This window comes from Eptesicus fuscus, chromosome 22 (genome assembly GCF_027574615.1).
Source record: "Eptesicus fuscus isolate TK198812 chromosome 22, DD_ASM_mEF_20220401, whole genome shotgun sequence".
In the NCBI taxonomy this organism is placed as follows: Eukaryota; Metazoa; Chordata; class Mammalia; order Chiroptera; family Vespertilionidae; genus Eptesicus; species Eptesicus fuscus.
The window spans coordinates 19520695-20041930 of record NC_072494.1 but is presented as its reverse complement, the minus strand read 5'-3'; the positions used below and the strand labels follow the sequence as shown (position 1 = coordinate 20041930).

The following is a 521236-nucleotide window of genomic DNA, read 5'->3' as shown; positions in this document are numbered from 1 at the left end:
ACAGTGAGTATGTGAACCTGAATGTACAGGGAGGCACCTTGGTGATGCCTTGGTGGGTGGCGTGTACTGGGGAGTGTGCGTGTCATAGCAGGAGGTGTCTGTCTGTGGGGCTGGAAAGATAACTGACAATTCGGACTGATGGAAAGCATTCCAAAGGTGGCCGGTAACTGGCGGTGTGTTTACGAGGGTCTGCCTGAGACTGCGCTCGGCATAAACACTTTGCAGGCACACACTGTGTGGTTGCTTTCAGAAAGCCCTAAGGGTCCAGCCACCGACAGAAGCAAGAAGCTGCGGAGGCTCAGCTGGGAGATGAGCTGGACAGGTCTGCTGCCCTTGGGGGATGGGCTGGCCCTGATGTATTCACCAAATAATATCAGCGACAAAGATGAGTTGGTGCCCACCCTCTCCAATTCTTCCCTCGTGTTGAAATCAACATGAGTCAAACCCAACCCCTCACTGCAGAGTGGTGGAGCATTACTAAATGAAGCAAAAGGGAGACAGAGAATCCCTTAAAGGCCTCAGTGGAGGCTGTGGACACCCCATGCAGTCCAATGTCTTCTGTAATAAAGCACCCACATGTGTGGGCCTGTTCTCGTCTCCATTGCATCTGCAATCCTTCCCTTCATTACTGCACCATCCCTCCTCTTCCAGAGGCAGACCCTGTGGTTGCTAAAGGCATGAGGCTGAGGTTTCTGGAATACCAGACCAAATCAGAGTGGGAGACACGGCCTGACATCACACCTCAAGGACAGACTTCCCATGTACGAGAGGACACTCTAATCTCCACTTTGCCGATGAGCATCATCTGTCAGGTATCTCCCAACATAACTGAACTCCATTCACTCAAGTGTTCACTGAAATGCATATTATGTGCTAGGGACTGTTCCATGAGATGAGGGTGTAGACTTGAACAAAATAGGCTATCACTGCCATCCTCATCGTCATCGCTGCCCTCGCAGGGTTTACATTCCTAGAGATAAAGACAGACCAGCATTCCCTGCAGTAGAAGGGAATCACTACTAACAAGGCACGGCCCTGTTCACTCACTAGGAAAGAAGTGAGTGAACAGTTTACATTCCTCATGTATCTTTTAGGGAATAGACATTAAAGTCCTCAGCTGTACAAGATACTAATGACCCTACAGCTTATATCCTATGGACATGAAGCGACTAAATAGTTACCGTTGTCCTTTTTCCTCTCTTCTCTTCCCTGAGAGAGAAGGTGAGGGTTCTTGTTCATTATGAATTACATCCTAGGAAGAAAAAACACCCACACGGAACCCTGAAAGCAGATGTCCAGCAAGTCTAACTCAATCCAGCAACTTACTAGTAATTACTTGATGAGAGGGTGTTTCCTGAGAACTGAATGTCTGCTATGAGCTGTGCATTTGAGAAATCCAAGAAACGGTTGTGACATGAATCCTACCCTCAGAAAGACAAGACAGGAAACAATTAGTGAATAACAGAGAGGAGAACATTCGCTATTTATGCAGCAAAGAGCAGAGGATGAAAAAAAACTCAGAAACACAATTTTAACTTTCTTTTCTAAAATTAATCAGGAAAAAAATCCAAGTCCACCTGGTTTGATGGACAACTGATAAGTTCAGCAGGAGAGGAGGTGTATCCAAGAACATTTTTCTTGTTCTAACGTAAGTTAGCACAGAGGTAGGAAAGGGGATAGAACTTCCGGGTCTTTGGGTTTCTGGGAGAAAGCCCTGGAGACGGGTTTTGGAGAGACATGGAATAGAAAGTGAGTGTGGCTTCCTTTTGCGCTTTCCCAGGACCAGACCTAAGGTCACCCACTGTACACACTCTGTTGCCCTGGGGCTGCTGGGCGACCTGGAGGGTCACCTGATCATGCAGCGCCTCTGGCCTGTGTTGGCATCCACAGGACTCACCCTGTGGCTCTGCAGAGGTTTTGTACCCTTGACTCCCACTAACTCACGGGGCTGGTATTTCTGTCCCCACAGCTACCAAAAGCAATGCACTTCAGCTAAGTTGCTAACATTTTGCCTTTTCATCAGAGTTCAGAATTTAGAAAAACTAGGAAGTGGATAAAGAAAGAAAAAGGAGGAAATGGTGTGAAAGAAAGAAGCTGCTTTCCTATCAACTCTTTATTCCCTCAAATGAAAATCCATTGAGGCCCCTGTAAAAGAAAATGGGTGAGCTCATCCCTGGAACCACACGAACACTGTGTTTCAGGCAGGGCCCAGCAGCTGGCGGAGAGTGCCCTGGGGGGCACTGAGTCATCCAACCTCAGAGTAAGTACAGGCTTCCCTCTGGTTAGAGGAGAGAAAGGCACCCACACAGCCGCAGAGGCGGAGAGAACTGAACCAACTTGACAATCAGGAGGGCCTGGCCTTGGGCACGGAGGCCGCTGGGAAGGAGAAACTCTGCTGAGGCAGGACGTCTGGAATCCAGGAAGCCCAGGTAGCCCTGGGCCCCCAGTCTCTCCAGGGAGCTGGCCACTCTCTCTTGGGCATTCAGGGGCCAACAGTGTGACCACATGCGCTTGAGTTTCAGCCAGATACACCAGCATTGTCATCATCGCCTAGGACTTGTTGGTCTGACTCCATTCATGCAGGGCAGCAGGCTTGATCCTAAAAGTACAGAGGCCAAGCCTCCTCTCTGTCCTCATGGGCATCACTTTCTTACCAAGGAGACAAGACACATACCTATGACTGGGCTTTAGAGAGGCCCAGGAAAGTCCCTCACTCCCCCATCATCTTCTTGAGGCAACTCAGGTACCTCGCCTTGGGAAGGGACAAAACCTTTAGTTACCCCGTCAGCAAGAGCATGGTCTTGGCCACGCCTGGGGGCAGACAGAAAGGCACTTTTTTATAAAATGCTAAGCCAGCAGGTTGTGCCAACAGAGGCTGGGCTTGAAGGAACAGTGCATGAGCAATGGAGAGAGATTCCATGCCAGGCCAGTTCTTTCCCATTCAGATTCATAGTGTCCAGTAAAGACACGGTCAAAGTTGAGAGTGTGAACCATTTCAACCCGATAAATATTTACGAACACCTACTAGATACCAGACACTCTGCTAGGAACATGGGTAGTAAGTTGAAAACAACACTTTGCCTTAGAAACTTCAAATAAGTTGGGGAAATCAATATAAGTAATATATATATATACTAGAGGCCCAGGGCATGAAAATTCGTGCACTCAGGGGGCGGGGGGGGGGGGGGGGGGAGAAGGGGGTGATTCCTCAGCCCGGCCTGCGCCCTCTCACAGTCAGCCTAAGCCAGCAGGCGGACATCTCCCAAGGGGTCCTTAGCGCTGCTGCAGAGGCGGGAGAGGCTCCCACCACCGCCACTGAGCCTGCTTGACAAGCCTGGCTTCTGGCTGAGCGGCGCTCCCCCTGTGGGAGCGCACTGACCACTAGGGGGCAGCTCTTGCATTGAGCATCTGCTCACTGATGGTCAGTGCACATCATAGTGACTGGTCGTTCCGCCATTCAATCGATTTGCATATTAACCTTTTATTATATAGGACTAGAGGCCCGATGCATGAAATTCATGCAAGAGTAGGCCTTCGCAGCCCCGGCTGCCTCAGCCCTTGCAGCCCCAGCTTCGTCTGGAAGGTTGTCCAGACAGTCGTTCCACTGTTCAGCCGTTTGGTCGATTTGCATATTATGCTTTTATTATTATAGAAATGTATGTATGTGTGTGTGTGTGTGTGTGTGTGTGTGTGTGTGTGTGTATGATGGCTTAGGGCAGTGGTCAGCAAACTCATTAGTTAATAGAGCCAAATATCAACAGTACAACGATTGAAATTTCTTTTGAGAGCCAAATTTTTTAAACTTAAACTTCTTCTAACGCCACTTCTTCAAAATAGACTCGCCCAGGCCGTGGTATTTTGTGGAAGAGCCACACTCAAGGGGCCAAAGAGCCGCATGTGGCTCGTGAGCCGCAGTTTGCCGACCACAGGCTTAGAGAACATGTCAACCAAGGACAATATTAAAAGAGTTGTATTTGGACACATTAGTCTGATCCTTCCTGACTTTGACTTCCTTCTATGAGAAATTCTAATAAATATGTGCTTACCTTTGTATATTTCTTTAGAAAGTCAGGAGGGCGGAGCCCTGAGCACATACACTGAGTCACTCCTACTAGAGTCAGAGAAGAAAACAGGAGCTGGAGGTGAGAATAGGAAAGGAGGCGGAGCAGACGGCTGAAGAGCAGAGGGGCTGGCATTGCAGTCTTGATAAAGTTCAAGTAGATGAGTAGTGCATTACTAGTAGATAAGTGTCCCCCCAAAATTCACAATCACCCACAACCTCAGAACATGACTTTATTTGAAAATAGGGTCTTAGCAGAGGTAATTAATGTAAGGGTTGAGATGAGATCATACTGGATTCGAATGGCCTAAATGCAAAGAGAGGGTTATTATAAGAGGCAGAAAAGAACATGAAGATACACACAGGGCAGAAGGCCAGTGAAGACGGGAGCAGAGATTAGACTGATGATGCCACAAGCCAAGGAATGCCAGGAGCCACCACTAGCTGGGATGGGCAAGGAAGAGCCTCCCCTAGAAACTCTGGAGGGAGTGTGGCCCTGCAGACACCTTGATTTTGGACTTCTGGCTTCCAGAGCTGTGGGAAAATACATTCCTGTGTTTTAAGTCACCCAGTTTGTGGCAATTTGTTATGGCAGCCACAGGAAATGAATACAATGAGGAAAAGTACAAAGTAAATCAGGTCCTTAGAAGTGGGAATGAGCCTGAGAGGAAGGCGGGTACTAAGCCTGAAAGAATAGTTGATAGCAAGTGCTTCGGCACACAGATACCAAGGCCAGGACTGAGACCTCAGCCCTGGGAGCTGGAGGAGGGTTGAGAATTACCTGCTGAGCTGTGCCTGACTGGTTAAATAACATCATTCTAAACCTTTCTATCTTAAGCACCCACTTATGTGACACCTCTCAGTCACAGCAGAAAGAAAGAAGGGCAATGCAGCTGTGAGCCCAGGAGCCAGGCCTGGCTGAACATCAGGCCCATCGCCCCCTTGGCTGGTGCCAACTTGCACACCGTCTCCAGGGCCCCGCAGGCAGAACGAGGGAGGTGGAAATCAGCCTTTCCAAGTCCCCGGGGCAGGAAGAGACTGAATATGTGGATGGAAAATGAGGCTCAGAAAAGAAAAACCTCTTTGCGTGCATATTATCTGCAACAAAGCAAAACAAATATGCAAGCATCTCCCTGAAACTACTGGGAAGAAAAGGGAACAATTTATTTTTTTATTTTTTTTTTGTAAGTAACATACCCGCTACTACTAATTTAAAATGTGCAAAATGCCAATTGTGTTGCCTTTTTATAGACATCAGTTTTAGGATTAATGTAATAATAAAAAGGCTTTTCATATATTTTCCCCACTCAGAATCTTATTATTCCACAAGATCTCACACTCTGCAAAAGCAATTTTCCTGTATCCCCACAAAAACCTCGTCATGGTTCGGCCTGGTGAAAAGCATTTCCAGGCCCCTCAACTGGGGTGGATGAGCTAAAAAGCCTTGATTTATATGGGATTCTGCTGACATGCGACATTTTCTGCACCACTAGCCCCCGTCATGTAGTATTCCCCACCCACCCTTCTGCTCCTCAGCCCTTGGATGGCAGAAACTGCTATGTTCCTGGTGTTCAGCTATGCATTTGATGAACCAAACCAAACTGAACGGGAAGGTTGCCTGAAATAAAGGCTTCACGAGGCAGGAGGCCCGAGGGGAACCTTGGAGGATGGGCAATCCAATAGGGCTGGAGAGTTCGGGGATGGGCAATGGTCCTGCAGAGGTCTCTATGTTGCAGGCAGTGGGGAGCTACCCCAAGTGAGTAGTTGTCGTGGCTTGGAAGGTTCACTCTGGAAGCAGAAAAAGGTGGGCGTGTTTGGGGGGAAGGTGAAGAGTTAAGTTAAAAAAAAAAAAAAAAAAGGAGGCCAGCAAAGCAATAAGGAATCCAGTTAGCACTAATTCAGGCCAGAGATGAAGCGGGTCTGAGCAAGAGGAGCAGAGTAGGATGGAGAAAGTGAAAGGGACAATCAGAAGCAGAGGCAGAACCGTTTGGATGATGTTGGATGGGGTGTGTTTGTCTGAGCCTGAGTGCCTCCACAACCGCCCCACCACCTGCAAAGGCAGATTCCAAGACAGAAGTTTGTGTGTGAGTAGGAGATTTGGGCAAGGGCCCCGGGGAGTGGGGGAGAGGAGTCAGAGCAGTGGAGCAAGAAAGAACAAAGCAATAGCAGGATGAGGAACTTGATTAGTGACTCCATATCGCTAAGACCTGAGCAGCCATTCCATCCCACACTGGCTCGGGGTGTTCCCATGGGTGTCCACTGCCCAGCTGACCCTGGTTCCTCAGGTGTCCCATGTCACCTCAGAGAAATGAGAGGTGCTGAGCTCAGCTCTGTCTTACTCTTTTTAACAGCAACTTTCTCCTGATTTTTTAATAAGGGGCCCTTCATTTTCATTTTGCACAAATTGTGTAGTCTGTCCTGACTCCTACAAGGGAGGCAAACTCAAACACAGGTTCTACCTGATGATAGTCAAAGTGTCAACGTGTCATGATCTTATTTGGAGTACGGGTAGTGTGTGTGTGTGTGTGTGTGTGTGTGTGTGTGTGTGTCCAGTTTGCATTAGACCCTGTTTGTGGGAACAGGCCAAGAAGGGCCCAGGGTTTGGAGCTCAGGTGTGCTATTACTGCCATCTTGTGTTCAACTCGTGCACAGCACAGAGCTCCCGGAGGAGACTCCCAGGCAGGAGCACTGGGGCTGCTAACAGAAGTAGGTGCAAAGACCACCCACACTCCATGGCCAATACATCAAGAATGTTTCTATTCAGCTGGTGGTGTTCCATGAAGACAGACTATCCATACACACCATTTCAGAGTTGTGTGTGTGAGTATGTGTGTATATCTGTGCCTTTCTACCAACATGTTCCTCCCCTTCACCCTCACCCTTCACACTCACCTTCCTCTTGTTTGTAGTTCCTCTCATAGCTGACCCACACACAGACCACGGAGAGCCCCTCAAGTCTGTTTCTTTTGTTATTTCTCTAGCTCTCGCTATGTGGGGGTCTGGCCCTGAAGGCCCCTCCGGGACAGCTGTATTGGGAAGGAGGGGCCTAGCCAGGAGGGAAGTCAGGTCCCGAGTCAGCCTGGGCAGGACAAGGACTCTAAGGACAGGCACACACCAAGTAAGTATTTTACTGTGTGACTCTGAAATTTAAAAACATATTCATCTATATTTTCCTCTTTGTCAGGTTTTGTTAGCATGTAACTCTTTTATCTATCTAAAATACTAGTATATTTTGATAAATGGTAAGAGATAAAAATATAATTGAAACATTTTCCCCCAAAATCTTTAAATTCTTGTTCCAGTACCACTTGTTGAATGATTTTTATGCTTCCTTTAATATATAACCAAAGGTTTTTTCTGGCCTATCTATTCTAGTTAATTTATCTGTCTGTGGATTTTGGCACCAGTACCAAAGTAGTGCGGTCATGCTTTATAACATATGGCTTTTTAATATCTGGCAGGGCAAAACTATTAAGTTATTTTTCTTTTTAAAAAATCTCATAACTTTCTACCTCCCTCCCATGCCATATATATATATATGGCATGGGAGGGAGGTATGAAATATATATATTTCAAAATTATTTTGTTAAGAAAAATTTCATTGGAGTAGTGATTGAATTGGCACACAATCTATACACTAACCGATACATTTTATAAGGAAGGATTCCATGACAGTTGGGCCTGTGTCCCTGAGGTGCCATTTCTCCAGAGGACAGTGTGGAGTAGGGATTAACAGTGTGGGCTGTGGCCTAGGCCTAACTCTGTGAACTTGGCAAGTCTAATCTCACTTTCACAATCTATACGATTGTTTTTATCATCGTATTAGGCCTAGAATCAACATGGTGACTAGGAACAATCCCTCACAATCAAATCTCTAACATTTAACTCATAAATTTTACTCTGTTCACCCCAAAACTAACTTTTAAGCCTCCAAAGAAAAGACAATATGGAAACAGCAAAGGCACTATAACTGGCAGTGGTGGATATCTCTACCCACATCTAAGCCTATAATCTCAAATTGACTCCCATTGAATATAAGCATCAGAAGGGCAGGAATTTTTTTCTGTCACCCCACTTCACACACAGTGGTATATAATAGGCACTTAAAATGAATTTGTTGATTGAATAAATGAATGAATGATGGTGGTTCTCCTGATCGTAGAATTCCAGGACAGTAAGCCCAACAGCCTTACCCACATTCTGTCAAATAGCCAGGGAGACTTTTAGACTCCTTGGGAGAACTCAAGATAAAGTGAACCTTCCTTTGGCCTTGCCCAAATTCCCACACATTAATGGAGGAAGGTGCATTGGGGGAAAAAAATCTTAGGCTGTTTTACAAAACCAACACAATTAACTAAAGAAGACCCTGGAGCCTGGCCAGAGTGGCTCAGTTGATTGTCCTCCCCTCCCTTCCCCTCCCCTCCTCCTCCCTCCCCTCCCTTCCCCTCCTCCACCTTCTCCTCCTCCTCCTCTTCCTTCCTCTCTCTCTCTCTCTCTCTCTCTCTCTCTCTCTCTCTCTCTCTCTCTCTCTCTCTCTCCTCTCCCCCCTCTCTCTCCCATCCCCTCTCCCTCTCCCTCTCCAGGTCCTCTGGTGAGGATTATAAAGAAAAGAGACCCCAGAGTCTTATGTCTTATCTCACTATCTCTGAGCTTCCTATCTTACCAGCCATTAGATTGTTTTAACCTCTTCTCTTACAATGAAAAACAGTTTAATAAGATAATAATACTGTTTAAGCCTAAACTGGTTTGGCTCAGTGGATAGAGCGTCGGCCTGCGGACTCAAGGGTCCCAGGTTCGATTCCGGTCAAGGGCATGTACCTTGGTTGCGGGCACATCCCCAGAGGGGGGTGTGCAAGAGGCAGCTGATCGATGTTTCTCTCTCATCGATGTTTCTAACTCTCTATCCCTCTCTCTTCCTCTCTGTAAAAAAATCAATAAAATATATATTTTTTAAAAAGATAATACCGTTTAAGATATTGTGCACATGTTCATAGTAGCATTATTCACAATAGCCAAAAGGAAGAAGCAAAGCAAGTGTCCATCTACAGATGAATGGATAAACAAAATGTGGTATATCCATACAATGGAGTATTTATTATTCAATCATAAGAAAGAGTGAAGTATTAACACATGCTATAACATGAATGAATCTCAAAGACATGTTAAGTGAAAGAAGCCAGTTACCAAAGGACAAGTGTATGATTCCACTTCTTTAAGCTACATAGAGGAGTCCAATTCATAGAGACAGAAAGCAGAATGATGGTAGCCCGAGGTTAGTAGTGCAGGGGAATGGGAAGATACTGTTTAATGGGTACATAGCTTTGCAATATAAAAAGTTGGGGAGATAGATGGTGGTTATGATTGCACAACCATGTGAATGTACTTAATGCCACTGAATTGTACACTTAAAAATGAATGGGATGACCAGAAAGTTCCCTGTACTACAGACTGAAATCAGCAGTTTTTAAATGGCAAAGTTCCCCTTCCAATACAGAATATGTATGTGTGTATATATATAGACATAAATGGGAACTATATCATCGCTATCATCATGATATAGCATGATCATGATCACCATTATAATGGAAAGAGATTTACTACATCTACAGGAGGGATGAAAGAGGAGTTGACAATAATTGTAGGTTTCTGGCGAGTAGGCCCCTAAACTGAATGGAGGATATAAGAGCAGGAGCAGGTGAGACGGAGGACTTATGGGAAGAGACTTTGGTGATAATGAATGGTAGGTGGGGGGCAGGGACTGAAGGAAAGGACTTGGGTAGGAACGAAGGCAGCTTAAAAGAATAGGTAAAGCAGGAGGAAAGGGAGCATCAGACTGCCCAATCGATATCAAAGCTGCGTTCTCGGGTTTGCAATTTGCCCAAGTACCGTTCATTACCACGGGAACGCACATTCAGTAACTAACCCCTCCATCCCATAGGGCGCAGACCCGCCCGCCGCCACGCCACACGCCCTGCGGCCCAGGCCACGCCCCCTACGGCCCAGGCCCCACCCTGCGGGTGTCAATAAAGTTGCAGTGGTTTGACTTTGCAGCGAACAACATGGCGACCTCCATGCTGGGCTCACTGCTGCGGACCGTCCGGCAGGTTAGGCCCGGCCTAATCCCCACCCTTCCCCCTTCCTCCGGAACCCCCAAAGCCGCGGGCACCCCACTACTCTGCCCCCTGTAGAGCTCGGCGCGGACCCGTCCCAGGGGTTCCCCTCCTCCGGCTTGATTCAGAGGAGGCCCGAGCTGCCGATGTAAATTCGGTATCCGTCGCCGGGAAACTGACTAGCATTAAAGCTGCAGTTGTCTGGACTTATAAGTGAGTGCAGGTGGACCAGAGCAGGGGTCCGAGGGGTGAGGCCCCAGGGACCCCGTGGTTAAGAGATGAGAGCCGAGCAAAGGAGACTTGAAAGGAGCTCAGCGAGGAAGGGAGAGCCGGGAGTGGGTGACCTGGAAGCGGGAGGTGACCATTTCAAGGAGCCGGGAGTAGTCTACTCTGCTCAAAGCTGACAGGCCAATTAAAGGAAGGGCTGAGATCCGGCCGGCGTCGCTCAGTGGCTGAGCGTCGACCTATGAACCCGGAGGTCACGGTTCAGTTCCCGGTCTGGGCGGGTCACGGCACACGCCCGGGTTGCGTGTTTGGTCCCCAGTGTGGTGTGTGCAGGGTCAATGATTCTTTCTCATCATTAATGTTTCTCTCTCTCTCCCTTCCTTTCTGAAATCAAAAATACATTTAAAATTACGAAGAAGGGCTGAGAACTGGCTACCGGGGTTAGCATGGTGGAGGTTATTGGGGGGAAGCCTTCAAGGGAGAATGGGGAAGAAAGCGGACACGAAGTAGAGACAAGTCTCTGAAGACGTTTTACTGCAAAGTGGGGCAGAAAAATGGGTCAGGAGCTAGAGTGATGAGTTAAGAGTGGGTGTTTTGTGTGTGAGTGTTTTTAACATGACAGAAGTAAAAGTATTTTTGTGGTAAAGGAAGAAATCCTGTAGAGTGAGGAAAAAAAGATGGAGAGGGGGAAATTGCTGGAGCTGTATGTACCCTTATGTAGGCAAGAGATGATGGGTCTCATGAGGTACCATTGGTCTTAGGAACATGGACAGTTCATCCTTAGTATCTTTGCTTAATAGAAATATAATGCCAACCACATACGTAATTTAAAATTTTCTAGTAGCACATTAAAAGACTTTTTAAAAGATTAAGTTAATTTTTCTCCCCCAGTCGTGGGGGGGAAAAGAGCTACAGGGGAAGCTATCAGAAGGAGTCAAGCTTCAGCTAGAGCAAAAATCTGAAGGGGTTGTTAAGAGAAGAAACTGAGGAGTTAGATTTTGATGGCTGTAAGTGGAAGAGGGCCCAGTGGAAGAGTTTTAGGAGATGAAGAGGAATTTTAGGAGGTGAAGAGACAGAGGAGCAGGGTAGGATGTGTACAAAACAGAAAGAAGGCCATCTTAATATATAAAGCACTGGTATAAAATAAGAAAGAACAATATAATAGAAATATGGGCAAAGAACATAAAACATTCACAGAAGAAATAGTATAGACCAATACATTTTTAAAGTGTATCGTTTTAAAAGTGTGTTACTTTTGTAATCAGAAAAAAAGTTATATAAAGAATGAAAGTTTTTAAAAAAATAGAGGGTGTCCCAAAAAAATATATACACACTTTGAATAATTACAAAGGCAGTGTTTATTAAAATACATTTCAATCAAAATTGAGCTGTTAAAGTGTGTTTTTTGTGACACCCTGTAGAAACCTGTTAGGAAATGGTAGAAAGTTGATTGTAAAGAATTTAAGGGGAAAATGTTTTACCTTCCAACACACATTTTTGGCATTGTATTAATTGCCACCATTTTGGTTTAATGTACATCCATAAAAGGTATTTATTCTGAATTAAGAAGTCTATTTAAAATTACTAAAAATAGTTGATCATAAGTAGTGACTAAAAGACTGCAGGATGGGGACAAGGCAGAGCCTGGGTCTGACTATCCCTCACTTATTCTTTATCTTTTTTAGATGGTTCCTTCATCAGCTTCAGGCCAAGTTCGAGGCTACTACGTAGACTGGAGAATGTTGCGTGATGTGAAGAGAAGGAAAATGGCCTATGAATATGCAGATGAGAGACTACGGATTAATTCGATTAGGAAGAATACTATTTTGCCAAAATACCTTCAGGTTAGCTAATTAAAATGAGTCCCTGACCACCCAAGATCATTAACTCAAATCAGACCACTTTTGATACTGTTTGTTGTGACTCACTGTCAAAATAATTTCTGGAGAATATGATCAAATGTTCTCAGTCAATACAAATGAATACCCTCGAAACTGATTTTGGTGAGTTTCAGATTAAAGAGAATTATTCATTCCAAGCCTTTAACCATTTCATTAGGTGATGCTTAGAAAGTACTAGGGCATGCTAACCACACCAGAAATTGGGCAGTTATTTGACCTCGGGACTCCCCCTCCCCTGCCCCCGCCTCATTCCAGTGTCCTGAGCTTTGCTGATGCATGGGGCTGTGTTCTTCACCCAGGGCCATGCCTAGCCTACCTGTCTGAACTCCTTTACCCACCTCTGTGTGCCAAGGTGGCCTTCCACTTAGGTTTACTTTCTTATCAGACTCCTTAACTTGAATAAGAGGATGACAACCCTGTTTGGCATCCTGAAGCAGAAGGTCCTGCACCTACCTGGTGACAGATAGAATACCTGCATTCAAGAGTAGCATCCGGGGGTATAACTCAAACACAAGGTCACTCAACTTATCAAAAGCTCAGAGTAAAAATAAAATACATTTGTAGAAGTTGGCAGAATATATAGGCCATTAATTACTACGGATTCTTTTAAATCTTGTCTAGATTAAGCCAGATGAACAGAAAACTGAGTGTGCAGGTCCACTCATTACGGCTTTTACTGTAATGGCATTTAGGTACTTGCCTATATTTAGGGAGTAACAAGAAGTGGCCCTCTCAGCTCAGGATGTTGTGGAGGGCATTATTAATGAAGACTCCCTGGAGAAATGTGTCTGGTATAAGCAGCAATAATAGTTGTGCCGAGATTCTCTGAATTATGAGACCTGATCGTGGCCCTGTGCCTAGTAGCTTCCAAGTCAGTATTTACGTCCCAGTTCTAACCAAATTACAGGCTTTCAGAGCACATAGCTTTGTCTCATTTTCCCTTTGCCCAATTTCCTCATTGTAAACTGCCTTAAATGTGTTTGGGAACAAGGAGAGGTAGGGGAGCGTGTGTGTGTGTGTGTGTGTGTGTGTGTACATATTATGTACATACGTAAATAAATAATTTGCAGCTGTTCTTCAATTTCTGCCCTGTGAAACTTCATTCTTCCAATCTGGTCATTTCTCTCTTCTCCAGTTCTTCCTATAGCACTTACTGTCTGTCATTTATTGACCTAATTGTGTTGTTTTATATAATTCTAGCAACATATGTATATGCTTTTGGAGATCAGGAACTATTAATGCTTAATAATTTAATTTAGTGGCTTTCATGTGCATTTTCTCATTTATGTTCTTTTAATACATTGGAATAATTATTTTGCTTCCACCACAGTCTAGCACAGGTTCAGTCATACTTGCTACTGTAGTAATCTCTGTTTTCTCCTCTCAACCACTTTTGCCCTAACCAGACTCACTCTCTTGCCTTGCAAATGATCTTTTAAATATGTAAATCTCATCTGATCACTCACATTTGCTTTTCGATCAGTCAGAATCTTTATCACAGATGTCAAGGCTCTGTGGGATCCTACCCTTACTCCCTTTCCAGCCTCATCTCAACCACATTTGTTCCTATTTCAACTTTAGTCCAGAAGTTTCATACTTTCATGACTCAAAAATCGGGAAATAACCTAACTTTATACCCCAAGGAACTAGAAAAAGAAGAGCAAATTAAGCCCAAAATTAGCAGAAGAAAGAAAATAACAATGTTAAAGCAGAAATAATGAAATGAAGACCAAACACTAAAGATCAGAGCAACTACGAGCTGGTGATTTTTCTGGTCTGTTTCTACTTTGAGGTTAAGGCTCCCTACTATGTTCAGGGTTCTTTGGCCAAACTCTGGCCACATTAGTGAATCTAGCCTATTGTTTTCTTCCTCTAAGCATTGACTTCAACATGTCTTTGTAACAACATTGTGACTTCCCTTAGGAAGTGGCTGATGAAGAAATTGCTGCCCTTCCCCGGGATAGCTGTCCTGTTAGAATCAGAAATCGGTGTGTTATGACGTCCCGTCCACGTGGTGTGAAGCGGCGTTGGAGGCTTAGTCGGATCGTCTTCCGTCACTTAGCTGACCATGGGCAGATGTCTGGGGTCCAGCGAGCAATGTGGTAAACTGCCTTAGCTCCAGAACCTACTGAGCTTGCAGGGAACCAGTTCTGACAAGACAACACTCTTCTAACAGACAAAAACCTAGTTTTAATAGGCGTCCAGTATAGGAGTCTAGTCTACCTAATGTCTATTTAAATTACTTTTAAATTTTCAGTGAAGAAACCTAGATGTTTCATTTTGTCAGTGAATTATCTTTCCTGTTGGACTAAATGAAACATAAGTGTTCCCAAGATGATGCAGAGTAATAAAAGTATTTTCTGTGAAAATATGCTCTGTATGCTTGCCTTTTCCTTCAAATTTAATCTTCTAGCAACAACCACAAAAAAGGGTTCTTGTATTTAAGGGCATTATCTCAGAAAGCAGGATTTATCTTCTAGTTCATCCAAATCATTGACATGGAGCTAGCTCACCTATGGCAGGTGATCTGTAATGCTGGTCTGGCTTCCCTAAACTGCACAATTCACTGTTCTGTTAGTTCATTGTTAGAAAAACAGTATGTGGGAAGGTAGAGCTGATGTCTGGATTAGCTAATGCTCAATTTTTGTATGATGGCTGAATGAACAGCAGAACCACCAAGTGTTTTCTTGTTCCATCTTCAAGGGCCCTTAGAACAAAGCCCCTGAAAATCTATGCAAAGAGGAAAAGTTTTGTTGAAAGTATATAGTCTCTCTATTCATGTTTATTTCACCTGTAGCAAAAATGAGTAGAAGTAGCAGTAACAGTGTGATCAGTCCAGTGATTACAACGTGCAGAGCAGTACGGCAGCACCGACTTAATGTCGGGACAGTATTCCTGGAGCCGACACCTGCACTTACATCAGGAGGCCAGGGATGCGATTCTTTGCAGAAAGAACAGTGGAAGCAAAGGCAGAAAGACATCAAACAGTGAAACTAGTCACTTCAGTGTATCAAACATGTAGTGCAAAACAAGGGCCATACCACGGAAAATGTAATACATGGCAAAGAGTTAAGACTGAATTTAAATACCAGTTATTCGAGTTTTAAGCAAAGGAATGACATCATCAGCTTGCTCTACTGCTGTGTGGTAGAGATAGCCATGAGAGGAAAAGGGTCCATACAAGATAACGGGTCAGGACAATGTCTTAATTGTTCAGGTAGACAAGTGCCTGAACTGAAGTAGTGATATTAACAAAGGAGATGATAGGACAGATCTAAGTATTATTTAGGAAAGAAAATTGGGCAAGACTTAAGAGACTGCTTATAATTAAGAAGTAAAAGGGCTCTCTGGGTTCCTGGTAAGGGTGACTAGATGGTAGAAGGCAACTCCCAGATAGAAGATCTGGGGGGAAAGAATGGGTTTAGGGGAAATAGATCTCTAAGTTCAGCCATGCACTGTTTGAGAGGCCTGTATCATCCTGAAGAAGTCTACTGTGCAGGTGGATAGCAGAGTCAGGAACTTGGTGGAGATGGAGTTATGAGAGGGAATTATCAGTATACCTTGGATTCATATACTTACAGTTTACAAACTGGAATGCTCTAGCAAATTCCAACTAGAAACTAGTGTTAATCAAATTCTAACTAGAACATCACATTTGCTGATCTGTCATTTACTGGTAAGACATGCCCCGACTTTTTTTGTTTGGCTCAGGATCCAAGTGCAATCCACATTTGGTTGCTTTGTCTCCTTTTTCTCCATGTCTTTCATTTGTTGGAGGAGCCAGGTTATTTGTACTGTATGTAGAGTGTCTAACATTGGGCTGTTTGCTTCTTCATGTGTCCTTCACTAAGGATGGCAATTGTGATATTTTAAATGCCATCCTTTTTTCTGCATTAGCTGCAATTTGTAGGAACTTTCCCTTATCAACAGTTTATTATTCTAAAATACTTTTCTTACACTAAAGACCAGATAAATGCATGATTTTCTATCAATTTTCAGAGCAAATGAATTGATGCTCTAGCAACTGCCAAAGGTAACAAATAATCTTTCACTATCCCAAACTTATAGATTTTGTTTCAATCCACTCCTGACATTATTTTGAGACTCAAGTTAATCCTTCCACGGCCCCTTATACTCCGATTGGGTCCTTTATCCTGTTGACTTGATACAGGATAGATGATCTTCCCTCACTTTCTAGCATAAGATAACCCAGGCTTACCTTTATATTTCCTGCCTCAGACATTTAAAAAAAAAATGTTATTAATCTCAGAGAGAGGAAGGTAGAAGGGGAGATAGAAACATCAATGTGGGAGAATAAGCACGCCCCACACTGGGGATCGAGCCCACAACACAGGCATATGCCCTGACCGGGAATCAAACCATGACCTCTTGGTTCATGGGTTGAAGCTCAATCACTGAGCAACACCAGCCAGGCACAGTTTTTTTGCGTCCTGGGTCCTGTTAGTAGGAAATGGTGTGTAGAGACCACATCTGAGTACTTGGGGTGCTGCTCATTACCACTGAATTCTGAATTGTCATTGCTGTAAGCTTTTAAGCTCTTTTGGTGGGACTTGCAAAGAAATGGATTTTTCAAGATAAAAATAGTTTTTATTGATTTAATACTTAATAAAAATCTTAGCTCCTCATGGTATCAGTCTAGTTTCACTATCTCACTAGTGATGGACAGTCAAAATACCATGTTCTAAAGTCATTTGAAAGTAACATGCATTTATAACTTGACATGCATTAGGTGTTTTTTCCTAAATTTTAGGGTTATTTTTTATGTAGCTTTTAAATTCAATTTAGATGGTTCTAAAGCCAAAACTAAAGAAAATGGTACAGTCACAGAAATACTGCTCCCATCTTGTCTCTCCTTTCTCATTGCTTACTGTTTTTATTACTTTGGGCTTACTCTCCCGTTTCTTTTTGAAATGCAAGCAAATACATGTATGTGTGTGCATTCACATTTCCACCCATTTGAACACCAAGGCAGGTAAGTACTAGTACACCACAAATGGCATTCTGCACTTTGCCTTTCCATTTACTGTATTATTCAATACACCAGTGTACAGAAATAATCATTTCTTTTTGTGACTCTAAGTACTCCCCGTGTGAATGTACCATTGTTTATTCAGCTAGACATCTATTAGTTGACATATGGGTGTTTCCAATCTTTTGCACATTATCATTCCAAATTCTGGCCAGTTGCCTTGGGGAAAGAGCCTAGAATTCTGAGCCAGGTGATAAATGCACTGTCCTTCTACATGTTTTAACCTTCTCATCGTTTTCATTCCATTCCCACATATGAATTTCCCCATACCCTCAACAATCAGTAGGCTCAACTTTGGGTTTTCCCAATAAAAGGTAAAAAAGTATTTTTAAATTTCTCTTCTGCACAAGGTGGGCATCTTTTTATGTTAAAGTTCACTTACATTTCTTTTTTTGTGAACAATTTCTTAATTTTGGAATCTTCTTGACACATCATGTATTTTTTATTGTGTGATTTTTTTTGGCTATGTAAACATTTATTATGTAGTTAAAATTAACCAATATTTAGCCTTATTACTTCTAGATTTTAAGTCACATAGTGTAGGTTTCCCTCACTCTTGGGTAATAATGGAGTTCTATCCACGTCCTCTAGTGCTCACATGGCTTCACATATATATTACTTTCATCTGTTTGTAATGTATACATATCGTTATTTTTGGTTATCTCAATAAAAACCCATCTCTGCCCCTTGCTGAAATGCTACTAGAGGCATACCTTAGAGATATTGCAGGTGCAGTTCCAGACCACTGAAATAAATTGAGTATCGCAATAAAGCGAGTTGTAATCTTTTTGCTGGTGGAGGGTCTTGCCTTCAATTTGTAAATAATGCAACACCTGTGAAGTGCAATAAAGTGAAGCTCAATACAACTTCTGCCTTGGGTCTTTTTCTATTCTGTTCCATTGGTCTGTTTATTCATGTGTCAACATCACAGCTTTAATTATAGTTTTACTAATATGTTAAGTAGTAGTAACTAGCCTATATATAGGCTGTTTATTAATTTTAAATGCTACCTAACAAACTTTATTCTACCACTGGTACCAAATTTTCTCATAGCAGTCTTGGCTAATCTCCTCTTGGATTTCTCCTCTGTGTGTTTGTTTTCTCTTATTCCTCAGTTGCATTGGGAAATACCTCCAATATAACATAGTTATGGAGATCATAGGCTTTTTGCTCTTCCTCTTGTTTTTAGGAGCAGCAATTCCCTCTAAAATAAACAATTTCTCCCCCAAAGCCCAACTTTTCCTGGAAAAACAGGTATTAAAGATATTCCACTGAATAAAAAAACCTAACTTCACTGAAAATAGAAGAGGGATTTTTACATCTGTTTTTAGCTTATGGTTATTGTTTTTTGTAAGCTATCTGATCAGTGGCAAAACTTACTAATTGGTACTATACAAAGATATTTATCCTTGTCAAAATCAGATTTAGTTTCAATCCTACCTAATAATAGACAAATATGCAAATTGACTGTACCTTCGCTATGCCCATGATTGGCCAGGAGGCGCGGGGGGGCGGGACTCGGGGTGGCTGGGGTAGCTGATTGGGCGGGCGGGATGCTGAGCTGTGTCGCCAGCAGTGGCACGAGCTCAGCGTCTGTGCCATGGCTGTGCTGCGGCACAGAAGGGGCCTCTGGGGCAGCGAGCTGACGTCCCGCCGCGCGGACCATCAAAAGCGGGGGAGCTGGGTGCCTGTCCGCTCAGGCAGCAGGCCTTTCAGAAGCCTCCGCCATGCCGGAGGCTTCTGAACAGCCTGGTGCACCAGCGATCGAAAGGGAAAGCGTGGGAGCTGGATGCCTTTCCACTCAGGCACCAGGCCTTTCAGAAGCCTCCGGCGCCTGGTGCACCAGCGGACAGGCACCCAACTCCCCATGATCGAAAGCGAAAGCGTGTAGGGGACCCTATACGTGCATGATTCAATCATGCACTGGGCCTCTAGTTTATTCATAAACTGTATCTAAACCTAGAGAAGAACATTTGTGTTTGGATCATTAGGACATTGTAATGCATGGTATATGTATTAAGCTGCTAACAGAAAAGAAATGTCCCTATAGCAACCTTGAAGCATGGATACGAATTTGCATTTTCTGAAAAAATTCAAGTTTTATTTATGTATTCTTACATTGGTGAGAACTGATGTCAAGAACTTAACAAGCAGTAACATTTTTTTCCCTACCTCTTAGCTGAACAAAAATACACACAATATGGCATTTTCATTAGGCAAGACTTGCAAATATTAAAATGCAAATATTAAAATGACCAGTTTACTAAGGAAACCATCTTTAGAGGAACTGTTTAATAAGCATATTTTATTTAAATAAATCCTCCAGTAGGAGAATTCATTGCCTTTACTTAGAAGAAGGCTTTGTAAAATTATCTGTTAAATGTATCTGCAGCTCACCAATATGTCCTTATTGGAAACATCACTTTCCACATCACAATTCCCGAAAGAACTTTAAAGTCTCAAAATTCTGTCTCTCCTTTGGCTTGCTTCTCTCTTGATTGTACCCAGGCTTTATTAATGGTTCGCTTCATATCATCATCTCCATCTTCATAAATTTTCTTTAGAACATTCATCAGTCCCTCACTAGGATCTGTTTCAGTGTCATAGGAGGGCTTTCTGTTAAAAAGAAAACGTAATAATTAAGAAATATGTATATATACATCTAAAAATTATGTGTGTGTATACACAAATGATCCCATTTACTGACAAATTTTATATGCATGATTGATTACTAAGTATGGGAAGATACAAATCAGGTTAACATTTATAGCAAGTGGAGGAGTGGAGGTAAGGAGAAGATATTGAGTATCTAAAGATATTCACAATTAATACAGCATATAACAAATTCATCTTAATTAAAACAATATACACCCATACATTATGTTTCTGGTTGTAGCAAAGAGGGGTCATCAAAATGGCTAGGGGTTTTCTTGGGACAGTGGGATTTTAGTTAATTTTTCGCAGAAGAAGTACGTAAATAAGCATTTACTTTTCTGAACTGTTAATTTTTTTTTAAAGCATGTTTCCTCATATTATTTGAAAAAATATTTCGAGAGAAAAACACAAACATACATTACATATGGACAGACACTGAATTTCATATTTTTTAATTAGAAAAGCCCTCCTCTAAAACCTGAGATATATGGGTATGGGCCTGTGCCTGGCAGTAAAAACAACAGTTCTTAATGTAGGCAATATCCTTCGTGCAATCAATGTTCGACCTAGGCCAATTAACTTCATATTTAATTCTTTACTCACAGCATTTATTAAGTGCCAGGCTATATACTGGACACTGGAGGTAAACAGTAAGACAGGGTTCTGTATTCAGGTAATTCACTCTAGATTTAAAAATCAGTTCCATAGAGTGTGCCCAACTCTAGTCAACCATATACCAAATGCATGCTGACTATCAGAGTGAGACAAAGGTAGAAGGCTAACTGACTCCATGTAGTACATTACCAATACAGAGGAATGTGTGACCTAAAATGGAAGTGTCCTTGAATAAATATTTTTTAGAATAGCATTAAAGTGGGATAAAAATATTCTATCTTTTCCACCCTACATCAGTGACAATAAAACTCCATAACTACATTACCAGAAACTTCTATGGAACTCAAAAACCACAGGCTGTCTGGGTCTCTCTGGAACTACTAAAATGAAATCTCTGGGAATGGGCACCATATCTAGAGAAGCACTATTGGTCCAGGGTTAAGAACCAGCACAAAAGAGCCAACCAAATGCAACATGCTGGACACTTCCAGTAGGTTCTGATAGTTGGAGCATATGTTAAGATAATTGGGTTAGTTAGTAGACACTGAGAAGTAAGTGGTCAAATCACAGACTATACAACTCTATTATCTATAAAGGCAAACTATTAAAAATCTATAATCCCAGCAAAGAATACATTAAAATTCTTAAGAAAATGAAAATGAACTCACTCTTTCTCTTTGCACTCTTTTTCAACCTGAGTCAGGTAGTCCCACCGTGTGTTTTCCGCTTTCTTTCTACATAAGACTATAACTGTATCTGTCTTGACCTAGAATACACGGAGATACGCATGAATGTTTAGAAGACAATTATTTATTCACCAATCATTACTTTAATGTGTAGGACCTGTTTTAGGAACTAGTACTACCTTTATGAATAGAGGTCAGAGTCTGAACAATCATGGAAGAGAAAGACCACAACAGGGAAAATTAGAGTACTGTCAAATACTAAGTGCTCTCAAGACAAAGAGGGTGTTAATGGGAGCTGGGGAAGGACCTTCATCAGGAAGCGCTCTCCAAGATCCAGGAGAAAGAGTCTTCGAGGCAATTGGCACAGCAAGGATAAGGGCTCCAAGATGGGATGATTTTGGTGTGTTTGAATAAAAAGAAAAAAGGAGTGGCTGGATTTTGGTGAAGCGTGGAGTAACATAGTAAGAGGGGTCAGAGACAGGCAGAAAATCCAATCATATAAGGCAGTATCACTGAGTCTGGAAGGTAATAAAAAAACAGGACGAGTTAGAGTATACAACTCTTTCAACAATGATCCATGTAACTCCTAGGACAGGAGTCCTTTGAGTATCCTTCAACTATGGAATTAGCTGATGAAAAGTGAACAGTGAGACACAAGCTAATCAATAAATTATATTCCAGTATTACCTTTAAGCTGCTACATAATTCTATGTATATATGGCAGAATGACACATCTATATACCAGATGCATTAAACCTCATTTATTTAAATCAGGTAGAAAGGAGGGATTATCTGAATTAGTGAATAACAGGTTTTGAAAAGATAGTTTATTTTTTAAAATACATATTTAGTTGAGAGGAAGGGAGAGGGAGAGAGAGATGGAAACATCAACGATAAGAAAGGAATCATTGATCAACTGCCTCCTGCATGCCCCACATTGGGGATCAAGCCCACAACCACGGCATGTGCCCTGACCAGGAATCGAACCGTGATCTCCTGGTACATATGTTGACGCTCAACCACTGAGTAAGACTGGCTAGACAAGACAGTTTATTTTTATAGCTTCTAACTCCAACTAGGCTAAGTATTTAAGTCCTTTTATGTATCAAAACCCATAAAGCTTCTAATAATAGCTACTATTAATTTAAACACTTTATATATATTTCATTTCATATATAATTTCAGCTTTGTGAGATAAATTATTCCTATAGTACAATTGCGGAAACTGAGACAGGAAGTTATTAAATGACCTGCCACAAAAGGTCACAACCAATAAGTGGCAAGACTGGCATTAAAACTCAAGTCCCACTGTTAACCATTTTAAAAGCATAGTCCTCTCCAGAATTTAATGCAACATTCCTATAATAATCTTTTTTTTTTTTTTTTTTTTTTTTTTTCTGGAGCAGGGCTTGGCAAACTTTTTCTGTAAAGGGCCAGAGAGTAAATGTTTTAGGCTTTGTGGGCCACATGATCTGCTGTAGCTACTTAATTCTGCCGTCATAACATAAAAGCAGTCACACATACAATACACAAACAAGTGTGGCTGCGTTCAAACAAAACTGTACTTACAAAATAAGCAACATGCTGTAGTTTGCTGACTTCTGTTATACAGGATTAATTAATTCTACTTCATCTCAATTCTAAATTGGCCAAGTACAATTTAATGAGATTTCACAATATGACAAAAAAAGCAGACTTACTTTTTTTGAACTACCTTCCACAGAGATGGGTTTCAAAAGATTGTTCACAATCATGGAGTAATTCTTCCCATTTAGATTCTTTACCAAAAGATCAAATGACCTACAACATAATAACAAACACATTATCTTTCTGGTTCTATGAAAGGTGCTGTCTAGTTCCTGTGGAAATAAGCCACAGTTGAGCATCTGGCCATCCCAGAGAAGATTCACCCCTTCAAACAGGTGTGTAGGACAATTAATTCTAAATTTAAGCAGAATTTTAGATACTGTAAAAGAAAAAGAAAAAAAAAAAGAGGCCATAACTAAGTAATCGCTGACTTACAGCTCACTCACTGTCTTCCCCATAATGGGAACTCACCTCTCTGTGAAGTGCACCTGCACATTCTCCATGGGGACTTGCTGGACTCCAGTTAAGGTAATATATATTTTCACAAACTTATCTGACTGATCCCATCCTAGAAACAAAAATAACAAAAAAAGACATGAGTGAAGTCTGACACTATCTTTAAAACAGTAAGTGCATATGGCTTATAATAAAATGAAGTAAAATGGAAATCTAGTAATAGAAACATGAAAAAATTGAAATATAAATATTTTTCTAGATGGAGAAGAGCTTCAAAGCAGTTAAATAATCTACCCAAAATTAGGCATTTAGCCAGTGGTAGAACTTGGATTCAAATCCATGTTTACTGAACACAAAGCCCATGTTCTTTCTATTCCTCAAAATAAAGTATCCTCACCAGAGGATACTTTTCCATTGATTTTTAGAGAGTGGAAGAGAGAGGGAAATACAGAAAGAAATATTGATGTGAGAGAAACACATCGATTGGCTGCCTCTTGCACGAGCCCTGACCAGGGCCAGGCTAGGGAGGAGCTTGCAACCAAGGTACATGCCCTTGACCAGAATTGAACCTGGGACCTTTCAGTCCGAAGGCGGACAGCTCTATCCACTGAGCCAAACAGGCTAGGGACTTAAGTATATTATTTAATAGTAGTTCATTTCCCCTATTTATGGAAATAATTTTGTCCTATCCCTAAATATTAGTATTCTCCACTAAGCTGGATTACTAAACATCAGTATTAATTCCATAATCATTTCTACTTATCTAAGCAGTTCAACAAATACAACCAATCATAGCTTCCTCAATTCCTTTCTCTGACAAAGTAGAGTCTGATTCACCCAAATCTGCTAATTTGACTAACCTAACATTTACTAAATGCCATTTCAGTATACACTGTCAAACTACTGGCATTATAATCTAGATGATTTGTCAACACAAAAAATATACAAACATCACATAAAAGCCTATTAAGTATTTTTATTGTATATAATATATATATCCCTCACACTTCCTCAGTTTGTCCTATAGAATGAAATATAGTGTCAATTTTTTAAAAAGTCCTACAGAGTCCTATAGAACTTCACATATCATTATAGATATATATAGAACTTCTCTTATCATTCATTTAATCCATCCTTCACATTAAGTTTCTCCCTAAACACAAATGTAGGTTCTTCCTTAATGTGCCATAATCCTACCACCTTCAGACCATTTTCCTGTATGAATCAACTAAATACATAGCATAACTCCTATAGTACATCTCTTAAGCACGACACACATTGCTTAAGCACGACACACATTGCTTTTCAATACTCAAAATACATGGTTTGAGCCCGGCCAATGTGGTTCAGTGGTTGTCGGCCTATGAACCAGGAAGTCATGGTTTGATTCTTGGTCAGGGCACATGCCAGTGTGGGGCATGCAGAAGGAACCTGATCAATGATTCTCTCATCGATATTTCTATCTCCCCACCCGCTTCCTCTCCGAAATCAATAAAAAATATATCTTAAAAAAAATACATGATCTGATGCCTTTAATGTTTCTATCCATGTCATTTGTTCATGAAATTCCCTTTCTTTTTTTCACACTTGCTGAATGCACCCTTCAAACTCAAATGTCTCTTCTACAAGTAGAATCATTTCATTAGCTGCATTCCCATAATTTATAAATTTATTAAGTACTTACTATGTGCTTATCTTATGAGCAAAAAGAAATATAAGGCTGTCCCTGCCTTCATAATAATTAATCACTCAGATTTAAGTTGTACTGCTTACAAAACAAAAAAAGTTACGATCTACTGAGGACAAATGGTATTGTTAGATTTTTGTGGTATTCGTTTTATCTATGTCCCAAGCACCATAAGCAGGGTCTAGGTCTTTGTCATTGTTATCCGTCTGATACCACTGTAATTAGCTAGTTATTAATAACTAGTAGCCCGGCCTGCACCCTCTCCAATCTGGGACCCCTTGGGGGATGTCTGACTGCCGGTTTAGGCCCGATCCCTGTGGGATCAGTAGGGATCGGGCCTAAACCGGCACTCGGACATCCCTCTCGCAATCTGGGACTACTGGCTCCTAATCGCTCACCTGCCTGCCTGATTGTCCCTAACCACTCTGCCTGCCGGCCTGCTTGCCCCCAACTGCCTCCCCCTTGCTGGCCTGATCACCCCCAACTTCCCCCCTCCCCTGCTGGCCTGATTGCCCCAACTGCCCCCCACTGCCAGCCTGCTCACCCTCAACTGTTCCCCCTGACGGCCTGCTCACCCCCAAATGCCCCCCATGCTGGCATGCTCACCCCCAACTGTCCTCCCCCTCCACTGACCTGATCACCCCCAACTGCCCTCCCCTCCTGGCCTGATTGCCTCTAACTGCCTCGGCCTCAGCCCCGCCACCATGGCTTTGTCCAGAAGGACATCCAGAAGGTCTCCCGGTCTAGTTAGCATATTACCCTTTTATTAGTATAGATAAGAAAGGAATAAAGTGAAGGCCAGACATTATTAGCATGGTCATTTGGGGGCAGCTTCACCAGGAAGCTGCACTTTCACATTCCCCAGCGAACTACTGGCCCATTCCCTGCAAAACACTGGAGAAAGGGGTCTAACAAAGGGAAGAGGTACAGAAAAGTTGGGGGTGAATTTGGGAAGGTACCTGCCTACTGATCTAACCTGGGGAACCGTGGATTGGCTAGAGGGGGCAGGGCCTATGCAAGCTCATGAAAATTTGGGAATACATAATCCCCCAAAGGAGCTTGCCCCCCAAACAAAGGAGCTTGCTCTCTTGGTGCTCTTGGCTCATTGGGCTCTCTTGCATTCGCCCATGTTCCCTCCATAGCCACATGGCCCTGCAGACCCCACACACAATAGACTGATGGACTGCAACTGGAAACACAAGCCAACCTAGCTCAATGCTGGACTGGACACTGCTCCAACATGAAACGAAAACTCTAGGCAACAGCTTTGATCCAAGCTCTGCTGAAGCCATAGCTACACTGCTATGGCAGGACAAAGAGAAATGGGACCTGGAAACTCAGGGGTATATAATTCCACAGAAATAAAGCTTTCTACAGTCTCTTACCCTCCAGTGCGAGTATCAGAAAATTCTTTTTCTCAGGACATCACAAGCCTACTCCCACCAACAACCAGTAGGGACAAGGAGTGCTCCCACCAATAACATGTCCACAAGTCCAAGCACAACAGTGGCACATAGGTGCTCAAAAATGTTTCTTGAATTTAACTAGATTTCTTTCCTCAATTAATATTGGTGGCTGTCAAAATGAAATGCAAAACAGGATGAAAATCAAAATAAAAAGCTTTGTTCCATATATACCGAGTAGGTTCTTTCTTGTTGCTATTCATCATTGTACTAAATCAGCTTGCTCTAGTAATAGCTTCTAGAATGTATCCTTATCCTATCCTTTTTCATCTCTTAAAAAGCATCTTATTAAATAAGTGATGTATTCAAACCACCAAAACAAACACTCAAAACTATTTTTAAAATTAAGTTTGTTATGTTAGTGGGTCACTACTGAGGATCAGTTGCTCACAGGCAAAAAGAGCTGGATGTAGGGGAGCGCGTCATACCATAATTGCTGATTTTCACTGTATATCCCGTTGTAATGGGAGCAACCACTGCAGCTGGTTTTTCATTGTCAAGAAGTTCTGCTTTCCTTGGTGACTTCTGCTGCGTCTTGTTCTTGACTTCGGTCTCAATCTTGGATTTTTCAGCTATAAGAGCATCACGTACTCTCTTTCTAGTGGCCTTTTCTAGCAGCACCTTCACCTCTTCAAGATCTTTCTGTAGCTGTGTTAAAGTAAAAGATAAGTTAGCTATGATAAGATAAAAGCTTGATATTATGCCTATTGGTCATTTCAGTTTACTGAAATAAGAACTAAGAATTAAGGAGGTTCATTTAAATTTTCTCAGGTTGGGTAGTAACTTGAATTCTTTCCTCCAGCCTATTTTAAATAAAAAATGAAAACTTAACAATCTTGTAATAACAATAGGTAATCAAGCCTAAATTTTCCAGTGTGGTAGACTGTTATCTGCCTTTGTTGAACATTTTCTTAAAATATATTTTTATTGATTTCAGAGAGGAAGAGAGAGACAGAAACATCAATGATGAGAAAGATTCATTAATCGGCTGCCTCCTGCACACCCCCCACTGGAGATCGAGCCCACAACCCAGGCATGTGCCCTTGACCGAAACCGAACCAGGACCCTTCAGTCCGCAGGCCTATGCTCCATTCCCTGACCAAACAGGCTAGGGCTGTTGTAGAACATTATATTTACAAGATCCTTCTGTGATTTAAATTGAGATGAAGAAATCTTTTTTTTTTTTTTAAGAAAAGGAGTTCATAGATTCCCTTATAACATGCAGTTCTAGTCATCAGGAATTTAAAAATTTGGAATTTTAAAAATATTAAAGTAAAAGGATGACGGAATACATGATGAGTGGTGAAATGCTCCAGTAACTTCACTGAGGTCATCTAACTCTATCAGGGATTGTTCTTCACTGATATTCCTTCACCAAATACCTAAATATTACACATTAAAAAGTTTGAATTTTTAAGACAAAAGATAAAGAAAATGTATCTCTGCTTTTAAGAAAAAGTCTTGTTCTGAAGCTCCAGGCTTATACTTATGATTGAAAGTCTGGGACTTGGCTGCACAATAGAGAGAAAAAGCCTGAGCAAACAACCCAACATACTCCTGATCATTATAAAAGCCACCTGCTGTTCTTTCCTCATGCCAGTACCTCGCCTACTGAAGTCTACTTTCTAGAGGTAGAGCCAACAGTTTTTTAAGTTTGAGAGTTAAGACACTGTTAATTGACACTGTTAAGAAAATTAATGGGCTTAAAAAATATTTTCCCAGCCGAAACCGGTTTGGCTCAGTGGATAGAGCGTCGGTCTGCGGACTGAAAGGTCCCAGGTTCGATTCCGGTCAAGGGCATGTACATTGGTTGCAGGCACATCCCCGGTAGGGGGTGTGCAGGAGGCAGCTGGTCGATGTTTCTCTCTCATCAATGTTTCTAGCTCTCTACCCCTCTCCCTTCCTCTCTGTAAAAAATCAATAAAATATATTTAAAAAAATATATATATATTTTCCCAGTTATCCTCTGACACATTACAAATAAGGAATTTGTTTTTCTTAAAATAATTTTACATTCTGGCTGATACTAGCAATTTGATAGGAGGATACTTACATTATATCCTGAACACATATAAAGAGCTCAATATAAACATCTTTAAATAACTCAGTATAATATCTGAAGTAGAGTTTAGGAGTCCTAATGTTTCTCAAGTCTTATAAAAATGCAGTGACAGAAAAATGAATGCTTTCTTTTATCCAACTCTTTTATTATCTCATTTAACTCAGATGCCCTTGCTTCACCATCTATAACTGATAATGGTATAAAAAGTCCAACTGTGCCGTCTCCTGTCCATGCTCACGACCCCAAAATTCATATTACTAAGACAAAAAAATTGCAAGCTCATCTTGGGAGCATAACACCAAGATGTTTTAGTTCAAAGCAAAGCAATCTTTTTTTATTATTATTATAATGGCTTAAATTTTTCATATGATTCTAATACCAATATGATAAAAATGTTGAAATAAAAATTAGTTTATGTCCCTAGAGTAAGAACTTAGTTTAAAAAATGTATCAAACACGGGGTTTTACTTCTTGATTAGAATAGGAATCCTTTTTTGAGCAGACACTGAAAAGAACTCTGAGAATTAACGGATTCCCAGGCCCTTTATAGCCAGTTTTGGCTCTCAAGTGCTACAAACTACAAACATGAGGTATATCCACTGTAAGTCTGAAACAACTTCAAGCAGGCCTTTATGGTATTCCTCAATTGTTCTGTTCCCTGCAGTCCTGAAACCAGTAAAAGCCTTTCCTGCACACATACTTTAAGGTGCCTTAGATGGAGCAGCTTCTCATCTAATTTACCTTGGCATTCACTTGCTTTTCTTATGCAAAAATCACATATCCCTTTTATACCCACCCATAAACACATTCAAATTTACCTTCTAATCTAGTTCCAAATTCTACACTATAAGGCATTAAAATCAAAGTGCCTCCAAATGGGGAAAGGAATGAAAAGACATTTCTCAAAAAATATACAAATGGCATAACCACTAAGCACATGAGAAGATGCTCAGCTTCATTCATTAGTCATTAAGGAAATGCACATCAGAACCACAATGAAATACCACTTCATACCCACCAAGATGGCTAATGTCAACAACAAAAACGACCCAGGAAATAACAAGGGAATCTTCAGACATTGCTTGTGGGAATGTAAAATGGTACAGCCACTTTGGGAAGGAGTTTGGCAATTTCTCAGTTACCGGTAGTTACCATATGATGCTGCAATTCCATTCTTAGGTATACACTTAAGAAAACTGAAAACCTATGTCCGCATAAAAAGTAGTTCACACGTATTCATAGCAGCGTTGTTCCTAACAATCAAAAAGTAGGAATAATTCAGATGTCCATCAATTGACTAACTGATAAACAAAATGTGGTGTATCCATATAATAGACTATTATTAAGTCATAAAAAGGAATACAAGCTCCACCATGGATGAACTTGCAAACATTATGCTAAGTGAAAAGGAACCAAAAGGCAAAAGGCCACATACTGTAAGCTTCTATTTATATGCAATGCCCAGAACAGGCAAATCCATAAAGACAGAACTGGATTGGTGGTTGCTGGCGGAGGAAGAATGGGGAGTGACTTTTTAATGGACCCCTACTAGGTTTCTTTTGGGGTGTGATGAAAATGTTCTGGAATTGGCAGTGATGGTTTCACAACACTGTGAATATACTAAAATGAACTGATTTGTATGCTTTAAATTGGTTAAAAACAGTGCATTTTATCTCAGACAAAACACCCTCCCCCAAACATTCCTGAATGTTTAAGTACCTCAACTGAGAAAGCCCTTTGGTCCTGGCAGGGTAGCTCAGTTGGTTAGAGCATCAGGCAGATGTGCCAAGGTTTCAAGTTCCATCCGGGGTCAGGGCACACGCAAGAATCAACCAATGAATGCATAAATAAGTGGAACAACAAATTGATGTTTCTCTCTCCCTCCCTAAAAATCAATTATTTATTTATTTATTTATTTATTTATTTATTTATTTAGCCCTGGCCAGGCAGCTCAGTTGTTTAGAGAGCATCATCCTGATAGCCAAGGTTTCCATTTAGATCCCAGGGCAGGGCACATACAGGTATCAACCAATGAATGCGTAAGTCAGTGGAACAACAAATTGCTATTTCTCTCCCTCTCTCCCTGTCTCTCCCTTTTTCACCCCCCTCCCCAAACAAACAAACAAACAAAAAAAGCAAGTCCCTTACTTCGAAGAGGATGAATGCTGAGCTATCCTTATGTTATGACGGCAAAGTCACTTCAGAGATTATTTCCTCAGTGCACACAGTACCCCAAGGCCTATCTTTTACCCATAACGTAAATTTGTGGCAAGTTATCCAGAATAATACTTAAATACTTAAAACTTTTTCTTTATTTAAACCAGAGTATGAGACTTAAAAAGTCAAATCTGAGATTCCCCAGACCTGTTCCTATTGAGGAAAAGATTTCCAGGAAACAAATCTAGACACCCAACACTTCACTGTGATACTGACATTCTAATTAGACCAGGAAAAGAGCAACCCAAATATTATCGGTCCCAGTTGGCAATTGCCAAACTAAGTCTCCAAAAGAGGCCGCTTCGGTGCAGAGTTTACAGAACGGAGGAGAGAACAGGGCTGGCTATTCCCCGCTAGTGGTGACAACTACCTTCCCAAACAGCAGACGGCTAGCCGCCCAGCACCGTTTAAACAGAACTATTCCTTGGTCTCCATAACCCCCTGACAGGAGAACTAACTGCTACGGCTCAAGAGCAGCACAACCGTGCCGCCAAAACGGGGCTACTCGCGCGTGCGGAGAAAACAGGGCTGAGAATTCGAGGGCTGGGACCAAAGACTTCTCACCTGCCCACCACCTTCCACGCTGGAGGGACACTCGGTGTTCGCGACCGGCCCTCATTTAAGGAAGCGTCACGTCCCCGGGCTACAATAACGGGCGCCGAAAGGGCCTGGGGCAAACAGGAAGGTGACCAGCCTCCCGTTCCACCACCCGCACTACCTGAGGCCGAGAAGCCCGACACACCCCGCTCACCCGCACCGCGCGCGGGAGAGAGCCGGCCCGGCCGTCGGCAACTTTCCCGCAGGGGCAGCTCGGCACCAGGGGCCGCTGCAGGGATGAGGCCGGGGAAGCGCGGGGACCCGACGGCGCAGGAAGCTGCCAGGGAGGGGGGGGCGGCCGCAGGGCAGTCAGCACGGGAAACAGGGTGGTGGGGGGCCAGCGACCGCGACCGGGCGACTGAGGAAGATGAGGCGGGACCCTTACCTCCTCCACAGCTGAAGCCATGGTCGGGCTGGGTAGGCAAGGCACTAGCTGCAGCCCCGCGGGGGAAAGAACAGGAAACGCCGCACCCACGCGACTCGCAGCGCCCGCAGCCCTGCGACGACCCTGACTGACCCTGCACCACACCGCGGACCGCCTACCGCACGCGGCGCCTCTGGAACCTTCGCGAGTCCGGCGTCACAGCCCCCAGCACCGCCCTCCTCTCTCAGCCCCGCCCCGCCGGACCTGGCTCCGCCCCTCCTGCCCGCCGAGCCTCCTAGCGACGCTGAACTCTCGCGAGAAGTGTAACGCCACTTCCTCTCCGCCAGGACGACTCTACGTTAGTACGTAAGCCTTGTTTGCCCCGGCTGCGCAGTCGCAACTCGGAACCTTACCCCAACCCGGAAGGAACGTATCGGTCTTCGAGATCCAAGTCGAAAGTTGACTAGAGAGGCGGCTGCTTCCGTCTCTTCTAGGACAGCGGAGCAACTAGGCAGCCATCTTGTCTGAGGCTAACCTGTGAGCCTCTGCGAGAAGTGGACACAAAAGGGAAAAGGGGCAGCCTATTTATGTTGTTAAAACGGGTGAGAACGAGGGGTTAACTATGGAGAACCCTGAAGAGAACAGTTACTTTCAGTGGGTTATGGCATCAGCGACATGGTTGCGTCATCAGGGACCAAGTGGGGTTGTGTTGGGCACGTGACGGCGCCGCCAGGGTTAAGGCTACTAATACAAGGCGCCACACTCTATGACCTTAAATACGCTCTCTACTTTCCCTGTGGTTTGTGGAAGCACTTCCAGGGTGCCCGCGCCCCCTCGACCCCGCCACTGACCATTCTGCCAGTCGCCAGTTCTCACCCGGGTGTGGATTCTGGGACTGTATTCCGCTCTGCTGGCTCCAGCCTCTCAGTAAAAGCCCTTAAGAAACCAACCCACTTGTCAGGTGTTTCAGCCTCTGACAGCCTCAAAACATCTGCAGCACGTTTGAGAGCGTAACCACTAGCCACTGAGAAGTCCGATAGACCGCAGTCACTCAGCTTTACGTGTCGCCCAAGGTAGTGATTAGAATCAGCAAGTCAGAGAAGAAAAAAGCTTTTAGTAAGATGCAGGTTGATCCTTATCCTAGCAAACAAACGGGAGTACAATTCAAAAGCAAATGCATGAATTTCACAAACGTGAAATGAAGTCTAAAAACAATAAAACTAGCCTAAGGTGTTATAAAAATCAGGATAGTCTTACATGCATAGCCCATGGGCACGGACAATAAATAGTGTGGTGAAGGGTTGGGGTGGGGCAGGGGCAGGGTGGAGGGGGGCAAAGGGAGGGGGCTGAGGAACATCTGTAATACTGTCAACAATAAGTCTCTTGTCCCAATGCCTCTTCAGGCCCCGTTTGGCCTTTGGTATCTATAATACAATAAAATAAGTCCCTATTTCCTTTTGTCTTATTGTTAAGCTAGCTTGAGAGTTTCTGTTACTTGCAACCAAGGAATCTCTAGAGAGAGGAAAATAGGGCCCTTGGCAGTTCTGCTGTACAGGACATCCTGCAGGTAGAGCCTGGAACAAGTTCCTGTGTACTTTTTCTTTCTAAGCTGACTGGAGTCCATTTTCTAATAAGAAGTGCTACATAAACACTGGGTTCCGATGATTCAGAATAAAATCAACTAGAAGAAAACAGAAAAGACAGATATGGACTCGGGAACAAATGTTTATTACTGCTTAATGGGGCCAAAGGGGCAACACAAAGCATTGAAAACATCACTGGCTCACAAAAACAGTCACCTGTGTTACCTTCTGGGTTGCATTTGTTTATTTCACAAGGCTCCATTCACACATGGAAACAAGCTACTAATCCAATTCAAGTTCATAACGATTATAAAAGTAAACATTTTGGGGACAATGTACAATAAATTGCACTTTTCTTAACAAGCATTACATTTACATTTATGGAGTGTACTATGCATAATACATGGAATTATGGAAACATCTAATTGGTCAGTGTTTATAGAGGAGAGAGGCTGCTCACTATTATTTCTTTTGTAGTCAATTAGCACTGTCGGGGCCAATCGACTCCTTTATCCCAGAACCCGTTTTCATTAGAGAAACCACAGACAAAAATCATACTATTCCTGAAAATAGATGTTACATAATTTCTACTACCTCCTCAGCAAGGGAAAAGTAGGAGTTGAAAGAAAGGAAGTGGGGCTGACTGAGAAACTCTTTTCTTTCATTTGAATTAAGGATCCATATATTATGCAAAATACCAAAAATAGAGAAACTGATGTAAAAGGCTATTGAGACATCTTGGATTCTGGGACCATCTCCAGCTTTATTCTTGTGCTTTCATGACACCAGAGTCTTGATGCATTTATAGTCTTATAATTCAGTTTCCTATATTTTATTCCATATATAATATATACTTATGTTACAATGGAAAAGATTTTACATGTTAACTTACTGCCAATGAAAACAAAAGGAACTTAAAATGTTCATTTTCTACTCAGTGATTCTTTTTTCTTAAGTTTTTCAGAATACAACTGATGGTAAACCTGGGATGGAGGTGGGGAAAATGGGACATGTTGATGAAGATGTTTGTACAGCAGGTAACAAATTCATTTGGAGATAAGCTGGACATGTAGTCTTTTAGATGGAAATTGAGAAGGGGACTCCTGACCACTGACTGGAGTCACTCCATACTTGTAAACATCCACTTTCTCATTACAACTCAAGATCATCTCCTATTGAGGTGCAGCCCCCAATGAAGTATTCATTTTGGTAGCTTTTGAAAGACAAGGAATTCCTAAGGTAAAGGGCTTTGCCTTTATTGTACAGAAGCCACTATGAGAGAGGAAGGATGTTTTGGAGCAGTTCTAGTTCAGTGTGACCATGAGCCTGGCAACTCCAACTCGAGGGCAAGAGCTTTATACCCGGTAGTTAACAGGCCATTGAGCCGTTACCAGCCAGCCCTTCTGTATTCAATTGCCATGTATGTATGCAGGTGCATGGTACCTGGGTATACAAGAGTCAGAAACACTCTATAAAATTTTACACACACAAGTCTAACTGTTCAAATCAAACAATAGTTTGTCCATTCTCTCATTTATTTATAACGGAAGCAAGAGAATCAGAGCTTTTGTAAGTATTGTTTTTAAAAGTTATACTACAGAATCATCTTATTAAGTGTTCTTTTCAAGAGAGATAAAACAAACAAGGTATTTAATTTTTTAAAAGCTCCTTTGTCCCTTCAAGGGGTCCTGAAATCAGACACCCACCTTAGCAGAATAGTTAGTAGAGTGATTTCAGCTAAAAAAAAAAGAAAACAGCCCCTTACCTCAGTTACATGTGATTCTCATCTGCAGTACCTAATCAACCCTTTTAAGGATTCCTCACCTCTTGTGTATTCTCTTGTTTTACTCACTTTGGCTGGGAAATGAAGCCACTAGTTATTAACTGGAAAGTAGTTTAAGAAAATAGAGTAGGTGATTGAGAAAAATAAATAATATATAGTATGAAAGAATGAAAACGTTGAATAAATGAACCAAGACAAATACGATTAAATATCCCGACATTAGTACAAAGACTGCTTTTCTATTTTACTATGGAAGTTTAAGAAAGTCAATGTAGAAGAAACTGCCAACTTAATAGCCAGGAGAGGGGAATACAGATATTGGCTGTATGTTAATATAGACCATAGGCCTGTATGGTATTCCTATCAGTGTTTCTGAAAGGCTCTCATATACAGAACATTAGGTAACAGAGTTTGTTTGTTTTTGTGGGTTTTTTTGCATTTAATTATATGTAACTAAATATAACCAAATTGTGCCATGGCTCAGAATGTGGGTAGTTAGCAAATTATGCACTGCAAAATTCAGCTTGGTTTCTTTCAGCTTTAAAATACATGTTAAATAAGATTTTCAAGATATAAAAGCTACTGAATTAAATAATCAAGTTGAAGTTCATTCCCTTCATTTATTTTGCAGAATTTAATGAAAAGAGAAGTAATCACTTTTCAGAATGTTGCATATGTTAGATTCTGGAGGAATGTTTTAGATAATGTGTTCTAGGAAAAGATGAAGAACACACTATAATATCTGAAAATTTTTTTGATATTTGGGCTAGTTAATCTCTTTCTAAAGGAATCAAGAGAAGAGTAGCAATTCTCAAATATACTTCAAAATAAGTGAAATTAAAACTAGCAGTTAATCCTAGGATGCATGAGTTTTAAACAACAGACGGTGAAGGACATGTGGTTTGGGATAATGCTGTTATAACATTGTTTGAATAATCATATCATATGCCATATTTTGAATTTTCTTTCTTTCTATCTTTACTATTGCTACTGACCCAAAGGCATTGCAGTGAAAAGGTTTAAACTTATGGTACCAAAACATACTCAAATATGATATGGAACTGGAAAAGAAAAAAAATCTGTAGATTACCATTATAATCTTTAAAAAGAAAATGCAAAAGATTGATTTATTAAACATTTGGAATGTATATACCTGGTGATTTTGTTTAAAGAAAAAAATGAAATTTGACCAAGTTTACAGATAAAGACTGGACCTAGAACCATTCTATTTCTCCCTCAACTACTATTTAAGGAAAATTATGCAATTTAGTCATTCTGTGGAATGTGCCAATTTTTGGAAGTTAAAAAAGCTCTGTATAGTAGATCCACAAGATTCACAAAACAGAAAAGAACATCTTTAATTTAGCTGGCCATTTGATAAGGCAACTTGTACAAGGCTTCTTGGTATCAAAGCATAAAGTATCAATAAAGCTAACAAATTATACTAAATGATTTACAGAAACAAGTACCAATATGCAATTCTCTAGCCATTATATTTTACAAAAATAAAAAATAAAAATATTAAGTTTTCTAAACCACTATGTAGGGAATGTTAAAGTCAACATAGACACTGGAATGCTGGCTTATTTTCATTTTTGGTAAAAGGAAATGAATATAATGATGAAAGATGTCAGGACCAAAACAAGAAATGCTGTAAGAAAGTATTATTTCATGAATGTAACAAGCCTATAAACACTGAGGAAGGGACTTCACTTTTTAGAGTTTAATGACCATTTTAGAGGGAAGCAAATTGTAGTGTGTGCTCCTGGTCAAGATGACTGTTACTTGATCTTTATCTCCAGGAGTGTGTTAATTTTAATTGCACCATATGGCACAGATGAGAATCACTCTGGCAATATAGAGGTTAAGATCATTTGCAAAGAATATGTTCAACGAGGAAGCCAAGGATGAGTGTCAGTAAATGTTACTGACAGTAGTTGGGTTGGTGGAAAAGACCAAAAGCTGCCAAAAAAGCTTAGGAAATGGTAAAATTTGTTTTGCCCTTACCAAAGGATTTCCTGTGAGGACTATTGATATATACATGTTAAATATAATAGAAAAAATATTTCCATCAACTTTTAAACAATAGTTTTCTTTACCTTTCCATGAGATAAGTATTTCTATAAAGGTTTCATATTCAATCAAAAATGTTACAAATGCATTTGCAGCCTCATCTAGGAGTACCAAGGGCACATTTTTGGGGAGCTATAGAAATAAAAACTGCCTAAGATTAAACTAAGATGATGTGAAGCTGACCTCCATTTCCCCATTTCATAACTTTGACAAAGTTACAGTATGTTAGTGTTTCCTTAGCAAGCATATGTCAACATTAAATGACATTCTCTGTCCCTGTTTCAGAACACAGTGGCTAAACCTAGATCTTTCTAGGCTTCTCTGGTGAAGGTTTCCTAAGGCTACAACTCGCAATGTCCACTTCGACTTGACGTTTGCCAGCACGCACAACTGTGTTCATATTTAGGACCTTGCAATTCCTGTGGGGAGTTCTTAAAAGGATCTGTTAGAACACCAGGGTCAAAGTTATTTATTTCTTCCTGTGTTTATCGAAATCTCAGTTCCTTTTCTCTAGTGTGACTTCTCAACGGCCTAACTTATCCTATGGTTCTTGGCACTTCCTTTCCAGATGCACCCAACATAAAATGAAATAAAACTAACTTGCTTTAGGGACTGTTCAATCCCAGGTCTGTCCTTCCCTCCGACAGGGCACTGCTCTCCAGGACATCACTTTCAGGAGGAAGCCTGACAGTGGTCCTGACTAGCCCCACAGTGTGCTTTACCTGAATAAATCCTGAAAAGCTAAGAGTTTTAGATTTCAATTTCTTTTTGTGTGGCAAATATCGTCTTATCACTTCAACCTTGGAATAAAAGACATCTCCATTTTTATGTAAGATAAACAATATGAACAGTTAGTTCTCAATAAAAAAAGCATGTAGTTCTGAATTACTGATTTCCAACTAAATAGCAGGCATGTAAAGTAATGGGTAATACTAGGATGGATCTGAACATGGCCTTCCAAGAAGCTCGAAAACAGGTATTCAACATAAAGCAGGTCAGTTTCAATAATATCCCTTTGAAAGTGGCAAACAAGGAAGAGTGAGAGCCACTGAAAGAGCGGGCTTGCTTCCTGGCCTCCTTTACTTTCTTTCTTCAAAGGGGCACCTGGGAGAGTCCTCGGGGTCTCCATCGCTTTGATCGTTGTGCTCTTGTGCTGGGCTGAGGCAGGAACTATGTGCTCTCTTTGGGTGGCTGGGTGCCCTGTGGCGGCTGCAGCGGCTGGGTGCCCGTGGCTGTTTTGATAGAGTTCAGGGTTTTGCTAAACCAAGAGTTTTTCGCAGCTTGGATTTCATTCATGAGGGCCCCTCTCTGATGTTCAAGTTCCTAATTAAAATAGAAACAAAATAATCTGAGTTTTATAAATGTTTTCTCTCTGCCTAAAAATCCAGTAGAGCTTCTTGGCATCCCCAGGACTACAGAGTCATAGTTTTTCTCCCAGAAAACCCAGGAGAAATTTAACTGGCTTCTTGATGCAATAAATAAATAAATAAATAAATAAATAAATAAATAAAAGTTTACAGCTAGAAGAGGTACCACTAAAAACCAGAATCTGTGCCTTCTCTGAACAGTTAAATGAAACCTCATGTTATCTTTTTATTCACCCTGCAATTTAGGTTACAACCTGATATAACCTGTTTTAAACCACAAATAAACATAAACATATGGATGGGTTGAATTTTTACTGATAGAGTACAGCATGAATGAGTTCTAGTTCCAAACACATGGCCTTTGCCCTGAGAACATTCAAGGTCAGGCAGAGACAGCTAAGCACACCTGTGTGTGTGGGTTGGAGCGACGTCAGGACATGGTGGGTACGATTCACTGTTAAAGAGGAAATGGGGAATGGGGGACAGTTCATGAGAAGCCAGGACTACTTTCTAATTATGTTAGCCTTCGATATGGAAAGAGATTATGGAGAAAGGAATTTGGCCAAATCAGGTAAAGATGAAAAGAAGCTTTAAAAAAAAAGGGGGGGGGGTGTCAAAAAATGTTCAACCATCAGAGGAGGTTTGGCCTTTCATTTTCCAAAGTGACCAAGTTCAATGAGAAAGGACCTTGGCAAAAAAATTGCAGGGGAAACTAAAAAAGTGTATGCTTAAGTTCTCACAAGATATAATTTTAATTATTAATATTCATTTAAATCTGTGTGTTTAAAAATAATGACAAACACCTGACTATGCAGGACACATTCTTGGGCAGAAAAAATGTATTTATCATAACCTCTATGATTCTGAGCTAAATATGTATATTCTAAAGTCCTAAAATATCCCAAACCTTTTATCGAGTCACCAACCTGAATTTTACACTTGGCCTCCACCAGCTGCAGTTTGGTTTGTGCCAATTCCAGCTCCATCTCCCTCAGCTGCTTCTTAAGTGAGTCCTTCTCATCATCTGATTCAATCCCCTGGTCCTCTCTGCTTATGGCTGCTGGCTTCAAAGCGCCCTCCTTGCTGAAAATGTCACTGCAGTGCTTACAGGCCATCATTTTACCCTGAAATATACAAAGGAGATAACCAACGTTAAGCTGTATTCCATAGCATAAATTGCTTCCTGAAACAATATGCGGCTTAATTTTTATTTAGATGCTATTTGTTGCCATCAAATGCAGGCCTATTTCTGAAGGTCATTATTTCCCTTATGCTACAACCAACAAGGTTACAGTCAGCACAAAACCCAACTATCCAAGACAGATGCCCCTTTTCCTCAAAGTATCTCTAGAGCAGGCGTCCTCAAACTACGGCCCGCGGGCCACATGCAGGTGTTTTTGCTGTTTTGTTTTTTTACTTCAAAATAAGATATGTGCAGTGTGCATAGGAATTTGTTCATAGTTTTTTTTTTTAAACTATAGTCCGGCCTTCCAACGGTCTGAGGGACAGTGAACTGGCCCCCTGTTTAAAAAGTTTGAGGACCCCTGCTCTAGAGAGACTGGGACTAGACAGTATTACAGCCCCTCTTTGACATCTGTTGTAGAAATGTTGTACTACCATTACTCTTACTAGATGCCAAGCCCCATCCATCATGCTCTGCATGCAGTATCTCATTTAATCCTAGGGCTACTGTGTGATTAGGTACCATTTTCACCCCCTTTTTATAAATGAAGAAACTCAGCATGTAAGTAACTTGCTTAGAGTAGACTGAAGTCATTATGACTAACCTGAATCTATCCTTGCAACAAATAAAGTGTAAGTTCTTTTGTTCAGCATTAAGCAAAGATGATCACTACTGTTCAAGGTAATAAAAGTAACTCAGACCTGGACTGCCAATGACAGCATAACCACCACCAGACAACAGCAACTCTCTTTGAGAAAAGAGTGCTGCTATTTGCTTAAAATATCTCCAAAAATAGTTCAGAGAGAAAAGATATCACATAATCTTTCTATTTCAACGTCCTACTGTTACAGCAAGCTCAATATCCATAACCCTAACTACCCTCTCTTCACACACACGCAGCAGCCCTCCCACTTTGTGTCATTGTGCGCATTGCCACCATTGAGGCCTGAAGACTTGGGTGTCTTTTCATTAGCTTCTCCTTCATTCCATTTCCAGCTGCTCATTAAATTCTTCCTCTGACATGACCAAGCTCTCCCTATCCCAGGCCTGAATCCCTAAAATCACCTTCTCGGCCTCACTGGTTTCTTTCTTAGCCCATCCATACTGTGCTCTTCCGATTCCTGCCTGATTCATGTTCACTGGAGACTTAAAAGATGTCTGATAGCTCTCCTAAGAACCCTGTGCTGACTCAGACAGGCACACAGCAAGTGTTTGGTATATGTTTATTGTTGACTAAATATTTGTTGATTAAATAAAATGTTAAAGTGGTGGCTTTGATCTGGGTTTTAAGTGATTAAAAGTTTACCAAGCTGGGTAAGCAGTGTCATTAGGCTGAACCTTATAAAGGAAGCAATTAATCTCACAAGAGGGAGGAGGACATTTCAGCAGAGACGAGACTGTGTGCAGCCTCAGAGAACTCCAGGGAGCGAGACGTTCAAGCAGAGGGGAAGTGATGTGCTAGTAAGAGGTACTCAGTGAGACGAGTTCTCCACAGCCACGTTGTAAAAGTCCTGAAACAGAATGCTCATGAATCCTGATTTTATCATGAAGAAAATTCATTCATTCACTTCACCAAAGCCTGTGCTCCATGTTGGAGTAGAGCAATTAGCCTCATGGAGCAGACATGCTGATGTGTGGGAGAGACCACAGATTCCCACCTCCTCCCTTAGTAACAGAAATCTCATGTTATTTGGGCTGGAAAAATGCCCAGATAAAAGGTGCCATTTTCTAGACTCCCTTGAAATTAGGTGTAGTCATAAGATTAAGTTCTGATATGTATGGCTACTTAGAGAAACTCACCCAACTGGAGGTAGGCCCTTGTATCCTTGCATCTTCTTTGGCCTAAAATTCCACCATAGAATGTGGGTGTGATGGTGGAAACTCCAGTTGACAGATTTGACTTTTAGGTGACCTTTGAGAATGGAAGCCCATGCTGAGGATATGGGTCACTAAAGTTTGGACACTGGTGAAACCAAGGATCTTTTTAGTCCTAGACTTCTTTTTTTTTTAAATTTCTTTATTGATTAAGGTGTCACATATTTGTCCTCATCCCCCCATTTCCATCCCACACCCCTCCCCACAGATGCCCCCACCCCCCTGTTGTCCTTAACCATTGGTTAGGCTCATATGCATGCACACAAGTCCTTTGGTTGATCTCTCCCCCCTAGACTTCTTTTACATGAGATAATCAGCATCTTTTGTGTTTAAATCAATGTTATGTTGGGTTTTTTATGTGTGGCCTACCTAATTCTAAATGAATACATAGGGTGATATAGTCAAGTTTATATTTGGGAATGATCACTCTGATTACAGTGTAGAGAATTAACTGGAAACAGGATGGTGATAGAGGAATGGTGTTAGGGATGGTGTTACAGGAGGATGAAAAAATCAGAAGCTATCATCACATCATGCTAAATAAGAGCTGAAGAAGTAGGACTGGAGAAAGAGGAGATAGTGTGGTGTAATGGCTAAGTGTATGGATTGTAGAGTCTGACTCCCTGAGTTCAAATCCTGGCACAACCGCTTATCAGCTTTGTGACCTTGAGGAAATGATTTACCTGTTTTAGAAACCATCATCAATAAAAAAAGATAATAAATTGGTAAGAAGATTATAGTGTATATCTTCTAAGGTAGTTAGGAGGGTTATATGGGATAATACATATGCAGCTTCATAAGTGTTGGTTGTTATTCTTGATTCTAGCTAAAACAAGTTCAAATGCCTCTTTCTGAATGTCATGGCCTTCCATTAGGTAACACCACCTGTTAGCCAATAATCTCCTCTATTCTTAATGCATACTCTAATCACATCAGTTTCCTTAATGAAATACTGAAATGCTCATTCCTATTTCTGGGTCTTCAACTCACACTGTTTCTTTCAGATGTCCTGTTTTAAATCTTTCTAACTGAATTCTACTCACCCTGCTTTAGTCCAACCAGACCTGAAGTCACCTTTGGTCTACAGTTCTTATGACTTTGCTTTTTCTATAACTGATTGTCAGTGTTATCTAACTCAGCACCTACTTACTAGTATATGCTTTTGAATTATTTCCTCAATGTTTCACATACATCTGTATAATTTGTTCCTTTAGGAAAATTCTGAGCCCTTTGTCACATAAAATTTATGTTAAAAAAATCTATTAGCTGTGCACATAGAAGATGCTCAATAAAACCTTTATGGAGTGATTAATATAAATCCTTGTTTATTTTTATTTCCACAAAGATTTTTAGTTCAGGATAGTTAATCCTTTTAGGCCAAGAACTTTGTCAACTGAGTCTTGGTCATTGTTTCTACAAGGTACAAAGAGTGATAAAAGTTAAGTGGGGGGTGGGGGTGGGGTAAAGGAAGAGCAGAAAGGGAAGATTATGAACCCCAAATTTAGCAGGTTTGGGGAGGGAGACCACTAACTCTATGTTCACTAATATTCTCAGACTGGTGTTTCATAACATGAAATAAGAAAAATGCACTTTTAGAATACAAACTCAGAATAAAGTTCATATTTTCATTTCTCATGTCTCAGATTTTTAGGTTATAACTTACTAAAATGTGCATTTATTGTGTGCCAAGTACTAAGCTAAGCACTTTATATACATTATCTTATTTAATCTTCAAAATGACCTTATGAGGCAGGTACTGTTCTCTCTTTTACAAAATAATAAAGTTTAGAGAGGTTAAATAACTTGCCCAAGTTGTTAAACTATATGCTGAAGTCCATAGAATGCATAGAAATTACTAGTAGTAAACCTGAATATATTCAAATAGAATTACATCAGGTTTCTAGAGCACTGGTCCCAACATTACTTCTTAAGAATACCAATCCATTTGTTTGGTTTACTGTTGTTTCTACAGAATAAGCAACTCCTTTTTTCAAATAATCAATACCACTAGGGGGCAGCATATAAATAAATGCTACAAGTTTTCTTTAAAAACAAACCTCTAAAAAATTGGTGTTTGAACCCAACATGTGTTTTCCAGTCAAGTTCTAGATTAACCATGCTGTTTACTGTCTAAGAGAGTGATGGGATGAAACTGGGGTCATACACTGAAGCACTGCATCAGTTCAGGCACAGCTGGGATGCAGCTGCTGAGGGTTCCCAGGTTTCCACCATCCGAGAAAGCTCGGGGCCTCCTGTCACGATGCTGACACCCACTACCTGCCTCTGACAGCCCATAAGACTTATGGGGACATAACTCTCAGCTGCAGGGAAGAGAGATACTATTCTCCATGATTCCTAAGTCCTCTACAACAAGGGGCAGCGGAGTGGGGCGGGGGGCGGGGGTTGGGGGGTGATGTGCAGAAGCCATCCTGCCTGTGGGGCAGCATCACATACTGGGATGGATCCTCTACCAGGCACTCCCTTAGGACTGTGAATGTGGAAGAAATTCTATCACTGAACTACTCCACTCTCCTCACCTTTACCACCTCCAGCTCCTCCTTGCTGGCTGCTTGCTGCTTCTCCAGTCTGGTGCTCAACTGGGAACAGATCTAAAGAAAAGGAAAAAAGAGTCTCCATACTGGACAATAGAATAATTCTTACAGAGCGTGCACATAACTTTACCAACTCCTGTGTTATCGCATCTCTGCTGCTGGAAGACATTGTGCAGATGTGGTCATTTCTGCAGTGAGCAGCCGAAGGCCTGGGAGTGTCCCTGTGTGGAGCACTATCTTAATTAGTAGAAGGAAACACATGGGGAAGATGTGAGTTCTTTCCGTCTCTAGCCTCATGACTGTTGCAGTGAATTCCTGTCCTGCTTCTGGAATCACTCTATAGAAACTTTGCTGAGCATCTACTTTGTGCAAGATACTATTTATGCTGGGAATTGGATGAAAAACAGTTTGAACCAGAAATGTCTCCTATCTACAGCCATGAAAAGAGTCTCTGTTTTCAATGACAAAAATTTCCTTAAGAAGTGGCAGAGTGAATAAAATTTTTTAAAAAGGTTAAATGACCAGAAAATAATAAAGACTAAAACTCTCATCAAGTAGTTTGGCAACACAGCATAAAACGTAAAGCCTGGGCGTCCAGTTCTACTACCTTCTAGTATTATGTCCTTGGGAAATTCATAAGCTCTCAAAGCTTCAGTTTCCTCCTGGCCAGAAAGTGTTGTGTTGTAAAAATCAGCGGAAAATATGTACTCAAAGAGTTTAGTATAGCACCTGGCTGATAAGTGCTCATTAAATAAAATCTCATTATTATTGATGCTGAAATAAGGTACTAACAAGTACTACAACAGGTAGAAATAAGTGCTTTAAAGCCAAAAGGAAAAATTGCTTTAAAAAATACTGAAAGTTCAACTCTTATTGAACTTGAGTGAAATTTGAATTTTTAATTTTTTGAGTAATGAAATAAAAAGAGTTAGGGGATGTCAAATTTTCAAGTGCAATTTGGACTGGCAACATAAAAGGTCTACCTTTATTATCAAAATAGGCACTAAAAAGAAACCCCATTTTACTCAACAACAGTCCTAGAGGCCAGGGCCTGCTTGTGAAGTTCAGTCTTGAATTCTCCAGGTCCACGCCTGGAGATAACAACATTAAAGAGAAACGATCACCCTAGTAATTTTAAGCCACATACCCTTTTAAATAAACCAAAACATTCTGAAATATAGCCAATGATAACCAATTCCAACTATAGAATGCATTTGATCATGTTTTATGTCCTAATTATCTTCAAACAGATGGGCCTGTTGCCTTTAACATGACTTGAAGTGCTTGCCAAATAATATTCAAGAACAGTCCCAAGGACTGCTATTTGCAGAGTGCGGCATATGGCCTAACGTGGTGACAAAAACTGCCTCTGCAGCGATGGCGGGTTCCACAGCACATGCCTGTAATGTTCCTTGTACTGGTTAATGTCTAACCATGCCCTCTCCCACTTACCCAAATGCAAAATCTTATGATCACTTTCAATGTTTTCCCTCGTTCTAGCAAAACATGGCTATCTTTTTGTGGCTCCCTCTCCTCCACTATCGTCACTACTGATTTTAGTCAGGGTCCCATTTTTTCTCACCTGGACTCCATGCTTTGCCTCTTACTGGTCTGTGTCTCTCCTGTGGATCCCCTCTTGGTTCCACATTTCTCACTGGGACACAGTTGTGCCAAGAATAAGTCCCGGATCATGCCACTTTCCTGCTTAGGTGTTCCTACTACAAACAATTAAGTCCAAACACCTCAGCTATCCCTGAAGATCTTCCTTAAACTGGGCCCCCACTCACCTATGCTTTCCTTCTGTATTTGATACTCTTGCCAAACTAAACTATTTCTGTCCACTAATCTACTTCCGTGCCTTTGCACATGCAGTTTCCCCATGGCCATCCTCTCCTCTCCCTCTCCACACACCCACATCTCACCTGGCTGCTGAAGCACAGCTCACATCAGCCTTTCTCCAGGGAGTGTCCCCACTTCCCATATGCAATAAATTCCCCTTCCTCTTATTTATACACAGATATTGTCTCCCTTTACAAGGCCACATAGCCAAGTGGGAAAATGAGTTCCCACATTCTATACTGTGACAGCAAAGGACACACTGATCCCCTAGCTACTGCCATTTGATACAATCACTAAACTTTAGTCCTTGGCAAAGAGGCAAATGTCACTAGTGTGTTCTATAGGAAATTAGCTTCTGAGTAGGGCAGAGACAGGATGCCCGTGGTAATAATAAGGTTTCTTGTTCCTCTAAATCTATCAAATATTGTGAACAAACAACAGATTGTTTTGCTCAAATAAACCTCCATGTTATCAGCAAGCGTGTCCAACCACTGCCAGTTTCAGAGGAGAAAATAAGCCAACAAATTTAATGAATGCAGTGCAGTCATTGTTCTGGAAACTCTGAAAACAAAATATATTTCCCTGAAGAACAACAACAATTACTTTCATAGCGACAAAAACCACAGCGGTACATTACCTGTTTGTACTCGGCAATGATAGCTGTAGTCTTCTTTATTTCATATTCTGCCTTCTCTAGCTGTTTCCTGAAGACTTCTTTTAGCTAGAAAGAGTGAGAATAAAAAACATCAAGACTCAGTCACAATCTTTAAATAATTCCCACAAACATCTAGATTCAGGTCTGCCTGAATCAGAGCCAATGGCAAGATAAACACTATAACTATATAAATTTTCCTCGTTGAAGCTGTATCTTGATCATTTGAAAATCCTCATCATCTCATGAGATACAGAAATCTTACTTTCTTTCCTGTAATATATAAGACACAGGAGCAACCCGATTATAAAACTGCTTATGCTTACTACTTACTTTATAAATCTATCGTTAATTGTCGATTCAGAAGCTACATTTATCCTTATGAGAGTCTAAAACAAAACCTCAAGGCCACATTGCCTGGACCCTGGATGCTATATGATCAATTACTAAAGAAAACATTTTAAGCCTTCCTCTTCATATCCCCAACCGTCACTGCTGTCAGCTCCCTGAAGGCACGAACAAGGGGCTCTGGGAGTAGAATCAGAAAAAGATGGAGAAAGATGAGAGCCCCAGAGGCCAGGAGATTCAGGGACTAAAGAAACAGTGACTTCAGAAGGAGCTAAGGTGATGCATAAAGGAGGTGCTTGTTACTGTCAAAGAAATACTGAATTATGAATGCTAAACTTAAAACCAGCTATTTTTGTAATCCGGCAGCTCTAGAATTCTAGGTATAGGGGAAGTTGAAGATGATGAAAAGGCTCATGTGCCACCAGATAGAGGGGGAAGAAATCAGGACTTCCAAGTTGTTGACCAAACAAGCAAACAAAAGCTTGGAGATGCTGTGATGCAGAATTCATCTGTTTATTCTGATCATGTATTTAATGATAAATCTGTATGTGAAATTTATTAGTGCAATTTATAATTGGGCTCATATCTTTAGGAGATTTCTGAATTTCTTCATATTTGCTACATTGTAAAATTCTAAAAGCAGTTTGTAGGTTATTCTGATTCAAAGTTGATTATTAAATTAGTTTCTATTCTCTATCTTACATAAGGTAAGGACATATGCCATTGCCTTTCCCCCTCCTATCACAGGGCCCATGGACCTCAGGACAGACTTAGATGGCTGTGAGGTTTTGACACTTAATTCTCTGAGCCATAGTTTCCACTAACAAATTTCATGAGGGTACTATAACGATTAAAACAGGGAAGAAGCATGGATTAAGGTCACTTGCCAATAGCTTCACCTTTACCTGAGGTACTAAAGTGAGCCCCCAAAAGGTAGAAAGTAAAAGAGAAAAACAAAACTCATCAAAAGGCCTACATCAAACTGGGTAATCAGGCCCTGAAAATTTTCAAGTACATTAAATAAAAAAAAAAAAAAAAATGTTGGTTCAAAATAGGCCAATTGAAATAATAATAAATAATTGCAATAAAAATCATAGAACACTTTTTATAAACCCTAAAAGGTGCTAAATGATACAATCCTTCATTAGTAACTTCACTGGAACTTCCTCTGCTTGGACGTAGGTATTTGAAAGGCTTTGTGTCCTACTTGATAGTTAGTATTTTTGGTGTCTCAGAAGAAAGATTAGAATGAATGAGTTAATCAGCCTGGCTGGACGGAGAGAGGGAAACAGCCTGCTCTTCCAGGGAAGCTGCAAGTGTCCACTCCTGGGGCGGAGAGGCCCTGCCTGCCCCCAATCCAGGACCTTTCAATGGAGGCGTCTTCCAGCTGAACAGCTTCCTAACTCACGGAGACTGTCAGGTGCTAACTTCACGGCTGGTTCCCCACGGGTTTCTTTTATTCCCTGGGAGTAAGGTTTGAGAGCTCTGCCAGGAACACTGTTACATCTCCTTCCAAGCCAGGAATCAGGAAAATGAAGTGTGACCAATGGAGACAACTCCCAGCAGAGATTCTGTGGGCTTTGAGCTTCACAATCCACATAAATTACTCCAGAGAAGTCAATTACCTTGAGATCCCACACGAAATTTGCAGATTTGTCAAAGTTCTTGGATCATAATCCCAAGTTACTAAACTCAGAGAAAAGTGAACACGCTGGCTAGACAGCTCAGTAAAGGCAAATTCCTAAAGGTTGCTCGAGGGGAGAAACGCTGCCTCCTCTTCTAACACCTGCAAAGGGAATGTGGAGGCTCGATGCCACTCACATGGACTGCTTCGACGTCACCATTGATTTAGAATAAGATGATTTCTTGTCTAAAGTATGAGTCAGCTCCACATACCTGGGTAACATACCTGTGTAAAGGAAAGCCCGCCTGCGCCTGTTACCTGAGCAGTCTCTTCCTCCTGCTTCCTCTTCTCTTCCTCCGTCTCCACTAGCCTCTGTTTGGTCAACAGGAGCTCCTTATTCAACACGTCTGCCTTGTCTTCGGCCTGCAAATCAGAGCGTGTCACAGTCATAAAGACAAAGATGGTGAAGGGAGTGTATTTACTTCTCCAACTCTAGCACTTCCTGTTCCAACATCACCACAAGCCATTCTTTTTGTTCCTCGGTAACCCTGGGATGGCTGCTTTCACTGAATGCCAATGACATACCAGGCCCTTGGCACGCATTATCTCTAACCCTCACAACAATGATTATTTTACAGGTAATGGCAGTGAGGTTTGCAGAGATCAAATAACCCGACTGGGGCACACATCTGCGATCAGAGCCATGATCCGAATTCAGACTGAACTGGCATCAGAGCCCATGCGCTTTCTAAATGCTCCTTACACATTTCAGATGGCACAACAGCACTCACTCTGACCCTGTGGAAATGGTTGGATGAAGTGGGTGGAGCCTTTAGGGAGGCTTCTAACCAGTAGATTCTGTGGGTGGGTTCAGAGAGGGTGAGCAAGAGAGGGGCTGATCCATGGACCAAAGATAGGTGAGAAAATTCAAAGATTGGCTGAGCCCCACCAGAGTATTCACATAGGACAGAGAGTATAGCAGGGAGAAATTAAGACCTAAAACCTATGATAGAACACTGACCGGGTATCTCAGTTAGTTAGAGCATCATCCTGATATGCCAAGGTTGCAAGTTTGATCTCCAGTCAGAGTACATACAAGAATCAACCAGTGAATACATAAATAAGTGGAACAACAAACCTCTCTCTCAAAATAAAGTCAACTAATCAATAAATAATAGAGAGATCCATGAGGAAAAGTGAAGTAATCTAAACAGAAAAGACCATATTTCTAGAATGGCCAAGAAAAGCTCAGAAAAATACTCTGGTCTTAACTCAGAGACAGAGCCCAAATTAACCAAGAAAGCACTGTGTGTTAGTTTCACTCAGTTAAAAATGTGCCTATTTTACACTCTAAGGCTCTTACCCCTTAGATCTCAGCTTCAAGTTCACATGTGCAGGGAAGCATGGCTGAGCCCTGCCCCACGACCCCCATCTAAATTAGCTCCTGTTTATTTAACTCTGTCATACTTCCTTTGACAGCACTTAGCACCGTCTGTAATGATAATTCCATGTGTCATTTACTTGTCTGGCCCACTGGACGTTAGGCTGTGGGCGGCAGGAACCACATCTCTCTGTGCCTCACTACAGCCCGGAAGCAGCCCAGCACAGGGAGAGCAGGTACTCCGTAAGTACTTGGCGAATAAGCGGATGGGGCTCTGAACGTCACTACAGAAGCAGACTGTGTGGAGTGGAGGTGGCAGAGAGCCACAGGACACGTTCGGCAGAGAAAACCACTGACGCAGAGGATGGAAGCTATTTGAAAAAGCTGTCCCTGGCTGACAGCAGCAAAATGATATCCAAGTATCTGTGAACACTGGCCAGGTGGCCTCCTGTCTGTTTCGCCGTATCTGCCGCATGTCCAGATGGCCAGGCCAGCACAGTCTGCTGGGTGCTGGCAGGGAAACCACATCCAGCTTCTCTGTTCTCACTGTCTGATGTTCGTCATGACCTGTACCTCAGAGGTTATAGCTCTGTTTTCAGATAACTTGAAAGTGTCAGGTACTTAAGGTGAAAAAGTCCCTTTTAAGGACACTCATACATTAGATTTTAGGGGGGAAATCTACACAGCAAGAGCATCTTAAAATTAGAGGTAGACCTCAAAAATGCAGTTTTGGAAATGTCTAAAATAAAAGAAAAAGAAAGCCACTTTCCAGAGGCAATTTTTAATAAACAACTAAATATTTATGATGAGAGGACCTACTATTTTTATTTCACATTTTCTGCTGCACATTCTTCACTAGGCCAAGGTAAAGCAAGCTCACTGGATTTCTACTGCTTTCAGATCTGACATCTGCAGAAATTTCTGTGGGCCCCATGTGGGAGGAGCCAGAGTTTCCCAGGAGGCTTCATCTGAAGTTTCTCCTCTATGTTAGGCTTCTGTGACTTGAATGTGAGAGAAACACTGCAATTTGTGATTTAATCACAAATCCTCCCATCACCTGATCAAAAGGCTCTACCATCGGGATGAGGAGCTTTCAGAGATGGTTTCTCAAAGAACTAGCCAGTTGTTTCAAATAAAACAAAAGACTCTGCCACTTAGTACGTGTTTCTGGTCTAACAGGAAACATGATGTGGTTAGGAGGGACCTAGGCACTTTCGTGGGAAAGTCCTGGCTGTCAGTGTCCTGTGTTCCTTGGGACCAGGAAAGGACAGGGAGGGCCTGAGAGCCGGGGGCAGCAGAAACAGAACCGGAGATGTATCTGTTCACGTTGCCAATCTTTCTAATCGCGGAGAAGCCCTTACTGAAGGAGCTGAGGGAGGGTGAGTTCTCAAAAGAGAAGCTGTGTCAGAGAGAAACACTGAGAACCTTCGTACCCAAGAAGCCTGAATGAAGCCCACGTGAACATGACAAGGGTAAGGAGTAATTTATTTTTTTAAAGTTCCTAATTACATAACTAGTGCTTGTTTGCTTTACGTATTATTTCTACCACAATCTTCTTTCATGTTTGTTTAATGTTTTGCTGTTTTAATGAAGAGATCTGATCCTGACCCACTGGGAATGGAAAAGTACTAGGCCAGCTGGGGGAGGCAGACTCACAGCTGAGGGCCCTTCCTTGAAGCTGCCAGGCGGGTCACCTATCCTGTGGGGACAGCTTTTTGGTAGGTGAATAAGCCCTGCTCGGCAGAAACTGCAACATCAGGAGGAGATATCCATGAAATAGCAAATTTTATTCTTTCATCCAGATAGCAAGCTTCAAAAGGCAGGGGCCAGGTCTTATTCTTTTAAAAGAAAGAGAAACAGAGGTATGAAGGGAAGAAATAGGAGTGAGAAGGAATAGATGAAGGAGTGAACTTTCTTCAGGGGCTGCTTCAGTATTTACATGAGCTCCTAGGTGCTCAGCACTCAATTATTTCTGGAGTACCCATGGAGCATCCTTCCAGACTGATCCTCAAAATGGATTTTCTTGAAAAAACTTTTACATAATTAATTTTATGATGATTTTTACTTGTAGATAATATATTTTTCTTTAAACAATATATTTTAAAATAATATATTTTTGTATTTAAAACATTTTAAAGTAAAATTTTAAATATCTTTTTTCTGATTATTAAAAAGTTATAATGTATATTGTTATCTAACCAAGGGTGGTTAAATAATTTAAGGTCTTCTTATAAAAGATTAGTAATTAAAAAATAAAGGTATAAAGAAGAGTATAAAAATTAGATTCACTCTTATCACCCAGAGATACCTAGTAGTAACATTTTAATGCATTTTATTGTCGGCCTTTTTCCTGTCCAGGTATATTCTAGCCTCTCCTTAAGGATGGCCCTATGCCAGCCTTATCCTTACAATTTAGATAGATACAAACATTATACAGAAATTAATTTACTGCCCTAGCCGGTTTGGTTCAGTGGATAGAGCCTCAGCCTGTGGACTGAAGGGTCCCAGGCTCGATTCCGGTCAAGGGCACATGCCTGGGTTGCGGAGTCGATCCCCAGTGGGGGGCGTGCAGGAGGCAGCTGATCAATGATTCTCTCTCATCATTGATGTTTCTCTCTGTCTCCCTTTCCCTTCCTCTCTGAAATCAATAATATATATATATTTTAAAAGATTATCCTTAAAAAAAAGAAATTAATTTACTTTAAAAATACATATATTATATCATTATCTTCCCATTGTTTTAAAAATCTATTTCAAAAAGACATTTGACAAATAAACTTCTGTTCTCCCCTTCTATTGGACATATACATTACTTCTATGTTTTATTCTTATAAGTAACACTGCAGTAAATAACCTTGTATGTATATTTTTGACCAAATCTCTGATACGTATATAGGGTGTCCCCCCAAAATGTGTACACATACTTTAAATAATTATAAAGGCAGTGTTTATTAAAATACATCTCATTTTCGAAATTGAGCTATCAGCTGTTAAAAATGTGTATATATTTTTGGGAGACACCTGTATATATGCCAGTTTCTTCATTTATAAAATGGAAGATTAAAATAATAAAGTCTTTAGAAAAATTAAATGAGATAATGCTTAGAAATCACTAATATAGTGTTTGGTACATAGTAGGTAGTCAGTAGGTATTTAATTTCATTATTTTTTAAAACTTCTAAAGGCTTACCAAATATACTACCCACACAACTTTCAATTTACAGCTCTAGCTTATTTCACGGAACGCCCACTGAGGCCAACTGCTTAAAACATTTTTCATTTAGCTCGCCATCTCAAGAAAACTATTAATGGATAAAAGATTCACAATGACAGAATGAGTTATGAGTTAGGGCCATTTGGAAAGCTAACAGGGAACCAAGAATTTCATTACAGTACTAACTCACCACTCTAGTCTTAATACAAAACTGTAACCACTGCGGTCCGGTGGGGTGTGGCCCTCATCCACTGGAGACGCCTCTTCCTTCTTTGGTTCTGGCTCTCTTAGTCACATACTTTTCATACCGACACCTTACAAACAGGCTAGCTGCATGAGGTTTGCGGTTAAAAGGGCCATCTCTCTCCCACCCCGACTGGGCTGCTTTTTCTACCTTCCGTATCCAGCGTTCTGAGCAGCACAGTCTTTGTTTTATTTCCTAACTCTGTTTGGTGCTGACTCCTTCAGCTTCCACCTCTCCCCGTTAGCACTGTTGCCTTCCCAGTGGTCTTTTCTCCCACCTTATTGTGGTTAAAACTTGTGAGCTGCAAAATCAACTGTGTACATGGGAAAAAGAAGTTGTGGCAGGGACCATTTTTTAAACATTGTTATAATTCCTTCAATCTTAATTCCATCAGATTTATATTATTCATGGATTTGTATTTTAAACAATGCCAATGCATAGTTAGAGCACAATAATGCCTCTTCTAAGTCTCAGTTTTTCTGATCGCACACTATTTGTTGGGATTGTTCACTTAAAAAATTTTTTTAATTGATTTGAGAGAGAGAAAGGAGGGAAGGAGGTAGGGAGGGAGGAAAAGAAAGGGAGAGAAACATCGATTTGTTGTTCCACTTATTTATGCCTGCATTGGTTGCTTCTTGTATGTGCCCTGACTGGGGATCGAACCCACAATCTTGGCGTATTGGAACCACACTCTAACCAATTGAGCTACCTGGCCAGGGCTGGGAATGTTCACTTTTTTAAAGTCAGAAAATAGAGTGATAACTTTAAATCTACACAAGACTCCTTCCACGTTGCCAACTGTTTCTGAAAACTCCAGCAATAGAAAACAGAAGTCCTAAAGCTGTCAGTACTGTTGGAAAGAACAAAGGAAGTTAAACAATTTAATGTCTTCCTAGCAATATCTAAAGTTTATTCAACACATACTACTAAACTGCTTTCCCTTGTTTTATTCTCACATCATCCCATGAGGCAGCCTTTTTTGTACCTATACATAGGGTAAGAACTGCCTGGGTCACGTGGTTAGGAAATGGTAATGCTAGGATTCACACCCAGGCAGTGTGGGCGCTTAGCCACTAAGATGCTTGTTGACCTGACAATATGTGTATCTTAATGTGCATACGTCACATAAATCCTTTCCATTTACGGTAGATGAGCATTCCCGGTGGCGGAGGCTCTCAGGTGACTATGCTGGCAGGCCTTGCCTTAGGAAATTACAGGTGCAGAGAAGAGACACAGGAGTGCCGAGGTATAAAAAAGTAGGTCACACATGCTGCTTAGAAGTGACCCAAACCCTTCTCCAAGGCTGGCGTTTCCCACCTGCTCCAAACAGCACAAGCAGTCCCCTCCCACCTACACCCACCCACGCATCCATCAAGCAGCTGACTCCCGGTCAAGTACAGAGGGAGCCCCGGCGGGACTGTGGTGAGAGCAACTGGGTCCTTGCCCTTGAGGAGGTAGTCACAGTCTTATTTCTTCCTAGTGAATGATGGGTGTACCTGATCCAAGTCATTCCGCAGAGCAATCTTGCTGGTTACAAGTTCATGGGCGAGGTCATCATTCTCTTGTTCCAACCTCATGCTGGCCTCCTGTAATCTCCGGTTCTCCCTCTGCAGAAAAAGAGCAACAACCAGAGGTGGGTGTTAGTGCCTGAGGTACTAGCAGCAACAGATGGGTGGTGAGGAAAAACAAGCAGCAACGACTAGTGAACTTGAAGGTGTAGAGGAGAAGGCGCAGCGGCACAGGAGGGCAGGACAGCTGTCTGGGAAACAACGGTGAGTTAAGCGAGCGGTGCAGAGGCGGCACTCTACCCCGTGAACTTACCCCGGCCCCTAACCCCCCAGGCAGGACTTCATTATAAAAAAGGTGCCACAAAAAAAACAAGAATTTCCACACGTACCCCCAATCCGTGAGGTTTCCACAGACCTAGAATGCAGACACAGGCAGTTCTTTGTTGGAAACATGCATAATAACCCCACCCCGGCCTCAGGGGAAACCACAAGACACAGTAGGGCTGGAATAGAGGGAAACCACTAGAAAGGGCCTCAAGTTGTTTTTCCAATATCAGGGGGCAGGATGCTTGGGTTCGTGACTTTGCTATATGACATTTTCATTCTTTGGGTAAAAATATGTTTACTTTTCTGAACACCAATTTTTGTGTTATAAGAACAACTGTCCTTACGTTTGCTTTGTTGTTGTTTTTTAAATTTCAGATTAAAAGATGCTGGGTAAAATACATTACTGAGCTATTTTTCCCCCTTGAACTCCCAGGAAAAAAAAAATCTGAAACAAAGTTAAATGATGAGAGAACCAAGTTACATTGTTAGGAAGCGAGGTCTCCCCTAAACTAGCCATTATGAATTGTGTACATTCCCATCAGAATAGCAATGTAGTGTTTTCCATTCCAAAGTATCAAAAGTGCTTTTTTTTCTGCTATTGTTAGCAATTACAGGAGACTCCAGAGAGCTGACAGGAAAGACTTCAATGTGATGACACCTTCCTGTTTTCCACATTTACACTCCTAGCCGTGCCTTCTGCAAGGGTGGCAAAAACTCAGACCTTAAAGCAGTGTTGCACAACCAGGAGACAAATCTATGTCCTGAACGAGATTTCGTCATGGCATACTCTATGTATGTGTGAGTTTGTGTTTGTGGTGAATTTTGTCTTCTATAGGGTTTGTTATATGGAAAGAAGAAAACATAATTTCTTTTTTCTTGTTGTTTTTCAAAGAAGGGCTAAGAAACATGGTACAGGCAATGCCTGCGGCTGTCGTGGGGGCAGTGGATTCAGAAACAGGCCGGCAGAGAAGCTCAAGACCAAACCAGTACTTGACTCTAACCAGCCAACAGGGTTCCTCCCTGTCTTCTCTTCTGGGGAAGGTAGACTGGGGTAATCGGGGAATGTTAAACCACTTTTTAAAAAGACACCTACTGGAAAAGATTTTAAAATCCCAAATCACTTAGCTATTTCTAAATAATTTCATGAATTCCATGCAGTATTAAAATAGAAATGAAAAATATCTAATAACAGAAGAAATGCTTATGCTTCCTTGAAGAAAAAGAGCTAAGTAAATGGAAAAATCCCATTTTTACAACAGCATAAAAGATATCAACTGTGGATAGTGGATTATTTTTATTGTTGTCTTTGTGATATTTAAAGGTTTCTAAGTTTTCCACAATGGATATATAATACATGTATTTTAAAAGTTTAAAAAGTTGTTTTAAAAAATAAAAAGCAATTTAGAATTTCAATTCACTGGAAATGATAAAAATGTCAAAAGAAGAACTTTTTTTTTTTTTTTTTAAAGTCCACTCTTGCTAGATACTCATATTCTGCATGAAACCACACTGGATCTTCCTTTGTGACTGAAATACAATGGAACCCTCAAAAGTGCTGCCTGGCCAGAAGCCCTTTGCCAAGGTGTTTATTCCTGAAGAGACAGCGTGCATAGGTATAGGGGCAAGTTGTCCTCATCCAAGTCCATCTGTCCCCTCCATCCATCCCCAGACGCTCTGCCCTCGCACAGAAGCATAATTTCATGGAGACTGAAATCATGGAAAAGCCAGGGCCTGTGCAGCTGCATCTTTCAGTCTTCGGGGAAACGATCCAAATTCCAGCAGGGCCTGGAGAGTGCATCTTTCCTTCCAATATATCTAACTATTGCCCTATTTGTGGAAACAACTCACATGCTTGTCAAAAACTCAGATTTAAAAAGAGATTCAGAAACTTCCCTCATAAATGCCCTCTTTGCCAGAAACAGGCTAGCAAACACCAGCACAGTTTCCTCAACATATTTCACAATGCAGAAGGCGTTTTTCTCATTTCTTGATAAATCCCTTCCAAAGGGACCCTCGTTAAGACTATTACACTATCTATTCCTGAGTTAAAGTCCTATTTCTACTGAAATTGTACTTGCAGGACTCCGAGGTACAAAAATCTCCCCTAATGGTTTACATCACACTCATCTGGCTTAAGAGAAAATGTTGCAGCTACCAGTTTTTCAGGTTACATTACATGCTTAGAATCGAGTTAAAATAATCTCCAGGTAAAGTCACATGGTGTGAGTGGAAAAGGACTTTGTTCAAAATATTTAAGAAGCACAGGTCGCTACTCTCCCTATGGATCAGAGCTGTGTCTGATGGCTATATTATATGCGAAAGGAGTATGAGCTCAGCTGAAATTCTGACTGGTTAAGTTCCCATTCCAAGACCGATGTAACTCGAACCCTTCTTCACAATCACACATCTGAGGGGTGGGGGACTATCGGGGAGAAATTATGTGTCTGAGGGTCCCTAAAAAGCACAACAGCCTAGAGCACACCTGGCGTTTGCTTTAGCAGGAAGCTCAGTCCAGTGTCTGCGAAGCAAGCAGCAGAGTGGGGAGTGTGCACTCCGGCTCTGCACTCACAGACGTGGGGAAAGCAAGCCAGAGGGAAAATGCAGTATCCTCCTCCGCAGCATGACCCTCCTGGCCACTGAGATGGACATTTCCCATGAAGAGGCGCTTGCCCGCACTCACCAAGGGTTAAAGAGGTTGCATCACTTAGCTGTCTTTTCCAACCTTTCCCGAGGAGCCAAACTCGCTTTGGAACTGACTGATTCAAGACAGAATTCACCTTCACACCAGAACGGAGAAGAAAAGTTTCCTTTCAATGGGCTTGGGAAAGGTAGCAATCTTGCTTGGCTCATTTGGAAACATTAGCAAGGGCTGCCCACCTGAGAGAGAGCTGAACTCAGCCCCATGCACCTCAGTCAGTCCGGAGACAGTCACGTGTCATACGTTTGCACAAGCAGATGTGCCAAATTCTCAGAGCCTGCAGACAACACAGGCACATCGCTTCCCTGGCCTCACAGCACAGACTCCAGGAGACACTGCCTCCATAACCCCTCAATCGCTCATCACGCTGTCTGGAACATGCCCCACCTCGTACAACTGGAAAACAAGCAGACGATAGCTTTCCCATTCGTCCCCTCCCCTCCTACACAGGGACGCACAGCTGGGAGAGTGCGGTAAGTAACTTTTGGGAGGAGGATACTGCATTTTTCAGAGAGACAGACGCAGCTATTACAGACATACATAAATTTTAAAAACTTACCTCCTCAAAAGCCATAGACCAACTACCGTTTTCAATCATAGGTACAAAGACAATTGAAAAAAAAAAAAAAGAAGATCCAATGAAATTGCACACCTACTAATACATTTAGGGAATGGCAGTAACAGGAACAGACACTTGTCAATGCTATTTGGCTTAGATGTGCTGTTTTTCCTTAAGAGTGTCATATACTCTAAGTTCTCTCTGGGACTGCGAGCATTTAATGGAAGAAAGTGCACTTGAGGCAGCCAGAGGGCAAGTCTCAACTCAGGAAGACCAAGACTGAGTCACAAAACTCCTCCCTCTCCAGGAACTATTTGCAGTCTGCATGACTGATGAAAATACTGTGTGTAACTATTACCAACTACGGTGTGAGTTGTTTATGCTGTGTTATCAGAGCCGGGTGGAGGGAACTTCCTTAGGCGACGAGGTTGGAAATCTTGCAAAATACTTCATCTTCAGGCAATAAATAGAATGACATTGCTGGGCAGGGAAATGCAAAAGAACACTGGGTTCCAGCCCTCCTCCGAGTCTGAGGACTGAAGTTTGGGTGGAATAGTACAAGGGATGGTGAACATCATTTTTTCCAAGATGAAGAAACAGAAAAATGTGAGCTGGCAATCAAAAGAAAATAAACTGAGCCTTAAAGGAAAAAATGATGGGGAAGGAGGCAGCTTCATAAACTCCAGCTGTGTTTTGGGTGTGTTGTCCGCTGCTGTAATGAATTCTTGGCATGTTTTTGAAGACATTTAAGGGCCGGGAGAAAATGTTTTCCTAAAAGATCTAGTGCAATTTTATGAGCAATGGCACGCTCAGCTCTCACTTATTTTGTTATGGATACCTCTATCAAAAGAGGTGATAATCATCACATTCAAATTTTGTAGGTTTTTTGACATTCAAAGACAAATGCTTACACAGAAAATGCTAAAATGTCTACATTGTCTGTAAATGAAGATTTTAGAAAGAAAACTTTGATATTTAGGATTGTTTTAGGATCTTCCTTCACCCAGCATATCCAATTTTATCTGGCTGGTAGAAATTTAAAAATTTTAAACGTCAAACTGAAAACAAGATTTGTCAGCAATAAGTAATGGCAGTTGGCAAACCAAACTGCATTTCTTTTGGCATTAAAAATAAAATCTTAAAAATATAAATTAGATTATAGCATAGGGGATAGCAAACTTAATGTAAATGACCAGATAGTAAATACTTTCGGCTTTGCAGGCCATATGGTCTTTGACACTACTCAACTCTGTCATTACATGCAAAAGAAACAATAACTAAACAAATGGATGTGGCTGTGTTCCAATAAAACTTTATTTACAAACACAGGCAGTGGGCCATATCTGGCCCACAGGCCATGGTTTGCAAATCCCTGCTCTACTCTAGCTTACAAATCAAATTTTAAAAAAGCAAACGGTCCCAGCCACCTTGATTCAGTGGTTGAGCAATGACCTATTAACCAGATCAGGGTTCAATTCCCAGTCGGGGCACATGCCCGGGTTGCAGCTCAATCCTCAGTGGGGGGCATGCAGGAGGCAGCCGATCAATGATTCTCTCTTATAATTGATGTTTCTATCGCTCTCTCCCCCTCTCCCTTCCTCTCTGAAATCAATAAAAAAATACATATTTTAAAAAAACAAAACAAAGCAAATGAGTTGCAAAAGATGTAGAAATACATGAGTATGATACATAACTTTCTCAGTAATACCACTTCAACAGAAAATAGAACTTACTGAAAACTGAAGAAAGTTTTGGAGAATTCATTCTGAAGATCATCAATAAACATACTTAGGAATTCTTAATATGCACACTGTATACCTCCCCCAATGTTAACTATAACCAATCAGCAAACGGCATCATCAGGAGCCACCTGCTCTTTCTTAGCTAACCTGCTCAGGAAGCCTCAGGTGCCAAGGGCTTGCCTTCTCCACCATCCTACAATGGCAAGTTTTCCAAGCTCAGAAAGACTGAGCGGCAGTCTTCTGAAGTTTATCATTAAGTTTCATAGTTATCATAAAAACCACCCTCTTGACTATAACTATTCATGAAAAGCACATTATTTCATGACATAAATATTTCCAAAAGCCAACCACAGTCTCTGTGGTATGGAAAAATAAAATGTAACTTTCTTTCCATTTGTAGAAAAACACTTTTCAAACATGAATTCACTTATCTTGACTTCTCTGAATGAGGGGTCCCAACACAGTAAGAAGAGGGGAACCTTTTTAATTTTTTGTGAGGTAAGGAGTTTAGCATAATTTAAATTCTTCATTAGTCAAGTTAAAAACAAAATGTGATATAGCCCTGACCGGTTTGGCTCAGTGGATAGAGCGTCAGCCTGCAGACTGAGGGGTCCCGGGTTCGATTCCAATCGGGGGCATGTACCTTGGTTGCAGGCACATCCCCAGTGGGGGGTATGCAGGAGGGAGCTGATCGATGTTTCTCTCTCATTGATGTTTCTAACTCTCTATCCCTCTCCCTTCCTCTCTGTAAAAAATCAATAAAATATATTTTTAAAAAAAATTTTAAAGTTAAAAATGTGATATTATATGAGGATGGCAAATAATACAAATACAGTTAAGCTTTAATTCAAATGTTTTGTTTGCATTGTTTTTATCAGGTACAATTAAATAGCTTAATTTAAAATTATATGCAGAGCAATTGTTCTCTAAACATTAGTATGTGCAAGAAAACTTTGTAAATTTAGAGGAGTTATTTTCTTTCTATTTGAATTACATTTTGATTTTAAAATTACTATGTTTAACCTCAAGAAACAAAGTTAAACATTTGAAATTCACTTATAATGAGCATGGGTAAGCTACTTCAATTAGAAATTATGCATTTATAAGACTATCTGTGTCCCAAACACAAGAGAATATAAGCATCCCTGGTTCTTTCTAGGATATGCCCATCTAAAATAGGTAATACACAATCTTTCTCGTGCTGTGGGAGACTCACTGAATTTAATTAATTAGCTATGCTTTTTACGGCTTAGCCCACATTTGTGCAAGTAGTTCTTCAATTAAACAAGAAAAGCATAGCATCTTCTGGAGGCAGGTGAAGGCTGCAATTCTCTAAAAAGTGCTGTTGACTGATTACATTATTAAAAAAACTAACTTTCCCTAGATGGGAACAATTTATCTCATTAAAAGAGAAAATATTTTATTTTCTGAAATTGGTAACTGTTACTAGTGGCCTGGCAACTAATTTTTAAAATGTACTAAAACAGCTACACATATCCACAAATGTTTGTTTTCTGGGGACTTGTATAAATATGAAAATATACATGATGTACTTCTACGGACAAACCTCCCTCCTGCACGTCACTTCATCTGAAATCAATAAATATCAGAGTAGATAAAAGCTGCTACACACATTTGGCCAAGCCAAACTTAAGAAGGACAATAAGAGACTTAGAATGCATATCCTATATTCTTCCAATAAAATTTCCTTTTCTGTCTTGAAATCTAGTCATAAAGATAAACAGAAAAAGTACACCAAAGGCTATAAGCAATCAGTATAGAGCTCACGGAGTTTCAAATACAAATTGATGCCAAGACCAGGTAGCACAGGCAGTGTGTACACGGTTATTACCTATTTATGTATGTTTATGTGTGTGTATATATATCTCTCCATACATTTTCATTTATATGTGTGTGTGTACACACACACACACACACACACACACACACACACACACATACACACGCATGCCACCCACTTATGTTGTCCTTTCTCCCATAAATACGGTACACAGAGTCTATAGTCATTAATTACCTCCATTTTAACGTCTCCCCTCCCACAGCATGGCTTCTACACAGGTACCTCTGTGTGACTCAGGGTTTATGAAAGGAAGATGGTAGGCCAGGTACCCATCCTCCTGGAACACTTGAATTTTCTTGATATATAATTCACATAAAATTCATAAAAATTATATAATTCACTTTTTAAAATACACTCTTCAGTGGTTTCAGTTATTCACAAAGTCGTGCCACCATCACCACTAATTCCAAACCATTTTCATTGTGCGTAGGGTTCTACAATTCAAATTTATACCAACACCATTTTGCCCCTTTCATTGTGGTTGAGATTTCAGTGTTAGATATTAGATACCAGTGAGTATAGTGACATAACCTGAGAGTGCAGATATTTGCGTATAAAAATAACCCCCAACAGCCCAGCCGGCATGGCTCAGTGGTTGAGTGTTGACCTATAAACCAGGAGGTCACACTTGGATTCCCGGTCAGGGCACATGCTGGGGTAGTGAGCTTGATCCCCAGTAGGGGGCGTGCAGGAGGCAGCCAATCAGTATTCTCTCTCATCCTTGATGTTTCTATCTCTTTCCTTTCCTCTCTGAAATCAATTAAAAATATATTAAAAATAATTAAAAAATAAACCCAAACACACATTTAGACTGATAGAGCAAGAATGGGACTGCTGAGAGCTATGTCTGTTTTGTTGAGTCTCTAATCCCACCTCCGACTTATTGCAGTAGTTCTTCTGTCTACCACCATGCTCAAGAGAAATAGCTTCAAACTGAAACATCTCTTAGAATATCTTCATGACATTTCTGAGTCTTTTTTTTTTTAATTGACACAACCGTCCTAACTCTCTTGCCATGTGGCAAACTAGAGGTAAATACAGCATTGTACGCAGTATGGATCCTAATGGTGGAGAAGGGGTTGTTAGTTCACTGGTATAAGTTTTGACTCGAAGCCTCAAAGATCTTCCCAAGTTATTCTTAAGAATTTACATAACTAGGTTCCCAGTTCAAGATCTATGACTTATGAAGTTTCCAGGACCTAGATATTATTCTTGATAGGATTAAATTTAGAAGATGCTAAAAGGTATTTTCTAAGACTATCCTAGTATAATTAAATAATTATAATTAGATTCTTAAACTAGAAATTGAATACGTGAGAGAAATCTGTTGATTGAAAACTATGTTGTCAATTGTCACCTCAAAAATATAATGTAATTTGAGGACTATCATTTTACCAAGTATATCTATTGCCAATACAAAGGTCTAGACTATTAAAGGGTTGAGCTATTTGTTAGGTGATGTATTGACCAGCTATTCCAATGATACAAAACAAACAGTTCTAAAAGGGGCCTGATATGCACACAGGAGGCCACAATACTCAAACTAAAGAATAATATCTGTTTTCAAAACAAAAACAAAAGGTTTAATTCTATTTTGATCCCACAATAAAAAGTATACACATTGATAGTGCTGTGTGGTAAGCATTTTTTAAAAATAATATTATGCATTGTACTATTTATTTGTATGTATCTGCTTGGACACAAAAAGACTTTAAAAATAATAACAACGTCAGTCCCAGGCAGATTTTAAATATACAATTTTAGTCTTCCATTTCCCTATCTTCTATTTTAAAGCACTCTTCCCAGATTTTATTTATAACGATGGCAGCAATAAGAAAACTAGATTGACGCAAGCAGTAGGAGGGTTTCAGGTTGGATCCTCAGAAATGTTTCCTAATTACTACTTGAAGCCTTTCTAAAGCAGTGTGCTACATGAGCTAATTACTGAGGGCTGGTGGCTAGCTTCGCACCTCACTCCAGGAGCACCGTGTGTGTTGCAGTTCTCTACCAGAGCAGTATGTGGGACTCCACTATCAGTTCTGCAGCCAGTTCTATGAACAAGAGGGAAAACACGCTGATATTAGATTATTGGCTAGCAATGCCTGGAAGAAATATGAGGAAGATCTGCAAGAGACTGATGCATACAAGGTGGTGCTACTCTAGTAATACTTGGGTAAGTGGAAGCAGTAGGCCTACTAAGGGTAACACGACCATTTATTGCACACCAACCATGTGCTGGGTGCTTAAAATACGCCATCCCCCATCTTCTCAACAGTCCTTCCAGGCAATGTGTACACTACATGTTTTGCAGAGAGGAAGAGGCTCAATAGTTAGTCCAACACAATGAACAATGGCATAGGGATTAAAAACTCCCAATTTGCATTCCGCATCCTGGCCCTTTGATTTTGGAAAGCTGGGATTCAAACTCACGTATGACTACAAAATCTATATACTCCTTCTACTGTGGCCCTTCCCGGAACCCCGCATGCTATTCAATTTAGCAACAGAGACAAGATGTACCGTGTGACTGTAGCTGCCCGTGCCCAGCTCTCTGACCACATAAAGGCAACCTTAGTTCCAAAAGTGGAAGCCATGCCACCCTGGGTGATTTAATTCATAATGCCACCCAGTGCTTTTTTTTTGCAGGATATTGTAACATTGCTCACTGTACAAATATAATATTCTCTTACCCTGATGTACTGATGTGGAGAGAAAGGGAACAACGCATCTGTTATATTATTTCAGTTGGAAAAAATAAGTTCGAAATCAGTCATTGCATCATGGGAACAGTGTTGCTAATTACCAATGAAGAAATCTATCTTTGTGAATAGCCTGATTTACAAAACATACTATCACTTATTTAACTAAGATATTCAGATGAAATAATTTTGATTCTGAAACTGAATACTGTAGTGAAATGTCACTGTGACTCATAAATTTATTTGTGGAAATAAACGTTGCAACAAACACCATGATTGTGCTCAATACAACCTTTGTGGTTTTTATTTGTCCTTCCAAATGAGCTTGTATTTTTCACATTTGCTACAGACACAGGTGAGTCTGAAACATTTTCGTGCCAGTCTTGGAACAGATCACCTTCTAAAAGTCTTTGTGGATGTGACCGTGTACAGCTAAAACAGTACTTTGCCATTTTCCTTTTTCTCTCATTTTTGAAAGTAGTCGAGAGCCACTTTCTTTCCTTTTCCCTCTCTTTCTCTCAGCTTCTTAGGCAGATTCCCAGTATAAATGCAACAGATGGCGTTACCTATAAATATACAAACTGAAAGAAAAGAAATATTACGGTGGGCTACTCAGGAAGTGTGCTGAAATGAAAACAGCCCTGGACATTTAACATGGCCAGAGTGTCTAAATCAAGCAGGAAGGAACAGAGGGACTTGAACTTGCCACAATTGCTGCTAAGGGTCATGAGGGCCCTGCTCTGGCAGGTGCTGCGTCTCCCATACCTTGTATCTGTCCATGGGGTCCTCCTGCTGCAGCTGACTCTCGCGCATTGTCTGATATTCCTTCTCATATTTCTTCAGCTTCTTGGTCGGTACCTGCGGGGGAAGGGGGAGTCAGAGGAACAGCATGTGAGACGAGGAGATGATTTAGGTAAACATTCTCTGAGGTGTTCCAATCAAGTCTCTGGCATTCTAATGGCACTCGTCCAACTCAAAGTTAGAGGGAAGCAATCTAGATTTGCACTCTCTCTCTCTCTGAAAGTCCATATGGTGGATATTATAGGCTTTGTGGGTCCTGCGGTCTAAGTCACACCTACTCCACTCTGCTGTTACCGCACAAAAGCTGCCATAGGTGATGCATAAACAAATGAGTTTGGCCCTGTTTTAATGAACTTTTTTTTTTTTTTTTTTTACAAAACAGGCTGTAGTTTGTCCATCTCTGTTCTACAATATTGCTGATACGCCATACCGTTTTCTTGTTAATGTATTTAACAGTGTTATTAATTCTAACTACTTTCATTTAAGTAAAATTCACTCATGGCTTCTATCATGTTGAAAATGATTTATAACAACAACAACAACAAAAAACAAACCATTTTTGAAATGGGAGTTAATTTACCAGACAGAAAGAAGACTGTAAAGCTCATCACTGAAAGCACAAAGGAATATGGAATCACTGTGCTGAATGAGATAATAGAAAATCATCTAAACAGCTCATCTATTTCTTGCTAGAATTATGTGATCTTTAAAAGACATAAAGTAGTCTAATCTTTTCTGGGAAAAGACTAAAATCTCACAGAACCTTAGAATTTTAAAAATAAATAAGTAAGCATTTGGCACTGGACAGACCAGGGTCTGAATGCCTACTATACTTTTCTTAAACCCTTGGCAAACAGGTATTTAACCTCTCTTAGCTTGACTTTCTTCATCTGTAAAATGACAGGCAAAAACATTTCTAGTTCACAATGGTTATCAGGAGAATTAAGTGATATAGGTAAATTATCTAAAGTAATGCCTGGTTCATGGAAATTTTTTAAATTGTTTTTTAATGTATCCCCTCAAAATTAATGCAATCTCTTTTGCTCCATAGAACAGAGACAATCTACTTTTAGGCTTTCCTTGGACAATCAAAATGATATAATCTCTTTAGAAATAAAAATCTTAATGTTTAGGTCCTAAAGGAAGTGACTTAAAATGAAGAGAAACAGTTTAATTTTTTAAAAGATTACAAATGTGTTATTTTGCTAAATTATTGGTAATGTGGTAAAGGCGCGGGTGATGCATTTATGCCTCTCAGTATCCATCAGGATGGTCTACCAAAGTGACCCCCGGGAGGCTCTCAACAGATTGTTTCTTGTCGAGTTCAAAACTTGGTATTTAGAACACATGTGTATGTATGTGTGAGAGAGAGCAAGAGAGAATGGACAGCACCCAGACTGGATATAGAATTATGTAGCTTTCTGGGATGAAGATGATTTAATTCTCTGGAATCTGGCCAGAGAGTTTTTTTTAAAAAAAGCAAAGACACCCATCTTATTGTAATTGCTTTGTTCTTTCTACCCAGGAACACGCTGAAGTGTGGAATGATCTGCTTCTCACCATAATTGGGAAGTTTCCCAAACTCAAACCAAACCTGGCAGACAGTGCAAGTCATTGAACAACAACATGATGACAATCTTCATCAAACAAGAAGTCAGACATGCCCCAGAGTGTAACTGATTTACAAAATCTCTGTTGAAGATTGTCATGAGAAATGCTAATCCTTATTACACCATCTCCAGGCACCTCCAACCAGTCACTGAGACTGACTAGAGTGCAATAGAATGGAAAGCACCGCCAGGCAACCGTGCGGCCTCAAGATCATCAGATGAACAAGGAGAATCTACATGATCATGTGATGAAACATTATTTTTCTTGATCTTGATAAGGGCCTCAATTTCTTCTTGTTTTCTTTTCTCTGTATGTATTAATCATACACTTAGAAAACCAAGTAAAAAAAGACTCTCCAGATGAAGTGGCAATCACTAGCACTGAAGGAAAAGAGGGTTTTAAGCAGTGACAGGTGTTTCATGTGTATCCCCAGGGGCAGGGGCAAGGAGAGAAGTGAATGGTACTATGAGGAGGGCACCTACCCCAGCAGCCATTCACCCACAGATCAGAAGTATTTCAATACTTTTTGCAACTGAATATCATATCAGTACCAGGGGTTCCAGGCTACACTTCAGGCCTGAGCGGAAGTATTTTCTATACAGTTCTGAAATGGATCCATTTACCGATGATGCAAGTACATGTGGCAAGCTTGCTCCTAGAGAATTTCTCTTAAAACTACTTATTTTTATATTCAAACTATTACTGAGATTATCTTTATATGTAAAGGAGTGTCCTTTTAAAAATCAACCTTGATACTTATGTTAAGAGGTTCATTTCAAAGTGAAATTTTTTTTAAAAAATGCATTAAACACCCTCAATAAGCTAATCCTTTCCCATCTGGCTGAGATTCCAGCATGTTTGGCTTCAGCTTGCTCAGGGAAACAGAACAAGTTCCCAGAACAATATGTTGCTAGGAAACTGTCCAAGCTTATTTATCTTGTGCTGTGGGGTGATATTGAGCATCCACCTGTGATTGGCACAAAGTGAAAGTGGCGAAAGGGCAGAGGAGGAAGAGACAGAAGAGCTGATAGAAAACTCCTGTTACTTATGACACAAAGAAAATGGACAGTTACAGTTTCTAAAATTATATTCCAGGATAAAATTAATTTTATTTTAGTGACTGTCATACTGAGTTTGAAAATTTTCTCATTAGAGAAAGAAATTTTAAAAATGCCTTTAGTATGTAGGCGTAATTGAAGGAACACAAAGTCATCAAGAATTATTACAATGGAAACAACCTATTACCCCAAGAGCAGTGTAGGTATCTTTCTCCTTAAGTTAAATAAATTTAATGCAAGTGTGCACTTGAGGAGTATGTTGAGTAAGAAACACCAATTCTTTTAGATGCCTACCTAATTTGGGGTTCTGTTCCACCAACTACCCATGCTCTGCCTGTCCAATAACTCTAATTCGGCTAAATTCAGAAAATGTCCTTAAAGAATATCCACAATTGTTTGTAAGTGCAACTGACAATGAGAACTTACAACTTCAAAATGGTTATATGTAGGGCTTGCATTGGAAACCGTGCTCTGTCAAATACTAGCTATGTAATTTTATAAGCAAATCATTTAAACCTCCTACTGGAAGCTTCAATTCCTTTTTTAAAAATGGAGGTAACACAAATGACCTACTATGACCATCTCTTTTTATTGAGCACATAATGCACCACAGCACTGAAATAAGCACTTAATCCATTTTATGTTGCCTTTGCCTCACAAAGTTGAGCTGGGTTTACCATACCCATTCCATAACATGAGCACTTTGAGAAAGGCGAAGTAACATGCACAGGGACCACAGTCATGACTAGCCCAACAGGCCTTTCTGACACCAAAGGTAAAGCCTTAACTGCAATGCTCCCTGCCTGTCACCTCCACTGCCGGTCACCCAGCCAGCACACAGATTCAACCCGGGGACCCTTGCTAAGCCTCATCAGTAGCTGACTGCAACCAATGAACTAATCAACAACAAGATGATGGAGATGTTATTTTAACACCTGACTGGGAGATAATGCACCTAAGATATGTCATATTACCCAGCATAAAGTAGAAGTTCAGAAAAATATAAACACCCTCCCCCTGAACTTTCTGGGCAAGCTAGAAAAAGGAGAAGGTCACACAGACCGTGGGGTGGCTGCACCGGGAATTTAACCCTGGGAGAAGCCTGCTTAAAATTCCATACAGTATTAAGAGGGGGAAGATTGAAATGATATATTTTCCTCCTCTTCCAGCCTTGTGAAAACAAGTATTGAAGCCTAAAGCACCCAGGAGATTTACAGCCTAAAGCAAATCACCTTACGTTATGGACTCAGTCCTGCTTAGAAGGAACAGTTTTTGAGGCCAATGACTTCATTGAGAATGCCCTTTCTTCTCTATGGTATTGTTTCTTATGCTTCTTTAGGATTTCTCTCTGTCCCCACTGCTTCATGTTCTGTGTGTACAGATAATCTGGGTTCTCTCTTCCCCCACATGCAACAGTTGCAGCTGGATCACAAGCATTCCTCCTATTGGTTTTCAAATCTGTTTTTCTCAGATTCTTTGCACAAGACAGAGAAAGAGTCTTTGGTTAGAAATGTACCACTTACAATTTTTATTACAGTGTTTAAAAAGTAGAATGACTATTAAGTACTAAAAATTAAGATTGTAAGATAGTAAATAATACACTAAATCTGGTTACATGTTGAATTGCATTGGTCTGATTCCAGGGAGTAGATTAACCAGATGTAGTCCCAAAACTGGGCCACAGAAAGCTGATACAGCTATGCATTCAGAGCGAGCTAATCAAGCTTATTTAAAACTAGACAATGAGACAGGACAGAAAGAGGACGGGGAGCCAAGTAGGACTCTGTTCTTTATCACCATCAAGTGCTCCGTTCATTATAGTGGTGCTGGCCTTTCCACCAGGGATGCTAAGAAACCTGAAGTAATACTTTATCCTAGTTGCCGCTGGCAATTAGATAAAAAGTAAATACATATCTCATGCTCACGGTAGGCAGAAGGCTACAGACATTTATGCAATAGGAAATTTCATTCAAGACTAATATGCCGAGCAATAGCTGTATAAAACAATCTGAGTCCTTAGAGAGATTCAACTTTACTACTACAGAAATCTGAGAAGGATAAATGGTAGGAAAGAAATAGGAGGGGGGTCCTTTACTGTGCTCTGTTCATCTACCTACCTTTAAAGGCTGTAGTGAAACTGGTTAGAAGAAGTCAGCAGCAGCATTAGCCCGCATCGTGACTGCACTCCACTTTTATACACCAACTTTTTTAACATGGGAAGAGAAATATCCCTATTTGGCATTTTAAAAATCAAAACGCCCATGAAACAAATATGTTTTTATCATCTTCCATGTAGCAGGCATGGCCATCCAGGAACAAATGCAGTCTGTCCCCTCAAGGAGCTTACAGTCCAGTGGGGAGAAAGAGATTATCACACAATTTAAATAAAGACTCATTTACGGAGAAACCAAGATGACAGCATAAGTAAATACCTGAACTGCTGCCTCGCACAACAACTTCAAAACTACAACTAAAAGACAAAACGGACATCATCCAGAACCACAGGAAGGCTGGCTGAGTGGAAATTCTACAACTAGAAGGAAAGAGAAAAGCACATTGAGACTCAGAGGAGCTGCGGAAGTAAAGGCAGATGTACGGAGGTGTGCGCGGAGAGGGCTGGCAACTGAGTATGCGGCTGTCTTTCTCAATCCGCAGGGAGACACAAGCTCCCGACTGCTCTGAACTCCAGTTCCAGGCGAGACTCTGGGGACCCAGACTCATACGAGGAGAAACTGGACTGTCTGGCAGCTGGCGGAACTCAAGGGCAGCTTTCTCTCAGAGGTGCTTGCAGCGATTACCAAGGGACAATGAGACCCGGGGCCTCTTAGGGCAGGGCTGATGGGAAGCCATTGCTGTTTGCTCTGCCCTGAGACTCCGCCCCATCCAAGCTGTTCGCAGAGGCTTTTGCATATAAATGGCCTGGTCCTTTGAAATCTAAACTTACCTAACAAGCTGCAGCTGAGTCAGTGAGACCCAGAACATCCAAAACAGGCCCAAGGCCCCCCAGCAGCTTGCATTGCTTCACAGCTGGGCCTCATCTGGGCACCTCCAAAACCCAAACAAAGAAGAGGGATCTGCAGATTTCTCCATTGCTCCTGCTGGGTGGCCTCAGGCAGAGGCTAAATTAGCACCTCCTTGGAGATCCAAGAGCCAGTGTACCCAGGGGTCAGAGTGGGACCATCAAGATTACAACTCCTCAGATCCATAAGGGACACACTCAGGGGGCAGACTCAGTGAGCACCAAAGCCCCACTGAAGCAAGTCTTGCCTCATAAGGGTGTCTCCAGCACAGAAGTTCTCCCAGCGTAGACACAGCTGATCCTCACAGCCAATTGGCCTGGAGGTCAATTCCTCCCAGTGATACCAACAACAATCAAGGCTTAACTACAACAAGACTGTGCACACAGCCCACAAAGGGGTGCACCAAGAGTGTCCACCTCAGGTAACTGGGGAGGCTGAGCCACTGGGCCCTATAGGACACCTAGCACACAAAGCCACTCTATCAACTCAGGGAAGCAGCCAAAATGTGGAGACAAAGCAACAGGTCACAAATGAAAGAAATGGAGGAAAGCAAACGAGTGGATATAGAGTTCAAAACCACGGTTATAAGGTTTTTCAAGAATTTTCTAGAAACCGCCAATAAATTTAGTGACACCCTCGAGGATATGAAAAAGGACCAACTAGAAATTAAGCATATACTGACTGAAATAAAAAATAATATACAGAGATCCAACAGTAGACTAGAGGATTGCAAGAATCAAGTCAAAGATTTGAAATACAAAGAAGCAAAAAACACCCAACTGGAAAAGCAAAAAGAAAAAGAATCCAAAAATATTAAGATAGTGTAAGGAGCCTCTGGGACAACTTCAAGCGTACCAACATCAGAATTATGGGGGTGGCAGAAGTAGAGAGAGAGCAAGATACTGAAAACCTATTTGAAGAAATAATGACAGAAAACTTCCCCCACCTGCTGAAAGAAATAAGACTTACAAGTCCAGGAAGCGCACAGAACCCCAAACAAAAGGAATCCAAAGAGGACCACACCAAGACACAACATAATTAAAATGCCAAGAGCAAAAGACAAAGAGAGAGAATCTTAAAAGCAGCAAGAGAAAAACAGTTAGTTACCTACAAGGGAGCACCCATACAATTGTCAGCTGATTTCTCAACAGAAACTATGCAGGCCAGACGGGAATGGCAAGAAATATTCAAAGTGATAAATAGCAAGAACCTACAACCAAGATTACTCTACCCAGCAAAACTATCATTCAGAACTGAAGGTCAAATAAAGAGCTTCATAGATAAGAAAAAGCTAAAGGAGTTCATCACCACCAAACCAGTATTATATGAAATGCTGAAAGGTATTCTTTAAGAAGAGGAAGAAGAAGAAAAAGGTAAAGATAAAAATTATGAACAACAAATACATATTTATCAACAAGTGAATCTAAAAATCAAGTGAATAAAAAATCTGATGAACAGAATAAACTGGTGAATGTAATAGAATCCGGGGCATAGAAAGAGAGTGGACTGACAATTCTTGGGGGGAAGGGGTGCGGGAAGAGACTGGACAAAAATCATACACCTATGGATGAGGACAGTGTGTGTGTGTGGGGGGGGTAAGGGCAGAGGGTGGGGTGGGAACCAGGTGGAGGGGAGCTATGGGGTGGAAAAAGAGGAACAACTGTAATAATCTGAACAATAAAGATTTATTTTTTTAAAAAAGACTCATTTACAAAGTAAGGTGAGCCTCTGAGGGAGAAGTAAAGGTGGAGGGAGGGAAAATTATACCTAGGCTCTAATTTCAATTGCTTTTCTAAGGAATGACACTCAAGCTGAGACCTGAAGAATAAGTCAGCCAGGGACAAGTAGGGAGTGTCCACAGAAGAGGAGCAATGGCAGGTGATGGGGAAGAGCAAGGCAGGCTACATGATTTGCCAGGACCAGTACAAAAACGTCAAGGCCCCTGGTTCCAAGTGATGATTTCAGATGGTGCTAGAGCATTAAACTAAGTGTGGGGACCTGTGTGACTGCATAGGTCCCATGCCCAGGAAGCAGGCTCTGGAAGGGGGGATGCAGTGGAGCTCAAAGCCAACTGGAGCACAGTGAGGCGAGAAGTGACTGCGGAGGCTGCAGAGGTCTGAGAGTTATTGTGGAAATGGCAAACACATCAGCACCTCCTGTGTGCCAGGCATGGAGTGCTATGTACTCTACACACATTAATGTACATTAGCCTCACATCGAGAAGGTAGGGCTATTATCTTCCTCACTTTACAGAGGAGGAAACAGACCCCTTAGGTTAAGTTGTCCACAGTCACACAGCTAGCAAATTCCATCTACGAGACAAGGTCTAAAGTCCTTGCTCCGAACTACTATACAACACTACCATTTACTAACATTGTTTTATTTTGCTTTGTTTTTAAAAATATGTGCTATACTTATGCCTTTTTTATTTTTTCTTCCTGGCCTTGTGTTGTCATTTTAACCTTCTTTATCTACTCACCAAGCTATATATACTGCCTCGATTTGGCTGAGATATATACAAGAAAAATAATTTTCCCTAAAGATTTTTCTGTCTTTATCATTAAGAGCCAAAGCTGGCACAAACAGCAATGAGAAATACACTTAGGTATGAATTTCTAAAATGGGATGGCATACATAATGCTACTTTCCTCTGGTATTGACAGCAGCACCAATGCAGCTTTGTACCGATGGCCAACTAGAGCCGATGTAGTTATGGGCGATTACTACTGACTCCCTAAGAGTGTGAACACTGAACCAATGGAATTCTGGGAACCCACACATGGCTTCCAGTGTCCCCATGACCCAATGCAGGGTCTGTTCCTTACAGGATTGGGAAGCACATATAAGTGCTCATTATTTCAACAAATATCAACAGTGTGCAAGGCACAGTGCCAGATGCTATGCTGGACAGACACCTATGACACAATCCTTTCATCAATAAACTTACAAAAAGAATAAAATTTGATTAATGCCTTTACAGACATATAAGCCTCATGCTATCATTGGTTGAGAGAAAATGTTTTCACAAATCCACCAGGAAATTTAGGACAGACTTTAAGGAGGAGCTTGCACATAAGCATTGTCTTGTCCTAGAGGGAGCTTTTGCTATTGACCATTCACAAGTGTCAGGATTTTTTTAAGTAGATATCAGTAGCCTCCAAGGACTGCAGGCAGGCGAGGCCTTAGTTTTCTTCCCACCACCTTTCTAGGAGGTGGGGAGCTTCACTTGGCCCAGGTGCTCTCAGGGGCCATTCTGCAGTTGTCAAACTGCCTGGCTTGTCAGAATCTTACTTGCAATCTATGCAAGGCTAAAGGGGCCTGGTAGTATTTCTAGCCAATCCAATTTAAAATTACAATATCCTTTATGCTAATTGGAAAACCCTCTGGTATAGACTTAAATATAAGTAGGTTAAGTTTAAAGTAGTTATCTCCTGATTAGGATCTTTCCAATGGCAACCAACTACCCCTAGACTGTATTTCCATATCAGGGTACTGCAAATATTAATCAAGTCCAAGGTGTAGATTAAAACAAACACACGTTATATCACACTGTGTACGTTGGACTATCTTAATGTAAATTACGGAGAGTATAACAGTAGGGTAGGCCTGTAAAAGGTACAGAGAGGGCAAGATATGGAGGAACAGCTCATTATTGCTCACTTCTTTTCTTATTCCATAAAGGAAGCAGACGAAACTGCTGTGAGCAAAGGCATGAAGCTAAAAATCATGGGCCTCCCAACTATCTAAGCAGCTATATTTGTCTGGATGAGGAGATGGGTGCACTGGTGTGAGGCACCTGCAGAGCAGGCTGGGAAGAATATACTGGAGTCAGATGGTGGAAGATCTAGATCTCCGCCAATTGAAAGTGTGAAGCTATTTTGGTAGTTGCTAGTTCATTGACCATATTTTCTGAAACTACAATCAGGCACATGGTCTTAACAGATGTTTGCACCCATTCTGGATATGAGAAGCAATGTGGAATAGAAAAGAACCTAAAACTCTTAAAAAATCTTTACTGTTTCAATAGCTTATAGGTCTTATAAGGCAGAATATTTGACATGAGAATTATTTTTTTAAAGGTCTTATCCCAGTATTGATAAGAAGTCACTGACGTTCTAAAATCGGGCAAAAGAAAGATCAAAAGTGTGCTGGTAAGAATGTTCATTTGACCTGGTGGATGTGGCTCAGTGGTTGAGTATTGACTTATGAACCAGGAGGTCAAAATTCTATTCCCTCAGGCTCAATCCCAGTAGGGGGCATGCAGGGGGCAGCTGATCAATGATTCTCTCTCATCATTGATGTTTCTATCTCTCCCTTCCTCTCTGAAATCAATGAAAATATACTTAAGGGGAAAAAATGTTCCTCTGGAAATGATGTATATGTTAAACTAAATGGGAGGACAAAGAAAAGGAAAAAGGTGGCAAATGAAACTATTTAGGAAGTTATGAAAATAGTTCAGGAAAAAAAGCCTTTGTGAAGAAGATAACAATAGAAATGGAAAGAAAGAACCATTAAAACCAATAAAAGAGATATTGTTAAAGCAAGTCTTTCCTGGTGACTTAGGTCAAGTGATCCCTCCCCTCCTTAAACTTCTTGAGAATTAGTTATACAGCATTTAATAATCATATATGGCTGTTAAAAGCTTTGCCTGGGGTGTGAATTTTCCTAACCTAAATAAGATGCCTTAAAGCAAACAAAACTAAACTTGGTATCTCCAGCTTTGTCCTAAAACAAAGCTGAATACTTCATAGATGCCTAAAGCAGGTTGGTTCAGTTAGGTATATTCTTAATATCTCAGGATTTAAGTGGATTTTGTTAATTAGTTAAAATACTGAAATTTTTTAAAAAGGCAGACAAGGGCCTTGCACATATATTTTCCTTGAGTATGGGTATTAAACGAGATATGTGATGACATAGAGCTGAAAAGTGGAAAGACACCAAAATCCACTTAGCATAGGGTATTTTTGTTACCTGAATGAGAAGATTGTGATCACCAATTAAAAATGGTAGTTTTCCTTGACATGTTTGACAGAGCCAATAATTACCTCTGCTCTGTGGGGCAATTTCTAAAACAGTGCAGAAGAAAGAGACGATTTGAGAAGATTCTTTATGCTATGCAGTTGATGCTGCTCCCTAAATTGAAATTCAGTTCTTTAATCTTGGTGGGGGGAAACATAAGAGGAAAAGTGAAAACATTCAGCATACTAAATGCTTAACACACGAAGAATACACACACACACACACACACACACACACACACACTGTGTGTGTGTGTGTGTGTGTGTATATATATATATATATATATATATATATATATATATATATATATCTGACAATCAATAAGAATAAGTCGAAGAGAATTCTCATTTTGGAAAACTAAAGTAATATCAAACTTGCTTTCTAAAATTGACTGAATCACTTTTATATGTAGAGCAGATCAAAGGAGAGTGTATTTCATATTAGGGTTGGCCACACAGGTAAAGGAAAGGCCAGAAGATGAACTTTCTCTGTGCCCAGTTAAGTCCGTTTACCTTTGCTTACACGTAAAGGATTGCTCCCCAAAGCTTGGTGTGGAGTGGCATTTATGTTCCCATTCCCACAGAAACTGTGAGAAGGCAAGAAAAAGAAGGTTGTGAGATGTATATTTCAACCCTCACTTCTACCCACCGGGCCCTCTCATTTCCATGGGAACAGGCACTGAAAGACTTCCAGCAGCTGAAAGAGAAACTCACTCAGATTGCAGCTGTGCCAATGTCAGCTGAGAGGTGCAAGTGATGGTTTATAGCAACCATTAACATTTTTAAATGATGTTTTCCCTAATAAAGTCACCTCAGTAATACATTACAAGCAAAAAACTGACTATATAACTAGTATGAGGAAGAATACACAAAGGGGTCTTTGGAGGATTAGTCTGTTGTCTTTCATAATTCCAATGATCATGTATCATTTTAAAACAAATGACTGTGACAGGAAATGCAGTGAAGTGAAGAGGGTGCTCACCAAATCACTCTGATGTACAGACTTCCTCCAAATGGCAGATGTGGAAAAGGAATAGAGGAACTAATTAAATGGGGTGGAGGGGGGGAACAGGGATCTAATATAAAAACTAATTATATTTTTTTACAAGAAACGATGTAAAGATTGTCAGCTACACCTAGATTTGGAACACCGAGCCGAATGATCTTGTTGAGGGATCTAGACTTAAGCATTTGTATAGAATTCTATAAACCTCTATAAACCTACAGAATGGCTATCCAAACCTCCTTGCTTCCCAAGTTCAAATAGAGAGCTTATACCTGTACTTCTCTAGCAAAACATAACTAAAAAAGGACAGGCCAGAACTTGCTAACGACTACCCATTTCCCCTCTACATCCAAGGGCTTTAGAATACATATGTAAAATAATTTATACATGGAAAATGTGTGATATAAGCTTTTAGCTCAAGGGGAAATAGCCTCACCAATAACTTGAAATGAATTACATCTTTTTAAAACATGTAAAAGTTGAAAAGGGGGAAAATAATTATTTTTGTTTTACATGTCCATCACTCAGTTTTCTCTGAGGTTCTTTTTCACTCTTTTTGGGGAGGTCATCATTCCAAATTGTTCACTATAACTGGGCTTCTGTTCACACATGCCTCAGGCAAATACAAAACCTGAACATTATCGAAGACAACTCAACAGAATGATGTCAAGAGCACTAGCCAGTAAGACAAGGAGGAATATTAGAACAGACCTTTGCTGCTTCTTATTGTTAACACCATCTCCAAGGTGATATTTCCAAGACAAGAATATGAGAATAAACTACAGAGGATACTCGGTTTTCCCTGTTGACTCAAGTCTAATTCTGTTCATGTTTCTGTGTCAGGACATATTGAGCACCTTCTTATCGCTTAGCACCAGATACTGGTAATACCAACATGGATGAGTAAGACAGAGTTCCTAACTGTCAGATACCTATTTTTTTAATGAAGTATTGCTATTTTTAAATAATTCTTATATAAAAAATACAGGGTAGCTCTCCTATCCCATCCTTCACTACTATAGACCTTGCTATACATGAGCACTGTACTGAGATTTTATAAATATCACTTGTGATGTAACATAGAATTTAAGCTATAAAATGCAGATTATAGTTGAAAAAATGGGAGTGACTTCTTAGGACCCAGTGTACATCTATAAATATGAGACCAAAGTAATTGAAAAATTCTGGCACTTTCTAATTCTACGCAAATTCTTTCCTTTCTTTGTTCATAAACAAATTTTTACTGGCTAACAATTTCCTGAGATACATTTTCATTTTCAAGAGATTATTTATAAATGCAGATTATTTATATGTGGGGACCAGACAAAAGTAAGCAAAAGTCCCTATTAAGTTATTTACTTCATCTCCTAGGATTTGAGTGGGTACATATTTATGTACTTATTGCTTCTAGTCCAGAAAAAGTCAAAGTTATTACTCCTAAATACTCTCAAAACTATTATTTATATGAACTCAGAACAAAGGCATATACAAGAATTTTGTGGAAAACAATAATAAAGGCCTTCTTTGAAAACAAAAAAAAAGAAAGAAAAAGAACACAGAATCCATCTTGAAGAAATTACCAATAGCAAAAAGGGAATAGTTTGAGTATTAAAATAAATATTTGAACAAAACTGAAGATCCTCAGTCTAGATATATACTAGTGTATATATATATATATATATATATATATATATATATATATATATATATGAAATGAGTTTAACGTCTGATTCTGAATGGGATATTTACAGAATTTCAAAGCACCTCACCACAAAGTTCTCATTAGTTAAGAAGGGGAATAAAACAATTTATATGGAGAACCTGGCAGAAACCACCCTTAGTCAAATGATCAAAGTGAGTGTCTCCAGTGATGGGGACAATTCGAAATCCGGCTCCATCTGACAGGAGGGACGCAGTGAGAAACACACAGCATCATCTCTATGATGTCTGGTCAAAGTGTCCACCCTAAACCACCCTAAATTATGAGGAACCATGGACAAGTTCAAATTGAGAGACATTCTAATGAATAAATAGCTTGTAATCTTCAAATGTATCAAGGTTATGAAGCTCAAAGAAAGACTGATAGATGTTTCAAACCCAAGTACCTGTCTTAGAAGCTTAGAAGTGGTCTCAATTTTTTTTTATTTTTTTTCACTTTAATTTCTTTATTGATTGAGGTATTATATATTTGTCTTCATCCCCCTCATTACCTTCCCAACCCCCCCGACACACACACACATGCCCTCACCCCCCTGTTGTCTGTGATTTTTTCTTTTAAATAAATGAATAAATACTCCTCTGAAATGTTAAAGAAAAGGACTGACTTTCTGGAGTGGTTTTGATATGGTCCTGCACAGAGAAAGGAGAAATAGCAGATGACTTCTCTGGGTCCTTTCTAATGTACCGATTCCACCCTATTTACCACAGGCCTGCTTATCTATCACTCAGAGTGCAATGAACAGCAGTTTGAACACGTAGAGCTCAGGACCTCACTGGACAGGCAAATAAACAACCACATACCAAAGAAAAAAGCATGATCAGTCTAAGGAATGCTGTTTTATGACTTAATTCTTATTGTAATAGTAAGACAGCAAGTCTCAAAAATCTACACCTGGACTCAACGTGGGAGGCAGACCATATATCTTCAACAAGAGGCCAGCATGTGCAGTCCTTCCAGTGGCATACCTGCCCCTTGATTGTAGGCTCAACCAGGAAGTAATAGAAACAATACAATGTTTGTTTTTAAGTTAAATATTAATGAAGCCTTCTGGCATAAAATAGGATTCACCTTTTTGCTTCCTACAGCACCTAGGAGACTAATGGCAAGTAGTAAATGTACCTCCATAGCACGGTCAGTTTATTTCATAACCACTTCAGATGGCTACAGTTTATCAATTAACCAGTTTTTCACACCTTTATGCAAAGAACAGAACAGAGCAATATATGTTATATAAATACAAAAACTCCCTGTCTTCCTCTGCCTGTCATAAATTCACCAGTTGGCTGAGACAACTGGTTCTGGTTCAGTATAACTGAGCAAAGCACACAACAATAGCTGTCTTCCCTAATCTCTTTTTTTAAAACATGTAAGTCTTGCCAGGGCTGAAGCAAGCTCTGATTTGGCTCAGAGAACCAGCTTCTATTAAGTTTGAAAAGCCTCACAGAGAAAATTCCTGAAAGAGGATCACAGAAAAAACATTCTGTTAGAAGCCCTGAGAAATGACTTCCCTTGTTCAAATAATTCAAAGTGAGACTTAGAACTAGGGTATTAGAATACCAATCTCACCGTTAGCACTAAGGAGTCTGAATTTTATTCTTGAAATATAATGCAAAAGACATCCCATCAGCTTTCTCTTTAAAAAAAAAAAGGGGAAATTTCACTACATAAGAAAATACTGAGTTTCACTGCACACATATTCATTCCCACCCCCAGAGCCTGGAGGAGGTAGAAGTATATTGTGAGCACCTAAGAATAATCAAAACTATGCATTAAGAGCATCATACTGCTTACTTGTCACTCTATCTTAAAAGAGGGGACAATGACGGGATGATCTTTAAATGTTTCTGGTTAAAATTAAGAAAAACAAACAAACAAAAAACCCACACCCATTAAACTTGAGGGTTAAAAAATTCCAAACTCTTCCCCACTTGGCGAGTTGGAACCTGATAAATTCCTTTACTTGGACTTTCATATTCATTTGAATTTAAAAACTGCACCCATTATAAGATTATTAGTGGCCCAGTGCATGAAATTCGCGCACATTAAAAGGGAGACCCAGAGTCAAGTCCCCGCCTACCCACATGCACCTCAAAATTGCGTGAGACCCAGACCCGGACACCCCTCCTCCCCCCGCCCCCCCCTCCCCCCGGCATTGGGCTAGATCCAGACCCGGCCAGTCACACCCTTGTCAAGCCCTGCTGGGCAGGGGGCTAACCTCAAGTCCCCTGGCCCGGCGCCAGGATGGGGGGCGTGGCCTGAGAACCCCCAGATGGGGCAGGGAGCGTGCCTTGAGGTCCCCCATCAAGCCCCACCAGGTGGGGGACATGGCCTGAGAGCCCCAGTCAAGCCCCGCTGGGTGGGGGGCATGGCCTGAGGTCCCCCATCAAGCCCCAGGGGGGCGCAGCCTCAGGTCCCCCAGCCCTACACCAGGAGGGGGTGCACAGCCTCAGGTCCCCCGTCAAGCCTCACTGGCAGGGGGCGCAGCCTCAGGTCCCCCATCAAGCCCCGCTGGGCGAGGGACACAGCCTGAGTTCCCCCAACCCAGCACTGGGGGTGCACCTTGAGGACCCCGTCAAGCCCCGCTGGGTGGGGAGCACGGCCTGAGGTCCCCTGTCAAGCCCTGCCAGGCAGGGGGGCACAGCCTCAGGTCCCCTGGCCTGGTGCTGGGGTGGGGGGCATGGCCTGAGGTCTCCCGGCCTGGTGCTGAGGCGGGGGGCGCAGCCTGAGGTCCCCTAGCCCAGCACCAGGTCAGGAAGCACACCTTGAGGTCCCCTGTCAAGCCCTGCCGGGTGGGGGGCATGGCCTCAGGTCCCCTGGCCTGGTGCTGGGGCAGGGGTCACGATCTGAGGTCCCCCAGCCTGGTGGTGGGGCAGGGGAGAGGCCTGAGGTCCCCTGTCAAGCCCCATGGGGGGGGGGGCGTAGCCTCAGGTCCCTGCTGATTACTCGTTAAGGCTCCTTAAGGGAACTTGGCCTCAGCTGTGGGTGCAGCCAACTTTGTGATGGAGTGATGGTCAATTAGCATATTCCCTCTTTATTAGATAGGATTGTTAATTTTAGTAGGTAGGATATCAATATTAGGGATATAATTTTAAATCCTTATCTGGTAAGATATACAGTATACTTAAACATTTATGAGTGAAGTGATATATGTGAAATTTTTATTTAATATTTCATCAAAGAACAAATTTGGAGAATGAAACAAGAAAAACAGGAAACTGGTGGTCATTGAAGCTGGGTGATAGGTACATGGTTATTCAAGGTACTCTTCTCTCTGCTTTTGTGTGTGTTTGATAATTTCTAGTATAAAGGGATTGTTAATGCAACCATACCTTGAGGGTATTATGCTAAGTGAAATAAGTCAGATGGGACCCTGGCCGGGTAGGTCAGTTGGTTAGAGCATCATCCCGATATACAAAGGTTTTGGGTTTGAACTCCGGTCAGGGCACATACAATTAATGCATAAATAAGTGGAACAACAAATTAATCTCTCTGCCTCTCTGTCTCTCTGTCTCTCTGTCTCTCTCTAAATCAATTTTTACAAATGTCAGTTGGAAAAGGGGAAAAAAATATAACTTCACTCATATGTGGAATATGAAAAAATGAACAAACAAAAAAGAAACAAACCCAAAGATACAGGTAATAGATTGGTTACCTGTAGCAGAGGGGAAGAGAAGAGGGGGAGGGAAAAATGGATAAAGGGGGTCAAATGTATGGAAACTAGACCTTTGGTGGTGAGTACACTATAGTGTATAGTGTATACAGATATCAAGTTATAATGGTGTACACCTGAATATTACATAATGATATTAACCAATGTTACCTCAAGGAAAAAAAAGAACCTTGTCTCCAAATACAGCCACATCCTATGTTATGGGGTGTGTGTGTATAGAACTTCAACATGTGAATTGAGGCATGGGGGGGCGGTGACAGTGACACATACAAATTGGCCCATAATGATGGTTAAACCACAAACTTGGGAGTTAGATGTGTTTTGAGCCAGAGTTCAGCATATGACCTGGACATGTTGCTTTATCTCTCTAAGCCTTGACTTTTGTATATGATTGTTGTGATGCATAAAAGAGATAATCTGCAAAAGGGCTTATGGAACAATGCCTAGTTCATAGTATGCACTCAAATGACAGTTGTAGTGTTCTGGTAAGCCTCAACAAACTTTTATAACTTGACTTAGTTGATGCTTAATAACTTTTCATGTGTTTGGTTTTAAAAATAATTCTTACAATTTTATTCCAGTAATATTTTTCAATCATCTCATAAGATAAAACCTTTCTCTTGGAAAATATTCGCTCCTGAAGCCATGGGCTGCCATGTAAGACAGTCACCATGCTATGAGGAAGCCCCCATCATACGGAGAAGCCAAAAAAGGTGTTTCATTCAGCAGGCCTGGCTGAGCACTATCCTTGAGTTGTCCCATTCGGCACCTGACACAAGAGTGAGGCACCTCCAGATGATTCTGGCCTCTAGTCTTCAAGTCACTTCCGTTTGTTCGAGTCTCTCCATAAAGGCCCCAGATGTTCTGGAGCAGAGAGAAAGCCACACCCATTATGCCCTGTCTGAATGCCTGACACACTGAACCTGTGAGCACAATGGTCCTTGTTTTAAGATACTGTTTCAGTTGTGGGGTGATTTGCAATAGATATACTAGAACTATAGACTATAGATAATCAGGACTATTGAATCATAGAGACATGCAGACTACAGATAATATATGTGACAATATAGTACATATATAATATACAGTATAGATATTAAGAGCTATAGAAACAAAGGGGATCATAGAAAGTATATAATCAACCCCCTCATTTTAAGGATGAAAGAAACTGAGGTCAGTCCACAGCTGCCTGATGAGTGACAGACCCAGGACATGCACTTAAATCTCTTTACTTCTAGTACTAGGTTCTTTCAAAAACACAATTATCTCACAATACAGTTCTATGTCATAAAAGCCTCTTACTATCTCTATTATTCAAACAGCAACATTCAGGATATTCTACAAGCTCTCTGTCCAAGGCCAAACATAATTATATTTCTGGATGCAGACAATTTACTGCCTACTATCCCTGGCACATGACAGGCCTCAATAAATGTATTTTAAAGTGAAGGATTACTAAAATAGGGCAGCTAAAAAAATCTGTAAATGGTGCAACATGGATCTTCAATGCTTGTATTTAAAAAACAGAGCAGCATTTTTAGGTTTGAAATAAATGTTTAAGTCATAAAACTATGATTGCCCTTCCCCACCAATTATTAAATTCTGGAAATCGCACTGAAGGTAGTCTCAAATGTAACTGCTCAATGACTCCTGATGTATAGATAAATATAACTATGTTTATAAATACAACTATACATAATATAAAATTGGAGGTTTCACTGCTAATTGCCTCTAAGCATGCGCTCTCCCTTTGTTTTTTAGTAATATATTTTCAGCTGGGCACATGGCCTTCTGCTAAAGATTGTGCTTCCAAGCCTTCTTTGCACCCAGGTATGGTGGGTTACAAGTTCTGGCCAATGAAATGAGTAGAACTGTTACATGAAAACTTTCTCCCAAGGCAGAGGCGTGCTCTCCCTTTCCCATGACCACCCCTCCCCCCTTCTCCTCCAACTGGACTGCGGACACAGGAAATGTGCTGGTGAGTTATCTGACCATGAAGATGAGGGAAACATCCCTGACGGTGGCACACCAATGAGATAGCCAACACGGGTTACGGGTGACTGAGTCTGCGGGTGGGATGGGGACCAAATGGAAACAAGGACGAGGGAACTTTTGTGTGACATAAATGTTCGAAAACTGGATGACTAGTGGTGATGGACACAGAACTCTATAATTATTGTTCCTGAATTTCAACTGGGCTCATGGGTACCCATCTAAAAATTATCTTTCCCAGCCTTCCCTATAGCTTGATGAGGCCATATGATTAAGCAAAGGTAATGTATACCATTTTGTACTAGTGCTCTTAAAAGAGTGGGTTTTGTCCCCCCTTCCTTTCTCCTACTGGCAGTGATTTGGCAAGAGCCCTACCAACTCCTCGGACCCATACATCAAAGCCGCTGTGAGGATAGCAGAGCTGTCCCACTAGCCTTGCACTCTTAACTCCAAACTCTGTGTGAGAAAACCACTGAATTTTAAGATAATGCAATTACATTACAGAAAATGAAGACTCGAGTTCACCACTCAACATTTGTCAACTGTAAAGTATCTCAGGCAGCAGCTATCTTTATGAACTGTTTGCAGACCAGCAAGAAGAATGTTCTTATATAATTACAGAAAAATTTATGCAACAACTTCTGTTAGTTTTCAATATTTAAGTTCTGTTGTAGATAAATATACTGGGGAAATCTATCGTGGACATTGAAGTGTATGTATTGAAAATTTGTTCAAGGAATATTATTGGAGCCTTGTAACTTTTAGGTATCAAGATTTATTTTCTGAAACAATGAATTGGCAGGCTTCTTTGTCATTTTATACAACTACTGATATTAAAATAGTTCTAAGTTTAAAATCTGTCCTTTTCTTATATCACTCCAATTAAAGTTTAAGATAGGTAAATTATGCAAAAACTTTTTGTGGACAGTTCATTCATATAAAGAAGCTAGGTATTTACTTACCTGTCACCTGACTTAAAATAGAACTGTGGCAGATAATCAACCAGGAGAGAGCTGAAAGTCAGAAGGTGGGGCACTTTTCTCCACATTGAAGTTACAGGGTTAAGCCTTATAAAATTTCCACAAAGAGTTTGGTAAACATATCTCTTATCAGGAAGATTTTATCTCAAAAAGAAGGTATGCTGTTCTTCAGGAAAGACAAGAGAAACTGCCTGTCCTAAATGTCAGTCCACAGGGCTGACCTTTCTATCTCTAGAAACACAAGGTTTAGGGCTGCTACCTACCATGGTAACGGTGAGTGCACAAGTCAAATCTTCTGGGGGAACTATCAAAACCCTTATAGTTACATGTTTTTATCACATGGCTTTTGCAAATCAGCATGTACAGAGTGGACTCAGAATGATACAATCTGTGTCACAGATGAGAGACATACACTTTCACACAGTGCCAGGAATAATTAAACTCTGAATAACTGAGCTGCTTGATGGGTATACCAGATGACAATGGAAATGATAGCATTTAAACTGATACCATTAAAATGGCATGCATGTGAATTATTTTTACTATTTTCTAGTTAAAACCTACAGGTTATAAACATCTGGAATAAATTTTTTAACCAAAATACCAGCTTTATAGTCAGTGAAGCTGAAACAAGAGCAAGTCTGACTTGTTCTCCAATAGGTAGAATAAATTTTATTGTTAAATGAATCCTTTTCTAAAAAACTAGAAGAGACCAGAATTCACAGCTCATTTCAACTTGTTTCATCTCATCTCTTGGATCAATATACATTTTCCACATGAAATAAACTTATCTGATTAGACACAGCTGGCACTATGCCAAACAGATTCAGTCTGTGCCCTATTCAAGGGCGCTTGTTTATACCTTATTTTTAAGTCATGAGACGTTTCTAGATGTGGGTGTGTTCTTTTCTGAGAATAACAAAACTTATTGAGATCAAAGAGCACGTATTTGGCTTTTTAAAATGTCTCTTGTAATAAGGCATAGTACACCTTTGCCACTTAATAAATGCACAGTCCCAGCTTACGCAAGGATGAAACAAATATGCAATCCTTTGGACATATGTCTGCTTTAGTTACTTTTCCAGAACAATGGATGCAAGCTGCTCCGTCCATATTCTCTTGCCTGAGAGATCCCTTTTGTGAGAGAAGTTTAAGAGGCTATTAGTAGTAAAACCTACAGAACAGACCACAGTCATCTGTCTCATGTAGATGTGGAGCACAGGGCTAGTATCTTATTAACACCCATCAGCCGTGGACAACGCTATTGACCCATCTTGCATGTTTCTTATATAAACAATGACTTCACAAAAGCATAAATGATTTCCCAACTCAATTTATACTTTAAGTTTTCAAAGGCAAAAAGCACATCTTATCTGTTTACTCATTTGACCTATAAAGCAAAAGCAGGGTGCCAAGGGTAGGAGCTACTGGAATAGCAACATCAGAAACACATCAAAAAGAGGAAGTTCATTAACAGAGCAGGGCTTTTGGTACTACTCTGAGATAGTCCACACATCACAGAAGCTCCAGGGAGAAAACAGATATCTAAAATAAAACAAGTCCTAGTTGTAGGAGTAGTTTAAAAATCACTGTCTCCAGAGTCATCTACAGCTCTATCCTATACCATCAAGGCAAGCACAGCCTGGAAGCTGTAAGGATCTTTCACTGCTCAGCCATGTGTGGCTATGTTCAGCAGCTTAGGAGAATCCTACCAGTAGCAAGGGAGCTTTGATTTTATAACAATAAATGATGATTCAATTACATAATAGAAGTATTTGAATAGGCTAATTTCAACATCTTGAAATCTACACAATGTAATTACCAAGCAAATAGTACACTCACAAAATTTACTGCCAGTCTTATAAGCACATTCTCAGGTTCTATCAGCATTAGCTAAAAATCTCAAAATATCCTTTCTATGGACCCTTTTACATAGAAACATAGAGCTTAACAAAAGCAACATAACTACTCAAATCACGCAAATTTGCACTCAACTCAGCTATTATATTATTCTGCTTGTATCCAACTGAACAGTTTGTACTCATTAAATAACAAAAAAGTTTGCTCTCTTAGATATTTTATGAATATTATGGTGTTTTATGTCAAGTAAAAATATCTTTGACTCAGCAACAAAATGGGACTTCATCAAAATTAAAAACTATTTTTCTTCATTATCAAGAAAGTCAAGAGACAATCTACAGAATGGGAGAAAATATTTGTAAATCATATATCTGATAAGGGTTTGAAATTCAGAAAATATAAAGAACTCTTACAACTCAAGAACAAGACAAATAACCCAATTTAAAAAATGGGAAGAGGACTTGAATTGACATTTCTCCAATGAGGATATATAAATGGTTAATAAGTACACAAGAAGATGCTCAACATCTTTAGGCATTAAGGGAATGCAAATCAAAAACACAATGAGATACCACTTCACACCCACTAGGATGGCTAGAATTTAAAAAATAAGCAACATCATTCAACAATGGGGTAAAATATACATTAATGTCTCTTAATTTGATATGGCCCTTGAAATCCAAATTTTTCCCCAATTCAAGTAAATCTTCAGTCAACATCACAGTTCGTTGACACTTCACTTCCTGCCATATCCTATCATAGAGCTCTCGAATAAGTATGCCATATACTTGACCCAAACTGCTTAGATTTTTACCATCACAAATCTTTTATGATGACAAACTTTAAATTACTCCTTATCAGCAACACTGGTTTCACAATTGCTTCCAAAGCTGACTCTATGATAACTCTCCCAGAAATGACAGTTATATCCAGATACCACCATTCTCAAGACTGCAAACACTTCTCTCAACATCATTTTGGAAATCATTCCAGTGCAAAGGTCTCCTTGTGGAAATATTTCTATCCATTTCTTTTCCAACTACACCCAATACTACATGGCTTTGTATGCTGATGTTTCCAATTCATTTGCTCAGAGTTCCCTCCCCTTGCCCTACATGAACATCTTCATCTCCCATCTGCACTGTCATACATCTCCAAATCTGTCTCTGAATACTCAGAAATGAAGAACTTGTGGAAGCCCTGTGCTCACAGAAAAATGCATATTTGATAATAAAATGAGTTTCTCAATATATACCCAGATTCTATTCACAATCTTAGTGTAAAGGCTCCTGCATTTCACTAGATGCACATTTCACAAATCCAGAGTTGTAGAGGGACAACCCCAACTACAGAACAATGTGTAATTCTGCATCCCTGGGTCCTGAACATCAAGTACAGGCTAATAAATTAATACTAATCCTGATCATTCATGTGTGTACGTGTGTCTGGGAATTCTGGGAAGAGTTCTCTATACTCTCCGTGAGGAAAGAATTGCCCTATGGACTCAAACGGAGAATTTAATTTAGAGAATGCATACAAGGGGGGGGGGGGGGGAGGTGATAAAAAGCTGCTGGAGTCAGAGGCTGGAACTTGGAATTTAAGTTCCAGCTTTGTCACTAACCTCTGAAGTCTTAGTTCCCTAACTTCTCAGACCCTTAGTTCCTCATGTGCTAGATAGCCATGAACCTTCTGCCTTAGGGATATTGAAAACTAAACAGGCAATATTAGTCTATCACTTTGGGACAAAGTAGGTGCTAATTACGTAAATAAATGTTAATTCCCTCTTCCCACTGTATTATGTGAGTTGCTTCCACCTCCCTTTCTCCCTACATTGGAGGCAGGTTTGGGTCTTATTGCATTTTCTAGCCTTAGCACCTAGCACAGCACCTGACATAAGCTAGATGCTCGATATTTGTAAAATGGAATGGAAGTTAAGTTGAATATATATTTTATGTTTTACAAAAGTTTTGTTTACCACAGGGCTTTACTCCTTGTTTCATGGTCCTAAAATTTCTTTTATTAACTCCACTGGCACATATGATAGAATCCAGTGACCATTCACCTAGTTCTTACACACATACTCTATATTCTATAGTTTGTCCATCTTATAAAGTTTTGTATCCTCACTAATATCTGATCATTTTGCTTGGTGGAAGCAGATCAATACTTTTAAACATTCCAACTACTCTTTCTTTTGGTCCATTCATCAAATTATCTCCCCCACCCCCACCCCCAGCTCTTTCTGTCCTGCTCTATTTGTAATACAGTAGACTTTAATCAATGCATTATTTTGGTAAAGATTGCCTCAGTAATATCCCTAAGTGCTTACACACTGCTTAAACATATGGAGGAATTTACTGGAGCATCTACAGGTGTTCAAAGGAATTCACTAACTTTCTGGTGAGTAATTTTAATTGTTAGCTTCTTTCCCTGGACCCTGAGTTTAAATCTGTATCTTTAGCAGCCTCTACTCATTAACCATGGGTCTGCCTTCTAGTCCAACTTCCACACAATCGTCCTTAGGAATCTGAAGACTATTACTAACCCTCATGTTCCTCTCCTAGCAAGCACTAGTTCCCTTGAGACAGGGTTTCAAGTCAGTTTTACCAGCTAAATTCCAAGTGTTTTATTTCATGGTTCCCAGGATTATGACTTCTTCTCATTCACTCTGACATTTAAAAACCTGTCCATAATACATCTATATTTCCTTAAGGATGACAAAGTAACTTAAAGGAACATTGCATCATAAGTCTTTCAAGTACTTTCTCTAAAATACTAATACTATGCTTCATGATAAAATCTGTATTCCAATCTGAAAGGAAAAAGAAAACAGAAGAGAATCAGAGCAAAACAGATGAAAAATGCTGTTATTTCTTTCTAGAATGCAGGTTTCAGGATTCTTCATCCCATTAGAGATCTTTAATCTGAAAGGGCTATAACCCACGTCTCCCTCGGAAAATGAGAAAATTTAGAACTAGAAAGGTCAAATGAATTGACAACTTTAAATCACTAGCCTAATGTTTTGACAGCTCCATAAAATTAATGTCTCCTCTGCTTAAAACCTTTGAAACAGCTTTCCATCACCCTTTGCATAAAGTCCAATTTTCTCAGTCTGACTATGAAGTCTCTTCAGGACCTGGCTCCTGCCATCTTCTGCAGCCTAATTTCAAGCCCTTCCCTGCTCCTGCACCCTGCACTCCATTTATTTCATCTTTTTAAGTTCTTCCTTTGCTTACCTCTGAGACTTAACGTATACTTACTCCTCTTCCCTTTGCCCTCACTCTCTTCACCTGACTAAATCCTACCCAGCTTTCAGGTCTTCCCTGATCCCTAACTTAGAGCATTCCGCTCTATATGTTCCCATTAACCCAGGAGCCCTAATCTAGACATTTGGTCTCCCCATATATTTCTAAGGACCCAGGACTCCCTCTTTTCACAAAATCCATACCACTTTTCTGATGATTATTTGTTTAATATCGACAATGCCTGCTAGATTGTATACTCTCTGAAAGTAGGGACCATATTCACCCTTCTCTTTTCGGTGGTCTTATTGAGAACACATTACTGGGCACAAAGTGCATGCTTAATAAATAATGAATTTCACGAAGGCTTAAATGAGCTAATAATTGCTAAAATATCTACTAAAAGGCTGTTATCATGCTATACCACACCAAATCCTTTGAATTTGAGCCTCATATATTACCTTGAGCCCTGTTATGTTTCATGAACAAACTGTTCCAACCAGATCTTTCTGGACCCTAATTCTGTCAACCAAAATGCGAGGTCCTCTATAAATATGATGAGCATGCTACAAAAAATACTGCCTTTCCATCACTTAAGTGTCTTTCCTTTAAGGAGCTATCCAAGGATAACTTCTAACATAAGCCACGTCTGTATCTGTGTCTGATCTTCTAAACTGCCACTTTCTGGACTATTAAGATTTTTCTCCATTACACCAATAAGTACTCTTAGCTTTTCTCACAGACGTACTTGAATAAATGAGTTGAAAAACGAGATTCCAATCAGATGGTGGCAGACCTACGTTCAAACAGTAATGCTCTCGTTGACCTTCTCCACAATGGGAGAAATTCAAAGTAGACAGAACTGTTTGTTTACCTGGTCACTGTAAGTATGCTTGCCACAGAACAGGCTCCCTGTCCATGTATAGGGCACAAAGGCAAATCTGGAACTTTGGGAATTTAGAGGAGCATGTATACCTCAATACCCAAATAACTGAAACAAAGTGAGTAAGAATCTGACAACAACAGTGTCAATCATCGTTAGAACAATCGCTCTCCTTCAAGACCCAAGCTTCAAAAATTAAGGAAATCCTAATTATAGACTTAATGTGTAACTGATCACCTTCCTCAGAAACTGCCAAAGTGTAAAAAAAGTTCAGGATTCTGATAATCAAAGAGATATATAATCAAAGGAATCCTGGCTTCAGTAACTAATGAGTAAGTACAAAGCACAAACCTATGCATTTGAAAAACGGTGAAGAGCACTGCTCTAGAGTCAGGGACCTGTGTTCAAATTCTGAGTCTATTACTTTCCAGTAGTGTGACCTTGAACTAGTTACTTAATCCATGCTTCAACCTGACCATCTGTAAAATAAGCCTAAACATATGCATCTACCTCACAGAGTTGTGGTTAAATGAGTTTAAAAAAGAATAATGTGTTAAATAAATTGAATTTTTAAAATAATGTATTCTTTTTAATCTGTATCTATTTTAATACTATTAAGATGAAACCCAGGTTATACCTTTGTAGGATTTGTGGACCTTGCTCTTTATGTTCCTTACTAGAGGCCCGGTGCATGATATTCATGCACTGTGTGTGTGGGTGTGTGGGGGGGTGTCCCTCAGCCTGGCCTACGCCCTCTCACAGTTCAGGACCCCTCGGGGGATGTCCGCCTAAGCCAGCAGTCAGACATCCCTCTTGCAGTCTGGGGCTTTTGCAGTCCGGGACCCTTTGCTCCTTACCGCCCACCTGCAGCGGAGGCAGGAGAGGCTCCCGCCACTGCTGCTGCGCTCACCAGCCATGAGCCTGGCTTCTGGCTGAGTGGCACTCCTCCTGTAGGAGCGCACTGACCACCAGGGGCAGCTCCTGCATTGAGCGTCTTTCCCCTGGTGGTCAGTGTGCATCATAGCAACCGGTCATTCTGGCTTTTATTACATAGGATTATGTCACTTCTCTTTCATCTCAATTTGTGATTAATTTCATTTCCTATTCTTGCTCCAAATCTAATATGAAGTCAGTGCTGAATCAAAAAAGGAAATTAGCCCAGCTGGCATAGCTCAGTGGTTGAGCATCAACCTATGAACCAGGAGGTCACGGTGAGGGCACATGCCCCAGTTTCAGGCTTGATCCCCAGTAGGGAGCATGCAGGAGGTAAGGTGATCAATGATTCTCTCTCATCCTTGATGTTTCTATCTCTCTTTCCCTCTCCCTTCCTCTCCGAAATAAATAAAAATAATTTTTTTAAAAAGGAAATTAAATCTTTCCCTTTGTAGGATACCAAACACACCAAAGCAAGTACATTTTGCTGTTATATGGGAAAGTTCTAAAAGCTGAAGAAGATTGATAATCTGCACAAGGAGATGGGCCATAGGGACACCTGGCCCAGGGTGGCTCAGGACTATGCCAGCAAGCTGTCATCACAGTCGTTATCCTGCCACAGCTGGGCCCAGGCTCCTGAGGCCAGAAGCAGGCTGAGTCCTACAGGGTTGGTCTAAATAGGTCACAGGAGAGTGAAATTTTTCAGCATGAATTCATAATCATTTTATATAATGTTCAAATATGTTCAACATACAAAAAGCAACTACATACTTAAAAACTGAGTAGGCTGAATGCTTTCATTTCACCCTGGAATTAGCACTTTTATTTTACACTAGAGGTCCTGTGCACGGATTTGTGCAGCAGTGGGGTCCCTCTGCCTGGCCTGTGGGGATCAGTGGACCTCCATGCTGTCGCAGCCTAGTCTTACCCGCCAGCTCGTGGGGCTCCAGGTGGCTGTCTGCATCAATCCCCCACAGCACGAAGTAGTGTGTGAAGTGGCAGGGAGCCAGGGAGGAGCCCAAGCACGGGCTGGGCACGGCACCGCTCCCACTCATCCTGGCTGCTGCGCCTACCACCACCGCCTAGCTCAGGCGCACAGGGGGAGTGTCTGCAGGAGAGGCTGTGTGCCGGGCGCCTGGTGCCTGTCAGCTGAGCGACACTCCCGCTATGGGAGCGCACTGACCACCAGGGAGCAGCTCCTGCGTTGAGCATCTGTCCCCTGGTGGTCAGTGCACATCATAGCTACTGTCTGGTTGGTTGCTCAGGCTTTTATATATATAGACTAGGGGCCTGGTGCACAAAATTCGTGCACTGGGGGTGGGGGGGTTCCTCAGCCCAACCTGCCCCCTCTCACATACTGGGTGCCCTCAGGGGATGTCCTACTGATGGCTCACGCCCACTCCCTGTGGGGAGCGGGCCTAAGCCGCAGTCTGGCCTCCCTTTGTGGGAGGCAACCAGGCTGATCAGGGGAAGGCACCAGCCCCATCACCCTGCTGCTGCAGCCATCGCCAGTCACCACAGCCACTGCCAGTCACCACAGCCACCAAGGTGTTTTCATCAACACGGACTCCAATCCCTTCACCAAGAAAAAATGACAACTTTCTTAAGGCATTTTCAAGATGTGTCTTTCATAGAACATGCATTTCTTTTTTTTTTTTGTTTTTTTGTTTTTTTTTGTTGTTTTTTTTTTCATATTTACATTTTATTTATTATTATTTTTTTTTAATTTCTTTATTGATTAAGGTGTCACATATTTGTCCTCATCCCCCCATTCCCATCCCACCCCTCTCCCCACGCATGCCCCAATCCCCTGTTGAACTTAACCGTTGGATAGGCTTATATGTATGCATACAGGTCCTTTGGTTGAACTCTCCCCCTCCCCCCACCCTCCCCCTACCCTCCCCTATCCTCCCTCTGAGGCCCGATAGTCCGATCGATGCCTCCTTGATTCTGGTTCTGTTCTTGTTCCTCAGTCTATGTTGTTCATCATTTCCTCTAGATGAATGAGATCAAATGTCACTAGATATATACTAATAAGAACTGAATGTGAGACGAGCAATAATATTTATGCTGACAGGCAAATGAATCAATCTGTAGCGAGCTTCCCCCTGGACCAACAGTTCTTTTGAGACCCAATTTCGATGTCCAGTAGTTCCTTATGTGTACATGTCAGCACTGACCCCTCAGCTCTGGATGGTGGACAAATGGTGGTAATGGAGGTCCGACTCCCTCTGGTTTGGTCTCGGCCGAACCCAGGGGCACGGCGTCACCTGGACTAAGGGGCACGTGGCCTCACCCATACCCAAGGGGCGCGTGGTCTCACCCGGGCCTGGGACCCAGCCTCACCCGGATGGATCCAGGGGCGCACGGCCTCACTCGGACCCAGGATCTGGCTTCACCCGTACCCAGGGACGCTTGGCCTCTCCCAGACCCAGGGGCACGTGGCCTCACCCGGGCTTAGTTGCACAAGGCCTCACCTGGATCCAGGGACACATGGTCTCACCCAGACCCAGGAACGTTTGGCCACTCCCAGACCCAGGGCCACTTGGGCTCACCCGGGCCTAGGTGCACGAGGCCTCATCCGGATCCAGGGACGCATGGTCTCACCCGGACCCAGGGACGCTTGGCCTCTCCCAGACCCAGGGCCACTTGGGCTCACCCGGGCCTAGGTGCACGAGGCCTCACCCGGATCCTGGGACACATGGTCTCACCCGGACCCAGGGATGCTTGGCCTCTCCCAGACCCAGGGCCACTTGGGCTCACCCGGGCCTAGGTGCACGAGGCCTCACCCGGATCCAGGGACACATGGTCTCACCCGGACCCAGGGACGCTTGGCCTCACCCAGACCCAGGGCCACTTGGGCTCACCCGGGCCTAGGTGCACGAGGCCTCACCCGGATCCAGGGACACATGGTCTCACCCGGACCCAGGGACGCTTGGCCTCTCCCCGACCCAGGGCCACTTGGGCTCACCCGGGCCTAGGTGCACGAGGCCTCACCCGGATCCAGGGACACATGGTCTCACCCGGCCCCAGGGATGCTTGGCCTCTCCCAGACCCAGGGCCACTTGGGCTCACCCGGGCCTAGGTGCACGAGGCCTCACCCGGATCCAGGGACACATGGTCTCACCCGGACCCAGGGACGCTTGGCCTCTCCCCGACCCAGGGCCACTTGGGCTCACCCGGGCCTAGGTGCACGAGGCTTCACCCAGATCCTGGGACACATGGTCTCACCCGGACCCAGGGACGCTTGGCCTCTCCCAGACCCAGGGCCACTTGGGCTCACCCGGGCCTAGGTGCACGAGGCCTCATCCAGATCCAGGGACACATGGTATCACCCGGACCCAGGGACGCTTGGCCTCTCCCAGACCCAGGGCCACTTGGGCTCACCCGGGCCTAGGTGCACGAGGCCTCATCCGGATCCAGGGATGCATGGTCTCACCCGGACCCAGGGACGCTTGGCCTCTCCCAGACCCAGGGCCACTTGGGCTCACCCGGGCCTAGGTGCACGAGGCCTCACCTGGATCCTGGGACACATGGTCTCACCCGGACCCAGGGATGCTTGGCCTCTCCCAGACCCAGGGCCACTTGGGCTCACCCGGGCCTAGGTGCACGAGGCCTCACCCGGATCCAGGGACACATGGTCTCACCCGGACCCAGGGACTCTTGGCCTCTCCCAGACCCAGGGCCACTTGGGCTCACCCGGGCCTGGGTGCACGAGGCCTCACCCGGATCCAGGGACACATGGTCTCACCCGGACCCAGGGACGCTTGGCCTCTCCCAGACCCAGGGCCACTTGGGCTCACCCGGGCCTGGGTGCACGAGGCCTCACCCGGATCCAGGGACACATGGTCTCACCCGGACCCAGGGACGCTTGGCCTCTCCCCGAACCAGGGCCACTTGGGCTCACCCGGGCCTAGGTGCACGAGGCCTCACCCGGATCCAGGGACACATGGTCTCACCCTGACCCAGGGATGCTTGGCCTCTCCCAGACCCAGGGCCACTTGGGCTCACCCGGGCCTAGGTGCACGAGGCCTCACCCGGATCCTGGGACACATGGTCTCACCCGGACCCAGGGATGCTTGGCCTCTCCCAGACCCAGGGCCACTTGGGCTCACCCGGGCCTAGGTGCACGAGGCCTCACCCGGATCCAGGGACACATGGTCTCACCCGGACCCAGGGACGCTTGGCCTCTCCCAGACCCAGGGCCACTTGGGCTCACCCGGGCCTAGGTGCACGAGGCCTCACCCATATCCTGGGACACATGGTCTCACCCGGACCCAGGGACACTTGGCCTCTCCCAGACCCCGGGCCACTTGGGCTCACCCGGACCTAGATGCACGAGGCCTCATCCGGATCCAGGGACACATGGTATCACCCGGACCCAGGGACGCTTGGCCTCTCCCAGACCCAGGGCCACTTGGGCTCACCCGGGCCTAGGTGCACAAGGCCTCACCCGGATCCAGGGACACATGGTCTCACCCGGACCCAGGGACACTTGGCCTCTCCCAGACCCAGGGCCACTTGGGCTCACCCGGGCCTAGGTGCACGAGGCCTCATCCGGATTCAGGGACGCATGGTCTCGCCCGGACCCAGGGACGCTTGGCCTCTCCCAGACCCAGGGGCACGTGGCCTCACCCGGGCCTAGGTGCCCGAGGCCTCACCCGGATCCAGGGACACATGGTCTCACCCGGACCCAGGGACGCTTGGCCTCTCCCAGACCCAGGGCCACTTGGGCTCACCCGGGCCTAGGTGCACGCGGCCTCACCCGGATCCAGGGACACATGGTCTCGCCTGGACCCAGGGGTGTGTGGGCTCTCCCAGACCCAGGGGCGCTTGGCCTCGCCCGGGCACGGGATCCAGCGTCATCCGGGTCCAGGGGCACTTGGCCTCACCCGGACCCGGAGTCCGGCCTCACCTGGACCCAGGGACATGTGGCCTCACCTAGACCCAGGGACGTGAGGCCTCACTTATACCCAGAGGCGTGTGACCACACCCGAGCCCAGAGGCGCGCAACCCCGCCCGCACCCGGGTCTCAGCGGGGCCCCGTCTTCCCGATCCCAATTCCTGCCGGTCAATTCCCCCTCAGCCATTCCCCTGGCCATCCTTCCGGAGCTCCAGTATGGCTGCTGCAGAACTCGTCGGGCGGCGGCTCGGCGAAGCTCCGGTGCACCTGGTGCATGGTGGTGGGCCAGTCTGGCGTCGCTGTGTCGTCCCTTGGGTCTGCATCGGTGGCCGGTCGCCGAGCATGCGCACCTGGCCGCTTCCGGGGCGTTGAGATTCTTGACGGACTCAGAGGTCAGCAAGCGTGGAGTCTCCCACCCCATGTCTCATAGGGGCTCGTCTGTCCGTGCTTGGCTGCCAGTGGAGCCGTCCCCTCAGCCGGAGACCGCCGGGGGAACTGCGCCGAGCACGTTCCAGGCCGCTGTTGTATCGCCTGAGCCATAGTTCTTTTGTGTCGCCTGAGCTGTAGTTCTTAAAGTGTGGTCTTTGGGTCACCGGCATCAGCATCATCCCACATCCCCCTCTTTTATTCTAGTTGTAGAGCATCTACTCAGCCAGCCCTATGGTGGTCTTGGATGGTGTCTGCTCTGCTCTCTTGTCGTAGTCTCAAAGTTGTTGTGGTAGGCAACAATCAGGCTTCCGCCCTATGCCTCCATCTTGGTCCTCCTTTGTATAGTTAAGTCTTGATTGTTGTTGGTGTCACTGGGGGGGCTCTCTTTGTCTATAAAGGAAGAGTTGCTGTGCAGGAGACACGTTTATGGGCCGGGTCTTGGTGCAGCAAAGCTTTGGCGCTCACTGAATATTCCCGTTGAATGTGTCCCTTATGCACGTGGTTGAAATCTGGTGTCATCTCCCACAGACCACTAGATGCCCTCGTTTCTGGGTCTCCAATGGGGTGTAGATCAGCTACTGCCTTAGGCACTCAGCAAGGATTACAGCAAAAACTGTAGTTTCTTCCTCCTGTCTGAGTGGCCCTGGAGCAGTCCGACTAGAACAGCAGATCATCTGGTCCGCTGCCAGAGGGCAGTCCACCCACATGCATAAGCCGTTGCTTGGGGCGCAGGTGTGCCTGCAAGACTTGCGGGGCAGGTCTTCAAGACGTGCGGGGCGGGTCCCAGGGCGGGGCGGGGTCTCAGAGCGCCAACAGGCCATGGTGCGGCGAGCCTCGATGGCTGTGAGTCTGGTCCTTCTGCCTTCCATGTATCTAAGTCCCCTCGTTCCGCACTCCAGCGCAGCAAACACTGATTGCTGGGCGCACCTCTGCAAGAGTCCCGCCTCTCCCCGCAGGCATCTGGGTCTCCCGGGGTTCGCCAGAAGATGGGTTTCAGGGTGATGGAGAGCTAATCTCCCTTAGGTTTGGAACAAAAGCCCCTTTCCCCCGCCACCAGCCAGACCCACGCACCTCCACACCTCATCCCCTCCGATTTCGCTGGGTGCGAGGCAACAGAACAGCCTTTAACCTCCGCCGCCATCTTTTTCAAACTTCTCAATTTGTACTTCTTAATCCTTTCATTTCAGTCAACTTTACTGAAGTCTAGCGCCGCTGGGAGGTGCACGGAAAGGGCGCCCGGGCCTCCGTCCGGTGCGCGGTGCGCGCGTCCCGCGAAACCAGGCGCGCGAGGGCCGCGCGGATGGGATGGGCGCTGGGCGGCCGCCGAGCTCCAGGCACCGCCATCGCCGTGTTCCGGACGTCGCCGCCGCGGCGTCCCCCCAATTTCTACTTCTTAATCCCTTGAATTCAGTCAACTCTACTGAAGTCTAGCGCCGCCGGGAGGTGCACGGAGAGGGCGCCCGGGCCTCCGTCCGGTGTGCGGGGCGCGCAGCCCGCGGCACCAGGCGCGCGGGGGCTGCGCGGCGGGGACGGGTGCTGGGAGGCCGCCGGGCTCCGGGCGCCGCCGCTGCGGCGGCGTCCCCAGCGTCCCGGGCAGGGCAGCCTGCGGGGGCGGCGGAGTTGCGAAAGTGAGTGAGTTTCCCAGGGTTTCGCCCGGAATGGGGTTCAGTGCAATCGGAGCCGAAGCTCAGCGCACTCCGGAGCCTTTATCTCCTTCCTGCCAGTGAACTCCAGCCAGGTCATCAGCCGCCCCCTCCTTTCCGGTTCCATCCTCCCCGCAGGCGCGTGTGCTCGTGTCTCCGCCCGTTTCTCCATACCTCAGGCTTTTACGGCTTCCCCGACTGTCCCCGTGGCCTTCTCCTTCCCCCCAGCTGTGGGCATTTCAGTCCGCCAGCTCTCCTGTGGTTCTGGACGATGTCCGTTCTGACCTCTAGTTGTATTTTTGAAATTGTTGTGCCCGGCTGCAGGTTAGGTGTTTAACCTATGCCGCCATCTTGGTTTCTCCCATATTTACATTTTTCAGGTGAGGATTTTTAAAAAAATTTTTTTAGAGATTATTAGTTAGCTGGATTTTCCTTAGTTATCACTTGCAATGGGGAAAAGAAACACATAAAGCATTATCTATAGGTCTGCTTTTGAAGCTTCTGAAATTCAAAAGGATGGAAATACTTTCTGTAATTCTTGTGATTTCACTGCCTGCAGCCTCCCAGCGGTTCTGTCGGGAAAGACACAGTGCTGTGGTTGCTGGAGTCAGAGCTGTCCCTCTGCATACTTTCTCTGGTGTTGGGATTGCTTACAGAAGCTGAGACTCTTTTCAAGATCTGAAAATGCAACTGGAAACCAAGAAGAAATTATAACTCATTGAAGATGTGAAGTTCACCACTCAGATGCCTCTATTTAAATCTGACTGAGGTCCTCCCTTGTTGTATCGCTAATTATCCAGCTCTTGCTTATCAATGTCCATGCCTCTGTGTGACAGATGTTCATGCAGCAGTTCTTTGGAGGCTCCTGAAGACCCCCTTCTGCTTCCCCTGTTTTTCTCTTTTTTTTTTTAATCCTCACTTGAGGATATGTTCCCATTGATTTTTAGAGTGTGGAAGAGAGAGACAGAAACATCAATGTGAGAGAGACACTTTGATTGGTTGCCTCCTACATGAGCCTCCTACATTGGGCGCCAGGCTGGGGGGCATGCAGGGACCCCTGGGCCGCATGCAGCGGTGGCTGCCGGGGTCTCCACACACCCCAGAGGCCAGCAGCCAGCCCCCCATCGTGGGCGCTGGGCTGGGGGCGTGGACCTAAACTGCCTCTTGGTGCTGGAGCATTCCCAAGCAGCCGGGGGCACTATGGTGACACGGGATGTTCCCGCCCCGCCCCCAGCCCCTTGGCGCCTGCACCTATAGGCTCGAAGTGGCCAGGGAGCGTTCTGGGACCCCTGCCTCTCAGGACCTAAGCGTGGGCCTACAGGCTTGGAGCGGCCTGGGTCCGGAGGATGTTTACGGGATCCAGGCCATGTTCTGGGGCCCCTGCCACTCATGACCTAAGCGCGGGCCTACAGGCTCTGAGCAGCTTGGGTCCGAAGGATGTTTCCGGGACCCAGACCGCTGCAAGTGGCTGGGGGCGGGGCGGGAACATCCCCGCGTTGCTATGGCGACGCGGGCATGTTCCCACCGCGCCAAGGCTCGGAGTGGCCCAGGGGCATTCTGGGACCCCTGCTGCTCAGGACCTAAGCGCGGGCCTACAGGCTCAGACTGGCCTGGGTCCTGAGGATGTTTGCGGGACCCAGGCCATGTTCTGGGGCCCCTGCCCCTCAGGACCTAAGCGCAGGCCTACAAGGCTCTGAGCGGCTTGGGTCCGGAGGATGTTTCCGGGACCCAGACCGCTGTAAGTGGCTGGGGGCGGGCGGGAACATCCCCGGGTCGCTATGGCGACATGGGAATGTTCCCACCACGCCAAGGCTCGGAGTGGACAGGGGGTATTCTGGGACCCCTGCTGTTCAGGACCTAATCGCAGGCCTACAGGCTCTGAGCAGCTTGGGTCCTGAGGATGTTTCCGGGACCCAGGCCGCTGCAAGCCCCCTCCCCCGCCTCCCACGCCAAGGCTCAGAGTGGCCAGGGGGCGTTCTGGGACCCCTGCCGCTCAGGGTCTAAGTGCGGGCCTACAGTCTTGGAGTGGCCTGGGTCCAGAGGATGTTTACAGGACCCAGGCTGCTCAGTGCCCGCATATGCAAATTAACCGCCATCTTGTTCGCTCTGATTGGCTGCGGGCGTAGCGAAGGTGCGGTCAATTTGCAAGTTTCTTTTTTATTAGTGTAGATTGTCTTTACTTCTTTTTCCCCTTGAAGATTAAGGGAGGTGAAATGTGTTTTATTGTGGGATACCAGTATCAATTCAAATTTGTTTAGCCATTAAAATATTTTCAATATTTTACTCTCAGGTCTGCAGAGAATACATAGAACAGTTTCTATTATTCCCAATTAACAGAAATTAATAATTTTCATTCAGTTATTCCATTTACTTATCTGACCACTTTCGGTAGAATAGCTATCATGTTTTGACCTGATGAGAAAATCCTTGTCTCTGGCAAGTATGTAACAAATGCCCTCTTCTCTCCCCTGGGCCAGTCTCAACAACCTCTTGCACCAAACACAGTGTGCTAAACTCACTTCCATCAAGGATTATAAAGAGTGCTCACTTCTGACGTAATAAAGTCCTTCTTAGGAGAAAAATGAACTTGTGAGGCCAGCCAGCTCAATCATGCCATTCTTACTTAGAAAAAATATATTCAAATCCATTCCAGCCTCTCTTATCCTCAGTGAGAAGGCTGGTGACCGAAGAACTTTAATGTGTAACAGTCTTGAGTGCTAAGTGACACCTTGTTTTTTTAAATCTTTGAAGAGTTTAAGTCAATGACAAATTATACTACACATTTACAGATGACATTAATACTTTAAATGGAAGATATTATTCCTGTCTCTTTAATAAGAATGAAGCTGTTAGGCATCCAAATTGGAAAAGAAGAAGTAAAACTGTCCTTATTTGCAGATGACATGATATTGTACATAGAAAACCCTAAAGACTCCATCAAAAAATTATTAGACTTAATAAATAAATTTGGCAATGTAGCAGGATACAAAATTAATGCCAAGAAATCTATGGCATTTCTTTACACCAATAGTAAACTTATAGAAAGAGAGACTAAAAAAGCAATCCCATTTACCATCGCACCAAAAAAATTAAGATACCTAGGAATAAACTTAACTAAGGAGGTAAAAGACCTATATGCGAAAAACTACAGGACACTGAAAAGAGAGATAGAGGAAGCCATAAACAGATGGAAGAACATACCGTGTTCATGGATTGGTAGAATCAACATCATCAAAATGTCCATACTACCCAAAGCAATCTACAGATTCAATGCAATCCCCATTAAAATACCAATGGCATATTTCACAGACCTAGAAAGAACTTTCCAAAAATTCATCTGGAATAAAAAAAGACCCCGAATAGCTGCAGCAATCCTGAGAAAGAAGAACAAAGTAGGTGGGATCTCAATACCAGATTTCAAGCTGTATTACAAAGCCACTGTTCTCAAAACAGCCTGGTACTGGCACAAGAACAGACATGTAGGTCAATGGAACAGAATAGAGAACCCAGAAATCGACCCAAACCACTATGCCCAATTAATATTTGACAAAGGAGGCATGAACATAAAATGGAGTCAAGATAGTCTCTTCAACAAATGGTATTGGGAAAATTGGACAGATACATGCAAAAAAATGAAACTAGACCACCAACTTACACCATACACAAAAATAAACTCAAAATGGATAAAGGATTTAAACATAAGACGGGAAACCATAAAAATACTAGAGGAATCCACAGGCAGCAAAATCTCAGACATATGCTGAAGCAATTTCTTCACAGATACCGCTCCTAGGGCAATGGAAACTAAAGAGAAAATAAACAAATGGGACTACATCAAAATAAAAAGGTTTTTTACAGCAAAAGAAACCATCAACAAAACAACAAGAAAGCCCACTACATGGGAGAACATATTTGCCAATGACATCACTGATAAGGGTTTAATCTCCAACATTTACAGGGAACTCATACAACTTAACAAAAGGAAGATAAACAATCCAATCAAGAAATGGGCAACAGACCTAAATAGACACTTTTCGAAGGAGGACAGAAGGAAGGCTAAGAGACATATGAAAACATGCTCAAAGTCACTAATTATCCGAGAAATGCAAATCAAAACAACAATGCGGTATCATCTCACACCCGTGAGAATGGCTATCATCAACAAATCAACAAAAGACAAATGTTGGTGAGGATGCGGAGAAAAAGGAACTCTTTTGCACTGCTGTTGGGAATGCAGACTAGTGCAGCCACTGTGGAGAACAGTATGGAGTTCCCTCAAAAAACTAAAAATGGAACTCCCATTTGACCCAGTGATCCCACTTCTAGGAATATATCCCAAGAAACTAGAAACACGAATCAGAAAGGATATATGCACCCCTGTGTTCATAGCAGCACAATTCATCATAACTAAGATTTGGAAACAGCATAAGTGCCCATCAGCAGATGAGTGGATTAACCTTTTGCACTCGGATGTCGAGTGTGACTCGACACGGTTAGCATTAGAATAAAGGAATCGAGAAAAAAGCAAGCAAGTGCAAAGGGTTAAAAAACTGTGGTACACCTACACAATGGAATACTACGCTGCAGTAAAAAAGGAGTTCTTATTATTTGCAACAGCATGGATGGAACTGGAGAGCATTATGCTAAGTGAAATAAGCCAGTCAGAGAAAGACAAATACCACATGATCTCACTCATTTGTGGAATATAATGAACAACATAAACTGACGAACAGGGACAGATCCAAAGACAGAGAAGCATCGATCAGACTGCCAGATCTCAGAGGGAAGCTAGGGGAGGGTGGGCGAAAGGAGATCAACCAAAGGACTTGTATTCATGAATATAAACCTAACCAATGGACATGAACACCAGGGGGGTGAGGACATGAGTGTGTGTGTGAGGGGTTGGGTTGGGGGGTTAATGGACACATATGTAATACCTTAATCAATAAAGAAATTAAAAAAAAAAAGAATGAAGCTGTTCGACCAACACCTAAGAGAGAAAGTAATTTGCACCTCTCAGGCAGGAGCAATAAAAATGATTGTTTTACATGAAAGAATGAAATTAACTTAAGTGAGACTGTTAGGTTGGAGGGCACTGCAGAGCTTTTGGCCTTCTAACCAAAGGTCATATTTTAATTATTAAGAGAAATTTTGCTGATTCCAGTATTTATCACAGGCATGGTTTAGCACCACCTCGGATATGCTGAATCCTAAATCATCGTAATGACTGTCACGATCTATCCACCTGCAGTATTTTAATAGACGGCTCAGTAAATGCACTTGGGACCTTCCTCTCCTCCCACTTATAATTCTTGGGATGTAATTAAGGAGGGAAAATTATTGTAAGGTATCTTTAATGCACTTGTGAGATGGTAGGATACATGCATTCAAACGGGGCATTAGTGATTTGGAGATATTTTTCAAATCCTATACCCAAAGAAAAGCCTGCAAAGGATCTGCCACAAACTGTTAAAAAAAACACACACACATATAAATGAGTTGGCTATTCATAACATGAGGATTGTTCCCAGTAGGACTTCTGAGTAGGAACAGTGGAGTCCAGCTCTCTGAAACTTAGCATTCTTACGACATTTGTATGGCTGCTAGTGTTGAGATACTGACTAGAGGCACGCCTGGCAGTGAAATATCACACAGGGCATCTGAAAAATTTGTAATAAAGCCTTTAATGAAAATAAAAAATGAAATGATTCTTTATGTCTTGAGACACCCATATGTTCAAGAAAAGGCCTTCACTGTTTATCCCTACATGAACAATTATGCTGTATGCTGTGACTGATGCAGGAATATGTACTAGTTTCTCTTTTCTTTGTTCCTGGATGAAGTCATAAGAATCACTTAACAAGGAGTTTATTCCATCTTTGGAAGCCACTTCTTATTACCTAAACTAATAATTATTATTTATTGTTTTAAGGACAACAGGAGTTATTTAGATAGAATCTGAGTGGTAAAATTATGAGAATTTCTGTGTTTTAGTTTTTATTTACATGTTTTTTCCATCATCATTATTTGTCATTAATGAGAAAAACACCCTTTAAGTTACAAGATCTTTAGGAAATACACCCATTTGGCATATTTCACTTTAAGTAAATAGATACACACAGCTATTTTTTTTTCTGTAATATGTATTCATCAACTTTATTACATCAATTCCCTACTCAAACCTTCATCTGTAGAATTAAAAGCATCAGTTCCTTAGCATTGCATACCAAACCTTCCATGACCCAACCTCTCTTCTCACCAGCTGCTGGTATGTTTCCTCTCACATTCTTGCCAGGCAGACCTGCTACCTCTCTCACCCCTGTGTCCCTGAAAGTGCTAATCTTTTGCTCTAGAACTTTCCCTCCATCTGACCACCTGAAAATTCCCCTTCTTTTCTTCTTTTCTCCATGAGAATTCTACTCAAATCTTCCAGCTTTGAATGGGCACAGACATACACTGCTGGTGGGTAAAATAATGCATCCTTTAAGTTGGCCCTACCTATCAAAATCACACATGCACATCCCCTTCAAACCAGCAATTCCACTCTGAGGAATTTAACCTACAGGTACACTCACACACATTTCTGAAATGATGAAGTGCACAAGATTTGCAGCAGCAAAATATTGGGAAGAACCCTACATACCCATATATTGGGAGTTAGCTAAACATATTATAGAAATCCATAGTGAAATACTACACAGCTGTCAAATGAATAAGGACGCTTTGATGCACTGACACAGAAAATCTCCAACACATATTGTCAAGTGAGAAAAGCAAAGAGCAGAACATGAACGGAACACCATTTTTGAGGGGATACCATTTTATATTTGCTGAAACTTTGAAACCCTGTGAATGTACTACTTACTCAAAAGGTAAAACTGTAAAAGTTTAAAAATCAAAATGCTAAAACAAAGTGTACACATCTTTATGAAAACATCTTCATTTCCCACACTCTCTTCTTTCATTCCTTTATTCGTTCATTAGAATGAATGGTAAAAATGGGTAAAGGGGGTCAACAGGTACAAATTTGCAGTTATAAATAAGTCCTGGGGATGAAATGTACAGCACGGTGACTAGAGTTAATACTCTTTATAAGTTTATTAATTTATTGCCCCTCTTAAGGTAGCTGAACTTGGAAAGCATTATGTATGTCAGAATTCCTAATTAAAAAAAAGAGCATTAGGAGCCCTATAACAAAGTTGATAATAAATATGTACTTACGTTTTAAATTAAAATAAGTGTTTAAGTTAGTTAGCATGTAGTATGTAGTATTTTTATGCTTCATGTCCTGAACCAGCAGAGACATTAAAACGATCAGAGCTATTGTTATTTTTGTTGTGAATCCTGTTTATAAGCCATTTGTAGTCCTAGTATTGAGTCTGAATGCTACAATTTAATTTCATATTGAGCTTGAGCACTGTGGTGAGTTTTTAATGTACTACTACTGCCTTCTTTGGAAACCTAATCATTTGAAATTTCTGTTAACCAAGCCTAAAATCTGATTCATTAGATTTTTAAAATACAAGAACATCATCTAAGGCAGTGGTCAGCAAACTCATTAGTCAACAGAGCCAAATATCAACAGTACAACGATTGAAATTTCTTTTGAGAGCCAATTTTTTTTAAACTTAAACTTCTTCTAACGCCACTTCAAAATAGACTCGCCCAGGCCGTGGTATTTTGTGGAAGAGCCACACTCAAGGGGCCAAAGAGCTGTATGTGGCTCCCGAGCCGCGGTTTGCCGACCACGGATCTAAGGAATAAAACCTAAATGCCTTCTGCTGACTTACAGAGCCCTCCATCACAGTCAGCTGCTAACTTCTCCAGCTTCATTTCTTACAATTGTCGGCACCTGACTCCTGGTGTTCCAACCACACTGCTCTGTTAACATCTCAAGCTCGGTTGGGGCCTTTCTCTCAGGTTTCCTCTGCCTGAGCTATTCTTTTTCCTGATTTTCTCTTGGATATCATTCAGATCTTTTGATTGATTATTAAATTGAATACAAACATGGGCATCAAACAAAAACTAGAATAAGATTTTTTTCAACCATGGCACACAAGCTATGATTTTATAAAACAGAAAAATAAAAATTAATGTATTATATGTTTCATGTAACTGTTCCTATAAAATTTTTCATGAAATAGATATTATGAATTAACTTACAAATCAACCTCACCCCAGAATCAAGCACAGAAAGATTATTTTTCAATATCTGAAACAGGATTAAATGTAAAAAAGTTCTAATTATTGTCATAGAAGCTGGTTTAATAATTTCATATTTATTAGCAAAACAACCTACATAATTTCTGAATAGTGAATTACTTATAAAGTCTTACTCAAAGTTAATCTTTTATTTTAAGATTTTGTAAAGGAAGAATCAGTGTGGAAAAATATCAACAAATATACATATGCCTCTTACTATGTGCTAGGTATTCTTAAGTGCTTTATATGTATTAATGATTAAGTCTCACAATCCTATGAGGTGCATCTATCTAATTTAATTCCAATTTTACAGACAAGAGAAATGAAGCTCAGAAAGTGAGCTAGAGCTATAGGATGGCAAGGTGGGATTTGACCCAGTCTGGCTTCAGAAATCTGTGCTCATCATTGCTCCACTCAACACCATGTCTCCTCACCTAACATGCACAGTCAGACTCTCTCCAAGGAATCTGAGTTGTGATTCAGAGGCAGCAAACTACCGCTCTGCAGAGGACAGAGCTGAAACTCTGAATGCTGTACGTCATTCATATTCTGCCCTGGGAATGAAGAAGCAGCAAACTCAGGGAATGGAAGATAAATTAGACATGCAAAGAGAGATGTTAATTAGATGGCAAGAGACCTGTTGGATGTTGGCCAGTAACAGCCAGCTCTGCTGCCTAGCTGAACTCCGGCCCTTGCATTTAAAGGGACACACCTTCGTGTACATATCATAAACTGCCTTTCTAGTTTAAGATAGCTCAAGATTTTAGTACTTAAACCATAAGAACCTTAACTCATATCAGAACTGATAACCCAATTGAGGGGAGAGTTGGATCCTTGTACTGAACTGAAATTGATTAAATACTGCCAAATATGCACATGCTAAATAACAATGAGAATAAAATTGTTCAGATAACATTTTTTAAAATATGAATGAATAGTAATTGATTTTATAATGTTTTCTTCTAATCAATATTTGAAATGTATACACAGTGAAGAAGTAACCGTATTGATTTCATTGTTCTCATCTCTGGCACATGGAATTGCTCTGGATTTATTTTTTAATTTGACATGCTAGGTGAAATCCCTGTACCAACCCAATAAGGAGGAAGAAATTTCACAATGCTCAACCCTCGTCTCCCATTTATAGAATGGAGAAACAGTAGCTCCCTTCCTCTGCTGGCACAGTGCTGCTATTTTGGTATCTGTCAGTTACCAATGCTGTCTAGATATGTTAGTCTGGGGAAACAGCTTTTGTTAAGGGACAGTGTTCTAACCACTGAACACCAAGTGTCTTACAGGGACACCGAGGAAACATTTCTAGATGTGGAACATGGTAAAGCCAGAATGGGCCATCTTTTCTTGATTCCATTCTTGATATCCAACTTTCCAGTTCAAGTTGGCACAACAACAATCTTTCCAATTTTATAGGGTGGGAAGCTTACAGTAAGTTTAAACATCTCTCCATCATTTTCTTTTCTCATGTAGATCAGCGGTTGCTTATTCCTAAGTAATACTATTGTATGTATCCACCAACAGAACCAGCATGTGTGGACTAATTTCTTAACTCACACTGTCACTGCCTACGTCTACATACTTGTCAACTCTTTTCTCCTCTATTGTGGTAATGCCCTTTAAATTTTTTTCCATGGGCAATGTGGCCGCTGTCTGTCCATCACTGCCAGATTATCGCTGCAGTAATGGATACATCTACTCAGCTGATAGTTTGGCCCATATAAATCCCTCCTACTGATTTACATTGCCTTCCCACCACCCTGAGGCTCAACCTAAGACCCATTGTACCATCTTCAGGGCAGAAGACTTCCAGTTTCCTGTAGGACTGTTATCCCGATAGTGATTGCCTAATTAAAGTAATATGCCAGGGTAACCCAGCTAGTCCGTGTTCTCCTTTTGTCCACCCCCCTCCTCTTCCATCCATACGGTGCCTAATCTTCTCAGCCCACTCCTTCCTTTAGGCCTTGCCCAAACAGTTTGAACAGCCCTTCCCTTGTCAGAAGGGGAGACAATTAGTAAACTCTTTCTCTGTGCTGTTTACTGGTATATGTGACTCACTGAATCCTTACAGTAACCCAGCAAGGGTCCCTCACTTTACAGATGAGGAAAGTGAACCTTAGAGGAATTAAGTTAATTTACCAGGAAGTCACAGATGTAAAATGTGAGCTGAGGACTGTGTAATGTTAAAACCCCCCAAATAGTAACCTCTCAGCCTTTGCACAAGCTGTTCCCCTGCTCAGAAATACCTACTCCCTTCTACGGGCGTCAAGCACCTGCCAGCCTTCAAAGCCTCACTTACATGCTAAGGTTCCGGTGCAGGTGCAATAAAAAGGGTCCTTGGACTTTCTGTCTGTCTGACTGTAGCAGCCAAGACTCAGTGGGGGAATATAGTGAAAACAAAACAAAAAAAGAAGCAAAACCTCACTTACATGCTTCCAACACCACCTTTTGAAGACTTCTTCCAGTATTCAATCAGCAATAATTACTCTCCACTTCATTCTATCTTATGATAGCAAACATCACTCCCATAAATATTTATTTTGCTTCTCTCTCTTACTTGACAGCACATTGTAATAACCCCAAAGTGTTTGTAATATTACATACTGGCCTCTCCTAATATACATGAGAAAGCAAATTCCCTTCCTAACCACCTTAGTGATGAAAAAGTTAATTCAGAATATAAAGTACAGTAACATTTAATCTGAAATATTAGAGACTGACCAAGTATGCATTGGTTATTAGGCTTGTTCACTGTTCAAACATTAAATGATACATTTTGAATTTAAATACATATTCAAAGTTTCCTTTGGAATGTATAATAACTATCTTCTTCCTTTATTTATACTGGTCAGGTATGAAAATAAGAAAGGATCTTCTTCCTTTATTTATACTGGTCAGGTATGAAAATAACTGGAAATGGTGGAGGTGATAGAGAAGAATGCTGGCCATTCCACACAGAGACAGTCAGAAGGAAAACTTCAGGGACTCTCTCCTTCAGCTGCTATTACTCCCGTGTGAGAGGCTCTGGCTGCATTTAAAGGTCCTTGTGGGTGCAGGGAGGATGGGGGGTGGAGGAGGTGAGAATGGGGGGGAAAGAGCGACGAATAGGGGGGGAGGGGGGAAGGATGGAGGGAGGAGGCCACAATTTTTTCTCAAAATACAAGCCAGATAATTTCAGCTAGCGAACAACCAAAGAAAAGCAATCTGTTGGATTTAAGGGGAGGCAGGAATACTATCCAATGAGGCACCTTTCTACATGTCCCCGGAGTCATTCTGACTATACTGGATTTTCCTCTTACATACCAACTTATTTGTGCTGGAATTTCTAAAGCTCTTAAATTCTGCTAGTGGTGAGTCTAGTTTAGTTTATCTTAGTAAATACAATACTGGTCTGGGCAATTTCTCATGTTGTGTGAGTGTGCATGATCTGGAAGACGAGATAAGTTCTGCTTGGCTTCCTTATCCTTTTTCTTATCTGTGACTTGTCTACAGGGACCTGCATAAAGGGAACTGTGAATTTCTTGCACTGTCATTCATTTTTAAAGAATCAATAGGATATAGCCACATTTTTTTAAAAGTGTGGATCAAGATATTTCTCAAATCAATTTAGTGGCTCATAACTAGCCTTTAAACAATTAAATACAACAGAAAGAACCTGAATACATCACATGCAGCAACAGAAAGTATTGTCAAATTTTCTTTCAGTCTTGTGTGTATAATGACTTGAAATGTGCTTTTTACTATGAGTCAACATCAAAAATGTCAGAAAGCCACAGGGCTATTTAAGAACAAGAAAAGATTCAGCCCTAACCGGTTTGGCTCAGTGGATAGAGCATCGGCCTGTGGACTCAAGGGTCCCAGGTTCGATTCCGGTCAAGGGCATGTACCTTGGTAGCGGGCACATCCCCAGTAAGTGGTGTGCAGGAGGCAACTCATTGATGTTTCTCTCTCATCAATGTTTCTAACTCTCTCTCCCTCTCCCTTCCTCTCTGTAAAAAATCAATAAAATATATTAAAAAAAAAAAAAAGATTCAGTTTCCCCACCGAAACCACTACACTTAATGGGATTTTTACCATTTAAGGAATCAAGATACCTCACATTACGAAATAAAGTGCAAATACAGAAAGATATTTAATTAATCCTGTACTAAATAAACTTCTAAATAGCTCTAAAACTTCTTTGTGATAGGCAACATAAACCCAGAGGATTGAATGTTAGCAAGAATGTCATTTGCTTCACAATGCAGTAAAAGGTCAGAAAGAGAAGCACTTTATACTCTAGAAAATTTGAATATTTATCTTTTTCATACAATTTAAAGAGTTCATCTCAGACAAAGCAAAAAAAAAAAATCAACATGAAATCAAAGGCAAATCTTAGCATAATTTTAGTAATATCTTTCCAGATGAACCTAAACCGAGTATCACCTCCAAAGGCTGTACTCATCAACTCTTTAAAATTTCAAATCTGGTTAAAAAAATTAACTGTCTCCAGAAAGTTGTGTAATTACATTCAACATCCCAACATCTAGATTATTTAAAGTGTTGGTATATAGGGTAATATTTTATATGTGTAACATGCCTCTGAGGCATTCCATATTAGTGGCCGAATTTCATATCAAATAAGCTCCAGGTTTAGGAGTAGGAGTAGGAGTCCCCTTTGGGACATAAAATAGAATTCAGAATTCTCTGGATAAGTATTAATGGTGGAATATTGTGAAATCAATGGACAAAATGAAGTTTTAAAAATTATCCACAACCATGGACTCCCCTATCCTGAATTGGTATTTCTGTTGTGGTTGCTGGTAACCATCTTCACATATTGCATCCTATCTAATAAAGAGGGAATATGCTAATTGACCCTCATGCCATCGCAAAGATGGCGGTGCCCACGCCTGCCTCCAGAGTCCCCCAGTCCCCTCAGCCCCCAGCTGCGGCGCAGGCAAACCTTGGATGGTGGCTGCCCAGCCAACACCCGAGGTGCAGGGAAGCCTCAGATGTCGGCTGCCCAGCCGCTCAGGGCCGGCCCAAGGTGCAGGCAAGCCTCGGATGGTGGCTGCCCAGCCGCCCAGGGCCGTCTGAGGCTCAGGTAACCAGGGCCGGCCGAGGCTTGCGTTGCTGGCAGTGGCAGCAGCAGAGGTGTGATGGGGCATCGCCTTCCCCTGATCACCGGGTCGCCTCCCGCCCCTGAGGGCTCCCAGACTGTGAGAGAGGGCAGGCCGGGCTGAATTTTCATGCACCGGGCCTCTAATATAATTATAAAAATAGATTATGTATCTTAAATAGGAAAAAAATGCAAAGTGGGCTAGATGTTTCTATACAATGAACAATTTCAGAAATATATCATGGTTTTGTAGTTGTTTTGCTATTATTTTTGGCCAGCTGATTCTTTTAAACCACATCTATAAATTAGCTATGAAAGTGAAAAGTATAGAGAATCCCCATGTACTCATCTCCCAGTTTCCACAAAGTCACCTAGTTTTATCCACATTTTTAACATAATCATATAATTATTGCACCAGAAAAACACAAATGATTTTCTTAATATCACTAAATAGCTAATTAGTGGTCAAATTTTCCCCAATTACCTTATAGATGTTTATTACAGTTCAAATCAGCATCTAAACAAGGTCAGTAACTGCATAACCCGTAAGTCTTTTTTTTAAATATATAGTTCTTTATTGATTTCAGAGAGGAAGAGAGGAGAACGATAGAAACATCAATGATGAGAGAGAATTATTGATCGGCTGTCTCCTGCACAACCCAGGCATGTGCCCTTGGCCGAAATCGAACCTAGGACCCTTCGTCTGCAGGCTGACGCTCTATCCACTGAGCCAAGCCAGCTAGGGCCCTTAAGTCTTTTAAAACCAACCTATGAGTGTCCCCTTTAATTTTTCATTGCAATTTATTGTTTGAAGAAATTGCCATATTATATGTTTAATGCTCATATGCCTTAAAATAGAAAGTCAGGATTTCAAATTAGTAAGATAACTGTTATGATATACTATACTCTTTCATTCTGTTGCTTGTGAAGAGTACTATTAAAATATGAATAAGAAGTTATGACAACAATAGTAAGGAAAGCTTGTTTAAAAGGTATGGATCACTGATATCTTAAACTCAGTAGCCATTATAAGAATGATATCTCCAGAGAAGAAACAACAAACATTTATTTGCAAGAACTTCATTTTTCTATTCTGCTGGGACAGGTGCACTAATAAGACCCTTGGACAGTAAAAACAACAACAAAATATTAAGTTCAATCTAAGGTTATACTAGATGTCATTTTCATAATAGTTCTTAGTAATACTATAAAGATTCTAAAAGTTATTTGATTTTTAAATACTAGTTCAATTTTCAGTGTCAATGCTATGGCTCATTGTAAAAATGTTCTACTTCAAAAAGACTGAATTAGCCGAAACCGGTTTGGCTCAGTGGATAGAGCGTCGGCCTGCGGACTGAAAGGTCCCAGGTTTGAATCCGGTCAAGGGCATGTACCTTGGTTTCGGGCACATCCTCAGTAGGTGGTGTGCAAGAGGCAGCTGATCGATGTCTCTCTCTCATTGATGTTTCTAACTCTCTCTCCCTCTCCCTTCCTCTCTGTAAAAAATCAATAAAATATATTTTAAAAAAAATTTTTTTTTTAAAGACTGAATTATTTGTGTGCAAATGAAGTTAGCTCTAATAATCGTATGCATTCATAGAAGGCAAATACTGTATATGTGGGGCAAAGTGATGGCATCAACCTCACCTAATATAAAAGCATTAACCTAAGTTTTACTCCTCAGACACTTGAAATGTACTGCTAAGGTATAACAGTGCTTAGTTATGTAAATAAATCTTTGAAAACCTGTAGCCTTTGCTGTGGCCTGTAACACAAAGCCAAGAGCAATGCTTTAATTTTAATCCCCAGGAAGCTATGCCCCAATTGCTGTAGGAGTATAACTATCATATCAGAAAAGAAAAAGCCAGCCCCAGAGCCGTGTGCGAGGCACCACCTACCATAGACCGGGGCTTGCTGATGGCCACCAGACTAGTGAGGAAGTCTTCATCGTGCAGCTGGCTGAAAACGTGGGCGTCATAGGCTACCATAATGGAGATTTCTTCCATCATCTTGCCCGCTGACCTTTCCACGGCAGCAGCTGCTGCTCAACTCCAAACCGCGCTGTCCAAGGAAAAATCCTACGGCAGCTCAGTGCCAGTGCACACACCCACCTGAGTTGCAGGGGGTGGTGTCGAAAGCCCAGAAGGAATAAAAGGGGGAAAAACAGCAGCTGTTCTCACAGGCTTGTCTAGCAATTCACCCCCAGCAGAAAACCAAGGGAGGTCTCTTATCTACGGAGGAAGTAGACTCGGTCAACACCTTCTGCATTCATAACGCAGACGCAGAAAAATCCACTTTTCGGAAATCTTCTTTAAACTTCAAAAAAAGAGAAATTAAGGTGTTTCCTAACTGAAAATATCCTAAAGGGAAAAAAATTTTTAATGGATTTATATTATGTTCTTGGTAATTAGAACTTTTAAAAAGTTTATCTTCTTCAGTGTTATTTATGTCAAGATTCTTCTTCTTGGAGGAGAAGTGGATTTTCTTCCTGCTTATTTCTTCACACTTATAGGAAATAAATAGATGGTGACCTTTAGTGTTTCAGAATGTCTAGCATTCTTGGTGTAGTTAATTATCTTCCTAAGTATGAAAAAAAAAAAAAAAAAGAGATCCTTTTCCCCTCTGAGTATTGTTAAAAAAAAAAAAAAAAAGTACCAAAACATAAAAATGAAACAGGGAATGCAATAGCAATTAATAATCATATTCCCTTCTACCATAATAACAACACAAACATTTTAAACAGAATTCTTGATTTGGAGAACTCAGTTTTCTGTTGTTATTCAGAAAGCAGCACAAGGATCTTATTTCTACACTGACTGCTTTCCTCCCACAAGAAAAAGTTCTCTCCATCTTTTATGTTTAAACTCAGAGCTTTCTCTTAATTATCCAAATCAGCAGATAGCCAGAACTGTTGGTGCCTTCGCCACCTGAAGTGTTTTTTTAAGTACAGCTGGCAACTGTAAATGAACCTCAATGTGCCCAGAAGAAAATCCGAAAGCTGCCTGTGACTATCATTACAAGGCTGCCTAAATTACCAGGAAGTAAAGTGTATGCTAATTTCATGGAAAAAGCATTAAGTAAATAATGGGGGAGGACAAAGCTCCTTCAAATTTTTCCAATGTTTATAATTAAGCTATTATCATCCCTGCTGTTTATAGATTATGTCACTGCAATGCAACGAGAGACATTATTTGCTAGATTTAGAAATCAATTTGGCAATGCTTGTCTACAACCAAATACAAACACTGGTTGCAATTTTTTGTCCTAATTACTGATAGCAGTGTTATGTTGTGTAAGTTTATTTGCTTTTCAGAAAACAAAACTTAGAATGAAATTTATAGTATCTATTTTTTCCGGTTTTCCCGAAGTATCTTCACCTAGATTAGCATGATTACTTCAATAGTACCATGTTCCATTTAAATACGATTAGGAGAGTTTTGCAACTGCTATAGTATTCGAGATTAAATACACACCAATGAAAGGGGCGGGGGGATCAACTTATTGCTAGGAAACAGAAGCAAGTCTAATAGGCTTATTTAAACAGAAAATGCAATACTTTACATAAATCCTCAAGATTAAAACAACTTCCAACTGCGTTTGACGCTAGTTGGAACCGGTAAAGCATTTTTACTTCCTATTTTTTCCCTACAATGCAGCTTTGTCTTTTAAGCATTATTTTTGTTAAAAATCTTTCCAGCACATTTATCTTAACGCTGACTAACCAGGTAAAAATTAAATGATAGTCAGGAGACAAGGTGTTCTAAGGCATCCCGGCAGCTCATACCTTTCAAATTCCTTTTTATCTTTTCAGAAGCACGTTAAAATATTCTGCAAATCTCTTCGTGCATCAGAAGATTTCCCAATATCTTGCAGACCATTTTCCAGATGGGAAAGCAATCAATCCCTCTTGCTCTCCTACTTTTCTTTGCTACAGTGACTCAGTGCTTCCACACTGGTCTCAGTGCTTCCACACTGGTATCTGAATAAGGTGCACTGACAAAGACACCTGTTGTCGAAGGTAAAGAAACTACTTCCCACAATGCCCTACTCCCTGCTGGCAACCGCCCAGGGGCAAACAAGAATTATAACCTCACCTAAGCAGTTGTCAATGTGCCCTGGAGAGCGCATTAGTGTAACAGTAGGTGATCCTGCTTAAGAAGAGCACTCATAATCCAAGAAGAAAAAAAAAAAAGGGCCAGGAAAACAATATCAAATAGTCTAGGTATGGTGTATTAAGCGTACAACATTGAGGGAATCAGGGCTATAAGAGTGCAAAATATTTTTAAAAACATAATCTAAGGTTGTAAAGATAGTTTTTAAATTACATAAACAGAAACTAACAACTACAAATAATTCAGTCCTTTTAGAATTCCACAAGGTTTTTAGGTAAATAATTAGGCATTTTTCAAAAGGAGAAAGATTTTTTTAATTATCCACAGGACTAGATTAAGAGCATTTCATTCCTAAATCCCAGAGGTCCTCCATCACAGCCACAGTGCACATATTTTCTAGAGCAAGGACTCCTTAAGATTGATTTGCATCCTTTATTGTTCCACCATACTTCACTTTCAGAATATGCAAAGGAAATTCAAATGCTTCCTTTCTTATGCAATGAAATGTATATTGTGGTCCCCACAAAAAGCATTCCTTCTGAAAACTGATTATCTATTTTAAAAACTGTCTTTGTACAGCCTGTTTTCCTTTCCTAAAAACATTTCTGCAGTCTCAGAAATACCAGCTACAATCCCCTCCCAAACTTCAGTGGTCTTCATATAGTCATGTTTACACACAGTCCCGAGCTCCCTGGCAAGACACTTTTGTTACTCTTTTGCCTTTCCCGGGAGAATTTTGGCCCACTGATCTCCCCTGTTGTTTCTGTAGTCATCTACTTCACACCAAGTGACTTCACTAAAACGGGCTGGGCGGGGGGGGGGGGGGGGGGGGGGGGGGGGGGGGGAGAATGGGGGGGGGGGCACGGGTAGTAGTTATCTGAGATCCAGGGTGCAGTGCCCACAACACCATTTGCTGCTAAAATTTACCTGGAGAGGATTGTGTATCAAAGGGGCAGCAGACAAACACTGGCATCAGTGCTAACCAATATATGGTCCCCAGTTCAAGCAAGAGCTAGGCTCGCTGTCCGTCCCAGGGCAAGTCATTTAACCTCCCTAGGTTTCAGTTTCCCCGTGGTCATGCAAATGAGAGGGATCGAAGAGATCAGAGGTTTTCACCCTGCTCAGAAAGAGTCAAGAGCAATGTGCCCAATTTCTCTCCACTAAATAGGCTTCTTAGGCAATTTGAAGGTGGAAATACCTTTTCAGTCTCTTATCAGAATAAAATCAAAGGGTAACATTAATCCAAGATGTTAAAAGAGACTCCCCAGAGATGCTATAATATGTCTCAACAAATGCAATCTTCTGATAATACTCTTTTCCCTATAAAAGAGGACTCAATTGCAGTTGTTACACCTTTTATTAGTTAATCTTTACAGTCTTTCTATTCAGAGGCCAAACCAGCTATAAAATAATTCTCAAAAGCCTCTAGATCTCATTAAGTTAAAATTTTAACGAAGGAAATCTCTAGTGATTTTTAAGTGCTGTTTTAAGATTTTCACATGGAAAGAGTTTACTCAGGTAGCTGATTTTGTTTCAACCATCATTTTTCTAGGATTATTTTAAACAGAACCATACCTGGGTCATACTGGATGAGTATGAGTCTGATAAACCACCTCTGGCCTTCAGAGAAAACCTATTTATCTTCAAGTGTCAGATTTGGAAAAAACCAAAACAAGAAAGACCTGAATAAGATGCGCATATTTTTCTATATTTGGTCTCCCCAAATGCAGCAAAGCAAAGCCGTTTCAAAGTAGTATTTTGTTATCCACCAGTCAAAGCAGCAAATACATTAAAAAACAACAAAAATGCAAATTAAAAAATTATCTCACCTCGCAAGAGTGGCTGTAAAGGACCTTTTCCCATTCCTCCGGTTCTATTTGTTGAACATTCAGATCAAAACAATCATAAAATCAGGATGAGAAGGAAAAGAAGACAAAGCTGCCACGACAGAAATATAGTCTAGAAGGCAGAAAAGTCTTCTGAGTCCCCCACAGGGACAGGGGGAGCCCTGTAGAGACTGCTCATTCTTCCCGAGTGGCCCTTGTCTAATTGAGGCAGGACAGTAAGAAGCCAGGAAAATTCCTTGGCAAGTGGAATGGGGAAACTGAGACAGATGGCTGATTCAAACTGGCCTCATCCAGCACCCTGACTCACCTGCCTCCTTTTCTCTTACACTACCATTCCCTTAAGCATTAAGCCTCAGGACAATGAAGTTGTGATCAGCATCAAGTAACATTAGTGGTCTGTTAACCACAGAGACAGAGGTTTGGTCAACTAGAGATAACATTTATGCCTCAGTTTTGTTTCAGCTCAGGCCCAGAAAAGCAGCAAAACCAGATGAAGCTATGCCATGTCTGGCTTCAGGACCAGATGCAATGACCAATGACTCCCTACCCTAGCACCAATTAATCCTGACCTCATATGCTCATTTTGATGAATCGGCAAATTAAAGGGCACACCTGGAAACCAGATGAACACTCCATTGAGATCCTCCCCTGAGACAGCCCCTAAAATTCCTGCCTTTAGAAAACAGATTAAAAACCCTCTCTAGAACAGTGGTTGCCAACCTTTCGAACCTCTGGGACCACCAGTGGTCTGTGGACCACCGGTTGGTGACCACTGCTCTGGAGCACACCCCAACGCCCCACTCTTCTTTCTTTAGGTGTGTCTTTGCTTTCTTTCTCCTACGCTCTAAAGGAATACAAGAAACTGACAACCAGGGGAGCAATGGGCAGCAGCTACACATCCTGGGCTACCCCCTGAACCTGCTGGCCATGGCCCTTCTTTGCCTCCCTAGATTGTTCCCTGAGTCAACACAGCCCAACTGGCTCACTCCTTCTGCCTCCGTGACTTCCTTTCTAAAAGGCCAAGCCACTCTCTGAGCAGCCCACTTGAATCCTTTCTTTGAGTATACTTTTGTTTCGCATACTAAATAATCTTCTTGTGCTAGAGTTCTTGGCTCTGAATTCTTTTCTTTGCTGAACTCAAGAACCGAGAGCCAACATCATCACGCATTACCATCTTTACACATCTTCCTAACTATTTCAATATAAACATTCATGAAGTATAAATGACTCAGTATTAAGGGATCATGGACAAAATGTTCATGGTATCAACAGAGATAAAGAACAATAAGAAAAACAAAACTCTACAAGTACCTTGTTAATCACAGAAAACCAATTATTTCAAGTAGGTTTCTATTTACACTTACAAGTGCACATTATAAAACCCAAAGATAAAATAAAATGAGAATAAGAAACCATAGAAGTAAGTATCAATAGAAGAAAGCTTTTCAGAATATTTTGAATTTCAGAATAGTCCAGTAACACACACTGAGTTTGTACAAAGGGGAAAAAAAGGCAACAGTAAAAGATAAGTGAAATCTTAGTTCTCTTTAAAATCATGCAAAGGTAAGTAAAGAAAACCATTATTCTGATGTCAAATTCCAGCCATTCAGCTCATTATCTTTTCTATCTTTCCTAGCAATTGCTAGGCAAATTCAAAACCTCAGAAAAAAACAAATTCTTAAAAAAAAAATTCCCTGAGGTTAAACTAAGAAAAACCATTGGAACATAAATACTTAACAGTTATACTAGGTATCTTACTTCCTCATTTGCATGTCACTACAAAGAATGAGGGTGAGGTAGATTCCAGACCCTGAAAGAGTAACTGCAACTCTTTCACAGTTCAACTTTTCCCTCATTTGTAACTCTAAATCCATAGTCAACTGTTAAAAACAAGACAATTGGGCCCAAAATGGAGGCACTTATACTAAGCCCCACCCCCATGTCACCAAACAGAGACTTCATTCAAGTTTCATCCCTCCCAGAAATGGAAATTAAACTAGTCAATCAGGAATCACCTGATCAGCACTAGTTAGGTCATCTGCCTAACAGACCTCTAAGGAAAGTGACTTTGGCAATAGCCAATCTGCTTTTTTGCCTAGTATATCCTCCTTGTCCTGCTCCCTTTTATCTGCCAGGTTGGATGCTGTCCGATTCATGAATCCTTCAATAAAGCCAATAAGATCTTTAAAATTCACTCAGTTGAATTTTTTTTTAAACACAACACATCTGCTTAAACTTTACCTAATTAAACATAAGAGTTTCAAGGGCTGCTACATACTCACTGATATTTGCTATCACACAAAATGAGAATGGTTTTCAACACATCTAAAAATACAAGTAATGTCTCATTGTGAACACAATACACAGCTGAATTGTAATTACAAATAACTTTACCTAATTTCTAAAGCATTCAATCATTAAAAAAAAAGTTTTAGTAACAACCAAATCAAACCACATGGATGATATTTTAGAATCATTTTTTTCACAAGATCAGAAGGCAGGTTTAGGGAACAGCAAAAAAATGTGAACTAGTTTTCATTCAAGCGTTCATTCATCTCAAGTTCTCTCTGCAGGGCTGGTGAGCCCAGCTGGAACACTTCCCTTTGCAGTGGGCCCTCAGGTCCCTGCTGCAGGTCATAAATGGCAGCTTGCAGTGGTGGACTCAGAGAAAATCCTGCAGTTAAAACTTGATGAGTTTCATGGTATGTGAATTATATCTCAATGAAAAAAAACCAATAGCATTTACTATGAATGCCTTTTATGTACATAAGGGGTACCTTTGTAATATTTGTAATATAGTAACATAATGACTAATATATACTAAAAATTCTTTTATAATGACAATAATCTTTAGTAAGCATTCACTGTCCTAGACATAGAATCTCATTTAATCATCACAAATCAATGAGCTAGGTACTATAATTTTCCATTTTATGCACGTGGTAACTAAAGTGTGGAGGAGCTTAGTGATTTGATTCAATTCTTACAGCTAGAAATGGAGCTGATAGAATTAAAAAACAGGTATGTCTGGCCCCAAAGCACATACCCCCCATCACTGATGGATGAGAAAGGAAGTAAGCAAACATATACTGAGAATCAGCACATGCCAGACACCACAGCTTCTGAAATACTGGTTTCTCCTCCACATACACACAGCTCACACAATACAATACACCAGGTCTGCCAAGGAATGCAATAAGCAGTGATCGGGGGACTGTAACAGAATGAAGACTCTGCAAACAGATGGAAAAGATGGATTGGGTTTAAACCGGCAAAGTGAAGTAAATTTTTTTTTTAAATCATCAGTTTTTGCAGATGACATGATTCTTTAAAAAAATATATACTTTTATTGATTTCAGAAAGGAAGGGAGAGGGAGAGAGAGATAAAAATATCAATGATGAGAGAGAATCATTGATCAGCTGCCTCTTGCACACCTCCCTCCCAGGGATCAAGCCCGCAACCTGGGCATGTGCCCTTGACCAGAATTGAACCTGGGACCCTTCAGTCCACAGGCTGGCGCTCTATCCACTGAGCCAAACCAGCTAGGGCTGAAATAATTTTTTATAGGGAAAACTAACTTAGTCTGGATAAAATTATGAACTGACGTTGGGACCTTTAATAAGGAAATAAGGTTTCAAAGGAAGATTTGAATCAACCTGTGGTAGGTTTCAAATATCAGGTCAGCAAATTTGGAATATCCTGTCTGTAGGCCAAGGGCAGTCATTAAAGTCTACAAGGTCTCTACCTTTCTAGCCACCATCTATGTCATTAGAGGAAGGACACATGGTATAACCGTCAACACAGGGGCTCCAGGGTTCAGAATAACCTGGTTGGATACCTGACTCTGCCACATACCAGCTGTGTGACATGAGCAAATTATTTAAGCTGTCTCACCCTTGGTTTTCTCATCCATAAAATGAGGAAATAAAAGCGTTTTTGATATTACGAGGAATAGTAAGATAATACATATAAAAGCCCTCAGTAAGCTGCCTGGTTCTAGAAAGTGTTTGATTAATGTCAGCTGCTGTTATTATCAATATTAATGAAAATGATGTCTGGAGGGGCAGGATCATCTGCCAAAAACGGAAGGGAAGATGGAACGGCTGCCTTTAGAAATGAGACGGGGTGTTCTCGGTGTGCAAGAACACAGCCAAGGCCTCCACTCCCTACTGCCTGGTTCGGTTCATACATCCAGGAGGTGGACTAAAATGTATCACAACTCCAAACCTCTGCCAGCGTTCTCTGAGCGATGGAATCTTTCTAGGTCTGCTTTCATTTGGGAGCAATTTGGTAATTTGCATGAGGCCTTCTGTCAAAAATAATTGAGACAGGTTAGAGGAGGTGAAGGGTGGCAGTGTGTGTGTATGGCGGGGGGGGGGGGGGGGGGGTGAGGGGGTCTCCTTTGGTTTAGCTGCCCTCTCCAGTTTCCTGACTACAATGCAAACAGTTTAATCAATAACCTCTTATTAAATTGAGCTACTGTGACAAGAACAGGGAACAAAGAGAGCATTTGTTGTATAACGATATTCATCTGTTGTAACCTGATCAACAAAACACGGTTACTCTGGGCTATCATATGAAATACATAGTCCTTCTTTATAATTGTATTATAATAAAATTTTCCACTTTTCATTTGTATCTTAGAGTCAAAAGAACTATCCCACACAATGGTTAACAGTAGCAGCTTATCTGGAAGCTTAGACCTGACCAGTAAAACTAATCTGCTACAGTTCAAAGATAGCTGAGTTTAATTAGGGGTGAAAGGGAAGGAGGACAGAAATAACACATATTTCACATCTATTGTGCTGGGTGGAGCTTTAACTACATTATATCTTTTGGTTTTGACAATACTGTGAAGCTGGTCTTATCATCCTCATTTTACAACCCAGAAAACCAATGCCCTAAGAGTTTCAGTAATTTAAGGTCAGAGCCATGATTAAAACTGAAATGTGTGATTACAGAGGTTCTGGGTTTTCCCCCACCTACAACAGGTTCATTATAAGATGAATGAAAGAGAGAAGAGAGTAAATTGAATTTGGAAATCCTGAAATAAAAGCTTTTAAATTTCTAAAGCTGAACTCTGTATTTCTCTTATTATATTACTTCAATATTATATCCTCGTATATTGAAAATATGAACTAAAAACTCATACTGCATCTAACAGTATTATTAACAAGGCATTTGCAAACATAAAGAAAAAGAAAAGAATGAAGGTGAAGTGCAATGCACATATTAACAGTCTGCTACAAGAGAAAGTATCTGTGGACTGAGGAGGCAGCATTCCTCGAATGATCTGTCAGGGTTGCTTCCATGATGTTAAAAACTGACTTTTTGTTTGCTTTAAGAGCAACAGTAAGTGCTTAATTGGCTAATAGTCAAATAATAAAAATGTTTTAATTTTTTTTAACAGTGGTCCTAGTAGCAGTGGTGGCGATGCTCAGAGCATTCTAGTTTCATTCATTTCAATGCGAGTTTATTTTTTTATGTTCAGTTTAAAATATCATCCCCCCAAAGTGGTCATTTCAGGTTTAAAAATGGTCATAAAGTCTCATCACAGAGAATAACTCTCAAATATCATGAAGATCAGAAAAATAGCTAAGATCCTTATGCTTTAATTACTCTTCAAATTAAGCATGAACTTTAAAAAAATATTTTTTTAAATATATTTTTATTGGTTTCAGAGCAGAAGGGAGAAGTAGAGAGATACAGAAACATCAATGATGAGAGAGAATCATTGATAGGCTGCCTCCTGCATGCCCCCTACTGGGGATTGAGCCCACAACCCAGGCATGTGCCCTTGACTGGAATCTAAATTGGGACTCTTCAGTCTGCAGGCCGACACTCTATCCACTGAGCCAAACCAACTAGGGCAAGCATAAACTTAAGAGATAATATTAGTGCCTAATGTGTTTAGTTTCAGTCGCAAATTCTAATATGATGGCCATCTTTAGACTTAAGGGCATACATATTCTGTAATACATTTTTTAAATTTAAAATGTCCATTTGGGATCTAAGAAAACCTTCAAATGTTTAGGTGAAAAAGGCCTGCTTACCAGTTAACCAACAATACATAAAGAATGAAAGGTAGCTCTGGCCAGTGTGGCTCAGTTGTTTGAGTGATAGCCCATGCACTGAGAGGTTGCTGGTTCTATTCCCAGTCAGGTCACATGCCTGGGTTGCAGGCTCGATCCCCAGTAAGGGGTGTGCAGGAGGCAGTAAATTGATCTCATTGATGTTTCTCTCTCTTTCTCTCTCTCTAAAAATCAATAAAAACATATATTTTTTAAAAAAGAATGAAAAGCAAAACAAGCAGCTATCTTCAATTTCTAAAATTGCTAGCTATTCATTCTTTATTGTCTTGTCTTAATGATTCTGTATTATAATGATTCTGTATTATAATCTTCAAATAGTTCTTAAATATAAATTTTAAATGTTCAAAACTGCTGTACAACTATTGTTTTACATTCAAGTTAGCATGCATTTGTGGAGAATTGTAAGCATGCAATGTAATATGAGATTATGATTTGCAAGACTAAAATGACCAACATTTACCTATTATTAAAATGGAAGTATAGGAACTTATTCTCTACACTTAGGCTGGTCTAATAATTAAATTGACATAGAACAGGTTAAAAGGAGAAAAACAAATTTAATTATGTATGTACAGGGGCCCCATAGATATGAAATTGAAGGGCAAGTTGGGCAGTTGAGGCTTATATGCCATCCTGAGTGAAGAAATGGGATAACAGACCAGGGAGAAGGGTAATTCACAGGATGGTAAGAAGAGCAGGTGGTTAGGCAATTAGATGTTTGTCCTATCATACACATAGATCTTTCAGACAAAATGTAATCTCTGGTGATAGCTGTCTTTCTGGGGCAGGCCCCTTCTCTAAATTCCTTTAGGTAGTTAAAGAAGAAATATTTCTTGAATCTGCTGCATCTTGATTGCTTTCAGCTCAAATTGTCCACATACCAAAGTAGTATATTTTGGGAAGGTTTGTTTGAAACCTTTCAGTGGTAAGACAAAAAGTTGAGAGTAGGGTAATATTTATATATATATTAGCAAATATGTATAAATAATTAGATAGTAAAACTGAATAAAGATACATATTAAATATTAATAAAAATTTGTGGATAATTTTAATATTTGTGAATAACAATTTCTTTTGCTTCTCCTAATGGCCAAGCAGTTCTTTGATACTTCACTACTTACCCCAAAATAGAAGCATATGAAGAAAATAGGTCTGAGATAGGGTAATAATGAAGCTTTGAAAGTCATAGTGGGAAGACTGAAACCTCTGACAAGTGAGCACTCCAGGACTAAGTGACAGCACATGGCAGCTGGGCAGAACCACTTCCCACCCCAAAGCCCTTAGCTCAGATACTCCTCTCATATACTTCTGGGTCAATAACCAAAAAATAAAGTCTTTATAGGTATGTATCAACCATTTCCATTTAATCTCCAACTGTTTCCCTCTCCTAAAACTTCAATCTATTTCCTGTAAAGAAAATAGTTTCGTGGCATTAAAAACACAATATTGGAGAATTCTGTATTCATGAATTAGAAAACATTTCTTTACCCAGCATATGTCATTGATAGGGTATTCTGTTGGAAACAAATAACTAAAGCAAATGATGAATACAGAGCAATGTTAGTACAAGGGTAATAGGAGAAAAGAGACATTCACATGAAATATACTGTGTTTTTTGTTTTGTTTTTGTTACAAACAACACATATATGAATATTATTAATGCAGAAATTAGAATAAATTCCAACTCCTCCCTTGTCCCCCAATCACCACACTGTTGTCCATGTCCATGAGGTCTCTTTTTTTTCTTTTAATGGTTAATAAAGAAACATATAGGGGGGGACAATGGTAAGATATGTACACATATAATACCTTAATAAAAAATTTAAATAAATAAATAAATAAATAAGAAAGAAACATATAAATTTAAAATAAGTAAGTCCTTCAAACCTTTACTGATATGGGCTTATTAGTTATTTTGGTGGTTGCTAAGCAACGTTCTCTTCTGTAGGCCTAAAGCACATAAAATTATAAGGTTTTCAGAAAAAGATAAATTGAATGTAAAATTAAGGAATGGCATTTAAAAAGCAAAAAGGGAAAAGCATTAACTTGCTAATCAGGCTGACAGAGAGATTTAGTGACTTGCAACAGTGATTAAACATTTTATTTTCCACCAGCACCAAATGGGGTGGTCCTTTCATACATTAATATTGTAATAGTGATCATTATATTCGCCTCTACACTCAACAGCCTAACTATTTTGAATATTGCAAATTAAATCAGATCAGAATACTCCAATTACTGCTACTAACAGTGATCTCTATGGATCGCTTTCTCTAATAGTTATTTTCCTCAAATCCCGAGTTTCAGGGTATGTCACAACCCTGGTTTGTATTTAATATATATATATTTTACTTAATGTAACATGAAATAAGTAAAGCCACAGCTTCATGATGCTGCTTAAACTACTACATCCCTGAAAAGTTTGTTCTCTGATACAACATTGTGGAATAATTCTTCTTACAGGCATTACTATATCAACTCATTGAGTAAAAAGGAGTGCTATTTAATCTATTAGGTATAATTATGGAAACTTTTTTAAAAAGGAAAAGGCAGGTAACTGAAAGGAAAATTACTGTAGAATTTCAACTGTTGCGGAAGAAAAGATAGAAAGTCGAATACAGTTCTATCATTTTGAGGATTCAGGGAAAATTCCCCACCCAACCCTGTATTTCTCCTCTTCCTCATTTTTAATATCATGTTGCTGGTTGTGCAAATGGTGTAGGGTTGCAAGTGCCAACCCCTTATACACACAGTCTGTTCCTCCCTGAATTTTTTTAAAGTCCACAGTGGGCAAAGCTTAATGCAGAGGCGAGTGAGGGTCAGCTTTAATAAACAGTCAATGAAAAGAACCTAGAAGTGCAAGGAATATCTTATCTTCATGAAGGAGAAGAAAAATGCATGTGTCTGGGTTGCAATTATTCCTTGTGTTGGTTCTGCAACCAAAACACTGTGAGCTTCTTATTTTATTTTAAAACAACAACACTGGACTTAATGATTGGTTCAATTTTGGCTTAGCAGTCATTGACTGCACTTTGAAGCATTATGTGAGAATTATTATCTATGAAAGAATCACTCAATCTTTAAACCTGCTCAGGTCAGATACATATCAGCTAGTAGGAACTTTGAGTGCTTCCTCTGTTTTCCCATAGTAATAACAGTGCCTCAGACCAAACTCAAGAATCCATTGTGAAAATCTAATTGTCTAAAGAGGGGCAAAACGCTAAGAACAAGCAAGGAGTTTGTAATGATTTGTGTGATTAAGATGTGAGTTTTAATGGCCTTCATTTTGTTTTCAACACCTACCAGAATTAAACATGAGTAGACACTCCGAATTTTAGAACTCTTATATTGAGTCACAAATACAAAAGTTTCTCAACTTGGCACCATAACTTTTGGGAAGAGTAATTGTATTGTTGTAGGGAGCTGTCCTATGCTCCTTAAGCTGTTTTGTACCATCACTGGCCTCTGCACACTAGATACCAGTAGTACCCATCCCCCATGGTGGTGACAACTCCAAAATTTCTAGACATTGCCAAATGTACCCTGGGGACAAAACTGCCCTGAGTTGAGAACCACAGATATATAGTATATTAAAATTATGGGGAGGTGTTTTTTTTTAATCTGAAATTGACCTGTAACCATTAGACTTTAAAACATAATTTCTAGGTTTTCAGACCCTGCTGATGTTGCCGCAGTTCCTATGAAAATTATCAATAAATGAGTCACTGATTAACATCTGTGAACTTGCCGAAACCGGTTTGGCTCAGTGGATAGAGCGTCGGCCTGCGGACTGAAGGGTCCCAGGTTTGATTCCGGTCAAGGGCATGTACCTTGGTTGCGGGCACATCCCCAGTGGGGAGTGTGCAGGAGGCGGCTGATCGATGTTTCTAACTCTCTATCCCTCTCTCTTCCTCTCTGTAAAAAATCAATAAAATATATTAAAAAAAAACAAAACATCTGTGAACTTATTTTTACTTTGATAAGATCTTTGCTTCATAGATTACAACCAGAATATTTAAATATTCTTTTCATTTTTTAGCTTTATTGATGTGTAACTGACAAAAATTGCATATATTTAAGGGCCCTAATGAAAGCAAGAGCTTTTCTAACCTTTGGCCTCTGTATAGGACACAGTCATCCCATCTTCCACAGAGCACAGGAAACTCCTAGGTCTAAGTAAGGTGGAAACAAGCTTCCTCCAGCACCTTTTAGACTGGAGAAGTTGCAGGCTTGAATGGGGCCATGGGAGTGATCGATGGTTCAGACTTGCTATAGACTCCCAAAATAGAAATGGATTGTCTCCAATACTAAAACATCTGACCTAAACTCAATGATAATTTGACAGCCCACACTTAATGAAAAATCAGGCTTTCCTCAAAATGTGATTTTAGGTAATTTATTCTCTTTATTGAGATTATCAGACTTTCAAGAGGGTTGGGATAGGAGAGAGAGAGAGAACACTGAAAAAGGCATTTTTATAAAAGCATTTACATTGAGTATTACAGTCAGAATTCTTAATAGGCAAGAAGTTTTATTTCAAATTCACTGGTGGAATCTATAAATATATCACTCATTTCCTGGTTGCTTAGGCCATTAAGGGTCTAATCTATTTCCTGAGCTGAAACTAGCTAATGGAAAAATATTTAGAATAGTAATCATCTAGAGAGATGGGCACTTGGCAGCTATTCACCCAAAACATATTCTTGGTCATAATTCCTTTCTGTAATTTACATGGTTTCTACAGGAATAATCTACTTTTTTACAATGAAAGGCCTTTGCTAATAAAACATGGTAAGGTTCCCCTTTCTCTACCCCTAATGTTTTATAAAAAACTGAATTTACTTCCTACCTTCCCTCAAGAGGAGTCATAAGGTCCAGCATGACAAATAGACTGATAAATAAATAATTAGAAAACAATGTAAGAATATGTCTAACTGGCTAATCCATTGGCCAAAGATTTAGATGGGGTTGTTCTGGTTTCAACAGGCCCTACTAGAGATGTGCACATATTCTGACATATTTCCTATCTCTCCCAAGTGTTTACCATGAGAAACCCTTTGACATCTATTTTTGGATGTGTAAAGGGAGAAAAGATATTTCTCAGTGTTGATTTGATGACTATTTTAATACACAGTGTGTAAATTTAATTATACATGATTGTTAAACTAGGCAAGGAAGGGAGAGGTGATCAAGGTCTTCATCAACTCTGCTTTGCAAGGAGGGTGCTATTAGCAGGTGAGAATAAATAGCTGCAGGAGTAAAATCTTTGAAATGAATTAGTGGGCCAAACAGAAGGAAAGGGAAAGTTATCTTACATAGAGAATAGGAAGCAATTAATCCTTCAACTCTTCTCATGCCTCAAGCATATCAAATCCCCTCACTCCCTATACAAACCTCCTTACATCCTAATCTACACAAATTGCCTAGTCACATATGACAGCAAATGTATACAGAAGAAAGATGAGAAAAGAAAGGAATAAGAATGAAATTAGGTCCTTGGTGTCATCTTGAAAGAAAATTAACATCTTTCAACATGATGCTGGCTGCTGAAATAGTAAATCGCAGAATATTGGTGATTTAAAATAACAGCTTATTTTTGTTCATGGGAAGTTCGGCTGGCAAGAAGGTGGGGTTGGGGGTTTCATTTAGAACTCTCACTGATGGGGATTCTATCATCTTCAACATGTGGTTTCCAAGTCAATTTGGATGCCAATATCCAAATGGCACAAGAGGTAGAGCACATGGAAGCAATATGGGAACTTAAAAAAAACAACACAGCCAGACTAAAGGAAGAAATGCACATCACTTTTACTCTTATTCCCCTGCCAGACTGTCATATGACTACACCTGACTGCAGAGAAGGCTGGGAAATGTAGTGTAGCTGTATTAGCAGGAAGAAAGGAAAATAGGTTTGGTGTCATTAGCCAATCTCTGCAGTGTCTTTCCCAGACTATTATACCTTATCTGCAAATACACTCAGATCTTATTTCTCAAGGATGTAAATTTAAATGGTATATTTATTCCAATAAAATTCTACTACTTAACATATTTCCCTCCCAATAAAAATTACTATAAAATGGATATAGCCTGCAAAAGATACATTTTCATTATCATTACACACTGGCTTATTCAAAGATGAGCTTAACTACATAAAAATATGTTTATATCTCTTTAATTTTATTATCTTTACTTCTGCCTTTAAAGTGGCTCTCTATTTTTACATTTTCTCAATCTATTATTTCTCATAGAAGTCAGATAATCTCTTGAAAACCCTTCAAAAGATTTGTATTGTGCTTAGGATAAAATAAAAAATCTTGAACAAGGCCTGTGAGCTTCTGCAAGAATCTGGTCTCTGGCTTCTTCTCCAAACTCATTAGCAGCACTAATTTTGCTCACTCTGTACCAGTCTATCAGTTCCCTGAAAAGATGAACGGCCTTTCTGCCTACGGGCCTTCCCACATAGCATTTCCTCGGTCCAGAAGGTTTTTATATTTTTCTTTTTACCATGGGAGAATGGAACTGATTCACCTGAGCACTGAGGCCAAGGCAAGCAAAGACCCACTTTGCAGAGGGTGGGCTTTCCCCCAGTTCACCTCGTGACAGCGAAGCCCACTGGAGGCTCTGGCTATGTCTTTGTGTCCTGCATGAGGTCTGGTAAAACTCAAGATCTAGGCCACCAGGAACTGGCAAATACTCAAATAACAAACATAGCTTTAGAATTCACTTATACTTCAAGATTCAGCTTTTCACAGGATTTGTGGCTTCTAAATTTTTTCCTTACCTTCCCACTAACTCAGCCATACATTTAAAACTATTTTAAAATTATTTTATCCAGAACTTTTAGAGGTTCTGTACCGAGGCTTTAGATTAACATCTAGTCTAGTCTTTTGCCAGAAACAAGAGATCTCCTGCAGCATAACTTACCCACCTCTTCAGCAGGCTAGCTCCTGTGAATCGTGGGCACCATCTCAAACAAGTTTTCCTCCACCCTCTTCCCCAATCTAAATGAGCTTCGTACTACTTTCTCTCTTGCAACACACTTCTCTTTTCCTTTGTAATCCTGATCAGGGGGACAGGAATCTTGTCTGTTGTGATTATTACTAAATAAAGCACCTGGCACAGTGCTAGGACACAGTAGCTATACAAGAAATCTTAACTACTCATTAAGCAAAAGAATGACTGTTGGAAATTTAATATAACCATAGGGAATCAGAGTCGTTTTAAATCATGTAAGTGACCAATTGATATTGGCAATATTAAATAACATTTAAATATTGACTGCCTTTAAAAATTATGCAGTATAGTAAAAGGTTAATACAAAAAAAAAAAATAGTGAGGGGAGGTAGTAAAATACAGACTCTGAAACTGACTGCCTGGATTCAAACTTCAGCTCCATGACTTATCAGCCAAGGGGCCTTTGGTAGAAACTTAAACATGCTGTATCTGTTTTCTGATCTGTAAAATCAGGCCACTACGAGTACTTCATGATGGTAAGGTGGCAAGTCAATGATAATCATCTAGGCATCCAAGGAAATAGGGTACCATTGTGGTTGTGGCTGTTATCTTCGCAAAGACAATGTTAACCAATGGTGCCGTCAAACAAAGATGGCAACTTGCATAGAATGAGAAGGGGAAATATGTAGGAACGGCAAGCTGTAGAAGGCGGTGTGGGTTATAGATGTGCCAGCAAGCGGCAGGAGCACACAGACACACCTCGGGGAGGCAGGGAGGAGCTGGTTCAAGGGCGTCCACGGCCCGCCTGTAGACATGGTTTGGCTCAGTGGATAGAGCGTCGGCCTGTGGACTGAAGGGTCCCAGGTTCGATTCCCGTCAAGGGCATGTACCTTGCTTGCGGGCACATCCCCAATGTGGGTGTGTGCAGGAGGCAGCTGATCGATGTTTCTCTCTCATCGATGTTTCTAACTCTTTATCCCTCTCCCTTCCTCTCTGTAAAAAAAAAAATCAATAAAATGTATTTAAAAAAAAAAAATGACAGACCTAGTGGTCAGGGGAGGAGGGGCTGCTGGAGAGAGCCTGGATGGGCCTGCCTTCTTCTTCTACAAATGCTCAGAGCATGTTGCTCACTCGATCCATCACCCACTCTCTGAGGGAAGGACATCTTTGGATCTGATTTCAGGCTCAGTTCATTGAAACCAGTCGGGAGCATCTGCCAAGCAGCATGATTAAGTTGTGTGCCTTCTGACAGCAGCAAGTTTCTCCAGTCTTTAAAGGCAGTTCGCCTAGTACAGCAGTTTTCCTGACAAATGCAGTACTCTATTCATGGACCCTATTTTTCAAAAGACAAAACACTAGATCTTTCCCATTTTCTTTGTTCCTTTTAAACAGCATTTGTCTCCAAATATTGAGAATAATATATTACACAACCTCCTCTCATGTGCTCATTCCCCACCCCCAGATCCTGGGTCCATCTACAATCAAGTCAATAGAGTTGGGATTTTGTGATACTACACTGAAGACAGGTCTGATTATTTTTATAACGAATAATGTTTTACCCTCTTTTAGAAGGTGTGAATCTAGTTATTTTTCAGTCACTCTGAGACCACATGCCCAGGGCCCTCATGAAAAATTTACATTAAGATGAGTTTAACTACATCACCTCTATTAAGATTCTAAAGTTACATCTGCAGGAGTAAAATGACTCAAGCTGAATGGCGAGATGAACTAGGTGAGGATTGGTAAGATGAGACTGCTTTGCCAGGCAGACAACTCCAGTGAAAGTGTGCGGAGGAAACTGGAGAAGATAAAAACCGAAGCCAGAGAGCCTGGTTGGTCTGAGGCGGCTTTTACAGTCCCACACAGCAATGTTAGGGGCCTGAAGCCATGACTTCTAAGGCTCTGAGAGATTCCACTTTGTCAGACAATTCTCTTGATGCTTACCCTTATAGGGGTAATGTCAGTGATTTGACTTCTTAAACAATGGCCATCCTAAAGTTTGGTGAAATATTTTAGAATAAAAGGTTTCATGTAAACAAATGAAGTCCTTATGTTCCATGTAGTATTCAAATTATGTTATTGCTTAAGATACTTTTTCTATTATCATAAAATATAGATACTCTTCTATCAATGGGCATCCTAATAAAATATAACTTATTTACTTGCACAACTCAATTCCTCTTTCAGGAAAGGAGGGGACTTAGGGAGGTCGTGGCTTATATAAAATGTGATACAATATAAAGGCAGGACTATAAAGAAGTTAATGCAATATGACCATATGAGAACAGGGTACATAAGATAAATTAGAACTTTTAATAAGCAAATATACATGCCAGAGAAAATTCCCTGCCAACCAAGCAGGCTGATGAAAGTGGAGGGCAAAGTCGTGAAGAAGAATACTATCTTTTTATATAATCTCAGAGTTTAGGAGACAATGGGAGAAATTAGGCAGGCAGACAAACACAGGACACTGTCATGTGTTAGCAGATCTTGGAGATACAGCTCTGGTTTGCCTAGTAAGATTATTTTCAGAAGAATCTGTTGACTATGAGAAAGGCATTGTCATGGGCAGAACTGTATGCCCCTCAAATTCATAATTTGTAGCCCTAATTCCAAGTTCCTCAGAATATAACTATCTGGAGACAGGGCCTTTAAAGAGATAATTAAGTTAAAATGGGGTAGGTAGAGTGGATCCTGATCCAATGTGGCCAGTGTCCCATTAGGATAGTGGCACGCAGAGGGGAGGCAGTGAGGACACAGTGAGAAGGCAGCCACCTGCGAGACAAGAAGAGAAGCCTTCAGAAGAAACCAAATCTGTAGACACTGATCTTGGTCCTTTAGTCCATAAGATTGTGAGAAAATAAATGTCTGCTGTTTAAGCCTCACAGTCTGTGGTATTTGATGAAGCCAAGCAGACTATCACAGACATGAAATTGGGGGACAGACATGAGACCCAGGAAAAAAAGTACTGTCTGTTTAGGAACCAACTTATTGAGAAGCTTCGGCATACAGTAAGAGCTAGGAGGAAGTACAGCGATGCTAAGAGTGAGAGATAACAGAGATAACAGAAAAGAAGGAAACACCGCAGAGAAAACACTGATAAATGTGTCGAATCTGTGCCAAAGTCAGGAATGCAAGCATCCCCTAGCCCCGTGGTCGGCAAACTTCGGCTCACGAGCCACATGCGGCTCTTTGGCCCCTTGAGTGTGGCTCTTCCACAAAATACCATGGCCTGGGCGAGTCTATTTTGAAGAAGTGGCATTAGAAGAAGTTTAAGTTTAAAAAATTTGGCTCTCAAAAGAAATTTCAATCATTGTACTATTTATATTTGGCTCTGTTGACTAATGAGTTTGCCGACCACTATCCTAGCCTAAACCACGTAACAAAACACTGAGTTTTACCACCTCTTCATGAGATTTGTACTTCAAGATTCCCAATAATAATAATAATAATAGTAATAATAATAGCAACTACAAGAAGTATTTGAAAGACACTATGTGAACTACATATTATAGTGTTTTGGGCAGAAAGTAGTACAGGCAGAGAAAAGGTAAAATTCTAGACATTCTAAATAAAAGAAATAGCTCTCTCTCACAGGCGGCAACAATAGAAAGCCCCCAAGCCAGATAAATCGACAGTGGGAAAAGATTGCCCATTTAATCACAACTTTCAACTACAGCAAGGAATATAATTTTCCACTCAGCAGTTTGTTTGCGTTGAGTAGAGCTTCGGAAAATGGGACAAACAGCAGTTGGAGACATGTGAATAACATTAACAAATTTTCACTATCTTTTTCAGGTTGAAATTCTCTTTTATATGTGTTTCCATCATTTCAAAAGAAAATAACTTTTCTCAGGGTGGAAGAGAGAAGAGAAAAAAGCATAATAGTAAAATAAGTAGGTTCTCCAGAGTATTAATGAGACTCAGTAGGTTGACAGCTATGTGCTAAATGGGTCCATAAGTTGGAGAAACAGGAATATGAAAAACTAAGTATAATGGAACTATACTCTACAGTGCTCCTGGAGTAGAGGGTCTATGGAAGTGTTTGGAATACTAACCCCCCAGCATCCGATGGCCCAGCCTTCTTAACCTAACCTATTCTAAACCCCGAAGACATCTACATTTATTTTTATCACTACCTAAAAAATTAAATTATTTCCATTGAGTGGAAACAAGGGCAGAGAGAAACATCTCTGTTTTCTTGTCCAAATAGAACCCCAAACACAATTTGTGAAGCATATTTTAACTCTAATCTTTAATATGAATTCAAGTAGTAAAAAAAAAAAAAAAATCGAAGAACTGTGGATTTCATAAATAGTTGAGGGAAAATACTTATTACCACTATCTCCAAACAGTGAAGATGAGTTCGAATTTTATTCTCCAACACAGATACACATGAATCATAACAACTGGATAAAAGGTAATTGGCAAAACACTGCAGAAAGGTCTATGAAATATGAACACTCCCATTTAAGAGCACAATCATTAGTCTTACTAAGACCTTAGAAAACTGCTGAGCATGAAACTGTTGCACGGGAGAGAAACTACCAGTTAGAACAACAGTTCTGAAGTGTTATTTTGCTGTTAATTCTATGTGGAAAGCTCTGACACGGTACCAAGTGTGGAATGCATATACGGGCATAACGCTTTATTACTATGGTTTATTCTTTCTTTTTCTAAAAAAAGAGACTCCCATATAAAAAATTATGTCTATTTATCTTACTTTTCTTTGGGGTAAAATAATTTAATGATTTATATGGATTAGCTCAGGAGACAATAGCCAGGGTCACCCATCATTTTAAAATGTCTACATAGCTTTCTCAATAAACCGAAAGAAAATAACATGCAGAAGTGGGTGTAATGGTAGAAAAAAAATGGCAGAAGTAAATAAAGGAGACCAATGCATTCCAGCTGACTCAGAACAGCTGGAGAGGCTGAGCTTTCTGAGTGTGGAGGGGACCTGGGCCTGGGCATCTGGCGCTCTGGCCTGTTTTCTCCACATGTTAGTAATGGTTTCAGAGCCTGTCCAGCTATAACATGTTCCCTGCTCATTCCCATAACGCATGACTTACGAGAGGCGAGATCAAACTGTATGAATGCCCGTTTGGGGGAAAAACAAAACCAGTGTCCCAAATCTGAGGCACACTGAGGATCATGAATGTTAATAAAAGTCTCCAAAGAAAAAAGAGGCAAATGTTTTGATATAGAAACTACCCCATTATCAATTTGTTTATTATCATGTTTCTGTATCCTATAACATAATAAACATTTCCCCAGCAGATTATGACACTTTAAACCAAATATTCCCAACTGTGGTTGTCAATGTAGAACCTTTACAGGAACAGAACACGATTGAAAATGACCCTCTTCATTGTGCACAGAACGGCACACATTTTAGTTGCATGGAGTCCACAAAAGCTTCTGTGTGGCCTCACTGCTTATTCTAAATAAGCCTCCATTTGAGAGATTACATTCTTGTTTACACACAGCAACAACAGCCAGAAATAAATAGAAAGCAGCATGAAGAAACTAGAGGAAAATTACTTTTAATACAAATATTCTTTATAGTGTTGCTCTAGTGTGAAAGTTACTTCAACTAGTCAAGTTCAAATCTATGGTTGCAAATATGAAGGTGTTAGAAGAAAACATAGTAATTTATAGCCCTAGCCGGTTTGGCTCAGTGGATAGAGTGTTGGCCTGTGGACTGAAAGGTCTCAGGTTCGATTCTGGTCAAGGGCATATGTCCCGGTTGCGGGCTTGATCCCCAGTAGGGGGCATGCAAGAGGCAGCCGATCAATGATTCTCTCTCATCATTGGTGTTTCTCTCTCTTTCTCCTCCCTTCCTCTCTGAAATCAATAAAAATATATTATTAAAAAAATAGTAATTTATAGGTAAACAAATTTACCATCTCACATTAAAAACATGATTTGTGAGAGGCAATATCAAATTGCATTAATCCACTGTGGGAGATGGCATTGCTGTCCACCACAGTATCTAGCTAGGAAACTGAGCTGGAAGCAGAGCTTAGAAATTTCGGAGGCAAGTAGCTACCATGGCAACATTTTGTCACTGATGGCTACCTCTCCAGCACAGGGTAGGAAGACATTTCTGGTGTGCAGAAGGAAGATGCCCGGGTAGGACTTTGTTTTAGCCACTAGGGGCCCTTCTCGTTTCCCTGGCTCTTACTAGTATTGCCTCTGCCATCTTTGGTTTTTCTGTCTCCAATTCATCTCGATGCATTAACCTCAGTTAACAACAGAAAAACTTAAGCACAGGTCAGTATTATCTTCCAGTGTCACTAAACTGTTTTTAAAATGTAAGAATTTTGGAGAAAGATGCTCTTTTTCTTAGGTAAACACCATCAGGGATCTAATGTCCTCCATCACCATTCTCCCTGTTCATGGGGTTCAACTATTCTTTGTACTTCTTCCCCACTATGAATTCATTATCTCCAACAATTCTTTTGTGTTTTCCAGTTAGTTCTTCTATTCTCTACCATGTCTATCTAAAAGCTTTTCCATGTTCTTTAAACTTTTGACTCTATATCCCTTTCATTCTAGAATCTGCTTAGTTGAACTAACAGAAACCTTCAAATAGAGTATTTTCAACTCTGTCTTTACCGAACTGCACATTCTCTTTATCCCCCTCTATTCCTTGCTCAGTCCCTCCTGCTGTAATGGAAGAAAGGCCTGTTCTTCTTCTTTTTTTTAATGTTTGTTTTTAATTTATTTCAGAGAAGGGAGAGGGAGAGAGAGAAACATCAATGATGAGAGGGAATCATTGATTGGCTGTCTCTTGCACGCCCCCTAATGGGGATCAAGCCCGCAACCCAAGCATGTGCCCTGACTGGGAATCAAACCTGGGACCCTTCAGTCCGCAGGCCGACGCTCTATCCACTGAGCTGAACCAGCTAGGGCAAGGCCCATTCTTTTGAGTCTAATCCTGTATCTCCTCAGAAGCCTGTCTCTGCTATCTTCCCCTTTCTTAATTGAATCTTCAATTTTTCTCTTTCTATGGGCCTTTCCTTCTTATTTGAAGATGGAGTGCTCTGATCCTTAGATATCAGCCCTCATCATTCTCTAAGCCAGTGATGGCGAACATATGACACGTGTGTCAGCACTGACACGCATAGCCATTTCTGATGACACGTGGCCGCTGAGGTGGCTGCATGCCGAGGATGAAACATTTGTTGCTCCTGAGGATGAAACATTTGCAAAATAATGTTTTTTCCTCAAAGTGACACACTACCCAAGTTATGCTCAGTTTTTTGGCGAACTTTGACACACCAAGCTCAAAAGGTTGCCCATCACTGCTCTAAGCTAAGGTCACATTGGCCTACTCCTAGTTTCTTAAACATCCCTCCCTCCCTCTCACCTCACAGGGTTTACATATGCTGTTCCTTCCGTCGGGGATGCTTTGTAATCTCAGTTTAGGAAAGTGTTCTCTAAGTCACTGAGTCAAAGACAGGTCCCTTTGCTCTTTGCTCTCATGTATTCTTATATCTCTTTTGAGCATTTATCTCACTTTGTAACTGTACATTTATTAAGGTGATTATCTAATTGTCATTTTCTGCACAACAGTATAAACTCCATGAGTTCAGAGAGCATATTTGCTTTTGTTCAATCTTGTATTCCCTGGGTTTAGCACAGTGCCTGGCATATATTAAGTGCTCAATGAAGAAATTGATTCATTGAGCTTTTTTAACATTTAAAGACTCATCCTTCTTATCCTCCAAAAATCCATCTCAAGCTCGTGTTTACTTATCTTGCCTCTTGTACTCTATTTTGCAGGCTGTCTCTTCCATCCCCCATGTTCTCCCCATAAGAACCTTCTTAGAAGAGTTGTTTCATTCTCCTTTTTCCATTTACTCACCCTCCACATATTGCTTGAATCACTGGCTTTTATAATTCATCATCCACTGAAATCGTTCTCAATAAGGCCATTAAGGACATCTTTATCATTAACTATTGCACAATGACCACTTTCTACACCTGGGTAGCTTATATGACCTCTAAGCACTTTTCAATATCTTCCTAAGTGAAAACAGATACAGTTCCCCTAGTGTTCACACTTCATACTCTTCTGGGTTTCCTCTGCCTTCCCACTCTTACTGGCTTCTACTTCTCAGCCCATCTTTTCTGTATTAATGCACCTACCCTCAACCCTTCTCTGGGTTCCTCTATGAGAATTCATCCATGGTTTCAATACTGATGACATATAAATGTCTACTTTTAGCTCAGATCTCACTTCAATATCCACCTGCCTACATGATATTTCTATGTACTTGGATATGAATTTGTGGATATACACTACAAACTTAACATGTCTAACACAACTCATTATCTTCCATCCTTGTAATTTGTTCTCCTTTGTTTATCCCCTTTTGCAGTGATTACTACCAAGTTGACTAAGAATCCTTAATGTCATCAGTGTCTGTTGATTCTCTCTGTGGAATACCTTTGGAATCGGTCTACATTTCTCCAGCCCATAACAAATGCTCGGGTCATTTCTCACCTGGATTACTGTAATTGCCCCTGAATTGGTCTGTCACCAATATAGAAACTTATCACTTTCAATCCATTCTCCACATAGCAGCCGGAATGTCCCTACTCAAATAAAAATCTGATTACTTCTGTCTCCTACTTAAAACCTCTCAAGGCTTCCCACTGCCCCTAGGATAAAATCCAAATTGCTTACCATGGCCTCCATGGCTCTGCCCAGCTGTCTGGTTGCTGCTTACTTCTCTAGTCTTCTATTTACTTCCCTCATTCCCTATTCTCCAGTCATGACCTCTAGCTTAGGTCTTGGACTGCTCCATCTGTTCTTACCTCTGGGCCTCTGCATATTCTTTGCAGGGAATATCCTACCCCCTGCCTCTACACACAACTTAAGTCCTGCCAATTCTTGAGGTTTCACCTTAACTCTTACTTCCTCTGAGAAGTCCCCTTCACACAACAGGCACTCAATAAATTACCTTTCTTTCCTAATTGCCATGCTTTAATTTAATGTCAGATTTTATGGTTTTGATTTTACTCAAGCTATTTTATTAATAAAACACAAACAAAATAGGCTGATTTATATTTTTAAATATTCTTTTATAAAGACCTACCAACAGAATATTTTGAGTGATGTGATGAATCTTGCTACTATAGAAGCCCATCATAAACATGGCATTTGCAAAATTATTATAATAAAAACCAACTTAAAAAAGACTTGCTTCCCAGTCCTACATGTCCATAGACCTAAGGTGTATGCAGATGTTTTATTCTTCTAATTCCCCTTTTTATTTTTATCAGAATAATGCCAGCTAAATGAATTCATTACAATTAAAAGATTCAAATTTTTAATATTTCATCATTTTCATACATAGCACCTACTTGAACCTAAGAAGGCATAAAATATTGAATTAAATTATACACAAATGTCTAATATCTGATGGTTTTTTACCAACAAGAATAATAATTTCATCAACTCAACCTAATATAATACAAATAATATTGAATAAAATATATAGAAAAAAAGCAATCAGATCAAGACTAATTATAAAGGTTATGTGTATATGCACTTGAATATATATAGGTATCCCATTTATGGACTCTTATGCTCTATAGAAATATAATTTGCTTATTAACAAATTTCAGATTGTCCTACAATAGAGACTGATTTTTTTTAGTCACTGAGTTCCCTTTAAGAATCCAATGAAAGCTATATATTGTTTCACCAGAGGAAAAATGTTCATATGCTTATATAAATAAATATAAATTTCTACTGATTCAGAGTTCATGAAGCCAAGATCCAAGTGTAAGAAGCTAAGCAACAGCAGAGGTTTTGTTTGTTTTTTGCACTTCCTCCTATTGGGAAGTTGACCAACCTCATCTATTGAACTTGTCTCTTTTCTCTCCTATCTTATGTCTTTTTGTTTTACGTTCTGGATCATTTTCTTAACTTTATTTTGCAAGCCTTCTGTTGGATTTCTTTTACAAATTTTTTGGATTATTTTGTTGTTGTTGTTAATCCTCACCCAAGGACATTTTTCCATTGATCTTTTTTAGAGAAAGTGGATGAGAGGGAAAGAAAGAGAGAAACATCAATGTGAGAGAAACACATCAATTGGTTGCCTCCTGCATACACCCCAACCAGGGCCTGGGCTGGAGAGGAGCCTGCAACCAAGGTACATGTCCTTGACTGGAATCGAACCTGGGACCCTTTGGTCTGAAGGCCGATGCTTTATCCACTGAGCCAAACAAGGTAGAGCCAGAGTTTTTAACTATAAGATAATAATTGAATGATGATATTAAACAAAAGCTGACTTCCCAGTCAAGTGCAGGATATTCATATGTTAAGTATTAAGTAACCAAAATGACTTTTTCAAAAAGGTTGACAGGTCAGCATATTTCTGATGTTAGCCTGGCTGAAACCATAGGAGCTGAGGGAGATAGAATACTTTGAAATCATGTTAGTTAAATTAGAAAAAATAAACACAAAAGATATTCCTGATATTTATCTAATCCACCATGGTTCAATAATACATCCTGTTGGTACACTCAGAAATAAGCCACATACAGAGGTAATGAGTTAATTTTTACCTGCAACTGTTACGTATATTTTAAAACCAGTCCATTCACTGAAATCACTGATCACCTAGATCCTTAAAGTTAGAGGAAGTGATTAATTTTGTTGGGAAATTTAATGAGAACACTAAGAAAATACAACTGTTTGCAAATACTAACTTTGAAAAGAATTAAAATACAGAAAAGAATTTTTATTACTTTGACAAAACATTATCTTTAATCTTAAATAGGCTGTAAATAAGAATTGTGTATTCAACATTTTTGCCTGTCCCATGCCTGCCGACACCTGTGTCTGTGAACACTTTGTCTAACACGTTTCCTAAAATTTCCAGTAGCCAGCATGCACTGCTGCAGTGAGGGCCTCGTGACCCACGTCCTTAGCACATTCCCATTTCCATTATTCAGTGTAGCACCTCATCCTCCACACACTTTCACAGGCTGCATGGGATCGGAATGGGGCAGGGGGAGGAGGTGCAAACAGTGGGATAGGCTTAGATTTTTTTCAAAACTGCAAATCATTGTGAAAATGATTTAGTAGGTTGTAACTAGCTTTTTGGTTTGGAAATTTTTCTTGGGGGAAGGGGAGAAGTATAAAATGAAGTAGAAGACAACACAGTGAAAGAGAAAACATCAGAGTGCATCATGTATTGTAAGAGTAGCCTCTCTTCAGGTATATGTGTGTGTATGTATGTAATGGGTAAGTCATGGTGACAAGTGTTAATAATACTGTATTGCATATTTGAAAGTGGCTATGATACTTTCAAGTGGATCTTGAAAGGTTTTACCACAAGAAAAAAACTGTAATTATGTAATTATGTAAATATTGAATCATTATGTTGTACACATGAAACTAATGTTTTGTCAATTATATCTTAACTAGAGGCCTGGTGCATGAAAATTCATGCACTTGGGGGGGTCCCTCAGCTCAGCCTGTGCCCTCTCGCAGTCCAGGAGCCCTCAGGAGATGTTCGACTGACTGACATCCTTAGTGCTGCCGCTCTCCCGCCACCACCGCTGCACTTGCCAGCCTTCAGCCCGGCTTGTGGCTGAGCAGTGCTCCTCCTGTGGGAGCGCATTGACCACCAGGGGGCAGCTCAGGCCCCACCCCCCATCACACCGCTGCCAGTGGCCTCCCTCTGTGGGAGGCAACCAGGGGGCTGATTGGGGGACAGCGCCAGCTGGTGAGCGGTCGGCCCCGCCCCCCATCGCCCCTCCGCTGCCCCTGGTCACTGCTGCCCCTCCCTTCGATTGCTGACCCCTCCCTCTGCCCACTGGCACCAGCCTTGGCTGGTCTGGCACTGCCCACTCGCAGGCCCTGCCCCTCGCCGACCAGTTGTTCTGCTGTTCGGTTGATTTGCATATTAGGCTTTTATTATATAGGACTAGAGGCCTGGTGCACAAATTCGTGCACGGGTGAAGGCCAATCGGGCCGGCCGGGGGGCGGGGCCATGTGTGGTTGGTTGGCTGGCCCCGCCCCCTGGTCAAACTCCCAGTCAAACCCCCTGTCGAGGGGACAATTTGCATATTAGCCTTTTATTATATAGGATTTTTTAAAAATGGTGTCCTGTGAGACTGTTTTAAATATCAAAGAAAATCACTCTCCTTAGATAATGCAAAACAAAACAAAATAACAACCCTATTATTACTTCAAAAATAGATACTTTATATCTCTCCATTCATGGGCAAATAAATCACTCTGGTTGTACCTAACCCTTTCATTCCAGGAATGGTCCAGTCAGATCATATTTTGGACTTGTTTTCTAACACTCTATTTCTGCGTCTCTCAGGTTCCATATTTCTGGCTTGACAATTGCTAGTTACCTCCATCTTCTGAGGAACTTAATAAAATACAGTGGGAAAGTCTTTCCCTGTGAGTTTCATATTTTTGGATGGTTTTTCTGGATTTTTCACTCTCAATGATTTTCCAATGCTATGAGATTTCCCTTGAAAACATTTAACTTTCCACCTTACTTGTACCTCTTAACTCTCTATTCTTTTATTCTTAGAAATGGATGTTTTATTTTAATAGATTCCTACAGCATTGCCCCAGTTTCTAATACTTTTCTCTGACAGCTCTGGAATAATCAGCTGGCTGAAGAATACACATCAAACTTACCATCCACAAAAATCAATCAAAGCCACTATGACCACTGGAATGCATTTTCAAGGGCTACAGATAAAGGTGGCTCACACTCAAGTCATTTGGCCTAGCCTGACAAAATAATCAGCCAGAGGCTTTAAAAGTTTGCATTTCATGATGAAGACTTCAAAGGTCTACCTTTCTTAGTATCTTTAGAAAATTATTTCTTTGAATATAGAGTTCATTTGAAAGACAATATATATTTTAATCAGTTATTTCCTTTCAGTATTGATTTGTACATTTTAACATTTAGAATTTACTTTAAGTTAAAATTCAGGAAAAAAGTGTTACACCAAAAAAGTGTTACGGTGAGTTTGGTGCTCAAGTGCAATCTATGTCAAAGTACATTTTAAGTAATGCGCTTAACAAGTCGATGGCAACTCTATCTTCTATTGCTCAGTCCAAAATCAGTGGAATCCTCTTGACTCCTCTCTTTCTCTGACACCCACATTTAATCACTGGTTCTCTTTAAAAAGATACCCAGGTTCCAACCACCTCCATCTCTGCCCTGTCTCCATCCCCACAGTTATCACCCTTGTTTAATCTACCATAATTTCTCTGAGTATCACGGCAAAACTCGGTCTGAGTTTCCTATTTCTATTCCTACCTTCCTACAGTCTGTTCTCAACACAGTGGACATTGTGATCCTCTGAAACCTCAGACAGAGCATACCACTCTTCCACTCAAATCTCTTCCCACTTCATTCAAAGTAAAGCCTAAATCCTCACAATGGTTGACATTTCCCGGCTCCCTTCGAGCTCTCTAACTTCCTCTCCTATCACTCTCCTTTTCATTCACTTCGCTCCAGCTACACTGGCCTTTTTGCTGTTCCTCAAACCCACCAGGCATGAGCCAACCTCAGGGCCTTTGAACTAACTGCTGGAATGGTCCTTTCCTAGACATCTCCATGACTAACCCACCTCCTTCACCTTCTCAGTGAAGTCTACTCTAACTAAAACAACAGTAACTTTCTCCTTCTTCACTGATCCCACCTTGCTTATTTTTCCCTACTTTTTATTTCTTCATAGCTATTTATCCATTTCTAACATATTAAATATATTCTTTAGTTATTATGTTGTTCACTCTCTATTTCCTTAAGCAAGAAAGTAAGGTCCATAAGACCTGGGATCCTTGCCTGTTTGTTCAGAAAGAAATGTATATTAATATCATGGTGAGGTAAGAAAATTCCCTAGTATAGTCCCAAGGTAAATTGGTGCCAAATTAAAAAAAAAATGACCTCTCACCTTGATACTAAAACTTTCTGGATAGATTTCTATTTCAAATTATTTTATATAATGTGTTTAGTTTTATCAGACATATGATAAGAAGCAATCTATCCACAGTATTTGGCAAGTGTGGGATGCGAATGGACTGATAAAGCCTCAAAGCTTTCCAAGTCCCTTAGAGAAAGGAAAGCACTGCCTAAGCAGAATTTTCTTGCTTTGTCCTAAATAATTTTAAAACAGATGGTAAAAGCTAAATACTAGGTCTTCTGCCATGGAAACCACTATCACAGCAGCCCATTCTAGAGTCTTACCTATAAAATAAATGTTTGTCTCCCTATTGTTACTATCTGAACCTGCCAATTTTCACTCTAAATCATACTAGAAGGTATGGCTACTATATACTTATCAGCCTGACAAAAAAGTCTGGGAGAGACTAGTTCACACACACATCACCTTAATCACAGTCAAAATCCAGCAACATACACCGGGACCGGGTTTACATAATTATGCATTCAAGTTCCACCTTTATGACATGTAAATTTGTGTATCTTACCTTGATATTACAAGCCTGCTCCATCAATCTTCTTGCATTTTCCTCTGCCCTGTATCTCTTTGGAAGCTGAACTCTGAAGAACTTTAAAGCCCCTTCGAAATCAGCCTGCAGAAGATCTTCCTTTGAGGTCTGCAAAATAATCACCCAGATCATCACGACATCTTAGCCTGCATTCATGACACACGTGTTGAAAAAAGAATTTCTATTTTCTGAAATGCACTTTTTACAGCTAATATCTAGGTTAGTTCTAAAACATTTTAGAAAGAGATTTCTAACCTCTTGACTCGAAGTTGAAATAAGTCACCATAAATCCTAGAAGCAATATAAGAATTAATTAACATGCTAACATATTTAATTTATATTGCCTGAAGATTTCAATGGTGAATCGTTGCAATGCTAACGAAGTTACAGCTGTGAGAGAAAAGTTAATGCCAGGGGGGAAAAATTGAAACCCTGGGACTAATCTGTGACTTTTCGGGCATTTTACAGATATTACTACAAAGCTTGCTGAAGACACAGACAATGCAATCAGAGCCCATCCGAGTTACATAATAAACACATAATTGGAGGATGGCTTTTCAGCAGCTCATGATGGAAATAAGAAATTGATCGAATACCTTAAAGAATGCTATGGTTACCAGAGGGCAGGGGGTTGGAGAGTACTAAAGTGTAAAGGGGACCAAATATATGTGGTCCCCTTTACACTTTAGTGAAAGATTACTTGACTTTGGATAGTGGGCACACAATGCAATATACAAATCATGTGCCATAGAAATGTACATTTGAAACCAGTAATAATCTCATTAACCAATATCATCCCAATACAATTTAAAAAAGAATGCTATGAAAAGTAAATGAAGTAAGCCACTTAACTACTGAACTTCTTATGAAAACTACTGTTTGCAAATTTTACTTCCTTAAGAAATAACAACCACTTAGAAATAAGTACATGTATGCACAGAAAAAAGACTAAAAGGAAATGAAATAAAATTTTTCTCTGGATAGCATCATGCTTGGGTATTTTTTTAAAACATATTTTGTTGTATTTTCTGCAGGAAAAATTTTGTAATAAGAAAGACATTAAGTATTTTAATAAATAACTATAAGTGATTTATGGAAAATACCTGATACAAATTATAGATTCAGGCAGACTCAGTAACATAGAAGTAAGCCAAAAAGAAATTAGATGTTTTAAGAGTCAGTACTTAATTATCCAAGACTTCAGTAATAAAATGAGGGGAAAAAAAAACAAAACACAGAGGCTAGGAATCATAGAACTAAGCACTAGTTCAAAATATTACTTTATTTAAATTTAGAAGTACAATTGATTAACCATTAAGACTGCACTGAAAGAGTATAAGGAAGTCAGAGAAATTCCTGCTCTGAGTTGCTGGGTCTGAGTTGCTATCATCACCTCTGTGGTCCAGGCCATTGTTATTTCTCAGGTGAGCCACCACAGTAACTTCCTAACTGGCCTCCCTGTTTCTACTCTTAGCTCCCCATGATCTACTCTCCCCATGATACCCCTTCAGGTCATGTCACGCTTCCATTTAAAGCCCTACAAGGATTCCTACTGTGCTCAGAATAAAACCCCATATTTTCAACATTTCCCACAGAACCCTTCATAATCTGCCCCCATTCCCCTCCATCTTGAACCACATCCCTCTCAGGCAACCTGGCTTTCTTTCTGGTTTCTATACATACCAGGTTCATCCATAACTGAAGACAACTGCCCTAGCTGTTCTCTCTACCCAGAACATTCTTCTCCCAGCTCTTCATAACACTCACCTTTTGCTTTCCAAATTTTCTGTCATAAAATGATTATAGGAAATGTGTTTACTAACTACATCTTCCAAGGTAACACTACTTCTTTCATTTGAATAGGTTACATAAAAAGATTACCTGGACAGTTAAAAACACTTAAACAATTCCAACTTCTATTTCCTTCCATGTAGGTAGAAAGAAACAGCCAGAGCTCAAAGGTAAATGGGATGTTAATGTATCATCCTTCCCACTCTCCTAGTAAGATGAATTAAGTAAATTGTTAGGTACATGGTAGACACCACATTCATGTATTCCATGGGTTCATAAAGGCTCCACTTTATGCCAACCCAGTATTTTTTAATCAAAATTTATACAATGCAGATTAGAAAGTGGGTTCAGGACTTATTTTGATATAAACTTATTTTTTTATTTGGGCAGCATCAGAAGTCTACACAGCAATCTCTCTATCTGGGACTCTAACTTCTTTGAAGAGTTATAATCTCTTTCCAATGAGCCATCTTTTATCCCCTGCTCTTTAATTCTCTGCTTAGAAGTAATGTTTTTTAAAATTCCACAAGTTAAAACAACAACTAGCATGTAATAGACAGCATAAGAAATTTAATCAAAATTGAACCTTGACATGGCTACTGAAGGGACTGCTAAGCATTTGCCTGTATTCATCCATCCTCCTTTGCCTGAGAATCATTTGGATTCACTGTGCACAGTTCCTGGAGTATCATATGGAAAGTACAGCTAACACTGATATTAATATATCACGATCTGACAATGACTACCCATGTCATATAAGAGCCAAAGGTGGAAACATCTAGAGGGGAAAGATTTTGAACATAAGTAGAGTAAAAGTTTTTCCTCTTTCTCCAAATTTCACGCACTTACAAGAGTGTGGACTCTGGCTATGTGCCTCAGCTGATACCATTTTGAGTGTGTTCTTCCCACTGAAAAATTCAATGCTGGAGCTTCACATTTTAAAGCGATTTTTTAAAGGAGGCAGGATGAGTGGAAAGGAAGAATTCTGATGTTTCAGTGTCATCTCTCAGTGCTTCTATCCCAAACCTCTGTTCCTGGATGGAAAAATCTTTCTTTAAGGGTCTCTGATAAGCGGCAAATTCTAGGTTAGATTATCTTAGGGCATTATTTGAAAAAATATCTAGGCATGATTATCTTTCTCACCTTTGCTGTTTTCACCACAAATTGGCTTTTTTTCCCTTTAGTTATATAGAGTGTCTAACAAGATTTCTATACAGTTGAGCAATATTTTTGGAGGTCTGAGACATTTGGAAGCACAGGCTTTAGAAGATGGAACCGTTACTTATCTGCTATCAAAGACACCTATGTCTCTTGTTTTGGTATTTTAACTTCAACAAAGAAACATTTATTTGGTGAGTCTACCTACAGAATGTACGCCTTTTGGTAATATCTATAATAATAAAAGCATAATATGCTAATTAGACCGGACGTCCTTCAGGAGGCCTTCTGGATGACCTTCCAGACGAAGCCAGGGCTGCAAGGGAAGCCCGGGTCTCGGGTGCCAGAGGGAAGCTGGTGCCGGCAGCTGGGGGAAGAAAGGACTACTCTTGCATGAATTTTATGCATCGGGCCTCTAGTTTACAATAAAGTCCGTGGCACCTGATTTGTTAAGGGTAGTTGTTCTTGACTAGGGTTACCTTTGATGTGCTTGGTGTCCCAGCAGGTTGAGGTCCCTCTGTGAACCAGGGAGCAATAACTAAGGCTCAAAGTCCAAATCTATAACACCGTCTAGGTTAATCTCCTTTTATTTGAACAACTTCAGTAAAAAGTTAAGTTGTCTTGCACACAAAAAACTACTGGGATCTTTAAAGCAAAATTAGGTATGTGAATGTTTTTAACTCACACACGTTCATGTGTAAAACATGACAAAAGACCTAAACTCCAGTGCTGGCCCTCTTGACTGGTACTAGAAAGATGGCAATATTGCATGTGGCAGGATTCCTCATAGGCCCATCCTGGGCAGATGAACCATCGATCCCATATCATTAGCCAGTCCAATTAGACAGGTCGGAACAACTGTACTTCCCCCAGTTCACGTGCTAAAATTTGAGCAGTAACTCATTGGATAGCTGATCCCATTCACAGCCATATTGCTAATGAAAGGGCATGTGATTTGCCAAGATGTAGAATATCCCATTCTACGAATAAACTTTAAGTACAACACTGTATAACAACATCAGAGATTTCCAAATGGCCTCTGGACAACTTGGCATATACTTCTCACAGGTAATGTATGTGACACTATGACCTAGACTCTGAATTTTATTTTATTTATTTTTTAAAAAAAATATTTTATTGATTTTCTACAGAGAGGAAGAGAGAGGGACAGAGAGTCAGAAACATCGATGAGAGAGAAACATCGATCAGCCGCTTCCTGCACACCCCCCACTGGGGATGTGCCCGCAACCAAGGTACATGCCCCTAACCGGAATCGAACCTGGGACCCTTGAGTCTGCAGGCTGACGCTCAATCCACTGAGCCAAACCGGTTTCGGCTAGACTCTGAATTTTAGAGCCTAAAACAACCCAAGAGATGTACTTCCTCAGATGGGCAACCAGGCTGACTGCACAGTTGCAACATACAGATATATGTGACCTTCCTAACCCCTGGAGCTTGGGAACCTAACTCCCTGTGGATTTTATCATTAATAGTGTGTTTTAAACTAGAGGCCGTTTAAATTAATCTCTAATGAAGATTTGAGTATGAGAGACATGCTTAGTTATCAGTTTGTTTTCCTTTAAAACACTGAAAATGTAAATGCCAAAAGGAGGCAGCCCCAGATTACAGAAAGTTACCAGTTCAAGCCCTGGTAACACAAAGTTGTTAAGAATATGGAAATGTATTCGGCCAAAACCAATTCCTCAGAGATGCAGAGAATTTATAGAATATATGTTTTAGCACTTCTTAGTGTCAAAGCTCCTGAAATACCACACTTTTTATTTCACTTAAAATTTTTATTTCCCTTAAAAAAACACACCTTTCTAATAGAATCATGAACCTTCAGTTTTCTCCTGTATTAAGAAAAAAATATGATTCAGGAAAACAAAATCCAAATGAGCATTGATGACCTCATCTGGGCATTAAAACACAAATATTGAGTTCTTTTTCTTTCTTTTTTAAATGTCAAAGTAATGATATTTCTCAAAAACACAGCCCTCTCCCTATAATTGTATGCTATGCTTCCCATTGCATCTATCTTAATCTTGGAATGATAAACAGACTCTCTTCAGGGTGAGAAATCCATTATGGACGTGGCTGCCTAACATGTCTGTTCTGATTATGCAGGAGATTATATTTGTATGCAAATAAGTATGTGAAGACTGAATTAATAATGGTAAAGATAAGTATAAACAAAGATGAGCTATGCTGGAGGGAAATATGTGAGAGAAAAGAGTTAAATTCAGTCGAGTCAATATTATACTTCTGAAAAGACTCAAATGTGAGAGAACCATAATGAGGGAACCAGCAGAATGGTATTAAACTCCATTATATAAAACAGACAAAGCTAAATTAGTCTTGTTCAAATACCAAATAATAGTTTAGGACTACTGCAGCCCAATTACATTAGAGAACAGATGCTAGGTGTAGTTCTCAAGCCACTAAAAAGAAACCTTGCGCCAGTGATTGTGGGTATTAATTTTAACCCTTGGTAGGAAGTGAGGAAAGGTGATTTTTCTCTTGTTCAGGAAATTAAAAAAACAAGCAAGCCAGACTTCCCAGATCCACTGCACAGACTCAACAGTTTTAAGCTCTTTCATAAATACACAGTTTGAACATTCCGGGAGAGAAATGTACAATTTCCGACCCAAAAATTTTTATGGGGTAAAATTCCCTATCCTCTCCCCCGCCCCCCAAAAAAAAAAAATCAAATTGGCAATCAAATTGGGGAGGTTAGAAAGCAAACCACACACAGTCCAGATAGGTAGCAATAATGTCTGTGATACAATTTAACCCTTTGGAGACATAGGCACAGGATGCCTACATCAAGCTCTTGAGTATTCTGCTTTACTGCTAAGCCGAGCCAGCCAGAAAACCATTTTTATTTATTTATTTATTTATTTATTTATTTTGCTGCCACAGAGATAATGCCACTACTGTGCCCTGGGCTCTGAGAAAAGAACTGTCTCCTCTAGCCAATTAAGGAGTGGACCAGGCTGGGTAGAGCCCCTGGCCACAGCTACTCAGCACTTCCTTCTCGGTTGAATGAGAAAGGAGGGGGAAAAAGACTGCAAGCTCCTCCAGGACACTAGGAATCCTCCCGGAGGGTGGCAGCTTCCCCCCAAATGAAGTTCAATGAAAAACGGTCTCACCGCCAGAAGCCGAGGCACAAACAGGCGATGCCCCATCCCCAGAAGTTCCAGCACGCGACACGCATACTCATTCACCAGCTTGGTCCTCTCGTCGTGCATGTCCTGGGACTTTTTGACAGGAGGTGTGAGCTTAGCAGCTGGGGTTGGGCAGGGCACCCCTTGTTCCATGAGTAGTAAGTAGGTATCCAGAATGAGCAAGCTGGAACTCTCATCCACAATTTTAGGAGGTGTAGTGGGAGGGGAGTCTGGCTTTGGTCTCCCCAAGAGCAAGCACAATCCAGTCCGTTCTGGGAATTGTCAGCTAACGTCTCCACAAGAAAAACATTTTGGCTAAATTAGCCACGGTGCAAGAGCCCCGAAGTAGACCAGAAAATGAAATCAAATACAGCAATGGAATGCAAGAAAATGGCCAAGAATGATGTAGGAGAGTTCAGATACATGTGTCAAAATGTACAAGCTGCTTAGAAGGGTCTAGTGTGTGTGTGTGTGTGTGTGTGTGTGTGTGTGTGTGTGTGTGTGTGTGAGAGAGAGAGAGAGAGAGAGAGAGAGAGAGAGAGAGAGAGACTGTGCCTGAGTGTTGTGTGTGTGTGTGTCTGTGTGTGAGCAGACAGCAGCAGCAGTAGCCAGGAAGCCAGGGCAGTTGTGAAGCTGCAAGGAGAAAAAGGATGAGCTCATTGCAATCCTTGATTCGTGACAAGCAGCGCTGCTGCTGCCGCTGCTGCCGCTGCTGCTGCCTCTTGCTGTGAATCAGTAATGAAGGGGTAGGCAGGCAGGGAGGGAAGAGGAGGAGGTAGGTGAATGAGCATGCAGAGCGCGTCTCCGGGGAAAATGCTGTAATAAGAAGCCAATGGCGATCGTTGGACAGATGTGCTTCCCCTCCCTGTCCACCTTCAATCAGTGTTTGTCTGACAGCTTATGCTGTTGAATCCTAAACCCACAGACAGATGAACTAGCTTCTCCTAACGTGATGGTCACAAAAAAAATCAGAGAGCCTGCCAGCTAAGATGCTGACCTTTATTTACTCTTGCTTTCTAATGACGAAAACAGGTAAAAGTCTGATTTTATACTGTGTATTCAAAGTGGGAAGCTCCAATCCTTGTTAGATTACTGAAATCTCTACTGAAGAGAGGTTTAGAGCAAAATGATAGAGTATGGACAGAAGAGCAAGGATCCAGCATCTAAGAAATGACACACCCTCCACTTGACGTGTTTGTGTAATAATAATGACTCTGCAATGCTAGGATGTGCAGTATTTCAGCATTATGGGAAGGCTAGCCACGATTAGAAGGAATTTTTTTTTACAAATACACAATGTGATAAAACATAAAAACCTACAATATAATAATAAGAGTATACATTTAAAGAACTACTGATGTTGAGATTCTCAAAGCAAAAATAACTTTCTTAAGTCATAGACCTTGACACTCAGTTAATGGTCCAAAACACTGTTTTGATAGACTGGTCAAATTAATCCTTCCCTAGTCATATTATAACTGGGAACTGCCCCTAGTTTAAAAAGTTTACAATTAAAGTGTTATATTAATTTACTTGCTAAAAATAATCAGTTGTAGCCAGATGAAGGCAAAAAGGATCATCTTAGGGACAGTTTCTTAACTTCAGCCCAACAACGAACCAATATGGATTAGAACACTGGGGCGGCAGTTCTGTAGCTGGTGTCAGGGGAGCTGCAGCATGGCACAAAGTGGCAGGGCTGAGAGCAGAGCAACTTCCTCCTGAGCCTTACTTCATACTCTAACAAATACAAGTTCCAGATCTCTGCAGGTAACAAAACAGAAACATATTTATCATTATATCTCTGTGATCTTGGTTAGAAAAGTAGATTAATTATGGAATTGGGTTAAAGGGAAATTGCCTTCTTAACAGAATATTGTTTGGTGTCCTTTTCTAAAACCTCAGAAAAACAAGTTTGTTTCATTAAACATTTAAAATATTAGTTAACAAAATATTTTAAATAAGATAGTTATATGTGGCGGTCAAACCTTTATTTCTTCCCAAAACAATTTCTTTAAAAATCATACAAAGTGAAGATTTTATTGTAAAATGATCAAAAGCAAGAGAATATTATATATACTAGACGCCCGATGCACGAAGATTCCTGCAGAATGGGCCTTCCTTACTCTGGCTGCCGGCACAGCCTTTGCTCTTGCCCAGAGCCGCCTTTCCGCCTTCCCATGCTGCCCAGAGGCCTGGAGCGGCTGGGGTGCTGCGAAACACCTGCGTTGTCGCGATGGCGACGACGCAAGTGTCCTGCCCCCGGCCGCTGGGTGCCTGTGTATGCAAATTAACCCGCCATCTTTGTTGGGTTAATTTGCATACTCACTCCTGATTGGCTGGTGGACATTGCAAAGGTACAGTCAATTTGCATCTTTCTCTTTTATTAGTGTAGATAGCTATGATAGCAGAATCCTAAGTAATGTGACATCGTTAGACCCTAGAAAACATGTTTATCCTACTGATGAGAGAAAGGACTGAGACAGCAGAAAGTGAAGTGCTCACAATCATAAAATTTGTCTGAGGCAGAGCCAGGAAGCCAAGATCCCAGAGCCCAGCTACAGAGAGAGGAACCCGGCGTCCCCTGCACTGTAACCTACTATATTTCAGTGAATGGAGCCATTTAAAAAAACCTATCTTATTAGGAAGGCTGTGCTCCATCACTTCACTCCACATGGAATTGGTCTAGAGCCTGTGCCTGCTATCTGGTAAGAAAGAATCGAAGGTTCATAGATTTGAGTTGAGAGGGGGCTCCCAAAAGCCTGCCTGAGAACAGTTCCTGCTAAACACACACTGTGTAACAGAGCACAGGTGCCTTCTCAGTGCTCAACTGAGAAGCACCTTTTCTTCAATCAAACGGCCACATCCTTGGCAGCTCAGCCAACTGTCTACAGAAGAGCAGCCTTCTCCAAGCCATGTCTGAGGTGCAGGCTGCACAATGGAATGCTCTCCCGCTTCACCCGTCCCTTTCGCTGGGCGGTGTGCACAGGGCTCCTCTGTTTCCAAGCTCACACAGAAGGCAGGCATATGTGTGAGAGCACCTGTTCTTTAATTTTCATCGATCAGGTTAAAATTACAACAGACTCTAAACTATTCCTTGATCTTCTCAAGCTAAATCAGCATTTTACTTTTTATTTTTATCTGTATTTATTGTCATTGCTGTTAAAAATAATGAGGTGCTGCGTTCATCTTGAGAAGTTGTGAATTGCCTCTAACTTTCTTTCCTCTGGTCCATCGCCAGTTCTCTGTTAAATGTGCTATCTCTGGCATCTCTGTGTCACGCGGAATGCTAGGTGCAGTTTAAAGGCTGTTTCTGTGAAAAATAATATTTTCAGTGGAGTTATATGGGTCAGCCTGTGAATTTGTTTCCACAAAATGCATATGTCAAGATGGGGGCATTGTCTTTTTGTGAACAGACAAGTCCATGTTCTGAAATAAGATGGTAAGACACTTGCCCAGCCCAAGTGGCTCAATTGTTGAGCCTCGACCTATGAGCCAGGTCACAGTTCAATTCCCAGTCAGGGCACAGGCCCGGGTTGCCGGCTCGATCCCAGTGTGGGGCATGCAGGAGGCAGCTGAGCAATGATTCTCTCTCATCATTGATGTTTCTATCTCTCTCTCCCTCTTTCTTCCTCTCTAATATCAATAAAAATATATAATTAAAAAAAAAAGATGGTAAGACACTGTACAGCCATACCATTTCCTCCTCTGCCTATCTTGGTTTCAAATGGATTCAGAAGAATTTCAGAAGTAGCAAAATAGTGAGATTTGGGGTGATTCTTCCTGTACATTCACTGCGGGGGATCAGCTACCTCTGCACCTCCCTTATGAGTTCAGCACTTATGTACCTCAGTATTGCCACGGGCTGTCCTGCAGGCTGACAGGAACACGTGCATACAGTCTTCCTGCCTGGTGGGCTCCTTTACCTAGCTCATACTCATGTTTCCCAAGCAGGGCTTAACAAAGCAACTTATACATCGCAGATTCCTGCTAAATATTTAAGTGACTAAAAGTATCCTATCTAATAATAGACAAATATGCAAATTGATCATACCTCCGACACCCACAAGCCATGCCCACAAGCCACGCCACCATCCAATCAGAGCGAGCATGCAAATTAACCCAAACCAAGGTGGCTACAGCCACAGAGAGCAAGGTTTCCTAGGTAACAGAGGAAGCCAAGCTTTCTGCCTGCCCTGGGCAGGCCTAAACCTCCACTCAAGCTACAAAGTTTCAATTATAGAAGGTAAACAAATTCAAACAAATGGCAGCAGAATGGAGCTTGAGAGAGCAGGCCAGGGTTGCCGCCGGCAAAAGGGGAAGCAAAGCTTTCTGCACACCCTGGCCGGGCCCACCCACTTAAGGCAACAAAGTTTTAATTATAACCCCAACACAAATGGCTGCCGGCTGCGGAGGGAGCCCCAGGCTTGGCTCCGCTCCAGGCTACAGTTTCAATTGTAGAAGGAAAATAAATTCCAGATACCAGGGCCTCTGCTTGGGTTGCCAGGGGGCATGGCCGGCCTGCAAACCACCACAGGCCCCTCGCTCAGGCCGCCCCACACCCCAAGGGAACCCCCACCTGATCCCAGAATGCCCTTCAGGGCAAACAAGCTGGCCCCCACCCCTGTACCAGGCCTCTATCTTATCTAATAAAAGAGTAATCTGCAGATTGATCATCACTGCAACACACAATATAGCTGCCCCCATGTGGTCAAAGATCCTGCCCCCATGTGGACACAAGATGGCCACCACAAGATGGCCAGCAGGAGAGGGCAGTTGGGAGGCACCCGGCCTGCAAGGGAGGGCAGTTGGAGGTGATCAACCCTGCAGGAGAGGGCAGTTAGGGGTGACCAGGCCGGCAGAGGAGGGAAGTTGGGGGCAAACAGGCTGGCAGCAGAGTGGTTAGGGGGTGATCAGGCTGGCAGGCAGAAGCGGTTAGGGGCAATCAGGAAGGCAGGCAGGCAAGCAGTTGGGAGCCAGCAGTCCTGGATTGTGAGAGGGATGTCCGATGGGCAGTCGGACATCCCTTGAGGGGTCCCAGATTGGAGAGGGTACAGGCTGGGCTGAGGGACAACCCCCCTGCATGCACGAATTTCGTGCACCGGGCCTCTAGTCAATAATAATAGTTATTATTTATTCAGTGTTTATAAGGCCCACGAACTATGCTAAACCCTCATGTGTTTCTTTGGTGTGTCAGACATTACGCCATCCTCTTCCATGCATGATCATATTTCATTATTATTATGTATTATAGTAAAATTATCGCCAAAATAAATGATTTGCTCATGTTTTTCAAAACCAGTTTGTACCATCTCTCCATGATCCTTGATTTCTCACTTCCCCCAGCCTTCCAAATTCAATTTATCTACACATCCTGTCAGCCCTATCTACAAAAGTATCTTGAATTTGCCTTCTTTTTCCATCTTTCCTGTCACCACATTGGTCTAAGTTACCAGCATTTCCTGCTTATCCTATTGAAATAACGTCCTGACTGGTCTCCATGCTTCTACACTCGCCTTTTTACAATCCACATTCCACATACCCAAATTCCTCAATCAGTGTCTTACAACCATAATCAGATCAAAAAGTTATACTGGCTTCCCATCATACTCAAATGCCAATGCTTTACTACTGTTTCTATATCTCTGCTGATCTGCCTACATTTCTGACCACCCCTCCTTCCTTTTCACATCTTGTTCACTATGCTCCAGTCACACTGGCCTCCTTTCTGTTTTGAATATTAAAAGCTCTTCTGCTCAGGGCCTTTGCACTTGCTGTTGCAGCTGATCTTCAGTTGGCTGGCTCCACTGTATCTCTCAATTCAAATGTTACTTTGCTCATAGAGGCTTTCTCTCACTAATTTACCTAATGAAGGGCAGTAACACATTAGTTTCCCTTGTATTATTTCTTTCATGACAATTATCACTACTTAACATTTCTACTCTTTCCTGTGTATTTATCTCTCTTTCCAATTAGAAAATACCAGGGCAAGGCTAACAGGGAGAGGAGAGAGAGATTTATTAACAAGTTATTAAAGAAAATATAAACATAAAATAGGATTCTTATCTCAGCTTCTTCCACTCATTTATTTAATTTTAATTTAAAATATTATTATTTTACAGGGCCTTTTTAATATTTCTTTTCTTTAGCAACTGGAAGTCAACTAAAGTAACCTCTTAACATTTAAAGATTTAATATTTATTCCTTCAGCTCTCCCGGAGAGATCCCACAAGATCACAACATAGCAACTTGTAGGTTTGCTGAGGAATGAATTAGTACTCACATCCATGTGGCAGATAGTGAGTAAGCTTAGCTTGTAATCTTTGTCTTCTGTTATTATATGTTCTGATGGCAAAGTGGATATCTTCTCTCAATTTTATAAATAAAATGAGTTAAAAATCATAGTGATATTAAAAATTAGGAAATTCAAGAGCATCTTGGAATATATCCTTCATGAATGTCGAGTTGTTTTCCTCCCTCTGAACCTATGTCTAGACACATTAAAGAAACAAACCACACTCCAACTAAATTGGTCTACCTGGTTACCTGCAGTAGTGCCATGACTAATACCAAATGTTATGCTTCTAAAAGGCTACAATTAATCTATGACCATTGGAACGACTGGCCACAGAAAAAATGCAGAACCCATTTTAGACATGCAAGTAGCTGTGTCATTGTGGTTTTTGCTAAAGAAGAGAGAGGCTTCTATATTTAAAAGCAAAGATATGATAATATTGGTTTTTAAAATGTCCTACAAGCTTTGGATAATATGTGCCATATAACCATCAACTACTTTAGGAAGGAAACAAAATTAACACAAAACAACCAGAAACAGCCCTCAGTCCTAGAGGGGATATGGAGGAATAAATAAACCCAGGAACAAAGAGCAAAAGAGGACATATTCGCCTCTCTATGTATACACCACAAGCCCGGAGTTGTGCTTGCTGCTGGGTGGAATACAACACTAGCATGTGATGGGATCTCTGTTCTCAAAGGTATTATGCTTTATGGAGAAACAAGATGCATGATCAGGACAATTAAGGGGCCCACATGACAGTATGTAATAATGTGCCCAGTAGGTACATTTGAGGCCAGATTATGATGAAAATGGAATGCCAGATAGGCAAATACAATGAAGATAGTTCTTTAAAAAAGATTAATCTGGCATCAGAGGAGAGGGCCAGGGAGTTTAAGAGAGGAAGAGACTGAAGGTAGACAAGCCATAAAACTCTTCAGTAAGTCAAATGTGAGAAAACCAGAGCCTGGACAATGTGGTTGCCATAGAAACAGAGCTATGCTGAACCTGAGAAGCATCATGAAGGAGAAAACAGTTCTTTGCTATCTTGGTGCAACTTTCCAAGAACCTGTGGCTTATTATGTCCTCTTTTATACAACTCATTATAACAAAACTGCCAGAGATAATATCCCTTATCATGTCAGGGAAGGGCACATCATGGAGGAAACAGAACACCCTCTATATATGAACACTCCCTATATATGAACACAGTGACTCTCTCAGAGTTGCTGACTTGAAGCACAAAGTTTGGTTATAAGATCAATTGGTTTGATTACTTTCTCAGAAAGACTATTAATAGACTTCAAACCACAATACATTAAGCTGAACCAAGCAGTAGCTGACCCAAGCAGTAGCTGATCTGGTAGCCCTACTCGATTTTCTAGGGTCACGCTGGCTTAAGAGGATGAGAAAGAGAAAGAGAAAAGTGGAGAACAGCAATAACCCTTAGTGCGCATCATCTGGTACATCTAACTTTCCCCAAGTCCCCCTGACGGCATCTGAGAAATGCTACTCAGTTGGCCCTCCCTCGCACCCCTGTTGTTGCAGCCTTGGTTAAAGAAGCCTTCATTATTTCTCCTCTGGGCTATTCTCCTAACAGTCTCCATATTCATTACCAGTCTTCACATTTCAGTCTCTCTTTCACTATCTCCAAAACTGTCTTCCTAAACACACTGGACCTGACTGTGTAACTGTTTGAAGGTACCCTCTGGCTCACAGACTCAAAGATTAGCACACAACCATAACCATAAGATACCCTTCGACAATTTAGACCTCACATACCTTTCCAACTACACTGTCACCTTGACACCTCATAGCAGCATTCTCTCGGAGTTTCCCAAACATGCTGTGTTTTGTGATGCTTCTGCTCCTCACATATGCTGTTCTCATCACCCAAAATATCATTTCTTGTCTTTTTCTTGCTAATCTTTCAAGATGCAAATGTCATTATCTCTTTCAGGCCATCCCTGCCAATATTTCCCTCCTCTGACTCTGCATCCTGTGCCTGTTCATGACCATGCAGTAATAATTGCACGGCAAATACCTGTATCCCTGTCTGTCTCCTCCATCTCTCTGTGAGCCCCTCATATGAACTACAACATACTCATCTTTGCACCTTCACTACCAACAGTTCCTAGTCACCGTGGTCACAGATCATTTAAATAAATATTGAGTAAATTAATAAATGACTGATATTCAAATGAAGAAGTGAGTTATGAGTGGAATTAAAGTATGTGCTTAATTATTATATGTTTTATTGATTTTTGAGGGAGAAGGGTAGAGAGATAGAAACATCAATGAGAGTGAAACATCCCTCCTACACACACACACACACACACACACACACACACACACACACACACACCAACTAGGGACCGAATCCACAACCCAGGCATGTGCTCTGACTGGGAATCAAACCTTGACCTCCTAGTTCATGGGTCAACTCTCAACCACTGAGTCACACCAGCCAGGCGAGGCTTAATTTTTTTAAAGCATGCATTAAAGTAGGGGATGATAAGTGTGTTTCTCTTTTATTTACCATCTAAATTAGTAAGAAAAAATGTCAAAATGAAAGCAAGTACAACATTTATGGATTTCTAAAAGAAGAGAGGAAAAATACTGACACATAATAAAACAATGTCAAAGCCAAGAGAAAATAAATGAAACTCAATGTTATTCAGCACTATGCTCAATATCAGTTGGTAGTTGCTTCAGAAATAAGTATATCTGACTTGGGGAGTACAGGCTGGTTCCCTAGTGATGGGTCAATGGACAGACCCAAGGACTTTGTACAAAGAGAAGTCCAGAGTTATTGCTTTAGTTTGAGTTTTAATGTGAAAAATATACTGGGGAGGGGAGTGCTGAATAAAACAATATTTCCTATTTTACATGGAAACAAAGTACAAGATCATGGAAATAGTAATGTGTTTGCCTATAAATAGTGAGTATTGTAAATTCAAATAATTTTAGTTCTCAAAGATTTCTAAACAATGCCAACATACACCCGAACTAGTATTAACATAAAATACACCTTTAAGAAAACATCTGATTGACAAGTTTATTTGCCCAAGAGGGCAGATGCTCAGAATCTATAATAATAAAAGCATAATATGCTAATTAGACCAGACATCCTTCCGGATGACCTTCCAGACAAAGCCGGGGCTGTGAGAACTGAGCCCTTTGCACGAATTTCATGCATCAGGCCTCTAGTTTACTATAATAGGATTAAAGTCAAACTCAAGAAAATGATATGGAAATCACTGTGGTAAGCAGAAGACACTTCCGTATGTCTCCCCTGCAAGCTATTACATTTAGAGAAGATTAAAACTACAAATAACTGGGTAAGATGTTTGAAATGGGATTAGCCAGGCTAGATAAACAAATTAACCAAAGAATTAAGTTCCAATTTCCATTTGTTTTACATTTACAGTTGACCCTCAAACAACATGAGTTTGAACTGCACATGTTCACTTACATGTGGATTTTTCAATAAATTTATAAATGTATTTTCTCTTATGATTTTCTTTTAAAAATATTTTTATTGATTTCAGAGAGGAAGGGAGAGGGAGAGATAGGAACATCAATGATGAGAGAGAATTTATTGGCTGCCTCCTGCACTGCCCCCACTGGGGATCGACCCTGCAACCCAGGCATGTGACCTGACCAGGCATCGAACCTGACCTCCTGATTCATAGGTCGATGCTCAATCACTGAGGCATGCTGGTTGGGCCCTTACGATTTTCTTAATAACATTTTATTTTCTCTAGCTTACTTTATTCTAAGAATAATGAATATAATACATATAACATACAAAGTATGTGTTAATCTACTGTTATGTTATCAGTAAGGCTTCCAGTCAACAGTAGGCTATTAGTAGTTAAGTTTTGGGGGAGTCAAAAGTTATATGCAGATTTTAAGCTGGACTTGAAAAATGTGCAGATTTTTAGAAAGGCTGAAAGACAATTCCCAGACAGAAGGCAGACAGTACAAGGCGTGTGTGCAGCAGGCACTCATTTCAGGCAGAAAGAGTCAAGAACCATCATTGAAAGGAAAACACAGGGGCTAGGAAGGCTCTGTGTAAACAGAGAAAAGGGACGTGATCTGTGATATAAAGATGCTTTCAGGACACAGTGCTAGAGTTTAGCTCAAAGACTTCTGATGAGAGAATGAAAAGATGAATAAAGTGTAATAATCAAGGACATGATGTATAGACATGCACATCACTGTCTTTGTAAATGGAACCCCCTCAAGGTGTACTGTACATAAGATGCCTTATCCACATAAAAATAACGATAACAAAAAAGAAATATCAAAGGCCTCTGAAGATTTTCCATAGGGTGGCTAAAGATACATTGGAATTTGAGCTAGGACAAAATTTAGGAATTATTTTCTTTGGAATGTGAATTTATGCAATGCAAAAATGCAGAAGGTCCACCAACCAGCGGGGCTCAGTGGTTGAGCGTTGACCTATGAACGAGGAGGTCACGGTTCAATTCCTGGTTAGGGCAAATGCCAGGGTTTCTGGCTCAATCTCCAGTAGGGGGCATGCAGGAGGCAGCTAATCAATGATTCTCTCTCATCATCGATGTTTCCTTCACTCTCTTCCTCTCTCTTTCCCTCTGAAATAAATAAAAAATCTATTTCAAAATTAAATTTTGGCCCTATTTTATATCTTACATTTTTTAACTTAACTTTTGAAAATATGGAATAAAGTTATAATTACTATATTAATGGCATTGCTAATTATGACATCTGGCCTATTTTGTTTGGTTGTTGTTTTTTTCCTCTTCACTGTGGATTAATATCTGCTTTGACCACATAAATAATGATTCTAAGACATTCTAAGCAATATTTCACAACCTTAGATGATTTTACCCACCAGGGGGCATATAGTAATGGCTGGAGACATTTTGTTTGTCTTAACTAGTGAAGTTACTGACAGCTAGCAGGCAGAAGTCAGGAATACTGCTGAACACCCTGTACTGCACAGGACAGTCACCTACAACAAAGATTTAGCTGGCCCGAAATATCAATAGCACTGAGTTAGGAAAACCCTGCTGAAGCAACTTGGGTTCCTAAAACATCTTATGGAGCTGAGCTGCATATAGGCCTAGAGCACAGACGTATCTCTACAGTCTGTCACATAAAACAAAACAAAAAGCAAAACAAAACAAAAAACCACCTTCTTTCTTATTTAAGCCACTGTCTTTTGGGTTGATGTGACAGTTTAGCCTATCCTCTAATACAGAAATTGGTACCCAGATATTGCTGCCAAAATTAAAATTTAAAATTAGTTTCTTGGCTTTGTGGTTGAGTGAAAGACAAGGTGAGAAAACAAATATTGCAGACTGGAAAATTGGTGATCCCTTTTATGCTATGTCATGATGTTGGGAAAACTGTTACCTGTGGTAACTTCAAAAGTAGACCATGTATGTGTCTGTGATACCTGTCACTCTAGAGAAAGTGGCTGGAAAGTGGTCTATAATCTAAACAGATCAGGTATAATGATTGCAGGCCTCAGGGTTGAAAAATCTAGCTTATCTCCCAAACAGAAGGATAAATAGCTTCTACATTTTTTCACAAGTTATCTCTAAAACATCTCAGCCAAAATAGAGTCAGCCAAGAGGCAAAGATCAAATTAAGAGTGTCACCTTCCCACCCAGGCTGTGGCTGGCCTCAGGATAACCACTGTTAAAAAGGGGGGATGCCCTAGATGGCTTGGCTCAGCGAATAGAGTGTCGGCCTACAGACTGAAAGGTCCCAGGTTCGATTCTGGTCATGGGCACATACCCGGGTTGTGGGCTTGATCCCCTGTGGGGGGCATGCAGGAAGCAGCCGATCAATGATTCTCTCTCATCATTGATGTTTCTATCTATCTCTCCCTCTCCTTTCCTCTCTGAAAGCAATAAAAAATATATTAAAAAATAAAATAAAAATAAAATGGGAGATGAAGGGAATGGGCCACTGAAAACAGACAAACAAATAGAACAAGAAGACTTAAAAATTATGTTTAGAAGAAATCTTTGGATTTGTTTGCTCACAATGAATTAACTAGAAGCAAAACCAAAGCCTACAAAAATATGGAGGGAAAAAAATATTAATTCCCCCCACCCCCCACCAAAATCAAAAGGCTTGCCTGAAAAAATAACATATTTAGTTTGAGCACTAAAACAACTCTCAGGCTTTCAACTCTCCACAAATAGGAAGTAGCTTTGAAAACCATACGGCTTCCAAGGAGGGTGTACACTTGAGCTCTAACTTTAGATGCCACCACGAAGGACAATGGGTAACAGTGTAGCTTCTAGAGCTTAGAACCAAATGGAAGCCAGGTGGGCTAACCAAAAAACCTTCTCTACGGCTAGAGCAGGAGTCTTGTAAATTCCCATGGACCACTGATGATGGGGTGTTTCCCATTCTTCCCTTTTCCTAATGAGGGCTTTTATTCCAATTATACATTTCCCTACCACTTCTGTACATTGGATGTGAGATGAGCAGAACCTCGTCACTGGACTCTGAGGAACCATCCCAGACCCGAGACACAGGATTGTGCATCATTCAGAGACCCTTAACTTTGAGCAGATGAGGTAATTGAATGAGGCCTTTGAACGTCTCCCTTGGGAAGGATGAAGTGTTTATGTGCCAGAATAAAGGTGATCACAGATACTGAAAGGCCAGAGGGGCCAATTATGATGACTGCTAATTGTTCTCTAAAAAATTGTCCCCTTCTTCCATAGACATATTAATTTTAACTAGTTCCCTTACAGGTTAAGTGTGGCCATGGGCAACATTTTTGTCAATAGAATGTGAAAAAAAGTAATGTATTCAACTTCCTCATTGTTTAAAAGGAAATTGCTTGCCTTCTACTTTTGCTTAAAATTTCCCTCTTCCTCTGACTTAGAACCTGATGTGGCATTGATCTAGTTTTAACCATGCACATGAGGATAACATACTAGGAAATGATGAAGCAAAAACACATGGAACCGAAGTCCCTGAGTGATATCATGGAGCTGAGCTGCCTGCCTTTTGCGGCCAGCTCTCCTTTTTGTGGACTAGTAGGTGTAAGAGAAATAAACTATCTAATTTAAACCACTTTGTTTTTATGGCTTCTCTTTCATGAGCTATTTCTCTTTTTAAATAGCAGCTTAGCCTATACCCTAATTAATCAAGGTTATAAATGTTACAAATAAAACATTTTATTCTAAATTCATTTGGCTTTGCCCAAACCAAATAGCCGTAGTCATGGGAAAGAAACAAAGGACAAAAAAAAAAAAAAAAAAAAAAAAAGAAAGAGTAAGGCTATGAGGTTTGGGGTTATTGTATTTCCAGTAAAAGGAGCATATTTCACCTTTTCTCAACCTGCATAAACCAAGTATCAAATAAATTTTAATATGCTTCAGTTGAATTTCCTCTGACTGGTTATATTATTGTGATAATATCAATCAATTTCCACAGCGAGTCATCAAACGTGTCAGCACTTTAATGAACAAAATTAGTCTACTTCATGCTGAAAAGCAATACTGGCAAGTCTTGCAGATAAAAAGGGTCATAAAAACTTACTGGGCAGTGACATCCTCTGACAAAAATCTCCTGATAACATCGCCCTATGCTCAGCTCACACACAGTGATTGGTCAGAGTGAAATAAAGTTTGAATAGGGCATTAAACAGGATTCAGGGATGACTTCATACATTTTATAGGCTGTGAAAGAAGAAATGGATAAGCAGAACTCAAGAATCAAATATTTTTCTAGTTAGACAAAAGCAAAGAATATTTACATTTCACCATCATTCTTGATTGTGAGCTTGTTTTCATTAGCCTAAATTCAATTATTTTTATATAACAATGGCTCCAGAGTTGCTCTGGCTCTGCTTCTGTTCAATTCAACCAGTGACATTTTGAAATTGCGACAACTATCTTTAAATGTGAAGTTGATGGGGTTCAGAACACACTATACCAAAACATGGTACCTGGGCATATTGAATATTTTAAGCTGAAGAAGAAAATGAGAGATGTGGGAAGGTTTCTCTGACCTTCCTCTGTCCTTCTCCCCTGAAGCAGGTCATCAGCCCTCATGTGAGAGGTGCCATCTCTATACTTGAAGGAAAGAAACATCCTTATCTCCAAGACAGGGGACTATGGAGAAGAATATAAACAAACAAGCCTTGCCAAATTTCCCCCCGTTCATTATATTTAGCTTGGATCTCCTCTGTCCTATCATATTTCTGCACAACTACCCACTTTTCATCCAACCTAACATCAAAACACTCAAGTTTAATCAGTTCTTCAGGTCTTCCTTTCCTTTTGAATGGTCCCATGTCACGTAAAATATGTTATTTAAATTTGTATGCATTTCCCTTGTTAATCTATCTTTGTCACCTGAATTGTACATCTAACCAGGAATCTTGAAAGGGTTAAAGGAAACTTTTCCTCCCCTACACAATCTGCCAAAAACTTGGATAAAAAACTTCCTTTTCATTCATAGTACCTTGGCAACATGAATTTGTGAAATTAAAGCTGATTTGACTACAATTTAAGTGTGAAAAAGAATGGGCTTTTGAGTGAGAACTACTGGAACTAAGTATCAAGTGGGAATAATTGTCTCTTCACAGGGTGACTGTAAGGTTTAAAACACACACACACACACACACACACACACACACACACACACACACCCTAGTTTAGTGGTTAAGGACATGGGTTCTAGAGTAAGACAGGCCCAGTACTGCATCTGGTGTATCACTGACACTGAATGACTGTAGCCAAGTTACTTAACTTCTAAAGCCTTAGTTTCCTCATTTGTAAAATGAGTAAACTGACTTATCCTACCTTCAAAGGATTACTGTTAAAATTCAAGGTCATACAATATGCTAAGTAAAATAAACAGTTACTGGTAGGAGCTGGAAGCAGGGAGTAATGGGGAGTAATTGCTTCATGGGCTCAGAGTTACAATTAGGGAAGATGAAAAAGTTCTAGAGAAGGATGTTAGTGATGACTGCACAACAATGTGAATGCACTTTATGTCACTGAACTATATGCTTAGAAATGGTTAAAATGGCCATCACAATAAAAGCAAAAGCAAAAAAAAAAAAAAAAAAGGAAAGGTCATGAAGATTACTTTAAAAGTGCTGAGCACAGCACCAGGCATATTTTAAGTGCTAAAAAATGGATAGTTGCACTACCATTAATTTTATTTATTAACCATTCTTGAAATGTATTTGAGAGCTCATCACAGATGGTAAATGCTACACAATTACCTAATTAGTGATTATAGCCATCAGATTTTTTTTACATGGATCCAACATATTATTTGAGCATCTGGAAACATCTAGTAAGAATAATGGTAGTACAGTGGTGTGTGCCCTCTACATACAGCCTCATACACACACACACACACACACACAAGTCACAGCAACATTTCACTAATTTAGAACAAATGGGTTGTTCACATACAAGGATGGTGCTAAAAGGCCTTTAAAATGGGATTGAGAATAATTTACTGGTATTATTTTTAACTATAATGGACTGGATATTCTTTTGCTCCCAATATTATTATGTTGCTCTGTAAACTCTTTAAGAGACAAAGATAAACTTCAGCTAAGCATTTAAATAATCAATATGCTAATTACAGGATGATTCTTATCTATCCATTAAAGGACTGAGATGGTTGTATGTAGCATATACAGTGTGTGTCTGGGTGTGTGTGTGTGTATGCATACATAACACACATCTAGCATAGATTGATTGCAAGACAAAAATTAAGAGCCTTGGAAACCATATGTTCTTGACTCCTTATTTTATAAATAAAGAAACTAGGTGTAGAAAGGTTAGGTGAATTGATTAAAATCCCACAGTAAACTGGTGGCAGATAAGTTATTAAAGCCCTCTGAACCTCGCCCAGGAATCACCCTCAAATGCACCAGAGCAAAGCATCTGCCTTGGCCACTTTTCTCGTGCCTCTTCCTCATGGTGCTCACTCTGCTCAAAAGGCCCTCCTCAAAGTTTAGTTGTCACCCTTGGAAATTCTTTCTTGGTTCTCCCAGAATAAACTTGGCACCCTGCCCTTGGGCTCCTGAGACTCCTTCTTGGAAGCCCAGGACAATCACACAGACTTGTGACTGTCCACTGGGCTGCTTCCTTCACTGGACTCAGGACAACCTGAGTCCACAGACTCCTCTCTGCATGCTCCCACTCCTGACCCAGGCCTGTCAGGCAGCATTCACTGCATGTCTGTCTGTTGGGTAAGTGAACTAACCAACCATCACAGGCTTCTCAAAGAGAGGCAGGAAAATTGGGATCAAGGATGTAAGTGGGAAATTAGGCTTGGAATGAAAGCAGACTATAGTTTCATTAAAGATAGGAGCAGAGCAGAGGAGGACCAAGATGCAGAGAGATTTTTAAGAAAAAGAGGAAGAAACACTTGAATAAGTTTGTGCTAAGTACTGTGATTTCTCATTAAAAAAGAACAATGAGGACATTGGATTTCATTGTTTTTATCTCTGTCAAGTGACCTCATATTGCTTAGGGTATATTAAGTTTAAATTAATTACTGACAACTTGAAACATGGCATGTTTAGTCAACTATCCTTCCTCCCTACCATTTTGGACTGTTTCATGAGAAACAAATAATGAGAAATCCCTTCCACAATTACAAGGTGTTCTGTAATACATTGCATGGTAGTATGAGGATATGCACTCTTTCTAGTATTGATCTTTAATCCATAAAATGCATTATTTCTGAAACTTTAAATGTCCACATTTGTGTTTGTTGGCTGTTTTAGCATTTACAAGATAGCATACTAAAACTACACCCATCATCAAACTGAAGCTACACTAGAGAAAAGTTAAAACAAACTAAACATTCAAATTATGTTGGAAGGGGAAACCAATCTAAAGGAATTCCAATGTCATAGAACCAGAAGTGCTTCTATTTTCAAAGGAGTGGTGTTTTGCTGCCACCAACAGGACAACAGGCATTCCTTCATGGAAGTTACAAAACTAACTGAATACGTAAACTCATTGCAAATTTAGAAGGCTATAAGAACCCTTAAACTCAACAATAAGAAGTACCAGATAACCCAATTAAAAATTGAACAAAATATCTGAATAGATATTTCTAAGAAAAAAAAGAAGATATACAAACAGCCAATGAGCTCATGAAAGGATGCTCAATATCATTAGCCATCAGTGAAATGCAAATTAAACCAAGAGGAGATTCTGCTTGCCGCCCACTGGAGTGGCTATAATAAAAAAGGTGATAATAAGGGTTAGCAAGGGTATAGAGAAATCAGAACCCTCATTGTTTTAATTGCCTCTTATTTATTTTGTTGGTATGGGAGGGATTCCTGCCCTAGGATTGTGGAGATAGTTGATTATTATGACTTGATTGAGAGAGTGCAGTGAGAGGGAGGAAAGGGGGAGATGAGAAGAGGGCTAAACTTGGCCAGACCATGAAAACCTTGTGGGTTCCATTATAAACTGTGATGTTTACCCAAGAGCAGTGGGAGGCCATTGAAGGGTTTTAAGTCAGGGGGTCAGTTACTTCTCTGACCTTCCTCCCATAGTCCTTCTCAGAGCACAAAGCCTCGACAGGGCTTTCCACCTACCTGGAATGCTCCTGTGCACATCAGCATCACTCTCTCCCTCACTGCCTCAAGCCTTTGCCCAAGCCCCTCCACCCCCGCCCCTTACTTGGCAGAACCAGACTCCCTATTTAATATGGTAAAACCAACCACAACGGCCCTCTACCCTGCTGAACTTTTCCTTTTTCCCACAGCACGACTGCTTCTCATATACATGATTTACATACTTGCTATGTTTCTTGGTTAACTGTGTGCTACAACACAGGCTTCATCGAGGCAAGTATTTTCTCTAATCTAGTCAAGCATATAAAATAGTGTCTGTCTCCGAGTAGGTGTTTAGTGAATATCTGCTGAATAATAAATAACAAAATTTGTTTTAAAAGGACACGAATGGTGGCCACGTGGGAATGGGCTGGACAATAGCCACAAGTATTTGGAGGAGGAGCAGCGTCCGCTTCTCTTAGCTCCTCTGCTAAAACCAAAGCCAACCCACCAACTTCTCTTACACATCGCACTCCAGACAAAGGCGTTCTTCCTTTTTTAAGCATAGAAAACCCTCTTTAAGACCTTTATACTTATTTCTTCTGCCTAGAAGGCTCATTCTCCAGATTTTGGCAGAGCTGGCTACTTCTTTTCATTCAGTGTTCAGCTCAAATATCACCCTTTAGAGCATTTTTATTGACAAGCTAATTCAAAGAAAGGGGACTCTTCCCCCTCTGCACCAACATCTCTCTCCCTGATAAACCTAAACAAACACAATGCTAAAGTCATTACATTTGTGCAATTACTATCTTTCATTCATCAGAACACAGGCTCCATGAATACGGGGTCTGTCCTCGTCAATACTTTACTGCCAATGCCTAGAAAAGTGCCTTCCACTCGGTAGGTGTCCAATATTTCTTACTGAAAGAGGTCACGGCAACAGTCCAGTTCAGAGAGTTCAGAGCCCAAACTACCCAAGTGGGAAGATTCTATACATTCTCATCTAAGTGGACCCACTTAGATGCCAGAGATTTAAAACAGAGAAGACAGAGGAGAGGGTAGCTTCCAGGTTTCTACTTTGAGCAGCTGGGCAGTGAGTGCCTTTACTGAGGGGAAGGTGACGGAGGAGGAGGAACAGGTCTGGGAGGGCATATCAGTTCGGTTTTGACTTTCGGATTTGATGTGCCTCTGGAACATCTAAGCAGACTTGTTAAATCCACTGCCAAACATTTGAGTGCAGGCTAAATATAAAGAGAAGAACGAACATCCTATCTAATAAAGAGAGAATATGCTAATTGACCATCACGTCCTCACAAAGATGGCAGCGCCCACAGCCAATAAGGAGGGAATATGCTAATTGACTGTCACACCCTCAAAGATGGCGGCACCCACAGCCACAAGATGGCGGTGCCCAGTCCCCTCAGCCCCGCCGGGGCGCCTGCCTCCGGAGTCTCCCAGCCGCCCAGGGCTGGCCTGAGGCGCAGGCAAGCCTCAGATGGTGGCTGCCCAACCGCCCAGGGCTGCCCCAGGTTCAGGTAATCAGGGCCGCCTGAGGCTCAGATAATCAGGGCCAGCCGAGGCTTGCGCTGCCGGCAATGGCAGCAGCAGAGGTGTGATGGGGGCGTCACCTTCCCCTGATCGCTGGGTCACCGCCCCTGAGGGCTCCCGGCCTGTGAGAGGGGCAGGCTGGGCTGAGGGACCCCCCTCCAAGTGCATGAATTTTCATGCGCCGGGCCTCTAGTTTATAGATAAAGCCAGGGGAATGAACACGATCAGCAAGGGAGAAGCTGTTTAAAAATACTACAAATCCAGCTTTGCCATTATTAAGCCAAAAGACTATAGGTACCCTGGGGCCTGGTCTCTCTTAGGTCTCAACTGGGGGAGAGAATTTGATGGTTTTCTCTGGACATTTATTGTGTGCTAATGAGAACCTATGCTAACACTTAGCACAGAGTAAGTTCTCAGAAACGGTACTTTTCTTTCTGATTCCCCTCATCCCAAGAAACACTTCTAATTCAGAGGAACCAGAAGCCTCTCTGCCACTGGGTTCATAAGCATAAGCACTTTGAACTATCCCTACTTTTATTTTTATATAAACAAATATACAGTCTTTTATCTGGCATATTAGCTTAGAAGCTAAAACTCACTGTCATAGGTGTTTGAAGTAGTCTTTTTCCAGATGGGGGCAATCAGCTCAGTCAAGTCTACTTCAATTCGGCCTATCTGCGCTGTCTCTATGGGGGGTCAGCTCCAGGATTCACACAAGAAAGGGATATAAATATAGGCCAGTAGCAGTGAGAAAGCTCTCCTTTTTATCTTCTCTATCTGGTCAAATTCTCCAAGGCGATAACAGATGAGTAGCCACGTATTAGTAGAGAAGGTACAAAAGCCTTTCTGCCCAGTGGCCAGAGAGTATCCTCTGCACAGGTCATGTAGAGGTTAACATGGCCCAAAATACCTGTTAATCAGAAGATAACTTACCAGATGGATACATATAGGCTGACACAGAGTACAGGTCTGATATCCAGAGGGAAAGGCCTGGGTTAGCCACAAACGACAGACTAAGCATGTGTTAAGCATACCAGTAAAGAAAGGTCACCACAAAAACGAGGAAAGGCATCATGGGAAAGAGGGGATATCTGATATTTTTAAAAACTTAGATATGATAGGAAAAATCAGAACTTTGTTAGACTTCTTACACTTATGGTTTAATATTGTTTTCAGCCTTTAGTATATAATACTGCCACTAAGGCATTCTAAAAGTCTTATTCCAGCCCTATTCAGAAAGCATCTTAAAAAGTATTGTTGTTTTTTAACGACAAGAAATATAAAGTTAGAGGTAGAGAGATCCATAATTCATTAAAAGATACATACAGCCCTAACCGGTTTGGCTCAGTGGATAGAGCGTCGGCCTGTGGACTGAAAGGTCCCAGGTTCGATTCCGGTCAAGGGCATGTACCTTGGTTGCGGGCACATCCCCAGTAGGGAGTTTGCAAGAGGCAGCTGAATCAATGTTTCTCTCTCATCGATGTTTCTAACTCTCTATCCCTCTCCTTTCCTCTCTGTAAAAAATCAATAAAATATATTTTAAAAAAAAAGATACATACAAGTATATTTGTTATATTATTGAAGGTATTGTATTTAGTTTCCTAACTTCTAAAATAACTTTGGCATAAGAATGTTCATATCTAAACTCAAAATTATTAAACAGACAATTTAAAGTTCATTTAGCAAACTTCACAAAAACAAATGAATACTAGGTGAAGAGCAGCAACCTGCATCTTGAGTTGCATAGACCCATATGATGCCACACCTTTGTTCTAGAATCTAGATCAAGGTATCCCATGGCTAAGTATGGAAGCTCTCCTAAAACATCAAGGGGCTCTCTAAAGGTATCAAGTCATGTTTTGGAAAATTTGGAAACATGATGGGGAACCTAGAAAAAGATTCTGAGTTATCTTGTGACTACAAGAGTAATCACAATAACAACAGCTAACATTTATTAGGCAATACAATTTTCTAGACACTATGTTAGAAACTTTTATGTATCATCTTATTTAATTCTTATCATAATCCCATAAATTAGCTTCTATTAGTATCTCAAAACTCAGGGTCTAAGCACTTAATTGCCCAAGGTCACTGGAGCTGAAATTAGAACCAAATCTGAGTCCAGTGGCTGCGATTTTAATAACCTTTTGCACTCGGATGTCGAGCGTGACTCGACACGGTTAGCATTAGAATAAAGGAATCGAGAAAAAAGCAAGCGAGTGCAAAGGGTTAACCACTATGCTTTACTGGGGAAAAGGTGAACCTGCATCTTTTAATAAACAAGGCAATTATCACTTTCAGTAACAGAATGTCATATTTGACTGAAGGACAAAAACCAACTGGGTTATTTTCACCAACTCTGCAGCAAATGTCTTGCTGTTACCACACTATTAAAGCAGCATTGATATGTTGATATAAAATCTAACAAGGTAATTATAACTGTATTCTACTGGTAAAGTGTCTTATAAATTTCTAGCTATCAGAGAAGGAACTGCAAATTGAAATGTAGCAGTTTCCTTTTTAGTCTGTATGTTATAGAAGCTTTCTAATAGTTCAATGACATGTTTAGTTGTCTCTAAGGATGTTATTATGGTAAGACGTATTTTAAGAAAAAAAAAACGGGCATCATTTTGACAGAAACAGGTTTTAACTTTTTCTTTTATATCATCTAACTCATATGAATGAAAACCTTTTTTTAAATTATTTGAATGAGAGCTATGACAGAAAGATTAAATAGATTATAAGAAAAATAAAGAAACAAACTCTAAATAAACAACAACAAAAGAGGATGGGAAGAGGGGACAGGATCAGATTTCCTCAATGAAATCTTTTCTGTGTGTTTAAGAATCTAGAATGAGTTAGAGATTATAAATTGATTTATGCCCAGTTCCCAGGGCAGAGAGGTCAGAGTGTTTGGTAACTTAACCTTTTGCACTCGGATGTCGAGTGTGACTCGACACGGTTAGCATCAGTAGCAGGAATCAAGAAAAAAGCAAGCGAGTGCAAAGGGTTACAAAGAAAAAACAGACTTACCTTTAGAAGAGCCAAGGCTACATGAAAGATTATATTCAAACCCTGAAATTAAAAGAAAAATATTCAAAATCAACATTGCCACATCTACCACAATTTTATTAAGTATTTTCCCAAGACTTCTACACATCATTTTCACATCCTATATAATAAAAGCCTAATATGCAAATCAACCAAACAGCAGAATGACCAGCGGAATGACCAGTGCTATGATGTACACTGACCACGAGGGGCAGATGCTCAACTCAGGAGCTGCCCCCTAGTGGTCAGTGTGCTCCCACAGGGGGAGCGCCACTCAGCCTGAAGCCAGGCTCACGCTGGCAAGCACAGTGGCAGTGGCGGAAGCCTCTCCTGCCTCCGCGGCAGTGCTAAGGAGTAGCAAGCTGAGCAGTAAGGAGCAGCGAGCAGGTGGGTGGTAACAAGCGAGAGATCCTGTACTGCAAGAAAGCGCAGGCCGGGCTGAGGGACACTCCCCCTTGAGTGCACGAATTTTGTGCACCAGGCCTCTAGTACAATAATCATTAAACAAACCATGAGATTTTTTAAAAGGTATTTTCTTTCTCTGAGAGGCTTATTGCAAACTTGAGGTGCTATTTAATGAATGTTCACATAAATCATTGTTTTTACCATAAATCATTTTCCTTCTATTTCTGGATTACGTGCATGGCCTAAGGCTTGCAAAAGTCAAGTGCCTGGGTCAAGATGTCAGTAATGCAAAAGTCTAAAATTATTAACTGAAATTCCTGGTCTGTATGTCTGGGTGATGTGGTTAAACTGTCAGTGGCAGGCAAAAACAAAACAAATAGTGTTGCTGATAACTGGGACAGATTGCATGGGGGCAGTTGTAAGTATCACACAGGATTTCCACTACTGCTTATTGTTTTGTTGTTTGTTTCAGTTCTTGCTTTCAATTAGTATTTGTACAACTAGAGATGGTAATTAGGCCTGTCTCTAGACTTGCTTTTCTTTTTTTCCTTCTCAAAACCAGAGTAGTATTTCTTTAGAAATAAATAAAATAGCTTGTTTAAGAAGCCATATTGGAGCTGAACTGTGAACTCTGAGCTCACAATTCATTCTGAAGAGATGTAAAATTCAAGAAGAGGGAATCTGAAATGCTCAAGATGACAGAATCAGAAATGAGGTTGCCACAGAATATCCTGTTTCCTTGCCATGCAAGTCATCATACATGAGAAGAAAGTCTTTCAAGTAGGAGGTGACTATGAGTTGATATCTCCCATAAGCCCAGGGTCTATCTGATGCACCCTCATCATGTTGGTCACAAATGTAACCTGTCAGCCCTTATGACATGGAACTGTATCAGATGTATTATGCAAAGAACTTCTAATAAACAATCTTTTTTTCTGTCTACAAAATCAGAAGTGAACATTAGGAGTAGGTACTTAGAGTGCATTCCTATTATAATTTGCTAATGTAATCTTTCATAGTCAGCCACCAAAAATATGATATGACTAGAGGCCCGGTGCACTAAATTCGTGCACGGAGGGGGGCGGTGTCCCTCAGCCTAGCCTGCACCCTCTCCAATCTGGGACCCCTTGAGGGATGTCCGACTGCCCGTTTAGGCTCGATCCCACCGGGATCGAGCCTAAACGGGCAGTCGGACATCCCTCTCACAATCCAGGACTGCTGGCTCCCAACTGCTTGCCTGCCTGCCTTCCTGATTGCCCCTAACCGCTTCTGCCTGACAGCCTGATCACCCCCTAACCACTCCGCTGCCAGCCTGATTGATGCCTAACTGCTCCCCTGCCAGCCTGTTTGCCCCCAACTTCCCTCCTCTGCCGGCCTGGTCACCCCTAACTGCCCTCCCTTGCAGGGTTGATTGCCTCCAACTGCCCTCCCTTGCAGGCCTGGTCCCTCCCAACTACCCTCTCCTGCTGACCATCTTGTGGTGGCCATCTTGTGTGCACATGGGGGCAGGATCTTTGACCACATGGGGGCAGCCATAATGTGTGTTGGAGTGATGGTCGATCTGCATATTACTCTTTTATTAGATAGGATAGAGGCCTGGTGCACGGGTGGGGGCCAGCTGGTTTGCTCTGAAGGGTGTCCCGGATCAGGGTGGGGGTTTCCTTGAGGTGTGGGGCAGCCTGGGTGAAGGGCCTGTGGTGGTTTGCAGGCTGGCCACGCCCCCTGGCAACCCAAGCAGAGGCCCTGGTATCTGGAATTTATTTTCCTTCTACAATTGAAACTTTATAGCCTGGAGCAGAGCCAAGCCTCCTGCTTGCTCTGTGGCCGGCAGCCATTTCTCTTGGGATTGACGTATCTTCTATAATTGAAACTTTGTAGCCTGGAGTGGAGGCCTAGGCCAGCCAGGGCTGCAGAAGCTTTGCTTCCTCCATTGGCAGGGGCAACCCTTGCCTCCTGCTCTTTCCAGCTCCATAGCTGCTGCCATTTCTGTTTGGATTTGTTTACCTTCTATAATTGAAACTTTGTAGCCTTGAGTGGAGGCTTAGGCTAGTAGGGGCAGGCGGAAAGTTTAGCTTCCTCTGTTGCTGGGGAAACCCAAACCTCCCTCCTACTCTCTGTGGCTGTAGCCATCTTGGTTGGGTTTATTTGCATATTTGCTCCTGATTGGCTTGTGGGCATGGCTTGTGGGCGTGACTTGTGGGTGTAACAGGGTTAGGATCAATTTGCATATTACTCTTTTATTAGGTAGGATGGTGGAAGGGAAAATGATAAACAGCAAAAATTTGGTTGGAGGTTTTGAGTTTATTCAGTTAATTCTTTAAGAAACTAAAAGCAGTAGAAGTAAGTATAATCAGGCCAGGAGACAAAAACCAATTTACATAGTTCATCACCACGCAAGCAATGACCATAGACTATTTACCAATTAGAAAAAGGAGAAAAGATACCGGAGATGTAAAATTTGGGTGACAATTAAGCAGATTTTGCTTTCCTAAAGTTGCATCCTCACCCACTAACTGCTGCCCACTGCAGCCAAAATTTGCAGACCAAGAGACAAAGATCTGCCACCTCACCCCACACTCCCTCCATCCCACATCACTACTGCTGGGAAGTGGTGAATTCTCACAACCTGAGTGCTGATGCACCTGCCATCAGGACCAAGTCCACCTGGCTCTGTTCTTGTTTTTCTAGTCATCGCTCAAAATGTAAGCCTGTCTTTTCTCCATTTCTCTACCCTAAGCTTTCTCCTGTCCGTCTGTCCTTCCCTATCCCTTCAGTGCACTCATTGGAAATGCCACTCCATGTTCAACTAACTCTGCTGTATTCTCCACTTCCCTCTCAGACACTCCCCTCCCCCACCCCTGCATTCACATGAATAGTGAAATCTCATTGATGCTCACAACATGTATTATAATTCATATTTTTCACAATATGAACTTGACTAGCCTAAGGGATTTAGCAGCAGGCTAGGACCAACCCTGTCCCCAAGCCTCCTAGCATCTAGTAATGGTATTTTCACCACATAGTGCTGGTGGAACACACATAGTAGGTGCTTATTTGATGACTGAATGATTGAACTATATTAGCTCTCCCAAACTTTCTGGGATTTATTCTCTTCCCTATGGACCCAGCTAAACCAATTACAGAATCATCATCAAATATATCTCTAAATAACCAAAATAGCTCTAACAGCAAGAGAAAAATTTATTCAAATTAGTTTGATGATATGATATTACAATCTATAGATATCAGAAGTTGCAAACTAAAACCAAAGTGTGAAGTACATGGGATTAGGACAGATAGCCTATAAGGTCAGCTGTCCCTAAAATATTAGATCTGATAGAAATAGAAGATAGACTTTTTTAAAAAAAACTATAAAATGTATAGCAATCTTGGTCCATCTAGTGGGTCCCATAACCAGAAAAAATATATCAATGTAAACTCTTTTAAAAAGTTCAGGACAGCCGAAACCGGTTTGGCTCAGTGGATAGAGCGTCGGCCTGCGGACTGAAAGGTCCCAAGTTCGATTCCGGTCAAGGGCATGTACCTTGGTTGCGGGCACATCCCCAGTGGGGGTTGCGCAGGAGGCAGCTGATCGATGTCTCTCTCTCATTGATGTTTCTAACTCTCTATCCCTCTCTCTTCCTCTCTGTAAAAAATCAATAAAATATATTTTAAAAAAATAAAAATAAATAAATAAAAAGTTCAGGATAGCCCTAACCGGTTTGGCTCAGTGGATAGAGCATCGGCCTGAGGACTGAAGGGTCCCAGGTTCGATTCCGGTCAAGGGCATGTACCTTGGTTGCGGGCACATCCCCAGTGGGAGGTGTGCAGGAGGCAGCTGATTGATGTTTCTCTCTCATCAATGTTTCTGACTCTCTATCCTTCTCCCTTCCTCTCTGCAAAACATCAATAAAATATATTTTTAAAAAATGTTCAGGATAGTCAGGTATTACAACCTCTGCTTACATGAAGCTCTAGACATTATCCATTAAAAAACCACCCCCACACAAAAAATGTAAAGACTTCACAGCCTTAAACTAAAGTAGAACAGTGTGGTCAGACTATGGAAACAAAGATCCTTTTAGACCTCTGAATTTTTAAAAATCAGGAAAATCTTGCTAATCTATCAGGATCTTCATTTCACTACAAAGTGTATCCTCATTTTCTAGGAGGAGAATAACAAAGGCAGCCTCAGGTTGGATATTTTTAAATATCTATTTTTTCTTTTAAATAAGACATTCTCACAGGAATATAATTAGAGGTATCATTAAATTGCAGAAACTGTCCATGGGTTAGCATTTGGTCCGTTTAAAAGCTACAAATAGGTTGGATTTACGATGTGATGAAGTCAGTGCAAGCTGTGGTCTCAGCATCCCACCCAACAATCAAATGAACAAAGTGGACCACCGTTCACTCCTCTAACACCAGGAACTGAATATGAATCCCCTACTGTCCACCTACTCCTACATGACCCAACATCTGCCTATCTGAGCTGACATTTATTTTTTGAAATATATTTTTAAAAGACAAAGATGTTATACATTTTCCAGGTGCCTCCTTTTTTCAGGAATGTGTAATCTGCTGTAATCTGTTTGCTACTGAGGGGGAAATAAGGCTTCCAAAGAGGACTCAAAGGGTAAAACATTTGGAGAGTTATTAAGAGCAAAAACAACAATTAATATGTTATTATGGTCACTTATTAATTACTAGAGGCCCGGTGCATGGATTCGTGCACCGGTGGGGTCCCTCAGCCTGACCTGCGCCCTCTTGCAATCCAGGACCCCATGGGATATGTCTGACTGCCAGCACCTGATCCCCACTGGCCAGCGGGGACTGGACCAAAACCAGCAGTCCAACACTGCCTGATGCTCCTGCTCCTGCTCCTGCCTGCGGCTCCCGCTCATCCCGGCCCTGTTGCACCTGCTGCGGGCTCACACCATCAGTCCTGATTGGGAGAGGCTTGTGCCACCACAGCAGCCCTTGCCAGCCATGAGCCCTGCATCTGATGGGTCTGCTGAGCGGTGCTCCCACTGTGGGAGCGCACTGACCAACAGGGGGCAGCTCCTGCATTGAGTGTCTGCCCCCTGATGGTCATTGCGCATCATAGTGACCAGTCCTTTGGTTGTTCGATCACTTAGGCTTTTATATATAGATAGATAGTAAAAGATCTACCTCCAAGAGCAAGAAAATAAATAAGAACCAACATCCACTGAATATTTTCTATGTGCCAAGATCTGAATTAATTACATTGAAAATGTGTCCTTATTTAATGCCATGACAACCCTAAATTCCAATTTTCACACAGGAAGTTAAGACTTAGAGAAGTTAAAGTCAAATTCTCAAGGTCACATACCTAGTAAGTAAATGTTAACCTACCTAAGTAGTGCCATTCTACATGTCACACTCTTAACCACTAAGTTAGAGATGATGGCTCAATGGTGAATGAATGAATAAATTAGTTGGGTATTATTTAATGTGTCCTCTAATTCCTAAAGGATTAAAGTGATTTATTCCATTTCAAGGGAAGTAAATTTTTCAAAAAGAAAGTGGAAAGATACCAAATAAGTGACTTCTACCAAAACCAAGTTTTATTATTTTTCCCCATATTGAAAATACAAAAGTAGTTGACCACTTACAGGATGTGAGGCAATAACCCCGCTTGTGGTGGAAAGAAAGGGTCCCCACCTTCCTCCTGTGACAACAGACTGAGATCAGATTGGGAATCTGCTGTTTCAAAATTCAGTCACAGCCTGGGAAAATGTTCACTTAAATAACACCTACACGTAATTGCCCCAAATGAAATAATTGCTCTAAAGTGCAGATCGCTGTGTTCTGGGGAGGCCAACAACTAAGCACCCATAATCCTGCACAAAGGAAGGCTTAGTGCAGAGCACCCACAGAAACAGCACACCCTGGGGTTCTGATGAGCAAGTAATCGTGGGCTCAGGGAGCTGACAGATTACATGAGATGCTGTCAAAGCTGACGTTGACAGCGCCGAGAACAAATGCTGAAAAGGTGGTGTCAAAAGTGCCAACTGTGCCTCAGCACCCGGGTCCTCAGGGATCAAAAGGGGAAATCAACAGCATGTGAACATGAAGTCCTAACAAGAAGGCCGGGAGAAATTATCAAAGCAGAAGTGGCTAAGGTAAGTGGAGCAGATGCACAGACAAATACGGCTAAAGCCAGAGAAGATGGGTGCTGCGCTTTCTGATCCATCCAACACGGGAACATCCATCCCGGGAAGGAGAATGACTAAATGAGACCGCATATAAAAAGCATATTAATGTATTGAGCACTTGCTAAGTACCCAGTGAAAGCTAGCAATTATTAAGCTCATGTATTTATTGACAACCAGATCTTATTTTTCATATATACTTTTCACTTAATTCTCTCAACAACTCTATAGCATATGTGTTACTGCTACCACTTTAGGGATGAGAAAACAAAGGCTCAAAAACATCATACTGGTAAATCCAGAATTAGAATTTATGTCTGTCAGACAAAAAGAAGAAATCCATGTTTTTCCCTTCTAATTCCACCTTTACTGCAAATTCAACATTGGTTAGATATCTGTGATGAATTAAAAAGATGGTCACAATTTTCTGACACTTCTCTTTTTCAGAATCTGGGCAGACTATGCTACCTCTTTGACCAATAGAATGTGGTGAAAGTGAAGCTATGCCAACGTTCTGGGCCCAGACCTTCATGACTGACAGCCTCCAGGCCCCATCTCTTACAGCACTGGCTCTTGGAAGCCAGTCACCACATAAGAAGTGCGATTACACCTAGACTCCCTCCTCCCCCCACCCCCACCCCCCGCCATGCTCTAAGAAATCAAACAAAGACAAAGGGCCTGCAGGATGAGATGCTGTCCATAAGAAAGAGAGGCCAAGGGTCACCCAGGTGCCAGACCTGTGAGTGAAAAGTCACCCTGAAAGGGACCCCTCCAGACCCAGATGCCCCGGCTGAAGCCACATGAATAAGAGATGAACCACACAGCTGAATCCTTTCCAAATTCCTGACTTAGGAAACTGTGAACAAAATAAATGGCTGCTTGTAATTATTAAAAGCTTTTTATTTGAAACTAGAGGCCCAGTGCATGATTGAATCATGCATGTGTAGGGTCCCCTACACACTTTCGCTTTTCGCGGTGGAGCCTGGTGCCAGAGCAGACAGGAACCCAGCTCCCACACTTTTGATGGTCCGCGGCTGCTATGGGGGGCTACCCTGCTGTTGAGAGGCGCAGGGGGCGGGACCGCCCCCTGCGCCTCTCAACAGCAGGGTAGCCCCCCTCAGTGGCAACGGATCCGCGCCTCTCAATGGCTGGATAGGCCATCCCGAGTCCCACCCCCCAGCCTCCCGCCGCCCAATCGTGGGCGTAGCGGAGTGATAGTAATTTACATGTTACTCAATTATTAGATAGGATTATTTCAGATTTAGAAAAAAATTACCAAAACAGCACCAAGAGCTTCTGCATATCCTTTGCCTGGTTTCATCAAATGTTAATGCCTTACATAACCACAGAGTAACTAACAAAACCAAGAAAGTGCCCAGCTGGTGTGGCTCAGTGGTTGAGCGTCAACCTATGAACTAGGAAATAAAGGTTCAATTTCTGGTGAGACACATGTCCAGGGTGCATGCTTGATCCCCAGTAAGGGGGCGGTGGGAGTGCAGGAGGCAGCTGATCATTGATTTCTCTCATCATTCATGTTTCTATCTCTTTCCCTCTCCCTTCCTCTCTGAAATCAATACAAATAAATGTTAGTTGTCAAATCTGTTGGGCCTTCTTTCATCTGAGACAGTTTTCAATCTTTGTCTTTCATGAACTTCATACTTTTGAAAAGAGTACTAGCCAGTTATTTTATAGAATGTCCCTCAATTTGATTTGTCTCATGTTTCCTTATGAGTAAATTTGGATGATGTGTTCTGTTTTTTGTTTTGTTAATTCTTGCCTGAGGATATTTTTTCCATTGATTTATATAGAGAGAGTAGAAGGGAGGAGGAGAAACATCAATATGAGAGAGACACATTGACCGCGGGTGCCCTGACCAGGGCTGGGGATGGAGCCTGCAACCCAGGTATGTGCCCTTGACCAGAATCGAGCCAACACTCTAACCACTGAATAAAACCGGCTAGGGCGCTAGGATGTGTTGTTGACACAAATGCCAGAGAAGCAATGCTGTGTCTGTGCATCTTATCAAGAGACAATGCAATATCAGTATGTCTCACTCCAAAACCATTGTTTCAAAGCTACTTGGGTCTGATGTAGCATGTTATCAGGCAAGCAGAACAGAATCCCTTTGTCTTCTCTTTGATAAATACCTTACTTCCATGATCTACAAAGTAATGCATTCCTCCACAGAAAAAAAAAGAAAGTAAGAGAATTATCATGCAAATATAAAGAAGTAAATACTGGTTGCATTTAAATATAGGTCCTATGGCAAGAATATCATAATATGTTAGCCAAAAAGTATTTTGCCTTAGTCTGCTCCTCATATTGTAAGTAGGCTCTTTAAAATGTTCAACTTTTTATAACAGAGTTTGATGGAGTAACCATTACTAGTAAAACGATAGGACCTTTTGGTTTTTGTTTCTGGATGACCACTAGAGGTCAGGATTGCAGCACTGAACACCAAGCAGCAGCTAAAAAAAGATTACAGGGATCTTCACAGCGGCCTCTGTACAAATTTAAGTTCTGATGTTTTAAAATCCTCATGGCTAAGTCCTCCCTTGTGCCTACTATTCATTCACTAATGGAATACAAAATATGACAAAGTCTGGATGATTCCCACTTTTCCTTTCCCCAGTTTTATTATATATTTTCCATTTTTATTATCGAGTCATTTGTTAGTTTTTTCCTAATTAGAGTGAAGAAGAGAGCTCAAGAATGGGGAGGGATGAGAACTAAATATAACATGAATGCCACTGTCTGTGGGTAATTTTTTTTACCTTTGTTTGACTTGCATTTGTTTTTATAAATAAAGTACTGAATAGACACATATCTACAAAGTCTGTGTCCTACAAAATCTGGGAAGAATTCTTAGAGGTTAGTGACATCTGGATTAAATAAACCTTTCAGAAACAAGGCAGGTAAAGTAAGAGAAATAAATCAAGTTAGAGGTTTTGACAGGTATTCTGAGGACTACTTAGTTGTCCTAACTACCAAATAATCTCCATCCTCTCCTTACAAACTCCTGCTCGTTCCCATTGACCCAATTCACCAGAAGCCAGAAGGCACAGGGGCTCTGTGATTAGGAGTGAAGCTGGAGAGGGAGGGAGGTACCCCACTACTTGCTGGCTCTCCTTGACCCTTGCAACTGCCCAGACTTTGGTCCACGTTATTATCAGTTCTAACGACAGTTGGCAACATAACTTTCATTTCGCCAAAACCGGTTTAGCTCAGTGGATAGAGCGTCAGCCTGTGGACTCAAGGGTCCCAGGTTTGATTCCGGTCAAGGGCATGTACCTTGGTTGCGGGCACATCCTCAGTGGGGGGTGTGCAGGAGGCAGCTGATTGATGATTCTCTCTCATCGATGTTTCTAACTCTCTATCCCTCTCTCTTCCTCTCTGTAAAAAATCAATAAAATATATTTTTTTTAAAAAAAGAACTTTCATTTCCCTTAATGTCTGATCTCCTTCCTACCTTTATCTCTTTTTGGAGAGTCAGTAGAGTGCAGGGGTTTATGGGATGTAAGGAGCCAGCCTTCCCAGGTCTCGATAGACCTTTCACCTGCTCCTGTCTGACTTAGAGCAGTTATGTAAACTCTCTGTCTTGATTTCCTCATAAAGAGCACCTATTTCAAAGAATGGTTGTGAGGATTAAATGAGTTACTACGTGTAAAGCACTTAGAACAGTGCCTGACACATAGTTAAGCAGTACATGCCTGAACATTATTATAGAAAAGTCCTCAAAACTGAACTTGCTAGGACTGTATAAGGAATTTCAGTTTTTTAAGATCTCAAGGAGTTTGCTACATATTCTGATAACTGGCCTATACATTTCTTATATAGTTTCTTGAAAAACATTTTCTCCTTTCTCCCAATCAAGTTGATTAGATCAAAGACTCACTCTTAAGAGGATGAGAACTGGTCACAAGGAAATGGAGACAGCTAGCAATTCAGGAGAAACAGATCAAAGGATTAAGGAGAGATGTTCATAGGTTTTGCTTCTTAGAAAATGATGGAAGCTGACTAATTACAGCTTTGGCATTTATTCCTTAATTGCCAGTTGGACTTTAAAATTTTTTATTCCAATGAAATGGAGCTTAGAGGCACTGAGAATGCAGGCAGCTTGCCCTGGGAAGGCTGCTATCGTGCCTCTAACATCACTGGTGGACAGACTTGTAAGATCTCTAAGTTGGACAGGATCTCTGGGGGCACATCCGCTTGAGCCTTGAGATGTCAAATCTCAAGCACAGGGAATCGGTGATAAGAACCGGAGAACATGGGGAGGACAACTGAAAAGCCGAGTATCGGCCTGTTCCAGTGTTCACCGGCCGTGTGGCTCTGTCTCTCATCCAACTGCTGTTCCTTTTGCTACAGTTCACATTTATTGCCTTTTGTCCTGTCTTCAAATGAAGTGGAGAATACCTGAGTGCATTTTTCCCGTGACCGAAGATGCTTTTGAAGGTACACCTTTCAAGGTTAAATATTCTCAATTCTTTTCATCTGTCCTCATCTGTACTAATTGCAAATTCTTTTGTTGTTTGCCTATGAATTATCTTTAAGTCATTCATAAATCTTCTATTAAAAAACAAAACTAGATAGTATGCTGTAGCATAAGTCCAAATAGTACAGGCTACTATTGAAGAATTACCTACTATACTCAGAGCATTAAATTTAAGCCCTACTACTAAACTATCTACTACTTTGAGCTTGAGGTCAGCTATGGGTCTTATAACCTTTTCCCGCCAGACTTACACAAGTCCTCTTCTTTTAAATAAACGCTTTGGCTTAAACTACCCATAGAGTGCTTTCCAAGTCTAACATTGGTCCATTATTCTTTATGATTTAAATATTTAGAACAGACTGAATATATTTATATAGACATGGCTGTCTTTAAGTTCTAGTTCACCAGAAGATGTACCAAGGAAGGCACCAACATTACTAGGGCAGAGTTTGGAAACCAAGACTCACTCACAGAGTATGCCTATAGAATCTAGCCGTGTTAAGACTGGAGGGATTTCCAGACACCCTGCAAAACTTCAATGGAGGCTGAGTTTATGAATAAAAGTAAAGATGGACAGCCAGGAGAGGTATGGAAAAGGAATTTCTCAAGTTGAAGATCTAGGGTATAAAGGTTTTTGTTTTGTTTTCTGGATTATCCATTGGAACATATATTTGTTCCAAAAAGCAATGTAATCTAATTTTCACAAATACTAAGAAAAGCAAGAGAATTAAAAATCCTGAAAATGTTACCAAGTAGAACGTTCCTTTTCGAGACATGCTAAACATCAGGGCAAACACTCATTTCAGACGGGTACCTAAGTGTTTGTGACAGGAGAACAGTGAATGCCGTCTCTACGATTCCCAGGGGCCCTTGTGACCTTTGTATGGCCTCATAGCTATGCTTCTGAGGGCAGTGAGCTGTCTGTAAAAGCAGGACATCCCTAGGGCTGCTTCAGGGGAGGTGGAAGGAGAGGCAATGCTGTTCTAGTTGAGATTGAATTTGGAAAAATGGTCTTGCACATTAAATTCTTCTCTAGGCCATAATTTTTACTTTTTAATCAAATTCATATGTTCCCAAGCAGAATTTCGTTTATGCCTGTTTTAATTTCCGTTAGGACCCTAAAATTGTGTGACTGTGCTGGATGGCTCCTCAGGTTTGAGCAACTCTACACCTGGGTAAAATCAAAGGCATGCCTGCCTAGAGAAGACATGGATAGACACATTACCCTGGTGACCCCACAAGGGTGCACTGGAAAGGTGATTTGTGTTCACAAACAACTAGTGGGGGGAAAAGCCAAACCTTGAGAGCATTGTATGGTCAACTCACCAAAAAGAAGTCTTAAGTCAAGTAATTACTCTAGAATTTACATTGGGTTCCTGGAACTAATTTGTTTAGCTTTTCATTTTTAATGTGGCAAAATTTTAAAGACAATATAAATGGAAATAAATGAGTAAGACATTGCAAAGTAAAATAAAAGTTGTAGTTGAATTTTGAATTGTTTCCACCAGAGTATTTGGAGATTGCAGTGTGTGGAGACTGCATTGCTTGGGCAATAAATGACGGGGTCTTGAACAGAATTTGCTACACAATGTTACTGCAGGGAGGGAATAATAGAAGTTAGTGTGTCTGCGGTGTCTTCTGGACAGAGGCTCAGGATTGCTTTTCTCTTCTACAAAGAAGTGCAGTTCTGGTGATTGGTACGTGAGGTCACCTGTGTGAGGAGGAAAACCAGAATCTTTCCGAGTTATTTTTTGTTTGCTGTTTTCTAGAGGCTTGCTCCAGAAAGTGTGCTCTGTGAAGGCAGTGTGCCAGCATTGCCTAAGAGTGAGTTCCACGAGCAGACGATCAGGTTTCATGTCCCAGAACCACCAACCCCGAATCTGAACTGCCATTTAAATAAGATTGCCAACTAATTCAAATGCATATTAAAATCTGAGATCCACTTTTTCAGACAATATATATCTATTCTGTGTAGTGATTCAAAATGTAATCTACTTCTCACAAACAGCAGATGGCTCCATGTAGCATTGAAAGAATGATAAAAGTCCTAAAGATCAAGCTGTCAAAATTGATATCTTTCCAAAAATAACTCTAATTTTCTAATTAGCTTTATAATAGTGACAGATCATTGAAAAGACTTATTTGAAAATTCACTTCAGATGAAGAAGTTTCTTTTAAGTCAGCCTTGCTGACCAGAAATTGTGTGAGGAAATAAAAGAGGAAAGAGGTATTCTAATTTATAAAAAGTCTGCTGCAAATCAATTTACAAATAGAGCCCATTAATAGAGGTATAAGTCTCTAACATAAATCTTTACATGAAAACCCCAACCCAGCAGAGATTTCTGGAAGAATAAAGAGTCAAAGGGAAAATGCTAACTGCAAATTATTAAGCAAGCAAACAAATCTAATATATAAATTTAGAACCATAAAATAATTATTATTGCTTCAAAACTGATTTCGGTCAATAGAAATAACTTGTGCTATTGTCACCTACAGCTCATGCTGAATTATATTTTTTGCCACCAAATTACGTCACATTCTTTTCTTTTACTCCAAAACTCCCAAGCCTGGTCCCAGAACACAATAAAAATCTAGAAAACATAGTTAGTCTAAACACTGTCAGAGGATAGGTGAGCCCTGATCTTCTCTGACCAGTAAGCCAAGCAATAGACATTTCCGCAGAGGCCATTTCATCTTTGGAAACGTAAAGTACCTGGACTATCTTTTTTAATAGACAGAAAAGAGATGCCATAGACACAATTTCTATACAATTATAGAAAGAAGGCGAAAGGTTAAAAGACAAAGATATAAAGTAAAGTGACACAAAAGGTTATACATTATTGATGCTTCCTATTTGTAAGTCTAAATTCTACTAACTCTCTTTTTCCAAACTGAGAACTTGGGGAGAAAACAGATCATGTTCTCAGAAGGTAAAACAAACAAACAAACCAGCAACAAATCACCATAAATGTCTTGCAGTATATTCCTCTTCCTCAACCTTTAAACTATCTATGTAGTGCTTGGGGAAAGGGTAATTATTTTCCTGTTCCGGACAGGTATTTTACCTGGGTAAGATACAGCAATAATACCTCTTAAGAGTTTAACTCACAGTTACCTTTGACCTTCAATTGCATAAGTTCAGTTTAGGACCAAACAATAAATAAAGGACAATGAATATCTGTTTAACAAAATGCTCTCGGCCACAGGTAAGCGCTCTTTTCCGATTCAATTCAATCCTACTCTGCCCGACCTCATCTTTCCTCATCAACCAGTCAGAATCCATCAAAGAGCCTGCCAATCCCTAACCATGCCTTAACAACAATCATGGCCTCTATTTCTGAAATACAAAATTCATCTACCACCCTTCATCTCCTCTGCTGACACTTTTGATGACCAACCATCATTTCTTACATGGACATAGTCCCTCACTGGTCTCCCTATCTCCTTATCTCCCTTCAATGCATTCACAACAGCCATAGTCATCTCTGAAACGTTTAAATCAGACCATGCCATTCCATGCTTAAAGATCTCCAATGGCTTCTCCCTGCACTTGGGATGGAATCCTATGTCCTCCTCAATGTGATCGATAAGCTCTGGTTCCACTGGGTCCACCTACCTCTTGACCAACTGCTCTCTGTGTTCCAGAAGTTCTGCTTTCTTTTAGTTCCTCTCCCCACCTCCCCGCTCTGAAGCCTCACATGCACTTCCCCCACTATCAGTGGGAATTCTCCTACTCATCTCTCAGATCTCAGCTTTAAATGTCACTTACTCAGAGAGACCATTCTTGAAACCCTGATCTAAAATAGGCTTATTTATTACAAAATTTGAGGCAGCTTGTACTTTCCCTTCATAGCATTTACTATAATGTATAATCATATTAATGTCTGTTAAGTCCATCTGGTCTAATGGGACATTTGAAACCACCATTTCCTTATTTCTTTCTGGATATCTGTCCATTGATGTTAGTGGGGTATTAAAGTTCCCATTATTATTGTATTGCTATCGTTTTCTCCCTTTATATCCATTAATATTTGCTTTATATATTTAGGTGATGCTGTGAAAGGTGTGTAGATTATAATCATGTATGTTTTTGTATTTATTAATTATCTGTCTTCCCATTAGCTTGTTAGATTCATGGATGCAAAGACCATGTTCCATTGACCATGGTATCTATTAGGTCTAGCACAGTGCCAGGACACTTAAGGTGCGCACTATTTATTAAATAAATGGATGATGGATGAATAAATAAGACATTCTTTTTAGTGAGTATCACTGGTCCCTGCATGTTGAATTGATGAACTATTAGTTATTAATTTTCTAGAGACAAAAGACAAAGCCTCACTTTTAAACAATTTGGAATCATATGCTGCTCCATTTTTTGCTTTCTTGGCATCCTTCTAACTGCTTTAAGTACTGAAATTAGAGTCATCCACTTTTCACACCTTTTTAATGCTTTTGAAATTACTCATGAGTCCCTTTAGACTCTCATATAAGCCTTTAATAACCCAACTATTAAAACTAGTTATACTCCTGACTTAATGCAATACACTAATGAATGTATTCTAGGAATCCCTTCTCCCCAAATATAAGAAACCACATAAAAAAAAAGGCTATAAAAAGAAATCTAATCTAAAATTTTGCTTATATTTATAATTTGTTCCTTCTCATATAATTTCACAAAAATGTAGTACTGTTAGACAATTTGGCATTATACCACATACTCTTTCATATACTTACTGCAATGGTAAAAGGCACAACTGCTAGAGGACAGACTCCTAAGAGCCACAATCCACAGTATCAGCATTCCTCTTTTTTATTTGTTTATGGTATAGTTAACATTATAGGTTTCAGATGTATCACATAATGATTCAATACTTTTATACACTGCTAAATGATCACCACAATAAGTCTAGTTACCATTCGTCACCATACATAGTTACATTTTTGTGTGTGTGATGGGAACGTCAACATTTACTCTCTTAGCAACTTTCAAATATGCTTATTAACTCTAGTCACCATGCTTTATGTCATAATTGCAGAACTTATTTATTTTATAACTAAACTAAAGGCCTGGTGCATGAAATTCATGCACGGAGGGGGAGTTGTCCCTCAGCCCAGCCTGTACCCTTTCCAATCTGGGACCCCAGTGGGATCAGGCCTAAACGGGCAGTCGGACATCCCTCTCACAATCCAGGACTGCTGGCTCCCAACTGTTCATCTGCCTGCCTTCCTGATTGCCCCTAACCGCTTCTGCCTGACAGCCTGATCACCCCCTAACCACTCCGCTGCCAGCCTGATTGATGCCTAACTGCTCCCCTGCCAGCCTGTTTGCCCCCAACTTCCCTCCTCTGCCAGCCTGGTCACCCCTAACTGCCCTCCCCTGCAGGCTTGATCGCCCCCAACTGCCCTCCCTTGCAGGCCTGGTGCCTCCCAACTGCCCTCCCCTGCTGGCCATCTTGTGTCCACATGGGGGCAGGATCTTTGACTACATGGGGGCAGCCATATTGTGTGTTGAAGTGATGGTCAATCTGCATATTACTCTTTTATTAGATAGGATAGAGGCCTGGTGCACGGGTGGGGGCCAGCTGGTTTGCCCTGAAGGGTGTCCCGGATCAGGATGGGGATTCCCTTGGGGCATGGGTAGCCTGAGCAAGGGGCCTGTGGTGGTTTGCAGGCCAGCCACGCCCCTTGGCGACCTAAGCAGAGGCCCTGGTATCTGGAATTTATTTACCTTCTACAATTGAAACTTTGTAGCCTGGAGCGGAGCCAAGCCTCCTGCTCGCTCCGTGGCCGGCAGCCATTTCTCTTGGGGTTAATTCACCTTCTATAATTGAAACTTTGTAGCCTGGAGTGGAGGCCTAGGCCAGCCAGGGCAGGTGGAAAGCTTGGCTTTCTCCGTTGCCGGGGGCAACCCTGGCCTGGTCTCTGCAGCTCCGTGGCTGCCGCCATTTCTGTTTGGATTTGTTTACCTTCTATAATTGAAACTTTGTAGCTTGAGTGGAGGCTTAGGGCTGCAAGGGCAGGTGGAAAGCTTGGCTTCCTCTGTTGCCTGGGAAACCTTGCTCTCTGTGGCTGTAGCCATCTTGGTTGGGTTTATTTGCATATCTGCTCCTGATTGGCTTGTGGGTGTAGTGTAGTTAGGGTCAATTTGCATATTACTCTTTTATTAGGTAGGAAGTTTGTACCTTTTAACTCCCATCATGCAATTCATCCACCTTCCATAGCCCCCTATTCTGGTAACCACCGATATCTTCTCTATGTAAGAAACTAGACTATTATCTTACACCAGACACACATGAATTGTAAGACCGGAAACCATAAAAATCATAGAAGAAAACATAGATGGTAAGCTCCTTGACATTGGTCTTGGCAATGATTTTTTGGATCTGACTTCAAAATCAGAGGCAATGAAAGCAAAAATAAATGGGACTACATCAGACTACAAAGTTTCTGCACAGTGAAGGAGGTCAGCATTTATTCTTAATGTTTTTGTTCCCACTAAATATATGTCAGTTGATATTACAACACAACTATTTTGGCTCCCCCAGAAATATCTTTCTAAAACATGTATGTTATCATGACATTACCCTAATATAAACTTCCAGTGGTTTTGAATTTTTATAACTGTGCTTCCCGAATCTGAGGCATAGTATGAGATTTTTTTTAAAAAAAGGGAAAATCTAGTCACATTGATGTTTCCACACCCTAACTGAACAGAGTTTTGACCTATAGCATACTTGGGCTTATAATATAACAAAATGATTATAATAAACCATTCATGTAAATGTAGAATCTTTTAAACTTGATCATGTGTTTTTACTGTCAAAGAAAAAAATAGGCTTAAAGTAAGAGTTCCTGATATCGACCATACAGACTTTATGGAATACCAAGGCACACTTCTCTATTTTTTTAAAAAAGCATTTGTGAATATGATTTTTAAAAAGCTTTGATACTTTGAGAAAAAAGTAAGTTTTAGATTTTCTAAAGAGATTTTTAAGCTTACTATATGTATGTATATATGTGTGTATATATATATAATATAAGCTTAATATATGTATATATGTATATATGTATATATGTGTATATATACAGTGTGTGTGTGTGTGTGTGTGTGTGTATGTATATATATATATTACTATTAGTGATCACATATCATCTTCTGACCTAGTGAAAGTAAAAATCTAAATAAGCTCCCCTCCTCCCCCAAATAGTCTGTACTGGAAGAATGCAAATTCATCTTCATTCCCTATCTGGCAACTACTAACCCTAAAAGGTTCTGTCTTATTCTTCACCTAAATCTCCATGAAATAAAATATCTGCCTTTTTTCATCATAATTTGTCCTGCTGTAGCACTGTTGTAAAACAAACCTGATCCAGACACTAGTGCTGAGGAAGTTGAGCTGTTAAAATACTCATCTGTTCTCTGTCAACTTGGCGTTGTTGATAAACTCATGGTAACATCTGAGCAAAACAGCTTTGCAAAAATCAGCAGACCCGGTTTTTACTCCCAGAGTCACCACTGCCAGTACAGCAACCACGGAAACATAGTTGGGTATTTCTCTTAAGTTTTGTGTTTCTCTAAATTAATTACCTTGAACTATTATTTTATTTTCTAGAATTTGTCAATATAATAAATTTTAAGAGATGAAAATGTGCACTATCTCACGCCTCTCCATCTTCCTCTTCTTAATCCTTCAGAGAAAGGTCTCTGCCTGTAGAACTCAATAAGTATGAGAGGGGCCAGAAAGTAGTTCCCCAATAACTCTTTGGTACTGCTGCTTAAAATGATCAAAAAGCATATATCCTTTAACCTAAACACATTTCTGTATCTAAGTACAAAAAAACCTATTAAATCAGCATTCCCTAAACTTGGAAAATTAAACTCGGGGACATCTGTTAAACATGCAGATTACCAGGGCCAAGAATCTTAACTCCAAGATGGACCTATAAGGTTTGTATATTTAATAAGCACTTCCCAATCACCCCCAAGTTATTTTTTAATATATTTTTATTTATTTCAGAGAGGAAGGTAGAGGGAGAGATAGAAACATCAATGATGAGAGAATCATTGCATGGCTGCTTCCTGAACACCCCATACCAGGAATCGAGCCCACAACCCGGGCATGTGACCCGACTGGGAATCAAACTGTGACCTTCTGGTTCATCGATCTATGCTCAACCACCGAGCCAAATCAGCCAGGCCAAGTTATTTTTTAAACAGAGATATAATTATAATTCAAATAGCATAAAATACACCCTTTAACAGTACACAATTCAGTGATTTTTAGTATATTTACAAGGTTATACAATCAACCCCATTATCTAATTCCAGAACATTTCATTACCCGAAAAGCAGTGAAGCCCCAAGAATAAGAACTAGATCATATTTCTAGATGGGTGAATAGGCAAAGTAATATCTGCCTACTAAAGGTGATCTGTTTTTCAGAAGCCTGAAAATTTCATATATTTCAAGGTTGACTCATGGTATTTGAATATTCACTTCAACCCACAGTCACTTATTTTAAGCTGTTTACTTTTCAAGTGGAAAGCTTATTAATTATAAGATAAAATGTGCTTTGATTCTAAAAGAGCATTTAAAGTATAGGCTATATCAGTTCTATCAGATATCTATCTTTCATCCTTCTGCAAAGGGAGGGAAAGAAAAAATTTTTCTCTGTATTAAGGAGTCATGTGGACAAAATGTATTTTTGCCTATCTGTTGGTTAGCATAAACAAGAGATCTAGTCAGAAGTAGTATATACATATTTCACCGGGATGTTGGAGAACAACTAGACCATGGCCACTAAATGCCTTAAGTAAGAAACAACCACCAGACTGTGACGCAGCCCAGAATGAAATCTAATAGGTCAATGAGGCACTGGAACACACAGGAAATTGTTCTTTTCGATGGAAAGTTTTCTGGCATTACTCGTCAGCAAAAAAGAGCAAAATGGGCTGTTTACTAGGCCATGGACAAGAATAAAAATGTCAAGTGGACTTCTAAAAACAAGATAAAACTTCTGTAAACCAAAACAATAAAACAATCCAAAAAGCAGGACCAGAAGGTCCTATTCTGCTGCTTTTTAACTAATGCAATCAGTAATTCTAGTGATGGTCACTGGACATTTATTGTACATCTAGATATAATGTAGAGGCCCTGGATAATGATGAAAAGGTCAAGCCATTGTTTGATTAAAATGCCAAACAATGGATGCTGATGGTAAAGTACCTGTAGAAGGAAGCTAGAAAAGAATACCAGAGAAAACCATTTCATAGTGAAATTCTGCTAGACCATAGAAGGAGCATCTGGAATATGAGGTCAAAAGTCTTGGACAGAGAGACCCCAACTGATGTTATGAATTGATATGACTTTGGCCTTTTAAAGACAGTAGGTAATGGGGGCTTCTTCAGAGAAGCAAAGCCCATTGGTCTATTTGCTATAGAGATGGACAAGAATAATCAGGCTATCTGCCCATGTAAATTTAAAAACAAAAACAAAAAACTATTTCTAAGTTGGCTAATTTAGAAGCTGAGAAATATGAAGGACAGCCATCTGTTTGGAGAAGGTAAGAACAAGTGAGAGAAGGTACGTAAGGCTTTTAGTACAATGTATGGCCCAGAAATACTCCCCAGAAAAGCCTTCCAGTATGCTGCCCTCAAATCTTTGAGACTTAAAAAAGGAAGCTTGAGAGTTTATCAGCAAAAAATGGGTCTCAATAAAACTAGATGGTGAGGCCAAGTAACTACCCTCCAAATCAAGTTCTCATTTTCAATTACTTCCAGCTGATACTATGTGCTAGATTCCTTCTCTATTGTGCAATCTAAATAATTTATAAATTGGGGGACCATTTTTACTAATAATTGCAGTGGAGGTCTTTAAACAAGTATTTGTTAGATGCTTTCACAATCCAATTTATAGACAATGAAAAGCATTGAAATGTTTTATATGACTTTGTGGATAATCATTATGCTGCCATAACTCAAAACCCTAACAGCAAAAACTATACCATGAAAATAATTTGGGACAGTGCTACCACTTCAACCCTGAGGGCCATAATTTTCAAGATTATACTCTATATTAAAACTATTCTGCTTGCATTCTAATTAAATAAATATTTATGGCTGGATAATATGTAGCTTGTTTTTAAGATGCATTTAAGTTTTATTTAATAAATATTTTATTTATCAACTGCCAAATTTCAAAGCAGGCAACACTAAGAATTTTAGTCTATGAGGTATATGCACACTAGAATGTTTTATTGTGCCAGATCCACCAATGACCCTTCTCAGAAAATTAACAGCTCCTGTGTAATGACTCACCCCAAGACAACCCCTTACCACAGCATATTGGACAAGAGATGGACAACTAGTCCAAGTCACAAGTAAGGTGACCCATACTTGTGACTTGGACTATCGAGGCTTATTTTAAAGTATGAGCAGCAATTAGGCAATCCTATTTGGAAAGAGTTATTGATACTAGAGTTGAATGGTCATAGTAGGTCTTTCTGAAATATTTTAGGCCCTGTGCAGAACAAAGCTACAAAGAAGTAGGTCAAGAAATAAGGGAGAACATCTAATTCATCGAGTGAGACAGAGAGCAATATAGATGAGTGCCTGGAGTCTCTTTGGCACCACATAAGTCTCCTTCCCCCCCCCCCCCATTCATAAACACATTTAAATGCAAACAATAAAAATAATTTCATCCATTAATTCTTTGTTCCTTTTTTCTTCAACAGATTATTTCTTGTGTATCTACAAGCTGAGTAGGTATATGGCAGTTCACAAAAAAGACATGGCTTCTCTTTTTGGAAATTTATAATCTAGGGGAAGAAACAGAAATTTGAAAAATAATACACAGGGTGCTATCAGAGAGAGTAAAAGGAAGGACCTATTTAGAGATGGGTGGTCAGGGAAAGCTTCTTAGAAGAAGTAACATTTAACCTTAGATTTGCAGGAGTTAGCCAGGTAAAGAGTGATGAATACACTCTAGGGAGAAGGGAAAGAATGTACAAATGGTTTCAACCTGAGCAGATCTTAAGTGTTCCACAAAGTAAAAGAGGGCCAGTGTTGAAGTACAGTGAGGAAGAGGAAGATTGACCCTAGGATACCATTGGCAGGAAGGAAGAGCAAGAATGAGACGATGTGAGGTTTATTCAGTGGGAAACCACTGAAGGGTTCTAAGCAGAGGAGAGATATCATCTGTATGCGTTTTATGAAAATCTTTCTGGATGCAGTGGAGAATAATAGAATAAAAGATACAGGGTGCCAAGTGGAAAAAACACTTGGGAGGTTACTGAATAGGATATAATACTGGCTTGGAGACAGAAAAAGATTTCAAGATCTATTTTGGAATTAAGAATAGAGTTAACATATGACCCAGCAATCCCTCTCCTGGGTATATACCCGAAAAACTCAGAAACATGTATGCACCCCTATGTTCACTGTGCATTATTCACAGTGGCCAAGACATTATTCCTCCATTCCATTCACACATGGAGGCAACCAATGTGTCCTGCAATGGAGGATTAGATAAAGATATGGCACATATACACAATGGAATACTATCCAGTCATAAGAAAAGATGAAATACTGCCATTTGTGACAATATAGATGAACTTTGAGAATATGCTAAATAAAGTAAGTCAGTCAGAAAAAGCTAAGAACCATATGATTTCACTCATATGTCAGATATAAAACTGAAACTCATGGACACAAACAGCAGTGTGGTGGTTGCCAGAGGGAAGGGAGTGGCGGGTGTTGAGGGTGAAGGGGCCTAATATATGGTGATGGATGATGATCTGACTTTGGGTAGTGGGCACACAGTGCAATATATAGATCTTGTATCATAAAAATGTACACTTGAAACCTATATGATCCTATTTACCAATGTCACCCCAATAAATTTAATTTTAAAAAAGATCTATTTTGGAAGTAGACTTGATAAACTAGTATTTCCAAATATGCTCAATTATAAAGTGCTGAGAGATACATACATATGTAGTAAAATGCATGCAAGGGAATGATAAACATTGAATTCTGTATAATGGTTCCTCTGAGGAAGGCCAAGGAGGGTATGGTCAGGAAGATGTAGTAATACACACAGCTAATATTGTTGTTACTGTTTTATTTCTTAACCAGAGAGGTAGAGAAACACACAGAAGCTCATTATATGTCTTAATGCTTCTTTTGTGTGTTTTAAATATTCAATCCTAAAAATAAAAGAATATGTTTAGTTATTTTATTCAATCCATAATACAGTTTACCTGCCATGAGTTTTTCTGCAATAAAAAATACTACAAAGTAACTTTAGTTATTCCAATTCATGATGAACTATAAGATTTTTTCCTAGGAAAAAAATCAGTCACCCTCTAACTTTAAGTCAGTGATCTTTGCGTTGATGAGGTTACTTTGTATCTGGTCTTTGTGAGTCTTCAGAGTCATGTGGGTCTGATTTTATTGTAATAAAGTACCACTCCTTTTTATAGCAGTAAACATGTACTTTTATTTTAAAGTACTAGGTTTGACATGCTTACTTCCCCATTGATTGTTTTTTTATAATTATTTCACCCTCTATATGCCTTAAATGTCCCCTAAAGGTACCAAAACCTACATCTAGAACAAATATTGCAGAGAAATGGTAATGTAAGCATTGCCTGAATAAAGCACATAACAGTAATATTCCCAGTCACTCCACAACATCTTGTCTCCAAGATGTTCCGTGAAGTGTAGAAGCTGCACAACCAGCCATACTTCCCTCTAACCACTACATTAAATGAAAACATGTGACGAATAAAACATTACCTGAGATGATTCATCAGCACTTCCTATCCAGAATTCAACCACTTCTCACCACCTCCAGTGCCAATAAAGTGGTCCAAGCAGCCCAGATTACTACAATTGCCTCCTAATGGTCTCCGACTCCTCCCACAACCGTGAGACTTGTGTGATCATATATCAGAGTATGTCACTCATACTCAAAACTCTCCAGTGGTTCCCCATCTCAGTCCAAACAACCTAAATTCTCTACAATGGTCAAAAGGCTCTATTAAAAATCTGCCACATTTCTCTTCCTTCCTTTGTTTTTCTTCATAGTATTTATCACCTTTGATCTACTACATAGTCTACTTGGTCATTTGTTTGTCATCTGTCTCTTCTACAAGGATAAAACCTTAATGAGGACAAGAGTTCTATCTGCTTTTTCTTTACTGCTGTATTGAATGGTGTCAGCATTTAATGGTGTCAGCATTTAATGTATTTTTGTTGAATGAAAGAATAAGTAAATATTCCTCTAAAAGTCACCAGAAGCACAAGCACAATGGTTCTGCCATTTTAACTATTTTAATGGTTCTGCCTCTTGTGTAATGACAAAATTAATGAAAACACAAGAAAGAGCTGTAATACAACTGATGTGAGAACCAAAAAGAGCTTGTAGGTGGGAAAGAAGTTAGGGTCCAGAAATAAGATTTTAGAGAGAGTTTTTTCTATTCCTGAAGATTTCTATTGCTAAGTGAAAATTTAAAGTAGCCTATACAGTATTTATTGGTTAGTCAAAAATCTCTTCCCTATTCTTGTGGCCAATTACTTCTTTTTTTAAATTTAATAAACCTTTATTGTTCAGATTATTACAATTGTTCCTCTTTTTTCCCCCCCATAGCTCCCCTCCACCCGGTTTCCACCCCACCCTCTGCCCTTACCTCCCCCTCACTGTCCTCATTCATAGGTGTACGATTTTTGTCCAGTCTCTTCCCGCACCCCTTTCTCCCTGAGAATTTTCAGTCCACTGCCTTTCTATGCCCCTGATTCTATTATATTTACCAGTTTATTCTGTTCATCAGATTTTTTATTCACTTGATTTTTAGATTCACTTGTTGATAGATATGTATTTGTTGTTCATAATTTTTATCTTTACCTTTTTCTTCTTCTTTCTCTTCTTAAAGAATACCTTTCAGCATTTCATATAGTACTGGTTTGGCGGTGATGAACTCCTTTAGCTTTTTCTTATCTGTGAAGCTCTTTATCTGCCCTTCAATTCTGAATGATAACTTTGCTGGGTAGAGTAATCTTGGCTGTAGGTTCTTGCTATTTATCACTTTGAATATTTCTTGCCATTCCCGTCTGGCCTGCATAGTTTCTGTTGAGAAATCAGCTGACAATCGTATGGGTGCTCCCTGTAGGTAATTAACTGTTTTTCTCTTGCTGCTTTTAATATTCTCTCCTTGTCTTTTGCTCTTGGCATTTTAATTATGATGTGTCTTGGTGTGGTCCTCTTTGGATTCCTTTTGTTTGGGGTTCTGTATGCTTCCTGGACTTGTAAGTCTATTTCTTTCACCAGGTGGGGGAAGTTTTCAGTCATTATTTCTTCAAATAAGTTTTCAGTATCTTGCTCTCTCTCTTCTGGCACCTCCATTATTCTGATATTGGTACACTTGAAGTTGTCCCAGAGGCTTCTTACACTATCTTCAAATTTTTGGATTCTTTTTTCTTTTTGCTTTTCCGGTTGAGTGTTTTTTTCTTCTCTGTATTTCAAATCTTTGACTTGATTCTTGCATTTCTCTAGTCTGCTGTTGGGTCTCTGTATAATATTTTTTATTTCAGTCAGTGTATGTTTAATTTTTAGTTGGTCCTTTTTCATATCCTCAAGGATCTCGCTAAATTTATCAGCCTTTTCTAGGAAATTTTTGAAAAATCTTATAACCGTGGTTTTGAACTCTATATCCAGTCGTGTGTTTTCCTCCATTTCTTTCGTTTGTGATCTGTTTCTTTGTCTCCGCTTTTTTGCTGCTTCCCTGAGTTGGTAGGGTAGCTTTGTGTGCTAGGTGTCCTATATGGCCCAGCAGCTCAGCCTCCCCAGTTACCTGAGTTGGACACTCTTGGTGCACCTCTTTGTGAACTGTGTGTACAGCCTTGTTGTAGTTAAGTCTTGATTGTTGTTGTCACTGGGAGGAATTGACCTCCAGGCCAATTGGTTGTGAGAATCAGCTGTGTCTACGCTGGGAGAACTTCTGTGCTGAAGACAGCCTTATGAGACAAGACTTGCAAAATTGCAAAAGCCTCTGTGCTCAGCTTGGATGGGGCAGAGTCTCAGGGCTGAGCAGACAGTCTTGGCTTCCCATCAGCTCTGCCCTATGAGGCCCCTGGGTCTCAGTGTCCCTCAGTAATCACTGCAAGCACCTCTGAGAGAAAGCCGCCCTCGAGTTTCACCCACTGCCAGACAGTCCAGTTTCTCCCCCAATGAATCTGGATTCCCAGATTCTTGCCCGAAACTGGAGTTCAGCGCAATGGGGAGCTTCTGTTTCCTTCCTGCTAGAGAAAACCAGCGGTGCACTCAGCAGTCAGTCCTCTCTTTGCGCACTCATGCACGCACCTTCAGACCTCTGACTTTCACGGCTCCCCTGAGTTTCTGCCTGACAGTCCAAATTCCCCCCATATAAGCCTGGGTCCCCAGGGTCTCGCCCGGAACTGGGGTTCAGTGCAGTCGGAACTGGGGTTCAGCGCAGTTGGGAGCTTTTGTCTCCTCCCCACTAGAGAAAGCCAGCCAGGCCCTCAGCCACCTGTGCGCATCTCTGTACCTCCGCCTTTTGCAGCTCCTGTGAGTCTCAGTGTGCTTTTCTCTTTCCTTCTAGTTGTAGAATTTCCACTCAGCCAGCTTTCCTGTGGTTCTGGATGATGTTCAGTTTGTCTTTTAGTTGTAGTTTTGAAATTGTTGTGCGAGGCAGCAGTTTAGGTGTTTACCTATGCCACCATCTTAGTTTCTCTCCAATTACTACTCTTAAAGTTTTCGAAAGTTTTATATTTATGTTAGAATTCTTAATCTTCCTTAATTCTTAATCAGCCCATTCTGATGCTTTTTATATTCAATGTATTACTTGATAAAGATGTTAATTAATGCTACTGTAGTAAGCATATTGCAATATATAACCAACATACATCAAACCAACAGATTATATGCCTCAATCTTATAAAATGTTATATTAATTATATCTCAATTTTTAAAAATTCAACATATTACTGTTTGAGGGAGGAAAATGGGGCAAAGAGTAAAATATTATATAATAAATCTACTCTTCAGATAACAGCTTCGAAAAATTGCCTTGAAAGGGGGATTATACCTGGTGGTATTTAGTAAGATATTTTAAACTTTTTTTTTCATTATCCTAAGAAGAAAGGAGAGGTAAGAAATAAACTTGAATTTGAAATATCAATGATTTCCTTTAATTTCATGAAATAGCAAGTTACTATATAAAGCTGAATATATTTGATACTCTAAAAATTGAACCATCTGGGAAGAGTCAACTTCAAACCTCAGCTGTCAGTTATCGTGTCAAGATTAAAAGAAATACTGTTTTCCTTACGTCTTTTGAAAGAAGATGGAAAAAATACTTTTGGAGGACTACTTAAATCACCAGTCAAACAAAAAAATAAAAATAGAATGGCCTACCCAGTTTGGCTCAGTGGATAGAGTGTCAGCCCTTAGACTGAAGGGTCCTGGGTTCAATTCCAGTCAAGGGCATGTACCTTGGTTGCAGGTTCCCCGGCCCTGGTCGGGGTGCATGCAGGAGGCAACCAATCGATGTGTCTCTCTCACATCAATGTTTCTCTCTGTCTCTCCCTCTTCCTTCCACTCTCTCTAAACATCAATGGGAAAATATCCTCAGGTAAGGGGAAAAAAAAAGAAAGAAAGAAATAGAATGAAACTTCCATTAAGGTCAATGGCTGAAATTTTGATTTTAGCAAAGATGCATCTCCACTGGGAGTGTGGGGACTGGGTGGACAAAGGTTGTTAGAAAGGTAATAAAGAATCAATGGCTACTTGACCCTTTCTTAAGAATCTCTGTAGTCAGCTAGTTAATTGAAGAAATTGAGAGCAACTAAAATTCTACACAGGTAGAATTGAGGATAATATTAACTGAATATTTACTGTATAACAGTCATAGTGCTAAGTACCTTATTATTCATAATTTCATATAATCATTTAAATAAACCTGGGAGATACTGTTAGCTTCATTTAACACATGAAGAAACTTAGACACATATAGGTCAAGTAATATGAACGTGATATAGGCAGGGTTAACTAAAAAGCCAAATATCTTAACTCCAATATTAAATGATCTCTATGTTGCTTCTGCTATAACTGAGTACAATGCTAGATTTTTTCCATCAGGCTGACTTCTCTCATAAAAGCACAAAAGCGATTCTGCTCTTAGATCCACTCTTAGTCCCATCCAAATACAACTTCAGAGACCAAGTAAATGACTTGTTACCAAATGAATTATATTTTGTTTCATATTCATGAACTCTAATCTGCTCCAGGATCTGCTCTCAAAAAATAAAACAAAAACCTGCCCTTGACCATAAGGAAGACTTTCAGTGAATAAAAACAACACAAACTGAAATGTACAAAATATTTTGGAAAACTGCTTGCTGGCATCTATAAACTTTATTGCATGGGTGCCCTAACCCAGCAATTCCAAAAAAGTCATATGTATGCTTACCAAAAGACTAGTCCAAGAATGTTCACAGCAACACTATTCATAATAGCCCTAATCTGGAAACGACCCAAATGCCCTTCAACAATAGCATGAAGAATGAGGAAATGGTGGTATATTCACGATGAAACCAACAAACCATGGCCACATGGATGAAACTCATAAACATAATGATAAATGAAAAAGCTAGACAAGAAAGAGTTCATATTGTGTAATTCCATTTATATACAGTTCAAAAACAATCAAAATTAATCTATGGCATTAAAAGTCAGGATAGCAATGACTCTTCAGAGGGGTAATAACTGAAGAGGCAGTAAAGGGGAGGAGGGCCTCTGAAAAGTTTTTGAAAAATTAATACTTTTCCATCTGAGAATTTCCTAGCCTTCCATTTGTAACTAAACATTAATTCATCACTATCAAGATTTAAATTATTTCCTTAACAAATAGAGAATATGACAAAAAACATAAATGGGTGACTCTACTAGTATTTAAGACTATGGTATCATAGTCTTAAATAGAATAAAATATTTAGAATATTTTATTACATGTTGAAAAAATAGCTTTAGTATAAATATTTTATTAACTACAAGAAGGAAATGGGCAAAGAGAAAACACAGACAGGCAGGAAATAAAAGTTTATCTAAAAATTTCCTTTGCAAAATAATACTGACAAAGATGAGTTGTGGAAAGAACAAATATCCTGAAGCATACTCCAATATTGTTCCCAACAAGGTTTGTTTTACAAAGCTACTTTGCTCTGTTAAGGTTTGTTATTTATTTCCCTGGTTAACATAATGTTGTGATTACAACCTACTCCATGTTTTGGAGAGCTAAGCTATGCAACTTCCTAAAACAGCTACAGAGCATCAGTTTAAGAGAAGGGAAAGTGACATCTATCTACAATGCTCTTATTAATTTTAATGAGCATTAAGATCTTTCAAACACTGTGATTATGAATCATAGTTGACAAGTGATAAGAAGCCTTATAAATTTTCTTTTCTTTGCCATCAATGTTGCTAATTTTTCCTAGCAACTGACATTGGAAATTCAAGTATTTTCAATATGAAATTTCCTGAAAAACTATATATCTGGGTTCCAGAAGACCCGTGGACAGTGCTCCAATATCGGGTAGAGATGACTTTAGACAGTCACCATTCCAGTGATCACACTGTTTGACTTTGAATAAGACTTTAGCTCCTAATTCTGCATTCTTCCTTTAGGTTAAATTTAGATAGGCATTTTAGAATCTAATTTGTAAGTAAAACAAGTAGAATTAGTGAGTTATCAACCAGGTTCTCTAGCTGCTATGCATTCAGAATTTGGGAACTTGTTCTGTGACCCTCAGCAAGACGCTTGACCCTTCTTTATCAAAATATGTTGCAAATCTTTAAAAATCTTACATGCCTACAAAATGCTCTGCACCTTCAAGCATTGTAAACCGCCAACTAGAACCTTTGAACCCAGCTATACTTACACAAAATGGTCCCTGCCGTAGTAGGCTGAGATATAACAATCATGCTTTATACAGCTGATTCATTTTATCTTTTCAATTCTTACTTTTATAATTAAATTTCTAGTTCCTAAGGTGATTAAAATAGACTTTTCTTTTAAGAAAGAGGAAACTTTATGTAAGAAAAGTAATATAGTAATACAAAACTGCCTAGATTTTAATAGGTTATTCTTTTGACTACTCCAACTTTTAAAGTTAAGACAGCTATATTTTTATACACATTTATATTCCCAATTAAAAGATTCTTCTCTCCAGCAACTTTCTATCACTGCTAAGACTCAAACATTTTGATGGTCAGTATATGAGGTATGTATATGTAATACTGCTTATTTCTTTAAGAGAACAAAGGAAATAAATGTAGTCATCTAAGAAACTAAAAGCAATAAAAGAAATAAATACTAGAGATACCTAAGAAATTATGCAAACTAATTTTTTTGAAATATTTTACTGTCTGAAAATATACCTATATGATGCAGAAACTTTGCCACTTCTTTATTATCTGGATGGAGTCTCAAACATCATATACAAAGAGATATCTTATGAATTGAGGATTTAATTATTATAAAATTTTCACTCTTGGGGTATAATTGCATTAGTACTAAAAACACCTGATTCTAAATCATTTATTTAACTTTAAAGGTCCTTTATATTAGTAGCCCATTATTATAAATATGGACTTATTATGAATTTAACTATGCAAATGTAGTTACCTCATTTTTTAAATAAATATTTTAAAAAATATATATATTTTATTGATTTTTTTACAGTGAGGATGGGAGAGAGATAGTTAGAAACATCGATGAGAGAGAAACATCAATCAGCTGCCTCCTGCACACCCCCTACTGGGGATGTGCCTGCAACCAAGGTACATGCCCTTGGCCGGAATCGAAACTGGGACCCTTCAGTCTGCAGGCCGATGCTCTATCCACTGAGCCAAACCGGTTAGGGCTAGTTACCTCATTTTACTTTGTAGAAATTATATATGCTTTAATTTTCTCATTTCTCACAAATAACAAAATTTCAATTAAAATAGTCTTTACTAAAAATTTAAATAGAACTTTTTGGTCAGTATTTATAGCTTAATGTCACAGGAAAGAAGAAAATGAAGACAAACCACTGTGAGCAGAAACAATGCTCTTTCTCTTTGGGCTTAGGTATGAGAGGGGATCACTCTACCTCACAGAGCAGTAAGTCAATGATGTGGAAGACCATGCAGAGCGGGAACTTGGCGGTGAAAAGAGTGAGAAACCACTGGGAAGCATACATATGGGCCTCCAGGTTCAGGTCACAAAAATGGCTGTGCAGGTCCGGTAGCTGCTCCTAAAAGTCAAAGGGGAAGATTTAGTGGGCGGAACGTGGAAGAAGCTTTATTTCCTGCCACAACTACCATTTATGACAAATTTCTTATGAACACGTTTCATTTTACTGAAGCAATCCATGAATTGCTTAACTACACTGAAGTGATGACAGGAGGTGAGGATTAGGGACAGACTTGTTAGGAACAAGTAACAAAGACCATCTCCTGCTCACTCAACTGGTCTTGTTGCTGGGGAAATGTTCATCTGCCTTCTGAAGAACATCGTGACTCCAGGGTCCGATTTATGTCCCCTTTACCTCTTTTACCTTCCCCACCCCCCTATCCCTCTTGTTCAACTCCTGACTAGATAGAAAAGAGATGTACTTGTTGTCAACATCATCTGGTTTTTATGCTATCACTTCAGTATATTTTTTGAAACTTAGAAAAGGCCAAAACATAACCAATATTTTAAAAAACTATCTTTGAGATCTTAAAATAATGGCAAAGTACAGAAACTGCAAGTGTATTATGTATGAAATTGAATGTCTCCTTTAAATGTCTTTATGCTAGTTTTATCTTTTTGCCCAAGCTATACCAGTAAATGCATTTCAAAAGCGTGAAAGGCCAAGTACACAGCATTAGTACAGAATTCCCATAACTGAAAGACAAAGGCAAACATAAAAGCCCACTTTCATTTTGTTTTCATAAGCAGACCACAAAAACAAAAAGCCCACTTCTTGTGCAAGATGCTCTTTGAAAAACACCCAAATGTGCCCATCTAGTACTTTAACTGGGGTGCTAAATGGTCATCCAATTAACAGACAGAAGGTGCTAACAGAAAAATGTGCTTGTGTTTCTGTTTTGTTTCTTCTTGTTAATCCTCACCCGAGGATATTTTCCATGTTTTAGAGAGAGAATGAAAGAGAGAGATAATCATAGATGTGAGAGAGACACACCAACTGGTTGTCTCTGGCACATGCCCCAACCAGGGCCAGGGATCAAACCTGCACCCCAAGTATGTCCCCTTGATCAGAAATTGAACCTGTGACCCTTCAGTGCACAGGCCGGAGCTCTAACCATTGAGGACATTGGCCTGGGTGTGCTTGGGTTTCTTCATAGTACCATGAACTTGCTATTCAATTATCAGGTACAATTATTTGACCCTCAAAGTGCTTAAGGATAGTGACCTTTAAAAAATATAAGCTTTTGTAATAAGGTGAAAAGCGAATAATCCCAAACAAAACTTTTCTTGGAAGAATTAAATCTCTAAAAAAGAGCCTACAGCCTTTAATGCTCTTAGTTACCAGATCCTCTACCTTCTTTCTTCCTCACAAGGCCCATTTGTCATTCTACTTACAGTTTATTTGACATTCTTACACCCTTTTATTTCTTCTTCACATTTGAGGTCTCCCACCCTCCTACATTCCCTTCTCCCACGAAAGCCATCCTTTATCTCACTGCAAACTCTCCATCTTCCACTCCCCTGTTCCCACAGTCTCTTATTGGCTTCACTTCCCTTTCCAAACACCTGTGGATCTCCAGACAGGTCATGCCAATTAATTCCTTCCAGGATCTTCTACTGCCACATCCCATTAACCTTCCTCCCCAACCATTTCACTTTTCCCCAATATGGAATAAATCCTTTCATGAATTTTTTTTTCCACATTTCTCTTGCGTTTTCAATACCTCATATAGAGAATACATAGATCCATTATAAAGATATGATTTCTAATCTCAGTGGAATTTCAAAGCTACTCAATTTTTTTGTCAGCACTAATCAATAATTTTGCCCTTACAACCTTTTTTATTATGTAATATTTGATATAAATATGTTCCTCATATGTTTATATTTATACATACATATTATAAAATAGTAACAACTCTAAGATCAATAAATTATGCGGGAAATTTTTAAAAATTTTTATTGAATTTATTGGGGTGACATTGGTTAAAAAAATTATATAGGTTTCAGATGTACAATTATATAATACATCATGTGTATATTGTATTGTGTATTCACTATCCAATGTCAAGCCTCCTTCTGTCACCGTTTAACTCTCTTCTACCTCTTCTACTTCCCCTACCTTCCCATTCCCTCTTATAATCATCATACTGTTGTCTGTGTCTAGGAGGTTTTTTTCCCTTAATCCCTTCACCTTATGTGGGAAGATTTTTAAAGTATGTCTCCACATTACAATATTTTAGGTGTTTTTTACTCTCCTATCATTATCTTTCTAGCTTTTCAAAGTATTCTCTATATGTAGACCTAAATATGGTATGGGTACCACTGATAATTAATACAGAGAAAACTCTTAAATATTTCAATTTTTACTCTGTAAATGTCTTTATTTCTTTACAAATAATATTCAACAATCTCTTCATTGACTTAACTCATTATATTCTCATTCAAAGTGTGTTAAAGTTGACTATTTAAAAAGGACAATAATTTTTCAAATGGTCAAATGGTTAAACAAATATTTTATAATATCAACACCAATGTAGATATTGGTCAGAAACCAAATCATTTGCATTTTCTGTAGAATTCCATTAAATTTTCATAAATCATAATTGTTCATCAATCTTATTAGACTTTTTCTGTAACACAACCAATCCCTGAGAGATAAAAGTCCCAAACTTTTATTTACCTGCATTAGTCTCTCCAACTGATAAAATTTGCAATGAAGATCTTCAAAGTTGTTTTTGTAGAGATCTCGTAAACCATAGTCATACATGATTTTCACCAAAACACAGAATGCTTGTTCTTCTGGCATCTACAGAAAAACATAAATACAGAGCAAGACTGAGTGGCATTTGGCCAGAATGTCAGAAAATGTCCTTCACACTGTTAGTCTTCTACATTAACAGCTGAAGGCCTGTAGTGAATGAAGTTCTTCAGAGCCAGCCTTCTGCATTGTTACAGGTAAAATCTGTTTTCACAGCTAGTAACTTCTTCACTTGAGATGATCTTCCGTCTTTTGTTAGTTTAATCATCCTTCATTTATTCATTCACTACATCACCTTAAAAATAGGTGATACAGTCACGTGATTCAAAAATCAAAACAGTATAAAAGTATAAAAGGCAGAAGTCTCACTTCTCTCTATGCCTAGGACACTAACCCCTGTGTCTGACCCCATCTCTTTTGCATAACTTCATAACTACTCGTAATAATGTCTCGTGTATCCTGCAAGTGTTTCTCTATGCAAGTAAAATAATTGTATTTCTTATTTTATTTTTTGCCTTTTCTACATAAAGGATAGCTGGCTTTTTTCCTCAGTAATATTCCCAAAGAGGGATTGCTGGATCAAAGGATAAACACATTTTTAGTTTGGATAAATAGTGCAATACTGTCCTCCCACAATCTTCCTGGTGTTGCTATTTTTCTTTCTATAAAAAACAATTTTCCAGGAAGAATCTTGTGTGCTTCTACCATTAAGATTCAAATGACCAATAAAATCTAATATACCCTCCCAGAAGTATTTTTTGTGAACAGAGAATAAAGTCTGAAATCAAAGAAACAATCTCTAAATTGTGGTGGGATTGAAAAGTACAGATTGGTAGTTACAAAATACGCATGGGGATGTAAAGTACAGCATAGGGAATATAGTCAATAATATTGAAATAACTATGTATGGTGCCAAGTGGTCATTGGAAATAACAGGGGGAATACTTTGTAAAGTATACAATTGTCTAACCACTATGCTAATACAGAAGAATATTTAATGTAAACTGTAATTGAAAAATATAAAAAATTTTCAATTAAATAAAAAGAAAGAAAAAGTGCAGATGCCCCATGGGGCACCTATAAGAACCTAATAGGGCTGTGACTTCCAAGTTTTAGGCTGTAGAAATGAAAAAAACTACAATGTGATTAACAAAAAGAAAAATATTTGACTACGTTCCAACTTCCCCCATTGTGTTTACCTAAGTGACTTCCTGAGAATCTTTCTTCTTGACGTTATAAGCCCACTCATGCCTCACCACTAGGGCTCCCTGTAATCTGGTCCCCAAAGAAGCACAGAGAAGCTCTCGTGCAAAAAGAGGACACGAGAAGAGATCTGCAATTTTTAGCCCTTATTTGCTTCAATTGCCTGTGGAGGAAAAGCCTGAATTTCAGTGCCTTGTTCTCAAGAACATTATAGCCTGTGAAAGACCGATGTCCCCTTGGCTGGTGTTATACAATTGCAGCACAATGAATATAGAGATTCTCATTGTCTGTTGCCCGTTTGCTGAAAAGGTTGACTAGATTTGGTAACCGAAAAACAGTGCTCTCATACAAAACACACACACACACACACACACACACACACACACGCACACAAACACACACACACAAAACAGTGTTCTCATACGAAACACACACACAAACAAAACAGTGCTCCATACAAAACACACACACACACACACAAACAGTGCTCTCTATTTCAAATTACTACTAATTTAATTAAATTAAGGCATTTTGAACAAAGGAAGAAATCTTAGTGTAGACTATTTCTAAAGAATGCAACTTCATTACTTTTAAAGAGCTTAAATCAAATTAGTGGATCTCAACGGCTTGCTTTAATGAATAGGTAATAATTTGTTAATAGCAAATTAGGTAATAAGCGTTTCTGAAACTTTTGAGATATGTGAAAATGGTCCGCACTTTAAGTAATTTTAAGTATTCTTCCCAAAATCTTGTCAATGATATTGTATCATAATGTAGAAAGCTTATCTGAGAAAAGGAAAACCAGAGCTTAGACTCTGTTTAAATACAGCATGAAAAATTCTGAATTAGGGAAGTAAAAAATAAATATTAGGTTTTTTGCCACAGTGTATAAAAATTTAAAAATAAACAAATTGAGGTCTCAATAAGCTGAAAGAATTCAGAGAGACATATATGCAATATTGTAGTCTCTGTTCTTCACTTTAACCTTTGCTTTCTCTGACTCCCAAAGCTCTTTGTGGCATGTAGTGAAGTTATTTTTATGCTCTTACTAATCCGCGAGTGTGCTTTAACTTTGCATCCCCTAAAGATCTTAGCATACAGACTTAAATAAATATCAAGTATTAAATATTTGTTTAGGATAACTTTAGCAAAACTGAATACATCTGCCTTTATCAGTGAAGGCATGTAGACAAGTAGGGCAATCTGTGACAACTGCAAAGGTAAAAGCCAGCAAAAATGTAGAGGGAAAGGACGGGTGTGAAAGAGGAAGCAAGAGGCAGCCAAAGGTAACTATATCAGTTCTTGATCTCTTTTAATATTACAAATGCTAAATATAAAAATCTTTTGTATTATCTGTAATTTGTATTGGCTATTAAGCTTGCCCCTCAATTGGCATAAAGAAAATCAATCAAGATCTGAGAATCAACACCTAGCTGTACTGTTAACCTCACCTTACAAGAGTGGGTTCCCCACTACATAGTATTGTGGCACTTGCCGACTTCTTTTTAAAGCATTAAAGTAACTATTTAATTTATGAAAACAATGTTTCATTGAATTAGACATGCCAATTTTATCATTGGTATGTAATTGGTCTGAAGTACAATAAAAATAAGTGAACAATACCTTTTTAAATTAAATATGAGATGTTATAACATGATGGGTCTCTAATACTGCATATCCTTCTTGGCTGTGTGCAGGAGCTTTGTCACAGAATCAGTGTTGTTTTATTGAGGAAAGGAGGAGATAAGCATTTAAATCTTTTAATTTAAGATAACACAATGTCATCCACGGCTCTATGAAATACAAAGTTAAATACCTGCCTCACATGTACAATATGAGAATCAAGTATGATGTAATCACTGTTTGGTAACAAATATTGACAATGATCTGCCATCTGTACTAACAAAGATAATCACCGAACGGAGACAATCTCCAAGCTTCGTTGCTTCTCTCTGCTGTGAACCACAAAACAAAGCAGCCTTACGTACTTCAAAAGTTTTAAGACTCAGCTGAAGTCACACACATCAAGACTTTTTGAAGCAAAATTATCTGTTGATAATATAAAATAATACTCTTATTTCGGATAAAACTAAATTTTCTGTTCTGCATGGTTGTTTCATACCTTTTTGCAAGCAATCTACCTTTGTCCTTGAAGGCACTGAACATTCTACCAATTTTCTGGGTTTCTTCAACAAAGGTGGATGCTAGTGACTGTTTTGAAACTCATTCGTTTTTATTTTCTGTTCTTTCATTGAACAGCAAATAGAATGAAAACTTCCAGCTGATTGTTTTCCTTTTAAAATAAATATATGTTAAAATACATGTAAATTAAATGTGTATTTATAAGCTATAAAACATACTATACAACATAGTCTATTAATGTGTGGTCAATTTAAGCTAATGGGACCAGGGTCCAAAGAAAACCGACTGGGCAAATAATGATTAATTTTAGAAAGAATAGCAGTAGCTACTGTTACTAGAGGCATTCATTCATGATCCCATTTGATCCTCACCACATTCTGTAACGTAGGCATTATTTTTACATTTTAAATACTAGATGAGTGAAGTTCAATGAAGTTAAGTGATTTGTCAATAACTGCACACCTATTAAGTAGCCTGGATTTAATCCCACAGCTGCACTCTTTTTGTGTCAGATACAAAATAGGACTCTTCATGCTCATGATATAAGGTATCCTATATTCATAAGAACACTAGAAATACAATAATATTGTTTCCATTTTATAAATGAAAAAACAACAACAACACTGAACCTCAGAGAGTTTAGGAAACTTGCCCAAGATCATATAAATTGAAAGGTATTAAACCATAGTTCAAATTTATAGTTGTGCTTTTTACTATCCTTTGAATGAGTTCAGCTTTGAAAGGGCAGAGAAACTTAAGTTATCTAAAATGGAAGGATCAGCAGAGGATTTTTTAAAAAAAAATACAACAAAAAAACATGTCCTGAATATATTTACAGGACACAGGAAGAGGATATTGAGAAATGGCCCCAAAGGCACTGATGCAAGAATGAACTTAGAACAGGAAAATCTCTTGGATTATAAGAAAGAAGTTATTTGGGAGCATAAAAGGGCTTATTAAAAATGCACTAAAACTCCTGTAGTAAGGACATCACTATAAGATGATGTGCTGTGTCTGTGTAGCATCCTATGTCCCTATCATCATGTATCAAAACCCTTTCCCCTCCACTGCTCAGGAGGAGCTGATCAGCTCACTGTCAGCAATTGAGGGAGACTCAAGGCCTGGACAGGGCTAATCAGAACATCCTACCTTCCGGGCCTTAGCAACTGATTCAGGGACAGTAGGTTCCCAAGGCCAATCAGAATCCTCCAGGAATTCTTTCCTCCCTCCTCCCTCCACCCTCCTCCCTTCCCCTCCCCCTCCCCTTCTTCTTCTTCTTAATACAGGAGCTATAGCAAAAAACTGGTCCCTTTTAAATGAAGTTATAAAACTGAAAGGATATGAGCCAGGCCAGTCTGTAGACATGTTGCACATTTGTGGCCAATTCACATCATTAAAGCAAGAAAATTTAAACAAAACAGAGATACAGAGACACAGATTCCTGATTCGGCAATTCTGGAATCCAGCCATGTCAAAATCACCCCTGCCCTGGACTTCCCAGTTAGGTGAGCCAATAAACTTCCTTCTTAAATTAAGCTGCTTTGAGCTAAGGCTATGTCAAGTAGCAGAGTCCTCAATAGCGTAAACACACAAATACTCTTACTTATAGAAGAAACACTTGGAAGCCTCTACCTTGTCACCTTAGATTCCATGGAATCTTTATTTTCAAAAAACTAAGTAGCTCTGCTTCCCATTTCTTAAACCTGTCTTTTTGAGGGGTGCATTAGGGCTTTCAATAATTTTTAAAACTTATTTTATTTTATTATTTTTTATATATTTTTTATATATTTTTTACAGAGAGGAAGAGAGAGGGATAGAGAGTTAGAAATATCGATGAGAGAGAAACATCGATCAGCTGCCTCCTGCACACCCCCCACTGGGGATGTGCCCGCAACCAAGGTACATGCCCTTGACCGGAATCGAACCTGGGACCTTTGAGTCCACAGGCCGACGCTCTATCCACTGAGCCAAACCGGTTTCGGCAAACTTATTTTATTTTTAAATAAAACACAGATATGTTAGTAAAAATATATTGGGTTAAAATTATCTAAAATATGTTATATGATTTTTAGAATTATTGAAGTATATAATAGAAAATTATCATATTTTCATTAAGCAAAGACTAACACTATAATGATCATATTGCTAATTATTATTGCATATTTATCTTCAAAGACAGGTGAACGTATAATGGTTATAAGTAATCCATGCTATAACATTCTTCTTCAACTCTAAATGATCAGTTTCCTGTAATCTCATCAATAGATATAACAGCTTCTACTGTGATAAACACTTCTTTCAGCCGAAACCGGTTTGGCTCAGTGGATAGAGCGTCGGCCTGCGGACTCAAGGGTCCCAGGTTCGATTCCGGTCAAGGGCATGTACCTTGGTTGCGGGCACATCCCCAGTAGGGGGTGTGCAGGAGGCAGCTGATCGATGTTTCTCTCTCATCGGTGTTTCTAACTCTCTATCCCTCTCTCTTCCTCTCTGTAAAAAATCAATAAAATATTTAAAAAAAAAAACACAAAAAAACACTTCTTTCATTGTTTAAACTATAACAAGTTACAAAGCCTTTGGAAATTTTCAAGCAGGAAGGTAATTATTTCCTAAAATTACTTAGAAATGGAAAAACACAAAAATTCTAAACTTTTGTTTTTGAACATACTTTCACTTTTGGTCTTTCTTTCCTCTTAGGCAGTGCATGTGAAATATAAATGACCATGGGGGAGGAAAAGACAGCATCCCCAAAGAAGCAGGTTCTGACAATGATTAATGTGGAGCTGCCAAAGAATGTCTGGCAACAAAAAGAAGCAATAGCTTATGTAACTGATAAAAAATTAGTAGGACCCTAATAACATATCTCCCTGGAACCTGAGATAGTGTATTTGATGAATTGTTTAAACTAGACTGTATTCTTCAACCTATTTAAACCATGGAGGCAAAAATGTGGAAGAAAAAAAATTAGTTAACTTTTCTTATTCAAATTGGTTAATGGGTTGGGTTGGTCAATTAATGGAATATACTGATTAACAGAAGTATTACACATATTGTTCAATTAAAAAATTACAATATATTTTTCATTACCACTGTGCTGAATATCAGTTCTTCTTTCCTCAAATATGCTGAAGGCATTTCTGTATTTCAAGTTGTTTATAAGTCATGGCAACAACTGCATAATTCTACTAAGGGACAAAGTGTAAGAGCCTGGACCGAATTTCTATCCATCTTGTGACATACTTTAAAAGCAATTTTGTTGAATAAGTTTACAATGGCTGATTGACCATATGACCCTTATAATAGGAGAGGACATAATATAGAAAAAAATTCTGGGTTTTTGAATTTTCTGACTATTTGATTCACTCTTCTCTCTCTTTTTTTTTTTCAGGGGGAAGTATTTCCAAATAAATATAAACTTAGAGGTATCTAAAACTGTTAAATCTCAGAACAGATTTCTCAGCAAGATATTCTTCGCATTGAATTTCAATCAATATATTACGATGTGTTTCACTGGGCTACAGTTAAATGCTAAAATGCTAGACTGTGATATACTCAGTGACTACTTTGGGAATACAAAGCATCACCATCCACAGCTCGAACATCAGCTTTCATCAGAGCGACTACAAAGGCTGCTTGTAGAGGAACAATGGCTCTGAGCCCTGGTAAATACATCATGTCATTGCTTACAGTCTCCAGCCTCTTGTGGTAGGGACCTGACAATTCTAGATACTAGGTGGGTTTAGTAATAGAGAATTTGTGGCCATAAAGTACTTTATTATCACAGGGAATCCCAAGCAGTTCAGCTATGGAGATATCAAAGAAAGAGGGATGATAAGGACAAGGCAAAGAAGACCAACAACTGGTGATAATGCAACAGACAAAGAAAACAAACTCAAAGTTAAAGAAGGTGAATAATCACAATAGAACCATTTATATCATTATTATCATTCAAATCAAGTTATCAAAAACTAGGACCATGCTCTACTATAATTGCTCCACATTTCCAAAATGCAAACCTACAAGGAATGTTTTTGTTTTTAACTTGCTGGACTTCTCTGCTGCATCTGACAGTATACATTGCTTCCTCTCAGTTGAAAATCCAGAAATCCTTCAAGGATTCTTCGTCCTCATCAGCCCTTTAAATATCTGGCATCTCTGAGCTCTATCCTGTTCTTCTTACTCTATTTTTCTTTGATGATGATCCACTTTCATAATCTCAGCTTTTGTTTTTTCACCAGCATCAGTCTCCAGTATCCAATTGGTTGCTGGACAGCTTCAAGCAGCTATCTCCCAAATATCCCAAACTCAAGGAATTCAAAACAAAATTCATCATCCCTCCTAACCCTTTTTATTTATTCAATCTCAATGGATGCATTTGTTTCTCAGCTCAAAATAACATAATTCACCCAGTCACCAAAGCTAGAAAACTAGACATGCTACCTTAGATCCTTCTTTGTCGATGCATCCATAAAACCTACCAATTTTGCCTCCTGCATGTTTCTTAATTCTGTTTCTCTTTCTCTGGGTCTCAACATCTCTCATTTAGATTGATATTTCCTTTTCTCTCTACTGCTGCTCATTCCCTTCAATTCTGCCCAATAAAGGGAGTCATAAAGAATGTATCTGAAATGAACATCTGACTGCCATTCCCTCACTTGACACTGATCAATGGTTTCTCCTTTGCTTTATTCTAAAGCCCACATTTGTTGACATGATTACAAAGTCTTCGTAATTTGGTGCCTGCCATATGACCATTTTTGCCTCATGCCTTTCCCTGCATACAATTCCTATAGTAACTGTAGAGGAACTGTAATTTCATATTGTTCACTTTATATGCTGTGCCCTTCTGTTTTCATACATTCGTTCATGTTGTTCCTTTTGTCTAACAATCTCTACTCCCTCCCTTTCTCGTCATGCCTCCCCCAACCTCAATTATTTATGTCTTGGCAAAGCTACTGCCTCCTCCAGAAAGTCTTTCTGAAAGTTCTGGGTTGGATAATTCTTCTATTATTCTCTGACTTCGTGTATTGCTTTCACTAAGCACACTATAAGTTCTTTAATAAACATAAGGAAAATCAGTAAAGGCATAAGAATAAAAATAAGAAGCATGTGCCTGCATTCTCTGTGCCCCACCCTGGACCATGAGGCCTTTGAGAGCACAAATCATAAATCATTCATATATGTAATCCCACCTCCTAGCCCAGGACTGACAACAGATGCTCAAGGAATATTCTGTTAAATAAAAGTGACTAAGAAGAAAGAGAGTATACAAAAATAAATCACGGAAAAGACAAAAGGCCTCCTTGTCACATTCCTTCATAATGGTCCTGAACCTGCTCATTTTTTTGGGCAGCTACATTGACTTCTTTAATTTTAGAGGGTTCTAGTTAAAAATAACTCCAAATAACCACTTATTCCCTTCTAGCCAACAAAATTAATGCTAATGAGGAACTGTCCTGTTCTTGACTTCAAAAAAAGACTTCAGATCTCTTACTTTATCACCAAAGGTATGTTTCTAAAAAGATATGCATGTGTAATCTCCATCAGGTAAATGGAAAATAAGGAGGGAGGACAAAACTAAGTAGAAAATAAACTAAACTTGGCAGCACCATACCATTTATCACATGGAAAATTACTTACATGCAGAAGCAATACAGCAGCAAGAAAAGACTGTCCTTGGCAGTACCCAATGTCCTCGTCATAGACAGAGTAGGCCTGAAGAAAAGAGAGAGAAGTCTCATAAACATTCACAGACTTTCACTGAGGGGTTAGCTCACATCAGGCTGCTGCTTGTTCTTGTCCATGCACTGTCACCACAGTTTCTCTGGTCCTTCACCTTGAATGTGTGGATCATGAGCACAGAGGCATCCCCAAAGAGGCAGCACCTTTCCTAAAGCAATTTTAGATGTCCCATTATCCCCAGGTTCGTCAGCATTCGGAATAAAGAGATGCTCAGAGCACCAGAGTGGTTTGTCATCAGGCAAATAAGATCATGGGAGGCAGGAGCTAAGGACAGGAGAAGGTGGGAAGTTCTTGAGTTGATGTGGGTTCTAGTACACTCTATGGGGAAAATCTTAATGTTGCTGAATCTGTAGTGAGGATCCTCTAATCTAATAGACAAGATAATCACCTTCTATAACCTTCTCAAACATCTTCTAAACTACTCTCCCACGTTCCAAAAGGCTAAAGGGTAAAAATGACTCCTCCCATTTGTTCCACTGGGGTAAAGCAGAAACATTTAGCTGGCCTGTTTTGCAGAATGCCTGAGAGAGTCTCACAAATGTTCTGGATTCACAATCTTTAACATCATTCTAACCAGGATGGCAGGTACAGAGCCAAAGAGGCCCATTCATAGCAAATCCAGTGCTCCTGGGGAAATAGCTGTCATACCATTTAATTCAGGGTTCATCTTTATCTTTAGAGGAAAGGAAACAAGGTTGTATGCATAATATATACCACTTAGCACTTCAAACTGCTGGAGTATAACTTTTAAAGAAGATACTCATTAGAAGTTTTTAAGAAATTGACTCAGTTACTGCAGGCATGGTGTGCTGATCAAAGAGTAAAGAAAAGGAATTAGTAAGCTTTTTCTGTAAAAGTCCAAAGAGTAAATATTTTCAGCTTTGAGGGACACATATATCTGTGGCATGTTGTGTGTTTTTAAAATATATTTTTATTGATTTCAGAGAGGAAGGGAGAGGGGGAGAGAGATAGAAACATCAATATGAGAGAGAATCATTGATTGGCTACATCCTGCATGCCCCACACTGGGGATCAAGCCCACAACCCAGGCATGTGCCCTGACTGGGAATAGAACCAGTAACCTCCTGGTTCAAAGGTTGATGCTCAACCATTGAGCCATGCTGGCTGGGCTGTTTTTGTTTTTTAAACAACCCCTTAAAATATAAAAAAACATTTGTAGCTCAAAGGAGGTACAAAAGCAAGCAGCATGGGCCACAGTTTACTGACCCATTCAGGTGCTCCCATATTTATTTCTAAAAGACGAACAGCCCAGTTATGCTGTTTGAGTCCTGGGCACGTATCCCACCCATGTGCTGGGCTTCATCTTAGTGAGAGGATTTCCATTTAATGTCCAGGGCAATGTTATCAAAGATAACCAGGAAGGGTTTCTATAGGGAGGTTAAGTGTGCTATCTCCCAAATGCCAAAGAGGTCACAAGTGCAGGGTCTACAGCTCTTTTTTTACTTAAAACGTTTTTACTGAAATATATAGCTTGTGTTCAATAAAATGCACACATTTTAATTGCACAATTCTTTGAGTTGGGTCATTTAGGTAACCCATCATAACAGAATATTTCCATCATTCCAGAATGTCCCTCAACGCCTCTTTGCAGTCAAACCCAGGCAAGTAATGATCTGATTTGATCACAATATATCAATATTATTAGGTTGGCATTTTAAAAAGAATTTCATTTAATGGAATTATATAATGTATACTCTTTTGTGCCTGGCTTCTTTTACTCAGCATAATGTTTCTGAAATTCTGTCATATTACTGCATGTATCAGTAGCCCATTTCTTTTCATTGCTGAGTAGTATTCCACTGCATGAATATACCACAATTTGTTTATCCACTCTCCCATTGATTGAACATTTGTTGTTGTTTTTCCCGTTTTTTACTAGTCTGAATAAAGTTGTAATGTATACACAAGGTTTTTTGGTGGATATATGTTTTCATTTTCACTAGGTAAATACCTAGAGTGGAGGTTCAGGGTTCAAATAATAAGTGAATGCTCAACTTGATAAGAAATGCCAAACTGTTTTTCCAAAGTAGTGGTACAATGATTATGGCAATACCAGCTAAGTATGAGTACTCAGTGCTTCACATCCTGTCCTTACTTGATATTGCCATTCTCCTTCCTTTTATTAATTCCTGTGGTTCTGACTTGCATTTTCTTGATGGTTAATGATGTGGAGCATATCAAGTGCTTTTAGGCAATTAATACATATATTGTGACTGTCTTTAATTATTGATTCCTAAGATTTCGTCCAGTTTACAAACCCATTGTTAGACTGCATTGTCAGTATTTTCTCCCAGTCTGTGCCCTGCCTTTTCCTTTTCTTAATGGCATCTTTTGAAGTACTACTGTTCTCTTTTAACCTTCTTCTGCTAATGATGATATTATCACACACTCTTCTAATGAGAGAAAAATTAGATCATGAAATCATTATCTAATGAATCTGAAAAGAGCTTTTCTTCATTATCATCAGTTGCCAGAGCTCTGCTGAATTTTAAAAATTAAAAGATAAATTAACATTCTTTTACTTTTTAAATTTTCTTTGCTTTATACAGTTATATTTCTGATTGCTTCATTTGTACTTTTACATGGGTGTGTGTGTGTGTGTGTGTGTGTGTGTGTGTGTGTGTGTGGTGTATTGGGTATGTATTAGGAGTTGGAAGAAGGACTGCAGACAGAGAGAACAGAGAAAGAGAACTGAAAGCTGAAGAAGAGGGAAAAGGTTCTAATACTATCCCTATTTGCAGCATTTCTGGTGGTGCTCTGTCACTGCCTTTTTCATGAACACAGAATCCTGGGATTTGTTGATGACAGAGCATGTTGCATGAGTGATAAACAGATATTCAATGCTTCCACTTCCCCATGAAAGATGTCTAAGTGGAGGATTCCTTAGAAGTCTGGATCTCCAAAAGTCAATCATTTTTCATCAACCCTGATGTCACTTTGACAAATGTTGGATCCATCATTACATAAATACATTTAACATTTATTGAGAAGTGTGCTATTTATATGCTTGTTTGTGTTACAAGAGAAGTTCAATAAAAAAAATCAAGGTTGCCCTGGCCAGTGTTTCACAATGGTTAGAACATAACCCCTACACTAAAGGGTTGCCGGTACAATTCCCAGTCAAGGGCACATACCTGGGTTGCAGGTTCGATCTCCAGCCCCGGTTGGGTGCATGTGGGAGGCAACCAATTGATGTGTCTCTCTCACGTTGATGTTTCTCTCTCTCTCCTCTCCCTCCCTCCCTTACACTCTATCTGAAAATCAATGTAAAAAATATTCTCGGATGAGGATTAACAAAACAATAACAAAAAGAACGAAATCAAGGTCCACCACTCATGAGAGATGGTATGAATTCAGCGAGTCCACAGACTATTTTCTCACCAGAGAGCTGAGAATAACAATGCAAATCAGTCTGTATTCATCTTACTTTCCACTTGTTTTATAGTTTTGGTTAGGTTAGTAGGAAAAATGACTTTTTCAGAGGCCACCTACTAAATTGATTTTATGATTCACAGTTTGAAACACAGTGTTCTAGCAAGTTCTTTTGCTTGGAGTTCTTTCAAGCACTGGTAGTCTAAGCTTCTCCAACTGAACTAAAGTGAATCCTTTCCCTCTACTCAAAACTTGCCTCTTTTTCCACCAAACCTCTCCCGACTCCTTACTTTACTTGTTTCTCTGACCAGACTCCTTGTTCAGTCTGACTTTTAGATGACACTTGCAGATGATAAATAAATGCTAAGTCTGATGAGAAATGGGATATTTACATAGTTACAAATGACCTTACACAAAGTACTTGTTAATTACAAAGAGAAATACGTAACTTTATAGTGCAGAAGGCTGATAAATAACATCTTAATTATGTGATCAAAGTGAGCATCAGCAATAATGGGAAAACCCCAACAGTGTGCTCCCTGCCAGGAATAGGTCATCTCTTCTGTTAGTCCTGCCAAAGATATATAATCCAAATCCAACACGACGAAACATCAGACAAACCCAAATGAAAGCCAGTCTAGAAAATGGCCTGTAGTCTTCCAAAGCACCAAGGGCAAGCAAGTGAAGGGAGGAGTGAGATGCTGTTTCAGACAGAAGGAAATCAAGGAGACAGGACAACTAAAGGAAATGTGCGATTCTGAACTAGCTCCTTTTCTGTAAAGAACATTATTTGTACAATTGGTCTAAAGCTTAGGCAGAAGCAATATATCAATGCTACGTGCATGATTTCTATGTTCTATTACAGTTATGTGGGAGAATATTCTTGCTTGTTAGAAAACACCCTAAAGTACTGAGGGCAGTGTGGCACCATAATGGCAAATCACTCTCAAATAGTGGAAAACACCAAACTCCAGTACTTAGAACTTTCCTGTAAGTTTGAGATTGTTTAAAAAATATATAGACATGGAAATATACATATGTACATAGATTTGACAGAATCATTTTGTCTGTTGATTGTAATAAAATATCGAGGCTTTAAAAATGGTTATTAAGTTTGTCTTTATGCTTATCTACATAAGCTGTAAAAATAGGTTCACTGACATGAAATAATCTAAATACTGGTAACGATAAACATAGAGGCTAGATGTACTCACTGATACTCACTCACAAAGCAATTTTCTTATCTAACATAGCTGGCAAACTTCCTAGATGTAATTTTCCTTTTATATAACACTTCAAAAAAAAAAAAAAAAAAAGGCCCTTGGCAACAATTTAAAACTGAACTGATATATTTGTGTGGTTTTATAAAAGAAGGAAATGTAAAATAAGTAGACTACCATAACCTTAAAAAAATTGCCTCTATTATAAGTAAACTACTGTGTGGTAATGGTAAATTACTCAGAGTGTTTCTTTTACATTCTTGGACTTTTGATTTAAAAAATAATATGTAAAGGCTATCCTAAACAAAGTCTCTAAAATTAAGCAACAGCTCTGATCTTAGGAAATTATCCCGAATAATCTGTGTGAATAAAATTACTTTTCAGAAGAAGAAAGTGATAGAAATAAAGAGCTCTTTTAGAGTTTCTATACATTAAATGTTATCTAAAAGATCAGTATGATGACCATGAAAATATGCCTCCCAGATCTCCACCAATGGGGATGTAATTAGCAGGCGGTCTCCACTGCTGTGCTCTGAAACCCATCCTGCATCTGCACCTGAGCCACACTTCCCATGGTTTGCTCCCAGCCTATGACTGAACGCAGCAACAACACATGGTAGGCCAGCTTCCGGCAGACGTGGGATCTCATAGGCAACTGTGGCTGAGGACTCCCCACGGGCCTTGCCAAAGTTTCCTTCGAGGGACCCTACAGTCTCAGACACTTCCATCAACTTTCCTTCCTCTCTTCTTCCCTTGGGGTCAGACTAGCACTGGAGTCCATGCTCTCCCAGCTCTCCCCCATCCCTCCCCGCCCCCCCCCCCAATTTCTTTTATAGGCATTTCCCCTGATGTATTTCTTACATCTTTAATCCTGTCTTGGTGACAAGTTTCTTAGAAAACCTAGACTAACACTGTCAGTTTCATGAGTCAAGACCTCTGAGTTAATTATATTGACACTGTGTAACTAATACTGCACTCTGTTCTCTGAGACAAAGAAAAAAGTCAGAGGTAGCCTCTTCCCTCAAAGACTGAAATGAAAATAATCAGGTGATGTTCACAACATAACCCATAATAATGGTCTAAATTTCAGAGAAAGTATTTTTAATCTGTAAATCACTGTGGGTAGAAGTGGGAAGGACAAGCTTCACAAGGGAAGTGGGCAACCAAGATCTGGACAGATGGGGAGGAGGAGGAAAGCAATTCAGATTCACACCCTTCCCAGGTCTCTAAAAGATGCAGGAAGAGGTCTGGTTAAGGAGGAGGCTTTAGAGTTATAAAGATATTGCCAACTGCATAATAATTAGTAAACAGGAAACAAGTGCCCATAATTCCATAACTAATTCACTCAGAAATAACTTCGAGTTTATTGTTTAGGATATTGAAGGCATTTAAATCTAGAATAGAAATAGATCTCTATGTTGTAAAAAACCATAAATGCAGGAGGCACCATGAGCAGCATTTTATTTGAAGGCTCCTTGTGCTATGTCTCTACGGGTTCATTTTGTTCTTCCTTTTTCTCTATTTTAAAAAGTAATCTAACTTCTTATCTTCCTCAAAGAGTAATGTTGTTTTTTCAAAAGTTGCTATAATCAAGCCCTTAGGGGAAACACCAATCCCTGTGTACTCTGATTTTTATCATCCTTAGGACCTACCACTTCCCTCCTAGATTCCAGTCATGGTGTGAGGGCTTCAATTAGCCTTTCACTTGAAAGACCACAGGCTCCACAGAAACTACAAAGCTATTTCAAGGAAAGCTTATAGGACAAAGCACACAAAGGAAATTTTAAATTCTCCTCAGACACTCTCAAAAGCATTACAGATCGGTCATTCTCTTTCCAGGACTCCAGCTTCACAAACCTGACCTTTTCACGGTTACAGTTTCAGAAGAAAAATCCATTATTTAAAATAACATCCTATCTTCTTAGTTGAGCTCTGACTCAGAAAGTCTATCCTATTAATATGTATATTAAAGAGGACCACAAAATTTAAACCCAAAGCTAATCCGTCATGAAGGACTTTAGTGATACTAACAAATATAAAATGTTTTTGAGATGCTGTAAGCAAGAGCTAAGCATGAACACACACACACACACACACACACACACACACGCCATGAAGCTTTTTTATATGTGTATGTATATATGTGTGAGTGTGCATTTGCTGTTTTGAATGGCTATAAACATTGTCCTTGGCAATGAAGCAGAAATAGACAATTCTTCTAAAATGGAAAATGTGAAATGGATGATTTAAAGGAAGGAATAGAACTAAGTAAAACTCTGACTCTGAGAGATTAAGATTTATCAGTATGCTAATCTGGTACCCCCCATTATCCCAAATGTAAACAAAAGGATCAGTTAAAATTTCCCCACTCCGCTAGAAAAATCTGAAATTATTAACCAATTACTTGTGTACCAAAATGTTTGAGGGGAACATTGTGAAAATTTGATCACTCCTATTTCTTCATGGGAGCTAAATAATGTCTCAAAGAAGTGGAAATTTTGGAAAAAGTGGCCTGCAAGAATACTGAGAATATAAATGAGCAGAGATTTCAGTATTTTCCTAATGTCAAGGACATGGCTGAAGGAGGACCCACCCAAGAAGAAGGTCTCTAGTAAATGCCTCAGGATTTTAGTTGAGATCCTGGAAAGGTCTCAACACAAAAAAAAGTCAAACCTGAATCAAAGAGTTCTGCCTCCACCCCCAAATACTCCACCTTCCTACTAGAGGAACAATGAATGTCCTCTGGAATAAACATCATCCAAAGCTTTATAATTCTTATATAATCCAGAATTCTATTAAAAACAATCAAGCATGAAGAAAACATGAGCAAGTAAGTAAAAATCAAAAGATAAGAAACAAGAATATATTCATAGAACATCAGGTACTACACTTTAAATAAAACAATAAAAATAAGAACAGCCTGACCAGCGTGGCTCAGTGCTGAGCGTTGACCTATGAATCGGGAGGTCACAGTTCGATTCCTGGTCAGGACACAGGCCTGGGTTGTGGACTCGATCCCTAGTGGAGGGCGTGCAGGAGGCAGCCGATCAGTGATTCTCTCTCATCATTGATGTTTCTATCTCTCTCCCTCTCCCTTCCTCTCTGAAATCAATGAAAGATATTTTTTTAAAAAATAAGAGCATATAGCAATGAAATAGAAAGCGAACATTTAATAAATAAAATCAACAAAGCCCAAGTTGATTCTTTGAAAAACTAATAAAATTAGCATACTGTAATATCAATTCAATGCAACACCAATCAAAATCTTCAAACGTGTTTTGTTCCCCCTCCAAAACTTCCAAGCTGATTTTAAAATATAAAACTAAAAAGGACCAGATAGCAAAAACAATTTTGAGGAAAAATAAAGTTGTAGGCCCAATAATACAAGATAATAAGACATTATAAAGCCACTATTATTATAATAGTGTGGTACTGCTGCAAAGATAGATAAATAGATCAATGGAATAGAATGGTTCAGCAAAAAAACAACAACAACAACAACAAAAACCCCAGAATTTTTAAGAGATATATACACTCCCATGTTTATTGCACTATATTATTCACAATAGCCAAGATAGAGAAACAACCTAAGTGCCCATCAATGGATGAACGAATAACAAAAATGTGGTGTATATACACAATTATTCTGCCATTTGAGACAACATGGAAGGAGCTTGAGAACATTATGTAAGTGAAATAAGTAAGACAGAGAAATGACAAATACTATATGATATCACCTAAATGTGGAATCTTAAAAAAAAAGTCAAACTTGTAGAAAACCAAGTGTGAAATGGTGTTTACCAGGGAGTGGGGGTGGGGAGATTAAGATTGATATTCATGAAGGGTACAAATTTGCAATGAATACACATTAGCCATAGAGAGCTAATGCACAATATAATGAATATAGGTAATAATATATTATTACAATCATGAAACTTGCTAATAAGGCACAAAAACTTAATTATCCCAACCACTAAAAAGATAGGATAATTATATAATGTGATAGAGATGCTAAATATTGCTACAATGGCAATCCTATTATAATACATAAATGTATCAAATTAAAACACTGTATACTTTAAATATACAGTGAGTGTAATTATGTCAAACATATTCAGTAAAAAATAAAAGAAATAACAACTCCTGCCCCCACCCCAAAAAAAGAAAGAATGGCCCAGATACAAACCCACATATACATGGATCTGACTTATAAAAAGGATGCTATGGCAATACAGTAGGGGAAAGAATGGTTTTTTAAAAGTAACAATGGATCAATTAGAGACACATATGGGGCAGGGGGTAATGAACCTTGACTTCTACCTCATCCAAAAACCAACTATAGATAGATCATAATCCCAATGTAAAAAGCAAAAGAATAAAATGTCTAGATTACATCAGAGAATATTTTCATGACTTTGGGTTAGACAAATACTTCTTAAACAGGACACCAAAACACTAACTATAAAATAAATGATTAATAAAGTGGGCCTCACTTTTTTTAATAGCTTCTATTCATCAAAAGATACCATTAATAGAGTGAAAAAAGGAAGCCATAGAGAAGAATTCTCATCAAAAGAAGTTATCTAAAAGTCAGTCACTAAATGTATTTCATTTCAGGTGTTCCTGAAACACACACCCAAACACAACAGCAGAAAGCCAGTAAATATTCAAAGTTAAATCACGCTCCCTTATAGCTTCAATAATGAGAGATAGAATATCTGACATAGGAATTCATCTGTTACATTTTAGGAAAATTTTGAAAACAACATTAAAAATCATAGCAAATTGGAAGTAGAATAATCTTATCAGACCCCATACTCTAATGAGGAGCAAATCCAAAAAGTGATTTTCCTCCAAATCTTAGATTTTCTTAGGGGAAGGATGGAGACCAGAACCAGATCTCCTGATGCTCAGTCCTTTAAACTGCACCAACCTGTCCCCCAAGAGAAAACAGATTTTACATCATATGTAAATTAGACAAGTGCTAAAGACACCTGGGACGGTATCACATTTTTCTTCCTTTGAAGGACACTATTTTAAAACATGTTATTGAAAGACAGGAAGGAGGAAGGGAGGGAGGAAGGGGAGCCCAAACCTTTACATTTTCAGAATCCTATGAGTTCTACTATTACACCTCCAGTTCAATTCCACACATAAATTTATGACAACATAAGAATCTTTGAACCATTTTGATTTCCTCCTACTGTGAAAATGATATTAAAAGGCAAAAGCTGAAATTGACAGGGCCATTAAAACATGACAGCAGGTTTTTAACTGTGTTCCCTCTAACCTGACAGTTCAGGTCATTTCTCATCTCACCAGAGCCACAGAAAACTTCAACTACAAAGTCAGACTCTTGTATCCTTGAAACCAAAGTTGGTTTCAATACTTATTGTAATTAAAATTCTCTTAATTTCTGTCTCAATTTAAGAGCAGAGCATACTGTAACTCTCATATAGGCCTTACAGGTGAGGAGTTGTCAGAAATAAATGAGGTAGTAAGTGTGAAAGCACTCTGTAAATGTGAAATTATTATAAGGCACATGGAGGCACTGTATTTTTTTTTAAAAAAAGGTCTATACTGTGTGTTGCTGATGTGAATAAGATGCACCATTCTTAGTGATAAATCATTAGATGCTGATCCTTTATAATCAGGGGTAAGACATGGATGTCTACTCTCACTGCTTCGTTTTAACACTATAATAGAGGTTCTGTCCAGTGTGTTAAGACAGAAAAAAGAATAAGAAAATAAAAGAAATTGGTAAGAAGCAAAACTGTCATTATTTACAGATTATATAACAAAATGGCTGATTTTATATCAATGTATTATGAATGTTTATTTGGTTTTGTGCAAGGTATCCAGAATGTAAACTCAAAGGTATACTGCTGAGTGTGTGAAGTATAATGTTGGATATTATTCTAGAAATTAAAATGATAGAACAGGTAGGTCACACTCTGTGGCTTTCAAGTCACACACAATAGCTTTGGGGGACATGGGGCTATCATAAAATGAAAGCCTATGGTTCAAACTGAATGCAAAAAGCAAAGGAAATAGGATGTACAAACCTGAGAATAATACTCAATCCTAAATTATTCATAAGTATGCTGTGCAATTTGTGAGTTATCACAACCACCTGAGTTTCCCTTTATGAGCACTTGACTGCTAATTCATGGTAAATCAAAAGGAGGAGGAGTTGTGTCAATGACAAACCAAGTGGTCCATATGGTAGGACTCCAGTGAATTTTGGTTTCTAAAACATTTTCTGATATGTTCATCTCTGCTCTCCTCCATTATCAAAGGCTGTTGTAAACTTAACGTTTAAGTAATTCATATTTTAGTACGATATTACAACCCTCAGCAATTTATATTTACTATATTGAATTTTAAAATGTTTTTAATATGGTTCCTTCGTTCTCTGCAATTTTCACAAAATTTAGTGCAATTTAGTCAGCAATTAAGGTATCTTAGCACTACATTTTTATAATATTCTTTACTCAAAAAAAGCTTTTAAAACTGCTATGGACAGACAATAGTGCAGTGAAGGTCTGGGGAGGGGAACGGGAAGGATTGGAAGGGGTTAATGGGGGGAAAAAAGGAATATCTGTAATAATTTCAACAATAAACATAAATTTTTAAAACTAATTATGTTTCAAAAGCTACACTGATAATCTAAAATGGCTACATGAGTAAGTTACTAATGAATATTTTTTAATGAATTCAAGATTGGATTATTAGCCTGCAATACCAAAGCAAGGGTAGCAAGAACTTAAATTTACCAACTGTTTAACTTTTATCTTTGTGTTCAGTAATTTTTCAGCTATTTCCCTCTAAATATTACATAATGAGGCAAATACTGTTTTTACTACAATAGAGCAAAACTAAGTCAGAGGCTGCAAGCACATGGAGCCATCTGTTTAGTTATGTGGAAAAAAAAATCGAGCATCAATCAGAGAAAAATTGAGGGAAAAGTCACTGATTGGTTGAAAACATACTCAATGCTAAGGGGAAAATGTTGTTCTATATCCCGTAAGCCAGGCCCTTCTAAATAAATTTAGAAACTACATACATTTTGATATCTGCCTTACACAAGCCAGAAGCTAATTAGCCTGTAGAATTTCAAAACAGGTAGAAAATATTTTTAATAATTACCTTTTCCTATTACAAGCATATAATAAATACATTATACATTTTTTGTGGTGGTGGATGGTTTTGACATTTTTAAAACTAAAAGATGTATCACTTTCTAGAAATCAGTACATTCTCAGATTTTCAGTTATTTATGCACTTAAGATCAGTGCATATATTTATAATCCTAAAAAATGAGGCCATCATGAGACAAAAAAGACAATATAAACTAAACAAGACAGGAGTGAGCAGAGGGCTAACCCACAAACATGCAAGGATGACTTTACTGAAAGCTGAGCCCTTTGCACATTTAAATATCAATCCTGCTTGGTTAGCATTTGCAGGCAAGTGTTTTTATAAGTGCCATTTAAACAAACAGTAAATATACAATGATGTCGATATGTGAGTATACTTCTGATTACCTACTGGCCCATCTCTGATGCTCAAAAGGCTAAATTTGATTATTCAGGAACTGGTTATCTAACTTACAAATTAGCCATAATGTTTGCTTTTTCTCCATATTTTTACAAGATTTTTGGATAGTTCACTGTTGGTTAATCTCTATTGCAATGGTAGATGAGAACAACGCTGAGTATACCCATGCACATCGTAGGGCAACTTAAGTGTGAGGAAGGGGCAACTTTGTTTAATGCTTTCATAATTTTGAGTCTTTGGCCTTGTTTAGCATTGACAATATGAGGAGTTAACTTCATTCTGCATTTCTGGTATGACCTAGAGAAATGAATAATATTCTCATGAGTATTCTCCACTAACAGAGACAGAATATTTTGTACCCAAGCATATTTACTGAACGCTAGGAAACAGTTTTCTTCCAAGCCGACCACCCATGAGGGAGAAGAAAGATTTCAAAATGGGACATACAAACTGCACGAAGACTAACACTGTGACAACACAGAGTATATCAGTAACAGGTGCCACAGTACTTCTTAATCCTGCTTACTGTCAAAAAATTGAGACAACTGTTACATTATCTTGTCAGAAGGTCAGAGTGATGAGGACTCCACTGAGCATTTACTGCAGTGGCCTGAAGCGGACCTTCTGTTCCCTTTTGTTCGCAGCAGAGCCAAACTGAGACTATACTGTGCCTCTTCCTCACAGTTGGCACTGAACACGCAGCCAAAAAGATACCTTCAGGACCTGGGACTGAAGTTTCCATGTAAAGCAGAGAACATGCACAGTGCACATAAGAAAGGAAGACGGAAAGAAATCTCAAACTCTTTCAGATGGGTTCCTGAAAGATAGTCTGTAAAATCAATTAGAAAACCTGAGGCCGAGGGCCCTACCTTGCAGATCTTGTAGAGCGATTCCTGGCCATCTCCTCCTGTGTCCTTAAAGTAATCATGCGCAGGGAACGTCCGATGAATGTCTCGAGTGATAACACTTTCCTGGGCGGAGTCCTTAAAGAAAAAATTGAAATTTCTTTTTAATTATGAAAGCTAATACATATACATGGTAAAAGAAAATTCAAACAGCACATAAAAAGTATGCCCTTCCCATCAATGCCTTCCACCCAAGAACAGTCTCTCTGCTCTGGAATATTCCTTGTCAGTACATGGAAATGTATTTCATTCTAAGAGCAGCTACTTAAAAAAATGAGGTACATCTGGATATGGATATATCTTTATTTATTTATTTATTTTTTTGAGAGAGAAAGGGAGTTGGAGAAAGAGAGAGAGAGAGAGAGAGACATCAATTGGTTGCCTCCCACACACACCCTAACCAGGGATCGCACCCCGACCAGGGATTGAACCGCAACCTGGACATGTGCCCTGATTGGGAATCGAACCCACAACCTTCCAATGTATGAGATGATGCTCCAACCAATTGAGCCACACCAGCTAGGGCTATCATAACTTACTTAATATTCTCCTAATAATGATTTTTTTTTGCATTTTTTTCTATTTATATTACAAATAATATCACTAGAAACATTTTTATCCATATATGTTCAAGAATAGGTTCCTAAAGGTGGAATTGCTAAGTCACGGGCATATATATTTCCTTTTTTTAAAAAAAATACATTTTATTGATTTTTTACAGAGAGGAAGAGAGAAGGATAGAGAGTTAGAAACATCGATGAGAGAGAAACATTGATCAGCTGCCTCCTGCACACCCCCCACCGGGGATGTGCCCGCAACCAAGGCACATGCCCTCGACCGGAATCGAACCCGGGACCCTTCAGTCCACAGGCCGACGCTCTATCCACCAAGCCAAACCGGTTTCGGCTATATTTCCTTTTTAAAAAAATATATCCCCATTGATTTCAGAGAGGAAGGGAGAGGGAGTGAGAGAGAGAAACATCAATGATGAGAGAGAATCATTGATCAGCTGCCTCCTGCACACACACAACTGGGGACCAAGCCCGCAACCCTAGGAATGTGCCCTTGACCAGAATCGAATCCGAGACCCTTCTGTCTGCAGGCCAATGCTCTAGCCACTAAGCCAAACCAGCTAGGACATGTATTTCCATTTTTTATAAAGTGTTTCTCCACAGCCCCCAATACCACATGGTATCTACCTTTGTAATTTTGGACAATATAATAACTGAAAACTCAAACCACATTAATTTAAAAAAGTAAAATATTATCAATCTTTCGCCCCTGCGAGGTTAATCCCCCAACTTATTCCAGAAAATAAAAAGCCCCAAAACTACTATATTAAGATGACAAATGCTTTTTAAAAGATCTATCTAGTGTTATTTTTTCCCCCTGATTTAGTATCCAAAAGCTCCAAATTGAGTAAAATTCTAAGCCTTATGAAAAAATGGTTAATGATTCGCTTGATTTTATTTCATTTCTGTAAAGATTGTTGGTTTTATCTGTTTAAATGTCAAGAAAATGTGTTGGGACAATGTCTAACAACCCTGATGATGGAAATATTTTACATAATTTAAGGATACCTTAATGAATACTACAGAAAATTAAAAATATTTGTTTAATGGCTTGCTTCCATAAAGATTTGAACAAATCCCCTTTCAGTTTAAATCCAGAGAGGAAGAGAATGTTTAATATATGAGTTACTTTAATGAATGGTATTTCCCTTTGCTCTCTAGCTGAGACATGCATAAAGGAAATAGCTGTTTGGCTCCGAGTGAAGCTAGTGCCTTGTCTTGCTGCCTTTTTCATTTCAGCTGCTCTTTCATGCTGGGTGGTAATTAGATCTTCTATCACATAGAGAAAGGACACGGACTGAAAAGTTCCACATTTGCTAGCAAACACCAATCATATTGCAAATCAGTCCAGAGAAAATTCTGATGGCTTACAGGAATGGAATGCTAGAGTTGAATAAAAATGAAACTTAAAAAAATAGCATAACTTAAGTAAAAGCACACATAGAAAGTTTGTATTTATCAAGGTAAATACAGTTTCTACTGATAAAGAATACTTTAGGGTGAGGTGGGGCATTGAACAAGGTGAATGAATATGAAAGTAATGTATAAAGAGAGTCACTATGAAATAAGTTTTACTTGGTCTGGTCTAGAGAAGAAGGAGGGAGTCTGGTACCAGGTAAAAGAACGTTTTCTGCCCAGGTGTCCTCCAAAAGAAAGGTTCTCTTTCCATACAGTAATAGTTTCCACTTACAAACTATTCGAAAAAATAACCAATGAAAATGTTATCACTACCATTGCTGGACTATTTCAAGAGCAAACATGCCGAGTGGATAACTTTTTTTTGCAGCTTTCAAGATGTTAAAGAGAGAAATCATTGAACTATATTCCCTAGTAACTGCCTACTCATTTGGCATCATTCTGTGTTTAAATGGTACCAACAGTCTGATTAAGTAAAAGGGATATTGATCAGCAATTTCAAGAAAGTAATTTTGCATAAGACTGAGTAATTTCTTTCTATGCATATGTGAATCTTCCTTGTTGTTTTTTTAAAGAGGCAAAAATCAAATGAAATTACAAATCATAAACTTTTCCTTACTTAATAAACTTTCCCTTTCTAGGGTTACCTTTAAATACTTTCTACACTTATGTGCTTCTAGAGTTTTCTTCCTACATAATGATCTCAGTTTCTAAGGGAATAATTTCTGGAATTTCACTTTATAGACTAAATGACTATTGTTACATTGTTCACTTAAAGTAAAGGTCAAGATATACAGTAGACTTTTCTAAATACACTAAAATGAATGAAATTGAGTATTAGACTAGAAAAATAATCATTTTTAAGCTAAAACTAATTACCCATATTGTTGCAAGCAGGAACAGTATGTATATTTCAGATTCATTTTTTCACTCACTCCAAATTCATTCACTCCCTCACCCATTCAACAAATATTAGAGACAGGGAGTTACCAAACCTAACTCTGTCAAAGAAGGATAAAACAACTGTTCTCTTTGATATTCATTACTTTCTTTTTAGTCTTATTCAAATTATATTTGTCATTTCTACAAAAAGTAAAATGTATAGAGAGGACAAAAAAGAGGCCAAATAATTCACCATCCTATATAATAAAAGGGTAATATGCAAATTGATCGAACAGCAGAATGACCGGTCACTATGATGTGCACTGACCACCAGGGGGCAGATGCTCAACGCAGGAGCTGCCCCTTGGTAGTCAGTGTGCTCCCACTGGGGGAGCACCGCTCAGCCAGAAGCTGGCTCATGGCTGGCAAGCGCAGTGGTGGTGGCAGGAACATCTCCCACCTCCGCAGCAGCGTTAAGGCCTGGTGCATGAAATTCGTGCACTCAGGGGGCATCTCTCAGCCCGGCCTGCACCCTCTTGCAGTCTGGGAGCCCTCGGGGGATGTCTATAAACTCCCGCCTCCACCGCTGCGCTTGCCAGCCATGAGCCCAGCTTCATGCGTTGAGCTCCTGCGTTGAGCGTCTGCCCCCTGGTGGACAGTGCATATCATAGTGACCGGTCATTCTGCTGTTTGGTTAATTTGCATATTAGCCTTTTATACCTGTGGGATCAGGCCGAAACCGGTTCTCCAACATCCCCCAAGGGGTCCCGGATGGCAAGAGGGTACAGGCCAGGCCAAGGGACCCCACCGGTGCATGATTGGGACTGGGGAGGGATGCGGGAGGTTGGCCAGGCAGGGAGGGATTACGGAAGGGCTCCAGGGCATGTCCAGCCCGTCTCACTCAGTCCCAATCTGCTGGACCCCAGCAGCAAGCTAACCTACCAGTTGGAGCGTCTGCCCCTTGGTAGTAAGTGCACATCATAGCAAGTGGTCGAGCGGCCTTAGCATATCACTAGCATATTACACTTTGATTGGTTAAATAGATGACCAGAAAACCAGACACTTAACATATTAGACTTTTATTATATAGGACTAGAGGCCCGATGCACGAAGATTCGTGCAAGAATGGGCCTTCCTTCCCCTGGCTGCTGGCACTGCCTTCGCTCTGGCCGGAGCATCCTTTCCACTCTGGCCCGGAACTGCCTTTCTGCCTTCCCACGCTGCCCAGAGGCCCAGAGTGGCTGGGGTTGTGTGGAATGCCCCCGGCCACTCAGTGCCTGCATATGCAAATCAACCCACCATCTTTGTTGGTTAATTTGCATACTCACTCCTGATTGGCTGGTGGGTGTTGTGAAGGTACAGTCAATTAGCATGTTACTCTTTTATTAGGTATATGGCTAAAAACATTGTAGACCTCAACCAAAACTGATACAGGACAAAAAAGAGGCCAAATAATTCACCATCTTCTCTAATAATGGCAAATTAACCATCACTCCGCTACATAAGCCACGCCCACCAGCCAATCAGGGCGAGTATGCAAATTAACCCAAACCAAGATGGCTACAGCCACAGAGAGCAAGGTTTCCCAGGTAACAGAGGAAGCCAAGCTTTCCATAGCCGTTGAAGGCCTAAGCCTCCACTCAAGCTACAAAGTTTCAATTATAGAAGGTAAACAAATTCAAACAAATGGCGGCAGAATGGAGCTTGAGAGAGCAGGCCAGGGTTGCCGGCGGCAACAGGGGAAGCAAAGCTTTCCGCACACCCTGTCCGGGCCCACCCGCTTAAGGCTACAATGTTTCAATTGTAGAAGGTGAATTAACTGCCACAGAAATGGCTGCCGCCCCGGAGGGAACAGCAGGCATGGCTCTGCTCCAGGCTACAAAGTTTCAATTGTAGAAGGAAAATAAATCCCAGATACCAGGGCCTCTGCTTGGGTTGTCAGGGGGCATGGTAGGCCTGCAAACCACCACAGGCCTCTCGCTCAGGCTGCCCCACGCCCCAAGGGAACCCCACCCTGATCTGGGACACCCTTCAGGGCAAACCAGCTGGCCCCCACTCCTGCACCAGGCCTCTATCCTATCTAATAAAAGAGTAATATACAGATTGATCATCACTGCAATACACAATATAGCTGCCCCCATGTGGTCAAAGATCCTGCCCCCATGTGGACACAAGATGGCCACTACAAGATGGCCTGCAAGGGAGGGCAGTTGGGAGGCAACCGGCCTGCAAGGGAGGGCAGTTGAGAGGGACCAGGCTTGCAAGGGAGGGCAGTTGGAAGTGATCAACCCTGCAGGAGAGGGCAGTTAGGGGTGACCAGGCCGGCAGAGGAGGGCAGTTGGAGGTGATCAACCCTGCAGGAGAGGGCAGTTAGGGGTGACCAGGCTGGCAGAGGAGGGAAGTTGGGGGCAAACAGGCTGGCAGGGGAGCAGTTAAGCATCAACCAGGCTGGCAGCAGAGTGGTTAGGGGGTGATCAGGCTGGCAGGCAGAAGCGGTTAGGGGCAATCAGGAAGGCAGGCAGGCAAGCAGTTGGGAGCCAGCAGTCCTGGATTGTGAGAGGGATGTCCGACTGCCCGTTTAGGCCCGATCCCATCAGGATCGGGCCTAAATGGGCAGTCAGACATCCCTCCAGGAGTCCCAGATTGGAGAGGGTACAGGCTGGGTTGAGGGACAACCCCCCGCTGTGCACAAATTTCGTGCACCGGGCTTCTAGTCCTATATAATAAAAGGGTCATTTTCTTGGAGGGTCCCCATAAGAAGAGTCTCCTTAAGTCCTGCCAACCATGTTCAGAATGAAAAGAGGGAAGTCACTCTTTTATGAGCAGCTACTTCCCCAGTATCCAGTGACTGACTACTTGACCCAGCATTTACTTTCCAGTAGATGCACCTCACATTCTGATCCTCAGGCCATGATGGTGGATTACGGGCTTTTGGAGCCAGACGAGCTCATTGGTTCTATTTCTGGCTACTCTGCTTGATAACTATAAAATCTCAGACAATTTATTTAATCTCACTTAGCATTAGTGTCCTCACCTGTAAAATGGGATAACACCAAATTCATGTCGTTTAGAATAATGTATATACAGTGCTTAGCACACTGCTTACTATAAACTGAGTTCTAGAGAAAGAAAAAAATGAAAATAATAATTATTATTCCCCTTTTCCTTAAGAATCAAATTTAACTGTTTAAATATTTTGGTGAACATACATTTTAGCATCTTTCTGTATTTGTACACACTAAATAATAAAATAAATAACTGTTTTTCTTTGGATGTCATGAACATTATGATTATGAAACCAATTTCCTTAGAATTTTGAGCATGATGATATAATGCATACATGCCCTGTTCTGAATTTCCTGTCCTGTATTTTATGTGTCCTAAATTATCCTTGTTTCTATTAATCCATGGATAAAAGCAAAAGTGAACAATTATTTGAATAAAGTGATGTTTTTATCAACTGACAGACACTCTGGCTCCAGTCTTGCATATGTTGATGCAATAAAGAAAGATGTACACAAGCTCAGAAGGAGGATGGGAAGGATAGTGTTAACTGGAAGCTAAATTTGCCAGAGCAGCTACCACTTTAGTATCATGATTTTAGAGTTTAGCTTCAGAGGATCAAGCAAAGGATAAAGTCATAGTTATGGAGAGGACAAATGCCATGGTCATGATTGCATGCTTCCCTTTTGGACTGTCACCACCAAGAATGTAATCTAGCTGATAAACAAAGTCCTTGAAATCATCCTCTATTGTGCCTAAGGAGGGGTCAGGTTAGGTCACACACAAAAGCTGACTCAGATCAGAAATTAGGAGTAGTGGAGAAAGATTTGGAAGAAAGTCTTAAAAGTTGAGTTTTACTCCCTCCACCCCCACCCCTGACACTACCACCAGATACATTTATACTTAGTATAAATATACTAAGGATTTTAGTATACTTAAAATATTTTAGTATAAATATACTAAGGATTTTAGTATATTTTAGTATATATATACTTTTAAGGATTTTCTTTAATTTCCAAACAACTAGGTCATAATACTAAAAAGCTTCAAAAAAGATGCTGATCTCCAGTGTGAAAAAAATCCATGGTCCAACAGAGGACATCATTCAGCTGGCTGAAGATCAGTCTAAAACCATCTCTAAGAGGTATGATGAGAGCAGCTCGATTAACTTTTGATCATTGTAAGTGGGTTCAATTTAAAACTGTATCAAGGGTATTACATGAGTTGTTCTTCCAATATAATATATATACCTTCACAGTCTGTGATCCTCTTAATTCCTATTCGAAGAGAATCATCACTTACATGTTTGCTGTGAGCAAGAAATGAACACAACATTCAAGTGTCATCAAGTATTAGGAAGACAAGTGTGGATGGCCATAGCCTAGTACAGTGGTCAGCAAACTCATTAGTCAACAGAGCCAAATATCAACAGTACAACGATTGAAATTCCTTTTGAGAGCCAAATTTTTTAAACTTAAACTTCTTCTAACGCCACTTCTTCAAAATAGACTCACCCAGGCCATGGTATTTTGTGGAAGAGCCACACTCAAGGGGCCAAAGAGCCGCATGATGTGGCTCGCGAGCCGCAGTTTGCCGACCACGAGCCTAGTATTTTTTTATGAAACCATTTCTGGGCTGTGAACAGCGGGAAAGGTATTTTAGTGAGGATGGCAGTTTTCCCATGTGACCTTAGTGCCAGGTGAAGTGTAGAAGTAATATCCTGATAAATGAACACCTTGACTGGACCTTGATTTGCTACATTTCTACAATGATGGCAGCATCTTTTTTTATCAATCCCTATTGTCAAATCCATAGAAGAACTGCATTTTCACTTTTCATCTACGACAAAATCATTTCAACTTTAGAAGTCCCATGACATCTTGTCAGTGTCACTAAAAATGCCAATGTAGAACGCCTCGCCACCGCCCGTCAGCAGATAAATGATTCAGAGCTTAAAACATTTGACCTTAGAACGTGCCTTCTATCTATCCTTCCTCCACAGGGATCCTCCTTTAGTTCTGTGTGGGAGCTAGATCTAGGGTAAACATCACAAACTGGTCTGCCTGCATGTCCCTGAAAGCAGATGGGTGTGCAGTGGTGGGTCTGATTGATTTGCCTTGATGTTTACCAAAAATCCAAAGAGGCAGAGATGAAAGGAGAAAATGTAAAAGTGTAACCAGTTTCAAATGTGCTACTAAAATCAGGATCTGGAAACAGGAACACAGAAAGGTTGGATCACTGCCAGTCTTCCTTCCTTGAATATGCAGTTGGGGGAGGGGGGAGTCATAGCATAAGTGGGGTAATATGGAAGCAATAAAATTAATGTCAACTATCTCATATTGTGAGCAAGCTGTTCTGAGGGTATTGCACACAGATGCTCCCAAATGTCTCGGAATCAAAGCCTGACAGGAAGGTCAAAAACACAAGCCATATTCTGGTCTCACCTTCTAGGAAATCTCTTCAGGTAGAGTAACAACAGTGAGGCCTAAGGGCAGAGAAAAGGGAGGGGAGGGAAAGAAGTGTACTTACAAGACCAGTCAATATTCATGATAGATACCTTGATCCTGAAGGAAGTGCAGGACTGGAGTGGAAAAGGTTTGAATAGAACAAAGGATTCCTTTCGGACTTGGAGATTAAGAAGCATTGAAGCCCAGTCTGAATATCACTGAGCTCCTAAGAAATCTAGGTCAGAGCTAGAGATGACTCTCTATGATGACTAACTGGGGTTACCTTTAGAGTCCAAATATACCTACCAGATGCATCTATAGCCATATTTGGACATGACCTCCTTCCCAGGGTTGCTAATCACTCATTGTTCCCAAATAAAGGTTCATTTGGGACACTTGACAGTCTTGGAAATTCCTATCAATGGACAGTGATTGATAAACCCTGCAACTCCTGTTAGAATGAGCACAATAACTGTACACTGTTACTTTCCAAAGTGAGATGCATTTATGCTTTAATTATGATTTTTGTCAAAGCAGCCCTTTAAACCCTTTTGAAATAAACATTTTAACAACTCCATATTTACTACCCATTGTGTAAAAACAAAACATTCATTTGTCCACAAAACTTTAAAAATGTCTTTGATAACCAGCATTTGAAAAACATGCCTATTTTTACCTCATTTTTACATTTTATAATTTTATTAACTTTGAGCATGTATATACCTCATTATTATTTTTACAGGTTGGATAATTTTTAATCATTTTAGAAAGCATTCTACCACTCCCATCACTTTAGATCTTTCTCTTTGAAATTCTTGGAGCTCAATTATATTTTCTTGAATTAAATAACATAAAAAATAAGCTTTCTATTTGCTGCATAGTGCAAATTCATTCATGTATTCAACCAGTACTTTTCTGAGTACCTACTAAGAATCAGGCTGTATTTTAGGTGCAGAAGATATAATTGTTAGCAAGACAATGTCCTTTCCTTATGGAGTTTATATTCTAGTAGTTGGGGAAAATATATTTAAAAAGCAAGCATGTAATACTGGTTAGTGAAAAGTCTGATGAACAAAAATCAAGGTAAAGAGATAGCAAAGAGAGGTCTGATATTTTAGGTATGGTGGTTTTGCCTCTCTTTAGGTGAGGGTTCAAATATTTAGACAAAGAGCATTACCGGCAAAGGGGAAGGCATATGTAAAAGCCCTGAGATGGGGAGTGGAATGGCAATATGTCTCTAGACTTTTGCAGCACTTTGCTGACCTTTATCTTTGCAGATGTCTCCAATGAATTACCAAATGTGATTCCAATGCTTTCCTAGATTAACATGGCTTCCTCCAAAATTTATAATTATAATTTAGATGATTAAAATTTAGATGAATTAAAAGGTGTTTTAATTCATATATTTGAATAATGGGCTCCTAGTTGAACATGTTTATATGAAAGCTTATCATTCAAAATTTAGCTAACACTTGCCATGTGCAAGACACTGTATGAGGATCTACGGGATCGAAAAAGCATAGGATATAGACAATACTGTCCCTAAATTGCAAGAGGTTATGATCTATTTTTAAAGGCAAAATATAGTTGCTAATACCAATGGAAGGAAACATGCTAACAGCCAACTAAGTAATAGAGACAATGGCAGCTATAGGAATTCAGGAGAGAAAGTGATTGCAGAGGGCTGAAGCAGTGAAAATGGCCTTCCACAGGAGCTGGGGACTGCACTGAGCACTGCAGACAGCATGGGATCAACAAAATTGAAAGATCTCAAGAGAATCCCTTGACAGCAAGTGTGCTGTGAGCAGAGGCCCCAAAGCAGAAGAGCACTTGGTGTGCCTGGGAGACAGACTCTGACCAAAGGAGGGAATTCATAATGGGATAAGTTGAGTGGGATCTAGAATGTGCAAAGGTAATTTTGAATGAAAACGTTTTAACTTAATCCTGTAGACAGGAAGGAGCTGTTTCTTTGCCATGGTCTTTCTGATCACAATTTTGGGAAAGAGTTGGTACACAGTGAGGAATTAACTTTATCCAAAAAGAGGGCTGGCCTTTGTCACTGGCCACTAGAAGGCGATCTCTAGGTCCTTGAAATTTCATGCCTGAAAGAAGGTTTGTGCATGTGGGCCTTGGCCACCCCATAATCTAATGATGTGATGGGGTTTGGGGCCATGCAGTGTTAGTCCCATCTGTGAGAAGCTAGGGTCTAAAGGTCAGGCACATGGGCAGTAATGCCAATAATGTGCATATATTTTAAAACCTACAGGACCAATAAAGTTACTCTGTACTAGAATGTGGGTTTTGAAAAAGGCAATTAATTTTTATATGAAGTCAGGTTATATAACTGCCATTTTGTTCTTTTTATAACAGTACATGTTTCAACATCAGTTTTCACTCACCTAGAAGTTGAGAATGCACTGATCACCACAACAATAAGAACAACAGAAAAATGGGAAGCGCTAAGAACAGAAGGATTTCTTCCTGAGAGACTAAATAGTTCTAGTTCTCAATTCTAAGGGTCATTTTGATAAATTGAATGCTCTAATTGCACCTAGTAAGTGTACAATAGGGCTTTATTTGTTTGTTTTACAAATCCTGGCTAATATTAGAACTTTCTTTTCTGATACTCTACTTTGTTCATTTTTCTATATGCAGGATGATTGTCCATCTGTGTTTCTCCAACAGATTTCTCTGGAAGTAGAAGGAACCTTTTGCATAGGGTACATTTGAAACGTGATTAATCCTTTTTGGAATAAAGCGAAAGCATGAGTAGAAACATAAAGATTTTTATTCTACACCTTTTTTCTCTGTTATGGATTCAGAAATGAGATTACTATTCTAAGACTTGGGAGATTTAGGTAGATATATCTTCCAGGTCCTGACACTGTATATTCCTTTTTAGTTTCTTTGCTGATTCTTTCTCTGCCTACTCCTCAGTGGATGGTGTTATATCCACAGCCTTGTTCTTTGTGCACCCTCCTTGCTGTCCCTGGGAAATCATACCTATTCCTATGACTTCAGCTACTATCTGTCTTCTCTCTCCTAATCTTTACTAATGTAGATTCTAAACCTTACTAATGATCAGAATCATCTGAGAAGCTATTGCAAATCTCATATTGCCAGCAAAAGTTGACAAATTGTTATTTGGGTACTAGTCTTAGAGAGCTATCATTCCACATCTAAACTTAACAAATCAAAAACTCAATTCAGAATTTTCCATATAATCAGGTGTCCTTTTATATTCTCACTCTCAATGGCATGAACTTCCACTCCCACCTCTGCTCTTTTAATTAAATGGTACTCATATCTGAATACCCTCACTTGATTGCCACCTCTAAATGTACCATGATCAGTATACTTATCTTTGTTTCCCTGGTGCCTGAGCCTTTACTAGGTGCTTAGTAAATGGATGCTCAATAAATCAAAATAAGAGAAGCAGGGATGGTAAGCATATACTTCCTATGATGAAGAGACTCAAAGTTTATCATTTTTTGCTTTGAGTTTTAAATGCTTTTCTGACCTCATTTAGTCAAGAACGATAGCAAAAGGAAATAATTTGCAACAAAATCTAAGATGATGACAAAGACTTCTAAATCAAAATTTCACAGTAAAATGTATACCATGATGTTATATAAGCTACAGAAAAAAAATGGAATGGGTTTTCATCTTAAAATAGAAATCAGAAATTCTACTGCTATTGGAATTGCCAAAAGTCATCATTACAGAAAGCTTGGGTTTTCTCACTGAGTTTTACTTCATTTTATATGAAAAGAAAAAAAAAAGATAAGGATATATTCAAATTCCATATTACTTTAAAATCAGTCTTTTAAAAGTGAGATAAATCAGATAATGTGTTCAAAACCCTGCTAGAAGGAGATTACTTCACAGTTTAAATGTTAACTCTTTCTCAGTGAAATAGCGTGAAGTAGTAGACTGAGGTCAAGGTTAGACAAGAATCAGAAAATTCCTTCCTCTTTATTGTACCGCTGGATTATGGCATTTAATAGGCTCAGGGTCTTTAATGTCATATTAAATCAGAGAGAGAAAACAAATCCTCCTCTTTTTTTACATTAAGACACTCTGGGAGTAATAAATTAAGAAAAAGTAACATCTTATTTTCTACTTCATAAGACTAGAAGATACTCATGAAAAAAATGATTTTTTCTATATTTTGAACAGTTAGTTATTTAGGTTCTATAACACCAGCATTAGAAAAATATAGAAATAGAAACAGTTTATGGTTGTGGTCGTTCTCACTTCTAAAATACCACCCCCAACCGTTTAATCAATATATGAATTTAAATGTTATGAGGGCCACAGATTTTTATGAAAATTTTTCCCAACATATCCCAGTTGCTAAGAGGGGATATTTAAAGTCTGAATTTCTTTTTTTTTTTTAAATTTATCTTTATTGCTGAAAGTATTACAAATGTCCTCCTTTTTTGCCCAGCTAGCATGGCTCAGTGGTTGTGCATTGACCTATGAACCAGGAGATCATGATTTGATTCCAGGTCAGGGCATATGCCTGGGTTGTGGGCTTGATCCCCGTGGGGGGTGTGCAGGAGGCAATCGATCAATGATTCCATCATCATTGATGTTTCTATCTCTCTTTCCCTTCCTCTCTGAAATCAATAAAAATATATTTAAAAAAAAAACAAACCAAATGTCTCCCTTTTTTCCCCATTGACCTCTCCACCTCGCATCCACTCCTTCCAGGCCTTCACCACACCACTGTCTGTGTCCATGGGCTATGCATATATGCACATAAGTTCCCCAATTAATTTCTGCCCAACCACTCCTAAAGTCTGAATTTCTAATAAAGGGAAAGAAAGTACTAAGAAACAGAAGTAACCCCACTTATTTCTCATGTATTAGTTGCCATCTGTGGAAGGTACTTGGACTTGATTCGGTGGCTATGGGGGCTAGAAGCAGGCTTCCTTCCAGGCATTCGTCTGGCACTGCTTGTTTCTCTAGGTCTGGTTCTGCAAATAAAAGCTCTCCCATTTCTCCAAAGCTTTGAGTGGTTGATCCCAAGTTACATATACATAATGGTTCCTATGTTGCATGGTAATTAGGTATAATGGATATGCCATTCACAATATGAAAATAACTAGTATTATTTTCACAGTTTACAATATTTTACCTACAAGAAAAAGATGGTCCCATTGTCACAACAACTCTTTGCCAGTGGTTACTTGGAGGTAACCTTGGAGCAAGTCAGCACAATTTAGTTCATAATGCTAACTTCCTGATGCACAGGAAAGAAGAACCAAAGAAGCCTTTATATGGATTTATCATAATAAACACAAAACACTTTGTAACAACCTTTGCTAAATCTACCTTCAATCCAGCAAAGGCTAAAATGCTTTATGAAGATGTGTAGTGCTGCAATTAGCAAAGTAGCCACTGTCAACAGCACTCCTCCAAGTCAGTATTTCTTGCTATGGCTGTGATATTTTGGTTAAAATCCTAATGGTAAATGTAGCAGCCCTGAAATACAACAGGGTAGCATGATCCAGAGAACCTATCTCAACTGCAGCAATTCTGAGAGCCACTGGGAGAGGAAAGAAATGTGGCTGACTTTAATTCTTGAAACAACTAAAATACAGCATTATGATCTGAGTATCAGTCAAGATACCTCTGCCTTAACCAAGAGGGGAATAGCGGCAACCTTTGAAAGTCAGGGAGAGACGGAGATGGATGGCATAAGTGAGACAAGAAGAGTGGTCTGGCTCTAACCGTGACAGCAGGTACTGTGACACCTGCGCCTGGGAGAATCAAGGAAATGCTGCAAAGTCAGAGTTGAGGGGAAAGAATGACATGGAGGGTGGAGGGCACAATAGTATTTCATGTGTAGAACCCTTGCTAGCTTTTTATTTGTATTTTACCAAAGAATTTAAGTAGGGCACTACTATAAGAATCAGTGCCCTATATTGAAAATGAATGCAATTCAACATGCTCAACTATAATGTGGGCTTTAGTTATCTACAATTTTATAATTCTACAAGGGTTAAAAGCTACTATGCTTCACCCCAGCTTTATGGTTCTCAGATAACATAAAGGATGCCCAGTTAAATGCATGGCACATACTTACATTTAAATCCACTTCCCCCTCACCCAAGGATATGCCTTTTTTAAAAAATATATATTTTATTGATTTTTTACAGAGAGGAAGAGAGAGGGATAGAGAGTTAGAAACATCAATCAGCTGCCTCTTGCACACCACCTACTGGGGCTGTGCCCGCAACCAAGGTACATGCCCTTGACCGGAATCGAACCTGGGACCCCTGAGTCCGCAGGCCAATGCTCTATCCACTGAGCCAAACCAGTTTCGGCAGGATATGCCTTTTATTAATTTGAGAAAGAGAGAGAGAGAGAGAGAGAGAGAGAGAGAGAGAGAGAGAAACATCAATGTGAGAGAGAGAAATCAATCAGTTGCCTTCTGTACATGCCCAACTAGGGATTGAACCTGAAACCCAGGTATGTGCTCTGATCAGGAATTGAACCCACCAACTTTCTGTGTATGAGATGCCACTTCAACAACTGAGCCATACTTATATTTAAAAATTAGTGTTTGTTCATATGAAATTCAAATTTAACTGTGTGTCCTATAGTTTTATTTGCTAAATCTGGAACCCTTATCCCGATTACTAATATCAGAGTATTGGGAAAATCAATTTTTGAGTACTCTTCATACGTAATTTTTTTTCAGTTGTTATTAAATACTTTTGTCTGAAAGGCACCATTTTTAATTTAAATTAGTCACATCTGACTTCTCAAGCAAGCTACGTTAAATTTACTTAATAAAAATTAGCAAATGTTAGTTAAAATCCACAGATATTGCTATGAATAGAATCAGAAAGATCTGTTCTAAACTTAAAAAAAAAAAAAACACGGAGAGAAAAATGAGGACATCTAGATAACAATGAACAGTCACATTATTAGAGAGGATACCAAGCCTGTGAGGCACAGAAAAATTGAATTGATGACCTGGAAAATAAGATCAAATTAAGATCTAGCAGACTGATCTGAGGTCCCTGAAGACCTGAAGGCAGGGAACAGAGAGATTCCTCCTAGTGAATAAAAGAGAAAGAAGCTGAGAATGTTTACTTAGTTAACACTCTCTCCTTTGTTTAAACGCCAAATAAAGAACAATCAATTAACATCTGAAAACTTCTCTGGTCACAGAGAAAGAGGCTTAAATATTAGCATAACAACATTAACTTATACCAGATATTTTAGTACTATGACATGTCTTAGGACCTAAGGCTTCAAATGACCATTTATTGCTCTGGTATTTACACTGTAAGATATGAAGAAGTATCAGGACACAATTTGAAAGAAATGGTGGGTGTGGTGACCTGGGGACAAGCAACATTTGCATATAACTGCCAATTTGGGTAAAATAAAAGTTTATGGGTTGCATATTTTAAACATATTTTTAATTAACATTTCCAAGTAAATAAATGCACCTACATTTAAGTATTCTTAGTTATTTTTATGAAGAGTTTTAAATTTTTCATTGAAACTTCATTAACTAAGTAACTAGCAGGCACAGCAGTACCTGATTATAATACAGCACTTTAGAACAAACTGTTAGTCTTTCGTTGATAGCACTGTAAATTACCAGTAATTGGAAAATATTATTTTTCTTCCCATACTGCACTCTTTTTTAAAAATATATATATTTTATTGATTTTTTACAGAGAGGAAGGGAGAGAGATAGAGTCAGAAACATCGATGAGAGAGAAACATTGATCAGCTGCCTCCTGCATGCCCCCTACAGGGGATGTGCCCGCAACCAAGGTACATGCCCTTGACCGGAATCGAACCTGGGACCCTTCAGTCCGCAGGCCGACGCTCTATCCACTGAGCCAAACCGGTTTCGGCCCATACTGCACTCTTTAAAACAGAGAATTTTCAATTGAAAACAATTTTTAAAAGATGAAGGGATTAAGAAGTACAAATTGGTAGTTACAGAATAGTCATGGGGATGTAAAGTCCAGCATAGGGGATATAGTCAATAATATTCTAACAACTATGTATGTAACTATGTATGGTGTCAGATGTGTATGAGATATATAATATTGTATGTCAATTGTAATTAAGAAATAAAAAAAGGATTTAAAAGAAAAAGAAAAGAGGATTTTCAATTGAAAACAATTTAAACAAACTTCTTTAACACACACACACACACACACACACACACACACACACACACTCGAGAGTCCCCTTCCTTTGAAACAATTCTTATTAGCTACTTTCATCTTTTTGGCAGTAACCACTAACCACAGCAGTAGCTTAGTCCCCACCGCTCAGGGATTCACAGTCTGCCATCCCACCCGTAGGCCTGGACTCACCAAGGGTTTGGTGGTCTCTGAAGATAAACCACACAGACTATAACTAGGCAAACCAGGGCACTGAAAAATAAGGAACACAATTATCTTGGGAAATTTTGATATATCAATCAAAACCAAAATCACTAAAATACTCACAATGGGAAAAATCTAAAACTTGCTTTAGGAAATATCCTCAGCAAATTCATTGCTTCTGGGCCCCACCAACCTAGTGTCCCCATTCTATCCAACAAGACCATCTGTCTCACCTCCAGTTGGGTAAACTTGCTGATTTTCTTCTATGTGCCCTACCTGTCCAGTAAAAATGGAATACTCATTTCAAGCAGGGTAGGGGAGCAGACAGGATTGGAAGAAAAGACTGGACAAATTTAGCCCTCTTAGAGGTATTAGATAATGGGCTATAATTCAAAGGTAGTCTGGGTAAGGTGGCTGTACTGTTGGTCTAGAATCAATGCTGTCCAAAAATATATATATAATGCAAGCCACAAATGCAAGCCACATTTATAATTTTAAATTTTTGTGTAGCCACATTAAAAGAGTAGGGGAAGTTAATTTTAGTAATATATTTTATTTAACCCAATAAATCTGAAATATTATCATCTCAACATGTAATCAATATTAAAAATTAACAAAATATTTTACATTCTCTTTTTCATGCTGTTTTTATATCACTTTTTATTTTTCAATTACCATTGACATACAATATTATATTAGTTTCAGGTGTACACCCCAGTGAGTAAATATTACATAACTTACTAAGTAATCATTCCAATAACATATAAAGAACTCCCCAGACAAGAATAAGCCAAAGGAGTTCACCACCAAACCAGTATTACATGAAATGTTAAAGTGTCTTCTTTAAGAAGAGGGGGAAAAAGGATTAAAAATATAAATAATAAAATAATAATAAATACATACCTATCAAGAATTGAATCTAAAAAATAACAACAAGATAAACAATCAAGCAGAACAGAAACAGACTCAAGTTTCTGAAATCTGGTATGAAATTTTTTATACTTTCCGCACATGTCAAGTGCTAATCTGCCACATTTCAAGTGCTTGACAGTACAGGTGGCTAGTGGCTACCATACTAGACAGTGCAGAAATAGATTTTAACTCCAAAGCCATACTTAAATCCCTTCATCACAAACTTTTCTCTTTTTAGGGGGTTAGAAAAAATGTCTTTTGAGTGGGAGAGTGAAAACAGGGAGGAGGTGAGAAGGCTGGAAATGAAATTCTCAAAACCAGCCTCTGACTGTGTAAGTTGAGTTAAATTCTGGCCCTAGGATCACACGTTACACAGAATGACCACTGATGCTTTTGTCTTATCCACCAGTCTTCTGAGATGCCAAGGTTTTTCACAAAGTGGCTAAACTCATTACCAAGAATAATATTTCTTAGCCATGCTTCCATATGGGATATAATTGACAAGGATTTAGCCTACTACCCTGGACTAAGAGATAAACACCAGTAAAAAGCACAAGCTGGGGCATGGTCTTCAAAGTCCTTTCTCCAGACTTTGGCTTCAAAGTGCTTCACAGAAGGTTGTGCAAATCTAAGAGATAATTTCTGCTCCTGGGACTGACAAAAATTATGGAAGCAAATCTTAATTAACCTTGTATTGAGAGAGCACTGCCTGAGTTCTCTAAGCAGTAAGAATGCTCCCAGGCTAGATTAACAAAATCCAATTTAGGGCTTTTTCCTTTTTCCAGGTCTCTCATTCTCCTTTGGGCACAATAAAGAAGGTTACACACAAAAAAATCCTTCACAGTGGTATACTCTTTTCCCATATGGTAGGGGGGGAAATGGGCTTTAAAGCTACCTACAAACTAGGTAATGGACAGGTTACTTCACATCTCTGAACTTTGATTTTGTCATTATCACTACTCTCCCACTAAAATAATGATGCTAATTCTAACTTTCAAAATTGTGTTAATATAAGGTATTATGTTACATATGCCAATTGACACACAGGAAGCATGCAATTCATGGTGGATAGTATTAAGTCTGAAGTTATTTTGCCTTTTTCTAAAGCACAAGAGCATTTGGAAGTTGGGCAATTCTTGCTGCCTCCTGATGGCACCAGGCAGCCAGATCCTACCCAGAACTTCTAACATGAAGTCATGGTGAACAGACTGGGGTAGCAAATATATGGCCATCCTTGGAGCTTCTCCGTGGGAACTTTAAATCTCTATTACTGAATGATTATGACCTAATGCTCACTGTAGTGGACCATAATCAAAATAAAAAAGAACAAAGAACTAGTAAATCCCACAGTGCACCTCACAGAATCATTTCTGAAAACATCTGCATCTGACAGACAAACATAGATGCATGTATGGGGATGGTCAAAAAGATTGAACACCACCAAGGATAGAATTTACTAGAACATACTAGACTTTCAAATAGCCCTGAAACGTCTCACTTCCTAGAATATGCAGATGAGCAGGAAAAAGAGAGCATCTGACTCCTTTGGAAAGGAATTTTTAGGGCAACCAAGACGTAGAATTGTCAAAGATGGGCTCTAAAATGCAGATACAGGATAATGACATAATGATCCAAATTCTGATCAATAGGCCTGTATTACATCTGACTACCCTCAATGACTACAGCACAAAGTGTAACTGCTGAGCTAGATGATATGAAATCTTCATAGGGTAAGATAGTCATTTTTTAAATGGCATTTCTTTTTAAAAGCACTTGGGAAATATAAGAGTTAAGGGTGTGGTAAAAGAAATTTTCTTGACTTTATAAAGAGAAGTCGATATAAATCCTTTTTTGTGTGTGCTATAGTTTGCATTGCTGTTTTGGGTTATAAAAAGAAAAACCAACCTCGATTAAAGCATTTTAAAAAATGAAGCACCATGCTTAGATTATGCTTAGGTTTAAAGAATAAAGTTTTAGTATTAAGACAGAAAAAGGATTAAAGAAAAAAGTCTGTCCATCCCATCGTTAAAGAAACCCTCCTTTAAATTCTACCTTCAGCACTCCACCGTAGCTGCTCATTAGGGTTACACTGACCTCTGAATTATCAAGTACAGGGATATTTTTCAGTGCTCATATTGTGTGAAATAGCGTCTGAGAGAGCTAACTGTACCTTCCTTTTTCTTTTCTCTTATGATGATAAAAACTTTTAAGATCTACTCTCTTAGCAACTTTCAAATATGGGCATACCTTAGAGATACTGTGGGTTCATTCCAGACCACCACAACAAAGTAAGTTGTAACCTTTTTGCTGGTGGAAGGTATTGTTTTCAATTTGTAAAAACACACAACATGAATGAAGCACAATAAAGCAAGGCAATTAAGCCAAGTATGCCAAGTAACAATACAGTATCGTTAACTATAGTCACTAAACTGTATATTACATCCCCAGGACTTAACTATTTTATAACCCACTAGAGGCCCAATGCATGAAATTCGTGCAAGGGGCTCGGCCCTCGCAGCTGCAGTGGCTTGCCTCGGCCCTCACAGCCCCAGCTTCATCTGGAAGGTTGGCCGGAAGGACGTCTGGAAGTTCATTTGGCTGCCCAGTCTAATTAGCATATTATGCTTTTATTATTACAGATTCTTTCTTTCTTGAACTTCTTCCCCCATGGGCTCCCACATACCTCTCCTCAGTCTCCCTGGCCATCTACTCTTTTTCTGTAAAATTCTTATATATTCTTGGCCCTTTCTTCTTAACTAACACTCTCCTTGTACATACAAAGCCTCAAGTCTAAGTCATTCACTAATGATTCTCAAATTATGTCTCAAGGTTCAGGGACATTTTCAACTGCCTACTGAGCATCTCTACCTGGTTGCCCCACAGGCACCTCAAACTCAATGCTAAGAAACAAACTCATCACCTTTTTCCTGAAGTCTTATTTCCCTCCCATTTCCCTCTTATTCCCCACCCCACTGTGGAAAATAAAATATATTTTTATTTATTTCAGAGAGGAAGGGAAAGGGAGAGAGAGATAGAAACATCACCACTCACTATTTAATCACCAGAGCTAGAAAGCTGGTGTCTCCACATATGCATCCTCTTATCTGGCTGCTGCTATCTAAATCAATCACAAAGCCCTATTGGCTCTCATTATTGACCTTAAATCCATCATCCTTTCTCCATCTCCCCTACCTTATTTCAGTACCTGAGCTTCTTCTTCCTAGAATATTATAAACTTTTTCTTTCTAAAGTAGATTTATTGGTATATAACTGACTTACCAAAAAAAGTCACCATTTAAAATATACAATTCAGTGGTTTTTAGCATATTCACATAGTTGTGCAATCATCATCATGGTCTAAATTTAGACATTTTTATAACATAAAACTAAGCCTCATGTCCTTTACTCTTCATACCCCAGCATCCCCATTCCTAGGCAACCTCTACTTTATGTGACTATAAACTTGATATAAACTTAATCATACAATATGTAGTCTTTTGTGACTGTTTTTTTTCACTTAAGCATCATATTTTCAAGGTTCACCCATGCTGAAGCATGTACCAGTACTTCCTTTTTATTCATTCATTTTTTTGCTGAATAATATTCCATTGTATGGATATACCACAATTTATCCATTCATCACTTTATAGACATCTGGGGTGTTTTCACTTTTAGACTATTATGAATAATGCTGCTACGAACACTGTGAACAAGTTTTTGTGTGAACGTATTTTTATTCTCTTGGGTCTATATGTTGAAGTAGAATTGCTAGGTGATATGGTAATTCTCTGTCTAATCTTCTAAGAAACTGCCAGACAGTTTTCCAAAGTAGCTGCAGCATTTACAATGGCTCTGATGCTTGCCAACACTTGGCTGGCTATAGCCATCCTAACGAGTATGAAATGATATCTCATTGTGGTTTTGATTTGCATTTCTCTGAGAGCTAATGATGCTGGGCATCTTTTCATGTGCTAGTTGGCTATTGGTATATCTTCTTTGGAAAAATATCTATTAAAATCCTTTGCTCATCTTTCAATTGGGCTATTTGTCTTTTTATGATTGAGTTGTAAGAGTTCTTTATTTTCTATTTTAAAATATATTTTTATTTATTTCAGAGAGGAAGGGAAAGGGAGAGAGAGATAGAAACATCAACGATGAGAGAGAATCATCGACCTGGGGCCTCCTGCATGTCCCACAATGGGGATCGAGCCTGCAACCTGGGCCTGGGCCCTGACTGGAAATCAAATGGTGACCTCCTGGTTCACACTCAACCATTGAGCCATGTCGGCTGCGGGGAGAGTTCTTTATATATAATATAGAACAGACTTATTGGCTATCCATGCAAAAAAAATTAACTTCCTTACACAAGTTGCCTCTATTCATGACCTCTTGTGTGGAAGAAAATAAAACGGTACTTCAAAAGTCATGTTGTAATTAATGATGATTATACAGATAAAACAGCCTATGTTTTTTGTACTTATTTCTTTTTTGTTTGTTTTTAAAGTGTATTTAATTTAAATTTTATTTTTCAATTACACTTTACATTCTATATTATTTTGTCTTACACTTATTTCTGATGTTTAGGAACAAATTTCTTTGGTTTACAGTGTAATTTTTTAAAAAGAAGTACAGTGGACAAAAGAACATATTCAAAAAGGCAAGTATGAACAATGGTTTTCTTTTATTTTCATTTTATGATTATATTTCAACATATAAAAGAATTGTATACCAATTGTTTAAGTTGTTACCAACTAGATAATGTCTTTATCAGCATTTAACCAAGTGCTGCTGAATGAAAGAAGAGAAGCACAATGTAATTGGTTAATTAAGATTTCAAAGAAGCTCCCTAGAGGGAAGGCTAATTTCTCATTTATAAGCCCATTTATAACTCCAGCTCTGAGAAATAGTCCTAATAAAATTCATAGTTAAGGAGGCCTTCAAATGCATACCAGTCATGAACATTGGGGCTGCCTGCTGCTAGCAAAATATTAATATTTGATGCTACAGCATTTTCATTTTTATCAGATTATTTAGCATAAATCTGTTTCAGGTTCTTATGAAATACTTTATTTATGCATTAAATAGATTAAATTCAGGTTGTAATGGTTAGTTTTAAAATGACTTCAAAATAGTTTATAGTCACTAGGAAGCTATATAGTTTGATTAGATTCTTGTTTGTGTGCCCTCCAATAAATGTGGGCAGATAAACTATTTTTAGAACATTACTATTTCCAAAATAAAGATTAGAACTAAAGCTTAGAAAGGTTATAACCAAAGTCACACAGTAAGTATATGGCAGAGTTCTGCTGGACTCCAAAGCTGTTCATTTAGCCACTGTGTGACACCTGTCTTCCTGTACAAACATGCCATCTGCATTCCAAGTACACACCTGAGTCACCTTGGAATCCTTTCTCTAATCACATCCTGCAGAGCTTCATTAAGGTACAGCTCATATATGATTTCTTCCATGGGCCCCTCATAACTATATGATAACAAACAGCAAATGGTATTTAAATTATACTGCAATAATACTACATGGTTCTAAGCACCATACATGCACTTACTCATTTAATCTTCACAACAAACCTGTGAATTGGACCCTAATTATCCCCATTTTATAATGAGGCAAATCTGAAGAGGCAAGCAACTTGCCTCAGTTCACAAAGATAGTAAATGTTGGAGCCAAGATTCCAACCAGCTAGTCTGGATGCAGAGTTTGTGCTTTTAACCACTAAACAATACTGCCAGTTATTCATCTTTCATAATTTACCTCCTCTGACAAAATATATTCTTCCTATATCCCTTATTTAGATAGTAAATCACATACAGCCTTTTATTATATAACCATTTAATATATTAAGGTATCAAGCATAAGATAAACAAAATTTGGTATACTCATACAATGGAATAACATTCTGCCATAAAAAAAATTTTTTTTGACATATGGTACAACATGATGAACCTTGAAAACATGATGGACCTTGAAAAATAAGCCAGTCATAGAGGCCAAATATTGTACAATTCCACTTATATGAGGTATCTAGAATAGGCAAATTCATAAAGACAGAAAGTAGAATGGACCTTACTAGAGGTTGTGGGGAGGAGGAAAAGGGGAAGTTTCACAAGTATAGAGTTTTTGTTGGGGATGATGAAGACATTTTGGTTATAGATAGTGGCGAGAGTTACACAACACTGTGAATGTATTTAATGACACTGAATTGTACACTTATGAATGGTTGAAATGATAAATATTATGTTACATTTTACCACAATAAAAAGTATCAGGGACAATATACTATAGTCACACTCCATAGACCTACTGAAGGCTGATGAAACCCTTCTGGGACCAGAAGATGCTAGGAAATGTCCTACGTGGTTGGTTTGTGCTCTTTAAAAACCTTTGGCAGACAGCAAATGAAAACTACCATTTCCATTAAACACCTAAGCAATAAATCCTTAAGCACATCTTGCTTTGCCAATATGATTTTACTACCTTCAGGAAAAGGGTTTTGTGCATGTATGCATGCAGACATATAATGCTCAACCAAATCTTGATTAAACTGAATACCCAATCTCTGCAATTGTGTCACCAGGATTCAAGGACAATTGTCTAATTTCCATTGTGTAAATGGCTAACATAGGCCCAAAGAGAAGTGATGCTGCTTGGATTACTGTGTAAAGCGGACACTGAAAGCTATAGTTCTCAGCCTAGTATTCGGTAAGTTACTGGCTCATGCAATCTTGAAAAACACCACAAAACATCAACATGATACTCCTATTACAAGAGATGAAAGCAGAGCAGGGTGAATCCTGATCACTACCCACATCCCTCCTCAAATGTTACCCCCTACAGCATTCAGTACCCTCCAAATTAAAAGGGGAGCATTTAAAGACACTAACTCAGAAGAGGTGACAAAAAAAAAGAAAAAGAAAAAAAGAGAAAGAACTCATGGACACAGACAACAGTGTGGTGACTTCCGGGGTGGAGGAGGGTGGAAAAGGGGATAGGGGGTATAAATGGTGATGTGGGGAAAAAGAAGAGGTGACCACATTATTATCCACCCGAGTGACCATGATTGAGAAATAAACAAAGGTGGCACCTGTCCTTCAATAAACGACCTAACCCCTTTTGATGAGGAGGTTCTAAAACCTTCTTTAGGTGAGACTCTGCCAGCTCACTGGCCAGATTCTTCCCCATTTGACACTTCTCATGCTCAACCCCCTCCAGTTACTGACAGGCAGCAAAATGGAATTTCTCCCCTTGCTCTCTGCTTGGCTTCTATTGGAGGCACAAATTATAAAAAACAATGGAATTACCAAAACCTCGAGTATTCAGCAACTGAATGCTTAATAACTAGAAATATCACTGAGATACCTTTGAATTTCTTGGGATAAATTCTAAAGGGACTTAAGAATCCTAATTAGGAATGAGAAGTTGTTAATATAATACTACACCATAGATCAAAACGTATCTGTCTGAATAACAACTTATGATTTTTCATTTATTAAACAATCAAAGAAAGTTACATCTTTAGATATAGAAGGAAAGGGGTCCCACTCAAGGGCACTCAAATCTTCACATTTTTCTTGAGTTGAAGGATTTGATCAGCATCTTCCCCATCATTTTATTTATTTTTTTAACTATAGCAACTTCGGGGCCTCGCTAAACATTCTGTGCCCAAGTTTCCAATATAAAGCACCTGGGACATGGGGAAATAAGGCTTAGGTGGAATTTCTTTGGTTTGTGACTGGTGCTTAAACTATCATGCAGCACAGCTTTGTCTGGTATTAGAAATTTAAATTCAGAAGTACTAAGGAAATTCCAAACTTTGTCAAGTCCAAACAACGAATACCTTATAAATGTTATGACAATCAGTTTAATATTAACATACACAAAGGAGTTCGGGGGAGAACAGAAGGAAAGTGAAAACCAAGAGAAGCTAGAGGGGAATTATAATATTGTACACCTGAAACTTATATAATGTTATAAACCAATGTTACCTCAATTATATAAATGAAAGTCTCACTACATCTTTAATTACACATTTGGGTTGAATGCCTCTAGGCTACCTTGCCAAATGTGACTCTGAACAAGTTACTTGTCTATGCTTCTCAATCCTCACCTGCAAAATGATGATAATAATGGAAGTTATCTCACAGGCTGTTGTGAGGATTATACACATCCACATTTGCACAGCACAGGGCAGAGCGGCTGACTCATCCTAAATGGTCAATAAATGCCAACTGCCACTGCAAAGAGAAAGGGGATTCCAGCAGAAAGAGGGAGATCAGGAGACAGATTTTACGTATCTGGTCATATGACCTAGAATGAATAAAGCACAACTTCTGTGAGCCTCAGTTTCCTCATCTGGAAAATGGGAATGAGGACAACCACTGCTTACCCTGGCCAACTATGAGAATCTAATAAGATTAGATATGTGAAACCACTGTAAAACTACAAATATGTGAATTTTTAAAACATGGAGCTCTGCAGTTTTAACTTTGTATAAAATCTGTCTGTCTAATGATAAGGACACAGTTCTCATCTGTGCCATCTTCACTGAGATCATGTAATGAGTAGTGCATATGTGCACATTATTTTCAGAATGAAAATTTCTTTTAAAAATAAAAATATTTGATAAATGTTCTGCATAGCAAGTTATTCAGGTAGAAAAGAAAAAGAATTATTAAAAAAATGTTTTTTTTAAAAATCTGCACGAATATGTTCTCATTTCTCCCAGTCTTTCTGTCTGTCCTTTGTATTCCCATAATCTTTGTTAAAGCAGTCACTACTGCCCTGACTGTAGTATAAAATAATTGTCTCTCTCACCATATTCTAAGTCCCAGAGGGAACATATTACCTTGTTTAGGTTTCTAATTTTTTATACAGTTCCTGAAACTTAGAAGGCTGTAATGCTGTGAAATTCAGGACAAATACACTATCATTAATTATGAACAGTTTCTTCTTGGAATATAAACTACTCATTGTCTGTACAGCTCACTTGATATTTTATTATGAAAAATCCTGTAGCATCTCTTGGAATACTTTTAGAATATTGTGTGATTTTTATATTGCTTTTTAAGCATCTATAAATGTATTATGGTCTTCGCATATAGTCAGATACCCCTTAAGAGCAAGATCCAGGCCTTATATTCCTTCCAAATTCTATATCACTTAGCATCACTCTCACATAGTTCAATAATCAGTTGCTAGTTAATCGATCATTGTATATGTGGCAGCCTAACATAACCAATAAGTCCAAGGGGAAAAAAAACACAAGGTGATAAAAATTTCATCTTGGTACTTACTGACCTTCTGTTTTTAGTTTTATATCTAGAAAATAAGGAAACTATGATTGTTAAATATTATACAAGAGGCTTAATAAAATCATCTGTAGTCATCTTTGTGGTTTGGGGCAAAATGATACTCCATAAATAGAAAATTGTATTAAAATATAGATGTCTAGGAAGCTGGGGAGCCTAGTGCCTAAACTCTGATGGATATAAGCAAAGCTTGGCATGAGTTCAAGTAAACATCCTAGGGAGGTCACTGAAAGTGATAAACACTTTAAAAAAAGCCATAATATTTTTTAGTGGTGATCTGTTTTCTATTAGTGGCAAAAACCTGGGCTGACAATATTTTTTTGAGACTTAAAACTAATCTCTGGCTGGAATTAAATAAGTTGCCTGGCTAGACACCAATTCAACAACTTTCCCCCCCATTCAAACAGTTCTACATTAGAGGAAGAAAGAAATTAAGTGAATTTATTTGCCCACATTTTACTATGAAAACAACTATTACATATTCACATCTTTAAACTGCACTGTTAAAGAATTGTAGAAGCCAAATATAAATTGAGTTGATTTCTGGAACCGTTTGGCTATCACAGTAATGAGCATGTGCTTATTAGATGCCAAACACTGGTCTATATGCTTTGCATATGTTAATTTTATTTAGTCTTCCCAGGTTTTAATATTATCCTCTTTTTATGGTGAGGAAAGCAAACACAGAGAGGTTAAGTGACTTGTTCTAGATCACAAAGGAGTAGAGCCAGGATTTGAACCAGAACAGTCTGGCTCCATAGTTTTTGCTCTTAGTTAATGTGCTATACTGTATGTCTACATAGCAGCCAGCACAGATACATGCAGTAACTTTCCAATTTAATTTTATACCAGTTTACATACTTGTACAAATTGGATATTCTTTTCACCAAAATCTTCACATGAAAACAAACAATTTTAAGTCTAAGCACTCATGGTCCAGTGCATGGGAAGGAATATTCTGCTAAAACACTCTAAAATACTCTAACATTGGGGGTGGACAAGCCTTTTTGGTCAAAGGCCAGATAGTACACATTTTAGGCTTGTGACTCAAACATCTCTGTAAGAACTACTCATGTCTGCCTTTGGAGCATAGGAGCAGCCATAGATAATGTCTAAATGATAAACTTCAAACTTCCTTGCAGAACAAGTGGCAGGCCAGGTTTGGCCTGAGGGCCTTGGTGAGCTCACCCCGCTCCACACAGAAACAATGTACACCTAGACAGAGTCTACTGTGGTGAAAGCAGGCTAGACACATAGACTAACTACATTATTACAAGTTGCTTTAAATAATTTATTTGGTTTAAGGCAGTAGTTCTCCAGCAAGGGTGATTTTGCCTCCTAGGGCAATGTCTGGAGTCATTTTGGGCTGTTATGATTAGGGGAGTATTACTGATATCTAGTAGGTAGAGGTCAGGAATGCTGCTAAACATCCCACAATGCACAGGATGGTCCCTACAACAAAGAATTATCCAGCCCAAAATGCCAATAGTGCTGAGGTTTGAAGAACCTTGATATAAGAATGACAATTTGTCATGATCTTTTCTACTTATCCCTCTTAAGAGAGCTTTCCTATTTGGTCCTGAAATAACTCTGTAAAGACCAGAAGGTGGACATATTTATCTCATTTTCTACAGAAGAAAACTAATATTCAGAGAAGTTAAATGATGTACAAGGATTCCCAAAGCCAATCATGGATTAGAGCTAAAATTAACTCAGGTCTAATGTTTTCAAACCTGTGTTCACCTCCCCCGATACACATCAGATTTTAATACATGTAATTTCTGGCAATTTCTTTTTTTTTATGAAGTAAATGTTGTCTATATTTTGTCACTATTTGGTTTTCTAAGGTCTCATTGAGGGACAATTCAAGCACAAAGGGATGATTCACATCCTGGGCTGGACAGAGCAGAGAGTGCAAGATTCGATCACACTACTCAGAACTGCATGCAACTCAAACTGATGAACTGAGTATTTCTGGAATTTTCCATTTCATATTTTTGAATCTTGGTTAATCATGGGTAAATAAAATCACAGAAAGGGAAGCTTCGGATAAGGGGGGGGGGGCGGGAGAGGGCTACTGCATAACTTGAGAGTTTATTTGGAGTCCAGCTACTTCTCCTTTTACCAATAATTGTTCCTCCTTTTCTTAGAAAGATAAGCCAAATAATCTATGGAGGTCAACAGAATGACAACTATCACAGGCAGAATCTGTTTATTTCGAAGGAAACTCTGAGCAAAGCCTTGAAAGTAAGACAAGGTTAAATGAGGTAAAGAAACAAACTTATTAAGCTATATATTTGATTCGATAGAAATTTTAACTTAGTCTGGCAGTAAAGCAGCATAAGGAGTTCCCTGAGGCTGAGATAAAACATCACAGCCTTTGCAGAAAGCATCAAGGTGGCTGGTCTGCAGCTCCAGGGGGGAGCTTTTGTTTGAAAAAGAGGTCATAACACAACACAACTGACCTGTGGGAAGATTAACAGAGAATTTTAGACATGTCAAGGCCTCAAAGAGCAGCAAGAATGAACTGTCCTTGACTTAAAAGTTTTTTTTTCCAATTTTTGGAGAAAACTTCAAGGGGAGAAGAGAATGTTCCCTTATCCCTTTCCCCTCTAGGTTATGAGAAAGAAGTGGCTGCAAATGGCTACATAATGACTCTCTGAACTGGAACAGTTAAAATGCAGAGATTAAGCAAGAGTGCTTTCTTTTTCTTCTGAAGAAGAGAGCTGCATGGTAGCATTGGGACTGCCTGTTCTGTGACCCCAAGTTCTTGGGGTCCATTTGCTTTTCATTGTCCCTCAATCAGAAAGCAGCCAGTCCTCCTGGCAGAGTAATCCTCCTTTCCAATGTGTGTCCTAAAGGACACGAGTCCCTAGCCCTTAAGAGTGGTGCCATACTTCTACAGGAATCTAGAGTCAGCTCTGCTTCTAGACTAGAGGCTTAGATTCTCAGGCAACAACCAGCTCATCCAAGGTAGGTATAAAGGCTAAAGGAACTACAGATCCTAGCTTGGGCAGGCTGTCTTCAAATTTGACCAAGGGGGCAACAAGACAATGTAATTCGGGTACAGCCTCTGACCTGATCTAAACTGTTCAGCAGGATGCTAGCGCCTAGTTTCATAGCAAGGGAAATGACAGCAAGGTCTTTTGCCATATCTACCTTATCACAAACACACTATGCAGTGTTTTAAAGTTTGAAGACTGTTACTCAAGAGTGGGTTAAGCAGGGTGGGAAAACAGTTAAATATGAATATGAAAGATAATCTGTATCTTTATAAAAGGTTCTAAATGTATATTCCACTCATTCAATGGAAATATAATTACTTTTCAATGCTTAACTATAAACAAAGAGTTGTCATTTATAGAGAAAGGATAATTGTGGAAGAACGCTGGTTATTTTCTCTATTTACTTTAACCGTGACTGAGGGAAGCCTATCAGGACATACTGCAATGCCATAAGCCAGGCACCCTCTTGCTTATTCTAACTGCTGGAAACCTAATTAAGGAGCAATAAACAACCCCCTGCGTGCTGGCCTTGGACACTCTGAGGGCAAGCAAAAACACAACATGAAAAAATGTTATGCAACTATCACCATTCATTATTAGCTCCAGAGTTATTAAGCACCAAAAAGCATTATGTTACCAACTAAATCTAAAGAGAACTATTATTTTCTTCCTTTAAAACAGATGAGATCTATGCTAAGATATGTAATGCCTCCACCATCACCCCAGTAAACATTTGATTTCAGAGGATTATCACTTTCATTGAGAAGAAAAAAGATAAATTTAAACTTCCAGGAAGGTACTTTGCTGAAAAAAACTATTTCAAACAAGTACAAGATGTCTTCTAAAGAAGGGAATTACATTGTATAAATCAAACCAAACACTTCATCCTATGATACATATTATGGCACATTTTACTTCGAAGTAAACGTACTGCTTTTTAAAAAATCTACCATCCCCAAATTCCAAGGAGCTCATTTGCAAATGCCCAGGGGATAGATTATTATAACTCTAACTAGAGGCCCGGTGCACGAAATTCGTGCACAGAGGGGGGTTGTCCCTCAGCCCAGCCTGTACCCTCTCCAATATGGGACTCTCGAGGGATGTCCGACTGCCCATTTAGGCCCGATCCCGGTGGGCAGTCGGATCCCTAAACGGGCAGTTGGACATCCCTCTCACAATCCAGGACTGCTGGCTCCCAACTGCTTGCCTGCCTGCCTTCCTGATTGCCCCTAACCGCTTCTGCCTGCCAGCCTGATCACCCCCTAACCACTCTGCTGCCAGCCTGTTTGCCCCCAACTTCCCTCCTCTGCCGGCCTGGTCACCCCTAACTGCCCTCTCCTGCAGGGTTGATCACCTCCAACTGCCCTCCCTTGCAGGCTTGGTCCCTCTCAACTGCCCTCCCTTGCAGGCTGGGTGCCTCCCAACTGCCCTCTCCTGCTGGCCATCTTGTGGTGGCCATCTTGTGTCCACATGGGGGCAGGATCTTTGACCACATGGGGGCAGCTATATTGTGTGTTACAGTGATGATCAATCTGCAGATTACTCTTGTATTAGATAGGATAGAGGCCTGATACAGGGGTAGGGGCCAGCTGGTTTGCCCTGAAGGGCGTCCCAGATCAGGTGGGGGTTCCCTTGGGGTTTGGGGTGGCCTGAGCAAGGGGCCTGTGGTGGTTTGCAGGCCGGCCACGCCCCCTGGCAACCCAAGCAGAGGCCCTGGTATCTGGAATTTATTTTCCTTCTACAATTGAAACTTTGTAGCCTGGAGTGGAGCCAAGCCTGGGGCTCCCTCTGCGGCCGGCAGCCATTTGTTTTGGAGTTATAATTGAAACTTTGTTGCCTTAAGCGGGTGGGCCCAGCCAGGGTGTGTGGAAAGCTTTGCTTCCCCTGTTGCCGGTGGCAACCGTGGCCTGCTCTCTCAAGCTCCATTCTGCCGCCATTTGTTTGAATTTGTTTACCTTCTATAATTGAAACTTTGTAGCTTGAGTGGAGGCTTAGGCCTGGCCAGGGCAGGTGGAAAGCTTGGCTTCCTCTGTTACCTAGGAAACCTTGCTCTCTGTGGCTGTAGCCATCTTGGTTTGGGTTAATTTGCATACTCGCTCTGATTGGATGGTGGGTGTGGCTTGCGGGTGCGTTGGAGGTATGGTCAATTTGCATATTTGTCTATTATTAGATAGGATTGATTTCAGTTTTACAGCCATCGGGTCAGAAAGAAAAAACTTTCACCTAATAATGAACACATTGCAAGAAACATTTTTAGATTTTTAGATATCTCCTTTAAAGGCAAGAAGAAATTCAGATTAAGCAGGTTCAGGGCTCTAAAAAAATTGAAAGTTAGATAAATGGTGCATAGACTTTTCTCAGAAGAAGCAAATGTGAGAAAGGCTCAATTTTTAAAAATAATACCAAGGATTTGGTCCAATCTGCAAAAGTAATTATACTTGAAAAACTGGTGATACAAATGAAGAGAACAAAATGAAACTATAAAAACCTGCTGAATTTGACTATAAATCAATTCATTTTTGAGGGTAGCGGGAGTAACTTAAAGCACTGAATTGAGATTTTCATTAAAGTGACAGACTTTGATTATTAATCTCTAAGAGGAGGAATACTAATTATAATTACTATGTTTTATGATTTCTACGGGAAATTTCTGCATCTACATAACAAGCTGTCTATAATTTTCTTTTTCTGCACAGTTTTTCTCTTTTCCAGTTTCTTGAGGGGGAAACTTAAGTTTCTTGAGGAAGTAAATTAGATTATTGATTAGAGACCTTTCCACATGTCTAATATAAGTATTTAATGCTACAAATTTTCCATCAGCACTGGTTTAGCTGCTTCTAACTATTTGATGTTTTGATGTTTTATTTTCATTCATTTCTATGTATTTTTTAAATTTCCTTTGAAACTTCCTCTTTTACTTACAGATCATTATTTCTCCCTGTTTATTTCTGCTATTGATTTCTATTTTAAATTCACTGTTGTCAGAGAATATTCTCTGTATAATTTCAATTCTTTTAAATTTGTTGAGTTTGTCTTATGGCTCAGGATACTGTTCTATCTTGCTGAATACCCCACCTGTATTCTGCTGCTTTGGGGTAGTATGTCTTATATACACCTATTAGATTCTATTGGTTAATTTTATTGTTTTGCTCTTTTACATCCCTGCGGATTTTCTGTGTAGTAGTGAAAAAGGGTCCATTTACATTTTGACATAATTTCTTTAGTGGCCACATCCAATTTATTTTGTTCCTTTGTCCACTTGAATATTCAGTAACGAATGTTGGGTAGGTAACTGAACATATAGCAGCAGTCACTAGCTAGCTGACTCTCAGAAACCTGGGGCTGCCATTGACTTGCTAATTAGCAGAAGTGCAGTTTCTGGAGTAAGACTTATTGACTGGCTGATCTTCAGAGGCACGTGTACTTAATGATGGTTACTTATGCATGACTTGGGAGTTTGGGCAAAGGATAGTCTTTTCCTTTCTTGAACATAAAAGTTAAGTACTTCTAATTCTCAGTTCCATTAGAATAACCTGCAGGAGAGACCATAAAGGAACATATCTATAATAATAAAAGTGTAATATGCTAATCAGATCAGATGTCCGGACGAAGCCAGGGCTGCAAGGGAAGCCCGGGTCCTAGGTGCCTGCCGGCAGTTGGGGGAAGAAAGGCCTACTCTTGCACAAATTTTGTGCATCGGGCCTCTAGTAGATCTGTATTTCTGGAGGTATGATTTTTCAGCTAATGTTGCCATTTAAATTATTTAAGTGCCAATTAAATTAGCTCTAATGGCCAGATTTTTATATGCTGTTGAAAATGTTGAATACATGTTATTTAATGCATCCCAATAAAGTCCATACACAAAAGCATACAATACATGACTACCCTAATCATGAGGGAATGTGTGTGTGTCTTGATAAAGACTGGACTTCAGATGATATGGATGGTTTTTAAATAGGAGAAAGATACAATTAATGTTTTATACAGGTGGGGGTGGAGGTGGGGGAGTGAGATTCATTTAAATAAAACCATAATCCAGGAAAAATATTAAAAATGAGATCCCTCAATTATTACAAGGGTACTTCCTTAAACTAAGGAGAGGTGAGGATAGAGGAAGGTGCTGTAAACAAAAACAGAGCATGGAGTCTGGCTAATTTTAGTCTCAAGGGTTTCAGACTGGCATAGTGCTCAATTCCTATTTAATGGCAAAGCTAACTCTCCTACACTATTTATAGGAAAAACCTAAGCTTTTGGAATTATTCTTAGTTTTAGGGATTCAGGAACAAGTTGACTTGGCTTTTTTAATAATTTTACCTCTTCAGCTTTTTCTATTGCTTGAGATCTCAAGAGCTATTACTAAAAATCGAAAGCTTTCACTTCATCTCTGCATAATTCTAAACTTTAGTCTAGAATGGTGTCCAGCTCTATACACAGTGGCTTCTCTCTTCGAGGGCATTCTAAGTTGAAATACCTATATCATTTTGCATCGCAATAGTTAGAATTAGGTCTCCTCTTTTAATGCATTCTCACTCCATCTTTCAAGTATCTAGAGGAACCACTTTCCCCATCTTCTGCAAACCAAGAAAATTTTGAGTTTTACTTTCTATAAGTTTAATTATGAAGAAAATAAAAATAGTCAAAATAATGCATCAACTGTGGAAAGAAGGCTGCCTCTTCTATCTTCTTTTGAGAATTTCTGGTCTATGAAAAAAAATTATATGTTTATGAAGAGTGAGGTGCAGGATGCCAAGAGATGGTAGCAAAAATTGCCAACAGTGTAGTCCGTGGCATCACCACCACTGTGGAGCTGGCCATGACCTAATAGATGGACTTGAGGGCAACGACCTAGGTTTCATTGCTGTTCTGAGTGGACTCAAGACAGGGATCCAGATACACTGACAAAATGACTAACACATGTTCTATAACATCTGCCTATACTATCTGAGGAATCAGTCATTGAATGTTTAAATCTTCATTGTATAAACACAATAGTAAGAAACTTTTATAGCTGTGGTATATCCTTTTTTCAATTTAGGTTAATATTATAGTTTTAAATTGTGGGGGGTTTTTTAAGCCCTTTTTGGTGCTTCTAATTAACTTGTAAAATACCAACTGGAGATTCAGGTATACTTTCAGTGTTATTTAAATACTAGAAGCCCGGTGCACGAAATTCGTGCATGAAGGAGGGTTGTCCCTCAGCCCAGCCTGTACCCTCTCCAATCTGGGATCCCTCTCACAATCCAAAATCTGTCATTATTTCTTCAAATAGGTTTTACAAATTATAAAAGCTCCCAACCGCTTGCCTGCCTGCCTTCCTGATTGCTTCTAACCGCTTCTGCCTGCCAGCCTGATCACCCCCTAACCACTCCGCTGCCCGCCTGGTTGATGCTTAACTGCTCCCCTGCCAGCCTGTTTGCCCCCAACTTCCCTCCTCTGCCGGCCTGGTCACCCCTAACTGCCCTCTCCTGCAGGGTTGATCACCTCCAACTGCCCTCCCTTGCAAGCCTGGTCCCTCTCAACTGCCCTTCCTTGCAGGCCTGGTCCCTCCCAACTGCCCTCTCCTGCTGGCCTTCTTGTTGTGGCCATCTTGTGTCCACATGGGGGCAGGATCTTTGACCACATGGGGACAGACATATTGTGTGTTGGAGTGATGGTCAATCTGCATATTACTCTTTTATTAGATAGGATAGAGGCCTGGTGCAGGAGTGGGGGCCAGCTGGTTTGCCCTGAAGGGTGTCCCAGATCAGGGTGGGGGTTCCCTTGGGGCGTGGGGCGGCCTGAGCAAGGGGCCTATGGTGGTTTGCAGGCCAGCCACGCCCCCTGGCAACCCAAGTGGAGGCCCTGGTAACTGGAATTTATTTTCCTTCTACAATTGAAACTTTGTAGCCTGGAGCAGAGCCAAGCCTGCTGCTCCCTCCCCGGCCAGCAGCCATTTCTGTGACAGTTAATTCACCTTCTATAATTGAAACTTTGTAGCCTTAAGCGGAGGCTGGGCCCAGCCAGGGTGTGCGGAAAGCTTTGCTTCCCCTGTTGCTGTCGGCAACCCTGGCTTACTCTCTCAAGCTCCGTTCTGCTGCCATTTCTGTTTGAATTTGTTTACCTTCTATAATTGAAACTTTGTAGCTTGAGTGGAGGCTTAGGCCTACAACAGCTCTCGGAAAGCTTGGCTTGCTCTGTTACCTGGGAAATCTTGCTCTCTGTGGCTGTAGCCATCTAGGTTGGGTTAATTTGCATACTCGCCCTGATTGGCTGGTAGGTGTGGCTTGTGGGTGTGTCAATGGTATGGTCAATTTGCATATTACCTTTTTATTAGGTAGGAGAGGCCACTAAAATAACAGCAAGTAGTTACTGAATGTTAACCTTAAAAATCAGAAAAGTGATAAGGGGACAGAATCTGAAGCTTTAGTAGTAAACTTTCACCAAATGAATTAATTAAGCACAATGAGGGAAATCTAGCCAAGTGCTGCAATATTGTAAGATGGGTGTCATACAGAAGCTCTCTGAAAATTTATGTGGGGATGAAAAAAGTACATCTCAGAAACAGTGCAATTAGAGGTCTTACTCTTCTGAAAAATGCAGAGTTCCATTTGTAAACTGGCATGAGAAAATCAGGTTATTATTACACTAGAGGCCCAGTGCATCGATTCATGCACCAGTGGGGTCCCTCGGCCTGGCCTGTGCCCTCTCGCAATCCAGGACCCCTCGGAGGATGTCGGACTGCCGGTTTTGGCCCAATCCCTGCAGACCAGGCCAAGGGACCCCACCGGTACACAAATCAGTGCACTGGGCCTCTAGTATGCATATAAGATCTTTGGTTAATCTCTTCCTGACCTCCATCCTCCCCTCTTCCCTCTGAGATTCATCAGTCTGTTCCATCTTTCCATGCCTGTGCGTTGAGCATCTGCCCCCTGGTGGTCATATGGTCATTGTGTGTCATAGCTACTAGTTGAACGGTTGAGCAGTCAAATGGTTGAATGGTCCCTTAGGCTTTTACACACACACACACACACATACATATATATATACACACACACATACATACACACACATATACAAATACACACATACACACACACACACACACACATATATATATATGGCATATAATATATTAATAAATAAACAAGTTCAGGGTTTCTTCATTATTTCTATTCATACTCTTAAAAATCCTGGTAGACGGGATGTTTAAAGTAAGGATTATGGAGCACATTAACAACAGAAACTATCATTTCACAAGTAGTAAATGAGAAGGCAAACAATTTAATTAACATTAAATATCAGAGTTTAGAATGCTTAGATTGTTTAGCTCCATTCGGTAGATGGTGCTTTCTGTTATTTACCTTCACCCAGAGAGTAGGAATTAAAACCTAGGTTTATCTGATGCTAAGCTCTTAACCACTAAGCTTAACCTTCAACTAAGACTGGTTTGTATGATTTTCCCATGAAAAAATAATAACAATAACTAATATGTTTAGTATGTGTTGGTTTTACCTTACTTATTCTTTCTTTTTTTTATTTTAATTTATTTCAGAGAGGAAGAGAGAGGGAGACAGAAATAGAAACATCAATGATGAGAGAGAATTATTGATCAGCTGTCTCCTGCATTCCCCCTACTGTGGATCAAGCCCGCAACTGGAATTGAATCTGGGACCCTTCAGTCCATAGGCTGATGCTCTATCCACTGAGCCAAACCAGGTAGGGCACCTTACTCATTCTTGAAAATGATACTCTAAGTTGTAGTTATTATTTTTATTTATAGATGAGGAAACCAAAGCATAAAAACGTTTAATAACTTGCCCTAGGCGGCAGAATGCATAAAAGTGATTGGAACCTAGACATTCTACCTCCAGAGCCCAGGCTCTCAACCACTACACTAAAGTAATGTGTTTTCCTGCAACAATTTCCACCTCGTAAACATTTAGCAGACAAATTCCCTGGTCTGGAATTGGCATCACATTACAAAATGAACTCATAAACATGAAAGATTTGCCGAAACCGGTTTGGCTCAGTGGATAGAGCGTCGGCCTGCGGACTCAAGGGTCCCAGGTTCGATTCCGGTCAAGGGCATGTACCTTGGTTGCGGGCACATCCCCAGTGGGGGGTGTGCAATAGGCAGCTGATCGATGTTTCTAACTCTCTATCCCTCTCTCTTCCTCTCTGTAAAAAATCAATAAAATATATTTTTAAAAAAACATGAAAGATTACACACATATACACATATATACATATGAACTATTATTGGCCCTGTATTTCTAGGTTATTTGATATTTAAACAAAATTATCTTTAAATTGTGTTCAAATGTTTCAAATTGCAGAGGCATAATCCTATTATTTTTTCCTATAAATTTGACCTTTTTCCTCCCAAAGAGTTCAAAGTAGTTCTTCAATAAATAACATAATTTTATAACAGAGTGAAATATCATTACACCCACCTTGTAGGTAAAAAATAACTAAGTCGTAAAAACATTAAATGTCAGACTGCAATTCAAAGAGTAAATGGCAGTACTGGGAATAGAATACAAAAGTCCCTATAATGGTATGTCTATAAGGATAGGCCTCAAACTTCAGTCCATTTCAGGAGACATTTATGGGGCACATACTATATCAGACACATGGCAGACAATTTGGGGTTTGGAAAAATATAAAAAAGTATCTTTCTAAAGTGGCTTATAATCTGGCAGTAAATAAGATATCCATATAAGGAATCATAAGAAAAGGAAGTATGTATTAATAAAAACTGTTAACAGATTTATAAGGAAACCAAAAGAGAAAAAAATTACACCCAGGTTGAAAATGAGAAAGCTTCAAAGGCATTTAACCTGGCTGGACCTTAGGAACAGTTAAAACATTCACACATGAAGGGAAAGAAACGTGCATTCCAGATAGAAGTATCATCAGAAGCAAAGAAATGGTTTTTCCAAAGAATAGTTCAGAGATGACTGCACCAGCGCACACATGAAAAGGGCAGTGCCACCTACGATTGGAAAGGCAGGCTCCAGACAGAGCGTGGAGGGCATTCTCAAGCAGGCTAAGGAGTTTTCTAACCAAGGAGAACAAGAAAATTACATAACAGAATGTGAGCCGCAGGGAGATTGCTCTGGCAACATTTTTAGAAGATTGACTAGAAAAGAGCATAACTAATTGGGTGCACACTTGTTGAGTAATAGTGTGCGTGGGGTAATATGAAACCACTGGATATCCATGGAAGATCTTCCTTCAAATCCAATTTTATTGGAAGATTTGTAGATTTGAAAACAATGATAACTTCTTGTGCTCCTTAAAAGGTATTTACATATGCATCAGAAAAACCACTTCCCACACTGATCACAAAAAATACAGACTAATACATAAAACTCACGCGATGGCACAGCATTGAGGCTGTGCTCTAAGGTAGCACCCCTCCTCCTCTCTACTCAGTGACTAGCTCCCTCTTCTTCGCTGGCTGTTCTAAGATGAAAATGTTTGAGAAACACTGTATAAGGCTGGGAAGGTCTAACATATGGCAATTAAATGGGAAAGGAGGTGAATGGGCTAGATGTTAGGGGTGAGGTAATTGCAATCACCCCTTCCTTATCCTTCTGCCCAGGCACGGCTAGGTGCCCATCCTACAAACTCCCACGGAACACTGCACACCATTGCTCCAGCACTTAGCAGATTATGTCAAATCACCTGTTCCCTGTCTGTGTATACCCACTTCAACTTTGACCACACCAGGGACTTTGCACAACTTCTGGCATCTAGATAGTATTCAGTAAATGTCTGTTGACTAAATAACTGAAGAAGCAATAGATGAAATGGCATCATAATTATTTATAGTTCCCTCTTCCAGAGAGGACGAACTAGTCTACCCATCTGACCTGAGGATCCTGCTCCTTTTTCAAGGCTTTAATCAGGCCAGAGTAACAATGTATTCTAGAAGACACCTCAAAACCCTCCCCCAACGCTGTCCCCACAATTTTCAGAAGAGTGCTGAGTAGTAAGTAATTGGATTGTCCTAATATGTCAGCATCTCCAGATAAGATTATAGTGTTTAATATTCCTCCCTAACGTTACAATAGTTATATAAAAGAGTTTTATTTTCAGTAAAATCTTTTTTAACAACGATAACAACAAAACAACAGAAAAATATACAGTTCAAAAATATGTCTCAAATCATCAATAAATTAACAAACAACAAGTGCTGGCAAGGATGTGGAGAAAAAGAACCCTAGTACACTGCTGATGTGAATGCAGACTGGTGCAGCCACTGTGGAGAACAGTATGAAGTTTCCTCAAAAAGTTAAAAATGGAACTCCCATTTGACCCAGTAATCCTACTTCTAGGAATATACCCCAAGAAACCAGAAACACCAATCAGAAAGGATATATGCACCCCTATGTTCATAGCAGCACAATTTACAATAGCTAAGATTTGAAAACAGCCTAAGTGCCCATCAGCAGATGAGATTAAAAAATGGTGGTACATCCACACAATAGAATACTATACTGCTATAAAAAAGAAAGAACTCTTACTATGTGCAACAGCATGGATGGACCTGGAAAGCATTATGCTAAGTGAAATAAGCCAGTCGGAAAAAGATAAATATCGCATGATCTCACTCATTTGTGGAATATAATGAACAACATAAACTGATGAACAAAAACAGATCCAGAGACATAGAAGCATCGAACAGACAAATCACAGAGGGAAGGCAGGGGAGGGTGGGAAGTAGGGTGAGAGATCAACCAAAAGACTTGTATGCATGTATATAAGCATAACCAATGGACACAGACAGTAAGGGGGTGAGGGCATGTGCTGGGGGGCAGCAGTGGGCTGGGAGAGGTCAATGGGGGGAAAGGAGACATATGTAATACTTTTAACAATTAAGAATTTTTAAAAATATGTCTCAACAATAAGGGTCATAAATATTAAAAATAGGAATGTTTAAATGGGCTTTAAATAAAATGTTAAGTAAGGTTTGAGGTTAGATGTGACTTTAAGTTAAATTTTATCATCATAGGTTTTGACAATGAGAAATAATCTTCCTTTCCCCCTCCTTCTCTAATTTCCTTCTTGAATCATAAAAAAAAAAAAAAAAGTCACTGCTGACTGTGAGGAAGAGAGCCCAGACCCTATCCTCACAGAGCTCAGAGCATCAAAAATGGTGGAATCAAACAAGAAGCTGCTCCAGGTGATAGGATTAATGCTGATGGTACAGCAAATATTCAGAGTGAAAAGTTACCTTGTAAAAGTAAATAAAGAAGACCAAGTGTCCCATTCAGTCCTACCGGCCTTACCAAGAAAGCTTAGATGTTTACTAACTGGGTTTCTTAATGTGGGCTCTTGAAACTATTTCCCTAGCATGCAGTACTTACAATGAGGGGAAAACAAAAACCAAAATATTTTCTTTGTATGTCATTGTAAAAAAGTCAGCATATAATACTCTAAAAAGTAAAATATGACTCTTTGCACTTCATGGTAGAATATTAAAAATTCTATCAGAAAATACTCAACAACAGGAAAATGGTTAAATATATACAATAAAAGCCCTACTATAAAATAATATGTAGTCATTAAGCATTATGTTATAGGGGAATATTTAGTGGCACAGGAAAGTATTCACGATGATTTGTCAAGTCTAATTTTAAAACGGGCGATAAACAGAGCAAAGCAAACACAAAATGCAAATGGTTAGTTAGATTGGGCGCCCTACTTCATTTGAAGATTCAGGAGTTTTTCCTGGAAGTCAGGAAAAATAAACAGAGATTTTCTGTTTCTGTGTGAAACTGTGGCTCTCCACTCTGGTTGTGCATATTTTCATTCTGAACAACCAATACTGTATCAGCAGAAGAATGAATTTTTTTCATTTCATCTACCCACAGCTCCTTCTAGAAATGGAAAAAGAAATTCATTACATATCTTTCCTCCAATAGCTGAATTTTTATTACCCAAATGAATTTTATTAGCCACCTTCTCATAGAAATAAGGCTGCCAGCTTTTTTCTCTTTTGTTCTTCTCTCCTATTTTTAGTTTGCCAGTGTTCTGTAAATGAAAATCTTATCTTAAAATAGAGGCCAGTTAAATTAAAATGCTGTTTGCTTTCCTGTCTAATATCTAAGCTTAATGTCCAATGGCATATTAATAATAGGATATTAAAATTTCTTGGTATGTTCCCAGGTACACTTTGCAATACTCTAAAATTCTAGTGAGAAATACAGAGTCTAGAAAATGGCAGAATCTGATTTGGAAAATTCTGTAAAGGAAAAAAATAAACCAAATATCCTTTCAGAATCAGAAAGTATAAGAATTGCTGATGGCAGGTAACTTCTATTAAGTATCTCTCTGAACACTGGCTGTGGAGGACTGGGGAAACAGCTATATAGGCATGATTGTTCCCCCCAAATCTCTTTACCCATATCCGCTAATCCCCCCCAGTCCTCTGGGGGAAAGACGGCTAATCTCTAGTCCTGATATAGCTCTTTGTTTCTCAAATCTTATTAAACTTCTTTTGCACTTGGTTCAACCTCATAATATGAACTGTCATAGCAACTCATTCAACTGCCTCCCACATGTAAGTTTATAGTCTATTTTTAATTGAAACTTCATCTAAGTCACAGAAAAACTGGCTAAATACAAAAGCTCAGCTGGAAATATATTTCTGAAATTATCTTTATGGTTTGGTGAGGAGAGAAGATAGGCAACTCACTATTTCAAAGCAATCAATAAATGTATTGTTGGCCTTTTATGTCAAAGAACCAACTTCAGAAGCACCAAGATAAAATTTCACCACCTAATTACATTCTATAACTTAAAAATCTCCTTGGTTTTTAATTTATTTCACCCTATCTTACCAAAGAAAATTGCTTTAAAGTGTAAAATAAACATACAATGTCTAAATTTGCTCTTTTCCCTAGTAAAAGAAAAAATAAGTCATGTAAAAGGTCTAGGGTAAAACCATATCAAGGCAATAATTCAGATACTCCATCTTCTGCTAAAACAAAACAAAACAAAACAAAAAAAACACCCACAATATTTCTTGCTAAATGTTAGAAAATTTCTTTAAAGTGACCAAAATATTTTTCTTTTAACATAATATACACCCTTCCCCAAAAGATAGTTTTTCCCTCTAGTCAGTGACTTAAACTATTATCTAAAAACAACTATCGATTTTATCTAAAAGTTACTATTTGTTAACCTTAATACTGCTTGTTTTGATAAAAATAATTTTTTTTAAAAAAAAGTAAAACTCTTCCCACATGAAAGGAAAATGCTTATTTTTCTTTCTACTTAATCTGTCATTTTCAGGCACCCTGAAAATGTGTCACAATTTCACATTCTTGTCCTCTTTTGTCCTCCCATCCTCCTTTCTTCTATCTCTACTTCACTCTTTACACACACACACTCACACTCACATAGTTGCAGAAAGTTAGAATTATTTTTGCTTTGGAGTTTTTCATTCTCCAATTGTACTTTAAGGACAGTAATATAAGCACTGAGAAAGAGCCATACATTAAATTTCCAGAGTGCTTTATACATGCTGAAATTATTCATTTGAATAAATTCTCCAAGTGCAGACCTCACCAATAATTAAAATACTGATGAAAGAATATTTGCAAAGAGGAAAAAAATGTTATGATAAAACCCGAGGTGAAATAAGGACAAGATTTCCTACAGAAAACACACATCCACATTATTTTAGCATTTTTTAATTCTATTAACACAAGGCTATCATATTCATTTAACAAATATTCACTGAGTGCTACTACGTGCAGACAATATTCTACAACAAAATAAAGTTAAAGAAAATAGAAATTTTTTCAAGGACAAACCTTTTTGATTCTTATAAAATTATACACATTCAATTTGCTTTTTATTATGCTCACTTTTTCTGTAAAGCTCGGGGAAAATTGACGTTTTCCAATTCAATGAAAACCTGACAAGCAATTCTGAAAGATGAAAGTCTGCTGTCAGAGCATTTTTTGTAATTACATGTATTTTTTCCCATACATTTCGCATATGTCTTTAGAGTGAATGCATTCATTTGCATTAGTTAAACGGTACTTTAAAGTTCCAAAGTTCCAATGAAGAGAAGCAAAATATTTAAGTGCCTAAAAGATCCGGTAAGACAAAGGAAAACATACGTAAAGATCTTAGTAAACTATTTGAAAGTAAGCACTTGGTAAACAGTTCCATTGGCCACCTCTCCTCTGACTCTGCTCATGTATCATTATGAGGAATTCAAATGTTAATATAACATAGGTTCATAATAAAAAGTTGAATATTGAAATTATTCAAAGAAACCTACAAACCAAGTTCTGTGGTACTCATAAGGTGAAGAAAATGATATTCAAATGAAAGAAGTGAGGCATCTGAACTGGGTCTTAAAACATAGTACCTAGTATTTTGACAGATGGAGAGAGTCAAGAGAACTTCAACACTACAGACTGGCCTAAGCAAGAGCAGTAAGGCAGAAACACAGGATTTCTGAAACTGACAAGAGTGCAATGGGCCAGAGCAGGGGTCTGGTCTTCAAGGCTTTTCTGAAATGGGCCAGATAATCAATATCTCAGTCTTTGTCAGCCATGCTGTGCCTGTTGTAACTATTTACTCTGCTCCTGTATTACAAGGCAGCCTTAAACAACAGTAAGTGAAGAGGTTGGCTGTGCCCCATTAAAATTGTATTTATGGACACTGGAATTTGGATTTCATAAAATATTACTCTTCTGACCTTTCCCCACCATTTAAAATGTAAGAAACCATTCTTAGTTCTCAGGTCACACAAAAGCAGGCAGCAGACCAGACCTGGCCTGCAGGTTTTAGGTTGTCAATCTGTTAGAAATCCCCAATTATCTGTATCTAATCATAAATGTTTCATTTTTCTCAAGTTTCTAAACTTTATTTAACAATATTCAAAGTTTTATTACTTTTTCTTTCTCTATAGCTTAATTTGTCCTATATAATAAAAGCCTAATATGCTAAGTGTCCGACAGTTCATTCGACCGCTCAACCAGTCACTATGATGCGCACTGACCCCCAGCAGGCAGACACTCCAACCGGTAGGATAGCTTGCTGCTGGGGTCTGGCCAATCGGGACTGGGGGAGACAGGCCAGACACACCCTGGAGCCCTTCTGCGATCCCTTCCTGGCCCTGATTGTGCACCAGTGGGGTCCCTTGGCTTGGCCTGCACCTTCTCGCAATCCGGGACCCCTCAGGGGATGTCAGAGAGCCAGTTTCAGCCCGATCCCTGCAGGCCAGACCAAGGGACCCCACTGGTGCACAAATCCATGCACTGGGCCTCTAGTTGTATATAAAAAACATCAGGTCAAAAGAGGAACCTCAGGATTTCAACCACTTTTTAATAACCCTTAATCTTACTTCTTATATATCAACTAGAGGCCCAGGCACAATTTAATCGTGTGCATGTAGGGTCCCCTAGGCCTAGCCTGCCCACCGCCCCCCTCCCCTGCCTTCCCAACCACCCCGGAGGCTCTCAGTCTTTTGAGCCACGTTCTGAAGCCTGAACCTTGCAACCAGGTGAAGGCAGGGAGAGCCACCTGACACTCACCAGGAAACTGAAGTCCAAGGCTGAGTGTGACCTGCCTGTGGTCTCCCAGAATAAGTTTTCCCTGAGTTCAGCCTGCACTCCATGACCCCCAAGTCTGAGAAAGGTAGGAACTCAGAAGCCTCTTTGTATTTTTTTCAGAACCCCCTTTAAAATCTGGAATCACTTGAGTCTCCCTCTCCTCGAAACCTGGAGGATGTAGCACTGGCATTTCCTTACCGATACAACCAGCTCCATTTGCAGCTCCACTCTGCATTCCCTCCCACGGAGCCTGTTCTATTCACTCCGCACCAAATGCTCAGGTCCCGCCCCTCCCTGACGTCAAGGGCCTATTCTGCCTCATCATTGGCTGCCTCCTGGTGATGGATTGTGACGGCGTGAGGGCATCATGGCGTGAGGACCACCAAGGCTTTTATTTATAGGCCAAGAGGCCCAGTGCACAAATTCATGCACAGGTGGGGTTCAGCCAGCCCGGCCCCAATCAGGGCGATCAGGGCCAGGCTGGCTAGGGGGAGGGTTTGTGGGTGGTGGGCTGGCCTGCCCCACCCCTGAATGGGGTAGGGGAGCCGATCAGGGGTCAGTGGGTGAGGGAGGGGCCATGGGAGGTTGGCCAGCCAGTCCCACCCCTAATTGGTGGGAGGGGCTTATCTAAGGTGGGGCCGGGCGGGAGGAGGGGCTGCAGGAGGTTGGCCAGCTGGTCCCGCCTCCTATTGGGATGGGGGCAATCAAGGGCAGGGCCAGCCAGGGGGAGGGGCCTCGGGAGGTTGGACAGCAGGCCCCACCCCCTGATTAGGCCAGTTTGCTGGCCACAGTGGGTGTCATAGCAACCGGTCATTCTGGTCATTATGGCATTCTGGTCACTGGCTTTTTATATATATAGATAGGCCTATATTCCCTTGGTATTAAATTTAACTCAATGTAACATATTAAATTTCTTTCTTTAATCCCTCTACTAGATTTCATCAAATATTTTATTGCTTCTTTCTGAATTTCTTTGTACAGCTTAACTAATTATGGTTATCACTACTTAGTTTTCTTCTAGCTAAATATGTTTGTATCTTGTTTTTGTCTCTTGAAGTGTTTTTTGTTTTGTTTTTCTCTCTTTACGATTTCTTGACAACAATAATTGAACTCCATTTCATTGTACCTTTCATTTTAAGATATTCCAGTAATTGCCTCCATCTTTTGGATCTGAATATTACAGAATCTTAATAAGAGTCTCAAAATATCTGTTGAAAATGTAACGCCCTTATCCTAAATTCATCTTTTTTCAGAACCCCAGATAGGTTCATCCATATGGGCTCCATAAGGATAAAGCAAAAAAACTTATCATATTTAAAAGAGAATATGCAAAGAGTTACTTAAGTAACATCAAAAAAACAAAACTTTTGTAATTAATAGAAGATAATCATATTTCTATTAAAAAGAAAAAGAAATGCACCCTTGGACACAAAACTTTTATACATGTGCCTTATAATGCAATATACCAAACTTAGAAGAAAATCATTCCAAAAATCCTGATGGATTAAGAAAAGAGAATAAAAGCAAAGATATATGCAGCCCTATGTTCACTGCAGCATTATTCATGGCGGCCAACAAATGTAGACAACCAATGTATCCTTTGATAGAAGACTGGGTAAAGAAGAGGTGACACATGTATACAATGGGATACTACTCAGCCATAAGAAAAAATGAAATTCTGCCATTTGTGACAACATGGATGGACCTTGAGAATATTAATGCTAAGCAAAATAAGTCAGTCAGAAAAAGCTAAGACCAATATAATTTCACTGATATGTGGGATACAAAACTGGAACTCATAGACACGGACATCAGTATGATGGTTACCAGAGGGAAGGGGGTGGGTAGGTAGTAAAGGGTAAAGGAGGCCAAATGTAGGGTGACAGATGATTTGACTTTGGGTGGTGGGCACACAATGCAATACACAGGTCATATATCATAGAAATGTACACTTGAAACCTGTATGATTTAATTGATCAATGTCACCCCAATAAATTTAATTTAAAAATAAAAAATAAAAGATAACATGACATAGATATCTTGAAACAAATTATAATTTAGAAACCACCACTAAACTTCAAATCTAAAAAGCTAATATTCTTATATTTTATTCTTTACCTGTAATTACAGAATCCAATTTTGAGCCCTAGTAATTAGTAATACTTCAAAAGACTAAATATTATCCACAGTTCATCTAAATATAGCTGTTTGAAAAAATAAAAACAGTAAGAAAATACCTGTTTATGGCAAATGACTCATTTTTAGTAAATAAAAACTTAATGTGACATAAAAATCCTCCCAGGGGAAAGATATGATGGTGATGGCAATGTTAAATAACAGCTATTAATACTGACTATGTGTTTACCATGAGCCTAACACTGTTCTTTATACTTTACATGTAATAATACTCACATGTAATTATCACAACAACCCTATGAGAAGGTGCCATTATAATTCCCTTTTTTTATTGTCTAAAATTTTACATATGTCTCCTTTTTTCCCCAATTAACCCCCCCCCCCCCGCCCCAGCCATTCCCACCCCAGGCAAGCCCCCACTGCCCCAGTGCCTGTGTCCATTGGTTATGCTAATATGCATGTATACAAGTCCTTTGGTTGCTCTCTAACCACCCCTCCCCTACCATTTGTCTCTGGATCTATTCTTGTTCATCTAATTATGTTGATCATTATATCCCACATATAAGTGAGATCATGTGATATTTATCTTTCTCCGACTGGCTTATTTTGCTTTAGCATAATGCTCTCCAGTTCCATCCATGCTGTTGCAAATGGTAAAAGTTCCTCCTTTTTGAAGGAATTCTTACCATTTGCAGCAGCATGGATGGAACTGGAGAGCATTATTCTAAGCGAAATAAGCCAGTCAGTGAAAGAAAAATACCACATGATCTCACCATTTATGGATAATAAAGAACAATATAACCTGATGAATAAAAAGATAGATACAGAGGCAGAGAAGCATCAAACAGACTGTCAAATTACAGTGGGAAGGCTGGGGGGATGGGGGTAAGAGATCAACTGAAGGACTTGTATGCATGCATATAAGCATAACCAATGGGCACAAGACACTGGGGGGTAAGGGTATACAGGGGAGTGGGGTGAGGGGGCAATGGGGAGATATGGACACATGTAATACCTTAATCAATAAAAAAATTTGGGAAAAAAAGTTCCTTCTTTTTTATAGTGGCAGAGTATTCCATTGTGTAGATGTACCACAGTTTTTTAATCCACTCATCTGCTGATGGGCACTTAGGCTATTTCCAAATCTTAGCTATTGTAAATTGTGATGCTATGAACATAGGAGTGCATATATTCTTTCTGATTGGTGTTTCTGGTTTCTTGGGATATAGTCCTAGAAGTGGGATTACTGGGTCAAATGCGAGTTCCATTTTTAACTTTTTGAGGAAACTGCATACTGTCTTCCACAGTGGCTGCACCAGTCTGCATTCCCACCAGCAGTATAATTTCCTTTTTATAGATGAGGAAATTAAAACACAGTGAGGTCAAATAACTTATCCAAACTCATAGATCTACAAAGAGGCAAAGCCATGCCTGAAACTTGGGAAGTCTGGCCTCAGAGCCTGAACTCTTAACCACTACACTGTAGGTTATAATACAAAAAGTCCATTTTTAATGACTTTATAAATGGAATCCAAACCACTTTAGCTTTCAACTGTGGGAGTTTACATACAATTTCAAGTACAGTTGGGTTAGCATCTAATCATACTACAAACATTTTACATTGTCACTTGGTGACAAGGCTAATATTTACTAGTCAACAGATGGTTGAAAGCTATCTTAAAATGCTGCATATTATTTTGAAAACCTGACAATTCAATGTGATGAATGCCTTAAACAGGCATGATCTGGTGAGTGACAGACAAAGAAACACTGCTATACTTTAAAATTTAGATCAGTGGTTCTCAAAGTGTGGTTCCACACCCAACAACATCAGCATTGAAGAGTCCAGTTCCTGGTTAAAAACCTATGCGCAATTTTTCAGGCCTGACCAAAGGCAATTATAAAGGCTTTAGCAGGTAAAACTCATAGGGAAAGTTGCATTCCCAACACCAGACTTGGCGCACAGCTAACGCATAATGCATTGCAGTCTCTAAAAAGAGTTGCAGTCAAAAACTCGGGCCCCCTGGACAATCCTCCTCTTCCATTCCTCCCGAGTGCCTTCATCCCTAGGTCTCTTTATCTGAGGATGGTATAGAGGTCTACTTCAGGCTTCTCTGCTATAAGTTTCATAGGGGGGGGTTAGGGGAGCCTTGACACTTTTCTCCACGACTCACTGCTTTTCCTCCTCCTACCCAGATGTCATCTAGAGCCTTTTAGTCCAGGCTCCCTCAACATTGAGACAACCCCCTTGTCTGTGCTGACCCACCTGACCCTAAACTGGCATGCCCTTCAATGGGGAAAATGGAATAGGGAGAATCAGAATTTCCTCCAGTTTTAGACTCTTGCTAACACCATAGCGGTAAGTGATTAAAGGCTTAACTCTTTCATTTTTGGCTTGTTGTTTTAATAGTTACTCTGACACTTGGAGGTTCAGGTTACTCTCTTATCAGCTCCTAGGAAGCATCACCTGAGAACTAACTAAAAAATGCAAAATATCAGGCCCTATCTCAATTGGACTGAATCAGAAACTCGGGGTGGGGGGGGGGGGGGGGGCAGCAAGCAATCTGCCCTTTAGCAAGTTCTCCAAGTGATTCTGATCAGCACCAAACTCTGAGAACACTGCTTTAGAGAAAACCTCCCCTTTCTTCCAGGTATATAAACAATTCCTAGTTATTTCTTGAGATATTTCCTAGGAGCACTTTCTGAGAAGAATGAACAATCACAGCTCAGAAATTCTGGAGCTGAAGAATGCAATGAGTGAAATGAAAAATGCAACAGAGAGCATTAAAAGCAGAATAGAACAAACAGAAGAAAGAATCTGTGAAGTAGAAGACAGGTCATGTGAAAGTATCCAGTCAGAGGAGAACCAAAAAAAAAAGAAAAAGAAAAAGACTGAACAAAGTCTACATGAACTATGGAATAGTTCAATAAGAGAATCAACCTGTGCATTGTTAGAGTTCCAAAAGAAGAAAAGACAGAGAGAGCTTATTTAAAGAAATAATGGCTAAGAACTTTCCAAATCTGGAGAGAGATGTGGACATCAAAGTTTCTGAAGCTCAGAGGTTCCCCCAACCCAACTGTAAACCACAACAATCTTCTTCAGGACAGGTTATAATAAAACTGTCTCAAATGAAAGAAAAGAGAAAAAATTTAAAGCAGCAAGAGAAAAAAATAATCCTCACATATAAGGGAATCCCTACAAGACAATGAGCAGATTTCTCAGCATAAAGTTTGCAGGCCAGGATAGACTGAGATGACATATTCAAAGTGCCCCGGGGGGGGGGGGGGGAGGAGGAATTGCCAACCAAGAATATTTTACTCAGCAAACATGTCCTTTCAGAACTAAAGGATCAATACGACTCTTCCAAATTAACAAAAGCTGAGGTAGTTCATCACCACTAGAACTGCCTTACAAGAAATGCTGAAAGTCGCCGAAACCAGTTTGGCTCAGTGGATAGAGCGTCGGCCTGCAGACTCAAGGGTCCCAGGTTCGATTCCGGTCAAGGGCATGTACCTTGGTTGCGGGCACATCCCCAGTAGGGGGTGTGCAAGAGGCAGCTGATCGATGTTTCTCTCTCATCGATGTTTCTAACTCTCTATCCCTCTCTCTTCCTCTCTGTAAAAAATCAATAAAATATATTTTAAAAAAAATCTGCAAAAGAAATGCTGAAAGTTCTTCAAGATGAAATTAAATAATATTAATTAGTAACATGAAAACATATGAAAATATAAAACATACTCATTAAGGTAAATATATAGTCATAATCAGAATACTCTAGTAATATAATATGGTGGTGTGTTAACTCTAGTATAAAGGTTAATGGACAAAATTAATAAAAATAACTATAGCTACAATAATCTGTTAATGATATACAATTTAAAAAGATGTAAATTGTGACATCAAATAAAATATGTGGTAGTTAAAGGGTAGAATATTTGTATGGGGTGAAAGTTAAGTAGTAATCAGCTTAAAGGAGACTGTTATATCTGTAAGATGTTTTATGTAAGCCTCATGATAACCACAAAGGAAAAAGCTGCAGTAGGTACAAAAAAGGTAAAGAGAAATGAATCAAAGCATTCCACTATGGAAAAACATTAATTCACAAAGGAAGACAAGAGAAGGAAAGGGGAACTACAAAACAACCAGAAAACAATAAGATGGTATTAGTAAGTCTTTAAATAGATTGTCTCCCCTTAAAAGACAAAGAGTTGCTGAAAGGTTAAAAGACTAAGATCCAACTCTATATTGCCTACAAAAGACTCATTTCAACTTTAAGGACATGTATAGGCTCAAAGTGAATAAATGGAAAAAGATATTCCATGCAAATAAAAACAAACAAAAAAAGCAGGAGTACCTACTTCTATCTATCAAAGTACAAGCCATAGAAAAGTAAAAATTTTAAATCAACTGGCTATTTCATCTAAATAAAGCCATTAAACTCACATGATATTTTACCATGATTTAAAATGGATTAGATGTTTTAGCCTAATTTAGAATATAAGTAAACAACTTGCTAAATTGCAATACATCCAATCAAAATATTTTTCTGATACACCCATGACTGAATCAAATTAATTTATTCAGACTAAAATATAAATTATTTTCTGAGTTTTATTAGTCACTATCATTGGCTCACAGCTATATTTCAGATTATCTGGGCCACCTAAATTCTTTAATCGGTATTTTTAGTTTTCAACTAATATTCTTAACAATAAAATACTTGTTAAATCAGATGCCTACAGGATAAGAAAGCCTAGGAAACTCACTGCTCTTTTTATTTATTTATTTTTTATTTATTTTTTACAGAGAGGAAGAGAGAGGGATAGAGAGTTAGAAACACCGATGAGAGAGAAACATCGATCAGCTGCCTCTTGCACACCCCCTACTGGGGATGTGCCCGCAACCAAGGTACATGCCCTTGACCGGAATCGAACCTGGGACCCTTGAGTCCGCAGGCCGACGCTCTATCCACTGAGCCAAACCAGTTTCGGCCCTCACTGCTCTTTTAATTTTGAATATAAAATATGTTTCCACATGCAACTGATTAATACAAAATTTTTCCAAGGTTTTGAACAATCAATTTAAAAAACACACAAATTAATCAAATGTGAAGTAGTTATTTTGTGTGTTTTTTCTGTGGCAGTCAAAAGATGAGTGAGGAAGTAAAAGACTACTCATAGTTTAAATATTATAGTTGATGGTATTTAATAATTAGTTCTTATCATAACCCTATTTTATTCCTAATAATTAAAATTCACTCTGCACCAGTTGCTATGGCTGCATGACTTCCCTGGACAACAAATTCCTCAAGTTCTGCCATGAAGGATGCTGCTGACCTAAAAGTCTTTGAGAATAGGGAGAAAAATATACAATTTTTTACTTCATAAATGTCTAATCAATACTTGGAATTGCTTTCCAATCTTTGGCAAGAGTTTTGCTCTCAGAGTCCTGGGGACTGAGGCTTTTGATTTGGCTTTCATTTTCTTATCCCTTTAATAAATGAAAACATTCTTGATAAAACCAGTTCAGCAGGGCTCACCTCAGGCAAATTGGCTCTAACTATAAATAGTAAAATCTGCCATCTGCCTTTCTATTCTTGTGCTGAATGCAGTGCAGGCATTGTGTTCACACTTCAGTGGTGCCAGGAGAAAATAATAGTGTAAGACAGAGATAATGAGGTGAAGAACAGAAATGGTCCTACTATAATTAACTGCTGTTTTGATATTCGCCACAATAAAGCATACACAATGGTGTTGAGAAAGCCCAAAGCCACAGTTCATCTTAGCCTCCTAAAGGGGTTTGAAATCAAACTGGTGTTAGAGTCCAGTGATTTTACATCACTGAAGATTAATTAAAACGTAAGGAACCTAAGCACAGTGAGCAATATATGTTTGTCAGGTTAGCAAAAGACTCCATAGTGGTACCGTATATTTCTTATTCTAATGGTATTTAATGAGGCATTTCTCTCTATGATCATGGCTAGTTTCCTATTCTGTTTTAAAGAGATAAGCTCTTCAATGATAAAAAGCCCTTTTGCTGTACCTGACCTTCCCCTACTCTTCAGTTCTGAAACCCCATGCAAATATTCATTTCATACACAGCTCCCATTATTTCTCTTGTGACATTTTCAATACTCAGCTACTGAAAGATACAGACTTTTTCTCAGTCTTGCCGTTACATACATCTGACCTATTTTAAATAGACAGTGACTGTCATTTGTGTGTTGGAATTGGAGAGGAATGTTTACAGGGTGACTGCCATATTGTATATTCCTCTATTAGTATCCCTGTTATTCCTATATCAGTAATTACTGAAAAGCCATTTGCTTATTCATATAACCAACAGCCAACTCCAGAAGGCACCATTTACTCCTGGAGGAAGTGCCATTCACATAGAACACCTTAGGAATGGTGTTCCCTAGAGTATTAACTCCATGTAATAAAACCCATTTTAATACACGTTAAAGTTAGATTGCATCCCCATAATATTCCCCTAATGACAATAGTGTGATGCCTTAGTGAAATATTATTCAGACCTGTATCTAAACCCTTCCCTTTAGTGAAATTGTAGGGACCTTCCAATAGGTTTCTCTTTGAAATAATTAACTCCCCATTTCAAAGGAATTGTAAGCTAGAACTTGAATTATATTTGGTAATATAAATTTTAAAGCATCTATAATTTTTTAAAAATCACTGTTCAAATAAACCCCTGAGTTCAAATCTCAGTTCTGCCAATTACTACGGCTAGTTATTTAACCATATTACCTCAGTTTCCTCATCTATAATGGCTACTTCATGGGGTTGTTCTGAGGATAAATGAGGTATGGCATATAACATTTAACACAGCATTTGACACACAGTGCACACTCCGTAAACATTATCTATCTATACTAATAAAAGGGTAATATGCTAATTAGATTGGGAGACTTCCTGGGAGACCTTCTGGACAAAGCCATGGTGGCGGGGCCGAGGCAGAGGCGGTTAAGGGTGATCAGGCCAGGAGGGGAGGGGAGTTGGGGGCGAGCAGGCCAGCAGGGGGGCCAGTTAGGGTTAAGCAGGCCGGCAGTGGGGGGCAGTTGAGGGCGATCAGGCCAGCAGGGGGGGGGGGGGCGCGGAGACAGTTGGGGGAGAGCAGGTCGGCGGCAGGGATGGGCAGTGGGGGCAATCAGGCTGGCAGGCAGAGTGGTTCGGGGCAATCAGGCAGGCAGGCAGGTGAGCAGTTAGGAGCCAGCGGTCCCGGATTGCGAGATGGATGTCTGACTGCCAGTTTAGGCCCTATCCCAGGGATCGGGCCTAAACTGGCAGTCAGACATCCCCCAAGGGGTCCCAGATTGGAGAGGGTGCAGGCTAGGCTGAGGGACACCCCCCCCCATGCACAAATTTCATGCACCGGGCCACTAGTATATATATAAAAGGCTAATATGCTAAGTGTCCAACCATCTAACTGGTCACTATGACACACACTGACCACCAGGGGGAAGACACTCAATGTAGGAGCTGCCGAGCTGCAGTGACTTGGCAGCAGCTGTTCTTGGGTGACGCACCCCAAAACCAGAGAGGAGGAAGCCCGATTCCTCGCGGGGCTGTGCGATTCTTCCTTCAACTGTGGGTTATGTTGTTACTGGGGCACTGTTGGCCCCGAATCTGGTTTACTGCACACTTGTGTTTGTGTTACAAACCCTGTACAACAGCAACTTTGCAGAGTGCCCTCTTGCACTCCAGGACCCCTTGTGGGATGTCAGAAAGCCAGTTTCAGCCTAATCCCCAAAGGCCAGGCCGAGGGACCCCACCTTCTGGAGGGACCCCACTCACTCAACAGATGCCAGGGAGGGACCTAGGAAGGTTGGCTTCAGGGCGTGTCTGGCCCATCTCATCCTGTCCCGCCCCACTGGCCACCTTCTAATTAATTTCCTTTCAATGTGCACGAATCCATGCACTGGGTCACTAGTCCATTATAATTATCTCTTAGGATTTAATCATGATAACTGATCTAAGTTTAGCCTTTACATTAAGCCACTAACCTTTGTTTTTAGGATGTTCTTTCTTATTAATATGGAAAATTTAATACTTCAATCATAGTCTCTTGACCTTCATAATTATATTGTTAGGAGCTTAATTTTTTTTTCATTTAAATATTTTAAACTGATCTTCCAGGAACCATCATTCCTATTTTTTTAAATATATTTTTATTGATTTCAGAGAGGAAGGGAGAGGAGAGAGAGATAGAAACATCAATGATGAATGTGAATCATTGATTGACTGCCTCCTCTATGCCCCCTACTGGGGCTCAAGCCCGCAACCTGAGCATGTGCCCTGACTGGGAATCAAACCATGATCTACTAGTTCATAGGTTGATGCTCAATCACTGAGCCACACTGGCCAGGCCATCACTCCTATTTTGATTAAGAAAGATTTAGCAGGTGCCCAATAAATGTCTCCAACTGATCTAACTGGCAAAAATTGTATTAGAACCCAAACTCAAGATGGAATGCTAGCTATATTTTTTAATACAGTAATTTTCAGAGTTATTCCTTTAACACTATTATGAGTAATAAGAAAGACTATCTCTATTTATAGTAAACTGTACTTGAGTATATATCAGTCAGGAGGTGGGCAAAGCAAGGAAAAATGGGGGACATCTATAATACTGTCAGCAATAAAAATAAAGTAAAAATAATAATAATAAATAAAAATGGTAACTTGTGCAAAAAAATGAAATAAATGCTCTCTATGCTCAGAGCACTTCAACACATCTAGTCATGATGGGTTACTAAAGAGCTAAAAATATCATCACTTTTTTTTCTTTTTTTAATTTAATAAATCTTTATTGTTCAGATTATTACAGTTGTTCCTCTTTTTTCCCCCATAGCTCCCCTCCACCCGGTTCCCACCCCCCCCTCTGCTCTTACCCGCCCCCTACTGTCCTCATCCATAGGTGTACAATTTTTGTCCAGTCTCTTCCTGCATCCCCCACACCCCTTTCCCCCGGAGAATTGTCAGTCCACTCCCTTTCTATGCGCCGATTCTATTATATTCACCAGTTTATTCTGTTCATCAGATTTTTTATTCACTTGATTTTTAGATTCACTTGTTGATAGATATATATTTGTTGTTCATAATTTTTATCTTTACCTTTTTCTTCTTCTTTCTCTTCTTAAAGAATACCGTTCAGCATTTCATATAATACTGGTTTGGTGGTGATGAACTCCTTTAGCTTTTTCTTATCTGTGAAGCTCTTTATCTGACCTTCAATTCTGAATGATAGCTTTGCTGGGTAGAGTAATCTTGGTTGTAGGTTCTTGCTATTCATCACTTTGAATATTTCTTGCCACTCCCATCTGGCCTGCATAGTTTCTGTTGAGAAATCAGCTGACAGTTGTATGGGTGCTCCCTTGTAGGTAACTAACTGTTTTTCTCTTGCTGCTTTTAATATTCTCTCTTTGTCTTTTGCTCTTGGCATTTTAATTATGATGTGTCTTGGTGTGGTCCTCTTTGGATTCCTTTTGTTTGGAGTTCTGTACGCTTCCTGGACTTGTAAGTCTATTTCTTTCACCAGGTGGGGAAAGTTTTCGGTCATTATTTCTTCAAATAGGTTTTCAGTATCTTGCTCGCTCTCTTCTTCTGGCACCCCCATAATTCGGATGTTGGTACACTTGAAGTTGTCCCAGAGGCTCCTTACACTATCTTCATATTTTTGCATTCTTTTTGCTTTTTGCTTTTCTGGTTGAGTGTTTTTTGCTTCTTTGTATTTCAAATCTTTGACTTGATTCTTGCGATCCTCTAGTCTGCTGTTAGATCTCTGTATAATATTTTTTTATTTCAGTCAGTGTATGCTTAATTTCTAGTTGGTCCTTTTTCATATCCTCGAGGGTCTCACTAAATTTATCAGCCTTTTCTAGAAAATTCTTGAAAAACATTATAACCGTGGTTTTGAACTCTATATCCACTCGTTTGCTTTCCTCCATTTCTTTCATTTGTGACCTGTTGCTTTGTCTCCGCATTTTGGCTGCTTCCCTGAGTTGATAGAGTGGCTTTGTGTGCTAGGTGTCCTATAGGGCCCAGTGGCTCAGCCTCCCCAGTTACCTGAGGTAGACACTCTTGGTGCACCCCTTTGTGGGCTGTGTGCACAGTCTTGTTGTAGTTAAGCCTTGATTGTTGTTGGTATCACTGGGAGGAATTGACCTCCAGGCCAATTGGCTGTGAGGATCAGCTGTGTCTACACTGAGAGAACTTCTGTGCTGGAGACACCCTTATGAGACAAGACTTGCAAAAGCCTCTGTGCTAAGCTTGGATGGGGCGGAGTCTCAGAGCGGAGCAGACAGCATTGGTTTCCCGTCAGCCCTGCCCTAATAGGCCCCTGTGTCTCAGTGTCCCATGGTAATAGCTGCAAGCACCTCTGAGAGAAAGCCGCCCTCAAGTTCCGCCTGCTGCCAGACAGTCCAGTTTCTCCCCGAATGAGTCTGGGTCCCCAGAGTCTCGCCCGGAACTGGAATTCAGTGCAGTTGGGAGCTTTTGTCTCCCTCCTGCTTGAGAAAGCCAGCCACACACTCAGTTGCCAGTCCTTTCCACGTGCGCGTCTCAGTACCTCTGCCTCCTGCAGCTCCTGTGAGTCTCAGTGTGCTTTTCTCTTTCCTTCTAGTTGCAGAATTTCCACTCAGCCAGCCCTCCAGTGGTTCTGGATAATGTCCGTTTTGTCTTTTAGTTGTAGTTTTGAAATTGTTGTGCGAGGCAGCAATTTAGGTGTTTACCTATGCCACCATCTTGGTTTCTCAACCTCATCACTTTCCTTAAGGAACTTTCAATTCAATGAAACATGTATATAAGTATGGTTTCAATAATAACAAACACATGGAAAATATCTAACAACAAGGGGAGGCATGTGTGAATGTATATACTATGTATTTCATAATATTATGTACTTCATAATAGTATACACTATGTATTTCATAAGCAAGATTACTTTATTTGAGTGGATATGAACTCAGATATAACAGGAAAAGAAGGAAGTCACCTGGATGGGGAAGAGCAGGTCACTGGGTAAAATCCTGAAGGCACGCGGTGTACCTGTAACCATACAGGTATAGGTGTAATGAGGGATCCAGATGCTTTGGGTAGAGGTGAACGAATTGCTGGGAAGGGGTGAACCAGATCTAGCTACTGGTTGTAAGTCCTCACACAACTAGTCCTTTCTATTATACTAGAAAATTTAGTAACTACAGGGCGGGGCTGATTCTCAGACAGTCAATACCTGTAACCTTATTCACTGGGGCACACATGAGCCAATCTGCAGAGTGAGAACCTCAGAATGTCAGAAGGAAGGCAGAGGCTCTCTCCAGGAAGTTCACACTGCCTGAAGAAACCCGGGATTGGTTAGTTCTACAAGTGTCTCTAACAACAAAAGCCCTTCTTGGTTAAATTCACAAAGGATCATGAGCAAAGTTTTCTCTCATTTCCCTTCTCTTTGTTATTTATATTAATCGTCCTTAACACATTGGACCAAATGCTTATCATTACCCAGGCTGACTCTACTCCTCCCTTCCTTTAGCTCCCCACAATAACTAAAATCTGGCTTTCTTTCTCAATCTCTACAATACAAATGACTTTGTGTAACACCACAACTCTTTGTTCCTTTTTGCCCATTACAAGCCACTGTTTCACCAATTTCTCAGATTTCAAGTCCTTGCCATATACTTCTACTGATCTATGTCACATATACAACTCCTAAATAAGTACATTTACAAAAATGGGAGATGTGTGCTCAAATATATTTACTGACAGGGCATGCATTCAGAAAGTCTGGAGAAGAGCATGGCTCTGAGTTGGAAGGGAGTGCCTCTCTGTCATTCAGTCCAGGGTTTAATTCCTCCAATTTCTGGGGTGGACATGGGTTTAAGAACACAGAGAGAATGAATGCTGCTTAAGTTGAACTTCCCTTTCCAAAGGGAAAAAAGAAAGGACAAGGTTGGGGAGGGGGGATCCCACAGGGGTAAAAAACTGGAAAATGTAGCCCAGTAATCAGGACTTCCAAGTCCTAGAGGACACGGTAGGCTGACACACATGCACATGCTAACTAGATGGTGGTCAAAAGAGCAAGAGACAGCATCAACACTTCATCTGTGAGGCCTCAAGACCCTTTCAGAGGGTTCTCAAGGGCAAAGCCATTTTCTTGCTAATACTACAATGTTATTTTTCTTTCCCGCTCTCTTTCTTGAGTACACAGCGTTTTCCAGAGGCCACATGACCTGACACTGCAACAAAATGAATGAAAAGCAAATCTGAGATTCCAGTTCTCTTACATTAAGCCAGATATTAAAGAAATTTTCATAAATGTAGAAAACCATCATATAATTGGTTTATTGCTATTTTAAATAAATTAATAAAACTGTTACAAAACTTCTCAGTTTTTTATTTCAAATATGGTAAATATCAATAGAAAAAAAAAAAACCACACACACAAAAAAAACTTTTGGGGGGTCCTCAGTAATTTTTAAGCATATAAAGCGATTGGTTCTGAGACTAAAAAAATTTTAGGACTGCTGTAATAGACACATAAATTAGATTCTCAGGACCTGGGTTGCAAATGTAGATCTAATCCAAAACCTGTCAGAAAAATTATGATTAAAAAGAATGGGGTGTCTTGGGAAAACAAAGATGAAAAATCACTATCTTGATCAAAAAGCCAAGATTATCTAGTCTAAAAGGACCAGGAAAAGCAAAAGATCTCTGAGGGAAAAAACTCCATACTGAACTTTGAAGCTCCTGGGTCTGTAGGTTCTGCCTTCATCTTCTTATCACAGAGGCTGGCCCCTTATCATCTATTTAAATGACAACTGGGTGTGTAATGTTTAAATAAGTGAGTGTATTTAATGCATGATAAAAGTCAGCACACCAGATGAGCTGTTACTTATAGCAAATTACCTTTGTCTAGCTCAAGGGTAATTTAACTCTTTCAAGATGAAGCTACTTCGTGGAAGGGGAGGCTATGGCTGCTGATATCTGGTTTCTACCCCAACCCAAAACTCTACGCTTTTTAAAAATATATATTTTATTGATTTTTTACAGAGAGGAAGGGAGAGGAATAGAGAGTTAGAAACATCGATCAGCTGCCTCCTGCACACCTCCCACCGGGGATGTGCCCGCAACCAAGGCACATGCCCTTGACCAGGATCGAACCTGGGACCTTTCAGTCCGCAGGCCGACGCTCCATCCACTGAGCCAAACCGGTCAGAGCAAAACTCTATGCTTTTAAGGTAGCAAATGAACCCCACCAAAGGTAATCTCCTCCCCTTTTTGGGCCTAAAATAGAGCACATGCTTCGTGGTTTAAAAAATCAAATAGCATAAAACAACCCATTATTCCTCTTTTCACACATGAGTTCTCTTCCCAGAAGCAACTTTTTTCTTATTCTAATAATAATTAGCACGTTTCCTACGTGTCCATCTGCTTATATGGCTACTTCTGATTTCTTCATTTTAGATTTTGCCTGTAGGCTTCTGCTCTCAGAACTGAACCTTCATCATTAAATGAGAAGTAGCATTCATTATTACCACCTTTTAGTTTTCAAGAGTCTCTCTTCCTTTGACTTTCATTACAGTATGTATCATTGCAAAATAAACCACAAGCTCATACAAATGTGTACAGTTAATTGTGTTTGTTTTACAATTTTTCATATGAAGAGTGCTTAAAAGATAGTCTTATTGTTACATATCTAAGTTACCTGTTATACATTCATTTTAAATAAATAATTTTATCTAAATAAAATAATTTTCAATAACTTCAGTACACCATTAGAAAAATTCCACACCAAAATAGACAGACTATGAATAAAGTTTTTAAAATGTTTTTTACATTTCATCAAAACATGATGCCAATAATATGTCTGAGCCTATAATATAATGATTTCCTAGAAAAGTGGCAACTAACAGACTGTGGGCCTGACCCTTAGCAATGGGCAGTGAGAATGAAGTGGAGGAAAGAAATGTAATCATGGCTGTTACATAAGCAGAAGGGACATGTCTTTTGTTGAATATGTAAAATTTTTTAAATTATCCAAAGTGACTGAAAGTGCCATGAACAAAAATGGTAATGTCTGTGTGTAGTGGAGGTTGGAGGGTTACAGAAAAGAGAATGATTCTTAGAAGATATTTAGTTTAAGATATTCCTACACTTCTAGTGTAGACATCCAGGCAACACTTAGAAATGCAGTTTTGTGGTCCAAGAAACCTGAAGACCAAAAATATATGTTTGGGAATTAGTGCATCCTATCTAATAAAAGAGTAATATGCAAATTGACCATCACTCCAACACACAAGATGGCTGCCCCCACGTGGTCAAAGATGGCTGCCCCCATGTGGACACAAGATGGCTGCCACAAGATGGCCAGCAGGGAGGGCAGTTGGGAGGGACCAGGCCTGCAAGGGAGGGCAGTTGTGGGCGATCAGGCCAGCAGGGAAGGGCAGTTGGGAGGGACCAGGCCTGAAAGGGAGGGCAGTTGAGGGCAATCAAGCCTGCAGGGGAGAGCAGTTAAGGGTGACCAGGCTGGCAGAGGAGGGAAGTTGGGGGCGACCGGGCCTGCAGGGAAGGGCAGTTGGGGGGACCCAGGCCTGCAGGGGAGAGCAGTTAGGGGGGACCAGGCCTGCAGGGGAGGGCAGTTAAGGGCAAACGGGCTGGCAGGGGAGCAGTTAGGCATCAATCAGGCTAGCAGGGGAGTGGTTAGGGGGTGATCAGGCTGGCAGGCAGAAGCGGTTAGGGGCAATCAGGAAGGCAGGCAGGTGAGCAGTTGGGAACCAGCAGTCCTGGATTGTGAGAGGGATGTCTGACTGCCCTCGAGGGGTCCCAGATTGGAGAGGGTGCAGGCTGGGCTGAGGGACACCCACCCCTGTGCACGAATTTTGTGCACCGGGCCTCTAGTAGAAATATAAAGAATGTCTAAGGAATGGATTAAATGGGGTAGTGGGAGAAAAGAACTGAAAACAGCTCATTGAAAAATGCCTATTATTTAAGGTTTGGAAAGGGGGTGTAATAAATTATTCCTTTGAGAATTAAGAAGAGCATAACAAATCTGACAATCTTAACTTAGGTTACCATAATGCATTCTTGTACATTACCTGAGGAAAAGGGAAAAAGGAGGAAGGGGATGTTAGAAGATTATATATATACTAGAGGCCTGGTGCATGAAATTCATGCACTGGGGGCAGGGAGGGGGAGGGGTCCCTCAGCCCGGCCTGTGCCCTCTCGCAATCCGGGATCCCTTGGGCAATGTCTGATGCAGGGAGCAGGCTAAGCCGGCAGTCGGACTTCCTTAGTGCTACCGTGGAGGCAGGAGAGGCTCCTGCCACTGTGGCTGCACTTGCCAGCCATGAGCCCAGCTCAGGGCTTCTGGCTGAGCGGTACTCCTCCTGCGGGAGCGCACTGACCACCAGAGGGCAGCTCCTGCATTGAGCATCTGCCCTCTGATGGTCAGTGTGTGTCATAGTAACCGGTCGGTCTGCAGTTTGGTCGATTTGCATATTATCCTTTTATTATGTAGGATAAATATACATAAAGTTGAAATAAGATAAAAGAGGCAAGATGAATGTTTTTAATTCATAAGCTGCTATGTTACTAAGTCACATACATTTTCCTTCTTCCTCAGGAATATAAAATAGGGTGTTACAATTTATCTCATTCAGTACAACCTATTAGGCTAGTTTTGATAACATAGAGATTTCTAGGCTAAGGTTCACTATTTCTAATGTAAGGCATTAAACCTAAAATAAAGAGTATCTGAGTAAAAGATTTTCATTGTTATTCTTCAAACCTTAATTACCTTTCTCCACCACTCTCTAAGACTAGCTAATTTTACTCAGAGATCTTCTATCCAAAAGTGCTCTAATTACCTTGTCCTGGATAGACTTGCTCATCCCTATTTATACAGTGCTCTGAACATTTAAAATGCACCAGTAGTTTTTAAACACTGGTATAATATATATCACCCCAATTTAATTAAATGCAAATGTGTTCCTTTTTGCATTCCTACAAAAATGAATACAACTGAACAGGACTTGCAGGTTATATAGAAGTAATAAAACGGGCATTGTGTGTACGTCAAAGTAACAGTTTTATCATACACTGTGTATGATATCATTATTGCCATGAGAAGAAAATTAAGTTTTCCAATAAAAACATGTGGCATTTGTTCAGAAAGGACAGTCATTTCCATGCGAAATCCTTGGTCTAGTTATATCTTAGAGACACTTTCCCATTCCTTTCTGAGGAATGATGCTGTAACAATTTCTCTAGCACTCCCAGGAGGAAACAACTCCCTCAAATAGAGATCTGGGTAGAATGCACAATTGCAAATGACATGCCAATTCATTATATGTCATCAGATCTTATCTGCTTTTCCTCTGGCCAAGATACCATTTAGCTCAAAAGCAATCAAGATTCTTCCAAAGAGAATACTGCAGAAATGATGAAAAACTACATTAAGAAGAAAATAACCCTAAGGTTCAATAGCAATGTAAATTGCATAATTGTATTGGTTCAGAGAAAGAGCAAAAAAGACCCTGGGAAACAAAAGCATATAGCAGATTTCAAAGTATGTTGAAAGCTCACTATAGAAAACTACATTAAAAGTATGTTCTTTGTCCAGCCGGTTGGCTCAATTGATTGAGTGTTGTCCTGTGCACCAAAAGGATGCTGTTCAATTCCTGGTCAAGGCACATACCTGGGTTATGGGTTTGACTCCCAGTCGGGGAACATACAGAAGGCAACTAATGAATATCTCTTTCTCTCTCTCTCTTCTCTTTTCCTCCCCTCCCCTCCCCTCTCCTCTCCTCCCCTCCCCTCTCCTCTCCTCCCCTCCCCTCCTCTTCCCTCCCCTCCCCTCCCCTCCCCTTCCCTCCCCTCCCCCCTCTCCTCTCTCTCCTCTCTCTCCCTCTCTCTCTCCATGTCCTCAGTAATGATTAAAAAAATATATATAGCCCTGGCCGATTTGGCTCAGTAGATAGAGCATCAGCCCACAGACTGAAGGGTCTCAGATTCAATTCTGGTAAAGGGCATGTGCCTCGAGTACAGGCTCAATCCTGGGCCCCGGTTGGGGCACGTGCAGGAGGCAACCAGTTGATGTGTCTCTCTCACATCAGTTTCTCTCTGTCTCTCCTCCTCTCTCTAAAAATCAATGGAAAAATATCCTCAGGTGAGGATTAACAAAAACATATACCTTCTGCCAGAGTACTGAAATTTAGAAAAAAATAGATAAGGGATCTTGGATTTTGTTTTACAGCATCATGCTACAAACTGTGTAGGGAAGATATGGACCTCTCTTGCAACAAAGTAGAAAAAGGCAAAGTCATTCTCGTTAGCACAAACCATACATATGTGAAATTAGGAAAAAGAAATGCTTTTATTTATTCAAGATGTCATAGTACTCATACAATTGTTTGTTTATGCACTTCAAATTTAAGATGCTGTTGCAACACAGCTACAACATACTATTTCCTAGGCAGTGAAAATCCATTCATGATAATGCACACCTTCATTGACATGACTATGCCGTAGAGGATGCAGAGACTGAATAAAATGTGGTTTCTACCTTTAAAAATCTTTTTAACTAAGTGAGAGAGATGGCTGTATTTGGTGAATATAAAATATAGTACATTAAAGACACTTAATAATAAATCAAAACTCAGAGACATTTTATTATTTACCATCAAGTTATATGGTTTTCTGATCTTCAGGGATACTCATCTGATTCACTTTAGCCTGTGGATTATCAGAGGCCATTGCAAGTCATTTATTTTTTCCTCCCCTAGTCTTTTTACATTATCACATCCACAAGAGTACCACAAAAATAATTCAGTTTTTTTTCTTTTTCCTCTCTCTCTCTCTCTCTCTTTTTTTTTTTTTTTTTTTTGGGGGGGGGGGGCCTTCTTGATTACAGATGTGGTAAAGGAAGCTTTGAAACTACTGATAACATTAAAGTAAGAGATGGAGGTTATCTATGAGTACCAATTACCTACTCTAGTTGTGCCCTAATAGCATATAATAAAAATTGATGGAATAGGTTGTTAGAAAGTACTCTTACTTTTTAACATCTATGTTTCCTGTGGTACCTCTGATGCCTTTTGTTTAAATATTTGCTGAATTCTGCATATATGTTCAGTGATGCAATGGAAGCACCACAATAACACAGCAACACTACTACATCAACAAGCATAATTCTGACAGCTTTTTTTTTTTACTTTTTAAAAATTTAATTTGTAAAAAGTTTTTTTATCAAAGCAATAAATGTACATGGTTTTAAAACAGTGCTATTAAGCTTCTGATTCTGATTACCCTGATGAATCACTTTTAATTTTTTAGCTATTTCTTCCTGTATTTACAGGCATACCTTTCAACAAAGCCCAAGTGTATTACAAGTACTGGCAGGGTCTGGGCACACATGTTATTTACATGGAATGGTGACCTGGCCAGTGCTTTGGGAGTCTTTTCTTTTGGAATGGTCAGTTTTCCCAGAGAGGAACCCTTCAATTTCCTGACTATATGGTGTAAGTTTGGTTGCTAACATTTTGCCTGGTGTTCTAGCTGTATTTACTAATTGAATTAACTTTGATACCTGTTGCTTACAAAAATTCTCTGTCAGGAAATTAATTTATGTATATTTTAATAATGATGAAGAGCAGCACACTGTGATGCACATTTTGATTTACTAACATAATTTTCTACTTATAATTTTTATTGTGTCTGCAAATTTTATGTCTTTACTTCAATTAATAGTTTCCAAAAATAATCAGTAGTTCCAGTAAAATAGCAGAATTTTGAAACAAAAGAAAGCCTGAATACCTTCTAGACCAGCTCCATCATTGTTCAAAATTGAAAGTTAAGAAAAAAAGTATAGATATCCTAAGAATCCCAGAATATTTTCCCTCAAAAAGAGGGCATATATACTAAGTATTTTCTAAATGGGTTTGTTTTCCCCCTCTGAAAACCTTTCTGGAAGCCAAAGCAGCCTAGTGTTTCAGAAACACATACAAAAGAAAAAGGTTATGCAGTAGGAACATTTTAAGAAAGTCTCCTAATTGTTAGTATATAGCTGCTCTCCCAAAATCATTTTTCAAAAAATAACCGACAGTAATAATGATAATTTTCAGTTGTCACTGAACAACCAAATTTTCTCATAGTGCCTCATGTACCCATCTGAGAAGCAACTAAAAAGATATTATGAAAGTATAGGCAGGAAAAACTAAGTGATAAAAGTAAATGAGGTGAGAAGATAAATTAGTTTAGAAAATGTAGAGTCTTACCCTGTCCAGTTTGGCTCACTGGTTAAAATGTTGGCCCAGAGACCAAAGGGTCCCCAATTCGATTCCCAGCCAAGGGCACATACCCCAGTTGCAGGTTCAACCCGGGCCAGGTGAGGGACGTGCCAGAGGGATGTGTCTCTCATGAAAATTCTACAGGATCATTATTGTTATGCCCAAGGAAACTGAGGCTCGGATAGTAGCCCAAAGTCACATTGGTTGGAGCTGGAACTCAATGTGTGTTTGATGCCAAAACTCACAACTAAAAATCCATATTTCAAGACATATATAAGCTTCCTAATTCTATCCTATATAATAAAAGGCTAATATGCAAATCAACCGAACTGCATAACGACCAGTCGCTATGACGCACACTGACCACCAGGGGGCAGATGCTCATGCAGAAGCTGCCCCCTGGTGGTCAGTGTGCTCCCACAGGGGGAGCGCTGCTCAGCCAGAAGCTGGGTTCACTGCTGGCGAGCGCAGCCAGCCTCTCCCACCTCCGTGGCAGCACTAAGGATGTCCAACTGCTGGCTTAGGCCCGCTCCATGGGCTGGCAGTCAGACATCCCCTGAGGGCTCCCAGACAGCGAGAGGGCTTAGACCAGGCTGAGGGATACCCCCCAAGTGCACGAATTTCATGCACCGGGCCTCTAGTATACAATAAAATAACCTCACCACTATAAAAAACCAAGTATTGACTCAAACAAATAAGAAGCAATGACCCAGTCTTTTCTATATCAAAATATACCTTTAGTATTCTGAAACATCCTGAGTCATATCAACTGTATACACAAATTTGACAACCTTTGATGATTATAATTATCCTTCTACTGTACTATAATTCTAAAAATATTAATTCACATAAAACGATCAGGTTGTTTTAAACTTGAATTTCTAAGTTCTGTAAGATTTCATCAAGAACATATGAACTATATTATAATTTAAGCCACTCCCTAGACCATAATACATTATCGGTGGTATCTGATCTTACATAAAGGAACTCATCTTTTATTTTCTTTATAGTTCTATTGTGCATGTTGCATTGTGATATTTTTGCATCTCACTGGATTAAAAAAAACTTTGGATGAATAATTACAACTTTTTAATATGAATAGAAAACCTATTCCATTTATAAGAATTCCTAATATTATGCAAAAAAAATTGGAATATAAAAAAAACTTCGTTGCAATACATTCCATAGCACATCACCAACTAATATAGACTAAGAGATTATTCCTCTGAAAAGAGAGCCTTTTGAATTGATCAAACATAGAAATAAATGGAAATTATTATACCATGGTCTTGCAGGAGATAATAGATACCAAAGAGTTAATTCTTAGCTTTTATGGGGAGAAAATAATGCTAAATAGTTTCAATTAAAATTTTGTTTCAGTTAAAATATGTTTATTCCCCATATCGAAAAGATTCAATAAATCTTACCTACTGATTAGATTTATTAGAGTCAACATGATCACTTAATGGAAAATCATTAAAAGGAAGATAATAAAATGTATTTGATTTTAGCAAGCTCTATCTTTATCAATTAACACACTTAACCAACATGTGAATATTGCATATATAATTACATATAATTAATATTTAGGAAAACATTTGCATATTTCTATAAATAGATTTACATATAAACTCATGTATAAATAATCTTCCTTAGCTAAATCATTATACTCTATTAATGTATTTCAATACTAAATAAAAATATAAATCAATTAGTTCAAAGCTCAAAAAACTGAAAAGATTAAATTACTACATCTTTTCCATGCATCATTCAGAACTTTAGAAATATGGAATAAAAACATAAAACTGTCTTTCTAAGTGCAATGAAAGTAATATCCATGAAACTAACAGGATTTTGAAATAAATCAAGCCTGTAAGATGGCGTGTTTTGAGGGATTTTATTTTCCCTTCTGGGAGACACTGCAATAATCACTGTGTAGTTAAGACCTCTGAGATAGAAATCAGTTCGCAAAATTAATGTGAAGGCAGTCATGGTCAGAGCTACTGATATTGTAACATGTAACTCCCTGACGTTAATAGAGATATTCAACCATAGGTGAAATGGCTAATCAGCTTTTCAGTCCAACAAATCAATAGCCAACCTACACAGGGCTCTCAGAATCTTTTGTTCAAATGACAAGGCTGCTGCTCTTTCTGAGCAGAGAGAGAGAGAGAGAAAATGAATCTGCAAGAAGCTGCCAATGACAAAAGGTCAAAGGGGAGGGTGTTGGGGGGGGGGTGAGGAGTGTAAAGAACAGACTCAGAGAACCAGAAATCAGGATACCAGACAGATTTCAGGTGACAAAAAGAGGAAAATAAAACTCATAAACACAGAAAGACCAGAAAACCAATGGGGCAAGGGACTATGGGAAGACAAAGATTTGACACGAAACACAGAAGCATTATGAAGTAAGAGCTAAAGCAAAAACACAAGGCAGTGGGATGCCTAGTAGCTTCCTTGTTAAGAGTATGAACTCCACAACCTCAGATTCCACATGGAAGCTCCTGAACTTCCTTGTGCCGCTTCCCTCACATAAACAAAGTGATCTTAACAGAACATTAGGTTTGGGCATCGCTCAGTAGGCAGGACTTGGCAAAGATGTATCACACATGACTCACCCAACTCTCCCCCTTGATTTGTATAAACCAACGCCCTCTCCCCTTCTCCTGGCTGTGGAAAGGGTGAGGGCCCAGGTATCTCCTGCGGCCCCTAGGTCCCAGGGTAAATGAAAGCCACAGCGAAGGCAGATTGAAAGCAAACATGCAGGAGGAGGAGGGAGCGAGGGAGGAAGTCATGTAGAGACATTCTAAAATAAAAGACCCAAGATTCTGGTTGCCAGGAATTCTTTCTACTGGCCAAATAACTAGCTTTGTTAACTCTAATTTTCCAAACTGGAGGCAAAACAATCTAGTGGTTAAGATTCTGGAACCAAATGTAAATAGGTCCAAATGTCCAGAAAATAATTTCACTTCACAGGGAAAACCATAAAACCTCTTATCAATTATAAGTGCTTGGTAGAAATGATCTCAAAGGAACTTTTTTTCCCTAATAAAACAGCAATGACAATAATTCAACTAAGGATGAGATGAACAGAGTGTCAAGGTCTACCAACCAGGCCTGCAGTGCTTTAAATAGCAGCAAAACAGAACACATTTCCTTCTCTACCATGTTCTTATCTTATAAGAAACAACATCTATTGGCCCAAGGTAAAAACAGTATATCAACACAAAAGTGGCCTGGCTGAAGGAGGTTGTGGCTTTATCCGCAGGAACCCATCAACAGACTTAAGCCCACTTAATTCTACATAAACCCTTTCAAACCTCCAACATAGCACTATTTCCAAAAGGAAAAACACAGATCAATGCCATATTTTCCCTAAAAATACTTATACACAATCAATGTTCTAAATATATTGCTCTCAAAAAATACTAGACTCCAATAAAATAAAACTATTTCTTGAAAAATAACATGTAAGTGTAAATGGGAACTTCTAAGAAGTATTTAAATTTCAAAATAAAGGTGAAACAGATTAAGTCTTGAGATGGAATGTCAAGTTGGATGTTTGAATAAACTTTAATACTTTAAAAATACATGAAGATTTTACTAGTAGAGAGTATAGTCTACCTATATAGTTATTATTATGGATAGGGTTATGAACTTCAACAGATAAGCAAATAAAGAACCTAACAACAATACTTTCAATCTACTTATGTTGAACACATTATTTTTGACAAATTTAAGACTGCTACTATATTTCATGAATGTCATTCAATAAATATTTATTAAATACAAATTATGCCTGATTCTGGAGTGCAATGGTGAAAAGAAAAAAAAAGACATAGCCCCTGACTTCATGGAGCTTAAAATCTAGTGAGAAATACAATTAAGTGAGCAATAACACTGCGGTGTGTTAAGGCTGAGACCCAAGTACAAGGTACTGTGGGAACGCAGAGCCGGCGGTGCACCTGACCAGGATGGAAGAAGGGAAAAGAAGTAGTGAATGGTGAGGGAATTTAAGAAACCCTTCATTCCCCCAAAATTTACCATTTTAACTAAGACTTTATGGATCACTAGGACTTAATGGGAAGGCAGATGAAGTCTCCCAGTAAAGGAAGCATTGTTTGTATAAGAGAAAAGGGACAAGGTAGGGTGGATAGGGAGAAGAATATAGGGCATTTGAGAAACTAAAAGTAACTCATTTCTTAGGTGAATGAATGAAAACATCTTCCCTTCACTCATCAGCTCTATTTGTTTATTCAATTAATACTTATGGAGCTCTGACAAAGTTAATTTATATATCAGGGCCCACAAAATGATGGCTGCCCCATGGCTTGGTCCACATCACAAATCTAAACCTAAGTCAACTTGCTTTTATGGGAAACACCTCACTAGCAGGTCAAGGAAACCTAACATGTACCAATCTCAGTCCTCTAACTCAGCCTTTATTGTTCAAAGTATTACATGAGTCTCTTTTTTCCCCCATTGACCTCTCCCCAGCTACCCCCACCCCCCAGCACATGCCCTCACCTCCTTACTATCTGTGTCCATTGGTTATGCTCATATGCATGCATACAAGTCCTTTAGTTGATCTCTTACCCCCTCAACACCCCCCTCCCCCGCCTTCCCTCATAGGTTGGACAGTCTGTTCCATGCGTCTATGTCTCTGGATCTATTTTTGTTCATCAGTTTATGTTGTTCATTATAGTCCACAAATGAGTGAGATCATGTGATATTTATCTTTCTTATTTAGCTTAGCAAAATGCTCTCCAGTTCCATCCATGCTGTTGCAAATGGTAAGAATTCCTTCTTTTTTACAGCAGCATAGTATTCCATTGTGTAGATGTACCACAGTTTTCTAATCCACTCATCTGCTGATCTGCTAGTCCAGTGGTCGGCAAACGCATTAGTCAACAGAGCCAAATATCAACAGTACAATGATTGAAATTTCTTTTGGGAGCCGAAAACCGACTTCTGCACATGGGCCATGACGTTTCAATCGCACTGTACGTGCGCACCTGCACGTGGTATTTTGTGGAAGAGCCACACTCAAGAGGCCAAAGAGCCGCATGTGGCTAGTGAGCCGCGGTTTGCCGACCACTGTGCTAGTCTTTTAAAGAAATCTCTGACCTCCTAGCCAATCATGTCCTGTTTCTGCATTGCCTTGTCTAACGCTCTATAAAAATAACTCTTGCACAAAACCCCTCTGAACAGTGTTCCACTGCCCCCAACCCCTCGACTGTCTTCCCTTGAGTAAAGGATATCAAGCTCATTACTAAACAGTTTTGTTATTTGACAGCTCCTACTATTTGTCACTCCTTTCAATAAGGGAGGTATCTTTATCTTTTTTTAAATTATAAAACACAAACAAAAGGAAATCAATCCATGTTGTAAAGGCTCTTTCTCATTAGGATAACTTCATTGCACAGAATTCCTTTGAAAAACAAACCAGAAAGAAAATTGATGTAAAGCTGAATGAATACCTTGTGAAGGAATTAAGTCTTAAAAATAATGGTTTATTTGTTTTCCTTCCTTTCTTATCCCATTTCCACAGAGTTTTCAGAATATGTTCACTTACAGGTCAGCGGGTCAGAAACCCAATCCGGGTCTCACTGGGCTGAAGTCCAGGTGTCTGCAGGGCTGCACTCCTTATGCAGCTCCATGAAGAGAACCTGCTCTGAGTTTTTCCAGGTTTTCAGGGCTGTGGTCCCTTCCTCCACCTTAAAGCAAGGGCTAATCGCATCACTCTGAATCTCCTTCCATTTTTAAGGACTCCTGTGATTGTACTGGGCCCACCTAGATAATCCAGGCAAATCTATCTTTTAAGGTTAACTGATTATCAACCTTAATTACATCTGCTCCCTTAATTCCCCTTGGCCATATAATTTAACATATTCAGAGGTTCTGGGGATTAGGGCATGGATATCTTTGGGCTGCTATTATTCTGTCTATCACAGTTATACACAATTTTGAGGAACCTGCAATCATCTCTCTCCTCCTGTGCTTTATATCTGCTGGGTTAGATAGAAAATGTGTACAAAATCATACTGTCAATGAAAAATGCATCAAAAGTACTTCAAGTAGGAACAAAATGACAGTAGAGATGAGAAAGAACATTTTCAGCTCAAAGGCTTATAGGGAAGACTGCACATGAAGGAAGTCTTCAAGCACAGATAGGATCTGTAACAGGCAGAGATGAGTATGGGGCATTATTTCTGGTGGGGGCCTTGTGCTAAATGGAAGAAAGGTAAAAAAGGAAAACATTTAACAAGTCCTGCTGGGGTGAAGAGCACTCAATAGCAAGCAGTGGGAACTGAGAATTTCAAGGAGAAAGTGGTAAAAAATTCGACTGTGGCAGAGATGAAGAAACACAATGACAGGAGAGGTCACTGGAGTTTTAATTCGTGGATCATGGGTGATCTTCAGACAAGCACTCACTCAGTCAAGTGCTGGCAGCAAGAGCCACACTGTGGCTCCCACAGTGGACTGGCAGCAAGTGTAAATAATTCTTTTGATAAATCTGTAGTTAAAAAAAGTAAAATATTTTTTAAAGAAGTTTGAGAAGACAGTAAGATAAAAAGGTTTGATAGAATGCTGATGGGAAGAAGTCAATGATAAAGAAAAATAAAAGTAAAAAATCAGATCAAAGACAAAGGTCAAAACTCTCAAGTCAATACCTAAGGGTAAAAACTTTATAATAAAGCTGTTGACAATATCAATTAAGAATATCTGTTCTAAAACTTCAACTTTTTAAAAGAAGAAAAAAATCCATTGACTGCTTAGATTCTTAAGATGACTTAAAGAGTCTCTCCTAAATTTATGACAACAAAAGCATATTTTGGAGAGCACTGGAACAATCTAATGATTTACAGACAAATCGTTAAATAGGAGTAACAGTCCCTTGAAGCTCATATCACCGTAACTGTCTCTCTTTGAACAGAGGCTGAAATAATATTTCTTAAGGTGCTATTCTTAAAATGTAAGTAATGGTTCTTCTATGCCCATCATTATTTCTCATGATAATGAAGTCTTTTTAATGCCTTTGTTTAAATAACCACTATGAATATCATTAAATATCTAATTATGTAGCACTGAGGAACTAAACTTGACTTAAACACAGGTCTATTGCATGTTCTAAGACCATACTACATCTCCCACAAGACATGAACTCTGGCACCAAAAAATAAAAATAATAATAATAATAATTAAAATGACAACGACAATGGTGGTCAAGTTCTGCCACACAAGAACAGGTGACCGAAAAGCAGAATGGCTGGTTTGTTGTTGTTGTTAATCCTCACCCACGGATATTTTTCCCATTGATTTTTAGTGGAAAGAAGGAAAAGAGGGATGGAGAGAGAGAGAGAGAGAGAGAGAGAGAAAGAGAGAGAGAGAGAGAGAGAGAGAGAGAGAGAGAGAGAGAGAAACACTGATGTGAGAGAGACACACATCAATTGGTTGCCTCCCACATGCTCCCTGACCCAGGGCCAGGGATCGGACCTGCAACTTAGATACATGCCCTTGACTGGGAATCAAGCCCACGACCCTTTAGTGCATAGACTGACACTCTAACCACTGAGACACACCTGTCAGGGCCAGAATGGCTCTTGAATGTGTCCTTTTCACTATGATATTTTCTTACACTCTTTTCTAAACCTCCTGAAGTTGCAGATATAACTTAAAAAGTCAATTACAGAAAACACTAGCAATAGTGAAACATAAAGAAAATAGCAAATATAAAAATTTGATTCCAACAGAAAAAATGTACAAATAATAAAAATGACAAAACTGAAAACAATAGTGGCAACTTTCATTTTCTAGTCATTTCACTTACACTTACTTTCACTTATAATACTCTAGAATTATACTATTTATTAATAAACACACACAGAATGTTATAACACATTACCAGGCCCTGAACACTTATAGAGCAAATGGTACTGCTCTTACAAAGAACATCATATCTGTGATTAATTTGCTAATTTGATTAATCTCAAAGTATTTTAATTTGGAAGGTTATATATCTGAGCAAAACTCCACACAATTGAAGCATCAACTCCAATAATAATATAGGAAACTATTGCTTAAAATAGAGAGCTCAGTACTGAGCACTAAGGACATGGAAAATATGCACAACAGAGATTATCCAACTAAATATGTGATTTCGGAATGATCTCTCTGCCTCCGTTAAATGAGGTAACGTTATTTACTCTTATTGCTCTCTTAGGTTTGAGAACATACTGCAGAAGAGTTTGATTCCAGGAAAAATTATTAATTTAAATTAATTTCTAAATATTAAACCTGATTTCTCATTGGGTCTTATGAGGAACTTGACAACAGCCAGTCCTCTTAAGAGAAAAACATTGCCACCCAACTAAAAGGTATTTCTCATCCTCGCTTATAGTTAATATTGACCATGTGAAATATAAAATATAAGTCCCAGCCAAAGAAACAGAAGTCAAAGTGCTCTGTGAAATAAAATGGAAAATCATCTTTAAAAAGAGGGAAATGTATTCCCTTTTACCCAGTTTTCTCTGACTGGAATGCAGACTTGATGGCAGGAGCTTGAACAGCCATACTGAACTGCGAGGTAGAAGCTATGTGATGGCAGGGCAGCAACAAAATAAGAATGAGTTTAGGTTTTTTATGCACTGAAGCCACCTCACTAGCCTTAAATTGTCTACCTCCAGACTATTTCCACAGAAGGAAAACAAACTTCTACTTTCTTTAAGCCATGTTATTTATAGGATTTCACTTTATGTTATTGAACCTAATCCTAACAGATACAATGTGCTTATCCTAACAATTCCACACCTGGCATATGCTCTAAAATCTAGACCAGTGCTGTCCAACAGAGTGTTCTGTGATGATGGAAATGTTCTGTATTTTTGCTGTCATCCAGTAGCTACTAGTCACATGTGAATACTGAGCACTTGAAATGCTTTTTAACACTTAAAACATTTTTAATTAGATTTAACTTCAATTAATTTAAATTTAAATAGCCACATGTGGCTAGTGGCTATTATATTGGACAGCATAGCTCTAGGCATCAGGGAGCATAAAAATTGTAACTGAGTTAATTTAGGAAGATATCAAATTCCTTCCTAATTGATATATAACAAGACAGTAAAATTCTCAACACTTTTAATTTTCATAAGCAATATGCCTATAATTAAATTTTGCTAGAGTAATTCTATTACTTTTATCTTGAGCCATACCTATAGGAATTTAGAAAACGTTAGTCACAATGATGAAGACAATGTGACAGTGAACCTGTAACACATTTTCTACTTTAGTACCAAAACCTCTCCTGAATATCTTCTTCATTAGGTAAAAATGTGACAAAATTGAAATACTTTTACATTTCTTTCCCATTCAGATGTTCTCTGAACTCAAAGCAGCTGGAATACAAAAAGGAATATCTACAAAGGTGAAATGCCTTTTCAGTTCATTAACAATTGACTTAATATTATGCTAGAGAATATCAAAGCAAAATTCTTACCTGAATTTCAATACAACTACTTCCTAACACACAATGAAAAAATGTCTGCTTTAAAAACTAGTAGACACTTTTCCTCCCAATGCTTAACCATCTTTGTGTTAAGAGGTATGGATATTATAGATTATGAAGCACGGTTCTTTGGTTATTAATAAACTAGAAAATTAATGACAGAAAGGTACTTCGAAAGGTCACTCAGTTTATGTCCTCATCCCACAGAGGATTATGTAATTGCCCCTAGACATGTTGGTCTACCTTCTCCCCTTTCCCTCAGGCAGAATTAATCTCTCTCTGTGACCATCAAATATTTTGTGTGATACATATCCTTCCCACACAGCACTTACTGTACTAGTTCATAGTGGTTTTCAAAACTGTCTGCACTAGACCTTGAAATTCTCAAGGGCAAGAGAGACCTCAGAGGGGTACGATGGCAGTGGAACAAAACCATCCAGAGGCAGCCCACAAAGGAATCTGCTCTTGAGGGCAGAGGAGCAGAAAAGGAGTAATGCAATCACTGTTTGCTAATCCCACATTTCTGTCCAAGGCTGACCTTGGTCACAATCTGCTTTAATTCAATTCACCCTGTAAATTCATTTTTGGGTAGACTTCCGTTTGCTTAAAATTTTTGAATTGCAAAATCATATGTAAATAAGTTAAAAATGAGATAATCAACTTAAGCATGTGATGGATTAATCTTAAATAAAGCTTTTAAATCACTTTGGTTAACATTAGATAGTTTGCTAAACAGAGTATATTCTACATGGAATTCACCGTGTCTGATAAAATTAACTAATAACTGCAACCTCTGTACAACCTTTTTGTTTTAAATAATTTGTAGAGAAGCAATTAGGTATTATATAAATACCACCCACATCCTTAAAACAGAAAGAGACATGAGCAGATGAAGAAACAATTTTAAAGTTATGAAAAGATGTCATTTTCTAAAATTTCACTTTAAATGACACACTTTTAGAATTTAACTGCTGTCTTAAACTAAAATGACAAACTCACAAATTATCTGAAGTCCTACTTTTTTTTTTTTTAACTTGAGAACCAACTGTGCATTTTATATGGAACAGGCTAGTCCAGTGACACCAGGTAAATAGTAGAATAGCAGGTACTATTAGAGGTGTAGGTGTATCCCAGAGAAACAGCAAATATCCTGGTCAGAATATCCAAGAGAAGAATCACCATCATTTACCAAACATACTAAACTTACTCACCTATTACCTCAACCAATGATCCAATTCAGACCCCTTCAAAGTTAATTAGGGAGTAAATGAAGCTCTGGTCTTCACCACTGATACGATAACCCTGTGCCCTCTGCTGAGGCAATGGGACAGAACAGAGAAACATATCACACTAGACCACTGGGTCCTCATTGACCAAATACTACATCCACATTCCAAATGGTCACCTTTCAGATGGGCTTTTCATTGTATCTTCGCTTTAAAAAACTGTCATTTCAGAAAGGACAATGATATTCCATAGCAATTCCAATCTTTACAGAACTATTTGATCTACCTGCACCAAAAATATCTATATATATAAAAGCCCAGTGACTGGAATGGTGGAATGACCAGAACGACCAGTGGCTATTATGCACACTGCGGCAGCCAACCAGCCCCCCCCCCCCCCCGCCGCCTGGCCTCCGATCGGCCCCCAACACCCCGATTGGGGGCAGGGACAGCTGGCCAACTGCCCTCGGCCCCTCCCCCCCCACTGGCCTGGCCCAATGGGCCCCCATTGGGGAAGGCTGGCTGGACCCCACATGTGCACGAATTTGTGCACTGGGCCTCTAATAAATAAAACTTTAAAAACAAATTTCTGAGTTTTGAAAATGCAGATTCTTAGGCTCCAAAAGACCCACAAAATGGACACTGAAGATGGGAGCTCAGGCATGTACACTTTTTTAAAAAATATTTTTATTGATTTCAGAGAGGAAGAGAGAGGGAGAGAGAAGTAGAAACATCAATGATGAGAGAGAATCACTGATCGACTTGTCTCCTGTATGACCCCAACGGGGGATTGAGCCCGCAACCCAGACATGTGCCCTTGACCAGAATCTAACCTGGGACCCTTCAGTCCACAGACTGACACTCTATCCACTGAGCCAAATCGGCTAGGGCCGGCATGTATACTTTTTAGCAAACATTCTTTCATGCGATTCTGGCGCATGTTAGGTTTCAAGAACCACTGCCCAAGAACAAGCTATTACTGTGACACTTGGTGTGTGTGTTAAGAAGTACTAGACTTACAGATAGAAACTCCACTTTGAAGGTATGGCCCTTAGGTCAGGGTCAGTGGCATCACCTAGGGCAGTGATGGGCAACCTTTTGAGCTTGGTGTGTCAAACTTCGCCAAAAAACTGAGCATAACTCGGGTTGTGTGTCACTTTGAGGAAAAAAACATTATTTCACGATATTTATAGTTTAAATAACATAAATGTATAATTGTTATATATAATTGTATTTAATAAACCAAAAACTAAATATTTAACTTACCTGCTTAGTGACTTCTTTGTTCATCCGTCAGTCGGTTTCTTTTGTTGGTCTTGATATTATTTAGCTTGTGTGGGGTGCCGTGAACTAAGATAAGTGAGGGGGAGGGGGAATTCTTTAACTAACCTGCCTATTAGTGACTTTTTTGTTGCTGAATTTCATTGGCTAAATCTTCAATTGAAGGTTGGTATTTTGTACACTTCAGGCCCAACCAAGCGCTACTAACTTCATCTGTCAAACTGTTTCTTTTGTTGGTTTTGATATTATTTAATGCTGAGAATAAGGCCTCACAAAAGTATGTAGAGGGAAAAATTGTGAGTAAAGCCATTGCTATATTTTTCAGGGTGCTAAAAGTGTCTGGTAGTCGGTTCCAGGCACTCCAAATTTCCTGTTCATAGTGGCACTCCTCTTGATTCTCCAAGCGGCACCTTTCCAGATTCTCAAGCTTTGACCTCAAGTCGACAAACACCTGAGCCCAGATACTGTCTTGAAATTCTGCAAGTTGCATCTCCAAGTCATCAATTTGCATCCATTGGAAACCATTTAATTCCAAACGACTGTAGACTACTACATCAGGATACTTAATTATTTTCATGGTCTGTTCTAGACTTCTAAATTGACTAAATATATCACTAAACTGGTCAAGTAATGAGTCTAAAACATGCTGGTACTTCATATGCAAGAGTTCCATTTCATTTTGTCCAGCTGTACTGGCCTTCTCAAAATACTTTGTTACTAGGGGAAAATAGTTATAAGTTTTAGTTTCTACATCTCACTTGAAAATTTTAACTTTACTTTCAAAAGCTTTTATGTATCCAAACATAACGTCAATACTTTTGCCAAAACCTTGTAACTTTAAGTTCAGTTCATTAATATGAACAGAGAGATCTGTAAAAAACATCAGGGTGTTGACCCACTTATCATCATTAAGCTGAGGAAAGTTTCCCAGATCCTTATCGTCAAGAAATACCTTAATTTCTTCAAAGCACTCCACAAAGTGCTCAAGAACTTTGCCTCGGCTCAGCCATCTTACATTATTGTACATCAGCAGTCCTCTGTAGGTGGAATCAACCTCCAGTAAAAGTGCCAAAAATTCTCGCTTGTGAAGGGGGCAAGCAGCTATTAAATTAACTATTTTTGTAACAACTGGCATTAAGTCGTTTAAGTCGGTGAATCCTGCCTTGGCACATAAAGCCTCCTGATGGATAATACAATGAAAAGGCACAATCGGATGTCCAATAGCTTCTGTAAACAATTTGACAAATCCGACTTTTTCCCCCCACCATATTTGGTGCCCCATCTGTCGTCACTGACACAACTTCAGAGATATCAATGCTTAGGTCACAAAATGTTTGTATAACAACCTTACATATTTCGCTTCCTAATTTACTTGTTGACACTGATACTAACTTTATCAACTCTTCTCTCATTGTGAGACCATAAGAATATCGACCAATAATGGCCAACTGAGCATGTGATGTGACATCAGTAGTTTCATCAAGAGAGATAGAAAAATATTTACACTTCCTTATGTCTCTCTTTAATTGATGCTGTACGTTTGTGTTCAGTCTCATTATTCGGTCTTTTATGATATTTCTACTGAGTGGTAACTCAGATATTCTCTTAGTAATTGCATCTTTATTCTGAATATCATGAAATAGAACTGGTGCACATCTTAGGAGAGTTTCTTTAATAAATTCTCCCTCACTGAGCGCTTTTCCATGCTGAGCTATAGAGTGAGCAATGCTCAAACTTGCAGATGTGAAATTTGTAGAGCCTTTCATAAATTTAAGGATGGAATTAGATTGGCTCTTATAAGGGTGTAGCTGCCTGGAAACGTATTCCTTTCTTTCATCCTCACTTTTTTCCAAGAGCTGGGAATGATTAGTTTCAAAATGTCTATTTATATTCCACGTTCTGCTTACTACCGTTTCAGTACATAGAACGCAAAATGATCTGCCATTTTTTTCTATAAAGCCATACGTCTCGGTCCATGTCTCTTGAAAGAGTCGGCCACTGCTACTACCACTTCCTTTACTTAACCTTAGTTTTTTATTTTTTGGGTTCTCCATCAGGGGGGCAGTGACAGAAGATAGAATTATAGATAGCTTGTTAGGCCCGCAGGCAATTAGGGGTTAACTAGCCTAACTAACCACAAAATGGTGCATATAACTGTCTTTTAGGAAAGGGCAGGGTTAATAAGCAGAAATAGGGGTTAATAAGGATGCACAACAGTAATAGTGGTGAAATGGAGTCTGCACTATGGAGCAAGATGGTGTTCCTTATGTGAATTAAAATGGCTGCCGCTATTTCTAATGGCGGGAAACGGCACCTATAGCACGCCACAAACCCTCGCCTCTCCCAGCCTCCCCCTCACTTATCTCAGTAATGATGGATTAGAAATCCATGACACCCCAGAACAGTAGATAATGGTTGCTGGGGTTAACTGTTATTTGGTTACTGGTAATGGCAGGGCCCCCAGAGATGCGTCCCCCGCTGCGTTCCGCTGCTCCCTGCTCTGCCGGCAGAAGTGAGGACAAAGATCCCGGCTTTACCGGAAGTCCCAGAACTAGACGCTCTGTGCCGGACTTCTGTTGTTTTGGCCTACAGACCTCCGGCACAGAGTGTCTAATAGGGGAGGATGAAACATTTGTGACTAGAGTCTTAGAGTTAGAGTCTTGGAGTTGGAGTTAAACTCTAACTCCAAGACTCTAGTCGTAAATGTTTCATCCTCAGGAGCAGCAAATGTTTCATCCTCGGCATGCGACCACGTGTCATCAGAAATGGCTACGCGTGTCAGTGCTGACACGTGTGTCATAGGTTCGCCATCACTGACCTAGGAGCTTGTTAGAAATGCAGAATCTTGGGCCCATCCCAGCCCTGCTGGAAAAACATCTGCATTTCAACAAGATCCCTGGGTGATTCATGTTTACATTAAAGTCTGAGCTATACTGGTCTAGAGCAGTTATTCTTGGATGTGGTGTCCTGGAGCACCTTACATTAGCAAAGTACATTAGGGATATTACGGTAAACACCAGAAATACACTTTTATATTAAAATAGCAATCACAGCCAAGGCTCTATTGAAATGCAAAGGAAAGACTCAATATGTTTTAGTGAATTTTAAAATGTTCATGATATCATTTCCATTCTACTCTACCAAGCATTGTATTAATCACAGAAGACAGAAATCATTCAAAATACAACTGAGAACAGACAAAAGCTGAAAAATAGAGGTTTCATAAGCAGCAATGATTATTGACTTAGTTTGGTCCTCAATTTAGACCCACTTAACACATAAGGAATAACCAAGACCTTATTCATTTCATTCAGCACATTCTAAAAGTTTTCCATGTATGAATGCACTGGAGGTTGGGCTATAGTTTCTTATTTAATAAAAACACTTGGTAAAAAGAATAAAAAATATAATGTTAAGAGACAGTCCTCCGTGTTTCTTTTTTTCTTTAACAAGGTGGGATACAAATCAGAGATGACTAAAGTCCAAAAAGACTCACTTAAAACTAGACAGGCGAAACTAGAGGTAATGTGCATATTCAAGATAAATATTATGCTGCCTTATAAATAGAAATGACCATGTGTTTTCTTAATCATGGAAGTATATAAATTAATTACCAATTTTATTACTAGTTAATGACACTAGTATCACTCAACTATAGGAATACTATCTATATATTCAGCTTATTTATAAAATATATTAGGCAGGGTTGATTTAAATACTTTTTTAATCTTTGGAGATCTCAAAGCACTTACTGGAAATCTTATTAATGTGAAAGTATGATAAATAAATCTTAGGTAAGTCAATAACAAAATAAATGTCAATATCCTCTTGAAAAAATATAATTTTTATTATGTCAGGATCCCTGTTGTATAATACAATAATAACTGATTATTATATCAGTTTTAAATATTATATATAACACATATATATCACAGTTTATGGTAGTATTTACAGAGAAGAAAATCTGTCCAGATGTCCAGTACCTTTCCCTTCAGTCCCTTGAAAAATGAGTCTGAAAACAATGCCATAGGAAGCAAATACCAGAAAATCATTTGAAATAGCTATCACTTATGTGTTGACTTTGAACCAACACTAAACTCAAAACTGACACTACTTCCTTTTTTACTTTCTATACTGGAAATGAAATAAAAATGCAATGTTCAAAAATACAACTGCTCAGAAGTCCTAAATGTTAGACAATGATGCTAACTCTATCACAACAATGACTATGACCAAGAAAAGAATGACTCCAAGGTGCTTAGAAGCACAGTGGACGTTACTTCCTTATGAACAGCATGATTTTAGCTTGTGATGCTGTTTGTTCATATCTTTCAGCAGACTGGCTGCCATTCAAATCTATAGATTACTGGCAGAAATTTGTGAAAGAAACCTGCCCAGTAATAACTTTTGTGTTTTATCTTGTGCCTAAAATAATACTTGAATTATAACAATCTGGCAGAGTTGATGTGCACAGCTTTGCTATCTCAGCACACCCAGCTCTGCTCCTGTGACAATGGTACTCAGCAGTATCACCCTCAGATCCAGGAAAGAAGGGACACAGACACTGTGCTTCTAAGGACCCTGGCTATCACACATACTCCAAATCAAATCTATTGAAGAACACGTGGGTGCCTTCGGCCACTCAGATGAGACCGACACAGTGTGGCCTGTGACCCAAACATCTATTGTCACAAGTAACACTCTTCAAGACCCAGGGAAGTGCTTCTCCAGGTTTCTAGAATGCCCTGAGGTCTGTGGGCTCTATTGCTGGTGAAGACAGAGATACTGCTTGTAGTTTCCAGAGGATTTGAGCAATGAAAGCTAATAAGTAATTGATCCTAGACACATATCCATGATATTTCAGTTTTACACTGCTTCTCCATCCTCTGGCTTCATGAGAAAAGAGCATTCATAACTGTTACTTGTCAATGACAGAATATTTTAAGAGGCCCTAAGAAGGGGGTAAAGCAACAGTATCATGACATTTTCTATGGGATTCTCTTTGGTTAATCAAAGTACTTCCATTATGCTGGATTTTGTGGTGATTAGTGGACACAGGTTTTTAAAAGAGTGATAATCTAGTTGAAGAAACAGAACTAGTTCACATAAGCTAGCAGACAACCATTAGAAATTAAAATGATACTTTACAACTGAATACATACATAATTTCCAAGAAAAGCATGAAATAATTTTTTTCATTTTAGCCTGGCAGGTGTGGTTCAGTGGTTGAGTGTCAACCCATGAACCAAGAGGTCATGGTTCGATTCCCGGTCAGGGCACATGCCTGGGCTGTGGGCTCGAACCCAGTAGGGGCGTGCAGGAGACAGCCAATCAATGTTTCTCTTTCAACTCATTGATGTTTCTCTCTCTCCCTTTCCCTTCCTCTCTCTGAAATCAATAGAAACATATTTTAAAAATTATTCATTTTAATGTAGCATGTATTAGCTACCTATTATACATATAAGATTACATTAGGCACTGAAGAGCTCAAATTAATTTAAAAAAATAGACTCTGAGGTATGGACTATGAGGGACGAAGCATCAATGTTTAAGTATAAAACATGGTAAGCATTACATGAGACATGTACACAAAATGCCAAAGCCAATCCCACCATGTGTCATAAAGGGGAAAACTACATTAGTCAAAGAAGTCAAGAAAAAGTTGGGGGAGGCCCTGAAAGAACAGATGGATCTGGATTAATGCCGTGGACATTCGTTTTTTCATCTGTAAGACAAGGAGTTGAGGAGATCAATAATCTTGGAGAACCTGGAACAATATATGCAAAAGCCTAGGGGAGATGACTGACTTCAGGACTCCTTGACCTGCTTCAGTAACAGCAACTCATGTACTAGTATGTGTGTATATATGTATCTAAAGGAGATTCTGTTGGCATTGAAAGAAAGCTTGAAAATTTTAACAATTCTAGCATCACGTAATTATATATGCCAAATTAACCTTACTTCAAAGCATATCTAGTCTGCCAGGAAATTATTTCTATTAACTTCTAAGAGGCCTCTGCAGTAAAAAATCATCCTAAAGTAGAAAAGGGCAGTAAATACTGCAGGAAGGGAAAACAACATTCAGGTATTTTGTCCTCTGGGTGCCCTTGAGACTACAATGTTTCTACCTCCCAATTCTAAATGGGACTTGTCCCAGAGCTCAGGACAGCAGATACTATATCAAAAATAGGAAAACAAGATATCGCTCAAAAAAACCTCTTTGAGACACTTGGAGTATAAGACAGGAAAGCTTTGGGATCCATGTAGTGCATGATAATACATGCACTTTTGGGGATGGGAAGTGCTGGATGTTTCCTAAGGTACCACTGAATGCAGCCTGCTTCTGCAGAGCTCCTTAGGAAGCCACAAACACCTGGCACATGAGGAATTCTGAATACCAGCAGGGTGCACAGAGGTCCTATCCATCAATACATGGGCTCTCAGCCCAAGCATCAAATAGCAGCAGCCTCCCAGGAGGCAGAGGTGGACATCACCAAACTGCTGTTGTTGCACGAACATGAGGACCAGGGAGGAAAACAAAACGTTAGATAGAACCAACTGGGTTCTTGAGTATACGAGCAATTATATGAAAAGATTCCATCAAGTGAAACAACATGAATGGTTCTCTCCTGACATCATGACAAAAATCAGAGACGGTGCCAAATCCTTTTTAATATGATTATTGTAATTTTTCTTTCCCCATCATAATTTCTGATTATATTTACAGCACTTTCATCATTCAGCTGAAATAGATCTTTCTTTGTTCTTATTATCATTAGTAACTAAACAGTAAGAGCTTGGGCAAACATACAATACACATTCATGTCACAGAACTCAAGAAATATCAATTTCAAATTTCAACCATATATTTTTCTGGAAATAGTCCTGGATAACACTGTTCTTGATGCTGAGTCTTGCAAAACCACCTAATGGGCTAGCTCATGGCTCATTTCATATGAATAAAGTTAAATGTCCATTTAAATGGGATGTAGATTTTCACAAACACTGAATCACTCACATGGCTTTCCAGGAAATTAAATTAACACAGCCCATTTGATTTTCCATGTTCACATTTTAGTCATGCCCACGTTTTAGCAACCAAGCAAAAACTCAATCTCTTAAAAAAAAAACACAACTCAATCTCTTGATAAATTATAGAATCCTTCTAGAGATTTAATTTTTTCTTTGAATTCTTTGGAATAATAATGTCCAATATTAGCCTAAAAAACTAACCACTATTTGAAATCCATTGTTTGATATTTATACAAAAACATCTGTCCACTCAATAATATGGAACCTGCTTAATATTACATCATCAAAATATTTGTTTAAACTTGAAGTAAATAACTCTATTATATGCTATAACACTACAAAATTATAAAACCAATGTAGAGTATAAATCTATCATTGAACAATTATTAGGATGAGTTCTTATTAAGAAATAAAATATACTTTAAACATAGACACAGAAGGTTTGGCTCAGTGTATGCAGCATCAGCCTGCAGATTGAAAGGTCCTGGGTTCGATTCTGGTCAAGGGCACATACCTCGGTTGCAGGTTCCAGGCCCTGGTCAGAGGCATGCAGGAGACAACCAATAGATGTGTTTCTCTCACATAGGTGTTTCTCTCTGTCTCTCCCACTCTCTCTAAAAAATCAATGGAGAAATTATCCTCGGGTGAGAATAAAAACAAAACAAAACATTTTTTATTTAAAAAATTAAAAAGAAATGAAGTATATTTTAAATATATACAATTTTATTTGTTAATTATAAAAAAGCTGAGGGGGAAGAGTATATAATCAGGGTATCAATAATAAGGATGATGTCTATTTGCATTTTAATATTTTAAAATAATTTTTTGTAAATAAGGCTGACAAAAATATGAAATAAACTATTATTAGAAGCTTTGATAACCCACATGAAAACATAAAAATGTCACAGAATTATTTAATACAAAGTCAGCCCACCTGTACTGATTTTTTGTGTGTAAAACTCTCTTTCAGAAGTTAGTGTAAGTCATTCTATCCTTCCATGATAAACTACAGCACCATGGTATTTCTCACATACAGAAGAATTCTTAAACTTCCATTCATTTATTCTTACATATATAAGGTTTGTGCAACCATTAAGTTACAGAAATACAAAAGAAACTTTAAAACTACAATGTATTGAGGGAGAACCTGCTATCGACAATTTTATTCTCTGTGACTAAGTGAAATACCCAGGCAATTTCCATATTAACTTTCAGCATCCCATGACCATGTCTCATTTTAGACTAGGCTCAAAGATAAACCAAAGGCCATTAAAAGATTTGGTCTTGATAAACTTTGAGAACTGGGGACCACTGGGAAGGTGATAAATGAGAAGAGAAAATTTAAGCTTTCAATTTTTAAAAAAATGAATTTCAGAGATGGTAAGTTTGATGCTTTTTCTAGACTTAAAAAACAAAAGTGTCTCACTGTGTTCATCCCTAAGGAAAAAAATGGCAAAAATCTAGCTATGTGTGTATTTGTGTATGTGAACATGCATTTAAAGGGTTTTAGATCAGGAAAACCCAAGATGGAATATACTTAATTTTTGCAGGGCTGACAATGACTACAACTGCTGTTGCTAGTATTTATTGAGCTCTCCTTTCTATATACCAGGCACTATGATAGGTGATTTATATTCATTATCTCATATATTCCATAAAGAGGAACAATTATTAGGTCAGAGAGGTTAGGTAATATGCTCAGTATTACACAAATGTCAGGAAAAAGAATAAAAAAATAAAACCCAAATCATGCATATGGGCATAACCAATGGACACATGCGGGGGAGGGGGGGCGGGGAGAGGGAATGTGCTAGGGGTTGGGGGCAGCCAGGGAGAGGTCAATGGGGGGGAAAGGAGACTTATGTAATACATTAAACAATAAAGAATTTAAATAAATAAAAAAAACACAAATTAGTTTGACTTTAGAATGCAGGCTTAACAAGTATGTCTCTCCCTCTCTAGCAAATACCTCATGAAATAATTGAAAACAAGAGGGAACATAGCAACTAGATATTAACATTACATCAAAGTATAACTTGTTATTAGGAAGAATTAGAGGTAAATATACAACCATACTCAAAATGTGATAATTATATAAAGCAAAATCCATGTAGAAGGAAACTGTTTGCTAAGTTCATTATTGCTGACTTGAAAGACAACAGAGGAGGTAAGCTTTTCAAATCTACAAGATTCAAAGGGATCACATAAAAACAAGAAGGAAGGGCTCAGAGGTGAGATTGAATTTTACGGCGAGGACTGTAAAGCCCTGCAATTAGGATCAATAAAATGATTTTCCAAGTTCAGAATAAAGAAAGAGCTGGTAAAAGACTAGTTCAAAACCAACAGACCTGAAGAAGTACACTACAAAGCTAGGTGACCCTGCTGTTGAATCCACTAAGGATATCTGGGGCTGCACTAATGGAAACACATTGTTTAGGTATGGCAACTGTTAGTCCCATTGTTTAACTTTTAATATTAAAATCTGTAGATGAGATCACACTGGGTCAGAGAACACTGCGTCCAAGTTTGACAAGGTCTAAATTTTTGTCTCTTGCTTTTTAATAGTGGCCTTGTAGATCTAGTAGTCCAAAAGCTCCATTTAACATATAATTAAGAGGTTTCTACCTTCCTATGTACATAGAGGACATTAGCAGGTCAAAGTCCATCCCACCCTTGTATGAATTTGCACGGTGCCAAAGGCCGTGAGTGTTGTTGTGTGGAGGACAACCAAGATGATGAGACATTTGGAAACCAAAGTACATGGAGAAGCAGTAGCCTCCCCTCTCTACGCCTCTCTATCCTATAGCCCTGTGTTATTTTCTTCATGGCATATATCATAATCTGAAATTATCTTCTTTTTTACTTGTCAATGTCTTAATTTGGAACACTTTTGGTTTACCTCTATTTGGAATAAACTCTATGAGAAATGAGAGCCCATCATTCTTGTTCAACACCATATTCCAAGTATTTCAAAACAGTGCCTTGCACCTAAGAGGTACTCAATAAATATTTGCTAAATGGATGAATGAGCAAAGGGTGGGAAAATAAAGATGTGTAATCTGGGAAGAGAAGGGAGCTGTAAGAGCAGTTTTCACATATCAGAAGTACTATATCAAAAAGAAGACATTTCTGTTTTTCTCCAGAAGAGATGACACAGGACCAAATGGTAGGCATTTCAAGAAAGAAAACTTTGGCTCACAACTAGGAAGCATCTTCTAAGCCACAGAGCCCCCTAACAATTAAAGTGGTCACCTTGTTAATTCTGAAAGGATTCTTATGAGTAGGAGACTGTGTCCATGGGTTACCAGTTAATCACAGTTCATATGATTCAAAGTATATAAAGAATATAATGAAACTATACATAAAGATTGAAAGTAAAGAAAGTGATCTAAGTGGTAACTCAGAGAAGGTATCTTAGAACACAGGGAAAAAAAGAAAAAATGAATACACATTGAATTCTGAATGAAATGGGGAGAGAAGAAAGTCTTGTAGTCTTTTTCCAATAGGCATGTATTAAATATACAGAGCTGTAAGCTGGAAATGGGCATTTATTACATACACAGAATTGTAAGATGTACCAAAGCAATTAATAAGAAAACAAAACCAATGAGACAGTCAGTTTAAGGAATAAGAGTTGGCAATAGTGAGTTTCCTTTGTAATTGGGTTTCAATTTTTATGAGAAATGCAGAATCTGAACACTAGATACATGTAACTAGAGAAAAGGCACAAGGCCAGATTTAGAACTTCATTTCAGAGCACCTGGCAAAGGATGGTAGTTCCATCCCTGAGAAAAGATGTGTTCTCTGTGGAAATATTCAAAGGGAACAATAAATGAGGAATGGGGAGAGCATCACAAAATTACAGCTCATGTAAGGATCATTTTTAAATGTCATCCAATCATTCATTTGTCCTTGGGCAGAACTGCAAAAAAGGTCATTATCTTTCATCTTAAAAACTCAACTAAAAGGCATTCTTAAAAATCTCCCTGAAAAATATACTCCAAATGCTAAAGATATCAGTATTAAAATATTTCTATATTTTAAATGTAGTTATGAAATACAAATGGCAAATTTTCTTATAGTAAATAGTATCAAATAATCATATATTGAATTATAGTTAAATTTGCTACATGAATAAGCAAAAGGACTTTAACACTTGTTTCTTGGCCTTTTAAAAATTTATAACTCAGTATAAAGTATAAGCTTAGAAAATAAAATATTCTCTTCTGACAAGTCCAAAATATCTATTGGTAGTACATCAAATTAAGTACTTCTCAAATGGTTAAAAAAAAATTCTGCACTTGTATAAATGCTCTACAACTCTAAAATAAATGGTACCTTTCCTGTAACAACTTAAATAAAACATAATTCATGAAATTTAAATTATGAAGATTTAGTTGGTTTGTTCCAAATTGTGGAGTTTTTGTTCTTGCTATTCTTAATTTTTCTCTCTTATACAATCATGAACAAGGTTAAAATAAAAATTAGAGAAAAACTAGGTTTTATAAAGGTAAACAATCTTTGCAATTTAGCCATGTGGAAGTCTGGAACCCACAAAATTAGTAACTATTTGGTAACTAGTAATAGGAGGAAAAATAAGAGGCAAATGTTAAATATTCTTACCAAAATTATATAACTAAAACTGTTGTTTACAAGAAACAACATTAAGTGGTAAGGTAAGGTAAGGTGCATTTCAAATAAAAGGTCTTCTGCTGTAAAAATAGCAGGTCTAGCCCGGCCAGTGTGGCTCATTGGTTGAGTGTCGACCTATGAACCAGGAGGTCACAGTTCGATTCCCAGTCAGGGCATAGGTCCAGGTTGTGGGCTTGATCCCCAGTGGGAGCATGCAGGAGTCAGCCAACCAATAATTCTCTCTCATCATTGATGTTTCTATCTCTCTCCCCTTTTCCTTCCTCAATGAAATCAATAAAAAATATATATTTTTATAAATAAATAAATAAATACATACATACATACAACAGGTCTAATCTCATCAAAAGGGCCTACATTCAAAGTTACTTCTGAGCAAATGACTACCTTGGTGTATATATGGGGAATTGTATTGCACCAATCTCAAAATACACTAGACATACTATTATAGTAAATGTCAACATAACATAATGTATAGAGAAGAGTTAATATAGCAGGCCTGGGACTGCCTATCCTTAAAACAGCCTCCTTGAAAGGTTAGCCCTTGGGTGACTTCTAAAAACTTGGCTGATAAACAGTTCCCTACAATGATATAAAACTCCTCCTAAATGATAAGGGTGGCTCACTGTGCCTGGATTGTTTATGCAAACAATATGGTTTATATTAAATATCTGCTTTCCTTCTGGGAGTCTGGGATTTTGGTAGGTGCTTGGCCAAGGATGCCTGTGTGACCAACCCCCAATAAAACCCTGGGGTGCTGAGTCTCTAATGAGCTGTATAAAACTGCACGTGCTATCACTACTCGCTGGAGGAATTAAGTGGACACTGTGTGATTCCACTGGTAGAGAACTCTTAAAAGCTCCCATCTGGGTCCCTTTGCTAATTTTGTTTAATATCCATTTGTTGCAATAATTCTTAGCCATGGGTACAGCCAATCTTATAAGTCCTTCCAACAAATCACCAAACCTGGGGGTGGTCTTAGGGATCCGTGACAAAGATAGCTTGATTTTTAAACATCAATTATCTGGCCTTATATATTAAATATGTCTATCACATTTGCAGATGGCAAATGTTTAATGAATATATTCAAAGACACAATGAAGATTCAAAAAGACTGGACTAAATGAACCAGCTCTAACATGATGAAATTTAAGTGAGAGAAAGATAAGGTTTAAAAAAAACACAAACCATTGTACATGTAAAGAAAGAACATATAATTAAGAAGGTGTGAAAAATATTTATGGGTTTATTGAAAATAAAGTAAATATGTTAAACAGTAAAGTATAACTAACTTACTTTTGTGCATAAAAATTAGCAGTATAAAATACAAAGCAAGCAAAAACGATAACCCCACTTTCCTCTGACAGTGGTCATGTCACATACAGAACATTATATTCAACTCTGAGCACCATTTAAAGAAGGATATATATTAGAGCATATTCAGAGGAAAGCTGGTGATGAGCTTCAAAACCTTATTTTACCAGAAATGCTCCAAGATGAAGAGAAGACTAGAGATAGGAACAATAGTTCTAGTAACATATGCAGAAGGTTTGGGGTAATATAGAATTTTAATTTTTTCTATATAATCATGAAGAAGTCAGAAAGACATTCATTTCAGCTGAATGCAAATAAAAATTATCCAAAATCCAAATCTTCCCAAAGTGCATTCATCCTCCTTTAAAACACATTCAAAGCCTACACTATGGGGTTTGGAAGGAAGAATTCAATTAGAGAGAATAGCTATATTAAATGATATCTATATCTAATACACTAATTTTTATGGCTTCCTCATTTAGCCTCTAATATAAAGGCAGAGGGGAAAAGGATTTTGAGGTAACCTTTAGTCCAACCACACCCTCAACTGAGTTGGGGGGGAAAGTGGGAAAAAACAAAAATACAGTTAATTTGGATAATTAAGTTCAATTGAACTCAAGAAATAAATGACTTAATATATAGAAAACACTTTATACTCAGCTCGGCAAATATTGAGTAGCCACTATATACAAAGCACTGAGGAGCCAGAGAGATCTGAGTAAAAGACACAATGAGGAGAAAAGATGCAGATGTGTGAGCATCCCCTGCTCCGTTCACATCCACACCAGGTAGGACTTCTTCAAGGTGGTAAAGCTGCTGAGGGAACTGTACCCACAGTTCTGCAGATCAGGTAAATCAAAACCAGGCCTGGGGTCCTCAGCCCTTAACAGCTGAAGTCTTGATGCCCATATACACTCCAAGGACCCAGGCCCTAAAAGTCTGCTTAGGAAAAGGTCCTCCCCTTCCTGGAGAGGCAAGTAGAGATGTTACTGCTGTAACAGGAGCAGAACACAACAGAAAACATGTTCTAAGTCTTTCTCAAACTTCAGTACACAGATGGCCCTGGGGCACACACAACACACAATGAAACAGGCAATGCTGAAGATAGCACCAATCATAGGACAAGAGCATTAACAGAATTCAGTGTTCTGAAAATAACATGGTCTTAACATGCAGCAGCAGAGTAAATGGTGAACTAATAAAGTGAGAAGACAATCTGGGCTCAAAGACCTTTGAAATAAAGAATTATTTCTTTAAATGAGGTTCAGCAGACCCATTTGAGTTACATTTGGCAGGGGGTAGTGGGGACATAGGGTATGCTAGGAAAACAAATACCAAAAAAAACCTGCATTAACAAAACAACCTCTTAAAGGAGCTGGGAGGGGATAAAGTGAAAATCAATTCCCTTAATTTACTTGTTACTGTAGACTTTCTGCTGGCAAGTTTGTGGTGAAACAACATAGCTTGATAATTATTGGTGTGAAGATAAACTGGCTCACTCCTTTTGGAAAGCAATTTGGCAATATGTATAAATAATCTTAAAATATCTCCATACATTTTAACCAAGTATTTCTTTCTTAAAAATTGTAAGAATACTAAATAGAGACAATGTTTTATTTATAAAGATGTTCATAAAGAATATACAATAACATCAAAAATGCTTATATTATAAATAACTACATTTAAAAATCCTTCTTTTTAAATTAAAAAATATAATCTTATTGATTTCAGAGAAGAAGAGAGAGGGAGAGAGAGATAGAAACATCAATGATTAAAGAGAATCATAGATTGGCTGCCTCCTGCACGCCCTCTACTGGGGATCAAGCCTGCAACTCTGCCATGTGCCCTGACTGGGAATCAAACTGTGACCTCCTGGTTCATAGGTTGATGCTCAACTACTGAGCCATGCCAGCCCGGCCAAAATATCCTTTAGTAGTACATAGAAAAAGTGTTAGTCCAGAGTGGAAAAAGAAAAGAAAAAAATTGAAGAGTTGTTATATCTAATTATATATGGGTAATGGAACAATGGGTGATTTAATTTTCTTTTTTATGCTTTTGACCCCTAAATTTGCTCATGGGGTAATACTTCTTTAAAAATTAAAAAACACACAAAATGAATCTTGATTGAGGATGAAAAGGGGGAAATTGTTATGTAAAAGGGATGGAAATCAGGAGAGGCAGAATTTGGAAATAAGTTTACAGTGATTAGCTATAATTCATTCTTTTATAGAGTTATCTGAAATAAAAAGGTGCTAATATGAAAAGGCAAGTTGGTGGATATATGAAATAGACGCAATATCAACATACAAATAATCTCTATAAGAAATCCTTGAGGTCTTCTCTTAACATCTCCAGTCTACTGAGTACCCTGAAAAGGACAGGAAGACCTAATGAGTCTCTGAGATCTTTCATCTGAAGTCAAACTAATGAAAACCTGATAACTTGCTATCTTCTTTTTTTAATCCTCACCCAAGGATATTTTTTTTATTTATTTGAGAGAGAAACATCGATCAGTTGCCTCCCGTACATGCCATGACCAGTAAAGTTTTAAGATCTTAGACACATAATAAGTTTTTTTAGTTGCCTTAGGGTAGTGGAAGTAGGATAATAAACTAATCTTTGGGATATCGAGTTTTTCCTCAAAATCTTTTGAAGAGAGCAGCAATTTGAATGTATATCTATTTGTAATTTGTAATTTTAATACAAATTCATTTTAACCTTTGGCAAGAAAAACATTTCACAAAAACCTAGATATACATTATACAGTGGTTCTTTCTTTTCAAATAAAGAACTCTGCTCTACTATGAAATTGATAACTTCAAGCATTTCTGAAAAACCAATTTTGAATCATCTTTTCCTTGTCAAAATATAAGAAAATTCCAAATATATTTTAACTTGTTAAAACATTAAAACCAGGATTTTCAGAAATTTTTTATTGGCTTCTTCACAAATTATCTTTTAATCTTCTCTACATCTAACATTTACAATATCAATTTAACATTTTTATTATAAAATCCCTGAAAAAGTAAATGAAATAACTATGAAGAGGCTATTAGCATAACATATATGATCCAATAATACCTATTTTAAACATCAAACTCTATTATGAACATAAGTGCTTTAAAATTGTATTTTACACCGAGTATATCCGTAATCAATGGTTTGTGTCAAGCATAAACTCAGACAAAATACCAGTCACCTCTTGCTACAGTCTGCATTGCATTCAAATATATATTTTGACATTTTTTTCTAAAGATATTTTATTGGTTTTTAGAGAGAGAGGAAGAGAGAAAAGCATTAACGTGAGAGAGAACCATCCATCCACTGCCTCCTGGATGTCCCCTACTGGGGACCAAACCCACAACCTGGGCATGTGCCCTGACCCTGAATCGAACCAGCAACCTTTTGGTGCATGGGACGACGCCCAAACAACTGAGCCACACTGGCCAGGTCTATATTTTGAATTTGAATGAACAGGCTATATACTTTTATACTTGATTTTGTGTTTGTGGGGGCCTCTCAACTAAAATAATGCCACAACTTTGAATTTATAAAGTTTATTTGGGCACTTTTAACTGGCATCAAATGTATTTACACTTGCTTAAGTAGAAAAAATAAAATAAAATTGGAGTCAAATTGCTAAAGTCAAAGATAAAAGTGATTTCTCTTAAAGTAGAATTTGGGAAAGTTTTAGAATTTTAGCAAATACATCCATTCAATAAATTTTACCCTTATGTGCTATGTTTCTTGATATTTATCATCTACAAATTTTAGAATCTCAAAAATTAATATGGTTCCATTTACTATGGTGAAGGTACTGATATCCTATATGTGTTTCATGTTTAATATCTATCAGACACACCAGACTCTTGCTAGATTTATTACTGTGACATTTTCACTTTCATGGGGAATCTATATATATAAATGCCTAAGTGACTTGCCAACTGGCTGACCGGCCAGTAGCTATGACGCACACTGACCACCAGGGGGCACACGCTCAATGCAGGAGTGGAAATCACAAGCATGGAAACATGGAACAGACTGATGAATCTCAGAGGAAAAGGGGGAGAGGGGAGGGTGGGAAGAAACCAAAGGTCTTATAATGCATACTAGAGGCCCAGGGCACAAATGCACCAGTGGGGTCCCAAGGCCTGGCCTGCACCCTCTCGCAATTCGGGACCCCTCGGGGGATGTCACACTGCCGGTTTCGGCCTGATCCCCACAGGCCAGGTGGAGGGGCCCCACCTGCCAGAGGGACCCCGCTCACTCCGCAGATGCCCTTCAAGCCCCGGCACCATGCCAGGTGCAGCCAGCAGTGGAAGGACCGCGGGAGGTTGACTCCAGGAAGTGTCTGGCCCGTCTCGCACAGTTCCGCCCCTCCAGCCACCTTCTAATTAATTTATTTTCAATGTGCACAAATCTGTGCACTGGGCCTCTAATCATATATAAGATAGAATAAAATTACCATTAAAAAGTTATAGATATGATCTTTTTAGATGGGGGACTGAAAATAGAATCCTGCCATCTATGAAGTGCAGTTATTGCACCAGCCAGACCCCATTTCCCTAATACAGGGCCAACCTTTTGTTAAAGATGTGGAAAAAAATGCTAGAAGGTGCCATCAGTGGTGCATAAAAAACCTCACAGTGATTGATATCCATTTCAAGTTCAGCAAATAACACTTCACACCAATTGTGTTGAAGCAAAAATAAGAACATCTAATATCATAAGTAAAAGGTCATCAAATTTCTCTGAAAAACTATCTAAAATAACAAATATTATGAAAGTCAGAAAATCATATAAACTATCATCAAAGCAAAATAGTTTTAAGACAAAACTGGGTAATGTTACTTATAGAAAGAACAAAAACTTTTTTGTGAAATGTCAAAATATTTTTTAAATAGACAGCATTATTTTTATTAAAACTATTTTCTCTTCCTGATCATTAAAAAAGTAAATGCTCATTGTAAAAATAAATTTAAACTAAAATATTAATATAGAAATACCTAATCACATCACTTAATATTTTAAAAGATGCCCTTTTTTACTATTTTTAAAAAGTTATAAATATTTTAAATTATAGAGCAAAATGAGCACTGCATAAAACTTTCATTTCCAAGAAACACTGGTCATTTTGTTTTCCCTGATATCTATATACTTGGTTGTAGAATATGCCACTTTCTACATAACCTTCTTAATCTTACAATAGTTTTGCTCAGGGAAAAGGTCAACTGTTGGAACCTAAAACATCAAAACAGAGCATCTACAGTAACATAAGCTCCCGTGCACTGCCGGTGCTTCTACCTGAACACAAGTGATGCTATGCTCAGCATGTTACATAGCTTGTTCTTCTTTACTTGTTTATCACATACTTGTTTTATATATATATATATAAAATGATTAGTTTTCAGTGTGGGGAGAGACAGAGCAAAGTCCTTTAACACAACAACTTTATTTATGTCTTCACTCATATAATAAATTATATATGCTGTCATTTATAAGCAAATTGGATAATTTCCACAGAATGCTATATAATGATGAGAATAACGGCTATGCTTCCTGTTCTTAAAATGCATTATTCTGAAAAAGACAGAGTATTTTCAAAATAAGTATTACCTTATTCTATAATTATACACATATTAAAGTATGTCAAAAGAAAGTTAAGTGGCTTACCCTAGAGTTACACAGGAAACATTACAATAAATAAGAGAATCTAAACCTAAAACTTGCCTCATACTGGCTCCCCTTTCAGGCTACAATAAAGACTTCCATTTCTACTCTTCTTCAAAAAAATTCTCTTTCAATAAGAAATTTATAGAGATTTTAAAAAGCTATTCAAGGAAAACTTAACAAAAATGAACAAAAGTAATGTCAAGGAAATGCCATGCCCTGGGGTTTCACTTTTATTATTTTAAAAAATAGTTTGATTATAGACTACAGATTATAGACTAACCTGGCAAGTTTGGGCTTATTAAGATTGCTTTTTTCATCAAAGAGATTTGTAAGATCAAGAAAAAGATATCACCAGGAAAGAAAAAGAAGTGAAGCAAGTGATTTAGGTGAGAAAAAAAAGAACTTTTGTAGTGAACAGAGGTACAAAGGTTTGAAGGCTTTTTTGGGGGTGGGGAGGGGGAGGAGGAGGCAGTATGTATAGTGGTTAAGTGTACAGGCTTTGGCTCCAGGACAACTGGGTGTTACTGAACTTCTGACACTGACTTTATTGAGTGACCTTGGATAAGTCACTTTTCTCTAGTTTCCTCATCTCTATAATGGGAATAACAGTAACTATCTCAAAGAGTCACAGTAGGATTACATGTCACAAGTAAAACTTAACACGGTATCTGGCACATAACTGTTGTTGGAATTATTACGAGGAAAAGCTAGAAGAGGAAAATGCAATAACCATGACCTCATGGTTCCTGTACAGGTCATCTACTGAGTCTTTTCTAACTATACAGTATGTACACTCCCAACTTATGGAATCAAAATGTGATTGTTCTCAAATAATACATGTTGAAGGTCCTATTTATGACCACTGAAAAGTTACAGTATCATGTTTCATTCAACTGATCTAAACTTAAAATGCGCATTTCAACTTTTCCAAGATGCCAATTGCAAACAGGGGACAAGAATTAATGTAAACAACCCAAACCACAGAAATATAAACCAGTTAAATTTTGATCCCAAATAAGTAAACTCTTGTTCCAAGTTAAGTATTTTATTAAACTGGAGCAAAGTCTGATTTTGGTATGTAGAATACTATTTTATTCTTTATTTTAAACCTTTCTTACATTTTAAAAAATATACAGAACAACCTCAATATAATGATGACATTTCCACTAAAGGGCCTATGAAGTCAAACCACCAGTGTGCAACATGGTTGGCTTCCGTAGGCACATTTCATTAATGCATTTCATAAAACAAACAAATCAAAAATGCTGAGAAGAAAAATACTCAGTAGTTTGATATAAAATTTAAAATATCTGTCAGGCAGGAAAATTATGGTAAAAAAGTAAGATTTGTATGTTTTACCACTCAGACCTGCTTCATACTAATTCCCAAATGCCATTTTGCTACATCTAAACCCCTGACAATTTATTACACAATTCCATGTAGCACACTAAAAAATAAGCTAATTTAAACTCTGAATATGAAAACAGATCATTACAAAAGAAAATACTGAAAGCTGTTACCTGTATTTCATAATTAAGTATATTATATTCTCAGCAGCACTAAGAATACAGCTTGGTCTAATATAAATATCTAAATAACAGCTACACAAAAGTATTTTTCTCTTAAAAGAAGTTTTTGTATATTTTTTCCCTATGTTGGTGACTTAAGCAACATTGATCTATATATTGTGCTAAGAAAACATTAGGCACAGATCACATACTATCATTTACATTTTCTTTGTTGTAAAAAATATACTATGTGCCAACGCATATCACAGAAATGACTGGTGGACAGAACAGTAAGTTTTGTAAACCTAACACACAAAAAGTCAGTATTTCACTCTTAAAAATAAAAAAAAAGACACACCAAGTAGCTTTAGGAGCAATGCCTCATTTCCGGGTGAGTATTCAGCATCTGCATTAGAATTATTTGTGGATTGTCTTAAAGGAAAACAAAGCTTTACTATATAGCAAAAGGGACACCATTTTGGGAATGTGAAAGAATTTAAAAGGAACCAGAAAAAATGTTTCTAAAAGCCATTAAAAAGATTTAACATAATATCTCATACAGGTTATTGATTGCTTTGTTGGAAGGAATAAATTATTTACCATTTTGATTGCTCTATATAGTAGATTCTTTCTTTAGCTAAGACACTTCTGAATTAAGGTACCAAAAGATGCAGATGAAGAGAAATACAGCAGGAATACAGGAGAGGGGAGCATCATTTTACCCTGATGAAATAAAAACACTGTTTCTTTTTGCTCGTGGCAGAAAATGTGTGCTGTGGAGATTATAAAAACACAAGCAAAAGGGTTGTGTGGCAGGTACTAACATACAATGCTTACTATACATCCACGAGAGACCACTTACGGATTTCAGATCAGTGTGTATAAAAGTACACTTTGATGCCAAAGATTATACTTTGCCACATATATAATATGTAGCAATTCTCTTTAGAGGAAAATTGATGCAAGTAATTTCCACAAACACAATGAGAGTGAAAGAGACAAGAATCAGAGACAAAGACAGAGGACAGAGTTCAATCAGAGAGAGAAAGACACCAAGGGGCTTGGCTCACATCCTGTGGAATATCTGACTTACTTTTGTCATCCTCAGGGCTTAATTTTTCCTACTACTGCACATTGATACTCACATGCTATATTTATCTCATGAGATTACTCTCTATATATCCTTTCCTTTAGTTTTTTTCCTCCATGAAAAAAGAGAAAAAAATGAAACCTTTAGTCCCTTCATCTTATATGACTATTCAAGTAAATATTTCTCTAGTGGCAAATTTCCAGAAGAATCAAGACTATGAACCAAAACCACTGTCCGTTACACTTGATTTACTGGGCAGTTCTCTTCAAATGGAGCAGGAATTGGCCCGTTTCCTGGGCTTGGGGTCTCGTGTGTCCTGCTCCTTCAGACACATACAAGATGTGCACATCGTCTCGGACAGCCTTCGGAGGCCTAGCCGGAAAACACTGTTGGAAAGGCTATATATTACACAGTTACAAAAACTATTACTTATAGCAAGCCAGGTTGTTAGGAAGGACAGTGTTGGATTGTCTAAGACCCGGGAGCTTTCCAAAAGAAAGTAAATGATATAGGGGAGCCACAGCATGTAAAATACGCTGGTTATCCGAAACAGGACCATGGCGTAGCGACGGTCGGGGCTGTGTCCAGTCTCTCCAGAGGCATCCACCTCATTGCTCGGGAACCGGGCCCTCCGGTCATGTATCTCTTTGGTGTGCTGCCGGCAAATTTTGAAAATGTGGAAGTAAGTGAAGCAGACAACAAAGGCAGCGGGAGCATAAAGTAAACAAACAATAAAGCCAGTAAAATAGGCACTGGTGAGCCAAGAGGTGGCACACCATTCAAAAATGTCACCGTGGTAACCAGGTTTCCCCCAGCCAAAGAAAGAAGGCAAGAAAATTAGGCAGGAGTAGATCCAGATTAAAATGATGCAAATTCTCAGCCGACAAGGGGTGACCAGTTGATTGTAGGAAAGAGGCTTGGTGATTGCAAGATAACGATCCACACTTATGCAAGCAAGACATGCCATAGAAACACTTTTGAGAACCGAGATAATATATCCAAAAACCTGGCAAGTCAATGACTCGTGGATACCTGTGGAGTAGTGGAGAAGTGAGAGAGTAGGAACCAAGCAGCTAACTCCAACGAAAAGATCAGCATATGCCATCGTCTGGATGAAGTAGCTGGTGGTATAATGGTGTAAGAGTGGAGCACAGTGAAAGACAAAGATGACTGTTAAATTCCCAGCAATGATCAGAAATGTCAGCAGGACAATAACAATTGTCTCAAAGACGCAGATGTCCACTGCACTGTAGTGGCCAAATCCTAGCGGGCAGGAGTGACGCTCAGACACATTCACCGGGCCACTGCTCAGGTTTAGGATCCTCCATTCAGTCCACCTGGATTCATTCATGGCTTGGAATTGAGGGAACCTGCAGCCTGGGCTACAGCAAGCCGGTGCCCTGCCAGCATCTGTTAAACTCTGCACCTGAGTGTCTGAGAATCAGCTCCGGGAGACGATGGCAGTGCTTCTGTCACAGCTGAGCATCCCAGAAAGGACTCAAGTCTCTTCATCAGCCTCAGTGCAGCAGTGACACCCCTCAGCTTTAAGGGGAGAAGGAGGAGAATAAGCTACAAAGGAGGTGGGGAAAGGTCACCCATTAGCTTCCTCTGGTGGTCTCAAACAACTTTTTGCAGACACAAGGCACTTCTAGGGAAAATGGACTTGTTACCTTGCACTATAAAAAATTAAAGCTGCAAAAAGGAAACAAGCAATTGCCAAGAGAAGAAAAGCTTCTGTGGGTTGTTTGTCCTCCTCAGAAAGGCTGTTTCTTAAGGATCAACTAGAAAGAATGAGAAAAGAAAAAGTCTGAAATTGTCTCAGGCTTCCTATTTCATCTAGCATAAGAAGTGGATTCATATTTTAGAATTTAAATAATTAAGACCTCAGTTTTGGTTGGAAAGCTAAGAAAAAGTTCATTGTGACAAAGAGTGTTTTGGGGCTCAGTTGAGGGTTTGATGCTGGTGGGTCAACTTTATGATTCATTTCTCTCTCATTTCTTTAAGAAGCTAAGAACTGCCACCACTACCCCCTTTCTGGAAAAGGCTAATTCCAAAAGACTCATCTGTATTTGGGCACAAAGGAGCAGAACAGAGGTAATAGACTCCAGATTGCCATATAGCTTTCATGAGAGGAAAAAACAAACAAAACATATTTCCAGTAGGAAGATAATAGGTAATGGGTTAACACCTGACAATATGATTAAACTTTTTGCATGCATTTTTTAAGCACTCAGAAAAAAAAACACAGTTGTAGTATATTATAGTTACTGGTGTTACCATCAACAATGTAATTTATACTTCCTTTCCAAAAGAAAAATAAATCATTTTGCTATTAATTTCAGCATCATTAACTTTCATTGTCTGATATGCCACCTTCCTTACAATGAAGCATGACCATAAAATATATAGCTCAAAGTTATTGCTCACCTTGCAACCACACCTATGTCTCAAATATATCTATGAATTTACATGAAATTTAGACAATAATGGAAACTTTCCTATCTACTCTGAGCTTATCTGATTAGAAATGCTGCCATTATTTACTACTTAGGTATTTCTAGTAGACAGCATAATCTACACTTCTCTACCCTCTCTATTTTCATTATATGATTAACACATTAAATAAACTTCAACTAAATCTTCTGAAAGTAGAAAATTACCTTGTTTGCTATATTTGCAGTTATGTAGCAGCCATATGTTTTTTAAAATGTCTCTTCTATTTCTGCATTCTATTTTGAGCAAGTGCTCAATTAACATAGGGGCCATTGGGTAGGTTGTAAAATGATTTTCTTTTAAAATACCTCTAACACATCAAGATGAGTTTAAATCCTAGAGTCTGAAATAATGAAAGGAATAATGCAGGAATGAATCCACCCAAAAGGCTTCCAAGGTCGTCCTAATACAAGGTTAACATTGTCAAAAGTCTTTTTTAAAGTATAGGCATTTCGGAGAGTCGCTTGTCAGCCTTTGTTGTCACACCTTTGGAAGAAATGCCATAGGTTAAAAATACAGACTTCCTCAGGAACAATGCAGCGGCACTCTTCTGAAAGTTATTTTCTCGTGCATCACCAAGTCATGCAGGGAAGACCTTCTTCTTTTAAAAGAGCCACAGGATATTCCTCCTTGCACATTCCCAGCTTCGCTTGTCACAAAATAGTTCTCTTGTTACAGGAATAAGGCAGTGCTCCTCACGTACATTCACTGTTATGAGCTGCTTGATTCAGAAGTCCGACTCACTGTGATGCAGCTCCCAGGATGCTGTCGGGATATTCTTCACAATCGCTCGGCATCACTGCCTCCACCTGAGCTGGAGCCCGGCTCCTCCTCCTCATCCTGAGCTGATGCAGAAGAACTCACCATCAGAAAGGTGACTCGGTCCTCCTGCCCCAATCAACAGCACAGCCAATGGCTACAGCAGCTGAAACTGTCACTAGGTAACAGTTGCCAGGCACATGCAGGCTTATAGACTTACTCGGCAAGCTCCGATCAAGATTGACAAAAGAAGACAATGGGACTGACCGATCCTTATAACATATTAATGGCATGTATGGACTTCTAGAAAGTCTCCCTATCTCATTTGTAAAGATTATTTCCTCTGGACAGGACAGGAAAAATAAAACAAAACTGGAATACACCTTTAAACCCTGCAGAAAAACTACCACAAGGTACTATGACACTAAAAAGTCAGCAGTAATTTAATGCTTATTGGCAGAAAAAACTTATTAATTATTAAAAATCAGCTAAGTCTTCATGAACTCAAGTGATATAGTTTCTATTTTTATTCTCTAAAATATAGTTATATTTTGATTAACAGAAGTTAAAAATCACTTAATCTCTCAAATCCCTGCCACACCCACACTAAATTGTTGAATTTGATGTAGTTAACTGTACAAACAAAGCATTGGACCTAACACCTGTATGCTAAAATCAATTTGGGAAAATATTTAAGGTCAAATATGACCTCAGAAGAGTAGATATTAAAAATAAGCAGAAGGCTTATTTAGTCCACTTTTCACCCTAACATGAAAAAGATTCAACGAGTCAAAGAACTTGTCACACAGTACTTGAGTTACCCATACCCATGTTCAAAGAAAGAAACTTTAGCTCATTTATTTGATGAAGGTTAAAAACATTTCCATTTATTTTGACTTACTATCAACAAACATTCACTATTTTAAGCATAATTCTTATGAAGTCAGCACTTTTCTTAGAAGTGATTTAGAACTAATTTACCAATTATTTCAGAATTAAATTAGGGAAATTAAGATGAAAATGGAACCTGGACGGCTGCTCAGCGGTTAGAGCGTTGACCCACAGACCAAAGGATTGCAGGTTCAATTCCCGGGTAAGGGCATGTACCTCGGGGCATATGCAGGAGGCAACCAGTCAATGTGTCTCTCTTCACATCAATGTTTCTCTCTCCTCCTCCTCTTACCTCCCTGTCACTCTCTCTAAAAATCAATGGAGGGGGAGATCCTTGGGTGATTATTTAAAATAAAAAGATGAAAATGGAAGAGAACTAACATTTGTTGAATATATTCTATGTGCCAATCATTATGCTATCCTACATAATAAAATGGTAATATGTAAATTACCATCACTCCGCTACGCCCACGATTGGGCCAGCGGGAGGCGCAGGGGGCGGGACTCAGGGTGGCCAGGGTAGCTGATTGGGCCAGCAGGACGCTGAGCTCAGCGTCTGCGCCATGGCCGCGCCGGAGGCTTTCGAAAGGCCTAGTGCACCAGCGGACAGACAGCCAGCTGGTGCACCAGGTGCATGATTAAATCATGTACTGGGCCTCTAGTCTACCTAATAAAAGAGTAACATGGTAATTGACTGTACCTTCACGACGCCCACCAGCCAATCAGGAGTATGCAAATTAACCCAACAAAGATGGTGGGTTAATTTGCATAGGCAGGCACTGAGCGGCCAGTAGCAGGGCGAGACGCTTGCGTCGTCGTCTTGGTGACAACGCAGGCGTTCCGCACCGCCCCAGCCGCTCCAGGCCTCTGGGCAGTGTGGGAAGGCAGAAAGGGGGCTCCAGCCAGAGTGAAGGCAGTGCCGGCAGCCAGGGGAAGGAAGGCCCATTCTTGCACGAATCTTGATGCATCAGGCCTCTATTGTGCTTATAAAAACCTAACTTTCTATGAAGTAGATACCATCATTATTATTTTTCAAAGGAAGAAAAAGGGTTCTAGAGAAGGTATATATAACTTGCCTCCTATTACAGAGTCATGAATATAGGATTGAAATGGGTCAAAATTGTCATTATTAACAGAGTATTTATGAACCCCATCCTTTTTTTCCTCTCCTTTCCACCAATGGCTGCCAGTCAAGAAATGTTTAAGAAGAATTCTTTTGGATTTCAAACAATAAGTTGTAAAGAACAAAAGACCCTATTCTTTCCTTTATGTTGATCTGCCTTTCAGGAAGACCTATTGCTAAAATTTTCAAGGGTTTAGGTAAAAAGAATGGCAGTGTATTTTTCATTACCAGAAAAATTTATAAAACAAGTTAGAATAACAATCTTAGAATGAGAACTATGTTGAGGTTTGAAAGTAAATATTTAAATTTAATATAAAAAGTCTAATGTAAATAATGCTGCAATGAACATAGGGGTGCATCCAAAGAAAATAAAAACACTAATTCAAAGAGATAATAGGCACCGCTATGTTCACTGCCGCATTATTTACAATAGCCAACATATGGAAGCAACCCAAGTGTCCACGATAGATGAATGAATAAATGAATATATATATATATATATATATATATAATACTAGAGGCCCAGTGCACAAAATTCATGCACGGGAGGGGCAGGGGGGTGTCCCTCAGCTCAGCCTGCACCCTCTCCAATCTGGGATCCCTCTCACAATCCAGGACTGCTGGCTCCCAACCGCTCGCCTGCCTTCCTTCCTGATTGCCCCTAAACGCTTCTGCCTGCCAGCCTGATCAACCCCTAACCACTCCCCTGCCAGCCTGATTGATGCCTAACTGCTCCCCTACCAGTCCAATTGCCCCTAACTGCCCTCCCCTGCAGGCCTGGATCCCCCCCAACTGCTCTCCCCTGCAGGCCTGGGTGCCCCCAACTGCCCTTCCCTGAAGGCCTGGTCGCCCCCAATTTTCCTCCTCTGCCAGCCTGGTCACCCCTAACTGCCCTACCCTGCAGGCCTGATCACCCCCAACTGCCCTCCCTTGCAGGCCTGGTCCCTCCCAACTGCCTTCCCCTGCTGGCCTGATCGCCCCCAACTGCCCTCCCTTGCAGACCTGGTCCCTCCCAACTGCCTTCCCCTGCTGGCCTGATCGCCCACAACTGCCCTCCCTTGCAGACCTGGTCCCTCCCCTGCTGGCCATCTTGTGGCGGCCATCTTGTGTTCACATGGGGGGCAGGATCTTTGACCACATGGGGCAGCCATCTTGTGTGTTGGCGTGATGGTCAATTTGCATATCACTCTTTTATTAGATAGGACAGAGGCCTGGTGCACGGGTTGGGGCGGCTGGTTTGCCCTGAAGGGTGTCCCAGATCAGGGTGGGGGTTCCCTTGGGGTGTGGGGTGGCCTGGGCGAGGGGCCTGTGGTGGTTTGCAGGCCGGCCACACCCCCAGCGACCCAAGCAAAGGCCCTGGTATCTGGGATTTATTTATCTTCTATAATTGAAACTTTGCAGCCTTGAGCGGAGGATAGGGCAGGCCAGGGTGGGTGGAAAGCTTGGCTTCCTCCATCACCGGGGAAACCCAAGCCTCCTGCTCGCTCCATGGCCACAGCCATTTTTGTTGGGATTTATTTATCTTCTATAATTAAAACTTTGTAGCCTTGAGCAGAGGCTAGGGCAGGCCAGGGCGGGCGGAAAGCTTGGCTTCCTCCATCACTGAGGAAACCCAAGCTTCCTGCTTGCTCCGTGGCCGAAGCCATTTTTGTTGGGATTTATTTATCTTCTATAATTGAAACTTTGTAGCCTTGAGTGGAGTCCACGGCCGGCCAGGGTGTGCGGGAAGCTTGGCTTCCTCCATTGCCGAGGAAACCCAAGCCTTCTGCTCACTCTGTGGCCGCAGCCATCTTCGTTGGGTTAATTTGCATACTCGCTCCTGATTGGCTTGTGGGTGTGGCTTGTGGGTGTAGCAGAGGTACGGTCAATTTGCATATTACTCTTTTATTAGCTATGATGATGGAATACTACTCAGCCATAAAAAATGAAATCTTGCCATTGGTAACAACATAAATAGATTTAGAGGGTATTATGCTAAGTGAAATATGTCAGACAGATAAAGATAAATATCATATGATTTCAATTATATGTGGAATCTAAAAAACAAAACAAACAAAAAGAACAGAAACAGACTCATAGGTACAAGAAACAAACTGTTGGTTACCAGAGGAGCTGGGTTGGGGGGCAGTTGAAACTGGGGGAGGGAATTTTGAGGTATAAACTTCCAGTTATAAGATAAATAAGTCATAAAGATGTAATGTACAGCATAGAGAATAGAGTCAATAATATTGTCATAACTTTGTATAATAATAGATGGTAAGTAGTCTTACTGTGGGTATCATTTCTAATATATATATATATATATATATATATATATATATATACACACACACACACACACACACACACACACACACACACACACATATATCATATCACTATGATGTATACCTGAAACTAATAGGATATTATATGTCAATCATATGCCAATTTTTTAAAAGGCTAGAAAAGTCCTATTTTATAGGAAAGCATTTTGACTTTTTAAAAAATATTTTTATTGATTTCAGAGAGGAAGGGAGAAGTGAGAGAGATACAGAAACATCAATGATACGAGAGAATCATCGATCAGCTGCCTCCTGCATGCCCCTCACTGGGGATCAAGCCTGCAACCCAGGCATGTGCCCTTGACCAGAATCGAACCCAGGACCCTTCAGTCCACACGCTGACGTTCTATCCACTGAGCCAAACCAGTTAGGGCAGCATTTTGGCTTTTAGAAATGCCTAAAAGTATTAAAATCATACAAGATTGAATTTAACTAACGCTTTACAGTAATAATATTAAAAATTAAAATTATATTTGATAAATATTCATAAATGTAGAAAGATCCCACATTCCATACAAAGAGTCAAATAATGTTTTACTACAAAACCATCCTATCTAATAAAAGAGTAATATGCAAATTGACCATCACTCCAACACAAGATGGCTGCCCCTATGTGGTCAAAGATGGCTGCCCCCATGTGGACACAAGATGGTCAACACAAGACAGCCAGCAGGGGAGGGGAGTTAGGAGGGACCAGGTCTGCAAGGGAGGGCAGTTGTGGGCGATCAGGCCAGAAGGGGGAGGGCAGTTGGGAGGGACCAGGCCTGCAAGGGAGGGCAGCTGGGGTGATCAAGCCTGCAGGGGAGGACAGTTAGGGGTGACCAGGCCAGCAGAGGAGGAAAGTTGGGGGTGACCAGGCCTGCAGGGAAGGGCAGTTGGGGGGACCCAGGCCTGCAGGGGAGAGCAGTTGGGGGGGAACCAGGCCTGCAGGGGAGGGCATTTGGAGGTGATCAAGCATGCAGGCGAGGGCAATTAGGGGTGACCAGGCTGGCAGGGAAGGGCAGTTGGGGGTGACGGGCCTGCAGGGAAGGGCAGTTGGGGGGATCCAGGCCTGCAGGGGAGAGCAGTTGGGGGCAATCAGGTGGGCAAGGGAGCAGTTAGGCATCAATCAGGGTGGCAGGGGAGTGGTTAGGGGGTGATCAAGCTGGCAGGCAGAAGCGGTTAGGGGCAATCAGGAAGGCAGGCAGGCAAGCAGTTGGGAGCCAGCCGTCCTGGACTGTTAGAGGGATGTCCGACTGCCCGTTTAGGCCCAATCCTACCCTTGAGGGGTCCCAGATTGGAGAGGGTGCAGGCTGGACTGAGGGACACCCCCCCCATGCATGAATTCCGTGCACCGGGCCTCTAGTTGAAAAATAAAAAGCATCTAAACAAATGACTTTTCAAGTATAGATTTTACACATTTTTAAGACAGTTTTGAATTGTAATTTTTCTAAAATAAGGTACATGGCCAAAAAAAAAAATCTCATTTATGGAAATTCAGATAGTAGACCGCTAAAACATATTTATTTCCCAAAAATCACAGGCAGGGATCTGAATGTAAGAATGCTGTAAATAACCCGTAATTGTACATGCTTTCAGAGGTATATCAGAAGTAAAGTTCAAGGAGCAGTGCTTTTGACCCACTTAAGCTTCCTTCTTTCCTTCCACCAACTTCCACCAAAGTTTCAGTAGTTCTAACAAGACTATTTTCTTCTTTTTAGAGACTGACTCTTTCTACTAGTCCCTCACTTTTCTTCCTTTCCACTCTTTTCTCTGATTTGATTATATAGGAACTAATTTACAATGTGAAGCTCTAATAACAAGAGTATTATTATCATATATCTACATAGCTCATTACATAAAGCATTCTTTGTTTTTACATTAGGCATAATTCTCTTCATTTTCAGGGTCATTAGGTGTTTGATTATTGCCACTCTTAATACAGTCATTACCCTTCCTCTCCTTTCAACTGACGGATGCTAGTCAGAAAATCTCTAAGAGGAAACATTATTTGGGATTTCTCCAGAATTACTTCTAACAGCTAAAACTCTGTAACTATATGAGATGATACATCACAGGTATTTGGTTTTTTATTTATACCTTAAAGATGTTTTATATATTATTTTATGTATCAATATTTCATTATTAAACATCTAAGCAATTCAAGCAATTACTCAATAGGCTATAAAGAGTAAAGCAAGAAGGATGTTAGCCATCAATGGTAAATAGGATAGAAGTAGGCAATGACTATCAAGGAGAACTACACAACTAATAAAATACATTAAAAAGTAAACAAATATAGAATAAAATAAAAGGTTTTAAAATATATTTATTAAATGTACCAATGATGTATGCATTCAGATTTTAACTATATCTTATACTACTACTCCCATTGATTAACTTTTCTCTGTCATCACTGTCACTACACTAAGCAAGCTAGCATCATCTTGTGTGTGGACTACTGCAGTGGCTTCCTGAATTGTCGGTAGCCTATTTTCAATCCATTATGCACAAAACAGAAAGAATATTCTTTCCAAAAATGCAAACCAGATTGTACCACTCTCTTGTTTAAAACACTTCAGTGGTTTGACACTGCCCTTAGAGATAAAGTTCTAACAGGCCCTATAAAATCCAGTCTCCATATATCTATCCAATCTTACTTCTCCCTTCTATATTGTTTAGGATGAGCTAAACTGGCTCTACTTCCCCCATCACTGCACCCTCCCCCAGTCCCACATATATGTGCTTTGTTCCTTGCTACCTAGGTTATCTGTATCTGCTGCTTACTACACCATCACACTTCTCTTAGTTAATTCAGATGTACTCTTCGGTTTCAGTTCAAATACCACCTCCTCAGGGAAACCTTCCATGAATTCCCAGACTACACCAGATTCCACACTTATCATAGTTATAATGATCTCTTTCATCCAGGGGAGTCTTCCTGACTAGATTGCCAGCCCCATGACAGAAGCAACGTTTTGTTCCCCATTATATCTCAAGTGTCTACACTAGAGAGTTGGGTATAGAATAGGAGTTGGACAAATAAATACTCAATATCATTTTAATATAAATCATATAAAAAAGCTTAAAGAGTCTATAAGATGACAGAAAAACACTAATTCTGTGAAATTCAGAATACACATAGTTCCTTGCAATCCCTTGTATGATATAACTTCATATGAAAGCTATAAAATTTATGACCAAATTGCAGGGGGAAAATGAATAGTATTCTAATATATTTAAATTAAGGGTAACATTCATTGATACTACTACCTAAATCCGATTTAATATGAATATTTAACTAGTGATTGAAAAAATAACATCTAGCAAGAGATGATGATTACTTATTTTTAAAATGACAAATGCTGCAAAATGCAGTGTCAATGTATTTTAAATGAGGTACTATCAAATGTAGTATTAACAATATCAAGGCACCCTGGCCGGTTTGGCTCAGTGGATAGAGAGTCGGGATGCGGACTCAAGGGTCCCAGGTTCGATTCTGGTCAAGGGTACATTGCCCAGGTTGCGGGCTCGGTCCCCAGTGGGGGGCATGCAGGAGGTAGCCAATCAATGATTCCCTCTCATCATTAATGTTTCTATTTCTCTCTTCCTTTCCCTTCCTCTCTGAAATCAATGAAAAAATATATATTTTTTTAAAAAGAATATCAAGGCAATGCGGTTTAAGCGTTAAAAAAATAAAAAGACTCTGAAGCAGCACATATTACAATCCACTGATTTAGTGGCCTCTCAAAGGCAAAAAACAAGTCTATATTGTTAATTTCATTTCACTGTAATGCAAGTTATTAACAATTAAAAATATTTAACAAAGGTTAAGTTAATAGCACTACAAAAGAAAACTTCCTCAACCTGGAAAACCACAAGAAACACTCCATGGGAAAACCTACAGCTAACATGATATTGAAAGGTGAAAGACTAAATGCTTTCTCCTCTAGATGGGAAACAAGGCAAAGGTGTCTGCTCTCACCACCTCTGTCCACACTGTATCAGAGGTCCCAGACAGTATAACAGGCAAGAAAAAAGAAATCGGTAAATCATACAATAAAAGGAAGGCGTAACTGTATATATAAGAAATACTTTTGAACTACCCAAAACCATTAGAAATAATAACTTTATCAAAATACAAGGTCAATAATACAAAAATCACATTTGTATACATTTGCTATACACAATTGTAAATAAAATTTTAAAACAATAAACCATTTACAATAGCCCAAAAACCAGAAAAATATGGATAAATTTAACAACAGATATATAAGACCTCTACCTTGCACACTGCAAAATGTCATTGAGAAAAATTAAAAGGTCCTAAATAAATAGTAATATATAGCATCTTATGGATTAGAAGACTCAATATTGTTTTTCTCAAATTGATTTGCTATTCCAATTAAAATACAAGCAGATATTTTATAGCACTAACAAGTTGTTTCTAAAATTTATATATAAACACAAAGAACCTCGGATAGCTAAAACAATATGGGGAAAGGATAAAAAAAGTTGGAAGACTGGCAAATTGGTTTCAAGACTTACTCTAAGCCAAGGTAATCAAGGCTGGCATAAGGATAAACAGATCACAGAAGAAAACAGAGTCCAAAAATAAACCCACACTTACTTACCAACCAAATTTCAACAAAATCTAAAACAAGTCAGAGGAAAAAAGAAAATCTTTTCAGTAAATCGCAGCAGAAAAATTGGATATCTGGAGGAAAATGAACTTAGACCTTTTCCTCATACCATACACAAAAAAACATTGGAGATGATCATAGATCTATACATAAAAATTAAAACTATAAATATATAGCTTCAAGGAAAACGTCCTAGCAGGAGAATACCTGCATAATATGAGAGTAAACAAAGATATCTTAGAATACTAAAAACAATAACTATAAAAGAAAAATTTAATAACTTATACTTAAAAATCAAAATTCTGATTTTCTAAAGATATTAAGAAAATCAATAAGCAAGTCAAAAGACTGGGAGAAAATGTTAGCAAAACACATATCTAACAAAGGACTTGTGGTCCAAGTTATACAATTGACTCCTATAATTTGTTAATAGAAATACAAATAACCCAATTTAAAAATAGGAAAAACTGGCATAGACATTTCACAAAGTAAGGAATACATATGACCATTAAGAATATTAAAAAAGGTCTGAGCATCAATAGGCATCAAGAAAAAGCAAACTACAATCACAATAAGATACCATTATACACTCACCAGAATGGCTAATATTAAAACACTAGAGGCCTGGCGCACAAAATTCGTGTACTCAGGGCGGGGGGGGGGGGTGTCCCTCAGCCTGGCCTGTGCCCTCTCGCAGTCCGGGAGCCCTCAGGAGATGTCTGACTGATGGCTTAGGCCCGCTTCCCGAAGGGCCGGTAGTCGGGACATCCTTAGTGCTGCCATGGAGGTGGGAGAGGCTCCTGCCACCGCCGCTGTGCTTGCCAGCCATGAGCTCAGCTCAGGGCTTCTGGCTGAGCGGCACTCCCCCATGGGAGCACACTGACCACCAGGGGGCAGCTCCTGCATTAAGTGTCTGCCCCCTGGTGGTCAGTGCACGTCATAGTGACCTGTCGTCCCACCATTCAGTTGATTTGCATATTAGCCTTTTATTATATAGGCTTATTATATAGGATTGACAAATACTAAATGTTGGTAAGGATGTAGAATAAGTGAAACAGACATCATGTAAAATGGCCCAACTTTAAAACAGTTTTGGAGTATCTAATAACATTAAACAAATCTGCCCTGACCCATCAAATCTACCCACTAGAAACAAAACATATCCATTAAAAAAAACTTGTATAAAAATGTACATAGCAGTTTTATTTTTAACTAGAGGCCCGATGCACGAATTCGTGCATGGGTGGGGTCTGGCCAGCCCATTGGGGTCAATCGGGCCGAGCTGGCCAGTGGGAGGGGCCGTGAGGTTGGCCAGCCAGGGGCCCCCCACCGCCCCCAGTCGAACACCTGGTAGAACTCCTGATCAAGGGGCTAATTTGCATATTAGCCTTTTATTATATAGGATAGCCAAAAACTGGAAACAATCATCCATCCATCAATAAGAGAATGGATAAACAAATTGTGAAATGTACATACAATGAAGTTCTGGAACAGGCAAACTAGTTTTTTTTTTCTTTTAAATTTAAATTCTTTATTGTTTAAAGTATTATATAAGGCTTGTTTTTCCCCCATTGACCACTCCATAGCCGCCCCCACCCCTCAGCACATGCCCTCACCCCACCCCACTCCGGTCTGTGTCCATTGGTTATGCTCAGATGCTTGCATACAAGTCCTTTGGTTGATCTCTTACCTCTCAACCCCCACCTTCCCTCATAGGTTAGACAGTCTGTTCGATGCTTCCATGACTCTGGTTCTATTTTTTTTTCCATCAGTTTCTGTTGTTCATTACATTCCACAAATGAGTGAGATCATGTGATGTTTATCTTTCTCTGACTGACTTATTTTACTTAGCATAATGCTGTCCAGTTCCATCCATGCTGCTGCAAATGGAGAGAATTCCTTCTTTTTTACAGCAAAATAGTATTCCATTGTGTAGCTGTACCACAGTTTTCTAACCCACTCATCTGCTGATGGGCACTTAGGTTGTTTCCAAATCTTAGCTATTGTAAATTGTGCTGCTATGAACATAGGGGTGCATATATGCTATCTCATTGGTGTTTCTGTTTTCTTGTAATATATTCCTAGAAGTGGGATTACTGAGTCAAATGGAAGTTCCATTTTTAATTTTTTGAGGAAACGCCATGCTGTTCTCCTCAGTGGATGCACCAGTCTGCATTCCCACCAGCAGTGCAAGAGGGTTCCTTTTTCTCTGCATCCTCTCCAACACTTGTCGTTTGTTGATGATAGCCATTCTGATGGGAGTGAGATGGTACCTCATTGTTGTTTTGATTTGCATTTCTCGGACGATTAATGACTTTGAGCATGTATTCATATGTCTCTTGGCCTTCTGTATGTATTCTTTCGAAAAATGTCTATTTAAGTCCTTTGCCCATTTTTTTATTGGATTGTTTATCTTCTTTTTGTTAAGTTGCATGAGTTCCCTATAAATTTTAGAGATTAAACCCTTATTAGAGATAACATTGGCAAATATGTTCTCTCATGTAGTGGGCTTTCTTGCTTTGTTGATGGCTTCTTTCGCTGTACAGAAGTTTTTTATTTTGATGTAGTCCCATTTGTTTATTTTCTCCTTTGTTTCCATTGCCCTAGGAGCTGTATCGGTAAAGATATTGCTACAACCAATGTCTGCTATTTTGCTGCCTATGGCTTCTTCTAGGATTTTTATGGTTTCCCGTCTTACATTTAAGTCTTTTATCCATTTTTTTTTTTTTGGTCTCCAAATATATATTTTTTCTTTATTGATTAAGGTATTGCATATGTGTCCTTATCCCCCATTGCCCCCACTCCCCAGCTCGCACCCTCACCTCCCTAGTGTCTGTGTCCATTGGTTATGCTTATATGCATGCATACAAGTCCTTTGGTTGATCTCTCCCCATCCCCCAACCCTCCCCTGCCTTTCCTCTGAGGTTTGACGGTCTGATCGATGCTTCTCTGTCTCTGAATCTGTTTTTGTTCATCAGTTTATGTTGTTCATTACATTCCACAAATGAGTGAGATCATGTGATATTTATCTTTCTCTGGCTGACTTATTTCGTTTAGCATAATGCTCTCCAGGTCCATCCATGCTGTTGCAAATGGTAGGAGTTCCTTCCTTTTTACAGCAGCGTAGTATTCCATTGTGTAGATGTACCATAATTTTCTAATCCACTCATCTGCTGATGGGCACTTAGGCTGTTTCCCAATCTTAGCTATGGTTAATTGTGCTGCTATGAACATAGGGGTGCATATATGCTTTCTCATTGTTGTTTCTGTTTTCTTGGAATATATTCCTAGAAGTGGGATTACTGGGTTAAATGGAAGTTGCATTTTTAATTTTTTGAGGAAATACCATACTGTTCTCCACGGTGGCTGCACCAGTCTGCATTCCCACCATCAGTGCAAGAGGGTTCCTTTTTCTCTGAATTCTCTCCAGCTCTTGTCGTTTGTTGATTTTTGATGATAGCCATTCTGACAGGTGTGAGATGGTACCTCATTGTCATTTTGATTTGCATCTCTCAGATGGTTAGTGACTTTGGGCATGTTTTCATATGTCTATCAGCCTCTTTTGAAAAATGTCTATTTAGGTCCTTTGCCCATTTTTTATTGGATTGTTTATCTTCCTTTTGTTAAGTTGTATGAGTTTCCTGTAAATGTTGGAGATTAAACCCTTATCAGAGATAACATTGGCAAATAAGTTCTCCCATGCAGAGGGATTTCTTATTGTTTTGTTGATGGTTTATTTTGCTGTGCAGAAGTTTTTTATTTTTATGTAGTCACATTTGTTTATTTTCTCCTTAGTTTCCATTGCCATAGGAGCTGTATTGGTGAAGATATTGCTTCAGCTTATGTCTGAGATTTTGCTGCCTGCAGATTCCTCTAAGATTTTTATGGCTTCCTGTCTTATGTTTAAGTCCTTTATCCATTTTGAGTTTATTTTTGTGTATGGTGTAAGTTGATGGTCTAGTTTCTTTCTTTTTTTTTTTTTTTATGTATCTGTCCAATTTTCCCAACACCATTTATTGAAGAGACTGTCTTGACTCCATTGTATGCTCTTGCCTCCTTTGTCAAATATTAATTGAGCATAATGGCTTGGGTCAATCTCTGGGTTCTCTGTTTTGTTCCATTGGTCTATATGTGTGTTCTTGTGCCAGTACCAACCAGTTTTGAGAACAGTGGCTTTGTAGTATAGCTTGATATCTAGTATTGTGATCCCTCCAACTTTGTTCTTCTTTCTCAAGATTGCTGCAGCTATTCGGGGTCCAGTCCTGAGAGGGAAGTTCATAGCATTACAGGCCTACCTCAAAAAAAAAAAAAAAAAAAAAAAAAAAAAACAAGAAAAAAATGGTAATAAATTATCTAACTCTATAACTTAAAGAATTAGAAAGAGAGCAACAAGAAAAGCCCAGAGTGAGCAGAAGGAAGGAGATAATAAAGATCAGAGCAGAAATAAATGACATAGAGACCAAAAGATCAATGAAACCAAGAACTGGTTCTTTGATATGATAAACAAGATTGATGAACCTCTAGCCAGGCTCACCAAGAAGCAAAGAGAGAGGACCCAAATAAACAAAATCAGAAATGAAAGAGGCAAAATAACAACAGACCCCATAGAAATACAAAAGATTGTTAAAAAAAAAATACTATGAACAACTCTACTCCAACAAACTAAACAACCTAGAGGAAATGACATATTCCTAGAAAAATACGACCTTCCAAAACTCAATCAAGAAGAATCAAAAAATCTCAACAAGCTGATAACTATGGAGGAAATTGAAGCAGTCATCAAAAAGCTTCCAGCAAACAAAAGCCAGGGGCCTGACGGCTTCACACAGGAGAGTTTTACCAAACATTCAAAGAAGAACTAAAACCTATCCTTCTCAGACTATTCCAAAAAATTCAAGAGGAAGGCAAACTAGCTTTTTATTAAAGAAATCAGAACATAGTTGCCTCAGGGTGTGTGTGTGTGTGTGTGTGTGTGTGTGTGTGTGTGTGTTGACTGGCAAGAGGAATAAGGAAACTTTCAGGGATGATGAAAACATTTTGTATTTCGATTGCTGTGTATTTCATTCATGCATACATGTCAAAACTTATCAAAATGTAACATTTAACATCTGTATATTTCAGCTACATGTAAGTTATAGCCAAAGAGAATGATAAAACTATGATTGCACTTGCATATTTCAAGTGCTCCATTTCTGTGTAAAACCACTAAATTAGAGCCTTAAATTACATGAGTGAATTTTAAGGCACTGCCAGGAAATCATATACAGGTGTTGGCAAAAGTGGGTTTATAGTTGTGAGTATGCGAATCAGAGTTTATTTTTGTACTAGAGGCCCGGTGCATGAAATTCACCTCCTTCCTCTTCTTATTTGCTATCTTTAATTTTCTGGAGAATTAAATATCAGAACTACACTTATGAGATTTTTGTCTCAAAAAGTAAATAGTAGAACTGCTCTATTTACTAAAGTGCCCTAGCACAGGCTTGAGCTGTCAGTTATTTCCAGATAAGAGAGGTGGTGACTATTTCAGTATGGCAATAGATTTGATAAGTGCGCTTAAAGACTCACAGGAAAAAAAAATTCCAAGTTTTTTTGTATCTTCTATGGAAGAGCTATTCATTAGTCCTATTCTCTTACTTTAAGAAATAACAAATCTAGAAATTAAACTGTTGAAGAAGATTTTTATATCAATGAAACCCCATCAAATATTATCTCACAGAAAGAGTTCAATACAGCCACTATCTTTAACTTTCACAAAGTAAAAACATAGAGGGAAAGTTGAACTTTAAAACATCTCCTGCAAAAGTCTGTTAAAAATGTATAAAAACAGAATAGCACAATTACATTTTAAATAATGGTTCACATTATAGGAAAGAAATATTTATTCAAATTCACTTTTAATTGAGAGAGGTTTTCCCTTATAAAAAATTGCTATTTTTTAAGATATCTTATTGTTATGGCAACGGAAGTACTAAAAATAATAAAGAAATATCAAAGTTGTTATAGCAACTGGAATTTTAAAAAGCCATGAAGTGTAAAGTAATCAAACATTTACTTGGCTTGAAATGCAACACCTATGACTCAGTTCTCAAAATGAAACTTGAAATACTCATGCTCTTGTCTTTACCAGTTGTCTCTGTAGTCCAAATTTAAAAACAAAACAACAAAAACTTCAGCAGAACAGTTCAACTATTTTTTATATTCCTTGTATCCCTCCATCATTTTATACATAGTCAACAATGGGGCTTTGATAACCACACAAGATACTGAACTCCATGAGTAGCAGGACATGTTGATTACTCAATAAATGCACACTTAATTGAACTCAACTATTCAGAGTTTATAAAAAATCTGGATTTTTCTGGTCTTCTAACTTGCTCCTTACCTCTAATTTCACTGCTCTGATCAAAATAAAATACACTGAAGATGGAAACGATCTTGCTGTCAATGTGCTTTGGCCAAATTCCTCCAATTAGAGTTAATATTTTTACTGAAGGATTATTACAAGCTAGGTGCTCAGAGATATTCTGGAACCTCTTCTCATAGAGGTCACAGTCTAGTAGAGAATGAACTCAAGTAGGTCAGCATCACTGGAATATAAAGTGCAACGCGGGATATAATGAGACCAGCAGGAGAGAATTCACAAAGGTCCTATAAGCAGTGGTAAGGTCTTTAAAGACTTTAAACCAGAGAATAACATAAATTGATTATTTTCCCAGAGGTGGCCGGATGAAACAATTAATATTTTAGATTTATGTACTTTACATTAGAAAATCAAGGTAAGTCTTTACTTTCATACTTTCATTTGTTCCTTTCTAATATCTAATAATCAAGATTCGGGTGACAAATGTAGCAAATGGTGTGAACATAGCACATTTCTCTAGTATTTATGAATTGAAGAGAATTGACTGGGAATAGACAGACCCCTATGTATATCTCTCCATACCCTTTTGCTTTATTTGTACTTTATCCATCTCCTTTTTTTAGTATTTAAAAAAAAAAAAACTGGCTATTTTTAAGCTAGCAGTGGTTTATTTCTGTGAACTAGTCAAGACAAGTTGAGAAGCTCAGACTGGGCTTGGGGGAGGCGGGGAGGGAGCCAGAACATATTCCCCTTAGACCCTGAATGGGAGAGCTGCAGTTCTGGTTAGGGAAGCCTGTTGTTATAAAGTCTGACAACTCTGCAGAAAGAGAATGCTTTCAAAACCCCAATCTCTTCCCTTACCTACCTTACCTGAAGAAGCCTAGTGATGACTACTACTATTTTGATCCTGAGCCCAATACAATTCTACTGTTTTTTATTACAGTGAATAACTTTTATTGTCCTTTACTTGAATCATTTGCAAAACATTGCTTTATTCTTAATTCATGCTTATTAGCATCATCCAACAAAATCTTATTTTTGTTAATTTTTACAAAAAATAACACAAGCATTCAAAAATAGCAGTGTCTACAAAATAAATTATTCAATAGTTAATCATTTTAACAATGTAGTAGTTTCTATCCCTGTAGTGCCTGTATGATTGATTTTATAATAGTTGTTGGATTTCTATTTGTTCACGCCACATATAGGGTCTAAGTATATGTATATATTATACATTTGCTAATATTTCTCCAACTAGAGTTCAAGGAATCTTTGTGAATATATTGTTAGTAGTACTTTAGTACTTTGTAACTTTCTATTTTTATGTCCACAACAATCTCAAAGCTTTACTAGAAATATATTCTGATTATCTGACTGCTAGCTCATAACTAAGTATTGTTCTGCAATGTCGGTGCCAACATTCATTGAAGCATTCGCCATGGTGTTGGAGCCAAGAAGTTCTTAATTTGTTGCAGGCTAAGAAAATAGAACATAAAGGCACTTAATATGTAAATGATGCACCAAGTGAAGGTCACATGACCTAACACTACACCATACAAATAAGTTTTTCCAGTGGGTTGGGAAAGTGTGCTGGAAAAATCTGAGTCATCTGAAGACACATGGCCCCATAAGCATGCCAAGCTCTAAAAAAATCTATATTGTAGCTGTTAGGATCACATTCACACTGTTAGCAGCAATTTAATTTCAGGAAAATAACCTCATCTATAACATTAAATTAATGTGGTAAGTGTACATATGTATTGATTTTATAGTTTATTTCTATTAGATTTCTTATGGTAACAAGAGCTAAAAGTATAAAGAGTTTATATTTGACTTTATATTGTCACATATTTAGGTAACATTGGAACCATTTTTATAGTCAATACTGGTGGGAGGGGATTGTTGATTATTTTTTATCTCCATGAAATGGAATGGCATATTATTCAAAGTTCAAAACCCTGACACAGCCGAAACCGGTTTGGTCAGTGGATAGAGCGTCGGCCTGCGGACTCAAGGGTCCCAGGTTCGATTCCGGTCAAGGGCATGTACCTTGGTTGCGGGCACATCCCCAGTAGGGAGTGTGCAAGAGGCAGCTAATCGATGTTTCTCTCTCATTGATGTTTCTAACTCTCTATCCCTCTCTCTTCCTCTCTGTAAAAAATCAATAAAATATATTTTAAAAACAAAAACAAAAAAAAAAACCCTGACACATATTGTAGTTGAGATTCAAAAGATGTCTTTTAATAATGATGACAAAGAACTATGGCAATACAAGTGAAAGGGATGGCAAAGCTAACGAAAACAATTTAACTAGGTTGATAAGAAACTAATAATATTTGAGTCTACAGTGCCCATAGGCCTATGGAAAATACTCAATTACAAGTCATCTGAACAGATGGAAAAAGAGTTATGAAATGATATAATTATCATAAGAGTCTCATTTACACGTACTAGTACATTTGGTTTTAATGAAAGTACTAGAGAAAGTCTTGATTATTAACCCCTCCTCCACAAACTTCCACCATCTCACATTTCCACCCCAAACACTGCATTGCCTGCTCCTAGACCTAGACACTCTTCTCATTTACCTTTCTATCTCTCCTGGAGCCTCCAATCATACATGTTCAGTTCATGTTTGTTGAAAGGATAATATTATTGTTGACCCAACACTTTTACCCAAAGATCTCATAATACTTTATAAACAGATATTATTGACTTTGCAGCATCATACTACAAATATGATAGAAGAGGACATGTCAACAGAAAAGAATGAAAAGAAACCCTTCTAACCCTCAGACCAGGGGTGTATTAAACACAAGATCATTAAACATCTGTTGCAGGGGCCTAAAATAATTTACTTAGCAATTTAATTCACCAACCAACAGAGGTTTGAGTATATTAACCATCTTCTTCACTAATTTATGAGCTCCTCTGAAAATGTCTCTCATTACTGTTATCCTCAGTAGCAAGCACAGTGCCTGGCAAATAACAGAAGGTCATAATATTTGCTAAATAAATCAAAATGACTGATTTGTGTTCCTCCCCTGCTGAATGTCAACACAAAAGATTATTTTATAAAGCTGGAATCTAATCTGGAATAAACAGCAGGATTCTCCTAAAACATCAGAAATTAGAGTGGCTTAAACTCACCCAGAATAGAAAGCTTTTTAAAAGAAAGCTAAAAATATTACACTTTTTCATCATCTTTGGGTCATGTTATGGGGGGAGGAGGAAAATGAGAAATCAAGCAACTGACCTACATCTGCCAGGACAACTTTGTTTCTCACCAGGCAGTTTCAAAGCTAAGTGGCTAAAGTGATTAGGGAGCATAGGGAACAACTCAGAACATGAAACCTTTGACAGAAATCACTTTTAAGAGACAGAAATTGAGAAAGGAAAGAATAAACCAATTATGTTGTTTTCAAGATATGCCTAAAACAGGGATAAAATGTTGCTAAACTGCAAAAGCCAACTAAGAAAATGTCTCTATTCAGAAATATTAGGGATCAAACAAGAAAATGTGATTAAAAACTGAATTAGAAGAGTGAAATAGGGATCAGCAATCATTTGGTACTTTTTGGCTAAACAGCACCATGTGACAATGTTTACAAACTCCTGAGCTGGAGGCTACAACTTTGAAAGTTCACATACACATACACACGTCTATATACACATATCCAGAGACTAAATGTTAACCTAACTTGGCATCTCCACAAGGGCAGCTCCAACCAGCATCAGTGGTCGGCAAACTCATTAGTCAACAGAGCTAAATATCAACAGTACAATGATTGAAATTTCTTTTGAGAGTCAAATTTTTTAAACTTAAACTTCTTCTAACGCCACTTCTTCAAAATAGACTCACCCAGGCCGTGGTATTTTGTGGAAGAGCCACACTCAAGGGGCCAAAGAGCCGCATGTGGCTTGCGAGCCGCAGTTTGCCGACCACGGTTCTAGATGTTTTCTGTGATGACCATAACACAGGCCAAAGCTGGAAAAGTATAGGTTTGCAACATGGACTCATTGCAAATGTTAAAATCCTCTGCTTTTCCCATTCACTCTATTACCCATCCCAACTTTCAGGTGCTGAAATAACCTGTTATGTAAGCAGTATAAAAACAAAAAGATAATTTACAGAAATACAATTACTTAAAAAATTTGAAGTTTTTTGGAAAAAGGATAATTTTGTTCAAAGAAAAGTATTCTTTGGGTTCAAAGCAGATTATTGTAGGACTTAAATGTGCCAAGAGGATGCCAGAATTAATTGGGTATTTAAAAATCAGAACACTAACACCAAGTAATCCATTATCAGCATTTATGCTAGGAAAAAAGTCTCACAAAATTTTATTCAATACCCAATATTCTGAAGTTACTTCTAGGATACCAATGAAATAAATCAACTTTCGATTCTTTTGTTTCTTTTATAATATATGAAGTATTACCAGAGTTATGCCTTTTGAATAATATCAAATCTTGGAGTGTTAATATTCCAGTCTTTCAGCAGTCGTCATAGAAAGAAGGCATGCATTAAGATGTATTTGTGATAGAAAAGTTTTTTTTAAAAGTTTTAGAAAATTTGAGAAAATCCTTCGTATGTCTTTATACTTGTAAATCTGATAACCATAGCCATTTAAATACTTACATATGTAAATATTATCTGGGGTCCAAAAGAGATGCAGAAATGTGAGGAATTTTCCTTACAGTAATGGGTTAGAATGACATTTTCCCTAATAACTCCTTTTATAAAATGTACCTCCCAAGCTGAATGTCATTATGGGACTATTTATAATTTAGAGCTTTCTGTCAAGATGATTTTATGCCCTGACACAGCACTGAGTAGTCTGGAAACAGCTGTATGCCCCAAAGGGAAATGAAATTCTTGGTGTTGTTCATGAGTGAAGGTATTAAATATGAAGTATTTCTTATAGAACTTCATGAGAATAATGGTTAATTGATTGTAACACAGTAAAATCATGCCACTGAAATAATAACAGTTACAATAATAAATGCTATTCCATTAATAAAGTTCCTTCCTTATAAGTATATGAAACAATCCTATCTAATAAAGAGGGAATATGATAATTGACCATCACACCCTCACAAAGATGGTGGCGCCCACAGCCAATAAGGAGGGAATATGCTAATTGACTGCCATGCCCTCAAAGATGGTGGCGCCCACAGCCACAAGATCACGGCACCCAGTCCCCGCAGCCCCACCAGGGCGCCTGCCTCCAGAGTCTCCCAGTCCCCTCAGCCCCGCCAGGGCGCCTGCCTCCGAAGTATCCCAGTCCCCTCAGCCCCCCAGCCCCCCAGGGCCAGCCCAAGGGACGACCAAACAACTGAACAAGCAGGCTGCATGAGGCGACCAGTCCGGCAGGAGGGTTAGTGAGCGACGACCAGGCTGGCAAGGGGGGCAGTTGGGGGCAACCAGGCCAGCATGGGGGGCTGCTGGGGGCAACCAGGCCGGCAGGGGGGGGGGGAGTTGGGGGCAACCAGGCCGGCAGGGGGAGCAGCTGGGGTCGATTAGGCTGGCAGGTGGGGGCAGTGAGGGGTGACTAGGCCGGTGAGGGGGGCAGTTAGGGGCAACCTTGCCAGCAGCGGGGGGGCAGTTAGGGGCGACCAGGCCGGCAGGGGGGGCAGTTAGGGGCGATCAGGCCAGCACACAGAGGCAGTGAAGGGCGATCAGGCCGGCAGGGGGGACAGTTAGGGATGACCAGGCAGGCAGGCAGGTGAGCAATTAGGAGCCAGCAGTCCAGGATTGTGAAAGGTATGTCTGACTGCCGGTCTAGACCGGCAGTCGGACATCCCCTGAGGGGTCCCGGATTGGAGAGGGTGCAGGCTGGGCTGAGGAGACCGCCCTCCCCCCACCCCCCCGTGCACAAATTTCGTGCACTGGGCCTCTAGTTATAAATATAACTCTAACCCTTTGAGTTTCCTAATAAAGTAGATGTATAGCACTATTACAATTAAAATTTTTGTCTGTGCACAAAATGGATGTTTAAAACATTTTGGAAAATTTCAGACAATGTACCCAATATCCCTGGAATGTCTTTATATTTGTAAACTTTAACTTTGCATAAAGTGGATTTAACCAACAAAAACAGAATCAAGAGAAAACTAGGTAACATGAGGATGTACTGCATTTCTCGCAAACACTGTCTAAATCTCACCATTAATAAAAGACAATGGGCAGGATAATCAGACTAACGTGTTTTTGCTGTGTTTTGTTTTCTTCTGTTTTACTTATTCCGTTTTTATAATCCTTTAGAATTAAAAATATTAGGTTATGTCTAATTTCTTCCTTATACTTGAAGGGATTTTCATAAGTATCCAAGTTTGTGAAGAATTCTAAATACAGCTGTTGCAAATACTCTTCATGTCTCAGGCAAATACTACTGGAAATGAGTGAAGAAAGTCTAGTTAACTTATTCACTGGATGACAGGGAGAAAGTCATTTGACTTCTTCCAGTCCCAAATGCCTAATGTGCCTCATTTATTAAATGAGGTGCTTACCACATGAAGCGTGCAATAGCAACTCTAGATGCTTTTTTGAAGTTCTTGAGAGCCCTGAAATTTTTATGTTCACAAGGACACCTATTAACAATATTATAAATTTGAGCTGGGACACAAAGATTGTAGATATAGGAGTTACAGAAAACTACTAATAAAGAATAACATACTACCATGTGTGTTGGATAGACAGGTCAAATTCTATCTATAGCAAATGCCATAACAAATTCCAATGTAAAAAAATCAGCATGACAAAAAGATTCCCAATACTATGGCTGATGACCTACACGTCTCCAATAACACTCAGTTTATAACACTCTTCCTTACCAAGTGAAACGGGGGGAAATAGTAGCAAGTTCTCTAGTATTTGCTTCCCCTTAGCAACAAAGGCAATTAACCTTTCAGTTCCAAATGCTAAATGATAATCCTATTGTTAGTTTATTTTAATTTCATAAAAACCTGCATTCCAATTGTAGGCTAAATTTTTTAAACAATAATAATGCCATTAAAATGTTAATCATGGGCACAAATGAAACAAAGATATGCTGAGAATGATGCTATATATACAGGTAAACAAAATGCATTCAAGGCTGGAATTCATTCCTGTTTTTATTTCATAGTAGCAATAAGACACTTCAGAAAGAGTGTGATTTCAAGATTACTGCATTGAATGTCATTTGAGCCACTTAGCACCTTTTCCCAGCACCGTTTTGTTTCCTATGAAGCGTACAAAAAGCCAACTGCTGCCCAATTTTTAAAATATGGTTATTATTTAAAGTATGGTTGTGTACATACAGCTGAGATGCCTTAAAGTCTGAAAGGTATATGAGAAAACACTTCTAAAAGTCAATACAATGTATACTTTTATCATTGTCAAAAAGCGCTGAATAACTAAAGAAATACAAAATGACATGGACTTGAGGGGAGAAATGAAGGTTAAATCTGCATTTTACAAATGTTAAATGTCAGGTTGAGAAGAATCGAAATGCGGAAGTTAAACCATCAGCTGGTGTCTGTGCTCATCCCACAAGCATGAAGTCTGAGAGCAAGGCACACAAAGGTTATTGTTTTTACACAATAGACAATGTTCTAAGAGCTCTCGTGTTCTAAGCCAACTACTGAACAAGGCAATTTTACAGTCTCCCTGAGAGTGGGTCAGAAAAAGAAAAGGTATATCCTATATTCTACGGAGGCCATGAAACATAGTCACACATTTTCCTTCATTCATCATTCAGTAACTTTTTCTCGAAAGCCGACTGTATTCTATGCTTTCTTTTTGAAATTTTTTTGTTTTGATCAAATACATCTTATCAATTAAAGTGAATTTTCCTTTAGGAACAAGGTATTTACTTCTCAAATCATTGGCCTTTGGCCTACATATCCCAAAATAAATATTGTTTTCTCTTTCTAAAAAGAAAGAAAGTTTAGTTCCAAACAGATGTCATATACAAATCAAAAGTAAAATGAACTATCAGTCTACCTTTTATATTAAACCAGAGGCCTGGTGCACGAAATTCGTGCATGGGGGTGTGTCCTCAACCCAGTCTGCACCCTCTCCAATCTGGGACCCCTTGAGGGATGTCCGACTGCCCGTTTAGGCCCGATCCTACCGGTAGAATCGGGCCTAAACGGGCAGTCAGACATCCCTCTCACAATCTAGGACTGCTGGCTCCCAACTGCTCACCTGCCTGCCTTCCTGATTGCCCCTAACTGCTTCTGCCTGCCGGCCTGATCACCCCCTAACCACTCCCCTGCCAGCCTGATTGATGCCTAACTGCTCCCCTGCCAGCTTGATTGCCCCTAACTGCCCTCCCCTGCAGGCCTGGTCCCTCCCAACTGCCCTCCCCTGCTGGCCTGATTGCCCACAACTGCCCTCCCCTGCTGGCCTGATCCCTCCCAACTGCCCTCCCCTGCTGGCCATCTTGTGGTGGTCATCTTGTGTCCACATGGGGGCAGCTATCTTGTGTGTTGGAGTGATGGTAAATTTACATATTACTCTTTTATTAGATAGGATAGAGGCCTGGTGCACAGGTGGGGGCCAGATGGTTTGCACTGAAGGGTGTCCCAGATTAGGGTGGGGGTTCCCTTGTGCGTGGGGTAGCCTGGGCGAGGGGCCTGTGGTGGTTTGTAGGCCAGCCATGCACCCCCGGTGACCCAAGCAGAGGCCCTGGTATCTGGGATTTATTTATCTTCTATAATTGAAACTTTGTAGCCTTGAGTGGAGGCCTGGGCCGGCCAGGGTGTGCAGGAAGCTTGGCTTTCTCCATTGCTGGGGAAACCCAAGCCTCCTGTTCCCTCCGTGGCCGTAGCCATTTTTGTTGGGATTTATTTACCTTCTATGATTGAAACCTTGTAGCCTTGAGCAGAGGCCTGAGCCGGCGAGGGCGGGAGGATAGCTTGGCTTCCTCCATCGCCGGGGAAACCCAAGCCTCCTGCTCGCTCAGTGGCCACAGCCATTTTTGTTGGGATTTATTTATTTTCTATAATTGAAACTTTGTAGCCTTGAGCAGAGGCCTGGGCCGGCCAGGGTGTGCCAGAAGCTTGGCTTCCTCCATTGCCAGAGAAACCCAAGCCTCCTGCTCGCTCTGTGGCCACAGCCATCTTGGTGGGGTTAATTTGCATACTCGCTCCTGATTGGCTGGTGGGCATGACTTGTGGGTGTAGGGGAGGTATGGTCAATTTGCATATTACTCTTTTATTAGATAGGATTACCTGTAGAAGCTGCTTGAAAATTATATTTGTGGGCTTGGCAGAAGATAAAATATAGCTTTTACAGAACCGTTTTCTGTACTAGGAAAGAAGGAAGAGAAAGAAGGAGAGAGGAGGGAAAGACCAAAAGAAAGAAACCTTCCAAAAATCTCCAAAAATATAGAAAAATTATTAAATGTGAACATTTATAATTCATTTTCATCCCAAAGCATATTACTTACCATTTAAACAGTCCCTTTGGCCTAAAAGTCTTTTAAATTTTTTTTATTAGTTGATTCATAATTCAAAGTACATGGCACTTTAGAAATAGTATGCAGTTCATTTTGAGATAGAGAAAAAGCAGTTTTACTCATAGAACATTTTCCAGGAGAGAATATCCCATACAATTAAGGTCTCTACCTTTGTATTTCTCATCTGAAACAAAGGTAATAAACCTAATTGTCTTGCTTATTGCGGATAGTTAGTTGGAACATTAAAAGAGACAATATTTATGAAACATTTTGTGAAAAAGGATAAAATATGTCACTATTTTTACCAATAGTACTTTAAAATATCTTAAAGTAGATTTTAATAAAAGAAAAATGGGTAGATACGTGAGCCATATCAGATTATCCTATATCAGTGATGGGCAACCTTTTGAGCTTGGTGTGTCTAACTTCGCCAAAAAACTGAGCATAACTCGGGTAGTGTGTCACTTTGAGGAAAAAACTAACTCCAAGACTCTAGTCGCAAATGTTTCATCCTCAGGAGCAGCAAATGTTTCATCCTCGGCATGCGGCCGCGTGTCATCAGAAATGGCTACGCGTGTCAGTGCTGACAAGCGTGTCTTAGGTTCGCCATCACTGTCCTATATAATAAAAGGCTAGTATGCAAATTAACCGAACAGCCAAATGACCCGTCGCTATGATGCACACTGACCACCAGGGGGCAGACACTCAATGCAGGAGCTGCCCCCTGGTGATCAGTGCACTCCCACAGGGGGAGCGCTGCTCAGCCAGAAGCCAGGCTCACGGCTGGCAAGCGGAGTGGCGGTGGCGGGAGCCTCTCCCGCCCCCACAGCAGCACTAAGGATGTCCAACTGACGGCTTAGGCCCACTCGCTGCCTAAGCTGTCAGTCAGACATCCCCTAAGGGCTCCCGGACTGCGAGAGGGCTCAGGCCGGGCTGAGGAACCCCCGAGTACACGAATTTCATGCACCATGCCTCTAGTTTCATATAACTTCCATTGGACTTCTATTTCCACATCAATAAAGGGGACGCAGAAATTATTACTGACCTAACTCAGTATTATAGGAAGCTTTCATAGTATAAAATTAGAAAGTATATAGAAAAAAACCTTGTAAACTATAAAGGGCTATTTCTATGGACTGAATGTTTGTATCCCACCAAAATTTATATATCAAAAAATTCTAGCCCTGAAAGTGATAGTATTAGAAAGTGGGGCCTTTGGAAGGTGATGAATGCCCTTATAAATTCATCCAAAAATGCTCCCATACCCTTCCATCATGTGTAGACAAAGCAAGAAGGCACATTTATGAAAAGTGGGCCCTCACCAGGCACTGTATCTGCCAGTGCCATGATCTTGAATTTCCCAGCCTCCAGAACTGAGAAAAGTAAATGTCTGATGTTTAAATGCCACCCAAATTATGTTATTTTGTTATAGTAGCCCAAATGAACTAAGACAACTATAAAACATAAATGACCATTCTTATAATGAATTTTATTTTCTCTTCTTAAAACTTTTTTTAAAGTTGCTAACCACCCATAGGCAACATAGAGTTTACAGTCTGAGCAAAATCAAGTTAACCACGTGCTAAAACAAAAAAATCAACACTCTCATAACATTCATAATTTCCAAGAGATAATTCCAAAGTTATTTGACAAAAAAGTACAGGAAACTGTAATCCATTTGCAAAGGAAAAAACAATCAACAGAAGTCAACCTTAAGATGATCCAAATGTTGAAGTTATCAGACAGGAATATTTAAGCAGCTATTATAACTATGCTCATTAATGCAAAGAAAATTATACTTGCAGTAAAAGGAGAAAAAATTTCAGGAGAGAAACTGGCAATATAAAATAGATCCAAATGAAAACTGTAGAATACAAACATATAATAAAAATTTAATGGATGGCCATGGCTGGGTGGCTCAGTTAGTTGAAGTGTCATCTTGTACACCAAAAGTTTGCATGTTCTATCCCCAGTCAGGATGCGTATGGGAGGCAGCAGATCGATGTCTCTCTCTCTCTCTCTCCCACCCCCACCTCTCTCTCTCTCATCTTCTCTCTAAAAAAATCCTCAGGGGAAGATTTTATAAAATTTTACTGTATGGACTTATAATAGAGACTGAAAAAGAAAGGGTAACTCTAGCTGGTTTGGCTCAGTGGATAGAGCATCGGCCTGCGGACCAAAGGGTCCAGGATTCAATTCCAGTCAAGGTTACATACCTTGGTTGCAGGCTTCTTCCTTGCCCGGGCCCTGGTAAGGGTTCATGCAGGAGGGAATAATGATCCAAATGATACAGGACTAGCTATGTAATTTGTGGGTGTCAGTGACAAATGAAAATATAGACCCATTATTCAAAACTATCAAGAGTTTCAAGCCAGTAACAGCAGAAAATTTAACCAAGCAGAGAGACCTTCTAAGTTGGGGCCTTATGCAACTGTACAGATCACATTTCCATGAACTCAACTCTGGAGTGATCATTTATTTTCATCAGGAATTATGGATACCAAAAGGCAATGGACCATCATCTTCAAAATGCTGAAAAAAAGAAAACTGTCAACCTAATTGTGTATATCCAGAGAAAATACCATTCAAGAATAAAGGTACAATAAAGACATTTTCAGAGAAAAGAAAATTATGTTGTTACCAACAGACCTGCACCGAAGTAATGCTAAAGGAATTATTTCAGGTGCAAGAGAAATGAAAGCAGAGAAAAATTTGGAACTTTAAGAAAGAATGAAGAGCAGTGAAAATAGTTATAAATACCTAGATTTGATTCTTTGTCCTAAATGCATCACCGGGAAGGTTTTAACCAATTCAAAAGAAGTATGCACCCCAATATTCATAGCAGTGTTATTTACAATAGCCAAGATCTGGAAAAAGCCCAAGTGCCCATCAGTAGATGAATAGATAAAAAAGCTGTGGTACATTTACACAATGGAGTACTATGCAGCTATAAAAAAGAAGGAAATCTTATCTTTTGTGACAGCATGGACAGATCTAGAGAGTATTATGCTAAGTGAAATAAGCCAGTCAGAGAAAGACAAATATCATATTCCCACTTACATGTGGAATCTAATGAACAAAATAAACTGATGAACAAAAGAGAAACAGGCATGGATGCATGGAACAAACTGACAGCTGTCAGAGGGACAGTGGGTTGGGAGAAGTGGATGAAAGAAGTGAACAGATTAGTCAAAGAACATATATGCATAATCCATAGACAGAGACAACAGTGTGATGATGGCCAGAGGGAATGGGGGGCAGGGCCTGGGTGGGGGTGGGTAAAGGGGTGGGGGATGGGGACATCTGTAATAGCATCAACAATAAAAATAAAGTTAAAAATAAAAATAAAGAGAGTTCTCTGGCTACTATGTGAACAGGCTATAGGAAAGTGGAAAGCGGGGTGTGAGAGCAAATGGAAGTAGAAAAAGCATTTCAAAAGCCACTGTTGTCACCTTGGAAAAACATGCACCTTGGAATCTAACGACAGCAAAGAAGACGGAGAAAGCCCATGTTTGAATCCCAGTTACAACATACTGGTATAACCATGCTCTTTCCCACTATACTGGATTGTATCAACAAGAAAAAAAACGCAAAGTATTTTCTCAATGTATGATATGACAGAAGATGAAGCTTAGCTTAAGCTTCATTTTGTCCTGGAAGGGTCCCTAGAAATATGTTCACATCATTATATGTTCACATCATTGTAAAATATGCCCCCCCAAAATAATTATTTCCCTTAAGGAGCTGCCCCCACTCAAAATTATGTATTTGTCAGGCCCAACAAAACCTGAATCCATATTGGATACTCAGACAAAACTAAGTAAATTTCTAAGAGAGAGATGAAAGGCATATTAGAAATGAAAATAACAAGCTAGTTAATAAATCCTCTTGAGCACTCAGAATAATACTAAACATGTCTTGAATGATGAGTGTCATTTAAAAAGCACTTTCACAAATTAATAACATTCAACCTAATGTTTTCTAAATCAGCAATCTCGATTAATATATAGTATGTTCAAGATCTTATAAGTATGTCTACAGCAGTGATCAAATACATCATGAATAATAAAATCACTTCCTGGGAGTGATTTCTAAAAGGTAAGACAAATCAAGAGGCTCTTTGGGTTAATGTAGTTAGTATGCATCACTTCATTTTCACAACAAAGGCACTGGCCAGGTTTTCCTAGAGAACAGTTTGTCACAGTATCTTTCTGGCTACATCTTCACCCATTACCGAAACGGGGGGAAAAAATAATTGCCCTCCAATGACCTTAACCTCCGTGTTAAGCTACTATCTTCATGATAGAATATTTTTAAGTAACGTGGTTTGCTAAGTAAAGGACTCTTCTCTCAATAAAAGCTGGCAGAGGAATGTGAACAGGACTTATCTTCCTTAGATTTTAAATGTGCTCAGTGGAGTAATACAGGAATGAAGACTAATGGAAGTCAAATTCAATTCTTGTTCTTTGGCCTCAAATGGAAAACCTAGAGTCTCCATACATTTTCAGAATTAAAGAAGAAGCGTGAATCAAAAATGAAAGTGGACAGCCAAAACCCAGGAGAGAAAAATCGTTCAGAAAAATCATCTTCTACTTCTTTGATTCTCTGACTTTCCTTTCCTCTTTTCGATCAAATAAAAGCCAAATGTCAGAAGATTTAGATGTTACATAAAGCATAACTTAAGAAAAAACCTTAAGCCTTATAAGGCAACTGTGTTTAACCCATTTTCATAGTTATCATTTTATATTTATTTATATGTATTCTTTTGATAAGAAACTATAACTATTTTAGTTTTTAAACTATATTGTTTTATCTATCTTTTCATAACAATATAATGTTTAGTAGTAAACTCTGTATTACGATGACGGCCATCCATGATGATATATAATTTTATAGTAAACTAGAGGCCCGATGCACGAAATTCATGCACGGGGGGTGTGTCCCTCAGCCCAGCCTGCACCCTCTCCAATCTGGGACCCCTCGAGGGATGTCCGACTGCCTGTTTAGGGATGGGACCTATAGCAATTGGGCCTAAATGGGCAGTTGGACATCCCTCTTACAATCCAGGACTGCTGGCTCCCAACTGCTTGCCTGCCTGCCTTCCTGACTGCCACTAACTGCTTCTACCTGCCAGCCTGATCACCCTCTAACCACTCCGCTGCCAGCCTGATTGATGCCTAACTGCTCCCCTGCCATCCTGTTTGCCCCTGACTGCCCTCCCCTGCGGGCCTGGTCACCCATAACTGCCCTCCCTTGCAGGCCTGGGTCTCCCCCAACTGCCCTTCCCTGCAGGCCCAGTCACCCCCAACTTCCCTCCTCTTCTGGCCTGGTCCCTCCCAACTGCCCTCCCCTGCTGGCCATCTTGTGGTGGCCATCTTTAACCACATGGGGGCAGCCATCTTGTGTTTTGGAGTGATAGTCAATTTGCATATTACTCTTTTATTAGATAGGCTAGAGGCCTGGTGCATGGGTGGGGGCCAGCTGGTTTGCCCTGAAGGATGTCCCGGATCAGGGTGAGGGTTCCCTTGGGGCATGGGGCGGCCTGGGCGAGGGGCCTGTGGTGGTTTGCAGGCTGGCCATGCCCCCGGCGACCCAGGCGGAGGCCCTGGTATCTGGGATTTATTTATCTTCTACAATTGAAACTTTGTAGCCTTGAGTGGAGCCAAGCCTCCTGCTTGCTCCATGGCTGCAGCCATTTTTGTTGGGATTTATTTATCTTCTATAATTGAAACTTTGTAGCCTTGAGTGGAGGCCTGGGCCCACCAGGGTGTGTGGAAAGCTTGGCTTCCTCCATTGCCTGGGAGACCCAAGCCTCCTGCTCACTCCGTGGCCGCAGCCATTTGGTTGGGTTAATTTGCATACTGACTCCTGATTGGCTGGTGGGCGTGGCTGGTGGGTGTAGCAGAGTGATGGTTAATTTGCATATTACTCTTTTATTAGATAGGAGAGTAAGCTACACTGTGACTTTTTAGTATATGTATCTTTCTTAACTAATATAATTAGCCAGAAATAATTACATGCATTCACTGAACTCATAATCATTTAAAAATATTTCAGAAACATTATAGAGTTTAAAGTCTAGTTGCTACTCAACTGTGGCTCATGAACTAGCAGCAATGAGACCTAGTTAAAAAGGAGAATCACAAGCCCCACCCCAGATGTACTGAATCCAAATCTGTATTTAACAAGATCTACACCTGTTCCGAATGCACATTAAATTTTGAGGTCTGTACTAGATAGTGTTCATAACAAAAAAGGCAATAGTGAAATTAAAACTGAATATAAACAAACACGAACAGATTCTCAAAAATCAACTTAGTGCTTAAATGATTGAATCTAGATGATTTAAGAGAGGTATGGAATTGGAATCTTAGATTGTATTCTAAGTTTATACTCTACATGGGATCAAAGTAACACAAGGTTGGCATTTAGTTGCACTGCCATATTTTTATGGGGCTACGGAATCCTTAAAGACTCTTTGGAGTGACCTGAAGTATCATAGAATCATTAGAAAATCTTTACCATTACCAAGATAAGATGTGGGTTTCTCAAGGATGCTTCACTGCTGTGGGCATTCTTGGAGAACATCTCTATCTCCACAATGAAAAGACAGTCATGATTTAATTGTACCCATTCTCTCAAGTGTTAATATGCCACCAAAGATCTCCTCCTCTTCAAAAATTGTCAGTGATTTAAGACACCACTGAGTTTGGTACAAACTGGATAAAACTGAGCATCAAGAAAACGTTTCCTCTTACATGGTAAGAAAATCATTCCATGAAGAGGCCCATAAACAGTATCAGTGGAAATAATAACTACTACCTTGCTGAATCTGAACATGACCTGTTGCTTATGGAAAGTAGGTGATATGAGTGTCTGATTTAGATCAGTTCAGCATCACTTTGGAGGGATGCACAGCTTTCATTCGCGTCCTGACATTGGTCAGCACCCCAGACAACCAGCACAAGCCCCACACATGCCTCAGGATTTGAAAGGCCACCTCTAGAGAGTCTTTAAGTTGTCCCTTAGTGTTCTGTCTCTGAAGGTACTATTTATTGATGAAAACTTTGATAAGCCTGCAGTTTTATCACACTACAAAGAAGAAATATTCTCTGACTTTATGGTCCAAGCAATGTTCAATGGGAAACATAACCAAGAGAGTTAGAAATCACAGATAAATTACAGGTAACTTCAATTTCTATATCCAGTTCTGGCACACATCTTCCACTGACCTTGAGCTTTTAGATTTCTGCATTAGCTGTAATACCAGTATTTGAAATCAAATAGATAAGTCACAAAGGAAATTAATAAACATTTCTAAATCAATTGATGCATTAAATAAACATATGACAAAACTGCAAATAAGGTAAACATTTGACTGAGTTATTAACACAAATCCACATACCCAAAGCACAAAGGAAACCCTAACCAATAGTAAGCCCAGAGACATAAAACCTGAATAAAAACTATGTCTCCTGGCTTTCATACTGTCCTTATTTAAGGTGTCTGGCTCCCATTAGGTGCACCACATGTAATACAGGTTAGTGGCATTTTTGGGATTAATAACTGTTTCTTTCTTTCTTTAAAGGAACTATAAATCTAATAGCAATATATCTACCTTTAAAAAACAATTACTTCAAATTCACAAGATTATGTTTGCCCTGGCTAAGCATGCCACGAAGTTTGTAAACCTTATATTGTGCTGTACCCGCAATTGTTTGTACAAAATTTACCTTCTTGAGCTATTACTGATTTGAAATAAAGCACAGAAAAAACTGATCCTAAAGGGCCACAACTGAAATCAGCTACATATAAACATACTCAGAGTCTACTGTTTGTCAATAGGTGGGAAGGATACAAGGAAGAGTAAGTTACAATTCCAATCCTTCCTTGGGATAGCTTCCCAGTTCTTATCTTCTTCTTTTTTTTAATATTTTTGTATTGATTTCAGAGAGGAAGGGAGAGGGAGAGAGAGAGGTAAACATCAATGATGAGAGGAAATCACTGATAGGCTGCCTCCTGCACGCCCCCTATTGGGGATTGAGCCCGCAACCTGGGCATGTGCCCTTGACCGGAATCGAACCTGGGACCCTTCAGTCCGCAGGCTGACGCTCTATCCACTGAGCCAAACCAGCTAGGGCAATTCTTACCTTCTTAAGTTGTCTAACTACTTCCCTGTTTTAGAAACTAATAAAATTCTGTAAATGTATTAAGACAAATATCAAAAGACAGAAAGGAAAATTAACAAAAGCAACATTCAGAACAATTAGTAGTTCATAATCAATTACCACTTGGGAAATTAAGAAATATCTGGTATATTGAACATAATAATCATCCTAAAAATACAAACAAGCTTGGAAAATAAGACATATAATACATATCCTACCTAATAATAGACAAATATGCAAATTGACCGCACCTTCGCTACACCCAAGCCACGCCCACCAGCCAAGCCAAGCCCACCAACCAATCAGGGCGTGTATGCAAATTACCCCAACAAAGATGGCGGCTAATTTGCATATCAAGACAGCATAGAAAGAAGCCAAGAGCTGCAGAAGGGAGCAAAGCTGTGGAGAAGCAAGCAAGCCGGTGGGGAGGAGAAGGGAGGAGCGGAGGTGGGGCCAGGGGAGAAGGAAGGAGAGTGGGTGGGCTGGCGGAAAAGGGAGAAAAGCAGGCAGGCTGGTGGAGAAGGCGGGGCGGGGGAGAAGGGAGGAGCGGAGGCGGGGCAGGGTAGAGTGCAGCAGGAAACCCTATTGCAGGATTTTTCCTGCAACGGGAACGCTAGTACTTTACAATGCACATACCCTCATGAAATTAAAATACTCTTTCTTATATACTAATTCTCTAAACAGACTTCTGTTAAGCTAACAGAAATGCCAATATGATTTAAATAGATAAGTTTACTAATAGTTGCTAAATATTTATGTTTATTTAGATCCTACACGACATATGTGTATGTTTGTTTATGTTGACACTAGAGGCCCAGTGCACGAAATTCGTGCACGGAGAGGGGGTTGTCCCTCAGCCCAGCCTGTACCCTCGCCAATATGGGACCCCTCAAGGGATGTCCGACTGCCCGGTGGGATCGGGCCTAAACGGGCAGTCGGACATCCCTCTCACAATCCAGGACTGCTGTCTCCCAACTGCTTGCCTGCCTGCCTTCCTGATTGCCCCTAACCGCTTCTGCCTGCCAGCCTGATCACCCCCTAACCACTCTGCTGCCAGCCTGTTTGCCCCCAACTTCCCTCCTCTGCCGGCCTGGTCACCCCTAACTGCCCTCTCCTGCAGGGTTGATCACCTCCAACTGCCCTCCCTTGCAGGCTTGGTCCCTCTCAACTGCCCTCCCTTGCAGGCCGGGTGCCTCCCAACTGCCCTCTCCTGCTGGCCATCTTGTGGTGGCCATCTTGTGTCCACATGGGGACAGGATCTTTGACCACATGGGGGCAGCAATATTGTGTGTTGCAGTGATGATCAATCTGCAGATTACTCTTTTATTAGACAGGATAGAGGCCTGGTACAGGGGTGGGGGCCAGCTGGTTTGCCCTGAAGGGCGTCCCGGATCAGGTGGGGGTTCCCTTGGGGTGTGGGGCGGCCTGAGCGAGGGGCCTGTGGTGGTTTGCAGGCCGGCCACGCCCCCTGGCAACCCAAGTGGAGGCCCTGGTATCTGGAATTTATTTTCCTTATACAATTGAAACTTTGTAGCCTGGAGCGGAGCCAAGCCTGGGGCTCCCTCCGCGGCCGGCAGCCATTTGTGTTGGGGTTATAATTGAAACTTTGTTGCCTTAAGCGGGTGGGCCCGGCCAGGGTGTGTGGAAAGCTTTGCTTCCCCTGTTGCCGGCGGTAACCCTGGCCTGCTCTCTCAAGCTCCATTCTGCCGCCATTTGTTTGAATTTGTTTACCTTCTATAATTGAAACTTTGTAGCTTGAGTGGAGGCTTAGGCCTGGCCAGGGCAGGCAGAAAGCTTGGCTTCCTCTGTTACCTAGGAAACCTTGCTCTCTGTGGCTGTAGCCATCTTGGTTTGGGTTAATTTGCATGCTTGCCCTGATTGGATGGTGGGCGTGGCTTGTGAGTGTTTCGGAGGTATGGTCAATTTGCATATTTGTCTATTATTAGATAGGATTTACCTACATGCATACCCAAAAATTGTCTACTGGGATTATATCTAAGTAGCATAGTTTGTTTCAGGATTTAAAAAGCATGGTAAGAGTATAAGTTAAAAAACCTTGCAGATCAATCACAATTTTGTAACTCCAAAATTACTGCTATTATGTAAATTTACCTGAAAAAAGTCCTTGAAATATCAGTTTATCACTACAAATAAAGTCTGGTAGAAATCCTTAAGTTACCCCCTTTCAACTGGGACATAAGCAGTTAAAGAACGTTGCTGGAAGCTGGACAGCAAGTAGCTATGCCGACAGTTTCTTTCCATCAAATACCCTGAGCAGGCAGCTGAAAGCAGTTTCCTTTTTAATTAGAGTTGTTTCTTGATTAATTAGTCCCAAAACCCTTAATGCAAGACTACACTGTGCCACTGGGACGAACAACAATTCTCCTTAGATTACGGTCTCGTCTTTTCCTGAGGATCAGCTCAATCTGCTTTCTGTTCAGAAAGGGTCTTTGCACAGAAGTTGGTTGGAAAACTGTAGGTCAATATCATCATCAACCCCAACAGGAAAAAAGAGTATTTAAATTATCTAGTGAAACTCCTTCAATCCTTAATTTAAGGTTCTGCTATAGTTTTCTACTCAGAAAATCTTGATTTTTAAATAATATGTAATAGAAATCAATTTTCCTGTTGACTGCATGATCAGCTCTAAAGGACTGAACAGTATAGAAGTTAACAGTAAACATACCCTAATCACACTTGAGCTTTGAAACCTTCAAAGTAAAGATCTGAGGTCTCTAGAAAGTAAAGTAAGAAAGCTATAGAGACTTTGATTAAATAATTTCTATGAAAAGATGGAACCTTACTTACTAGAGAACCTAAGTACCAACTAGACAGATGGGTAGAAAAATTAAGATAAGCTTTCAACTAAAAATTGCATCTATATATATAAAAGCCTAAGTGACTGTTCAACCATTCAACCAGTAGCTATGACGTGCAATGACCACCAGGGGGCAGACACTTAACACACAGGCATGGAAACATGGAACAGACTAATGAATCTCAAAAGAAAGAGGGGAGGGGAAAGGGCAGGAAGAGATTAACCAAAGATCTTACATGCATACTAGAGGCCCTGTGCACGAATCAATGCACCAGTGGGTCACTTGGCCTGGCCTGCGGGGATTGGGCTGAAACCAGCTCTCTGACATCCCCTAAGGGGTCCCGGATTGTGAGAGGGCACAGGCCAGGCTGAGGGACCCCACCGGTGCACGAATCTGTGCACCAGGCCTCTAGTTATAAAATAAAGTAAAATAAAAATTGGCATTATACTTTTCAAAAAAGAACTCAGTATTTAGAGTTAAATTGAATTGCTCCTTTTTACATCATTTTTGCTGATATCAAGGTAAAAGTCATCTATTAAAATATTAAGTAGTTTTCATAAACATGACAGAGATCAGCCTTGTAAAGGGTAGAAGTGATTGAGTTATTCTGACAGTAGTAACAAGTAAAGTTCTCTATTATAGACAAGTAAATATGCATAGCCATAATATTCCAATCCAGGAATAAAAACATTTTGAGCAACTTTTACCTAGTGTATTCATTATTCGTTAAAAATAAAAAGTTAGACTCTATTATGCACATAATAGAAGCATTTCTGAAAAAAAAAACAACTGATTATGAATCTAGAAAAAGATTTAACATAAAGAAAAAAGGAACCCAATAAGAATAAAAACTGTTATGGTACAACTATTTCTTTAAAAGTATAACATATCAAATTAATTACAATGCTTAGTTTGAAGCACTCTGTGGAATTAATATTAATTAAATCAAAAGGCAGATTATGGAATAAAGCTTTAATGTCTGGGAAAAAATTGCAGCATTAATAATACCCCTTAACATGGTATTTATCTAATATCTTCTTAAAGAAGTTCAAGACATTTCACAAAGAAACTACATTATTCTATGGCTAACAATACCTTAAATTTAGTCATTGATCTATTGTTTTTTTCCATCTGCTTATTTTTCTCTATTTGATGGAAAAAGGAAGTAGAAACTTGGATGTATCTACTTCCTTGGATGTTTGTAACCAACTTGGATGTTTGTAATAGGAGACATATTACACATCATATTTTGGGATCTTTAAGTATACACATTAACAATTGCATATCTTCTTCAAAAGCTCTAAAGAAGTAATTCTCTTATAATGAAAAAATTAAGCAAATTAAAAAGACAACTTTCAAGAAAAAAAGAGAAAGAACTCATTGACATGGATAACAGTATGGTGATTGCAGGGTGGAGGAATGGTGATTGGAGATGGAAAGTGGTATAGGGGGGATAAATGGTGATGAAAAAAATTAAAAATAAGAAGAATAACCATAACTTTCAATGCCTACTCTTGAAGGGTGGTCCCTAAGAGCTACTCATTAAATGTGATGAAAATCTTAAGACTTGGCCCAGCCAGTATGGCTTCCTGAGCAACGTCCAATGAGCCAAGAGGTCGCTGGTTCAATTCCCAATCAGGTCATGTGCCTGGGTTGCGGACTCGATCCCCAGTAGGGGCATGCAGGAGGCAGCCATTCGATCATGGATGTTTCTATCTCTCTCTCCCTCTCTCTTCTTCCTCTCTCTCTCTCTCTCTCTCTCTCTCTCTCTCTCTCTCTCTCTCTCTCTCTCAAAAAGAAAAAAAAGAAAAATTAATAAAAACATTTTTTAAAGCTTTTTAAATCATGGAGCACTGCCCTGTAGAGTTTAATTCATTTAATTATTCAATAGATATTTATTAAGGACTAGTGCCAGGCCCTGGGGATACAAAGTAAAACAAAATGACAGCCTCTCTAAGATGACACAGTCTCCTATCTTGTCAGTTTAAAAATCAACTAACAGCCATACATATGGTTATTCTTCTTATTAACAATTGCATTTATTAACAACTAAAAGGCAGCCTAATCTGAGAAATTCACAGGGAACATGAAACCAAGCAAATATAACAATTAATGAAAACCACTTTTTAGAGCTCTGTTTAAAAAAAAAGGCAGGTATAAAGGAAGATATGATGAAGACACAAAGACATACAAACTGTAAAGAGACACAAAACAAGGAAGAGAAGATACTGAGAGATTCATGATGCAATTAAGCAAGAAGCTGCAAAATGGAACTGGTACCAAAACATGAGCAGAACTATGTAACACACTGGTGTAGGGTGGACTTTGGGTACCTGCCTCATAGGTATCTGCTATTTCTCCCTTTTTTAACCTTGGCACTAGTTAGTGGTAAACATATCTAAAATTAAATTTGCGTGGAAAAGTAAATCAAAACCAAAGCAAAAACCCTGGAGAAAACTCATCACACCATATTATCCAATCTATCTATATATATAAAAGGCTAAGCAACCGTCCAACCGTCTGACCGGCCAGTAGCTATGACACGCACTGACCACCAGGGGGCAGATGCTCAACACAGGAGCTGCCGAGCTGCAGTCACTTGGCAGCAGCGGTTCTCAGGTGATGCACCCGGAACCAGAGAGGAGGGAGCCTGATTCCACCCTCTCGCAATCCGGGACCTCTTGGGGGATGTCAGAGAGCCGGTTTCGGCCAAATCCCCGCAGGCCAGGCCAAGGGACCCTACCTGCTGGAGGGACCCCACTCACTCCGCAGACGCCCCAGGTGCGGCCAGCCTGGGAGGGACCGCTGGGGGCTGGCTACAGGGTGTGTCCAGCCCATCTCACCCAGTCCTGCCCCACTGACACCTTCTAATTCATTTCCTTTCAATGTACACAAATCTGTGCACTGGGGTACTAGTACAATCCTATCTAATAATAGACAAATATGCAAATTGACCATACATCCGAAACACTCACAAGCCACGCCCACCATCCAATCAGAGCGAGCATGCAAATTAACCCAAACCAAGATGGCTACAGCCACAGAGAGCAAGGTTTCCTAGGTAACAGAGGAAGCCAAGCTTTCTGCCTGCCCTGGCCAGGCCTAAGCCTCCACTCAAGCTACAAAGTTTCAATTATAGAAGGTAAACAAATTCAAACAAATGGCGGCAGAATGGAGCTTGAGAGAGCAGGCCAGGGTTACCGCCGGCAACAGGGGAAGCAAAGCTTTCCACACACCCTGGCCGGGCCCACCCGCTTAAGGCAACAAAGTTTCAATTATAACCCCAACACAAATGGCTGCCGGCCGCGGAGGGAGCCCCAGGCTTGGCTCCGCTCCAGGCTACAAAGTTTCAATTGTATAAGGAAAATAAATTCCAGATACCAGGGCCTCCACTTGGGTTGCCAGGGGGCAAACCACCACGGGCCCCTCGCTCAGGCCGCCCCACACCCCAAGGGAACCCCCACCTGATCCGGGACGCCCTTCAGGGCAGACCAGCTGGCCCCCACCCCTGTACCAGGCCTCTATCCTATCTAATGAAAGAGTAATCTGCAGATTGATCATCACTGCAACACACAATATAGCTGCCCCCATGTGGTCAAAGATCCTGTCCCCATGTGGACACAAGATGGCCACCACAAGATGGCCAGCAGGAGAGGGCAGTTGGGAGGCACCCGGCCTGCAAGGGAGGGCAGTTGAGAGGGACCAAGCCTGCAAGGGAGGGCAGTTGGAGGTGATCAACCCTGCAGGAGAGGGCAGTTAGGGGTGACCAGGCCGGCAGAGGAGGGAAGTTGGGGGCAAACAGGCTGGCAGCAGAGTGGTTAGGGGGTGATCAGGCTGGCAGGCAGAAGCGGTTAGGGGCAATCAGGAAGGCAGGCAGGCAAGCAGTTGGGAGCCAGCAGTCCTGGATTGTGAGAGGGATGTCCGACTGCCCGTTTAGGCCCGATCCCACCGGGCAGTCGGACATCCCTCAAGGGGTCCCATATTGGAGAGGGTACAGGCTGGGCTGAGGGACAACCTCCCTCCGTGCATGAATTTCATGCACCGGGTCTCTAGTATAAATATATATGCTCTAGAAATATGTGCTAATATGATCAGTAAAGTTATTATGAAGTTGGGATCCAGGAGTCACACTGTAATCCCAGGCTCCTGAAAATTTCTGAGATTTAAGAAAAATATAACTGCTTTCCTCTTACCCTGGTCTATGGCTATAAATATAGCTTTTATGCCACTGAATCATCTATGCTCAACAATCGCCCCAAAATCTTCTTTCAAAACGGAGTACTCCTACTCTAATCCCATCATATGAAAATGAAGGTAACATTAGAAAATCATCATTTCAATTTAACCTCAAACTACTAACTTTGTTTAAAAGATAATGAAACTAACATTTGTTATGAGAAACAGAACATTATCACTTCAGTGTATGAAAATAATTAAGGATATTTTTTTAAATTTTTGCAGGAACATGTCAGTACTGGGGGAAAACTTTTAGTTCTCAGATTCACATTTAGTTCTAGTTTTTACATGCAGGTGTCAGTATAGATATGATAGAAGATGAAAAAGCACAAGGGATGAGGACTGAGAAAATTTGATTAAAATTCTACTGTGAAAAATTAATAATATGCGAAGATATAATTATGTGGTAAGAAACCACCACCCTTATTACACAAGAAAAGAGAAAATAAAAGGTACATTTTCTTTTAAAATTTCTTTCAATAATTCTTACTTTCCTTTAATAAAGAACTTCTGGTATATCTACATGTTCAAGGTATTTACAGTACAATATAGTGAGTGCTCTTTATTCTCCTTGCTCACCTTATTTTTTAATTAATAAATTTTAAAGAACTCTAAATCTTCTGGAGAAATTTTTGTAAATTTTATGGCTGCAACAGTACAAGAGTCCATGGATTTTATACATCCCAATGGTACAGACCCAGCTGGAATAACCCCATTCTATCAAAAAGCTCATTTCCTCAACTAGATGAGGTGATGACAGAGACTAGAGCAGCGTGTAATTAGGCAATGCCCTGCCTCTCAATGAAATCTAGTGTTGAGCGTTGGTTGATTAACATACTGCAGTGAATTTTTTAAAAAATAAACCTTGTAAAGAAAAAGCAGACATCTACCTGACTAAATGATGTCCAGAGTTTAATTTGGTTGCAAAAGCTTATCAAATAAAAAATACATAACTGACAACATATTTTCACTTTTCAATTACATATGCATCTAACGTTATTCGATCATAAGAACAGTACCAATTTAAGCATTTCCTCTTGAGATTGTCCATAACTATAATTATAGTACATTCTAACAAAGTAGAGTAAAAATATTTCTTTAGCTACTTGTTTTATTAAAAGCCATCGGCTACAATAACGCACTGGAGGACAGAGAAGACAGGCTTTATGCTGAGCAGTACCAATAATCTGACCAGGATAAACACGGGAAGCTTTATCTGTTCATACAATGCTCAAGAAAGCAGAGACTTGCAGAATCTTTAAATGGTTGGGGTTTTTATTTATATTCCAAAAATATTTTTGCATCAACTGCCAAAGTAATATTGGCAATTATTGCCCTTTTTGCTCTCCGATAGAGGTTCGAGCATATGCTCTCTGCAGTTTATAAACTTGGCCTTCTTCTTTGCAAGTTTATACTGTTTTATATTTAGCCAATAGAGGGTATTTTTCAGTTCACTGATTTTGAAAACTAATATGCGTCACCATCCTAGCACAGAACTTAAACAACAGGTACTCAAACATTTATTGAGTAGACATTATATTACTTGATAAAACTCTATTACATCAATCCTAGGTTATCAATTAAATATTCTCTTATGATACCTTTTTGATACAACATATTTTCTGCAGTTCTTCATTTCATATGTTTACTCTAACAAGAATAAACTTGTATTACATTCTTCCCATTTAGCAAGGGACAAGCATTGATCTGTGAACAGTGGATGTAGTTGGATAACTGGGGTGGGAGTGAGGGAAGGAAAGATTTCACTTTCTAAGACTCCCTGGATAATCCAACCAAGTCACTCACTGACAGGTGAGTCATTACATAAACGCCCCCTTACAATGCACTCCCTCTCCTAGGCTGCTCAGACATATTTAATTCCCACCTGGCTCACCCAAGCAGAACTGTCACTACTTCATCTATATTCCACACACATGATTAAGATACCTATTCTACCCTATATCAGAATATACTCGACCTATCTGTGTATAGGCCTGGCTTCCCCCAAAGCTACACTCTTCAAAAGCAGTATGAACTCTTTTCCTCTACCTAGCCCTAGAAACCATAGAGAGTGCAGTCATACAAGATGCTCAATAAAAATTCTGGGGACAGGTTAGAAGGGGTCTAAGTGGGGAAAGGGGATGTATGTAATATGTTCAAACAATAAAGATTTAATTTTTTAAAAAGAGTTACTGAATAAATGAGTGTGTTAACAAGTGAATGAAATTAATGACTGCCTTGCAATTTTGATTATATCAGAGAGTCATTAGGAGTGACTTTTAGAGAATATCATTTGACTTTATAATATACTTGAATATTCATGACCACTAAAATAATAACTCGTGAAATCATTACAAAGTCAAGTTTTAGAATTCAAATATTACATGATATATACCAGCCAGAAAAAAAGACACACACAAAAAAGACAAATCTGACACTTCATGCTTCTACTAAAAAGATTTCTTCTCCATTCCATCAGCTGTTATTCACATCATGGGTTCTTATGAAAATTATGTGACTGGAAGTTGTCACACATATTAAAGTAGAAGTATACACTGACACTATAGCCATTATCACTAATATCATGTTCATGATGTAATATCATATTAGTAAAAATAGTAGAAGCTAATCTTGAATACTTACTACATGCCAAGCACTGTATCATTTTATTTAATTCCCACAACAATCCCATCATTTGCTTTACAAATGATGAAACTGAGGCTTAGAAAATTGGGATAACTTCTCAAGATCACAAATTAATATGTGGGAAGAGTGAGACTCAAATCCAGGAGGAAAGGTTGGTGCTCACTATGGAGGGTGACCATGGCTTGAAATTCTAAGCTCGGCTCCTTACTTACTAGCTTGGGACCTTGGGCACGTTCCTTACGTGGCGTTTGGTATATATGGTAAAACTTTTATCACATATATGAGCATACACTGTAGTGTCAGGAGTTCATAAATAATATTTTAATTTTTCCCCCAAAGTCTGAAATCTTGAAAGGTATGAATTAACAAAGCCTCCAGCTGCTACCCCATAAGCAGCCATTAAATGTACAGCTTGTTATTTATATGAAAAAGGGATCTGACATCCAGAATTATGGTCTTTGCACATTTTTTATCAGATAGCCCCATCAATAAAAACTTTTCTGAGCATAAACTTCCAATATATGTCTATTTCTTTCAGCATTTATTTTTATTACACACCAGTACTACTGTATTATACTGTTATTTTTTTATTTTTAACATTCAGTCTCCAAATTCTCTGCAACTATTTGTACAAATCTTACCTTATAATAGACAAATATGCAAATTGACCGCACCTTCGCTATGCCCAAGCCACGCCCACCAACCAGCCACGCCCATCAACCACGCCCACCAGGAAACCGTTGCAGGGACGTTGGGGTGTGGCGGAGCCCAAGGCCGGGAAAGCCGCCCGAGGCTTTCCCGGCCTTGGGCGCCAGCGGGGTGCCTTCTCCGATCGCAGGGACACTGGGGTGCGGCGGAGCCCAAGGCCGGGAAAGCCGCCCGAGGCTTTCCCGGCCTTGGGCGCCAGCGGGGTGCCTGCGCCGATCGCAGAAGCCGACCTGGGGGTCACAGGGACGCTGGGTGCGGCCGAGCCCAAGGCCACCGCCCAGGGCCAAGCCCGGACCCTGAAAGAAGGCAGAAGGCGGTGGCCACAGCCAAGGCCTGGGTCCCCGGTGCCGGCAGAAAACTGGTGCAGGCAGCCAGGTGAATGAAGGTCTATTGCACGAATCTTTGTGCAAACAGGCTACTAGTTTAACCATATTTGAAATTCCTGATTTCAGGTTTTTAAGTAAGAAGACATAAAGAGTTTTTATAATAACACACATGTAGTTTTCAGTGGCAAAAATCACAATGTGGTATTTAAATTGCCAAATATGTCAAATGCCATTCTCTATAATGAGTTTATTTCCACAGCAGGTGCTCTGTCATCCATCATCATAACATTATTTCTTACTTGAAGGAATAGATCAGTGTTTTTTAAACATCTTGCTATTAACATCATGTGACAGCAACTTTTCAAAGCGCTCATCCATCCTGTGAGTTAAGGTTAAATTAAAACTAGATAACGTATAAACCCACATAATCAAGCACATGTAAACTGTAAAAAACTGTAATATTCTGAAAGTGAACATATGAGTGTCAGCACCACTGTTATTCAGCTCCAAGGTGTGCAAACCCCTTCTTCTCTCAGATCACTCCTGAACCACATGGGACAAGTGGCCATCGGGCCCAAGGACCTAGTGAGATCTCAGTACCACAGCACAGCAAATATCAGCACAGCAAGTATCAATAGAGCTTCATATCCTTGTGTGTTTGTATTTAAAAAATATATAAATGAAACTTTAGACATCTTCCCCATGGATCACCTTGCACATGCCACTGTAGAAAACATTAATTATAAAAGATGGTTTAAAAATCTAAATTTAGTGGTGACTGAATATCCTAGGCACTCAAAAATATTTGTGGAAGGGATGGGGCAAAGAAGGAAGGAAGTGAAGAAGGAATTAGAGGAGTTAAGGAATTATAAATGTTGATATATCCTGAGGAACAATGTCTTAGTTATCAAAAAATCACATTTATGAATTAAAAATTTTTTAAAGTTGCTATTATTTCAAAATCTACATTTTAGAGTAGATTAAGAAATTAGGAGCTGAGACCTACAAAGACAGTCTAGGATTGAGGATGACCTTTACCATATTCTAAAATCATCCTTTTAGACCTAAGCAAAAGAATCTACATTGAATCTGTAGATTTAATGCTGCCCACATCATTGAAGTGCAAGGTCATTTAGGCACAGAAGGCCTTTTAATTCATTTTAAGTTAATTTGATTTTAAAACTATACTAGAAGCCAAGTATATTGTGAACAAGTATAACTACATAAATCTCAAACAACAACAAAAAAGGGGTTACTTTATTTCACTTAAAATATAAATATATTCCAATTTAGTAAATAGTTATTATAAAGTCACTAACAGGAAAAAATGAAAGCCAAGGCATAAAGTGTTCGCAGCTGACTATGGTGTATTGTTTCCACTATCCAGCAAGGGTTCCAAACAAAAGGCAGAACTATTCACTGCACCCCATCGATAGCATTTTGAAATAGGTCCAAAGCATTATTGGAGTTACGATTTAAATGTTGTCCAGGAGCATAACATGAAAATAGCTTCCTACCTTTGTGATGAGAAGTCGGTATCTATCCAGCATTGCCTGGTTGTCATGGCAGCCTGCTAACAACTGCCATACCTCTGCCCTCAGAGCTTCAGGGACGCCACTCTTCACCAGCGTGGACAGTCCTTTCGGTCGTGCACCAAGGTTATTGTGCCTGAGAAAAACAAGAAAATAAAACATTCATACACCCCTCACCACTGCTGAACTGCTATTGCTATGAAAAGTATATTAATGAGTTTACATAAAGTATAAGCTTGGGTCAAGAGAGATATGGGGGGAAAGCATGCGATAATGATAGAGTTTAAGCTCTGTGATGTTTTTGACTATGTTCCTTGATCTTATGTTCTTTATTGGTGAACCATCTTATTCCACCATCAAGGAAAGGTTTTTCTTCCTCTCATTTACTTTTTTATAAATCACCCTATGAACTTACTCATTATAATGAGTGTATTAACTAAATATTTCTAAGCAGCATTTCAAGGCACGAAAAGAACCATCTGAATCTCCTGAGATGAATGTATGGCAAATTGGATAAGTGTGTGCGTTGCAGGGGGGGGAAGTGACCCTGAAGCTGAAAGTGGATCACAGGCTCAGGATCAACATGCCCCCAAACGCCCAAGAAGCCGAGAGGCCAAAGAATGATGCAGACAAAGTCCAGCTTGTCAGTTTAGAGTTTTAACAGGGAACTTACCTACAGGAATGCAGTCTTGGGCACCAGCAGGACAAATGGATCCCAGCAGCATTCACCACCCCCCAGACTAACTGTTTTGTGCCCTCTAAGTGATGAACCTATGTGTTCCAAAAGGGAAGTAGGGATAATGGGTGGACAAAGGGACCAGATACCAGGGGTCCAGGTGCCAAGGTGAGTTAAACATTGAGAATGCCTTAACAAAATCCCCCATCCTCCATATCTGATCAAGCTTGATTTCTAATTGGGTTCCTTATCTTCCACACACCCACTGATGTCTGAGCATGCTGATCTGTCTTCAGCAAGAAACTTTTTAGGTCAGTTTAGCCAGAATCCCACATTACCCCTGAGGTTTCTGCTTAGTAATTTTCCATCCACTGACCTCCACCTTGCTCCCTAGCTGTATATTCACACTTTTTTCCCCCCTGTATTTGAAGTTGAGCCCAATCTTTCTCCCCTACTGCAAGACCCACTTCAGTGATCCCTATAACTGTATCAAGATAGCTCCGCCCCCTTTGATGAAGTCTACCTGTCTTTAAGAAGTGTCATGAATAGTTTTACTATAACACTAACTCAGGGCCATCTAAATTGAAAACTGTTCATCATAAAATAATAGGGACAATAACACTAAACAAAATCAGTAAAAACATGTGAAATAAATTTAGGTTGGTCAACAATAAATTAACTTCTGGATATAATATAGGGAAAAATTGTGGAAAATTTTTACCATGGACTAAAGAGATTGCTGAACATCCTTTCAATGGAATGCTGGAGTTTCTGAGAATTATCTGCTGCCATAGGAGTGTATTTATTTGTCTTTGAATAGGCTAATTCACAACTCTCAGCAAATAGAAGATAATATGTAGAAAACTGATAATAATGCAAAAGTTTTTTTGTACCTAGCTAGCTATTCAAGTGATTCCTGTTCATACAATGCAAATGGATTGTCAGGTGGAGAATACAAATCTCTAAATCAAATCCTCATTTTGATTGGTTCTAATATCTTATTGGTTCCCTATGAATTAATGAGCTAAACAAATTCTGATATGTGTTCTTTTTATATTTGTACATGTACAATAAATCAAATTTTCTTTCCTTAATAAAGGCGAGGTAGCAGGCCCTCTCTTCCTCTTAGGGTATCTCCTTACAAACATAATAGGCTCAACACTTTGGTTAGGAACTTGACAAACCTGGTCTCCAGATTTTATAATGAAAAGTCATAAACCTTCCAACCCTTGGATCTATAAATACACATCTTCAAATTAACTCAGGAGTCTCTTAGGATATGTACAGGAGATCATGATAAAAAAAAAAGCATTCATTTGACTCTTAAGATAAAAGTAGTTTAATTGTTCTTATACTTTATAGTACATTTTTTTAAAAAACTTTTCTGTAGTTTCTCCTGGACTACCTGCATGTACATAATCTGATATGTATACTCAATTAAAAAATAGTGTTTTCCATATGTCTACACTGACATAGCAGAATCTTTTCATTGGCAAGATTATTTATTTTATCAGAATATGACATCATGATTATCTTTTTTAAAAACTTAATTATAATAAATATTAACAGAGTACCTCTTTTTGATAGTTCCAGATTAAAAAATCCCAAAATGTAAAGTAATATAGTCAGAAAGAATAAAACACGCTGAGTTATAGTTTATAATCAGTGATGAAATGAGTATTTCTAAACTCTACAGCCCTTTTTATGGTAACTGTCTTAGTAGAGAAAGAAAATGTAACCCTTTAATAATGCTATCTATGTGTGTTGGCATACAGCATAAAACTGACTGCTCTGAGCAATGTTATGCCTGGAGAAATAATAAGGCAAATATATCTTTCAAAAGTAAGTTATATAAGACCATACTGGGGGAAGACCTAGATAAACATAAAGAGTATTTATGAATTTTATTTTAACTTTTATGTTTTTAAAAATTCATTAAAATGTTAAGATAAATGAACACATATTTTAATACAACAAATTATCTATATATATAAAGAGGTAATATGCTAATTGGTCCTAACAGTGTCCCAGTCATGACTGGTCAACAGGTTGCACGCTCATAGGACCTGGTGGGCGGGGACGGGGGTGGAGACTTCCGCCCCCAGCAGAGGTGTGTGCAGGCCTGCCCAGCGCTATTGTCACACTGCCTTGGAGGCAGAGGCCGCTCCCAATGGAGGCACATGAAGGCAGGAGCTGGTGGGCAGGGACACAGACAGGGGGGCCTGGCCGAGCCGCTGCGGCGCAGCTTGAGCAGGCCCGGAATGGACACAGACAGGGGGCATGCCCAAGCCGCCATGGAACAGCTTGAGCAGGCCCAGAGCGAACACAGACATTTTTTCGTGGTGAAGGGACTGGAGTCTGTGTTCATGAAAACACCTTGGCGGCTGCGGCGGCTGGCAGTGGCAGCAGCAGCGGGGTGATGGGGGTGGCACCTTCCCCTGATCAGCCCGGTTGCCTCCTGCAGAGGGAGGCCAGACTGCAGCTTAGGACATCCCCTGAGGGCTTCCGGACTGCAGGAGGGGGGCAGGTTGGGCTGAGGGACCCCACCCCACCCCAGTGCACAAATTTCATGCACTGGGCCCCTAGTATAATATAAAATCTAACTAACTCAACATCAATTATGTAAACATTTTCAATAAGGAAAATAAATTTTTACCATCTTCCTAGCAATTCTCCCCAGGAATACAGGATCTTCTCAGGACAATCCTTAGATACATCACCTGTTCCACTTGAGAGTTCATTATCACTCTCTGCAGAAAAAAAACACAAAAGCAACAAACATTACGAAAAAATGAATTCAGCAATGCAGCAGGATATAAAATTAATACCCAGAAATCAATGGCATTTTTATACATTAATAATAAACTCTCAGAAATGGAAATAAACAAAAAAACACAAAAAACAATCCCATATACCATTGCAACAAAAAAATTAAGATACTCAGGGATAAACTTGACCAAGGAGGCAAAAGACCTGTACCCTGAATACTATAGGACACTGAAAAAGAGATAGAGGAAGATATAAACAAGTGAAAGAATATACTGTGTTCATGGATTGGTAGAATTAACATCATTAAAATATCCATACTACCCAAAGCAATCTACAGATTCAAGGCAAGCCCTATTAAAATACCAACAGCATATTTCACAGATCTAGAATAAACACTCCAAAAATGTATGTGGAACCATAAAAGACCCCAAATAGCCTCAGCAATCTTGAGAAAGAACAACAAAGTTGAAGGAATCTCAATACCAGATATCAAGTTATACTACAAAGCTACTGTCCTCAAAACATCCTGTTACTGGCACACGAACAGGCATGTGAATCAACAGAACAGTGACCCCAGAAATCAACCCAAGCCATTATACTCAATTAATATTTGACAAAGGAGGCAAGAGCATACAATGGAGTCAAGACAGTCTCTTCAATAAATGGTGTGGGGAAAACTGGACAGGTGCAAGCAAAAAAAAATAAAACTAGACCACCAACTTATACCATACACAAGAGTAAACTCAAAATAGATAAAAGACTTAAATGTAAGTCGTGAAGCCATAAAAATCTTAGAAGAAACCATAGGCAGCAAAATCTCCGACATTTCTCGTAGCAATATGTTTACAGCTACATCTCCTAGTGCCAAGGAAACTAAGAAGAAAATAAATGGAACTACATGAAAATAAAAAGCTTCTGCATAGCAAAAGAAACAATCAGCAAAATTAAAAGAGAGCCCACTGCATAGGAGAACATATTTGCCAATGATACATCCGATAAGGGGTTAATTTCTAAAATATAGAGGGAACTCAAACAACTTAACAAAAGGAAGACAATCCAGTTTAAAGATGGGCAAAGGATCTAAACAGACACTTCTCCAAAGGGAACATACAGAAGGCCAAAAGGCATATGAAAAAAGTTCAAAGTCACTAATCATCCAAGAGATGGAAATTAAAACCCCAGTGAGATATCACTTCACACCTGTCTGAGTGGCTATCATCAACAAATCAACAAACAAGTGTTGATAAGGATGTGGAGGAAAGGGAATCCTAGTACTCGGCTGGTAGGAATGCAGACTGGTGCAGCCACTGTGGAAAACAGTATGTAGTTTCCTTAAAGAAATAAAAATGGAACTCCCATTTGAACCAGTGATCCCACTTCTAGGAATATATACTAAGAAACCTGAAACACCAATAAGAAAGAATGTATGCACCCCTATGTTCATAGCAGCACAATTTACAATAGCTAAGATTTGGAAACAGTCCAAGTGCCCATTAGCAGATGAGTGGATAAAAAAGCTGTAGTACATCTACACAATGGAACACTACACAGCTGTAAAAAAGAAAGAACTCTTACCATTTGCAACAACATGGATGGACCTGGAGAGTATTATGCTAAGTGAAACAAGCCAGTCAGAGAAAAATAATTATCACATGATCTCACTCATATGTGGAATCTAATGAAAAAAAAATAAACTGATGAATAAAATAGAGCCAGAGACATAGAAGCATGGAAGAGACTGACGAATTTCAGAGGAAAGGAAGGGATTGGGGGGTTGGGGGAAGTGATTAACTGGGAAACTTATATGCATGTATGCATAACCCATGGACTCAGATAACACAGAGGTAAAGGCCTGGAAGGGGCAGGTAGAGGGTGGAGGGGTCAATGGAAAAAAAAAAAACACACAAAAACAAAGGGGACATCTGTAATACTTTCAACAATAAAGATAAATTTAAAATAAATAAATAAAATCTATATGCCAGGCACTATTCTAAGTTTTACAGGCATTATCTCATTTCATCCTTTAAACAACCTAATGAGGTAGTCACTACTAGTTTGCCCACTTAGAAGATTTAAAAACTGGAGGCACAGAGAGATTAAGTAACTTGCCAGTGGTTACCCTGCTAATAGAGAGATAGGATTCCATCTCAGTTTGAGTCCAGAGTCAAATACTACCTCTCCGTATAGTTTTCCCTACCACATTTCTAAAGGAGGCTGGGCTTAGCATTAGCAGGTACCAGTCTGTGCCAAGTGCCAATATCTAGTACATGCTGGAGCCAAAGCCAAGAATGGAAAAGCCAGGCCAAACTAATTTCCTTTTAGTCAGTTAATATTATACCCTGTTCATATCTTATCACTGCATTTACTACATTTTGCTAAAATTGGCTACTTATGGGTCTTTTTCTTCTAGACTATAACCTCCTCAAAGAAAAGAGTCAAGTCTTATTTATTTTTGTGTCCATAGCATGTGGCCCACTAAAATTTTATTAAACTTTTATAAGTTTGATAAAACCTACTGAGGAACTAACTTGAACTACAGATGGCTTTCTAATGATCTGAGCTGATCCAGGAATCCCGCTTAAAAGCACAGAAGAATAAATCATTAATGTTTCCTTTAGAGGGAACATCCTGAATATCATCTGTCTACATTTTTCACAGTCTGTAGTACAGACCCTTCAAAACTGAGATCACTGGCAAGTGTCAAGTATCCTCTTGGTCTTCACTGTGGCTAGAGAAGCTCCATTTCCTCTGCATACTTATTAGATGAATGGTGGCAAAGTGGAGTTGTATTGCAGAAGTCAAAAAGCCTTCCATAAATCCACATGTGGATGGAGGGCCAAAGAATCTCAGCATAAGTGATCTATAACCAGTGGCTCTCCCTCTCTATCATTCACATATGTAGCCCATTCTCATGAATGATATTCTTCAATGTGCACAGTGAATTCTCAACTAAGGGCATGCCCTCTGAAGTAACAATGCACTCCCATATATTGAGAATTGCTGTTCTACATATGTTATTCCAATTTGAAAAGCTCTCATAATCTGATATATTAATCTCCTATGAGTACATTTATAACTTAGAATATATTCCTTTCCTTTTAAAAAATGTGATAAAGGCCAACATACAAAACGTGACTTATATGAAGGTCAGATACTCCACTGAATTCAAACCACAATCCATACTTCTATTCTTTGCCCTAAAATAGGGCTGCTAGTCACAGTGAAAAGAAAGGCAATATGTTGCATCACTCTATGATTCGGGTTTATTATTCTACTTATGCAAAGTATCATCCTCTTTTCAAGAAAAGTACTGAGAATGAAACTCAAGTTTTCTTAGACAGTTTTAACCCAACTGAATAACATGACCATTATAAATATTCAACAGAAATCTTACTTTGTGTAGCCTTCAAGGGAATCCAAATTCTAACCACTGGAATTCAACCTGTTTTCCTCTGAGTGTCTGTACCTCTAACATCTTGAATTTATTTTATTTTATTTATTTCCAGACTGTAAGCCCTTAAAGACTGGAACTGTTCTTAAGCATACAATATACTGCCTTGCATATAACAAGCAGCAGAAGACTCGAAGGTCTCTTCTAATTCAAAGATTCACTGAAGAGAAACCAAGATGGCGGCATAGGTTAAACACCTAACCTGCAGCCGGGCACAACAATTTCAAAAATACAACTAGAGGTCAGAACGGACATCGTCCAGAACCACAGGAGAGCTGGCGGACTGAAATGCCCACAGCTGGGGGGAAGGAGAAGGCCACGGGGACAGTCGGGGAAGCCGTAAAAGCCTGAGGTATGGAGAAACGGGCGGAGACACGAGCACACGCGCCTGCGGGGAGGATGGAACTGGAGAGGAGGGGGCGGCTGATGACCTGGCCGGAGTTCACTGGCAGGAAGGAGATAAAGGCTCTGGAGTGCACTGAACACCGGCTCCGATTGCACTGAACCCCATTCCGGGCGAAACCCTGGGAAACTCACTCACTTTCGCAACTCCGCCGCCCCCGCAGGCTGCCCGGCCCGGGACGCTGGGGACGCCGCCGCAGCGGCGGCACCCGGAGCCCGGCGGCCTCCCAGCACCCGTCCCCGCCGCGCAGCCCCCCGCGCGCCTGGTGCCGCGGGCCGCGCGCCCCGCACACCGACGGAGGCCCGGGCGCCCTCTCCGTGCACCTCCCGGCGGCGCTAGACTTCAGTAGAGTTGACTGAATTCAAGGGATTAAGAAGTATAAATTGGGGGGACGCCGTGGCGGCGACGTCCGGAACATGGCGATGGCGGTGCCTGGAGCTCGGCAGCCGCCCAGCGCCCGTCCCAGCCGCGCGGCCCTCGCGCGCCTGGTTCCGCGGGACGCGCGCACCGCGCACCGGACGGAGGCCCGGGCGCCCTCTCCGTGCACCTCCCGGCGGCGCTAGACTTCAGTAGAGTTGACTGAATTCAAGGGATTAAGAAGTATAAATTGGGGGGACGCCGCGGCGGCGACGTCCGGAACACGGCGATGGCGGTGCCTGGAGCTCGGCAGCCGCCCAGCGCCCCTCCCAGCCGCGCGGCCCTCGCGCGCCTGGTTCCGCGGGACGCGCGTACCGCGCACCGGACGGAGGCCCGGGCGCCCTTTCCGTGCACCTCCCGGCGGCGCTAGACTTCAGTAGAGTTGACTGAAATGAAGGGATTAAGAAGTACAAATTGAGAAGTTTGAAAAAGATGGCGGCGGAGGTTAAAGGCTGTTCTGTTGCCTCGCACCCAGCGAAATCGGAGGGGATGAGGTGTGGAGGTGCGTGGGTCTGGCTGGTGGCGGGGGAAAGGGGCTTTTGTTCCAAACCTAAGGGAGATTAGCTCTCCATCACCCTGAAACCCATCTTCTGGCGAACCCCGGGAGACCCAGATGCCTGCGGGGAGAGGCGGGACTCTTGCAGAGGTGCGCCCAGCAATCAGTGTTTGCTGCGCTGGAGTGCGGAACGAGGGGACTTAGATACATGGAAGGCAGACTCACAGCCATCGAGGCTCGCCGCACCATGGCCTGTTGGCGCCCTGAGACCCCGCCCCGCCCTGGGACCCGCCCCGCACGTTTTGAAGACCTGCCCCGCAAGTCTTGCAGGCACACCTGCGCCCCAAGCAACGGCTTATGCTTGTGGGTGGCCTGCCCTCTGGCGGCGGACCAGATGATCTGCTGTTCTAGTTGGACTGCTCCAGGGCCACTCAGACAGGAGGAAGAAACTACAGTTTTTGCTGTAATCCTTGCTGAGTGCCTAAGGCAGTAGCTGATCTACACCCCATTGGAGACCCAGAAATGAGGGCATCTAGTGGTCTGTGGGAGATGACACCAGATTTCAACCACGTGCATAAGGGACACATTCAACGGGAATATTCAGTGAGCGCCAAAGCTTTGCTGCACCAAGACCCGGCCCATAAACGTGTCTCCTGCACAGCAACTCTTCCTTTATAGACAAAGAGAGCCCCCCCAGTGACACCAACAACAATCAAGACTTAACTATACAAAGGAGGACCAAGATGGAGGCATAGGGCGGAAGCCTGATTGTTGCCTACCACAACAACTTTGAGACTACGACAAGAGAGCAGAGCAGACACCATCCAAGACCACCATAGGGCTGGCTGAGTAGATGCTCTACAACTAGAATAAAAGAGGGGTATGTGGAATGATGCTGATGCCGGTGACCCAAAGACCACACTTTAAGAACTACAGCTCAGGCGACACAAAAGAACTATGTCTCAGGCGATACAACAGCGGCCTGGAACGTGCTCGGCGCAGTTCCCCCGGCGGTCTCCGGCTGAGGGGACGGCTCCACTGGCAGCCAAGCACGGACAGACGAGCCCCTATGAGACATGGGGTGGAAGACTCCGCGCTTGCTGACCTCTGAGTCCGTCAAGAATCTCAACGCCCCGGAAGCGGCCAGGTGCGCATGCTCGGCGACCGGCCACCGATGCAGACCCAAGGGCCGACGCAGCGACGCCAGACTGGCCCACCGCCATGCACCGGGTGCACCGGAGCTTCGCCGAGCCGCCGCCCGACGAGTTCTGCAGCAGCCATACTGGAGCTCCGGAAGGATGGCCAGGGGAATTGCTGATGGGGGATTGACCGGCAGGAATTGGGATCGGGAAGACGGGGCCCCGCTGAGACCCAGGTGCGGGCGGGGTTGCGCACCTCTGGGCTCGGGTGTGGTCACACGCCTCTGGGTATAAGTGAGGCCTCACGTCCCTGGGTCTAGCTGAGGCCACATGCCCCTGGGTCCAGGTGAGGCCGGACTCCGGGTCCGGGTAAGGCCAAGTGCCCCTGGACCCGGATGACGCTGGATCCCGTGCCCGGCCGAGGCCAAGCGCCCCTGGGTCTGGGAGAGCCCACACACCCCTGGGTCCAGGCGAGACCATGTGTCCCTGGATCCGGGTGAGGCCGCGTGCACCTAGGCCCGGGTGAGCCCAAGTGGCCCTGGGTCTGGGAGAGGCCAAGCGTCCCTGGGTCCGGGTGAGACCATGTGTCCCTGGATCCGGGTGAGGCCTCGGGCACCCAGGCCCGGGTGAGGCCGCGTGCCCCTGGGTCTGGGAGAGGCCAAGCGTCCCTGGGTCCGGGCGAGACCATGCGTCCCTGGATCCGGATGAGGCCTCGTGCACCTAGGCCCGGGTGAGCCCAAGTGGCCCTGGGTCTGGGAGAGGCCAAGCGTCCCTGGGTCCGGGTGAGACCATGTGTCCCTGGATCCGGGTGAGGCCTCGTGCACCTAGGCCCGGGTGAGCCCAAGTGGCCCTGGGTCTGGGAGAGGCCAAGCGTCCCTGGGTCCGGGTGAGACCATGTGTCCCTGGATCCGGGTGAGGCCTCGTGCACCTAGGCCCGGGTGAGCCCAAGTGGCCCTGGGTCTGGGAGAGGCCAAGCATCCCTGGGTCCGCGTGAGACCATGTGTCCCAGGATCCGGGTGAGGCCTCGTGCACCTAGGCCCGGGTGAGCCCAAGTGGCCCTGGGTCTGGGAGAGGCCAAGCATCCCTGGGTCCGGGTGAGACCATGAGTCCCTGGATCCAGATGAGGACTCGTGCACCTAGGCCCGGGTGAGCCCAAGTGGCCCTGGGTCGGGGATAGGCCAAGCGTCCCTGGGTCCGGGTGAGACCATGTGTCCCTGGATCCGGGTGAGGCCTCGTGCACCTAGGCCCGGGTGAGCCCAAGTGGCCCTGGGTCTGGGAGAGGCCAAGCGTCCCTGGGTCCGGGTGAGACCATGCGTCCCTGGATCCGGATGAGGCCTCGTGCACCTAGGCCCGGGTGAGCCCAAGTGGCCCTGGGTCTGGGAGAGGCCAAGCGTCCCGGGGTCCGGGTGAGACCATGCGTCCCTGGATCCGGATGAGGCCTCGTGCACCTAGGCCCGGGTGAGCCCAAGTGGCCCTGGGTTGGGGAGAGGCCAAGCGTCCCTGGGTCCGGGTGAGACCATGTGTCCCTGGATCCGGGTGAGGCCTCGTGCACCTAGGCCCGGGTGAGCCCAAGTGGCCCTGGGTCTGGGAGAGGCCAAGCGTCCCTGGGTCTGGGTGAGACCATGTGTCCCTGGATCCGGATGAGGCCTCGTGCACCTAGGCCCGGGTGAGCCCAAGTGGCCCTGGGTCTGGGAGTGGCCAAACATTCCTGGGTCTGGGTGAGACCATGTGTCCCTGGATCCGGGTGAGGCCTCGTGAACCTAGGCCCGGGTGAGGCCACGTGCCCCTGGGTCTGGGAGAGACCAAGCGTCCCTGGGTCCGGGTGAGACCATGCGTCCCTGGATCCGGATGAGGCCTCGTGCACCTAGGCCCGGGTGAGCCCAAGTGGCCCTGGGTCTGGGAGAGGCCAAGCGTCCCTGGGTCCGGGAGAGACCATGTGTCCCTGGATCCAGGTGAGGCCTTGTGCAACTAAGCCCGGGTGAGGCCACGTGCCCCTGGGTCTGGGAGAGGCCAAGCGTCCCTGGGTACGGGTGAAGCCAGATCCTGGGTCCGGGTGAGGCCGTGCGCCCCTGGATCCATCCGGGTGAGGCTGGGTCCCAGGCCCGGGTGAGACCACGCGCCCCTTGGGTATGGGTGAGGCCACGTGCCCCTTAGTCCAGGTGACGCCGTGCCCCTGGGTTCGGCCGAGACCAAACCAGAGGGAGTCGGACCTCCATTACCACCATTTGTCCACCATCCAGAGCTGAGGGGTCAGTGCTGACATGTACACATAAGGAACTACTGGACATCGAAATTGGGTCTCAAAAGAACTGTTGGTCCAGGGGGAAGCTCGCTACAGATTGATTCATTTGCCTGTCAGCATAAATATTATTGCTCGTCTCACATTCAGTTCTTATTAGTATATATCTAGTGACATTTGATCTCGCTCATCTAGAGGAAATGATGAACAACATAGACTGAGGAACAAGAACAGAACCAGAAGCAAAGAGGCATCGATCGGACTATCGGGCCTCAGAGGGAGGATAGGGGAGGGTAGGGGGAGGGTGGAGGGAGGGGGAGAGTTCAACCAAAGGTCCTGTATGCATGCATATAAGCCTATCCAACGGTTAAGTTCAACAGGGGATTGTGGCATGCGTGGGGAGAGGGGTGGGATGGGAATGGGGGGATGAGGACAAATATGTGACACCTTAATCAATAAAGAAATTTAAAAAAAAAAACAACAAAAAAAAAAAAAAACAAAGATTCACTGAAAATATGCAGCGGTGGTTATTAGCTTAGGGACTTAGTTTCTCAGAAAAAAAAATATGCCTGCTTTGTACTTGGTTAATTCTAATAAAACAAGAATAAACTCTGTTTCTCATACTGAAAAAAAGACAGGAAGAAAAAGAAAATATGCAGCGGTATCACCACCACCAGAATGTGTACATGACCAGCACAGTGGTCACTACCATCGTTTAGTATGAATCCTAATCACTAAGTTGGCAGCGGAAGTGGGTTAGGGGGTCAGCATGCAAGTGCTCCTAGACACAAGGGTTCTGAACTTCGCAGACCACCTACCTGTGCCTATGGGAATAAAGTCCAGAGGGCGCACTTCCCAACACAGAGAACAGCTACAAAATGTTGATGATAGTCCCAGACACGTAAATGTTCAATAAAAGTTAACCCCGATTATTACTATTAACACGTCACAGCAGCAGTCTCCAAGGACTATCACAAAAATAAATTCCAAGGTCTGTATGCTTCTAGGCACCTTCTAAACCTTAACACCACTGACAAAGTGGAGGGTCTCCAGATTTCACTAGAGGTCAGTGTCTGGAATATTTACATTTCTTCAGTCAGATGAAGCATGATTAAGATGTCTTAATCTAGCATAAGTACATGTGATTCGATTTATGACCATCACGCCAAGAAAAGTAGGTCCTGGTCAAAGAGAAAGCAGGCCTGAGTGACCACAGTGTGACAGAGAAGGGACCGGTGAACTTCTGGGAGGAGGGGAGAGAATCCTAAGGGAAGGTAAATTCCCTCCCCTCAAATAAGGGTTATTTCTGGTTTCCTAGGAGTTTTGATCTGTCTATCCATGGTATGCTGAGATCCAAAAACATTATACACCTCCTAACAGATAAAAATCCAGAACGTGTGGGTATGAGTGGAAAGGAGGAGGGGTTTTTCATGATTCCTCCCCCACACTATTGCGAAAGCAATGCTCACTGTTTTCCTGATGCCCCTTTAGACTAACATGCAGGCAGATGTACAAACCTAATGAGATGTTTAGAATTTAACTGTAGGTATTATGAAATATTAAATCTCTGAAAGGAAGAGCAGTGTAAATGAGATTTAACAGTCATATAGGCACTTAAAAATTAAAATTAAAATTTACTACCTAACAAACATATAAAAAATGCTCAACCTCACTTTGTAATCAGGGAAATGAAAATAAAATGAGACACTACTTGTCCCTAATCAGAGTGGTAAAGATTTAAAACACTGATAATATCTGCTGTTTGTGAAGGCACAAAGGAGAGAGGGTGCTAGGCAGGCATACATTTGCAGTCTTTCTAGAGAGCAATTAAGTCATCCCATCAACAACCAGATCGGGCACAGCTCAGGAGATCAATCTAGACATCCGTGTGTGTGCATCGGAGTATATGCACAAGGAAGCCTATTCTTTACAATATTTGCAATAGCAAGAAAGAAAAATGGAAATTGCTCTTAAAACCCTCAAAGGAGAAATGGAAACGTTAATTAAGCTATATTCATGCCAAAGAGTACTAGCAGTATATGCAATTAAAAAGAGTGAGAAATCATTTAATGTAGTGTACACAGTAAATTGTTTAATGAAAAAAGCAAGTTGCCAAACAGGATATACACAATGTTCCTTTTAGAAATGGATACATATTTCTCCTGAGAATTAGAGTTCATGGGTAGTGGGGGTCCATTTTATATTTATTTACATTTTTAAACATTAAGAGAAAGTAGACTCCATATTTTTTGTGTGTTTTTTCTCTAAGTAATACAAAGCTGCTTATCTACCCAAATCATAAATCTGTAACTGGCTTTACAGACAGTTTTTCAATAGTTCTGTTAATTTATTTAAATGTCCCAAAGATTTGATTAAATAAATGATTTTCTCAGTCAAAAAACATTTTAGTTGATTTGTGTACTTGGAAAAACTGAAATGACAAACCTATCAACAATATTTTCTAGGGAAAACCAGAACATTATTATTATAAGTTTATCTCAAAGAAAAATCCCCTTGATGTTTATTACATTCTGTTCATCATTTGTCAACAACAATAATTATTTTAAGAACTCCAGTCTGTTTCCAATCAATCTCTTCCTTTTATTAGGCTACTCTTTAAAATACTATTGATATGTCATTGTTAATAAAGTTTTATCTTCTTAGCATAATGGATCTAGACAACCTTTTCAAACACATGCTTTACTAAACCACTTAGTAAAATATAGTTACACATAAAAACGTTAATAGAGAGATAAATAAAATCAAGTTGATTCTATATAAAAAATGTGTGGCATTTAGACAGTTGCATTAACCCTTCAAGTAAAAAGGTTACTTATCCATCATTTAAAGGTCAGCCCTACTATCAACAAAGACATTTATAAAATCAAATTAAGCCTTCCAATCTTCAAAAAAGGGTCCCTGTATAACTTTATTTATAATACTAGAGGTCCAGTGCACGAATTCATGCACGAGTGGGGTCCCTCGGCCTGGCCAGCGATCAGGGCCGATGGGGGCTGGCTGGCAGGGGGAAGGGGCTGCAGGAGTTGGCTGGCCAGGGGAAGGGGCCATGGGAAGTTGGCTGGGGGAGGAGAGGGAGAAGGGACCGTGGGAGGTTGACTGGCCAAGGGGAGGTTGGCTGTGGGAGCGCACTGACCACCAGGGGGCAGCTCCTATGTTGAGCGTCTGCCCCCTGGTGGTCAGTGCGCGTCATAGCAACCAGTCGTTTGGTCATTCGGTCATTTGGTCATTCGGTCACTTAGTCTTTTATATATATTCTAGTGGCCCGGTGCACAAAATTCGTGCACATTAAAAGAGAATTAACTAGAGGAAATATTTTAATATTGCTATTTGCCCTTTCTCTATAATAGAAGTGTCAGAGATGAAAGGAAATTAGTAAAATGTATATGAAAATAATATATAAATGTATTAATAAATAAACAATAACAAAATGATATAACAAAGACATGATATAAAAACAACAAAAACATCATATGAAAACAACAAAAACATGATATAAAAACAACAGTGATGCAAACAATGACTGATAAAGTGATTAAACTTATTCTAATATCTCCCTGTATACCACATTAAGAGTGAAAACACTTTCAGAGTGCTTGACTAATTTCCCTTTTAATGAATTATTTACAACTTTAACTGTAACATCATATGCTCTTTTAACTCAAGAGAAAGCAACATATAACTGACCATGTCCGAAAACGAGTTCAGGTAGGAATATTCCTACTCTGTCTAGAGTTTGTCCTTGTGATTTATTAATAGTCATCGCAAATACTGGCATCACGGGAAACTGTCGTCGAATTAATTTAAATGGGAGGCCAGTGTCAGATGGGGACAAATCAATTCTTGGAATCAGAACAACCTCTCCCTCTACAGATCCTGTTAATACTTCAGCTTTGATAATGTTAAGTCGTAATCTTTTGATAATAAATCTAGTACCATTACAAAGACCCCATTTACTATTAAGATTTCTCAGTAGCATGATGATTGCGCCCACTTTCAATTTTAATTTATGACACGGCATTCCCGAAGGAGTAATACTGTTAAGAAATTTGATGGGAAAATTTTCCTTTTCAGCATCATCTGTTGAATCAATGGAATCATCACTCAAATATGTGTGAAAATCTCCACCAAGTATATCCAAAATTTCTTCATTTAATTTTTGAATGTGCTCATTTTTTGGACAAAGAATTGCATGTTTAGATATATTTTTAATATTATCTATAGATATACTATTTCCAAAGGTAGCTTCAATAATAGATCCATTACAAATCATTCCACAGGGGATTTCAATAATATCCATTCCTAAATGAAAACTGCTATCAAGTTTGCCATCTCCAAGTTTTACTAACCATTCACTATAAGCAGAATCCTCTGATCTCATATTTGTTTTAAGAGACAACTTTCTGAAACATCCCCAAACATTACAGTACTTTAAACTCGTCTGCACTATGGCTGATCTCATACATGCGCTACAATACTGAGACATTGTCGAAAATTCCCTCGGAGAAGGAGAACATTCCCACCAAATGCAACATCCAAATTCATAATTTTTCTTAGTAATCTGCCTATGGCGTTTATAGCATGACTGGATGCCATGGTGCATTCATCAATAATGAGAAGTTTGGCCTTTTCAGTGGTTTTAGCAACTTCACTCTTCATATCGAGTCAAGAAATTGAAGTTTAATTTAATGGAATTGGTAATTTATATTGGGAATGAACGGTTCTTCCACCAAGAAGTAAATTTGCAGCAATTCCTGTAGACGCTGTGGGTAAAACAGTACCACCACGACCTCTAATATAATGTATTAAAACTTTATAAAGATATGTTTTTCCACTACCACCTGGACCATCCAAGAAAAAGCATTTGGGGAAAAAAAATGAAAAAGAAAAAGAAAAAGCATTTGGGGTGTACAGTTTGATCTTCGCTGGCTGGAGTTATAGTCTGAAAGGCAGCTTCAACTCAGCGCTGGGCGGGGATGTATGCAGGCAGCGCCATGTCCCAGGTCAGGAACACAGGCAGGCAGCTTCACCTCAGCGCTGAGCAGATACACATGCAGGCAGCGTGATGTTAGCACTGGGCAGGCCTGCACACGCCTCCGCTGGGGGCAGAAGTCCCCGCCCCCATCCGCACCCACCAGCTCCTGCCAGCGCATGCCTCCGTCGGGAGTGGCCTTCGCCTCCTAGACAGCATGACATTAGCGCTGGGGAAGTCCCTGTCCCCATCCCTGCCCACCAGCTCCAGTCATGCATGACTGGGACACCATTATGGATCAATTAGCATATTACCTCTTTATATATATAGATAGATTTGAGGCCCGGTGCACGAATTTGTCCCTCAGCCTGGCCTGCGGGGATCAATGGCCTGCGGGGATCAATGCCACCGCAGCCCAGCCTTACCCACCAGCTCGTCGGACTCCAGCCCACTATCTGCATTGATCCTGCACAACATGAAGTAGTACGGGAAGTGGCAGTGGCCAGGAAGGAGCCCAAGCCTGGGCTGGGCACTGCGCCTCTGCCACTCATCTCGGCCCCACTGTGCCTGCCACTGCCGGCACTGAGGCATGCAGGGGGAGTGTCCGGGGACAGGCTCGCACCACTGCAGCTGTGCTCACCAGCCATCAGCCTGGCATCTGGTGCCCATCTGTCAGCTGAGCGGCACTCCCGCTGTGGGAGTACACTGACCACCAGGGGGCAGCTCCTGTGTTGAACATCTGCCCCCTGGTGGTCAGTGCGCATCATAGCTACCAGCCAGTCGTCCAGTCGTCTGGTTGTCCGATCACTTAGGCTTTTATATATATAGATGTCAGCTTTGTATGTAAATATGTAAGATTTCTATACATTTGAAATATATTTCAATAAGACAAAACAAAAAATCATCAGGTCATGAGATAATTATTTCCCTTAAAAAAGAAATGAAGGAATGAAATTTTGTATTATCTTAAAACTTTAGATACCAAAGATTTTTCCCCTTGATTCCCAATTATTCTATGGATTAAATTAAGTTAGGAGAATGGGATTTTACTGAATAGTGAGGAAATTCCATTTCAGTAAAACTTCAAGAATTTCAAATAAAAAACAACTTGGTATAAATTGTAAACTCTGAATATTGATGAGAAACATGAGCTTTCACCCAAACTTGAGGTAGCACCAGCCTCAGGGCTAATCCAAGATTTTGCATAACATATTTTACTTAATTCAACCTCCTTCTTATCTTCTAATATCCTTACCTATTCAGCCTGTGTTGATAGGGAAATTACAAAGGCAGCCTTGTAACAATGTCTCTAAGATAAATTACACACTAATCTTAATCTCCATTTTTCAAGAAGTTTGAAGCATGAAGCCTGGCAAAGAAGCATCACATTAGCTGGCAATCAGGAGAATTTGGGGGTTGGGAAATGTGAGGCATTTAATCATACTGAAGTTAGAAAGATGAGCAAGGACAGCTGCGTGCATACTGGAATGACATGAAAATAGCACTAATTAAGAAAGAACTAGGGGTAACTTTCTATGGGGTACTGGTTAATTCAAAATTAATTTTCTAACTTCTGAAATGAATATTTTTAACAAATTAGAAAAAAATATATAAAGGGAAAGATGATCCCTTAATTCTTTTTTTATATATATTTTATTGATTTTTTACAGAGAGGAAGGGAGAGAGATAGAGAGTTAGAAACATTGATCAGCTGCCTCCTGCACATCTCCTACTAGGGATGTGCCCACAACCAAGGTACATACCCTTGACCGGAATCAAACCTGGGACCTTTTAGTCCACAGGCTAACGCTCTATCCACTGAGCCAAACCGGTCACGGTAATTCTTGATAAAGAATCTTTACATTAATGTTTCAGAAAATATAAATAGTATATCTACAAAGAACTAAATAAACCAAATTTGACACTAGCATAAAAACAAAACACCAAAATAAAATAATAATAATAATAATAATAAAAGAACACCAAAAACAACCAAACCGAGAAACCAAGATGGCAACATAAGGTAAACACCTAACTGTTGCCTACCACAACAATTTTGAAACTACAACTGGAAAACAGAGCGCACACCGTCCAGAACCACCGGAAAGCTGGCAGAGTGGAAAACCTACAACTAGAGAAAAACAGAGAGGGGGACGCTGAGCCTCAGGAGCTGTGGAGGTGCGGAGATCCGTGAGCGCGGAAAGGGCGGGTGGCTGAATACAAGGCAGGCTTGCTCGTAGCGCGGAGAGGGAGGGCAGCAGACACCCTCCCTTTCTCGTTTGGGAGAAAAGCAGGGCCGCCCGACTGCACTGAAATCCAGCTGCGGTCGGGGAGAAACTGGTCTGTTAGGCAGCGGGAGAGGCTGGAAAGCTGCCTTCTCTCAGAGGCACGCAGCCATTAATTCGGGCACGGAGAAACTGCCCTTCTTCGGGCGGCGCGGAGGGAAACCAAAGCTTGTCTGCGCCACCCTGAGACTCCGCCCCATCCAAGCTGAGCACTGAAGCTCTCCCAGCGGAGACACTGCTGATCTTCACAGCCAACTGGCTTGGAGATCAATTCCCGCCAGTGTTACCAACAATCCCAACCACTCTGAACTCCAGTTTCTGGGGACACGCGGGGGACCCAGACGCCTATGGGAGGGACTCTCGGCCGGTTGGAGAGTGAGAGTGACTTTTCTGTCGGTGTGGACAACACCAGATTTCAACCACTCTCATAAGGGACACATTCAAGAGGCAGACTCAGTGAGCACCAAAGCCCTACTGTGTCTCCAGCACAGCAATTCTTCCATTATAGACACAGCAGGCCCTCACAGCCAATTGGACCGGAGGTCAATTCCTCCCAGTGTACCAATAGCAATCAGGGCTTTTAACTACACCAAGACTTTCCACTCAGCCCACAAAGGGGAGTACCAAGAGCGACCACCTAGGGTGATTGGGGAAGCTGAGCTACCGGACCCTATAGGTCACCGACCACACAAAGCCACTCCATCAACACAGGGAGGCAGCCAAAATGTGGAGACATCGAAGTATGTCACAAGTAGGAGAAATAGATGAAAGCAAACTAATGGACGACACAGTGTTCAGAACCATATTTATAAGGTTACTCAAGAATCTTCTAAAAACCGCTGAGAAACTTGAAGAGACCTTCAAGGACCTTAATGAGAATACCAAAAAAATGGAAAAGGACCAGTCAGAAATTATGCATATACTGTCTGAAATAAAGAATATACAGAGTAGACCACCGCACCCGAAGAGTCAAACCAAAGAGCTGGAATATGAGGAAGAAAAAAACACCCAACCAGAGAGGCGGAAAGAAAGAAGAATCCAAAAGTGTGAGGACAGCATAAGGAGCCTCCGGGATGGCTTTAAGCGTACCAATATCCGAATTTTTGGGGTGCCAGAAGAGAGAGAGCAAGATACTTAAAACCTATTTGAAGAAATAATGACAGAAAACTTCCCCCACCTGGTGAAAGAAATGGACTTACAAGTTCAGGAAGCGCACAGAACTCCAAACAAGAGGAATCCAAAGAGGACCACACCAAGACACATCATAATTAAAATGCCAAGGGCAAAAGACAAAGAGAGAATCTTACAAGCAGCAAGAGAAAAACAGTTAGTTACCTACAAAGGAGCACCCATACGACTGTCAGCTGATTTCTCAACAGAAACTATGCAGGCCAGACGGGAATGGCAAGAAATATTCAAAGTGATGAATAGCAAGAACCTACAACCAAGACTACTCTACCCAGCAAAGTTATCATTCAGAATTGAAGGGCAGATAAAGAGCTTCACAGATAAGAAAAAGCTAAAGGAGTTCATCACCACCAAACCAGTATTATATGAAATGCTGAAAGGTATTCTTTAAAAAGAGGAAAAAGAAGAAAAAAGTAAAGATAAAAATTATGAACAACAAATATCTATCAACAAGTGATTCTAAAAATCAAGTGAATTAAAAATCTGAGGAACAGAATAAACTGGTGAACATAATAGAATCAGAGGCATAGAATGGGAGTGGATTGATAATTCTCAGGGGGAAAGGGGTGTCTGTGTGGGGGGTATGGGAAGAGACTGGACAAAACTCATACACCTATGGATAAGGACAACGGGGGGGAGGGAACCGGGTGATGGGGAGATATGGGGGGAAAAAAGGAGAAACAATGTAATAATCTGAACAATAAAGATTTATTTAAAAAAAAAAAAACCTATAAAAGCTTAATAACCACATAGAAGCATTTTAAAATTAACACTTAACGCTTTTCTAAATGCATACAATATAAAATTTACAACTCATATTTACTATATTCATAATCTTATCCTATCTAATAATAGAGTAACATGTAAATTACCATCACTCCGCTATGCCCACGATTGGGCGGCGGGAGGCTGGGGGCGGGACTCGGGGTGGCCTATCCGGCCATTGAGAGGCACGGATACGCTGCCACTGAGGGGGGCTACCCTGCTGTTGAGAGGGGCAGATCCTCGGCCGCTGAGGGGGCCTGCCGCGGACACCCAGCTGCGCCTCTCAACGGCAGGGTAGCCAGGTGTCCGTGGCAGCCCCCCTCAGCAGCTCTCAACAGCAGGGTAGCCCCCCTCAGCGGCCGCGGACCATCAAAAGTGGGGGAGCTGGGTGCCTGTCTGCTCCAGCACCTCGAGCCAAGCCGGAGGCTTCTGAAAGGCCTGATGCACCAGCAGACAGGCACCCAGCTCCACTGCGAAAAGCGAAAGCGTGTAGGGGACCCTACACGTGCATGATTCAATCATGCACTGGGCCTCTAGTATTTACTATAAAGTTAAAACTTAAACTTTATGTAATATATTTATATTTTTTAAACTTTTGGATAAAATTGTCAAGGTTGATTTTCTTACCAAAAATTCTACATCATATTAACATTGAAAATCAATCCTCCCTGAAAAAGCTTATATAACAATATAAAAACTATATTTATGATAGTAAGATGTACTTTTTATATTGGATCATCCATTTATGAATTGAGTACACATTTGGGAGTTGTCAAAACAACCAAGAGTACAGTCGTAGCCTGCAAATTACCAAATTGTTTAGGCACACTTAAATACTAAATGATAAAGATGGATGTCTATCACGAAACTTATCTGAGGAAACACTAACTCTAGCATGCTTCTCTTTTTTTCTTGCTACTTCTCATATTTCCTTTCAAACATATTTTCTATGAAAAACAAAATCAACTCATGAAACTTGAGATGTTCTAATTAAGATCATTTCAAAAACCAAGAAAAAAATCTTTGTTTTTTTTAAATAGCATAGCCAAACCAAATAAAAAAACAAAAAAATGCTAAACATAAAAGGTACTAAATATACTTTTATGTTTAGAATATACTAAACATAAAAGGTACAACCAAGAGTAAAGCTTACCTATTATTACTGTGAATCTGGTATTTTACAATTAAGCATGTATCCTAAAGGAGGTCATACTGTACTCCCCATCTGTTGCCTTCTCGTAACTTACTATCCATGTTACAAGTAACTAAATACAGCAGGTCCTCGAATAACATAGTCTTATCGCTCAACATCATTTTGTTATAATGTTGATGAGATGCCATAGGAACTCAACTCTCCTTTATAGCAACTAGCCCATGGTAAATTGGTTTCATTATACATCGTTTCGCTTGAAGTCACAAAACCTATCAATGACATTAAATGAGGACTTACTGTACCAGTCTCAGGTCAACCAACAGAAAGCCAGTTTGAAATTCAGATGAAGCAACACCAGTGTGCCTCAAGTTTCAAAAGCAGGAGCCATTCAGAACATGTGGGAGTATATGAGGCTGACAAGGTAATTTAAAAATAATCCCTATAATGGTGCATTGATGAAATTAACTTTCTGCTAAAATTCCTTGCATTCAAATTAGTACTCTTTAACACACCTGATTTTTCTGAACAGCATTTGAAAAATATGCAAAGATACCTTAATCCATTTTATTTTATATCTTTCCCCCAAAATTAAGAGCAATTTTAGTTCTTTTAAATGTATCCCTTTTTAGTTAAATTACAAGCTAAGGCAAGACAATTTAGAGTGACTTGAACTTCCATTTTTGCTTTGACAGGCAAATTGTTGAAAATAATTAAATAAAAGAATATTCCAATCACCCCAGCAGTAAAACATTTCTATGCCACCTCCGGCTCTAACTTTTGATGCTTGCGTTGACAGAAATGTCAATTACAGAACTAATAATAAAGTGTATTGAAAATGTATGAAACGCCTGATCTATAAAAGAATAGGAACTATTACTTCCTACTCTGTGATTTTTGTAGTTTTAATATAGGTAATGGCTAATACATTTTCAAAAGACAAGGTGATATCTCAAGTGGTGAAAAACTGCTAAGAAAAAAAGTGAAAAAGTTTTAGAGAAATCTGGTGACTTGCTTTTATTCAGACCATACATAAGAAGGAGAAATTGAAAATTTTATATATGTTTTTCATAATTTTAAATTCAATTCCAGAAGTGTTACCTGTGTTTTTTCAGTCTTCCTCACTACTAAATTATTTTGAGGCATTAAAAAAGGAAAAATATTCATTATTATAATATTTGTTATAACATATATTGTATTTTTCATTTATTTACTAGAGGCCCGGTGCACAAAATTTGTGCACTCGGGGAGAGGGGGAGTCCCTCAGTCTGGCCTGCACCCTCTCACAGTCCGGGAGCCCTCGGAGGATGTCTGACTGCCACGGAGGTGGGAGAGGCTCCAGCCACCACCGCTGCGCTCGCCAGCAGTAAGCGCACTGACCACCAGGAGGCAGCTCCTGCATTGAGCGTCATAGTGGTCAGTGTGCGTCATAGCCATTTGGTCAATTTGCATATTAGCCTTTTATTATATAGGATTATTTGTTCATTCATTATTATTCATACTATTTACTGAGCAATCAAGATCTCCTTGAGAAGGCAGCATCTGAGAAAAGATTAGAAAGAAGGGGGCAGAGAAGTTGGCAATCTAGGAAAACCAGAGTTCCAGCCGAGGGAACAGTAAGAGCAACAGCCCAGAAACCTATGTTTGTCGGCAAAATGGCAAAATGACAAATGTGGAATTTGTGAGGCAGAGAGAAGCAGGAAATGAGGTCAGAAAGGAACAAATCAGAGAGCAAGACTGCATATGGCCTTGTAAACCATGATAAAAGAAGTCTGGCTGAATGAAATGAGAGGCCAACAGAGGGTTTTAAGCAGAGTAATAATGTGATCTGACAAATTTCAAAAGGATGAAATTTGGCTGTTATGTGGAACACAGGCACAGGATGGCAAGCAGGAGACCAGTTAGGAGGCACTGCAATAATCCAACACAAGAAATGACAGGCCCAGAGAGAGGCCGGATTCTGGGCTCTGAGAAGTTGCCACTGGCTGACACAGGAAGACTAATAGGCTTCAGCCATGTTCTCCACCTAGAACATGGGTTCTCTCTATAGAATAAAAAAGAAGGAAGCAAAACTACTCAGAAGACAGAATTCTGGAAACACACCTCCATCACACACATGCAAGGCCTTTCATCCAGCACAGGAGTGACCTGTCAGGCCCTCTCTGGTCTCTCCTAAGTATGTGCACAGCATTGCACTCGTACATAGCCTTCCAGACCTCCAGCAACATGTTGGATCTTATGAAGGCCCACTCACACTGTAAATCTCCCGGCCAAAATCCTGGCCCATCTTTGGCTTTTCCCCACCATAATAGCAACCTCATGCTATTGGCCAGCTATGGGCCTTCCCATTCTTTTTCAGCAAAAATCACTACTGTTTTCTACAACGTTCCAGAAATATGGGGTTTTCTATGTTTGCTCCAAATCAAGTGAACCACTTCCAGCAGTGAAGACAAAGCTACTGTTCTCCACAGCTTGCCCCACCCCAATAAAACTATGGTGACAACAGCTGGTGGTGGGAATGAGCAGAATATAGGAGCAGCCTCAGGGCTAAATCACCAGACTATTCTTACATAGTGCCTGTAGTTTTAGGCACTTTCTCAAGTCCTAAACTGGCTGTTTTTTGACAATTTTATCAACTTCTATCATGGTTTTTTGGTAAGTGGATTTGCCAAGCTACTCATTCAGCCATTCTGCATTAAATACACTGTACATGTAAATTGACTGAGAAACCTTCTAAAAATGCCATAGAAAATACTTTGAAACATTTCTAAGTAGAAAAAAAGGCCTGTGCTAAAATTACTATTTTCTTTCTGCTACCAGCATGCCTTTGTTGAAGAGCTTACTCAGGTGGACGTAAGTGGAAAAAGCCTCTAAGCAGAGCAATAGCATTTGGAAAGACACAGAAGCATGTCAGGGAACTAACTGTAAGGTTACTAGTAAGTGTTAGGAAGGTAACTCCTCTCCATTTCCAATTACAGATACACTCAAATCTCTTATATCCTAAAAACACTCTTTCTTAGTCAGATATAACCCAGTGGTTTTAGTCCAACCTCTTTCCACTTCTTCTCATCAACTTTCTTAAAAGAATAGTTAGAACAGTTTATACCCTTCCTCGCCTCTAGTCAGTCCCTCAATCCTTTCCAAATTTATTAAAATCACCCTCATATGGGGTTAGTTCACCTCCCAAAATTACCAAATCCAATCAGCAATATTTGGTCCTTATCATGTTGGACCTCTGCGTTCCATTGGACAGCACTGCCTATCACTAACTCACTCCTTGCAAATTTCCACTCCTTGTCTATGACTACCCTCTTAGTTCTCCTCATATTGTTCTGATCATTTCTTGGCCAGTTCCTTTAGCTGGACTTTCTCTTCCTGAACCTACACCTAAAATATTAATAATCTCTTAATCTCTACTTTCAACCCTCGTCTCCCATATTTTCCCCCAAAGAAATTCCAGCATTTCTCACTGTTTCATGCTGATGACTCTCAAACATTTACCTCCAGCTATAAAACCTTCTCTCACAATTTGAGGCTATTTCTAACAACTGAAAAATCATTTGCACTTTCATATTCCACAGTGAGTTCAAACTCATCAGTGTCTAAAACTGAATGAATCTTACCTCCCCCACAAATTCATCCTTCCTCTTCCTGTATTCCCTATCTCATTGGTTGGCACTTAAGCTAGAAACCTGGATATAACCCTGGATTCTTTCTCCTCCCTTCTCCTCTGCAGCCCAGGACATCCAATTAATCCATAAACCTCACTGATTTTTACCTCCAGAATATTTTCAAATCTATCCTCTCTTCCCTCATTCCTTACATTTAGAGGTAGCTATTTTGACACAACTATGTCAAAAAAATGTCAAAATGGCTATGTCAAAAATGAAGCCTGATTCAAATTCAGCTCTCGGCTAAGACTACAAATGATGGCCTTTCCAATGAGGTGGGGCGAGGAGAGAGACATCAATGTGAGAGACACATCGACTGGTAACCTCCTGCACACGCCCCAACCAGAGGCAGGGAGCGAACCTGCAACCCAATTATGTTCCCTTGACTGGGAATCGAAATCAAACCAGAGACACTTCAGTGCATGGGCCAACACTAACCACTTAGCTACACCTGCCAGGTCTAAAATACTTCTTTTGAAGAGGCTTCCAATAGATTTCCTATAACCTGACCTTTAAAGAAGTATGAATAGAATGCCCATTTGACCCAGTAATCCCACTTCTAGGAATATATCCCAAGAAATCAGAAACACCAACAGAAAGAATATATGCACCCCTATGTTCATAGCAGCACAATTCACCATAGCTAAAATTTGGAAACAGCCTAAGTGCCCATCAGCAGATGAGTGGATTAAAAAACTGTGGTACATCTACACAATGGAATACTATGCATAAAAAAGAAAGAACTCTTACCATTTGATCTGGAGAGCATTATGCTAAGTGAAATAAGCCAGTAAGAGAAAGATAAATATCACATGATCTCACTCATTTGTGGAATATAAAGAACAAAAACTGATGAACAAAAATAGATCCAGAGACATAGAAGCATCGAACAAACTGTCAAGCCTCAGAGGGAAGGCAGGGGAGGGGTAAGAGATCAACCAAAGGACTTATATGCATGCATGTAAGCATAACCAATGCACACAGAGAGTAGCAGGGTGAAGGCCTGTGCTGGGGGGCGGGAGCGGGCGGGGAGAGGTCAATGGGGGGAAAAGGAGACATACGTAATACTTTCAACAATAAAGAATTTAAATTTTAAAAAAAGAAGTACAAGTGGCTTCCAGCTGGCATCATTTAAAAACTAGACCTAAAGTTATTTTTTAATGCACTTGTTTACCCGTTGCTTGAAATCACTCTTCAAAAATGCTTTCACATAAAACAATACTGTTTGGTCTCATGTTATATTTTCATAATATATTTTTCTATTCAAAGTCTTCAATTCTTGACAGATCTAGAACATGATTTAGAATATGTAAGATCAAGAATATGTAGTCTGTAAAGGGAATACTAAAAATACTACCTTTTAAACATTAGGAGTGAAGTTATACCAATTCAGTGGTTTAAATAAGAATACCTGGATTTTGCAAGTTATATTATACTTTTTTGCCCTATGACCTCGAATGATTTACTTTAAAAGTTTTAATCTAGCCGAAACCGGTTTGGCTCAGTGGATAGAGCGTCGGTCTGCGGACTGAAAGGGTCCCAGGTTCTATTCCGGTCAAGGGCACGTACCTTAGTTGCGGGCACATCCCCAGTAGGAGGTGTGCAGGAGGCAGCTGATCAATGTTTCTTTCTCATCAATGTTACTAACTCTCTATCCCTCTCCCTTCCTCTCTGTAAAAAATCAATAAAATAAAAATAAAAAATAAAAAGTTTTAATCTACTTTCTCATGAAATATAAAGATGATAATAGTTATATCTCAGAGCTAATGTGAGTAAAATATGTAAGTAGGTCTACTTAATATCTAATACATTATATTTCAAAAAGCAAATACTTAATCCATGTTAGCTATCCTTCTTTAAGTTATTAATAGTAAAGAACTGTCTTTACTAAACTAGAATAAGAGGCTTAATTATGTAATACTAAGCTGTACAACATATTCTCATTGAGAAGTGCCTGTCATCTATCATTTTTGGTCTTTCCCAATTCTAGTTCCATATATTTTTCATTTCTAAAGGAAATGGCAGTTTTGCAAAAAATTGCCTGAAATATTGTGTTTAAATAACTTGCTGGTAGATGCTTGTCACACCTGTTTATTATTCTTTGTCCTGAGCACATGTTTCAATTACATTCCCCAACCACCCCTGTGGTTCTTGTTTAGCAGAAAATAATGGGCCCAGAATTTTTTGTCTGGCCTGGAATTCTTTCCTATTCATGTTGGCTAGGATGAAGATGATCACAACTGTGTTCCTGGAAGTCTTATTTAGAATACAGTGAAGTCACATCATGGAAGCAAGGGCTGAACTCTGAGATCAATAGAATGCTGAGAAATGATATTGTGTGACTCCAAGGCTAGGACATTGAAGGCATTGCAGCTTCCACCTTGGCTGGTCTCTTGGATTGCTATCTAGGGGAAGCTAGCCATTACACCATGAAGACATCCAAGCAGCCACTATGGGTAGGCATATGTGGAGAGGAAGAGAAGTTTCTTACCAACCACCAGCATCATTTTGGCAGCTATGTGCATGAGCCCTTGGAAGTTTCTCCAAGTTTTCAGCCCTACCCAATGAAATCTTCAGATGACTACAACCTCAGACTATATCTAACTCTTCATAAGAAACTCTTAGCCAGAATTGCCCAGACAAGCCACGCCCTAATTCCTGACCCACAGAAACTGTAAGAGATAATAAATGTTTTTAATTTTTAAGCCAAAAACAATAGAACTCTGACCTCTACCTCCCTCCAACCATACATAAAAATTTAAATAAATCCTAGACAATCATAAAAGAAAATATTGCAAATTATAGACTTCATAAAAATTAAACTTTTGCTCTTCAAAAGACATTGTTCAGAAAATGAAAAGGCCAACTACAGAATGGGAGAAAATATTTGCAAAACATATCTAATAAAAGATTTATCAATACATATAGAGATCTTGAAAATCAAGAGAAAAACAAATACCAGTAGCCAAATTTAAAAATGCATAACAGATTTGAATAGACTCTTGCCCAAAAAGATATACAAGTGGCAAATCCTATATAATAAAAGGCTAATATGCAAATTGTCCCCTCAAGAGTTTGACTGACCGGGAGTTCAACCGCTCACTATGACATGCGCTGACCACCAGGGGGCAGCACGGACTGAAGGAAGGCCCCGGCCGGCAGCCAGCAGCCAGGGGAAGGAAGGCCCTGGCCAGCCCTGATCGCCAGCCAGGCCTAGGGACCCTACCTATGCACAAATTTCGTGCACCAGGCCTATAGTATATTATGAAAGATGGACAACATCATTAGTGGTGAGGGAAATGCAAACTAATACCACAAAATACCACTATGGACCCACCATAATGGCTAAAATTTTTTTAACTATCAATGCCAAATGCTGATATGGAGCAACTGACTCATATGTTGTTGATAAAGATGGAAAATTGTACAGTTACTTTGAAATACAGTTTAGTATAAAGTTAAGTATACACTTACCGTAAGACCCAGGCAGTCCATTCCTGGGTTTTCACCCAAAACAAATAAAAGCATATATTCACCAAAGACTTGTACTCAAATATTTATAGCAGCTTTATTCCTAATAGCCAATAGCTAGAAACAACCCAGTGGTCATTAACTGGTGACTAGATAGTTAAACAAACCATGGTATATCTTTACAATAGGTTACTATTCAGTAGTAAAAAGGAACCAAATACTGACACAACATAGAAAAATCTCAAAAGTACTATGCTATGTAAAGATACCATATACAAAAGACTGTACTCCATGATTTCTTCTACATGAAATTGTAGGAATGGTAAACATAGTGACAGAAAACAGATCACAGTTGTCAGGGATCACAGGTGAGGGGAAAGAATGGACTCTAAATGGTATGAGGGAAGCTTTTTGTGTGATGGAAATGTTTTATATTATGACTGCATGGGGGAGGGGGAGTCCCTCAGCCCAGCCTGCACCATCTCCAATCCGGGACCCCTTGGGGGATGTCTGACTGCTCTCCCCTGCCTGCCTGATCGCCCCTAACTGCCTCTGCCTGCCTGTCTGATGCCTCTGACTGCTCCCCTGCCGGCCTGATCGCCCCTAACCATCTCTGCCTGCCGGCCTGATTGCCCCTAACCGCTCTCCCCTGCCAGCCTAATCACCCCTAATGGCTCTGCCTGCCTGTCTGATTGCCCCTAACTGCCTCTGCCTTGGCCCCCACCACCATGGCTTTGTCTGGAAGGACATCCAGAAGACATCTGATCTATCCAGTCTAATTAGCATATTACCCTTTTATTAGTATAGATTCTGCTGGTGGTTATAAACCATTTGTAAAAATTCAATGAACTATATACACTATAAACAGTTACATTCCATAGTACATAAATTATATCTTCATAAAGTTTTTTAATGAAACACTTAGAATAATGTCTAGCATTTATAAGCACTCAATAAATATTAGCTAAAAATAACTATTATTTTTATGGCAATCCAAGAAAGAAATGGTTTCATAGATAGAAAGACTGAGAATTTTAAGATGCTTTTTTCAAAATGAGATAAATTCAGAAATTTATTTTTAATAAACCCTACCCTATTTGCAGATAATATAAGGGCTTAAAGTAAAGATCTGTCATTAAGCTCTAGTTCTATAAAAAGATTACTGAGCACAGAGCCAAATAAGGATGACTCTCATGCTGGAGGTTCAGCAGCATCCAGGTAGAAAACAGAGCAGATATCACACTATTTCAAAAAAGCGAGTGGTAAGTGTTATATAAAGCAACAACAAAAAAGTCAGAAGTGAATAATGCCTCATGAGAAGTAGGACATAACATTTCACTGAAATTCTAATAGCACTTGAGAGAATTTGAAACTTCTCATTAAACACTTCAAAACTACTTCAAATAAAATAGGAAGTAAAACAGCAAAGCGGGGCTGTCAAATTTAAGCAGTTGCATAAGTGGCAATGGGGACTATACAACCAAGAAACCCAATGAACCAAATTCTCTTTGCATCTAGCAGAATCTAGCCTGAGAAGGGCAGAGACTAGGAGACACACACACACCACATCTTTGAGGATTTTAAGTAAAGCAGCTATATAAAGAAAAGGAACTGAGTAAGTGTCCCTTCTTACCCTCTTCTGCTTCATCCTCCTGGGGTGACATTGGGCCCCCTCCACTAGTAGGAGTGACAGGTTCCTCCTTCTCAGACTCTCTCTGTAGACTCACCACCTCATAGATTGCATCTCCAGCACTGGTGTGACCTTTTCCCTCAGTCTGAGAAAGAGATAAACATGTGTTTCAATATGAGAAATGTGAAGGAAACACTATGTTTCAATGGTCCATTAAAAAGCGCTGAAATGAGCCCTAGACGGTTTGGCTCAGTGGATAATCGGCCTCCGGACTGAAGGGTCCCGTTCGATTCTGGTCAAGGACACATGCCTGGGTTGCCGGCTCAATCCCCTGTAGGGGGTGTGCAGAAGGCAGCCAATCAATGATTCTCATCATAATTGATGTTTCTCTCTCTCTCTTCTTCTCCCTTCCTCTCTGAAATCAATAAAAAATATTTTTTTAAAAAGCGCTGTAATGAAAAGCAGCATGTCATGCTTGAAAAAAATTTGGAAGTACTTTGTTCTTCACATGGTATTCTAAATGTATGGTTCTTATAGCATTGTGTTAACCAATACAATGAAATCTGCTGACCATTTTGGAAGAACTCAATCTTTTTTATCATAAAAACCCGAGACACCACAGATTCTAGGGCAGGCAGGTAAGTGAATGTTGCTAGATTCTTAGGACTCACTACCTCACATTGAAGTAAAGAGATATCACAACATCCCTCAACTAATTCATGGAAGTAAATAGTTTCTACCTTATAAATGGTTTACATTATAAATGGGGTTTTTTTTAAGAAGGAAAAACTAATGCGACTGCCAATTAATTAACCAAGCATGGCCTACAAAACCCAAGATAAACTGCCTCTAACCTTATCTCACTCTTAAGTGTGTCACTACATTCCAGCCACTTTGGCCTCATTCAGCTCTGGGAATCTTTAAATTCTCTCCCAGCTGAAGGTGTAGGGACATCTTTTTTTCTCTGCCAATAGAGCTTTTCCTCCTACTCTTTGTTAACCCCCATCAAACTTAGATCCTTTCACTTCTACAAAGAATTTAACCTGAGTTCCCTGTGTTTTGATTCTCATATACTGTTCTTCCTTCACTTCACTCACCACAGATAATTACACATTTATCATATTCATTTGTTTAATGGCTATCCTGTCTACTGGACAGTATGCACCTTAAAGACAGGAACTATGCTGGTTTTCAATCAGAAATAATACAGTGCCTGACACATAGGTACTCAATAAATATCAGTGGAATGAATGACTGGCAATGGTTACCTTCTTCCTTCACTATAAAACAAAAATTATGTGTATTACCTACTAACACTGTCTAATTTAGAAGTGTCTTGGAAACCCTACTTTTGTTCATTTAATATTAAAATAACTTTATAACCTTACTAATAAGTCAAACAATATACAGGGTGGGGCAAACATAGGTTTACAGTTGTTCATATGGAAATAAAATAATAATTAATAAATAATAATACAAGAATAAACTGTTTTGCATACTTACAACTATAAACCTATGTTTGCCCCCCATATTCATATAATATTATAGATAGAAATAATTATGAAAAGTAATCAGGTATTACTTGAATATTTATTCATTATAACTTTACAAAGGTATAATATTTCTGTGCCCTGTCTTTTTGGTTTTAATTATTACATATAAAATGAAGAAAAGTTGTTTTAAATATAGAATCAATATTTCTATTAAGTATATTGATGCTTCACAGGTGCACATTACAGGTTTCTAGGGGGGAAAGTACATAATTATTACACTAGCTGTTTTTTTTAACTTACATTACCTAGATGTGTATTTTTCAAATACTCTATTGGTTGACTCTAAACATCATTTAATTACAGCTACTTAAGAAACTATCTTGACATTTAAAAAGAATGATAGGAAAAAATATGTTATTTCATGAGGAGAACAAAAAGGTCCTACCTGTTTCAACCTCATGAAGAAAGTCTCCGTGAAAGTCTTCCTGCTGAAGTACCAGAATCGCTCGTTTGCAGGGTATACACGGACTACTGTCTCCAGGAGAAAGCGGACAGGCTCCACCACCTCCGTGACCACCATATCCACGGCCACAGTCATGTACACTCGCTTATCTGCAGCAGAAATTTTCTGTGTTTTATGCTGGCTTTATTATTCCTTGATTATTTAAGAAAACAGTTTCCTCACTTACTATCACATTACCTTCTATGTTTAATTTTAAAGGTTTTCATGTCAGTTTGATTAAATAGGTAACCAAGTATTCCAAATATATTTCTCAACACACAGAATCCTATTTTAATCATCTGTCCAAATCTTCTCTGACAACTTTAATATTTTTTCCCAAAATCAGGTCTTACTATAAAAAAATAAAATAAAATCTTTAGGAAGTCTTTTACACTAAAACTATCTTTCAGTACTGACCGGTTTGGCTCAGTGGATAGAGCGTTGCCCTGTGGACTGAAGGGTCCCAGGTTCGATTCCGGTCAAGGGCATGTACCTTGGTTGCGGGCACATACCCAATAGGGAGTGTGCAGGAGGCAGCTGATGGATGTTTCTCCCTCATCGATGTTTCTGACTCTCTATCCCTCTCCCTTCCTCTCTGTAAAAAATCAATAAAATATATATATTTTTAAAAACTATCTTTCAGATTTCCCAGAAAAACCTCTGGAAAAACCACAGAGGCTTGCTCTTTCATTTCATAAAAAGAGATACTAGAAATCACGTTTGTTTAGTTGCTTGGGAAAGATCGTCAAGTCAGAAGAGCTGCTCTACCTTCACTATATTAAATTTGCATAGGAAGATGCTATTAAAAAGAATACTTCAACATTATATGCTTTAAGAGAAATCCCTGGATATCTGTCAGTTCCCTCCCTCATTGTCCATAATATATATTGATCCTCAGGAAAATCACTGTGATTTTCATATATATTGTATGTATCTGAGTCCTTTTTGAGAACAACAGTATAGTGTTACAGCCAAAATTTCAGTTACTATTTAAAATGTTTACGTGGCCACGGCCTTCCTTTAATTTGAATCTAGAATCTTCCAGGCCATTGGCTACTGGTTTTCTACAATTTCATAATGATAGGTTGAAATACGAATTTCGCTTTATTTCATTTGCCCTACTGGGTTTTTGAGTCTGTGGCTTGGTTATTCCATACCATTTTGTCATTTCTTCATTACTTTAAAAATATTTTTCCAATTTACTGTGCCCACCACTTTTAGTTCTGAGTTAGAGGGAGGATCAAATGTCCAAGCCCGCTAAAAGAAACATTCAATTGTGCTTTTAAAAACATTTTACAATATTTATACTCATCAACCATAGGTCTATTAATATCATCAAACTCAAATATTGTATTTCATTCTTACACGCATCCTGCTGCCAATTCAAGAGAAAGTAGGATTCTCTAGATATTGTACTTGACCTAGAAGACCTTAAAGTCTAAGGGAATAATGTAGAGGGGTAAGAGAGAATAACACAAAACATAGACTATAATACACTACTTGGTATAGTGAAAATATCCAAGACATTTCCTCTCCCCGGGCCTCAACTTCTTCTGTAAAAATCAAACTGTAATTCATGAATCTCCTCAGTAATTTATAACATCAAGGAGACCATATGAAAATTTTAGCAATCAGGTCAACATTTGGGTTTACATATGAAATAATTTTAAATTTAAGATACATTATCTTTTGGATCAGAAGATTATTATAATTCAGTATTACATGAAGTTTATTTTAACAAAACATAATTTTTAAAATATATTGTCTTTTATTTGAGGATTCAATGTGTATTAACATACAAAATGAAAATGAACTATGTGTTAATATAACAGATAAAAACTGCTTTACTTATTTTTTGAAATTCGGATATTTTATTCTTCAAAATGATCAACTGGCTTATTTTTATCATTTTTGTGGTTTCTTTCTGAATGATAATAAGAAAGAAGTTAATATGCTGGTATTTACAAGTTTATCTCCAGAAATAAAAAACTGGGTGTAAAAATTATTTATTCTTAATATATGAAAAGCTAAATTTTATATAATCATTATTTTTTTTCTCCCTTTTTAGCCCTCAATATGAAATAGCTTGCTGTGTGATAAAATGCATGCAATTTATGGAACTGGAAAAGACTCTTTAAAGAAATTTGAGAGTAATTAGCATTTTAATATTCTTCATTAATATATTATACTTTCATATCAGTATTCACTAATGCTCTTATACCCAAAAGTCTACTGTGGGTATAAACGAAACGTAAGACAAAGATTTAAAAAAAATCCATTATTTTCTCAATATAAATTATTGTTTGAATGACAGTAAAGAATTTAGTGTAAGATTATAATTGATGAGGTAATTAATTTTAGTTTGAAAGCAGATAATGGAGGAGCAAAAAAAAAACAGGTAATTGACAGATACCTGGAAAAAGTAGGAATAAAAATAAACACAGTGGGGAAAAATGACCAATGTGACTATATACCCTTTATGAATTCTGTTCAACACAAGTCATGTTAAACAAAATGAAAAGGTAAACAACAAGGAAAAAAGGGTTTGTCATAAATGATATCCTTGCTATACATTACTAAGATCTAAGCTCCCTAAGGTTAAAAGACTGGAACAAAATTGTAAGTTATATTTTTTTAAAGTTAAAATGCTTATCAAAAATATGCAGAATTTTAGAATTTGCTTTCATAATTTCATTCATATTCTTCCATCATTTCGCCTCCAAATAAAATCACTCTATAATGACATATAAAACACAAAGCACAGCCCTGGCCAATGTTGCTCATTGGTTAGAGTGTCATATTGTGCACCAAAGGGTGGCAGGTTCGATTCCCAGTCAAGAGCATGTACCTGGGTTCCAAGTTCTATCCCTGCCTCGGTTGAGGCACATGCAGGAGGCAACCAATTTCTCTCTCACTGTCTGTGCCTTCCTCCCTCCTCTTCTTTCTCCCTCCCTGCCCCCCTTCCTCCACTATCTCTAAAAATCAATGGAAAAAAATATACTCAGGTGAAGATTAACAAAAAATAAAAATAATAAAACACAAAGCACAAATACTTTCTACATAATCTAATAAAATTAATTCATGTATCTCTAAGGGGGAATTCTTTTGAATAGTGGAGGTTTTCCCCCAATAGATGGGTAAAATAGAAAAGGAAACTTGAAACTCTAAAGAAGAATAACTCCTAATATAATATTGTATGTCAATTATAATTGAAAAATAAAAGTTAATTTTTTTAAAGAAAATTCGCCCCTGGCTGGTATGGCGCAATTGATTGAGCATCATCCCATGCACCAAAAGGTTACTAATTCAATTCCAGTAAGAGCACATGCCCATGTTGCAGGCTCAATCCCCAGTAGGGGATATGCAGGAGGCAGCCAATAGATGGTTCTCTCTCACATCGATGTTTCTTTCTCTCCTTCTTCCTTCCTCTCTCTCTACAATCAATAAAAACATTTTTTAAAAAGAAAATTTGAGGACTTACAGGAGATACAAATTGATTTCTCACAAAATTTAGAGCACCATTCTAAATAGTATTAGGTAAATAACAATCTTCTTAAAATTCACACTGAACCTGTGTATTATTTTCTATTGATCCTCAGTACAACAGTGTTCAGTGTCAATTAATTACATATGTGTAGTAATCATGTGAAACCACGTTAGATTTAGCACGTTTTGATGCATTATACACATTAACTTAGGCTATTATTTTCCCTGCAATAGACCATTCTCCTTATGCTAAAGAAATAGTGTTGGATGTAGAAATGCAAAATGAATAGTAAGAAAACTATATCAGATATATTTATTGCACATAACACAAGTCTGGGCTAAATTTTATAGTAAAATCTATTAATTAAAAAATACTCCATTTTAAAATGAGCACCAGATTTTTTTTTAAACATGGCAAACAACATTGTCCATAATGTAAAATTTTAAGCAAATAATAAGGAATCTTTTAAGAAAATTCACCTTTTGGGGTTTCTTCATTAAGTGCCAGAAATATAGGTGCATTTGGGTTCCACATGCCGGTGATAACATAAGCCCTCCCATCATAGCTTTTTCCCATGGATTCCTGTGAAAGTCCAAACAGAAATATATACATCAAGAAAATCACCATTTCAATTAATAAATGTGTCTTACTTTAAACAATTCAATTTACTAAAATTTGGATTTACAAGCAAAAGGGGGGTTTATTTTCTCTATAAATTTTTTCACCCTACAAAAACATTTCTTTGAGTATTAAATTCTCCTACAGCTTTCTTCAAACAGAGTTTCTTTTAAAGACATGTACCTTTTGTCTCGGCTGGCATGGCTCAGTGGTTGGGTGTTGACCTATGAATCAGGAGGTGAAGGTTCGATTCCTGATCAGGGCACATGCCCCAGTTGCAGGCTCAACCCCCGGTGTGGGCATGCAGGAGACAACCAATCAATGATTCTCTCTCATCTTGATGCTTCTATCTCTTTCTCCCTCTCCCTTCCTCTCAGAAATCAATAAAAAAAATTTTTTTTAATAAAATAAAAAATAAAGACACATACCTCTTCAAATAAAAGAGTTCATGCTGGATCACAAAAACATAATATTGCTATGAAGTTATACTTAACTTGATCTTAGGCTGCTATCAAAATCTCATATACTCACACAAGGATGTATGTAGTTGCAATGAAAACTATAGAACAGATCTCACTGAAGACAGTTAAATTGACTTTATAGCTAATCACAAGACAGTATTTTCCTCCAATGCTCTAATTTTTAATGTATTCTTAAAATATTAATTTACTTTGTCACAACCAATACCTTCAAAATGAATACTTTCCTGCTATATATGTCAGATATTTATACACTTTCTTAAAATCACAGGTCAATAGTAGGAGACCAATATCCTATATAATAAAAGCCTAATATGCAAATTGACTGAATGGTAGAATGACAGGTCTGCAGGGGGCAGGGCCAGTGAGTGGGTGGCACCAGGCCAGCCAAGGCAAGTGTCAGCAGGCAGAGGGAGGGGACAGCGACCAGGGGGCGGCGACTGTTCGTGGCGGGGCCGACCACTCGCCAGCTGGTCTCTGGTCAGCCCACTGGTTGCCTCCTAAGCCATCAGTCAGACATCCCCCGAGGGCTCCCAGACTGCAAGAGGCCACAGGCGGGGCTGAGGGATGCCCCCAAATGCATGAATTTTCATGCACCAGGCCTCTAGTTGGTTTATAATCAACATGGAAGCTTACTATCTCCCTCCACCCTTACACTCACTCCCTCCTTCTTCCCTCTCTCCTCTCCCCTTCCTCTTCATTTCCTCCACTCTTTAAGACTTTTACCTAGCCAGCTCCTACTCTCACTACAGAAGCCAGCAACTCCCTATACTGATAGCAAGACCACATACATATAGTTGTGTTTGGGGGGGGGGAGGGGCGGTAAAGGTTGTCCCATGGGAGAACTGCACACAAAATACAAACATGTGCATATGCAAAAATGAATATTATTTACAGTACTTTCAATGTTCTGTACCAATTTCCTATTATGAACAGAGAGGCTTCAAAGGATCAGACTAAAAAAAGAGAAAACTTTTTTTACAAAATTACCCCCCTCCCACATATGCTTCTCTAAATCCCTATAAAATTGTTTGTCATTTGGTATATTTTTCTGGTGTATTGGTGATATTTCACTAATCGAACTGCTTAGCTTGAATGCAAAGACCACATTCAATGAAATACACTCAAGGTCATGTAAAGGAAACTCGCTCAGTACCTCCAATACTCATATTCTCCCTCTCTTTTTCTCCCTCTCCCCCTCTCCACCCTCTTCTCTTTCCTTTATCCTCTCTCTCTACCCTCTAATTAGACCCTCAAGAATGAGCATCTAACCCCACCCCCCAAAAAAACCACAATCTACCTATGGACAAGAACCATACTATGCTTGAGTCTAAAAAGAAGAGCTAGACCAATAAAATTCTTTCTTTTAATTAACAAATACAAAGGAAAGTGGACAGTTAAAAGTAGAGCTAAAAGGTTTGGCAAGAAGTCAGGTGATGACAGGTCACATCTACACTAATAAAAGAGAAACATGCAAATTAACCATCACTCTGCTACACCAAGCCACGCCCACCAGCCAATCAGGAGTGAGTATGCAAATTAACCCAACCAACCTGGCAGCAGCCACAAAGCTGGAGCAAGCAGGAGGCTTGGGTTGCCCCGGCAATGGAGGAAGCCAAGCTTCCTGCCTGCCCTGGCCGGCCCTAGCCTCCGCTCAAGGCTGCAAAGTTTCAATTATAGAAGATAAGTAAATCCTTGCTTCCAGCCGGCCCTGGCCTCCGCTCAAGGAGGCGCTGGAAAAAAAAAAAAAGGAGGGGCTGGGACCTTGGGTCGCCAGGGGGTGATCAGGCCAGGATGGGACAGCAGGGGCCGTTGGGGGTAAGCAGACCAGCAGGGAGGCCAGTTGGAGGTGAGCAGGCCATCAGTGGGGGTCAGTTGGAGGTGATCAGGACAGCAGGGTGGGGCAATTTGGAGTGAACAGGCCAGCAGGGGGGCAGTCAGGGGTGAGCAGGCCAGGGGAGAGGGAAGGTGAGGGCAAGCAGGCCAACAGGGGGGGCAGTTGGGGGTGATCAGGCTGGCAGAGGGGCATTTGGGGGCGAGCAGGCCGGTGGCAGGGGGCAGTGGGGGCGAGCAGGCCGGTGGCAGGGGGCAGTTGGGGGCAAGCAGGCCAGCAGGCAGAGTGGTTAGGGGCAATCAGGCAGGCAGACAGGCAGGCAGGCAGGTGAGCGGCTGGAGCCAGCAGTCCCAGATTGTGAGAGGGATGTCCGACTGCTGGTTTAGTCCTGATCCCTATAAACCGGCAGTAGGACATCCTTCGAGGGGTCCCAGATTGGAGAGGGTGCAGGCCAGGCTGAGGAACATCGCCCCCCACTCCCCCATGCACGAATTTCGTGCACTGGGCCACTAGTATAAAATAAAATTAGATGATGGAAGGAGACTTGCCTTGGGGTGGTGAACACTATACAATATACAGGTGATGCATTATAGAAATGTACCCCTGAAACCTATATAATTTTATTAATCAATGTCACCCCAATAAATTCAATAAAATTTTAAAAATAAAGTGAAGCTAGATATGTAATGATAATAGAAACTATATGGAAGGTAAAATAGATAAAGAACAGCAGAGTATGAGGAAACTGCTAAATGCTGAGAGAAATGGAGAACATTTTTTAAATCCTTTAAAATAATTAGTCACGCAGTCAAAAAACAAAGGCAAATATTGGGAAGCAGGAAGGGAGGGAGGAGGGGAGAGAAAGGCAGAGGAGGGACAGGGAGGAAGACAAGGAAAAAAAGGGGAGGAAAGAGCAGGAGGAAAGAAGGAAAGAAAGAGGCAAAACTTTCAAAGTTTGTCGCAGTAATATGTAAGAAGGTGAAATTTGTTTTCAAACGTGTTCACATATTTGGACATGTCATAGAAGACAGAGAAGTATCAAAGTCTTGCTCTAGGGGGAAGAAGTAACACAGATCAGGCCAAGTTACAAGGAATACAATATCAGGTGATCACAAAGAAATAACTTTGGAATAACCAGCACTGTCTCATAATCTTCATTATAAAGTAACAAGTTCCTTTTTATTAGGCATAGTCTAGTCCAGTGATGGCGAACCTATGACACGCGTGTCAGCACTGACACGCGTAGCCATTTCTGATGACACGCGGCCGCATGCTGAGGATGAAACATTTGCTGCTCCTGAGGATGAAACATTTGCGACTAGAGTCTTGGAGTTAGTTTTTTCCTCAAAGTGACACACTACCCGAGTTATGCTCAGTTTTTTTTGGCAAGTTTGACACACCAAGCTCAAAAGGTTGCCCATCACTGATCTAGTCAAAGCTCAATAACCATGTATTAAGATGGTATGAAGATTAACAGCACTGGGTAGTAAGTCACAACTGTTGATAACTGCAAATGCTGGCCCTCCCACCTGACCAACTTTTGGTTGTATAGGTCAGCCCACTTCTCTTTCCAGGGGCTTTAATGCTGACAAGCCCTTTGATTTCAACGTGGACTCTTAAAGGTGGAGACTGCACGACAATGAGACACACAAGGGGCCTCAGGAGTTCATGCCAGGCTTGTAATTCTATAATGTGAACTTAAGTTCATGGAAAAATCTCTACCAGTGATTCATCTTAATCTCTTAAACTGTGAAAGACCATGACTAGTTAAGACCTAGAAGCATCTAAGTGTTTAATGTCCTTGAACTACCTCCTCATCGAATTTTCAGGGTTTGAAATGCTCTGGATTGCCTTAGGTAAAAGCACTAGCATTACTGCTGTGCTGTAAAGAGGGATGGAGGAGAGATGGATCAATAGCTCATTTGTTTGCACATTCACTGTAACTGGCTGTCCCCACCTGACCTATCCAGGGGTTCTTCCTCTAAATTTCTGTGGCTCATTGGACCAACTCAGTGAGAGCACTTAACCCACTGCGATAGTTACAGACTCATAACGTCTGTTCTGTCTTAAGACTATGAACCCACAGATGGTGAGAGCTGTGTTCTACCTTATCTACAACCCCAGCACTTCACACAATGCTTGCACATAGTTAGAAGTTCAAAAAGGCTGACTGAAACATCTCAGTACAACTAGAAAACCAACGTGATCGTCACCATGAAATAAAGAAAACGCTGACATAATTGGTGACATTTATCTGACATTTGCAAAACAGAGCTGAAAAAAAAAACACATTTAGTACTTGTTATCACTAAATATAAAAACTGCAGTGAAGTATAAGTAAAAAGCTTTATGCTTTCTCTAAGATGACCATTTCCTATAACATTTCTAAATTGCAAAGTAAATGTTTTCATTAACTGCAATATTAGAAAGTGTTTCTGTTTAAAAGTTAGGATGGCTTGCTATTTTTACATCAAATACCAACTCTTAAATACATATTGACCTTTAAGGGCATTCCTGAAATAAATAGCACTCCCACAATACATATACTTTGCTAAGGACAGATAATCAAGGAGGAGATATTCAGAAAGGGAAATGCTTTTAAGAAAATAAAAGCATCCATCACAGGACTCAAATTAATAACAGTGCATTAAAATAAGTAAAAGGTACCATATTCGCTCTGGATATGCCTGTGATAATCATGTCCTTGTTATTTTTGGCTCAAAGAAAAGACATCCTCCTAAGAAGCCAAACAGATGAATAGATGGACATTGTCATAACACTGTTCTTCTATTTGCTTTGAACTTGCATATGATTTTTTGGTGGGAATTGTCCCAAATCTCTCCCTCATAAGTTATTTTAAGTTTAGGTTTTCAAATTTCATTATTACTTTTATACAGCTGAAAGTTAGAAACAGATCTCTCAATATGACAATTTTAAAGTAGAAAATATTCTTAAAATATAAAATAACTAAAAAAAAATAAAATAAATAAAATAAAATAACTATATCTATACTTGGTTAAAGTGTTTAAGGTTAATATTACCATATCCAGTAAGTGCATGTCACTGTTCTTCACGTTTCGACCTGGGCTTAATAACATTCCAAAACATCTGAAAATTTGAGGGAAAAAGGAGAAATAAGGTATCAAAAATATATAGAAGCCCAGTGAACAAAAAGTATTTTATAATAACTATATAATCTTAACTCTGTAATTACAAATAGCTTTCTTATTATAGAGAAACAGCACAGATAAAAATTCATTAAGATACATAATAAAAATTACATAGAAATAACTTAACTAAATTGCCAAATCTTTATTTCTGCATGTAAAAGACTACCAGTGATCAGAAACTGTGATAAAAATGGCCACAAAAATTATTAACTGAAACAGAATACAGTTGAAGTTATTCCAAACATATAGGTCAAGATCATATAACCCAATTAAATTACAAAGGAGATTTTTTTTAAAGGAATAAGAACAAGACACTGTGCTCTCCTTTTGCATCATGCTATCTTAACAGAAACAATCACCCTGGCCCTCACCAGTCATGTTCACTGAGTAGCTTATTAAAACTATGTCCTCATTTGAAAAAAAAAATAGTAATATAAAACACATTACTAAAAGTACTATTATTTAGTGAAAACATTATCCAATGTACTATATACTAGTAACCATTTACTTTATTCCATGCTTCCCGATGCAAAAGAAGTGTTAGAAATCCCATCAACACTACCCTTTTATTTGTAGGAGGTTTTCATAAGCTATAAAATTCAGTTAAATCTAGCATTTTTTTATTTGTTAGGATATAATTGTTAATTCTGTTTTATAGGAAAGAAAGGTAAAGCCCAGAGAAGTTAAACAATTTATTCATATTAACATGGCTATTCCACAGGTCTTGTAACTCAAGAAGCAATGTGATCTGTCCACAGTGTCCCTCAGCCAACAACACATACCCACATGTACCAGTGTTTTTATTGTAGCTTTCCAAAATTTAATATGCTATGAAGCACTTTATACAAGAGGTAGAGAATGTAAATCAATTAAATACGAGATTTTTCAAATTTTAAAATAGTGGCAGCTAACCAGTCAATATTGAATTTGATCCTTGTTGTTTCCCAAAGGTTTACTTTTCTAGTAGCACTAGCTTTTTCTCTTTTTTTTCTATGACCAGGGTAAGTGATTGATCCTATCCAAACAAGAGTTCAGTAAGCAGTGAAACAATATTACTTCCTGTGAGTACTTCGAGATATATTGCTCAGGGCTCCCTTTGGCATCCAAAAACAATTAAGTACCTAATGAAGATAAAGTTGAAAATCTCTGAGAATAACTTTCCAAGCATATTATTGTATCACTGAACAAAATATAATCTACTAATACGGAAATAATTATACTCTAATAGTCATAATTGCAATATTACTACTATACACTATTTGATCTCTCTCCTATGAACTACTATAATAAACATTATCTGTATAAATTAAATATTAACTAATTATACAATTCATTGTACTATTTCTCCAACTATTACCTTAAATTCTTGATAAGCAAAAATAAAAGTTAATTCTTTTCAGATATGAAATTTGGTCCCCCAACTAAAAAGTCAAGTCAATGCCGAAACCGGTTTGGCTCAGTGGATAGAGCATCGCCCTGTGGACTCAAGGGTCCCAGGTTCGATTCCGGTCAAGGGCATGTACCTTGGTTTCGGGCACATCCCCAGTAGGGGGTATGCAAGAGGCAGCTGATCAATGTTTCTAACTCTCTATCCCTCTCTCTTCCCCTCTGTAAAAAATCAATAAAATATATTTTTTTAAAAAATAAATAAAATAAAAAATAAAAAGTCAAGTCAATAAAGACAAAAGATTTGTCTCACATTCCCTGTATAGCAGTCTCCCCTTATCCACTGGGGATTCTTTCCATACATGAAACCACAGATAGTACCAAACCACTTATATAATACGTTTATGCTATACATACAGACCCTTTCACTTAAAGGAAGCACCTTACATCTCTTGGGCATATCTGAACTGTTAACATCACTACTCTTGCATTTTGGGGCCATTATTAAGTAAAATAGGGGTGACTTGAATACAAGTACAGCGATATCTCAACAGTAGATCTGAAAATCAAGGTGGTAACTAAGTGACTAACAGACAGGGAGAGTATATGGCCTGATTTTGTCACCTTACTCAAAACAGCATGTACCCCTAGCCGGTTTAGCTCAGTAGATAGAGCCTCAGCCTGTGGACCAAAGGGTCCCGGGTTCAATTCCAGTCAAGGGCACGTACCTTAGTTGTAGGCTCCTGACCCCAGCTTGGCCCTGGTTGGGCTCCTGCAGGAGGCAACCAATCAATGTGTTTCTCTCACATTGATATTTCCCTCTCTCTTCCACTCTCTCTAAAAATCAATGGAAAAAAATACCCTCATGTGAGGATTAACAAAAAGAAAAAAACAGCATATAATTTAAAACTTATATATTGTTTACTTCTAGAATTTTCCATTTAATATTTTCGGACCTGGTTGACCACAGGTAACTGAAACCGCAGAAAGTGAAACTGAGGATAAGAAGAAACTACTACACATTTGCTTCAGCTTTTATCAATCATGGATTTTTAAAAGAACAATTCCCTATATTATAAGGTTTTTAAGTTATAAAACTACTATATACTTATTGTAAAAAGTTAATGGATACCAAAATGTATAGGAAAAAATTTAATTCTCTCTTCTCTATCTTAGGCCCGTTAGAAACTAATGGCAAAGTTTAGTTGCATCCTCCATACTTTTCTTTTGCTGTTTTTGAAAATTTAAACTCTTATTTTGTTCATCTAGCACTTACAGATAAATGCTATACTTTTATAATGGTACAATTTTATATTTCTTTAATTCCTATGTTAAGATCTACTGCAAAAGGAGCCTTGGAAGTTTAGGTATTCCTTAAGTGGCAATGCATATTACCTTCTTTTGATGATCCTTGATGCACTGTTCTTTTTCTGGGTTATAAAAAAAAAAAATCCTGCCACCAACTAGCAGTGAAACCTTAGAGAAAGCACCCCACCCCCTTGGGCCTCTGTTTCCTCTTTCAGAAAGGGGGATAATAGATACACTCTGAGGGTTCTTCCAGCATTAAATTTGCACAATTTTTTTCCCATCAAGCTATATTAGTCATTTCCAAAATTATACTTCATTAAAGCACATCAGGTCTCCTGTGGGACAAGCAGGGTCTATTAGGAATAAGGTGTCAGTAATTAGATAGATATTATTATCACCACTAACACCCAAGGCAAATAGTAAGTGTTTCACTGGGGAGTTCAAAGCATTCAACCTTCACTTATTAACTCTATAAATAATGTAGAAAGCAAATTGCTAGCACACCTATTTTCTCAAGGAGTTCAGAGGCTAGTAGGGGAGGAAAATAAGTAAACAGACAATTACAACCTGAGATGGTGAGATCTCTGATAGCTGTAAATGCAGAATGTTAACAAGCAGAGCAAAGACACACCCAGCATTATTTATAATATAATAAGTAGCTGACTGCCCAAAATTTGAAATCAAACCTTCTGAGAATGAGATGATATTATCATATTAATTATGCCAGCTACTATTTATTGAATGCCTTAACTTTAAGTCAGACATTACTATATTGTTACATTTATATTTCAAAACAACCTTCTAATAACTTAATAATAAAACTGGTTTTCAATAAGTAGAAGTGATTTGCCCAAACCACAACCTATTAAATTCTAACACTGGGATTTAAGCTCTTGTCTATGACTCTAAAACCACCTGGTTTTTCACACATGATACTCTAACTGCCTCCCTAGACTATTGGTAGAAGAGATTATACATTCCCTGGGTGATCCTGGGCAAGTCACACACTTCAGAGTTTCATCACATTTCTGAAATACCAATACTACCTGTTTACATGTTCACTATGTTAATGTAAAGTTGAAATGAAAAAAACTAATGGTGAACTAACACTGCAAACTACAGAGCAGTGTCAAGTATAAATTATTATTACAATTACCAAAGAGGAAGTTCAGCCTTCCATAATACCTAGTGAGTTTTTACTCAAAACAGTTTTAAACAGCTTTTAACATCAAGTTAGTACCCATAGCAACACCAAAAGCTCAGTGTATCTAGCATTACTTTAGACTTAACAGTGGGAAAATAAGTGAAAAAGATAAAGATGATATATTAATGCACTGCAATAGGAAACTAATTATTTTCAACTTTTGTTTTTTGTCCCTCAAATCATTAGGATTCTATATACCTCCATGGAAATTATGGATAAAAAATAAGAGAAGAAAGAAAAAGAAAAGGAGACAGGCTAAACTTTTGTTATTAAAAATGAAAAAAAAAGATGACAGTGTGATAGAAGGGGCAAACATCCACAAACAAGAAAAGCTATAACTTAATCATATTTTTTAGAACATATAAAACTCCAAACAATTTCATAAAAAATTGGAATCCCAGTTCGTTTCAACCTAGAGAATTTAAAGCAAAACATAGAGCCAAAACCGGTTTGGCTCAGTGGACAGAGCGTCGGCCTGCGGACTCAAGGGTCCCAGGTTCGATTCTGGCCAAGGGCATGTACCTTGGTTGCGGGCACATCCCCAGTAGGGGGTGTGCAAGAGGCAGCTGATCGATGTTTCTCTCTCCTCGATGTTTCTAACTCTCTATCCCTCTCTCTTCCTCTCTGTAAAAAATCAATAAAATAAAAATCAATAAAATAAAATAGCCGAAACCGGTTTGGCTCAGTGGATAGAGCGTCATCCTGCGGACTGAAAGGTCCCAGGTTTGATTCCGGTCAAGGGCATGTACCTTGGTTGCGAGCACATCCCCAGTAGGGGGTGTGCAAGAGGCAGCCGATCGATGTTTCTCTCTCATCGATGTTTCTAACTCTCTATCCCTCTCTCTTCCTCTCTGTAAAAAATCAATAAAATATATTTTAAAAAATAAATAAATAAAATAAAATAAAATAACATAGAAAAGCCTCCGACATAAAATTATTGGATTGTTTTTGCCTTACTGAAGGAATTAAGGAGAGAAAGATATACAGGCATTCCTCACTATGCACAGTAGTGTGGAACCACAATAACCTTACAAGCTGGAACTCTGCAAAAGTTACCTTATAATCCACAGGGAGAAATATGATTGTTCTGTAATCTTTAAATACTGGTAATGACAAATTCTAGAGTATGACCAACAGAAGTAGGTGGTTGAGGCAGGGAAAAGGACAAGATCTTAGGACAAGCAGAGATCAAGACTCTAAGAAGCTAGATTGCTAGAAAAATGATCTACATAGATGCTAAAACTGCCAAAATTAAAATAAGCCTAATAACTAGAGTGACAGTGAGCCAGATTCTAAATCTTCAAAGAATGATGGGAACCCCAGGGATTTGTAGATAACTGCAGCGATACAGGTGAGCAGACGATAAAACCTGAGAGCATAAACTCTAAAGCTGGGAGTTTTTAAGGAAGAAGGAGGAACAACAGTGTGGAAGAAGCAAAGGCATACAAGATGCTTTTACACCTCTAGGCCAGAGGTACAGGCAGTGGGAAAGAGCCATATTTGAAAGGCAAAAGCCAAGTCCTACAAAGTGAAAGGGACATTCAGAAACAAGGTGGAGGTGGAGGAAAAAAGGAATTGTGCTGATGATGGACTGTGAGTTCTAGAGTGTAGAATGGAGTGGATTAGAAAGTTGGGCCCAGGTGAAAGATTGGGGGGGAGGGAGATATAGAGTCATTTGGGGATTAAAATCTGAGTATTGATGAAAAACCCAGGAGTCTTATAAGGCCTAAGAGAAACAGGCAAAGTAAAAATAGATTATTTCAGTGAGGCTGAAGGTTGAGGGTAAGAAGAAGGACCTTGGCAAGAGTATGCAGAGCTCTGGAGTACCCTCCTTCACTACAGTTTTGGATAGCTAAGGTGCACAAGTCAAGGGAGGGGCAGTATTAATCAGAGGAATGTGGGGCTCTGGGCACCCTCTTACTGATACTGAAAACATGAGTGTGGAGGAGGTTTTACTTCAAGTGCATCAAGAAAAGATTACTTCTGGATGTCCAAAGACACTCTCATTTGATGAGTTTGCAAAGTTATAAAAATATCCTCAGGTGAGGATTAACAATAACAAAAAAAGAATTATTAAATGTAATAGAAAGAGAATTCTGAAGAATACCCTAAGGCTAAGGGAGAGCCCCAAGGAACAGCAAACTCAGAGGGTCCTCTCCCTAAAGCTTTATTCGGACCGCACTAGAGAGGGTTTGATTGCAACCTAGTGGAAGACAAAGAAGTTTATTGGACTGCTCACGCAAAGCTGGGCCACAAGCAAGCAAGAAACAACCCTCGAGATGCAGGCAGCCAAGGTGGGCAGGCAACAATGGAAATGAAGACTCCTGGAGCCAGCTTACTGGCAGAGTGGTGCAAGCCCCGGGGCCCACAGTGTTTGTGTCTGGAGGGCCACAAGAAAGTCTCACTGAGTCAGGACCAGGACTGTGGGCTCACAGAGGGTGAGCATGCACTGGATGCCCAGCTGGATGGAGCACAGCACCGCTGGATGTTCCAGAATCTTGCAGCAAGAAATAATCACACCAGAACCAAGAAGAGAAGTCCCTTCCTCCTGCAGTATCCCTCCAGCACCCTCTATTGGCACAATTTAATATTGTGCTTGTTGCCGAAACCGGTTTGGCTCAGTGGATAGAGCGTCAGCCTGCGGACTCAAGGGTCCCAGGTTCGATTCCGGTAAAGGGCATGTACATTGGTTGCAGGCACATCCCCTGTAGGGGGTGTGCAGGAGGCAGCTGGTCGATGTTTCTCTCTCATCGATGTTTCTAGCTCTCTATCCCTCTCCCTTCCTCTCTGTAAAAAAATCAATAAAATAAATTTAAACCCCCCCCCAAAAAAAAAAAATATTGTGCTTGCTTGCAAAGAAGAAATAGGTAAAGCTTCAACTAATGCAGACAAAAAGGGTAGGTTTGGAACCAAGAGACAATAAACTGATTATCAGCATAGGATATAATTAAAATACCCCATCTCTTCTAATTATTTAACAGCCATGTTTGAAATCACAATTTCCTAAACCAATAAATAAGAAATTATTTTCTTAATGTAAATTAAGAACGTAAATTGGCTCACCACTATGAAAAATATGGAGGTTTTTCAAAAAAAATTATTTTAATTTAAAAAAAGATCTACCATATGATCCAGAAATACCATTTCTGGATATATACCCAAAGAAAATAAAAACAGGATATCAAAGAGATATGAGATATATGCAATCCCATGTTTATTACAGCATTATGCACAATAACCAAGATATAAAAACAACCAAAGTACCCATCAATGGATGAATAAAGAAGATGTCACACACACACGCACATGAATATTATTCAGCCATAATAAGTAAGAAAATCTTGTCATTTGCAACAACTTAAGTGGACCTTGAAGATACTATGCTGTGAGAGTGGGAATAGAAGAGATGTTGTTTAAGGGCACAAACTTGCACCTAGTAGTAAATAAGGAACAGAGGTCTAATGCACAGTATAGTGAATGTAGAAAACAGTACTGTGGTATAATCAAACTTGCTCAGAGACTAGATCTTAATTATTCCAATCACAAAAAATAAATAATTGTATGACATTACAGAGGTGCTAACTATCACTACAATGGCAATCATATTATTATACTATAATACATAAATATATCAAATCAATATGTTGTACACCTTGAATTTACAGTGTTATTAATAAACATAATAACATAATATATATATAAAAGGCTAAGTGACCAACTGTACCTCCATCCAACCATCCGACCGACCAACCAGTACATATGATGCACACTGGCAGTTTAAAAATAAACGTTGACTCATGCATGCACGATACATGTAAAGCTCTCACTGTCGCCAATCGCATGCGTGTGTTTCGATCTGTCATTGTCAATTGTGAATTTGGTTGTTTTTGTTGACATTCAACGTGAACCACATCATAATTTATTCATCAATCATCTGACCGACCTACCGGCCAGTACATATGATGTGCACTGGCAATTTAAAAATAAACCTGGACTTGTGCATGAGCCATACATATAAAGCTCTCGCTGGTGCCAATATAAAACTATATTATAAATACTATTTTGACATGTAATTTTTTGCAGTAACGTAATTACCACATGAATATTCTAATTAATTTCCTTTCAATGTGCATGAATCTGTGCACCGGGCCACTAGTACAACATAATAAAAAATTACTTCTATATTTGGACAACCTGGAACTCTCCTCAGCTAAGGCCCAGAAGCCACTTTGTCCACAACTGTCTTGATTAGTCACCTTAAGTTAAATAAAGCTAAGTAAAGGTCTCTTGCCACTAGAAAAACAATCAATTAATTAATAAATTATTATATTATAGAAGTATACTATGATTTACAAAAGAATTCAAAAAGAGTTTCAATAGCCCAACCAAGTGGCTCAGTGATTGGGCATAGACCTATGAACCAGGAGGTCACATTTCGATTCCCGATCAGGGCACATGCTCGGGTTTGGAGCTCAACCCCCAGTGGTGGGGGGTTGTGCAGGAGGCAGCCATTCAATGATTCTCTCTCAGTATTGATATTTCTCTCTCTCTCCCTCTCCCTTCCTCTCTGAAATAAATTTTTTTTAAAAGAGCTCCAATAGAAATCTATAGATTGTACCAATGTCAATTTCCTAATTCTCCAATTATACTAGTGTTATGTAAGATGTTCCCATTTACAGAAGCTGGGTGAAGAGTGCATGGAGCCTCTCTATACTATTTTGTAACTTCCTGTGAGTCCATAATTATTTCAAATTTAAAAATTTACTTAAATATGAGCTCCAACATCTGGAATAGATGAATTTATACAAACACAGTATTTCTTAGTATCTGATGCTAAAAAGGTAGTAGTACTACATACATACGTCTATAGTGCTAACTCTGTCTACTGGGTGCCAGCAGAAGCCAGCAATGAAAGACATTGAAAATTCTGTCCTAATCACAAGTTCCAGTCCAAAGGCTGAAAAACAGAAGCTTCCAATTATTAACTCTCAAAGCATCTAAAATAACTATCAGAGAACAATGAAATCATTTTTATATAACTATACTTTGTTTTCCTAAGGAAAAAGAGTTATCTTTCTACTAAATTTTTCTCATTTTCAGGATGGAGAAGAATGATGTCCATTAAGTAAAGTTATTAGAATACCTGATTCTCTTGATTTGATTAAAAGATTTCATAGATACACTAACTTACATAAGGGGATAAAAGATGCAAATAAAACTAACATCTTAGGCACCTTGAAGTCAGTGACTTGAACTTCTTTCTAAATCAAACGAGAACAACTTGCCTAGGGTAAAGGCAAAGTATATGCTAGGTAAATTCAGCAAAAGACCCTCAGAATGGACTAGCATCCAATTAAATCAGCACAAAAATAACAAACAGCTCAAACACTACCACTTGTCTACTTTAGTGATGTCAAACCATGCTAGAAAATTGTTTGGACTATAAGAAAAAAATAGCCCCTGATGATTTTTTTTTTTTTTCAGTACCTGTTGGCTTGGAAATCTTTTCCTCAAGAAAAGGTAACTGCCAGAACAACTTTTACAATCCAGAGGTGTTAAGAATTCTCTTGACAAGACTGCCACCTACTGGATTGCCTTAAATTCCAGCATTTAACATTTTGAGATTTAAAAATGTTAAATACCACATATAACCAATAAAAGGCAAGGGTGTTTTTATAATTATTATTATTATTATTATTATTATTATTATTATTATTCTAAGCAGTTAAAAAATCTCACATCACAGGAAATTCTGCCTGTTAAGTATTATTAAAGGAATACCATTAGCCTGAAGCAATCTCAATTTTATATTTTAAATTTATCTTTATCTACTTAACCAGTTCATTCTATTGTATATTTGTTTTTATTGTTCAAAGTATTACAGATGTCCCCTTTTTTCTCCATTTACCCCTTCCACCCTGCACCTATCCTCCACCACCAGGCCTATCACACTAGAGTCTATGTTTGCAGAGCTCATCTGACAGATGTGTGAAAAAGAAACAAAGAAACTTAACTTGGATTTAGTAATTATTGCAGTATATATGAACTCACAGTTGTTAGATATTATCATCAAGATTATTTATATTAAAATAAGAGCAATATAGTAAGTGGTTATATAGGAAATTATTTTTAACCACCCTAATATTATGCAAGTGGGTACTTGGGGCTTAGATAAAATTTCTAATGATACAGCAATATGTTCTGATTACAAAAGTGCTTTACCTCAACTTAGGCAGAGTTCACATAATGTGCTCTAAAATATGCCTTAAAATTATTCCAAAAGCAGCTGAAGTGATAATGAAGACACTGATGTTGAAGATTATTGAAGAGATTCTAATTACAGTTGTCTTATGAATGTGAGAGTGGATGAAAAGCAACATTTCTGAGTTATTAATTTGTGTAATATATTTTAAATATATATGCAAATGTTTAAATTAACCAAGAAAATATTATGATTGGGCATTCAATGATTTCACCTTTATTCATCAAGGTTTCTACATTCAAGGAGTTCAAAAACTGGGAGCTTCTCATTGGAAAAAGGAAGGCCTGCACCTTATAGATAAGTATAGTATATGCCCCTAGAGTAGAGGCGTAATAGACCTCTTAATCATAAAACTCCAAAATTTTTAAGTAATTACTAAAAGTTAAATTACTCAACATCTAATACTTCTTGGCCTGTGTTATTACTGACTTGACAAATGGAAAGTTGCCTTCTGTTATGCCAGAAAGAAAGTGCTGGAGGCATATCCTAAGGACATAGAGTTTGAAGGCACTCCCACTGGCGAATTCTGGGACCTTCTGAGTACCAAAATAATTAAGCACTGTAGGGAATTAAACTACTGGGAGGAGGAGAGGGGAGAGGAGGGTGGAATTCAGGTGTCTATACCAATAATAAGTAGATAAATAAATAAAAGAGAAGGGAGTGGTCTGGCTTCCATCAGAATGTCAAGGCTGGCTGGTAGTAAATCAAAAAAAGTGCAGGAGACAGAAAATTCTTATCTTGCATTCATCATAGTAAAGATTGGATTAGACAAAAATCATAAATGAATAAATAAAGGAGGGAATTTAGATGATAAGCAGGATATTTTTATGGGTACATAAACACAGACAGCTTACTGGGTGGGGAATTAGACATCCTGTCTAGGTAATCAAAGCAAACATCACCAGCGAGGGACAAATGGGTACCACACACCTTCAGATGTGCGGCGCTGTGAAGGAAATACCACCTATACAGCAATGAATAACCTGAATCTAATCATGAGGAAATGTTAGATTAACCTTTTGCACTCGGATGCATCGGTAGCAGCTCGTATGTCGAGCCACACTCGACACGTAGTTTCACAGCGGGGGGAAGGGGGATTTTTGTCTATTTTTCCAGTATCTTTTCTTGTTTTCATTAGCATGAAAGGACAAGTAAAATGTAAATGCCGTCTCAAATGATGCCAAAAAAGAAAAAAAATGAAAAACCGATAACGCATGTGAAATTTATTAGGAAACTAGTATATGATCTTGTTGGAGAATTCAGAGATGGTACACGAACTTCCAGGGGTAGATTATTATCCACTCACTTAGAGCAACGTTTAGATGGAAAGCTCCATATAATCACACCTCACCCTAACAAAAAACACAAAGATTGTGTTGTTTGTTCTAACAGAAAAATCAAAGGAGGAAGAAGAGAGACGATTTATATTTGCGAAACATGTGAATGTAAACCAGGTCTTCATGTGGGTGAATGTTTCAAAAAATATCACACCATGAAAAATTATAGAGATTAAAATTACTTTTTGAATGTATCAATAATTTGAAATATAAAAAAATCCAAATAAATAAGTTTGTATGAAAAGAAACTCCAGCATTTTATTCTATTGCTGCGCTTGTAAAATCTGGGGTATTTAAAAAATTAAATCCCGAGTAGAATAAAGGAATCGAGAAAAAAGCAAGCGAGTGCAAAGGGTTAAAGAATAAGGAACCTTTTTTCTACCAACGGCTGTTTGGATATTTATAACATCATTCATGGACCATACAAAATTATCAACTGAAAAATTATCCTGCTGTATTTAGTCAAACATTTAATTAACTCACCCCTAATACCTTGGCAGGGCCAGACTAAATGATTTATCAGGCCTTATACGGCCCTCTGGCCAGACATTCCCCACCCCTAGTAACCTAATATGAGTGATGTTATATTACAAAGGGAAAAATATTTTTTTCCCCAAAAATGTCCCTGTCATAAGAGATAGAGAAAGACTATGAAAATGTTTCCAGATTTTAAAAAGCTAAAGACATATGGCTACTAAATGCAACACCTGACCCTAGTGTGAATTCTGGCCTGGAAGAGGATAGGATAATACGGGGTCAACTAACAAAACTGGAGATAAATGGCAGGTCAGATAAAAAGTATTGTCTGAATGCTAAATTTACTGAATTGGTACATATAATATGGTTATATAAGAAATACTATTTCCTAATGAAGTATCTATATATAAAAAAGGCTAATATGCAAAGTGTCCCCTCAGGAGTTCGACCGGAGACCAGGAGTTCGATCGCTTGCTATGACGTGCACTGACTACCAGGGAGTGGCGCAGAACAAAGGAAGGCCCCAGCCAGCAGGGGGAAGGAAGGCCCCAGCTAGCAGCCAGAAGGCCCGGATCGGCCCTGATCGCCAGCCAGGCCTAGGGACCCTACCTGTGCATGAATTTTGTGCACCAGGCCTCTTGTATAAGGATAAAACACCATGAGGTATGGAACTTACTCTTAAATTATTCCAAAAAACATACATGTGGCGGGGAGGGGGGAGTGGAAGGGGGTGGAGAGAGAGAGATTGAGAGATAGAGACAGAAACAGAGAAAGAGAAATTGAGAGTTTGAGAGATCAAGAAAGTGGGTGCAAAGCAAGTGGACTAAATATGACCAATAGGCAATTCTGAGTAAAGACTATACAGGTGTTCTCTGTGAAAGTTTTATTTTTATCTCTCCTGTGATAAAATTACTTCCGAAAAAAAGGCTGAAACATTGTATATCTACTGCTCATCAAAAAAAATCTTAAATCTCTTTTTTTGGGGGGATCAAAATGGTTTACTCACATTTGTTAAAATCAGAACCGAAATGATGTATGCATAAAAGGATAAAGTGGTTCTTTCACTATAGTGCACTGTATCCTTAATGTTCCATCCCCTGCTGCCCACTGACCAGGACATGTGGACTCAACAGAGCAATTACATGGACTCAAAATCATCTCAACTGGAAGTGCTCTCCGCTTCAGCCCAAGTGGCTTAGAATTAAAATATTCAAAAGCAACAATACCTTTATCTTTAGCTATTTTTCATCAATGTTAAGAAGCCATCAATTTTAAGGCTCACAATTATTTTTTATACCACTAAGAAAGGGAAAAAACATGGCAACTATAATTATAGGATGCCACCAATTGTTAACAACACCACAATTTCAGACATGTTAAATATGAAAAGACTAGAGGCCCAGTGCACAAAATTCATGCACTCAAGGGGCGGCCCTCAGCCCAGCCTGCGCCCTCTCGCAGTCCAGGAGCCTTCGGGGGATGTCCGACTGACAGCTTAGGCCCACTCCCCGCAGGGGAGTCGTCAGTAAGACACCCTTAGCACTGCCACAGAGGCGGGAGAGGCTCCCACCACCGCTGCTGCACTCGCCAGCCATAAGCCCAGCTTCTGGCTGAGTGGCGCTCCCCCTGTGGAAGTGCACTAACCACCAGGGGGCAGCTCCTGCATTGAGTGTCTGCCCCCTGGTGGTCAGTGCACATCATAGCAACCAGTTGTTCCTCCGTTCAGTCAATATGCATATTAGCCTTTTATTATATACTAGAGGCCCAGTGCATGATTGAATCATACACATGTAGGGTCCCCTACACGCTTTGGCTTTTGATCGCAGGGGAGCTGGGTGCCTGTCCGCTGGTGCACCAGGCCTTTCAGAAGCCTCAGGTGCAGCAGAGGCTTCCGAAAGGCCTGGTGCCGGAGCAGACAGGCACCCAGCTCCCACTCTTTTGATGGTCCGAGGTGGGACGTGAGCCCCTTCTGTTCCGCAGCACAGCCATGGCGCAGAGGCTGAGCTTGCGCTGCCGCTGGCGACGCGAGCTCAGCGTCCTGCCGGCCCAATTGGCTACCCCGGCCACCCCGAGTCCCGCCCCCTGCGTCTCCCTCTGGCCCAGTCATGGGCGTAGCGGAGTGATGGTAATTTACATATTACCATTTTATTAGGTAGGATGATGTACCTCTTAAAACTGATGAAATCGTTTTTATTGTGTTTTCACAAACAATTAAAAACACACTCTACCAAGATGCTGAACAGGACTTTCCTGTTATCTGGAGACTAGCAGTAGGAACCAAAGATGGGAAGAAAGTAGAGCTAAATGCCTGACACTTTAAAGAAAGCTGTAGATGTATAGGGGCCAGGCACCTTCTCCTACATTCAGTTGGGACAGAGGCTACCATGATGCTATCGGTCAGAACCACAACTGGCCCTGACCTTCACCCCAGTCTAGAGAATGAATGAAGGAGTGGTCATAGTACACAACAAAGAGGCTTTTCTTTCTCTGTGATCCTTATCAATTTCTCCCACTCCTCTAAGTCGAGTAGGTATTTGTTTTTATTTCCAGTTTTGTGCCACTATAAACAATGCTGTAATAAATATCCTTTAAAAATGTCATTAGTGGTATACTTTTATTTCTAACAGGATACACTCCCTAGAATGGGACCAATGTATCTCATTATAGGTATTTTTCATCTTCATAGATGTTGCCAGATTGCTTTCAAAAAGTAGGTACATACACTTTACCCTTTTTGCCCATCAGCTCTACATGCTATTTTTGCCAATTGGATATCTTATTGTTACCTTAATTACATTTCCCTGCCTATTCATGAATTGGGACATCGTTACATATATGTTTGTTGGCCATGTGAAGAGCTTTCCTATCCATACCCTTGTTTTTCTCCTTTTTTTCTACCAACTGTTACAACATTTATATATATTAACCTTTCACCTGTCATCTATATTAGAAATGTTTTTTCCAGAACTATCATTTGTTATTAACTTTGTTTATGGTATCTTCTGTCCACAAGAGTTTTTATTTTGTTTTTATATGGTCAATATATACATAAATATATAATTGCACCCATACACATATATATATGTATGTGTGTGTATGTATGTGTGCACATTTATATATTTAAAACATATGTATCCATCTTTTAAAGATTCTGAAATCCCAGTAACTATATGGAATGTTTAATAATCAAAAATGACTGAGAAGGTATCTGTCTCATATATATAAATGAGGAATAGCAAGAAAGATGGATTTGACCAAACAGGGTTGAAGAAGTTGTTACTGAAAAAATAAAGTCATTTCATGTTTATTGCTCCCATCAATGAGATTTCAATGAACCAGTTATATCTAACTTATTTAAGCGCAGAAAGTATTATGATTCTCATCCTCATCTTCATTTTTTAAATGAAGAAATTGAAGTATGGTGAAAAGCCACAGTGACTAATACAGCTGAGATTCAATAGTATGTATCTTGAAACACAATAACAGTGTCAATACAAGTCTGGGGTAGCATTTAGGAACAAGCTGCTTACCTTTCAATAGCTAATTCTTTGTTAGAAAGTTGCTGCACTGTAATCACTACCTTCTTCTCTATTCCTTGCTTCAATTTGAAATAAAATTTATCTCTGTCCTTAGGCACAGGACTGAAATATGCAAAAAGAAAAGGAATTATCAATACAATAAGTAATACAATAACATAAGATAACCTATTCCAACATTAGAATGAGACAACAAAGTATTTAAGCAACAACACCCTTATTCTTAAAATGTACTAAACTCTCATCCTGCCACACAGTAACTATCTATAATAATAAAAGCATAACATGCTAATTAGATGAGACGTCCTTCTGGACATCCTTCTGGACAACCTTCCGGAAGCCAGGGCTGTGAGGGAAGCCCGTGTCCCAGGTGCCAGAGGGAAGCCGATGCCGGCAGCAGGGGGAGGGAAGGCCTACTCTTGCACGAGTTTTGTGCATCAGGCCTCTAGTAAGTTTATAATCAACAAAACCTAACAGAGGTTAAAAAAAAGATTTTGTAAATGACATCATTTCAAATTTTAGTTTTTAAATTTAACAAATTTAGGAATATGATTTAATAACTTTTTTTTAATTGATTTTAGAGAGGAAGGGAGAGGGATAGAGACAGAAACATCAATGATGAGAGAGAATCACTGATCAACGCCCCCCACTGGGGATTGAGCCCACAACCCAGGCATGTGCCCTTGGCCAGAATCGAACCTGGGACCCTTCAGTCCACAGGCCGACGCTCTATCCACTGAGCCAAAATGGCTAGGGCAATAACTTGTTTTTAAAGACAGTCCCATGTCTGATTTAGCTGTAAGTGCAATTCTGAGTTCTTTTAACATAGTGAAACCCTAGGCAAAAGAAAATTAGAAGACGAGCATACTTTTAAGCATCTAGAATGTGAGATGACTGTGATATATCTAGGAAAATATACAGTAAAAAATGGACAAAATGATATAGATTGCAGCAGTCTAGCCTAGGCAAGACTGAATATTCATAAGAATTATTATTAAAACAATAAATGTCTAAAATATAGGTTGTCTTCTCTGAAAAAGAAAAAAACCTTGAGTAACTTATTTGACCTAGGATCAATTTCTGTATCTATAATAAACAGATAAAATACCTACCTAACAATTATTAAAATTGAAAGCACAGTTAAGGCACTTACTAGTAAGTGATCATTAGAATATGATTGGCCCTACCAGGTTTGGCTCACACAGAGCTTGGAATAAAAATCCTTCACCAAGTGTAAGGACCAATGCGGGTTAGGAATGAATGAAGAAAAAACATGGAGCCCTTGCCGTTTTGGCTCAGTGGATAGAGTGTAGGCCTGCGGACCAAAGAGTCCCCAGTTGTTCGATTCGGTCAATGGCACATACCTCAGTTACAGGCTCCTCCCCCAGCCTGGGCCCTGGTCAGGGCATGTGCAGGAGGCAACCAATCAATGTGTTTCTCTCACATCAATATTTCTGTCTTTCCCTTTCTCTTCCACTCTCTCTAAAATCAATAGAAAAATATCCTCAGGTGAGGATTAAAGACAAAAGAATATAACTGTATCCTATTATCCGCCTATTTTTGAAATGGAGAAAACATTCTAAATATACAATAGAATGAACTGGTTAAGTAAATGATGGTCAAACCACATAATATACTATTGGTAACCATTAAAAATAATTTTGATTAAAAACATTTTAATGAAAAATCTTATAAAGTTAAAAGAAAAATTTGTATGTAAAGGAATAAATAAAAAAATACCTCCTAGAAATAAACAAAGGAAATAACTAAAATATTAAGTGATTGTCTTAGCTGACAATCACTACAGCTGTTTTTTATTCTACCTTTATTATTTTACTACCTTTTCTATAATAAATATCAAGACGTTTAAATATTAAGAAAAGCACTTACATAAAATATTTTAAAATCAGGAGAAAAGTGAAACATATTCATTCACCAAATATTTCTTTAGTATTTTAAAGCTTTAAATGAACATTGTATAGTTTCTAGGATCTTTATATTATCCAATATCATATTTCAGGCACAATATCAATTTTTATTCTTTCCAAATAACCTCACCTAAAGTTTCCTTTTCCATCATCTTCTTTTACCTCCAAGGAGACACTGAAGGTAAACACATCATTGTCGGGGGTAGGAATAACTGAGTCTTTAACATCAGACACTTGTCTGGAAGAACGTTTGAATGCTGTACAGAAACTATATAAAATTCTGCTTACCTAAAAGAATAAAAATGGGAGTACCATTAGGCAAGGCTTTAACTGCATTTTTTTTATACCCTTCTCTCCTAATTCTTGAATCTATAATTTACCATAACACAGTTTTCTTCAGCAGATAGAGTGTAAGCATATATATAGTTTATAATATATGTTATATAGTCTGTAATATACTGTATATATAAATATATATATAGCTACTTCTTTTGATCTGGCATTTAAACACAGTAATAAAGATATTTAAGTTCACAAAAGAACTCTATTTATTTATAGATGTGTCTAGACCTCAGAATATAGTATGAATCCAAAGATAATTATGAGAATGATGCCAGCATCTAAACCTTCCCAATCAACACACACAAACAAGGTTTTAGCCCAAGTTGTCAATTTCTCTTTTCACTTCCCTCAACTTCAGAGGACTAGACATTTAGGCATAGAATGAAGCAAATATTGGTTTTCACAATAAACAAACACAATAATATGGTTTAGTTCCCAGTGTTGTTATGCACTGTGGTTGTGATATAAACACATTGCAGGATTCCAGAATGCAGGCTGAAGTGGTCTTATCTATTTTACTAGTATTAAGCCACCCTCATACACTTCCCCTAAAGTTGAGAAATATCACACACTATTCCAGAAGTTATTCTTTTCCTCAGTTCCAAAAGAAGCATCATACCATCTCACATCTGTGTAAGCCTAAAGCACAAAAGACCTTCCAAATCTCTTGGGCCACTCATGGGTTGAATGAAGAAAACAAGATGAAATAAGAAGGGTTTAACAAAGGCCATATTTTCAAAACCTCACATTGGGAGGAACAAGTAAAGAGACTTCTCTGAATGTTAATAAATCCTTCACTTTAAATAGAGTGGATTCAAATTACTCACTGAATTATATTTGTCTAGGACTGTAATATTTTGTAATTTGCTTGAAACAAGAACACTTTCATCAACAGTAGAATTTCTTAAAGTATGGGGTCTTTCCTCATTTTCCTATCTTGTTATATTCATATATTCTACCTTTTCTCATACATTCAGTCTATCACATTCAAAAACAAGTAATTCTCAAACCTCCATCAGCAATACTTACACATATTAACCTATATTACCCTAAAGTGCCTTGCCAATGCTAAATTCATAGCTTCTTAAATATATACTTTTAACTGTATAAGAATGTTTAACTTCAGCAATATCACATTGCACATAAATTTTTTAATATTCTAATGTGTCATCTGATTTTAATGTTATATCAATGAATAAAAAAAAACAGGGTTGGCATTAATAAAAACTGTAGACCTCAAATCTTATACATTTAAAACAATGATAAATTTACTCATTCTTTCCGCAAATATGTTTTGAACATGTTCAGTGCACTAAGTATTATACAGCAGTTAACACGGAGCTTACATTCCAGCACATACATGAAAGCTGAATGTGCTTGAGGTAGGTGAGGACTTATTAGGTAAGCCAAAAGCAAAAATGTTTAGTCTCAACTGGATACTTATTTGACTTATCTCAGTAATTTAAGTGTTATAGAGGAAAACAGAACCAAAGAACATGCTAAGGGTAAGTCATTAATAGCGTGCCTACAAAGTAAAGTGTAAATAGGAACTTTAAACTACTTTTGGTTCTTTGAGTGCTCCCTACCTTCTAACCCCCAATAAAATGTGAAATCTATTGGTTCCTTCTTACACATTCAACTTCAGCATATTTTTAAGAAAGCACTATATGTGAAAACAGGGAAATACCTGTTTTGCCTGTTTTACATAATTTTTCATACATTTGTATAGTCAAATCCCAACTATATTTCTTTTTTTCTCCTCTCTTATATCTTCTATTTCACTTTCTTTGTGTCAAAGCTATCAGCAAGCCTACCACATCAAAAATAGTCAAAAAACTTGGCAAATTCTAAAGTAAATGGCAAGGCTCAGGAATTTCTCTTTTAAAGGTTAGGTATATGGGGCTGAGCCAGAGTAGGTAGAGAATAATGGGGGTTGGGGGGATCAGACTACACCTTTCTCTCTTTTTGGAGGAAGGACACAACAGTACATTGACATCATTAACAGCAATCAAACTGCATTTAGTCCTGAACGTATCTTACAAGTTGCTATTTCCAACAAAAGGTTAAAATCATTTGTGAATTCTAGAGTGGGTAAATAAGCTGGAATAGTATCCACAGATTAGTAAGGTAGAGAGCTTCAGAAACAATAATGACCAATATCTATAGTTACTCGAACAAATTGGGTAACCAATATCATGACAAGAAAATTAACACAAGCCATGGCAAACATTTCTATATATGCCAACTATTGTGTGCGCGCACGCACAGACACACACAAAAAATGTACTAGAATAGGCCTTTTCTTTGCAGAAGGCAAAAGTTTATTGATATAATACAGTATAATTTTTTCCCCAGAACGCAGTACCTACAGAAAGCATTAATTAAACACAAAACTACGTTGAGATTGTTGTTGTTGGGATTGTGTTGTTGGTTCTGAAGAGGTGAAAAGGAGAGTGCATGTATATACATGGAAAGGAAAAACACCAAAATCTTAATTCTGGTGAAATTTTGAGTAACTTTTTTTTCCCCAGTATTTTCCAAATTCTCAAATATGTACTACATTTTAATAGTTTTTTTTTTTTTTAAAAGTGCTATTTTAGCTCTGGCTCGGTGGCTCAGTTGGTTGGAGTGTAGTCCTGTACACCTAAAGGCTGTGAGTTCAGTTCCCAATTAGGGTGCATACCTAGATTGCAAGTTTGATCCCCAGCCAGGGAGCATAGGGGAGGCTACCATCTCTCTCACAATGATGTTTTTCTCTCTCTCCCTCCCTCCCTCCCTCCCTCTCTTCCCTGATTTCTAAAATACATCATTAGCCCTAGATGGTTTGGCTCAGTGAATAGAGCATCAGCCCTCAGACTGAAGGGTCCCAGGTTTGATACCAGTCAAAGGCATGTACCTCGGTTGCAGGCTCAATCCCTGGCCCTGGTCGGATGCATGCAGGAGGCAACCAATTGATGTGTCTCTCTCTCTATCTCTCCCTCTCCCTTCCACTCTCTCCAAAAATCAATGGAAAAGTATCCTGGGTAAGGATTAACAAAAAAATAAATAAGTAAATAAAATATATCATTAAAAACATATCCTGCCCTAACTGGTTTGGCTCAGTGGATAGAGCCTCGGCCTGTGGACTAAAGGGTCCCAGGTTCGATTCCGGTCAAGGGCATGTACCTTGGTTGCGGGCACATCCCCAGTAGGAGGTGTGCAGGAGGCAGCTGATCGATGTTTCTCTCTCATCGATGTTTCTAACTCTCTATCCCTCTCCCTTCCTCTCTTTTAAAAAAAAAATCAATAAAATATATTTTTAAAAAAAACATATCCTTAGGCGAGAATTTTTTTAAAAAGACATTTACTGCCCTGGCCCGTTTGGCTTAGTAGATAGAGCACCTCCCTGCGGACTGAAGGGTCCCAGGTTTGATTCTGGGCAAGGGCATGTACCTTGGTTGCAGGCACATCCCCAGTAGGGGGTGTGCAGGAGGCAGCTGATCGATGTTTCTGTCTCATCAATGTTTCTAACTCTCTATCTCTCTCCCTTCCTCCCTGTAAAAAATCAATAAAATATATTTTTTTAATAAAAAGACATTTACTTAAAATAATATAGTTAATTAAATAACACAGCCAATTTTTCAAAAATAAATATTTTTACTAATATTGGTAAAAGAGGATCAACTCTTTTAAAAAGACCATATGTCAGTACCAGGTGGGTACAAGTCTTATCAGGGGGAATCACTTGATAAACTATATAAATGTCTAACCACTACACTGTACATCTGAAATTGATATAATATTAAATGTAAACTGTAAAAGGAAAGTAAATAAATAAATAAATAAATAAATACACCATATGTTAAGAAAATTTCACCCAAAAAATAAATGTAGAAAAATCATTCTATAAAAGACACCTGGAAAGATATGTATTAAAATTTTAAAAACATCTTGCTCAAATTTATTACTCAGTGAAAGGAGCTAAAATAAGAGGCATATCATAAAATAAAATAAACTTTTTAAAAATTTATAAAAATCTATGGAAAATACTAACAGCATAACTTCTGAATTAATTTCTAATGTAAAGTATTTTGCTAAAATAACATCAATAAAAACCAGTGCATTAAGAATTAAGATCTTCCCAATGATACTGTTAAATTTCTCATGAAACACCTCTGAATGCCTAAAACCAGATGATAACAACTCTGTTTCTAAAATATAACACTGAGAATTGCTAGTAATGAATGTTAAAACATACAAATAACACAAAAATCAAAGTCTGTTTTGAAGAAAATGATCACACTGACTAGTAGAAATAAATTCTTAAAGAGTCAACTAAGCCTTTAAGAACAGTTTTGTATAATATAGCCATAAAAATGTAACAAGAACAGGTGCCTTCTTGGCTTTTTTCTCTATGCTTTCTGATATTTCACTTTTTCAGCAGAAGCCTAGCCTGTCATTCTCCTGTACAATGATCACCGGCAACAGGATTCTTCAGGCTGGATCCCAACTCTTTCGCCACAGATCACTGAGACTCACTCCAGCAGAGTCCTGCAGAACATCTAGGGTAGTGAGGCAAATGTGCCCTAAATCTTCTGTGGGGTTAGAACCCCTAATCCTTGTGCCACAGGTCCAAAGAGGCCATCACCCTCTGCCACTGCTGGTGCCTGCTGCCTGTGGGACTCTATGGTGAAATAAGAGCATGACAGTACAGCTGGTAGTGGTAGCCACGTTGCTTATCCTACTTGAAAAGACATCTTCTTGCCTTTAACAAATTTCTACATGTCTCATCCAGGATTCTGAAAACAATGGAAAACAAATTAATTAGCAACACTGCTACACAGTACATATTTAAGCAATAAGAATGTCTATCACATGTTCCTAAACTATCTTTGCCAATTGTATGTGCTCACCAAGAGAACCCAAATACTAAAGACTAAAGTCGTCCCTTCATCACAGAACAAGAAACTTCTGGGAACCAAATAACCAGACAACTGGTAGATGTAAGAAAAAGACTTCAAATTAATTAAAGGGTAATTATTTTTTGAGGTGAGAGGAAGATCTTCTATAAAAGCATAGATAAAAACCAAAGGCAGGTGGGATGCAAACTCTATGACCAATCAATCCCTTTATAAAGTATAACTGAATGACAAAAATCCATATTTGCCTGTTACAATATTATAGCAACAGAAAAGTTATTACTGAAAATTACATGGGGCTTCAGAGTCAGAGACTTCCTTTGGAAACCCAGCTCCATCCTCTATTCTCTTAGCCTTCAGATAAGCAAAGGGTAACTACATGTGTCAAACAAACCAGAGCACTTCTGAGAATACAACAGAGTGCCATCAATAATACACCTGGAGAAGAGGGATAAACTATGACTGCTCCAGGCAAGGAGGAGCATAAGATCACCAGTTTAAATAAATACTATCTATGTCATGGAGATGTGATGAGTATTGAGTAAGTGCTCAGCATAGTGCCGGGCATAAGCTCTATGTTTATACTAGGTTATCTTCGTTTAGAAATGACGTCCTTTCTTCATAAAAATGTTTAAATTTATTTATTTTAGAGAGAGAGGAATGGAAAGAGAGAGAAAAAGAAACATCAATTTGTTGTTCCACTTATCTATGGATTCGTTGTTTCATTCTTGTATGTACCCTGACCGGGGATCGAACATGCAACCTTGGCATATCGGGCAAACGCTCTAATCAAATGAGCTGCCCAGCCAGGGCTAGAAAGGATGTCTTGTAATAAAGTTTAATGACAATTATATATTTTCCTTCAAGCAATGAATTTTACCACCAATGTCCTATAATGTAACACTTCGAAAAAATGCACTCTAAAAATCCACAATAATACATGGAAATAAAAAAAAAATACATGGACATCACTTGCTCACAACCTGCAAAGTGCCAAATATCCTCTCTAGAAATACTATTTAACCTTTTGCACTCGGATGTCGAGTGTGACTCAACACAGTTAGCATTAGAATAAAGGAATCGAGAAAAAAGCAAGCGAGTGCAAAGGGTTAATACCATATCCAAAATGGTAAGGATAAGAATTCCCCAGTTTTGTCCATGCGTTCTCACTGTTAAAGCTCTAAAAAATGACAAAGATGCTTGGCAGGGTGGCTCAGTTGTTTGGAGCATCATCCGAAGCACCAAAAGGCTGTGGTTCAATTCCCAGTCAAAGCACATGCCTAGATTGCAAGTTCAATCCCTGGTAGGGGCGCATACAGGAGGCAACCAATTGATGTTTTCTCTCTCTCTCTTTCTCTCTTCTCTCTCTCTCTCTCTCTCTCTCTCTCTCTCTCTCTCTCTCTCTCTCTCTCTCGTCAATGAACATGTCCTTGAATGGGGATAATAAAAAATAATAAAAAATTAAAAATTTTTAAAACCTCAAAAATGACAAAGATTTCCCCACCCATAAATAAGTGGATGCTATAATCCAAAGAGAGTTTCATACCGTCACAAATAAGAAGAATGCTGCAGCCAGGTCCCTTTCCACTTCCTTTTGCCGCAGTGTTTCTGCCTCTCCAAGCAGCAGGTTTTGCAACTCTTCAATGTTCACTTCCTTGCTGTTGAGTGCCAATTGTCCAGAAACCACATAGGGATATTAAATGATGACTGCCAACATGAAATGCCAGCACTCTACCATCAGAGTGTGTGTGTGTACATAAATGTTGGCTGAAATAGATTCAGAACTACTTCTCACACAGGCATGGATTCTGGTAGAGAACTCTATGGCTACAATCTATTACATGTGTCTGTGCAGGTTCATCTTGGTGTTCCGGGAATAAAGACTGACATGCCCCTCGTGCTTAGTATCAAACACACAGAAATCTACATTTCTATGATTTTACATGTTGTGGCCAGAAATAAGCTCTCAGAACTCCTGTTAATACAATGGTTGTTTACACTTCATGGTAAAGAGCAAAGAGAATAACTGCAGCTTTCAGCATTTTCTACTGACAACTTATATTCCCCAAAGCACACACACTGGCGACCTTGCTCACCCAAACCCATTGATTAAAGCCTAAGTACTAAAGTTCTAAAAGTGCAATTTCTTTTTAATTTGGAGAGAATTAACAGATGCAAAAAAGAAGAAAATTTCCCCATGTATTTACCAGCCATTTGATTCTGAATTATTTCTCCAGTCTTAAAAGAAACCACCACGTAAGAATGGCTAAAAGGAAGTTCCTGGCCCCTTCAAAGGCCTCCAAGTTGACACCCTGCTGTATGTGAGCATTTGTATGTTTAATTAGACCAGTTCTCTAGAGCCAAAGCCAGCCGCTAAGTGAATGTACATAACAAATAATCTCTAGTGAAACCACAGAGCTCTATGAAACCAATATCCAAGTGCAAGCAATATGCAACCATCATTCCTGGCAGAGGAAAAGGTATTGTTAGAAGCAGTTTTTCAAATCACATGGACCAATCAACTTGGGCAAAATAATAAAAAGGTACAAAAAAATTCCCTCTTTCTAACTAATCCTGAGCAATGACTACCATGGTGGGCTGGGAGGACAGCTCGTCAAGTGGCCTTTTCCTGTTACATCTGTAAGGCTGAGTGTGCCCCACCTATAATACCACTTTCCTGCATAGTTATAAGATTTGACTTTTCCATATTCAGTTCTATGCCAGTACAAATATGCTTTCTCTTTAGAAATATACTCCAAATTTATATAATATGGTACATACTCATACATACAAATTTATGACAGTGAGATTAGGACTCAAAAATACTACTCTAATTTGTCTCTTTAGCAAATATATTATACTTACTGCCTCTTTAATTTCACAGGTGAAAACGTGTATCTGAAATTCTTCTGAACCATGGGAACTCTCTGTAAATGCAAAGCAATTGCTCTCTGTTGTCCCATCATGTCCACGTGCACAGAACAGCACCTTATAGATTGGAAAAGATGCTATCTCCACATTGCTGGACTGATCTATGATTCTGCAGAACAGTGGTGGAAAATGAAATAAAATATTAACTATCAAAGAACAAAGGCAAACAGTTTTACTATGCGAATAACATATAAACATAATTATCTTAAAATCACAATATAAACTGGTACTCATAATGTGAGAAAACCATTTGTCTTCATATTCTTGCTATCCTCTCTAATAAAAGAGTAATATGCAAATTGACCATCACTCCAACACACAAGATGGCTGCCCACATGTGGTCAAAGATGGCTTCCCCCATGTGGACACAAGATGGCCGCCACAAGATGGCCAGCAGGGGAGGGCAGTTGGGAGGGACCCAAGCCTGCAGGGGAGAGCAGTTGGGGGGGACCAGGCCAGCAGGGGAAGGCAGTTAGGGGTGACCAGGCTGGCAGGGGAGGGCAGTTAGGGGCAATCGGGCTGGCAGGGGAGCAGTTAGGCATCAATCAGGTTGGCAGGGGAGTGGTTAGGGGGTGATCAGGCTGGCAGGCAGAAGCAGTTAGGGGCAATCAGGAAGGCAGGCAGGTGAGCAGTTGGGAGCCAACAGTCCTGGATTGTGAGAGGGGTCCCAAATTGGAGGGTGCAGGCTAGGCTGAGGGACACACACCCCCATGCACAAATTTCGTGCACCGGACCTCTAGTATGTATATAATGTATAAGCACACAAATTCTTCACCTTCTTTTGACAGTTACTTCACTTTTATGTTTCCTATGATCTAATTCACTTACTGGTAAAATCTGTCACCCATCCCTAAATGCTAGTCTTGTTCTGTTACAGGAAAAGGAAAAGGAATGCCAGCACAGAATAGCATAGACGATCCAAAGAGAGTTCATTTCTATTGAGAGCAGCACCTGTAAGTTTATCCAAGCCCCAGGTCACTGTTCAACTGAGACCTCTTTTACCCCCAAAAACAGTCAGAGTGGTTTCACAGATCCAATTAATAGCAGAATTTAAAAGGTGTAAGGAGAGGAACAAAAAAAAAGAAGTATAAGGAGTCTGTGGGATTTAAGAACAAATTATTCTCTGACTTTCCTATACAAATCCCAAGTCCTAGATTGATTTAAAAATTCAAGAACACTGCAGGGTCTCAAACTGTGAAACTGAGGGGTATCCACTAAAAACAGAGGCAAGTCAAAACACTGTGTTTGTCAAGAAGTATTTGGCACTTTGAAACTAAACAGATAACATTAAAAGCCATTTTGACATTTTTAAGAGTTATCATACAAACAATATATCTACAAAACCCTTTTCTGAAATATTCAAAGCATTTTTACCAAAATCCTGCAATTTATATTGCTATTTTAGAACTTAGCTAACATTTTTTTTTTCACATTCTAAACTTTAGAGAATGATGAAAATCAGGAAGGGTTTGAAAAAAGGTTAAGTCAACTTTCAGGGAATATTATAGGTTCAGGAAACATTCAACCTAATTTCCTAGACCTGGTATATTTTATTTGTTCATTCAGCAAATATTTACTGAAAACCTGGACCAGATACTACTCTAGACACTGAAGTAACAGCAGGGAAAAATAGAAATAACCTGCTCCCACGGAGCTTATGTCTAGTGAGGTAGACAATAAACAAATAAGCAAGTAAACTGTATATAATGTCGAGTCAAGGAAAAGTGCTATGAAGGGAAAAAAGAAAAAGAAAAAAAAAAAACCCAGTGAGGAGAAAGAATATAGTCACAGGTGTGATTGAAGGCTACTGGAGGGCTGAATGTTGGATTAACATCTGATTTACATGTAAAGAAATTCAAGGTTCGCCCTAGCTGGTTTGGCTCAGTGGATAGAATGTCAACCTGCGTACTTGAAAGGTCCCAAATTCAATTCTGGTCAAGAGCACATGCTGGGGTTGCGGGCTCGATCCCCAGTAGTGGGCATGCAGGAGGCAGCCAATCAATAATTCTCTCTCATCATTGATGTTTCTAACTCTCTCTCCCTCTCCCTTCCTCTCTGAAATCAATAAAAATATATTTTAAAAATAAAGAAATTCAAGGTTCAGATGACATTAAACATTATTACTAACTAGCGTTCCCGTTGCAGGAAAAATCCTGCAATAGGATTTCCTGCTGCACTCTACCCCGCCTCCGTTCCTCCCTTGTCGCCCGCCCGCCTTCTCCGCCAGCCCGCCTGCTTTTCCCTTCGCCCCCGGCCCTGACTTCACTCCTCCCTTCTCCTCCCCCCCCCCCCCAGGGCTTGCTTGCTTCTTCGAAGCTTTACTCCCTTCTGCAGCTCTTGGCTTCTTTCAACGCTGTCTTGATATGCAAATTAGCCGCCATCTTTGTTGGGTAATTTGCATACTCATCCTGATTGGTTGATTGGCATGGCTTGGCTGGTGGGCGTGGCTTAGGTGTAGCGAAGGTGCGGTAAATTTGCATATTTGTCTATTATTAGATTAGATTAAGCATAAGGGGGAAAAAAACATTTTGCTTCTTTCCAGTCAGATGAAAAGAGCTTAAAATGAAGGGCTCACTCCAATTTTTTGAACCACTGTTACATGACAAGGTGGAGGCATGCTTTTAGGCTCTTCAAAATACAAGAACAGAAATACAGGTATTTTATAGTTATATTTCCACTTATATTCTAAGCATAATTTTGCACATGCCCCTTGCAAATAAGGAACACAGTCTAAGCCTAAACATGCTTACTTTGCATTACAGAGTAAAAGTGAATTAACAGTAAGTACTAGGCTGATTTATGATATAACATCATCACCACCACACAAAATCTGCAATATGTCTAAGAGGAGAAATGGGATTACAGCTCACCTCACAGAACCTTCTGGAACATTTGGCACATACAGAGTAACAGGAAAGGGGTACTGACTCGAAGATTTCATAGTTGCCATTGCCCGTAAAGCCTCCACTTCATTACGTGGGGAAGAAACCTTCATACATCCTAAGTAGGTCAGTTTGTTAAATAAAACACTATTTTCTTCTGGCAATCCACTTGGAGAAGATGGTCTGGGTGTAGAAATTTCTAAAGAAAAAACAAAACAAAACACTCAAAAGTCAATGCAAAATTTCACAGAAACCTAAGAACCAAAGTGGGAGCTCTCAAACAGCACTGAAAAGCTGGTGGCCCTCATCTTAAAAACAAAGTTAATAGAATTTTTAAATTTTCAGTATCACTTTATCCCACTTCTCTATGGTTTCTCTGAGTTAAGTACAGTACCTGTATTTGATGGATCCAAAATTAACTGAAGAGATGGCTTATTTGTTTGGCTGGCTGAAACACCTCCAAGTGAATGGTCTGAAATCTCACTGGAACTTTGACGATCCATAAGAAGGCTGCCTTGCCCTTTCTCAGAATCTCTCAAAATCTCTTCCATGGCTTTTTCCAATTGTTCATCATTAGAAACTATCTATAGACAAAGCAAGACAATTCTGTTTCAATCATATTATGGTTCTGGAGCTGAATGAAACTATTTCACTTCTAGAAGAAATTAAAAAAATCTAAATATTTGTTTAAATATAATTACTTACGTCAAGAATTTATAGTTTTACCTAATTTTACTAGATAAATACAAAATCCTGAATTAAAAAAAACAGCCAAACTAGAAGATTATTAGTTTCAGAAAAGGTTTTCTCAGAAAACGCTTCAGGCAGTTTCCAACTACATCTGATCTGAGAACTTGTTTACAGAGATTTTCTTTTCTTGTTATTTTCTTTTTATTATTTCAGAACATATTCCAGAACCAAATAATCTTAAATGTATGGGCTTTAAAGGGAAAACTTGATAAGTGTAAATTGGCCACAGTCTACTGTGATATCATTTAAAAGGTCATATTTCTTATCATAACATAAACATATTTCTGATTTCTTTATAAATTTTGTTTTCTAGCTGCCAAGAGGAGTGTTGCTAATTCTTTATATTTATGTTAACTCAGGTTTTTCTTAAAAGCAGAGAAGACACAAAACCTAAGTAATAAATAACATCTTAAATACATTAATACTAAAATACAGATATTTAAAGAAATTTAAATAAAGCTAATGGTTATTTTAACAAAATTATAAAACTATATATCTTCAACATAATGTAAAATAGATATTTAATAACCTGATTTTTATATAATTTTATTAGATTTGTATACTAATATGCCTTTGATGCCATACATAAATTAAACAAAAATCATTTTTAAAATATGTAGCACTTCTGACTAACTTTTCTCTCTACTCCTGTTTCTAGAGGATAGATATGCAATTCTCATGCATGTATACCTGGGTTTGCTTGTTTTTTTCTTTGAGTTAGTAAAGGCAACACAAAAATGAAAAAGAAAAAGGAGCATAACCAAATACAAACACTAAAAATAAAAGACATATGTTTTTAAAGTATTTAAACAAGTCAACTGTTAAATCACATACAACAATGTTACCAGCTGATTTAAGGTCATAACAAAAAAAAAGTGAAAGTAAGCATAACTATTTATATAATCAACTTAAACCAGTAGTAAGAGAGACAAAACTATTCAGATAAATTATATTTATGTAAGATTTTACCATTAAGTCTAATTCCCAATTATCCTTTCTTTCTCCTCGTCTGTTCCTTCTTTCTAAATTCTGAATTAAAAGATAAATAACCAAAAGCAAAAAATTTCAAAAATAATAAGCCTCTAAATACATCAAACATTGCCTCTATTCTCACAGTCAACACTTGAGAAAAACCTTTGGATTTTATACATCTCCTTTCACCTAGTTAAAAAAGTCGTAATTTAAAATAGTATCGTTTGTAGGAAAGAAAAACTACCTTCAGTTCAGGTTTTTCTTCATCTTTTGTAGAAGTATCATCTGCATACTGAGGAACCAAAACAAATTCTTCACTGTTCTGTGTAGCCACATAATCCGATGACCCAGTAACCTTCTGTAATGAAGCTCTGACCTCCATTTCAGTTCTGCAAAAATCTCTTCCCACATCCACCTGGTCAAAGCCACAGGGATTAAAAACAAAAACAAAAACTATTGAATAAAAACATGAACTGATCAATCCTCAGCCTTTAAAAATGGCTCATCTGAAGAAGAATTCTGCTCACTAGTTAATTATCTCAAAACTAGGGAAGCTACCCTCTTGGACTGGGCCATATAATGGAAATATACTCTCTTCACCCTAAGTTTCCAGACTAAAAGAACCATATTGTTCCCTGAAAAACAATATAAACCAGCCCATATCTCAACTACTACTGTTTAACTCTATTTTTCTCCTAGAAATACTATTTTTGTTATTTTTAATAGAGGAAATAATTAAGCATGATATTAGAAGTATCTACAAATTCACACACAAAAAAAATACATTCACAGAATTATTTTGTAATTAAATCTAAATGTGTTAAAAAATCGTATCTCCTCAAGACCATATATAGTACTTCAAAAAATATTTTATGTTACTAAAATTAACTAATATGCAATTCAACACCCTAAGCCATATATCTTTTCTTTTCGAGACACATTACCACTTATGAGATGGGGCGGCGGGGGGGGGGGGGGGGGGTGTCAAAGCTTTCTCATTGCATTTATGTAGCAAACAATGTTACAGTGATCAAATACAGTGTAATTCTATTTTCTGGATAGATCTCTACACCACAGAAACTCAACAATCTCCAAATATTCACACTTTAACTCAACATGAATACTACAGAGCAGAGACACTGCACTCAGCACTGGAGTTACATCAGTGAATAGGCAGACTAGTTGCCTGCCCTCCTGGAGCTGACATGTAGTGAGAAAACAAGCAATGAAGCAAATAAGGCAATTCCATATCACTCTAAAGGCTATGAAGATAATGAAAAAGGTTAATGTGACAAAGGGTAGCTTAGCTGTAAGGAGTGTAGGGACAGCTGTAAGTAAGGTGGTGGGAAAGGATTCTCCAAAAGGGAAATATTTGAACTGAACCCTGAAAGATAATAAAAAGGACCTGCTCAGTGACCAAAGGGTATATGAAAAGGGGTAAAACAAGTAAGTCAAGGTTAAATGAGAGGACCATATAACTATAGTAAGCCTGCTGATCTAAGCCTAAATTCCCCCAGAAATGTTCTTTTTCTCTTTCTAATTAGGTTCCTTTGTTCATTGCAGCATATAAATATGGCTGCAATACCTCATTTTGCCATTAGGTGACACTAACACCATTACTCCTGGCCCTTAGGAAAAAAATTACTTGCAGCTTCAAGTTAAACTTAAAAAATTACTTCCCAACTTCATAAAAAAAAAATCAAAAATTCCACTGATATCGAAATAAAAAATAATTATACTCCTAGGCCAGTGGTCGGCAAACTGCGGCTCACGAGCCACATGCGGTTCTTTGGCCCCTTGAGTGTGGCTCTTCGGGCGCGCACGTACAGTGCAATTGAAACTTCGTGGCCCATGCGCAGAAGTCAGTTTTCGGCCTGGGTGAGTCTATTTTGAAGAAGTGGCGTTAGAACACTCAAGGGGCCAAAGAGCCGCATGTGGCTCGCGAGCCGCGGTTTGCCGACCACTGTCCTAGGCTAACAAGATAGCCATTATTTATTTGTTAGACATGTTAATATCCTTCTTTTTTAAAACCCTTCAAGTACATTCATCTTTCCTCTCAAAGTTTTTCTCATTTGATATGTTATATGTTTCTAAAAATGCAGTATGTGTTAGCAGCCATGTCTTTACCCCTCCAGATTGCCCCATGAATCCTTGATTCCCAAGACACATTCCAGGTATTCTTTGTGTGGCCAAACCTTCTCCAAGTCCTTTTCAGCTGCCACTCTTCTACTTATCTACTTAATATCTACATGTTAGAAATTCCTCAAGTTCAGGTCCTGAGCTTTTTTCTGATTCCTTGCTGCACACTATAAGTAATATCGCTCATTGTCATGAATTTAAATACTATCTATATGTTGACAGGTCCCAAATTTCTATCCCAATCCAAATGACTCCTCTAAATTCCTGATTTGGAACCCATATGGAATTCTTCTCAGTAACACAAATGTGATCAAAATGGAATTTCTAATGTCTTCTCCAAACTTGCTTCTCATTCTGATTTCCCATTTCAGTAAGTAACAACACCTTCTACCAAGTTACACACACAAAATATCTGGGTCTCATCCTTGACTCATTTCTACTGCATTCCTCACATCAGCATGTCAGCCCCACCTCTAAAATACACCCCACATCTATCCCATCTTGCTCTATATCCATTTTACCAGCCTAATCCAAGCAATGTTTTTATCTACTATAAAAGTCTCTAACCCATCTCCTTCCTCCATTCTACTCCCTAATTTACTTCACAGAGCTACCAAAGAACACTTTTAGAAAATACACTGAATTACATTAAAACTCCAGACTAAAATCTTTTCACTAAAATTCAAACAAAATCCCAACTCCTTAACAGCACTTGCAAGGCCCAACACACTCTTGCCTCTGTCACTTTATCATTTCAACTCTTTAATCACAGAAAATTCAGACCCAACTTACAGTCTTAGCTCTTGCTTCCTACCTTCGTATGACTGACTCCACTGGTATCAGCTTTCATTCACCCATTCAACAAATATTTTATGAGTCCCTACTAGCTAGAAACTATAATGGGAACTGGAGACTAAATGATGAGTAAAAACAATGCAGTCCCAGTCTTCCCAAAGCTAACATTCTTATGGAAGAGATACATAATACAGAAGAAAGTAAATCGGGATCACATACTGGAATAAGTATTACAGAAGGCTAGGAGAAGGCAGGAGGCAATACGGATCCAGCTGATATTTGGGCTTAATAAGAATGAGTAAGTCATGGAAAGAACTAGGGAGAAAGAACTTGCTGTGAGAAACGCCTTACTGAGGAATGGAAAGGAGGCCATGATAGCTAGATCGTAATGAGTATGGGTGAGGATAGTAGGAGATGAGATGTGGAAAGGACAGCAGAGAAGCCTGAGGCCGTCACGATGCTAAGGCTATCTAAATAAGCACCCTCCCCAAACCCAAACTCTGTTTTGTTTACCAGGGAATATTCCATTCCTGGCACAGTACATAGTAGATATTCAATAAATGTGTGGAACAAATTGTTCTTAAAAGCACCCATCAGTTGAAAGTTCTCACAAAATAGCAAATGTAAAGCCAGCACTCAAGTCTGACTTCAGAGTAATGCTCTGACCTGCACGTCACACTGCCTTTTACAGTCTACTCATCTGCTGAGACCAGGGTTGGTATGTGCCTCAACAGAAGGCCACTGTGCACACCGGACCTCCTGCACTCCTTTCCACATCAAAACTTACCTGTCTCTTCCCCCAAAGCATTCTTCTTAGATCAGTGATAAGTAACCTGAGAGTTAACTCTGAATTAGAGTGTTAATAAGTATTAATGGTTGCTCAATTCAAATTAGATTTGCGGAGATCTTTTAAATATGGATCTTGCTGTTCTGTGAACTCAAGATTAATAGATTTGTTTCAATTCAGCAAGTAAAACAGAGCAGTACACAAAAGCAAAACCGCTTTTAAAGGCATTTAGTTAAAGGCTGCCCTATTATAATCTAAAAATTAGAATGTAAAATCTGACAAAGAATGTTTATGTCTCTTCAGATTAAAAAACAACAATACTGGGAACTATAGTCTAGGCATAAAAATTTTAATTTTTAGGGCATTTTAAAGGTAATATGAGAATAAGGACAGAAAACTTATCAGTGCTACCAAAAATATGATATCTTTTTCTTCTATTCATTACCTTCTCCCCTGCTCTGAACCCAAAGAAACTCAATAAATATTCTTGATTTAATTAAATCACATAAACATCCCCACACCTGTGACAATTTTGACACGTGAAATCCCTATTAATTCTTACTCTAATGCCACATCATTTTTGTCAAATGAGCAATATACCTAAATTAGCATCTCACTTGGATGCCTCAAACTACAATTTTCACATCTACTAGAAACCGTATAACCACATTCAGCAAAGTCTAACTGGCAGCTATCTTCTTCCCAAAATAACCAAACACATTCAAAAGATAAAGTCGTAGTGCACATGGTCCAATTTCTTTCTGTGCCAAATGCAGTTAGTCTGCTTCTTGCTTTTATATTACGTGTTTGCACGGATTCATTTTCAAGTGGCTCTTAAACTGAAATAGAAAACTAAAAAAAATGAATATAAGTCCAAATTTGGTAAGCAGGAAAGACTATGAGGCATGAGAATTAGAATGACTATAGAGACTCATTACAAAGGTGGAAATAAAAAATATTCTTAATTTACAATAAGAATACAATTATACTAATATGTATGTGTGTATGCAAGTATGTCCTTGGCCCTGAAAAGGGCACAAAAGGGTCTTATTAATTCACATTACTTTAGTGGACACCTCCTTTTATTAGTCCAGCAAGCATCTGCAAAACTACTTTTCTGAGAATAAGGCTTCTCTGTATTCAAACTACATAACTTTTATAGGAACCTCAACACTGTGGCCAAACAGATTCAAAGGTAAACACGGAATCCAAAGTAGACCAATTAACCTATTTCCTAAGATTTCTGGACTGATGACCAAAGAGTTCATCATGACAGTGTCCCTCTCACAGCAGAAACTTTTAAGATGTAAACTGCGAATTGTTGGTGGCCATGTTTTTACCCATCTGAGGAATGCGAGTATGTAGGGAGAGAGTGAGAAGTCAATCCTATACACAGACAAGCAAGAGAGTCTTACTTGAGTCCATCACTTTGAGTCACTCCTGAAGCCTAGCTCCATCTGTTCCCATCCCCAGTCTTGGTAAATCCACTGTTGCTTTAATTCTATAAAATATCCCTTCCAATAAATTCTTTTTGCATAAGCTAGTTTAAATTGAGTTTCTGTCACCTGAAGCCTAATGAGTGCTAATATAACTATATGCTAGCCAAAAGACATACAAGCTTATATTTTAACAGGCTGCAGATGGCCATATGGTTTCATATAGTAGGTATGAGAACAGTAATCTGGATAAAGGAAGAGCAGAAAATCTGAAAAGTTGACAATAATTTCCCAGATTAACAACATAGTGGGTATAATGAAAAAATAGAGAAATGACTTACTTGAAATAATTACAGGAACAAAAACAGGATAACACAAGTGGTACTCACAATCAAAGGATGGTTTAAAAGACTACAGAAGGATGTTTTATAACCAAAATAGGAAGCCAGTAAAGGACAAAAAGGAATTTAAAATGGTAGGTATGTTATGATTATTGCTACATAATACTCCTGTCATAAAAATAGAATGTAATACAGGAAAAAAATATTTTATTTAAAAATCTGTATTAGGTTGATGACATTCATAGGTTAACTGTGATAGATCAGATTATTTTTACCAATTTTTTACTCCCTCTCTATTCCAGAATTGTACATTTGTGCCTCTGGCCATATTACTTTGTATTGCCTCCCAAAAGAGTAAGTGAGGCAAAATATTTCCCTGCCCAAAGCATTTTGGGCTAAGCCACAGAATATCAATAAACAAAACCTGAGCAGACAGTTTAAATTTGCTTGCGTTATTCGCCTTGGTCTCTTGAGAAGACCAAGAAAAGAACATGGGCCCAAAATGCAACATGTGAAAAAGACCTGAATTTAATCCACAGCCGGAAGTATAGTCTCTCTCACAGACCCCCAGAACCATGAGTTAAAAAATGAAATATTTATTGTTGAAGCTATCAAACATTTCACTATTGTTACACAGCACTACCAAAGCAACAGCTAATTAAGTGATCTACTATTTTTAAATTTCTTCAGCATTGTTATACTATCTTGAAATTAAATAAAAATCAGGAAAAGCTAACAGCAACTAACAAATCAATTTCTCAAGGAAATACTGATATGGCTCTTAACTATTACCTAAAAAAACTCCAGTGGTTTCTATAATTATTATTGACATTCCACTGAATTAAAATGTACTTTAATAGTCTACCCTTCTAATACTAATATTTAACTCTAGATATATTCAGTTATGTAAAACTTTAACCCATGTCTCATACTGTAGTTTAGAAAAGCCTACTCAGCAATAACTTCTAGGCAATAAATATAAATTTAAAATATTTTAAAATAAATATACTCAAAAATTTTAATGAGTATTAACTTTAACTCTATATTTTTCTCTTGGTTTTTCTGCTATAATTACATATGCAATCAATTCAAAGATAAAGTTGATGCAAGTCAGTTTCATAAACTTGGCTTAAGACTAATCATCATCTTTTGTGCCCAATGAGTACAGGTATATGGTCAAGGGAAAAAAATCCACGATATGACAGAATACAGTACAGAGTCCTTCTCTCCTTTCCTCCCTCCCTTCTTCTCTCCCTCCCACACTCTCTATAAGTTAATGAAAAATTATCCTTGGGTGAGGATTAACCCCCCCACAAAAAAAAAAAAACATTAATGGAAAGATGTATTATTCAATAAAGGTGATAAGATAACCAGCTTAGGGAATTATTAGGGAAAAATTAAATTTGATCCCTATCTGAAACCAAAAAGAAAAAGACTGATAAATTTAGCATATCAAGTAATGTGAGCAAAATTTAAATGCAAGAGTTTGAAATGGTATTGTCCTAAATATATAACAAGCGGTTAGAAATAAGAAAAAGATAAATACATCAATAGAAAATGAAATAGAGAACACAAAAAGACCAAAGACCAATAAACATATTATTAAATGTTTTTTAGCATCTACTCTATCTCTTCCCCAATTGTATAGCAGCCCCAAGTCCCTAGCCTAGTGGGGCGAGTAGGGGGAATGCTGCAGGTTGAGTCTCTAAATGAATTCTACGCCAATTAACTTAATACCTTTTACTTTAACACTTTGTTTCCAGAGGGGCACTAAGTCTTAAGGCAATTTACATGGCATTTTCCTGACAATAGTTCAAGAAAGAATATAAGAACTAAACTGTCTCTTCAGATTAAACCCACAAGAGAATGTATTGGAGAAGACAGTCTCTCCTCCCTCTGGACAGTATGGCATCCTATCTAATAATCCTATCTAGTAATAGACAAACTATCTAATAATAGACAAATATGCAAATTGACCACACCTTCGCTACACCCAAGCCACGCCCACCAACCAATCAGGACGAGTATGCAAATTACCCCAACAAAGATGTCGGCTAATTGGCATATCAAGACAGCTTCGAAAGAAGCCAAGAGCTGCAGAAGGGAGTAAAGCTTCAAAGACGCAAGCAAGCTGGGGGGGGGGGGAGGGGGGAGAAGGGAGGAGCGAAGTCAGGGCCGGGGGCGAAGGGAAAAGCAGGCGGGCTGGTGGAGAAGGCGGGGCTGGCGACAAGGGAGGAGCAGAGGCGGGGCCGGGGGAGAAGGGAAAAGCAGGCGGGCTGGCGACAAGGGAGGAGCGGAGGCGGGGCCGGGGGAGAAAGGAAAAGCAGGTGGGCTGGCGGAGAAGGCGGGGCGGGCGACAAGGGAGGAGCGGAGGCGGGGTAGAGTGCAGCAGGAAATCCTCTTGCAGGATTTTTCCTGCAACTGGAACACTAGTATAGATATAAAGCCTATAAAAGATCTCAGGTGTCAGGGAAGGGGTAAAGAATGATGCTAGGAGAAAAAAGATGGCGACCGGCAGGAAGGTAGGGAGAGAGAGTGTGTGAGTGAGAAACCCATAGAGAAGAGTGTAGACGTGTGTGGTGTGTGTGTGTATAAGCTAGGGTCAGTTAGATTCTGCACGTCTTCCAAGGGACTGCCTAACCGGGCAGTCCTAGACAGCAAAGCCCCGCGCACAGAGCGGACACATCTCCGCGGCTGTTGCGGACGCGGAGACCACGCCATCTTGAGAAACAGAGCAGCCTGAGACTCGGATCCTGGCTTCTGACACAAACCAGGACCCTGCAGCCACTGGGGACAGAGAACTGCTATCACAGCTTCAGACCAACAAACAACAAGAATCCAGACGTCCCGGCAGAATTCCGTGAGTCAAAGAGCCTACCCCCTCCCCGCAGGCGCGCAGACAGCGCCATTTTAACTGATAGATCCGCCTCTCGCCCAAGCCGCAGAGCTTTGCGCAGGGACTCGCTCCCCCTCAGGGAATTTGGCGCGCGAGCGCACAGGAGAGAATCAGCTCCCTGTTGGGGAAATCTGTCAGTGCGCACAGAGGGCACCCCTTCGGAGAATTTGGGGGAATTTGGCTTGCGGGTCACAGCTCTCCCTTCAGGGAATCTTAGTGCTTGCACAGAGGGGCTTTCCCTTTGGGGAATTTGGCGCGCAGGACAGACTCCGCCCCCCTTCCGGGACTCCGGTAGAGTGCACAGAGCCAGCTCACCTTCAGGAAATCAAGAGTGTGCGCCCTAGCCGGTTTGGCTCAGTAGAGAGAGCACACACAGGTCGCAGCTCCACTTCAGGGAATTTGGCACGCCGGATACAGCTGCCTGGGATCCCTGACTCACAGCGCATTCACACTAAAGAGCCAGCGACCCCAATTGTTGGTGCATGCACACATAGGGACCCTGAGTCTCAACGAGAAACCGCACAAGGCAACAGAGACTCTGACACTCTAGTCTTGGTGCAGACACAGGGAAACTCTGACTCCTGGCACTTGCTAAGGATCTCATTTTCGGCACATACCAACAGTGTGGTGCAGACAGGGCCCCTGAATCTAAGTGTGCACACGAGACCACACGGAACACTGGGGACACTGACCCTGGGCAAGTCTGGTTCCCACCAACCAAAGGCAGCCACACGTCCTAGTGTCAGAGCACTTCAGTGAAACTCGGGTGGAGTGAAGTCCCCACAGCACACAGCCCAGGTCCACGCAAACGGAAGCTTGAGCTTTCTGGTGATAGCCAGAATGGGGAAACGAAATAACTCACAGAGGAAAGAAAATGTGGAGTCGCCAAGAAAGGAAATCAGTGAAGCTGAAGCTTGCAACATGACCGAAAAGGAGTTTAGAGTAATGGTCGTGGAATTTATACATCGGATGGATGAGAAAATCAACAACTTATGCAAGAATCAGGAAGAAATGAAAAGTGATATAGCAACAATCAAAAACACCATGGAAAGTTTCAACAGTAGACTACAAGAAGCAGAGGACCGAATTAGTGAGTTAGAAGATCAGGTACAGAAACAAGCTCAATCTCAACAGCAATTGGAGAAAAAAATTAAAAAGCAGGAGGAAAGCCTAAGGGAGCTTCGGGACAACATGAAACGAAGTAACATGCGTATAATAGGGCTGCCAGAAGGACAAGAAGAGCAGCAGGGATTAGAAAATCTATTTGAAGAAATAATGACAGAAAACTTCCCGGATATGGGAAAGATAAAAGTTACGCAAGTACAGAGAGTCCCAAGCAGGATCAACCCCAAAAGACACACACCAAGACATGTCATAATTTCAATGGCAAATATAAATGATAAAGAGAGAATCTTAAAGGCGGCAAGAGAGAGACAGAGAGTTACCTACAAAGGAACACCCATCAGATTGTCAAATGATTACTCAACAGAAACACAACAAGCTAGAAGTGAATGGACGGAGGTATACAAAGTGTTGCAAAGCAAAGGACTGAATCCAAGAATACTATATCCAGCAAGACTATCAATCAAAATTGAAGGGGAAATCAGGAGCTTTGCAGATAAAAAAAGGCTTAAGGAGTTTATTACCACCAAACCAGCAATGCAAGAATTGCTAAAGGGAATACTGTAAAAAGAAGAAATAAACAGGTAAGAAGGAATATAGACACAAAAATAGATATGACCACAAACAAATACCTTTCAGTAATATCTTTAAATGTAAATGGACTAAATGCTCCAATCAAAAGATATCGAGTAGCTGAATGGATAAAAAAACACGACCCATATATATGCTGTCTACAAGAGACCCACCTCAGAACAAGAGACTCACACAGATTGAAAGTGAAGGGATGGAAGAATATCTTTCAGGCAAATGGAAATGAAAAAAAAGCTGGGGTAGCAATACTTATATCTGACAAAATAGATCTCAAAGTAAATGCCATAACAAGAGATAAAGAAGGCCACTTCATAATACTAAAGGGAGAAATCCAACAAGAAGAAATAATTCTGGTAAACATATATGCTCCCAATATAGGAGCACCCAAATACATAAAAAAACTCCTGGAAGATTTCAAGGGAGAGATTAATAGTAATACAATCATAGTAGGAGACTTTAATACCCCACTATCACCACTGGACAAATCCTCTAAACAAAAAATCAGCAAAGAAACAGCAATCCTAAATGAATCACTAGACCAGATGGAATTAATTGACATCTTTAGAACATTTCACCCCAAAGCCACAGAATATACATTCTTCTCAAGTGCACATGGGTCATTTTCAAAGATAGACCATATGCTGGGTCACAGGCAAAGTCTCTTCAAATTCAAGAAGATAGAAATTATATCAAGCGTCTTCTCAGATCACAGTGGCATAAAACTGGAAATCAACTACAATAAATACAATCCAAAGAAATCAAACACTTGGAGACTAAACAGCATGCTATTAAACCATGACTGGGTCACCAGAGAGATCAAGGAAGAAATAAAAAACATCATGGCAACAAATGACAATGAAAACACAACAATCCAAAATCTTTGGGACACAGCGAAAGCAGTCTTGAGAGGGAAGTTCATAGCTCTACAAGCCTATTGCAAAAAACAAGAATCAATGGTAATAAATTACTTAACCCTACAACTCAAAGAGCTAGAAAAAGAGCAGCAAGAAAAGCCCACTGTAACCAGAAGGAAGGAAATAACAAAGATCAGAGCGGAGATAAATGACATAGAGACCAAAGAAACAATACGAAAGATCAACAAAACCAAGAGCTGGTTCTTTGAAAGGATAAACAAGATTGATGGACCTCTAGCCAGGCTCACCAAGAAGCAAAGAGAGAGGACCCAAATAAACAAAATCAGAAATGAAAGAGGTGAAATAACAACAGACCCCGCTGAGATACAAAGGATTGTTACAAAATACTACGAACAACTCTATTCCAACAAACTGGACAACCTGGAGGAAATGGACATATTCCTAGAAAAATATAACCTTCCTAAAATCAATCAAGAAGAATCTAAAGAGCTCAATAGGCCAATAACTATGGACGAAATTGAAGCAGTCATCAAGAAGCTTCCGGCAAACAAAAGCCCGGGGCCTGATGGCTTCACAGGAGAGTTTTACCAAACATTCAAGGAAGAACTAAAACCTATCCTCCTCAGACTATTTCAAAAAATTCAAGAGGAAGGAACACTTCCAAGCTCCTTCTATGAAGCCAGCATCACCCTAATACCAAAACCAGATAAAGACAACACAATGAAAGAGAATTACAGGCCAATATCCCTCATGAACATAGATGCCAAAATCCTCAACAAAATTCTAGCAAATCGGCTCCAGCAGTACATCAGAAAGATCATACACCATGACCAAGTAGGATTTATCCCAGGAATGCAAGGATGGTATAATATCCGCAAATCAATAAACGTGATACATCACATAAACAAATTGAGAGATAAAAATCACATAGTCATATCAATTGATGCAGAAAAAGCATTTGACAAAATCCAACACCCTTTCTTGATAAAAACTCTCAACAAGGTGGGAATAGAAGGCTCATACCTCAACATAATAAAAGCTATATATGATAAACCCACAGCAAACATCATACTCAATGGACAAAAACTAAAAACATTTCCCCTAAGAACAGGAACAAGACAGGGATGCCCACTCTCACCACTCCTGTTTGACATAGTACTGGAAGTATTAGCCATTGCAATTAGACAAGAAGAAGAAATAAAAGGCATCCAAATTGGAAAAGAACAAGTAAAGCTGTCTTTATTTGCAGACGACATGATATTGTACATAAAAAATCCGAAAGACTCCGTCAAAAAACTAATAGACTTAATAAATGAATTTGGCAATGTAGCAGGATACAAAATTAACGCCAAGAAATCTATGGCCTTTCTATACACCAATAGTGAACTTACAGACAGAGAGACTAAAAAGGCAATTCCATTTACCATCGCACCAAAAAAATTAAGATACCTAGGAATAAACTTAACTAAGGAGGTAAAAGACCTATACACGGAAAACTACAGGACACTGAAAAAAGAGATAGAGGAAGACGTAAACAGATGGAAGAACATACCATGCTCATGGATTGGTAGAATCAACATCATTAAAATGTCCATACTACCCAAAGCAATCTATAGATTCAATGCACTCCCCATTAAAATACCAATGGCATATTTCACCGACCTTGAAAGAACTCTCCAAAAATTCATCTGGAATAAAAAAAGACCCCGAATAGCCACAGCAATCCTGCGAAAGAAGAATAAAGTAGGAGGGATCTCAATACCAGATTTCAAGCTGTATTACAAAGCCACTGTTCTCAAAACAGCCTGGTACTGGCACAAGAACAGACATATAGATCAGTGGAACAGAATAGAGAATCCAGATATTGACCCAAACCACTATGCTCAATTAATATTTGACAAAGGAGGCATGAACATACAATGGAGTCAAGACAGTCTCTTCAATAAATGGTGTTGGGAAAATTGGACAGATACATGCAAAAAAATGAAGCTTGATCACCAACTTACGCCATACACAAAAATAAACTCAAAATGGATACAGGACTTAAACATAAGACGGGAAACCATAAAAATACTAGAGCAATCCACAGGTAGCAAAATCTCAGACATATGCCAAAAGAAATTCTTCACTGACACTGCCCCTAGGGCAATGGAAGCTAAAGAGAAAATTAACAAATGGGACTACATCAAAATAAAAAGCTTTTTCACAGCAAAAGAAACCATTAACAAAACAACAAGAAGGCCTACTGCATGGGAGAACATATTTGCAAATGGCATCACTGATAAAGGTTTGATCTCCAACATCTACATGCAGCTTATACATCTTAATAAAAGGAAGATAAATGATCCAATAAAGAAATGGGCAACAGACCTAAATAGAAGCTTTTCAAAAGAAGACAGAAGGAAGGCCAAGAGACACATGAAAACATGCTCAATGTCACTAATTATCCGAGAGATGCAAATCAAAACAACAATGCGGTACCATCTCACACCTGTCAGAATGGCTATCATCAACAAATCAACAAACGACAAGTGTTGGCGAGGATGCAGAGAAAAAGGAACCCTCGTGCACTGCTGGTGGGAATGCAGACTGGTGCAGCCACTGTGGAGAACAGTATGGAGCTTCCTCAAAAAACTGAAAATGGAACTCCCATTTGACCCAGTAATCCCACTCCTGGGAATATATCCGAAGAAACTAGAAACACCAATCAGAAAGGATATATGCACCCCTATGTTCATAGCAGCACAATTCACCATAGCTAAGATTTGGAAACAGCCTAGGTGCCCGTCAGCAGATGACTGGATCAGAAAACTGTGGTACATCTACACAATGGAATACTATGCTGCCATAAAAAAGAAGGAATTCTCATCATTTGCAGCAACCTGGATGGAACTGGAGAACATTATGCTAAGTGAAATAAGCCAGTCAATGAAAGAAAAATACCACATGATCCCACTCAGTTAGGGATAGTAAAGATCAGTATAAAGTGATGAACAAAAAGATAGATACAGAGACAGTAAAGCATCAAACAGACTTTCAAATTACAGGGGAAAAGTTAGGGAGAGGTGGGGGAGTTATGAAATCAAACGAAGGACTTGTATGCATGCATATAAGCATAAACAATGGACGCAAAACTCTGGGGGGGAGGGCATGTGTGGGTGTGGGGTGGGGGGGTAATGGTAAGATATGTACACATATAATACCTCAATAAAAAATATTAAAAAAAAAAAAAAAAAAAGAATGATGCTAAAAGAAAAAAAAGTGAAAACGTTTTTACTCCACTAGATGTTAAAGAACCTAAAGAGACATGCTTTGCAGTTAATGAGATAATTACATTTTAGTTTGGGTTGAAAATAACAGTAAACTGGAAAATAATGTTGAAAATATTTTTCAGCCTGGCTGGTCTTGCTCAGTAGTTGAGCATCAACCTATGAACCAGAGGTCACGGTTTGAACCCCAGTAGGGAGCATGCAGGAGGCAGCAGATTAATGATTCTCTCTCATCATTGACGTTTCTCTCTCTCACTCCCTCTCCCTTTCTCTCTGAAATCAATAAAAATAATTTAATTGTTTTTCAGAGAACCAGCTACTAAGACATATATTAGGCTGGACAAATAGATAAAGCTAAATTTTATATCTATTGTTGATCTGTATCTACTGTGTATAGAAAGTTACATAAACATATATTTTCATTGTCCAGGGGAACTAAATGTGTTGAAAAATTTTAATGCCTGTACCAATCTGACCGAAATTGTTCAGATGGAAAGAAAGGTAAAGCTTCTCTATGAAGATGATTATTTAAGAGACCTACAGCAGTTCATAAAATGCTTGTGTGACAGTTTTGTGAGTTTCTAAAGAAAATGATCATCCTTAGCTGGTCTATAAAACACAATTTTATATATAACTAATAATAAAACATAACTAATCATGCAAGAAGAAGGAGTGAATAATTAAGTTAACAGACATTTGCTCCACTGTCAAGAACAACATTCATTCAGCCTAATGGCAGTCACACAAAATGATACATTTTTCTCTCTCTCTTATTCTGAAACAGAATTAAAATGAGACAGATGTTTGAGGACTTCTTGAAAGTACTCAACAATTTTCCCTCAAGAGAAGACCCAGCTATTAGAATTTACTGAGCACCAGTGACTAATATGAAAAAAAGACAAAGAAACAAATGATCAACCCCTCTAACGGAAACTACAGCAGAACTACAAACAACTATCAAAAACTCAGAGATAAGCCCTAGTATGTCAGATTTTCCTTAAAGTAGAAAAGAAAATCAGGAGTAAGTTCATCAAAATTCGATAAAAGATGTCTTTACTTAAAATTAGATAGAGGTGCACGACATCATGAATATACCATTAGGTAGATAATGGTGCACAATCTCGTAAATATGCTAAAAACCACCCAACTGTATACTTTAAAATGGTGAATTTTATGATATGTGAACAATAGCTCAACAACAACAAAAAGTGTAACTAAAATCTATATGTAAAGCCTCCCAAAAAGAGAAGGAAAATATAAGTAAAATAACTATTACAAAAATATATGTAAAAAACAATCAGAAGTTTTGGGTTTAACAAAAATTTGCTATTAAGCTGTACTTTCTGTATATTCCAAGATCTCTTTTCTCAGGGGAAATAAATGGGGGGGGGCGGGGACACAAATATATATTTTGTCTCCCTAATAAGCCATGAAATGTGACTATCTGAATGGACATGCAAACCCTCTGCTAACATTCCTCATAAACAATTTCTACTCTGAGAGACCTGTCAGAGCCTGCTATAGTTTCAGTTCAGAGTGGCCTGCTTATAGTTTCATTTCTGTTTTTTTCATGTTAGTCAAGGCTTCTCAGTCAGTTCTAATAGCTGGATCCTTTCTTGTGAAAAACTGCTCCTACTTTTGCAGACCTAAACTGGGAGCTGAGCTGCCTGATCCCACTGACAGCCATGTTCATACAATAAAGAGTCACCTGCCACTTTCTGTTAGGAGTTCTGTGTTATCTAAGCAATGCAAGTTCTAAGCTGTGTACCTAAATGGGCAGATGATTGACATCTCTCTAGAAAGCCCTACATCCTAGAAACAACCCCAAAGGAACCGGATCTCTCTTTTCCAGGATACATAAGGCAGAAGGCATCTAAGGGAAGTCAGAATAGCAGCCCTTTATCCTGAGCTACACTGATGTTGCTTTTACCTTTGTTCTACAAAAAATAAACAAGAGAACACAAAAAAGTATACTCTAATTTATATTTCACCTAAGATTTTATAAATAAGTATTTAGCTGTTATTATAAAGTTTTATTTTTATAGAAAAGGCATAATTGACTTGATTGTAACTAAGTACTCAATTCAAATAGGCATCCGTGTCAGGAAAAAATCTAGCCAGCTATCTCACATTGCCAACCCAAGAAAATACTACTGACCTGAAGTATAGGCACCATGCCCATAATAATTACCATTTACTAAGTATCTATACATTTATAATACTTCCATAAATTCTACAAGATAGCTATTATCCTCATTTTATACATATGAAAACAGGAAAAGAATAGTTGTTAAATAATCTGCCCAAGGTCACAGTGTTAGTATGTAGCTAAAGCAAAACTCAAAAACAACTCAACCTAACTCTGAAGATCCTGCTTTTTCCACTAAGGAAAGATGCCTATTAAAAGAAAAATTTTACAATAATAATCTCTAACATTTATCAAGTACTTATTTTGTACTATGCACTTTATATTCAATCTCATTTAATCCTCACAATATAAGGTAGAGCTAATATTAATCCACCTTTATAAACAAAGAAACAATAGGATGCTAAATAACTTATCCCAGGTCACAAGACTAGTATAGCAGTCTGACAAGAGAGACCATATTCTCAACCACTTCACACACACACGCACACACACACACACACACACGCACACACACACACAATTGACACCAGTTATGTAGCAGGCACGGTACTACATACTTCTGTTTCTAATGTAATTCCTCCAAGAACTACTAAACAAACTCTAGAATTTTAAAAGTTCAGCAGCTATTATATCTCAACTAAAACAGATTTTTAGTTTGCCATTTCGATGACATTTTAGGATGATGAGTTTAAGAGAAAAAGTAACCAATATCCAGAAGACAAAGTTAGAGTCCTCAATACCTTAAAAATAGAAATTCACTATGCTGCCACAATTTTACCAACTATATAATTTTTCTTCACCCTCAAGTTCAAACATATCCTAATTTGCATGCTTAACTCTACTTTTATTTTAATAAACATATAGTCAGAAACTGGTAGTTATTAGAATTTACCACTTTACTGTTTGTTAATTGCTCTATCAGGAGCTTTATAGTATTTGTTAATTAAATTAATTGTTAGTTGGAATTAAAAAGGAAGTAAGAACCACACAACCAGTAACTGATGGAAATGAGATGCAAATCCAGGTCTACTCCAAGTATCATTCTTAAATTATGCCACACCTTGAAATCTAGGGAATTTATTATGAGAGATGTATCTAGATTGAGGAGAGGTGAGGCAGAAGCTCCCATATTGAACAATAGGAACAACCTTGCAAATCAGACACTAGTACTACTCCATCTTTGAATTTCTTGAGAAACACTTAGTCAACTGGTTAACAACAACAGAAGTACAAGAACATGGAACACTTGATAAAAACTAAAAATTTCTAGCCCTAACCGGTTTGGCTCAGTGGATAGAGGATTGGCCTGCAGACCAAAGGGTCCTGACGCTTCTATTCCGGTCAAGGGCACATATCTTTGTTGCAGGCTCCTCCCCGGCCCAGGCCCTGGTTGGGGTGCATGCAGGAGGCAACCAATATATGTGTTTCTCTCCCATCAATGTTTCTCTCTGTCTTTCCCTCTCTCTTCCATTCGTTAAAAAAACAATGGAAAAATATCCTCAGGTGAGGATTAACCAAAAAAAACCTAAAAATTTCTATAGATGGCTAAGTCATGTCTTTCTAACTTTGAGAAAATGAAACAACTATAATTGTCATAATTTCTGAAGATGAGCCCAATAATATAAGAAAAATAATTAAATACTTGCCCAAAAGGTGCCAACAAATATTTTTTAATGTGCATGCTATGGATGTATTAAATCAAACTTTTACTGGAAGTCTACTATATACTTAACACTAAAAACTGGAATTTAGAGATGAATAAAACCAGTGGGCTCATTAAGTTCTAATTCCTTCAATAGTGCAAAGGGTGCCTGCAGCTTCTCAAATTGCCACATACACCTTGTAGATTATTTGATCTCTTTAAAAATGAAGGAAAACAAAACTTCCAGCACTTCCAAACAATTCTCCCCCACTCTCTAAAATTATTGTTTAGACTCTTAGAGCAAATCATTTATCCTAGTCAGTTACTAAACTTGAATACAAAATGAAAATGAGGATATTTCAAAACTTAAGATAAGAATTAAAAGGGCCCTGGTCGGGTAGCTCAGTTGGGTAGAGCATTGTCCCACCACACCAAGTAGGACCATTTGAGAAGTTTATTTTTTAATTTATCCTGTTATAAGTATCCAAATCTTAATGAAGTACCTTAAGATCTCCCTTAATGTATCTGAATAAATCAATGTACAACACAAAGCCAGTGAAAAAATTCTTACTAAACAATAATTATGTGCAAGGCATCCATATAAAGTTTAAGGCAGGTTAATGCTTTTCGTGTGTTTTGCTATACACTGATATAAGTAACATCTTTTTTTTCTTTTCAAAATATCATCACATTGGTTCAAACAAATTAAAGCTCTGATTTCAAATGACACTTAAAACACTTAAGAGAAACAAGTGTCCACTAACTATATGCTCCCTTCCCTCAAAATATGGAGAATATGATTGAGGTTTCATTCTGACAAGAAAATGAAAACTTACACATGGTGGTGTGTGTAATATTCATATGGTCAAGTCTGCAATATGAGGGCACATCAGCAAAAAACAAGTGTAACCTTCTGCTTTCATGAAATGAGTAAGTCAAAGAAGCAATATTAATTTGAAGGCATACATGTTTTCAATTAACAGTACAATTTAGGAATATAAGAAGTATATATACTATGCTTTTAACGTAGCAGTTGTAATTGTGAAAGATTTAAACATTCAAGGCCTAGTATAAGAATAAGTTACTATAGGCCCAACCGCAGTGGCTCAGTGGTTGAGTGTCAACCTATGAACCAGGAGGTCACAGTTCGATTCCCAGTCGGGGCACATGCCCAGGTTTCTGGCTCGATCTCCTGTGGGGGGTGTGCAGGAGGCAGCCGATTAATGATTCTCTTTCATCATTGCTGTTTTTATATATCTCTCTCCCTTTCCCTTCCTCTCCGAAATCAATATAAATATGTTTTTTTAAAAGAATAAGTTATACAATTCACAAATAGCCGTTATTTTATTACTATTATTTACTCAGTGCTTACTATGAACAAAACGGTATTGGGCATTTTTTTGTGTGTGTTCACAACAATCACTTAACATACTTGTATTCCCACCTAACAAAAGAAGGAATGCATTCAAAAAATTAAATAATTTGTTCTAGTTAATACAGCAAATTAAATATAGGGTCCAGATTTGAAGCAACCAAATCAATCTCACATTGTAGGGGTCTGTTTGCTAAGACTGCCCATTGGTCAAGTGCCCATCTCAAGCCCAGTGGTGGGAGTGGGAAGAAACCAGGTTAAGTGCTTTAAAACATGCCTACCTAGCTCCTGCCCAAAGTTTCCATCTGAAGGCAGTGTGGCTTTGGCAGGTGTCATGACTCATTGCACTGAAAAGAAACTCCTATTCTTCTGTTCTACTCCTATGTGAGGGCTTTCACTTCTTGCTGAATAGAGTGCAATACTAAAACCCTCATCACATTTTCCAATCCACCTGTACCAGTGGTAAAGCTCAATACTTTATTTTGTCCTACATGTGGCTCCTGCTTCTGTTCTCAATTAGTTAAAAACCCAGAGAGTTCCAGAAGTGACTTAATTGCACCCTCCTGAACCTCCAACTGACATGTGTAGTAAAGTCAGAGAAATAGACAGGTTTGAGATGAAGCTGTCACTAATGAAACACTAACATCAAGAGAAAGAACCACAAGGGCAGTTTCCGGGGTTGGTGGGTTTCTTTGTCCTGTGAAGTTGGGTGGGTGCAGCCGTGGCTAATTTGTAGGGGGTTCGGTCCCACCTCATCTAAAGGGGCGAGAGCCAGTACCAGAGAGGCCTTGGGCGTGTGAAGTTTGTCTTCAACGGCTGCGGAGAAGCAGCAGCCTGACTTCTAGTGCAGGCTTGTATCTCCCAGGAGGCCCCAGAGCCAGTGCATCCAGTGGACAGCTTCAGATCACATCAAAACATTACCCAACCACCTCCACAGCGACACGCAAGGGGCAGACGCAGTGGGTACCACAGCCTGCTGCAGTAAATCCTGCTCTGTGGGGAGGGCCCCAGCACAGCTGATCATCCATGGTGGTGATTCCTTGCAGGCAATCCTTAAAGTGGATTGGCTTGAGTAAATCCCAGCCATTGTTGTGCTAACAACAATCAAGGCTCATCTACAACAAGAGGGTTTACAGCTCACAGGAGGAGGGGTTGCATAACTGGAGTGCCCAGGGTAATCAGGGAGGCTGGTCCTATAGGACATCTACTACAATAGGCCACTCTACCAAGCCCAGGAGACTTAGCAGCTCTGCCTAGTACATAGAAACAAACACAGGGAAGCAACCAAAACGTGGAGACAAAGAAACATGTCACAAATGCAAGAACAGAAGAAATCTCCAGAAATATGAAATGGAAGTAAGCAAACTACTAGATAGAGTTCAAAACAACATTTATAAGGATGCCCAAGGAACTTAATGAGAGCTTCAAGGGACTTAGTGAGAATGAAAACATTCTCTCACATCGATGTTCTTCTCTGTGTGTCTCTCCCCCTCCCATACACTCCCTCTAAAAATCAATGGAAAAATATGCTCGGGTGAGGATTAACAAAAAAGAAAAGAAAGGTGAATGCTAAATCTGGTATATAGGTAGTGTCAGCTCTCTTTATTCACCTCAGTTTTCCACAATTAATAGACCAGCAGAGAATGTTTTGTTTTTTTCTTTTCTGGTTGTAATTAAAATATTTCTACATTTACATAATCAGAATGCAATGAAATGCAACATTCACATGAATTCTTAAGATAAAACAGAGAATTTAAGAAATGTTCAAGCTGCTCTCAGGTATATCCTGAACTTCCAGTGGGTATTCTCACTCTCCTCTGCCTTTGAGGTTCTTTGCAGGTAGTTTACAAATTTGCAGGTACTTTACACAAGTTTGGGAGGGTAAAATGCCAACAGTGGACTTGTCTGAATTAACAAATCTGGAAACCTTCTCCAATCCTTCCAAAAAGAGTCAATCACCCCTCTACAGTGTTTCTACAATGTTTTACATTAATTTATATTCCTACTCTAGTCTTTAAATAAAACAAAAATATTTTAAATACAAATAAAACCTAAAAGAAATAAAAATTTTAATTACCCTTCAACATACTTTAGCTCTATAATTTTCAAAGCAAGCTGCAATTATCTCCATCTCAACTGGGATATTCACTTACTGAACAGTCCTTAACCAGTGCACTCTGAAGTTAGATCTAAACGATTATAAGGCATCTCCAGATCTCCCCACATTCCTCAGATCCTGTCATCAGAAACAGGAGGATGGGAGAGAGCACTGAAAGACACCTTCTAGATTCCTTTATCCTTTGGGTCACATGTCAAGGGAAAGGGTTGCCAGCACAACTCCACCCCAACCCTGAGTGACAGGTAAGTTCACCTTCCACACCACTTAGGTTGAACATCTTAAATAAGGTGGACATTCTTGGCACCCAAGTGCCAAAATCAGTAGATGAATGGATAAAAAAGCTGTGGGGCATTTACACAATGAAATACTATGCAGCTGTAAAAAAAGAGCTATCTCTTACCCTTTGGGACAGCATGGATAGACCTGAAAAAAATTATGCTAAGTGAAATAAGCCAATCTGAGAAAGACAAATATAACATAATCTGTGAAATCCAATGAGCAGAATGAATTGACCAACAAAATAAGACCTGAAGCATGGAGGCATGGAACAGACTGATATATCTTGATGTGGAGTTAGGGGATGAGAAGAGATAAACCAAAGAACTTATATACTTACAGGCATAGTCCATGGACATGGGCAATAGGGCAGTAAAGACATGGGCGGGGAGATGAGGGGCTGGGAGGATGGGGGGAAGAGGGGGAAAAGATGTGATATCTGTAATACTGTCAACAACAAAAAGTATATTTTTTAAAAAGTTAATTACCCCTGGTTGCTACAAGTTGAAGGAGTAAATAAAGAGAAGCGGGTATTAGCCTGGGAATCGGACTTACTAAGAAGTTCTGAGGAGAGTACAGGGGTTAACACTGCAGAATCTCAGGAAACCTCTACTACAAGACTCTAGGCAAAAACACTGCCAAAGGCCTCTAATTAAAAAAAATTAACATGGAACATCTCAGACCAATCTGCTCAGCCTCAACCTACTCTGTTAATAGTAGTTACATCTGGAAAGAAAAGAGGAAGTGGGGGGGAGGTGTTACATGTAAAGGAACTTTCATTTTTACTACATATATGTAGACATATTTGTGTATTTGCTGAATCTTTTACCAAGAGACTATGTTTGCATGATAAATAATTTTTTAAGTTCAACAAAGACTAAAAAATATAAATACCAATAAAAATAATTTACAATTTTGTGTGGATAAGTTTAGCAAACGTTTTCTACAGGGAATACAGTAAAGAGCAGACAGTGATAATGAGTATCTACACTAATAAAAGAGGAATATGCAAATTTTTCATACCTCCACAAGCCAATCAGGAGTGAGTACGCAAATTGACTCAACAAAGATGGTGGGTTAATTTGTATACACAGGTGCGGAGTGGCCGGGTGGGGCAGGACGCCTACTATGAGGGGGAGGGGAGGGGGCAGAGGGAGCTACAGCTCCAGCCAGAGCAAAGACAGAAGGCGGCAGCCAGAGCAAAGGCCTGGGTCCCGGGTGCCAGAGGAAAACCGGTGCTGGCAGCCAGGGGAAGGAAGGCCTATTACATGAATTTTCGTGCAACGGGCCTCTAGTATGAAATAATGGAGTAATAAATACTATATACTAACATTTATTAAATACTTACTACAAGTCAAGTCCTAGTCTAAGTCCTTTATATGTATCAACTCATTTGATCATCACACATTATTAACCCCCTTTTGCCAAGAAGAAACCTGAGGCAAAAGAGCTTATGTAACTTTCACAAAGTCACACAGCTATTGGAGACAGGATTCTTACAGTGAATCTGATTATAAAGAATTCATTTTTAATCACTCTCTCACATTACCTGTAAGAAGAAGAAAGAGCATGAAAATCATAGCATAATGAGAAAATGAACAACCTGATTTAAAAATGGGCAAAAGACCTGAACCAAAGAAGACATACAGATAGCAAATAAGTATATGAAAAGGTGCTCCACTTTGTATGTCATCAAAGAAACGCAAATTAAAACAACAATGACATAACACTATTACAACTAATAAAATGGTCAAAATTCAGAACACTTACAATGCCAAGTTCTGACTAGAATGTGGAGCAGCAAGAATGTAGGGTCAGCAATTGTAACAAATGTACCACTCTGATGCCCCATGTTGACAGTGGGGGAGGCTGTGTGAGTATGGTGGCAGGGGTAGAAGGGAACTCACTGTACTTTCTGCTCAATTTTGTTGTAACATAAAACTGCTCTGAAAATTTTTATTTGTTTTAAATTTTTTATTTAAAAATTTAAAACAAATAAAAATAATAGCATCATGGGGTTTTGTAAAAGCAAGAAGATATAAGGAGGTTGTTCATATGATTTAAAAGCCTATTTCCACTTTTTTCCTGAGGTTTGCTGACATTTCAAATGAGTGAATTACCATGGCCATTTCTGGTCAAGCATCTTTATGAGTTTGAATCCTGAGAACACACCAGGTTGGGAGTGGAGGTGTTTGCTACTCCAGGATCAACAGATTCAAATTCACCAACTGAGCACTACTAAACTGATAAACTGTTTTCCACACATCATTGGTATTCTTGCTGCCCCTACCAAACTAATTCCTATGATAAATTTTTCCTTCATCTGCTTCCACTGTAGCAGGTTTCTATGTAATCGTTCTTTATAAGAATTTCCATTTCAAAGAGATTTTATTCTCTTCCTTTTAACACCTTTCCTTTTGGCACTGTACAGGCAATAACAATGAAGAAAGGACCAAACCAAAAAAAAATAAGATAAAATAAAAAAGGACAAAGGATGTATACCACCCATCATTTCAGCCAAGTTCCAACAAGCTGTGACAAGCATGGGTTCACTCACATCCCAATGGACTGAACTTAATTATGTGGCCACTCCAGCTTTCAAGAAAGGTTGGTGAATATAGTCTTTATTATGGACTAGAGGCCCAGTGCATGAAATTCGTTCACAGGTAGGGTCCCTAGGCCTGGCAGGCAATCAGGGCTGATCAGGGCCTTCCTTCCCCTGGCTGCCAACTGGGACCTTCCTTCGTTCTGCGCTGCCCCTGCTGGTCAGTGCACGTCATAGCGAGCAGTTGAACTCACAGTCGGTGGAACTCCTGAGGGGACAATTTGCATATTAGCCTTTTATTATATAGGAGGATGACCATGAGGCCAGTTGAAAATCCTATTAATTCAGAAGAAAGGAAAGACAGCTATTGAGGGACAATTACGAAGCCCTGCCACACTTATCCTTATATCCTCACCATAATGAATGACACATACAACAGTGGCACTCAATCTATATTTTACTTCTTAAATAAACTCAATTTAAAAAAATCAAACATTTACTGAGAGCCTCCTGTATCAAGTTCAAATTCCTCTGTTTTGTGTTAAGATTCTTTTTTAAACTAGTACCATCCTCCTTATATAATTTTATTTGTTAATATTTAAGGAGCACTTAGAATGCTCCATAAAAGCACAGGTCTTGTAACCCAACTGCCTGGGTTAAATTCCAATTCTACAGCTTACTAATTGTGTAATCTCAGGTGGGTAACATAATTTCTCTGTGCCTCAGATTTCTGACATGTAAAATAATGATAATGATAATAATACCAACCTTCTAGAGTTATTTGCAGATTAAATGCATGAATACACATAGTACACTTAGATCAGTAACTGACATATAGAAAGCACTTAATTAATGGTTAGCTACATTCTTCCCCAGCATTGCTGGCCAACTAATTGACCCAGTGTCTTATATTATCCTTGAGACTTTATCAGATCCCAGTTTAAGGTAGTCATTTTCACTTTTGTTCTACCTCTTGAATTCTTAGTAACTGTCCAATCTTTTGATCTTGAGACGTGCAATTTTCCATAACTTGTACTATTTGGCTTCAACTGTAAAGCCTTTCTATTTTCTCCTATTTATCTAATGCCTACTAGTCTCACCTCAAATCCCAAAAAATATTCATATTTTTTATCTTATTAATTCCAGTTAAACAGTGTGCACTTGGAGGAGACCGTCAAAAGCCTACACTCTCAGCTTCTTTCCCAGCCCCAGATGAGTGGTGATTAAAGGTAAAGGTTAATGGCCAGCTGCTCTTCATACACTTCAACTCAAACAACATACTACAGCAGAGCGAATGCAATAGCACAAATGAAAGTCTGTCTTCTAATAAGGTAGACATTAAGGGGATTTGCCAAATGTATAAAGATGCTGTCTTCTCACTAAATTGTTTTGTTTTAGAGATAGTTACTTTTCTTTAAAATGTTATTTAAGTTACCATCCAATGCCTTTGTTACTATTATTTTTAACTAATAAGCATTTTAAATTTTGAATTTTAATTTCTAATAGGATAAATAGCCCCATATACATATCCAACATCCTACCTTTAGGGTTAGGTTGTTCCCTTTACCTAAATTACCCTTCTTTTTGGCTCACACAGATTAAAAGTAGCTGTCACTCAAACATGCACTCACAATTGAGGTGCTTTTAAATTGTTTCTTTTGAAGAAAAAAAAATAAGAAAGCACCCTTCCTCTCTCATCTGGACACATCTAGATGCTATAATCCTTCAAAACTTGGCTCAACAGCTACCTCTTTCATCATCTCCTACTACAAATGATTTCTTCCTACTTTGAATTGCCAATGCACTTTATCTGAACTTCTCTCGATTAACATCTCTAAATGATTTATCTTCCTTGAGTGCAGACTATTCATCTCCAGTTCAGCTTCTGGTGGTTCAGGTTAAGAGTGCTTGCAAAGAGGAAAAGTATGCACAAGGAATATACATATGCAGAGGGAAATAAGCACAGGGAAAATACAGGGTGTGGATAAAGGGAGAGGGCCCAGGGGGCGAGTGCGTGCGTACAGGATACGTTCAGAGGAATGCACTGCAATACAAATAAATTTTATAGAGAAGAGAAAGGGAAGGTCTGAGAGAAAAGATTACACAATTCTGAGAAAGCCGAGATCCAAAATAATATTTAAAGGCATTCCCTGAAAATTTTACTTCTAACAAATGATTGGGAAGTTCCCTTTTAATGTCCTTGAAATACCACAGCAATCATAACAGCCACTATGTGGTGAACACAGTGCTAAGAACTTGGCCTGCTTCTTATCAGCTAATCTTCACAGAAAATCTGTGTCCTCAAATATTTACTGATTTCCTAGAAGAAAGGGGATATTGACCCTGCTTTGAGTCTTATTTTTTAACTTTTTTTTTATTATTGACACTCTTGCAGATGTCCCCATGCCCCTCCTTCCCACTTTGAGTCTTAAAGCTGACTTGCATGACCTCTTTAGCAAGATCTTATTTGCAAAAAGTACAAAGTAGTCCAGAAAAAAAGGAATTTTTAAAAATTCATTATTCTATCTTTCAGCATAAAATACTGTAGCTCTGGCCACCATGCATATAAAATATTACATAAGTGGAGAGGAGGGTCCTCCTCCGACTGATAGGATTTGAGAAAAGCTTAAGCCTTTTGGTTCCATGGGATTGTTGGAGAAGGGAGATTCAGGTAGATCTAGGGGGACAGACATGGGAGTTTTGTTTTCAAACCTGCCCAGAAGGATAAACATAGGGGCAGGGGTAGAAATAATTAGCTATTTGGGAAACCTGAGAGCTCTGAGGCCTATTGGCACACTCTCAGCCTTCCGTAAAGGCTCCACAGACTTTAACTTTCCTCAAAGGTACAGGGTACCGTGAAGCAGCATCAGTAAAGGCAGCTCGATGGTGGAGCCAGAAACCAGTGCAGATTCCTATGTGCTGGGAGTTGTGAGAAAAGGACCCAGAATTGTCCGTGTGACCAGAAAGAAGTTTTGAGAATACCTGTTGACCAACTGAAGCTGGACGGTTTCAGTGCCAGGGAGATTACTATTGTGATTCACCAGTGAGCATACTCACACTTTTACTTTATATACTTATTTTATAATTTCTGCAAAACAGATTCCTAAAGGGAGACCACTGGTTAAAAGCTATGTCCATCCTACATTCTGAGAGCTACTAACAAACTGTGCACCTGTGTGCAAAGCATGCTGCAATGCCACCGATTTATGCAAATATCAGTTCCTAGCTCAAATGAAGAAAGGGCTTTCTCATAGTTAAAAATGTCCCACAGCAGATCAGACTGCCAGAGTCCGCAGCAGTCTGTTTCAGAACAGGCTGGACAGTCAGAATGCTGTCGACGGCATTACAACATCAGGTACAGGGTCTAAGGTACGTTGGATATTCAGATGCACTCGGGACCTCCCAAATGCAGCAAGGCCTCCACATAGTGGCTCTCCTGGCCTGAGTCCTTCCACATGCAGTTTGCCCAGGCAGCCTAAGAGAGCAGCCTGGGAGCCTTCATTTGCTCTCTCAAAGCATTCGGGCCCCTCTCTGAGTCTCTGCAAAAATTTACTCCTGGGTTCTTCCTGTCCTCTGCCTCCAACACAGGTATGTCCATCGAGTCCCAAGCTGGTACGGCTCGGGTACCGCTGTAAGAATCCTCTGGTGGTCTCAGGAAGAACACCAGGTTTTCCCAGTGTGCAAATGCATCTTCTTTTGCATCTGAAGGGGAGCATAATTGTAGGTAAAAAGAGCGACCAGTGGCAAGCTTCAAGTGGAGCTGTTTTTTCTCATGACTGTAAACAGACAACTTTACAAACTTCAAAGGAAGCAGCCTGGTCAGTTCCAAGGTCTTCGCTGACTTGAGTACCCTTCCTTGGCTGTGTTGATCCTGTTTGGCATAGACTGCACAGCTGACAGCTGGTCGTGCCAGCAGCATGACGTCAGGTATTGTGATGTTGGGGCTGGTATATGCAAGGCCCACAGTAACCACTTGCATACTGTTGTGCACATCGATCACTTCTCTTTTGCTGATCTGGATGAAGTCACTCTCAAACATAAGAATGCGCTTGAACATAGTAAATGCGCCCTTGCACAGATGTCGCTGCAGCTTCCCCGTGGAGCCATGGAACATGTGCAGCACATGGCTGCTCTAGGCACTGCCCTGTCAGAGCATTGTGCTACTACCCACGTCGGTCCTTCACTGAGACTGCTGCATGTCCTCTCCCCAACCTCCTCCTGGGTCTGAACCACAGCCCCCCACCCCACGGGCCACCTTTAAGCTTTTCCTATTGATTATGACCTGCAGTCAGCTGTCACACACAGCACTGTGTCCTCATCCCCACAGCTGCCCCCGCAGGAAGGGACAGCGTCCTCCTGCGAACAGCTACCCCACAAAGGCACGGAGAGTACCAAGTTCTTATGTGTTTTGTTAGCGTAACACAAGTATGCTTCTTCAAGGACACTTGTTTTCATGCAGCTACCAGACGCAATGATATGTGATTAGCAGTCCCAGGAAAACCGGTTTGAAAAGACTCAAATGAGGAACAAAAGAAATACAATAATAGAGGAAACTGTAATTATTCATTCAATGAATATTTATTGAGTGCATACTATGTGCCAAGTATATGCACATGAAAGTCAAAAAGAAACATGGTCCTGCTTATAATCTAATATAGGAAAGAGATGTGGCAAACAAAATAAACAGAAATAAATACAAATAAGCAGAAGAAAAATAAGTAAGTTTTTAGAAACAATTCTTTTTGTTTGCTTGTTTACACAAATTCCCCTTCTATCTCCAAAAGGGAGTTCCTATCCTGGGCCTCTTCTATTCTACTCAGTCTCAAATAGTACAATTTAAACCCAGACATCTCTCCCAACTTTTATAACCATATGTCAAGTTGCCTACAGACATCTACAATATTTCACTCATAGACATCAAACCTTGGACTCTTATTTTCTTCTCCCAAAACTCTGTTCCTTCTTTAACCCCTCTAGGTAAAGCTGCCCAAGAATCAGTGTCTCCTTCTCTCACCCCCAAGTCTAATACTAGTATATCACAAAATCCTATGGATAATACCTCACAAAAACATCTTAAATAAATCTGTCCACTCCTCTCCAGCCGCACTACTTTTACCCTAGTTCAGTTACCTTAGATCTGTTATGTGGAGATTGAGTAAACTATTTTAAGAGTTGTGTAAGTGGTCTTCCTGACTCCAGCCTTACTTCCTACCTTCTACACACCTAGCCCAAAATAATCTCTCTAGTCCTAGCTAGTTTGGCTCAATGGATAGAGGGTTGGCCTGAAGACTGAAGGGTCCCAGGTTTGATTCCGACCAAGGGCACATGCCTGGGTTGCAGGCTTGATCCCCAGTAGGGGGCATGCAGGAGGCAGCCAATCAATGGTTCTCTCTCATCATTGATGTTTCTATCTCTCTCTCCCTCTCCCTTCTTCTCTAAAATCAATAAAATATATTTTTTTAAAAATAATAATCTCTCTAGAACAAAATTCTTAGGACAGAACCCAAACTTCTTAAATGATTTATAAGGGCGAGCTTTATCTGGCCCCCATTTATCTTTACAGCCTCACTTGTGGTCACTTGCTGTCCAATCCATACTGAGCTTCCTTTTTTCTTCCTTCAAATTTGCTATGTTCTTCCCCATTTCAGGGCCTTCACCCTCCAGCACTTCCACATCAATTTCCCTGGCTAACAACTCCTACTCCTCAGCTTAGACATACTGTAGAGAAGGTGTCTCTCCTCTGAGCTACCACTGCAGCTCACATTGCCCTATCACTGTACTTGCCTACACCCCAATTAAACTATTAACTCCATGAGGACAAAGTCTCTCTCTGTTCACTTAGTGCCTAGTACATCAAAGGCCTTGAAGGAATATGTTAACTCTATAACCAATGACTACAAATTGATCTTCACCTTCACCTGACTCATCTTCAGTTGGGTCCCAAATTTCAAATTATATTTTTCACACCAAAAAGTCATGACATCTTATTCTGTGGGAAGATTACGTCTCCTTTAAGGCACAGAAAGTTGCTGGAATTTCTTACAAATGTCATTTTATTTTCACTTCAAATATGAAACTTACAAAAAGTACCAGTTTTGAAAGTAGTTACAGTTATAGTCCTATTTCCCCTTTCCCCATTATTCCAATTTCCTTGACCTCTCTCAAACACTCTACTAATAAGTTTGCTATAAGTAAAGCACCTTTCCAGATACATGTGTAAAGATATTTCATTGCAGAAATGCCACTATTTTTAAGACTGGTAGCTTAACAAATCATTCTTCTACCTAATGTACTAGGTGTACTGGTTAATAATGTGGATTTTTTTCAATAGATGGAGTTACACATATGTTGATATATATGCAATTTGGTATGTATGCTATTTTGTTGTATTGACAACAAGCTTCAAAACTTCATATGTCAAATTTGCTGAAGTTGTTAACATCATAGATATTTTTATGCTTAAAAGTGTTGAATTTCGTGCCAAAAAAAGAGCATTTACAGTAAGTTTTAATTCATTACTTTATTTTGAAGAAAAGTGCTGCTGAAAGTTATCATATACTTCAGGAAGCTTATGGTGAACATGCTCCATCTCAAGATATTGGTGAATGCTGGCTTAAATGCTTTAAAAGTGATGATTTCTATGTGAAAGACAAAGAACGTCCAGGTCAACCGAAAAAGTTTGAAGGCCAACAATTATGAGCATTATTGGATGAAGATGCATGTCAAACTCAAAAACAACTTGCGGAAAGATTAAACATTGCTCAGCAAACAATTTCCAATCATTTACAAGCAATGGGAAAGATGTTAAAGGAAGGAAAATGGGTGCCACATCAACTGAAAGAAAGACAAATGGAAAACCGAAAAGTCATCAGTAAAATGTTGCTTCAATGGCACAAAAGAAAGTCTTTTTTGCATTGAATTGTGACTGGTGATGAAAAGTGGATTTATTTTGAGAATCCCAAATGCACAAAATCATGGGTTGATCCAGGTCAACCATCAACATTGACTGCAAGGCCAAATTGCTTCAGAAAGAAGACAATGCTCTGCGTTTGGTGGGATCAGGAAGGTGTGGTGTATTATGAGCTTCTAAAACCAGGTGAAACCATTAATACTGATCGCTACCAACAACAAATAATCAATTTGAACCACCTTTGATCGTGAAACGATCAGAAAGGGCCAGAAGACATGGCAAAGTAATTTTGCTTCATGATGACACACCATCACACACTTCAAAACCAGTTAAAGACACGTTAAAAGATCTTGCCTGGGAAGTACTAACCCACCCACCATATTCACCAGACCTTGCTCCTTCAGATTACATTTGTTTCGATCAATGGCACACGTAATTTCTGAGCAGCACTTCAAAACGTACGAAGAAGTGGGAAATTGGGTCTCTGAATGGTCTGCCTCAAAACAAGAAAAGTTCTATTGGGACGGTATCCACAAATTACCTGAAAGATGGGGGAAATGTGTAGCTAGCGATGGACATTACTTTGAATAAAGCACGTTTAATGTTTCTCTTGAAATTATCGTGTTTTCTTTGATTACAAAATCCACATTATTATGGTTAATTATTAAATGGTTAAAAATGCGGATTAATTATTAACCGGTCAAAGTTCGGATTAACTATTAACCGGTTAATAATACGGATTAACTATTAACCAGTTAAAATTCGGATTTTGTAATCCAAAGAAACCATGATAATTTCAAGAGAAACATCAAAAGTGCTCTATTCAAAGTAATGTCCATCGCTAGCTATACATTTCCCCCATCTTTCAGGTAATTTGTGGATACTGTCCCAATAGAACTTTTCTTGTTTTGAGGCAGACCACTCAGAGACCCAATTTTCCACTTCTTCGTACATTTTGAAGTGCTGCTCAGAAAGTACGTGTGCCATCGATAGGAACAAGGGGTAATCTGAAGGAGCAATACAACAAAATAGCATACATATCAAATCACATATATATCAACATATGTGTAACTCCATCTATTGAAAAAAATCCGCATTATTAACCGGTATACCCAGTAAATAGGCAGCATCAAATATAACCATTTTCATGAAGCAATAAGATTCTAAATTACTCTTGCCAAATACTGGAGAATATTTCCTTTGAGCATCACTCAAATATTAGCCCTAAAATAAAATTAGACTGTAAGAGTAATTCTCACAATTAAATTAAATTAAATTAAATTAAATTAAATTAAAAGCAATAGTTAGAATTATTTGAGAAGCAGTGTTCCAACATTTCTCAACAACATTCAACCATAACCCAATTAGAATTGTCAGACAAACACAGGATACACAGTTTAACTTCGAATTTCAGACAATTTTTAGTGTAAGTAAGTTCCAAATATTATGTGTGCTTTTATTAACTAAATTTGGCAACCACAGTTTTACTAAAAACACAGTAGTAAAATCTGATTTATGCATTTTTTTCATTATAAAAGTTACTTAAATTTAGAAAAAGAAGAAAAAATACATAATCCTATCATACCAATACAATCAACATTTTAGTGCATTCCTCGTCTTTTTTTTTTTTTTAATGGTTATATTCACCCTTCCTTAACAGGCATATTTATGCTATAGGCATTTATCCTATTTATGGTAATATAGTCTTTGTGATTATTTTCATGTTACATAATGGTTCTCAGAATAGATATATCATAACTTAAAGTCTCATATTAGTGGAAATTTAAGTCGCTTCTGATATGCTGCTACTATAAATAATATGCTCTGAGTATACTCCTGCACAGACCTGTTTTTTATCTTTTCCTTTTTTTGTGTAGTTATTTATTTAGGATAGTCTCAGAAGTGAAATCACTAAATCAAAGGTTTATTAAAAGGTTATGAACAGTCTAACAAATTCAAAATATATATGCCAAATTGTAGTTCACTAGCAATATTTACAAATGCTTGCCTTACTAAAAATCTAACCAGTATTACATATTACTATTTTCAAAAAATTTAAAATAGGTATAAAATAGTATTTCATTTTGCTTTAATAACATTTCTTTGACTACTGATAAGATCTAACATTCTTCTATGAGTTGTATTTCCTCTGCTATCAACTGTCTGCTTATTTCCTTTACCCATTTCAAAAATGTTTTTGTTCATTACAATAATGAAGCTTCCCAAGTAAAGAATGAAAGGACTAACTGTCTAAAGTTCTAGCCACATGGGCCAAACAAAAAACTACAGTTTATGTCTACAATCCCCACTGCCTTCCAAAATTACTGCAAGCATTACTTTTCATATAAACTCTCATTTTATTTATATGAATATTATTTCAAGTTTTATTTCATCTAAATCATAACACTCATAATTTAAAATAATTTAAAAATTAATGTAACTCAAATTTGCTGATATTTAGAGTAAATGCAAAGAAGGTCCATTCAACCTAGTACTGAAATATGCCAAAGAAATTTATCTTAGTTAACAGAAATCCAGTTGCAGATCTCTTTAATAATCCAGATACACCAAGAAATCTGATTCTGCAATCAGAGTTGACTCTCCAATGCTGTCAGTAATTGTGCAAATATAAATATGCACTACTGGTTTCTAGAGAAGACAGAGTAAGAAACGAATTTAGTTGAGCACAAATTCATCACCTCCCTTTGAATAGAACTCAAAATTCACATCAAGCTAAGAGGCCTTTAAATGGCGAGGATTTTAGGGATAACTTAATTCAATCTCTTTCCTCTTCCATCCCCCGCCCATTTTGCAGAAGAAGAAACCAAGAGATAATAAAGTGAAATAATTTTCAAGAAAGACTTAAAGCGAGTCAGGGGCAATAATTTCTGCTTCATTCTATAATCAACAACATTATGGGTGCTTTATTCGAAGCTGTAGAGGTAACAGAAATGAAACAAAGAGTTAAGTCCTTGCTCTCAACGAGCTTACATGCTACTGGAAGATGGGAAGAAAAAAGGAAGGGAAAGAGTTAGCAATGTGGCAAAGTAAGTCTAGATGATCAAGGGACCACTTCAGATTGGGTGGCTTGGGAAAGATTCAGAGAATATGAGAAGAGCTGAGGTCTGAATAACAAGAAGTCAGCAATCTAGTCCAGGAATATGCCAAATAAATTTATCTTAATTAACAGAAATCCAGGAGAGATTAAGGAGCGAGCATTCTGATTAGAGATTCTCTTATATCCAAGTATTAGTCAAGCCACAGCTTTTATATTATTTAAAAGATATTACAAACAAATTTAATAATAAATATGGCACTACATTTTTAAGCAGTATGTAAATTAAGACAAAATACTGTCATAGGAAAATATCTAAATCATGATGATTTAACTTAATGTACTTTGAAATGATGCATAGAATAATTAACCAACTTTTTGTTGTTGTTACTCATCACCAGAGGATATTTTCCCATTGATTTTTAGAGAGTGGAAGGGAGGGAGAGAGACAGAGAGAGAGAGAAAACTTTGATGTCAGAAAGACACATTTATTGGTTGCCTCCCGCACACACCCCAACTAGGGCCGGATTGAGCCTGCAACCGAGGTAGGTACCCTTAATGGGAATCGAACCTGGGAACCTTCAGTCCATGGGCTGACACTCTATCCATTGAGCCAAATCGGCTAGGGCAACCAACTGTTCAATGATCACATTGGAAGGTATCAAAGTAAAGACATTTTAATATTTATAGATAATTTTTTAAATCCTTAGAAGCTATCCGTGAAGGAATTAGGACAAGATAATTATAATATTTTCAAATAAGATGAAAGATTAACATTAGTCAAAAACTTCAGTTTCCAGCTTTTCTATTAATTTTTCACACCAGCATACACAACAACCTAAGATTTTTTTTTCCAGTGAAACTATTTATCTTTAAACAAATTATACTAGGGATATTGGGCTTAGAGACTAAGCTTGTTTTAGTCAATAATTCTGCTCTTTTTAAAAATCAGTTATTATTATTACATGTATATATTACTTTCCCCACTACAGTCAAGTTTCTGAAAGACATGGTCCTTATATTTCTTTACATTTCTCCACAGCACCTAACACAGTGCCTTACTAACAGTAGACATGTAATGAAATAGATCCCACCAGCAGGAGCAGCAGTATAGATCTCAACAGTTGTGGCATTAAAGGGGAAGAAAAGTACTTCACTCCTTGAAATGTCTTAATGCATTATCACAAAACAATTCGACAGTCCATAAGCTTTGAATAAATTGGACTCAGCTCAATGAAAAAAAAAATCTCTAATCAAGTACTATGTAGCTTAGTATTATAAGCCTTTTAATAATAATTTTAAAAAATCCATCTGGTTTATCAGGTTTTACACCAGAATGTAGTTGTTATGCCACATCTGATCCAATCTGGTTCCACCTGTAAGCCTTCACATAAAGCCACAGGCCCTCCCTATCCATGTCTTCCATTTGAGGTCAAGAGCATGATTCTCTGCTATCATTCCCCAGGTCATCCAGTTCTCCCCAACCCTATTTCTTGGTTTGCTGCTGTCAATTAAAGCTACCAATAAACAAGAAATACTGAGGATTCTGGCTTCATAATAGGGCTGAGAATACCAACCATGTGTGGAGCACTTTCTATGCACCATGCACTCATTTTTTTATATATATATCCTGTATTTTTATTGGTTTCAGAGAGGAAGAGAGAGGGAGAGAGAATAGAAACATCAATGATGAGAGAGAATCATTGATCAGCTGTCTCTTGCATGCCCCCTACTGGGGACCAAGCCCGAATCAAACTGTGACCTCCTGGTTCATACGTTGACATTTAACCACTGAACCACATCAGCCACACTCATTTTATTTCTTAAATTTAATAGTCATGAGGTATAATTACTTTCATTTTACAGACATATTTAAACCCAGAAGTAAGATTACTTACCTAAAGTAACACAGCTAGTAAGTCTGTCAGATTTAGGGTTCTTCCACTCCACAAAATAGATCAATAATAATCCCATCACAAAAAGGCCAAAATGATGGCAATAAGAGACATAGCCACCAAAACAAGTGAACAAGGTTGGAAAGCAGCAAGTACAAGAAAAGAAACCACAATCTTTTCCACCTACTTGAAACCACTGCCATCATAACAATTACAAGCTTGACACAGGCTGGAAAAGTTTTTCAGGCTGGTAATCTAATTTGCAGAACAAATAATTTGCTGCCATCTAGCTCAAAGCCTATATTTTTATATATTAGTTATTATACATTTTAAGGTATTTAATATAATAAGGCTATTGATAGATAGATCTAATTCAGTTCTAACATAGTTTACAAATTCACTTTAAAAGTATAACTGAGGAGAGATTTGAAGATGGTGGTGTAGGTAAACACCTATACTCACGACCACAACCACATCAAAATTACAACTAAAATACAGAATAACCATCATCCAGAACTGCTGGAAAGCTAGCTGAATGGAAGTCCTACAACTAGAGAAGTAAAGAAGAAAGCACACTGAGAGTGATAGGAGGTGCGGAGGCATGGAACGTGTGCCACTTTTTTAATTGGGAGGGAGATCATCCCTGTGGATGCTGCCCAAGGAGCAAGGGGTCCCAGCCCCACACCAGACCCCCAGCCCAGGGTTCCAGAGCTGGGAAAAGAAGTCCCTATGGGCAGTAAGAACTACGGGTTATAAAAACCAGTAGGGATTGGGGCTCAGTGACACAGAGGCTGCTGGAGACCCAGCTATTCCTCTTAAAAGGCCAGCACCATGAACTGAACTTAAAAGATCCCGCTTCCTCTGAGCTCCAGCACCAGGGCAAGGCTCTGGGGAACACAGACACATACAAGAAGGAACTGGATTGTCTGGCATCAGGGCAGAAACTCAGGGGCGGCTTTTTCCCACATGAAGGTGCTCGCAAGAATCATTGTTCCTATGCTGGGACCTCCCCGATCGCAGGGCTAACTGGCAGCCATGTCTGTTTGCTCCGTCCAGGTGATTCCCTAAGACCCTGCCTCATCCAATTTACAATCCCAACCAAGGTGTGTGCAGTGGCTTTTGCACATGAATGTCCTTTCCTTGTTCAGGGTAAAATCTCTCAAACAAGCTGCAGCTGGGTCAGGGAGCCCCAAACCTATCAATAAAAGGCCCAAGACCCAGCACCAGCACCAGCTTGCCTTGCTTCACAGCTGGGCCTTACCTGGGCATTTCCAAACCCAACACCAATAGGAGGAAGCTACAGATATCTCTGTAGTTCCTGCTGGGTGGCACCAAGCAGTGGCTGATTTTGCACCTCCATGGAGACCCAAGAGCCAGTGTACCCAGTGGTCAGTATCAGACCATACCAGATTACAATTCTACACATCCATAAGAGACCCACTCAAAGGGCAGACTTAGTGAACACCAAAGTGCCACTGAAGCAAGTCCTGCTCCATAGGGTTGTCTCCTGCATTGCAGCTCTTATTGTAGTCACAGTTGGTCCTCACAGCCAATTGGCCTGGAGGTCAGTTCCTCCCAGTGACACCAACAGCAATCAAGTCTCAACTGCAATAAGACTGTGCTCTCAGCCCACAAAGGGGTGTACCTAGAGCTCCCAGCTCAGGTGACTGGGGAGGCTGAGACACTGGGCCCTATAGAACACCAACTAGATAAGCCACTCTACCAACTCAAGAAGACATAGAAGCAAACACAGGGAAGCAGCCAAAATGTGGAGACAAAGAAACATGTCACAAATTAAAGAAATGGAAGAAAGCAAACTACAGGATACAGAGTTCAACATCACAGTTAAAGATTACTCAAGAATCTTCTAGAAACCTACAAAAAAAATGGAAAAGGACCAGTCAGAAATTAAGCATACACTGACTGAAATAAAGAATAACATACAGGGATTCAACAGTAGAGTAGAGGATTTTGAGAATCAAATCAACGATTTGACATACGAGAAAGCAAAAAACATCCAACCAGAAGAGCAAAAAGAAAAAGAATCCAAAAATATGAAGATAGTGTAAGGAGCCTCTGGAACAACTTCAAGCATACCAACATTCAAAAGAAGAGAGAAAGCAAGATATTGAAAACCTATTTGAAGAAATTATGACAGAAAACTTCCCCCACCTGGTGAAAGAAATAGACTTACAAGTCCAGGAAGCACAGAGAGTCCCAAACAAAAGGAACCCAAAGAGGAGCACACCAAAACACATCATAATGAAAAATGCCAAGGGCTAAAGACAAAGAGAGAATCTTAAAAGCAGCAAGAGAAAAGCAGTTAGTTACCTACAAGGGAATGCCCATATGACTGTCAGCAGATTTCTCAACAGAAACTATAGGCCAGAAGGGAGTGGCAAGAAATATTCAAAGTGATGAATAGTAAGGACCTACAACCAAGATTACTCTATGCAGCAAAGCTATCATTTAGAATTGAAGGTCTTCACAGAATAAAGAGCTTCACAGACAAGAAAAAGCTAAAGGAGTTCATCACCACCAAACCAGTATTATATGAAATGTTGAAGGGTATTCTTTAAGAAGCGAAAGAAGAAGAAAAAGAAAAAGATAAAAAATATGAACAACAAAATGGCACAAATACATACCTATCAACAATTGAAACAACCCAATCAAAAAATGGGCAATGGACTTAAATAGATACTTTTCGAAAGAAGACATAAGGAAGGCCAAGAGACATATGAAAACATGCTCAAAGTCACTAATCATCAGAAAGAAGCAAATCAAAACGACAATGCGGTACCATCACACACCTGTCAGAATGGCTATCATCAACAAATCAACAAATGACAAGTGCTGGCAAGGATGCAGAGAAAAAGGAACCCTTGTGCACTGCTGGTGGGAATGCAGACTGGTGTAGCCACTGTGGAGAACAGTATGGAGTTTCCTCAAAAAAACGAAAAATGGAACTCCCATTTGACCCAGTGATCTCACTTCTAGGAATATATCCCAAGAAACTAGAAACACCAATCAGAAAGGATATATGCACCCCTATGTTCACAGCGGCACAATTCACCATAGCTAAGATTTGGAAACAGCCTAAGTGCCCATCAGCAGATGAGTGGATTAAAAAACTGTGGTACATCTACACAATGGAATATTACGCTGCAGTAAAAAAAGAAGGAATTCTTGCCATTTGCAACAGCATGGATGGAACTGGAGAGCATTATGCTAAGCCAGTGGCCGGCAAACCGCGGCTCGCGAGCCACATGCGGCTCTTTGGCCCCTTGAGTGTGGATCTTCCACAAAATACCACATTCGGGCGCGCATGTACAGTGCGATTGAAACTTCGTGGCCCATGCACAGAAGTTGGTTTTCGGCCTGGGTGAGTCTATTTTGAAGAAGTGGCATTAGAACACTCAAGGGGCCAAAGAGCCGCAGTTTGCCGACCACTGTGCTAAGCAAAGCCAGTCAGAAAAAGAGAAATATCACATGATCTCACTCATTTATGGAATATAATGAACAACATAAACTGATGAACAAAAACAGATCCAGAGACAGAGAATTATCAATCAGACCGTCAAACCTCAGAGGGTGGGGGTAAGGGGGAGAGATCAACCAAAGGACTTGTATGCATGCATATAAGCCTAACCAATGGACACAGATAACAGGGGGGTGAGGGTATGAGTGGAGGGGTGGGGGGAAATGCGGGGATAAGGACACATATGTAATACCTTAATAAATAAAGGAAAAATTGAATTTAAAAATCAATATAAAGGAATAAGAAATCTAATGAACAGAACAAACTGATGAATAAAATAGAATCAGAGGCATGGAAATGGAATAGACTGATGATTCTCAGAGAGAAGGGGGCAGGAAGAGATTAAACAAAGATCTTACATGCATATATGCGTTACCTTTGGACACAGACAATAGGGTGGCAAGGCCTGGGGCAGGGCGGGAACTGGGTGGAGAGAGTAATGGGGGGAAAAAAGAGGGACATCTGTAATAATCTCAACAATAAAGATTTTTTTTTATAAAAAGTATGACTGAGCCCAGCCAGTGTGGCTCAATGGTTGAATGTCAACCCATAAAAGAGAAGGTCACAGTTCAATTACCGGTTAGAGTACATGCCCAGGTTCCAAGCTTGATCCCCAGTGGGGTGGGGTACAGGAGGAAGCTGATCAATGTTTCTCTCTCATCATCAGTGTTCCTGTCTCTCTCCCCTCTCCTTTCCTCTCTCTGAAATCAATAAAAATATTTTTTAAAAGTATGACTGAAAGTACTACTAAGTACCAAACACAACAAGAAAGAAAAGGAGAAAACATTTATGAGAATTTATGTGCCAAGAACTGTGCTATGTCTCCTCTCTATTTTAACTTATTCAAGATAAACAACGCTATGTAATAAGTACTATTATCCCCACTTTACAAATAACTTCCTGATGCCTTACAGAGCCAAGATTCCAATGTACAGCACACCAATTTCAGAGCCCTAAACAAAAGTTTTTGCTCTTGAAAAGCCTATTGTCTAATACAAAAACAGACAAGTTACAAGACAAATGTTATTAGTATCACAACATAGGATGCTCTGAAAGCACACATGAGAGATTTCTAATAGTCTATAGTTTAAGTAAAGGCTTTCAAGATGATGCTATGATAAGCCATTCAGAACAGAAAAATGACCTGGTCCACACTCCCTAAAAATAGCTGATACCCAAATGGTCAAGAACCCTAATTCTGATATCTTATATAAGCAAATAATCTCTCACTAATGTTATGTAGCAAATACTCTGCTGAACCATGTCTAGTATTCCATAAAATCTGCAGGTCAATTTAGATACTCCAGGCAGCCATACTTGAAACCCCAAACCAGGATGCATAACCCTCTGAAACTTTCCTGTATGACACATCCTATGCTGCCCCATCCTTGCTACACTCCCCTTTTTTTATGTTTCTCCAATATGAATGTTGGCTCCTTAACAGTCTCTTATCTCTGCTTATCTCAGACTGAATTCATGCTTTGTCATGTAAATAAAACAATGTCAGAGAATGAAGCAAACTGTATAAAGAGCCATAGAGCTATAACACTCCATACAATAAAAAAAGGCCTTTCATACTATAGTGATATTAACTTTCACCTGAAAATATACACTCAGGAAATCTAAATTTAAGGGACACTCACAAGAAAAGTATTAAGCACAAACATGTGACAATCTATTCTTAAGTTGTTCTACCCACCACATCCTCAAAAACACATTTTTCTATGGGGGGGGGGAGCAAAAATACATAACTATACCTTTCCCACATTTGTTCAATCTACGTTCAAAAAAATTGACATTTAATGAATGGTGCCTGTTGATAATCCCAGCTAAAATTAAAATGTTACCTTGGGGTCTATCTAGCTATTCTGAGGTATCAGAATAGAAGAAAAGCCACCCATTACAAAGATTCATAGATTCTTAATGCTGGAAGGATCTTCGAGGTCACCTATTGTTATTTACATATGCTCCTCATTGTAGAGAGAATTCAGGTCACTAGGAATCATCCAACCCACTTTTACTCAATACACCACAACCTTTCTTCCTTTAGCATTTACTCACTGATCCTCTGGACTCACATAAAATATGTCATCTACTTTGCAGTATAGCCTTTCAAATACTCATTTGTTTAACTTATTTTATGCCATTAGTGATTACAAAATAATATATGTAATCTAGACTATGTAGTTCAAAGATTTCTTTGGTTTCTCAAACACTATCCAGTAAAATGAAAACACCAGGCACATTTATAGGTGTTATTTTGTAAACCTTACCTTTTTCACCCTCATAACCACCCTATGAAACAGGCAAGGCAAGTATCATCATCCCCATATAAAGAACCATCAGTATAGCCCTAGCTGGTTTGGCTCAGTGGATAGAGCATTGGCCTGTGGACTGAAAGGTCCCAGGTTCGATTCCGGTCAAGGGCACATGCCTGGGTTGTGGGCTCAACTCCCAATAGGGGGCGTGCAGGAGGCAGCTGATCAATGGTTCTTTCTCATCATTGACGTTTCTATCTCTCTTTCCCTCTCCCTTCCTCTCTGAAATCAATAAATATATTTTTTTTAAAAAAGAACCATCAATATAGAGTAGGATTTGAGAGTCACTACTAGTATAGGCAGATTTAGGAGCAAAAGAGACTTGCTTCTTAAGAATTTTAAGCAAGTGAATGAACTCTAAACCTGTTTCCTCAGCTGTAAACTGGAAATAGTATAATAGCTCCTACCTCATACAGTTATTGTGAAGATTAACTAGGTAATGTACATTATCTTAAAACTTATATAAACATTCAATAAACGTTAGTTCATTATTATTAATTATGAAAAAAGAAAAACCTGTGGTAAATCCCTTATTCTCTCTGAATCTCATAGCAGCACTACATCAAGAAGTCCTCTGTTTTACCTACATTGTCTTCCACAAAATCAAAAATGTTTTTAGTTGTTTGCAGCTCAATGACTATTTTTCTTTACACACACACACACACACACACACACACACACACACACCCTGACACCCCTTGGCCAATCAAAATTTCTAAAATCTACTATTGTCATCCTCTTCCTAATGCAATTCTCAAAAGTGCAAAATTGCTAAAGAGCTTCTTTAGGAAAGTGAATTCTCAGTGGAATATAATAAAGTTCTACTATGATTCGCATACAAACATACTGAGATGTATATGCAAAATGGGAAGTATCACATTAATTGCTAAACAAACAGGCTTCCCTAACCTACTATTACATTATCTTTTAAAACTATCTGATATCTTCAAATGCTATTTTAGTGTTTGTGAAACCAAATGCAACAGGAGAAACCTGTTTCATCTATTGAACTATTGACAATGTTGACAAGAAATATAAAATGCAGGCCAAAATTTAAAAAGAAAAAAAAAAACACCTAGAGGCCGAGATTCATTAGTGAAAATTAAGCTGCATAACACCTTTTTTTTTAATAAGCTTGATTTGCCTAGGAATAATTCCTGACACTTTTGTTTGTTTTTATTAATCCTCACCTGACGATATGTTTCCATTGATCTTTTAGAGAGAGTGGAAGAGAGAGGAAAAGACAGAGAGAAACATAGATGTAAGAGAAACACATCGATCTGTTGCCTCCTGCACGTGCCAGTCCAGGGCCCGGGCCAGGGAGGAGCCTGCAACCAAGGCTGGAATCGAACTCAGGACCCTTTGATCCACAGGCCAATGCTCTATCCACTGAGCCAATCTGGTTGGGCAAGCTGCATAACTCTTGCATAAAAATTCTACAGGTTCATTAGTACTGGCAAATAGGAGGTCCTAGGATTTGAATAATAATATCCAATTTTCCCATTAACTACCAGGAACTTTAGGTTAGTGTTAGAATCTATTCTAGACTATTGAGGGGAGGAAATGGATGGAAGAAAGAAGACATTAACTGAATTACAATTCAGTACCAACTTGATAGGCAGTAACATATCTTTGTTAACACAAAAAGACTAGGACAAAGGCAAATCAAAACATTAGTCCAAACATGGCCATTAACAGCAGGACAAATATGAGAGGAAGTTTAAAAATGAAAAAATACGATTCAAGACAAAAGAGGTTTGTGGAACTAAAACAATAAATGAATGAGATATGATGGCAAATAGCTGCTGAAATAACAAAATTACAGTAAAATAATCTAAGAAACCAAACTGTTGCCAGTATATGTAAAGGCTCCCTTTAATGGCTGACGTTTCACTAACATATAATCTATTCAAAGTGTCATACCAAGATAAATTTACTACAGAGAAACAAACTACTCAAGCAAATACCTAATTACCACTTGAACAACCGTTTGCATTTACATAATGCTCTTAGCAGAGGGCCTCAAAATGACAACCACATCTTGAAGCACGGAATAAATACTATACATGGTTTATCAAAACTTAGTGTTATTTGTCTCTTAAACCTTAAAAACTGAAAACCACAGGTTTATATTTTTTTCTAAAAATAGTGTTAGTTATTTGCATCCTCTGTAATGGAAGTCTGATTTTAAAGTCCTGCAATTTGTATTACTGCTAATAATGAGGGCAGAATACAAGTGTATACTTGGGGTAGAGGAGAGGCTGAGAAATCCTTCAGTGAATGAGTTCTACACTTGCCTTTTAAAATGTGCCCCTTTCTTGGAAATTTGGCATATAAAAAAATCCCTTTGGGTATGCATTACTTTCATATTTGTGACTATTTAACATGACAGTCTTCAAAGAGCTAGACAGTTGTTTTTAGATATTTGCCAGGTAGACTGTATTTTCACCACAAATTCCAACAACTAATGGGGGTGTCTGTGTCTGTGTGTGTGTACACATCTATGTGTATGTGTATATCTTTAAAAAATGTTTGCATAGTTTAAGTTAAGGACATCAACATCACATTTTGTACCACACAAAAAAATGATGGTAGAAAATTTGGAAGGATTCTAATAAACTCAATTTGTAAAGCCTAACACGTCTTCCTCCCTGTCCACCCCCCCCCCAAAAAAAAAAACAATAAAAAAAAAAAAGACTGTGCTGACATGATTAGCTAGTCCACTCAACTGGTGGGAGGTATCAGGCAGGCTGCATCTGAACTTTTATCATGCTACTTGGGGTGTGCTGTCTTGTGGAGCAGTTCAGATGGAACTGCTGAAATCTCCTAAAAGGACAGGACAATATATATACTGTATGTATCAGAAGCTTAAACAAATGAGGAACACAGTATGGACAAGACACTATTCATATTTATTATGGAACCAAAGCTCATCCTGAAGAGTCTTTGTTGATCATTCAGAAGTCAACTGGCTTTTTTCTTCTTTTTTTTTACAAACCAAGTAGCTATTTACTATAGCAACTTCATTACCAAGATTACCAAAATTTTCCACACACTTCCAACAGTCTCTGTATGTGTTGTTACCTGGGCAACAGTCTAAAAGTGCTTTTACCTTTATAGAACTAGTGGGTCAAAGAGAAATAAAGTTCTTCATATTGACTGAACATCATTTTAATTAGAAGCAATAAGTGTGAAATCATCAGCAGACAGAAAACCTTGAGAACTGCCACCAGTGCCTCAATTTGATTAACAGACACAACTTGAGGCCATTTATCTTCATTTCCAGGCACCTAATTCCACTGTGGAACAAGGCAAGCTCCATCTAAGACTTCAAAACATCCTGTCATACAGGCTGTCACACACATAAATGCTGAAATCCAAGGAACTTCTTTGATTGAAAAAAATCTATCAATCCCTCCCACAGCTGGCTGTGGTATGAAATACCCGGTCTTTAGCTGTCCTAAATTCTGAAAGCTAGTCAGCTCAGCTGAGCATCTGTATAAACTGCCTTTCTGTCCGAACCAGACCTGCCTCCAAAAATTAAGTCCCAGTTATTTAGAAAACACGTTTTAGAGGGCACTTTGAAAAGATTTTCAAAAGAGTTTCCTGCTCTGCTACAGCCAATTTGATGCTGTCTATTTGGCAAAACAAAAAATAATGGTATCTCCTTACAAAAAAAAAAAAAATATTTTCCCCTTTGCAACAATTTTAGGACTGTAAACTTAAGGTTGTTTCCCTAACACATACTTTTCCCTTTAGCTTTTACTCTAAGAATAGATACCTAAGTGTTCTCTGGGTCATATTCTAATCAGGAGCACAGCATATAAAGTTTATTTAATGTTAAGAAATACTGGGTGGTCCTAGCTGGTTTGGCTCAGTGGATAGAGCATCAGCCTGTGGACTGAAGGGTACCGGGTTCAATTCCAGTCAAGGGCATGTACCGGTTGTGGCTTGATTCCCCATCCCTGGTCAGGGTGCATGCAGGAGGCAACCAAGCGTCTCTCTCACTTCAATGTTTTTCTCTCCCACTCTCTCTAAAAATCAATGAAAAAAATATCCTTGGGTAAAGATTAACAACAACAAAAAATGAAGTACTGGGTGACTCCAGAAACAAAAATGAAAGGTAAACTGAAAAGCAGAAAGGGGCACTGGCACTCACACACATCTGGTGCTGACTCTTTCTTGCCTACCTCTTTCCCTTTATGCCTTTTGATCACCTGGCCCAGAAAGGCCTTTCTCTCTATACTATTTATCTTATTTCAACATGTCCAAATCCTACCCATTCTTCAAAGCATGGTGTAAAAGTCACCATTTCCTTTGTCCTTCAACTAAAAGTAATCTCTCCCTCCTCTCACTAAAACTCATGTATTTCTTTATCTATATTTCTTTACTACACAATACTTTCTGCCTTACATTATCTTTGCTTCCATATCTAATCCCCCACAAGAGCACAAAGGCCTCAGGGTCCAGGTTCATGACTTTTGCATCTCTATTCAAAGTGCTTAATGCAGTGTCTTGCACATACTAGTATGAGGCCCTCCAACTGAGCTACATGAACAGCTTGGGTTAAGATAGAAGTGAAGTCCACTAGAAACAACTCCAGATTAGGAATCCAGAGGCCTGGCTTTGCTAACAACTAGCTATATGACCTTCAACTTTAGTCTTTTACCATATATATCTGCAAAGTAAACCACTGTAAGCTGTTACATCAACTGGCTGTAAAACAAATTTAGGGGTCAAAACCCAGATTTTTTAAGTAAAATTAAATAGAAAATATCAAAGTGTGTTGTAGGCAGTAGAGTGCTAATAAATGTTTAACAGTGGCTATATAGAGTGGAAAAAGCCCTGAAATATACCATGTGCTGATTCCCCTGGTATAAATACTGCCACCATGGCTGATTGCAAGCTACCAACATGATGTCACTGAACATGGAGCTAAGTGGGAAGAGAAATGCATATTTGATGAAACAGCTCTAGCAAGGTCCTAAAAAGGTAAGTATTGTTTTGCCAAACTTTTCTTTCAACTTTGTGTGCATGTGTTGAATCAGGGTATATGTATTTCTTACTGTAAGTCACAATCAAAACAATTTAATAAATATTCAGCTAAACAATCACCTAGTCTCTTCTACATGTACTACACAATGCAATAAATCTTACTCTTGGGTACATATGTAGTCTCTTCACCACAATTTGTATTTCTCTGCAAAAATGAAAGTAACAGAGGCAAATTACAGGGAGTGGAAATTTGGCTTAGGAAGTATAAGCAAAGGACCAAGATTCTCAGCCTTTGTTCACCCCCACACACCTGAGGGACACAACATATTCCCACAAGTAGCAAAGGCTCATTTAGCAAAGGATTGAGAGAAGAGGAGGAAAGGAAGAGAAAACCTACAGTTTGAAAACAAAAATCCAAATATTGTGATGCTTGTGCCATCTGAGAACCTGGGTACAGAGAATAACAGTATTGTAAAAAAGTAAGTTTCCTGCCGAGACCGGTTTGGCTCAGTGGATAGAGCGTCGGCCTGCGGACTGAAGGGTCCCGGGTTCGATTCCGGTCAAGGGCATGTACCTTGGTTGCGGGCACATCCCCAGTAGGGGGTGCGCAAGAGGCAGCTGATCGATGTTTCTCTCTCATGGATGTTTCTGACTCTCTATCCCTCTCTCTTCCTCTCTGTAATAAAATCAATAAAATATATTTAAAAAAAAAAAAAGTAAGTTTCCATACTTAACATTTCCAAGCCAAATTCCCCAGCATAAGCTTGCATCCCTCAATGAGACCTCCATCACTAAGAATTCCCTACTGGAATTAAGTTTTTGCCATGGACTAGAGACATGTAGCACTTACTGAATTTAGAATAGGCAAGGGGGAAAATACCACAGCAAACAGTTGTTAGACTTCGTAGTCTTGGAAAACCAGGCTTTTATTCAAAAAATTACTTTCTTATTTTCTTACTTCTTATTTAAGCTTTCTAAACTGGGTAAAGAGAGGAGAAGTTTCTTGAATATATTTCTGGCTGTACTATGTCTATCACAACAAAATCTGTAACCAGATTTTTCATTAGTGTTTATAAATAATTGTGTTTTCTATTTTTAAGACTATTTAGAAAACAAGAAGGCTCAGAATTTCAAATATAGGCTCAGAATTTCAAATCTAACTCTAAGTCAACTGAATATATGCCTAAAAGTTTCCAAGGAAAATCCCCAAAAATTACACCAAAAAATCCCCCCCAAAATGTCAGAAAGGAGTCAGCATTGAGCACAAACTTGCTATACTCAAACAATGATGGCATCCTATCTGCTGAATGAGTCCAATACGGAAAATAAATGAAGTATGAAAAGGAGAATGTTGAGATACAAGTTCTTCTTAATTCCATTAACTCTTTCTTATTAGGGTCCATTGACCATAAAGTGAAAATCACTCCCTACTCTGAAAAGCCAAGAGTCAAATCAAGTCTCCATGCTGAGAATATCAATGCTTTCCTTAAAAATTGAGTATGTTGCCCGGCCTTCATGGCTCAGTGGTTGAGTGTTGACCTATGAACCAGGAGGTACGGTTTGATTCCTGGTCAGGGCACATGCCTGGGTTGTGGGCTCAATCCCAAGTGCGGGGAATGCAGGAGGCAGCCAATCAATGATTCTTTCTCATCACTGATGTTTCTAGCTCTCTCTCCTTCTCCTTTCCTCTCTTAAATCAATAAAAATATCTTCCTTTAAAAAATAAAAACATTTGTGGGACATAGCAAAAAACTCTGATCCTGGGAATCCAATAGGCTACAGTATCTATTTCATTCTCCAAACACTCTCTATCCAGCCATAATCATCCCCACACCACTTCAAGACAATGGCAAGCTAGAATGCAGACCCTCAATACAAAAAAATGTTTGCTACTACTGTCTTCAAAGTTAATCTCTACAAGCCTGGCTATCTCCCACTCATAATATTTTTACTTAGCACAACAGAATTCCTTCTTTTGACTACTCCAAAAGAATGGCTAAAAATGCTTTCAGCTTTAATGCTGTATCATCTGAGTTCAAATAAATATACAAGAATTCAACAAATTCAGTATGGGTTAAGGCAAAAATAATTTTTAAGTACAAATTTTAGAAGTCATAAATTTAGAATCAATGAGCTGATAAATATGAAAACTCCTGCTTCACGTGCCTAATAAAAATCTGTCATTCAAATAAAAAACATCATAATAACTACTAAAGTGAAAAGAAAATATGAATCATGAAACAAGTAGCAAAGGAATAACAATTCTCAGACTATCTCAACTATAATATATACAAATTGGCATCAAATAACTCAGGCCCCAAAAGAGCTTCATACATTTATAGTCACATCTTTTTAGGTCTATTCACTATATGCCCCAGTAATACTGGGACCTACTACCTGTTTCTAGCTGTCTAGCATACAAAGTAGGCTCTATAATATGTTCACATATAATCACTGCCCAATGACATCCAATTCTCTCCAGACTTATTAACACATAATATAAGAGCACAGCCCAGCTGGCGTGGCTCAGTAGTTGAGCCTTGCCCTAAGAACCTGGAGGTCACAGTTCGATTCTGGGTCAGAGCACATGCCCAGGTTATGGGCTGGATCCCCTTGTATGGTGCGTGCAGGAGGCAGCCCATCAATGATTCTCTCAACATTTATGTTTCTCACTCTCTCCCTCTCCCTTCCTTTCTGAAATAAATAAAATATATATTTTTAAAAAGAGCCCATTTTGAATTTAATACAGATACCAGTTTAACTCAGACTCCCAACTAACTCCCCAAGCAGGTGAGCACTTAATACAATTTTATGATAATGTATACATGAACTTCATCTTGTCTTTCCCCTTTGCAATTTCATCATCAGTTTCAGATGGGACTCTCTATTGAGATAATGAATCACAGGCCAGTTTTCCAGGGCTACCAGCTTGTGGGCCAATATTTTCCATGGGCAAAATCCACTCCCAATTTGACCACAAGCAGACTTCATGTTTGTATCTCCTGATGTCCTCGTATTGGATATCTTTGGAAGTACAGCAGAAACCAAATATAAACACGAGTCGGAGAGAAGTCAGAAGGTTTTCATGAAATTGCGTTTTCAGAATCGTAACAAGCAACCACGTACCTCCTCCCACCATGTATGCACAAGGAAATGTACATGTATGAAACATGCAGGCCTTGAGATCAGTTTCCAAACAGCACTGAAATCTGTCAAGCAAGCAAAAGTTCTCCCTACGTGAGATTGGCGGTTCCCTTCACTTCCATGAAGCCCTCAACTCTGCCGCTGACCACCTAAATTGGGGGGGGTACGTTTTCCAAGATAAGCCTACCGGAGAGGTACCAGGGCATACACAAGCACCTGGGGTCAGCAACCCAGTCCGTCCAGTCCCCTCGCGCCCGGCCGGCCACCCGCCCGGCCGGTGGTCCCTGTCCACATGCTGACGGACCGCTGCCCAGCCCTGCACCGTGGCCGACCGGTGCGAAGTCCTAGCCCGTCTCAGGACCTGGGACTCCGTCGACTCTCGGGACTCAGCACCCACGACCTGGACGGGGGCAGTCGCGGCCAGGCGGTCAACTCGGCGCGGGGCACGCTGTGCAGGTAGAGATCTGCCCAGGACGCAGCCCGTCCCACACGGCGAAACCACAGGACTCGACAGCCGAGCCGAGCGAGTGCCGGGCGGAGACGGGGGAGTGCGAGGGCGCGACCCGGTCGCGAACGGAAAGAAACCCGAGTGTGGGCAAGAAAACACCCTCCCCGGAGGTCGCGGGGCTTCCGCGGCTGCGACCCCGGCGGCGGCCACAGCGGAGGCGAAGGCAATGTCAGGAGGGCACGGCCGGGGCCGAGCGCCCCACTTGCCACCCGCCCCCAGGTGAGGGGCGCCCACCCCGCCCGCCCCGGCCGCGAGGAGCCGCCACCCCGGAGAACCTCGGAGTCCGGGCGGCGACCGGCCGTCCCGAACGCGCGCCCCGTGCCCTCCTCCCGAGGTCCACTCGCAACGCGGCCCGGCCTGGCCCCCTCCTCGACCCTCCTCCCTCAGCGCAGCCCGGGCGCCAACACCCGCGCCCGGCCCGCCGCCCCTGGCCGCCCGGCCGCCCGCCGGCCCCTCAGGCAGCCGCCACCGCCTCACCTCCTCACGTCTCCGCGGGCAGGGCCGCCACAACTCTGCCAGGCGCCGCGTCCCCGCCGCCGCCCGCGCTCTGCAGCCGGGCCGGTCCCGTTCACTCCGCGGCAGCCGGAGCCGCGGGAGGGCGGAGGGAGCGAGAGGGAGGGGGAGAGGCCGCTGGCAGGAAGAGGCGAGGAGGGTGCGGGCCGCGGAGGAGGTGCATCGGGGGCGCGCACGTCGGCCCGTCGGGAGCGGCGCGCGCGCTCCCGAGGGCGGCGGCGGCGGCGGCGCGCGGGGCCCGGCCTGGCCACGGGGCGGCCGGGCGGGGGCTTGAGGACCCCCAGGACCTGGGCTGTTAGAGGGGGGACCCGGGGAGGGGCGAGAGGGGCTCGCGGCCCTCCGGAACCGCCCCCGGGGGCGCCACAGCAGCGGTACTGAGTTGTTAGAGATTTCTGAGTTGGGAGCGGTTGTTTTCTGGCTCGTAAACCTGGTTTCCATACTTTCGTTAATGCCCAGTCCTCCTCAAAGCAGACGAACTCTCTTCTGTGCCTCTTTCACGGTGTCCTGAGCTCATGAAACGCTCCCTTGTTAGTCGGTCAAGTGGGACTCGGGAGATTGGAGAGAAAAATAACCTACGGGATTGAACAGGAGAGCGCTGATCCCTGCTTGGTGTTTATAAGAAAACGTGCCCTCGTGTGCACCTCTTTATCCGTTGGGGTAATAAATTGGGGTGTACAAACTAGGTTGAGATAAAGTAACCAACTCTTTTCCTCTACAAATATTGTACAAAAAAAAAATCACAAAACACATTGATCCTTGAACTGTGTGGACTTCCTCCTTCCTGGATCTTGCAGCCAGAAATGACCTGTAAATGTTCCCGATTTCCTCAGCACTTTGTTTCTATGTTTGTGGCACCTAATATTCAACCTTATCTGGGTAAATCTGTGCAAAATTTTATCCCCCTAGAAAATCCTGGAGACCCTGCTTCATCCATTTTTGCGTCTTCCACAAAGCCTAACATAGTACACAACTCAGGGGAAGTACTCCAGCCCTGGCCGGTTTGGCTCAGGGGATGGAGCGTCGGCCTGGGGACTGAAGGGTTCTGGGTTTTATTCCAGTCGGGGGCATATGCAGGAGGCAGCCCATCAATGATTCTCTCTCTCATCATTGATGTTTCTATTGCTCTCTCCCTTCCTCTCTGAAATCAATAAAAATATAAAAAATAATAAAAGTTTTAAAAAAAAGTACTCCATAAATGCTACTGCAGAACAAGTGAATATAGTGCAGCGAGACTTAATTTAGTACATGGGTCTAACGATTTGACTCTACAATGACTCCTTTAATTTGAAATTTTCCCCTCTGTCCCCCGCCAATTCCCCTTGCACTCATTGGCCCACCTAGATCCAAAAGCTTCTGAGAAATATGACATTTGTCAACAAACCCTCTCTCCCAAGTTCTTTTTCTTTTTCCTAATTTAAATGTCTCTAGGACAAACCCGGTGTGGCAACTGTGATTTCTCCTCCCTGAGGAGCTCCTTCTCTGAGGTCCTTTATTAACCTCTGTAGCCCAAGAGTGTACCTAGCTCTGGGCCTCACTCAAATGCTGGAATTTTTATATTTAATCAAGGTAGGGTCAGAATAACTCAAATCATCCATTGATTTCCAGAGATAGTACCTACTCATAAATCAGCCAAGAAGTAGGTACTGAGCCTCTACTGAATAAAGTACTAGTAAAGTTACACTAGGCACCATGAGAAAGTCACAGATGAAAAAGCTGTAGTTCTGCCTCCTGATATCTTCTAAATAGAAGCTTTTTGACAAAAAACGGGCAACACTGTGGTAATTATCTGCACTCAGTAAGAGAAAATAAAAATTTTAAATTGTAAGTCCAAAATAAATATAGTGTTCCCCAAATTCAGTTCCATATACCTCTGAAAGCAATAATAATGGCCACCAGGGGCTGTTTAATCCCATTAAAGTGAAGCATATCATCTAAGTCACTAGTATAGGATCAATCCATGTGCCAGCTTGTTACAAGGAAAAGAAAAACTCTGTCCCATGGCCACATGTCACACCTCTAATCACCAGGGGTCACTCTATAACACTGAACTGTTCCTCACTATAGAACCTAGATAAGAGATGTCACACGAGAACCTAGATAGCAGGCAAGTCACAGGAGAACCTAGATAAGAGACAGTGAAGGTGATTTGGTAGAAACTCGTCCTTACCACAAGGAAAACAATTCTTAAGTACATGCCAACGAATTAATAATAAGACATTCCTCATATGGTGTGTGCTGCTCACTTCTCTCCCGACTATGGCTTCCTCTACATTAAAACTATCCGAGCAGCCCAAGTCCAGGAAAGGAATGAAGTTCTTACTTTTGGAGAAGGTGTTATAAAATATTCTACATGATAGAAACTGGTGGCCTAGGTCCAAATCTAACACACAAATATATTTTGTTTAAGCATCTGAATGATGCTTCAAAAATAATTAGCCAAAGCCAAAAGTTAAAAGTCAGAAGGTTTCACATGCATTCCTGACTTCTCTTTAAAACGTAGATTTGGCACTAGAGGGTTTGGCTCAGTGAATAGAGTGTCTGCCTGCAGACGGAAGGGTCTCAGGTTAGATTCCGGTCAAGGGCAGGTGCCTTGGTTCCAGGCTTCTCCCTAGTGCAGGAGGCAAGCAATCGAAGTGTTTTTCTCACATCAATATTTCTGTCTCTCTCTCTGTCTCTCTCTCTCTGTCTCTCTCTCTCTCTCTCTCTCTCTCTCTCTTCCACTCTCTCTAAAATTCAATGGAAAAATATCCTTGGGTAAGGATTTAAATTATTAATTAATTAATTAATTAGTTAATTAAAAAATGTAGAAGATTTGGTAACAGTGGGCTTACATTTTCACCTGGTGACAATCAACCCCAGGACATGCATGCTTTCTCCCCACAGTTTCTCCATTCCCCATTGTACCATACACTATCCTATTTCCCTCATGTGGTCTACAACTCCTGATTTAAAATATCATAATGTAACAAAACTTGGAACAAGTTAAATATTGAACAAAAATGAGAAAGTGAAAATTATTGTATTTAATGGAGTGGAATATTATAATGCTTTTATAGTGGGCATTACTAGTTGACTCCCCAATATGTCTTTCTACTCCTCTGAATTGTGAAGCAACCGTTGATGTAAGAACATCCAAACCTGTAAATAATTTGTATAAGAATTTACTTGAGACAAACTTACAACAATTGCCAGGAAGTTCTCAAATGCTCCGGAGAATAACAGTTATGCAATTTCTTTTGTGCATTTGAAATTAAGGAGGGAATGTAAAGAAGATTCCATGAGAGTGGGAGAAAACAAGGCAGGGAGGGGTTGGAGTACAAGATAGTCAAGCGAATGTGCTCTCTTGAGGGTGATTACACCTTTGAGGGCTATTACTTCTGGCATTTCAAAGGTGTGTTAACCTAAATGCACAGGAACAATGGACGGGGCTTGCTTAAAAACCTGTCACTAAAAAAGTTATAGGCCTGGAGCATGACTACCCAACATGACCTGCCCAGCTGGGGATTTTTGATCAGATCACCCTGTGAGATTATTTTCCATAGAATATTTTCCTTTTTTGTTCACACAGCAATGATTCAAATGGGAATAGGCCCAGATCCAGGTGTGGGCCCTAATCGATGTACATAGTCAGCCGAATCTCATCCTCACCAGAGACTGTGAGTATTCATGGGTAGACACTAACGCAAGTCTAAATTGGTCCAATCATAAGGAAGGCCAGACCTTGTGTATGTTGGAAGAAGAAATGTCCTTTCCCTCTTACTCTGGTTGGTGTGATGGGTGGATGTGAGTCCTATCGTTACTGCCACTTTGCTACCATGAGGGAAGCCAGCCGGAGGATAAAGCGGACATAAGATGGAAGAGCTTAGCAGAAACTGGTTTGGCTCAGTGGATAGAGTGTCGGCCTGCGGACTCAAGGGTCCCAGGTTTGATTCCAGTCAAGGGCATGTACCTTGGTTGCGGGCACATCCCCAGTAGGGGGTGTGCAAGAGGCAGCTGATTGATGTTTCTAACTCTCTATCCCTCTCTCTTCCTCTCTGTAAAAAATCAATAAAATATATTAAAAAAAAAAAAAAAGATGGAAGAGCTTAAACCCAGCTTGAAGCCCTACCCTTACTCTGGATTCAGTGAGTTCCCCAAGCCAATACATTTTCTTAGCTATTTAAGAAAGTTTGAATTTGACTTTTTATTACTTGCAGCCAAAGCTAAATGTTTCATGCATGGTTACAGAAGAAAAAGCTGTAGTTACATTATCTGACTTTTCCAATGGAATGAATAGGTAACAACCTACTTGGTAAATTTTAGAGGATCCTGAAAGGAATTTGACCACCCTCCAAAAATCCTTTCCTGAGTAGGTTACCTGAGAATACTTTTTTTTTTTTTTAGTTTTGAATTAAATCTTGTGCTCGATTTAAATAAACTTTTCCTGAAAAAAAGAATACTTCATGACTCTAATCAGTAATCTTGTATAAATGAATTTGTTAGATGGGTTTTGTTGTTGTTGTTTGTGGTTTTTTGTTAATCCTCACCTGAGAGTATATTTTTTTAAATATATTTTTAAAATTGATTTTAGAGAGGAAGGGAGATAGAGAGAGAGATAGAAACATAAATGATAAAAGAGAATCATTGATCAGCTACCTCCTGCATGCCCCACATGGGATGGAGCCCACAACCCGGGCATGTGTCCTAACTGGAATCCAACCATGACCTCCTGATTCATAGGTCGACACTCAACCACTGAGCCATGACAACCAAGCTGAGGATATTTTTCCATTGATTTTTTTTTTTAGAGAGAGTAGAAGGGAGGAAGAGAGACACAGAGAGAGAAACATTGATGTGAGAGAGACAGATCAATTGGTTGCCTCCCACATGGGCCCCAACCAGGACCAGGGATCAAGCCTACAACTGAGGTACATGACCTTGACCAGAATCGAATGCAAGACCCTTCAGTCTGAAGGCTGATGCTCTAGCCACTGAACCAAACTGGCTAGGGCTAGATGGTTTTTGAGTGTAGGGTGTTTTGTTTTGTTTTTAATAGTGGGAAGATTGGAAAAGAGATACTGAGAACCAGAGGAAGGAGGGAATCACAGAGGGAGCAAAGAGGAGCCTACATACAGAAGGCAAAGTTTTCTATTTTACAGTTTTATGTAGGGCTGAAATTCAGAGTAATTCAGGAAAACCATACTGAGCCTGTATGATCAGCCAAATCTATGTTTTTAACACTGAATCAGAATAAAATCAAACAACTTGTATATAGGGATCAGAAAGTTTCCTAGTAGTAGAAGAAGCCAGCAGAGCCATAAATGTCTCTCTGAATTCTAGCCAATGTGCTAGTTTTCTAATTTGATAAGAAATGAAAAGGATACCTACCCAAAACTGTTTCTCCCATCCCTTGTGGCAGATGTCTGATATTCACCTCACCATCAGTCTTCTTCTTTGGTTTGGGGTAACAAAATCACCTCAGAAGTGTATTAAAAATGCAGAACTCTATGCAGAACCCTTAAGAGATTCGGTAACTCTAGGATGGCACCCAGGACTTGTTTTATTTTAACTTTTCATTACAAAAGTGTTTAAGCACATAAAAAGAAGAGAAGGTAGTATGAGTCCTCATGTGTCAGTCACTCAGCTTAAACAATTATCAACATACTAGAGGCCCAATGCATGAAGATTCGTGCAAGAATGGGCCTTCCTTCCCCTAGCTGCCAGCACAGCCTTCACTCCGGCCAGAGCTGCCTTTCCACCTTCCCACACTGCCCAGAGGCCCGGAGCTGCTGGGGGCGTCCCGCCCCTGTCCGCTCAATGCCTGTGTATGCAAATTAACCCACCATCTTTGTTGGGTTAATTTGCATACTCACTCCTGATTGGCTGGTGGGAGTCATGAAGGTATGGTCAATTTGCATCTTTCTCTTTTATTAGTGTAGATGGCCGATCCCCTCTTCCTCACCCATCAGTCTCAAGCATGTCTCCCATTCCAGTACCCACTGGGCTTCAGCATGTCATTGGCTTCAGTTCCCTCTAGTACTTTGTCTTTGTGTGTTCCTTTTTCTAGGACCCAAGGTGTTCCCCTTTCTTGCTTTCAAAATATTGAAATTGGCAGCATCTGTTTGTTTTTTAAAAAATTTTAAGTTATTATCCAGCACTTTTATATTTTGGGAAAGATGGAGAGTCTTTCTTTGTCAGCCTAGTTCACCATATTAATATAAATTTAATTAATTTTTTAACAATGTAAAAAAAAACAAACACACTGTTGAAAGGAACTCCTTTATGACAATGTAAAGAAGTAGTTGAAAAGGAATTCTACTTTGTTGTTCTTGTTGTTAATCCTCACCCAGAGGATATTTTTCCCATTGATTTTTAGAAAGAGTGGAAGGGAGTGAAGGAGAGAGAGAGAGAAACATTGATGTAAGAGAGACACATCAATTGGTTGCCTCCCTCATGTGCCCTGACTAGGCCAGGAGTCAAACCTGCCCCCCAGGTACATGCCCTTGACCGGGAATTGAACCTGTGCCCCTTGGGTGTGCAGACCCATGCTCTAACCACTGAGAAGCACCAGACAGGACAGGAATTCTATTTTTGGAAAATGTAAAGAAACTATATAGTCAAATAGGGAGCCTGCCTCTGTAGATGTGGTGGCAGCCATGTTAGCAGAGTTCTGGCTCCCTACATTCTCTACACCAGGGACACAAACATAGCTTTGGCATGACCCCAAGTATCCTTGAAGTACTTTGCCACAGGCCTAGAATTTAGGCTTTGGGCATATAAGAAATATTCCTTAAATACATATGTTTTGCAGAAAAACAACTTCAAAAAATGACAAATACTTGGATGGTAAAGCCAGGAAAATTACCACTTTCCTCTTCTGAGTCAAGGCAAATTCATGCCCTCTCCACCAATTCCCTTCCCCTCCCACAAGACATTTTTTAGTCCCTTTTCCCCTTGCCACATAAAAAATAAGCTGCAGCCGAGACCGGTTTGGCTCAGTGGATAGAGCGTCGGTCTGCGGACTGGGGGGTCCCGGGTTCGATTCCGGTCAAGGGCATGTACATTTGGTTGCGGGCACATCCCCGGTGGGGGGTGTGCAGGAGGCAGCTGGTCGATGTATCTCTCTCATCGATGTTTCTAGCTCTCTATCCCTCTCCCTTTCTCTCTGTGAAAAATCAATAAAATATATTTAAAAAAATAAATAAATAAATATAAAAAATAAGCTGCAAATTTAAAATGTTTTAAATGATTTATGTCTAAGTTCTACAAGAGTCTATCTAACATAAAAGTGTTTTTTTTAATATATTTTATTGATTTTTTACAGAGAGGAAGAGAGAGGGATAGAGAGCTAGAAATATCGATCAGCTGCCTATTGCACACCCCCCACTGGGGATGTGCCGGCAACCAAGGTACATGCCCTTGACCGGAATCGAACCTGGGACCCTTGAGACCACAGGCTGACGCTCTATCCACTGAGCCAAACCGGTTTTGGCATAACATAAAAGTGCTAATTGGGGATTATTAAATGACAAATACTGTTGCTTTAGAATGTATTAAAGAATTCCTGCCCTGGCCAGTGTGGCTCAGTTGGTTGAGCAACATCCCATTCATGGAAGGGTCATGGTTTGATTCATGGTCAGGGCACATACCCATGTTGTGGGTTCGATCCCTGGTCAACCAATTGATGTTTCTCTCTCACATCAATGTTTCTCTCTCTTTATTTTTTTTCCTTTGTCTCTCTCTAAAATTAATTTTCCAAAAAATACATTTAAAAAAGATTCTTAATACTTTTTCTAACACTTGTCCAATTTTAGGAAGACTGTTACCATTCTGTCATTCTTTTATTTAATGACAATGAAAACCTTTTGTGGAAGATCTTTAGTTTATGATATTTACACCTATATACATCATTGCTAATAATTTCAAACTTCATACTAAAATCTAGGTTTTAGGATTATTTTTTTAAATATCTGTTTATTGATTTCAGAGATGGAGACAGAGAGAGATAGAAACATCAATGATAAGAGAGAATCATTGATCGGCTGCCTCCAGCATGTCCCATGCTGGGGATCAAGCCCACAATTCGGGCATGTGCCCTGACCAGGAATCAAACCACAACCTCCTGGTTCATAAGTCAACACTCAACCACTGAGCCATGCCAGCTGGGCTTTAGGAATATTTTTAATAAAAAATGTGTGCTGTGATTATATATTTGTAATGTGTTATTTTATAAGGTATATGATGAGTAAATGGATGTTCATTGTGTTATTCTCTACTAGAGGCCCGATGCACGAAATTCGTGCAAGAGTAGGCCTTCCTTCCCCTGGCTGCCGGCACTAGCTTCCCTCTGGCACCCAGAACCCAGGCTTCCCTCACAGCCCCAGCTTCCTCTGGAAGGTCGTCCAAAAGGACATCTGGTCTAATTAGCATATTACACTTTTATTATTATAGATGCTTTTTGGTATACTTAATTAAAATTGCATAATAATATTTAATTGAATTCCACCATCATTTTGTGTCTTACTTTGGATATATACCTTTCAATCTCTTTTTATAGAATTAATACCTCACTCTTACGTGCCTCCACAACACCTAGTACATACTTTCTTACAGTACCTATAACAATTTCTTACATTTAAAATTTGACCATCTATCTCCACTATTTTTAGCTCTCTGAGGACAAAAAGCATGTCTTTTTTCCCCCTAGTACCTAAAAAGTCAGTAAATGTTTACTGTAAAACTGATAGAATAAATGAATGTATTCACAAATTTTAGATATTGCTGAGATGTTTCTCTTCTCAATGAAACAACAAACTTAATATAACAAATTACTGAGTTTCCTAATAATTGATCATAAATTAGTCTTTCTTTGCTTGCAAGGGACAAAAAAATTTTTTCTCTACAAAGAGAAAGGAAGCTTTTGAAGAAAATAATACCTACAGTAAAATCAATGATATTTTTTTTCTTCATTTATTAAGGTTTTACATATGTGTCCTTATCACCCTATTGCCCCCCACCACCATGCCCTCACCCCCCTGGTGTCTGTGTCCATAGGTTAGGCTTATATGCATGCATACAAGTCCTTTGGTTGATCAATGATCTCTTTTTTTAATATATTTTATTGATTTTTTTACAGAGAGGAAGGGAGAGGGATAGAGAGTTAGAAACATCAATGAGAGAGAAACATCGATCAGTTGCCTCCTGCACCCACCCCCCCCACTGGGGATGTGCCCACAACCAAGGTACATGCCCTTGACCAGAATTGAACCCGGGACCCTTTAGTCTGCAGGCCGATGCTCTATCCACTGAGCCAAACCGGTCAGGGCAATGATCTTTTTTAATAATTCTAATTTGTTAGTAATGTTTGTGACCCAGCCATTTTAGTAGAAGAAATATACTTAAGCCAGTCACTCCTAAATGCTTGCTTTCCACCTTAGTAACAAAACCCAAATTCTTTAATTAGAACAACTATAATTCCTGGCCTCCCTTGCACCCATGCATTCTGGTAAAAGAGAAGTGACAGAAATTTTCTTCAAAGGGAAGTAATGAGCTCTTCTTTCTTCCCTCTTACTACCTGGAACATAGGTATGATGGGTGAACCTAGCAACCATCTTGGACCAGAGTACAAGAGTGCACCATAGAGCCCTGACCAGTTTGGCTCAGTGGATGGAGCGTCGACCTGCGGACTCAAAGGTCCCAGGTTCAATTCCAGTCAAGGGTATGTGCCTTGGTTGCTGGCACATACCCAGTGGGGAGTGTGCAGGAGGCAGCTGATCAATGTTTCTCTCTCATGGATGTTTCTAGCTCTCTATCCCTCTCCCTTCCTCTCTGTAAAAAATCAATAAAATATATTTTATTTTAAAAAAAGAGTGCACCGTAGGTATGGGAGAGTGAAGACCTGGGAAGAGTTTAGGTTCCTGGTGACTTTGTAGAACTTCCAACCCACCTGAAACACCAACTTCCAAACTTCCTTTATAGAGAATAAAACCTTGTATATTTAGTCTATCATTATTTATGGTTTTACTCACTGTAGTTGAAGCTAATTCTAACCACTGCTCTTACCCTTAAACCTTTTTTTAGGGTCATACTTCTTTTAAGCTCATTCATATGACTTTAGAATAGAGAATTAAAATAGTTTCATAATAATGTAACCTTTAAAAGTGAAATTCTTTTTAAAAAATATATATTTTATTGATTTTTTTATAGAGAGGAAAGGAGAGGGATAGAGAGTTAGAAACATCAATTCAGCTGCCTCTTGCACACTCCCTACTGGGGATGTGCCTGCAACCAAGGTACATGCCCTTGACCGGAATCAAACCTGGGACCCTTCAGTCCACAGGCCTACGCTCTATCCACTGAGCCAAACCAGTTAGGGCTAAAAGTGAAATTCTTTATTTGGATCCATCATACCTAAAAGAATAGATGATACAGGAAAGCTATAGAATTTCAGTCACTATTTTATCTTAATTACTGTGTCTAAAAAGTATGTTTTGGTTCAATCATCTTTTTACTGAAAGGAAAGTCTGAATATTCTATATTCATTTATTTCAGGATGCTGCTGTAGTGATTGGTGAATGAACCTAATACAAGAATTGCTTTTTATTTTATTTTATAAATTTGGGCCTGCAATGCTTATTTCCTTCTAAGACTTGAACCTACAAGTTCTGAAAGGCTTCTACCGACTGTACAGTAGAAAGTCTGTGTGTTCATTACAGTGAGCTAGTGTGATTTGTGAGATACAGTCAAATCATAACTGTTCTCAGAAATTAATTCAGAAGCGTGAGTTTTCCCCCCTGCCACGAAGATGTAAATTCCAGCAAGTTTCATAACTTTTCTGCTCACTTATTCTTACAACCACTTTCAATCAGAAAGTTCAGCCTCAATCTGACATTTAGAAAGAAAAGCCGTGGAGAAAAGGCCTGTGGTCAGCTGCCTCTCCCTTTTCTGCTGACTTCCTCTTCCACTCAGTAACTGTTGTTTTTGGAGTCTCTGGTTGGAGTACAGGGAGGGAACAGGGCAAAAGGGAGCAGGAAGGTCTTACTTGGCTGGTACTACATGAGAGAGATGACTGCACTTTCTGGAACTTGCAGATGTTTAAAACTGGCTCTTTGTCTTGTGGGAACTTTTGTGAGTTCCTCTGAGGCTCACATGCCAATCAAGCTACAACTGGTCTAACAACTCCTGTGACATGGGCCAGGTATCCTATTCCTCAGGCCACCACTTCTCCCATAGCCTCAGATAGATAGATAGATAGATAGATAGATAGATAGATAGATAGATAGATAGATAGATAGATAGATATTCATGCCATACAGTTCTTTTCTCTTAGAGCTTAATTAATATCTCAAGAAGTTCTCTTGGACAAGAGTCAAAAAGATCTTTGGACTGGCTCTTTCTCCCCTTTGTGACCCACATCTGGTCTGTGGGAGGCATGATACATCCTTTGTCCTAATAAACTCTGAGGGAGCTGGCTGGTCCCAATGCAACTGGGTATATTCTCTCTAATAACAAAGAGCCTGCCAGGCCCTCTAGCTTTTCCTGGGTGGGGAGTCAGACATCAGCCCTTTATATCCTTCCCATCATAGTTCCCTGAACAATCCTGTAAGAATGCCCTCTCCCTCGGCCAGAGGTGAAGGGGCATGCATCCTCCCCTCCTTCGCTCTAGTGAGTGGGATATGGGATGCACAGCACAGCTTTCTCTAAAGGACACTCTTCACAAACGCAGCCGCACTTTCCACTTTCTGACCCTTGCAGTTTTTAAGAACCATCTAACTAGTGGATATTTGCCTGCAATTGCTGCTTGGTAGTATGGTACTTCACTCTGAGAAATCACACCTGTTGCATTGGAGTGCTTCTGTAGAAAATTTCTATACACTCTCCTGTGACACCTGTTACAGCCTCAGGATGAAAATAGCTAAGGCTTTTTGAGACATGTTTAACCAAGAGAAAATAAGCATAGCTTTCCAGTATGTTATGCTTTAAAAACTAAAATCCTTATTAGAATAATAGGAATACTAACAGATAATGATAAACACAAAGGAGCCACTTACTTAGAATTTTATTCAGATAAAATCGCACACTCTTTTTGTCTGGCATCTGAGCTACATTTTGGATTAATAGCATTTTTCAAAAACTGTCTAGCAAAACCAATATAAATTTTGATGAGCAGAGTTCAGGGAACTCAAACATAGGTAAGTGAGCATATTTCCCCAAAGAAAATATGAAGCATATGGTCTGACATTGGATTTGGCAACAGGACAGAATATTTGAAATTGGGACTTTCCAGAAAAAGAGAGCATATGGTCACTCTAGGCATAAGAGTGTAGCTTGGGAGAAGGCTGTAAGGTGCGAGAGGAATGCGCCAAAGAAAGGATGACTGAGTGCACTGAGATTAAGCGATTGTCTAGTGTCATCAGCACTGACTGCAGAGCGTTAAAAATAGAGCTTAGATATAGAAGCCAACCAAGATCCCCTGAAGAGTTTCCTGCCCACTCTCCTCTCTCTGGTGTGACTGACACTAGCGCCTCCAGCAACAGCCCAGCAGGTAGGCTGTAGAAGTGGGTGATGATGGATTCTGAGGTAACAGCAGACATGAGGGTCAGCAAGAAACAGCAAAGGAGTTGAGAAATAGGCAGCAAATACTGCTGCAGGGACACTGATTGATTTCCTCCAAACTCCCAGCTTGAGACAAATACCAGCATTGTAACTATTTTTATTGAATAGCTTATATGTTCCTCAAATAGAAGAGAAAACCAAAAGATGTATTTTCCTTTTAAAAGGGAGATGATATGTTTAACCCAAAGAGAAAACTGATTAGAATAATTGCATTTTGGTACTATCTGCTTGACTTCCTCTTATAAAAAGTATAAATTAGCCCTAACCAGTTTGGCTCAGTGGATAGAGCATTAGCCTGCAGACTGAAGGGTCCCAGGTTCGATTCTGGTCAAGGGCATGTACCTTGGTTACGGGCACATCCCCAGTAGGGGGTGTGCAGGAGGCAGCTGATCAATGTTTCTCTCTCATCGATGTTTCTAACTCTCTATCCCTCTCCCTTCCTCTCTGTAAAAAATCAATAAAATATATATATTTTAAAAAGTATAAATTACCAAACATCTATATTTAAAATAAGGAGTATAATATTAATATGGGACTTCATGGGATAAACAAAAGTAAATTTTTTAAGTCAGGGGATTTCTTGAGAAGGGAATAAGAGGTTGAAAATCATCTAGAAACCTATTCAGGGAAGTAGTAATTTGTAAAAAACAAATATCTAGGTGATGATGACAAAGCAAATAATGACAACTCTTGGAGAGGGTGACAATTATCTTTAGGATTCGAGTTTGCTTCTTTGCATTTTAAGGTAGAATTAAGTGGTTAATCTCATATATACATAGTGAAGAAAATGGGCACATGATAGGAGTAGATAACTTTTGTTAAGTACAAAGCTAAAAAACATATTTAAATGTTTAGCCTATGTTTATATCCATAAAACAATAAGATATCTCTTTATCAAATTAATAAAGGTCAAAAACAATGATAATGCTTAGTGTTGTTGACAGTAGAAGTATACAGTTTCATAGATAACTAGCAGAAAAATAAAGGTATAACTTTTCTGGGAAGCAATTTGGCAAAATATAAGAAAAGCCTCAAAAGTAAGAATAGTTTCTGCTGTAAAAATTCTACTTCTAATATTTACTTTTGGGAAATAATCATAAAAATGTCAAGGAGCTCTGGCCAGTGTTTCTCAGTGGTTAGAGCATTGACCTATGAACTAGGAGGTCATGGTTCTATTCCCAGTCATGGTTCTATTCCCAGTTCTATTTTCTGGGCTTGATCCCACGGGCATGCAGGAGGCAGCCGATGGATGATTCTCATCCTTGATATTTCTCTCTCCCTCTCTCCCATCCTCTCTCTTAAATAAATAGAAACATATTTAAAAGTCCACTGATGATGTGTTATGATTTCTCTATATACATTGTGAAAGACTGACTCATTTCATATTATATCTTCTATGCATATACATGGAAAGAAATTTACAATACTAATAAAAAACAACTTCTGAATTATTAGTTATAATATGTGACCTCAAATTTTTAAAAAATCCTATAGCTATAGATATAAATGCTTACAAAAAAAAAGAATGAAATATTAGCAGTGGAGATTATGGATGCTTATCGCTATTTGTATTCTTTTATCTTCTATTTTTATTAATAAAGATATACTATTTATGTAATAATATTTTAATAAGTATTTTATGAACAGGAGTATCCTCACTGAAGGTTTTCTCTCCAAATAATAAACAATCAAAGTGCAGAAGTATGAAGATGTCATGAAGGTGAGGCTGAATGACAGGCCCAGATGTTCAGGAGGGATGTCTAATTATCAGGAGAAACAACAAAGAACTTTTATATGTGCTCCAAAGATGAATGGGGGGAGGGGTAGGTACTATGTCCTTTTATTTATTTATTTATTTATTTTAAAATTCTTCAACCGGAGAAATAAATATTCATAAATTTTAGGGGGGTGGGATGGGATGGGATGAGGAAATTCAAAGATTTTTTGTTAGCAACTTTACTTTTAAGTGATTTACATTCTGTCACTGTTTGTTATCTCATCATCAGGGGAAAATAATTCATGATACTCTCAACCATTAAAATTATCTCAGAATTTCAAAAATACGGATAGAATGATCACTAGATGCTTTTGTAGCATCTTTCAAAATATTAAAAGGTTTCACCAACATCAAATAGGGTCCATAATAACCCTGTGAAGAGAATCAAACCAATATGATTCATAGGGTCATTGTCAAACACAGGTTTCCAAACTGCTTACACACAAAGGTGTCCGTTTCAGACAAGGTTCTTAGTAGCAGTGGCAACAGAGACCAACTCTTGCTGATTTAAGCAGAACAGTTTGATTAAAAGGATATTGGGTTACACTTACACAAAATTTTTAAGGGATATTGGGTGGCTCACAGAAATGCTAGGAGAGCTGAAAAATTTAGGCTTAAACTTAAGTGACAGGGATAAAACACCCACAGAAATGACCTGATAAGAAAGTGGCATCCTTGTCTTCGGTTTCCAGACAGCTTTCCAGGCTAAAACTGGGAAAATGCTGGGCAAATTGCGACAAGTTTGTCATCTGACATCTGATGCCATGGACATCAGCTCTGGCCACTTTTGCATTGGAAACTATAGCTTGCAGTAACATCTACTGCTACTAGGAGACAGGGAGAAAGAAAGGCGGAAGGAGGGAGAGTCAGACTATTTCTTGTATCCAGCAAGGAGTCAAAGGTCCAGCATAAATGTCCAAATGGAAAGTCCGGGTTACATGCCTGTACCCTAGCTGCAAGGGAAGCAGAGAAGGTATTTGACATCTTCCACTTCCATTAGGGCAGTGGTCAGCAAACTGCAGCTCACAAGACACATGCAGCTCACGAGCCGCGGTTTGCCACTCTGTTGACTAATGAGTTTGCCGACCACTGCATTAGGGGAAAGACCTTTGCTTACCACAAAGATTTTTAAAGTGAGGAATTCTCTAAACACAGGGAAGCCATTCGGGTGGCCCAAATAATAACCAATTTCTACTGCAGTAGGTCCTCGGGTTACGTCGGTCCGTTCCTATGGCACGATCTAACGCGATTTTCGCCATAAGTCAGAACCCACCTACATAAGCACCTACGTCACTCACATGGAGCACATACACAACAGTAATGAAGTGAAACAGTAAAAAAAAATTAAAAGAAAGATAACAATTCCTGGCCTTTACTTGTGGTATATAAATGATAAAAAACATAAAGGACATATGTACGTACGTCGAAAAGATGGAACTTCTTTTTTTATAAATAAATGGAAGATAGCGACGTAACCATGAAATGACATACATTGAGACTGACGTAACCCGAGGACTGCATGTATTTTTAATTTTCTAATATTATTTATTTAGTAAAACTAAGGCCATCATTTGTCTGATGTATAGTGGTTTCTTTTATTTAAAATTAAGTTTTGAAAATCAGATTAACAGATGGTTACTATAATATTATCTTTACTAGTATTATTTAATCACACAATAATAGTTTATGCCTATTATAAGCTTTAAAACTGAATGATGAGCATAATCCTATACTTATAAAAAATTTAATCCTTCTAACTTTTGTTCATCATACAGCATTGTTCTATTTCTATTATTTACACACACACAAAAATTTCTTTTTTGTTTTTAATGTTTCTAGAGGAGACAAGTAGTTATACACAGGTTACAATGTATGCCAAGAATAAATGGATTTCAATGGAAACCTTTTATCTAGGACAAACCTTACGAACAGTAATGAACAATGTGTTCTACACAATTCTTTAGCATTCACTCTTTCTTACATTCATTGTAAGTGGTCAAGTGATTTGATCAAAAGATTTTAAGTCAATGCTTGTGCATTTTTCTTAGCTGTTCATTTCTTTTATTGAATGACCTTGAACAAACCCATTAAGATTTTTTGTTTTGTATTCGTATACTGAACTATAAAACGGGATGCCTGTAATTAGTCAAAGATATGGTTTCTACTTGTAGATGGTAAAGAACAAAACAATGAAATAAGAATTCTGGTCCTGTCTGGCCATGGTGGCTCAGTGGTTGAGTGTCGACCTAAGAACCAGGAGGTCAAAGTTCGATTCCCAGTCAGGGCACATGCTGGGATTTCAGGCTCGATCCCTGTGTGGGGTGTGCAGGAGGCAGCCAATCTATGATTCTCTCTCATCATTGATGTTTCTCTCTCTCCCTCTCCCTTCTTCTCTAAAATCAATAAAAATACATTTAAAAAAAGAACTCTGGTCTTTTCATGATATAATGAGGTCTTGGTCATAGTGCTTAAATTCTTATGTCTCAGTTTCCTCAATCCATAAATGATAATAATACCTGCATTATCTATCTATCTATCTATCTATCTATCTATCTATCTAAAAATCCCTAAGCAACCAGTCAACCACTTGACCAGTCGACCATTTGACCAGTTGCAATGGCGCACACTGACCACCAGGGGGCAGATACTCAATGCAGGAGCTGCCCCCTGGTGGTCAGTGCACTCCCACAGTGGGAGCACCCTTTGGCTGACCTGGTTGAGCAGCTGCTCCCACTGTGGGAACAGCCACTAGCAGGCCCAGGGTGAGGCCGAGTCTCTAGAAAGAGCACAGGGAGCCTGCATATGCAGATGGCAAGAGAGGAAGTGACTGGGGACCCCTTGAGGAGGCTGTACTGATGGCTGAGGATCCTGGAGCACGGCTGCCCTGAACATCCCTGATGGTGTCACCAACCTGGCATCACACATCAAGGACATTCACTGAGTGGCTTTGGGGTGTAAAGCTCTCTGCCAGGTTCCTCCAGGACACAGAACATGCCTTTACCCAAGACATTACCCCAAAATATCAGCTCAGACTAATTTCCTCATTCAGCAGCCGCTCAGAGGGTGGGTCCACAGCCGCTCAGCTGACCAGGATGAGCAGTGCTCCCACAGTGGGCCGATCCCTGCAGGCCACGCTCCCCCCTGACCAGTGCACAAATCCGTG

General features: G+C 39.7%; 5 protein-coding genes across 10 annotated transcripts; 1 reads left to right on the top strand and 4 right to left on the bottom strand.

The window, feature by feature from the left end:
• Positions 1-10079: 10079 nt before the first annotated feature.
• MRPS14 (mitochondrial ribosomal protein S14) lies at positions 10080-14682 on the top strand. The gene is made up of 3 exons (XM_008145879.3): positions 10080-10164; positions 12081-12239; positions 14220-14682. Exons 1-3 carry the CDS (start codon positions 10120-10122, stop codon positions 14400-14402), a joined length of 387 nt encoding a protein of 128 aa, XP_008144101.1. The 5' UTR covers positions 10080-10119; the 3' UTR covers positions 14403-14682.
• A 4737-nt stretch (positions 14683-19419) lies between these two features.
• CACYBP (calcyclin binding protein) lies at positions 19420-31948 on the bottom strand. Its single transcript, XM_008145878.3, has 6 exons — positions 31757-31948; positions 26924-27143; positions 23361-23457; positions 23003-23102; positions 21285-21382; positions 19420-19962 (listed from the first exon to the last, which is right to left on the bottom strand). The coding sequence occupies exons 1-6, from the start codon at positions 31775-31777 to the stop codon at positions 19806-19808; spliced, it is 693 nt and encodes a 230-aa protein (XP_008144100.1). The 5' UTR covers positions 31778-31948; the 3' UTR covers positions 19420-19805.
• Positions 31949-33537: 1589 nt separating this feature from the next.
• Positions 33538-58595, bottom strand: LOC129147033 (rab GTPase-activating protein 1-like). Its single transcript, XM_008145875.3, has 7 exons — positions 58546-58595; positions 54950-55060; positions 48933-49037; positions 46628-46711; positions 44137-44208; positions 39468-39665; positions 33538-38497 (listed from the first exon to the last, which is right to left on the bottom strand). Exons 1-7 carry the CDS (start codon positions 58582-58584, stop codon positions 38345-38347), a joined length of 762 nt encoding a protein of 253 aa, XP_008144097.2. The 5' UTR covers positions 58585-58595; the 3' UTR covers positions 33538-38344.
• Positions 58596-65053: 6458 nt separating this feature from the next.
• Positions 65054-503812, bottom strand: LOC103289977 (rab GTPase-activating protein 1-like). 6 transcript variants are annotated; one of them, XM_054712112.1, is made up of 21 exons: positions 503667-503812; positions 452717-452887; positions 451145-451334; positions 450739-450949; positions 447803-447977; positions 439828-439985; positions 437764-437874; positions 422131-422197; positions 416638-416740; positions 412615-412781; positions 410680-410821; positions 383269-383362; positions 379922-380072; positions 231235-231348; positions 218091-218165; positions 209031-209156; positions 206265-206408; positions 174999-175040; positions 146429-146557; positions 65613-65705; positions 65054-65428 (listed from the first exon to the last, which is right to left on the bottom strand). In XM_054712112.1, exons 2-21 carry the CDS (start codon positions 452852-452854, stop codon positions 65414-65416), a joined length of 2445 nt encoding a protein of 814 aa, XP_054568087.1. In that variant the 5' UTR covers positions 452855-452887; positions 503667-503812; the 3' UTR covers positions 65054-65413. The 6 variants fall into 6 exon arrangements, with proteins under 6 accessions (XP_054568087.1, XP_054568088.1, XP_054568089.1 ...); XM_054712113.1 differs by lacking the exon at positions 218091-218165; XM_054712114.1 differs by lacking the exon at positions 503667-503812 and having other exon boundaries at positions 451145-451330; positions 452717-452766.
• On the bottom strand, positions 329960-332833 carry GPR52 (G protein-coupled receptor 52). The gene has a single exon (XM_028152051.2). The coding sequence runs from the start codon at positions 332831-332833 to the stop codon at positions 331748-331750; it is 1086 nt and encodes a 361-aa protein (XP_028007852.1). The 3' UTR covers positions 329960-331747.
• Positions 503813-521236: the final 17424 nt, after the last annotated feature.

Bases quoted from the DNA above. Each gene is read 5' to 3' on its own strand.
- MRPS14 (XM_008145879.3), top strand. From the start codon at position 10,120: ATGGCGACCTCCATGCTGGGCTCACTGCTGCGGACCGTCCGGCAG. The intron at 10,165-12,080 runs GTTAGGCCCGGC...TATCTTTTTTAG, and splicing joins TGCTGCGGACCGTCCGGCAG to ATGGTTCCTTCATCAGCTTC. The intron at 12,240-14,219 runs GTTAGCTAATTA...GACTTCCCTTAG, and splicing joins TTTTGCCAAAATACCTTCAG to GAAGTGGCTGATGAAGAAAT.
- CACYBP (XM_008145878.3), bottom strand. From the start codon at position 31,777: ATGGCTTCAGCTGTGGAGGAG. The intron at 23,458-26,923 runs GTATGACGCGCT...TTTTGTTTCTAG, and splicing joins AGTGAAAATCAGCAATTATG to GATGGGATCAGTCAGATAAG. The intron at 23,103-23,360 runs GTGAGTTCCCAT...ATTATGTTGTAG, and splicing joins CAGGTGCACTTCACAGAGAG to GTCATTTGATCTTTTGGTAA.
- LOC129147033 (XM_008145875.3), bottom strand. From the start codon at position 58,584: ATGATTGAAAACGGTAGTTGGTCTATGGCTTTTGAGGAG. The intron at 49,038-54,949 runs GTACACCCATCA...TCTGATTTGCAG, and splicing joins TGCGGAATGACTTGGATCAG to GCCGAAGACAAGGCAGACGT. The intron at 38,498-39,467 runs GTTGGTGACTCG...TATTTTAATTAG, and splicing joins AGGCCAAGTGTAAAATTCAG to GAACTTGAACATCAGAGAGG.
- GPR52 (XM_028152051.2), bottom strand. From the start codon at position 332,833: ATGAATGAATCCAGGTGGACTGAATGGAGGATCCTAAACCTGAGCAGT.
- LOC103289977 (XM_054712112.1), bottom strand. From the start codon at position 452,854: ATGGAGGTCAGAGCTTCATTACAGAAGGTTACTGGGTCATCGGATTAT. The intron at 410,822-412,614 runs GTAGGACCTTTT...TCTCTTTCTCAG, and splicing joins TCTTCATGAGGTTGAAACAG to ACTGAGGGAAAAGGTCACAC. The intron at 380,073-383,268 runs GTAAAAATTTAT...TGTTTTTCTCAG, and splicing joins GGAGAATTGCTAGGAAGATG to GCACAATAACCTTGGTGCAC.